At 45.3% G+C, this 576,716-nt stretch overlaps 4 protein-coding genes and 1 long non-coding RNA gene across 8 annotated transcripts in view; 1 reads left to right on the top strand and 4 right to left on the bottom strand.

The window, feature by feature from the left end:
- Nucleotides 1-56,237, bottom strand: part of atp2c1 (ATPase secretory pathway Ca2+ transporting 1) — a 112,168-nt gene extending 55,931 nt beyond the window's left edge. Inside the window, exons 1-7 of one of the 3 annotated variants that reach the window (XM_085989278.1) lie at nucleotides 56,087-56,237; nucleotides 26,511-26,621; nucleotides 23,792-23,908; nucleotides 13,716-13,805; nucleotides 12,292-12,327; nucleotides 9,183-9,244; nucleotides 6,747-6,855 (exon numbers count right to left, since the gene is read on the bottom strand). In XM_085989278.1, the coding sequence (XP_085845404.1) occupies nucleotides 6,747-6,855; nucleotides 9,183-9,244; nucleotides 12,292-12,327; nucleotides 13,716-13,805; nucleotides 23,792-23,908; nucleotides 26,511-26,621; nucleotides 56,087-56,101 (540 nt within the window). In that variant the 5' untranslated portion in view covers nucleotides 56,102-56,237. Of the gene's footprint in view, nucleotides 1-6,746; nucleotides 6,856-9,182; nucleotides 9,245-12,291; nucleotides 12,328-13,715; nucleotides 13,806-23,791; nucleotides 23,909-26,510; nucleotides 26,622-47,540; nucleotides 47,563-55,878; nucleotides 55,969-56,086 lie in introns of those variants that run through there. The other 2 variants (XM_085989280.1, XM_085989281.1) reach the window with 2 other exon arrangements.
- A 49,585-nt stretch (nucleotides 56,238-105,822) lies between these two features.
- Nucleotides 105,823-291,701, bottom strand: phlpp1 (PH domain and leucine rich repeat protein phosphatase 1). 2 transcript variants are annotated; one of them, XM_085989276.1, is made up of 17 exons: nucleotides 290,027-291,701; nucleotides 171,911-172,110; nucleotides 171,096-171,221; nucleotides 152,070-152,236; nucleotides 138,339-138,485; nucleotides 137,602-137,832; nucleotides 132,395-132,597; nucleotides 129,403-129,463; nucleotides 128,667-128,762; nucleotides 125,419-125,574; nucleotides 124,204-124,404; nucleotides 122,880-123,042; nucleotides 120,960-121,090; nucleotides 119,059-119,175; nucleotides 118,048-118,242; nucleotides 113,682-113,910; nucleotides 105,823-107,962 (listed from the first exon to the last, which is right to left on the bottom strand). In XM_085989276.1, exons 1-17 carry the CDS (start codon nucleotides 291,468-291,470, stop codon nucleotides 106,808-106,810), a joined length of 5,022 nt encoding a protein of 1,673 aa, XP_085845402.1. In that variant the 5' UTR covers nucleotides 291,471-291,701; the 3' UTR covers nucleotides 105,823-106,807. The 2 variants fall into 2 exon arrangements, with proteins under 2 accessions (XP_085845402.1, XP_085845403.1); XM_085989277.1 differs by having other exon boundaries at nucleotides 171,920-172,110.
- Nucleotides 291,702-292,054: 353 nt separating this feature from the next.
- Nucleotides 292,055-354,316, top strand: LOC147117885 (uncharacterized). Its single transcript, XR_015078561.1, has 3 exons — nucleotides 292,055-292,233; nucleotides 352,742-352,851; nucleotides 353,828-354,316. It is a non-coding gene; the product is annotated as an uncharacterized LOC147117885 (long non-coding RNA).
- Nucleotides 342,560-424,395, bottom strand: zcchc2 (zinc finger, CCHC domain containing 2). Its single transcript, XM_085989275.1, is given in 17 exon segments — nucleotides 342,560-344,853; nucleotides 348,534-349,943; nucleotides 352,713-352,838; nucleotides 356,543-356,643; nucleotides 357,902-357,966; nucleotides 361,610-361,742; nucleotides 362,614-362,671; nucleotides 364,228-364,311; nucleotides 366,397-366,491; nucleotides 385,162-385,274; nucleotides 388,963-389,034; nucleotides 392,622-392,698; nucleotides 396,517-396,607; nucleotides 423,569-423,610; nucleotides 423,612-423,796; nucleotides 423,799-423,896; nucleotides 423,898-424,395. Coding segments are annotated over 17 exon segments (3,147 nt in total). The 5' UTR covers nucleotides 424,242-424,395; the 3' UTR covers nucleotides 342,560-344,800.
- A 64,636-nt stretch (nucleotides 424,396-489,031) lies between these two features.
- On the bottom strand, nucleotides 489,032-560,875 carry LOC147117883 (uncharacterized). Its single transcript, XM_085989274.1, has 10 exons — nucleotides 560,605-560,875; nucleotides 537,174-537,252; nucleotides 532,029-532,154; nucleotides 520,804-520,947; nucleotides 512,735-512,828; nucleotides 506,353-506,447; nucleotides 503,526-503,633; nucleotides 499,619-499,680; nucleotides 495,089-495,737; nucleotides 489,032-490,723 (listed from the first exon to the last, which is right to left on the bottom strand). The coding sequence occupies exons 1-10, from the start codon at nucleotides 560,686-560,688 to the stop codon at nucleotides 490,206-490,208; spliced, it is 1,959 nt and encodes a 652-aa protein (XP_085845400.1). The 5' UTR covers nucleotides 560,689-560,875; the 3' UTR covers nucleotides 489,032-490,205.
- Nucleotides 560,876-576,716: the final 15,841 nt, after the last annotated feature.

Genomic DNA, 576,716 nt, shown 5'->3' with positions numbered 1-576,716 from the left:
TGTGGTGTTGACCTGTTTTTTTGATTGGTGGACAAGGTTCCCGCTAAATTTTTTTGGGTGGGTGGCCCCTCTGACAGGCTGCACAGCCCATTCAAATTATTGAGCATGCAGTTGTTTTCCATTTAAACGACGGCGAGCAGCCTGTGCGGGACCTCCAGACCGCTGCGCAACCGTGCAGCTTTACAGTAACATTGCTGGTGGACCCAGTGCGATTTTGCCAGCAGCTTCTGTTTTAATTTCTTTCCTCCTGCATTTCTAGATTTTGTTTAATTCTTCTCCTCTGATGGAAAGCATGCCCTTTGTTTAGTAGCTCTGCCGCAGCAGCTCTTGAATGGCAGATTACTCAAGGCAAATCTATCCATCTTATTGTGCATTGCTATTCAATTCCTCTTTGTGACAACACCAACGAGAGGATACTCATTAAAATTATTTTTCTAATTAAAATTCAGGGTCCAAATGCTGTTGCCTGTTACTGTGTCACATAAACACAAATTGCAGCTGGAGATGGTGTTAATTTAAACATTAGGGTTTAATTGGGAAAATTTAAAATTGAAGACTAGCATCCGGTCTTTTCTTTTGGAAGATGTAATAAGGGTATACAGCCTTTCTCCCCTCCCATTGTTTCCTCCCTTTGCAAGTTCCCCCACTCTCCCCATACCTCCTACAGTCAATAATGTAGGGGAGGTACAGGAAACTCTTTTTTATCTGGCACCGACCGGACTGGCGTGGTGCCGGTTGATCAAAAAGTCCTATTACAGAGAGGTATACTTACCAAGGTACGAGAGCCCCGTACACGGCCACAGGTGCAGGAGCACCAGTTACACGGCACTTGTGCAGGAGTCCTGGTTACACGGCCACAGATCCAGGAGTCCCTGTTGCACGGCCACAGGTGCAGGAACCCCGGTTACACGGCCACAGATCCAGGAACCCCGGTTAAACGGCCACTAATATATAGTAAAACTTACCTGAACCTACTCCTGAATTTTGCCGGTTAAGAGAGATTTCCGGAAAATTAGGTGCCGGTAAAGAGAGTTTCCTGTATTCAGTTTCATTGGCCACAACCAATGTTACTCTTAGCCAACTGGCATAAACAGTACAAGAACAACTTGGCAGAGACTCCTTATCTGATCTTTGGTCGCTCCTTTGAGAGACCAGGTCTCCAGATGACATTGTCCGTACAGTGCAGCTCAGATTGGGCATTCATCAGAGTGGGAACTTGAACCCACGTTCCTCCACTCCTTGGTACTGCACCAACAGCTCCCTTTTGAAAATCATGCACTTGAATCAAGTGAAGAATAAAAATTCACTAAACATCAAGTTAACAGAGTTCGCTGCATAGATGTCATTACTCAATGCACCGAGCTGGCTGCAAAGTCTATCAACATTTACCATTTACCTGGTTGGACAGCACAGATATTGTTACTCAATTTCTTGTCTGAATACCTAATATGAAGATTCTTACTCATGGTCTTATCTAAATACTGCACTAAACTAGCAATGCATATAAATGGTGAAGCTAATGGATAATTCTGAACCAAGTGTGTAGTGATGTCAAATTTGTTTCACTTATTCCATTGCATCTATACCACTGTACAATAGTGCAGATGCATGGTCTTAGTGTGTCAGCCGTGGCTCAGTGGGCAGCACCCTCGCCTTGGAGTCAGAAGGTTGTGGGTTCAAGTCCCACTCCAGAGACTTGAGCACAAAAATCTAGGCTCACACTCCAGTGCAGTGCTGAGGGAGTGCTGCACTGTCGGAGGGGTAGTACTGAGGGAGTGCTGCACTGTCAGAGGTACCATCTTTCAGATGAGACGTTAAACTGAGACCCCGTCTGCTCTCTCAGGTGGATGTAAAAGATCCCATGGCACTATTTCGAAGAGGAGCAGGGGAGTTATCCCCGGTGTCCCGGGCCAATATTTATCCCTCAATCAACATCACTAAAACAGATTATCTGGTCATGATCAGATTGCTGTCCATGGGAGCTTGCTGTGCGCAAACTAGCTGCCGCGTTTCCTACATTACAACAGTGACTACACATCAAAAGTACTGCATTGGCTGTAAAGCGCTTTGGGATATCCGATTTTTTAAATTTTATTCGTTTTATGGGATGTGGGCGTTGCTGGCAAGGCCAGCATTTATTGCCCATCTCTAATTGCCCTCGAGATGGTGGTGGTGAGCCACCTTCTTGAACCGCTGCAGTCCGTGTGGCGAGGTACTCCCACAGTGCTGTTTGGGGGGGGGGGGGGGGGGGGGGGGGGGGGGAGTTTCCAGGACTTTGACCCAACGACGATGAAGGATCGGCGATATACTTCTAAGTCAGGATGGTGTGTGACTTGGAGGGGAACTTGGAGGTGGCGGTGTTCCCATGCGCCTGCTGCCCTTGTCCTTCTAGGTGGAAGAGGTCGCGGGTTTAGGAGGTGCTGCCAAAGAAGCCTTGGCGAGTTGCTGCAGTGCCTCTTGTAGATGGTCCACACTGCATCCACGGTGTACCGGTGGTGGAGGGAGTGAATGTTTAAGGTGGTGGATGGGGTGACAATCAAGCAGGCTGCTTTGTCCTGGATGGTGTCGAGCTTCTTGAGTGTTGTTGGAGCTGCACTCATCCAGGCAAGTGGAGAGTATAACATCACACTCCTGACTTGTGCCTTGTAGATGGTAGAAAGGCTTTGGGGAGTCAGGTGAGACACTCACCACCCAGCTTCTGACCTGCTCTTGTTGCCAGTATTTATGTGGCTGGTCCAGTTAAGTTTCTGGTCAATGGTGACCCCCAGGATGTTGATGGTGGGGGATTCGGCGATGGTAATGCCGTTGAATGTCAACGGGCGGTGGTTAGACTCTCGCTTGTTGGAGATAGTCATTGCCTGGCACTTCTGTGGCGCGAATGTTACCTGCCACTTATCAACCCAAGCCTAAACATCATCCAGGTCTTGTTGCATGCAGGCATGGACTGCTTCATTATCTGAGGAGTTATGAATGTCACTGAACACTCTGCAGTCATCAGCGAACATCCCCATTTCTGACCTTATGTTGGAGGGAAGGTCATTGGTGAAGCAGCTGAAGATGGTTGGGCCTAGGGCACTGCCCTGAGGAACTCCTGCAGCGATATCATGGGGCTGTGATGATTGTCCTTCAACCACCACAACCATCTTCCTTTGTGTTCGGTATGACTCCAGCCAGTAGAGAGTTTCCCCCACCACCCCCCCCCCGCCACAATTCCCACTGACTTTAGTATTACTAGGGCTTCTTGATGCCAGACTCGGTCAAATGCTGCCTTAATGTCAAGGGCAGTCACGCTCACCTCACCTCTGGAATTCAGCTCCTTTGTCTATGTTTGGACCAAGGCTGTAATGAGGTCAGGAGCCGAGTGGTCCCGGCGGAACCCAAACTGGGCATCAGTGAGCAGGTTATTGGTGAGTAAGTGCTGCTTGTTAGCACTGTCGATGACACCTTCCATCACTTTGAGAGTAAACTGATGGAGCAGTAATTGGCCAGTTTGGATTTGTCCTGCTTTTTGTGGGCAGGACATACCCTGGGCAGTTTTCCACATTGTCGGATAGATGCCAGTGTTGTAGCTGTACTGGAACAGCTTGGCTAGAGGCGCGGCTAGTTCTGGAGCACAGGTCTTCGGCATGATGGCCGGGATGTTGTCAGGGCCCATAGCCTTTGCTGCATCCAGTGTGCTCAGCCATTTCTTGATATCACGGAGTGAATCAAACTGGCTGAAGACTCGCTTCTATGATGGTGGGGACCTCAGGAGGAGGCCGATATGGATCAATCCACTCGGCACTTCTGGCTGAAGATGGTTCGTGAAAGGCGCTATAGAAATGCAAATCTTTCTTTGTTAAGGAATTGGCCACGGGGTGGTAAGCCGCTCAATCCAACAGCTGATTAAAACAATTAGGCAAGGAGGACAGGAAAGCCCATGCTTGCGGTAAATCACATTCTGTGAATATCTGGAAAAGGAACTATATCGTGCAGCATACAATCCCTTTCACCACTGAGGCTTGGGGTTTTATTCTGATGATAGCCTCCACAACTACCGAAAAGCCAGCTGAAGCCCAAAGTCCAGTAGCAAAAACATCTCTCCAAGTGTGGCCGCCCAATTAACCGAATCGAGATCAGCAAAGGAAGGTTCAACCCCCCGTTCAGCAGCTTGATCCCGAGAAACACACTGGCCCAAATGGGGTAGGAGCTCGGCTTCTAAACATTCTAGCTGACTTACCAGTTGATCCCTTTCCTCACTCGTTTCAACTGTGCCTGTCAACTGGTTTTCTCATCTAAGCAAAAAGCAGAAAACATCGTGTCTATCCACAAGCAAGGATCAAAGTCAGACCCAGACCCAATAACTACTGATATTGTGTCAAAGCTGGTGGCAATAAGCAGCTGCTTCATCACCTCAATTTAGGTACAGAACCAATGAGTCAACTTGCAACACAAAAAAAATCATACGATACAGGAACAAAGTGATTGTCATTGGACAGGGCGGGGTGGGCCGACTTCATGCCAAGTCTGGCGAACAGGCAGTGCTCTACTATATAATGACACGGAGACCAATGCTTAAATAAGACCTTCAGGTTCATAGGAAGAACCCAACAGCTGGTGACCTACATTTCAGATTTCTGCATTAAACCTGAAACATCTACTAGCAGCAAAGCTTTATAGACTACTTCTGCCTGCAAAACACACTCCCAGATAGTGCTGTCACTTGCAACTCATTCTATTCTATGTAGATTTATTACAACTTGGGTTGCTGCATCATACATTAAGCCGTGGGAAGGCTCTGGTATCCATTAACACCTCAGCACAAATTCAGTGCCTTTTGTGTTCTCAAGCAACTGCTACAGTCAGGTTAGTGAGATCCACCTACATAAATGATGCCTTTGTTCTACCACATTGTGCCACCATTAAAAATGATTATATACTATCTACTTGCAACTCTAGAATCTGAACCACTTTTAATACTGCATTTCATACACTGGTTTTTGTACAGTTAAAAAAAATGTCCCATGCGTGGTCATCAAAGAAAGGGATGACACTGCTGGGAACATAGGAACAGAAGGAGGCCATTCAACCCCTCGAGCTTGCTCTGCCATTCGGTTAGATTGTGGCTGATCAGCACCTCAGCACCGTTTACCTGCCCGAGCTGCGCGTCCCTCGATATCCTTACCGAACAAAAATCTAACCATCTCGGTCTCGAAAATTCCAACTGTCCCAGCATCCACAGTCTTAGGAGGGAGAAAATCCCAGATTTCTACTGCCCTTTGTGTGGAAAAAGTCCTTTGTGATTTCTCTCTTAAATGGTTTAGCTCTACTTTTAAGATTATGTCCCCTTGTTCGTGATTCTCCACCATATCCCTCCCCGCCCCACACCGGAAGGAAATTGTTTCTCTGTATCTACCCTATCAAATCCTTTTAATAATTTAAACACCTCGATTAGATCACCCCCAAAAATCTTCTATACAGGAAACTTTCCTTTAACCAGAGGTTAAAAGTCCGGAAAGCTCTATCTACCGGCAAAATTCAGGAGCCGTTTTCTATAAGTTTTTTTTTACTTCTTGTTGCTTTTTTTTCCCCCAGTCAGGCTCTGCAAGGTCTGTAGCTAAGCAACAGCTTCAGCTAGAGACGCTTGCAGCCGACTGTTTTGAAGTTGTTGCTAAGCAACAGGGTTTGTTGATTCACACAGAGCTGAAAAGCTCTATGTTTCAACATTAGCGCTGGTTTATACGGCAGTTTTGATCTAACGGCACCAGCTCGGTCCCGTCAGTGCCGGATACCAGAAAGTTTCCTGTACTCAAGGGAATACAAGCCAAGTTTAGTCAATCTGGCCTCATAATTTAACCCTCTAAGCCCCAGTATTATTCGAGTGAATCTGCAATACACCCCGTTAAACGCTAATATATCCTTCCTTGGGTGCAGCGCCCAAAACTGAACGCCGTATTCCAGATGGGGTCTGACCAAGACTCTCTACAACTGGGACATTAATTTGATCCTTCTCATTAGTCAGCACTGAAAATACCAAGTCTTCTAACAATCTAAGAGCCTCCTGTTGCACTTGGGTGTCTGTGTTAGAATTTTAACCTCAAAAGCACCCGTCCTTCAACGCATCAATGTGACATTTTTCTTTCAAAAATCTATCAGGTTGGCCTCGCCGAATAAAACTGCAGCATAAGTGTAACTACAAAGTCTACGGGTGTTTCCTGTCGGGAACGGATTAGGAAATGGACTAATGCCAATATCACCGAGGACCCATAACAGCAAAAGAGATATGGTCACAGAATTGGTGGCATAGTGGTTAGCACTGTTGCCTCACAGCGCCAGGGACCCGGGTTCGAATCCGGCCTCGGGTGACTGTCTGTGTGGAGTTTGCACATTCTCCCCGTGTTTGCGTGGGTTTCCTCCGGGTGCTCCGGTTTCCTCCCACAGTCCAAAGATGTGCAGGTTAGGTTGATTGGCTATGATAAATTGACCCTTAGTGTTAGGGGGATTAAATACGTGGGGTTACGGGGATCGGGTGGGATATGTGTCGGTGCAGGCTCGATGGGCCGAAATGGCCTCTATCTGCACTGTGGGGTTTGTGTGATTGTGTGTTGTGTGTGTGAATTGAGAGGGCAATGTTCTAATACAGTGCGGCATACTAAAAATAATTTCAAATACGCATATAATTTTGAATTTTCTACACAGCTTCAAGGAACAACGTGCACATGTAAGCTTAGCAACAAAAACCCGAGTCCAGTAGACCAGTGCAATACCTCAAACAAACGTAAATCAGCCGGGACTTTATCGCCAACAGTCAGGCACACAGTATCTCCCGGAACCAGTTCTCGGGCAAGCAAATGCTCCACCCTTCCTTCCCGTACACTAGAGTAAAAAAAAAACAAGCCAAAACTGCACGTTAGGACCAATTCATGACATTTATGACACTTTCTTTAGTACGTGAATTTTTAGTCTCATCAAGCTGGAACTGGAACATTGGCCTGGATTTTGCAGTGGTAATGACAGTGAAACGGTCGGCGTTCGCTGTCATTACTCCTCTACAAGTGACAGTAATTTCAGGAATCAGCGCGTGCATAGATAAACACGGAAATCCTGAAGTTGCGATCAGTCATTCCCTGCCCCGTCGCAAGTCGCGCTATGGAACTCTCCAGAGCCGGCGATCAATTCAAGTCACGCTGAAGGATGAAAACTTCCCCTATTACACTGAAATATCGCTGTTAAACACCCCCCCCCCCACCCCGAAAAAGTTAAGCCTTGTTGAAAGAGGTGTAACTGGATTTTGAACAGCGTATTTACTGCTGAACAAGCGTTCTGGTCCTGAAAAACTAATTTTATATTGGTGGAATTTCAAATTTTTCCATTAACATGATTAAGAATAATTTCTGTTTTAAAGTTTGTTTGAGATTCCAGCTTGTACCTTAATCCTATATGTATGTCCCAATCTTTATTTGGCTTTATGTAAAATTGATAAAAAGTCAATTAGAATCTGTGCATTTTACTTCCTGGTTTGCTATCTGTGAGAATTTTTCAATGTGATTGGCTGCTCAGCCTACTTGATGACATCACTGTTGCTGGACACTGGAGATTCACTTGATTTGGCGCCAGGTTCAAAGGTTGGGAGAGTTGAAATTCACGATAGATCTTTGTGGGCAGCCTTCTTCGAGGTCAGCAGCAAGCACCATCACTTCGCCGCTGACTGCAAATTCCAGCCCAATATCTTTTTCGGGAAGTCTGCGTTAGCATCAAGCACTCCCAGGTTACATATAGCAAGGTTTAGATTTAGAGTAAAGTTCGCCCTTAATCTGTCCCAAAATTGTGCCTCAGCCCCAACCTCAGGCGAGCACTTCCTGCTGCGCTAGTGTGACATTTCTGATTTCCCACGGCTTCTCACTGGATTTACACCAAATCAAGGGTAGTTTTGGGTTGCAGACTCATGCCCACTAGGAACTGGATTGAGATGAAGAATGCTCACCGTCAGCAGACAGAAGAAATTTTCATGTCATTAGTTTGTGCTGTGTCTCAAAGGGGAAAAGGATAGTATTGAACCTATTGTGGTATACAGTTTCAAATTTATTATTCTCTCATCCTCAGTCTCCTACACTGTTCCAATGAAGCTCAAGGTAAGCTCGAGGAACAGCACTTCATCTTTCAATCAGGCACTTTACAGCCTTCCAGACCCAACACAGAGTTCAACAATTACAGATCATAACCACGGCTCCCATTTTTTTTGGACAGCAGGTGCTGGTGCTGATTCTGCTATTCTCATTTACACCTCTTCTAGACCCATCTTTTGTTTTTTATTGTCCCATTACCACCCCCTTTTGCCTTACACCATCATTCCTTTTGTCATTTAATCACTCTAGCCTTCCACCCTATCGCAGACCTTCCCTTTTGTTCTTTCCTCCCCTCCCCCTTCCTCTCTACTTGCTTAAAACCTGTTACATCTCTAACTTTTTCCAATTCTGATGAAAGGTCATCAACTTGAAACATTAACTCTGCCTGACTTGCAGCATTTCCTGTATTTCCAGTTTTCATTCCAAATTTATTGCTTTTTATTGTGCCAACACCTTTAGGGAAATGCAACTCAGATTAACCAGCATCTGAAAGCAAAAAATAGGTTGATGCTTTCTCTTTCAGGAGCTGAAGTACTAAGTCTGCACACGTGCATAGTCCAGCAAAGTCACTGGATAGCGACCTGGAATGGAGGCTGATTTCCCGCTCCCTGGCTCGGGGGTTCCGAGGGCAATTGTAGTAACCACCGAAGTTCAGGCGATGAAGCAACTCCGCACAGACCAGGGATTGAGCTCGAGACCTACTGGTCCATATAGCCCAGTTATGTGCATCTTTACCAGCCAAGCATTTAGTGGGGCGTGGGAGGAGAAAGGATGACAGTTTGCTGGAATAAAGAGTTGATTTAGCAAGAGCTATGTACACTCGGTAAATCAGGTGAAACAACAAAGGCACACCACGGCAGAAATCTCCTTCCTGCCTTTTAGTGGTGACGCCAGATAGCCGTCTGATTCTCATGGCATAGCAGGTGTCACGAGAATAAAACTGGAACTGGCGGCCAGTAAATAGCCTCCTATGTTCCATGGTAATTGTGCTCTGCTCACTTATGCAATGAAGGAACTTACTTGTATTCTTCATGGAAAAGGACAAGATAGGATTTTGTTTAAAAATAAAACTCATACCAGTGGCATTCTGGGGGAACCAATTTGCCCAGTTCTTCAAGGGATTTTTCGGACCGATATTCCTGTAGGAAATTAGCAAAAATAATAAAGTAATGCCATCATACATGAAACATACAACACAATACATTGTGAATGTGGACCTGCACAAGGTTATATTCTTATTAATATCACAGCAAGATTCTAACTCTCTCCAGTTGCCCCTTGAACCTCTTCATACTGTCCGCTTCAAAGGCCTCCCGAGCAACTCAATTATAGGCATATTACTCTTTGTAAAAGACTTCCGTTCTTGCTTTTAACTTCCTACTTTGTAATCGTTTTTTTGGACATGATGCTTGCGAGCAGAATCTCTTTGGTGCAGGGACCGTAACATTTTGGATCCAGTTTTTAAGGCGTCAATCTTGGCTTAGTGGGTAGCACCCCTGCCTCAGAGTCAGAAGGTTGTGGGTTCAAGTCCCACTCCAGAGAGTTAAGCTCAAAAATCTAGGCTGGCACTCCAGTGCAGTACTGAGGGAGTGCTGCACTGTCGGAAGTGCGGTCTTTCGGATGAGACGTTAAACTGAGGCCCCGTCTGCCCTCTCAGGTGGACGTAATAGATCCCTTGCACTATTTCGAAGAGGAGCAGGGGAGTTATCCCTGGTGTCCTGGGGCCAATATTTATCCCTCAATCAACATCACAAACAGATTATCTGGTCATTATCACATTGCTGTGCGCAAATTGGCTGCTGCGTTTCCTACAAGTGACTACACTTCAAAAAGTACTTAATTGGCTGTAAAGCGCTTTCAGCCATCCGGTGGTCGTGAAAGGCGTTATAGAAATGCACGTCTTTCTTTTTAGTGGTAGCACTATTGTCGGAGTCAGAAGGTTCTGGGTTCAAAGAATCCCATATGAGGCTAAAATTGCTAGATCACTTCATCCACTTCTGCTAGGCTGTTTATGGAACTCAGCAATTGAATAAAGAGTTCATTGATCATCATACCGAGAGCAAAGCTCGAGAGCTTACAATAGGCATCCCAACATTTCAACTTAATTTCTTTCTTGTAATCACGCAGAGATATCCATTACTTGCTGCATAATCACTGTTAATTTTGTGGGATTTCCCTCCCCACCCCCATTCTGCCTGCTTTTGCTTGGACAGAAACTGTCAGTGTGGATGCTGGCCACCAATATGCTATCTGTTGTTACTGCACAATGATGCTCACACTGAAGGATTAGTTATTGTATTGTCAGCACTACAGGTTCAAAAAATACATTTTCAGTTACAGGAAACTTTGTGTTATCCGGAGGCGAACCATCCGGCAAGCTGGAGCCACCGGCAAAAATCAGGAGCCATTTTTTATTCTTTTCGTTTCTTTTCTTGGCTTTTTTTGAACAGTCAAGCTGTGCAAGGTCTGTAGCTAAGCAACAGCTACAGACGCTACAGAGACGCTTGCCGACTGTTTAGAGGCTGCAACAGGGTTTGTTGATTCATAGAGATGAAAATCTCCGTATGTTTCAACATTAGCTCTGGAGTGTACGGCAGTTTGGAGTGTACGGCAGCAGCTCGGTCCCATCGGTGCCGGATAGCACAAAGTTTCCTGTATTGAGAAATTTTTTAATCAGTGCAATGTTATATATAAACCAAAATAAAAGCTGTATTCTCCAACAATTAGTTTGGTTGAATACCCAGCAAAATACAGCGAGTGGCTTCTGTTAAACTGTGTATCCATTTAGCTTTTAGGCTATTAAAACAGTATAATCACTGAACCAAAATTAGCAAGCGCACTTCCCATTTCTGTGCTGTTGTCAGTCCAGTCTGACAATGACTGCAATGTACCGACCGCAGAGGCAGGCAGGAAAAAGGACTGAAAGCCACATTTTTAAAAAAAAAAAACAATTATTTACAGAGTACAAGCCAAAACCCCTAGATTTGTGAGATAGTCTCCTTGGAAACTGAAGTAATTTAGGGAGGTTGTGTCCAATGTTCCCTTTAATTTTTTGGGAGGTCCACGGCCCCTTTAAGGGGCTGCACGGCCCATTCAAAATTCCACGCATGCGGAGTTTTTTCAATTTAAAAGCTGGCTCGCCAGCTGTGCGGGATCCCTGGTGCACTGCACGGCTTAAAGAGAACATCATGGCCAATGTGGCTCCAGAAAAAGTCAGATTACATCTCAATCAACCAGGCCAATTTGGAACCTCAATTGGCCAAGAAAAAAAAGCTCTTGGAAGCTACCAGTTTATGAAAAGTGGGACACCAGAGGCAGAAGAAAATAGTAGAGTATTTAAGAAGAAAGAACTTGCAATTATATAACACCCATCATGACATCAGGAGGTCCTAATGCACGTCACAGCACTTTCGAATGCTGTAGAGAAATGCAGCAGCCAATTTGCATTGTGCAAGGCCCTGCAAACAGCAATGAGATAATGACCAGAAAATCCACTTTAGTGATGTTGGTTGAGAGGTCATTGTTGGTCAGGACACTGGGAGAACTTCCTTGAATAGTGCCATGGGATCTTTTACATACACCAGAGTGGGAAGATGGTGTCTTGGCTTAACATCTGATCTGATACACGGCACCTCCAACAGCACAGCACTCCCTCAGTACTACACTGGAAGTGTCAGCCTAGATTATACGTTCAAGTGTCTAGATTGGGGCTTGAACCCATGTCCTTCTGACTCAGAAGTGGGAGTGCTACCACTGCGCCAAGGCTGACAATCTTGCAACAATTTTTTTTAAAACACAGAAAAATATAACATAACAAATTTAATTCTGTAAAAATCATGAGAAGATGGGGAGAAGAGTAAATAGGGCAAATAAGGAAGTATAGGAAGAGTGGATAAAAAAATTAAATACAATTTTAAAAGTTGACAAGAGTTTTAAGGTCCTAATTTTAGCAGTAAAATGTATTACAGTAATAAAGCTACTCCTGATAAAGAGCTTCACTCTTACTCTAATATTATTAGTTTAAGCTTCATGTCACTTGTGCTAAAATGTCAAAGCTCTGACAGCTTAGTATTACCTGGAAATGCTGTGTTCTAAGGTTTAAAGACTTACAGCAGACAAGTTAAAAACATAAATTTATATTTCCAGCTTTGGCCAAGTTTCTAGTAGAATACAAAAAGACACTAACCTGCACAAAGGCAACTGTGACCACAATTAGTATAGCCTTTCAGAGAGAAAAAAGGTGCTATTAGTCCATATTATAATCATAATTACATAAGAACATAAGAATTAGGAGCAGGATTCGGCCATTCGGCCCCTCGAGCCTGCTCCGCCATTCAATAAGATCATGGCTGATCTTCGACCTCAACTCCACTTTCCCGCCCGATCCCATATCCCTTGATTACCCTCGAGTCCAAAAATCTATCGATCTCAGCCTTGAATATACTCAACGACTGAGCATCCACAGCCCTTTGGGGCAGAGAATTCCAGAGAGTCACAACCCTCTGAGTGAAGAAATTCCTCCTCATCTCAGTCTTAAATGGCCGACCCCTTATCCTGAGTCTATGTCCCCCAGTTCTAGAATAATTAATTTTCTACAGGAAAAGAATACCAGGAGGTTGACAATTAGCCATTCATTTAGTGGAAAATGATAACAATGATGACCCTATATAATTACTAAATATATATAAATAAAATTAGTATGGTGTAGGAAAACAGATTAATGATCCTACTAAGCAAAACTACAGAACAGTAATATTACTGAGATCAAGCTTCATGCTCTGATAAAATCTAAAATTATAGAATGTGACCGTGGGTCAAATCTTGCTAGAAAAATAACACGAGTTCACGACGCACGGCATTATTAACACAGACAGTGACCAGCAAGGTCAGGGGAAGAGGAGCTACGCAGTGAGCTGTGAATCTCCATAACCTGCTCGCCGATTTACGCCGCTCCGCCATTTGCCTCGCACAAACAGCAGCTCGCCCTCAACCTCCGATATTTAAGAAATTGCTGGATTTGCACCTTAATTGCCCATTAAACTCACCGCAGAAAATTAGGGCTCATAATTAACAGCGTAAGTACCGTTAATGGCACGATAATTCTTAATGCAATGCCAATCAACCTCTCTGGCCCAGAAAGGGAACTTTTTAAACTGTTCAATCTCATTCCTGCATGTAGTAGATTCTTCTTAGAGATTTAAACATGTTTTAAAAATGTTCCTTACTTTTCCTGTCTCTTTTTTTCCTCTCTCGCTCTTAATCCAATCTGTCCTTCCCTCTCTTTATTTCTCTATCTGTACCTGATTTGACTCTTATTCATCATATTTTCTTCAGTCGTTTCTAGACTGTTGGTCCTGTCGTTCACTAACGTCCCAGGTGCCCTGTTATCAGCTCGCACTTCCAGCAAGTTACGGCGGAAATTATTTGAGCTGAAGGGTGCAGGAAAAAGTCCAACAGCATGCCCCTCGAGGTGCCCCGCTTCAGCAAGATTTCACCCTGTATTTTTCTATATTTAAGCTATAAATGTTTAAATTTAATTTAATTACATTTTTTGAGCCATGTTTGGTTCCCAATGTGTATAGGATACGTAAACAAATATCCATATCTTACCACTGTAATGCTGACTGCATCATCCAGCTGGTGCATTAAAACACTGATAACAGCCGAAGCCAGGAGGAGCATGATAAGAGGATTTTTGAACTGCAAAAAAAATGTAAAAGCTTAATAAAACATTCCTAACAGACCTCTGCGCCACTATTTTATGATGAAACAATATTTCTAATGATGAAACATCACTAGCAGGAGCAAGATCACAATCTCACTGACAAATATCAAACCCTATAAAAAAAGATAGTTACTGGAACTGTAATTCAGTTTGAACACATTGTATTCTCTGCTTCTACAGGTTATGAGCCTGGCCGGAAATGCACATAGTATTTTGCAAAAACAGATGGTTATACTGAAACGGATTTCATTGACCCAGAAATTCGGGTCTCCACGGGTGAGTACGCACAGGGCACTCACCCGTGGGCCCGATGGAAGTGCCGGTTTCCTGCATGCACTGCGCATGCGCGGGAAACCGGCACTTCCGTTCCTCTGAACGAAGGGGTTCAGAGGTCGAACGCGTGCGCAGGGGAGGCTGCGCGTGCGCATCGAACTTAGTTTTTTTTTATTACAGGTTTTCCCGGGAGGGTAAGCCTGCAGAATTTACACATTTAAAAAGCAGGCGTAAGGCCTGCTTTTTACAAGGTAAGTGGTGAATTAATTAAAATTAAAACATTTTTTCCACAGGTTTATTATTTTTAAATACTTTAAAGCAAGGTAAGTTTATTTTTAGCCCCATTAGAATATAAAATTATTTTTCAAAAATTTTAATTGTTTAAAATGGTTATTTCATGTAATTTATAGTTTATTTAAAAAGTGATTTAAAAAAAAAAAATTATTTGAAGGTTTAGTGCTATTTTGGGGCCGTAGTATTTATAAGTCTTGACAGCACTTCCTGTCAAGGCTTATGAATGGAGCATTCCCTGCTCCGATTGGCTGCCCATGCATGGCCCACGTGATCCCAGGGGACGCATCGAACTAACTGCGCCCCTGGGATACGCAAGCACTGCGCGCCGGCAGCTGGACCAGGCCCCGGATCGGAATTCCACGGGCCCTACAGCTCAACGGCCGGCGCGCAAGGTAAGTGCAGGTCGGGGGCTTGCACCCGCGGGAAGCCCCCGACCCGAATTTCTGGGCCAATGTCTTTTGTACACATTTTTCTTCAATCTCACTGAAAGCAGACAGAGTTAAACTAGGTGAGTCAATGCATGGTGCAAATCAATTAGCTGCTTGATTCTGCAGTAAGGCAAACACACAGCAATAATTATGATCAGATTTGTTTAGTTTAATCACAAGAACGTGTCTTTGCATCATGAGACACAATGTACGTGCAATGCTATCCCACTTTGCTGAGCCGAGTTACATAACTTCAACTAGAATAACCCCTTTGTATTCTGCCCTATAGCCACAGAGCAGAACCACTTCTTCCTGCTGTCTTCTGCCTTCCAGCCTTTTGATGCCTGGCCACGTGTGCAGCATCCTGCTTACAAATGTCAGACTGCCTTTTTGATGGATGACATTCCATTTTATTATCAACTGTTCACAGTCAGAAACAGATATTAAAAAAATGTTCAACGCAATGGGTATGAAGGGCTCGTCAACTCTGGAGACAAGCCATTAAATTGCTTTGTTGTTTTAGTCTCTGGGGGGAAAAAACACTACCGATAAGTATATTAGCTACCTTTCGCCTGCCTTTGGATTCACAGCCCCGCATGGGGCTGTCCTGCAAAACAAAACCATTCCACATTTTATAGAATTTCATAGAAATTCATAGAAACACACAGCACAGAAGGTGGCCATTCGTACCTGAGCTGGTTCTTTGAAAGAGCAGCCATGCTTAGTCCCACACCCCCGCTCTTTGTCCGTAACCCTGAAAGTTGCTCATCCTCAAGTACCTGTCCAACTCCCTTTTAAAATTATTTATGGAATCAGCTTCCAACACCTTTTCAGGTACAGCGTTCCTGATCCCAACAACTCAGCGAAAGAGAGAGTGGTCGAGATTTGGAACGTTCTACCTTTTTAAAAGCACTTAAATCTGGAAATACAGACCAAGAATCCTTAAACGGTACAAGACCCCTGTGATCAAAAGGGCCAACTATGCACACACAACAATCCTATGAATTCAAACGGCACTGGGGTACAATAGCAAAATACTGCAGATGCTGGAAATCCGAAACAACAGAAAATGCTGGAAAAACTCAGGTCAGGCAACATCCATGGAGAGAAATTAGAGTCAACGTTTCGGGTCGAAGCCCTTTTTCAAAACTGGAAAGGAAATAAAATAGATCGAAGGCAGGGCTGCGATAGAACAAAAGTAGTAAAGAGGTATTCAAAACCAGACAAGATGGTAATAGGACAGTGGAGACAAAAGACGGCTCAGATTAGGTGTGAAGTGTACAATATTGGTCTAATGGTAAACGACAGAGCCAGATAAGTAATCACAAAACGGGCCAAAACTAAAGCTGACTGGGCAGGTGAATATCTACAAAATGGAATGCATCTCCAAGAGTTCTTGAAACCAGAAAAATAATTTAATAGAAGCAATCAAGTCCTACAAAAATACAAAATCAGGTATAGCACGCAACAGCATGCCTGCCAACACATGCAGACAACAACTTTACTGTATAAAACACAAGTTAGGCCACTGCAAGAGCACTGTGTACAGTTCTGGTCACCACATTGCAGGAAAGATGTGATTGCACTAGAGAGGGTACAGAGGAGATTTACGAGGATGTTGCCAGGACTGGAGAATTTTAGCTGAGGAAAGATTGGAGAGGTTGGGGTTGTTTGCTTTCCAACGGAGGGGAGACTTAATTGAGGTGTATAAAATTATGAGGGGCCTAGATAGAGTGGATAGGAAGGACCTATTTCCCTGAGCAGAGAGGTCAATAACCAGGGGGCATAGATTTAAAGTAATTGGTAGAAGGATTAGAGGGGAGTTGAGGAGAACTTTCTTCACCCAGAGGGTGGTGGGGGTCTGGAACTCACTGCCTGAAAGGGTGGTAGAGGCAGAAACCCTCATCGTATTTAAAAAGTACTTTGATATGCACTTGAAGTGCTGCAACCTACAGACCAAGAGCTGGGAAGTGGGATGAGGCTGGAGAGCTCTTTTTCGGCCGGCACAGACACAATGGGCTGAATGGCCACCGTCTGTGCCAGAAATTTCCATGATTCAATGATCAACACCCTTCATTTCGGTCTGAGACACCGGGCATTTCCTATATTCCCAAGCGCTCCTACATCAAGTTTCCCAATTTTAACGGGAGCAACAAAATAGGATAGCAAAACATGATCACAGCAATGAATCATCATAAGCCATCTGAAAAGAGTGGCTAGGTGAAGGGGGAAAAACAGACAGTGCAAGAATTTTGCAATGCTCCTCTGGACAGCTCCAGCAAGATGCCCAAACAATGCAACCCAAGCAAGTAGCCCAAAAGCCTCAACAGTGCCACACACAAAGTACACATTTACAAACCAGAAACCATCATGTACAGAACCCAAGTAGAATACAGGTTGAGCGTCCAAAATCCAGAGTTCCGGAATCCATGACGATTGGTGGCAGGGTTGTCCGGAATCCGTAAAATGTTCCGGAATCCGGGACGATTGGTGGCAGGGTCGCCCAGAATCCGTAAAACGTTCCGTAATCCGGACACCCCGTCAAACCTTGCTCACATTAAGTACAGTTAGAGTACTGCATTGCTAAAACGAGAGAGGGAGGCTTACCATGCGTTGTGAAGAAGCGAGGACTACAAGGCCTGCGAGGAGAAGAACTACAAGGTGACGTCCAAAAACCGGAAATATCGCAACCTGGGCCCAGGCATTTCCGGGCTCGGAATGTGTTTCTGATGTCCAAAGTCCGGAAACGCCCAAGCCCAGGTTGCAATATTTCCGGACTTCGGACATCAGAAACACGTTCTGAAGTCCGGAAAAACACGAAAACCAGCTCAGCCTCGGTCCCCGGATTCAGGACGCTCAACCTGTAGCATAGATCAGCAAAAGAAACATGTCTAGCAAAAAATACTCTCTGCCTTCACTGCATCAAAGTTATTTATGTTTAATGGATATACAAATCTAAAATGAATTACATTAGCCACATCTGAACAGTATGGAACCAAGTTTAAAGCACTACCAAAGGAAGCATTAGGAGACGGAAAGGCTCCCCGACTGAGTTCTATTCCATTTTAAACCACAAGCATAAAAGGGACTAAAACAACTGTAGTTATCAGAATATAAAAGGATCTCCAAGGTATTCTAGCTCCTAGTACAACCTGTTCCAACTGATTGGAGAGCAAGGCAAAGACCTGGTTACAATGAAGCTTCTTTAGAACCCTCTCTTCAGTAAAAAAAAAATGCAAATATGGAGTCAGCGAGACAAAGGTTAAAGAAGGTAACCCCTACACCCACCCACCCAAAGTATGGTCTATTGGATACCTCCTTTAGGAGGAAATAAAGAGAGAGCTATCCTTTCCTTCCTCCCAGGCTTTCCCCAAAGTACACAATCTAACAATGAATTAATTATTTGCTGCACTAGAGCTCAATACGATGAAAATAGCTATAAACCAGGTAGAGTTCGAGCCTAGAACTTCAAATGCCAGCAAGCAAATGAGACCATCCCTGAATAGATTTAAATATGAAGATAAGAATTTGGAATTTGAGGCATTACGGACTGGGAATCAATGTACGTCAATAAGGACATGGTGTTAGGTAGGCGGGACTTGGTGCGGGATAGGATACAGACAGCAGAGTTTCGGAAGAGTTGAGGTTTACGGAGGCTGGAAGATGGAAGGCCAACAAGGAGAAAATTGGAAGTCGAGTTTGGAAGTAACAAAGGCATGGATGAGGGTTTCATTAGCTGATGTGATAAGGTAGGGGTGAGGAGGGAGGTATGTTACAGAGGTGGAAGTAGGCAGCTCATCAAAGACTGGGTATCGAACAAGTAGTCCAACAACATGGAGGTGGTGGGAGAGGTAGGGTTGGGCTCCGTGACCCCATGTCAGTGGATAATGTTGCCAAGGGGAAGCAAATAGATGAGGAAAGCGCAAGGACAGGTCATTCAGGAACTCTGGAGGTAGCATTGCGGAGCCAAGAAGAGAAGCCATTGAGGGTTCTCTGGCTGTGATGAGCAAGAGTAGAAAGCCATTGCCCTCTAGAACAATTTAGCATCATAGAATCATAGAATAGTACAGCACAGAAGGAGGCCATTCGACCCATCGAGTCTGCACCGGCTCTTTCGAAGAGCAATCCAGTCAGTCCCACTCCCCCACTCTTTCCCCACATCCCTGCAATTTTTTCTCCTGCAAATATTTATCCAATTCCCTTTTGAAGGCTTCTATTGAATCTGTACCCACCGCCCGATCAGGCAGCGCATTCCAAATCCTAACCACTCGTTGCGTAAAACATTTTTCCTTATGCCGCCTCTGGTTCTTTTGCCAATTACTTTAAATCTATGCCCTCTGGTTATCGACCCTTCAGCCACTGGAAACAGTTTCTCTTTATTTACTCTAACAAAATCCTTCATGATTTTAAACACCTCTATCAAATCTCCTCTTAGCCTTCTCAGCTGCAAGGAGAACAATCCCAGCTTCTCTAGTCTAACCATGCAACTGTAATCCCTCATCCCTGGAACCATTCTGGTAAATCTCTTCTGTACCCTCTCCAAAGCCTTCACGTCCGTCCTAAAGTGTGGTTCCCAGAATTGGACACAATACTCCAGCTGGGGCCAAAATTTAAAAAAGAGTTTTTATTTATTTGTTTTTAATGGGATGTGGGCGTCGCTTGCAAGGCTAGCATTTATTGCCCATCCCTAATCGCCCTCGAGAAGGTGGTGGTGAGCCGCCTTCTTGAACTGCTGCAGTCCGTGTGGTGAAGGTGCTCCCACAGTGCTGTTAGGGAGAGTGTTCCAGGAAACTGCGACGATGAAGGAACGGTGATACATTTCTAAGTCAGGATGGTGTGTGACTTGGGGGGGTGGTATTCCCATGCGCCCGTTGCCCTTGTCCTTCAAGGTGGAAGAGGTCGCGGGTTTGGGAGGTGCTGCCTTGGCGAGTTGCTGCAGTGCATCTTGTAGAGGGTACACACTGCAGCCACGGTACGCTGGTGGTGGAGGGAGCGAATGCTTAAGGTGGTGGATGGGGTGCCAATCAAGCAGGCTGCTTTGTCCTGGATGGTGTCGAGCTTCTTGAGTGTTGTTGGAGCTGCACTCATCCAGGCAAGTGGAGAGTATTCCATCACACTCCTTACTTGTGCCGTGTAGATGGTGGAAAGGCTTTGGGGAGTCAGGAGGTGAGACACGCGCCGCAGAATACCCAGTCTCTGACCTGCTCTTGTTGCCACAGTATTTATGTGGCAGGTCCAGTTAAGTTTCTGGTCAATGGTGACCTCCAGGATGTTGATGGTGGGGGATTCGGCGATGGTAATGCCATTGAATGTCAAGGGCTGGTGGTTAGATTCTCGCTTGTTGGAGATGGTCATTGCCTGGCACTTCTGTGGTGCGAATGTTACCTGCCACTTATCAGCCCAAGCCTGAACGTCATCCAGGTCTTGTTGCATGTGGGCATGGAATGCTTCATTATCTGAGGAGTTGTGAATGGCGCCGAACCGCAAACATCCCCATTTCTGACCTTATGTTGGAGGGAAGGTCATTGATGAAGCAGCTGAAGATGGTTGGGCTTAGGAGACTGCACTGTGGAACTCCTGCAGCGGTGTCCTGGGGCTGTGATGATTGACCTCCAACCACCACAACCATCTTCCTTTGTGCTAGGTATGACTCCAGCCAATGGAGCGTTTCCCCGCCCCCCCCACCTCCCCCCCGATTCCCATTGACTTCAGTTTTACTAGGGCTCCTCCTTGATGCCACACTCGGTCAAATGCTGCCTTGATGTCAAGGGCAGTCACTCTTACCTTACCCAATTCCAATTCAAATGCTTTATTGGCATGAAAGTTTACAGAGAACCATATTGCCAAAGCTTACATAGCAAAAAGGTACAGTTTTCCAACATTCTGTAGGTGTCAATCGATTTGACATTTGTTGGGTACATACAATATTACTTTTAAACAATATTAATTTTAAACAGTCTTAATTTTAAACAGTCCTCAGGTTGTGACATGTTGTTACATATTTGGCCCCAAGGTATGGTCTGTCTCCTTCTCCCAGGACTAATCTCAATTTTGACAGGTCATCCAATTCCTTGAAATCTGGGGTTGTTTGGCTTAGCTTGTTGAATAATATATTTCTTGATGTGTTGAATTTTTCGCATTTTAGGAGGAAATGCATTTCTGTTTCAACCTCGCCGGCCAGACATTGGTCGCATATTCTATTCTCTCTAGGCTGCCAGGATTTCTTGTATCTGCCTTTTTCAATTTCCAGTTGGTGGTCGCTTAGTCTGTACCTGGTGAGGGTCTGTCTCTGTTTTGTGTCTCTGATGGTCGTGAGGTAGTCTGCCAGTTTATATTCTCTTTTTAGGGCCCGGTAACATTCTAATCTGCTTTGGCTTTCGGTTATTTTGTTCCAATGTTCCAGGTAGGTTTCTTTGCATTGTTTAATGATTTGGTTCACTCGGATTGGTGTTTGGACGGCTGTGTTGGTCTGGGGCTGGTCAGGGTCCGGCTGAGTACTTAGTTTCAGTAGCAGCTGACTCAGGGGACTCTTTTCTGGGTTTAGCTCTTGGGTCTGGAATTCAGCTCCTCTGTCCATGTTTGGACCAAGGCTGTATTGAGGTCTGGAGCCAAGTGGTCTTGGCAGAACCCACACTGGGCATCAGTGAGCAGGTTATTGGTAAGTGCTGCTTGATCGCACTGTCGATGACACCTTCCATCACTTTGCTGATGATTGAGAGTAGACTGATGAGGCGGTAATTGGCCGGGTTGGATTTGTCCTGCTTTTTGTGGACAGGACATACCTGGGCAGTTTTCCATTGTCGGATAGATGTCAGGGTTGTAGCTGTACTGGAACAGCTTGGCTAGAGGCGCGGCTAGTTCTGGAGCACAAGTCTTCAGCACGATAGCCGGGATGTTATCGGGGCCCATAGCTTTTACTGTATCCAGTCCGCTCAGCTGTTTCTTGATATCACGTGGAGTGAATCAAATTGGCTGAAGACTGGCTTCTGTGATGGTGGGGACCTCGGGAGTAGGCACTTCTGGCTGAAGTTGGTTGCAGAAGCTTCAGCCTTGTGTTTTGCACTCACGTGCTGGGCTCCACCTATATTGAGGATGGGGATATTCACGGAGCCGCCTCCTCCTCCCTAGTTGCTTTCTGGTCCACCACCATTCATGACTGGATGTGGCAGGACTGCAGAGCTATGATCTGATCCGTTGATTGTGGGATCGCTTAGCCCTGTCTATAGCATGCTGCTTCTGCTTTTTAGCATGCATGTCATTCTGTGTTGCAGCTTCCTCAGGTTGGCATCTCATTTTTAGCTACGCCTGGTGCTGCTCCGGGCATGCTCTTCTACACGCCTTATTGAACCAGGGTTGGTCCCCTAGTGTTTTGTATAGGTTTAGCATAACTTCCTGGTTTTTGCACTCTATGCCTCTATTTATTGAAGTGTGTGATGAATATAGGTTCCCTGTAGCCCTTCAAAACGAAGATGGGCAAGTTCCTCTTGCCAGAGAAGGTGGAGAAATGGTGTTCATGGATGGGACATGCTTGTCTTGTGTGTGTGTGTGAGTTTAAAGAGGCAAGAAAACTGATGCAACGCAGCAGGAGTTGGAACAGACAGCTGGAGCAACTTGTCCGCCATCAGCAGACTAGAGGACAAGGAGAGCAGAAACATTGGGATCAGGAGTAATGGAGGCAGAAGGAAAAGAGGAGGCAATACAAGACAGCCTCTAAGTCAGGACCGAAGTCCGACTCTCTTGTTTCTGCTGTTGTGAGATTTCTGCATTAAGTGAAGAGCTGACTGTATCGCTCCACTTCTACTGCTCCCCTTTCTGGCACCAAATCTAAAATGCAATATTAGAATTTTTTTATTTTTTTTAAAAAATACAGCAAGAGAAAAATTGTGATCACGAAAGCATTAAGAACTCTGCCATAATTCACTCCAAAATATTATCTTGAGTCTTTTTTATTTGCTCTTTGAACGTGGGAGATATTGGCACCAATGTTCCCTTTCATTTTTGGGGGGTGCGTGGCCCCTTGAAGGTATACCTCGCATGCACACCATGGCTGCAGTGTGTACTCGTCAAGGCTTCTTTGGCAGCACCTCCCAAACCCGCAACTTCTACTACCTAGAAGGACAAGGGCAGCAGGTGCATGTGAACACCACCACCTCCAAGTTCCCCTCCAAGTCACACCATCCTGACTTGGAAGTATATCGCCGTTCCTTCATCATCGCTGGTCAAAATCCTGGAACTCCTTCTCTAACAGCACTGTGGGAGCACCTTCACCACATGGACTGCAGCGGTTCAAGGCGGCGGCTCACCAACACCTTCTCAAGGGCAATTCGGGGTGGGCAATAAATGCCGGCCTTGCCAGCAACGCCCATATCACATGAATGAAAAAAATACAGAGTAGCTGCGCATATAATGAAATGGTCGTCATCTTATCATAATAATTGTAGGGCCACTTGATGGGTCTGCAATCGGGGAAGAAGGGTCTTCTACCTTGCAAAGAAGAACATAACCTTTTGTTTTAGTTGATTATGAAAGCAGAGTTGCCTTTGATTGCTGAAAAGCACAGATCACTTTGAGAGACCTGGAGAATGTTAATCAGCCCACGGACACTTGCAGTCAACCAGCTACAAACAGAAAAGGCAACTCACAGAGGCAGAAGTAGGTGTAAGAGCAGCACAGAATCAGGAGCAAAATCAGGCACCAAAATTCGGAGGCAGCACTTCTTGGTTATTGCAGAGGTCTCACACTCCTGCTCTCGTAAGATTTTAATATCAACCAAGAAGCTAACTGCATTGCCACGGTCTCTCCTGCTCCCCACTCAAAACTTAATCATCTGGAGCTGTAACATTTCTCTCCCACTGGTCATTTGCTCAGTTTTAGATACTTGAATAAATGTCTAATAAGCAAAAGTGACTTCAGTCACCTGGCCATTGCTGGGCCATTGTTATAGTGCAATTACTGGTGCGTCTAACCTGTAAAATATATTTTTTCCAAAGAGGTTCATCTTCACTGATTTCAAATTCATTCCATCCATGGTATGTCCGACGCCGAGAAACTTCACTACTTTTTAGGCCATTGTGAAGGTCGCACTGTGGTAAGAAAAGGGGATGCTTAATAAATATAACAAAGAAGAAACTGTATTGGTGTCATCACGCAGTCAGCGCTGAAGCAATGCGCAGCTACCACCCCAACTGTAATGAATGGAAAACAACGACATTTTATACAAATCAAAAAAGCTAGTCGGCTTTCACTGTGAACTTTGAACAAGTTTCCTCCATTTTAGATTTAAAATTTATTTGTCTTCTCTTTCAAGCTCTTTTGCACCATTTACCACTCGCTGGCTGAGTGTGCGAAGAGGTTACGTTCACTCTGCTAATGCAGGGCTTGGGTTGGTCACTCGGAGGTGCGAAGAGCATGGCTGGGAGTGAATCACCCAACAATTTTCATTTCTTCCAGACACTCATCCTGTCTGTAATTCCACAATACGGGCCAGCATGTTACTGCATCATAGGTACAGCAGGAGGCCATTCTGCCATTCAATTAGATCATGGCTGATCTGTAGATAAAATCCATTTACCTACCATTGATCCAAATCACTTGATACTCTTACCTATTAAAAATCAGTTGATCTCAGTCTTGAAAATTTCAACTGATTCAGCAATCACAGCTTTATGGGCGAGGGAATTCCAGATTTCCACTACCCTTTGTGTGAAAACCTGCTTCTCGATTTCAATCCTAATAGCCGAGCTCTAATTTTAAGATTAGGCCCTCTTTTAGCAGATTTCTGCACCAGAAGAAATAGTTTCTCTGTATCTATCAAATCCTTTTATCATTTAAAATACTTCAATTAGATCAGCCCCCTCAACCTTCTAACTCAAGGGAATACAAGCCAAGTTTATGCAACCCGTCCTCATAATTTAACTCTAGGTCTGGTATCATTGCGGTGAATCGGCACTGTACCCCCCTCCATAATTTAACTCTAGGTCTGGTATCATTGCGGTGAATCGGCACTGTACCCCCCTCCAATGCCAAAATATTCTTCCGGAGGTGCGGTGCCCAGAACTGAACACAGTACTCCAGATGCGGTCTGTCCAACTCAAGAATCACTTGCTCACTTTTTGATTCCAGCCCCCTTGAGATCAAGGGCAACATCCAATTAGCCTCTTGGATTACTTGTTGCGCCTGTGCACTAGTGGGCCAAGCAAACTAGGAGCAGTATTCCCTACAAGGTGTGCGCACACCTCTGCTGGTCCTGCGCAGCCCGGGACCGGCTTTTTCAACCAATGGGCCGCACTGCCCCTTAAAGGAGCCGCGCACCCCCAGGAAAAGAGGGAACATTGACCAGGAGGTTCCCAAATTTCCCACATTCAATCCCTGGTCTGTGCTGAGCTCATCTCAACTGCAGAGGGAATTGGCACAACAACTGATGTCAGTATCTGGGAGAATGGATGGAGTGGAAAAGGCCTTGAACTTGGGCTCTTGCGTCTGATAATTATCAAATGATCCTTTCCGGAAAATGCATACATATGAATATCAGTTTAAGATGAATCAGTCTAGGCTCCAAAGCCCTGCACTGCTGTATAACTGGTTAACACATACTGTCTAGGCTCAAACATGAAGAATGGCCACTTGGACAAGACCAGAGAGAGCTACTGGTGATTCACCAGCTTAAAGAGAAGTGTGTCAGGGAAGAGGAGCTGGAGCTATCAAATGTAAATATAGGTTTGCACTGCTGAAGAGAAATGGATTAGGTCATATCCTAACAAAACCACAGAATATTAAAGAAAATTATTTCTAAACATCATTTTGCATTGCTCATGAATTTAACCACCATATCACTCAATAAATGTTCTTTGTTACTCAACAATTACTCTGATCCGTTTCAAGCAATCTTTCACAACGAGATTCCTGTAATTTTTTTTGGCCTTTAAGGGGCTGCGCGGGACAATCAAAATACTGCGCATGTGCAGTTTTTACGCTGAAATGCTGACTGCGTGGGTTCCCTGGAGTGCTGCACGTCCGCACAGCTTACAGGGAACGTTGTTCAGAACCACAATTTTTTTGAGCAAATAAAGCAAAAGATGCCTTACTGAAAAGTTCCTCAATATTCAAAATGGATCACATTTCAAAGGTGATTGTTATTAAGCAACCTACACTATAATAGAAACACTATTTTTGCTGTATAAATTAAGTTCAATGTTCAATACTTCATCAACATACAGGAAACTTTGGTTTATCCGGAAGTTGTATGTCAGAAACCTCGATCTAACGGCAGAAAACAGCAGCCGTTTTGTTAGGTTTTTTTCCTTCTCCTAGCATTTCTTTTATTCTTCTCCTAGCACTTTTTTTTTTTTTTTTAAAACAGTCAGTCTCTGGAAAGCCTCTCTGAAGCTGTTGCTAAACTACAGAGACGCTTCCAAGGTACGGGCCGACTGTTTACAAGCTGTTGCTAAGCAACAGTGTTTGTTGTCAGGTACGGAGATGAAAACCTCCGTATCCTTCAACATTAGCGCTGGTCTGTCCGGAAGTTTTCATAGATCGGCATCACGCCGGTCCCGTCAGTGCCGGATATCGCAAAGTTTCCTGTAGTTGGTTAAAGCCTGTATGAAAATGACCCTTTAAATAAACACAGAATCCACCCTCTCCCCCCTACCCACCCCAACACCCATCCCACAGTCACATGCACCTTACCTGCAAAATGCTTGCAACTTCATCAACAGGTAGCTCACTTGCCCTTTTTGATGACAGTACTGGAATCATTATTTCATTTTCACTGTGGTATAACTCCTCAGATCTCAGAACCTATAGTACCAGAGACAAAAAGACACTGAATTGTAGTGGAAATTACCTATCCAGATAATAGGACGTAACCAAGTAGAATACAGGTAGACTATCCTTTATCCGAAAACCTCGGGACCAGCCATGTTTCGGTTTTCGGAAAATTTCGGATTTCGGAAGGTGGGTCGGGGGGGGGGGGGGGGGGGTCGGCGGGGGGGTCCGCAGTCGTGGCTTGTCCGTCGCTGCTAGCCTGGAATGCAATGAAGTTCCGCATTTCCACCAACAGGTCGTCGTGCTCGGTCGGAACAGGGGCCGGCACCGCCGCGGGCTCAGAGCTCTCGTTGCTTTCGAGCCTTTGGAAGAGAGTCAGGTGGTTCCGCGGGGGGGTCGGCGGGGGGTCGTGCGCACGACTTACGCTGACCCTCTGCTCAGCGCAAGTCGGCGGGGGTCGGGGTCGGCGGGGGGTCATGCGCACGACTTACGCTGACCCTCTGCTCAGCGTAAGTCGTGCGCCACTCTGGTCATGTCGTGCGCACGACTTACGCTGACCGAAAAAACCTTTGGTTTTTAGAGGGTTTCGGTTTTCGGAAGTTCGGATAAAGGGTAGTCTACCTGTACCCACTTTAGAGAATACACAATGACACAGCTAACATCCGTGCACCCATCTGGCAAACTACCAATGTGACGACTGTGGATGTTAACAATGTTGAACGTTCAATGATTTTAAAAGATAAACATGATTATTTCCCCTTCAATTCAAATTTATTGCAAAACATTCGAAGCAAGGAATATCACAGAACCGAGCCCAGACAGGCCAACTAAAAGACTGCAGGCTTGCAGGCTGACAATTCAATGCAGTACTGAAGGAGTGCTGCAGTATCAAAAGTGCCATCTTTTGGATGAGATGTTAAAGCAAGACCCCTTCTGACTGATCAGGTGGGCTTGAAAGGACCCATGGCACTATTTGAAGAGTTACTTGTAGGGCAGCACGGTGGCATAGTGGTTAGCACTGTTGCCTCACAGCGCCAGGGACCCGGGTTCGAATCCGGCCTCGGGTGACTGTGCAAACTCCACACAGACATTCTCCCCGTGTTTGCGTGAGTTTCCTCCGGGTGCTCCGGTTTCCTCCCACAGTCCAAAGATGTGCTGGTTAGGTTGATTGGCTATGATAAATTGACCCTTAGTGTTAGGGGGATTAAATACGTGGGGATAGGGTGGGATATGTGTTGGTGTAGGGGTTACAGGGATCGGGTGGGATATGTGTCGGTGCAGGCTCGATGGGCCGAAATGGCCTCTATCTGCACTGTGGGGTTTGTGTGATTTCTGTGATACTTACAATTTAGTATATTGTATTCGCTGCTCACGATGCTGTCTCAACATTGGGGAGACCAAACGTAGATTGAGTGACCGCTTAGCGGAACACCTCCGTTCAGTCCACAAGCGAGACCCCAAGCTTCCAGTCACCTGTCATTTGAATTCTCCGCTCCATTCCCACCTCTCTCCCCCCTCGGCCTCCTACACTGTTCCAATGAAGCTCAACGTAAGCTCGAGGAACACCACCTCATCTTTCGATTAGGCACTTTACAGCCCTCCCTTCTGTTCTTTCCTCCCCTCCCTCTTTCCCAACAACAACTTGTATTTATATAGCACCTTTAATGTAGTAAAACGTCCCAAGGCGCTTCACAGGTGTATTAAGACAAAAAATTTGACACCGAGCCACATTAGGAGAAATTAGGGCAGATGACCAAAAGCTTAGTCAAAGAGGTAGGTTTTAAGGAGCGTCTTAAAGGGGGGACAGAGGTGTAGAGAGGTTTAGGGGGGGGAATTCCAGAGCTTAGGCAACAGAAGGCACGGCAACCAATGGTTGAGTGATTATAATCAGGGATGCTCAAGAGGGCCAGAATTAGAGGAGCGCAGATATCTCGGGAAGTTGTGGGGCTGGAGGAGATTAGAGATAGGGAGGGGGCGAGGCCATGGAGTGATTTGAAATCAAGGCCAATGTAGGTCAAAGAGCACAGAGGTGATGGGTGAACGGGACTTGGTGCGAGTTAAGACACGGGCAGCAGAGTTTTGGATGACCTCAAGTTTACATATGGTAGAACGTGGGAGGCCAGCCAGGAGTGCGTTGGAATAGTCAAGTCTAGAGGCAACAAAGGCCTGGACCAAGGTTTCAGCAGCGGATGAGCTGAGGCAAGGGTGGAGACAAGCAATGTTATGGAGGTGGAAATAGGCAGTCTTAGTTATGCCGCGGCTATGTGGTCGGAAGCTCATTTCAGGGTCAAATATGACACCATGGTTGCGAACATTGTGGTTCAGCCTCACACAGATGTTAGGGAGAGGGATGGAGTCAGTGAAGGAAAGAAAGACTTGCATTTATATAGCACCTTTCACGGCCACCAGTTGTCTCAAGGCGCTTTACAGCCAATGAAGTACTTTTGAAGTGGAGTCACTGTTGTAATGCGGGAAACTGGTTGTGAAAGATTGCCCTAGGGAACAGAGTTTCCCTGCCTCTGCACTTGCTCAAAACCGGTTATATCTCTAACATTTTGCAGGATGCTGCCTGACCTGCTGAGTATTTCCAACATTTTCTGCTTTTATTTCTGATTTCCAGCATCTGCAGTATTTTGCTTTTGTCTTTCAAAGTGCTTAGAGACATCCGGAGATTGTGAAAGGTGCTATGTAAATACAAGTTCTACCTTTCTTTCTGAACCATAAGCAGATCCCTTCAATTGATGACGTAGCCAGGATTCCAAGGTCTAGTAAAGGCGGAGCCTGCAATTACTGATTATGAAACTATACTGGTTTTGCTCGGCCTTCAGTCTTCTCAAAGTTATGAGCAGAAACAGTAACCAACTTGGCGAGCACTCTATTGCGGGTGAATGAGTGGCATCCGATCATTTGAGCAGCTGCTTTAATCAAATTCGCCTGTTATTGTAACAGTAAAAACCAACGTCCCAATAGAGAATAGAAATGTACTTTATATACACACCCAGATTTGGCAAAGAGGATTTGTTAAAAGCCTTCACAAGAACCTGTCTGTTTGTGGGAGCACAATGCACTAAGGAGACACACAGAATACATTCACTGCTCCATTAAAGCTCCTACTATTATTGGTCCATTGGGAAACTGTCTAGTCAAATTTGAGCAGACAACATTCAGACTGAATTTTCAAGTGCAGTGATCTAATGCATTACAGATTACTCGACCCCAACGCAGCTACTGTTCGATATTCTAGCTAGCAACAAAAAAGATAAAATTGTGTCATTTAACTCAAAGCCACATCAGTCCTTAGTTTGACAGAAATAAAATCTAAAGATGCTCCATCTAGCAGAACATGTTGCAGTTACATCCAACCATGTACAAGGTTGCATTTCGGTGAACATTAGCTTTATAACGTTTCGTACATTACAACAGTGACTACACATCAAAAGTACTTAAATTGGCTGTAAAGCACTTTGGGGCGTCCTGAGGTTGTGACAGGTGCTGTATGAATGCAAGTCTTTTTTTCTTTTTTAAATAAAACCAAAAATGCATTAAATGTGTCCAAATAGCTAAAGGGATCATACAAGTTCATTTGTTCTTTAAAGCTATTTTAACACGACGTCGAAGGTTATCATTGTAATTGTAAATCCGAAACTGAACGCCACCCACCTTTTTCGAGAGCAGGCAAAATGAACTTTGGAAAGTACATGGTTTCACATTGGGGCCAAATTTACTGGCAGAGTTTGAACACTTGAGATTTTTAATACATCATCTCTTCTGTTAGCACAAACAAATCTAATAGAGGCGCCAGAAAGTTCAGCAGATCTGCAAATGTGGCAAGCATGGAAGAAAAAAAAACTTGTATATAGCGCCTTTCACGATTTCAGGATGTCCCAAAGCGCTTTACAGCCAATGAAGTACTTTTCGAAGTGTAGTCACTTATTGTAATGTGGCAGGCAATTTGCACACAGCAAGCTCCCAAAACAGCAATGTGATAACGACCAGATAATCTGTTTTAGTGATGTTGATTGAGGAATAAATATTGGCCAGGACAGCAGGGATAACTCCCCTGCTCCTCTTCAAGATAGAGCCATAGAGTCTCGAACGTCCACCTGTGAGGGCAGGCGGGGCCTCAGTTTAACGTCTCATCTGAAAAACAGCACCTCCGACAGTGCCACACTCCCTCAGTACTGCTCTGAAGTGTCAGCCTAGATTTTTGTGCTCAAGTCTCTGAAGTGGGACTTGAACCCACAACCTTCTGACTCAGAGGCGAGGGAGTTACCCACTGAGCCATGGCTGACACAGTTGGTTGAGAAGACCTATTTCCTGATTTACAAAGGAATGGCTCAAATTTGTGCACGATTTTCTCAGGAACATTTACTTTTCCCCCACTGTTTTTGGTATTCAGTAAAGGAGATGATTTTGTTGATATCCTCTTATCTACATACAATCTCAAAAGTAAGTTACACGAAAGGTTAAGGCCCTACAATCCTCAAGAACAACTGAATCTGGATATATAATGATTAATTCTGCCGACCACAAATGGTGGCATACGCAACCAACAAGCCACTACAATGGCAGACAGCTATCTCACAACCCTCCAGCTTCCAGTAATTTTCACTGTATTGTCCAGGGCAGATTGATTAGTACAACAACGTGCATTTATATAGCGCCTTTAACATAGTAAGACGTCACAAGGCACTTCACAGGAGCATTATAAAACAAAATTTGACACCAAGCCACAGGAGATACTGGGGCAGATGGCCAAAAGCTTGGTCAAAAAGGTAGGTTTGAAGGAGTGTCTTAAAGGAGGAAAGAGAGGAAGAGAGGCGGAGAGGTTTAGGGAGGGAATTCCAGAGCTTAGGGCCTTGGCAGCTGAAGGCACTGCCGCCAATGGTGGAGTGATTAAAATCGGGGATGGCGCAAGAGGCCAGAATTGGAAGAGCGCAGATATCTCGGAGAGTTGTGGGGCTGGAGGAGATTACAGAGATGGGTGGGGAGGGTGATGGTTGAGGCCATGGAGGGCTTTGAAAACAAGGATGAGAATTTTAAAATCGAGGAGTTGCTTAACTGGGAGCCAATGTAGGTCAGCGAGCATGGGGGGGGGGGGGGGGGGGGGAAAAAGAGGGGGAGATGGGTGAACGGGACTTGGTGCAAGTTAGGACACAGGCAGCAGAGTTTTGGATGACCTCAAGTTTACGGAGGGCGGAATGTGGGAGGCCGGCCAGGAGTGCATTGGAATAGTCAAGTCTGGAGGTAACAAAGGCATGGATGAGTACAAACGGTATAAAAAGTAAAGCCTGCCATAGGTTTTGGAAATGGTGATTTGGGCACTATGTCCACATGATCACTACAAACTGCACTCACAAGCAGCAGATTATACGACATCCTAAAGTTAAAAATACACTTTAAAAAAATCAGCACGGTGGCCAGATTTGGCCTTGAACTCATGATCTTGTGACTCAGATGAGAACACTACCAAGTGAGCCAAGTCAACATTAATTGAATACTTTTATCCATTTATTCTGAGTAGTCAAGCTTTTTTAAATACAAACCATGCATGTCTTTTTTCCCCCCAAGGGATGAATGATTTTTATTCAGTATCTACCAGACATGAGGAAAGTATGGAACTAATCAGTAAAGTATCGCATTGAAACATAAAAGATTCTGAGGGGGATTGACAGGGTAGATGTTGAAAGGTGAGGCTACAACACAGGACTACTTGCATGCCAAACAACGGAAGCAACATGCGATAGACAGAGCTAAGCAATCTCACAACCATCGGATCAAATCAAAGCTCTGCAGTCCTGCCACATCCAGTCGTGAGTGGTGGTGGACAATTAAACAGTTAACAGGAGGAGGCTCCAAAAATATCCCCATCCTCAATGATGGTGGAGCCCAGCACGTGAGTGCAAAAGACAAGGCTGAAGCATTTGCAACTATCTTCAGCCAGAAGTGCCGAGTGGATGATCCATCTCGGCCTCCTCCCGAGGTCCCCAGCATCACAGATGCCAGTCTTCAGCCCATTCAATTCACTCCACGTGATGTCAAGAAACGGCTGAAGACACTGGATACTGCAAAGGCTATGGGCCCTGACAACATTCCGGCAATAGTACTGAAGACTTGTGCTCCAGAACTAGCTGCGCCCCTAGCCAAGCTGTTTCAGTACAGCTACAACACTGGCATCTACCCGGCAATGTGGAAAACTGCCCAAGTATGGCCTGTCCACAAAAAGCAGGACAAATCCGACCCGGCCAATTACCGTCCCATCAGTCTACTCTCAATCATCAGCAAAGTGATGGAAGGTGTCGTCGACAGTGCTATCAAGCGGCACTTACTCAGCAATAACCTGCTAACTGATGCCCAGTTTGGGTTCCGCCAGGGCCACTCAGCTCCTGACCTCATTACAGCCTTCGTCCAAACATGGACAAAAGAGCTGAACTCAAGAGGTGAGGTGAGAGTGACTGCCCTTGACATCAAGGCAGCATTTGATCAAGTGTGGCATCAAGGAGCCCTAGCAAAACTGAAGTCAATGGGAATCAAGGGGAAAAGTCTCCATTGGTTGGAATCATACCTAGCACAAAGGAAGTTGGCTGTGGTTGTTGGAGGTCATTCATCTCAATCACATGACATCACTGCAAGATTCCTCAGGGCAGTGTCCTAGGCCCAAACATCTTCAGCTGTTTCATCAATGACCTTCCCTCCATCATAAGGTCAGAAGTGGGGATGTTCGCTGATGATTGCACACTGTTCAGCACCATTCGAGACTCGTCAGATACTGACGCAGTCCGTGTCCATATGCAGCAAGACCTGGACAACATTCAGACTTGGGCTGACAAGTGGCAAGTAACATTCGCACCACACAAGTGCCAGGCATGACCATCTCCAACAAGCGAGACTCTAACCATCTCCCCTTGACATTCAATGGCATTACCATCGCTGAATCCCCCACTATCAACACCCTGGGGGTTACCATTGATCAGAAACTGAACTGGACCAGCCATATAAATACTGTGGCTACAAGAGCAGGCCAGAGGCTGGGAATTCTGCGGCGAGTGTCTCACGTCCTGACTCCCCAAAGCCTTTCCACCATCTACAAGGCACAAGTCAGGAGTGTGATGGAATACTCTCCACTTGCCTGGATGAGTGCAGCTCCAACAACACTCAAGAAGCTCGACACCATTCAGGATAAAGCAGCCCGCTTGATTGGCACTCCATCCACCACCTTCAACATTCACTCCCTCCACCACCGGCGCACTGTGGCTGCAGTGTGTACCATCTACAAGATGCACTGCAGCAGCTCGCCAAGGCTTCTTCAACAGCACCTTCCAAACCCGCGACCGCTACCACTTAGAAGGACAAGGGCAGCAGACGCATGGGAACATCACCACCTACAAGTTCCCCCCCAAGCCACATACCATCCTGACTTGGACCTGTATCGCCGTTCCTTCACTGTCGCTGGGCCAAAATCCTGGAACTCTCTAACAGCATTGTGGGTGTACCTACACCATATGGACTGCAGCGGTTCAAGAAGGCAGCTCACCACCATCTTCTCAAGGGCAATTAGGGATGGGCACTAAATGCAGGCCTAGCCAGCGACGCCCACATCCCATCAATGAATTTTTAAAAAAGGTTGTTTCCCCTGGCTGGAGAGTCTAGAACTAGGGGTCATAGTCTCAGGATAAGGGGTCAACCATTTGAGACTGAGATGAGGAGGAATTTCTTCACTCAGGGGGTTGTGAATCTTTGGAATTCTCTACCCCAAATGGCTGTGGATGCTCAGTCGTTGAGTATATTCAAGGCCGAGAGCGATAGATTTTTGGACTCTAGGGGAATCAAGGGATATGGAGATCGGTCGGGAAAGTGGAGTTGAGGTCGAAGATCAGCCATGATCTTATTGAATGGCGGAGCAGGCTCGAGGGGCCGTATGGCTGACTCCGGTTCCTAATTCTTATGTTTAAAGAAAAATCACAGTAAGTCCATTTGTTTTGTAACACAGTAAATGACACGACTTACACTTTTTAAAAAGGTGCTTATAAAGGTAGTCAGGCACTCAAGCATGTTGGGTTGATCTGTCTTTGACAGTAGCTCCAAAAAGGGATGTAGATCATTTATAGTTGTACAAATATAGGACGCATTTCAAATATTGTCAGAGAAGCCCCAACGTACTCAACCATTCTTTCTTTGCATCACTATATCAATTTCCTTTTACAACTCAACTTAAGTATCTTTATGTATTTGGTTTGCAATTGATGAATCATTCTTTAAACAGCAATGCGGAAAAGTCACAAAGTTTAATAGAAATTTGTCAAAATCATATTTTGAATATTAACCAAAATTGTTAAAGCCACCTTAACCGTGGTTATGAAACCCAGACCAACTCGGAGATACCCAGACCCAAATGGGTGGTGTAAATTTTCTAATCTAAATCAGACGGTACAAATAACACGGCCATCACCCCGCTGACTACTCCCACCTAACAATTCCCCTACCCAACTTAGCACAAACACAGCTTTTACTAAACTGACAGTTGATTACAGTAAAATAAAAATGGTAAACTGATGCACACAAACTGTTTTGTACTGTGAACTTGGTGACAAAAAAACCTCACCAGAAAAAGTATGTGGAGTTAAAGATTGCTGTGCGGGAGGTTAAACTAAGATAGGAGTAGCTGCACCCATATTTTTTTTCACTAGCCCATCGGCCATGGAACTCTCCCACACATTAATTTTATCTCCGAACCAGACTCCCACACCGTTAATTAAAAAAGTAATCACTGCTGTTGCCCTTGATCTTCTCTACCTTGCTCTGGCTTTTGCAACAGAAAATACATTTTAAAAACAGTTACTAAGCAGTCGGGTTTTTGCTGCTTGTTTGAAATTATTTTCAGTTTCAATGTTTTGCTCTTCCTACTCAGCAATCAAAATAAGTGGTGGTGTGGGTAAACCACAGTATAGAGCACTCGGAAGAGATAGTCATTTTGGCAGCTCCGCATATGAACAGAGAAGTTTCATGGAGGTGAAGAATCATCCACGGACTCTGATGTAAACTTGTAAATAAAATAAAGGGCATTCCACCAGACGCACGAGTCTTTTTCACTAGAAATCCATTAGCAACGATTGGGGCCTGTGAATGCACAGTGTAAAGTCTGCGCCTCAATAATACACGGACTTCGGGAGAACAGTTTAACAGGTACTTTACTGAACAAGAGGCAGCTTGAAACAAACTACAGAAGCCTGCTAGGGCCTTTTATACAGGGGTGGTCACTGCCGATACTGCAGTCTAAGACCAGTTATTCCCTTAAAAGGTACATACACAACAATTCCTCCCCTTTTAGATAAACAGTACATAACATTCATTTAACAACTAAATAATAACTAATTACAATTACAATTTTCTCAGTAATATATACATCAACTGAAATAGTCATTTATATGTTCAGTCTTTGAGGAGGCTTCCTGATCCGGACTGGATAGCGCCTTTCTCGAGTATCCTGTTCTGGCGGTGGAGTCAATTCTGGCTCATTGTCATTGGTTGGTTCGTCAGCTTCCTATACCCCTGCTTCTGAGGTAGACGCAATCTGTACTTCGGGCTCATTACCAGGTGCACATGCTTGTGGTACAGGTTTGGCTTGTTCCTGTGACTCTAGAATCTGGTCAGCATGGCGTCTCACGATGCTCTCTCCAACGTCCACTGTGTACATTAGTGGTCCCTGCTTTATGCATACCGTGCCTGGCTGCCATTTTTCTGTTCGGTAGTCGCGGGTCAAGACTGGTTGCCCTATCTTGAAGCTCCTGGTTGGCTTCTCATTTATGTGCTGGAATTGCTTATCCTCAACATCTTGTCTTATGTTTGGTTTGAGCAAATCCAAGCGACATCTTAGTCTCCGGTTAAAAAACAGTACGGCTGGAGTTTGGTTGTAGGGACCAATACTTCTTTAGAAGTGATTTGGCATTTACATTCCTGAAAGGCACGCTTACACTCATCACTCCATTTCCATGTTACACCAGTTTGAAGGAGGGCGTTCAGTGGGTGCAGAATTGTAGATAAATTCAGCAAGAACTTATGGTAGTAGTTCACCAACCCGAGGAACGACCTCAGTTGCGACACATTTTCCGGTGCTGGAGCCTTGACTACAGCCTCAATCTTGTCCGGCGACTTATGCAACCCTTCCTCATCAATCATGTGGCCACAATACGAGATTTGTCTCCTGAAGAACTTGCATTTGGGACGGTTGGCTTGTAGTCCATATTCCTGCAATCTCGTGAGCACCTGTTCCAGGTTGGCAAGGTGTTCATTGTCATTTTCGCCCGTAACCAGGATGTCGTCCAAGTAACACTGGGTCCCCGGGATCCCTTGCAGGACTTGTTCCATTGCCCTCTGCCACATAGCCGGGGCCGATGCTACCCCAAATACCAGTCGATTGTACTGGTAAAGGCCTTTGTGAGTGTTTATCGTGAGGTATTTCCTAGATGCTTCTTCCACCTCCATTTGTAGATACGCTTGAGCCAGGTCAATCTTTGTAAAACGTTTCCCTCCAGATAGTGAGGCGAAAATATCTTCTATCCGCGGAAGCGGATACTGTACTGTGTGCAGGACTGGGTTCACAGTCACCTTGAAGTCCCCACAGATGTGAACCTTCCTTGGCTCCCCAGGCGTGCTGCTCAATGCTGTCTTCATTACAGGAACGATGGGTGTGGCCCACTCGCTCCAGTCCACCTTAGACAGCACCCCCGAACGCTCCAGTTCAGCTTCCACAGCTGGGCGTATCGCGTATGGCACCGGTCTGGCCTTGGAAAAATGTTGGGGTTGCGTTATCCTCAATCTTTATGGTTGCCTTTACTCCTTTTAGAGTCCCAAGTCCTTGTTGGAACACCTCTTCCACGTCAGATAGAATTTGTGACAGACGTCCAGGTGCGACGTCATCATCTTTTTTGTCAGTCACAGTTAGTGCCAGAATGGAATGCCAATCCAATTGTAGTCTTCGGATCCATTCACGTCCCAATAATGGTGGTCCTCCGTCTCGTAGTATATACATGTATAGTTTCTGTGTTTCCTTTCCGTTATATTCAACTGGCACCCTTATTTTTCCTCTGGGGTAGACCTTTTGCCCCGTGTATGTCTTCAATACAATGGACGTGTCCTTTAAGGGTATGTGTGAGAATAGCCGCTCATAGTCTCGTCGATTCATGACAGTTAGGGCTGATCCTGTGTCCAATTCCATCTTCACTGGGGACCCTGCTATCATGAGGGTGACCCAAATGGTTCGGTGATCTTCTTTTGCGATCACGTTGTATAACTTTAAACAACTTAGTCGCCTGCTCCCGGAGTCCTTATCACTCTCCTGATCTTCTGAACTACTATCTGTCAGTTTCTTTACTTTCCTGTACTGTTCCTTAGTAGTTCTTGTCATGTTGGTCTTCTTTCCCGACCTGCAGACTCTTGCTATATGTCCCATTTTCCCGCATTGCCTGCATATTTTGTCTTTAAACCAGCAGTCCTTCTGCTCATGGGTTGTTCTGCCGCAGCGATAGCACTTTTCGGCTCCATACGCCATTTCGTTAGCGCTGTATTCTTGTGGTTTCTGTTGTATTTCCGCAGCTCCCCGTGCTGCTGCTTCGTAGGATACTGCCACGCTGAAAGCCTGTTCTAGCGTCAGGTCCTTTTTTGAAAGTAGTCGTTTCTGGGTTCCTTCACTCCGTAGCCCGCAGACAAACTGCGGTGTCTGCCAGTCCTGCTCCAAACTGGCAGGGCTTCGATAACTTGCGTAGTTCCGTAAGATAGTCAGCATTGCTCTCATCTTTGTGCTGGTTTCTTTTATGGAATTTGAATCTTTCTGCTATCAGCAGTGGTGTGGGGCTTAGGTGTTCCTGTAACATATGAACAATCTCCTCAAAACTTTTCTCCATTGGTTTAGCTGGGGTAATTAAATTCCGCAATAGGCCGTACGTACTCGCACCCATCAGATTTAATAATACCGACGCCCTCTTTCCATCAGCCACCTCATTTGCCTTGCAGTACACTTCAATTCTTTCCACATACGTGGTCCAGTCTTCTACCTCGTTGTCGAAAGCAGTGATACTGCCACTTTTCGGCATCTTGGGCGATTTAAAATGGCGCCTCCCGCGCTTTTGCTTCTTCCCCAATGGGATAAAATGGCGCCTCCCGCGCTTTTGCTTCTTCCCCTTACTGCCATGCTGCTCCTAGCGTTCTACGGGGTAATGGCGGCGACCCGCAGCTTCGGCGCGTCTCGCTTTCCTTCCCCCCCGTTTAGTTTCTCTCCGCTGTCCTGTTCTCGAGCACCGACCGCGCCCTGTGCACGCCACCCTCTCTCTCATTTTCTTTTCCCAGCGACGCCGCTCGATCGAGCTTGAGCCAGCCGCAGTCCGGAAGGGTCAGCGCGCTACCTGCTACCAGCACTATTTGCTGGAACCACAGTCTCTCCCGCAATTCTCCAAACACCGATGGATTCTTTGGGCGGTTGCCCTCGGTCGACGCCCGTTGCTCAGACTACGACCTTCCAGGACCTTCCTTTCAGGCGAGATCCCCGTGAGATGATGCCAGACTGCAGGTGAGTTCGAACTTACTCGTCGCCACTGTAAAGTCCGCGCCTCAATAATACACGGACTTCGGGAGAACAGTTTAACAGGTACTTTACTGAACAAGAGACAGCTTGAAACTGAAACTACAGAAGCCTGCTCGGGCCTTTTATACAGGGGTGGTCACTGCCGGTACTGCAGTCTAAGACCAGTTATTCCCTTAAAAGGTACATACACAACACACAGCAGTTCATCAAATTTAAAAACATCAAATGAAGTTGACAGTCAAAATACAATGCATCGTGTTCAAGACATTTGCACAATTAAAAGCCTTGAACATATCACAACAAATGTGCACGTCACACCTAGGCTGTGTTACGATTCAGACTTTCTCCCAACACGCAAGTGTCCACTGCAAAAATACAAGCCCCAATTTTAACTTGGGGCAGGAATCTGGCGGGCTGGGTCTGAGGTGAGCCGCAAGCACTCCTGACCTCAGCAGCAGGACAACTCAGGTGATTTCAAATCCCAGGCTCCATCTGCATGGCCCCAGTCAGTTTCTGCCCAAAACCGCCAGGAACATAAGTAGGAGGAGTCGTCGGCCATACGGCCCGTCGAGCCTGCTCCGCCATTCATTAAGATCGTGGCAGAGCTTTGACCTCAACTCCATTTTACCGCCCGATCCCCATGTCCCTTGATTCCACTAGAGTCCAAAAATCTACCAATCTCAGCCTTAAAGAAGAGCCCTGCTGATTTCCAGCGGGTTTCCTTAGCACCTGCGCAGAAGGACAGTTTAAAATCGCAGCCTGCAGGGTCAGTTTAGGATGTCTGTGAGTGAGTCTCGGGCTATTTTAACTGCCTGCGACTTCCGCTGTGCGAGCAGGGTTAAGGTTTGACCCCCCCCCACCCACCCCCAGGTTTCAAACAGAGCGGGCTGTAAATGGAATAGGTGCGTCACAGAGGAATTACTCTTACTATGCTACTACGCATCAGAGATCATGCCAATATCCACGATCATTCTCCTGTCCACTCCAAAAGCCAGGAAATCCCACACCATCAGTCCTAAATTGCACTTAAGCCCTCTCTTCTTCCCCTCCACCCACCGTCAAATTCCCAATCATTCGCTGTTGACCGTATCTCTCCTACTAACTCTCCTTTGCCCCACTTCCTTCAATTTTACAATACAGGAAACTCTCGGTTTACCGGCACCTAAATAACCGGAAATCTCTTGACCAGCAAAATTCAGGAGTAGGTTCGGGTAAGTTTTACTTCATATTAGTGGCCGTTCCTGGATCTGTGGCCATGTAACCGGGGTTCCTGCACCTGTTGCTATGCAACAGGGACACTTGGTCTGTGGCCGGGGTTCCTGCACCTGTTGCTATGCAACAGGGGCGCCTGGATCTGTGGCCATGTATGGGGCTCTCGTACCTTTTACTATACCTCTCTGTAATCCGGACTTTTTGATAAACCGGCACCACGCTGGTCCCATCGGTGCCAGATAAAAAAGAGTTTCCTGTAACTACTGCCCCCCCAATTGTATTTCCCATCAACAGCACCCCCTCCCCGCTCTCCTGGCTGGCATTCTTCTCCCTTCACGGCTGGCAGTCCGATCCTTCAATCGCCCACCCCATGCTGATCTGAACTCCCCGTCCTCCGCTCTCCCTCCCCACCCACGAGCTGGGTGAATTTCCTGGTCATTGCCACACCTCCCACCAAGGGGCTTTCCCCACACAGGGCACCAAATAGCATTCCTTCCAGTGCCAGGTCTTCACCCTCCCTCTGCTATCTCCTGCTCTCTCTGCCTCTGCCCCTTCTCTTTCTCGCTTCCTCCCTTTCATCTACCCTTCCCTCCTCCACTCCCTCTCCCCTTCCACACCTTGCCATCTCCGCTGCTCCCTTTCGCCGCCTCCTCCCTTCACATTGATTCCATTATTCCTGCCACCCGCTAAACTTGTTTGACCTGAAGATTTAAGTTGCACAAGAGATTGACTAATATATACACGTTTCCTTGTTGAATCTTTGCTGTATCGTATGAAAAATGTACTATCACACTTTTCAGATTAGCTTTAATAACTATAAGCAGTGATTTGTTTAAAGATCCAAGTGATGGGGGAAAAGTCACTAATGAGAAACCGGCAACAAAACCAGATAAAATCACTCAGATTTTGCAGTCACCAATCTGCAACCAGCAATTAAAACAAAACAATTTTATCATTTTTTTCCCCAATGTTGTTTCCTGTCTGAACCAACCCGTGGCCCCCCCGCCCACCCCTCCCCCCCACTTGGCTCAAATAACAACATGGTCAAGGAAATATGGACCTGGGAATAAAGGGAAGCATAAACAAGTTTGCAGATGATACTAAGTGAACTATGAAGGACAGCATAAAACTGCAAATGTGTATATAGGGGTTACGCAAGTGGGCAAAGCAAAAACAGTCGCAGTTTAATGTAATGAAGTAGTACACCTTGGATCCAAGAATGTCAACTGGAAGCATAAACTGTCTGAGGCTGTGCTGGAGTGGGTGGAGGAGGTGCCAGATGAACAAAGGGATATAGGGAGCAGAGTTCCACATGTTATTAAAAGCTAGTTTCTAAGTGCAGAAATATGACCAAAAAAGCTATTGGGATACTGGGCTTTATTACAAGACGACAAGATGTTTAGAACATAAAAGCACTGTAACCATTATATTGCTTAAAATAATGAACGGAACAGACGACAACAACAATTTGTATTTATATAGCGCCTTTAACGTAGTAAAACATCCCAAGGTGCTTCACAGGAGCGTTATCAAACAACATTTGACACCGAGCCACATAAGGAGAAATTAGGGCAGGTGACCAAAAGCTTAGTCAGAGGTAGGTATGTTTCAAGGAGCGTCTTAAAGGAGGAGAGAGGTAGAGAGACGGATTGGTTTAGGGAGGGAATTCCAGAGCTTAAGGCCTTCTCCTTTGGAGTTTGAATTGAACAGTCCTATATCTATTATTTCAGTCGTGTCTGCATTTCCTGTCTCAAAAATTAGGTAAAATGGGAGCTTATTCTATTGCCTCAGTAAGAAGCTGCAGTTCAGGTGAGGGTATCGACCGTGTCAGAGAGCGTTAACCGTGGCTCAGTTGGTCGCACCCTCGTCTTGGAGTCAGAAGGTTGTGGGTTCAAGTCCCACTCCAGAGACTTGCGCACTCCACTGAGGGAATACTGCATTGACAGAGGTGCCGCCTTTCAGATGCAACGTTCAAATCCCACTCCAGAGACTTGAGCACAAAAATCTAGGCTGACACTCCAGTGCAGTGCTGAGGTGCCGTCTTTCGGATGAGACGTTAAACCGAGGCCCCGTCTGCTCTCTCACGTGGACGTAAAAGATCCTATGGCATTATTTCAAAGAAGAGCAGGGGAGTTCTCCCCGGTGTCCTGGGGCCAATATTTATCCCTCAATCAACATCACTAAAACAGATTATCTGGTCATTATTACATTGTTGTTTGTGGAAGCTTGCTGTGCACAAATTGGCTGCCGTGCTTCCTACATTACAACAGTGACTACACTTCAAAAAATACTTCATTGGCTGTAAAGCGCTTTGGGTCGTCCAGTGGTCGTGAAAGGGGCTATAGAAAGGCAAGTCTTTCTTTTTTTCAAGGCATCCCAGTGTTGTTTCTTGATTCACATTTATGCGCTAAATTTGGTTTGTAAGGAGTTAAACAGTTCTCAGCCAAGGCAGCATGGGAAGCACAAAATTGGCTTCAGTGTCTCAGGGCTGGAGAAATCATTCACGGTTCCTGCTCCAGAGCAATATCCAGCAACTCGTGTTAGATACAAGATGGAAACTATATTCTGCTTGATCCCGAACTAAGCTTAGTCCCCTACATCTGGTCTAATGAGAAAGGATTAATTAGCAATCTTGTTGTGCGAGGCCCCTTGGGTCAGAGCGATCACAATATGATAGAATTCTTCATTAAGATGGAGAGTGAAATAGTTGACTCAGAGACTAGGGTATGAATTTAAATAAAGGGGACTACGATGGTATGAGGTGCGAGTTGGGTAGGATTGATTGGGGAATGACACTCAAAGGTTTGACGGTGGATGGGCAATGGCAAATATTCAAAGATCGCATGGATGAACTACAGAATTTGTTCATCCCAATTTGGCATAAAAATAAAACAAAAAAGGTGACTCAACCGTGGCTAACAAGGGAAATTAGGGATAGCATAAGATCCAAGGAGAGGACATATAAATTGGCCAGAAAAAGCAGTAAACCTGAGGATTGGGAGTTTAGGATTCAACAAAGGAGGACAAAGGGATTAATTAAGAGGGGGGAAATAGAGTATGAGTGTAAGCTTGCAGGGAACATAAAAACTGACTGTAAAAGCTTTTATAGATATGTGAAGAGAAAAAGATTGGTGAAGTCAAGCGTAGGTCCCTTGCAGTCAGAATCAGGGGAATTTATAATGGGGAACAAAGAAATGGCAGACCAATTAAATACATACTTTGGTTCGGTCTTCACAAAGGAGGACACAAATAACCTCCCAGAGATGTCGGGGAACATAGGGTCTAATGACAGTGAGGAACTGATAGAAATCAGTATTTGTAGGGAAATGGTGTTAGGGAAATTGATAGGATTGAGGGCCAATAAATCCCCAGGGCCTGATAATCTACAGCCTAGGGTACTTAAGGAAGTGGCCCTAGAAGTAGAAGATGCATTGTGGGTCATCTTCCAAAATTCGATAGACTCTGGAACAGTACCCATGGATTGGCAGGTAGATAATGTTACCCCACTGTTCAAAAAGGGTGGTAGAGAGAAAACGGGGAATTACAGACCGGTAAGCCTGACATCGGTAGTGGGGAAAATGCTAGAGTCCATTATAAAGGATGTAATAGCAGGGCACTTGGAAAAAAGTGACCGGATCGGACAAAGTCAACATGGATTTACAAAAGGTAAATCGTGCCTGACTAATCTACTGGAATTTTTTGAGGATGTAACTGGTAAAATAGATAAGGTAGAACCAGTGGATGTGGTGTATTTGGATTTTCAAAAGGCTTTCGATAAGGTCCCGCGTAAGAGATTAGCGTGTAAAATTAAGGCACATGGGATTGGGGGCAAGGTATTGACTTGGATAGAGAACTGGTTGGCAGACAAAGCAGAGTTGGAATAAACGGCTCTTTTTCCGAGTGGCAGGCAGTGACTAGTCGGGTACCGCAGGGATCGGTCCTTGGACCCCAGCTATTCACAATATAGATTAATGATCTGGATGAGGGAACTAGATGTAATATCTCCAAGTTTGCAGACGACACAAAGCTGGGTGGGCGTGTGTGCTGTGAGGAGTTTACAGAGAAATTCCAGTATGATTTGGACAGGTTGGGTGATTGGGCAGAAGCATGGCAGATGCAATATAACATGGATAAATGCAAGGTTATCCACTTTGGCGTCAAAAACAGGAAGGCAGATTATTATCTGAATGGCAATAGATTGGGAGAAGGGGAAGTGCAACGAGACCTGGGCGTCCTTGTGCACCAGTCGCTGAAGGTAAGCATGCAGGTGCAGCAGGCGGATAAGAAGGCAAATGGTATGTTGGCCTTCGTAGCGAGGGGGTTTGAGTACAGGAACAAGGATGTCTTGCTGCAGTTGTACAGGGCCTTGGTGAGACCACACCTTGAATATTGTGTGCAGTTTTGGTCGCCTTATCTGAGGAAGGATGTTCTTGCCATGGAAAGAGTGCAGCGAAGATTCACCAGGCTGATCCCTGGGATGGCAGGAATGACGTATGAGGAGAGATTGGGTCGATTGGGCTTGTACTCGCTGGAGTTTAGAAGAATGAGAGGGGATCTAATTGAAACTTATAAAATTCTAACAGGACTAGACAGACTAGATGCAGGAAGGATGTTCCCGATGGCGGGGGAGTCCAGAACCAGGGGTCACAGTCGAAGGATAAGGGGTAAGCCATTTAGGACAGAGATGAGGAATTTCTTCACCCAGAGAGTGGTGAACCTGTGGAATTCTCTACCACAGAAGGCAGTAGAGGCCAATTCATTAAATATATTCAAGAAGGAGTTGGATATATTTCTTAAGGCTAAAGGGATCAAGGGATATGGGGAGAAAGCAGGGACAGGGTACTGAATTTGGTTGATCAGCCATGATCGCATTGAATGGCGGAGCAGGCTCGAGGGGCCGAATGGCCTACTCCTGCTCCTATCTTCTATGTTTCTATCACCAACACCAGATTCTTCCACTTGTGCAACACTGCCCACGTCTGCTACTCCAGAGCCGTGAAACCCAGCCCATGTCTTCATTACCTCAAGGCTTGGCTCACCTTGCCAACACCATTCCTCCACAAACTACCATTTATCCACAATTCCACAGCCTCTCCTGCAACCATGTCTTCCCAAGCTATACCAACATCCAATGTATCGATCCTCACCAGCATGTTCAAATCCCATCAACGGTGCTGCCCCATCCTACCTCTTAGCAGAAGCCCCTGCACAGACCCTCTATATCTCCGACATTAGTCTATTTCTCATCCCTTGCTTCTACTGCTGGCAGAAATTCTTTCAGCCACTAGGCCACCATCTTCAAGACATGCCTTCCAAAATCCCTCTGTTGCCACAAACCTCCTTAATACCCTTCTCTTTTGCATTCCCCATCCCATTTCCAATTAGGAAGGCAAATGGTATGTTAGCCTTTATTGCAAAGGGATTGGAGTATAAGAGTAAGGAAGTCTTGCTGCAATTATATAGGGCTTTGGTGAGACCACAGCTGGAGTACTGTGTACAGTTTTGGTCTCCTTACCTAAGGAAGGATATACTTGCCTCAGAGTGGGTGCAACAAAGGTTCACTAGATTGATTCCTGGGGTGAGAGGGCTGTCCTATGAGAGATTGAGTAGATTGGGCCTATATTCTCTGGAGTTTAGAAGAATGAGAGGGGATCTCATTGAAACGTATAAAATTCTTAGAGGTCTTGACAGGGTAGACACAGAGGTTGTTTCCCTTGGCTGGAGAGTCTAGAACTCAGAGGCACAGTCTCAGGATAAGGGTTTGGCCATTTAGGACTGAGATGAGGAGAAATTTATTCATTCAGAGATTTGTCAATCTTTGGAATTTTCTACCCCAGAGGGCTGTGGATGCTGAATTGTTGAGTATATTCAAGGCGGAGATCAATAGAATTTTGGACTTGAGGGGAATCAAGGGATATGGGGATCGGGCGGGAAAGTGGAGTTGGGGTCGAAGATCAGCCATGATCTTATTGAATGGCGGAGCAGGCTTGAGGGGGCGTATGGTCTACTCCTGCTCCTATTTCTTATGTTCCCTCATTCTTCTCTCACCCACTTGGCATCCACCTTTCTGCAAAGGGTTCAGGAATATTGCTCTGCACACAAGGAACACTACACGAATGCAAGCTTCTGTCAAGGGTGTGACTGCAAGAGGAAAAGAGCTACATTAAGCCACTGTCTTCAAAACAATGCGTTGTAGAGCATCATTAAGCAATCAGAATGTCACGTGTTTCTGCCTTACTGCAGAGTACAAATTGGTTGTCAAACAGTCTCTTCAAGGCTGGCTTTGCTACAGGAAATAGGCAGGACTGATAAGGCACAACTAGCTTTAGGAGTGAAGCAAAACCACTGATTGCACAACAATGTGAAATTTCCCTTTTCACAAGGATGAATAATAAACCCATTTCCTCCTTTACTTCACGGCTTGAAAGCTTGCAATGCACTGTCTTTAACATTGCTAAGCAACGCACACAAATAAACTTCCTCTAGCAGAAGGCTATAAACCGTTTGATCTGTAAACTGATTACGTGCAAGCTTTTATCTACTGCAACAAAACACCTGCAGAAAATATGGACTTCAGTGGTTGTAATATGCCAGAGTCACGATGAACCGCTGGACACTAATAACAATTATATAATTATATTCACAGCTCTACATTGGCTACAGAGAGCAAGCCATGATGGTTTCAGTAAAATAATTTGCTCAATTATAACCTCACGGTCTTCAAAGTGTGCCGTTGAGGGCAAACTGGAAGCACCAGTACAGTGAATTGAAAAATTTAACTGAAAACCACACCTTGTACAGAGCTGTAGACAGGGTTCAACATTCTTAGTTTACACGGCATGCAATTAGCTGCAAGGAAAATGCAAATAGATCTGCCCTGGATCACATGGATTTCAAATTTTTAAAAAGTTGAAGGAAAAAGGTTATTGCTGCCTCGTTGCATTTTCATTAACACTTATTAGTTGATGCAGTTATATATACTGGAACGCAAAAGCACAATAAAGACACGTGCCTCAGCATAAAGCACCAAAATCCATATATCTGTTTTAAATATTTTAGTAATTAATTTTGCTGGGAAAGGCTAAATTATCTTTACATGACTGGGATGTGAGAACACATTTAAGGGCGTAGCTGTCACAGGGAAAATCCATCTTAAAATCTACCTGCCAGAGAGTCAGTTGGAAGTTTTATAGCTTGTCTCTCCTCGAAGCTTGCTGCTTGATTTACAGGAGACCCCAGTTCCAGTAAATGCATATTAAAGACTGAAGCAGCTTATCAGATCCTGCAGCACTGAAATCCACATGGCATGGATTTGAGTTAATAAGGTCAGAGCTGCTCTTTTAACTAGGTGAAGCGAGTGTCCCTTGTGATTACACTCGAATGCATGGGCTGCATTTCAAAATAATCAAATTAAATATATTTAACATTCCTTTCCTAATTCATTTTTCCAACGTTTCTTTTTTAATTTAAGCTGTTTCAATTACAGTACCACCTTCATTGTATTTTGTAACTGCCAGGTTTCGGTATTTCTGAGGCCATGAAAGGATCTTGATAATAACAATAAATAAGATTCATACCAAGTTAAATTGAACTCACAAGGGGTTAAAATTCACAGAGGGAGAGAGCTGGAGTCATTAGAACGCAGGTGGGGGGAGGGAAGAGAGAATAGGTGTGCTTACGTGTTCTCCAGAAAGTTACTGAGCAAGCCATCAGAACTGTTATCTTTAACGTTTTGAGACAGCACATGATCATATTCCAAACACTTCACACATATGGGATGTGAAGAAGGGATGAATACATGCATCCACAGCACAAGGGACCGATATCTGCACAGGGGGGAGGGAGGAGATGGGAAGTATTGCAGTGACCAGCTTCATTGGCACCCCTGCTATCCAGAATAAGGCGAAGAGTAAGCCCCCTAACAGGGATAGTGGATATTTTGTTTTTTTTTGTTACAATGAATGATACAGAATCAAGTCAAAGTGCGGTGAGATTACAATAAATGCTGCTCCGCTCATTTGATAATTACAACAGAAACTAGTTTGTTGATTTGCGTTCAGCAAAATCTCATTCAAATGTGAATCTGTCCATCTTTCGGAAGACTGGAGACATGCGTGTGAAAAGCACTGGCAAGATTACAGTACCTAACTTATTTAACACTAGGCTTTATTGTTCTGACTCCAAGTCACAGTAACATATGACTAGATATTGGGCAGTAAAGGTAAGCTCTTGATCATAAGGGATGCAGGTTACGTTTGCAGGAGAGACCGCCAACACTGAACTTGTGACAATATCTACAGCAGACTCAACATTTGTAACAGTAACAGAAAGGCCTACAACTGCAGCAACGTTAATCAATGCAACAATAATTCGCAACAGTTTCACAAAAAGGTTCAAATGTAGAAACATTTTAATAAGCTTTAAAAATGAAAATCGGAAAGTTACATTTTTTTCCCCAGAGGAGCGTGGGCTGCAAAGGTTTCCGAAAAAGGACTGGGCAGCTTTAAAGCTTTCGCCTCATTACTCACTGGTGTCACTGCTACTCAACCCCAAGTCCATCCCTCCACCACAACCTGCTCAAATCTCTCCAACTCATCGCAACAAGACTATCTTGGTTCATGTTGCCAATCGCACCTTGTTCGACTGTGGCAAGTTGCTCTTCCTCAACCCCTGCATCTTCATGGCCTTTGATACAGTGAACCATTCCATCCTCCAGTACCTCTCCCCTGTGGTCCATACCCATGACGCCATCTTCTACTGGCTCTATTCAAGCATAGTCAGTTTGTCTCCTTCAATGGGTTCTCCGCCCATGTTTACAGTCACCTCCAGCTGCTCCATTCTTAATCTGCTCCTATTCTTATTCTATATGCTCCAATCAAAAACACAATCTGCAAATATGTACACTGATGATGGCTGACTCCACGCGTCATCTCAACCCTTGATTCCACAACTATCATGGTATCTAACGGCTTGCTTGACCATAAATTCTGGATAATCCAGAACTTATATCATTGAAACTTATAAAATTCTAACAGGACTAGACAGACTAGATGCAGGAAGGATGCTCCCGATGGTCAGGGAGTCCAGAACCAGGGGTCACAGTCTAAAGGTAAGGGGTAAGTCATTTAGGACAGAAATGAGGAGGAATTTCTTCACCCAGAGAGTGGTGAACCTGTGGAATTCTCTACCACAGAAGGCAGTTGAGGCCAATTCGTTAAATATATTCAAGAAGGAGTTGGATATATTTCTTAAGGCTAAAGGGATCAAGGGGTATGGGGAGAAAGCAGGGACAGGGTACTGAATTTGGATGATCAGCCATGATCGCATTGAATGACGGAGCAGGCTTCAGGGGCTGAATGGCCTACTTCTGCTCCTATCTTCTATGTTTCTATGTTTAATCCAGAATTTGTCATCAAGTCTGAACAATCTCGTTTGATTACTGCCAAAAAAAACTCTGTACTTGAGGCTCAGAATTGTACAAAACTACACAGACTAGGAAAGCTGAAGGAACAGATCCATCACTGGGACATGAAATTCCTCCACGTGACTACGGGTAACCGTGCAAGACAATGCCTCAACAGATAGGGGGGATTTGGCTTGAGTTGACAAGCTGCTTAAAATCCTCAATGGATTGCACCACTGGTGTCATGAATTGAATGGCAGGCATGCTCCTTCATTTGTTTTACTGAAGGACACAGTTAATATTTTTCTTTAAAAAGTGGAATAGGGTCACCATCAATGTTCCCCCTAAGGTGCGCAGTCCACTCACCAGCTGCTGCCGCTGGAAGAGACGCGCATGCACGGCCGTGCAGCAAATTTAAATGGCCCACACAAGGAAAAAAAAAATTAGAGGGAACATTGGTCACCATTGTAGAATGTTTACCGCACAGTCACAAATGCATCTTTTAACTGTGCAGAACTATAAATCGATGTACATATAGAGAATCTATTGACCACTAATCAAGAGAATGAGTTCAAATCCCACCACGACAGTTAGAGAATTTGAATTCAGTTTATTAAAAATCTGGAAATAAAAAACTGGTCTCAGTAAAAGTGACCATGAAGCTGGTTCACTAATATCCTTTAGGGAAGAAAACCCGCCATCCTTGCCCGGTCTGGCCTATGTGATTCCAATCCCACACCAACATGGTTGCCTCTCCACTATAGTGGACTAACAAGACACTCAGTTGTATCATATAGCACGATAGCAAAATACTGCAGATGCTGGAAATCTGAAATAACAACAGAAAACACTGGAAAAACTCAGCAGGCCAGGCAACATCCGTGGAGAGAGAAACAGAGTTAACGTTTCGGGTCGAAACCCTTCTACAGAACCCTTCTACTCAGTTGCATCAAACTGCTACTCAAGAAGGCAGCCCAACACCACCACCTTCTCAGGGCAACTAGGGTCGGGTAACAATGCCCAGATACCAAGAATGACTTGTATCTCACAATGTGTTAATTTACAAGCAATGAACTTGAAAGTGAATGATACACAGTGTAGATCATATCCTACGGATTAAAGTCTTCTGCTGATGCTACTCCAGAGTCCCACTCCAGAGGCTTGAGCACAAAAATCTAGGCTGACACTCCAGTGCAGTGCTGAGGGAGCGCTGCCCTGTCGGAGGTGCTGTCTATCGAATGAGATGTTAAACCGAGGCCCCGTCTGCTCTCTCAGGTGGATGTAAAACATCCCATTGCACTATTTCGAAGAGGAGCAGGTGAGTTATCCCCAGTGTCCCGGCCAATATTTGTCCCTTAACCAACATCACTAAAAAAAAATGATCTGGTCATTATCACATTGCTGTTTGTGGGAGCTTGTTGTGCGCAAATTGGCTGCCACGTTTCCTACATTACGACAGTGACTACACTTCAAAAAGTACTTAATTGGCTGTAAAGTGCTTTGGGCACTATATAAATAGTCATAATGGCACAGAAGGAGGCTATTTGGCCCATCAAGTCCGTGCCAGCTCTCTGTAGAGCAATCCAGTCAGTCCCATTCCCCCGCAGCCCTGCAAGTTTATTTCCCTCAAGTGCCTATCCAGTCTCCCCTTGAAAACATTGAGTGTCTCCGCTTCCACCACTTCAGTCGGCAGCGAGTTCCAGGTCCTCATCACTCGCTGCGTAAAAAAGTTTTTCCTCACATCCCCCCTGTATCTCTTGCCCAAAACCTTAAATCTGTGTCCCCTAGTCCTTGTGCCATCAACTAGTGGGAACAGCCTTTCCCCGTCTAGCCTATCCAAACCCGTCATAATCTTGTACACCTCTATCAAATCACCCCGCAACCTCCTTTGCTCTAATGAAAACAAATTCAGCTTCTCCAATCTGTCCTTGTAGCGAAGATCCCCCATCCCCGGATGAATGCCTTTCTTTCAAATCTAAGAACGTGTAAGCAGCTGCAATGAGCTGTATCTGGAAAGACAGCAATACATTCTGCAACTTGCTAATTACTTAAATCCCTATTTCCCCAATCGCCTTTTATAGTAATAGTCTTCTCTATGCACTAGCAAGTCATAGGTACATTAATAGAAGAGTACTCACGCTGAACATTAACGCTGATGGTCTTTTACAGGTTTGTATGAAGTATAATCAATGTAAATTGTGCTGTTTCCTGAATCAAATCACTCAAACTTAATGTGAACTGATTCATAGGCTAGAAATCCAGTGTCTCTCAAATTCTATCCACAGAGTGGTATTTTATACCAGCGTATTTTCAACGTACTCTTCATTTGCTTTGAGGGTAAATTTACTCTTAATGAAAACATTACTTTGGGAAACTGCCATATTTCCAGCTTATACTGTTTTGATGATCAGAACAAGACTGAACTTAATTAACAACTTCAGGCACAATCCCTCCTACCAAGTACTGTGCCCAAAACCCCCACTGCTCATCTCCCACAGGCTTAACTGGTGGAAAATATCTACAGGGCTCGACACCCAACAAGGGTACATTATATTTTAGCACTAATTTCTAGTGTCAGCCGTGGATCAGTGGGTGGCACCCTCGCCTCTAAGTCAGAAAGTTGTGGGTTCAAGTCCCACTCCAGAGACTTGAGCACAAAAATCTAGGCTGACACTCCAGTGCAGTGCTGAGGTGCCGTCTTTCGGATGAGACGTTAAACCGAGGCCCCGTCTGCTCTCTCAGGTGGACGTAAAAGATCCCATGACACTATTTCGAAGGAGAGCAGGGGAGTTATCCCTGGTGTCCTGGCCAATATGTATCCCTCAATCAACATAACAAAAACAGATGATCTGGTCATTATCACATTGTTGTTTGTGGGAGCTTGCTGTGAGCATATTGGCTAAAATGTTCCCTACATTACAACAGTGTCTACACTTCAAAAAGTACTCTGTTGGCTGTAAAGCGCTTTTGGATGTCCTGAGGTCGTGAAAGGCACTATATAAATGCAAGTCTTTCTTTTCTTTTAATTGTAAAATCCTCCCTTCATCAACAGCACAAAAAACAGAATAACTGCTCATAATCTCACTGTTGTGGGATCTGCTGTGGCCTAAAATGGCTGCAGTATTTGCCCTCAGATCAACAGTAATTGTACTTCAAAGTAACTTATCATATCTGAGGTGCTTTGAGATGTTTGCGTCACATGGTAAAGTGCCATATAAAATGCAAGTCTCTTCATTCTTTGTTAAAAATCCAACACGGAATATTCATTCCCCTGTCCACACATGCATGTTTCTTCCTTGTAAATGCACAGAAATGTTGAAAAACAATTGGAGAACAAGAAACTAATCAGTTTATTTTACAATTCCTGAACATCTAGATTATGAAAAATAAACTCACACAAGTGGAAAACAATAGGCATTCCACGGCACTCCAATGTTTAATGCAACAGACGTGGGTTAATTTGCTCCAAGTGAAGTAAATGCAGAAACTGACACCTCTTCCTTTAAGTGCAACAGTGATTATTAATTATGATCCATATTCCCCTCCCCTTACAAAAAGGATCAATAGTTAAGAGCCTTTCAGCAAGCTTAATGAAATAAAAGCATTCCGGTTACATCAGCCAAACACATCACTCTGGACTGTTTCCATTTGCCATCAATGACATGGATGCATTTGGTCTGTTACCAGACCAATCAGATTCTCAAGTGAATCACAAAACAGTAAGTATTCAGTAATGAAAGAAAAACTAAATAATTTGCCAAATGCACTGCTCAGATTCTATATAGAAATAAGTACAACACAGGCTGTAAGTGTGGTTCTGTCACTCTAAATTTTCTGAATAGAGCAGGATTAATCTATTTCCACCTCTGGAATATCGCCCGTCTCCATCCAGCATTAGCTCATCTGCTGCAAAAACCCTCATCCATGCTTTTGTTATCTCTAGACTTTACTATTCCAACGCACACCTGGCCAGCCTCCAACGTTCTACCCTCCGTAAACTTGAGAGCATCCAAAACTCTGCTGCCCGTGTCCTAACTCACACCAAGTCCCGGTCACCCTGCACTCGCTGACCTACATTGGCTCCCGGTTAAGCAACGCCTCGATTTTAAAATTCTCATCCTTGTTTTCAAATCCCTCCATGGCCTCGCCCCCTCCTTATCTCTGTAATCTCTTCTAGTCCCACAACCCTCCAAGATATCTGCACTCCTCTATTTCTGGCCTCGTGAGCATCCCCAATTTTAATCACTCCACCATTGGCGGCCGTGCCTTCAGTTGCCAAGGCACTAAACTCTGGAATTCCCTCCCTAAACCTCTCCACCTCCTTTTTAAGACGCTCCTTGAAACCTACCTCTTTGACCAAGCTTTTGGTCATCCACCCTAATTTCTCCTTAAGTGGGTAGGTGTCAAATTGTGTTTCATAACGCTCCTGTGAAGCGCCTTGAGACGTTTTTACGATGTTAAAGGCGCTATATATCTGCAAGTTATCGTTCTATCCAGGGTGCAAGCCGTTCTAGTCACATGCATTACACAGTTTAATATATTTTTTAAACACCAGAATATAACAAATGTTTAATAAAATTGGATCGCAATAAACAGCACGATCACCGTGATAGGTGGAAGAGAAAATTCAATTAAAACAGGCAAAAAAGGTATAGTTAACTTACTTTCTTAAAAAGGTTTTTATTTTAAACTATTGATTTAGAAATGTTCAAGTGTACGAACTAAACAACAAAGCCTACAAGTCCAAATATGACCAAATGTTGGGATGAAAACTTGAGGAAAAAAGTATTCCATGAATACAGGAAATAAAAAGGGCGAATGCAGGCTAACTTAGAATAAAATGTCTTTCACTTTCAGTTTTTTTCCCCTATGTTGCCAGATAGATTATAATCTGTAGATTCACCTACATTATATAATTTGTACAGTTTCATCTATATTATATATATTTTGTACAGTTTCCCTTGCATTACAGGATATATATCTATAGCAATTTACCTACATTAAATAATTTGTACTTACTCTTACATTACCAGATATATTATAAGCTGTATTTACCTGACTGTATTGTGTAGTTTGATTTATATCAGATTATAATTAGTAATTTTCCCTTACACTACCAAATATATTATAATCCATAGGTTTACCGTTTATTGTGTACAATTTGATTTACATTACCAGATAGATTATAATCTACCTGATTGTGTATTGTGCAGTTTCTCCTACATTAATCACAGCACAGTAGGAGGCCATTTGACCCGTCGAGCCTGTGCCAGCTCTCTGCAAGAGCAATTCAGCTAGTTCCAGACATTATAATCTGTAGAGATTTATCATGTATTGTTCAGTTTGACTTACATTACCAGATATTATATGTAGCTTGTCCTTACATTACCAGGCATATTATAATCTGTAGAGATTTATTGTGAATTGTGTACAGTTTGATTTATATTACCAGATACATTATAATCTGTAGTTTTCCTTACATTGCCAGGCATATTATAATCTGTAGAGATTTACCTACACTATGTATTGTGCAGTTTCTCTACTACCAGACATATTATATTGTAACTGTAGTTTTACCTACATGCCGTGAATTGTGCGCAGTGTGATTTACATTAGCAAACATGTTATAATCTGTAGAGATTTCCTGAGTGTTTGATTTACATTAGCAGATATATTTTGTGCACAATGTGACTTACCTGAGCAGAGATATAATGTGTAGAGATTTAAGTGTGTATTTTGTATTTAGATTTACATGAGCAGATATATTGTGTATTTTATCTACATTATATATATATGTTAGAATTACAATATCAGATATAATTTATACACTTTGCCTTACCTGAGCAAAGGGCATGGTGCTGGCGGCTGGGCAGATTATATATTGTGAGATTTACCTGAGCGGGGAGGGGCATGGTGCTGGCTCTGACTCCAGCTCTTAGCTGATTTTATTTATGTATATATTATGGTGAGATTTACCTGAGCAGGGGGGGAATGGCTCTGTTGTCTCGGGCTGTGGCCGCCGCGCGATCTGTCTCGGGCTCTGTCCCGGGCTGGGGCGGACAATACCTGGTGTACATTGTGTGGAGAGCGGGCTTTACCTGAGCGGGCCTCATGCTGTCTCGAGCTCTGTCCCGGGCGGACAATACCTGGTGAACATTGTGTGGGGAGTGGGCTTTACCTGAGCGGGCCTCATGCTGTCCCGGGCTGGGGCGGACAATACCTGGTGGACATTGTGTGGGGAGCGGGCCTCATGCTGTCTCGAGCTCTGTCCCGGGCGGACAATACCTGGTGGAGAGCGGGCTTTACCTGAGCGGGCCTCATGCTGTCTCGAGCTCTGTCCGCCGCCGCCTCGCGCTCCCATTCGCTCGAGCTCCAACCGGCGGCTCCGCGCGCGACCCGCCAACATTCCACCGCCTCGCGGACAGGAAGTGGCCACCCGACTCCGCGCGCTCCACTTCCGCACGCCCACCGCGCCTGCGTCAACAACCTGCGGGGTGTGGGCGGCCGAGGGGAAGAGGAGAGCGCCGCTGGGCGCGCATGCGCCAACCATGCGGGACGCGGCGGGCGGGCGCCGCTCAGTGCGCATGCGCTGATCTTCCAGTGGCGCGCCCATCGCTCAGTGCGCATGCGCGGCCGCTCCCCTCTTTGTTTCAAAGATATAATTCACAAAACCCACTGCAACACTTCTTTAACAAAAATTAATGATGTTTGGTTTTGGTTGCAGTTAGAGGAAAGCAGCAATTGGCCAGAAAAAGGGTCTCCCTCCTCACATAAAAAGTTTAATGCTACAATTATATTTAAATTTTACACATTTTATATCTGGTGTTGCTATTCGCTGCAGCAGGTAATGTTCTTAAATTTTGTGCAGCAGTTGGAAACATTCTGTTTCTTCACTGCTGCATTTTGCAAAAGAAAATGGTCCATTGCTTGGATTGGAGGAGGATGAGCTCATGCATGCGCAAAGCTCCCTGAACCAGACAAAGAGTGCAGATGATGTACAGTTAGGGTGGGGCAAATTATAATCTCTGCAAATAATCAGCCAATGCTAAAGCTGAGCACCTGATTTCACAAAAATAAGAAAAAAGACTTGCATTTCTATAGCGCCTTTCACGACCGCCGGACGCCCCAAAGCGCTTTACAGCCAATGAAATACTTTTTGAAGTGTAGTCACTGTTATAATGTAGGAAACGCGGCAACCAATTTGCACACAGCAAGCTCCCACAAATAGCAATGTGACAATGACCAGGTAATCTGTTTTAGTGATGTTGATTGAGGGATAAATATTGGCCCCAGGACACCGGGGATAACTCCCCTGCTCTTCTTCGAAATAGTGCCGTGGGATCTTTTACAGCCACCTGAGGGAGCAGACAGGGCCTCAATTTAACGTCTCATTCGAAAGACAGGGCGGTGACTCGAACCCACAACCTTCTGACTCAGACGAGGGTGCTACCCACTAAGCCACAGGTGGCACTAGAGAGAGTACAGCACTACTGCCAGAACCCACGCAAGATTGGAGATTCGGTATAAAGTGAAAATGGCATTGTCTCTACACGTATTCCACTGGCAGAAGCACCAAAGTCGTTGTAGTGTATGTAACTGTTCTACCTTTAAGAGAACTATCGTATGTAACCGTTCACCTTTAAGAGAACTATTTTAGGTGTGGCACTACTTTATCTTGGCTGCTGTATACTGTAATACCGACGGTGACCACACCAGTATATAAGTGCTGTGTCAGGATTTATTGGGCAAATTCGCCCTGACCTTCGAATAGTAAAGTCCTGTTTAAGTTACTCTTGTAGTCTGTGTATTACTTCGCTATACAACCCACAGACTTTACAGTGGCGACGAGTTCGATCTTACCCTGCGGCAACAATACTTCTGAAGAAGTAAACGAGCGTAGAGAAGAGGCACCCGCCCTCGTCGTTTTGCTGAGTGAAAACTCGAGTCAGCAGACCAAGAAAGGAGGAAGATTTCAAACACGAAGTCTTCCATCAGCAACAGGCACGGATTGTCCCTTCTGCCACGGTGGTGAGTGAGCCGATCAACACGAGAAGCAAGTCGGCCACGGTGACTGTGAGTAAAGGGAAAATAGAAACAAATAAACGGAGGATAAGGGCGGTGCACTCGACCACGGTCGAGGGGGAAAGGAGCCGGACAGAAGTCGGGCCCAGAGGTGCGGAGACTGGGGCAGCGTGGAGCAGAAGCCGCGGTACAAGCGGGCTGGGGAGCGTCGTGAGACGACTAGACCGCGACGGCGAAAAAGGCCGGACAAATACCGCGACCACGAGGCGCTGCGACCGGGATCGTAAGGCGCGGGAAGGTATAAACATAAATAAGCCACGGAGAACTCAGCCACAGCCGGGGAGGAAAGCACCGGACTGCGAGAAGCTGGGAGGCGCGATTGGGGTGAAAAAGGCCAGACAGTGACTGAGGCCACGAAGCGCTGCGACCGGATCATAAGGCGCGGGAATTTAAAACAGAAATAGACAGTTTCCTAGTAGAAAAGGGAATTAAGGGTTACGGGGAGCGGGCAGGAATTTGGACATGAGTCTAGGTTCGGATAGGTCATGGCCCTGTGGGTAGCGGAGCGGGCCCAGGGGCCGTGTAGCCTGATCCTGCTCCTGTTTTCGTGTGCCTAATGCTGTTAGATTCAGGAGATAGTCCTGTCATAGTGGATTGGCGGTTAGGATCAGATCAGCCATGATCTTATTGAATGGCGGAGCAGGCTCGAGGGGCCAATTGGCCTACTCCTGCTCCTATTTCTTATGTTCTTATGTTCTTATAAAAATAAATAAATCGCGGAGAACTCAGCCGCAGCCGGGGAGGGAAGCACCGGACTGCGAGAGGGCTGGGAGGCGCGATTGAGAGCCGCGCGAGCGGGAGAGACAGCGCCCGAGCGAGAGCCGCGCGAACGGGAGAGACAGAGCCCGAGAGAGCACGAGCGAGAGCCGCGCGAGCGGGAGAGACAGAGCCCGAGAGAGAGCGAGTGAGAGCCGCGCGAGCGGGAGAGACCGAGCCCGAGAGAGAGACCGAGCGAGGTTCCGGCCAGCGGCTTGCAGCAGCTGCCGTGAAGGACCAGGAGCTGGATCTGTCCGACGCCAACTGGTTGTCCCCAGCGCCGGTTGCCCCTGCCGAAAAGAAGGGGGGGGGGGACAAGGAACGCGATCGGCTTTTCTAGCGCGCGCTTCAGAATAAACTGAAGCCGGCGCACAGGCTACAAACCCCGTAAACCAGCGGTCGTCGCCCGAGGGCAAAGCTTACCCCTCCCACCAGAGGAAGAAGTCAGGAGCGGGAAACCGCCATTTTGCCAGTAGGGGGGAAGAAGACAAGCACGGGAAACCGCCATTTTGCCAGTAGGCGGGGAAGAAGACAAGCGCGGGAACCCACCATTTTTGGAAAAAAAAAGAAAAAGTTAAAAAGTTAAAGAGAAATCCTGTTGTTTCGCAGAAAGATAGTGAGAGATAGTGAAGATGCCTAAGCATGGTAACATCAACAACTTCGATGCCGAGGTGGAAGATTGGGCCACGTACGTAGAACGTATCGAGATATATTGTGAGGCCAATAAAATAGAAGATGATGATAAAGCTATAACCTTGCTAAACTCGATGGGCACGAAGACATACGGGTTATTGAAGCATCTTCTATCACCAGCTAAACCGGCGGATCAAACCTTCGATAATATTGTTGCTGTCCTGAAGGATCATTTTAACCCCGCACCGCTGATGTTAGCGGAACGATCTAAATTTTACGGGAGAACGCAACGAAAAGAGGAAAGCAACGCGGAGTACTTGGTCGAGCTGCGTAGACTAGCGAAATACTGCCAGTTTAGAGGAAATCTGACAGAGGCATTGCGAGACAAGTTCGTGTGTGGATTGTCAAAGGAAGGAACGCAAAAACGACTACTTGAAGAGAACGATCTTACACTTGATAAGGCTGTCCTTATTGCAGCATCGCACGAAGCCGCAGCGAGAGGCACGGCGGAAATGCAGCAGAAGACAGCGGTACTCAGTGTGGATCAAATGACTTCGGGTACAACGAAATGTTCTCGTTGTGGGAAGACAACACACGACCAGAACCAATGCTGGGTTAAAAACCAGGACTGTAGGAAATGTGGCAAGCTTGGCCACATAGCTAAGGTATGCCGGTCAGGAAAGAAGAACAACAATAATAAGTCACCGCAGAAGAAGTACAGAAAGGTACATGAGGTGACTGGGAAGAGTCCAGATGAACAGAATTCGGACTCAGACTCCAACAGCAAGGCACTGGGTAGTCTGAGGATTCATAATGTGAGTAAAGAAGCTGACTGACAAACTATCTGGATCACACTACAGATTGCAAAAGTCCAAGTGAAGATGGAAGTGGACACCGGATCGGCGGTGACGGTCATGAATAAGCATGATTACAAAAAGTTATTCAAACATATTCCCCTACGGGATGCGGAGATAGTATTGCAGACATACACGGGGCACAAAGTATACCCCATCGGAAAGATAGAAGTCAAGGTGAGATACAAAGACAAAGATCACCAAAGGATGGACTTGTATGTGCTGCCCGAGGGAGGTCCACCACTTCTGGGACGGGAGTGGATCAGGAAAATAAAGATAGACTGGCATTCACTAAACATAATGACGGTAGATTCCGGGAAGGAAGAGGTCAAACCTGAACGGTTGTCCAGAATATTGGACGAAGCTAAAGAGGTATTCCAGCAAGGACTGGGAACACTGAGAGGAATTAAAGCAAAAATCAAGATTGCAGAACATGCAAGCCCAAAATTTTTCAAAGCCAGATCGGTACCTTACGCGATACGACCTGCTGTGGAGGCAGAACTGGAAGAGCTTGAACGTTCAGGGGTACTGTCTAAGGTGGACTGGAGTGAGTGGGCCACGCCCATTGTTCCCGTCATGAAGTCTTCATCAAGTAACAAGCCAGGGGGACTGGGGAAGGTCCGCATCTGCGGAGATTTCAAGATCACAGTTAATCCGGTGCTGCACACGGTACAATACCCGCTTCCGCGGATTGAGGATATCTTTGCTTCATTGTCTGGCGGGCAACACTTCACCAAGATAGACCTGGCACAGGCATACTTACAAATGGAAGTCGAGGAAGAGTCGCGCCAGTATCTCACAATCAACACGCACAGAGGCTTGTATCGTTATAATAGACTGGTTTTTGGAGTAGCTTCGGCTCCAGCAATTTGGCAGAGGGCAATGGAGCAGGTCTTACAAGGTGTTCCAAGCACGCAGTGTTACTTGGACGATATCCTGATTACGGGAGAAGACGAGGAGGAACACCTCACAAATTTGAAACTGGTGCTCACCAGGTTGAAGGAATATGGCCTTCGAGTTAATCGCCAGAAATGTGAGTTCTTCCAGAAACGGATCTCGTACTGCGGTCATGTCATTGACCAAAAGAGGCTGCACAAGTCGCCTGACAAGATAGAAGCTGTCGTGAAGGCCCCCGCTCCGGAAAACGTTTCACAGTTGAGATCGTTTCTGGGGTTGATTAATTATTATCACAAGTTTCTGCCAAATTTATCCACGGTGCTACATCCGCTGAATGCGCTGTTACGGAAAGAAGTGCCATGGAAGTGGAGCGAGGACTGTAAAAAGGCCTTTCGCAGAAGCAAGGCGTTGATTACCTCTGAGGAAGTGTTGGCTCATTTCAACCCAACGTTACCTCTTCGTCTAGCTTGTGATGCTTCCCCTTATGGAATTGGAGCAGTACTTTCACACAAGTTACCAAATGGCTTGGAAAGGCCAGTCGCATTTGCGTCCCGATCGTTGACCTCCGCGGAGCGAAATTACGCTCAGATAGACAGGGAGGCCCTCAGCCTTGTGTGGGGAGTAAAGAAATTCAATTATTACCTGCAGGGCAAGAAGTTCACATTACTGACAGACCACCAGCCGTTGGTGTCCATATTCAACCCTAACAAGGCCGTTTCCACTATGACAGCGCAAAGGTTACAGAGGTGGTCCGTGTTACTTGGGGCACACCAATATGACATTGAATACAAAAGCTCCAAACAGCATGGAAATGCTGATGAGTTATCGCGCCTACCGTTGCCGGTAGTAGAAGAGGCGGCTACAATGGACCCGGTAGAAATGTTCCACTCATCCATAGTAGAATGTCTACCAGTAACCAATTCGATGATCGAGAATGAAACAAGAAATGACCCGACTCTCTCACGGGTCTACGATCTAACAGTGGAGGGATGGCCAGCACATGGCGAACCAACACTGCCAGCATTTTCGCAACGGAAAGAACAGCTGTCAGTGTGCCGAGGAACCTTGATGTGTGGATCGAGAGTGGTGATCCCACCCAAACTTCAGCATAAGGTGCTAAAGGAACTTCACGAGGGGCATCTGGGTGGAGTGAAAATGAAGAACCTAGCAAGAGCGTTTGTGTGGTGGTCAGGTATTGATGGAGACATCGAGGAAATAACCAAGAGTTGTCTAGGATGCCAGAAGGTCCAAAACGCGCCACCACAAGCTCCTCTGCATCCATGGGAGTGGCCCTCATCTCCTTGGCAAAGGGTACACATCGACTTTGCTGGTCCATTTATGGACTCAATGTTTCTAATAGCGGTGGATGCACACTCCAAGTGGCCGGAGGTAATAAAGATGTCCTCCACCACCACGGAAAAAACCATCACAGTATTAAGGACCATGTTTGCCAGGAATGGGCTGCCGGAACAGGTCTGTTCTGATAATGGACCACAATTTGTGTCCGAAGAATTCAGGAAGTTTTTAAAAAGCAATGGGGTCAAGCACTACACGTCAGCCCCATACCATCCCGCCACCAATGGCTTAGCTGAAAGGTTTGTCCAGACCTTCAAGAAGGCCATAAAGGCCATGGGTAATGAGAACATCAACTTACAACATAAGGTAGATAGCTTCTTGTTGGCATACAGGAATGCAACACATGCGGTCACAAATCAAACTCCCGCCATGATGTTTTTCAATAGAAGACTAAGATGCCGGCTGGATTTGGTTAAGCCAAACGTCAGAAGGGACGTAGAGAACCGGCAATTCCAGGGCATGAATGAAAGGCCAACTAGATCTTTTCAGACAGGTCAACAAGTTTTGGCCCGGGACTACCGTACCGAGAAATGGCAGCCTGGAACTATTGTAAAAAGGCTAGGGCCGCTGCTGTATACAGTGGACATTGGTGACAGCATAATAAGGCGCCATGTTGACCAGATCATAGGGTCATCCACAAAGAGCCAACCTACTCCACAACCTTACACGGCTAATGTAGAAACAGAGATACCCAGAGCACCTACCTCCGATCTGGTAATACTGGAATCAGATGATCCTGACACTGTCCTTCAAGCTGAATCGGCCTTGCCGGAAGAACCTACTACCCCGCCGAAAACTACTACACCACCGAGGCGTTATCTGGAGAGAGTCAGGAGACCCCCAGAGAGACTGAACCTGTGAACTGTTTTACATAATTTGTATATATGTTCTAATGATATGGTTAATGGGGAATAAGTATGTTGTAAGCTAAAAAGGGAGGATTGTAGTGTATGTAACTGTTCTACCTTTAAGAGAACTATCGTATGTAACCGTTCACCTTTAAGAGAACTATTTTAGGTGTGGCACTACTTTATCTTGGCTGCTGTATACTGTAATACCGACGGTGACCACACCAGTATATAAGTGCTGTGTCAGGATTTATTGGGCAGATTCGCCCTGACCTTCGAATAGTAAAGTCCTGTTTAAGTTACTCTTGTAGTCTGTGTATTACTTCGCTATACAACCCACAGACTTTACAGTCGTCATTCTGGTTTTCTTGCAACGCATCCTGGCTACTTTGCTGTGATCCCACCCTTGTGTGTCCCCGGATTCGGTTTAGAAAATATGGTCCCCCTAGTATAAACCCTTCGTCAGAACAGACCCGCTTTTATTTCCTTGACATTTTCTATTTATTTCTGCACCTGTTCAGCTGCCGTTTGTATCGCTGATGTTCCAAAATATTTAGGAGCAGTTTTTGGCAAAGGAGTTGCCATGGTTGCAGGAGGCACTCTCTAAAGGTGTGTGAGAGCACAGATGTAGCTATTGTCAAGATAATTGTCTTGTGTACAGAGAACAAATTCCATGCATCATAGGGAAGAAGAATGTGTCAGTTGGAATGGGAGACCAAACGCAGATTGGGTGACCGCTTTGCGGAACACCTCCGTTCCGTCTGCAAGCATGACCGCGAGCTTCCGGTTGCCTGTGACTTTAATTCTCCCCTCCACTCCCACTCTGATCTCTCTGTCCTCGGCCTCTTACACTGTTCCAATGAAGCTCAACGTAAGCTCGAGGAACAGCACCTCATCTTTCGATTAGGCACTTTACGGCCTTCCGGACTCAACATCGAGTTCAACAATTTCAGACTATAACCTCGGCCCCTGTATTTCTTTCTTTTTTTTCTCGTTTCCTCACATGGTAGCTGTTAATGTTGTTGCCATCATCATTCACACCTCATCTAGACCCATCTTTTGTTTCTTAACTTGTCCCATTACCTCTCCTTTTGCCTTGCACCATCATCCCTTTTGTCAGTCAATCTCTCCTGCCTTCCCTTTGTTCTTTCCTTCCCTCCTCCCTGCCCCTGCTTAAAAATCTCTCCTCCCTAACCTTTTCCAGTTCTGACTGTTGTGTATGTAATATGTGTGCTACTTTGAACCTATGGACAGGACTGCACTACTTGTTGGGCGTAGTGATACGCAGTACCACTCCTGGCCATAGGGGTATAAATAGTACTGTGGGTACTGATCCCCCTCAGTTCCCGCCTGTGGGCATGAAGTAAAGACCTATGTATAGTCCCTACCTCCAACCAGTAAAGACCTGTTTGAGTTATACGTTTAAGTCTTTGTGTTAATTGTTCAATACAATACACATACTTAACACTGGCGACGAGTCGGTTCGAACCCTGCGGCAGTTATTCCACAGCGGCTTCGTCCAAAGACAGGACGTTGAAGAGAGGTTCCAATCCTCAACACCCCACTGAAAACTGAAGGGCAGCAGAAATCCTGACAGCTTCCAGCGACTGGAAGCGACAGGCATTAGGACCCTGAAGCCTCCATAACCTCGTGGGTAAGCCAGAGCCCGGGAGGGCGCGAGCGGGTAAGCCAGAGCCCGGGAGGGAGCGAGCAAGAGCCGCCGAGCGGGTGAGCCAGAGGCCGGGAGCCGCTTCAAGCGGGAGGCGCTTAGCGGGCCAGCGATCGCACCGGTGATAAGGGCTGAGAACCGTTTCGGGCGGGCGGCGCACCAGCGATCGCACAGGAGATAAGAGCCGCAGTCGGGCTGAAAGTCAGCGACGAGAAGCGCGGGAAAACCGCCATTGAAGTGGGCGGGGAGAGCGAGAAGCGCGGGAAAGCCGCCATTTTTCGCGGGAAAACCGCTGGGGAAGAAGGCAGAAGCGGGAAAACCGCCATTTTGTGGGCGGAGGACGACGGCAAGAGCGGGAAGCCACCATCTTGGATAACAGTAAAAAAAAAAAAAATCTGAGAAATTGCAAATCTGATAAAGTACTACAATGCCTAAACACGGGAATATTAGCAACTTTGATAGTGACATCGAAGATTGGGCCATATATGTTGAACGAGTTAAAAATTATTGTAAGGCCAATAAAATTCGTGAGGCTGATAAAGCACTAACATTATTAAATTTAATGGGTGCGAAGACATACGGGCAATTGAAACACCTGTTATCACCAGATGAACCGGCGGATAAGACGTTCGATGAGATTGTTACTGTCCTGAAAGATCATCTAAACCCCACGCCGCTGATGCTAGCGGAACGATTTAAATTTTACGACAGAAGGCAGCTACAGCATGAAAGCAATGCTGATTATTTGCTGGAATTGCGTAAATTAGCGAAATATTGCCAGTTTGGAACGGGACTGACAGAGGCACTTCGAGACAAATTTGTGTGTGGTTTATTTAAACAGGATACACAAAAGCGACTGCTCGAGGAGAATGAGCTGACGCTTGAGAAGGCGGTCACTATGGCAGCAGCACACGAAGCCGCAGCGAGAGGCACGGCAGTAATGCAGCTACGGTCACCGGAGCTCAGTGCACACAAATTGGGTGTGAGTTCTGGCAAATGTTATCGTTGTGGAAAGACAACGCATGATCAGAACCAGTGTTGGTTTAAAAACCAAGAATGTAGAACTTGTGGTAGGCTTGGACATATAGCTAGAGTATGGTCAGGGAAGAAGACCAGCAACAAGAAGTCACCGCAAGGAAAATACGCAAAGGTACACAAGGTGACCGAACAGGAGTCCGATTCAGACGCTAGCAGTAATGAACTGGCTAGCTTAAGCTGTAATGAACTGGCTAGCTTAAGAGTACTCAACGCTGGTAAGGGTGCAGACCTCCAGACAATTTGGGTCACTCTTCAGATAGAAGGAGTCCAAGTAAAACTGGAATTGGACACTGGATCGGCATTGACGGTCATAAATAAGAAAGATTACGGAAAGTTATTCCAACATATTCCCCTACAGGATACGGGGATTATATTGAAAACATACACGGGGCAAAGAGTGTACCCCATCGGGAAAATAGAGGTTGCAGTGGTCCACAAGGGCGAAGACAGTCAAATAATGGACTTATATGTGATATCTGAAGGAGGTCCTCCACTACTAGGACGGGAGTGGATTAGGAAAATGAATATGGACTGGCATTTCCTACAAACAATAACGAGTGAGAACTCGGTGAAGATAGTCGGCCCAGACTCTGGAACGGATGATGGTAAGCCCAACTCAGGTGCAAAAGACAAAGTTTCAGCACAGAATTCCACTGAGCAACAACAACATAGTTTAACTGTGGATTCTGAGTCTGGCAAGTCTACTGATGTGCCCATTTCTGAGGGACACCGGGCTCGAACTCAACTCCATTTCAAACTACAACAGCAATTAGAACAAATGCTTCGCCGTTTTGAGCAAGAGTTGAATGCAACGAAAGAGTTCTTTGATATAGAGTTGGAGAATCTGGAAAGACAACAGAAGCAGCTGAAGGAGAAAATGGAGCAGGAGCACACAAAACGTCTGATGTCAGAGGAGTTAACGGTCAGCCAACTCCTGCATATGCTGAAGGACAGGACTCTGAAATGGGAAAAACTTGAACACGAACTTCAATATTCAAACGAAAGGGGTTCGGAGCTCTCAAAGGTCATTGGAAGAGCTGAGGTGGCAACACAGACTGAGATGACTGCAACAGAGCAGCCCTTGGATGCCAAAAGTACGCTGACTCACGTCAACGTAGAACAACAGACCGCTGAAACAGCTGCTCCGGTAGAGGGATTGCATAGTCCGATCAATCAATCTCCAAAGGAAGTTGAAGTATTAAAATCACAAATGAGGTCACTAGTAAACGACTTGCTGAAAGCCCAGAAAAAGCTGGATGCAGAGGTACACATGAAGAAGTCTCTTCAGGAAAGATGTCTGGATTTGGAACAAGAGCTGGCTAACGTCCAGCTGGGTATGGAGGAAATAGACGACCCTCTCACTGGTCTAGCTCAGGACGACACCGAATATTACGATGTCCTGTCCTACCCAGCTTGTAACTTCGACTCCCAAAGTGCAGAAATCATGGAGGAGCACCAAAAGTCTACGGAACATCGGGAGAAGCTGGCTCTACGACGGAAACAGGAGGAAGAGAAGGAGGAACTGCGCATGCAGCTGGCAGCTGTGGCAGCTGACAATGGAGCCCAGAGAGTCTCCAAGAAGCAGAAAAGGAAAAGTAAAAACAGAAGATGACCCATCTGAACCATTATCACCTCTACCAGATCACACACGTGGTCCCTCCGAACGGAGCCAATTCAGTTCGGAAGTTCAAACTGTTAAATCCATGGAAGGACTATTGAATGAGTCACTCCAGCAACGTGAACCGACTACACCACAGAGATTGAATCTGTGAACTGTTTTCCGCAGAGACTGAATCTGTGATCTGTTTTGACATGAAGTTATCTATGTATCTATGTTATTCTGTTATGTAAACCTGAAGTTATATATGTATATATGTTATTACGTTATGTTAAATGGGGAGATGACTGTAAAGCTAGGAAGGGAGGAATGTTGTGTATGTAATATGTGTGCTACTTTGAACCTATGGACAGGACTGCACTACTTGTTGGGCGTAGTGATACGCAGTACCACTCCTGGCCATAGGGGTATAAATAGTACTGTGGGTACTGATCCCCCTCAGTTCCCGCCTGTGGGCATGAAGTAAAGACCTATGTATAGTCCCTACCTCCAACCAGTAAAGACCTGTTTGAGTTATACGTTTAAGTCTTTGTGTTAATTGTTCAATACAATACACATACTTAACACTGACGAAGGATTCGACCCGAAACGCTGACTCTGTTTCTCTCTCCTCGATGCTGCCTGACCTGCTGAGCGTTTCCAGCACTCACTGTTGTTATTTAAGTATGTGTCCCTTGCTGTTTGGCGTACCTGAGCTGTACAAGACGGTAGTTCCATTCAAAATTGGAATCATGAGAGCCTTGACAATCCTGACTAGAACACAACCCATAATACTAAAGTTAAAATACTAAGTGGGTATGGTAGCACAGTGGTTATGTTACTGGACTAATAATCCAGGGCCTGGACTAATGATCTGGAGTATGTGAGTTCATAATCCCACCACGGGCAGCTGGGGAATTTAAAATTCAGGTAATTAAATAAATCTGGAATAAAAAGCTAGTACCAGTAATGAAGGGAAATCTGCTGTACCTTACCCCATCTGGCCTCCAAACCCACAGCAATGTGGTTGACTCTTAACTGCCCTCTGAAATGGTCAAGCGAGACACTCAGTTGCACCAAACCGCTACAAAGAAAACAGACTGCAGCGGTTCAAGGCAGCGGCTCACCACCACCTTCTCAAGGGCAATTAGGAATGGGTAATAAATGCTGGCCTTGTCAGCAACGTCCACATCCCAAGAACAAATTTTTTAAAAGTTACATCATCTTGAGTGTAAAGCAAAATTTCTCGAGTGTTGTTGGAGCTGCACTCATCCAGGCAAGTGGAGAGTATTCCATCACACTCCTGACTTGTGCCTTGTAGATGGTGGAAAGGCTTTGGGATATTGACATAACTGAGGATTCTTTTTGTGAGGAGGAATCTCTCTCTCTTTCCTTAACCCCCCCCACCTCCTCACTTAACCAAATGGCGGCCAGCTTAACCATGCTAAAATTAATAACAGTTTAACATATTGCTCATCACTTGCCCTGTTGCAATGTTGGCCACTAGGGCCACTTGTTAGGCATTGACATCAACAACAACAAGTATTTCTACAGCACCATTAACATAGTAAAACGTCCCAAGGCGCTTCACAGGGGCGATTATCAAACAAAATTTGACACCGAGCCACATAAGGAGATATTAAGGCATCAAAAGCTTCATCAAAGAGGTAGGTTTTAAGAAGGCTTAAAGGAGGAGAGAGAGAGGTGAAGAGGTTTAGGGAGGGAGTTCCTGAGCGTAGCACCTCGGCAGCTGAAGGCACGGCCGCCAATGGTGGAGCAATTAAAATCGGAGATGCGCAAGAGGCCAGAATTAGAGGAGTGCAGAGATCTCGGGGGGGTTGTGGGGCTGGAGGAGGTGACGGAGATAGGGAGGGGCGAGGCCATGGAGGGATTTGAGAACAAGGATGAGAATTTTAAAATCGAGGTGTTGCTTAACCGGGAGCCAGTGTAGGTCAGCGAGCACAGGGGGTGATGGGCGAACGGGACATCCAGCGTTTAAGGATCGGCGGAGGGGAGAGAGGGATGGTGGCGGCAGCAAGGACCTGTACCATGGCTCTCCAAGGACTGCCACGCACATGGCTCCGGGACATAGAAGGCGAGTCTTTTTATAAAAATGTGTTCGATTTTACCGGCACCTGGAAGGCTATTTGCATCCCCATGCCGTGGTAAGTCTACGTGTTCTGCCACTAATGATTCCGGCTGGGGAACCTACCTCAGTCATGTTAATGACGGCCCTCGGCTGGGCAATCAGTCAGGGTCAGGGGGGCATCTCCATGGGAGGCAGAAGCCCCGCTCTCATCGGCTGTGCCCCACAATCGGAAAATCCAGGCTCTCGTTAGAAGCTATTTCTTAACTTACCATTTCTTTTTGCTCATCTTTTGTTTCTTTGCTTGTCCCATTACCATCTCCTTTTGCCTCGCCCCACCATCCCTTTTGTCATTTAATCTCTCCTGGCATCCACCCTATCACAGACCTTCCCATTGTTCTTTCCTCCCCTCCCCCCCCCTTTCCCCGCCCCCGCACTTGCTTAAAACCTGTTACATCTCGAACTTTTTCCAGTTCTGACGAAGGGTCATCGGCCTGAAGCATTAACTCTGTTTCTCTCTCCACAGATGCTGTATAACGTGCTGCGTATTTTAAGCATTTTCTGTTTTTATTTCAGATTTCCAGCATCCGCAGTATTTTGCTTTTCTATTTCTTAACTTACCTGTTTTAAAACTTTTTTTGGGGGGGGGAAAAGTGCTACCAATTTTAGAAAGAGAATCTGACTCTCCCATCATCTCTTGTTAGTCGGAAGAAACTGACTGCTATCAAAGACAGGAAGCAGTGTTCCATGCACAGATTTGAGTGTATGTATATCTGTAGACCTTATCTACTCCACTCTACGGTTATGCAAACTGATTCGCTCCCAACCCCAGTGTCAGTGCATCGCTACACAAATGCTCTTGGTGTTGCACTAATGAGGGAAGACAGTTCACGAACAGAATTCAGCCCTGGGGTTCTCCACTAAATTCACAAATGTGCACACTTAAATCTATTTTGTAATCCTTCCAAACACGTAAACCAAAAATGCTGGCAGGTGCAATGTAAAGGCAACAGAAGTCTACATGGGAAATATAGTTTGAATTTCCGCAAGACTGATTTATCCATTAAGTGTTCAAACTCTTTCAATTTAATTCACTGGGGCTAATGTTCCTGTCCATAATATCCCAAACACACCGCTTCCTGGGCAGTGCAGACAGAGAAGAAAGTGGGAAGACAAGACTCGCCCCCTTTACACATGGCACACATCTCGCTCCACCTGACACTGGCGAGAGCCCTGCCGTCCGCATCATTTTCCTGCTGTAACCCTGGGCAGATGTGGTTTGGTAGAATGCCCCAAAAATACAGGATGTTAGAAATTGCGAGGACAAGAGATTCTTTAAAGGAGTCCGCGGTGATTTTCTGTTCGATTGTGTTTGCTGCTTTTCAGTGATTTTGAAAAACAAAATTGGTGCAGTTTTGTTATAATACTGTGTGGGGTCCAGGGATTTTTTTTTAAGCATAGCTTTATCTTGCATTGACAGCACCTCCCAAACCCACGACCTCTACCACCTCGAAGGACAAGGGCAGCAGGCGCATGGGGACACCACCATCTCCAAGTTCCACCTCCAAGTCACACACCATCCTGACTTGGAAATATATCGGCCGTCCCTTCACCGTCGCCGGGTCAAAATCCTGGAACTCCCTCCCTAACAGCACTGTGGGAGCACCTTCACCACACGGACTGCAGCGGTTCAAGAAGGCGGCTCACCACCACCTGCTCAAGGGGCAACTAGGGATGGGCAATAAATGCCGGCCTCGCCAGCGACGCCCACATCCTGTGAATGAATGAAAAAAAAGGTCCCACACAAGCTGAACACTGATGGGTTAGAAACCCCCTGTGGTTGATCTATGATGCATGTCTGTGTGCAAGAAAGGGACTATACAAGAAAGAAAAAAACTTGCATTTATATAGCGCCGGTTATGCCCTCCGGATGTCCCACAGCGCTTCACAGCCCAAGAAGTATTCTGAATTGTACGGATTGTTGTAGGGAAACACGGCAGGCAATTTGCGCATAGCAAGATCTCACAAAGAGCAATGAGATAATTGATCAGGAATCTATTTCTGGCAGTGATGTTTGAGAGATAACTGTCGGACAGGACACCGGCAGAATGCTCCTGCTCTTCTTCAAATAGTGCCATGGGATTTTTTTGTTGTCTACCTGAGAGGGTAGACTGAACCTTGGTTTAATGTCTTATCCATTGTTGTTGTAGTTGTTGCTGTTGCTAAAGGCATTTAAATCCCCAAACTGAGGCCGAGTAAACTCATGGCAAGAATCTCTGCCACTGATAGTAGCACTGCTGTAACGTAGAACAGGGGTCCGATCTTTTAAGAATATGTTTCAAAAGTACAGTGATAAAGGCAGCCTTCAAGAAATAAAGGCAGTCTTTTGGCATATATGCAAAACCTCTCCAAAGAAACAGCCAGGAACCTGGTATCTCTGGGGTTACTGCCTGTTGTCTGCTACTGTGAAGGAATAAGCCATATAACCTATTCAGAAAAATACACTGTCTTATGAAAGAATTTTGGCCTTATTGAAACATGACAAACTGGGTTTGGAAATTTAGAAACCTAACTATGAAATAATTCTGGCTATTGAGATAAGATAGTTGTTGACCCTGAATAAATAACCTTAAATAACAGAAGGTTAAAGGCTCCCGACAGGCTGACCTTTGGGAACGAAACAATGGTTCACCCTGGATAAGGTGTTCTAATTTACACCTCATAAAGAAGCACAAAGTAAGGAACATCTGCCTTCGTAAAGATGACATCAAGTAAAGAATACCTAGAGAGGGGACATAATTCTGTAATGCTACCAGCTGAGGTGACTGTAAGAATTACAGGGGTCAGCAGAAAAATGACTAGAGATAATTAGCTTACATCAGCAGAAAACCTTAAAGGAAATACCACCGGAAAAGGGTATAAATATTGAACTCTCAAGAGGGATAACAGACTCACTTTAATTGGGCAAAGCGATTCTCGGCTTCAGAGACGGCTCTGTAAGTCTCCAACTCTTTGTACCTCGGGGATCAAAGGTATTTGATTTTGGTGGATATCCTGAATAGAACTTTAAGAACTGTAAAACTGTGGCAAAGTTAAGATTTGAAAGTAAGGTTCTCTGAAAATAGGATTATAAGTTTTCTCTTTTTGGAACTGTTAATGTTGCGATTGACTCACCAACTGTAAACTGCATGTCGGTTCTTTAATAAATCTATATATTTTTAGAATTGTCTCACATAAGACTTCTGTATCAAACTCGCAAACTCAATCTCTGTACACACTTTGTGAGGAGTTGCTGAATTCTGGTGGAGATTTCCGGACCCTCATAATATCCGGAACGTTACAGTCTAGCTAAACTTATTAAAAGTGCTATCTGGAGGACGGTAACATTTTCAGGTTGTTCCTTTCCTTTAGGGAGAGATAGTCTGGATCTTTAGACCCAATTAAGCGTCTTTAGGATTCGGCTACCTCAAACTTTATTTGAAAGTGAACATCTGAGAAATACGCCTGATCTGGGGTAGCCCTAAAGGGGCTACGACTAGTAATTATCCCTTCACCACAGCTACGACAGGAGACCTGCCGACTTTCAGGATAAGAATGTCTGCCACCTTTTTTAACTGACCTTAGCATTACACAAAGCCAGGGTTCTGATCTACAGCCAGAATAGCAATTATTCTTTGATTATGCTCACCCTAAGTACGTAACAGCAGTTCAACACCATGACCTTAAAAGCTGCACCTTCAACACGGTTTAATGCTCCTGCCATTGTAAATGTAACGTCCAATTTATCGTAAGCAATACCAAAGGAGATCCGTTTCCTACATTACAACAGTGACTACACTTCAAAAAGTACTTCATTGGCTGTAAAGCACTTTAGGATGTCCTGAGGTTGGGAAAGGCGCTATAGAAATGCAAGTCCTTCTTAGAAAGAAAGATTTGCAGTTATATAGTGCCTTTCACGACCACCGGACATCCCAAAGTAAGGTAGGAAACATGGTAGCCAATTTGTGCACAGCAAGCTCCCACAAACAGCAATGTGATAATGACCAGATAATCTGTTTTTAGTGATGTTGATTGAAGGATAAATATTGGCCCCAGGACACTGGGGAGATGAGATATTAAACCGAGGCCCCGTCTGCTCTCTCGGGTGGACGTAAAAGATCCCACGGCACTATTTTGAAGAAGAGCAGGGGAGTTCTCCCCGGTGTCCTACGGCCAATATTTATCCCTCAATTAACATCACTAAAAAAGAGATTATCTGGTCATCATCAGATTGCTGTTTGTGGGAGCTTGCTGTGCGTAAATTAGCTGCTGCGTTTCCCACATTACAACAGTGCCTCCACTTCAAAAAATACTTCATTGGCTGTAAAGCGCTTTGGGACGTCCGGCGGTCATGAAAGGCGCTTTAGAAATGCAAGTATCTTTTTTTTTGTGTGTTGCCACTCTGCAAGTGAGCAATATACTGAAGAGAAATGTACTTTATTCTATCTTACCAGTTGCTGTTTGTGGGATAATTATTTATGTATGTTAGTTAATTATTATTTAGTTATTTATATTGATTAAAAGAACATGCCATGATTGCCAAGACCACCAACTTTATATTATAGTTTGCACATACAACTGGACAGAATTATGAAGTTTGACCTCTAACATACTGGTACAACTCCCAGAATAATATGTACTAAACAAGAATTGATTTATTAAGTCACTGTAAATCAGAGTTCCTGATAATACATTGGCCCGGATTCTGTGGTCACTGGTGAACAAACTGCACCAGCCATTCATTACACTTGGGAGTCCCACTCCAGAGACTTGAGCACAAAAATCCAGGCTGACACCCCAGTGCAGTGCTGAGGGAGTGCTGCCCTGTTGGAGGCGCTTCAGGTGAAACACACTTCCAAAGTATTTCATTGGCTGTAAAGCGTGTTGGGACGCCCTGAGGTCGTGAAAGGTGCTGTATAAATGCAAGTCTTTCTTTTCTCTTTACTCTTGCCCACAGACTCTCCGTACGCTACAACTTGCAGTAATCAGACAGTCAAAGCAGCACAGCGCCCTCTACAGGGGATCTGGGACCTGTGTGAGACTGACTTTATTTTAATTGTTGAAGCTTTTAAAATCTCAAACAACAATTAAAACCTGAAGGAATGAGACTGTCTCTTCTGCTGCAACAAGAATTGAGTTTCTCTGAAGACAAGATGGAGAATGAATTTTAAAACCAAGTGATTTGAAGTTTCAGATTAAAATTTTTTTTAAAGAAAGACTTGCATTTCTATAGCGCCTTTCACGACCTCAGGGCGTTCCAAAGCGCTTTACAGCCAATGAAGTACTGTTTTGAAGTGTAGTCACTGTTTTAAGTGGGAAATGTGGCAGACAATTTGTGCACAGCAAGCTCCCACAAACAGCAATGTGATGATGACCAGATAATCTGTTTTAGTGATGTTGATTGAGGGATAAATATTGGCCCCAGGGCACCGGGGATAACTCCCCTGTTCTTCTTCGAAATAGTGCCATGGGATCTTTTACGTCCACCTGAGAGAGCAGACGTGGCCTCGCTTTAACGTTTCATCCGAAAGACGGCATCTCCGACAGTACAGCACTCCCTCAGTACTGCCCCTCCGACAGTGCGGCGCTCCCTCAGCACTGCACTGGGAGTGTCAGCCTAGATTTTTGTGCTCAAGTCTCTGGAGTGGGACTTGAACCCACAACCTTCTGACTCAGTGCTGATAAGCTGTAAATAATTAGCGTATATAAAAGGGCAGGAGGGTGTCCCTAACACGATTCAATTTTTTCCTTTGAAAAAATTCACAACTTAATTTATGTAAGAAAGAAAAAGATTTGCATTTCTATAGGGCCTTTCACGACCTCAGGACGTCCCAAAGTGCTTTACAGCCAATGAGGTACTTTTTGAAATAACAATAGAAAATGCTGGAAAAACTCAGCAGGTCAGGCAACATCCGTGGAGAGAAATTTGAGTTGACGTTTCGGGTTGGACCCTTCTTCAAAACTGGAAAGGAAAGAAACTAGATCGAAGGCAGGGCTGCGATCAGACAAAAGAATAAAAGAAACAAAAGAAGTAAAAGAGATTAGAAGCTGGACGAGATGATAATAGGCTGGGATTAGGTGTAAAGTGTACTGGCAGGGCAAAAGATAGCTGCCAGGTGTGAGAGAGAAACAAAAGGAAAGGGGGGGGGGGGGAAAGGAGTGGAACAATTACAAGAGAAAATGAAATGGGGGCCGAGGTTATGATCTGAAATTGTTGAACTCGATATTGAGTCCGGAAGGCTGCAGACTGCCTAATCGGAAGATGAGGTGCTGTTCCTCGAGTTTACGTTGAGCTTCCGTGGAACAATACAAGAGGCCAAGGACGGTGAGGTCCGAGTGGGAATGGAGCGGTGAATTAAAATGACAGGCGACCGGAAGCTCGGGGTCACCCTTACGGACTGAGCGGAGGTGTTCCGCAAAGCGGTCACCCAATCTGCGTTTGGTCTCCCCAATGTAGAGGAGACCGCATCGTGAGCAGCGAATACCGTATACTAGATTGCGAGAAGTACAAGTAAATCACTGTTTCACCTGGAAGGGGTGTTTGGGGCCCTGGACAGTGGGAAGGGGGGAGGTATAGGGGCAGGTGTTACATCTCCTCCGCTTGCACGGGAAGGTGCCATGAAGTGTAGTCACTGTTGTAATGTAGGAAACACGATAGCCAATTGTGCACAGCAAGCTCCCACAAACAGCAATGTGATAATGACCAGATAATCTGTTTTAGTGATGTTGGTTGAGGGATAAATATTGGCCCCAGGACACCGGGGAAAACTCCCCTTTAAGGGACACAGCTCTGCCATAGCAGAATCATTTGTTTCGGATACATGGTTTGACACTCCTGTTCTTACAAAATACTGCATCCTCCAACTTACCATGAATAATGCCATGGGTAATCCACCAGTGCAATAAGTAAGTGCAGTGTTAGGTTGTAGAGCTTTGGCCATTTTATTCCTTTGTAACATCACATCCTGACTTGTATTGTGGTTGTTCTTGTTTGAAAGAGGATGGGCAGGAATTTAACTCAGGGGACGTGATGGAGGCGGGACTACAACTTTCGGGGTTGTAGTCCCGCCTCCATCCAGATGCGGCCAATCCACGCGATTTTAACTTGATTGACCTTGTTGAGCCCCCCAGTGGGCTCAGCAGGCCAATTAAGGGCAACCCGGCAACCGGTGACGTCACAGACTGAAATTTCATCTGTCAAGAGGTTTTGACAGATGAAATATCAGTGTTTCACAGCTGTTTGAAGCTGTCAAACACTGACAGTCTTACTTCTAACCTGAGTCCTTCTCCACAGACTCAGTTAGAAATCTCTCCTGCACAGTAAGCTGAAGGCTGTCACTTTTGACAGTTCGCAGCCATTCTGCTTTCTGTGCCGGTGAGATGAGGGACTCCTGAGACCTAAAGGAAGGAAGGCTGAAAAGGTAATTTACACTTCTTTAATCACTTTAGACACACCAAACACACTTACCTTTGCACTCATGCACACATCACTCACCTGAACACCGACATCTCGACCCCTCCAAGTCCTTCAACCCGACGGCCCGCCTCCTCTAACTTGGTGTGGTTTGGAACCGTCGGGAATCCCACACTTCAACCTTAAAAATAGGGATTAGGCTAAAAACTGCCTGTTAACTACCTGGTTCTGTACCAGGCAGTTAATTGGCACTAATCCCTTCCCACCTCAGGTAGGCGGGTCCCAGTGCGGGGCAGGTACCCGCCTCCTTTGAAACTGGCATGGAGGCGGGTTTGGGTGCGGGAAGGGGTCGGGACCCCTGATTTCGGGATTTTAACACCCCCCCACCCCGCCTCCAATCCCGACTCCACGGCACAATGAAAATCCTGCCAGATATGATTCATTGCTTAAAGCCACATCAAAAGAAAATCCGTTTTTTGTCTTAAGCATTGGCATGTCAGGCATGCTCAGTGAGAGTGAAGACAGAAATGAGGACCTGATGGTTGATCAACTATAGCAACCCTCACATAAACTTCTTGCTGCAGAATAAAAACAACATTTGCATTTTTGTTGCACATTCAGCTTAGAAAAACATGGATGAGTAATCAGACAATAATCGACACCAAGCCTAGGGAGGAGATATTAGAAGCTCGATCAAAGAGGTGGGTTTTAAGGATGGTCTTAAAGGAGGATCGCGAAGTAGCGAGCCGGGGAGATGTAGGGAGGGAATTCCAGAGCTGAGGGCCTGAGCGGCTGAAGGCGCGGCCGCCAATGGTGGAGGAGTCACAAGGCCAGAGTTGGAGGAATGCAGCGCTCTCGGAGGGTTGTAGAGCTGGAGAAGGTTACAGAGATGGAGAAGGCCGAGGCCACGAAGAGATTTGAACACGAGGATGAGCGTTTTAAACTTGAGGCACCGGGGGGAGACCGGGAGCCAATGTAAACCGTCGCGCACAGGGGGTGATTGGGATAGGACAAGGGCAGCAGGGTTTTGGATGAGCTGAAGTTTATGGAGGGTGGGTGATGGGAGGCCGCCCAGGAGTGATGAGAAAGGCATGGATGAGGATTTCGGCAGCTGTCGGGCTGAGGCAGGGGCAGTAAACAAGCGTTGTTACGGAGTAGGCGGTCTTTATGATGGAGCGAATATGTGATCGGAAACTAATTCCGAAGTCAAATAGGATGCCAAGCGTGTGGTGCAACTTGAGACAGGGCATCGATGTAGCTACGCTGTGCTTTCCAAACCTGGACTTTGAGCCCCCTAGTCCTTTGACCTTAGCCTTGTCCCCGCATCTAACTGCACCAATATGACGTTTCAATTTTTGTAATTCCACCATTTCTGTGGCTGCCTGGAATGATACACAACATTTGGTGCTGATTAACAGTGAATTTTGGATAGTTTCGTCTTGTAGCCATTAGGAGATGGGTCCAAACTCCTTTCAAAAAGCAGAGTTTGGGTGGATTTGAACCCAGAGTGAAAGTACAGTCAGCTAACCCTTTGCACCATTTGAACATAAGAATTAGGAGCAGGATTAAGCCACACGGCCCCTCGAGCCTGCTCCGCCATTCAATAAGATCATGGCTGATCTTTGACCTCAACTCCACTTTCCTGCCCGATCCCCATATCCCTCGATTCCCCTAGAGTCCAAAAATCTATTGATCGCAGCCTTGAATATACTCAACAATTCAGCATCCACAGCCCTCTGGGGCAGAGAATTCCAAACATTCACAACCCTCTGAGTGAAGAAATTCCTCATCTCAGTCTGAAATGGCCAACCCCTTAGCCTGAGACTGTGACCCCTGATTCTAGACTCTCCAGCCAGGGGGAAACAACCTCTCAGCATCTACCCTGTCAATCCCCCTCAGAATCTTATACGTTTCAATGAGATCACCTCTCATTCTTCTAAACTCGAGAGTATCGGCCCAATCTACTCAATCTTGCCTCATAGGACAACCCCCTCATCCCAGGGATCAATCTAGTGAACCTTCGTTGCACCGCCTCTAAAGCAAGTTATTGCCCGCTTTAATCATTTTAAATGCGATAGAATCAATTTACGGCGATCTGACGGTGAAAAATCTTTCAGCATTTCAGTTGATTTACCCTGAAATGGAATGGTATTCTTGTGGAATTAGTTCCCACTTGGAGTGAAAGTCTGAGTATCATCATAACATACCGTGGAATGTCTATCACAGATAAATGGAAATTGCTGCCTCCAGTCATAATGCGTTTTAATCTACACACAGCTTAAATATTTTAAAATATCCTTTCCAGTTCAGGCAATATAATTTTTAAATTCATTCCTGGGATGTGGGCGTCACTGGCAAGGCCGGCATTTATTGCCCATCCCTATTTGCCCTTGAGAAGGTGGTGGTGAGCCGCCTTCTTGAACCGCTGCAGTCCGTGTGGTGAAGGTGCTCCCACAGTGCAGTTAGGGAGGGAGTTCCAGGATTTTGATTCAGCGACAATGAAGGAACGGCCGATATATTTCCACGTCAGGCTGGTGTGTGACTTGGAGGGGAACTTGGAGGTGGTGGTGTTCCCGTGCACCTGCTGCCCTTGTCCTTCGAGGTGGTAGAGGTCGCGGGTTTGGGAGGTGCTGTTGTGGAATATAGCTATGTTATACGAAGCCTCGGAGACCACATTGTGGCCAAGAGTTTTGGGCGCAATCGGTGCTAGTTTTCAGAAGTTTCCGCTCAAAAACCGGTCAGCATATCGCCAATTGCAAAATCTCCCATGAACCAGTGCAATCGGGCAGCGTTTTTGAACATCATTTTTTTGGCTTTTAAAAAACATTCCTCGATGTCTGTAAGAGCGGAAACCTGGTGCAGTTTGATTAATACGGCCGAAAATGGGTTTATCGCAAAAAAAATAAGCATTGTAATCAGGGTGCCTGGTCCACCATCAGTGAGTAACCTGATTTTAAATAATTGAAAATGTCTTTAAAGAAACTATACAGAACCATTTCCGAGTTACATTGGCATACAGTAAGTAGTCAGTTTCTGAGAAAATTAAATATATTTTAAGATTTAAAAGCTTTTAAAAAGAGCCCATTCGTGTCCTCGCGCCTAAAATAAAGCTTAATTATTGGAGCCTCCTCGAGGATTAATTCGATCTGGGGGCGTGGCCAGTTTTGTGGGCAGGGTTTGCTTACAGCGCAAAGTTTTTTTTCAACTAGCGCCAAAAGATGGCGGAAACTCGACTTGCGCTGGACGCAATTTGCGTTTGAAATTCCGCGGTCTCTTGCCGCGGTTTGGCTGATTTCGGGCGCAACCCGGCGGAAACTCCGTGCCCATAAAGTTTAAATCCATGTTTGCGTTAATTTGCATACGTCGCAAGTACTAACAGATATTGGTGCTCTGATTTGGAGATTTAATCAACAAGGACCAGACCTTGCCAAACTCTCACACCCAAAAAATCCAAACAAAACAAAACAAAACCAGGGAATAAGAAATGTAAGTGCAAAATAGAGCCAAGTTTCCTGGTCTTCAGAGGCAGGAATTCCAGGTGTAGTTTCGGCACCCCCTTAATTATATGGGAGAAACTCCTTTCAGAGATTGCCAGAAATTCCAGCGGTTAGGCCAATTGTACTCGGGCCACTGCTAATTGTACATTGGGCTTGCCTCCTGCAATCACATTTCTCTGCCTTTTCCCCGAATATCCTGTGAAAACATTTGGGGGGGGAAATTTGGTTGTTTTCCACATTGTCGGATAGATGTCAGGGTTGTAGCTGTATTGGAACAGCTTGGCTAGAGGCGCGGCTAGTTCTGGAGCACAAGCCTTCAGCACGATAGCCGGGATGTTGTCGGGGCCCATAGCCTTTGCTGTATCCAGTGCGCTCAGCCATTTCTTGATATCACGTGGAGTGAATCGAATTGCCTGAAGACTGGCTTCTGTGATGGTGGGGACCTCGGGAGGAGGCTGATATGGATCATCCACTCGGCACTTCTGGCTGAAGATGGTTGCAAACGCTTCAGCTTGTGTTTTGCACTCACGTGCTGGGCTCCGCCATCATTGAGGATGGGGATATTCATGGAGCCTCCTCCTCCCGTTAGTTGTTTAATTGTCCACCACCATTCACGACTGGATGCGGCAGGATTGCAGAACTTTGATCTGATCTGCTGGTTGTGGGATCGCTTAGTCGTCTATAGCATGCTGCTTCCTCTCTCCATCCCTCTCCCTAACATCTTTCAGAGACTGAACCACACTGCTCGCAACCTTGGTGTCATATTTGAGCCTGAAATGAGCTTCCGACCACATAGTCGCAGCATCACTAAGACCGCCTATTTCCACCTCCGTAACATCACCCGTCTCCGCCCTTGCCTCAGCTCATCCGCTGCTGAAACCCTCATCCATGCCTTTGTTACCTCTAGACTTGACTATTCCAACGCACTCCTGGCTGGCCTCCCATGTTCTACCCTATGTAAACTCAAGGTCATCCAAAACTCGGCTGCCCATGTCCTAACTCGCACTAAGCCCCCTGCACCCATCACCCCCTATGCTCGCTGACCTACATTGGCTCCCGGTTATGCAACGTCTCGATTTCAAAATTCTCATCCTTGTTTTCAAATCCCTCCATGGTCTCGCCCCCTTCCTATCTCTGTAACCTCCTTCAGCCCCACAACCACAACTCCCCCGCCCGCCCCCACACCCGGGATAGCTGCGCTCCTCTAATTCTGGCCACTTGAGCATCCCTGATTATAATCGCTCCACCATTGGCGGCCGTGCTTTCTGTTGCCTGGGCCCTAAGCTCTGTAATTTTCTCCCTAAACCTCTCTGCCTCTCTTTCCTCCTTTAAGACACTCCTTAAAACCTACCTCTTTGATTAAGCTTTTGGTCATCTGCCCTAATTTCTCCCTATGTGGCTCGGTGTCAAATTTTTTCGTCTTATAATACTCCTGTGCAGCGCCTTGGGACGTTATACTACGTTAAAGGCGCTATATAAATACAAGTTGTTGTTGCTTTTGCTGTTTAGCATGCATGTCGTCCTGTGTTACTGCTTTCCCAGGATGACACCTCAGTTGATTGAAGACAGTATCATCCTAGCCAGAAGAGAGTTCACTTTCAACCGAGCTTTCATTTCTACCGAAGTGGCTGTACACAAAAGTTGAATCCAGTCCTGGGTTAGATTTTGAAATGATAAGTCTGGCTGAGTGGCTTCACTTCCACAGGTGATGGCAGCTCACTGGCCCCCTCAAGTGGCCATTCTCAAGGCCTGCGTGCTTATTCATTCCCCAGCAGCTGAACCGAGTGCTGCTGTCCTCGGCGATTTCCTGTTGTGGTTTGTAGGGCACCCAAGATGACAGTAAAAAAAGAGACTGAATAATTGCTCAGTCACCCCTCCCCAAATTTCATCAATATATGTGACGCTTAAATTAAATTAAATCTGCTTTTTGAGAATAACCTGGCTTCCCAGGCTACAGGTTCCCAGCCAATAGCCACTATATTACATAGTATTTACAGTACAGAAACAGGCCATTCGGCCCAACAGCTCCATACAAGCCTCCTCTCACCCTCTTCCTCTCACCCCATCAACATATCCCTCTACTCCCTTCTCCCTCGTGTGTTTATCTAGCTTCCCCTTAAATGCATCGAAACTATTCGCCTCAACCACTCCCTGTGGTAGCGAGTTCCACATTCTCACCGCTCTCTGGGTCAAGAAGTTTCTCCCGAATTCCCGATTGGATTTATTAGTGACTATCTTATATTTATGTTCCCTAGTTCTGGTCTCCCCCCACAAGTGGAAACGTCTTCTCCATGTCGACCCTATTAAAACCTTTTCATTATATTAAAGACCTCTCTATCAGGTCATCCCTCCGCCTTCTCTTTTCAAGAGAAAAAGAGCCCCAGCCCCAATCTTTCTTGATCGGTGTAACCGCTCAGCTCTGGTATCAGCCTTGTGAATCTTTTTCGCACCCTCTCCAGTGCCTCTATGTCCTTTTTTAATAATATGGAGACCAGATCTTCACGCAGTGCTCCAAGTTGCGGTTTAACCAACTGGACTTAAATAGGATGATTTCTTATCCACTCTCTCCTGCACTCCCAACTTTGTCGCTGCTTTGTACTTTAAAACATTTGTTGGAGTGCCTGTGTCGGTGTTTTTACCTCTTGCTGTTCACACAGTCAGGAAGAGGAGACCTGCCAGATTTCCTGCGAAACACATTGCAGCAGCACCGCCTCAACACAATGGGTGTGTGGTGTTCATTGATCACCAAGACAGGCTAACAAATTGCTCATTATGTACCGTCTGTGTGGGAACAATAATAAAAGCTAGCTCATTAGAATCATTCTTCTTCTTCTTAGGCACCCCCTCAGAACCGAGGATGACTTGCTTCCACACTAAAAATGTGTTCGCAGGTGACCGCTGAGTCCAATGCGGGACCTACAGTCTCTGTCACAGGTGGGGCAGACCATGGTTGAAGAGGCGGGTGGGTGGGGTGCTTGGGTTGACGTGCGCTCCTTCCGCTACCTGCGCTTGGCTTCCGCTTGCTCCCAACAAAGAGGCTCGAGGTGTTCGGCACCTTCCCGGATGCTTCTCCTCCACTTTGTGCGGTCTCAGGCCACGGATTCCCAGGTGTCGGTGGGGATGTTGCACTTTTTCAAGGAGGCTTTGAGGGTGTCCTCGAAGCGTTTCCTCTGCCCACCTGGGGCTCTCTTGCCGTGTCGGAGCTCCGAGTAGAGCGCTCGTTTTGGGAGTCTCGTATGGGGCATGCAGACGATGTGACCCGTCCATCGGAGCTGATCGAACGTAGTCAAAGCTTCGATGCTGGCCTGAGCGAGAACACGGACATTGGTGCACCTATCCTGCCAATGGATTTGCAGGATAACTACCTATTGTCTCAAACCTCACCTGTTCAACTTGCTTGAATACACGATGCTTTAAAACAGATCATTCAAGGTAGCTTTTTTCCCCCCCAAATGCTTTCTGCAGAAAAATGGTCAAAAGATCATTTTTAAAAAATGCTTTTTTAATATTCATTCTTGGGATATGGGCAAGTGGCATTGGTCGGGCCGGCATTTATTGCCCAATGCCAGTCGCCCTTGAGAAAGGTGGTGGCAAGCCGTCTTCTTGAACCGCTGCAGTCCGTGTGGTGAAGGTGCTCCCACAGTCATTAAGCATTTACTCTCAAAGTTTAAACCGTAAACTTCGCACAAGCAGCCCTTTAATAAATAGCTGTCCTACAGCATCACAGTCCGTGTGTTTGTGTATTCATCACGTTAAAGTCACGGTGAAGGGCGCTGTATCTGCAAGTTTTATGCATGACTTGTTCTGTGCTGTTAACTCATGATGAGGTGCTTAAATGTTTATAGAAACCTAGTCAGATATTCATAGTTAATGCTGCCATTTTCAAAACAAAAAAGGGAGATGTGTGCATTAAAAATGCAATTTATTAAAGCCACTAATGTTTCCTATATTGCAACAGTGACCACACTTCATAAAGTACCGCTTTGGGACGTCCGGTGATCGTGAAAGGCGCTGTAAAAATGCAAATCTTACTTTCTAAGAAATAATGACTTATTGAAGGCACCCTTTTCAAAAACAGCACAACATCGCATAAAAGGGAATACACTTCCCAGAGTCACCATTTCAGTCTTTGTCACCTTCTCTCGACTCTTGAGGCCAAAAGGTCCTGGAACTTGCTCTATTTTAGCCAGTTCTTTCAGCTCCAGTGGCGAGCGTTCCTTCGACTGTTTGCTCCATTGTGCAGGTATCGATGGACCTCCGGTCACATTTGATTAGGCGGTGCATTGAGCAAGCTGCTGATGTTATACGAGGCCACCTTCGAGCACGCATGGATCGACGTGGTTCCGTCCAGTGCCAAAAAAAACAGCTGCCCTCCTGACCACGGCCTGTTGGGCTGAGTAACACGCAAGAGTCTGTAAAACAATGTCTTCTGGTTGTCTGAACTTATGCTCAATTCTCTAAATAACCCTTCCGGAGTGGTGAACATTTAACTAAAAGAATAATCTGCATTTTCTACAGTGCTTTTCACAACCACCGGACGTCCCAAAGCGCTTTACAGCCAATGAGGTACTTTGTGAAATGTAGTCACTGTTATAATGTAGGAAATACAGCAACCAATTTACACACAGCAAGCTCCCACAAACAGCAATGTGATAATGACCAGATAATCTGATTTTTTTACTGATGCGGTGTGAAGGAATAAGCCATATAGCCTATTCAGAAAAAGACACCATTCTATGAAAGACTTCTGGCCTTATTGAAACATGACAAACTGGGTTTGGAAATCTCAAAACCTAACTATGAAAAAGCTGTGAAAGCATTCTGGCTATAGAGATAAGATAGTTGTTGACACTGAATCAATAACCTTATTGAAACAGAAGGTTAAAGGCTCCGGCAGGCTGAACCTTTCGGAATGAAACAATGGTTCACCCTGGACAAGGTGTTCTAATTTTCACCTCGTAAAGATGCACGTAAAAGTAGGAAACATCTGCCTTCGTAAAAATGACCAAGTAAAAAACACACCTGCCGTAACACCGTTTTTTTATGGTAAACTTAGGACACCTACATAATTCTGTAATGCTACCAGCTGAGGTGACTAAGAATTGCAGGGGTCATAGAAAAATGACTAGAGATAATTAGCTTACATCAGCAGAAAACCTTAAAAGGAAATACCACTGGAAAAGGGTATAAATATTTAACTCTCAAATGGGATAGTAGACTCGCTTTAAAAGGGACAAAGCGATTCTCGGCTTCAGAGGTGGCTCTGTAAGTCTCCAACTCTTTGTACCTTGAGGATCAAAGGTATTTGATTTTGGTGGATATCCTGAATAGAACTTTAAGAACTGTAAAACTGTAGTGAAGTTAAGGTTTGAGAGTAAGGTTCTCTGATAATAGGATTGTAAGCTTTCTCTTTTTGGAACTGTTAATGTTGCGATTGACTCACCAACTGTAAATTACATGTTGGTTCTTTAATAAATCTATATATTTTTAGAATTGTCTCACATAAGACTTCTGTATCAAACTCGCAAACTCAATCTCTGTACACACTTTGTGAGGAGTTGCAGAATTCTGGGGGAGTTTTCCGGACCCTCATAATATCCGGAACGTTACAGTCTAGCTAAACTTATTAAAAGTGCTATCTGGAGGACGGTAACATTTTCAGGTTGTTCCTTTCCTTTAGGGAGAGATAGTCTGGACCTTTAGACCCAATTAAGTGTCTTTAGGATTTGGCTACCTCAAACTTTAGTTGAAAGTGAATGTCTGAGGAATACGCCTGATCCGGGGTAGCCCTAAAGGGGCTAGGACTAGTAATAATCCCTTCAGCAGGTTGAGGGGTAAATACTAGCCAGGACACCGGGGATAACTCCCCTGCTCTTCTTTGAAATAGTGGCTGTGGGATCTTTTACGACTACCTGAGAGCGCAGACGGGGCCTCAGTTTAACGTCTCATCCAAAAGATGGCACCTCCGACAGTGCGGCACTCCCTCGGTAATGCACTGGGAGTGTCAGCCTAGATTTTTGTGCTCAAAGTCTCTGGAGGGGGGGACTTGAACCCACAACCTGCGGACTCTGAGGCGAGAGTGCCGCCCACTGGATAGATTTTATGAAGCAGAGATACAGGGCGATGGAGAGATGGAGAGAGAGAGAGAGAGAGAGAGAGAGAGAGAGAGAGAGAGAGAGAGAGAGAGAGAGAGAGAGAGAGAGAGAGAGAGAGGGATTAGTTTCGGAATGCTCAAGCAAAGAGCCGGCACAGACACAATGTGCCAAATGTCATTCTTCTGTGATGTGAACTCCTGTAGTTCTACGAATTCACAGCCCCAGTGCAGAGCTTTGAGCAAATAGAGAATTTGGACCTGGAGGCCAACAGGCCCTGTAAGATTTTCGACCTGTTATTTTTTAACGGATGTAAAATCCTGTGGAGCTTGCGGAGCTCTAAGCCCAAGTTCTCAAGATATTCTCTCAGTGCACATCCTGCTCAGAGTCGACATTTGCAAAATCTATCCAGGGTACTCAATATTTAGGAAGGATAGACAAAAAGGAAAAGGAGGTGGCGTAGCGCTGTTAATAAGGGATGAGATTGGTGCGGTAGAGATAAAAGATCTTGGCTTGGCAGATCGTGATGTAGAACTGGAATCAATTTGGGTGGAGCTAAGAGACAGCAAAGGGCGGAAAACATTGGTGGGAGTTGTGTATAGGCCACCAAACAGTAGTGGTAATGTAGGGCACTGTATTAATCAAGAGATTAGAAGTGCACGTAACAAGGGCAATACGGTAATCATGGGGGACTTTAATCTACATATTGACTGGGCAAATCAAATTACCACTAATGGTGTGGAGGACGAATTCTTGGAATGCATGCGAGATGGTTTCCTGGATCAGTATGTGGAGGAACCAACCAGGGAACAGGCTATTCTGGATCTGGTACTGTGTAATGAGAAAGGGCTAATCAATAATCTTGTGGTAAAGGGGCCTTTAGGGACAAGTGACCATAATATGATAAACTTCATGTAAATTTCAAAGAGTGATGTAGTCCAATCTGAAACTAAGGTCTTCAATCTAAACAGAGGAAACTACAAGGGTATGAGGGACAAGTTGGCCATGGTAGATTGGGAGACTACACTAAAAGGTATGAAGGTGGACATACAATGGCTAACATTCAAGGAAATAATGCATAATTTGCAACAAATATATATTCCTCTAGGGCATAAAAACCCCAAAGGAAAAGTGATCCAACCATGGCTAACAAAAGAAATTAAAGCTAGTATTAAGTCAAAGGAGGAAGCTTATAAAGTTGCCAGAAAAAGCAGTCAGCCTGAGGATTGGGATCTTTTTAGAAATCAGCAAAGGGGGACCAAGAAATTGATAAAGAAAGGGAAAATGGAATATGAGCACAAACTAGCGAAAAATATAAAAACGGATTGTAAAAGCTTCTATAGGTATGTGAAAAGGAAAAGACTGGCGAATGTAAATGTAGGTCCTTTACAGTCAGAGACGGGAGAATTTATAATGGGGAATGAGGAAATGGCTGAGAAATTAAATAAATACTTTGTTTCTGTCTTCACGGAGGAAGACACAAAAAACCTCCCAGAAATACAAGAAAACCAAGGGCGTGACGAGGATGAGGAACTTAAAGAAATTATTATTAGTAAAAAAAAAGTACTGTACTAGCAAAATTAATGGGACTAAAAGTCGACAAATCCCAAGGACCGGATGACCTACACCCTAGGGTTTTGAAAGAGGTGGCCTTTGGGATAGTGGACACATTGGTTGTCATCTTCCAAAATTCTATAGATTCTGGAACAGTTCCTGCAGATTGGAGGATAGCAAATGTATCCCCGCTATTTAAGAAAGGAGGGAGAGAGAAAATGGGGAACTACAGACCTGTTAGCCTCACATCAGTAGTTGGAAAAATGCTGGAATCTATTATAAAGGATGCAATAACTGGGCACTTAGAAACTAATAGTAAGATTGGGCAGAGTCAACATGGATTTATGAAAGGGAAATCCTGTTTGACAAACCTATTGGAGTTCTTTGAGGATGTAACTAGTGGAGTAAACAAAGGGGAACTGGTAGATGTGGTGTATCTGGATTTTCAGAAGGCCTTCGATAGGATCCCACACAAAAGGTTGGTGAACAAAATTAGGGCACATGGAATTGGGGGTAATATACTAGCATGGATTGAGAATTGGTTAACAGACAGAAAACAAAGAGTAGGGATAAACGGGTCTTTTTCAGGATGGCAGGCTGTGACTAGTGGGGTACCACAAGGATCGGTACTTGGGCCCCAGCTATTCAAAATCTATATCAATGATTTGGATGAGGGGACTAAATGTAACATTTCCAAATTTGCTGATGATACAAAGCTAGGTGGCAGTGTCAGTTGCGAAGAGGATGTGAAGAGGCTTCAAGGGGATCTCAACAGGCTCAGTGAGTGGGCGAGAACATGGCAGATGGAATATAATGTGGATAAATGTGAAGTTATCCACTTTGGTAGAAAAACTAGAAAGGCAGAGTATTTCCTAAATGGTGAAAGATTGGGGAATGCAGATGCTCAAAGGGACCTGGGTGTCCTTGTACATGAGTCACTGAAAGTGAATGTGCAGGTGCAACAAGCCATTAGGAAGGCAAATGGTATACTGGCCTTCATTACAAGAGGATTTGAGTACAGGAGTAAAGAAGTCTTACTCCAATTATATAGGGCCTTGGTGAGACCACACCTGGAGTACTGTGTACAATTTTGGTCTCCTTACCTAAGGAAGGATATACTTACCATAGAGGGAGTGCAACGAAGGTTCACAAGATTGATTCCTGGGATGGTGAGACTGTCGTATGAGAAGAGATTGAGTAAACTAGGCCTGTATTCTCTTGAATTCAGAAGAATGAGAGGGGATCTCATTGAAGCATACAAAATTATTACAGGGATTGATAGGATGGATGTTGGGAGAATGTTTCCCTTAGCTGGGGAGTCTAGAACCAGGGGCCACAGCCTCAGGATAAAGGGTAGGCCGTTCAGGACTGAGATGAGAAGAAATTTCTTCACAGAGGGTGGTGAATCTTTGGAATTCTCTACCCCAGAGGGCGGTGGAGGCTCAGTCATTGGGTATATTCAAAACAGAAGTCGATAGATTTCTGACTAGTAAGGGCATCAAGGGATATGGCGACGGGGCCGGTGAATGGAGTTGAGGCAGAAGATCAGCCATGATCTTATTGAATGGCGGAGCAGGCTCGAAGGGCCGAATGGCCGACTCCTGCTCCTAATTCTTATGTTTTTTGTAGCTATCAAGACAGGCTTGCATTTCTATAGCGCCTTTCATGACCACCGGACGTCCCAAAGCGCTTTACGGCCAATTAAGTACTTTTTGAAGTGTAGTCACTGTTGTAATGTAGGAAACGCGGCAGCCAATTTGCGCACAGCAAGCTCCCACAGACAGCAATGTGATAATGACCAGATATTCTGTTTTTTAGTGATGTTGATTGAGGGATAAATATTGGCCCCAGGACACCGGGGAGAACTCCCCTGCTTTTCTTCGAAATAGTGGCTGTGGGATCTTTTACGTCCACCTGAGAGAGCAGACGGGGCCTCGGTTTAATGTCTCATCCGAGAGACGGCACCTCCGACAGTGCTGCATTCCCTCAGCACTGCACTGGAGTGGGACAACTCTGTTGATCAACAACATCTGCTACAAAAAAATTCCCGTGACTTTTCAGTCGCGTTCTTTTTATTTTCCCAATCATTATTACAACCATTGGAGGGATTGACTCAGTGTTTCTTTTAATTTCCCTGAAAATCAATTTTTTCCCATAATGTACCCACTTTTGTCAAGCCACATCCTGTCACTGTATTTTAAGGATAAGGGGTAAGTCATATAGGACAGAGATGAGGAGGAATTTCTTCACCCAGAGAGTGGTGAACCTGTGGAATTCTCTACCACACAAGGCAGTTGAGGCCAATTCATTAAATATATTCAAGAAGGAGTTGGATATATTTCTTAAGGCTAAAGGGATGAAGGGATATGGGGAGAAGGCAGGGACAGGGTACTGAGTTTGGATGATCAGCCATGATCTCATTGAATGGCAGAGCAGGCTCGAGGGGCCGAATGGCCTACTCCTATCTTCTATGTTTCTATATCATTCTTTTAAAAATATGTTGCTGTGCCCAAGTCCACTAGGTGGCAGTAGATTCCACAATTTAACAACTGTTCTTGTGAATCATCGCTCAGGGGGGGTAGAACACAGTCTTGTGCAGTCGTGCAAATCGGGCAATGGCGAATCAGCCGACTGTTTTACACTCCAGCCCAATTTTCTTTTCTATTGTGTCTACTTAAGATCAGCAGGTTAATACAAAGGCATCAAGAGCCTGCTTGTAATTGTGGATCTTAATATCAAGGCTACAATCTCCAAAACACTAATCACCGCCTCTATAATTTATCTGTGTACGTGCAACCTGAAAATATTCTATCGATTTTTATGTAGGTTGGAGTTCCCTTACGTTTAAATCTAACGAGAATGACATGTGTCAGTTCAGTTCTTAAGAGTGACGCAAGTCTAATTTTTACCAAGTTTAAAGGCATCCTGGATGTGCTGGGAAATACCAACTGGGGTTCATAGAAATCATAAAAATTCACAGCACAGAAGGAGGCCATTCGGCCCATCGTGTCTGTGCCGGCTGAAAAAGATCTCTCCGCCTAATCCCACTTTCCAACTCTTGGTCCGTAGCCCTGCAGGTTCCAGCACTACAAGTGCATATCCGAGTACTTTTTAAATGCTATGAGGGTCTCTGCCTCTACCACCCTTTCAGGCAGTGAGGTCCAAACCCCCACTACCCTCTGGGTGAAAAAAAGTTCTCCTCAACTCCCCTCTAATCCTTCTACCAATTACTTTAAATCTATGCCCCCAGGTTAGTGACCCCTCTGCTAAGGGAAATAGATCCTTCCTATCCACTCTATCCAGGCCCCTCATAATTTTATACACCTCAATTAAATCTCCCCTCAGCCTCCTCTGTTCCAAAGAAAACAACCCCAGCCTATCCAATCTTTCCTCATAGCTAAAATTCTCCAGTCCTGGCAACATCCTCATAAATCTCCTCTGTACCCTCTCTAGAGCAATCACATCTTTCCTGTAATGTGGTGACCACAATATTCTAGCTGTGGCCTAACTAGAGTTTTATACAGTTCAAGCATAACCCCCTGCTCTTATATTGTGTGCCTTGGCTAATAAAGGAAACTATCCCGTATACCTTCTTAAGCACTTTATCTACCTGTCCTGCTACCTTCAGGGATCTGTGGACATGCACTCCAAGAGCCCTCTGTTCCTCTACACTACTCAGTGTCCTACCATTTAATGTGTATTCCTTTGCCTTGTTAGCCCTCCCCAAATGCATTACCTCACACTTCTCCGGATTGAATTCCATTTGCCACTTTTCTGCCCACCTGACCAGTCCATTGATATCTTCCTGCAGTCTGCAGCTTTCTTCCTCACTATCAACCACACGGCCAATCTTTGTATCATCTGCAAACTTCTTAATCATGCCCCCTACATTGAAGTCTAAATCATTGATGTATAATTCATATGATTCATCATCATTCAGATGAACATGCAATTACGCCATCTACTAAATTAACAATCATACATTAACTATTAATTGTCGAGATAGTGATAAGATGTTTTATTAATTTCATAATTACTGTATTAATTTGCTCAATTTTGACAATTATTCTATCCCATTTGAACACATATTTAACAATCTGAATACGATCCATTTAATGATTAGTAAAATGTTAGATGCAGTTTAACAGGACTAAATTATTGAATCACAAATGTTTTAGCATTATTATGCTGTCTGTATATATTTTTTTTTTTAATACATTGGAAGCCTTTTAGTTTTCATTAAACTGTTTTTTATTTGCCCAATTATAGTTATTTTACCTCAACTCCCGCACCCATGTACTGACCTGTTCTTAAATCTTGACCTAGCCCTACGCAGGAACACATCTGCCATTGATAAACTTTATCTCCAAATTTTCTTCCTCTTTGGCTGAAATCAGTGAGGAAATTGGACATCCTAAAGTCCTCAATCACGGACCGTCCACTCGGAAAGGGATAAACAGATCTTTTTCAGGTTGGCAGGCTGCAACTAGTGGGGTGCCGCAAGGATCAGTGTTTAGGGCCTCAGTTATTTACCATCTATATTAATGACCTAGATGAAGGGACCGAGTGTAATGTATCCAAGTTTGCTGATGATAACACAAAGGACACAAGGGGCTGGATTTTCATTGAGGCGGCGGGTAGGAGACGGGACTACAACTTTCGGGGTTGTAGTCCCGCCTCCATCGAGTTGCAGCCAACCCGTGTGATTTTGACTTGATTGACCTTGTTGAGCCCGCCCAACTTTTTCTTTGTCTCTTTTTTCCCCCCCCCCTCTCTCAATCCAATTTTTCTTTCCTTCTCTTTAGTTCTCTTTCTGTACCTGATTTGACTCTAATTCACCCTCCCTCTCAGTCGTTCCTCTGTTTCTTTCTGAATCCTTAAATCTCATAAGTTAAGGAGCTACACTGTCGGTCCCATCGTTCACTAAGGTCTCAGATGTCCCGTTGCCCTCGCCTCACTGTTATCAGCTCGCACTTCCAGCAAGTTAGCGTGCAAAATTTTCTCTTTCCCTGAAGTGTGACGGGAAAAAGTCTAACTAACTTCTGAACACTCCTGAAAATTCTGGGCTTACACATGTCTGTTTTCAAATAAATCAATGCTTCCGCTAATTTCTAATAGAATATAAAAACAGAAAATGCTGGAGATACTCAGCAGGTCAGGCAGCATCTGTGAAGAGAGAAACAGAGTTAATGTTTCAGGTCAATGACCTTTCGTCAGAACTGGAAAAAAGCAGGAAATGGAACAGATTTTTAAGCAAGTTTAGGGGCTGGGAAAGGGGGGAGGGGAGGAAAGAACAAAAGGGAGGGTCTGTGATAGGATAGAAGGCAGGAGAGATTAACAGACATTGAGAGATATTCAAGGCAAGAGATGGTAATGGGACAGGTTAAGAAACAAAGGATGGCTCTAGATGAAGTGTAAATTGCGCTGGCAGAATGGAAGACAGCTGCCCTGTGGGAGAGAAGAAAAAAAGACACAGACAAAAAGTGTGGATAAAAAAATATATATTATAGGGGCGGAGGTTATGATCTGAAATTGTTGAACTCTATGCTGAGTCCAGAAGGCTGTAAAGTGCCTAATCGAAAGATGAGGTGCTGTTCCTCGAGCTTCAGTGGAACAATGTAAGAGGCCGAGGACACTAATTTTTAAGTCAGCTGATATGGAAACATTAATTATAGAGGTTAAGATTTTTTTTTTGTTGTGAATTTTAATCATCACTAAAGCAAACCATCAAATTTTAAGCTATAATTCTACACCTTCCCCCACCCTTCTCCAGAGCCTCACCCCCTCCACCACTTCAATTTTGGCTTTAGTGTGAAATGGCAACTGTAATCAGAGAACGCTAAACAAAACTTATAAATAGAAAACTAAAATTGAAAGCGAAGTGACGTAATAAAACTCACTACGCACTTGGTTTGAGTATAAAGCAAGGCTTTAATCAACTTGTTTCAGAACATGGAGGTCTAGTTGTACTTCACTAGTTCCTGTCTTACAAAATATCCCTGGGCAAGCTGGGGCCCACGCCCGAGTATTTATACTCCTTGGACGGCGCCACCAGCTGGCCATCCAGTGTTATTTCATGAGTAGTTTCTTTATGATGATGAGATTTATAACACAAAGTATATAATTTTTAAAAATAGGGAAGTAGGAGATGGAAAAAAAAGTGGTTTCTTGTGAAACAGTTGTTGTAATGTGATTGCTCACTGCCGCTGCGATCACGTGAAGCAATTTATCCTGCTGATGGCTTAGTTTGGATTGCTGGAGAATGATGTCAACGAGTTAGTTTCCTGTATTTACACGAGCAAGTACAGCTCCCTTATCCTAACAATCGCACGCCTACAGAAAACTAGCAATAGTAATGAGGTTTGCCCGAATACCTCCAATCTGTTATCAGCTTTCAACTGCTGTTTTACAGAACCGTATAAAACAATATGCAGTTCACTGGCTGCAATAAAATAATCACCCTGTGTGTTATAAGAGGTCAATTTACTGTTGGAACGGAAGAAACAAGAAAGCTGGAAACAAAATTCATGAAAATTCGAAGATAAAAAATTTCAACACAGAAATTCAAACATTTCCTTTTCGTCAATGTGATATTGAGAAGCAGGAGCAAATTCGCCTGTAATAAAAAGGTTACTGAATCATACAATGAGACAGCACAAAAGGAGGCCATTTGGCCCATCGTGCCTGTGCCGGCTCTTTAGGTAGAGCGATCCAATTAGTCCCACGCCCCCTGCTCTTTCCCCATAGCCCTGCAAATATTTTCCCTTCAAGTATTTATCCAATTCTCTTTTGAATGTGACAGTTGAATCTGCTTCCACCGCCCTTTCAGGCAGAATTTAGTCCTGGAATTGTTACCCTGGAATGTCACTTATTACAAATTCCTAATTTCAGACCCTGTTACTACAGAAACCAAATTATTTACACTGGGGGGAGGGGGGGGGGGGGCAGTTTCCACAATTGCTGGATTGGCGTAAATGACGGAGTCTCCTGTCAAATCAACATTGAGGGGGGAATTTTAACCCCCCCCCACCCCCCAAAAGAAACGGGTGGGTTGGGGTCGTGTGCGAAGTTAAAGTGTTAAAAATGTCTGAATCCCGGCCACTTCCGGTTTTAATGGGGGCGGGATGCCAACCTGCTCCCAGGAGGCGGGTCGTCTATTTAAATATTATAATGAGGCTGGAAGTCTAGGCTTTAACCTCCATTTTGAATTTAACTTTAGCTGGTCGGGTTTTGCAGGCCTCGTGAAAGCTGCCAGGTAATGCACGGCGAGGACTGTGGGATCTATCTCCTGGATCCACCGTCCCTACTTAACCCATCCCCGGCAATCAGAGATCCCTCCATGAGGCCTTCTCCCCACACCCCGCCCAATGCTTCTCCGTCCCCCCCGATCGTTGCTGATCCCCCTCTACCCACCCACCCGTTCCTCCAGCCCTACCCTTGCTCCTCTGGCCCCCAATCTTCACCCGACCCGCCTCACCCCCCCAGTGCTGGACCCTCCCCCGCCCCCCGCCCCCCCCCACACTGATCCCGGCCCCCGGTCTTCACCCGGCCCCCACCCCGCCGTACGATAGCAAAATACTGCAGATGCTGGAAATCCGAAATAACAACAGAAAATGCTGGAAAAACTCAGCAGGCCAGGCAGCATCCGTGGAGAGAAAACAAAGTCAACGTTTTGGGTGAAAACCCTTTGTCAAGACTAAAGAAGCACAGGAAATGAAGTAGATTAAGAGGCCGGGCTGGGAGAGAACAAAAGTGAAGAGACATTAAAAGGTATTCAAAACGAGACGAGATGGTGATAGGACTAGTGGAGACAAAAGACGGCTCTAGATTAGGTGTGAAATGCGCTGGCAGAATGGGAGACAGCTGCCATGTGGGAGAGAAAAAAAAAAGGGGGGGGGGAAAAAAGACCAAAACCCACCCCTCCGTGCTCCTCCGGCCCCCACCCGATCCCTCCTCTCTGCGGCCTCGTGCCGCAGGCCAACCCGCCCAGAGCCAGCCAGCCTCTCCATCTGGCTGGCTGCGGGTGGAAAACACAGGTTTGCCATGCAAATCAGGCCCGGCCATTAAATTTGGCAGGGCCTTGGGATAGCCCATTCTCCCGACTGCTTCGGAGCCCCCACCCCAAACCTACCTTCCCCATTAAAATTCAGCCAAGTCTCAGTTGCGGGTGAGCTGATGGGAGAAGAGCCTGATCCTGGCCCTATGTATATGGCAGCACATATTGCATCGGAGTCCAGGTGAGAATACAAGTTGTCTTGAGTGCCAGATCGCGCAACCTCAAATTAGTCAAACCGACCCAGCAGAACAAACTCTACTGAGGCAACAGAATTACTGAGGCGCGACTGGACGACCAGGTACGGGCTGGACCATGACTTCAGTTCTTTCTTAAGTTGATTGTAAAGCCAAAACGCTCTGCTGCCCTGAGCAAATCAGCTGAAGAGCTGTCCTAGAGAGCGTGGGCAAGTAAAACAGATTCGATAGTAGCTTTCAAAAGGGAATTGGATAAACGCTCAGAGAAAAAATTGCAGGGGTCTGGCGGGGAAGTGGGACTAATGGGATTGCTCTTTGGAAGAGTTGGCGCAGACTCGATGGGCCGAATGGTCTCCTTCTGTGAAGTATCATTCTATGACTTGACTATTCCAATGCACTCCTGACTGGCCTCCCATCTTCCACCGTCAATAACTTAAATTTCATCAAAAACTCTGCTGTCCGTGTCCTAACTTATGCCAAGTCCCGTTTCCCATCGCCCCTGCACTCGCTGACCTACATTGGCTCCCGGTTAAGCAACTCCTCGATTTTAAAATTCTCATCCTTGTTTTGAAATCCCTCCATGCCCTCGCCCCTCCCCATCTCCGTAACCTCCTCCAGCCCCACAACCCTCCAAGATATCTGTGTTCCTCCAATTCTTGCCTCTTGCACATCCCTGATTTTAATCACTCCACCATTGGTGGCCGTGCCTTCAGCTGCCTGGGCCCTAAGCTCTGGAATTCCCTCCCTAAGCCTCTCTACCCCTCTTTCCTCCTTTAAGATGCTCCTTACAGCCTACCTCTTTGACCAAGCTTTTGGTCACCTGTCCTAATATCTCATGTGGCTCGGTGTCAAATTTTATTTGATAACGCTCATGTGAAGCACCTTGGGACGTTTTACTATGTTAAAGGCGCTAACAAATGCAAGTTGTTGTTACTGATTCTATAACACAGTCATCGGCACTATGCGAGCAGTTATCTACGTTACTTTTGTTTTTGCATGTAGCTGGCGAAGATTGAAGATGCGCAGTCCATGTGGTGTCGAACATTGATTCCCCCGTTCTAGGTCTTGAACGCCTCGAACAGGAAACAGTCTGCTGAACAGGGTTGGGGCAAGAACGCAACCTTGTCGGACGCTGTTGCCGACTACAAATATTGATGACACGCGACCAGGGTCCATTGTCAGCTATGGCTCAGTTGGTAGCACCCTCGCCTGTTAATCTGATTGTTGTGGGTTCAAGTCCCACTCCAGAGACTGGCGCACAAAACTCCAGGCCGACACTCCAGTGTAGTATTGAAGGAGTGGCGCACTGTCAGAGATAACATCTTTCGGATGAGATGTTAAACCGAGACCCTGTCTGCTCTCTCAGGTGGACATAAAAGATCCCATGGCACTATTTCGAAGAGGTGCAGGGGAGTTATTTCCGGTGTCCTGGGGCCAATATATATCCCTCAATCAACATCACTAAAAACGGATTATCTGGTCATTATCACATTGCTGTTTGTGGGGGCTTGCTGTGCGCAAATTGGCTGCTGCGTTTTCCACATCACAACAGTGATTAGACTTCACAAATTACTTCATTTGGGACGTCCGGTGGTTGTGAAAGGCACTGTATAAATGCAAGTCTTTCTTTCCTTCAATATAATGCATCTCAATAAGTGTTAAAGGTGGTTGCTCATGCTGTTTCACAGAGTTTACTGTAGGTGGTGAAGAGTCTCTTATTAAGCTTGTGCTATATAAAGGCAAGTAGTTGTTGTTTTAGTTAAAGAGCTATCCTAGGGTTGACCTTACAGGTTTTAAAAGATTGTTAAGGGAAAGGAAAAAGTAAATGCAGAATATTACTTTAGATTGTAGGAATAGAACAAGGGGACAAATTACTATTAGGAAATTTTGAGACCAATATCAGGAAATTCTTCATCACATTGGTCGTGTGGAACAGGCTTGCAGACGGAGAGGTGGAAGCAAAATCCCTGGAGAATCAATTAAGCAACATTTTTCTTAAATTGGTGGGAGGGCAAGGGGGTGGGGAAGAGCTTTTGAATCTCTCAGGATGGAAGAATCAAGATGGGTTGAATGGTCAAACATGTTTGTAATTATATGATTTTTATTTATACATAGTTCGTCAAAATATTTCCACAACCTCCTGCAACATGTGGATATATATATACATGCGCGCATACACTCTTCCTCCTCGGTCTTGTTTTTTCTCTTTTTATTCTCTTCATTATTTGTCCCCCTTGGCTGGAGAGTCTAAAACTAGGAGGGCATCGTCTCAGGATAGGGGTTGGCCATTTAAGCCAGAAATGAGGAGGAATTTTTTCACTCAGGGTTGTGAATCTTTGGAATTCTCTGCCCCAGAGAGCTGTGGATGCTGAGTCGTTGAGTATATTAAAGGCTGAGATCGATAGATTTTTGGACTCTAGGGGAATCAAGGGATATGGGGATCGGGCGGGAAAGTGAAGATCAGCCGTGATCTTATTGAATGGCGGAGCAGGCTCGAGGGGCCGTGTGGCCCACTCCCGCTCCTAATTCTTATGTTCTTAAATGCAGAATACAGAACCAAGAACAAGTGCAAAAAAGAAAGGTATGCGAGGTGAGGAGGTTAAAATAAACACCGATAAAACTGGAAAGGAGATAAAAGGAACGAGAAGAGGAGCAGGAAGGAAAAGGAGGTAAGAGGAAAGAAAAGTGTGGGAAGATCAGAGAAAAATAACGAACAGTTATGGCTTTTGTTGCAGCGTGCTGGCACCTTGGTTTCTACTGGCCATTCTCTTGCCCTATTTTTCACTAGTTTGTTAATTTTGTGGCGCTCGGACTCAAAGAGCAATTAACCAGCCATGATTAAAATATACCCCAATAGCTCCCTTAATGGTTCAGAGAGTTTATTCCATCACTACTGTGTGCAGAGTTAGCCGAGATGGCCGTTAACAGCATTACAAATTGCCTTCAACATTGCTGGGTTAATCACCCCGGGTCCTCACTCCTGATCACTATCCAACCCCTTGCCGGATTGCCGTGCGCACGGACGTCAAGGAAGGACACACCAATCGGGGCTGGCTGCGATGCCCCCCATACTCGAGTAGCTTGCCAACGCTTAGCTGCCCAAGCTTATACCTGGATAATGAACGATCACTTGGGCAAGGTATCAAAGGATGATTAAGACGGCTGGAACTGGAAGCCAGTGAGGAGTCAATGCCTTCGGGAGGAGGGGGGACAGGAGAATAATCGGCAAGAAAAATAAAACTTGTTCAATGAATGCGAATTCAGCAGATAAATCATTGTCCCACCCACTTGAAGCAACATTCCATGTCAATCATTTCAAGAGCAGAAGAGAAAGCAATGGATATTTTTGGCACCCCTTGCCTATTTATTTTTTTCCTGCTAACTTCCTCCCTTGGTCTCTGTTCATGAAGGCATTGGATCCCTGCTGGAGTACGGTTCCCTGAGTATCAGGCACCCATCCGCACCATTCCCGAGTGGCCAGTTTTCTTGGCAGCTTAGACTCTGAGCATTGACAACCCATTTAACTGTGTGGCAAGGTGGGGGGGGGGGGGGGGGAAGAGAATGCCGGGAAATCGCAGTCAAATTAGATCACGTTCTTACGTGACAGCCGCATATATGCGCAGCTGAAGCAAGGGGCCACTGTATTCCCTGGAATTTAGAAGGTTAAGGGGTGATTTAGAACATAAGAAGTAGGAGCAGGAGTAGGCCATACGGCCCCTCGGGCCTGCTCCGCCATTCAATAGGATCATGGCTGATCCGAACTTAGACTCAGGTTCACTTCCCTGCCCTCTCCCCGTAACCCCTTATCAGCTAGGAAACTGTCTATCTCCGTTTTAAATTTATTTAATGTCGCAGCTTCCACAGCTCTCTGAGGTAGCAAATTCCATAGATTTACTACCCTCTGAGTGAAGAAGTTTCTCATCTCAGTTTTGAAAGGACAGCCCCTTATTCTAAGATTATGCCCCCTAGTTCTAGTCTCACCCATCAGTGGAAACATCCTCACCGCATCCACCCGATCAAGCCCCCTCACAATCTTATATGTTTCGATAAGATCGCCTCTCATTCTTCTGAATTCCAATGAGTAGAGGCCCAACCTACTCAACCTTTCCTCATAAGTCAACCCCATCTCCGGAATCAACCGAGTGAACCTTCTCTGAACCGCCTCGAGAGCAAGTATATCTTTTCTTAAATATGGAAACCAAAACTGTACGCAGTATTCCAGGTGTGGCCTCACCAGTACCCTGTATAACTGCAGCAAGACTTCCCTGCTTTTATACTCCATCCCCCTTGCAATAAAAGCCAAGATTCCATTGGCCTTCCTGATCACCTGCTGCACCTGCATACTAACCTTCTGTGTTTCATGCACCAGGACCCCCAGATCCCTTTGTATTGTAGCACTTTGCAGTTTCTCTCCATTTAGATAATAACTTGCTCTTTGGTTTTTTTCTGCCAAAGTGCATAACCTCACACTTTCCAACATTATATTCCATTTGCCAAATTTTTGCCCACTCACTTAGCCTGTCTATGTCCTTTTGCAGGTTTTTTATGTCCTCCTCACTCACTGCTTTCCCTCCCATCTTTGTATCATCGGCAAACTTGGATACGTTGCACTCGGTCCCTTCCTCCAAATTGTTAATATAGATTGTAAAGAGTTGGGGTCCCAGCACTGACCCCTGCGGAACACCACTAGTTACTGATTGCCAACCCGAGAATGAACCATTTATCCCAACTCTCTGTTTTCTGTTAGATAGCCAATCTTCCACCCATGCCAGTATATTGCCCCCAATCCCGTGATTTTTTATCTTGTGCAGTAATCTTTTGTGTGGCACCTTGTCAAATGCCTTTTGGAAGTCCAAATACACCACATCCACTGGTTCCCCTTTATCCACCCTGTTTGTTACGTCCTCAAAGAATTCGAGCAAATTTGTCAAACATGACTTCCCCTTCGTAAAACCATGCTGACTCTGTCCGATTAAATTATGCTTATCCAAATGTCCTGTTACTGCTTCCTTAATAATGGACTCCAACATTTTACCAACCACAGATGTTAGGCTAACTGGTCAATAGTTTCCAGCCTTTTGTCTGCCTCCCTTTTTAAATAAGGGCATTACATTAGCAGTTTTCCAGTCTGCTGGGACCTTTCCTGAATCCAGGGAGTTTTGGAAAATTACCACCAATGCATCCACAATCCCCACCGCTACTTCTCTCAAGCCCCTAGGATGTAAGCCATCAGGTCCAGGGGATTTATCCGCCTTTAGTCCCATTATCTTACCGAGTACCACCTCCTTAGTGATTTTAATCGTGTTTAGCTCCTCCCCCCCTATAACCCCCTGTTTGTCCAGTGTTGGGATATTTTTAGTGTCCTCTACTGTAAAGACTGATACAAAATATTTGTTCAGCGTTTTTGCCATCTCCGTGTTCCCCACCACTAATTTCCCGGTCTCGTCCTCTAAGGGACCAACATTCACTTTAGCCACCCTTTTTCTTTTTATATAACTGTAGAAACTCTTGCTATCTGTTTTTATATTTTTTGCTAGTTTACTTTCATAATCTATCTTCCCTTTCTTAATTAATCTTTTAGTTATTGTTTGCTGGCTTTTAAATGCTTCCCAATCTTCTATCCTCCCACTAGATTTGGCTACTTTATATGCCCTTGTTTTCAGTCGGATACTATCCTTTATTACTTTACTTAGCCACGGATGGCTGTCTTTTCTTTTACGCCCCTTTTTCCTCACTGGAACATATTTTTCTTCAAAGTTGTGAAATATCTCCTTGAATGTACACCACTGCTCATGTACTGTCTTACACGTTAATCTATTTCCCCAGTCCACTTTAGTCAACTCTGCTCTCATACCTTCATAGTCTCCTTTATTTAAGCTTAGTATGCTGGTTTGAGATCCAACTCTCTCACCCTCCAACTGAATTCGGAATTCAACCATGTTATGGTCACTCATTCCAAGGGGATCCTTTACTAGGGCATTTTTTATTAATCCTGTCTCATTACACAGGACCAGATCTAAGATTGCCTGCCCCCTGGTTGGTTCAGTTACATACTGCTCAAGGAACCCGTCCCTAATGCACTCTATGACCTCTTCCTCAAGGCTGCCCTGCCCAATTTGATTTGTCCAGTCAATATGAAAGTTAAAATCCCCCATGATTATAGCTGTTCCCTTATTACAAGCCCCAACTATTTCCTGATTTATACTCCGACCAACAGAGTTGCAACTGCTAGGAGGCCTATAGACTACGCCCACTAGTGACTTTTTCCCCTTATTATTCCTTATCTCCACCCAAACTGTTTCACTATCCTGATCCTTTGACCCAATATCATTTCTCACTATTGCAGTGATTCCATCCTTTATTAACATAGCCACCCCACCTCCCTTTCCTTCCTGTCTGTCCTTCCTAATTGTCAAATACCCCTGGATGTTTAGTTCCCAGTCATAGTCACCTTGCAGCCATGTTTCTGTAATGGCCACCAGATCATACTCATGTGTAGTTATTTGTACCGTCAACTCGTCTATTTTGTTACGAATGCTGCGTGCATTCAGATAAAGAACTTTTAAATATGTTTTGTGACCATTTATTCCTGCTTTTACCCCCTTTACTACTCTACCTTTATCTTTATACATTCTGTCCCTTCCTGACACACTCTGGTTTTTAATTCCCCTACTGCTACCTTGCTCTATTGCCTTCCCTGCTGACATTTTTATTTTTCGCTCTCTTGAAACCTCCCCCCCACGAATTAGTTTAAAGCCCTCTCTACAGCCCTAGTTATTCGATTCGCCAGGATTCTAGTCCTAGCACTGGCCAAGTGAAGTCCGTCCCAACGGAACAGCTCTCTCCCATCCCAGTACTGGTGCCAGTGTCCCAAGAAGCAAAACCCATTTCTCCCACACCAGTCTTTGAGCCACGCATTTAACTCTCTGATTTTATTTACCCTAGCCAAATTTGCTTGTGGCTCAGGTAGTAATCCAGAGATTATTACCCTTGTGGTTCTGCTTTTTAATTTGGCCCCTAGCTGCTCATACTCCCTCAGCAGAACCTCTTTCCTTGTCCTATCTATGTCGTTGGTACCAACATGGACCATGACAACTGGATCCTCCCCCTCCCACTCCCAAGTTTCTCTCCAGCCCAGAGGAGATGTCCTTAACCCTGGCACCGGGCAGGCACCACAGCCTTCGGGACTCTCGTGATTTGATCGACGTTTTCAAGAAATGAAGGGGAACAAATAGGGTAGATGGAGAGAAACTATTTCGGCTGGTTGGGGAGTCTAGGACTAGGGGGCATAGTCTAAAAGTTAGAGCCAGACCTTTCAGGAGTGAAATTAGGAAACACTTCTACACACAAAGGGTGGTAGAAGTTTGGAACTCTCTTCCGCAAGTGGCAATTGATGTTAGATCAATTGGTAATTTTAAATCTGAGATTGATAGATTTCCATCAACCAAAGGTATTAAGGGATATGGGGCAAGGGTATATGGAGTTAGGTTGCAGACCAGCCATGATCTCATTGAATGGAGGAACAGGCTCAAAGGGCTGAATGGCCTACGCCTGTTCCTATTTTCCTAGTGATGAGGAGCCGGATGTCAGAGTCGGAGCCCTGGCAATTTTTCTCTTTCCTAACACAGGGGTGCGAGGCTAATTCTAGCACCTAGCTGAGATCAGCAAGCTCAGCATAGACCAGGAACCAAACCAGAGACCTACTCAGCAGATTATAAAAACAGACAAATGCTGGAAGCACACAGGTCAGTCAGCAGCTCTAGAGTGAGCAGACAAGTTAACCTTTCCATTTTAGGTGTCTGGTATTAGAATTCAGCACATCTAGGTTAGGTCTCATTAGCCACAGAACATAGATTGCAGAGGGAGTTTTGTTAACAGTGCATCTTAGCAAGGCTGGGAAGATCATCTCATACCCAACCTCTAATTTCCCACACCATCAATGTTTTAAAAAAAAAATTGTTCACGGGTTTGGGCATCGCTGGCAAGGCCAGCATTTATTGCCCATCCCCAACTGCCCTTGAGAAGGTGGTGGTGAGCCGCCTTCTTGAAACGCTGCAGTCCGTGTGGTGAAGGTGCTCCCACAGTGCTGTTAGGTAGGGAGTTCCAGGATTTTGACTCAGTGACATGAAGGAACGGCGATATATTTCCAAGTCAGGATAGTGTGTGACTTGGAGGTGGCGGTGTTCCCAAATGCCTGCTGCCCTTGTCCTTCTAGGTGGTAGAGGTTGCGGGTTTGGGAGGTGCTGTCGACGAAGCCTTGGCGAGTTGCTGCAGTGCATCTTGTAGATGGTACACACTGCAACCATGGTGCGCCGGTGGAGGAGGGAGTGAATGTTTAAGGTGGTGGATGGGGTGCCAATCAAGCGGGCTGCTTTGTCCTGGATGGTGTCGAGCTTCTTGAGTGTTGTTGGAGCTGCACTCATCCAGGCAAGTGGAGAGTATTCCATCACACTCCTTACTTGTGCCTTGTAGAAGACTACGGCCCAGAAATTCGGGTCGGAGGCTTCCTGCGGGTGTATCCCCCGACCTGCACTTACCTTGCGCGCTGGCCGTTGAGCTGTGGGCCCGCGTGGAATTCCGATCCTGGGCCTGTTCCAACTGCCGGCGCGCAGTGCTTGCGTATCCCAGGGGCGCAGTTAGTTCAATGCGTCCCCTGGGATCACGTGGGCCATGGGGAGCCAATCGGAGCAGGGAATGCTTCATTCATAAGTTTGACAGGAAGTGCTGTCAAACTTATAAATACTACGAGCCCCAAACATCACTAAATCTTCAAATAAATTTTTAAAAAATCACATTTTTTAAATAAACTATAAATTACATGAAATAACTATTTTAAACAATAATTTAAATTTTTGAAAAAATTAATTACATTTTCTAACGAGGCTAAAAATAAACTTACCTTTCTTTAAAGTATTTAAAAATAATAAACCTGTGGAAAAAATGTTTTAATTTTAATTAATTCAGCACGTACCTTGTAAAAAGCAGGCCTTGCGACTGCTTTTTAAATGTCTAACTTCTGGAGACTTACCTTTCCGGGAAAACCTGTAAAAAAAAACGAAGTTCGATGCGCACACGCTGCCTCTCCTGCGCATGCGTTTGACCTCTGAACCCCTGCTTTCAGGGGAACGGACGTGCCGGTTTCCTGCGCATACGCAGTGCATGCATGAAACCGGCACTTCCATTGGGCTTACGGGTGAGTACCCCGTGCGTACTCACCCGTGGAGACCCGAAGTTCTGGGTCTACATGTATAGCCTAAAACTACCAACATGTGCTGAATTACAAGCAGTTTTGAACCATGCATCTTTACTTGTTAGCAGCTCAGTTCTGATGCTAACCCATTTATGCCAGGAAACAAACTTTTTAATTTTTGAACCCAGACTCAAATGGAACCCCTTGGGGTTTTACTTTTTTAATTAAAAATCAACCATACAGGCTTATTCAAATTGTAGATTTATTTTAAACAAAAATGTATTAACATATCTGTTCATGAGTCCTTTGTATATAATTTTTTTTCCTTGTGACGTCGTCGGTACAGTTGTGCTGGTGAATGGCAGAAGAAATGGAAGAGCAGAAATTCAGGTGTGAAAACAGGCCAGCTGACAAAAAACAGAGTGATTCTTGAAAGAAAAGCCATGGCCAGGAAGTAATCGCACCGATATCCAGTCACGCATTACCTTCTTAAAGTTGCAACGAGGGGAATTTTTTTTTTTTTTTTTTTTTTTTTAATGCCCCTTTTCTTCATTCTTTCCCAGATACAGGACTCTGCAGGTGGAACACTGTATTTATCACTATACAACATTTAAACTATTTACAAATAATCTGTGAATCAACTGTTCTCTCAGAGAAGATTAGTAAATCTCGGTGACTATGTCACATTAACGAGTTTGCAACTCCTAGGAGTTAGTCTTTAAAGTCTACAAATTTCTATGACTTTCGCTTTAAAAAGCCAATGTTTTTAGAAATACCACATTTAGAGCATCAACTAGAATCAATCATTCATAATACTTAAGCTTTTCTGGTTTTTAAAAACAAATACTCAATAGTTTAAGAAAACTGACTGCTTGCAATATACTAAATATGTCCTCACCTTGTACAAATGATACGCTATAGGAAAACCAATGTTAATCTGTTATTTGTATCTTAATTGGTTAATCAGTAACAGACAAATTTATGATGATTAAAAAACATGGCAGCACGTTAGTGTGTGTGTGTAACTGGCAGCGGGGGGGGGGGGGGGGGGGGGGAGAGGGGGAGATTAGAAAGTGGGACAAAATCTCTTGATATCTGAACAGTCTCAATTTAAAAGTATAGTTCCTTGAGCAAATAAGGCTCAAATTCAATAAAAGCAATTGTTTTCCTCCTGGTCATAGAGGTGTGTCGTAGCAGTCTGGGAGCTGGTCCAGTTGATACTGGCGCTGCTGTTGCTCCTGGTGTTGTTTCATTATCTCCTTCACTTCTTCCTCCAGTTCCGGGGGAATTATGAATTGGTCGTCTGGGTCAGGCTGGGCAGGGGCGGCAAAGTAACCGCCACTCTTTTTCATCGGTGCGTCAGCTGCCACCTCGATCAAGTTGTGGCTCTTCTCAGAGGGCGCCACAGAACCATTTCCGCGCCTCCGACCAATAGTCCCCGTCGTGGAGTATTCAAACTTGTTCTCGTCATTTCCTAGCCAGTCGATTTCACCGTGAACTTTAAGGAGGAGCATCTTTTCAGAGTTTTCATCTTCATTTGCGCTGATAACTATTCCTTCGTCGCATGCGTCAGAAGTTGAATGCAAAGACATTTTTTCCTTTATCCGCATGCAGTGAATGTCAACCTCTACCTCCACTCTGCTGCCATTGGAAAAGACGCCCTCGATGGGCTCCTCGTCTTCGCTGTCCAGTCCGTTGTCTGAAAATGCACTGGAGAAGGTGGCGCTGGAGAGCTGTCGCTGGAACGAGTTGGTCAGGCAGACTGGGTGCAGCATACATCGCTGCTCGCCATGGAAGATGGGGCCTCCGTCATTCATGGTGACCTGGGGAGGCTCGTCGGAGGCCGTCGAGCCCACTTCGCTGCTCATCTCAGAGGTGGAGATTTCGCTACTGATCTCGGAGGCGACACCGCTGCTGGAAGATGGCATCCCCAAGGTATCTGGCGGCCTGTCCTTTAGAACTACATTTACCGATGGAGGGAAAATGCCCGGGCTGGGAGGTGGTATGCCATTCATGTCGCAGCAGCAGAAGCAGTCCTCGCTAACATTCAGCTGGACAACCACGGCGCTGATGCTGTCATTGCACCCGTAGCTCTGGGCCAGGCTACACAGCTTCTTGGCCGCAGCCTGCGCATCAGGCACGTTTCTCACAGATTCCACAGCTTCCACGTAGGAGATGCTGTCCCAGAGTCCCTTACTGCCCAGAATGAAGAACTCGTCCTGTGGAGTGAGGGTAACAGACTGAACATGAGGCCGAGGCACGACGTATGGATGAAGGAATGTGTAGCCCAAAATCCTTGTAGAATCAGTCACCCCATTGACTTTATTGTCCTGCAATAAAAAAGGTAAAATATTAATTTCAGAGCAAGAATGCGAATGGCAGATAAGAGGTGTAGCAATTACACAGATTAACATTCATAAAATAAAGTGCTTTATTGTAGCCAATACGAAAACAGAAAAATAAAACACAGCTAAATCCAAATACAAAAGCAAAATACTGCGAGAATGCGGGAAATCTGAAATAAACACAGAAAATGCTGGAAACACTCAGGTCAGGCAGCCTCTGTGGAGAGAGAAACAGAGTTAACGTTTCAGGTCGATGAAGTTCTGATGGAAGGTCATCGACCTGAAACGTTAACTCTTGTTTCTCTCTTCACAGATGCTGCCCGACCTGCTGAGTGTTTCCAGCATTTTGTCTTGATTACAGCTAAATCCTAACTGCAGTTGTTTACCTCCTAAATTTGGACACAGTGAGTGAGTATTTGGGAAAACTATCAGCAACAATAACTTCTTAATGTCATCAATTGCTCAGAAATCAGGACGTGAAGAAATCAGACTAATTAAAAAGGAGAATTTCCAGATTAAATATCTTTGTGAATTACAGGGGGTAATTTTAAGCTAACTCGGCAGGCGGGAATCCCACAGGATCGGGTGGAGCACTGGTTTTACACACTGCCCAATATTAAACATCACTGAATTTAACAGAGTAAAACCAGGCAGTGTGGACAACAAGCATTGCACCCGATCGTCCGTTTCCTGCTGGAAGGTTGGGCTAAAATTATGTTTCTTTGAATTGGGGCAGGGGGAAAAAAAAGTCAGCGCCTACTGTAGATGTGCCTGATAATCCGGCATTCACCTCCATTCATCGATATTCTGATTAAATTAAATATGCCACAAAATAATGGCCCGTAATTTGCAGCCAGCGGCGAAGCAAAGATGTTCACCACTGGCCTCGAAATAAGCTTCGCACAAGGATCTGGCGATCTCGGTCGAGAATTTGGGGTTTTCCAACACGTAATTCAAATCAATGGTGTTTAGTGGGAATCCCACAGTGCGAGCTGCTGTGACGTGAACAAGCTGTCTAAGCAGCCAATCAAATGCAGAATTCTCTCAGACCACAAACAAGGAAGTAAGTAAGCTCAAAATAACAACAGAAAATGCTGGAAAAACTCAGGCCAGGCAACATGCGTGGAGAGAAATTAGAGTCAACGTTTCGGGTCAAAACCCTTTATCAAGACTAAAGAGGCACAGGGAATGAAATAGATTAAGAGGCCAGGCTGGGAGAGAACAAAAGAGAAGAGACATTAAGAGGTATTCAAAATGAGACGAGATGGTGATAGGACTAGTGGAGACAAAAGACAGCTCTAGATTAGGTGTGAAATGCGCTGGCAGAATGGGAGACAGCTGCCATGTGGGAGAGAGAAAAAAAGGAAAGGGGGGGGGGGGGGAACCAAAACAAAGGTGTGGATAAAAAATATAAGTAAAAATGTAATAGGGGCCGAGGTTATGATCTGAAATTGTTGAACTCGATATTGAGTCCGGAAGGCTGTAAAGTGTCTAATTGGAAGATGAGGTGCTGTTCCTCGAGTTTACGTTGAGCTTCTGTGGAGCAATGCAAGAGGCCAAGGACGGTGAGATCCGAGTGGGAATGGGGCGGTGAATTAAAATGACAGGCAACCGGAAGTAAGTAAGCTCCTTTGATTCTAACTTTTACATTTTTTTAAAAACAGAGAACAAAACAAAGATTTGGGCTCTCACATGGGGAAAAGGTAAACCAAAATAAAGATGGGCAAACTTAAATTTTAAAATTTTAAAAAAAATATAGTTTCTTAAAATTTTAAATTTTTTATTAAAATGGATTAATTTGACACTGCACAAAATTAAAGTTAGTTTTTCAGGGCCCTAACCTGTGTTTAGCAGTCAATACACTTAAAACCCCAGTTACACCTAATCCGAAAGGGTCCAACTTTTAGTGGGGAATTTAACAGCGGTATTACTGCGGAGGAGATGAAGTTTGCGTCAGTTTCCCTGATCTGAGCTATTTCGCTGAATTGCCGGCTCTTTGGGGTTGGGGGCACAGCCCAGCCAGTATCCGGAGCAGTGAATGACTGACCGCAACTTCAGGATTTCCGCGTTTGACTGTGCATGCGCTACATCCTAAAGTTGCGCTCAGTTTCAAAGGTGAAATGACGGTTCACCATCATCTCGACCGCAAATTCCGGGCCAATGCCTAAACAGGAGGTAGAAGTCTCACAGCTGGAACCTTTAGGCCATCTCATACAGATTGTTTGAGAACGATTCCCTATGGATTATGTTCATGGAATCCTCCTCTGCATGCTGACCTAGTCAGAGGCCACAGCACAAAATCAACGTGTTGTCTAATCTACAATTTGCTAACCTAGGAAAACAAAATAGATAATCATCTAATACAGGCAAACATCAAAAAAAGATCCTTTTCTGCTTCCCCATGCGCTTTGAGCAACAGGAGGGTGTGTGTATTAAAGGACTCCCCAAAAGAAAAACAGGTTAAATACAAGTTACCCAGAACTTGGACTCGGAACCTGAAGCCGGTTCAGATTTTGGCATCAATAAAAATCAGTGCAGGGGAGATCACAACAGGCACATTAAGAAGCCCTCGTACTCTCGACCAGATGAGACCAACTCCAATTGGAGAATTAAAAAAAAAAAAAATTCCTCCCACCCACTTGAACTCGGTATCTCGGTGTCACTTGTTTCAGGTGGAGGGAGAGGATGCCGAGGTTTTTTTGGTGTTGTACCACCACCTGCAGTCCATCCTGCCAGGCGCTCTCAGTTGCAAGGATCATACTTCTGAAGGCATGGAAGGACACCTGCTTGCCTGTGCTCCGCTACTCGTCGAGACAGAAAGTGAGGCCCCTGGATCAGCCAAGCCACAAGTGGCATTCAGGAGAATTGAAGCTGAACGTGAACCGCTTATTTCTGGTAAAAGGAAGTATCAACAGCATCGGCACGGGCTCGATGGGCCAAATGGCCTCCTTCTGAGCTGTAACCATTCTATGATTCTATGCTGAAGTTCAGGCAGAAAACTCCCTGGCTTTTGTACTCTATTTTGATTTAATAGAGGTGTTTAAAATCATGAAGGGTTTAGTAGAGTAAATCAAGAGAAACCGTTTCCAATGGCTGAAGGGTCGATAACCAGAGGGCACAGATTTAAGGTGATTGGCAAAAGAACCAGAGGCGACATGAGGAAAAACTTTTTTACGCAACGAGTGGTTAGGATGTGGCATGCACTGCCTGATAAGGCGGTGGATAGAGTCAATAGTAGCCTTCGAAAGGGAATTGGATAAATACTTGAAGGAGAAAAACATTTCAGGGATGTGGGGAAAGAGCAGGGGAGTGGGACTAACTGGATCGCTCTTCGAAAGAGCCGGTGCAGACTGGATGGGCCGAATGGCCACCTCCTGTGCTGTACTATTCTATGGTTCTAAAACTGCTGAACTTTCACAGCATGTTCACTTGATTTGCTGTTCTAGCAGCTGCATTGAGAAAATTCATTTGGAATTGTTACAACTCTGCACGTTGATTTGGCATTTGCACTGTGTGTTAGAAGAATCTTAGTTCTTCCTCCATTCCCTTGTCAGCATCATCCTCCTTCCTAAGAATAGGAGAACCTCACTTTGCCTTTCAGCAAAAAATTCACTTGCCTTTGGTACTCAGCATTGAACCACACTAATATCTGCACTGGTATTTGGGTCAAGGATTTCTGGGGCTGGTCCTACTGGGACACTTGCTGTGGCAGCAGCTCGATTCCTATGGCTGCTAGATGTTGGGACATGCTGCCAATGGCTGAGCCCTTGAGGAGTGAAAGAGAGGGGAGAGGTTTCTTTGAAGAGAGGAGGGGAAGGGAACGAGAGAGGGGCTAGGCTTCCTTGACCTTATTTTTCCGTTTCCCATAGTTGGACTTATGTCTGGCTCCACTTGTTGGAATCAACTTTGATTGATGCCGGTCTCGGAGCTAAGATGACTACTTCACGTAGTGCAACAATTTGGCAATGCAACTTAGCACGAGCCAAGTACGGTGATGCTCTGGTCATTCAGTCAGTGCCAGTGTTGTCCATACCAATCTGGGAGCTGACCCCAAAGCGTTCTGGTACAACATGGCTTGACGCCTTCCTATTCACTTTTGGATCTAAGGTCTGGGAATGGAAGGTTGCCCTGCCATAATGGAATCGCAAATTCTCTGTCAAGGTGAACTGAGCTTGGATATGAAGGGGGCCAGTATTCCTTTCCAGTGAACGATTTGATTAATTTAAGATCATGTGCCGGATCTGGAACAGGTTTCACGCAGTGGTGGGAGATGTTGTGGCCAGGAAGGGTCCCCAACATTCGATACGAATTCTGAAACCAGGTGCAGACATTTATTGCAGGGCTGAGATCATTTGGAGTCAACCTGATCAAGGTAGGTCTGAAAAGACCAAGGCTCAAGATTGCGTTGGTAGAACAGCACACAGCTACAAGTGAAACTATATAACAGAGAAATTTGAGAATCTTCCCCTTTGCACAACCAGGAACTAAAAGGAGAGACTTAAAATTCTTAAACAGAAACGAATAAAACAACTGAACTTTCTCTGTGCTGGAGACAACAGATCTAACCAGCGGAAGAAAGAGACTGACGTCTAATGCAGGACAGGGCTAGGAGATTGTCACACAGCAGAATGAGGGCTGATAAAGAGACAGTTATCCTAGGTGATTTTTCCCTGGTGGGATGATGGCAGTTCTTATTTAACGGTGTAGGGCAAAAGAATGAGGAAGAATCGAGGTTTAAAAAGTGAAAGAACTGTAATCCAGTCCGCTACACTATCCATGGCCTCAAGCCTGCCTTTATTTTGAAATCAATTCCAAACATTTTCCCCCCCTACGTTTTTCCAGATACAATTTAATATGCCCACATTCCTCACGAGGGCAATTTTTTAAAACAATTACTTAATTGTTTCAAAGCACAAAATCAATTCCTTATTCCTTCCAATTCCAAATGGGATTAGAGGAAATCGCTCCGATACGAGAGCTATGAAAAGCACATGCATTTCTTCTAAAATCGAGTCATTTTATATGATTCTATATGTACTTCTCTCTGGGTCAGCTGAAGTGAGGGATATGATATTCAGTCTATGGTGTCCCTCACTGCACAGAAAACGGAGCCAGGCTGGAGCAGAGTAGATATGCACAGCCACAGCTGCTCAGCCTTAGAGAGGAGAGAGAATACTAATTAGTTTGCTTTCTAATTTAACGCAATAAAAAAAAAACAGAATTTATTTGTTAACTTCAAATATTAGCAATCCCACCACCCACGCTGCCAATTAAGACCCATCACTCCTTTAACAGTGGAGAGATGCAAGCTCCCTCTTTATTCATTACACAAGAGACTACTGGAGCCATTGCTCCTTTTATCACATTAAGGTGCAAAATCAGTTTTCGGAACATCATCATTTTCATGAATTATTTCCGAGTTTATAAATTGCCCTCTTGGAAGCTGCTGCATTGGGCATTTCAGCAAGACAACCAGCAGATCCTGCCATATAAAATGCATACTCTGCCAGACGCATTAAAGAATTAAAAACCTAGTCACATGAAAGTTAATTACAAGCTACAAAATGTATCAATATTAAGAATATAATCTGGAAGTAATTGAAAACTACTGAAAGGCTGTAAACAGTTTGCAGTAATTTGGCCATTTGGAAAACTGCCCGGGATGTAATTTAGCTTCACAGAACAGAGTACTGGGATATTTTACCTCGGTGATAATAGCTTTGTGCTGTTTAACCCTCTCTAATTCTTCATCGCAGCGGACAGTGTACAGCTTGGAGAGAGGCAACGGCTTGCCATCCCGGCACAGGATGGCTTGACACTTTCCCACATTGGCTGCAGTCAGCGTGAAGCAACCACTGGGATCCAGAGGATCATGTTTTATGTGGCAAAGCACAGCGGAGCCCCCCAGTTTCTGTCCGGCAGTTCCAAGTTTCCTAGAAAGAAAAAAAATAAAATCATTAACAGAACTGGACTGGATTGTTGAGGCATCAAATAGCTAAGAGGTACCAATAAAAAGTTTTCAAAAAATTAGCGTGAAAGACCCCATACATGACAAGCATAATGGATGATGCATGTTTTCTTACAAAAGAAATGCAATGTTACCACAAGCTGCAGAATAACCATGAACTTAATGTCAGTCGTGGCTCAGTGGGTAGCACTCGTGCTTCCAAGTCCCACTCCAGAGACTTGAGCACAAAAATCTTGGCCGACACTCCAATGCAGTACTGAGGGAGTGCCGCACTGTCGGAGGTGCCAACTTTCAGACGAGACGTTAAACCGAGGCCCCGTCTGCCCTCTCAGGTGGATGTAAAAGATCGCCCGGCACTATTTTGAAGAGCAGGGGAGTTCTCCCCGGTGTCCTGGGGCCAATATTTACCCCTCAATCAACATCACTAAAACAGGTGATCTGGTCATTATCACACTGCTGTTTGCGAGAGCTTGGCTGTCGTGTTTCCTACATTACAACAGTGACTACACTTCAAAAGGTACGGAATTGTCTGTAAAGCACTTTGGGATGTCCGGTGGGCGTGAAAGGCGGTATGCAAGTCTTTCTTTCTATCTGTGGAGATGAGCAGAAAAATTGTATACTAGCGTATAAAGAATGCACTTACAATTTTGCTTCAAATTGCACACAGCAAAAATCTTCCCCAATGTATATTGACAGACAAGGAAGAACTAAAGTGTCTATGAATCCTAGATACCACTGACTTGAAACATCTTCTGTGGTGAATTGTGTAGAATTATTAGGTTTCAGAATGTGTGGTACTGAGAATTTCACTAAACATGTACTGTGAAGACAATAATTGTGTTTTTTGAGTGAGAGAAATAGCTGCAGTTCTGGTCAATGTTAAAATCATGATTTAAGCAAGCAATACGATTTCTCAGTTATGAACCACAACTTCTGTCTCTCTAAATTGCCAATAATGACGTTGCGACTGTAATCCCGCTGTTGGAACATCACTGTACATTAACACAGAGCACAGCTGCCAACGCTGGTACTGACACCTGCTGAGGGTATAAATACAAACGCAGAACAAAATAAACCTTTCTTATAAAGTTCATAGTGCATAATTATACCTACTCCAGAGTGCATTCAAGACTGTAATCTAATCGAGGGATTCAAATTACTGTTACAGCAAAAATCCTTGAGCTTCGCTCTCATGGTTTATGCCATTTGAAACCCTTGATTAGATTACTTCCTTGTAATTACTTCCAGCCAAAACTGACTCTCTCTATAACCTCTTATAGAAATCCTCCTCAGCAAAAGATGTTTGCATCTCCGCGCTTTTATCTACAAACTTTCCTCCATTCTGTAGAGCTGCATAGATTAAGTTCAGGGCTGATGACAAGGACGTGTATGAAATTTAAATACAGAATTTGTTAACTCTCCCTACATTTGCCAGTTTCTTGCCTCGAACAGATGCACAGGATTTCCCTTGGAGGACAGATCAGTGTGTGGAGGTGAAATTACTGCTTTGTTCTTGCCCCCTTCAACCTGGAAGTAGATCGCCATGAGCCATGTGTTTTAACTGAAGCTTGTAATTATTTTATGAAGCTCTCAAGGTGCAACACGCAAAGTTTTCAAAACAGCGAAGGGGAACTGAAGAATACATGCTTGATCCCCAGCATGTGTTGAATTAGCTGAATTCAGCCAGTGGGAACTCCGCACCCCGGGCAAGGGGGAGATAAATCAGCCAGATAGTGACCCCTGCTGGAAAGCGTAGTTAAGAATAGGATCAGGCGTGATGCCCCTAGTAGTCAAACAGCACCCCTACACTCAGTGTCTTGGCTGCCATAGAAAGAATGGCCACTTGGGTGAGGAACTGGAGCTCTGCGGGTACCTGTGGAACTGTACCCCATTAGGAGCCAGAATCTCCAGGAAAGAGGGGAGACATTTGGTTCAAAAGAGAGAGAGCGAAGAACATCGGTTTTATTGGTCATATTCTAATCATTGTTACAATTTTCATTATAGCAGGAAAACGCGACTGAAATCTTCACAGGATCAAATAATTGTACATTCAACTCCAGTGCACCTGTAATTACTGTTAATTGTACTTAAGTGGTGTGTAAGAATAGAGAGTTAGTTGTATGCAGGTGGTGGGATTCAATTGGGGACTCCCTTGCTCTCATATATAAATGGGAGTAGGCTGGGGAAGGGTTGCAAGCTTATTGTGGCAGGAGGTGCACAGCAATGTTCCCTGTAATTTCTTTTTTGGCCCGCACTGTCCCTTTAACGGACTGCGCGGGCCATTCAAAATTCCACGCGTGCATGGTTTTTCTATTTAAAAGCTGGTTCACCGGCTGCGTGGGACCTGCAGAGTGCTGCACGGCCGCACAGTTTAAAGGGGACACTGGTGCACAGTATGTAATGCACGTCTCTGTGAATAAAGGCTTGTGAGCAAGTAAAGACTGGGCTCCAGTACTCTATCCTTCACCACCTCGCTATCTGACTTTTTACAATTACCAGCGAGTGCCCATGCCCACTGTATAGCACTCAAAACCTGGGTAGAGAACTAAAGGACAAACTCAAAGGTCAAGTTTGCCTAACCTTCCAGCTGACACACAATTTAGTACAACTATACATAGAAAGTGCATTGTTAAGACCAGAATGAAAGAACCAGAGGTTTTATGCTAGAATATTAAATATCGTCAAGAGCGCTGTTAACTAATGAGGAGTCTTATTTGCTTGAATCAGAAGAGACACTGGGACAACAGCCAGGAATACACACTCATTGTCTTTGGTTTCCATGACAACACAGGAGCAAGTGTTCAGTGCTACAGTTCGAGTACAAATGCTTATTTTCTCGAGTGTGCAATTAAAGGTTTTCATTTTTCCTCTTTAATTTTAAGCAAAGGAGTGAAGCAAGTGCTTGAGAGCTGATGAAAGCAAGGGGGGGGGGAAACAGATTCCTGCTGTATGCTATTTATAGCACAATTGTTCTTTATACACAACGCTCTTTATAGAGAACGGCGGAAATCTTTCCCACGGTTAAGGTGGCGCTGCAGTTCAAATACATATTGCCAAAGAATAGCACAATTTCATGAGTTTACACCTGCAATCGCCCTGAAAGCAGAGGTCTGGATATCAGCTGTGTCGGTGTGTGAAGAAAGGCCAAGTGTAGGTCAGGTGCCTCCCCGCGGCGAAGAGGTGGAGAGAATAATCTCCATTCCCCAGTGGCATTCCCAAGCTGCTCTGATGCATCACTTAGACAGATTTTAGTAATTACCCCAGAATAAGCACCTGCCCACCCTCTCCACCAGGTGCAAAGTGTGAGAATGTCCAATTGAAAATAATTTGCGTCACAGCTGGTCTTTGGATCCTGCTTACCTTCCATGCAAGGATATGAGTCATACACAACCTGCACCTTGCTGGTAGATGCCATATTCTTGGGCTAGGTTTCAAGGACTAGATTACGACAACAATGCACAAGAATAGCACTTTAGTCGTTGACTCAGTTCAGTTTTTGAGGTTATATTGTCCGAAGACAAATGGATGATCTTTCAGGTATCGGCCAGTACCGCGATACATTTATCGGTCAGGGTGAGAGACTGCCTCCGATTGCCCTCCTTCCTCCTGGGGGTGCAACTGCTCCCCACTGTTTGGGGCCATGGACTCAGCATGGATGATTACAGCTGAAAATGAATTATATATGACTCTGTGGCACCGCATGCAGTGAGGCACTGTACTATTTCTGTGTTGTCATCTTGAATATAAATCAACCATTTAAAAACATTGAGTGAGGAACTCAATAAGCTTCCAAACTATTTTCTTTAGCATGAAACACTTGCTCATTTACCACTAGTCAAAGTAAATTGAAAATCTGTGTTTCAAGTTTTATATATTTTCTCATTTAAAGAAAGTTGATTATAGGCACAGCCAAACAGAATATGCGTGAATGCAGCAAGACATCACGTCATTCGAGGTACCCTCTAAGCCTCTAATTGGACAACTGATACCACAGTCAACTAAATTTCTCTATTCAAATAAGATGGTATTAAATTGCAACACTATAGCTATCCAAGAACAACAGCACATTATCATGTAACAGGTTCCCAATGAATTTACTAACCTCTGCATGACCAGGAAAGTATTAGTCATGTATTCCTCATCGCTCTTCGATTTCTGCAGTTCCTCTGCCAAAACATCGCTCATGGTGCACTGCAGGAGGTAGGGCACTTCTACATTTCGATCACCATCAAATACTCCGTACAGAGCCTCTCTGTTATCACAAAAGTTATTCACCGACAAGGCTGCCACACACAACCTGGATTTGAAATAAATAAAATCAGATTACTCTGTTACCTTTCCCCACAATCTTTTCCTTAAAAAAAAAAATAATTCTCTTATTTTTCTGGTTGGCATATCTAGACTTCAAACAAGTGTTCCAAATCGCTTCACAATTAAATTTACAAGGCATGGCTTTACAAAAATAGCTGCACCGTCTCAAAATATTGGCTTGGGTCACCTTTAAAAAGTCTAAGGAACAATTTAATTGCAATGCATAAAATCTTGTTCTGAAGCCTTTGGAAGAGACCGACTATTCTACATCCCTTCAGAATAAATGCCCCAATTATTTAAAACAGCCCGTGGTTTAAAAATGACAACTACATTAGTTTTAACTTAGAGAATAGTTTATTTAGGAACTGCCATGGTCACTAAAATTCTATTATATGGCTCGAGTTCCCTTGAATATTCATATTCTGAAGCTGCTCTCATTTCTGTCTTTCTCCTTTTCAATTCTTCTGTAAACTTGCTTCAGTGGAGGATAAAGAAGCCTTTGAATTTGCAAAGATCCATTAAGACACTAGCTCTTTACTTCTGAAGACACAAGGAACTTATATAGTTGTAATGTGTCAGTTACTTTCTGCATCCCAGCAACTGCACTGACAAAGGAAAGAATCTTCTGCAAAGATCAGACCAGATCACAACAGACAGACCTAGCTTCCAGGATTGGTTTCTTCAGTAACTTCCAAACTGCTTTTTAACTGATTTTCACATGAGAACCTCTCGGACCAGATGAAGAACGCGCTTTACATAGCACCGATTACTTTTTGCTGCAATCACCACAACACAAACATACCTGTTTTTCACTCCAGAGGCTTCTGTATATCCGTGACTCCACACAGCCGGTGCACCCGGAGCCTCACCGACTGTAAAAGATGTAGAGGACTGATCTATCTTGAAACAACGGATGTTACTGGGATGAATAAAGGGAAAAAGGTGGGGGGGGGGGGGGTGGTTTGAGGGGAGAGAAAAAAACCAAATCAATTAGACCACTTTATATATTTAAAAAGACATTGTGCAGTATAAAAAATGTTTTTATCAAGCATTTCAAACTATTTGATTTAAAAAAAAACTGCATCCATACTTCCAGTGGAAGCATTTTATGAGCAGAATTTTGAAAGAGGTTTCTTAATAAGCACAATGATGACAAAGTTAATATAGAAATTCTACAGAACCTGGCACACAAGGATCAAATCACCCGAACTCTTCTACTTTATACCATCTGGCTTAATGATAGTTCACCGTATGCAATGTTTTTTAGGGCTTCAACTTTACAATAGAGAGGTAGCTCCCAATCATTTATTTATAGAAACATAGAAGATAGGAGCAGGAGTAGGCCATTCGGCCCCTCGAGCCTGCTCCGCCATTCAATGCGATCATGGCTGATCGTCCAAATTCAGTACCCTGTCCCTGCCGTCTCTCCATATCCCTTTCGCCTTAAGAAATATATCCAACTCCTTCTTGAATATATTTAATGAATTGGCCTCTACTGCCTTCTGTGGTCGAGAATTCCACAGGTTCACCACTCTCTGGGTGAAGAAATTCCTCCTCATCTCAGTCCTAAATGGCATACCCCTTATCCTTAGACTGTGACCCCTGGTTCTGGACTCCCCGACCATTGGGAACATCCTTCCTGCATCTAGTCTGTCTAGTCCTGTTAGAATTTTATAGTTTATACAAGAGAGTTGCAGAATTAAATAATTTTCAGCAGACATCAAGCAGTCGAATGAGCCAGTCAGCCTTATTGATCTATCGATTTAGCGTGCAAGGCAAGTGCCTTGCTTTCCAACCATTTATACCAGATCTGAAGTTTCCTTTGTCGCAGTGACTATCACAATTTTGTGCAGATTTAAAAAAAAAAATGAATAAAGGTCATTATTCAGGTGAATTTTAAAAAATGCAATTTAATTTTTTTTTAGTCAACTATGATGACATCTCTTGCTCCAATTTGATACTGCAAAAGCAATTCAGCATTTAAAATGGGTAAAAAAAATGTAAGAACCCAGCTGTCAGCTGTGGCTCAGTTGGTAGCACCCTCGCCTTGGGGACAGAAGGTTGTGGTTTCCAAACATTTTAATTCTGGAGCACAAAAATCTAGGCTGACACTCCAGTACCGTACTGAGGGAGTGCTGCACTGCCAGAGGTGCCGCCTTTGGGATTAGACATAAAACCGAGGCCTCGTCTGCTCTCAGGTGGACGCAAAAAAAATCGCATGGCATTATTTCACCGTTATCCCCGGTGTGCTGGCCAATAATTATCCCTCAATCGACATCATTAAAACAGATGATCTGGTCATCATCACATTGCTGTGGGAGCTTGCTGTGCACAAATTGGCTGCCGCGTTTCCTACACTGCAATAGTGACTACACTTCAAAAAGTACTTCATGGGCTGTAAAGCACTTTGGGACGTCCGGTGGTCGTGAAATGCACTGTACAAATGCAAGTCTGTCTGTCTGTCTTGTCCGCTAATTGCATGAAGTTCTGTAAAGTTAATTAGTTCACCTTCAATGCAAGCATCCGACATATATATTTTTTTCAGTCAAGCATTCGGTCCTGGGAAAATACATTCTTTTTCTCATGCTTCAGTGAGAATAAGTCATTTAAACGCTCAGTGAAATCTAAAGTTCAAAGACAGCATTCGCCACAGGCCACAGAACGAGACTGATTGCTGACACAATATTAAACAGGAATGCTTACTTCAGCAGCTCCAGAGTTTTGTGATCCAGGACCAGCCTGGGGTTTCCAGTCAGGTCTAGTTCCTGCAGTTTCAGCGGCAGATTTTCAGGCAATGTGATCTCGTTCAGCTCATTACAGCTCAGGTCAACGCACTGCAGAAAGAAGTACACAGGCAATGAGTTTGGCTGGATTCCAGTTCATCAGCCTCCTGCTTCCCATACTTACTGAGTTATGCAAGATTCCGTTAGCTACTGCCTAGGCAAGAATCCAGGAGATTTATGAATTGTACTCTTGCACAAATTGAATGCAGCTAAGCTTTCTTTCCCTCTTCTTTTTTCTTCCCATTGTGCAAATGGGGCAACAACTTTAATTCTGGTTGAACAGACTGGTAAAATGCCATTTATCACAAAAAAGGGAGAGGAGAGAGCAGCACATTTCTGAGTTAAAGCTTTTAATTGTACATGCCAATCCCCTCAGTGGAACTAACTGGTTTTGACCTAGTTTCTGAGCATTGTCTTACCATGACAGTTGTACAGAAAATTCCGACTACTCTGCAGCTACAAAGTCCTGATCCCATGATTTACAGAATGAATCATACTTCTCGTTTCCAGTTTGTGGAATTAGACAAGAGGCCTTGTAAAGTTAAAATATAGAAATCACACAGTTTAAAAAAAAATTAATTCCGTTACAAAGAAATCCAAAATGAACTTGACCCTTCATTTAATTCTCCCAAGTGACAAATTTGTTTTGTATAAAAAGGATATCCGATTCAAATGAAACATGGACTGGATGGTCTTCCTGGCAGCTACTAAAGAATAATGTTCTTCTAACAGCTGGTTTTATTTCATTTGAAATATGCAAATCTCTGTGTCTAATCCTATGAGTGACCTACATCAGCATCAACTACAGTTATTATTGTTGGATGCAGAGATTACAGAGATATAAAAAGTGAGGGCTTCTTTGAAATTAAGAATATCCAACTCCATTCAGATTCTTTTAGAAACGCCATACATCAAAAAAAAAACATTTAAGCAAACTTGCTCAGATAAAACTCACAATCTCTGATGGCAATGGAGGTTAAGAATTGATTTTTTAAATCTATACCTCTTAACGCTAGTCCATAGTCAATTCATTACGCTGAGGTGCCACAACATAATCCAGGCTCAATATTTCAAATCTGTGTTGACAGATTGAATTGAACTGCCCAAATTATACTCTCAATGTAGCAGACATTATTACTTTTTCTATGCATGTACACACACGGGTAAGAATATTTTTTTCTCATTTTCCTGTCTAAATTGAAACAGCGACAAAAGAAAACGGCAAATATAAGAGAGAAGCAGGGTATGAAACCAGGTGGGATTAGGTCGTTCCTGGAGGCTGGGGCACGAGAGACGTTTAGGGTCAGGAAAATTGCTGTAGCAACGGGTTCAAATACCATTGGTTATTACCACTTGAACAATTAGGTAGTTAGGATTAAGAAGGGAAGTCATTCAGGGGTAATGGAACTAGTTACCAGGGAAGGCCACTAATGCAGACAGTATACACAGGCTCAACGTACAATTGGAAGTGTTTCTGGAGAAAGGATGGAAGGATATGTTGAGAAGGAAGGTAAAGTTGGGTTGAGTCAATAAAAAGGGATAGGCTTGTTGGGCTTAAATCACAATTTTCCCCTGTTATAATGCCATAAACCAGAGTTAGCACCATAGAATTCGCACAATAATGAACATATAAATCATCCAAAATAATTTTTGGATAATGTCAGCTTTTCTCTGACCTCTACAAATACAGAACGATCCATGGTGTTAGGTATACTAGCCCTAAAAGTTTTCTAGGAAACAGCGGATAAGTAAATCAGTATTTTCATTGCTGCTTTAGTTATAGTTATAATGACATTTGTTTTGCTCTGCAGATAAAGGGGGTTGAGGAATATTTTCTTGCCTTAATTTCAGAGAGTTGCATCACTTCAGGGAAGACTTCAATGCAGTTGGAATGTGCAATAACAGTGTGCATCCGCCTGCAATTCATAATGGTGGTTGGAATGGCTTTCAGTTTGTTCCCACTTAGATCAATTTCTTCCAATTCTTCAAGTTTTGCCATTTTACTGCAAAAAAGGGTGAGAAATATTTATATAAACTTCAGCTCTTATATTGAGAGGAAAAGCACGTATCTTACTTACAATTAGCAGTCTGCTCTCTGACCTGAAATAGGAGGATTATCAGAAACACTGCTCCTACATCAGTGATCAGACAGCAATGGATTAAAAGCTGTGTGAATAAAACGCACTTGGGGAAGCTACAACAACAACAACTTGTATTTATATAGCGCCTTTAACATAGAAAAACATTCCAAGGTGCTTCACAGGAGTGTTATGAAACAAAATTTGAGACCGAATCACATAAGGAGAAATTAGGGCAGATGACCAAAAGCAAGAGGTAGGTTTTAAGGAGCGCCTTAAAAGGAGAAAAGAGAGGTAGAGACCCTTAAGCAGGGAATTCCAGAGTTTAGGGCCTTGGTAGCTGAAGGCACGGCCGCCAATGGTTGAGCGATTAAAATCAGGGATGCTCAAGAGGTCAGAATTAGAGCAGCACAGATATCTCGGGGGGGGGGTTGTGGGGTTACAGAGATAGGGAGGGGCAAGGCCATGGAGGGATTTGAAAACAAGAAGCAGGACAAGTGTAGGTGCTGTTCATCTCCAAGGGGGCTGGGGGACAGTGGAATTCATACTCACCCTCCCTAAATCACTGCCCCAAACCCACATTTGCTTTGGTCAAACAAGTAACTATTGCGAGGCAGTTCACAGCACATGACTGGGACAGTGAAAAAACAAACTTTCATTGGCTGCATGGTTTAAATGAACCTGTTAATGTCCAGAAGTTTATCTTTGAAACACTAATCAGCTTTGTTATATTAACATAGAGTTGCTGTTTATTCAGCAGGTAGGAGATAGACAAATGCGTGCAGAGCAAATGGCTCTCTCATTAACAGAAGATGTACCGTCCGCCCATCCATTACCTCTAGCATCACTCACATTATTGTGAGGCATAATGTCAAACTACCCTCTTGTTTACTCCAGTCATTCATTGTGTTCAAGTGAAAATCATTGTCGTCCATAACTTGATGCAACAATATTTTACCAAAGCCTTAGATATGTCCATAAAACAACTACCGCTTTCTCGAACACAACTCTCAAAGGATAGAATCACACAGAGAGGGGTTTTCCGTATTTGTGTTGTTTGGCAAGGGGATGGCTGGGCAATCTCACCTGGCTGGAAAGCTCTGGAGTCGGTTGTAGGCGAGATGCAGGACCTTAAGACAAGTGTGACCTGTGAGTAATGGCACACATTTATCGGTGAGATAATTATTTGTTAGGTACAGCTCCTGTAACATGCTGTGACTTTCCTCAGACAGGCAGGAGGGAGGCAGGATCTCCAGTTTATTTGCTGAAGCATTGAGACACCGCAAACTGTTGGGAGAGAAAAAAAAAAATGTTTCCAATTAATCATCAAATTTTAATGTTTTAAAAATTTTGTAAAATTGTATCTTTTAACCAACGCTTAGTGCTTCAGCGGGTCACTGAATATATAAACACTGAACAGTCAACTGATTGACCTAACTGCAACACTGACCTATTTACAATACTAAGGTAACAATGAATATCAGCATTTTTTATAATGGCTTTTTAAAATAATTTTTGGATACTCATTTCTCTACAGTTGAGAGAGTGGTGGACAATACTGGTCGTCTGTAATGTAATTAGTAGTACGAGGTCTTAAATATTCAGGTCTTGGGATTAGTTTCAAGCTATCATTTGGAATTACAGAAGAATTTACAGTGACTACACTTCAAAAAGTACTTCATTGGTTGTAAAGCGCTTTGGGACGTCTGGTGGTCGTGAAAGGTGCGATATAAATGCAAGTCTTTCTTTCTTAAATAACAACAGAAAATGCTGGAAAAACTCAGCAGGCCAGGCAACATCCGTGGAGAGAAATTAGAGTCGACGTTTCGGGTCTAACCCTTTTTCAAAACTGGAAAGGAAATGAAATAGATCGAAAGGCAGGGCTGCGAGAGAACAAAAGAAGTGAAGAGACATTATGAGGTATTCAAAACGAGACGAGATGGTGATAGGACGAGTGGAGACAAAAGACGGCTCTAGATTAGGTGTGAAATGTTCTGGCAGAATGAGAGACAGCTGCCATGTGGGAGAGAGAAAAAAGGAAAGGGGGGGTGGGAAAACCCAAAACTTTCTTACGTGTGCTCAAGTCTCGAGTGGGGCTTGAACCTACAACCTTCTGACTTGAAGGCAAGAGTGCTACCGCTGCTCCAAGACCGATGCTCAAAAATACTTCAGGATTCAGCTTCTGATCAATGTTTTGTTACTGCTAAATGCACAAGTCAGTTCTCAGGGATACTAGCCTCCTGAAAATTGTCAGATACAATAAAGTACAAGAATAATTTGTGGTAGTTTAGTATTTGTTACCAGTCAGCTTTTAGGAAAAGGTTCGAGGGCAACTCAGTTAGGTGGTTGTGCTGGATGTCAAGAACCTCTGCTTGTGTCCGCTCAAATCGTTCTGGAAGTCTCCGGAGCTGGTTGTGACCTGCCAGCAGTTTGCGTAAACTACTACTGCAGAACAACCTGACAAAGCAAACACACAATATTGAGCATCCTGAAAATATCGAGTTCAATGCTTCTCATCAACTCTGTCAAAAGCAGTCAAGGAAATACACAAACTATAGGTACAGCAAAACCCAACATATGCAAAAGGCAATGAATGTGAACCCTTGGTTCTTTTGTCCTGATCAATTACATCTGCAATAGCACAATTACTGAATTAGCACTATTTCATTAAGTGGGCTGCAAAAATAAAAAAGTCATTCAAAGGAACTGCAAATAACATTTTATACAATAATGCACAAAAAGCATGTGTTTCTGGAATTTCTATACCCTGTCCTGGCAAAACTATCTCTAAGAAAATTGAAGTGCCCTCTGTTGAGCAATCTCATTGGCTAGTCTTATGAACTTTCAAATCTTTGTGACTCCTTTGAGCAAAGCTAATTGCCCTATAGTGATCATATGACTGTTTTGTGTCATTTTCTAGTAACCTCATTGATTGCAGCTGATCATGCAACCAGCCAGATTGTTGTATTTACTGACAGGACTCTGAACCAATGCCAGTAAAGGCATGCCTACGGTGGATGGCACTTGGCAGCTTTCTGTACGGTCTGTGGTAACCATGATTGCTTCTGTGGTAACCACTTCTTCTTGGTTTTTTTTTGGCACACTCATTGGCCAGTGGGAACAATATAAATGAAAAATCACATCCATCATTGATCTGTGCTAACGACTGCTCATCGATTTCTTGAACAATCAAGAATATCACAATAACATAATGACATTGCACAGCAGTTTCAACTTTTAAGGGCAATAAAAAAAGGAAATTCCTTTCAACAATGTATTACTGGGGGCCATAAAAAGATGATAAATTGGGACGGGAATGTTCAATATTATCTTCTCATTGATGTTTCAACGTGCTGCTCTACTGCACCACTGTTTATAAAAATAAATACATCAAATTTACAGCGATAAGATATGAAAAGGCTTTTCAAGGTGAAGTTTCTATTAAAAAATCCACAACCTAGTAAAACAAGTTATTTTCTATTGCAGTTTTCCTACACAGCATGCAGTTTAAATGGAGGGGACAGCAGTAGGATTAAATATACATTGCTGTGCCACAATTGATCAAAGAAATCAAGCATCAAAAAGAGTTAATCCTAAATACATGGATGTGGTTTCAGTGAAAGTTGGTCATGTTTCATCCCTACAGGAAGTTGATGATCAATTTATAAAAATTGAAGATTGCAGAGCATCTGCCACCTGGTTCCCACTCTGGTGATCAGGTCGTTAAATCTCTTGGATCAACCCCTCTTGGTTTAACCTCTGCCCTTTCAACCATTCTCCGCTTGCAAACATCTCCTTGAGATCTCCTACATCTGTCTGACTGTCCAATCAGATTAGAACTTTACTAACCATGAGCTAGTCAGTGGAATTTAATAGATCACCAGGTCAACGGCATGAAGCATACTGATTAGTAACTAAATAATACAACATGAAATTGCCTCAGCCTTCTCTGATCTCTCCTTTCTTCTCCTAAACCCCCAGCTCTCTGCTCTGCCCTATTCCCAATTGAACTCCCAAATCCTATTTAGCAGTTTCTCCCCAGCTACCACCTCACTGAACTCATCTCGTCTAATGAAGCCAATCACCTGTTCCCTTAATCCCATACCAGATCAACTTGGCCTACTCAGCAACATGCCCACTGATGTATTCAACCTGCCTGCGTCCTCACAAAACTGCCGCTATTACTATCCCACTTCAAAAAAAACCCACGCTCTACCTTTACCCCTCTCCAATTGTCACCCTTGCAACAATGCTCCTATTTTTAAAATCGCCAAAACTTCAATCTGGCTTCCATCTGACCAAATGTCACAAACAACATCTTGTGCAACTGCGAGCATGGGTTACTGTCACTCCTTATCCTCCCTGATCTCTGTTACTTAAAAAAAAGTATTGACCACTCCATCCTCCTGCGATGTCTCTACTCGACAGTTCATCTCCGTGGCCCTACTCTCTCTTGGTTCCACTCATACCTGTCACAACGAAAACATAACATCCCATCCAGTGGTTTTGCCTTGCATGCCCACATAGTCACCTCCCGTGTACCCCAAGGCACCATCCTTGGTCCCCTCCTCTATCATTTATTCCGCTTATACATGTATGCCTATGGAGACCCTACTTTACCACTCTGCCTCTTCTATTGAAAAGGTCATTACTACACTGACTGCCTGATATTGCGCATGGATGTCTGGAAATTTCCTCCAGTTTTAATATCCCCAAAACATCAGCCACCTTCTTAGTTTTCGCCAGCATCTACATGCCTCTAGCCTTGACTTCAGGAACTTGTCCAGTAGTCACCTCACGCCAAGAGGTGCGGAACATTGGTCCCAAGCAGAGATTCTTTCCCTGCATCTGCTCCATGACCAAGACCACCTCCTTTCCACCTTCGTAACATGGCCTGTCTGTCACCAATACCTCTCTCCATTACTACTGAAATCCTAATCCAAGCTTTTATCATCTATGATGAATGAACTTTAATTTAAATATGCCTTGCACGTCCTTAGGAAATTCTAAAGGACTTTACAACCAATGGATTTACTCTTATAGTGCAAGTTCATTCACCATGGCATAAATAACTTGGCCCAAACATAAAATGCCATCCCATTTTTAATTTTTTTAAATACACAGTATGCAGAAAATAGTTAGTCCATGGTCACATTTCACCCAGGCAGCAGGACATTTCAGTAGTCAAATCACTGGGCATTATATATTTTTGTTTCAAGTTTTTGGTTTACTGACATAACTGATCAAATAGTTAGATAGGTTGCTGCGGAAGAATGAATAATTCAACTGTGTATTTTTTTAAACCAGCAGTTTAAAGAAATCTCAATCCAAGCATAACATTTATTGACTAGCCAGTGACAGGTTCTTAAGTAATAACAGAAAATGCTGGAAACACTCAGCAGGCCAGGTAGCATCCGTGGAGAGAGAAACAGAGTTAACGTTTCAGGTCTGGGACCCTTCGTCAGGTTCTTAAGGGTCCATCTATATATTGTTAAGTTCTTGTTGCCGAATTTTCCCTTGGCAGTTGCCATACAAGAACCAATACTTACTTTGCAGGTAGCTCACAGATCTGATTGTGGCTGATGTCCAAGACCTCGAGTTTTTTACCATCACACACCCATTCAGGTAAGCTATCCAGTCTGTTTCTGCACAAGCAAAGCAATGCAAATACAGTAAGTAACAAATGATTAAAAACTGACATTTATACATTCAATAATGCCTCACTTGTAACTGTTGTTACTTTTTGACAGCGCTCCAGTTTCCTTTGAAACTCTGAGTGCCACTGTGCAAGTGTAATGGTCTAAACCCACTCGTGCACAGTTGCACTCAGAGTTTTGAAGGCAACCAGAACACTTCTGTCTGAACATGTAGCTAGTGGAAGTGGGCCGTACAATCTATTTACCAATGCATGCCTACTGGGCCAGGGAACAACCATCAGACTGGGTTGAACTGGAGTTCATTCGTGTTATATTAGCTCCAGCCATTAAACCCGTTGATACAGCATGAATGTATGTTCAGATCCTCGTTTTTTTTGGAAAGTTTGAAGGAACTGCAACAAAGGTAATCAGTAGATCCTAATGCTATACTACTAGTTTGGCACCAGATTTACTTTGACACTGGTGTAAATTCAATGCCAAAGTAGTTGTACAACAGCAGCATAAATGCAGCTTCTGTCCTCCCCCTTGACCCCTCCAAAAAACAAAATTCCCTTTTTACAGGCTGAACTGAATAGAAATATTTCCTAACTAACTTGGCTTTGAGGCTATCCTGTTACAAATCACCTACCTTGATACATCCACAAAAGTGAGATTGTTGGGGACTGGATAAGCATCAATGTATACAAGTTCTGAAATTAAGAATAATTCAATTAGTTTTTTTTAAATTGAAAGATCCTTGTATGATATTAACACATCTATTTTTTTCTCTCTTGTTTTTATGTTTAAGGGTACATTACCCTTTTAATTTTCTCCTCTTCTGGTTTCTCTGGACTACACACCTCGCGCAGATCACCCTCTCCCCAGGGACCTGCAAATACCACTCTGGACCTGGCCATTGAGAGGTGTGTGACAGCAGCCCAGTGATGAATATTCCTTTGGCTATCTCAAGTAATTAGTAGAAGGATTAGAGGGGAGTTGAGGAGACATTTTTTTCCACCCAAAGGGTGGTGGGGGGCCTGGAACTCGTTGCCTGAAAGGGTGGTAGAGGCAGAAACCCTCAACGCATTTAAAAAGTACTTTGATTTGCAATTGAAGTGCTGTAACCTACAGGGCTACGGACCAAGAGCTGGAAAGTGAGATTTGGCTGGAGAGCTCTTTTTTGGCCAGCACAGACACGATGGGCCGAATGGCCTCCTTCTGTGCTGTAAATTTCGATTATTCTCCACGATCTAGGGGCTCGCTGCTGCTCATCAGCTCCTTACAGCAGAATGGCTGAGATCAGGGATTACAACACTCAATGTCACTTCATGCTGGTGATCCAACAAGCTGCACTGCTTTTTCCACAAATATACTTTCAGTTCAACCCTTACTCAACATTTATCCAACTTGTGGCTTTCCCTTCCATGTTAGTAATTCAATAGTGTTACCAAATTTCTCAAACAGATGCCAAAACAATTACTTTCAACTGTGATTATCTTCACTGGCATAACTAATGACTTTGTACTTCCTTCCATAGGGATTAGGAGAGATTTGATTTAAAACATTTATGGGGTTGGGGGTACAATTATGGATTTAAGCACGACTTATTTCTACAAAATTGATGCAAAAAAAAAATGGGAAATTAATGCAAAACATCACATTATTTTCTTTGATTATACTGCCTCGTGCAATCATCCATTTATTATGGCATCACTTCAAATCACCGAGCCGCTTCATTTATATTTGGTTTCACCTCGTTTCAGATCACACCAGATCATTCTTTATGACACAATGGGGTAAACGTTACAACTGAGCCTTGCTCGATAGGAGAACTGATCAGAAAATTGGGTCTGGAGGTCAGTGCCCAATTCTCTGGTTATTAAAATTAATAACCAAAAAATTGGGAAGGCTGCAAATCAGGTGCAAAGGCCGATCTGTAAAATTTACCCCAATATTTCTAAATTGCAGCACAGATTAATGAGCCTGAAGTTAATTGCAAACTGATCCCTCTGTGCACATACAATCTATTTACACCACACTGCTCACTACCTTCTTTGCATGCTGTAGTTCTCTATTACTTATTTAATTGTTATCTATTATTAATTTTCTATTACTTATCTTACTATTACTTACTTATTGGTTCTCCTTACTCTCCTCACAAACACTTTGAACAGGGGTTGTGAATTTTTTAAAAATTCGTTCATGGCCATCGCTGGCAAGACCAGCATTTATTACCTATCCCTAATTGTCCTCGAGAAGGCGGTGGTGAGCCACCTTCTTGAACCACTGCAGTTCATGTGGTGAAGGTGCTCCCACAGTGCTGTTAGCTGGGGAATCCCAGGATTTTGACCTAGCGACGATGAAGGAATGGCGATATATTTCCAAGTCAGAGTAACAGCAGGCAAGCTGGTCAGTTTTCTCCCACCCCCTAACCCTTGGGCACCCAGGCCAATTACAGCATTCATACTGCTATCCTGGCAGAGATCCACTAACTTAGCTCAGACAGGGCATTGGATGCAACCCCTTTCTAGTCTATACGGCACAGTTACTCACTGAGCCAAATGGGTAAGCCCTCTTTAATGTCTTGACGGCCAAGATCAAGATCTCAAAATTCAAGCTTGACCTCAAAGATTCGACATGCCACATCCACAGTAAGCCCGTTTAAGAGGTTCTTTCATTCATGCAGAAGTCCACCATGACTCATCTGCATCTACATCATGAGCCAAGACATCTCATATCGAATGACTGCCATACCATGATCACCAGCGAGATATCCTCTGCATTTCTCAGGTGCGTAGATCAGCAATAGTCAAGGCGACAAAGTCAACTTTCAATATATTTTCCTCAGTTTGAGTTGAGGAAGATGTTGTATTTTTGCTACAATTAATAATTTTATAAAAAGGCATGAGACAGTTAAAATGATCCTGTGGCCTTCCTGGTCTGTATGTTTTAGTTCCACACCAAAAAAACACAATCAATGAATCCATTGGGGGAGCTAGCTGTACAATGTATTTCTGGAATGACGTCTGAGATAAGGTAAATTGAGCCTACACTCTCTGGAGTTTAAAAGAATGAGAGGTGATCTCATTGAAACATACAAGATTCTGAGGGGGATTGACAGGGTAGATGCTGAGAGGTTGTTTCCCCTGGCTGGAGAGTCTAGAACTTGGGGGCATAGTTTCAGGATAAAGGGGTCGGCCATTTAAGACTGAGATGAGGAGGAATTTCTTCACTCAGAGGGTGGTGAATCTTTAGAATTCTCTACCCCAGAGGGCTGTGGATGCTGAATCGTTGAGTATATTCAAGGCTGAGATCGATAGATCTTTGGGCTCTAGGGGAATCAAGGAATATGGAGGTCGGGCAGGAAATTGGAGTGGAGGTCAAAGATCAGCCATGATCTTATTGAACGGCAGAGCAAGCTTGAAGGGCCATATGGCCTACTCCTGTTCCTAAATCTTATGTTAAGGTGAGGAAGAATATATTTGAAGTGGATCAAAATAAGACTGCTACGGAGATCCTACGAGTGCTGCAAAATGCACAAGCCATAATTTTGTGCCACAAAAAATACTTATGCAAGCTAAACTGAATGTCATGTTTTTATTTCATGCTTTTTAGTACAGCGCTAGGAAGTATAAACATACCATTTGAAGCAGCATAAAGATTCTTCAGAAAATACCCACTGACTTTAAGACTGGTCAGTTGGTTTCGTTCACAGTGTAAAACCTCAATATCCCCAAATACGGTGGCATCAAGGGCACTCAGTTTATTGTCACGTAGATCCAGATGTGTAATGTGTTGCAGGAAATCCATATCTGTTACGTCCAACTTGCTGATGCGATTGAGTCTAAATTCAATTGGACAACATAAAAAAAAATTTCCAAAGAGAGTTTTGATTTGTCAAATACTTATTCCTACACTTCAAACATGTTGCTAGATAAAAGACTACTTTTTAAACGAACCAATGTTATTTCATAATAGAAGTACAGGACCAACAACATATAGCAAGATTTAATTAAGAAAATCATAAAATGAGACAATTTAATGAAGATTGAGCAAGTAACAGTGGATTCTACATTTAAAATTGTAATGAGATAAAGTGAGAACACTGCTATGAAGTGCAGAAACTGTGCGATATAGAAATGACATGCGGTATAGGAAATGAGTCAATTTGTTTGGGCAAGGGCGTTCAACCTTTTGCAGCTGGGGCCAAATACAGCTGTGAAGACAATAGGTGGGCTGCCTATAACTGCATGGAAATTGGAACACCCATACATACAAATGCAAATCGCCCATACACAAAAAATGCAAGATCCCCCCCCCACCCCAAAACATGCAAGAAATAAGACCCTTAAAAGTGAAACCCTATTCACAAAAGGCAAGCCCCACCCATGTACAAAGCACAACCCCCATACACAGGAAATGTGAGACACTCCACACATCCTCATTCCCCCATCCTTTCCCCTAATCCTCTTCTTCCCAAAGCATGAAACCGTGGAAGCCTCTGGTCTTTTAAGTTTCCGCGCCTGGATAACTGGTTTAAAAAAAAAAAGCTGGTCCCTGATTGGTTAAGATTCACCAATCAGGGAGCAGCCTCATCCAGTCTTCCAGGCTTGGGAGTTGCAGTCAAAATTGGTTTTGCATAATAGCACCCAAAGTGAGAGGGGAAGTAACCAGCAAGGAGGTTTCATGGGCCAGATCCAAAGGAGCTTGCAGGATGCATTGGTCTCAAACACTATGAGGGTACCTAGTTGTTACTGAATCAGCACGTTGCAAATGGAGCTTGTAATACTGTGCTGTTACTAGCAGCAACTAAAGGATATACTGTACAGTAATCCCTCCCCAACCACGGGGGATACGTCCCTGAAAATCCCCGTGGTTGGTAAAACCGCGGTTGGCAAGTATTAAGACCCTATGGGAAAAATGGGGTTAGGGGGAACGCGGCCGCATTAACACTCGTCAGAGCCTATGTAAGTTGCTTGTTCATTTAATAAACACAAATAAAATACACAATAACCTAACAAAAACAATAAACGTTCAAATAACAATAAAAAAGATCAACTGGGCGGTTTCTTAAAGAATTCTGCGATGGATGGTTGACTCATTTTTTTCTGAATATCTTTCTGGACCTGCTTGTATGGTCTCATTAAATCCTCCAAACCTTGCTGGAATTTTAAACTACGCTCCAAGAATGGGTCAATCTCCATAAAGAGGTCCGAGAGATTATTGGCAAGGAGCATCGCCTTGCTAAGTTTGGCACTTGTCATCTTCGACTTCTCCACCATATCCTCGTCTTCGTCCTCTGCCTCACTAGAATGCTGCATCAGCTCATCAAGGTCCTCCTCCGCCAACTCCTCGCCGTGCGACTCAAGGAGCTCCTCGATGTCATCAGGCTGTATGTCGGCCAGCCCCTCGCCTCCCAAACATCGCGGAACCTTCACAATGCGCTGAACTTCAGCGTCAACTGTAGGGAAGCCTCGGAAGTCATTCACTGCCTCCTTCCAAAGTTTACCCCAGCAGGCGTCGATTGTCGTCCTCTTCAGTTCATCCATCGATTCTTTTATGTTGGTGATGCTGTCAGCGATGGTGTAATGCTTCCAACAAGTTTTCACCGTCAGTGTTGCGTCATTCTCCATAGCCTCCATCATGTGGCCAAAGCTGCATCGTATGTAGTATGACTTGAAGGTGGCTATCACACCTTGGTCCATAGGTTGAAAGAGTGAAGTCGTGTTGGGAGGCAGGAAGACAACTTCAATATTAGGATGGGCGAATTGGAGTGCCAGCGGGTGGCCGGGGGCATTGTCGAGGATGAGTAAGACCTCGAAGGCCAGATTTTCTCTCAAGGTACCGCTCCACGTCATGCACAATACAGTTATGAAACCAGTCCATGAAGACTGCAGCAGTAATGACAATTTTGCTGGAGTTTTTTGAGGAAGTAACATACAGGGTGGATAAAGGGGAACCAGTGGACGTAGTGTATTTAGACTTCCAAAAGGCATTTGACAAGGTGCCACACAAAAGATTATTGCTTAAGATAAAAAATCACGGGATTGGGGGTAATATTCTGGCGTGGGTGGAGGATTGGCTCTCTAACAGAAAGCAGAGAGTTGGGATAAATGGTTCGTTCTCAGATTGGCAACCAGTAACTAGTGGTGTTCCGCAGGGGTCAGTGCTGGGTCCCCAACTCTTTACAATCTATATTAACGATTTGGAGGAGGGGACCGAGTGTAACATATCAAAGTTTGCAGATGATACAAAGATGGGACGGAAAGTAGTGAGGAGGACATAAAAAACCTGCAAAGGGACATAGACAGGCTAAGTAAGTGGGCAGAGATTTGGCAGATGGAATACAATACTGGAAAGTGTGAGGTTATGCACTTTGGCAGGAAAAATCATAGAGCAAGTTATTATCTTAATGGCAAGAAACTGGAAAGTACTGTAGTACAAAGGGATCTGGGGGTCCTGGTGCACGAAACTCAAAAAGTTAGTATGCAGGTGCAGCAAATGATCAAGAAGGCCAATGGAATGTTGGCTTTTATTGCTAGGGGGATGGAATATAAAAACAGGGAGGTATTGCTGCAGTTGTACAAGGTATTGGTGAGACCGCACCTGGAATACTGCATACTGTTTTGGTGTCCATACTTAAGAAAAGACATACTTGCTCTCGAGTCAGTACAAAGAAGGTTCACTCGGTTAATCCCGGGGATGAGGGGGTGGTCATATGAGGAGAGGTTGAGTAGATTGGGACTCTACTCATTGGAGTTCAGAAGAATGAGAGGCGATCTTATTGAAACATATAAGATTGTGAAGGGGTTGGATCGGGTGGATGCGGTGAGGATGTTCCCAATGATGGGTGAAACTAGAACTAGGGGGCATAATCTTAAAATAAGGGGCTGCTCTTTCAAAACTGAGATGAGGAGAAACTTCTTCACTCAGAGGGTGGTAGGTTTGTGGAATTTGCTGCCCCAGAAAGCTGTGGAAGCTACATCATTAAATAAATTTAAAACAGAAATAGATAGTTTCCTAGAAATAAAGGGAATTAAGGGTTACGGGGAGCGGGCAGGAAATTGGACATGAGTCTCGGTTCGGAATGGTCATGGCCCTGTGGGTAGTGGAGTGGGCCCAGGGGCCATGTAGCCTGGTTCTGCTCCTACTGTGTTCTAATTCTGTGTTAGATTTCAGGAGATGGTTTTATTCCTGTTCCTGGCTGGGGTGGAGATCGCCTTTACAGAAGGTAAGTACTGTAGAAAATATAGGGACAGAGTGATCTCCTGGAAGAATTTCGATCGTCTAGATGGGTCGGAGAGGAATTTCCCAGATTTTTTTCTCCCAAATTGGCCATTGGGTCTTTATCTGGTTTTTCGCCTCCCCCGGGAGATCACATGGGTTCGGGTGGATGCAGAGTGATAGAAGATTTGAGGTTAGGATCAGATCAGCCATGATCTTACTGAATGGTGGAGCAGGCTCGAGGGGCCGATTGGCCTACTCCTGCTCCTATTTCTTATGTTCTTATCCCACGCCTTGCGGTTCGAACGCCAAAAGAGAGGTAGATAGTTTTTGTCTTTGCTCTTCAGAGCGCGGGGACTAAGAGCGGTAGAGCAGCATCGGCTTCACTAAACAGTCCCCCTCGGCGTTGGCACAAAGAAGGGTCACCCTATCCTTAGCCACCTTGAATCCCGAAGCATGCTTCTCAGCCTTCGCGATGAAAGTTCGGGAAGGCATCCGCTTCCAGAAGAGACCAGTCTCATCCGCATTGAATACCTGCTCCAGCAGGTAACCCTTCTCGGCGATCAACTTCTTCAGCTCTTCCGGGAACTTGGCAGCGGCCGATTCCCCCCCACAACCTTGAGGTTAGTCAAGGCAAACATCTTAAAATTTTCCAACCAGCCCTTACTTGCTTGAAACTTTGTCATCTACACTTTCCCCGGCAGCCACAGTAAGATGCTTGTAGATACTAAGGGCCGTCTTACGTACCCATGCGGAATGAACATTTGCTTTTTTCTGGTTCTGGTCTTCGAACCAGATATTAAATGCCTTCTGTACTTTCACGACGGGCAAGTCTATTAACGACATCTAATTTCCTATCGAAGGCACACACACACACACACACACACACACACACACACACGGAGCGAGGCCACACGTGGTAGTAATTATGCTGAAAAGAACGGCGCAGATGAATGCAGTCTTGTGTTTGGAAGCGTGACCAGTGAAACTTGAAAATTAAAAACCGCGTATACGCAAAATTCACTGCTGCGGTTGGCAAAAATTGTCAGAGAGGAAACTGTGTATACGTGAAATCCGCGTATGGCAAAACCGCAGTTGGGGCAGGATTCCGGTACTAAAAACAGTACAACTAGACAGAAAGTCCCACCATAAAGAGGGCATGTTGAAAATAGATTTCATACAATCTTGTGAATGTTTCTGCAGAAAACTCCTCAGTGAAACAAATTAGAAATGTTTAGTCAGAAAAGCCTGAAGGATTACACGCTGGGTCGCATTTAGTAACACTATCTTGTGCAAGGAGTCAACATTATTGTGTACATAGGATCTCAAATAAAGTCACAAATCACTGCATTTAATGTTAACTACCGAGAATAATGCTTGTTGAATTTCATTCATAAAAGCAGCCCTTTGGCACACAAAACAAAACTATCAATGCAGACAGAAAAGGTCGAGGTTAACGCAATCTAGAGTTCAAACCAACATGTTAGATCGTTCTACTGATTCAGAGGGATGCAAACACATTTGCTGTTAGTTGCCTTTGTTTTACTCAGAATAGGAAAATGGATTTGTATTGTGACGAATCCTGTAAATGTGTTAACCCAGCCGAATTTGCAAAAGAAACTACCTTAAATCCACTTGTTTGATGTGAGATATTCTGCACAAACTTTGCAGGCACAGCGTCTCCAAGTAGTTGCCCGACATACAAAGTTTCTCCACAGAGGTCAGATTCGCCAGAACCACTGGAATGTTTCTGAATTCGTTGAAGGAAAGGCCCAGGTAGCTCAGCTGCTGCAGGCTCCCCAGCTCCGGGGGCAGAGAACCGAGACAGTTGCCATCCAGTAAAAATGTCTGCAGGCTGAATTTCAAAAAAAGGAGGGGAGGGAAAAGAACAGCCATCAGTCTTTCTGCCCAGCATCAAAGCTTAATTGGAGGCTCTTGCTTTGCAAGGTCTTTCTGTTCCCCCTTCAAGAGCAAAATGCTGAACCAATTACAGGAAACTTTTTTTTAACCGGCACCGACGGGACGCCGGTTCATCAACAATTCCGGATAACCGAAAGCTATAGTAAAAGATACGGAGCGGAGAGCTCCGTATAAAGCAACAAACCCTGTTGCTTAGCAACAGGTTCAGAACAATGGCCACAAGCTCCAAGCGTCTCTGTAGCTTAGCAACAGCTGCAGCCACACCCTTGCACAGCAACAGATTGAGGAAGGCAAGTAATAAAACTTACCTGAACCTACTCCTGAATTTTGCCGGTTAACTGAGATTTCCGGTTATTTAGGTGCCGGTAAATCGAGAGTTTCCTGCAATGATTATACATAAAAATGTTGCGTCAAATTTTTGCATTGGACCCCAGTACTTACTTATCCATGCTGCTAACTGCTGAAGGGATAGATCGCAGGGCGTTGCAGGAAAGGTTGAGTTCCGAAAGGGTTGGAATATCACAAACAGCAACTGGAAATTCTCCCATGTGATTATTGGACAGATTTAAACTTTTCAGCTTCAAGAACCTGTAGCACAAATTTAAGAATGGGGGTGGGGGTGAAGGAAAATGTAAAACAGCAGCTTGACGTTAGAGGTCATAGGTCAAACAGTATAGCACTGGGCTGAATATTACTCAGAACCTTTTTTCCTGACAGTTATTTTCAAGACTTTTCCTCTCCCTTAATTTTGGATCTCCATACAATGCTCACCATTCCTCAGTTGAGGGCTGGCTGCCCACCCACCTATTTCCAGACCCTCTGGGGAGGTGGGGGGGGGGGGGCGGGTGTGTGCACCGCCTATTCACGGACTTCCCAGCATTAGAGATCCGGTTCTATATTACTCACTGCCTTTTCAAATAAGGCTTGTTAAAAATAGAAATCAGCTAATTATAGCAACAGAGGTACTTTGCAAACTGGACCACTGCCAAACCATACTAAGGCCGATATGACACAACTGTCATCCTACACACTGTGGGGTAGGGCTTAAAACACATCCAGATATACATCTCGTGTGCTTACACTCTACCCACAGCTTGCTGATTAATTTCTTTCAGTGGAACACTCTGCAAAAACATTTTTTTTGTCTTTTCATTACTTGAAGGTTATAAAAATTGCTTTGTACGTTACAAGCTTTTAAAGAGTTTTTTTGATTTATTTCTATAAACGGCAGCTTCACAATTTCACAGTATTGCGGAGGGTTCAATGAAACACGCCCTATGCTGCAAGGTACAAATTAAGTTGGTACTGAAAGCAATCCTTTCGAGAGACATCCATGTAGGAAGCCACATCATTACAATTGATGAAAAAAAAAATTACTTTTTTTTTTAAAAATCTCTACTGTCGATATTTTCCAAATGGCAGGAGCATATTGTGACTATATGAAAAACAATAAATCTATCCACCCATCTCCATCCAGGAAAGATTGATGTTCAGCCTTGCCCTCCTGATGGGATGGCTGATTAGAACACAGCTTGAGCAGTTATGGACAACCTTGAAGTCTGAAACCATTAACAGAAAACGAATAAGCAATTCTGAACAAAATTGCACTGAACCAATGAACCCATGGACAATCATGTAACAGCAGTGTTACAATAACAAAGCCGTGGAGCCCTCCTGTAAATATACAATGTGCAAAGTAGGAACAGGGAGCAACTGGTAAAATATTATGTGATCCCACAATAAAGAATTGTAAAAACGGGTTAAGAGAATACACATTCTCATAAAATACTAGAAAAATAGTCTTCATGTAAGCAGTATTTTAAAAAAAGCACACCCTTCTGCAATAAAGCAGGGTTTATGTGAAGTCAGTAGGATTTAGTAAGTTGCTCCTTAAAAGCTACGTCTTTGACCAAGTTTTTGGTCACCTGTCCCAATATCTCTGTGGCTCGGTGTCAAATTTTGTCTGATAACGCTCCTTTGAAGCGCCTTGGGACATTTCCTGTACGTTAAAGGTGCTTTATACAGTAAATGCAAGTTATTGTTGTTGTTTCTCAAAGGGGAAAATGATCAGTTGTCTGACATTTCTGACTGAGTGAACCATATATTATTACAGCGTTGCATCGTATTATTACATCTATATTCAGTATTTTTCTTTTGAAGAAAATTACATTCATGTAATTGGGGACTTTTCAAAAGATGCTAGGAAATGTGTATAGACATAGACATAGAAGATAGGAGCAGGAGTAGGCCATTCGGCCCCTCGAGCCTGCTCCGCCATTCAATGAGATCATGGCTGATCATCCAAATTCAGTACCCTGTCCCTGCCTTCTCCCCATACCCCTTGATCCCTTTAGCCTTAAGAAATATATCCAACTCCTTCTTGAATATATTTAATGAATTGGTCTCTACTGCCTTGTGTGGTAGACAATTCCACAGGTTCACCACTCTCTGGGTGAAGAAATTCTGCCTCATCTCTGTCCTAAATGGCTTACCCTTTATCCTTAGACTGTGACCCCTGGTTCTGGACTCCCCCGCCATCGGGAACATCCTTCCTGCATCTAGTCTGTCTAGTCCTGTTAGAATTTTATAAGTTTCAATGAGATCCCCTCTCATTTTTCTAAACTCCAGCGAATATAAACCCAATCGACCCCAATCTCTCCTCATACATCATCCCTGCCATCCCAGGTATCAGTCTGGTAAATCTTCGCTGCACTCCCTCCATGGCAAGAACATCCTTCCTCAGATAAGACAACTAAAACTGCACACAATACTCAAGGTGTGGTCTAACCAAGGCCCTGTACAACTGCAGCAAGACATCCTTGCTCCTGTACTCGAATCCTCTCGCTACGAAGGCCAACATGCCATTTGCCTTCTTAACCGCCTGCTGCACCTGCATGCTTACCTTCAGCGACTGGTGCACAAGGACACCCAGGTCTCGTTGCACTTCCCCTTCTCCCAATCTATTGCCATTCAGATAATAATCTGCCTTCCTGTTTTTGCCACCAAAGTGGATAACCTCGCATTTATCCACATTATACTGCATCTGCCCAATCACCCAACCTGTCCAAATCATACTGGAGTTTCTCTGCATCCTCCTCACAGCACACACGCCCACCCAGCTCTGTGTCGTCTGCAAACTTGGAGATATTACATCTAGTTCCCTCGTCTAGATCATTAATATATATTGTGAATAGCTGGGGTCCTAGCACCGATCCCTGCGGTACCCCACTAGTCACTGCCTGCCACTCGGAAAAAGGCCCGTTTATTCCAACTCTTTGCTTCCTGTCTACCAACCAGTTCTCTATCCAAGTCAGTACCTTACCCCCAATCCCATGTGCTTTAACTTTGCACGCTAATCTCTTATGCGGGTAAGTAGGGTTTATTCCACTTTAAGAATAGGCCCTGGTAGAAAATCTACAGACGTTGCGCAGCCAGAACTTCACAGATGCAAGCAGCTTTTCCTTTCATTTCGATCCGATGCTCCTTCAATTTCAAAATGTTGCAGGGTGTAATCAGTGAGGTTTCTAAACACAGTAATATGTGGTGGTATGCTTAAAGCACTGAAAGCATGAACATCGCCAGCAGCGAACTGACACGGTTTTTAGAGCACTTTAGACAGAGTGCAAAAATACATTTGAAAAGGTCACTGATAAATATTTCACAGCAGGTGAAATTGCTCAGCCTAAACATGGTGGTACAGCAGCAGACAGAAACAGCACTCCAGTGAAGAGAATACCAATCAACAGCAGTGGCACTTCAATCACGTACTACTTCATCCAGTTCAAGGTCCTCAATAGCAGACGGCAGGAGATTTTCTCTTCCCTCGACCCATGCATGTTACAAAGCAAATTAACCTCCTCTCCCACCTCCCCCTTACAATATCTGAAAACTGCCAGCACATAATTCCACACGGCTGATTCGGACTAGCCTTCACATACAACCTTTATAATGGGGAGAGCCATTTGTATTTTGCTAACTGTGGACCTAAAACTTTAACCCAGCTCCAACGTGTAGCTTTATATTACTTAAGGTCAGTCATGGCTCAGTGGGTAGCACGCTCACCTCGGAGTCAGAAGGTTGTGGGTTTAAGTCCGACTCCAGGGGCTTGAGCACAAAAATCTAGGCCGACACTCTAGTGCGGTACTGAGGGAGTGCTGCACTGTCGGAGGTGTCGTTTTTTGGATGAGACGTTAAACCGAGGCCCAGTCTGCTCTCAGGTGGATGTAAAAGATCCCATGGCACTATTTCGAAGAGGAGCAAGGGAGTTATCCCTGGTGTCCTGGCCAATATTTATCCCTCAACCAACATCACTAAAACAGATTATCTGGTCGTTATCACATTGCTGTTTGTGGGAGCTTGCTGTGCGCAAATTGGCTGCCGCATTTCCCACATTACAATAGTGACTACACTTCAAAAAGTTCTTCATTGGCTGTAAAGCACTTTGGGATGTCTGGTGGACGTGAAAGGCGTCGTATAAATGCAAGTCTTTTCTTTTAACAGACTGCAATAATCTGGAACCGTTTTCTTTATTTGATTGTGTTGTGGTGTGGAGCAATGCAACATAACAATTGATAAAGACGAGGTACTAGAAAGGCTGGCTGTACAAAATCATGAAGGGTCTGGACTGAGTGGATAGAGAGAAACTGTTTCCATTGGCAGAGGGGTCGAGAACCAGAGGACACAGATTTAAGGTGATTGGCAAAAGAACCAAAAGGTGACAGAAGAAAAAACTTTTTTACGCAGTGAGTGGTTAGGATCTGGAATGAGCTGTCTGAAAGGGTGGTGGAGGCAGACTTTCAAAAGGGAGTTGGATAAGTACCTGAAGGAAAGAAATTTGCAGGGCTACGGGTAAAGGGTGAGGAGTGGGACTAATTGAGGTGTTGTTGCAGAGAGCCGGCATGGGCTTGATGGGCCGAATGGCCGCCTTCTGTGCTGTAACCATTCTATAATTTTGCGAACATAGGAGACTGCATTGGAATATAACTCAACGCAAGAGTGCAACATTTAAAAAACAAGATAAATATTATATTTGAATGAAAAAAAAACCTAAAAACATATAATCACTATGAGCTCTTCTAAGTTCAAAAATCCTGACAGTCTACACACTGCCCAAAACCAAAATCACGTCAAAATATTTTGATCCATCTTTCTCTCAACACCTCCTCAAATAAATGAATGCTGCAATAAATCAATGCCAACATTGCAGAGACTCAATTATTCGACTTCAGTTTTCAATTAATTAGTACTATGGCAAGAATTTTAAACGCCAGCTCCGTTACGTCTGTTTAGATCGGACTAATAAAATATTTAGAGAATTTAGAGAACCGAGCTTAGACTTTCAGTTTGATTGACCAGTGCAGTGAAAAAGTTGTGCCTACAGTGAAAAACTCTGCCGATACTCGCTGTCTAGGGGTTCACACAAAGAATGGCCACTCAGAAGGGGTACTGGAGGTGCCTGTGGAACAGTAACCCCAGCAAGAATGTACTTTCAGGAGAATATAATTAAAGAAAGAACTTGAATTTACATAGCACCTTTCATGACCTCAGAACATCCCAAAGCACTTTACAGCCAATGAAGCACTTTTGAAGTGTAGTCACTGTTGAAATGTAGGGAAACGTGGCAGCCAATTTGCGCACAGCAAGCTCCCACAAACAGTAATGAAATAAATGACCACCAGATCATCTGTTTTAGGTGATGTTTGAGGGATAAATATTGGCCAGGACACAGGGGGAGAACTCCCCTGCTCTTATTCAAATAGTGCCGTGGGATCTTGAACGGCCACTAGAGGACAGACGGCGCCTTGGTTTCACATCTCATACTGAAGACGGCACCTACGACAGTGCAACACTCCCTCAGTACTGCACTGAACTGCCAGCCTAGATTATGTGCTCATGTCTCAGGAGTGGGGCTTTAACGCACGACCAGAGTGCTTTCACTGAGCCACGGCTGACACCTATAAGGGACAAAGATGGTGGTTGGAAGATGGAAAGGTGGTTGGAAGATGGAAAGGTGGTTGGAAGATAGAAAGGAGGTTGGAAGATGGAAAGGTGGTTGGTAAAGAAAAATATAGTCAAATCGCATCTACCAATATAGTTTTCAGTGCAGGATAATGTAAACATAGTAATTTTTTGCTAATTTGTATTTAGACTGAACTCTAGAACAGTACGTAATGGAACCAACCAGGGAGCAGGCTATCTTGGATCTGGTACTGTGCAATGAGACAGAATTAATAAATGATCTCATAGTAAAGGATCCTCTAGGTAAGAGTGATCATAACATGGTTGAATTTCAAATTCAGTTGGAGGGTGAGAAAGTTGTATCTCAAACCAGTGTCCTGATCTTAAACAAAGGCAATTACAATGGCATGAGGGCAGAACTGGCAAAAGTGGACTGGAAAAATAAATTAAAAGGTAAGACAGTTGAAATGCAGTGGTGGACATTTAAGGAGATATTTCATAACTCTCAACAGAAATATATTCCAGTGAGAAAGAAAGATTTTAAGAGAAGGGAGCACCATCCGTGGCTAACGAAGGAAGTAAAGGATGGTATCAAATTGAAAATGAAGGCATACAATGTTGCCAAGATTGGTGGGAAGCCAGAGGATTGGGAAATTTTTAAAAACCAGCAAAGGATGACTAAAAGAGAGATGATGAATTACGAGAGTAAACTGGCAAGAAATATTAAAACAGATAGTAAGAGCTTCTACAGGTATATAAAAAGGAAGAGAGTAGCTAAAGTAAACATTGATCCCTTAGAGGATGAGAATGGGGAATTAATAATGGGGGACGGGGAAATGGCAGAGACTCTGAACAAATATTTTGTATCTGTCTTCACGGTAGAAGACACTAACAACATCCCAATAATAGATAATCAAGGGGCCACAGGGAGGGGGGGAACTAAAGACAATTACTATCACTAAGGAAAAAGTTCTTAGTGAAATAATGGGACTAAAAGACAACAAGTCGCCTGGACCAGATGGCCTGCATCCCAGGGTCTTAAAAGAAGTGGCTGCAGAGATAGTGGACGCATTGGTTGCAATATACCAAAATTCCCTGGACTCTGGAGAGGTCCCAGCTGATTGGAAAACCACAAATGTAACGCCTCTATTTAAGAGGAGGGAGACAGAAAGCAGGAAACTATAGACCAGTTAGCCTAACATCTGTCATTGGGAAAATGCTGGAGTCCTTCATTAAGGAAGCGGTAGCAGGGCATTTGGAAAATCATAATGCAGTCAAGCAGAGTCAGCATGGTTTTATGGAAAGGAAATCATGTTTAACAAATTTGCTGGAGTTCTTTGAGGATGTAACGAGCAGGGTGGACAAAGGTGAGCTAGTGGATGTGGTGCATTTGGATTTCCAGAAGGCATTCGATAAGGTGCCACATAAAAGGTTACTGCATAAGATAAGAGCTCACTGAGTTGGGGATAATATATTAGCATGGATAGAGAATTGGCTAACAGAAAGCAGAGAGTCCGAATAAATGGTGCTGGCAAACGGTAACTAGTGGGGTGCCACACGGATCAGTGCTGGGGCCTCAACTATTTACAATCGACATTAATGACTTGGATGAAGGGATCGAGTGTAATGTAGCCAAGTTTGCAGATGATACAAAGATGGTTGGGAAAGCAAGTTGTGCAGAGGACTCAAAGAACCTGCAAAAGGGATATAGACAGGCTAAGTGAGTGGGCAAACATTTGGCAGATGGAGTATAATGTGGGAAATGCGAGGTTATCCACTTTGGCAGGAAAAATAAAAAAAGCAAATTATTTAAATGGAGAGATTTTACAAATGCTACAGTTCAAAGGGACCTGGGGGTCCTTGTGCATGAAACACAAAATGTTAGCATGCAGGTACAGCAAGTAATCAGGAAGGCAAATGGAATATTGGCCTTTATTGCAAGGGGGTTGGAGTATAAAAGCATGGAAGTCCTGCTACAACTGTACAGGGTATTGGTGAGGCCACACCTTGAGTACTGCATACAGTTTTGATCTCCTTATTTAAGGAAGGATATACTTGCATTGGAGGCAGTTCAGAGACGATTCACTAGGTTAAGTCCAGAGTTGAGGGGGTTGACTTATGAAGAAAGGTTGAGTCTATACTCATTGGAATTTAGAAGAATGAGAGGTGATCTTATTGAATCATAAGATACTGAGGGGGCTCGACAAGGTAGATGCAGAGAGGATGTTTCCCCTCGTGGGGAAATCTAGAACTCGGGGGCATAGTTTCAGAATAAAGGGTCGCCCTTTTAGGACTGAGATGAGGAGGAATGAGGGTCGTAAATCTGTGGAATTCTCTGCCCCAGAGAGCCGTGGAGGCTGGGTCATTAAATACATTTAAGGTGGAGATAGACAGATTTTTGCAAGATAAGGGAGTCAAGGGTTATGGGGAGCGGGCAGGGAAGTGGCTTTGAGCCCAAGATCAGCCATGATCTTATTGAATGATGGAGCAGGCTCGAGGCCTATTCCTGCTCCTATTTCTTATGTTCGTATGACCATATCGTTATAAAAAAAAAAATTTTTAAGAGTTATACACCAATTTATGATAGGACTGAATAAAATATTAATAATTCTGATTAAGTTAAAAGATGATGCAAGGATGTAAAAAGTGACTTGTGAAAATCTAAGATCAAAATGCAATTGCCAAGCTTTGATCATAGCTAGATCAGAAGTACATTTGCTTTCAGTTCAGTGCTGAATTTATTCATTTGTACATATCAGCTGTTTTTCAATGTTCTATGTTGGAAATGACATGCTACTTTCCTAATGCACAACTGCAATCTGCTTTCATGGAGGTAATTAATGAAGAGAACATAAAAAAAGTAAAAGAATCTTAAAAATTAATTAAAATATCAGGATTATTGAATATGAAAGCCACTAATAGCCACCCTTTCATTAGAAGGTCCTGAGGCCAAATCAAAGCAGGCCAGAGAGCTGCCACTGAAAATAAATAGTGAGCACAACAGATTAAGACAAAATGAGAGAAGAAATTCAGAGGAACAAAACACTAAGGAAAAAAAGCCAAAATGGCCTTGATCACAAAGTAAATGCTACTGGTTGTGAAACAGCACTCTAAAATGAAAATCTTCCCCACTCCCAATTGACCTCAACCGATCTATTAAGACTGCATCACTAGCAGAATTGACATACAAAGGGAAAAAGCCAAAATGTTACAGATGTACAGCAGAGTGAAGATTCTATCACAGCCTAACCACATAATCAATCATCGTGCACAACTGCATGACCCATTTGTTCATCAAAGCCTGGATTTTTAATTTTCATCTCCGATGGTTTTCTTTTGTTCTTCCTCTCCCTCCTCCAAACCCCCATCCCTATTTCACACAAGAGCTCCTCCTCCTCTGGTTGCAAACAAGCACGACCCACTGATTTGAAGTCACAAAGGTGGGTGCTAAGCAGGTGGAGGGATGTGTGGGAGATTACGAGGTAGACGTATGGAGGAGGAGGAGAGAAAATCATGGGCGTCTCTTAGGCAACAAATTTAATATTTTCTATTGGATATTTTCATAACCAATACTTTTTCCATAGTCTCGGTATAAGGCGTCGGCTATTTAAGACTGAGATGAGGAGGAATTTCTTCACTCAGAGGGTTGTGAATCTTTGGAATTCTCTACCCTAGAGGACTGTGGATACTGAGTCGTTGAGTATATTCAAGGCCGAGATAGATTGATTTTTGGATATTAAGGGAATCAAGGGATATGAGGGATCAGGCGGGAAAGTGGAATTGAGGTAGAAGATCAGCCATGATCTTATTGACAGGTGGAGAAGGCTCAAGGGGTCGTATGGCCGATTCCTGCTCCTAATTATTGTGTTCTTATGTTCATACAGCAACAAGGAATACTGTGAATAGAAAGCACTGCCCTTAGATTTTTTTTTTCCCTTAAATGCTCTGCTAGCAGGGTGCTGCCGCTTTTCCTGCTAGTGCAGAACTTTGAGGACAGGTCAGTCTAAGTCAGTTCCTGCACATCAGGGAGGGGGAGAGTTACCTGGACTCTGTGTTCCAGGAAGTAGTCACACCAATTAGATTAATTAATTTAGATGTAGTCCGTGGCCAGGGTCAGGATGGTGTGACTAGAAGTGAGGCAGGTACGGGGATCCAGGAGGTAGTGTTGGAGGAGCCGCAGCCCTTGCTCTTGTCCAACAGGTTTGAGGCTCTTACTCCTTGTGAGGATGGGAACGGGGACTGCGGGGAGGATGAGCAACCTGGCCACAGCACCGTGGAGCGGGGGGCCATTCAAGTGGGGGGAGTTAAAAGAAATGTTGTAGTGGTAGGGGATAGTATCGTTAGGGGGATAGATAGAGTTCTTTGCAGCCGAGAGCGAGAGTCACGAAGGCTGTGTTGCCTGCCCGGTGCCAGGGTTAAGGACATCTCCTCTGGGCTGGAGAGAAACTTGGGAGTGGGAGGGGGAGGATCCAGTTGTCGTGGTCCATGTTGGTACCAACGACATAGATAGGACAAGGAAAGAGGTTCTGCTGAGGGAGTATGAGCAGCTAGGGGCCAAATTAAAAAGCAGAACCACAAGGGTAATAATCTCTGGATTACTACCTGAGCCACAAGCAAATTTGGCTAGGGTAAATAAAATCAGAGTTAAATGCGTGGCTCAAAGACTGGTGTGGGAGAAATGGGTTTTGCTTCTTGGGACACTGGCATCAGTACTGGGACAAGAGAGAGCTGTTCCGTTGGGACGGACTTCACTTGGCCAGTGCTGGGACTAGAGTCCTGGCGAATCAAATAACTAGGGCTGTAGAGAGGGCTTTAAACTAATTAGTGGGGGGGAGGTTTTAAGAGAGCGAAAAATAAAAATGACAGCGGAGAAGGCAATAGAGCAAGGTAGCAGTGGGGGAATTAAAAACCAGAGCGTGTCAGGAAGGGACAGAATGTATAATGGTAAAGTAGTAAAGGGGGTAAAAGCAGGAATAAATTGTCAGAAAACATATTTAAAAGTTCTTTATCTGAATGCACGCAGCATTCGTAACAAAATAGACGAGTTGACGGTACAAATAACTACACATGGGTATGATCTGGTGGCCACTACGGATACATGGCTGCAAGATGATCATGACTGGAAACTAAACATACAAGGGTATTTGACAATTAGGAAGGACAGACAGGAAGGAAAGGGAGGTGGGGTTGCTATGTTAATCAAGGATGGAATCACTGCAATAGTCAGAAATGGTATTGGGTCAAAGGATCAGGATAGCGAAACAGTTTGGGTGGAGATAAGGAATAATAAGGGGAAAAAGTCACTAGTGGGCGTAGTCTATAGGCCTCCTAATAGTTGCAACTCTGTTGGTCGGTGTATAAATCAGGAAATAGTTGGGGCTTGTAATAAGGGAACAGCTATAATCATGGGGATTTTAACTTTCATATTGACTGGACTAATCAAATTGGGCATGGCAGCCTTGAGGAAGAGTTCATAGAGTGTATTAGGGGTGGGTTCCTTGAGCAGTATGTAACTGAACCAACCAGGGGGCAGGCAATCTTAGATCTGGTCCTGTGTAATGAGACAGGATTAATAAAAAATGTCGTAGTAAAGGATCCCCTTGGAATGAGTGACCATAATATAGTTGAATTCCAAATTCAGTTTGAGGGTGAGAGAGTTGCATCTCAAACCAGCGTACTGAGCTTAAATAAAGGAGACTATGAAGGTATGAGAGTAGAATTGACTAAAGTGGACTGGGAAAACAGATTAAAGTGTAAGACGGTACAAGAGCAGTGGTCTACATTCAAGGAGATATTTCACATCTTTCAAGATAAATATATTCCAGAGGAAAAAGGGGAGTAAAAGAAAAGACAGCCACCCGTGGCTTAGTAAAGTAATAAAGAATAGTATCCGACTGAAAACAAGGGCATATAAAGTAGCCAAATCTAGTGGGAGGATAGAAGATTGGGAAGCATTTAAAAGCCAGCAAACAATAACTAAAAAAGATTAATTAAGGGAAGATAGATTATGAAAGTAAACTAGCAAAAAATATAAAAACAGATAGCAAGAGTTTCTACAGCTATATAAAAAGAAAAAGGGTGGCTAAAGTGAACTTTGGTCCCTTAGAGGATGGGACTGGGAAACTAGTGGTGGGGAACATGGAGATGGCAAAGACGCTGAACAAATATTTTGTATCAGTCTTTACAGTAGAGGACACTAAAAATATCCCAACACTGAACAAACAGGGGGCAATGGGTGGGGGGGGGGGGGGGGGGGGGAGAAAGAGGAGCTAAACACGATTAAAATCACTAAGGAGATGGTACTCGGTAAAATAATGGGACTTAAGGCGGATAAATCCCCCAGAGCTGATGGCCTACATCCTAGGGTCTTGAGAGAAGTGGCGGTAGGGATTGTGGATGCATTGGTGATTATTTTCCAAAACTCCCTGGACTCAGGAAAGGTCCCGGCAGATTGGAAAACTGCTAATGTAACACCCTTATTTAAAAAGGGAAGTAGACAAAAAGCCAGAAACTATAGACCAGTTAGCCTAACATCTGTGGTCGGCAAAATGTTGGAGTCCATTAAGGAAACAGTAACAGAGCATTTGGATAAACATAATTTAATAGGACAGAGTCAGCATGGTTTTATGAAGGGGAAGTCATGTTTGACAAATTTGCTCGAATTCTTTGAGGACGTAACATACAGGGTGGATAAAGGGGAACCAGTGAATGTAGTGTATTTGGACTTCCAAAAGGCATTTGACAAGGTTCCACACAAAAGATTACTGATCAAGATAAAAAAAAAATCACAGGATTGGGGGCAATATACTGGCATGGGTGGAAGATTGGCTATCTAACAGAAAACAAAGAGTTGGGATAAATAGTTCATTCTCGGGCTGGCAATCAGTAACCAGTGGTGTTCCGCAGGGGTCAGTGCTGGGACCCCAACTCTTTACAATCTATATTAACGATTTGGAGGAGGGGACTGAGTGCAACATATCCAAGTTTGCCGACGATACAGAGATGGGAGGGAAAGCAGTGAGTGAGGAGGACATAAAAAACCTGCAAAAGGACATGGACAGGCTAAGTGAGTGGGCAGAGATTTGGCAGATGCAATATAATGTTGGAAAGTGTGAGGTTATGCACTTTGGCAGAAAAAAATCAAAGAGCAAGTTATTATCTAAATGGAGAGAAACTACAAAGTGCTACAGTACAAAGGGATCTGGGGGTCCTGGTGCATGAAACACAAAAAGTTAGTATGCAGGTGATCAGGAAGGCCAATGGAATCTTGGCTTTTATTGCAAGGGGGATGGAGTATACAAACAGGGAAGTCTTGCTTCAGTTATACAGGGTATTGGTGAGGCCACACCTGGAATACTGCGTGCAGTTTTGGTTTCCATATTTAAGAAAAGATATACTTGCTCTCGAGGCGGTTCAGAGAAGGTTCACTCGGTTGATTCCAGAGATGAGGGGGTTGACGTATGAGGAAAGGTTGAGTAGGTTGGGACTCTACTCATTGGAGTTCAGAAGAATGAGAGGTGATCTTATCGAAACATATAAGATTGTGAGGGGGCTTGATCGGGTGGATGCGGTGAGGATGTTTCCACTGATGGGCGAGACTAGAATTAGGGGGCATAATCTTAGAATAAGGGGCTGCCCTTTCAAAACTGAGATGAGGAGAAACTTCTTCACTCAGAGGGTAGTAAATCTATGGAATTTGCTACCCCAGAGAGCTATGGAAGCTGCAACATTAAATAAATTTAAAATGGAGATAGACAGTTTCCTAGCAGATAAGGGAATTAGGGGTTACGGGCAGAGGGCAGGGAAGTGGACGTGAGTCTAGATTCGGATCAGCCATGATCCTATTGAATGGCGGAGCAGGCCCGAGGGGCCGTATGGCCTACTCCTGCTCCTATTTCTTATGTTCTTATGTCCCCATTGCAGTGAATGGTGCTACCCCTGGATACGCATAGCCTCTCCCTGTACGGCACACCATTGGAGAAGCTGAGGAGGGCATGATGCTCCAAAATTTGTTCGAGAGCAAAATTAAGAATGTTTTTAAAATCAGGAGTCATGCAGTTTTATAACTATATACACTCCACCATAGAGATAGGTGGAACATTTTGAATCAGAAGCACTCCATCTAGACTTTCCATGCCCTTTAAGCACAATAATTAAATATTCAAAATGATGATGTACAAGACCATTCAAGTACTTTTTTAAAAAAGTGGTTACCTTTGAAGGTCACTCAGGCCTCCATTTGCTCCAGGCCCTGGAACCTGCTTGAGAAAATTCTGTTTGAGGTTCAGGTGAGTCAGGTCCTGGCTATAGAAGAGGTTACTTGGGAGATTCTCCAAGCTGCAACACGATAAATCCACCGAGCTAATTCGCTGGGACACAATCTGAAAGAGAACAATATGCATATAAAGTTCTCTCAATTTTTAAACCACACTACTTTGTCTGAAATCAAATGCTGTAGGAAAATCCTCAACTGGGTGAGGACTGTGGCAGGTAGATCTTTTAAAACAGAGACTCGATAGTAAGTTAGGGAGCAATCAGTAGAAAAAAAGGACTTAACACTGGACTTAGTTACCAAGTAAGAATGACTTAAATCTGATAAGCACACAGGGTAGATGTGCACCACATTAAAGAAAAGATTTAACAACTGCATCAGCCATTCATTGCTGTGGAGAGCTTTAATAAGTAAACTCTTGCTGTACTGATTCTCAAAAACAAATGAGTATTAGGATGTATTGCTATGACGATCCAATATAATGTAAAACGGAACAATAGCCTCCTTGTACAAGACATTGGTTAGGCTTCATCCAGAATACTTTGTCCAGTTTTGGACTCCTCACAGTGGGAAAGATTCGGGGGTGCAGGGGGCACTAGATTGATATCCAACTTAAAAGCCATTAGTTACCACAAAAGGCTCAACAACAACAATTTATATAGCACCTTTAACGTAGTAAACATCCCAAGGGGCTGCAAAGAAGTATATGACAAAAAATTTGACACTGAGTCACTTAAGGAGAAATTAGGACAGATGACCAAAAGCTTGGTCAAAGAGGTAGGTTTTAAGGAGCGTCTTAAAGGAGGAGAGAGAGGTAGGGAGGCAGGGAATTCCAGAGCTTAGGGCCTAGGCAACAGAAGGCACCAATGGTTGGGCGGTTATAATCAGGGATGCTCAAGAGGGCCAGAATTAGAGGAGAGCAGCTATCTCGGGGGGGTTGTGGGGCTGGAGGAGATTACAGAGGTAAGGAGGGGAGAGGCCATAAAGGGATTTGAAAACAAGGATGAGAATTTTGAAATTGAGACATTGCTTAACTGGAAGTCAATGTAGGCCAGCGAGCACAGAGGGTGATGAGTGAACAGGACTTGGCTTCCAGTGTCCTAACTCGCACCAAGTTTTGGAAGACCTCAAGTTTACATAGGGTAGAATGTGGGAGGCCAGCCAGGAGTGCGTTGGAATAGTCAAGTCTAAAGATAACAACGGCATGGATGAGGGTTTCAGCAGCAGATGAGCTGAGGCGGGACGGAGACGGGTCATGTTACGTAGGTGGAAATAGGTGGTCTTAGTTATGCTGCAGATATGTGGTCAGAAGCTCATTTCAGGGTCAAATATGACACCAAGGTTGTGAACAGTGTGGTTCAGCCTGAGACAGATGTTAGGGAGAGGGATGGAGTCAGTGGCTAGGGGACGGAGTTTGTGGCGGGGACAGAAAACAATGGCTTCGGTCTTTCCAATATTTAATTGGAGAAAATTTCTGCTCATCCAGAACTAGATGTCAGACAAGCAGTCTGACAATTTAGGGACGGTGGAGGGGGTCGAGAGAAGTGGTGGTGAGGTAGAGCTGGGTGTCGTCAGCGTATATGTGGAAACTGATGCTGTGTTTTCAGATGATGTCGCCAAGGGGCAACATGTAGCTGAGAAATAGGAGGGGGCCAAGGATAGATCCTTGGGGGACACCAGAGGTAATAATATGGGAGCGGGAAGAGAAGCCGTTGCAGGTAATGAGAGAGATAAGAATGGAAACAGGCAAGTGCAGTCCCACCCAGCTGGATGACAGTGGAGAGGCGTTGGGAAAGGATGGAGTTGTCAACCATGTCAAAAGCTGCAGACAACTAAAATCAGAGTTCCCTGGATGATGAAACTGAGAGAGAATATGATGAAGCAGAAAAATAGCACCTATAACAGATGTCAGGTTGCAAATACATCTGAGAATCAGGCTATATATAAAGGTCAGAGAAGTGAAAAAGAAAGTAAGAGGGGCAAAGAGAGGATATGAGAATAGAATGGCAGCCAACATAAAAGGTAATCCAAAAACCTTCTATAGGCATATAAATAGTAAAAGGTTAGTAAGAGGAGGGGTGGGGCCGATTAGGGACCAAAACGGAGACCTATGCATGGAGGCAGAGGCTATAGCTGAGGTACTAAATGAGTACTTTGCATCTGTCTTCACCAAGGAAGAGGATGCTGCCATAGGCAGTGAAGGGGGAGGTAGTAGAAAAAAAAAATAGGAGCAGGAGTAGGCCGCTCAGCCCTTCGAGCCTGCTCCGCCATTCATTATGATCATGGCTGATCCTCTATCTCAATACCATATTCCTACTCTCTCCCCATACCCTTGATGCCTTTTGCATCTAGCAATCTATCTCCTTCTTAAATATATTCAGTGACTTGGTCTCCACAGCCTTCTGTGGTAGAGAATTCCACAGGTTCACCACCCTCCGAGTGAAGAAATTTCTCCTCATCAGTCCTAAATGTCCTACCCCGTATCCTGAGACTGTGACCACTCGTTCTAGACCCCCCCCAGCCAGGGAAAACATCCTCCCTGCATCCAGTCTGTCTAGCCCTATCAGAACTTTATACTTTCAACTAGATAAGTTTCAATGTGGAGGCACTTGATAGGGTAAAAATTGATGAAGCGGTATTAGAAAGGCTGTCTGTGCTTACAAAGTAGATAAATCACCAGGAGCGAATGAGATGCATCCTAAGATGCTGATGTAATTGAGGGCGGAAATCGCGGAGGTACTGGCCATAATATTCCAATCCTCCGTAGATACGGGAGTGGTGCCAGAGGGCTGGAGAACTGCAAATGTTACACCATCGTTCAAAAAAGGGTGTAAAGATTAATCCAGCAACGACAGGCCAGTCAGTTTAACCTCAGTAGTGGGGAAGCTTTTAGAAACAGTAATCAGGGACAAAATTAACAGTCACTTGGATAGGGGTGGATTAATTAAAGAAAGCCAGCATGGATTTATTAGAGGCAAATTGTGTTTAACGCACTTGTTCGAGTTTTTTGATGAGGTAACAGAGAGGGTTGATGAGGGCAATGCGGTTGATGTAGTGTACATGGATTTCCAAAAGGCGTTCAACAAAATTCCACATAATAGGCTTGCCAGCAAAATTGAAGCCCAGTGGCAACATGGATACAAAATTGGCTAAGTGGCAGGAAACAGAGAGCAGTGGTGAACAGTTGTTTTTCGTACTGGAGGAAAGTATTCAGTGGTGTTCCCCAGGGGTCGGTTCTAGGACCACTGCTTTTCTTGATATATATTAATGACTTGGACAATGGGTGTACAGGGCACAATTTCAAAATGTGCGGATGACACAAAACTTGGAAGTATAGTGAACAACGAGGAGGAGAGTGATAGACTTCAGGAAGACAGACAGGCTGGTGAAATGGGCGGACACGTGGCAGATGAAATTTAACGCAGAAAAGTGTGAAGTGATGCATTTTGGTAGAAAGAATGAGAGGACATATAAACTAAAGGGGGTGCATGAACAGAGAGACCTGGGGGTATGTGTGCATAAATTGTTGAAGGTGGCAGGGCAGGTTGAGAAAGCAGTTAAAAAGGCTTATGGGATCCTGGGCTTCATAAATAGAGGTGTAGAGTACAAAAGTGTGGAAATTATGATGAACCTGTATAAAACACTGGTTCGGCCCCAACTGGAGTACTGTGTCCAATTCTGGGCACCGCACTTTAGGAAGGATGTGAAGGCCTTAGAGAAGGTGCAGAAAAGATTTACGAGAATGATTCCAAGAATGAGGGACTTCAGTTACGTGGATAGACTGGAGAAGCTGGGGTTGTTCTCCTTAGAGCAGAGAAGATCGAGAGGAGATTTGATAGAGGTGTTCAAAATCATGGAGGGGTCTAGACAGAGTAGATAGAGAGAAACTGTTCCCATTGGCAGAAGGGTCGAGAACCAGAGGACACAGATTTAAGGTGATTGGCAGAAGAACCAAAGGAGACATCAGGAAAAACTTTTTTTTTTTTTTTTTAAAACACAGAGTGTGGTTAAGATCTGGAATGCACTGCCTGAAAGGGTGGTGGAGGCAGACTCAATCTTATCTTTCAAAAGGGAGTTGGATATGTATCTGAAGGAAAATAAATTGCAGGGCTACAGGGAAAGGGTGGGGGAGTGGGACTAGCTGAGTCGGCACGGGCTCGACGTGCCGAATGGCCCTCTTCTGTACTGTAACCATTCTATGATAAGTCAAGAAGGACGAGGAGGGATAGCTTATGATGCGCTATCAATCACTCATAAAAGACGGAGAGTTAGGAGAGTAACTAAAGGCTTTTATTAGCAAAGAACAGAGCATGCCTCTCGTGGTTGACTGGGTTCCAAGAAGGCAGGGGGCTGCAGGGCAATCACCTTTATACCTGGGCCTGTGGGTGGAGCCAGGGGCGGAGCCAGCAGAGACATGCATAGGTACAACAGTGTGCAACAACAACGGTGAACAACAATAACAGTGGTTTACCACATTCACCCCTTGTTTAAAATTGAGTCCGGCGGGGTGAAGTGTACTAAAGGTTCGTGTAAGTAAGTCTATCAGGTGGCCTTGTATGCCATCCTGATCGTCGTGGTGGCGGCGATGGTGCAGCATCCAACGTTGAATCTGGCGTCTCATTGAGTGGTTGGGTGGTCAATGACGGGTCCTGTGGCTGCGGCATGCCGTCTAGCGGGGTTGGGTTGTGGGTAGTGGTGGATGGCAATGGTAGTGTTTCAGGGGCACCCGAAGGTGCGAGATCTCGTGTGGGGGCTGTGTCCTCCCGCCCGTCCGGGTACGCTACGTAAGCGTACTGGGGGTAGGCGTGGGTAGTGGGGGGTGGCGAGGGAGGTGTTTCGGGAGCACCCGAAGGTGCGAGGTCTCGTATGGAGACCGTGTCCTCCCGCCCGTCCAGGTACACCACGTAAGCATACTGAGGGTTGGCATGGAGGGGACTCACCCTCTCGACCAGGGGGTCCGTCTTATGGGACCACACGTGCTTCCGCAGTAGGACGGGTCCTGGAGAAGTCAGCCATGTCGGTAACGAGATCCCCGATGTGGACTTCCTGGGGTAGGAGAACATTCTCTCGTGAGGGGTAGCATTGGTGGCTGTACAGAGCAGTGACCAAATGGAATGGAGCGCCGCAGGGAGGACTTCCTGCCAGCGAGAGGTCGGAAGGCCCTTAGATTTCAAGTTTAAAAGGACTGCCTTCCAGACCGTCGCATTCTCCCTTTCCACCTGGCCATTCCCCCGGGGGTTGTAGCTGGTGGTCCTGCTTGTAGCGATACCTCTCGAGAGCAGGTACTGCCGAAGTTCGTCGCTCATAAAGGACGAGCCCCTGTCGCTATGAATATAGCTAGGGAAACCGAACAAGGCGAAGAGGTCATTCAGACATTTAATGACCGTGGTACTGGTCATGTCTGAGCAAGGGATGGCAAACGGGAAACGGGAGTACTCGTCAATTATGTTGAGGAAGTACACATTGCGATCGGAGGAGGGGAGGGGCCCTTTAAAATCGACGCTCAGCCGTTCAAAGGGGCGCGTGGCTTTGATCAGGCTTGCTCTGTCTGGCCTATAAAAATGCGGTTTGCACTCGGCACAGATTTGGCAGTTCCTGGTCATGGTCCTGACCTCCTCGATGGAGTAGGGCAGGTTACGGGATTTCTCTAGATTAACATCATGGTCCTGCTGGTTGCGGCCGCAGATGGTGACGTTGTCTAGATAGGGGAAAGTGGCCTGGAGTGCGTTCTGGTCAACCATCCGGTCCATCTCCCGTTGGAAGACTGAAACCCCGTTGGTGACGCCGAAGGGAACTCTGAGGAAGTGGTAGAGACGACCGTCAGCTTCAAAAGCTGTGTACTGGCGGTCCTCAGCCCTGATGGGGAGCTGGTGGTATGCCGACTTCAGATCAATCGTCGAGAACACCCGGTATTGTGCTATCTGATTGACCATGTCAGATATGTGGGGGAGTGGGTATGCATCTAGCTGGGTGTAGCGATTGATCGTCTGGCTGTAGTCAATAACTAGGCGCTGTTTTTCGCCAGTCTTCACTACCACCACTTGTGCTTGCCACGGGCTGGTGCTACTTTCAATAATCCCTTCCTTCAGGAGTCGCGCTACCTCGGATTTAATGAAGCTCCTATCCCCGGCACTGTAACGCCTGCTTTTGGTAGCAATGGGCTTACAGTCGCTGGTGAGGTTAGCGAACAAGGAGGGGGTGGGGGGACTTTAAGGGTGGAGAGGCTGCAAATGGTGCACGGCGGGCGATTTAAAAGCTGCTGGCTGCAGACTGAGTGGGGGGAGGGGTCCGTCGTACGCTAATGTGACACTCTTAAGGTGGCACTGAAAATCCAACCCCAGTAGAACGGCAGCGCAGAGATGGGGCAGGACCAGGAGTTTAAAATTTTTGTATTCTGTGCCCCTTACTGAAAGGGTCACTACACAGTAGCCACCGACGTCCGCTGACTGGGCTTTGGAAGCCAAAAAGATCCGATGGCGCGTCGGCAGGACCAGGAGAGAGTAACTGCGCACTGTGTCGGGGTGGATAAAGCTCTCCGTGCTCCCGCTGTCAGAAAGGCAGGTAGTGGCGCGGCCGTTTACCGTAATGTCCATCATGGACCTGGACAGTTGATGAGGGAGAGATTGGTCCAGCGTCACGGAGGCCAGCGTATGGTCGAGCGAGTCGATGTGGTCGTCAGATGAGGCGGTGGTTGAGTCCGGGTCCCCCGTGGTTGAAGTTGGAGACGTCCAAGATGGCGGACAAGATGGCGGCGCCCATGATCTTGGACGATCATGGGCGCCCCATCGCCCATGATCCCGATCCCCACGCGGCTGGGGGAGCCCAAGATGGCGGACAAGATGGCTGCCCCCACGGTTCACACGCGGCGCTGCTGGCGTTAGCGGTTTTACCTTTGCAGGCGCTGACATAGTGTCCTTTCTTCCCGCAGCCGGAGCAGGTAGCGTTTCTCGCCGGGCAGCGTGCTCTGGGGTGTTTTGCCTGGCCACAAAAATAACATTTCTGTGCCTTGGACATCGCAGCAGCAGTTGAAGGTGGCGGTCCCATGACCCAAGGTTGTGGCGTCCACGTTGCGGAGCGGTTAGGGGAGAAGGCGTCCATATTCCTGTGGGCCGCGTCGAGCGAGAGGGACACTGCCTTTCTCAGGTCCATTTCTCCCTTTTCCAACAGTCTCTGCCGGGAGTAGTCGGACCTTAGACCCGCAACGAAAGCATCTCGGATCAGTCCCTCCGTGTGCGCTGCGGCTGATACTTCTTTGCAATCGCAGCCTCGGCCGAGTATCTGTAGTGCCCGTAGGAAGGCCTCCACCGATTCCCCGGGCTGCTGTCTGCGGGATCTTAAGAGGTGCCTGGCATAGACCGTATTTACTGGGCGTGCGTATTGCCCTTTTAGCAGATCGATAGCCGCCGCGTAGGTCGTCGCGTCCTGGAATATTGTGTAAACTTGGTGGCTCACCTTTGAGGCCAGGATTTCCAGCTTGTTTTCGTCCAGGGTCACGGTCGAGGCTTGCAGGTAGGCCTCGAAGCAACGCAGCCAATGCGCGAATTTGGTAGCCGAACCCGATTCTTGGGGGTCTAGGTCCAGGCATGTTGGTCTGAGGGCTCGCAGCAGCTCCTGCTGCTCAGCGTTTGTTGTCGACATTTTGTTTTTTGCTAATAAAATTGATGCGCTATCAATCACTCATAAAAGACAGAGAGTTAGGAGAGTAACTAAAGGCTTTTATTAGCAAAGAACAGAGCATGCCTCTCGTGGTTGACTGGGTTCCAAGAAGGCAGGGGGCTGCAGGGCAATCACCTTTATACCTGGGCCTGTGGGTGGAGCCAGGGGCGGAGCCAGCAGAGACATGCTGAGGCATGCATAGGTACAACAGTGTGCAACAACAACAACGGTGAACAACAATAACAGTGGTTTACCACAGCTTACCTTTGTCACAGTCACAAAAGAAGTCAGTTGTGACTTTGACGAGAGCCGTTTCAGTACTGTGGTGGGGCGGAAACCTGATTGGAGGGATTTAAAACATGGAGTTGGGAGGCGCCAACATGTTCAAGGACTTTGGAGGAAAGAGAGGTTGGAGACGGGGCAGTAGTTTGCAAGGACGGAGGGGTCAAGGGTTAGTTTTTTTGAGGAGAGTGGTGATGACGGCAGATTTGAGGGAGAAGGGGACAGTACCTGAGAGAGAACCGTTAACAATGTCAGCTAACATGGGAGCCAGAAAAGGAAGTTGGGTGATCAACAGTTTGGTGGGAATAGGGTCTCGGGAGCAGGAAGTGGGTCTCATGGACAAGATGCATGTGGAGAGGTCATGAGGGGAGATCGGAGAGAAACTGGAGAAAGATGTGAGTTCAGGGCTAGGGCAGGGGGGAGCATTAGAGGAAATTTGGCCCGGTGGGCTAGGGGAAGGAAGGGAAGTGGCAGAGGCAGCTGAATGGATGGTCTCAATCTTAGAGACAAGAAGTCCATGAGCACCTCTGGCGCAGACTCGATGGGCCGAATGGCCTCCTTCTGTGCTGTTATGACTATGACTTGTGGTCGGAGGTGAGGGTGGAGGAGACAGGGGAAGAGGGTTTTAAGAAGACGGTTAGCAGTGGAGAATAGAAGCCGGGGTTTAACTTTGCAATCCAGAATGATTCTGGAATAGTGAGCAATTTTGGCAAACGAGAGCAGGACCCGATAATGCTTTATGTGGTTCAGCCAGATCTGGCGGTGAATGGCTAAACCAGTTGTCCGCCATCTGTTCTTTGCGTTTTGTGCCCAAAATAGTCACAATGGAACCCATTTTCAGCCCCTCATTTTTTTTGGTTTTCCCCAGAAGGTGGGAAGATGGAAGGCTGCAACATGGGATCAAGATCCGACAAAAACTGGGGCGAGGATATATAGCTCTGATGACCTTTACTCGTTGGTATAACACAAAAATATGTCTTGGCAGTCAGTCAGTCTGTCAAATTTTTTTTCACTGGTTGATTGTTGAAGTCTTGGGGGGAATTTTAACATCGATGAGCGGGTGGGAGTGGGAATTGGTTGGGTTTAAAATGGCCAAAAACTGCAAGCGTGTCGAGAAGCTGGCACCAACCCACCGACTTCTGGGTTTTACGGAGGTGGGACAAGGGGCGGCTAGCAGGCTTGGGTTTAACCTTTGCAGGTTTTACTGTGGCTGGCCAGGTTTGGGAAACCTGGCAGCTGCAACGAGGTGAGGGAACACTCCTTGTGGACCAGGAGGAGCAGGAGCGCTTCCTCCCTGCTCCGTAAGCTCCTCCACCATCAGACCACCCCCCACCGTGTCCAGGGTCAGGGATCGGACCCACCTAGTGCTGCAGCCTCCTCCGGAGTGCTCCCCTCCCGACTGGAAGCCAAGCCCGTCAATCATGCAAGACACATACTGTGGAGTTAAATCTCCACAGCATGTGGGGAAACTCAGATTTCCGGGTTTCGTGTGCGCGATCTAAATCACCCCACGTCGGCTCCCAGTGCATCAGGAAGTAAAATTTCCCCCCTTGTCTTTTTTTCCTTCTTTCTAATTTTTCTTTTTTTTGGGTTACTTTTGCTATTAGAAACAAAGAGGAGCCAGGAAAATGAGATAGGGAAAGTAAAAAGAAACAAGAAAACAGACAAGGATGTAGAGGGAAAAAAAATTGAAGGAGGAAAAAAGTAAAGTGGAGAAAAATTGTGTACAGGAGTCCATGTCTGATGATTGAACTCCCAACTTTACTCCAGCAATGCTTTGACTCAAGGAACAGGGTGAGGGATGGAGATAGAAGAGAGATGGGGGAAGATAAGACATTGTTGCTGCGGGAGAAGGGGAGGGAGAAACCCTTTTGAAGACTTAGGCGAGGGAAAAATAATTCAAAGTTTCTGCTGATGAAGTCTATTTCAATGCGGTCATGTTTCTGATGCGTTCGCTGTGAAGGGAATTATCGGCAGCTTACGCATAATGTCATCTTGTCACAGTTGTAACCTTAATCTGGGGACAAGTTTTCTTCATGGATTATTTTCTCTGAAGGAATCCTCGATGCCAAAGGCGCTGACAGTTTCGTCCCACAGATAGCCAGATGCCTTACACTGAGACATTTATCCCATTTAACCAACCATTCCAGCTGCCCATGAATTAAGAATGTAAGAACATAAGAATTATGAGTAGGAGTAGGCCATATGGCCCTTCGAATGGAGGACTAATAGGAAGACTACAAGGGTGACTTTCTGTTGCTAGCAGATAAGTCCCAGAGTGAGGTGGTGTGTGTCTGGCAAGGTAGCATTCAAAGTATAGACAGTCTTTCTTCAGTAGGCTGGGGCTTAGTAATAACTATACGACCAAATTGCATTTGCTTATGAGCAAATTTTCAGCTTTTTGACAAAGACTGACGCTTCTGATGCAGCACCATCTATATATCTAAACTGGGACCTTCTCATCAGTTGGGAGAGCAATTCTGGTAAGGATTCCTTTTATCTGATTTTACCTTTTGACATTAGGGTGACTGGTTGTGGAGGTAAGAAAATGGCTTTTTAAGAACAGCTCAAACTTGCCCTGGAGGCCTACTGAGTTTATTCATGGAGTATCCATGAAGTTAAAGGAATCAAGGGATATGGGGATAGTGCAGAAAAGTGGAGTTGAGGTCGATCATCAGCCACAATCTTATTGAATGGCAGAGCAGGCTCGAGGGGTCAAATGGCCGACTCCTGCTCCTATTTCTTATATGCTCTTATGTATCTGAGCCAAACAGACCCAAAAACAGTCTCAGCTTCAATCCATGCTTTGATCAGAGTTAGCAGTGGAATGACACAGATCACAATCTCCTAGTTTAGTGACGATAGTACGCACGCGCGGACGTTAGGTTAAGTCACGATTGTGGTCGACTGTGATACCCTCCACAGCCAAATACTTACGGACGCTCACTATCCAAACTCACACATGAATAATAGCCACGTAGGTGAAGTGCCCCAGGATACCTGGCACCCATGGACCTATACCCCAGCAAGGAGTCAATGCTTTGAGGAGGAGAAAATCAGAATTAAAAAATTGGTCAACCTCACCCTGAGGATCCCATGGAAAAATGCACCACATGATGTGATACACTGGCCAAAAAACTCCCAAAAGTTATATGTTCTATCCCATAACTGTTCGGATTAGTTGATCTCAGTCACCTCCTGACTCCCCAAAGCCTTTCCACCATCTACAAGGCACAAGTCAGGAGTGTGATGGAATACTCTCCATTTGCCTGGATGAGCGCAGCTCCAACAACACAAGAAGCTCGACACCATCCAGGACAAAGCAGCCCGCTTGATTGGCACCACATCCACCACCTTAAACATTCACTCCCTCCACCACCGGCGTACCGTGGCTGCAGTGTGTACCATCTACAAGATGCACTGCAGCAACTCGCCAAGGCTTCTTCGACAGCACCTCCCAAACCCGCGACCTCTTCCACCTAGAAGGACAAGGGCAGCAGGCGCATAGGAACACCACCACCTCCAAGTCACACACCATCCTGACTTAGAAGTATATCACCAATCCTTCATCGTCGCTGGGTCCAAATTCTGGAACTCCCTACCTAACACCGCTGTGGGAGTACCTTCACCACACGGACTGCAGCGGTTCAAGGCGGGGGCTCACCAGCACCTTCGAGGGTAATTAGGAATGGGCAATAAATGCTGGCCTTGCCAGCGACACCCACATCCCATAAACGAAGAAGAAGAAAAGTTGGGGTATAAAAACTGGCTGCAGTGCAAGGCTAGGGGGCAGGGTTGGTAAATCAGCCAGGGTTCCTGCCCCAAATCACTATCCAGTGGCCCTGGCTGTAAGTGTTTGTGTAGATGTTGAGTGAGAACACGATTGAGCTCAGCTATGAAATGCTCCCTCAGTGGATGAATGCACCATTAATGGAATAGCCTGCAGGGGTTCAAAAATGAGGAACTGTTATTTAGACAAGTTACCCACAGGCTTGCTGGTGCCCATGGCGTTGAGTTGCACGAATCACCATCTAAACAAGAGGATGGGAGAAATGGGGAACAAAAAAAGTGCCAAACCTGCATATTGGCAGGACCAATGTTCCCTATAATTTTTTGGGGGGCTGCTTGGCCCGTTTAACGGGTTGCGTGGCCCATTCAAAATATCGCACATGTGCGTTTTTCTGTTTTAAATCCGGCTGTGCGGGACCCTTGGAGCGCTGCATGGCCGAGCGGCTTAAAAGGAACATTGGCCAGGACTGTTTTGCATTCCAGTCGATGCTTTCTTTCAACTGAGTCTTGATGTCAGATTTGGAGATTTCTCGCTCTCTTGCCTCTCCCAAAAAAAGCACCACTACTGTCACACTGGAAAGGTTAGAATGTTGCATCTGTGGAACTACAAAAATATTTAAGAAAAGCTAAGGATTCAAGAGATTATAAATTCATGGATTAATTTTAGATTGAGAGAATACTTTAAGGACATCAGTCAGATGTGGAATGTGAAACACTAAATGGAAAAAATAAATTAACAAATATCTGTAGAATCGATCAGTTTTAGTCTTTGCAAGCCGCACAGATAATAAAAAGCCAGTTCATGACCATAGACATTTAAAAAAAAATCTACTGATGATTTGCATACTCAAATTTTTCCTTTGTCCCTATTGCAAAACGTGCTTCGTAAAAGATAAGCAGTGAACAGATTTGGAATTTTATTTGATAATAATTACAACGAGAAATCTCTATCAATGCAATGTTATGAATTTGTGGGAATTTTACAGAAAGAAAGAGGTAGAATTCAGAATTACAACTCAATTGCAGTAATAAATGTGCAACTTGAATAAACCAGTGTGGTGCCCACTTGCTGTGCTTTGAAGGACCCTTTTGTGGGTTTTTTTATTGTAAAAATAAAGGTGCAACCTGCAGTGAATGGAAATGCACCAGGTAGACCTCAGTTTTGGAACGACCTGAAAGTAGTACAAAGCAACATTGGAAAACCAGAACAAAAGGCACAATATGTAGAGTGTTCGCTATTAAATTAATCAAGAGCAGCGTATTTGTTCTACTGCCTAACTGCTTAAAGCTGAGACATAATTAAATGTTTCATTAACATTCCCTGTAACTGATGCAATTAACTGCTTACTAGCACTGGGGGGGGGGGGGGGGGAATGTTGATTTAAAATCATGGAATTTTTTTCCATTTGCTTCTCTCTTCAAATGATTCCTCTGAATACAGTCTGCCAATTTAGTGCTTTAGTACAGAACAAGCTGAATTCTCTCAAACCAGACCTCGAGTAATACCCTTCATAAAATATAAATAGATAAAAGGATCACTGCTTAAGTACTTCATCACAATTAAACCTTTGCAGCCAGAGTTATTTAGGTTCAGTCAAAACAAACAATTTGATGTCTCGACCAAAACCATTCTAGCACTTCGGAACAATGCAAGCCTTTTTCAGTTTTTCTAGGAACTAAATCCAAATTGATTTGTGGTACAGAAGAGCACCATAATATTTTCTTCTTCCCCATAACTTCTGAAGGTGTGGACTTGTATAGTCCCGCAAGTGCTGCCCGTCTTCTGGCACTTCACCCAAGTATGTATCAGCTTAATCTGTGAGCATTTACAGATTGTTTGACCACATCAAACATCAGAGAACAGTATAATCTTGTTCTCACTGACATTCATACGTACACATTAGCACAGGTCACTGGATAGTAATCAGCAGCAGAGCCCCTGGCTGAATTTCCCCCTCCATTTTTCAAGGTGCTGCAGTCATTTGCAAGTCCACTACTGCTGTTCTCACAGAAATCACACAGAAACCCCACAGTGCAGATAGAGGCCATTTCGGCCCATCGAGCCTGCACCGACACATATCCCACCCGATCCCCGTAACCCCTACACCAACACATATCCCACCCTATTCCCGTAACCCCACGTATTTAATCCCCTAACACTAAGGGTCAATTTATCATAGCCAATCAACCTAACCCGCACATCTTTGGACTGTGGGAGGAAACCGGAGCACCCGGAGAAAACCCACGCAAACACGGGGAGAATGTGCAAACTCCACACAGACAGTCACCCGAGGCCGGATTCGAACCCGGGTCCCTGGCGCTGTGAGGCAACAGTGCTAACCACTATGCCACCGTGCTGGCAGAGATCAACGAACAAAGCAGTGATCAAGGATCAAATGTGCTATTTTACTGGTCTGTATGATGAAGTTCCACAGCAACATTAACAACGGAGCCATCGCAGATCACCAAAATAATTACAGAATTTTTTTTCTCTCCTTTTTCTCATTAGATAACAAAATTGTTTTTTCTATCTTTTTTCCTCCTCATATGCCACTGGTATCGCCTCCCCACACACAAGCATCTTGTTTCAGGTGAGGATAGTGCGCTACTCTCTAGGTCATGAGCCTTGCCATGATCATCTGTCACCAGCTGTAAAAAAACGGAACAAGTCTCCTTTCAACTGGCACATTGTCCAGGAGCAGGTCTGAGAAACAGTCCAACTGAGCTGAGCAGGTCTTAACGAACAGGTAGCCTAGTTGCTTGAACCCATAATCAATTGCTTGCTACTGGATGGTTTAATGAATGCTTTAAATTCTCTTAAATTTTCGTCACTTGAGTCTATCAGGAAAGCACAGAGTCAGAAAACAAATAAGCAGGAAGGGATACTAACTGGGTGTCATTCAATTATATAGTCTAGCCATATAGACTGCCAGAACACTGCAGATTTGAGATTTCCATTCTAAGGAACTACAAGCAATCACATATCAGATAGTGTGGGGCAAAGATAAATATATACATATAGATAAATAATCTAGTTACAACAAAGGGTCATAAAAGTTTTAGCAGCTCAAATCATTTAGCAAAAAAGCTTTCTACACATAGATGCAATCTCACACACAGACAAAGGTCTGGATTTATCAATGGGGGCGGGACTGCTGGTTGTCAGGTTTCAGTCCTGCCCCCAATGACGTCTGGCTAACCCACGCTATTTCCCCTTGATTGACCTTGTTAAGCCAGCCCTGCGGGCTTAGCTGGCCAATTAAGGGAAAGCCGGTGACAGAGAACGTCAGCGTATGACGTTTCATCTGTCAAATATTTTTGACAGATGAATTGTCATCGTTTGACAGCTTTGAGAAGCTGTCAAACACTGACAATCTCTGTTCTTTGGTGAGTCCTTGTACTCAAGACTCACCAAACCTCTTTCCTGAGCATAAATCAGATGGCTGTTGCATCGGAGAATGCAGCAGCCATTCTGTCATCCCTGCCGTGGAGATGAGGAGCCTTCGGATCCCCAAGGGTTGAAGCCTGCAGGAAGAAACAAAGGTAAGGAAACTTTTTCTAACACTTTTCACTCACCTCCCATACTTACACCCATCACTCACCTCCACAGCGCACTTTTCGACCACTCTGACCCACTGCTGGCCTCGCTGATCCTGGTGGGGTTTCCCCGATGTCGGGAAGTCCGCACTTGTGCTGGTAAAATGGGGATAAGCCTCTTAACTGCCTGTTAACTAACTGTTAACAGGCAGTTAAGTGGCTGTAATCCCCTTCCCGCCTCGAGGAGACGGGTCCCTGTGCGAGTCGGGGGCCCGCTGCCTGGGAAGATGGCACGGCGGCGGGTTGGGAGAGGGTTCGGTACCCGCTCCCAGTTTCTACCATTTTCCCGGCAGTCCCACCTCCCCAGGGCTGGCAAAATTCCCATCATCTCTATTATTGTGCTGTGTTGTCTAATGATTAAGTTGCTAACGATTAGATGTGCGGCTGTGTTGACAATTTGAATGAACCATCAAAAAATCACTAGGCAATGATGAGGATATCAACTGTATCCACAATAAGCTGGATAAGCTGCATACTTTCTGTTCTAGGGTCTCCATTTCAACATTTACCATTACAAAATACCATTCCAGTAAGATGCCAGTAATTAAGAGTGTTAAAAATCTCTGAAGCTTTACCTGACCCGTTAATTTATAGTTTGAGCAGTTTAGAACTGCGGCGGGTATGTTTTTGTAACAGCCTATTGCTATTCCTCCCCTCTCCGGAAGTTTGCTCAATCACAGAGCTTCTCTCTGTGGTTTAATTGACTGCGAGTGGTAGTGGATTGTGGATGAGTGGGAGTCTGTGTACAGCAATGAAGTCTCGGTAGAAATAACAGCACAGTTCAGCATCTAAGCATACTTTCATGTGTTCAAGAGCTGGGAGTCTCTCTCTCTCTCATGCACACACACACACAGCCTAGTTTCTTTAGTGGTAGTTTGTTGGATTCCCAAACTCAATCATTCAAATGGCTTTCCTCATTAGGCAAATAGCAGCCGATCATTCAATCCTCCTGTACGAGAGGGAGGACAGAGGAAACAGCCAAAACCAATCCCAATCTAAATAAGCAATGTTTTTTTAAATTTAATTTAAGGGCCCATTGTTTAGGGCACCATCGAAACTTTAAAAAAAAAGACAAAATAATTTAGGCAGGGGATGTTAAATTTAGGTTGTAAAAGCCTTCAGATTGTAGGAAAGAGGGAAACCTGGTTGGGGCGGGGGAAAAGAGAGTGAATTATTAAACAAGAAATGACACTGACAACAGCCACAAAAGATGCCCACAGTTCAAATCACCGTGTGCTGCCATTAAAACTATTTATATCATGCTTTTAATGCAATAAAAAATTGCAAAGCACTTTATAGAGGCAAAAATGGTCACCATAAAATCTACAGCACAGGAGACCATTCAGCCCATCATGCCAGTGCCAGCTCTTCAACAGTAACTAACTACTCTACTCCCATTGCCCTGCCCTTTCCCCCTCGACTTTTTCTTTCCAAATACCTATCCAATTCAATTTTAAATGATATTATAGTCTCTGCCTCAATAATTTCCTGTTCTATTAAGAAATATCTCAACATTCCTCTTCATTGCTCCGAGCATAATCCGGAGTTTATACCCTCTTCATATTGATTTTCCAACCAACGGCAAGGATTACTCACTTTTTACTCTCTCAAAATCTTTCATAGTTTTGAAAAGCTCCAATTGGTGTCCCCCACCCCCCACCTTATCTGTTGCAGTGGGGGGGGGGGAAAAAAGGCCCCAGCTTTTCAAGCTTTTGGGAGAAGAGTTGGAGGAGGTAACTGAAAGTACAGTGAAAGAGGTAAAGTTTTGAGAAGGCTTTTGAAGAAAGAGTGAGGTAACAAGGCAGATGGTTTTAGGAAGCGTGTTCTAAGATGTGACGACAAGACAGCAGAAGGCTCTGCATGCAAAGGTGGAGCAGAGTACAGGGAGATGCAAAGGAGGTTAGATTAGAAAAAGAGGGGACACATCGCCATGTGGAGCTGGAGAAGGTTGCCGACGTATGGAGGGGTGCAGCTTCAGAGAGACTTGTGGACAAGAACAAGGGCTTTGAATTCGATGAGTTGGGAGACAGTAGAATTTGACTTAAATTTAGAAAGAAATCCCATGCCTGGAGTTTTGTCCCACTATGTAATATTGGTTGAAAGGAGGCAATTGTTCCTGCCTTAATGTTGCTGACCTACTCCAAAACTAAGTCTAGTGTTGCATCTTTCCATATAGGACTGACTCAACAAACAGTCTTGAATGCATTTCATAAATCCCTCCCTGTTTAAACTCCTTCAAATGAGTTCTGCTAATCTATGTCTGGATAGTTAATGTTCCCCATTATTACTGCCTTATTATTTCTACACACCTCTCTGAAACGCCTGTAGACATGTCAAACAATTTGTCTGTCTGTAAAGGACACCCAATATTGTACCGCACCCTTTTACCCCTCCTTAATTCAAGCCCATGAAACCCTATTTGTATATTATTACTTGCAACAGGCCACAGATTTAAGAGAATTGGCAAAAGAACCAGAGGGGAGACGAGGAAAACATTCCCCCCCCTCCCCGCCCAGTGAGTTATGACCTGGAATACACTGCCCGAGAAGGTGGTGCAAGCAAATTCAATAGTAACTTTCAAAAGAGAATAGGATGTATATTTGAAAAAGGTAAGTTTGCAGGGCGATGGAGAAAGAGCAGGGGTGTAGGACTAATGCCACAGAAACACTGGATTTCTCTCTGGCAGTGAGCGATGCTGTTACAGTGGTGAGCACTGTTGCCTTTCAAGCAGTTGCTCTGCGTTCGAATTCCCAGCCATCATAAGCCGACGTTTCTTAATTCCCTTACATCAAGACCTCAGAGATTGGAAGCGGGTTTCATGCTGCTCAAACAGATATAATTTCCAAAGCACAAACCGGTATAATTTATAACGTCAGGACTGGAGAATACTAGCTGTGAGGAAAGATTGTACAGGCTGGGGTTGTTTTCTTTGGAACAGAGGCGGCTGAGGGGAGATTTAATTGAGGTGTATAAAATTATGAGGGGCCGAGATAGAGTGGATAGGAAGGACCTATTACCCATAGCAGAAATATCAATAACCAGGGGGCTTTGATTTGAAGTAATTGGTAGAAGGATTAGAGGGGAGTTGAGGAGAACTTTTTTCACCCAGAGGGTGGTGGGGGTCGGGAACTCACTGCCTGAAAGGGTTGTAGGAGGCAGAAACCCTCATCACATTTTATAAGTACTTGAATATTCACTTGAAGTGCCGAAACCTACAGGGCTACGGACCAAGAGCTGGAAAGTGGGATTAGGCTGGAGAGCTCTTTTTCAGCCGGCACAGACACAATGGGCCGAATGGCCTCCTTCTGTGCCGTAAATTTCCACGATTCTAACTGGAAAACTGACCTGTCGGCTGCGAAGAAAACTTAAACAAAAAACCACATACAGTACACCTGCAAATATAGAACTGGTGAGTGGACTTTGCTAATCTTATACAAAAAATTGAGTAAACACATCAGTGGAATTTGCCAGAAGCAAATAAACAAGCTTTGAGAAACAGCTCTCATGGTTCTCTGCTGTGCACAGATAACTATCCAATCTTGAATCACAGCATGCAAAGAGTGGCTTGCTATCTTGCCAGAAGCAATAATTAGAAACACAAGTTCTGGCACTTATGGTTAGAAGCACAGTCCCCGCAGCCTCACCTTTGAAGCCTGCCGAAGCCAGCGTAAATACTCGGGGAAGGTGTCAAAGCTGACATAGTACGTCTGACTCTGTGGTCCTGATGAGGTGAAAGCCAAACAGTGCTGGTGCTTTTTCACTTCTTCCACCTATGCAAAAAATAAACGCTTTGCATTTATACAGTGCCTCACTATGTCACAACATCTCAGAGTACTTCCAAGTAATAATTAGCTTTGAATTGAAGTGATCGTTGCATAGACAAAACACAGCAATCATTCAGTGTTAGATCATCCCAGAGGCAGCAATGAGGGATGAGTGACTATTTCATCTGTCCGATGGAGGAATGTGGGAGGAGTAGCCAGAAGGACACTGGGAGACCGCCCTGCTCTTGTCTGAAAACTATTCTGGGGTCTCTAATGCCAATCTGAAGCACCAGAACAGGGAATTGGGACCTCGATTTAACATTTAACTGAAGGACACATCTCCAATAGTTCAGCATTTGCTCAGGACTAGAGTGTCATCTTAGATTATGTGCTCAAATCCTGGAATGGGGCTTGAATCAACAACCTCTGACACAGAGGCAAAAGTGCTGCGATTTGGCTCAATTGGTAGTAAAATGAACGATTAAATATATATTAGAATAAAATAATCTTCACTTTTCACAAAGGTAGCAATAGTGTTCAAAACTGTCCAAATATATTTGGCAAAGTCCAAATATATTTGATGATGGTCCCTATTTTAAAAAGATGCTTTTAACAGCAAAATACATTAATAAATAAACTCTACAATATTAAAATCGGTTTTGAAATAATTTCATACATGTATCCATCTCACATACAATGAGTACCTTTCCTCCAATCAAAGGCAGAACGTGCATTTTTCCAGACTGGCTGTCTTTCACAGATGAAACTATCAAGCAAGTGCCACACAGGATAACTTGGCGCTTGGTCCATTTATGAAGCTGCATCTTCCCTTTCCGAACGTTGAACAACCCACACAGCTGGATCCGCTCCAAGTGGTCAATGCTAGAAGGTTTCCCTAGAAGATAACAAAAGCAATGAATCAATTGAGGGGGAAAAAAAAAATCAGCGACTAACTATTTAATACGACAAACGGTATCAAAATAATTCCGCTCCATTTCTACATATATGGGACAAGATCAAATTCGGCTGTGATACATCATGATTGATATTAGCAAGCTGTACAATGAAGAATGGTGATCTCTGTGAGCTATAGGAAACTGTGCCACAAATGAATTCTGGAGAGGAGAAGAGGGAAGAGAAAAAAGAGAGGGAGAGGTGGGAAGGAGGGAGTCATTATCTCGATACCTCCAATTTTGGGTTGTATAATTAGCTGCTGGCACCATTTTAACTCAGATTCTAGGAGACTGGCGTCTGTGAGCAGGCTCCCTGTGTTTACACTGCTAAATCTGGGTCCCTTATTCAACTCAACATTTTCTTTTAAAATGCTGGAAATATGCAGCAGTTTTGCCAGCGAGAAAGAGAAAAGACAGATTAATGTTTCAGGTGTAGACCCTTCATGAGAACTGCGGAATGATCGGCACCAAAACATGACCTTGTCTTTCCTCATCACTGACACTCACAGGCATCGGTGTTTCTAGGACTTTCTATTTTTGTTTCAGATTGCCAGTATTTACAGTTCCTTCTTATTCCCTTACCCCAGTGGCAGACTGAGAGACCCACAAGAGTTGGCACAGGTGTGATGAGCCAAATGACCTCCATCTGTGTTGAAATTTCTGTGATTGTGTAAAGGAACCAGATTTAGAAGAGAGTTCAATAACCAGGGGGCAGAGATTTAAAGTAATTGGGAGAAGGATTAGAGGGGAGTTGAGGAGAACTTTCTTCACCCAGAGGGTGGTGGGGGTCTGGAACTCACTACCTGAAAGGGTGGTCGAGGCAGAAACCCTCATCACATTTAAAAAGTACTTGGATATGCACTTGAAGTGCCGGAACCTGCAGGGCTACGGACCAAGAGCTGGGAAATGGGATTAGGCTGGAGAGCTCTTTCCCAGCTGGCACAGATGCAATGGGCCGAATGGCCTCCTTCTGTGCCATAAATTTCTATGATTCTATAATTTAGCAGTGTAAATGTCAGGAGTGTCTGACGGATGCAGGGCTCCCAGAACCTAAAGAAAAACAGCTATTAACAGGCTTGTTTCAATCGACATACCAGTCATTACAATTTCAACTGCACTCAGACTCTCTGCTGCCTGACACATCACATCTGTATCAATTAAAGCAGTCTGTTCACACATGGATGCCGTGCTACTATAATGAAGTGGTTGCAACTTTTGACTATTTTATTTCTGCCACAATTTGTGGATTTAGATTGAAACCATTCCTTTGATATTCAATGGCATTACCATCGCCAAATCCCCCACCAGCAACATCCTGGAAGTCACCATTGACCAGAATCTCGACTGGACCAACCACATAAATGCTGAGGCTGCTAGAGCAGGTCAGAGGCTGGTATTTTGTGGCACATGGCTCATCTCCCGACACCCCAAAGCCTCGCCATCACCTACAAGGCACAAGTCACGAGTGTGGTGGCGTACTCTCTGCTTGCCTAGATGAGTACAGCTGCAACACTGAAGAAGCTCGACACCAGGAAAAGCATTGATTGCTTGCTCGGTGCCCCATTCACTAGCTTTAAACATCCACCCGCTCCACCACCGGCGGACCGTGGCTGTGGTGTATACCATCTACAGGATGCAGGGCAGCAATTTGCTGAAGTTTCTTAGGCAGCACCCTAACCTAGGGATACTCAACATCCCTATCAGCATAGACTGGGGATTGACCATGTTAATATTTTGTGCAGGGTAGGGTGAACAGCGCAAGATTTCCTACATTGCACGCAAGGACACCTGGAAATGTTTGCCAAGCACAAAGTCTAACAGTTTTCAGTACTGTGCAGCACTGCAAATCTTAAGTAGAAAGTTGTAGAGGGCTTAGAAGATGAAGAAAGCCGAACAGTTTTCAGTCATTTTTAGTTTGTGTGTTGCTTTCTGAAGTGGGCAACAATGTTCGTGCTGACATGTTAAGTTAACTGAGATGAGGAGAAACTTCTTCACTCAGAGGGTAGTGAATGTAAAGTCTGTGGGTTGTGCAGTAAATAAATACACAGACTTTTGAAGTACAAACAAACAGGTCTTTACTATTCAGAGGTCAGGGCGAATCTGCCCTAGTTATCCTGTCACATGACTTATATACTGGTGTGGTCACTGTCAGTATTACAGTATACAGAAGCCAAACAAGTCGTGCCACACCTAAAGTAGTTCCCTTAAAGGTGAACGGTTACATTCCATAGTTCCCTTAAAGGCAGACGGGTACATACACTACAATGAATCTATGGAATTTGCTACCCCAGAGAGCTGTGGAAGCTGCGATATTAAATAAATTTAAAACGGAGGTAGACAGTTTCCGAGCTGATAAGGGAATTAGGGGTTACGGGGAGCGGGCAGGGAAGTGGACGTGAGTCTAGGTTCGGATCAGCCATGATCCTATTGAATGGCGGAGCAGGTCCGAGGGGCCGTATGGCCTACTCCTGCTCCTACTTCTTATGTTCTTATGCTTCATTCAAAAAATTGGCCAGGTAAAACATTACATTTAATTTTATACTCTTGCCTTTCATATACAAGCAACAGTCACAGAAGATGTTGAAAATTCCAGGATTCTCCTCAGATACTAGTTCTCGCTGTCTGAATCCAAATCACAACCAGGCTTTTAACCTCGACCAGACCCCTCCATATGAAATTTCACTGCCGGTGCCATAGGCCGTTTAGGATTGGGTCAACTCGATTAACTTTCAAACTATAGAAGTGTGTGTGTCGACTCAAACAGGATTTCTACACCCACGCACAAGATCAGATTGTTTATGGGTGTGGTGAACTGCCATTACAACTACTTCCTGTTTTCTTTCTTATTCCCCCCCCCCCTCCCTCCCCCCCTCCCTCCCTTTCAGTAGAAAACAGGAACTGTTCTGAGATCAACTGAATCGCTTGCGTTGGCCCAACAGGAGGCATAGCTGCTCCAGGACAAGGCGGCCACTCCTCTGCATTTCAAGTAGTTTGCGTAAAAATCTGCAAAGTGGTGAATTTGTAAACCAAGCAAATCAGGGAAGGCTATTAAAAAACACCCTACTCTACTAGACAAACTGAAACAATATCCTCCCTTAACCATATGGTATGAATTTGCAGACATATTTAGTTATTGTACAGCAAATGCAGCACAAATGGCTATGAGCTTGGGTGTGGTACCAAACTTATAGCAGTAAGTTTCTTTTTTTGACAAATGTCATCATTTCCTTCCTTATTGCACCTTACAACAGGAAAATATCCCCTCCCATCAGCAGTTCCGAAAGGCAGCCAAGATTCAACATGAGCAACAGCAACAATTCTAAATACGGAGACGTTTCCGAGCACTTTCCAGGGTGGAGGGTAGCGAGTTGCCTGGGGTGGGGTCCAGGAGAGGAACATTTATCCTGGAGGGGTGAGAATTTATGGGGGAGGAGACACCAGAACAAAAAAAGTGTTCCAGTGGGAGAGCAGCAGGAAATGAAGCAGGGTGGAGGTAGGCAGGCTGGGAGGGTATGAGAGCCAGGAAAAGCAGGGTGAATGAGGAGTAGAGGGAAGATTAGGTTGGAGACAGAAGAGCCTGCAACAGGGCAGAGCAATTAGCACAAGATTTTGCCTGCACAGTGAAGACAGAAGCAACAAAGGTTAAGACATGAAAGAGAGATTAGAAATAACACTGGCCAGCAAGAGAAGGTTCCTGCTCCTTATCACAAGCCTATTAGAATAACACACACTAGAAGCATGGGTTAATAAGGGACAACCAGCATGGAAGGCAAATAGTGTCTGACTAACCTGATTGAGTTATTTGATGTGGCAACAGACGGTTGATGTTGTATATATGGACTTTCAAAAGGCATTTGATAAAGTACCACATAACAGTCATTCGGAAAATAGAAGCATATGGGATTAAAGGGACGGTGGTGACTTGGGTACTTAATTGGCTAAGGATAGGAGGCAGAGAGTAGTAGTGAACGGATGTTTCTTTGACTGGAGGGCAGTATGCAGTGGGGTCCCCAGGGGTCAGGATTAGGACTTTTGCTTTTTTTGTTATATATAAATGACCTGGACTTGGGTATAGGGAGTACAATTTCGAAGTTTGCGGATGATACAAAACTTGGCAACGTAGTAAATAGCGAGGAGGATAGCAGCAGACTTCAGTAGGACATAGGCAGACACATGGCAGATGCAAGCCTGCATCCTTTCTAGTTTGTAATACTTTCATGGAGCATAACTTTCTTTACTTTAAAAGGAAAAGTAATTTTCACTAATAATTTTGCTATGAAAAATGCAACTGGCAAAAATCTTCACACAAAGCTGCCTGTCCCATCCTAACAAAGTCAGTTCCCTTTTCTCAGGACCTTCCCATTTCCATTACAAAACTCAAAAGAGCAGTCAAGTGATTTAATAAGATATCCTCAAAAGCAAACTGACATTATTTATGAAGTCTGTTCACTCAGCAGTAATTAGGTCATTTACTAATGCTTAGGTTATCTGAAAAATAATTGAACAGGCACCTTGCTAAATTTATAAATGCAGGTTATACATAATGAAATGTGGGATCATCGCATGATGAATTTTAATTCCTGCTGCTGGTTGCTATCCATTGACTCTCTGTAGGTAAAGGTGCGTGTTTGGGTATTTAATAAAAATTCATTCACAGGATTTGGGCGTTGCTGGCAAGCCCAGCATTTATTGCCCATCCCTATACAACCGAGTGTCTCGCTAGGCCATTTCAGAGGGCAGTTAAGAGACTCAATCACATTGCTGTGGGTCTGGCGTCACATAGGCCAGACCGGGTAAGGACGGCAGATTTTCTTCCCTCAAGGACGTTAGTGAACCAGATGGCTATGGCTGAGAACAAGATGGGAGCTAGTTATGATGCCCCGCACAGCCAAATAGCCCACCACCACTCACTGTCTAGGATCGCACATGAAGAATGGCCACTTGGGTTCCAATGGAAAACGCAATGTGTGTTCAAAAGTTAAATTCTTAAGACTTCCTGTTTGTCACATCTGTTTCCTGTTGTCATGGTTTAGTAACACCTAAACTGTGACAGGTAACCCCTGTTTTTATTAGTTTTAGTTGATAACACTAATGCTTTCTATTCCTCCCACCACTGGTGGCACTGCAGCGTGAGTCACCCAGGTCCTCCCACTATTTTGGTCTGATAAAATGGACACAGCTAAACACGTACCATTTCCTCTGACTAAATGTCTGTGATGCCACAGGAGATTCATTAGATATTAAAAAAAAGAGCTATGTGTTTAATGCGCATTTCATTCACAGAGGACTAGATACAATCTCTGCTCACACATTACTGTCAAGGGAACAGTGCCAACAGATGGACTGATTTGTACCAGCCATAAAGAATACAGTCAAAATCTAAATATAGGGAAAGGTTAAATGACTCACTTCTATGTTACTAAATATGAACCAGTGTGGCTAGTGGGAAGTACAGTACTAGCGGAATATGCAGTAAAGACAGAAAGCAAACAGGCACTCAGACTGAGCTTGAATAATCTCAACGACTTCCTTTTTAATGAAAATAAATTTCTCAGCAATCAGAATTTCTATTTGTCCAAACAAAAAGAATGATAAACTGGATACATGGAGCTAAAATCTGCACTTTTCAAAAAAAAAATGAAAACCTGCTGATAACGTTTATGTTCATTAATATAATGGAAATCGCCCATTTGAAAAACGGCAAGCAACGGGTGTGATATCACACAAAGTTTGCACACTTGCAAATCCTCACGTGGCAGGTTACTTATCTGAAGTGTCTCGTCGGGAATGTGCCAAGTGAAGGCTAAGTAGTTCACCGCAGGAAGAAACAGGACAAACAGAAATCTACATGGCACCCTAAATCACATTCTCCATTAAATACACATGATCTCAAAAGCATGCATTTTCCCATTTTGGTCCCACAGTACGAACAGGGCAGATTTGGCACAACGGCAACCAGTACAATTACTGAACTGCATTTCTTGGAAATGGCTGGGCAATATAAAAAGGGTGCACAAGAATGTAAAAGTAAGATTCAAATGTGCCCTGCAATATAGCAGGATGAACATCAGCAGGGGCAGTAGGTTCTAATATTTCTGCTTGTAATTAGTTGATCCTCCATATATACTCATTCAAAACATTTTAGAAGAGTTTTCAGTTCAGTCTTCCTGTGTGCAGATATGCTATATGAAAAAAAACATAACCAATGACTTTAACTTTGATGGTAACAGATTCCTCAGACACTCATGTGATTTTACTCGAGGCATATGGTGTACTTTCCCCATTTGGACAGTCTCTGATTTTCTGCAGTCTCCTTTTCACTTGTTTAAGCTGTCCCATTCTCAGACATGCTGGCTTATCTGTTTCAGAGGACTAGTCTGTGCATATTTCAGAACTGCCTTTACATTTTTTTTTGGTGCGGGTGGAAAGAGGACACTGAACTGATTAGTTTCTGGGTTAGTTCTTCACACAAGAAGAATGACCAGTTGGGTGAGGTACCAGAGAGCAACTCGAAAGAAATTAAAAACTGAAAAAATTAGAATGGTGCTGCACTTGGAAAAGCGAAAATGCATCTGCTGCATTTCAGCTGAAAGAATTCTGGTTATTATAGTTACCAATGAATCTACTGCCTCACAACACTCATTTACCAATATGCAAGTACAATGCTGTGCAACTCAGCAATCAGGTCTTTGCACCGATATCCGATATGGATGCAGTACAATAGTGTACACAACTCTAAAGTCAGGTAACAGACAGCCGCAATGGCTGGTGTTATTTTCTGGCTAATTCATGTATATTCATTGACAAACAGAATGGGCTGGTGCTTGTTGAGTATTGTATCAATGAGTTATTTCAAAGACACCAAGCACACACGAAAGAAAAGAATACTGTTTCAGGAGGTTCAAGTTAACTGGCTGAGAAGTTCAGACTTTTGTCTGAATTAAGGATTACAACATTGGATCTTCCAGGAAAGAAGCTGTTTGATAAGCAGGTTCAATTCAGCCAAGACAGCTATAAACAGCACCGGCACAGTCTGAATGCCATTTCCAGCATGGCATATAAGTGCCTGTTCCAGCAGGCACAGCAGACTCCTGGAGGACAGCCAAGCAAAGGAACACTGCAATCTTCTACAATCCAAGTGTCAGCTAGGTTGATTGGATAACACTCTTATCAGCAAATCAGAAGATCGTGGGTTCATACCCTGCTCCAGGACTTCAGCACATAATCTAGGGTGACATTGCACTGCAGTACTGAGGGGGTATTGCATTGTAGAAGGTGCCTTCCAGAGACATTAAACCAAGGTCCCATCTGCCTGTTCAGGTTGATCTAAAAAGATCCCATATAACTATTGGAAGAGCATGGCGCTTTCCCAGTGTCCTGGCCAACATTTGTGCCTCAAACACCATTGCAAACACACTCATCTCCTTGTAGCATGCTCCTAGATTGATTCATGGGGTGAAAGGGTTGTCCTGTAACAACAGATTGAGTAGACTGGGCCTATACTCTCTGGAGTTCAGAAGAATGGGAGGTGATCTCGCTGAAACATAGAAAATTTGACAGGGTAGATGCAGAGAGATTGTTTCCCCTAGCAGGAGAGTCTAGATCGAAGGGGCATAGTCTCAGGATAAGGGGTCAGCCAGTTGAGACTGAGATGAGGAATTTCTTCACTCAGAGGGTTGTGAATCTTTGGAATTCTCTACCCCAGAGGGCTGTGGATTCTGAATCGTTGAGTATCTTCAAGACTGAGATCGATAGATTTTTGGACTCTAGGGGAATCGAGGGATATGGGGATCGGGCGGGAAAGTGGAGTTCAGGTCGAAGATCAGCCATGATCTTATTGAATGGCAGAGCAGGTTTGAGGGACCATGTGGCCTATTCCTGCTTCTAATTCTTATGTTCTTAATCTACCAGTTATACAGGAAAAAAATGGCCTCAAAAGGACACAGCGATGAGAGCAATAAACGAGCAGAGAGTTCCAATACATATTTAATTCTTCATGATATCATCCACCTTAGGTCAGGTAGAGACTGAAAGGTGCGCTGGATGGGAATTCTGTACGGGCGGATTGTACCGCTTTTGAAGAATATTATACCTATTTTGACCAATCTACCATTCTACTGCATCCTCATCGAAAGTTTTTCAGAATCTCTTCTCCATTAGAAAAATTACTAGATTTAATCTGCAAACCTTTTCACGCAACAAAAATCTGGTCACCAAACGCAAATTATTAGATCCTTACATCAACTTAATAAGGGTGGAGAGCACCCCAGTGGTTAAACGGTGACTCTTCAACCCAGATGAATCAGGCAAATACCTTGTGAAAATAGTTGAACTATTGCTGTCAACAGGCTATGAGATTGCACATCAGCAACTTTAAGCACAGACTTTGCTGACATATCATTTACTAGTACGCACTTTATAGATGCAATTTGCATCAAAGGTATTTGGCGTTAAACAGCAGTCAGAAGTGGATAATTGCCAAATACTGTAAGGAGGTGCAGTATTTAGACAGAGCAGGTATGTTAATATTTAAAAAGCCCATAAATGGAGATTATATTATATTATTAAAAGTGGATGGGCTGGTTTGGGGGGGGGGGGGGGGGGGGGGGGCGGAAAGAAAAGTTAGCCAGGGCTCCAAGAGTAAATGTGGGTGGATGTCAAGTGAAGATAGGATTAGACTCCGCTGTGATGTTGCCTTTGGCCAAACAGCCTGCTGACAGTTGAAAAATTGCTAATTGGATTGAGTGGCTGAGACCTACAGAATCTACTCCAAGGAATCAGGACCTTCAGGAAAGTAAAGATTTTAAAAGGTTTAGTTGCAAGATCACTTTATCTTTGAAAATTTACATCAACAGGAAGTCCTTCATCAGACCCTTGTATCACAACTGCTTTCCAAACTGATTGAATGCTCTCAGAAATTCAGTGTTTGAAGCCAGTCAGATTTCGGCAAAGGACTTAAATATAGTGCCAAATAATTTGGATAGGATTAAAGTAGGCTTCAGAAGGTCAACTTAACTTTAAAAAAGAGGGAAATTGTGATGTACCCTGAATAAAAAACACAATGGAGGGGAAGGTCCATCATCGTGACAGGCAGAAACAGTAAACATTTACACACAGACCAAGCTTCTGCTGCAACTCCCTATTGGATAGTCTCTGTAAAGACTATAAAAAAGCAAAGCTGACAATGAGCAACCTATCACGTTAATAAAAGCATTTCCTATTTCCCAGCAAATCTTTTCTTCTGTTTTGTATAGTCTGTTGACTATTTTCAGTCCCAGCTCTGGGCTTTGATTGGCACTCCTTTCATCCGAAATCAGGAAAGACACCAAAAGCTGTGGTACCATGCATGCAAGTGTACCACAGTCATGCACTGTGTAGAACAGATCGCAAAACAAACATTGTTCATATCCGAGTCAAAAGTCAAATACTACATTTCCTTTTAACAGTTATTCCAATTGACAAAGTTAGAGAAATATATTAATAATGGTACGCTGGCGCATCGTATTAGAATACAATTATGCTCTGCCCCAGAGGGGCCGCATATAGGTTTGACATTATTATAGTGAAATCATTATGGGAAGATGGTCAAGAGGAGAGTAGGCACAACTTCAGATGCCACTATGCTCTTCCTCCAGCACCTAGTAATTGCTGGTTGAGGCTGGAGCCCTCTTTTGGTTTTAGATGGTGTACGGTTCAGGAGATAAGTTAACTAAAATTGAGGACGGGAAACAGGTTCCAAAACTTTAATGCATATGGAAATATAAATCAATCATTCCCAGTGCAACTTTCCCAGGAGAGCCTAGATATTTCTTCGACAGCACCTCCTAAACCCTCGACCGCTACCACATAGGACAAGGGCAGCAGTCGCCTGGGAATACCACCACCTCCAAGTTCCCTTCCAAGTCACACGCCATCCTAACTTGAAAATATATCTCCGTTCCTTCATAGTCACTGGGTCAAAATCCTGGAACTCCCTCACTAACGGCACTGTGGGAGTAGCTTCACCACATGGACTGCAGTGGTTCATGAAGGCGGCTCACCACCACCTTCTCAAGAGCAATTGGGGATGGGCAATAAATGCTGGCCTTGCCAGCGACACCCACATCCTCTGAACTAATTGAAAAAAATTGGAATCTTAATCTCGAGGTGGCGGGGGGGGGGGGGGGGGGGGGGCAATAATCTCATTTCTTTAAAGAACGTCACTCCAAGGTTAAGATGCAAGTTACATTAATTTCCTCCACTTAAATTGTGTTCTGAATAGAGATTTAGAGGCAACTAAAAAGTTGTAGTAGAAGAAGCAAAAAATAAGTTATCAAACCCACTTTGGCAATAGTAATTCAATGAAGCCAGAGGTTAAAGGCTTAAAAAAAAAGCTAAATTGTTTTGGAAAAAAAACTCATGATACATTTCAAATGGTAGAAAATGTAATAGAAAACGCACAAGGTGCTGATATCACAGATGATGAAAATTCTACCACTGAGCCACACTTGGAATTGCCCTGCACCATCCAGCCATCAGTAATAGGGCATATGTAGTTCTCAGATCAATTGAAGTGGAATGTGAGCTAGCAGACAGGGTCAGGGCTTGTTCATAGTGATTGGATGGAGCAATCTGTCAAAATTTCACTAACATCCTTTGGGATAGGACTGCCACCAGTGTCGTGGAATCGGAGAAATGCGGATGCTTTATTTTCCAATGGACATTGTTCCCTTCCCCTTTACAAAGATACTGAAAAATAGCCACCACTCTTTTTCCTTAAATTCAGCAGATTAAGATCTTTATGGAGGGTGAAATTTAGGATTGTAATCATGCAGGATTTTTAATACTCAAGTTTTAAATTATTAACGCCAAACATCATTTAAACAAAATTAAATTCGCACAACCAGTTGCAATAGTTTTTCCTCTTTAATCTTCTGCAGTTGCATAAGATGCTCTCCACAGCTCTCCTGTAAGCTGAATAATTTATGTATCAAGATACATTGTGTCGGATTATGAAAAAAACCTGAATTATAAACCTCAGTAAAGTAGAAATTGAGCTACATTAGGCAAAACTTTTTTTGAAACTTTTAGCTAGCAAATCCAGTTATTTTTTCCAACATACAATTTGTTGCAATTCTTCCCCAAGTATTCACGTTCACAGCAAATGACAATTTCCATATGCAGATCGCTGCCTCTTGCAATCAGGAACTTCTGCTTCTCAGGAGTGGCTACAGGACTAATAATTACACATTTATCTCCTTATTCTGCACGAAGAAAGGCTTGCATTTATATAGCGCCTTTCACGACCACCGGACGTCTCCAAGCATTTTACAGCCAATGAAGTACTTTTGAAGTGGAGTCACTGTTGTAATGTGGGAAACGCGGCAGCCAATTTGTGCACAGCAAGCTCCCACACACAGCAATGTGAAAACGACCAGATAATCTGTTTTTGTTATGTTGATTGAGGGATAAATATTGGCCAGGACACCGGGGGGGGGGGGGGGGGGGGGGGGGGGGAACTCCCCCTGCTCTTCTTCGAAATAGTGGCCATGGGATCTTTTACGTCCACCTGAGTGAGCAGACGGGGCCTCGGTTTAACGCCTCATCTGAAAGATGGTGCGGCACTCCCTCAGCACTGCACTGGAGTGTCAGCCTAGCTTTATGGGGGCTTGAACCCACAACCTTCTGACTCAGAGGCGAGTGTGCTACGTGGGTTGACAACCATTATCTCTTGTCCACTCCAAAATATGGAAGACACCATGCAATCAGACCACTGCTTTCAGGCTAAATCATTCAAATTTATTTGCATGCAAGGTAATTACACAGAAGCAAATTATATAGGAGGTAACCAGCAATAAATTCGTCTGGCTTGCACACTACTTAAATTGTTCCAAAATTAAGTGTCCAAAACAATAGTTAACTAAATTCCATCTTATATTCCTAATATGCCTGACTGAGGTCATGAAAATACAGAATAGCTATTTAATAGTTTGAAGTATGAAAAAGTTCTACACAAGTATCATTCTTTACCTTGGCCACAATTTCACTGGTATTCAAATAAGTATTTTAAGAGTCAAGCATTAAAACAATCAATAATCGCTTTATTACCTTTTGCAGTTATCATTTTTGTGGCAGAGTGAACCATTAACTTTCAAATTCATCTGATGCAATCTTTGCCACTGTAATCTCTGAGGTTTGCAAGAAGTAATAGGGTGGGGGGGGGTGAAGAAAGAGAATGCCAGAGACCTTCATATCTGAAAGCATCCATTTGGTTTGTGAAAATCTGCTCTGTACCATAAACATGTATGTATCAGTGTTTTTTAAATGTAAAAAGCAAAATTTACTGACAGTTATATATTTTCAGTAAAGTTCATCCATTCTGAAACTATGCCTACTGATATATACTATACTTTAGTTTAAGACAGGTTAAAGGAACCTATACTTAAAAGGAAATTTTATGTTCCTATAGGTTAAACCCAAGAGACATCAAGAGTTTAAATACATATCCACAGTAGTAAATGAAAGTTGGAATCTTCCTTAAAAATCAGTTTTTATTTATTTTCCATCATCAAACCCTTATGAAGATTTCTGAATTAGCATTGAATATGTCAGTCTCACACCAGTGCCAATTCAGACACCTGCCCAGCGGAAACTGGCAAACGGAAATCGTAATTTGTATACGGTATGTTCCATCATGAGGCCACTGTTACTCTCTTGCCATATAACTGCTTATTCTTTTCCTTATCCTAGCCTTCCCATGCACTGATGGTGAAACTAAAATGCAATATGCAAATGATCACACATCTAACATGCACTGTTTTTGGAAAGGAAATACAAGTAAAAATGCTAATCAGAACAAACAAGGGCAGTTCCACTGAATACACTAAAAAATGCCTCCCTCCCAGATTTAGGATATCTTAGTTTCTCTCTTGTCTTATGAGTTGACCTACCTGGGCCAAACACCATTTGCATTCAGAAACTATTTTATCATCAATAACATAGCTGCTCCATTTGAGTAACCGAATAGTTTTATAATAGCAAAATACTGTGGATGCTGGAAATCTGAAATAACAGAAAATGCTGGAAACACTCAGCAGGTCAGGCAGCATCGAGGAGAGAGAAACAGAGTTAACATTTCGGGTCGAGGGCCCTTCGTTAGAACTGGAAAAGGTTGGAGAAGAGAGATTTTTAAGCAAGTGTAGGGGCAGGGACAGGGAGGAGTGGAGGAAAGAACAAAGGGAGGGACTGTGATAGGCTGGAAGGCAGAAGAGATTGACTGACAAAAGGGATGATGTTGCAAGGCAAAAAAAGGAGGTAATGGGACAAGTAAAGAAACAAAAGATGACTCTAGATGAGGTGTAAATGGCGATGGCAGAATCATCAACAGCTACCATGTGAGAAAAAAAAGGAAAAAAAATAGGGGCAGAGGTTATAGTCTGAAATTGTTGAACTCGATGTTAAGTCCAGAAGGCTGTAAAGTGCCTAATCGAAAGATGAGGTGCTGTTCCTCGAGCTTACGTTGAGCTTTATTGGAACAGTGCAAGAGACCGAGGACGGAGAGATCAGAGTGGAGCGAAAAATTAAAGTGACAGGTAACCGGAAGCTCGGGGTCAAGCTTACGGACTGAACGGAGGTGGTCCGCAAAGCGGTCACCCAATCTGCGTTTGGTCTCCCCAATGTAAAGGAGACCGCATCGTGAGCAGCGAATACAGTATACTAGATTGTAAGAAGTACAAGTAAATCGCTGTTTCACCTGGAAGGAGTGTTTGGGGCCCTGGACAGTGGGAAGGGAGGAGGTAAAAGGGCAGGTGTGGCATCTCCTGCGCTTGCATGGGAAGGTGCCGGGCGAGAAGGGGAAGGGGTGATAGAGGAGTGGACCAGGGTGTTGCGGAGGGAGCGGTTCCTTCGGAATGCTGAAGGGGGGGGGGGGAAAAAGAGAGAGAGAGGGAGGGAGGGAAGGAAGGTGCGTTTGGTGGTGGGATCATGCTGGAGGTGGCGGAAATGGTGCAGGGTGATCCGTTGAACGTGGAGGCTGGTGGGGTGAAAGGTGAGAACAAGGGGAATCCTATTGTGGTTCTGGGAGGGAGGGGGAAGGGGCGAGAGCTGAAGGGCGGGAAATGGAATGGACACGGTCGAGGGCCATGTCAACCACGGTAGAGGGGAATCCTCGGTTGAGGAAAAAGGAAGACATGTCGGAAGAACTAGTATGGAAGGTGGCATCGTCAGAACAGATGCGGCGGAGACGGAGAACCTGGGAGAATGGAACAGAGTCCTTACAGGAAACGGGCTGGGAGGAAGTGTAGTCCAGGTAGCTGTGGGAGTCAGTGGGCTTATAGTGGATTTTGGTTGATAGCCTATCCCCAGAGATGGAGACAGAGAAGTCGGGGAAGGGAAGGAAAGAGTCGGAGATGGACCATGTGAAGGTGAGGGAAGGGTGGAAATTGGAAGCAAAGTGAATGAAATTTTCTAGTTCAGGGTGAGAGCAGGAAACGGCACCAATACAGTCATCAATGTACCAGAAAAAGGGGTGAGGGAGGGGACCAGAGTAGGACTGGAACAAAGATTGTTCCACATATCCCACGAAAAGGCAGGCATAGCTAGGGCCCATGCGGGTTCCCATAGCAACACCTTTAACTTGGAGGAAGTGAGTGGAGTCAAAGTAGACGTTGTTCAATGTGAGAACAAGGTCAGCCAGGAGGAGGAGGGTGGTGGTGGATGGAGACTGGTTGGGCCTTTGTTCAAGTAGTAAGTGGAGCGAGCGCTCTCAGGCCATCCTGGTGGACGAGGAAGAGGGTTTTGTTGGGAACTTGTGATGTGGAAGTAGTTAGTCACATTCTTCAGCTTGTGATGTAAAAATCAATGGGCCGGATATTCCGATCCCTACGGGTGGGTATGCGCTGTGTACCCACCCGTAGAGACATTGGAAATGCCGGTTTCAGGCGTGCACTGGAAACCGGCATTTCCGATCAGTCAAGAAAGCGCTCGACAGATCCTCCGGTTGTCCAGGAGAAGGGCCTCTGCAGGCAGATAGTTCTGCTTTTTGGAGACCCTCCAGCTGCAGAAAACACTTACAATTCTTGCGCCTGGTAAAAGCAGGCGTAAGGCCTGCTTTTACCAGGATAAGAGTTGAAAAAAAGTTAAAAAAAAATTTTCCAATGATTTATCATTTAAAAATACTTTAAAAGGTAAGTTTATTTTTAGCCCCGTTAGAAACTATTTTTTTCAATAATTAACTATTTTAAACAAAAATTTAAGTTTATGTAATTTCAAGTCATTTTAAAAATGTGATTAAAAAAAATTTTATCTGAAGTTTTACTATGTTTTGGGGGTGATCGCCATTCATATATTTGACAGGTCTTCCTGTCAAATGTATGAAGGGAGATTCCCTTCTCCGATTGGCTCCCCATGGCCCACGTGATCCCAGGGACGCTGCGAACTACCTGCGCCTCTGGGATACGTGGGCCCTGCACATTTGGAGTCTGGAGAGCCCCAGTACTGGAATTGTGCGCCTTCCGGGAGCCCTCAGGTAAGGGCACAGATTTTTCCAGATCGCAGCCCACCGCCCGCGGGAGGCCTGCGATCGGAATATCTGGACCAATATATTTACACATGAATATTTTTCCAAACTTTTTGTTGGGTTAAAAAGGAAATGGCCTAATATATTGATGTAGGAGGTTGGTATCGATGTTGAAGGGAATCAGTTTGAATGTATTTGGGAAGAAAACCAACAATGTTACCTTAAGTAATATAAATAGATATATGTATATTTTCACAAAATCTGAAACTGATGATTCAGTATAAAATATTCACAATTTTTCCCAAGTGCTTTTTTGCTCAGTCTTAAACTCGAACTCAACTTAGAGGAATGCCTAGTTTGTCGAATGCGTGGTAATTATCACCTTGTCAGCTACATGATATTCAGTAGCTCAATTAAGCTGATCTTACAAACTTAGCTTTTATAATGTTGTAAATTTGTGCACGTCAAAGTTGCACATTTCCCAACTTTTTGGGAGCAAGAGGGTAATAAAGACATCTGCTTGGTAGCCTAAACTGTTCATTCAAAAATAAGCATAATGTGAGGATTCAGCATTAACATAACTAATCCATTTTGACAATCGAGAATGGGCTGCTCAACAGCTCATTATGAAATTCTCTACTGACTCAGTTGGTTAAAAACAACATCTTTTGTCTGAACTCGAGTGGCCTCTTTTTTTTGCTTTAGGGAGTATGACTTCACTTCGATTAGCAGATTTCGCTTGTGAACAGTTGGATGTGGAACCCTGTGGTCTTACATAAAAGGCTCATTAAGCTCTCAGGCTGAAAATGTCAATTAGAACTTCTGTTGCTGCAGAGGTTCAGGGTTTCCAGTGTACCTGGCGATTTAAAGTGCCTTTCTTTCTGCACATAAATTCATCAAATTTGTGTGGGTCTACCATGCCTTTCAAAAAAGGTTCACTAAATTGATTCCTGGGATGGGAGGGTTGTCCTATGAGGAGAGATTGAGCCTATACTCTCTGGAGTTTAGAAGAATGAGAGGTGATCTCATTGAAACATACAAGATTCTGAGGGGGATTGATGGGTAGATGCCGAGAGGTTGTTTCCCCTGACTGGAGTGTCTAGAACTATGGCGAATGGTCTCAGGATAAGGGGTCGGCCATTTCAGACTGAGGGGAGGAGGAATTTCTTCATTCAGAGGGTTGTCAATCTTTGGAATTCTCTACCCCAAAGGGTTGTGGATGCTGAATCGTCGAGTATATTCAAGGCGGAGATAGATAGATTTTTGGTCTCTAGGGGAATCAAGGGATATGGGGCTCAGGCAGGAAAGTGGAGTTGAAGATCAGCCAAGATCTTATTACATGGCAGAGCAGGCTCGAGGGGTCGTATGGCCTACTCCTGCTCCTAATTCTTATGTTCTTATGTAAAAGGAGCTGGGCTTGTAAACACTATGGATTGTGGCTAATGGACAGAGGCTGGGTCTTTCACACAAACTGGATAGTAAGCCGGAGCAGGAACCCTGGTCAAGCGACTGAGGTGAACTCTAAAGACCCATTAGCATTCCAGCAGAGGTCAACTATTAGCACAGACCATGAACTGAACTTGGAACGTTGTCTGTAAGGCTCAGTTCCACACTCTGCAGTGAGGCATTTAACACCCTTCTCAATTTCCAGTCCATTATACTTGTTCCTATACAAAACAATGTGTGTGGTGGGGGGAAAAAACATTTTTTTGAGGCAGCACCAATTTGCGCTTTCAAGCACGAAGTTCCTGTTTAAGGCATTGTTCATCTTTATAAGAAATAGAAAGAAAGACTTGCATTTATATCGCATGTTTCACAACCTCAGGACGTCCCAAAGCGCTTTACAGCCAACGAAGTACTTTTGAAGCATAGTCACTGTTGTAATATGGGAATTTATGTCCAAAATTAGTTCAAATTTATTAAAGTTTAAATTGTGATTTTTGACTGGAGTTATGTTCTCTCATTTCCCAAATTGAAGCAGCTATTTTCCCCAATATTAGAGTTCAGTTATGAAGACGCTGCATTTTGTACTGTTCTAGTACCTAGAATTACTGCGAGATGAAAAAATGACGACTTGTTGGTTCTGCCTTTAAAACATCAGATTTACTGTCTGCTCCCTATATAGTTCCATTATTAGGCTCAGGTACCATCTTCAATCAAACAAGAAAAAAAATCAAAACCACTTTTTCGGCAAACTAGGCAAAACATTAATTTGTAGCTCTGGATATGCAAATTTAAATAACTCAAATATAGATGATATTTCACAAGGTAAAATCATGAGAGTTGACTGCATCCATTACGATGGTCAAAAATTAGCTACAACATCCTTACTGGATGGACTTTAGTGGAAGGACACATCATTTTCATGAATCAACAACAGAAATGCATTTGAAATGTCGCCTGGTTACTCATTTTAATCGATTTCTTCACACCAACACAAGCTGCCTTCATGTGAAGAAACAAATAACTTCTGAAAACACCACAACAACTCGGACCCCCGGCGCATGTGGCAAGGCATCCAGTCCATCAATGACTACAAGAGCAAAAACACCAGCCCCCCGGTTAGCGATGCCTCCCTTCCGGAGGAGCTTAATAACTTCTACGCTTGCTTTGACAGGAACAACAGGGAGCCGGCTACCAAAGCCTTGCCACCCCCGGAAGACCAGGTGCTCACTCTGTCGACCTCCGACATAAGGGGTGTTCTACGCGGAGTGAACACACGAAAGGCTGCTGGACCGGATAGCATCCCTGGACGGGTACTCAAGGAATGTGCTGATCAGCTGGCTGATGTCTTCACCGCCATCTTCAATCTGTCATTGGCCCAGGCAGTAGTCCCTACATGCTTCAAGACCGCTACCATTATTCCTGTGCCAAAACAAACGGCTGTGACGTGCCTGAACGACTATCGACCTGTCGCACTCACACCCATCATAATGAAGTGTTGAGAGAGACTGGTCCTGGCTCACATCAAAGCCAGTGTTCCCGCCTCTCTTGACCAACACCAGTTTGCCTATCGTGCAAACAGATCAACAGAGGATGCAATCACAACTGCTCTACACTGAATCACTTAGATGGTAAAGAGACCTACATCAGAATGCTGTTCATAGACTACAGCTCAGCATTCAACACTATCGTCCCCAACAAGCTGGCCACCAAACTCCACACTCTTGGCCTGAGCACTTCCCTCTGCAACTGGATCCTGGACTTCCTAACAAACAGACCCCAGTCTGCCAAATTAGGTAACCACACCTCCCCCCGACCCTGAACACAGGGGCCCCAAAAGGATGTGTGCTGAGCCCCCTCCTCTACTCCCTCTTCACCCACGACTGTGTGGCTGTTCATGGTTCCAACACCATCATCAAGTTTGCGGATGATACCACGGTAGTAGGCCAGATCACCAACAACGATGAGTCAGCCTACAGGGAGGAGGTCCAGCATCTCGTGAAGTGGTGCGCCGATAACAACCTGGCCCTTAACATCAAGAAAACCAAAGAAATCATTGTGGACTTCAGGAAGTCTAAAGGCGGAAGTCACACCCCCATCCACATCAATGGGGCTGTGGTGGAAAGGGTGGACAGCTTTAAGTTCCTCGGAGTCCACATCACGGAAGACCTCTCCTGGTCCCTCAATACCTCCTCTCTGGTAAAGAAGGCCCAGCAGCGCCTATATTTCCTAAGGAGGCTGAAGGGATGTAACCTGTCACCCCTGATCCTAACTTTTACCGCTGCACAATAGAGAGCATCCTGACGAACTGTATCACAGTATGGTATGGCAGCTGTAGCTACTATGACCGGAAAGCCCTGCAGCGGGTAGTCAAAACTGCCCAACGCATTACCGGCACCCGGCTACCGACCATAGAGCACATATACCAGAAACGCTGTTTACTGAGGTCACGGTCCATCATCAAAGACCCTACCCACCCCAGCCACAGTCTGTTCGCCCTCCTGCCATCTGGGAGACGCTACAGATGCATTCGCACCCGTACGACCAGATTTAGGAACAGCTTCTTTCCCAGGGCTGTCATCCTACTGAACTCCACAAATAAACCCTAAAGCCTGCACATCTGCCAATGCACTTTATTATGGTTATGTTTATGTTAATGTATTACAAGCCAAATGTATGTTGAATGTTTAAATGTCTTAATCTAAATGTACACTCTTGGGAGCCGCAAGCCTACATTTCGTTGTACTGCACTTGTGCACTAACAATGACAATAAAGTTGATTATGATTATGATTTATCTAGACGGTACTTTTATTTCAGAAATGTCAAGTCTCTCATTTCTGCAATGCATGAGAGAGAGTGCATTTCGAAAATGAAGGTGCATTCAAGGTAATTGGAGGTCAAATTTATTTGTACATCATCATTAGTGCTCCACCATCACCCTGTGACAAAAAAGGATTTATTTTTCTGCTGGTACGACTTCCTGGGATGACAAGAACCCCTCCTTTCCCGACAATGAGACTTATATCGGGGAATAGTTCCGCATGCACTGGGAGTCTTCCAGTATATTCCCACCCTGTCATGATGCAAAGCACTGGCATGCTGTTCTGCCATAGAGGTAGGAGGGCACCACTGCCATAGCCTGATCCTGACATCCACACAGATACACTTTCCAGCATGGCAGCAATCAGAAGCAAGAACCCTTGCTGTTTCCACCCCCGCCCCCTTCTTAGACCATGGTCATGGTGGCTAACTCAGCATGGACTGGCGGTTAAATCTAGGATCCTCCTAGTCTGTACGGCTTAGTACCACAAGTGATACTCTTACCACTAGGCAATTGAGTAATCATAGAAATTTATGGCAAAGGAGGCCTTTCGGCCCATCGTGTCTGTGCTGGCTGAAAGAGCTATCCAGGCTATTCCCACTTTCCAGCTCTTGGTCCGTACCTTTGTAGGTTACGGCACTTCAAGTGCACATCATACAACTTTTTGTACAATTTTTAACAAATGGAATTTTAATCCCAATCAACCTAAAAGCAAAAAGAAAAATTAAATATTTCAAATTTTGACAGTTTGCGCCATGTTCTGCTGTACCAAAGCAACAAAGTTTATTTAAAAGCAACATTAAAATGTCAATAGAAGTGCAGCAGCTGAAATGTCCATGGGTATTTTCCTTTAATTATCCAGTTTTGAGACTATTTCAGCAGTTCTTGACTTGACATCCTCACCCAGCAGAGCAATTCTGTGGAGAACAGATGTACATTAAAAAGGTAAAATACTGCGGATGCTGGAAATCTGAAATATAAACAGAAAATGGCATGCTGCCTGACCTGCTGAGTATTTCCAGCATTTTCTGTTTACATTTTACATTAAAAGGTTGTCATAAATTGAAGAAAAACAGCATGATATGCTCAAGATTTAAAAATGCTACATCTTGAGAATTATTTGGCTGTCCTAATTCAAACTGTGATGTTAGCAAGGGAATTCCATATAATTACTTCTCTATACTTGGGCAAATGGCAATGTGCATTGGAATTGGACTATACAGTATAAATAGAATTGAGTTTAAGAGAATGTTACAAGGTTACAAGCCGTGTAAATACAGGAAAGGGAGGGAGAGAATTCAGACTGCACAAACAACAGGAAAAATGACCTTCCAACACACAAATTATGTCAGTTTTTCTAAAATAAAAAGGAACATGGGTGTTAGTTCCATCTTGGTAAGTAAAATTGCTTAAAAATTTTTCCGATAGCAGATGCTTAATAATCCTTGTATTTTATCGATCCTTGGAGAGCCATTTTGTGTCTGTTCAGTAGAAAGGACTCATCCGCCCAGGATGAGGAAGGACGCTGATCACCATTTTCAATATTAAGCTTTTGCTGACTCAGTCTTGAAAGTTGTTCTGCTGACATCAGATACAAGTGCAGAAACTCAAAATGGACCTCTGCAAGGGAGGAAACCAAGACTCAAGTGTCTGTTCCTGATCGCTATCTAGTGACCCGATGCTGGAAAATGCACATATTTGGACATGATCAGATTCAGCTGTTGTGCCTTCCAAGGTTGAACAACCTGCCAACATGCACTGTCCAAGCTCATATCGGGCGATATGCTGGAGCGCTACTAATGCCTATGGAGCATACCCCAGCAAAAACTGACACTTTCTGAAGAGATGGGGAGGAAACTGGATGGTAAACACAATAAAATCTTACTTGTTCATTTTAAGAAGTTTTGCCTTTATTAATTTGCCTAATGTACAGTGATAAATGATTACAGTGATGATGTGATAATTACCAGATCATGGCAACCTGCATAAATTGAAATATGATAAGTCAATGCTCTTAACATTGTGTATGTTGCCATAAGTATTACACCTAAAAAGTAAAATTATTTCCAAGAATTACTTGAACATCCATTACTCCAGCCCCCACCTATTCGGTTGAGCTTTGTGCACTTTGATGGGAACAAAAAATGCTGATGACACAACTTAAGGAACTTGGTTACATAGAATGTCAGAGTCATAGAATGATACAGCAGAGGAGGAGGCCATTCGGCCCATCATGCCTGTGCCAGTTCTTTGAAAGAGCTCTCCAATTAGTCCTACTCTCCTGCTCTTTCCCCACAGCCCTGTAAATTTCTCCCCTTCCCCTTTGAAAGTTATTGTTGAATCTGCTTCCCCGTCCCTTTCATTACAGATCACAACAACCCACTGCGTTTCAAAAAAAAATTCTCATCTCGCCTCTGGTTCTTTTGCCAATTACCTTAAATGTGTGTCCTCTGGTTACCAACACTACTACCGCTGGAAAGAGTTTCTCCTTATTTACTCCATCAAAATCCTTCATGATTTTGAACACCTCTATCCAATCTCACCTTAATCTTCTCTGCTCTACGGAGAACCACCCCAGTTTCTCTAGTCTCACCACATAACTGAAGTCCTTAATTCCTGGTACCATTCCAGTAAATCTCCTCTGCACCCTCTACAAGGTCTTGACATCCTTCTTAAAGTGTGGTGCCCAGGATTGGCCACAATACTCCAGCTAGGGCCTAACCAGTGTTTTATAAAGGTTTAGCATAACTTCCTTGCTTTTGTATTCTAAGCCTTTATTTATAAGACCTTTTTGACAGCCTTCTCAACGTGTCCTGCCACCTTCCAAGACTTGTGTATGTACATCTCCAGGTCTCTCTATTCCTGCATCCCCATTAAAATTGTACCATTTAGTTTTTACTGCCTCTCCTCATTCTTACCAAAATGAACCACTTCACACTTCTCCACATTAAATTTCATCTGCCATGTGTCTGCCCATTTCACTAATCTGTCAATGTCCTCCTGAAGTCTGTTACCATCCTCATCGTTTACTACATTTCCGAGTTTTGTCTCATCATCAAACTTTGAAATTATGCCCTTTTTACCCAAGTCCAGGTCATTTTTATATCAAAAAGAGCAGTGGTTACAACACCAACCCCTGGGGGACACCACTGCACACTTCCTTCCAGTCTGAAAAATAATCACTCACCACTATTCTCAGCTTTGTTCCTTTTCCTTTCACCATCATAAGAATGTGTCTAGTCTGTACTCGAAATATCTCCTCTTTGAATGTCTCCTATTGCTCATTTACTGTTTTACCTGCCAATCTTTGCTTCCAATCTGTAGGGGTTTTGCTACTTGCTTTGGCCAGTTGGTTATGTCTCCGGCTATCTTATCTCTGAGCAGTTCGAATCGCTCACCGCTTAGTTCTGATCCCCGGACTTATTGGCAGATAGCGATATAGACAAACGAGCAGACCAGTGGTTTGGTACAAAGAAAACCAAAATTTATTAAGAGAAAATAAGATAACAATACTATACAAAAGGATGATATGAATGCAGGACACTTGCACTTAACAGGGGAGGAGAAACGGCACATCGAGGGAAAATGACTAAAATGACAATTCAGCAATCCCCTTAACTCCCACCCTCTACACCTAGCTAGATTATCTTGCGATGGGTCAGAAGTATAATGCTCACCGGTCTGAGATGTTGACAGAAAAGCCTTGCCCCTTTACCCTGTTGCCTGCCGATGTCACGTGGTCCCGCTGTTGCACACACTTCACCGTCCAGGTAGAGATACCCCAGTAATTAAAAGGGTATCCTACATCTCTGGACGGGCTCTCCTTCGATGGTCTTCCTTGGTTGATGGCGAGGCAGGGCCCAGGAGGCGAGGCGAGAGAGAGAGAATGGCTGCTCGAGAGGCTAGTTATACCCCCCTCGGTAGCCCTTATCTCTACGTTCAATCAGCTCATTCTTTGTATGATTTGGGTGAGCTTGTTTAAAACAAAAGGTATCGATCTTGGCCCATCGACTTGGATGGCCGGTATTCAGTTCCTGCCGGTTCTGCAACTGCTCTCCTTTGTCCAGCAGGTTCTTTGATGGGGGCCAGCCCAGTCTTGATGGCCCCGCTGATTATTTTGATTGTTTAAGCAAACACCTTGATGGCCTTTATGCGTAGGTCTGATTGTAATTGGGTTTGTCCCCAATGCATATGCAAAAGGCTTGTCTGGTTTCGTGATCTCCTTGCTGCAGACATTGAAATACACAAGCTGTTAGCTTGCCAGGGGCTGAATTGAAACTGACAGGCTTTCGGTCATGAGGTCTGACCGCAGCCATTTTGTTGTGCCCTGGATTTTAAAACTCAGTCCAACCAGGGTCTCTTTTAATTAAATAATCTTCGGGGGGGGGGGGGGGGGAACTACCTGAATTTTGCGAAACTTACAAATCCACCTGGGCCAGATCCCTTTTCAACTCACTGAAATTAGCCCTCCTCCAGTTGAGTATTTTCACATTTGATTGTTCCTCGTCCTTTTCCATAACTACTCTAAAGCTAATGATATTGTGATCACTGTTTCCTAAATGCTCCTGCACTGAAACATGCTCTACTTCATTCCCCAGTACATCCAGCACTGCTTCCTGCCTTGTTGGGCTGAAAACATACTGATCAAGAAAGTTTTCTTGTACACCATTCAGGAATTCCTCTCCCTCTTGCACTGTTATTTTCCCAGCCTATATTAGGATAATTGATGTCCCCCATCACTACTCTAAAGCTCTTGCATCTTTCTGCAATTTGCTCCTTCATCTACTTCCCATTATTTGGTGGCCTATAGTATACACCCAGCAGTATAATGGCTCCTCTATAAATTCTGTCTTTGAACATTCAAGTATATCATCCCTTTCCAGTGCTGTAACAGTATCCATGATCAATACTGCCAACACCCTCCTTTTTGTCCTTCCCAAGTGCCCATTCTTACCCTTGTTTGAACCAGGTCTCCATTTTTGCCACTGTATCAAATAAAGAAAGACTTGCATTTATATAGCACCGTTCACGACCATCGGACGTCCCAAAGCGCTTTACAGCCAATGAAGTACTTTTTGAAGTGTAGTCACTGTTGTAATGAAGGAAACGCGGCAGCCAATTTGCGCACAGCAAGCTCCCATAAACAGCAATGTGATAATGACCAGATAGTCTGTTTTTGAGATGTTGATTGAGGGATAAATATTGGCCCTGCTCTTCTTCGAAATAGTACCATGGGATCTTAGACGTCCACCTGAGCGCAGTCGGGACCTTGGTTGAATGTCTCATTCGAAAGATGGCACCTCCAACAGTGCAGCACTCCTTCAGTGCGTCAGCCTAGATTTTTGTTCAATAATTCAATGTGGCTACTTGTGCCTGCAGATCACCAGCCTTACTTACCATGCTCCGTGCATTTACGCACATGCACTCCAAACCCATCTTAGTTTCCCTCGCATTCCCCCTCGTCTGATCCCTCCTATTTTTGAACCACTATTATAATGCTGTTCGTTTCTCCCAGTCCTCTGTGCATCTTGTATCTCCTCTCCAATGCTTCATCCTGGCGCCCCTACCCCAGCTAAATTAGTTTAAATCCTCACCCACAGCACTAGTTAACCTCTCGGCAAGGACAGCAGTATACAGCACAGAAACAGACCATTCGGCCCAACTGGTCCATGCCAGTGTTTATGCTCCAGACAAGCCTCCTTCCACCCCTCTTTACCTAACCCTATTAGCACAATCTTTTATTCATTTCTCCCTCATGTACTTATCTAGCATCCCCTGGAGTGCACCTATACTATTGACCTCAACTACTCCATGTTGTAGCAAGTTTCACATTCTAACCGCTCTCTGGGTAAAGAATTTTTTACTGGATTTATTAGTGACTATCCCAAGTCGGTCCCTTGCAGTCTGATTCGGGAGAATATATAATGGAGAATAAGGAAATGGCAGACCAATTAAACTCATACTTTGGTTCTGTATTCACAAAGGAGGACACAAATAACCTCCCAGGAATATCGGCAAACATAGGGACTAATGAGAGGGAGGAGCTGACAGAAATTAGTATCACTAGGGATATGGTGTTGGGTAAGTTGAGGGGACTGAAGGCCGACAAATCCCCGGGGCCTGATAAACTACATCCTAGGGTACTTAAGGAGGTGGCCCTGGAGATAGCAGATGCTCTAAGGATCATCTTCCGGAACTCCATTGACTCGGGAACAGTACCCGTGGATTGGAGGGTAGCTAATGTTACCCCAATATTTAAAAAGGGGGGTAGAGAGAAAGCAGGGAATTATAGACCAGTAAGCCTTACATCGGTTGTGGGCAAAATGCTAGAGTCCATTATTAAGGATAAAATAGCGGAGCACTTGACAAATGGGGAAAGGATCGGACAGAGTCAACATGGATTTACAAAGGGTAAATCGTGTTTGACTAATCTGCTGGAAGTTTTTGAGGAAGTAACTGGTAAAATAGATGGGGGAGAGCCAGTGGATGTGGTGTACCTTGACTTCCAGAAAGCCTTCGATAAGGTTCCACACAAAAGATTATCATGCAAAATTAAGGCTCATGGGATTGGTGGCAAAGTATTAACGTGGATAGAGAACTGGCTGGCGGATAGAAAACAGAGAGTTGGAATAAACGGCTCGTTTTCGGAGTGGCAGGCAGTGACCAGCGGGGTGCCGCAAGGATCTGTCCTGGGACCCCAGCTGTTCACAATATATATAAATGATCTGGATCAGGGAATTGGATGCAATATTTCCAAATTCGCTGACGACACTAAACTAGGAGCAGGGGTGGGCTCTGATGAGGATGTCAGGAGGCTACAGTGCGATTTGGACAGGTTGGGGGAATGGGCGGATACGTGGCAGATGCACTATAATGTGGATAAATGCGAGGTTATCCACTTTGGGGGTAAAAACAGGAGGGTAGATTATTATCTAAATGGCAATAGATTGGGAGATGGGGAAGTGCAGAGGGACCTGGGTGTTCTTGTGCACCAGTCACTGAAGGAGAGCATGCAGGTGCAACAGGCGATTAAGAAGGCAAATGGTATGTTGGCCTTCATATCAAGGGGGTTCGAGTATAGGAATAGGGATACCTTACTACAGCTGTACAAGGTGCTGGTGAGACCGCATCTGGAGTATTGTGTACAGTTTTGGTCGCCCCATCTGCGGAAGGATGTTCTTGCCATGGAAAGAGTGCAGCGGCGATTCACCAGGCTGATACCTGGAATGGCGGGAATGACCTACGAGGAGAGATTGAATAGTTTGGGCTTGTACTCACTGGAGTTTAGAAGATTGAGAGGGGATCTCATCGAAACATATAAAATTATGGCAGGCCTGGACAGGCTGAATTCAGAGAGAATGTTTCCAATGGCAGGGGAGCACAGAACCAGGGGCCACAGTCTAAAAATAGCGGGCAAATCATTTAAAACAGAGATGAGGAAGAATTTCTTCGCTCAAAGAGTGGTGAGCCTGTGGAATTCCCTGCCACAGAGGGCTGTGAAGGCTAATTCAATAAATATTTTCAAGAGAGAATTGGATATATTTCTGAAGGCTAAGGGGATTAAGGGTTACGGAGAAAAGGCGGGGACGGGGTACTGAACTGGTAAGATCAGCTAAGATCTCAGACGAAGATCAGCCATGATCTCATTGAATGGCGGAGCAGGCTCGAAGGGCCGAATGGCCTACTCCTGTTCCTATCTCTATGTTTCTATGTTTCTTATGTTTATGGCCTCTAGTTTTGGTCTCCCCACAAGTGCAAACATCTTCTCTACGTCTACCCTTTCATAATATTAAAGACCTCTCCATCAGGTCATCCATCAGCCTTCTCTTTTCCTGTTCTGTTCAATCTTTCCTGATAGGTATAACCTCTCAGTTCTGGTATCATCCTTGTAAATCTTTTTTTGCACCTTCTCAAGTGCCTCTAGGTCACTTTTATAATATGGAGACCAGAACTGTGCAAGTACTCTGGGTGTGGTCCCACCAAAGTTTGATACAAGTTTATACTTGTGTATAAACTATGCGGTGCTACTTTTAGTGACTTGTGCATCTGTACCCATAGATCCCTTTGCTCCTCTACCCCATTTAGACTCTTATTTTCCAAGGTGTATGTGGCCTCCTTCCTACCAAAATGCACCACCTCACAATTATCTATATTGAAATTAATTTGCCAATTACAAACCCGTTTTGCAAGTTTATTAATGTCTTTTTGTATTTTATCGCAGTCTTTCTCAGTATTAACTATACCCCCCAATTTGGTGTCGTCTGCAAACTTTGAAATTTAACTTCCGGTTCCAGAGTCCAAATAATTTATGTAAATGACGAACAACAGTGGTCCCAGTACAAAGTTGATGAATGATCAATACTCACACCCAGATCCTTTTTCTCGGTCCACCCTTGATAATTGCCAAACATTCATTGTACACGCAGTTCATGTTTCCTGTACCAAGCCAATGTACTAGAGGGATGCGCTTCAGTGAGCTAGAAGGTCTTTTCTCACCTCCTGTGCTTATGATAGCCTTCAGCTGCTAATTTAATTCACCTCCCCAAAGAATTACAGCTGATTTGTGAAGCATGTCTTATTGCTTCTAAAATCATACTGACTGCTTCTTACAGCCTCTCTGCTCTTCCGTTGAACATTGATGTCCCATAACGTGCTTCTTTGCATTTTCCCATTACGTATATAAAAGTAACTCCACTATAATTCCTGTCTTTTTTTGTTGTTGTTAAATGCAGTGAAATCGTAACATATCAAAGAACAAAGTTAAGTTGGCCTGGTCCCATTCTTCTGGACTCCTGCTTTCAGACAGCCCGCACTTGAGTACAGTAACCGTATTCATAAACATACCCCAGCATCATTGTTGTGGCAGCTTCCTACTATAAACTCAGCACTAGTTTGACAGTCCCTTGTTCTCCCTTCTCAGAATCCCAGCAAACATGAGACCAGGAATCGGGACATTGCTAATCTGCCAGGTTTATCTTTTTGAATTGAACAGGCCCAGCAACATAGGAAACATTTATTCTAAGCCCTCTCCTCTGACTTTGCGCATTTAGAATGTTATCCACCACCGAGAATAGATATTCCCTGTGCTGCTGGGCCCATCACCTGCAGATGGAACTGACAGTTGTACAAGTCGTCATGTTGTAAGGGGAGTTCATTCTTTAGTGGGTAGGACCAGCAGGCATAGGCTTGGATCCACAGCGATTTTGAGATCAGTCATGTTCTTGGTGGCCTTGTGGATTGTTAGTACTCAGGAGGTATCTGAAGCTGGATCCTGGCCATGCAAAGGGATAGGTCTGGTGCATATGTTTGGGGATGTTATGCATGAGATGAGCCTTCAGTTTTGGAGAAACTAAGCGTGCAACCCGAGAGTTGACAAATTCCTAGCTCTTAGTGGAGTGAGGTGGAGGGGTTAGTTACAGAAAAGAAGACACCAGCAGTATATAAAAGTGCTGCGTGTTCAGATCCTCCAGCCACTACTGCATGGATGTCTATGGCCAGCATAGAGAGAGTAATATGGGCACTGTTGCCTGGTCTCCTTTGGAGAAGGAATGCCAGGGAGTGGAGGCAGTTAGTGCACAAGGTGGACATGGGGCTGGAGTATCGGATTTTAATCCATTTTCCTTATCTGGTACTCAGCGAATTTTGTGATAGAGCTGAAGGAGCTCGGTGTGTACGGCTTGAACTGTGGACTGAAAATTTTCACGAGCCTTCACATTTCCGCCCTAAGGTCGGAGTAGTCCATTGCAGGAGCAGTGCTTTGGTCCAGGGTTGTGTTCGGTCGCTGGCTGCTCTGGTTTTGCTGCTGTTTTGGGGTGCAACTCCCTCCAAAGTTGTAGGGCCTTCTCTTTTATGGGTGGTGTTGGGGTTCACATTGCTGTTGGTGCTAGACGGGCAACTGTTGGCTGGTCATGAAGGAGGGATACCGGCGTTCTGGTCCACTATGGTGTGGTGAGGTCCATAGGGAGACCTTGGGTTGAGCAGCAATGTGGTCCTTCTCTATTTGCTTTCCCTGGGGAAGGCATTACTGTAGTTGGAAACTGCATTTCTGTTCCTGTATTCTCAGGATTTTGGTGGGGGAAGTCACATTCAGCCATTCAAGTATTATTGTTCCTGCTGATCTAGTGTGAAAGCAGGTTAGCAGCGCCTTTGGAGAGAGTGTTGCTGGAGCTGCTGGCAGAATCCTGACAAGTAAACATTTCAGAACAAGTGCTGACTTCTATACAAAAGCAAAATACTGAAGATGCTGGAAATCTAAATAAAAACAGAAAATGCTGGAAACACTCAGGCAGCAGCTGTGGAGAGAGAAACAGAGTTAACGTTTCAGGTCGATGACCTTTCGTCAGAACTGGAAAAAGTTAGAGATGTGACAGGTTTTAAGCAAGTACCCTTCCCCTCCAAAGTTCCCTGTAAGCTGCGCATGCACGGTATTTTGAATGGGCTGCACAGCCCCTTACAGGGGTCATGCAGGGGCAAAAAAAATTTCAGTTCCCTTCCCTCCTAGAACTCACCCCTTTCCCTTCCTCCCAGAATCACGATAGGGTTCCCCTTGTCCTCACCTTCCACCCCACCAGCCTCCACATTCAACGGATCATCCTCTGCCATTTCTGCCACCACCGAACGCATCTTCCCCTCCCCAGCCCTTTCAGCATTCCAAAGAAACCACTCCCTCCGCGACACCCTAGTCCACTCTTCAATCACCCCCCAACACCCACTCCCCATCCCACGGCACCTTCTCGTGCAAGCGCAAGAGATGCAACACCTACCCTTTACCTCCTCCCTTCCTACTGTCCAGGGCCCCATACACTCCTTCCAGGTGAAACAGTGATTTACTTTAATTTCTTTCAATTTAGTGTACTGTTTTTTCTGCTCAAATTGCGATCTCCTCTACACTGGGGAGACCAAACACAGATTGGGGGAAATCGCTTTGCAGAACACCTCCGTTCAGTCCTCAAGTGTGACCCCGAGCTTCTGGTTGCTTGTCATTTTAATTCTCCGCCACACTCCCACTCTGATCTCGGCCTCCTACACGGTTCTAATGAAGCTCGACGGAAGCTCGAGGAACAGCACCTCATCTTTCGATTAGGCACTTTACAGCCTTCCGGACTCAACATAGAGTTTAACAATTTCAAATCATAACCACTGCTCCCATTTTTTCCAGATAGCAGTTACTGGTAATAATTCTGCTTTTGTCATTTACAGCTCCTCTAGACCCATCTTTTATTGTCCCATTACCTCCCTCTTTTGCCTTGCACCATCATCCCTTTTGCAATTTAATCACTCTAGCCTTCCACCCTATCAAACACCTTCCCCTTTTGTTCATTCCTCCCCTCCCCTCTGTACTTGCTTAAAACCTGTTACATCTCTAACTTTTTCCAGTTCTGATGAAAGGTCATCAACCGGAAACGTTATCGCTCCGCAGACGAGTATTTCCAGCATTTTTTGTTTTTATTGCAGACTTCTATAGCTGGGGACTCCAGTTATGAACCAGAGTAAAAACATCAATACAGGCTGCAGCAAGTGGGTTGGATGGGCAGATTAGACCTTCAGTCAGTGCTCCTGCCGGCACCAGTTTGGGGGGGGGGGGGGGGGGGGGGGCGCGGGGGGAGAAAGAGGAGATCATTCCAAAAGAGATGGCTTGACTCGAGTGCAAGGTGCCAACAGATCAGCAATCACTAATCCTCCTGGGTTGTGTAGAGAATTGGTTGGAGACAGAGTGGGAGGCTGGGCATCTCTTAGCAGGAGCTGAATTTGGTTGGAGAGGCTATTTAGAATGATTGGCAATTTCTGACCACACATTTGGTTTGGGGTGGGGGAGGGGTTGCTTTCCCTGCCAGAAGCACATAAATGGAAAATTGGGTGCACGCTGCACATGTTTTTCCTGATGAGTAACTTTAATAATATGCAGCTCACATTGAATTTCTGATGTGTGATCTCAGTGGTTGCAGCTCCATGCCAGGAGCTTGAAGTTGGAAAACGACCACTTTACACGCCATCTCCGTACATTTAACTCCAGGGTAAATATGAATTGACACAGCAGTGCCATCATTGGAGAAAACACAGACAACAATGGTGATGTGTGCAACTACTGAAGTGGTTGAACCTGAACGTCAGTGTGTCTGAACTTGTATCCACGCAGGAATTTTAGAATAAAACCAAATATGGAAGTTCATAAACACTGGGGCGGGGGGGAAGAAACCAAGCTCAAACAAGCTGAGGATTATATATTAGGTTTAAGGAGACACATTTTTAGTAAGAAAGGGCGCACCCAAAACAAAACAAGTTGATGATTTTGTAAATACTTCGCCACAAGCGTATTTATTAGTAGGGCAAGGAACATGGCACCAAATTTAAAAATAATCTTTAAGTATAATCTGATCACACACATCCCCTAATGTAGGTGCGTGTTTAATTTAAACATTTGCAGTTAGTGTCATATCCTTTCACTGCCAGTACTGTAGACGTCTTTACCAGAAAATCTGTTTTTAGTGACTTTGATTGAGGGATAAATATTGGCCAGGACACCAGGGAGAACTCCTCTGCTTTGAAATAGTGCCAGGGGATCTTTTGCGTCCACCTGTGAGAGAGTAGATGGGGCCTTGGTTTAACGTCTCATCTGAAAAATGGCACCTCTGACAGTGCAGCATTCCCTCAGTACTGCACTGGAGTGTCGGCCTAGATTGTTGTGCTCAAGTCTCTGGAGCGGGACTTGAACCCACAACCTTCTGACTCAGAGGAGAGGGTGTTCCCCACTAAGCCACAGCCGACATCAATTGGGTTGTAAACATGGTTTTAAATTTAAAGCAACAAATTTACCTCGAACATTGAGAACTATAAACAAGGCAGCCACAGGACCCACAATTGTTCCCCACCCAATCTCAGTTCTTTTATTCATTTCCAAGGGGTGGTTGAAAGACTCCACTCTAGAATAACATTGGATTATGTGACAATTCAGGATAAGATTCTTTTTGAATACTGCCTTCTTCCTCATCGTCGCCTCTCCTCCCCTCCCCCCAGCATTTACAGCTTCCTCCTGCAGTTAGCAGAAGACGTCAGGTACTCCATTAGACACAGTAGGTCTCCACTGGGATCCAGAATGGACAGTAATTCAGCAAAACCTCTTCAAGTCTCAGTCACTCAACAGTAAATCACTTGCTTTAAAGCTCTGCACAACTCTGTATAAGGCAACCCAAGAATTACATCACAAATGTGTTTCCTTTCATATACATGATTTCATATCCAGTTAAAAAAAACAGCACTAAAATACATACCTAAAAAGAATCCACAGTAATTACTATAGGAGGTAATAATACACGCAAGTCCGTGGTAACAAATGATGCACAGATAAAATACTTCAAGGGCAATTATTTGTGCTGTGCAAGGTTACTGTAAATAGATTTCAAAAGTATTGTGGATTTTAATAAAAATTTGATTTAATTAATTGTGTGTGACTGGATAGTTGTATGCATTAAATCTAGCAGAAGAGTCAGGCTTTTAAAATGTTTGTTCCTCCTCCTGAATTATTGTCCATCCCGAGCACCAGGTCAGCTGAAATCACAGCAGTTTATTACACAACACAGGTCCCTGAAGACAGAGCAAAATGAACTGGAATCTTCCAGAATGCCTACAATATCAGCTGTTTAATCTGCTTAAGAAGCGCTCAACAACAGTGGCGGGGGGTTGGAGGAATAAAAAGTCAAACGCTTTAGAGGGCACTCTCGGTTACATTAAATGAACCGTAACAGGTGAACTTTTTCACAAATTACTTGTTCAAACAAAATGTCAACACCAAAAATGTTAACCTATCCTTTCTCTTTTCAGGTGCCGGCAGATCTGCCGTATATGTCCATCATAAAACTATGCCACTCGGGTTTGTGAATGTTTAATTGAAGACAACAAGAGCTCCCCAAAGGCTCAGCTGCTAAATGCTTGCCCATTATTGTTCTTAATCATGCAGATTGGGAAGGTGCCAGGGCATTTACTTCTCAGCCCCTGGCAGACGCTCGCTTCCTTCTTTTAAAATGCTGATTGTTTAACATTCCAAGTAAAGAACAGAAGAACTAGGAGCTGGGGTCGGCCATTTGACCCTTCGAGCCTGCTCTGCCATTCATCAAAACCATGGCCGATCTTGTACCTCAACTCCACCTTCCCGCACTGTCCCCATATCCCTGAATTCCCCAAAATTTATCGACCTCTGTCTTGAATATACTCAATGACTGCGCATCCACAGCTCTCTAGGGTAGAGGATTCTAAAGATTCACAACACGGAGTGAAGAAATTTCTCCTCATCTCAGTCCTAAATGGCCTACCCCTTATTCTGTGACTGTGACCTCATGTTCTAGATTCCCCAGCCAGGGGAAACATTTTCCTAGCATTAACCCTTTCAAGCCCCTTAAGAATTTTATGTTTCAATGAGATCACCTCTCATTCTTCTACACTAAGGAATATAGGCCGAGTCTACTCAATTTCTCCTCATAGGGCAATCCCCTCATCCCAGGAACCAGTCGAGTGAGCCTTCACTGCACTCCCTCTAAGGCAAGTATGTCTTTCCTTAGAGACCAGAACTGTACACAGTACTCAAGGTGTGGCCTCATCAACGCCCTGTATAATCGTAGTAAGGCTTCTTTACTCTTGTACTCTAATCCCTTTGTAACAAAAGCTAACATACCATTTGCTTCCCTAATTGCTTGCATGTTAACTTTCTGTGATTCATGTACAAGGACACCCAGGTCCCTAAGAGTGCAAACATTTCCCAGTCTCTCACCACTGGAAAAAATACCCTGCTTTTTCGTTTTTCCTACCAAAGTGGATAACTTCACACTTCCCCGCATTGTATTCCATTTGCCATGTTCTTGCCCACTCAGTCAACCTGTCTATATCTCTCTGTAGCCTCTTTGCATCCTCCTCACAGCTTACTTTCCCAGCTAACTTTGTATCTGCAAACTTGGATATGTTACACTCAGTCCCTTCATCCAAGTCATTACTTATAAATTGTAAATAGCTGAGGCCCAAGCACTGATCCTTGCGGTACCCTGCTGGTTACAGCCCACTAACCTGAAAAAGTCCCATTTATTCCTACTCTGTTTTCTGTCCATTAACCTACCCTCAATCCATGCTACTATATCACCCCCAATACCATGTGTCCTAATTTTGTGCAATAACCTCTTGTGTGGCACCTTATCGAATACTTTTTGAAAATCCAAATACACTACATCCACTTGTCCAACCTACTAGACCTACTAGTTATACCTTCGAAAAACTCAAACAGATTTGCCAAACACTATTTCCCTTTCATAAAGCCATGTTGACTCTGCCTAATCATATTATGATTTTCTAAGTGCCCTGTTACCATGTCCCTAATAATAGATTCTAGCATTTTGCCCACTGCTATGTCAGACTAACTGGCCTATAGTTCCCTGTTTTTTCTCTTCCTCCTTTCTTAAATAGCAGGGCTATGTTTGCTACCTTCCAATCCTTGGGGACTGCTCTAGAATCTAAGGAATTCTGGAAGATTAATACCAGTGCATCCACTATCTTTGCAGCTACCTCTTTTAAAACCCTAGGATGCAGGTCGTCAGGTCCAGGGGATTTGTCGCCACTTAGTCCCATTAATTTCTCCAGCACTATGTCTTTACTTATACTGATTTCTTTAAGTTCCTCTAGACCCTTGGCTCCTCATTATTTCCAGAACGTTTTTTGTGTCCTTTACTGTGAAGGCAGATAAAGTATTTGTTTAATATCTCTGCTATTTCCTTATTGCCCATTATAATTTATCCTGTCTCTGCCTCTAATGGGCCCACGTTTACTTTCACTAATCTCTTCCTATTTACATACCTATTGAAACATTTACAATCTGTTTTTATGTCTCTTGCTAATTTACTCTCGTATTTTTTTTCTCTTTCCTTATCAATTTCTTGGTCCTCCTTTGCTGAATTCTAAAATCCTCCCAATCCTCAGGCTTACTATTCTTTTTGGCAACATTGTAATTTGATCTAAAACTATCTTTAACTTCTCTGGATAGCCACCTTTGGACCACTTTTCCTGTGGGGGGTTTTGTGCCTTAAAGGAATGTATATTTGTTGTTAATTCTTTAAATATTAGCCATTGCTTGTCCACCATCATACCTTTTAATGTAGTTTCCTAATCTACCTTAGCCAACTTGCCCCTCATACCTATGTAGTTTGCTTTGTTTAGATTTTAGACCCTAGTTTTCGAATTTAACTAAATCACTTTCAAACACGATATAAAATTCTATCATATTATGGTCACTCTTCCCTAAAGGCCCCTTTACTACAAGGTTATTAATGAACCCCTTCTCATTGCACAATACTAGATCTAAAATAGCCTGTTCCCTAGTTGGTTCCTCAACATACTGATCTAGAAAACTATGTTGTATACATTCCATAAATTCGTCCTCCACACTATTACTGCAAATTTGGCTTGCCCAGTCTACATGTAGATTAAAGTCCCCCATGATTACTGTATTACCCTTGTTACATGCACCTCTAAATGTCCTGATTAATACTCTGCCCTACATTACAACTGCTGTTTGGGGGCCTATAAACAACTCCCACCAATGTTTTCTGCCCCTTGCTATTTCTTAGCTCCACCCAAACTGATTTTACTTCTTGATTTTCGGAGCCAAGATCCTTTCTCTCTGTCTTTATCCCATCCTTTATTATCAGGGCTACCTCTCCTCCTTTTGCATTTTGCCTATCTCTTCTAAGAATTAAGTATCCTGGAATATTTAGTCCCCAACCTTGGTCACTTTGCAACCACGTCGCCGTAATGGTTATTAGATCAAACCTATTAAATTCTATCTGCGCTATTAATTCATCTATTTTGTTTCGAATGCTTCGCGCATTCAGATATAGCGCCTTTAGCTTTGACTTTTGTCTCTTTTTCCCTGATGTCACCTTAGTCACGGACGCCCTATTACAGGAAACTTTCGCTTAACTGGAGGTTAAATGTCCGGAAAGCTCTATCTACCGGCAAAATTCAGGAGCCATTTCCTGTAAGTTTTTTTACTTCTCGTTGCTTTTTTTTTTCCAGTCAGGCTCTGCAAGGTCTAGCTTAAGCTGTTGCTTAGCTACAGAGATGCTTTTAAGCTGCGGCCGACTGTTTTGAAGCTGTTGCTAAGCAACAGGGTTTGTTGATTCACACGGAGCTCAAAAGCTCCGTATGTTTTAACATTAGCGCTGGTTTCTACGGCAGTTTTGATGGTACGGCACCAGCTCGGTCCCGTCAGTGCCGGATACCAGAAAGTTTCCTGTACCTTTGTTATTCTTTGTCCCTTCCAGACCCACTCTGCTTATTTTTTACCCAAAACTCTACTCTGATGAGCCTTGATATTTTCCTTGCTGCTTTTAAATTTACTCTTTCCTGAATCCTCCCACCCCCCCTTCATTAGTTTAAAGCCCTGTCTACTGCCCTAGTTATTCGATTAGCCAGGTCACTGGTCCCAGCCCGGTTTGTGTGGAGCCCATCCCAATGGAACAGCTCCCTCTTTCCCCAGTACTGATGCCAGTGCCCCATGAACTGAAACCCCTTCCTCCCACACCACTCTTTGAGCCACGCATTTAAACCTCTAATCTGTTTGTCTCTATACCGATTTGTGCCTGGCTCAGGTTACAATCCAGAGATTACCACCTCGGAGGTTCTGCTTTTTATTTTGGATCCTAGCTCCTCAAACTCCCTCAGCACAACCACATTCCTAGTTCTACCTACGTCATTGGTTCCTACGTGGACCACGACAACAGGATCCTCCCCCTCCCACTCCAAGTTCTTCTCCAGCTGCGAGGAGATATCCTTAACCCTGGCAGGCAACACAGCCTTCGGTACTCCCTGTCGTGGCTGCAGAGAACAGCAGCTATCCCCCGGACTATACTAGTAAAAGCTAGAAGCTCCCAAACACCGACAGAATAAAACAGAACAAAAAAAAACTATCCAAAATAGAAGTAATCATTTCTTCAACCATCCACTAACAGATTTAAACCTGGCTAAACGGGCCTCACTCTAGAATTGCAACTGCTGAACCTCGAACTATTTACTCTTATGCATAAACACAGAAAATAAAAGCCTGACCAGAGTACTGGGCATTCAAAATTCACAGAACATCAGCTCTCTAGATTTCTAGGTCAGAAAAATATACTGATTTGAGAGATTGTAAATTAAGTTTGGACTTTGACTACATTTCTCCAATGGACACGTACACTTCAATTAAATTTGTGGTGCTCATATTCATGTTTTGAAACAGCAGTAAGACTATAATTCAATCACTAAAATGAACCAATATGATTTATGGAACTAACATTAAACAAGTAAATGCCTTCCTCTTACCCACAGTCAGAACGCTAACACACAATCAAACATTTCTGATCTGAACCTTGCCCAGCAAAGACATATTAAAAATTGTAATCAATAATTTAAAAACAAATTTTTTTTTTTTTTTTTTTTATAAATTAAAAACATTTCCTTTTACCTCATGTTTTAAAATGCTGGCATTTTTATCCTGCCAAAATAATCAGCTATGGTATGCCACAGCTAAGAAAGGGTACCATCAATACTGTGCTGTACAGTACATTCGTTTACTGTGTGGCCGCTCTGTGCAGATCAGCACAAATCCCAATGCTCTAACTCTCCTGGGTGATGATGGTGCTAAACAAAGCAATAAATTACCCACTGCATTGTTTCCCCCAGAGTAACAGTGAGCGTCTGTATGCGGAGAGGGAACGGAGGAGTAACACAGAGGCTCAAAATGGCAACACCGTAGCGACCAAAAGTACTGGTACAGGTAGCATGAACAAATCAGTTTCAAGAAAGATCACCACCCATTCCCTCCCCCTCCATGGTTAAAACATTTTTTAGTGCAATGTGTAGCCTCTCAATTTCCTTGGCCAACCATTTCGCGAGTTTGAAAAAAGGCAACACAGAACTATCCATGCCTGATTAAAGGGCTTTTATTATTCTTAATTCACATCAAGCTGTGGTGACCAAATCTCACTGTTATGGTGGACAATGAGGCTGAAGTGCGTTATGTGCCAGCCAAATACAGATTTCAAATGAGATTTTTTTCCCCATTCAATACTTCAACATATTGGAACTGGAATTCAGGCATGTCAAAAACATGTCTGACTTTATAAAATTACATTCATTTTCTGAAAATATCAGATTTGTTTTTTTAAACGTGTATTAGGTTAAAACACACCTAATATTTCTTACAATTCACTGACTGAAAGAGGCACATTACCCATCCCTGAAAAATTACACAGGGCTGAGCGAAAGGGCCCACTGGCCAATGCTCATCAGTCGGTTCACTACCCAGCTATTGTCCTTCACAGAAGGGCTTCAGAACATTATCACAGTGTGAGGAAATACATTTCCCATTGCAAGTAACTGATTTTAAAATGGAAGTATCATTTCCTTTAAGATTTTATAAGGTTACAGTTTATTCAACCACAACTGGAAAGGAACAATGGGTTTACTGTTATTTTTTAAGCAATTGTGATGTCGAGACACTCTTATGCAACAATAGTTCCCTCTCAAATGGATATTTAAAATCACAACATTTATATTTAATTGATCAAGCACAACTTCCACTCAAGCTAGGCTCCACAAATCAGCCGGAGTGACCAACACTATTTTGTGACCATCATGTCTGGCACTTCATCACATGCCATCTAGAAAACAGGGGGGGGGGGGGGGGGGGGCACACTACAGGTCAATGTTCCCTGTAATTTTATTTTAGGTTGCGTGGCCCATTCAAAAGTCCGCACATGCACGTTTTTTTCCAATTTAAAAGCCAGCTCACTGGCTGCGTGGGACCCCTGGAGCACTGCACGGCCACGCAGCTTAAAGAGAACATGGCTACAGGTGGAATGGCCCCCCAGATTCTCACCAACTTCTACCGGTGCACCATCGAGAGTATCCTGTCCGGCTGCATCACTACCTGGTATGGCAACTGCACCGCCACAGACCGCAAGGCTCTACAGATGGTGGTGAAAGCTGCACAACATACTATAGGAATTAAACTACCTTCTGTCCAGGATATCTACCCCGAGGGGTACCGGGGGAAGGCCCGGAGATCATTAAAGACGCGAGCCACACCAGCCACAACCTCTTCGCCCTGCTCCCATCCGGTAAGATACCAAAGCATATGGTCTCGTACCAGCAGGTTTCGAAATAGCTTCTACCCCCAGGCCATAAGACTCGAACGTATAATTTATTACTGTTTTTATTTATTATTACTGTATTTCTATTAGTATTTTAAACATAGAAGATAGGAGTAGGCCATTCGGCCCTTCGAGCCTGCTCTGCCATTCAACGAGATCATGGCTGATCATCCAAACCCTAGCACCCGGTCCCTACACCGACAGCCATCCCACCCAAGCCCTATCCCCGTAACCCCACGTATTTAATCCCCCCTAACACTAAGGGCCAATTTTTTATCATGGCCAATCAACCTAACCCGCACATCTTTGGACTGTGGGAGGAAACCGGAGCACCCGGAGAAAACCCACGCAAACACGGGGAGAATGTGCAAACTCCACACAGACAGTCATTGTTATGCCATATTTATTCCAATGTTGGGAGGACTCGTAAAAATCAACATTTCATTGTGCAGTACACACGTCTGCTGCATATATGACAAATAAAAATTGAATTGAAATGCTCAGCTAAAAGGAAAAGGATGATACACCACTTCAGTCCAAAATCTTCCCTTCCAATTTATAGATTATTTGGCAGACTTTTAGAAGGTGGCAGAATTGCAATATTAGTGATTACAGTAACATGTTTGTTCTATCTCCCACACTTCTGCCCTCACCCCTGGAACCACGATAGGGTTCCCCTTGTCCTCACCTTTCACCCCACCAGCCTCCACATTCAGTGAATCATCCTCCGCCATTTCCGCTACCTCCAAAGTGATCCCACCACCAAACGCATCTTCCCCTCCCCTTTCAGCATTCCGTAGGGACCGCTCCCTCCGAGACACCCTAGTCCACTCCTCGATCAGCCCCAACAGCCCTGCCCCTTCGCCTGGCACCTTCCCGTGCAAGCGCAGGAGATGTAACACCTGCCCCTATTCCCCCCTTCCCACTGTCCAGGGTGAAACAACAATTTACTTGTACTTCTTGCAATCTAGTATACTGTATTCGCTGCTCACGATGCGGTCTCCTCTACATTGGGGAGACCAAACACAGATTGGGTGACCGTTTTGCGGAACACCTCCGTTCAGTCCGTAAGGGTGACCCCGAGCTTCCGGTCGCCTGTCATTTTAACTCACCGTTCCATTCCCACTCGGACCTCACCGTCCTTGGCCTCTTGCATTATTCCATGGAAGCTCAACGTAAACTCGAGGAACAGCACCTCATCTTCCAATTAGGCACTTTGCAGCCTTCCGGACTCAATATCGAGTTCAACAATTTCAGATCATAACCTCGGCCCCTATTACATTTTTACTTATGTATAATTTTTTTCCCACCCTTTTGTTTTGGGTCTTCCCCCCCCCCCCCCCCCCCCCTCCCCCCTCCTTCCTTTTTTTTTCTCTCCCCCACATGGCAGCTGTTTCTCAGCCTGCCAGTACACTTCACACCTAATCTCAGCCGTCTTTGTCTCCACTGTCCTATTACCATCTCGTCTGGTTTTGAATACCTCTTAATGTCTCTTTACTTCTCTTTTGTTCTATCGGAGCCCTGCCTTCGATCTATTTTATTTCCTTTCCAGTTTTGAAAAAGGGTTCACCCGAAACGTCGACTTTTAATTTCTCTCCACGGATGTTGCCTGGCCTGCTGAGTTTTTCCAGCATTTTCTGTTATTTCAGATTTCTAGCATCTGCAGTATTTTGCTATCATGTCAGATATGAAATTCCTTTAAGGTGATGGCCCAGAAATTCGGGTCTCCACGGGTGAGTACGCACGGGGTACTCACCCGTAGGCCGAATGGAAGTGCCGGTTTCCTGCATGCACTGCGCGGGAAACTAGCACTTCCGTTCCTCTGAACGAAGGGGTTCAGAGGTCGAATGCACGCGCAGGAGAGGCTGCGCGTGCGCATCAAACTTAGGTTTTTTTTTTGCAGGTTTTCCCAGGATCGTAAGCCTGCAGGATTTAGAAATGTAAAAAGCAGGCGTTAGGCCTGCTTTTTACAAGGTAAGTGGTCAATTAATTAAAATTAAAACATTTTTCCCCCCACAGGATTATTATTTTTAAATACTTTAAAGCAAGGTAAGTTTATTTTTAGCCCCTTTAAAAAATAATTTTATATTCTTCAAAAATTTAAATTGTTTATAATAGTTATTTAATGTAATTTATAGTTTATTTAAAAAGTGTGATTTAAAAAAAATTTATTTGAAGGTTTACTGCTATTTTGGGGCCCGTAGTATTTATAAGTTTTGACAGCTCTTCCTGTCAATCTTATGAATGGGCTTTTCCCTCCTCCGATTGGCTGCCCATGGCCCACGTGATCCCAGGGGATGCATCGCACTAATTGCGCCCCTGGGATACGCAAGCACTGCGCGCCGGCAGCTGGGCCAGGCCCCGGAGCGGAATGCCACGAGAGCCCAGAGCTCAACGGCCGGCGCGCAAGGCAAGTGCAGGTCGGGGGCTTACACCCGCGGGAAGCCCCCGACCCGAATTTCTGGGCCATTGTTACAGTAATTAGGTTCCACTTATACCTACAGTACCAATGTTTCACATGATTACGATGAATCCCAGTAATCATTCATTACATTTTGCAGAGTTCATAATATCACAATTCTGATCTTGAAGTAAATCAGACGGACTCCTTCCTGGGACAAATTGCAATGTGACCATGAACACTGTTAAGTAGATTTATAGTAGTATTGCTCATAGATAGTCTGTAGGACCTACATCCTGATGGTGCATGTCTTGTTCTGCACAAAAATTATAAATTGCAGGACAACGGAGTATTACAGTTTAACTCTTAATAAGCATTAGGTCTGTGATCTTACTCATACAGCAGTGGGGAAAAGCCTGGCATTAGAACCCCTAGCCTGGGTCTTCAAAACAATAGCAGTCCTTACAGATGCCTGCAGGCCAATGACAACTCAGCATGTGATCACGTGAATATAATAGGTATTCCTTACAGATGCCTGCAGGCCAATGATAATTCAATATGCAAATGTTACATTGCCTTTTAAAAGAAAAATGTTATGCATTACTTTTAAACCTTTCTTCGACAATGTTCTCGGTAGCATAAACATAGAGGTAAACTCAGCATTTAACTAGCACTGAAAACATCTCAACGTTTCAATAACGATGTACAGTTTTTTTTTAGGGCAGCGATCCGCCTACACCCTCTGACAGTTCACAAGTCAAGGATAACCCTAGGCTTGACCTCGCGTCCCGACCTTGCGTGGTATGAAACTGAGCATGCTCCTGAATCGGTCAACAATTCAGGTTCAGGTAAGTATGATGTGTTTTGTGTATTGCTCTGTTCATCACATTCTGTTGAACTGATCCTCTCGTCGGAATGATGGTGTTGTTCCTTGGTGTTCAGGAGGTGCCTGCGATTGTGGCGGTACACCTGTCCTTCTAGGGGTGCGGACGTGATACGATCGCTCAGTGTCAGCTGGCTGGATGACGACTGCTGGCTTCCAGTAGTCATGCTCCTGGATTCTGACGGATTCTCCATTGTGCAGCGGCAGTAGTCTAGCTGACCTGTCATAGTATCTCTTTTGGTATTGCTGTCTCGGTATACGTTTTGCATGCACTTGCTTGCAGCTGACGACCTCTGGCTGCAGCTGCTGGTTGGTGCTTGGAAGGATTGAGCGAAGTCTGCGGCTCATCAACAGCTGTGCTGGTGACTTGAAGTTGTCAACCGGAGTGTTGCGGTACTCAAGGAGACTGATGTAGGGGTCTCTTGTCCGCTTTGGCTTTGTCCATGAGTGTTTTTGCAATCTGGACAGTTTTTTCAGCAAGGTCATTACTTTGAGGGTAATGTGGGCTTGATGTGACATGTGTGAAATCCCATGCTTTGGCAAACGACTCGAACTCTTTTGATTTGTATTGGGGGGGCCATTGTCTGAGACTAAAGTCTCTACCATGCCATGCCTGGCAAAGGCTGCCTTTAGCTTGTGGATCACAGCTGCAGATGTGGTGCTGTGAAGCTTGTCCAGTTCAAAAAATCTGCTGTAGTAATCAACAGTCACTATGTAGTCCTCGTCGTTCCACGTGAACAGATCCGTTGCCGCGACCGGTCAGGGCCTGTCTTTGTTTGCATTTTTGCATGCCCATATGTCCAGCATGAATTTTTGTCAACATCTCTTCTGAGACTGGTAGGAATGATGATTTTCTCCCCTTTGAAGAAGATTCCGTCGATTTGTGACAGTTCGTCTCTGTGGTTCCAGAATTCAGATATGCTCAGAGGGCATTTCCTCCTTTCCTCAGGCCATCCTTCATTTATGACTTTGCTCAGCAGTGTGAGTTGTGCATCTTTCTCTGTTCCTGCTCGGATCTCCTTCAGTTTTGAGTCACTCACAGGTAAGCTGTTGTAAACCATGTGCACCTGCACATCCATGCCTTCACTGAGGCTGCTGTCCTGGTAGCTAAGAGACTTTCTGGAGACCGTGTCTGCGACAGGAATATCTTTGCCTGGACGGTGAATGATTGTGAAGTCACACTTCTGTAGCTGAAGGATCATTCTCTGTAGCCTTGGTGGGGCTGCGGCTAGTGGTTTCCTCATGATTGACTCGAGGGACTTGTGGTCGGATTCCACAAATGACTTGTCGGCCATAGATGTACTGGTGGAAACGCTTACACCCAAACAGAATTGCATATAGCTTTCTCGATTTGAGCATAGTTGATTTCACTGTCCGAGAGATCTGGAAGCGTAGCCGATGGGCTTTCCTTCTTGCAGTAATACTGCACCTAGTCCGTACTTTGACGCGTCCACTTGTAGTCTGAGCTCTTTGTTGGGGTCGAAGTAGGCAAGAACTGGTCCTGGTTCTCTGGTGATTAGGTCTTTCATTTTCTGAAATGATGAGTCGTGTTGTTTGTCCCACAGGAACTCACTGGATTGTTTGAGCAACTGACGCATGGGTGCGTTGATTTCGGAGGGGCTCGGGGCAAACTTGGCTAAGTAGTTAACCATGCCTAGTACTGTCTCTAACTCTGCGCGGTTCTTCGGCGGTTCCATCTTCTTGATGGCGGAGATTTTCTCTGGATCCGGCTTAATGCCATCAGTTGAGAGGCGATGCCCGAAATAACTGATCTCAGTGGATCCGATTATGCTTTTCTCGGGGTTGAGCCAGATACCTTTCTCCCGTGATCTTTGTAGCATCGCACGGAGGTTCCTGTCATGTTCCTCTCTATTCCTGCCATAGATGAGGATGTCGTCTACGATTGCGACTACTCCGTCGAGGCCTTCATAGGTTTCGTCGATCTTCCGCTGGAATTCATCCTGAGCTGAGATAAGACCAAATGGTAAACGCAGAAATCGGTAGCGTCCAAATGGTGTGTTGAACGTTGTTAGCTTAGATGACTCTTCCGTGAGCTTGATAGTCCAGTATCCTGATCAGTGTAATGGACGCATGAAGTAACATGCTCCCACTAGCTTGGGTGTGATGTCATCTAGCGTTGGTAGAGGGTAGTGAGGGCGTTTGATAGCCTTGTTCAAATCTCTGGGGTCGAGATAGACTCTGAGCTTGCCTGTACGTGGTTTCTCAACCACTACTACCACGATGACCCACTCTGTCGGTTCTGTTTCCCGGACGATGATTTCTGTATTCTCCATGCTCTGCAGCTCCTCCTTCAGGCGACTACGTAGAGCAAGGGGTATCCTTCTCGGTGGGCAAACCGCAGGGGTTGCTGCTGGGTCAAGGTGAATAGTGCATGGCTGAAGGGATGTAACCTGTCACCCCTGATCCTCTCTAACTTTTACCGCTGCACAATAGAGAGCATCCTGACGAACTGTATCACACTATGGTATGGCAGCTGTAGCTACTATGACCGGAAAGCCCTGCAGCGGGTAGTCAAAACTGCCCAACGCATTACCGGCACCCGGCTACCGACCATAGAGCACATATACCAGAAACGCTGTTTACTGAGGTCATGGTCCATCATCAAAGACCCTACCCACCCCAGCCACAGTCTGTTCGCCCTCCTGCCATCTGGGAGACGTTACAGATGCATTCGCACCCGTACGACCAGATTTAGGAACAGCTTCTTTCCCAGGGCTGTCATCCTACTGAACTCCATAAATAAACCCTAAAGCCTGCACATCTGCCAATGCACTTTATTATGGTTATGTTTATGTTAATGTATTACAAGCCAAATGTACGTTGAATGTTTAAATGTCTTAATCTAAATGTACACTCTTGGGAGCCGCAAGCCTACATTTCGTTGTACTGCACTTGTGCACTAACAATGACAATAAAGTTGATTGATTGATTGATTCACCTGGGAATAGTCCAATTCCTTTGAAAACGTCAGCAAACTCCTCCATGACTGTCTGCTTCTCAACTGGTGCTGTCAATGATAGCACTAGCTTGACGAGGTCCATGTCTAAACATGCCTTTAGACCTAGCACTGGAGGTGCTCGAGTGTCAACAATGTAAAAGTCCAACATCATGTCGCTTCCTTTGTACTTGCATTTCATCACGCATGTGCCTTTTACAATGAGCTGCTCACCCCCATAGCTGGTCAGTCTGCGTGAGGTGGGCTGTAGCTCACACTCATCCTTCAAGCTGTGATACTCACTCAGAGGAATTGCATTAACCGGAGCTCCAGTGTCTAGTTTAAACTTAAGCTCTGTGCCCTGTTTTCCTATCTCAATATCTGCAAAGGTTTGCTCAGTCTCTGAAATCTGTTTTTTCTGTGACACAATCAATAAACAGTTCCTCTGCATTTGGCTCTCTATCTGGCATTTGGCTGTCACTCACTGTGTACTGCTTTTCCAAAAACAGTTCCGTTTAACACATTGCCTTCCTTTGGCAGGGCAGTGCTCCTTTTCTCCATGCATCTTGTTTCCACAATATCCACAGTTTTTGAAGCGTTTTATGTCTGTGTCGCTCATTTTTAGAACTCTGTTCTTTCTGTTCTGAAACACGCTCTCTGGGCGGTGTTCTTTGGTGTGTGTCTATTAACTGCGTGCACTGTCTGTTCACGCGAGCTGCTTGTGACGCCGGTTATGGTTTTCAACTGTGCTTGGGCTATCTCGTGCGATCTAGCTATGTCCATAGCTTTGTCCAGCGTTAGACTGGACCCAACATTCAAAAGTTTCTCTCTCACTTTAGCTGAATGTATTCCTAACACGATGCGGTCTCTGACCATCTCATCTTTATCTGCATATTCAGTCTTTTACCAGCAGTTTTAACTCAGTCACGAACTGTTCAAACGACTCACTAGCTTCTTGTACTTTCTCCTGAAACTTGTACCTAGCGAATATCGTATTTGTCTTGGGCATCACATATGATTCAAAACGGTCAAAATAACTCTTCAGTACCTTTGTTTCATGCGCGGTGAGAGACCATGTGTTAAAAATGGGTCTTCCTTTTTCTCCGATCCACAGGAGTAGGTAGCTGCATCTTTCTTCCTCCCCTTTGCTTTTCAACGGACCCGCGAACATCAACTCCACGTGTTGCTTGAACTTGCGCCATTCTCTATGTAAGTTCAAAGATCCCCAATCCATTCGAGGCAAGGGCGCTCCAACGATGTCCATTTCAAATCCCTGTTCTGACACCATGTCTTGTTTTACACACTTTGTACAAAAATAATAAATTGCAGGACAACGGAGTATTACAGTTTAACTCTTTTAATAAGCATTAGGTCTGTGATCTTACTCATACAGCAGTGGGAAAAAGCCTGGCATTAGGACCCCTAGCCTGGGTCTTCAAAACAATAGTAATCCTTACAGATGCTTGCAGGCCAATGACAACTCAGCATGTGATCACGTGCATATAATAGGTATTCCTTACAGATGCCTGCGGGCCAATGATAATTCAATATGCAAATGTTACAGTGCATGCATGGAAGCTAAACAAATACTGCAATCCCGTATGTGAAAGCAGAGCAGCAGCAGGGACCGATCAGACTGTGGTTATGTGGAGGCATGCAACAAGCAGTCCATGGCCTGGGTCAAGAACAAAGCCCCAGGAATCGAGCAGAAGGCAAGCCCAAGCTCACGGAGATTGGAGGTCTGTGCAGAGCAAAATTATTGGGGGTACTGGAAGATGGGATAGCTAAGTTTGTCGGTCAGTTTGGTCATTTCTTTTCCCTCAGAATAGTTGAGTTTTTTTGGGGAGGTGGGGGGACTTTTTTATTTTTTACATACCCCTAAAAGGCAAAGGCTCCACTTGTGTAATTAAGCAACCATGGCAACAAATGGGTTAAGAAATAGTATGAAGCAAAAAGAAAATGCTTACACAAATGCAAAAGTGGAAACCCAGCAGACAGAGCTATAAAAACCAACCCAAGGAAAAAAAGTAGAGGTGCAAAAAGGTAATATGGAAAAAAAACTTGCAAGGGATATCAAAGATAACAGCAGAAGTTTTTATAAATATAATAAGGGACAGAGTGGTAAAACTATGTGGGTCCATTAAAGACAGATGCAGGCAAGACTATAATGGATAATAAAGGAAATGGCAGACTTGTTAAATGAGCACTTTGTATCCATTTTCACAGTGGAGGAACTTAGTGGGTTTAATACAAGTAAAAAAATGGTAAGGGAAAAAATAATGGGACTTGAGACAAATCTCTAGAACTTTATGGTTTCCACCCCAAGGTATTAAAATAGGTGAGGAAATTGCAAATTTACAAAGCTCTCTAGATTCAGGAATTGTGCCTTTGGATTGGAAAATTGCAAATGTTTAAGGGAGGGAGAAATCTGGTAACTACAGATCTGTCAGTTTAATATCAATTGTGGTGATGTTATTGGAATCCATCATCAGAGACCAAGCACTCGCACTTGGACAGGTGTCAGCTTATCACAAAAGTATGCGGACTCTCTTTGAAGAATTGGTCATGTCTGACTAAACAAGTTGAATTTTTTGAAGAGGTCACTGGCATGGATATGGGAGTGGCTATGGTTGTCGTCTATATGGACTTCCAAAAGGCATTTGATAAGGTTCCGCACACGAAATTATTAGCAAAAATAAGAATCTGAGGTAACGTTGTGACTTGGTCAGTAATTGGTTGGAAGGTAGGAGACAAAGTAGAAATAAAGGATTCATTCTCTGATTGGTGGGATGTGACAAGTGGTGTTTTCCAGAGATCTGTATTGGGGACTCAGCTTTTCATCATGTATATTAATGACTTGGATGAAGAGAGTTGTACATCCAAGTTTGCAGATGACACTAAGTTAGGAAGCACAGTAAGTTGTGTGGATGGAAGCAGGATGTTACAAAGGGTCATAGACAGACTAAGTGAGTGGGTAAAACTATGGCAGATGGAGTTCAATGTGGAGAAATATGAGGTTATCCATTTTGGATCTAAGAAAGACAAATCGGAATATTTTCTTAATGGTGCGAGACTAGGAATTTGGGTGTCCATGTACACAAATCACAGCTACAAAAAGTAATCAAAATGGCTCGAATCTTTCTCAATCTCAAGCAGGTTGGAATTCAAAAAAGTGATATTGTACAGAGCTTTGGTCAGTCCCCAATTGCATTCAGTTTTGGCCACTGAACCTCAGGAAAGATATATTGGCTTGGAAGGAGCACAGTGCAGATTCACCAGAATGATATAATTTAACCCTTTAAGAAATGGTGAGAATAGGTTGCATAAACTGGGCTTGCATTCCTTTGAGTTTCAAAGGTTGAGGGGTGATCTAATTCAGCTGTTTAAAATTATACAAAGGGAGAGTTTTGATAGGGCTGTTTGAACATAACGGAGTAACCAATTTACAGGAAACTTTCGATTAATCGGCCCCTAAATAACCGGAACGCTCTATCAACCGGCAAAATTCAGGAGTCGGTTCAGATAACTTTTATTACTCCACTTGTTGCTGTGCAAGGGTGTAGCTGAAGCTGTTGCTAAGCTACAGAGACGCTTGCAACTTGTGCCGATTGTTTTGAAGCTGTTAAGCAACAGGGTTTGTTGCTTTATGCGGAGCTCTGAGCTCCGTATCTTTTACTATAGCGTTCAGTTATCCGGAATTGATGATGAACTGGCAACACGTTGGTCCCGTCCGTGCCGGATACCAGAAAGTTTCCTGTATTTTGCAGGTTATAGTTGCAGATGTGCTTTCCATAATGTGAACATATTCCTAAACATTGCAGACAAAATGTACAGAATACAAGAAACCGTGGTGATTGGTGTTATTGAAAGAAAGGCTTGCATTTATATAATGCCTTTCACGACCACAGCCGATGAAGTACTTTTTTAGTGTAGGAATATTGGAATAAACAAATTAAATTTTATAAATTAAAAAAACCCACAAGGATTAATAACCTAACCAGTTACTAACACAAATAGACAAGAAGCAGTATGCTCAACACCTTCCTAGACAGCTCAGCATTAACACAAATGAAGCCATAAATAAACAAAGTCACTGGGCTTCCCAATTTTATTGATACATTAAGACAGGTCCATTAAAAAAGATGGAGCTTAGACCTAGTCTTGACTGTATGTGCCCCATAAAAATCGATGCCTGCAGGGAAAAAAAGAGGCAAGTGCAATTCTGCTCCACCATATGGATGGAAATTGCTTTTGCTGTTTCACTGCTGGATCAGTGTAATGTTATGATGCAGCGCTGATGTGTCCAAAGAGTATTGAGAAAAAACACAAAAGGGGCAGTGAACTGGTCCAGGTGGGTACAAGTGAACAGTTGCATCCTTCTTGGGTACGAAGCTGGATATTGTACTGCCTGACACACGTTTTAAAAATATAATGCACATTAAAAAAGCAGAATACTGAGTGTAATGAACATTGGAATATGGCTGTATACATAAACTTCTGAGCCAACATTGCCTCCTGGATGAGCAAGAACTCCCTTCAGATCAAACTAAAGTCTTCCTGTTCAAGTCCCACCAAAAAGTTTGAATCTTGTTCAAACTGTGGCCAGCTTCCTAGTTGGTCACTCAGACTGAGGTCAACAACACATAATCCGAGTGTCCTATTTGATCCTGACCCAATTTTCAAACCCCACATCTTAGAGATCACGATGACTGCATACTTCCTCAACGTTACCCATCTCAGCCCATACCTCACTCCCACTGTTGCTTATGCAAGCTTTTGCACCCCCCCCCCCCCCACCCCCTTAGATTTGATTGCTCTAATGCTGTCCGTGCTCATGCCGCCTTTCACAAATTGCAACATTTGTAAACTCTATCACCGCCCTTCACTGGCTCCCTATCACTCAATGCATCAGTTGCCATAAATGCCCTCATCTACAAGTCCCTCCAAACCTTATCCCTTTCCCACCTCCACAACCTCTTTCAGCCCTCTGTCTTAACACGTGCCTCGACTCTTCTGACTCTGGTCTCCTTTGCATCCCTCCCCTCCACCATCCTCCCCGCCTTGACCAATCCACCTTCAGCTACAGCATTTTCAGTTGTCCCTGCACCATCTTCTGGAAAGCTCTCTAAATCCCTCCACCCAGTTACCAGTCTCTCCTCCTTCAATAGCCTCCTCAGAACCTTACTCTCTGACCTTGCCTCCAGTCAGCACCACTAATCGTCCCCCACCATTGTTCTGTGTCCAGTTACTTTCACCTCTATGAAGTGCTTTGGGATGCTGCATTACTTTAACAGCGCTCTATAGCTGCAAATTGTCGTTGTAAGTTATATACTGTTTAAAACAGCAGTGCATTTTTTGTTTACTGCCATTTATTTGACAATGTTTTCTGTACGGAGGCCACTTTAAAAAAGGAGAAACATTAAAAAATTGCATCGAATGCTTTGACACATTCAAATTCTGTATTCAAACAAAAGGTCATCTGCCGATATTGTTAAGTGCTCTATGGGGTGGTTGGGGGCGGGGGAGGGGGGGGGTGCAGGGGAGAGTTCAAATTTGTCATGCTCTACTTATTAATCATTAGTGCTACATCATGGTATTGCAAAGCTGACTGAATTAAACAACTTACAGCAATTGCCAAACGTTAAATTTCCTCCACTTTCAGAAAGGAATCATCTGCCATTCCACAACATCCTAGACCGTGTAAATATATATTTTTAAATCCATAGAAGCAGGGATTTTTTGTGGAAGGGGAGGGAATGGGGGGTTCCCGTTTACTGTTTAGAAGACTTTTCAAAATCTGAATAGCAAAAATGGGCATCAATGTATCAGAACTTTGAATCACTTATTTTGGACCACAACAAACAGAGCAGAACCATGCTACCCTGTCATCAAGGGCTGATTATCAGACACAAGAACGGTCATCTGCTCCTGTGGCAGTAAAGTCAGTATGCATTAATCTTTTCAGCCATTTCTTTTGCTTTCCAACCAAAAAAAAAAATCCACAGAACTCAAGAAAGCAAAAATGTTAATCTGATCTTGCATAACAGTCCAATAAAGTCTATGCATTTTTAAAAAGTTCAATTTTTGGCACAAAAGAAAAAAATAAGAACAGCACACATCATTCCAATTGGCTAGGAGCCATAGAAAATCATCACTACCTTTGAGTATTGGGACTGAAAACATACAACAGACTCGGTTTCATTCAGCCTCTGGCAACCCTCTCACTGCTTTGTAATACTTGCATTTGCATAGCACCTTAATCATGTTGTCAAAATGTCTCAAAGCGCTTTACACAATGCTTTCTGAAGTGCAGTGGCTTGGGTAGGTAATTGTGACAGTCAAGCTAAACCAGCATCGAAGGCGACACTGTGAAGTTGCTGCGAGGTCACAAGGATCACCTTGAGCAACAAAATGCAGAAAAGACAACGCCCTATTTTGTCAAAGCTTAAAAAAACCAGCTGTTATCACCGATACCGGCAGTATACTGGTCAGTGCATAAACCTGGTTTTTTATCTCCACTTTCAGGGCCACGAGCTATTTTAAGTTTTAAAAACCATCAGAAAGAAGCAAAGCAGGATTTTATTTTAAACTACTAAAATATGTTACTGGTGTACATTAAAGGCTACAAACAAAGCATTATCTAAAATTACCTGAGGGTAAAATTAACACCAAGAACTTCTGATCTGTTATTTCAGTGATCCGATCAATTTACAGATTTTGAACAAGCTGCTGCAGTATAGTCTTTTATTAGACAGTGAAGACTTAATTAAAATTGAATTCTCTCCTCGGAGTACAAGATGATTCTGAACCATATGTCAAGTGACTATGCAAAGTAATTAAATGCCTTATTGTTGGATTGTGTTTGGTAGTGATGTAGGTCACCCAAGACGAGAAAAAAACCCTAAAAAGAACCCAATTTCTTGTGCAAGGTAATCATAACAACACACTTGTTCATACAGAGTTCCACGAGCACCAAAAAAAACCATTACTGTTAAATCCGGATAGATACGTAATTAAATTTGCTAAGAAACGCCGGGCTTGGATAGAAGTATTCATTTATCAAGACTTACTGTACTACACAATATGGACAAAGTGGGTTTTATCTTTCCTGATTTAGAAGCAACAATTATGGCCATGTTCCCTCGAGAAATCACTGGGCTCCAATTTAGAATTTTTTAATATGGTCGGGGATTAAAGCCACATTGCTAGATGATGATCCACTTTCCTGAAATGTGTGTTTTTTTAAAAATCTTCAGTCCAGCTGTTCTTCTGCTTCGATCAGCACTTAAGTTTGGTCTGTATTAAAAAAATGTTTCTACCCACAACTGTGCACATTACTGTGAAGAGGGACCTTGATCAAAGCAAAGTGCTGCAACCCCGGTCTGAAGTGGCTTCAGCAATTTAAGACAAGTTCTGTGCGTCAAGAAGCATCCAGCTGCACAGCAGCCATCAACTATCAGTGCATTTACAGGCATTAGGATAATGGGCTTCCACACACAGGTATTTCAATTCAGAACTTAAAAAAATACATGTAAAATGTTATCACTGTGTTCACTGCATCGGGTCAATGTGGAGCAAAATATCGAATGTAGCTTCCACAGTGCATGTAAACACTTCAATATGCCGCAGATGTAGCACGAGAGTAAACACAATCTTCCTCCCCTCTCCAAGTCAGCCAACTAGCTACAGTAACCTCTCTCTTATCCGGCACCTATGAGCCCAGGATGGTGCCGGTTGATGAAAAATTCTGGATAACAGAGAGGTATACCTACCACGGTGCTGCTTTTCCACTCACCATCATCACTGACTAACTCGGCCACCGCGGGAGACTCGGACTCGGCAAAACGAGTGCTGGATGGATTCGGCAAGATTACTGGTTATTAAAGTATTCCGGATGATAATGTGCCGTTTAAACAAGAGTTTACTGTACTTTCATTTCAGAGTTTAGGATAGCCACAATTTCCTGCACGTATGAACATGCTATGACATGCACAAATGCAATAAAATGAGGTGTCTGAATTTTCTTTGAAGCAGCTCGGTGACATGGCACTTTAGTAAACTGGCAAGGTGCACCACAGGACAAGGGTCTGTCTCTCTGATTTCCCACAGGTCAAGTTTCTAATCTCTGGCCATCAGGGAAAAATATTAGACAGAGGTTGCGTGCTTCCCCACAAGGAGGAAAAGTAAAAGGAAGATAGCTGTTACTTCCTGACTGATGCGTCTCTCTATGTCACGCAGAAACCCAAGAAAAGGCCAAAGGGTAGCATCAAAAATACTGCATATAAAAAGTAGTCTGAATTTACCAAGTCATTTCTAAAATTTTATATTTCTTACCAGTTGTTTCATATTTAGCTGCAGTACATGCCAACCTATTACTGCAAATTCTTTAATTTTTCTTTAAAGATCATATAAATTCTGCACAGAAAATTTCAACCGCTGGTGTTGGAAAAACAATTGAAGATGTTGCGGTGATTATTCCAGCACAAAAAAAAGACTTGCTCAGTTTCCTGGGACAACTTGTACTTTTTCAAAAACAGTACCTTATATCAAAAAGGGAATCTTTAAAAAATTTTACAGCAAAATTACACTAGAAAAGAGACTGGGGTAAGGGGAGAAAGAGAGAAAGATAGGGAGCACGAGAGAGAGAGAAAGAGAGACAGCGCAAGAGAGAACAAAAAAGGAGAGCGAGCGAGAGACAGGACTTCGTCACTTGTAAAATTTAAGCTCAAAACTCAAATGGAAGCTCGGATATTTAATTTTGACTAAATTGAAATGTTGTATATTGTTGTAACAAACAAAATATTATTTTCCCTAAGAATACATGACAACTTTTAATGAGCAATTGCTGTAGTGAAGGGAATTCCACCACAGGATCATTCCCTCCCGTCATTTATAAAATGTAATGCACTCGGCCCTTAAAGCTCTCTGTAAAGTTACAGAACTGTGACTACAGCAAGAACCTCATTCCAACCTGCAAACTAAGTATATTGCTGTGAACCATACAAAAGCACGATTAAGCTAATTAAAATTGAAAACATTAAAAGCAAGTTTACATCTCAGTTTATTGATTGCTTCCATGGACCCTGCTTCATTAAGGTTATTAAATGGCCTTTTTTTTGCCAGTTTGTTCGCCTCTTAACTTGAAGGTATCGAGCCCTCAGTTTGTGTGTGGCTCTACAAATGCTGGAACCCCTTCAATACCCTGCCAAATGGACGATTCCTATACGAGCCTGAACAGCAAGGCATGCTTTTTAACCATAGAAGGCATCACAGCCAAGCCAAGCCAACCCGATCTTCACCCAATGCCTACAGATGCTCATTTTCCAGGAGTCCTGTCCCTTTGTTCTTAGCAGGTACCTGTAGCAGATCCCACGTCGTCTGTGCTGAGTTAGACGATCTTGGTTTGAAGGTAGCATTGAGGGTGCAACAAATAACCTCAACAAATAGCAATATTATTAGCTAGCACTCCCATCCTTTATCATTATCCAGTGACCTCTGCTGGAAGGATCCCTGAACAGGCTGAAACTCCCAACACTTTCTACTTTCACTTGGCCTACTCCTACATATTCTATTTATGCTGCAGGCATAACAATCCAGCCTGCAACAGAACACATTTTAAAACAACAAGCCTGTAAACATCCATCTTCGAAAGCAGGTGTGAAACTTGTCCACTAATCTTACATCAGCTGCAGGGCATCATCTCCAGCACATCCAGCCAACAGATTGGGGATCTGTCTTGCTGAGATCGCCTGTTTAAGTTTTCCTACTGACTTCCTACACAAATCTCAAGAGATCAGCATAAGGGACCTCTGCTCTGTGACTGCACACTGATTAACTGCAGATAACATTTCTAACATTTACCCGCAGAGTACGAGCATGCCTCCCATAACATTTTATTGTTTGATTTTGCAATCATCTCTCACGGATCCCCTGTTTGACATGCAGTCATTAAATGAGCCAAAAAAAAGTGCTAAGATGTATAACTGAACCTCAGTGTGAGCATCACTGTCTTTACAAAAAAAAACTAATGTGCTGCCCAAGATTCAGAATTAAACACCAGGCCACAATCGGATTTATTTTTAAAAATACACTTAATAAAAATCAATTTCTGAAACAAATATTTAAACTACCATGGATACAAAAGGAACACAGCTTCTTTACAGAGAAGAATTTGTCCCCTTTAAAAATCTGCTCATGAATCCTGTTTCTCCAATAATCTGGTGAAACACATACACAACACTGCTCCAGCTGCAGACATCTTCCAACAACAGATTACCTCTCGATGGGGACTTAATGAAATAACATAAGATACTGGTGCTATCACTACAGGGCCTAAATTACTTCATGTCTGGTTATCCTCACAATATATTTAATATAGAATTCCGATCTTTCTTCCTGTAAACAAAAACAGGTAGGGGGTGACACTTGCCCCTCTCTTTATACATCGTGTATGTTTGGTTTCATTGACCTTTCAATTACTGAATGTCCTCCACAGCTTTAAAATATGCTCAGTTCTCAATTCTAGATCATTCACTAAAGTGAGTTTCTGTAAATTTCAGGTGCTGAATGAAAAGGTACAAATACCATTTCTTGATTACCATTCTGTGAAGTGAATAGCTGAAAGTGCTCAGTTCCAGGAGCTAAAAATGTGTTCCATTTCACCGCACTGACCTCTGTCTTTTTAGTGAGCCTTCAAAATATATTATCTTAGAAAATACTTGTGTGTAAAGTGCTGTAGTAGTCACAATTCAGTGCCACAGCCCTGTATATAACAAGGTGACTTGCTTTAAACTGGCAATGATTTTTCCTCACTTTATAACCAGTCACAAGTATTCGAGGGGGTGTAGTACTTACAAAACACATTAGTCATGGAAATGTTTCTACCTTTAATAAGCACAGCAAGGTTTCAGAAATTACAGATATCTAACCAGGTATTGCAGTGGAATCTTCAACCTACATTTAGTAATGAGGCCCCTGTGGCGTGTAATGTATGCTTAGCCTTTTGTAATTATAGAGGCTACATTACACTGGCACTGCAACTGCATTAATCAGGGCATCAGCAATTCAGTTACTTGTTTTTGCTGCCACTTCCTAGCCTAATATATGACATGTACTAGAGGATGCGCGGGTGTGAAGCCACATTTACAATGATAGGAAATAGGAGTATTTTGCCTCCATGATTTCGGAACAAGATACAGTACATTATTTTTAACCAGAAATAAACCAAGGTAGGACACTTTAAATCCCCATTGTATGTGCAGTAGTGGCTGTGCCATGCATGGTCTCCAAGATTTCAAGTTAGTAAGAGTCTGCAAGCCACGTGTGCCTGCAGGCTCATTACTATTTTCAAAGCCAATGAATAGATCGAGGATGTGCTGTAGTCCATTTGGGCAAATTGGTTTATAACTTGGTCAGCCTTATATAAGCTTTGTACTTTTCCAAGTAAATAACGTGCTCTCGATAAACTAGGCTTTAGGCTAAAGGGTCAAACAAAAAAGTCACATCGATAGCAAACACAGAATAGCGGGTGGAACTTAAAAGCTGCAAGTTGCAGGCAGAGCTGAAATAAAATCAATGGAAATTAAAATCAGGCAGTTTCTGCCGACCTGCACCGATGGTTTTACGCCTGGGAGGCAAGTTGAAAATCTACACTGAGTTTCTGGTGTGCCTTGGACAGACGCACATTTGGTGCTTTCTTTGTAAAACTTGAAGAGCAACACAAGCACAGACTCCCACGTTTCTGAGCACACTCATTGCAGTGTCAAGATCCACTGTTCTTCAATAAGGCAGGGTATTGTTTCCAGGAAGCAGTATTCCTGTGCTTCTGTAGTGAGAGCTCATTGCTGCTTCTGATTCAGATTAAGATAGTAGAAACCTACTGATCATTATCTTTGCACACAGCATTTTAATTCTGAATGATTTACGGCATTGATGTGGTTTCCATCAATGCAGTTTTATGTGTTTCCCATTTTGCACTGGGACATCAATAACAGCTTTCAAGTCCCAATAGAATACTATAGGTCATTTAGCCAGTAGATTATAATGGTCTTTCGCTCTCTCAATTCCATTCACCCAGTTAAAAATAAGATGGGAATGCTGATGTCAGAATTACCGGATAGCACTTTCACCATTGCTTTCCAACTATATTCACGGTTCGGATTTTACATTTTACAGGTGACAGTGCACTGGTGCTCCAACTTGCTGTGCCGTAGGACCCATGCATGCTCCCAGCCGTCACCCCCACATACAGAATTGAGAAGAAGTACACAGCAGCAGACTGGTGCTTCCCCAAGCGAAGGCGGCGGGGGTGGGGAGCGGTAAGGAAATCAATAAAGTCAGCAGTGATTTATGGCGAGGGTGGAAGGTTCCAGAACGTGTTTTATTTTTGATGCTGACTGGCTTGCTGTGCATTTCCAGCATCTGCTGTTCTTACTAGCTTGGGTGCAGTTAACCTGTGTACTGCTTTCGTTTTGCCACATGCTATAACCCATTAGGTCCGAATATATGCAAGCTATTACAAGTGGTAAGAATATTGATTATAGACAAGAACATCCTTGCAAAGACACACGGACGGACAGGAACACTAGCAGTTTCAAGAATATCCAAGTGCACGCCATGATGTTTCATGGGTCACGCATGAAGTCATATTAATATTCCCATTAATTTGCATATATCTCAGGTCACTGATACCAACATCTCTTCGCGTTCTGATTTACAATGTATCCACCAAAGAGGCAACATTGTTAAGAACAGCCTTTTTCAAGCCTCCAGGCCCACATAATTCAAACAGGGCAAACCAGCGAGTAAGAATAATAAGCACAAACAGAACCGAGCTGTCTGGTCGGATTGTCAGGACTTGCAGGTCGCAAATGGTTAAAGGGCCATTGCTCGGACACCTCAGTCTTGCAGGTATCGTTTGGTAATGTTAGTACTTTATGTTTTATTCGATTTCTATTACAGGGAAGATTTCTTCTGGCTGCTGTGTTTACAAAGAGCATATATACAATGTTGCTGCCTAAGTCTAGAGGAATCCTCCCCACCACTTAAACAAAGGAGATTCAAAACCAGCACACTGGCTTGAAGTTGAAGTGCTGAGGCCAAATGCAAGGGTGCTGAATCAATAGAGTCATAAACCCAAAGATAATTCAACATCCGCTGTGTCTTAATTCAGCTCCCTTACAGTCTCAACCAGCTACTATGCCACCAGTGCTCTAAGCATTTTAATAATCAACCGAAACAGCTGAAACAAAAACATTTACCATTAATCATTTTTTTTTTAAAAAAAGGTCCTGATGGCGAGATCCTGTTTAGTGACTTGCCAGATTTACTGAAAGAAATCGCAGGCAAAACTAGCTATAGTTGTGCAATAGCCACCAAAGTAACTTGCTGAGCAGCAAGTGCTGGTTTGTCATACCCAACAGTTACGTTGCAAACAAGCAGGCAATGGCGTGCAGCAGTCCAATCTGCCTGTCCACAAACCTTCCTATCCCGCCCCAGCCAAAATTCTACCCCTGTACATAGGCCTGCTCTCTGAGCTGGTGAAGAATTACTGGGAGACAGGGTTATCCCAACCAACCTGGCAATGTGAAACCAGTGTATACCCTGCAGTGTAAATAGACACATCTCACAGCATAGGGGAGTCTCGATATGCCGACCGTACGAGAACAGGAGTGACCAGACACATTTCCAGTCTCAGGGATGGCGCTCAGGCAGTATTAGTCGAGAGGAGCCAAGATGGGAATGAACATTTCAATATATTGTGGGCTTAATATTCTTGCATGTGTAAAACTGAAGACATCACTTTACTTTTCCACAATAAATTCATACTCTTGTGCATACAGGAAGTTATACACTTGCTAAATAAACATGGGAAGGGTGCAGTGATATAATCAGTGGTGCAAAACCATCACATTACTCATTGTATCTGCCCCAGAAACTTCTTCACTTTGACATTCACCAAGGCTCACACATGAATATGGCCACTTGGGCAAGTTACAAGAGGGTGGGCAATGCCCATAAAACAGTATCCCAGCAAAGAACCAACATCTTGAAAAGCTGCAGTGAAAATAAGCGAGAATGAAATAAACAGATGGTAGGAAGAGCTCGACTGCTAATGATGTTTCAATGGCTTAATTATAACCCTTATGTATTAATGCAAGTACACTTTTCCTGTGAGCAAACCCCTAGTTACGTAATAAGTGACTCAAGTTCTCAGTGAGTTATGAATGCCTTTATCAGTGATATCAACTCTTCACAGTTTTTCATTAAGTATTCAGTTTAAACTGGAATTTTATTTAAAAAACAAAAATATAAGAGAACGTCTACAAGCACCCAGGTTGATTTAATGCCCTTCAATATGGACTCGCAGCTCTCTTCAGAAGTGGATGGCCAGCATCTTGAAAATATGCTTTAGCATAGATGGAATGGAATTCATGACTTTGCAGCCCAAAGCAGAACATGTTACAAAATTAAATATCTGAGCTACGATGAGGTTGTCACACCATAAGATTAATGCTGTACTTATTTTTTAAAAAGTTCTCAATGTTAGGCTAGATAAATCTTTCACTACTCAATAAAATAAATAAGGCAACTCTTTAAAATGGCCCAATTTCAGGGAAATCTTAATTGGAAAACTGTACGCTATTCATTTTATTCTTGGAATTAAACAGGGACACTGTAAGCTTGTCTCATTTCAAGTTTGGACATTGAAGTGGTGCCACAGCTCTCAACGGCATTGTTGTCAATTGGGACAGAATTGTATCAAGGCCAGCAGGATTTTGCATGTTCTATGATTGCATCCATCTGGCTTTCTGCTTCAAACAATTGCTGAACTTCAAAAGCAAATGGGACTAAATCAGACAGAACTTTAAGCATTGCGTAGGTTTAAGGACTTTGTTTGTAGTGATTTACGAAGGGGCAATTTTAAGGCACGGTTTTAGCCTTGCATAACAGCACATTTTCCATTAAAAAAAGTGTCAAGTTAAGAAAATTAAAAATCTTGGCAAGCTTCAGTTATATAAATTTTAAGACATGCATCTGGTGTCTTATCGCCATCTTTAACTCAGTATTTAGAATTCATAGAAGGAAGAGGTTTCTTGAACTTAGTGAGTCAATTTAATTTCAATTTAAATAATAAAAATGAGCTAGCAAACCTGCATATATAGAAGCACAAAACAAGACTGGCATACAAGCCTCAAGAGCTTCTGCACTTGGGTCATTCAAAAGAGATTCAGGGAAGCCGAGCATTTAGCGCACAGTGATGAGGAATTAATTTGGAGGATACAAATAGAGGTCACTCAAGTCGATTGCCAGATATCCTTGCTACATATACTACTGAACAGCAAGTTAATTTTTCCATTGTGGGGGGGAGGGGAAGGAAGGGAAAGAGAAGAACTTTCCAAGTCCTGAAAGCAGGGGTGTCGATGCTCCTTCCAAGTGTCCCCATCCTGTATACGCTCGTGCACCCGCCCCTCTTCACAAGAGACATTCTTCCTCCCAGCTCTCCACCCAAAGAATCACTCTGCTTTCTGGTGCAGTCCTCACTGCCAGTACTGCTTCAGTACATGATGTGGTTACTTTGCTGCAAGCGGATCCTCGTCTACAAGTGGGAATTCCTGATCTGGCAAAAAAACTATTGTAAGGCCATGAATTCCCACTCACACTGTGTAAGCAGGCAGTGGGGTGGAAGATATACATTTGCGACCCGTGCATATACTGTGATCCCCTGCACAGTAATTCTGAAACCTTTGTCACATATTCTCAAAGCTTGCTTTGGCCAAAGTTTCAGGGAGGGGCCCCCACTCAAAGGCCTTCAGGAGAACGTTCAAATAGAAATAAAAATGTGCACGATAGCTAGAAGGTCATGCACAGTGCAACAGTTTTATTAGAGTTTAGTTTAAAGAAAAGTCCCAGTGATAAGCATTACTGTGTCTCTGTAATGTGCCACTGTGCACTTATTTAAATTTTAACAGTGTTGAAAGGCATGAGTGGGTGGAAAAGGGATGGAGGCAACTTCTTCACATGGACAAAACATGTGAGTTTTAGCCGACGGCTGAATCGGCCCTTCCTTTACAGAACGGTTTATAAGAAACAAGCACTCATTGTTTAATTAGGCTGCATGGTGCAGAAACAGGAAAATGGGCTTTATTTTTAAACATATATCTTCCACCCGCCTGCCCCCACCCCATGCCCCCACCTCACACACCAAACTATGTTTCTGTATTCAAATTCTAAGCTTGTATAATTTATCGAGGGCAAGGATGCAATCCTCAAACAGTGACAGGTCATCATGTGCAAATGAAGCAAAATTAAGTTTACAGTCCCATTCACTGTGTAACGCTACAGCCGCTTGTTTAAATCACAAGACTGTCACAAAAGATACGTAATGCTCAGTACTTCTGGACAGAGGCAACTGCCAAACAAGGTGTGCTATTAACAAGGGCACTGAACTTTAGACTGACATAAAAAAGAACATTTAAACTAAATAGCTTGTTGTGTCGAAAATTGCAGGACAAAGTGCTGCCCTTGGCAAAAAATAAGTTACAGTAACTCATAGCTACACATCGAATTCTTCACGCTTTACTGGAAGCCAATCCAGTTAGACTATTTCACATCATGCCACAGTTTACTCTCGATAATGGCAAACTCCTGCAACAGACTGATCTTCAGAAGCTCTTACACAACCACTCAATCGGTTTTACCAGGAAATCTCTGACAAGTCTCAGCTTGCTGTTAAATAGACTTCACTTAGGTCTGCTATTTCTAAAATTAGTCACAGTACAAGACATGTATACATGGTAGTGACATTCCTCTAATTTTTATGCAAGCTATACATAACTGCAATATTCAAATATATCTACAAGATACTAGATTACAGGAAATTTCAGTTTAAAATTAACCTCAACGACTGAAGGTCCAGTCATAAAATAAAATTTATCGTCAAGTCTTCAACCATAAATCCAGTCACACCCCTTGCCTTGTGTCCTAAAGCAGTGTGGGAAAACAGCAGCAAACTTAAAACAACTAAAATATCACTTTTCCAAGGAAAAGTTTTGCTTAAATAAAAGTACACACATTACAGTCAATGAACAGTAAGTGTAAAATTTGAAACGCAGGACATTAGTGGTGAAGCCTGCACACCAACTCCCCTCCTTGTGAAACCTTCTCCCATCACCTGAAACTATGCCCCTTGTAGACATAATGTAGGCAAGTTAACCATCACTTATTGAACCAGGGTAACTAGAATACGTAACAGGCAAGGTGAAAATTAGTTGCTATTGGTACCCCAGTACAATATTTCCCTAATCCTCCCAGCAGCCTGGAACCATCATAACTGAGCGTTATCGGTCCTCATTACATTTGTCTCTTGCTGCACTCAGGCTATCCCACATAGAAATGTTTTTATGACCTGCGACAAAACAGGGATGGCATAACGCATTGGTGCGATTTATCGATTTTACAAGATGACTGGCAGAAATCACAATGCAACCAATTTCATCGTCATACAGCGTGTTTGGCATTATGTGGTGCAATTTCTTTTTTGTACAACACCAAATTCGCACTATAAAAACAGCCGATATCCAAGTATTCGGCACTTTGGCATCAGTATTTGAGACTACCTTGAAGAGGTGACTTCACATGACTGGTTGCATATCAACTGCAGCTAACTTTTCACACTTGAAACATGCAATTTTAAAAGAATGCAGGCTAGCAGCAACAATTTTGGAAGGAGCTAAATATCCCAACAGCTCTGTTCCAACATTAGAATTTTTACAGGCAAAAAGCCAGCCAGCAGTGGTCTGTGCATTTGTAGAACTATTTCTCTGCAGCCACCACCCCCCACCCAACGGCCCCCAAATTCTACCGTGGTGCAAGCAGCAATAAATATTTGCAGATACTTGATGGAATTTATAACTGAGGCACAATACACCAGAGGTACAGGAACTATTTATTACTTACACTGAGGATAAACAAGAAACTGCTGAGACACAAAAATACACAGACACAGGGCTGAATTTTAATCTGCAGAAGCACATGGGTTTGGGTGCAGCTGGGAGGTTAAAACCAGCGAAATTGACAGCGCGTCAGGAAGCCGCCCCCAACCTGGCAACCACTGCATTTCACTTAAGCATGTTAGGCTGCGTGCGGGCAACCCCCTCGGGAGAGGCAGGTTGTCAATTACCATAAGTTAATCGCTTAAATAAAGCGATATTTCAACACACTTTTGACTAACGTCAGGTCCACAGGTTTCCTGGGCTTCCTGAGACTCGCCAGTGAAAGCAAGGTGAGCGCACCGCGGCAATTGAGGGGCTAAGTCAATCTCAGGGAAATATAGCAGTAAGTACTCAGTATTCACAGCTGCTTTCTTACCTGCTAGTGGGGAAGGATTTGTTCACAGTATTTTTGCCGAGAGGTTACTTTCTGCACAATGGCGGTTACTTTCTACACTTTAGGCATTTGCTCTATCACATCAGGATGGGTGCTGCTTATGCTGCCTTAGATTGAACCTCAGATGAGGACCAAGATGACCAGCACCAGCAGCCTGCTGGTCACAGACCTGTAGCTGCACAGCAGAGAGAGGACAGCAGCTGAGCAGTGCAGCTCACAGGAGGCACTACCCATGAAACAAACCAAAAAGGCTAATGGAATGCTGGCCTTTATACCTAGAGGACTAGAATACAAGGAGGTAGAAGTTATGCCACAGTTATACAAAGAACATAAGAATATAACATAAGAATTAAGAGTCGTCGGCCATACGGCCCCTCGAGCCTGCTCCGCCATTCAATAAGATCATGGCTGATCATCAACCTCAACTCCACTTTCCCGCCCGATCCCCATATTCCTGGACTCCCCTAGAGTCCAAAAAATTATCTACCTCAGCCTTTAATAGCATCCACAGTCCTTTGGGGTACGGAATTCCAAAGATTGACAACCCTCAGTGAAGAAATTCCTCCTCATCTCAGTCTTAAATGGCCGACCCCTTATCCTGAGACTGGGCCCCCTAGTTCTAGACTCTCCAGCCAGGGAAAACATACGATAATTACTCTTGAAATGCAGTCACTTATGTAGATGAAAGTGACAGCTATTTTGCAGACAACAAGATCCCACAAACAGCAATGAGATGAGTTGCCAATCAATCTATCTTTGCATTGGTTGAAGCAGGAATGTTGGCCAGAAAACCAGGAGTACTCCCTGTTGTTCTTTGACTTCATGCCATGGCTTCTTTAATGGCCACCTGAACAGAAAGACCAGGGCATCAGATTAGCATCTCTTCGACTCACCCTAGCCCAGAACCAGCGCACTACAGTCATCAGTGCGTATGCCCCAACACTGGAAGCCACAGACGAGACCAAAGAGGAATTCTACTCCAGCCTCGAACAATCCCTGTCCCGAGTCCCAACGGGCGACAAGCTGATCCTCCTTGGAGACTTTAATGCCAGAGTTGGAAAGGACACTGACCTCTGGGGAGGTGTGATCGGCAGAGAGGGGGCAGGGAAAGCCAACTCCAACAGTACCCTCCTCCTGTTGAAATGCTTAGAACATGGCCTTGTCATAACCAATACCTTGTTCCATCAGAGAGACAAGTACAAGGCTTCATGGCAGCACCCTTGCTCCAAGCACTGGCATCTGCTGGACTATGTCATTGTCCGAGCGAGGGACCACAAGGACGTCCGCATCACCCGCGCCATGACAGGAGCTAACGACTGCTGGACAGACCACCGCCTAATCCGTTCCGTCATCTCCATCAATGTAGCCCCAAAACAGCGGCGGCAACAGAAACAATGCCACAGGAAAATCAACACTGGAGCACTCAAAGACCCCGCTAAGAAAGCCCTATTCAGCCTGCGCCTCACACACAACCTGACGACTCCCAGTGATGCAGAGAGAGTGCCCACAGCGCCTGGTCTGCACTCAAGGCCTCCATAATCAGCACTTGTGAAGAGGCGCTCGGTCACTCGACCAGGAAACACCAAGTTTGGTGCGACGAGAACGCCCAGGAGATCTAGGAGCTAATAAGCCGCAAGCGCAAGGCATTCCTGATCTGGAAACAGCAACAGAACTCGGGAGCAAGAAAGCAGCTCTACAGACGCCTGAAGGCAGAGGTCCAACAAAAAACTCGCGACCTAAAGAACAGATGGTGGGTGGAGAAAGTACAGGAGATCCAGCAGCTAGCCGACAACCACGATGTGCGTGGATTCTTTAGCGCAGTCAAGACCATCTACGGCCCAAGCACCCAAGGCCCTACCTCACTGCGGGTCAAGAACGGAGAGGTACTCATCAAGGACAGAGAGGCAGTCAGTGCCCGCTGGAAGGAGCACTTCGAAAATATCCTTAACCGCGACTCTGTCTTCGACACGAGTGTCCTCAACTCCATCCCGCAGCATGCTACCCGCCACCATCTCAGCACAACCCCAGCCCGGCATGAGGTTGAAAAGGCCATCCGACAACTGAAGAACAAGGCCGCAGGAGCAGATGGAATCCTCGCCGAGGCACTAAAGCATGGCGGAGAAACACTACTGGCGTGAATTCATGAACTCATCTCTCTTATCTGGAAGGAGGAGAGTATGCCAGGGGATCTCAGCGATGCCGAAATTGTGACCATCTTCAATAAAGGTGACAAGTCCGATTGCGGTAATTACAGAGGAGTTTCCCTGCTGTCTGCCACAGGGAAGTCATCACAAGAATCCTCCTCAATCGCCTTCTCCCAGTGGCCGAAGAGCTCCTCCCAGAGTCGCAATGTGGATTCCGCCCACAAAGGGGCACAATGGACATGATCTTCACCGCATGTCAATTACAAGAGAAATGCAGGGAACAGCACCAACCGCTATACATGGCCTTCTTTGATCTCACAAAGGCCTTCGACACTGTCAACCGTGAGGGATTATGGAGTGTCCGCCTCAAATTCGGCCGCCCTCAAAAGCTTGTCACCATCCTCCGCCTGCTTCACGACAACACGCAAGCAGTGATCCTAACCAACGGTTCCACCACTGACCCAATTCACGTATGAACAGGGGTCAAGCAAGGCTGTGTCATCGCACCAACGCTCTTCTCGATCTTCCTTGCTGCAATGCTCCATCTCGCCCTCAGTAAGCTCCCCACTGCAGTGGAGCTAATTTATAGAACAAACGGGAAACTGTTCAGCCTCAGTCGCTTCCAGTCCAGATCCGAGGTCGTCCCATCCTCGGTCGTCGAATTACAGTATGCAGACGACACTTGCGTCCGCGCTCACTCGGAGGTCGAACTCCGAACCATTCAACACCTTCACCGAAGCGTACGAGAGCATGGGCCTTACACTAAACATCCGTAAGACAAAGATCTTCTACCAACCTGCCCCTGCCACACAGTACTGCCCCCCCGATTATGAAAATCCACGACAAGGCCTTGGACAACGTGGACCACATTCCATACCTCGGGAGCCTACTGTCAACAAGGGCAGATGTCGACGACGAAGTCCAACACCGCCTTCAGTGTGCCAGTGCAGCCTTCGGTTGCCTGAGGAAGAGTGTGTTTGAAGACCAGGACCTCAAACCCGGCACTAAGCTCACGGTCTACAGAGCAGTAGTGATTCCCGCCCTGCTGTATGCCTCAGAGACATGGACCATGTACAGCAGGCACCTCAAAGCACTGGACAGGTACCACCAACGCTGCCTCTGCAAGATCCTGCAAATCCATTGGCAGAATAGGTGCACCAACGTCGGTGTCCTTGCTCAGGCCAACATCCAAGCTTTGACCACGCTCGATCAGCTCCGATGGACGGGTCACATTGTCCGCATGCCCGATACGAGACTCCCAAAACAAGCGCTCTACTCGGAGCTCCGGCACGGCAAGAGAGCCCCAGGTGGGCAGAGGAATCGCTTCAAGGACACCCTCAAAGCCTCCTTGAAAAAGTGTAACATCCCCACTGACACCTGGGAATCCCTGGCCCAAGACCGCACAAAGTGGAGGAGAAGCATCCGGGAAGGCGCCGAACACCTCGAGTCTCTTCGCCGGGAGCAAGCGGAAGCCAAGCGCAGGCAGCGCACGTCAACCCAAGCACCCCACCCACCCGCCCCTTCAACCACCGTCTGCCCCACCTGTGACAGAGACTGTAGGTCCCGAATTGGACTCATCAGTCACCTGCGAACTCATTTTTAATGTGGAAGCAAGTCATCCTCGGTTCCGAGGGACTGCCTAAGAAGAAGGAGGAATGAATGAGGCCCAATTTCGGGCTGGTCTTGGGGTTCCAGGTTGGGGGCGCGCTCTGTTATGCGCCCAAAAATGAGAGCCATAACCAATTTTTAGACTATAGTATTGGAACAGTTCACAAGCAACCTTTACTGGTCAATTACGTCAGCAGCAAAATAAGTTGTCACAGAACTGGAACAGCTAAGCCACTTGGGGGTTGGAAGAGAAAAAAAAAAATTGGTAAAAGACCCTGAACCTCTCACAAAATAGCTGCAATGTCATCATTAAAAATGTTTTATACTTTTATTTCAGTGCAAAAAATTGCTCAGTCAAATCGATTAATCCAAGTGTCATTCTCCCTGTAAGAGCCATCAAACTGACCGTTTTGACTGTGACTTTTGATCAGAGTTCAACAGCGCATCTAATCATGTCTAGTGAAAAAATACATGACAATGCAATGGGGCCGGTTATCAAATTCAATTAAACTCAAAGATTACAAAATGTTAGTTACAACAAAGAGGAGAAAAGTCAAACAATTATTATTAGTACCATTTGTTCTTTGACACCACAGGGGCAAGATAATACTTCGCTTCGGTACAGTAATCCACATCTTACACACAATATTTCAAGTGTCATTTGCTTTTGTCAATTTGCATCACATTTTCCCAGGATGGTGGGACAATGGTTCAATCTGCAACACGAAGTAGATAAAGGCTGTAGGAAATGTCAACAAGATTCACATCCACTTGTCACAACATTCAGCAAGTGAAAGGTTACACAGCAAGACCATCAGGTTTTGTTATTCACTATGCTGATAAACATACTTAACAAAAGGTTACTTTGTTCATTCATTTTCCAATGAAGGCTTCAGAAGGAATGAACGAACAGATTATTCTGCCTTTAAAAAAAAAGGGATATAAAGTTTTTGCTTCTCAACCACCCCATCTCCAACAACAACTTGCAGTTACATAGCGCCTTTAACGTAGTAAAACTTCCCAAGGCACTTCACAAGAGCGTCATCAAAAAAAATTGACACTATGCCACAGAAGATGATATTAGGACAGATAAATAAATTGAAGAAGCTTTTGATCATCAACCCATTTAGAACCAATAAGGGTTCTAAATGAATCAAAAGCAATTTGGGTCAAGTGGCTAGTGTCTCTAAGATTTTCCCTCCAACCTGTGAGTAAGTGCCCATCCTCTACTTAGCACCATCTTATAGTGGCACAAGAAGTCAGCAAACGGGAATTGAACCGGCATGCTTCCATTCCATGTTACTATACATTGATATGCCAAAGCACCATGCTCTCCAATTCTTGTGCAGGTTTTTAAAAGGTTTCTGATACAGACTGCCTTATATTTGACACCAAAGTCAAGTCAGTTAGTACGAGTCGCCTAATTCTACATCTCTGTCCCTGCAACAAAAACAGAAGGTGCTGGGAAACCCGCGCAGCAGCAGTTAACTTTAAATTGGGCTCGCAATTGCACTGTGGGAGTCCAATTTAAATAAGTTACTGAAGTGTCCCACCTGCCCATGGTGGGACACTCTGACCCCCCCATGAAACACGGTGCCGTTTTCGGGCGCATGTGCAGTGAGTTAGGGTCGCATTACATGGTTTAACACCGTCCACCCGACCCTCTCCTGCCCGTCGTGCTGAGGGTTAATATTGGGACCGAAGTGTCGCACCACTCTTACAACAGCTCTATACTGGCAAATGGAAACAAAGGAAAATCTATAAATTGGAGCACTTAAAACTGCATGAAATCCCATACCCACACATGATAGAGAAAAGCGAAGGAAAATAAACTATTTTCATTTGTGCAAGCACTTTAATTTTTCATGCTATTCAAGTGAACAAATAATTCATACGCCATTTATACATAAGAACCACTTCAATGGAATATGGAACTGGTTCCTATTGTGCGGAGGTCTCCCCCTTCGTACTGCAAGGCGAACAATTGTGCACGGCCTCTGCAAAGTCATGTTCACAACTTTATTATTCTGGCTGTGACCCTTCCCTTTCCCAATGTCAGGGAGGCTGTAATAGGCAGCAATGTTAAAAAATCACAGTGCTCTGGTATTAGCGCAGGTCAGGATCCTGTTTTCCAAAAGCCCATGTCTCCCAGAGGCAGAAAGTGCAGTTAAACTTCAGACTGTGGCTGCAACTTTTATTGACAATCAAATGATCCAGATGAGAAAACAAAAGGGTTGGAGGGTGCGACAAAGGCAGTTACACATTCAAGGGTGCAGGTGATATCACAAAGTTCAAGGGTGAATTTTAAGCCATTCATCAGGATTAAAATACAAAACCCAAACAGAATCACACTTGTCTACAATAACCCTAGGGAGAAGTTACAGGTGAGGCAGTTAAAATTTCACAAGAACTGTACTTGGAGAGGAAAAATAAAAGCAGCACCTTTATACAACTGTACAGAATTTGCTGCAATGCAATAAATGGTCGTTCCACCAAGACATTCCTAACTAAACAAAACAATTTTACAGGAATATTCAAACAAATGAGAGGATGCCTGGCCAATGTTGCAGAAATGCTGTAAATGAGATTAAACAAATATTTTTTTTTTTCAAATCTGTATTCACAGGCTATTCCTGTTGAATTTTCTCAGACATTTTGTTTATATGTTTGCTACCTGGAATGTTACGGTTGAGGCTTTCTTCCAACATTTTTGCTTTGCGGAGAGGCAGTTTCCATAAACAGCGTCTCCTATAAACCAAAGTCAGTGTGTGGGTTAGTGTGCTCCAAAACTCGCAGTTACCTCTCGACTATAATACATGGCACCAGCAGAGACTGCATGGAATGCCCACCGTTCTTTTGTTTGCTCAAAAAAGCAGTAAATACCACTGTTGTGTTAGGGCTAAAGCGAATAAATTTATATTATGCAGAATCAAAGACACAGCAAGAAATTGGTAGCACCACACTTCATTTACACAATGCAAAAAACTGCTACAAAACAAGAGGTGGCAGTCCAAAATCCTCGTCGTTCTTTTCAGTAGCTTGCAACTGAATCAGAGGGACGCTACATGGCAGAAACTTACACCATGCCCTGTGAAGCTAACTCACGTGCCATAGGCTGCCCAAAACAGGGTGCTGAAAACCATGGCATGCACCATAAATTGTATTGGGTGACCTCTCTGACATAAACACAGGTTCCCTCATAGCCCATGCCCATTTTCTGCAGACACAGACTGGCCATTGCAACCAATTCTTGTTCAAAAGCATTGACAAGATACAAGATCTGAACAATGTAAAGCTAAATTCCACTTAAAACAAAGTTTGCTCGATGGGTCAGCCATTTAAGTATCTTGAATTAGTCTGTCTGCTTGCACACTTGAACATTTACTGCAAATAAAATCTCAGGCAGATGGGCAAACACTGGATTTGACAGATCAAATATCCAGTGTCCCTTAGCTTAGAGAAGCAACGTGATTATTACCGAAAGCCAAGCTCCTGCATCCTGGCTGATCTACAGATGAAAGGGTCTTGCAGACTGTTGGACTCCAGTCTCTATTATGAAGTTTGGTCAAAGTAAGCCCCCTTTCAGAACTCTAGTTGTTCTAAAATTGCATAATGCAAAATTCAGAATTTGTTCCTATACACAAAACTCTTGCTTTCATCACAATGTGACATTCATACACTGTTCTAACCAAAACCCAACCAGTGGCCCCAGGCTTTATATTCTTTTCTACCATTTGCTGAGTTTTTCAGAAAGGGCATAGGGGAAGTCTGCAGGGTTTAAAATAACTATAGCCACAATCCATCAGAAACCCACAATGCCATTAATCGGAATATTCACTTACAAATGCTATGTATATGGGAAAACCAGAAAGATATTATTTTGGAACCTTTGAGAGATCCATACAGACTAGAAATTCAGTCAGTCAGCATTTGTAGAGGGGGGGGGGGGGGTGGGGAAGACATTTAACAAAAGAAAATAGTCAGCAAGAGGACTTTTCTACCTTCTTACTGCAAATGGAAGTCACATTGCCAGCTTTGCAGGTCACAGTAACCTGTACGGTGTAACTTTATCCAATGAATTCTATGGTACTCCCTTCCTCCCGCCCAAATTCCTGGTGAAATAAGCTGTTAGAGAGAAGAAATTATAGGAATAGGAAATGGCATACTTAGTCGCTGGCATGTTTTCCTGGGGTTAGATGGCTCAAAACAATGGTCCATGTTGCAATAAATAAAAATGCTCTGGAACACACATGGTTCTTTCCAGTCAATGACTTCACCAGAAAACATGGACACAGATTTAAGGTTTTGGGCAAGAGATACAGGGGGAATGTGGGGAAAACCTTTTTTACGCAGCGAGTGGTGATGACCTGGAACTCGCTGCCGACAGAAGTGGTGGAAGCGGAGACACTCGATGTTTTCAAGGGGAGACTGGATAGGCACTCGAGGGAAATAAACTTGCAGGGCTACGGGGATAGAGCGGGGGAAATGGGACTGACTGGATTTGCTCTACAGAGAGCCGGCACCGACTCGATGGGCTGAATGGCTTCCTTCTGTGCCATTATGACTATGACAAGGAAACATGAAAAGGTGAGTTCCTGTTGCGCTAAGAAATCTGACCTTTTTAAAAAAAAGCTATAGAATATTTTGTGTTTTTTTTTAGGATATTTATATCCCTTCCCCTTTCTGTTGAGAAAGCAGTGAGCTAAACTTAGCTGAAATTTGTCATGTTGGTTCTCAATCTAGTTGTTGTATAAAACCTTCTTTCATATCTATCTCCTTTTGCTATTTTAAACACTATGATTTTTCAACTGGCAGAGAAACAAAAATCTCCCCATAAAAATACATTTAGCTTAGTTTCTCCCTCTAACTCAATTATGCAAAACTGCAGACTCATGTTTGTTATCTTCCTCCTTTACTGCCTTAATGTCATTTTCAGATACAGTGACACAACTACACACAACATAATTCAGCCACCTGACCATTTCAGTACCGAAGTTGGATCGTACGACAGCAAGAAAAAAATAAGCAAGAAAAAATGCTCCAGTGTTGCAAAGCAGTTCCGGTTATTATTTTACTAATAGATCACCACTTATATAAAAAAAAAAAAAAAAATAGGTTCTTTTCCAAAACAGCAAACTTTAAAAAAATAGTTGTACACATTTCTGGAACTCTGCAATAATATTCAAAACAAACATTTTCTGGAAATTATGAGACTGAAAAAGGTAAAACAAATATTGATCAATAGTGCTCTGAAATTCAGGTTAACTGATAAGCTTGGAGAGCAAATCCCTTATTTTCCAATGACAAACAAATAGGCAGTGCCTAAGTAAATGATAAATGCAGAACAGGCACGCGCATTTCTCATCAAAACTGAATACCCTCAGCAGCTTGAAGCATGCTGATCAGGGCACTTAGGTGAACTATTTCCTCACTCTGATGGGAATCCAATAATCAATAATGTGACCTATTCAGGGAAATGCCCGTCAAAAATATGTTGCCATTTTAACCCCAATAGCTAAAAGTGAAAAACTATGAAAAAAAATGAACAGTTCAATACTTAACATTACAAAGCATGAAGGATTGCATGTTATCTACTCGGCTCACTGACGTCGACAGATGCCTCCAGGCAGTTATTTGGTAGCTTGTGTTTTTTCTATTAAACCTACCAACATTCCAGTGAATCACATTTCTTCAGAGTCTGGGAGTTGGGGAGAACAGTTTTTCACATGGGAATAAAGCACGGTTAATGATCTGGTTATTAATCTTTGTCTGTGGGTGCTGTCGTGACCTAGGCCCTACACCCTGGTTTTACCTGGCTGCAGCATCTCTTCCTAGATTCTTACATTACAACAGTGACTACACTTCAAAAAGTACTTCATTGGCTGCAATGCACTTTGTGATGTCCTGAGGTTGTGAAAGACGCTATATAAATGCATGTTTTTTTTGCTTTCGGAGGCTCCTGGAGCTACATCTCCACAATATTTTGTTAGGTTATTTGTGGCCTCCCATGACTTGTTTTCCCACATGGTTATATTTCAGTGCTTGGTGCATAGTCAGTCCACTGTTTTTCATCCTGAGCTTTAGCTGCACAAAGTTGGCTTACTAGTAGTTGCCTTGTTTTCTACCTTGCTTGACACTTCATCTGCCCAGCTAATCCTGATTGTCTTGTGAAGACGTGCGATGTTGAAAGAGTCAAGTTTCCTCTTTGTAGCCCTTGTCATTGTCCAGGTTTCAGCACTGTACAATCTGATCTTTGTTTTGAGGGATAGTTTAGTATTTCACCTATTGGTATCTGGTTTGTTAAAAACACCAACTGCTTTGCCAACTCTAATTGATGACTCTTCCAAAAATAGCATTGCTGTATATTGCAAGATGGATGAAGTGGTCAATGGTCTGCAATGTCTCTCCTGTAAACTTGGCTATCAATGTGCACATAAAAATATAAATGAATCATTTCCCGAATGGCTGAGGCAGCAGAATGCAAAAGTGTGATTTTTTGCATATAGTTTATTAAAATAAAATCACAACTGTCAAGCTGTATATATACACACTTTACTAAAGCACCAGCCAGATTCACTCGTGAGGAAAAAAATGCTCTCAGCAGATGTAGTTTATGTGCCCTGTAGAAGTTCCAGACTTGTATTAATCCCTTCTGAATTTAGCTATTTTGCTCTTAAAAAGGCACTTACTAAAAATAAATGAAAGAAAAATACTTGCATTTCTACAGCGTCTTTCACGACCACCGGACAGCCCAAAGTGCTTTACAGCCAATGAAGTACTTTTTGAAATGTAGTCAATTTTCATGTAGGAAACGCGGCAGCCAGTTTGTGCACAGCAAATACACGGACAAGCAAAATATTTTATGCTTTAATTACAAGAAGCACTACAATTATAGCTCTGATTTTAACCAAACCCGCCTGGCGGGAACGGGGCCGATTCGGTATGAAAGCCCCTTTTGCAGCCCGCCTGCTTTTACCCTCCAATTCAGTGGAATTACAGAAATATAAGCCCCGATTTTAAATCTAAGCCGCCCATCTCTACCAGGTGGGTTAGAATAAACTCAGCGCTTACATTTCTGTAATTGTGTTGAATCATACTGAGAATTTAGGAAAATAGACAGTGGAGCATGGCCTTAGAGAATGAATGAAATACTGCAAAAACCACAGGATAATCACCAGTCAGTAGAGCACATAGCAATGATATCAGATCACTATAAGATAAAAAAGGTACAAAATGGACACTAACTTGGTCCAGTAGCCTTCTATATTATTCAAGGGTGTAACAGGATTTTAAAGTACAGGTTGCCAAGTCCATACAATGCTTCCAATCAAATAAGAAACAGACAAAATGATTCTGTAAATCTGAATACTGATTAACAAACAGAATTAATAAAGTGGTTGCAATTATTTAGAGGAGCTCTTAAATCGACAGTATCGCCTGAATGAACCAAAGATGTAGTGATTCCATTAAGCCTTTTAATTTAATTTAGGACAACACTTATTTATCAGCATTGGACACAGCCCTGGACCTGGTAGTATTGGGATGGGATCTCAGGATCTGGAAGCACTAGAGGCAGTTCTGGGGTCCAGGAGAAAGGAAGTGTTTTTTTTTTGGGGGGGGGGGGGGCGCAGGGGAAGCAGGGTCTGGTAGCCTTTTAGAGAATATGACCAGGAGGCTAAGGACCAAAAACTGTTCTTGGAACCATTTTCCCCCTACATTACAACAGTGATTACACTTCAAAAGTACTTAATTGACTATAAAGCACTTTGGGATATCCTGAGGTCGTGAAAGGCGCTATATAAATGCAAGTCTTTCTTTTGGACCATTGGGGGCCCTCCACATTTCCACCCACCCGTTTCTCTGCCTGACCACATTTCCTCTTGGGCTATCAGCAACCACCCAGTAATTTTCCAGTCATTAGCCATCTCCTGCCTTTAAGTTCCTAACTTAAAATGCTTATATTTAGTCTTTGCTTACACTTAAACTGAAGTAATAGTGGCTTAAACATAACTGGATAACTCCTGAAATGATAAACTTAAACTGCATTGTCTTCACCCTTTCATCGTAAATAACCAAGATTGAGCATCAATCTGTTTTGTTTTGAGGAAGAGGGTTGGTAAAAGAGAAGCAGTAGAAAATCCAAATCTGTGGCAGCATGCCAACTGTATGAGGGGAGTGGTGCAGGAGTTCGACTACTAGAACCTACAGTTTGATCACTTAGGTACTTGAAGTATAAAATGTTTACTCATGCTGCCCAATGCTGCAATCAAAGTGGTGGAAGGCACTTCTGATGTGAGTTACAGACCACATACTAAATAAAATGTGTTTGCTAAATTTATTGCAAGCTTGTAAAGTCAAACTTTAAAATTACAGCCATGGCTTATTGCAAAATCGTACGGTCTTCTAAAAGACTGGAACTTTTCCATGGACTCAAATGGAACTTCAGTGGGGACCAGAAGAGGAGAAAGAAAAAAAAACCTTGTTGCACCACACTCCTTTTTAAGTTAAAAAAGGATCTCAGAGTTATTTGTTTGTTACTTTTGGAGTAATAAAACTAAAGTGCAGTACAAGACAGGAATACAACACGTCCCGATAGTTTAAGGGCACTTGTTTCACCCATTTTAAACCTCAATATCCACTTCAATTCATTCTCTAGCTTGCTCTCTTTCTGCAAATTTTTCAGCATGACGAACTAATATTTCATGCTCAGTCTCATTTCCCCAATAATGCCTCACTGCTGATTCAACAGTGCCAGTTCTACATTTATACTGGAGGAGCTGAAGAGGAAAAAAATACCAGGCAAGAATGGATTAGCAAATTTTCAAAACTACTTTAGCTTGACTCTGAAGGCTATTGAGACTGCAAGATATACTGTACTACACACTTTGCAGTGGAACACATGGGTTGCAGTACCCAGTTTATTCCAAGGGTAATAAAGTCGCAAGTGGGATATAAAACTCTTCCTCGTGAGGAAAACAACACATTTGCTCAGCTGTTCCCCACTTGTGGAATCGGTTTATATAATGAATGCGAAAGATAGAAAGAATATATAATTACTGTTAAAAGGAACACTCCCTTGTAATTAGCTTAATCCTTTGAAGACACAAAGTATCTTGTTCAGGAAATTCTGTGCCTGAAATATGACAAGGTAATTCTCCCCCACCACCCCCAAAAAATGATCAACTCTTCATTCACATACATGTATAGCACTGACCAAAGCTCAGTTTTCTGTAAAAAAAAAGAGCCAAAGGTAAGGAGCAGGAACTATTCTATGTGTTTATTGCTTCATATATTGCTACCTCACCATGGAGTTCAGTTTTCATTCAAAAATCTTACAGCAATGGAAGGAACTAACACGTTGGACAGGAAGCCAACAGCCTTAATTACATTAATTTTACAGCACAGAAATAGGCCATTCAGCCCAACTGGTCCATGTCGGTGTTTATGCTCCACACAAGTCTCCTCCCACCTTACTTCATCTCACCTCTCAACATATCCTTCTATTCCTTACTCCCGCATGTTCCCCTTAAATAAGTCTTTGTTATTCACCTCAACTGCTCCATATGGTAGTGAATTCCACATTCTCACCACTCTGAGTAAAGAAGTTTCTCCTGAATTCCCTATTGGATTTATTAGTGACTACCTTATATTTATGGCCCCAGTTTTGGACTCCCCCGCAAGTGGAAACATCTTCTCCGCATCTTCTCCTATCGAACCTGTTAATTTTATAACCTCCATCAGATCACCGCTCAGTCTTCTCTTTTCTAGAGAAAAGAGCCCCCAGCCTGTTCAGTCTTTGATAGTTATACCCTCAGTTCTGGTATCATCCTTGTAAATCTTGTTTTGCACGTTCTCCAGTGCTTCTATACCTTTTTTGTAATATGGATGCCCAAACTGTGCACAGGACTCCAAGTGTGGTCTAACCAAGATTCTATATAAATTTAACATAGCTTCTCTGCTTTAAATTCTATTCCTCTAGAAATCAACAAAAGTGCTTTGTTTACACTTATGGCCTTATTAACCTGCGTTGCTACTTTTAATGATTTGTGAATCTGCATCCAGAGATCCCTTGATCCTCAATCCCATTTATACTCTTATTTTCCAAGGAGTAAATGGCCTCCTTATTCCTCTTAGCAAAATGCACGACCTCACACTTGTCTATATTGAAATTGATTTGCTGTTCACACACCCATTCTGGAAGTTTGTTAGTGTCATCTTGTATTTACAGAGGATTTATAGGTTAAATGAGGAATCTGTGGTTGGGTGACTTATACATCAATCCCCCAGACAGATTATTGCAGTGTGTATTTATTGCTTGAAGGATAAGAAAATAATTAGGGAGAGTCGCTTTTAAATTGGAGAAGAGTGTTCTATTCAAACAAGGGCAGTTAACAAACACATTACTGCAAAACCTACTGTATAGGTGACTCCAATATAGAGATCATATTTTTATATTGAAAATATATTTTAAAAAGACAAAGCACTAACTCATGGATCTATTTGCAATAGCTGTGTCGTAAAACAGCGCACTCCAACTCAGCACCAGTTTTAGCAAAGTGAAAAAGAAATGCAGTGATATTGGTGGGTGGAACTATACACAAGCTCCAAAGAGTTTAAGACAATCTAGTTTTCCCAAGGTGTAAGTAGCCATGCAAACTACCACCACCAAAAATCAAATCGTTCCAACCAACCAATCCAAGTAAACGGAAGTTCTTGCTGACAGGTTAAGCAGTTCTGGGGTAGACAGCAGCGAAATAACTCAGGGAAAGGTGAAATCAAATAACTTTGGCTCGCATGCACATCTGACAGTACTGTTAGATGGCTGTGTATAAGGGTGCAATCGCAATCACAAGATTACCAAAATATGTTGGATACTATATTCAACGTCTTTGATAAATGTCGTTTTGTTAATCATCTGGACCACCACATTGTGTAAACAAACATAATTTACATACAACAGAAAAAAAACACAACTACCGAAATCAGAAATAAAAACATTAGGTTGATGTTTCTGGTGACACCCATCATTTGCTTTCAGATGTTGATAGATCTGTTGTGGATTTCTAGCATTTTTCCATTTTATAAAATACTAGCAGGGGAGCCCGGCGTTGCCAGGGCAATTTTGGGTCTCCGTGCCCGTGTGTCGCCCCCTCTCTGTCCCTCTCCCTGTGCTGTCCTCGCCCTGCCTCCCCCCGGAAAGCAGACAGAATTTGCTTTCAGCTATGTAGAAAACTCCCTTGTATGCAAATAATGAATAACAAACATGCGCAAAGCTTAGATTTTTGATACTGTACATTTGTTTTTTCCAAATAGAACACTGGACGCACAAAATTAGAATACAATATGAAAATAAAGATTTGTGGTGCACTACAAATATTAACCTGCAACCACTAGGCCTGCAGAAAGGTTATGCGTGGAATACCCAAAGATTTAGATTTTTTTTGAATTCCACATTATGCAGCTTGAATTGTCACCCTGTAGTTTACAGTTAAACCTAACAATTTTAGCAATTTCTCATAGACTTGGTCTGGTTTAATGACTGAAATCTTCAACACTTCTAGAAGAGGCATCATCATTGTGGCTATAATCCAAGATTCCTTTCAAACCACTCCCGCAACTGCCTCAAGGGACGTGGCTTGTTTCTACAGTAATCAGGTTTTGCATCTTACAATAAAAAGGTGGCTCAATTACATCTAACAAAAACCACAGCGGTTATGGATGCAGAATCAATTATGAAGGTTTTATTAAAAAGGAGCAATATGTGACTTGAATTTAGTTTACAACACAGCTCTTTTGTCAAGCACTGAGCAATACAAATATTGTTTTTATTTTAGATTACAGTAATTTTGCTGTTCAATCTGTTACTGGGAAGCATCTGCCTTAATAAAACAAGATAGAGGAGGAAAAAGTAATTAAATTGCAGTGATAGGAAGAAAGTGGATTCTGTTAATCCTCTGAACACACAAACTTCTTATTTCTAAATTGGAAACCAATGCAAAGATCGTTTAAGGGGTCATTCTACATGAATGTAGTGGAACAGGGATGAGGAGGGCCGGGGGGGGACGGGACGGGTGGAAAAAGAGGGTTGTTCAACAGATTTCTCTCATTTCACACATATTCAGATATGTTCTATCAAATATATTTGGGTTCTGTACCCAAGAACATAAGAGACACATGTTTGCAAAGTTTAAGTGCAGAAGATCTGCAGTAAACCACAGGATAAGGCATTGCAGGTTGACCAAAGATGTACAGGTAGACTATCCTTTATCCGAAAACCTTGGGACCAGCTGTGTTTCGGTTTTCGGAACTTTTCGGATTTCAGAAGGTTTTCATCTCCGTATCTGACAACAAACACTGTTGCTTAGCAACAGCTTGTAAACACTCGGGCCCTGCCTTGGAAGCGTCTCTGAAGCTGTTGCTAAGCTACAAAGACTCTTTCCACAGCCTGACTGTTTAAAAAAAATGCTAGGGGAAGAAAAAAAACCTAACTAAACGGCTGCTGATTTCTGCCGTTAGATCGAGGTTTCCGGCTCCCCCTGCTCCGTATCTGAATTCCTTGACTTAGCGGGGGTCTGGGGCTCGACTGCCGCCGCCAGTTGTGGGAAAGCCAGATATCGGCTGACTCCGACACTAAGCTGGCCCGCAAATCAGGTCGGGGTGGGGGGGGGTGGGAAGAAAAGACTATCGGACGGGCCGCTGTATTGTTGGGTTCACTCTCCCGGTACCTCCTTCACACTGCCCGGCTCGGCCTGCAATCTCCTACCCAGGAGGGAACTCTGTGACCCTCTGCCCTGCTCACAGGGAAAGGCAGAGCTCCCGGACCACTCCTGTCATGTTTGGCGCCACTCGGGTCATGTCGTGCGCACGACTTACGCCCCACGAAAAAACTTTCGGTTTTTAGAGGTTTTCGGAAGTGCGGATAAAGGATAGTCTACCTGTATTACCAAAAATAAAAATGGATTTGTTGCCCACCAAAACTACAGCTCAGAAATTCTGGCGGGCTTCACCATTGTTTGACGCCATACATCCAACCATATAACTGATGACTAACATTCAAACATGAAACGATAGATTACTTCCTCAAAATGGTTTCACACTATTTGTTTAGTAATTGATGCACTAAATCAATTTCACATAAATTGCAATTACATGACAAAATTTGCATTGGTGCAACACAAAATCCATGCAAAATATGGTCTTTTATTCAGCCTATAATAATATAATGCAAGTTGCTCCAGTTCTAATGTTTTACTACTGGACGATTTACTACATATGTTGGTGACATCTTCTTGCAAAAACTAGCAAGTGCATCAGTACTGCATTAACTTTTGCTTCATTTTGGCACCTTGAATCCAATAACACTCCTGAAAATTAGACTTTCATAGTTGGGAGTTCAGCACCTTAAATTAAGCAGCACGGCCACCAAAATGTGGGCAAACTGGCAAAATCTTCACCTGGAAACCAAACAATTCACGCTGGACCACTGGGCGACATTTGACTGCTTATGCAGCTGGCGTGGGTGGAGGACACAGAGGGCGGGTTCCCAGTGCATTGAGGAACAGCCTCTCGTATCTTCTGGTTCTCCGAAGACATTCAGTGCCATGTGTGTACGGAGGTGGAGTATAACCACAAGAATCGCCTCCCAGGCTGCCAAGACACAGAGTCATAAGTCATAGAGGCACAAAAGGAGGCCATTCGGCCCATCGAGTCCGTGCCATCTAGGGCGGCCAAGGCTGGCACCACTCCCCCACAATACCATAGTTAGACGAGGCATCCGCCAACACTGCCTCTACCGGGGAAGGCTAAACGCCAGGAGAAAGACAAAACACCTGATGCGTTAACCTTAGAGTCCTGCAGCAGGCGTTACAATACAAATAATGCTTGTCCGAATTGCAAATAGGTTGCCACAACATGCTGACAGTTAAAATACAATACATTCTGAATGAGAATTAGTGTCTGGCAGCATCTGTGGAGCGAGAAACAGAGTTAACGTTTCAGGTCGATGACCTTTCGTCAGAACGTTCTGATGAAAGGTCATCGACTTGAAACATTAACTCTGTTTTTCTCTCTCCACGGGTGCTACTTGACCGAGTATTTCCAGCATTTTCTGTTTTTATTTCAGATTTCCAGCATCTGCAGTATTTTGCTTTTGGAGAATTAGTGCCTGATGGGCAGTCAATTGCTGTTAGCACAAGAGGTTTACAAAAATCAACAAGGCAAATGAAGCAACATACACTAGACCTTGCCCAGAATACTGTCTTTGGGAGCCAGACTAAATGTGAGTGTGTCAGGGGCTGTTTATTTATTAATAGCTTCTCTATTGAAAGGTCCAGAAGCAGTGTAAATTTTAGGTTGTGGTAATATTAGAGAATTATAGTGAGGGACGATTGTAGGTCATTTTTTTTTTCTGGCCATAACTGTAGCATTACACAAAATGTTCATTCTTCAAACCGTAAACAGCTACACATTCAATTAAATGTAGCAGAGACATTTTGGCATTGCTGTACAATGTGACTAGTGTGACATTGTAAGTGCAGGTTTTCAGATGAAACAATCATTATGTGCTGTGATAAAAATAGAAAAGATGCATAAGGAAACATTTGGAGAGAATAAATGTGATCTGTCATGCAAAATGCCAGAAGTTTTGAAAGGAGGGAGCTGCAGGAAGCCAGATCAAAGTGGTTAATTGGAAGTTACTTTGAGCAGAAGTACAAGCCTGTGATTATTTTGATTCAGTGGACTGTAAAAAGAAATGCCGCATCCTCGGTGAGTACATTGCTGAATATTCCCCCCCCCCCGCCCCGTACAATGTATGGTTATGTCTGACGAGACACTGGTACTGCGTGGAAATGCTCAAGTAAGTTTCAAGTAATTAGAGGTTTGGGTCATTACAAAAACATTAAGCAGCTAGAATGGACAAAATTGTACTGGGGCAAGTAGCTTATTTTAATTAATATTTTCTCTCCTTTACACCCTCCCACTGTGGCCGAAAGGCTACATGGTTGACCACAGTTATCCCCAGGACATGCCCCATTGCTGCTCTGTGGCAGAAGGTGAAAGAGAGAGAGAGAGAGAGAGAGAGAGAGAGAGAGGCGAATAAACATCTGTGGCTTTTCCCTGCAACAGGTAAGCACGTCACCTCTGCAATGCGCTGGTCTAACTCCAATCACTGATTCGCCATCTGAAATGTAACTGGAGTACAAGTTTCGCCAAGGTTTACATCCCTTTTAATGATGCAAATCAGCCACCAACTTTTCTCTCATTTTCATTTTTCTTGTATGTAAATTGGCAGCCATTTTATACTACCAGCACTGCGATTCTGTGAAAATTCAACAGCTCTGAAACTTGCGTGCAGAGGTGAATTTGGACTGATCTTTCTACTATTCCTTCCTGAGTTAGAAGATCAAAAAGTTTTTGCACATGCACATTATTGCCTTCCTGTTTTCTGGACATCCTGTTAGGCTACAGTTATAGGACATCAATAGCCATAAGTCACAATAATCCAAAACACCAATTCTCATCACCAAAACATAACTAACTATAAATAAGTTACCACTATCATCTAGCGTCTTTAACATAAAAAAATTCCAAGGTCCTTCACGAATAAAGGCAAGTAAGGAAAACAGACATCAAGCCAGGTTAGGTAAAGTGAGTGTAAACTTATTGGAAAGATGAGTTTTGGCAGGGGGAGGGTTTAAAGGTTGAGAGAGGTGTGGCGGTGAGTGGGATCAAGACAGTCAAAACCTCTACCACCAATGGCGAGCCGAAGGATAAGGCGGGGCAGGGATGATAAAATGGTATACAAGGTCAGAGGAACAGGAAGTGTAAGAGGGATACCAAGCTGGAGGAAATTGCAGGGACAGTGTGGGGTCAGTCAGTAAGCCAGATTTATGTTTGAGTTTTCAGCTTGGGAGCAAATCTGGAAACTGTACCGTAGGAACTGCAAGAGTGAGAGACTGAGTGATTCCGTAGAAATAAGAGCGCAAAGGCAGAAGTGAGGGAACAGTTGAGCAGGTCAACAGTGACAGAGATGTTGTGATTGGTGAAGGTGACAGAGTTGGATGTTTGAGTGTGAGATTGAACGAGGGAGGGGGGAAAAAAAGTTTTCCTTTTCTCCAGAGGCAGATGGTGAGGGCAGTGGGCTTAGTGGGAGGCAGGGGGATACAGGTGATGAGGAAAACAAGGAAGTGGTCGGTCAGAAACATCCGCATCAGTGATTGAGACCACAGAGGCGAAGAGGCCATGAGAGATGGGGAGGTCAAAGAGATGGCCACAGAAGTGTGGGTGGGAGAATTAAGAGATGGTAGAGACTGAGTGAAGACAAGAGGACGAAAAAGTCGAAGGAGCGGGAGCTACGGGTAGGTGTAGTTTGAAGTCACTGAGGATGAAGAGTTTAAGCAAAGAGATCTCGGTAAGGAAGCCATCGTGGTGCTTGGGAGGACTGGAATTTTAAGTGAGGGATAGGAAGGATGGAAGGTGGTGAGCAATTGAAGGTGCCAGCGCAGAGGAGTAGGGGGTGAGGTGGGACTTCAAGTGAGGGGAATGTAGGATTCGCAAAATTGAACATTGTCCTATAAGGGTCTATTGGCAGAAAAGGCCTTAATTTTAAAGAGTTTTAAAAGCCCAGAAAAAGGGGCACACAAAATGGCCACCAGACCCCGTGACCAGCTTTTTGGGACATTTTAAAATGGTTCCTGCAGTCCACAGACAGCTTTTGTGGATTCAACCCACAGTAAGTTCTGGAATGCAATTTCAGAGAAAACAAAACCAGACAGAACCCCATACATATGGATTGGATGCAGATCCAATCAGATCGGTCTGCAGATAAAGGCCATCAAAATGTTTACCCAGACAAAGGGAAACAGCAAGACCCATTAAAGACAATACAAGGTCATTCCAGACCAGAGATGGCAGTTACCGGCCATCCCGAAAGTACTTTAAACACAATGACTACCCCTCTGTGCTACAAGCCCGCCAAAATTTAAACAAAGACTAACCTTGATATGGCGGGAGATAAGGGCCTCCATGAGAAGTATAATTGGAGACCCGGGATAGCTATCAGGGGCAGAAGTTAGAGTTCAAAAGGTTCGAGTTGAGACGATCGAGGAGAGGATCGGGTTCGGACGATCGAGGATCGGAGGTTCGAGTTCGGAGAGAAGTTCGAGAGAGAGAGAGAGAGAGAGAGAGAGAGAGAGAGAGAGAGAGAGAGAGAGAGAGAGAGAGACCCCTTTAGATGTCACACCAGCCATCGCAAATCGGAACAACCTTGATCGTGAAATAAATAAAAGCGGTAGGGAGGTAGTGCAACTCTGCCGAGCCTTAGGCCTGTACATAGTTAACGGTAGGTTCAGAGGGGACTCCCTAGGGAGACTCACATACTCCTCAACTCTTGGGTCTAGTGTGGTGGACTATACAATCACTGACCTGGACCCCTGCGATATCAACTCATTCACTGTCAGGCAGCAATCCCCCCTCTCAGACCATAACCAAATAAATATGTACCTTAAACTTTCTGCCCAAACTACAGACACAAAAAAGGAACCCAGTAAGCTCCATAAAATAAACCAGACATACAGATGGGCCCCAGACAGTGGAGAAAAATTCATCACAGCACTAAAGTCACCTGATCTCACAAGTAAAATATCAAAATTTAAAGAAAACCCATACGAGATCACCAGAGATGGTGTAAACATGGCCATAGAGGATATAAATATGATCTTCCATGAGGCAGCTGTAAAAGCCGACCTTGTGAAACAGAAGAGGAAGCGTCACAAAAGACAAAATAAAAATAAGAAATGGTTTGACCACGAATGCAAAAATGCCAGAAAAGACCTGAGAAAAATATCAAACCAAAAGCATCGCCATCCAAACAATCCGGACCTACGTACTAGATACAATGAAACCCTCAAAAGATATAAACACACCATTAGGAACAAAACACAAAACTATACCCACAAAATACTCGAAGAAATTGAAAACTCCACCAATCCAAAACAATTCTGGGAAATGTGGAATAACCTGAGTGCAACACAATTGCAAGCATTACCAATCCAAGATGGCGACATCTGGAGAACACATTTTGAAAACCTCTACAAAGACATCCCAATAAACGAAACAAACCCAAGTCAACATCAGGTCACAGAAAAACTCCACACATTAGAAGCAACAATTAAAGACAACCAAAACCCTCTAGACTCCCCAATCACATGGAAAGAACTGGCCACAAAAACAAAATCTCTCCACCTAAAGAAAGCCTGTGGCCCAGACAACATCAAAAATGAAATGCTCAAGTTCAGCAATATGGAGATGCAGGGTGCGGTACTCAAATTATTCAACATCATATTACGTTCAGGCTGTTTTCCCGATATCTGGTGCCAAGGACTAATCTCCCCCATATATAAAAGTGGAAACAAATCAGACCCAAATAACTACCGCGGCATCTGTGTCAACAGTTGCCTAGGGAAGTTATTCTGCAGTATTCTAAATAGTAGATTACTTGATTTTCTTAACAAACATAATATCCTCAGAAAAAACCAAATAGGCTTTCTTCCAAAACACCGCACCGCCGACCATATCTATACCCTTCACACCCTCATTGAAAAACATATACACCAAACAAAAAATGGGAAAATATTCGCCTGTTTCATCGACTTCAAGAAAGCCTTTGACTCTATATGGCACGAAGGGCTCTATTATAAACTTCTTCAGTGTGGAATAGGGGGCAAAGTCTATGACCTTATTAAATCAATGTATTTGAAAAACAAATGCGGGGTCAAAATTGGAGACAAACGCACCGATTTCTTCACCCAGAGAAGAGGCGTCCGGCAGGGCTGCAATTTGAGCCCAACCCTGTTCAACATATACATAAATGAATTAGCAGACATGCTGGAGCAAAGCGAGTCACCAGGTCTCCGTCTCCTGGATGGAGAAGTGAAATCCCTGTTCTATGCGGACGACCTGGTTCTGCTGTCTCCCACAGAACAGGGATTACAGCAACAACTAGACCTACTCGACAAATACTGCCAAAATTGGGCTCTAACAGTAAATCTAAAAAAAAAACATCATCATGATTTTTCAAAAAAGGCCCAGATGTCAGGAAAACAAATACCAGTTTACCCTCAGTGATACCACTATAGGACACACTATGAGCTACACCTACCTTGGTCTAACTATTACAGCATCAGGGAGCTTCAACATAGCAGTGAATGCACTAAAAGAAAAAGCCCGAAGAGCCCTATATGCAATAAAAAGAAAATTCTACAACATCCAAATCCCAATCAAAATCTGGCTCAAAATATTTGACAGCATAATCCTGCCCATTGCACTGTACGGTAGTGAAGTATGGGGCCCGCTAAATCACCAAAGCTACACTAAATGGGAAAAACACACAATAGAAGCCCTACATGCAGAATTCTGCCGAAGCATCCTTCGCATCCAAAGAAAAACGCCAACAAATGCATGCAGAGCCGAACTAGGCAGATACCCACTGATAATAAACATCCAAAAACGAGCACTAAACTTCCTAAATCACCTCAAATCTAGCTCCCCAGACACCCTTCATTTCAAAGCCTTTCAGACCCAAGAGCTAAACCCAGAAAAGAGTCCCCTGAGTCAGCTGCTACTGAAACTAAGTACTCAGCCGGACCCTGACCAGCCCCAGACCAACACAGCCCAACACAGCCGTCCAAACACCAATCCGAGTGAACCAAATCATTAAACAATGCAAAGAAACCTACCTGGAACATTGGAACAAAATAACTGAAAGCCAAAGCAGATTAGAATGTTACCGGGCCCTAAAAAGAGAATATAAACTGGCAGACTACCTCACGACCATCAGAGACACAAAACAGAGACAGACCCTCACCAGGTACAGACTAAGCGACCACCAACTGGAAATTGAAAAAGGCAGATACAAGAAATCCTGGCAGCCTAGAGAGAATAGAATATGCGATCAATGTCTGGCCGGCGAGGTTGAAACAGAAATGCATTTCCTCCTAAAATGCAAAAAATTCAACACATCAAGAAACATATTATTCAACAAGCTAAGCCAAACAACCCCAGATTTCAAGGAATTGGATGACCTGTCAAAATTGAGATTAGTCCTGGGAGAAGGAGACAGACCATACCTTGGGGCCAAATATGTAACAACATGTCACAACCTGAGGACTGTTTAAAATTAAGACTGTTTAAAATTAATATTGAACGTACCAAATGAAGTACAAAGACTGTTTAAAATTAATATTGTTTAAAAGTAATATTGTATGTACCCAACAAATGTCAAATCGATTGACACCTACAGAATGTTTGAAAATGTACCTTTTTGCTATGTAAGCTTTGGCAATATGGTTCTCTGTAAACTTTCATGCCAATAAAGCATTTGAATTGAAAAAATTGAATTGAATTGAGAAGATCGAGTCAGCGCCCAGACCCGGGGTAGCTATCGGGAGATCATCGACAAACCCCGGGCCATTTGACGAGACGAAAAGACGGCGACCCTCCAAGAAGAAACCTATATGAAAATGGTCAAACGGTTGGTCTCTCTCCACCCTGACGTCCAGGCCTGCTAACATCCAGCCTGTCCGAGTCCATTACCTTGAGGGAGAAAAGAGTGTGTCGCAGCCTGCGGCGTTCCACTGACCACGTGGAGGCAGGACGCCCAAGAGGACGAAAATGCAGACTTCAAAACCGCTTTCCTAACTGGGACTGGTGAGCATGTTTCTGGCCCCTCAATCGAATCTAGCTAGGTTTAGGGGGTGGGCATTTTAGGGGATAATTAACAATGAGTTGTTGTCCCTCGATGTTCCGTGTGTTTCCCTATTTCATGGTGAACCTTGTAAAGTATAATATGCCTGTGGATATATTGGTTAGTACTGTATTATGATTTGTTTTCCCTCCCATGTACCTTATTTTGGCTTACATTCAATTTTTCCTTTATGCAATAAAATGTCACTTCGTTTCATTAAACTTGGTCTACAGAGTATTCTCTGCATTGTAGTTCCTGCCTCAAAGTCCAGTGTACAGAACCTAAGGGGTGAGTGGGTCGAACCACTCGGTAAATTACTGTGCAAAAGAGAGAGAGGTCTCACCAGAGAGAGAGACCTAGCAAGAAAACCCCTTACAGGAAGGAATTGCTTTGGTTGTTATTTTTAACTAAATTCTGAACAGAATCTTTTTGAACGTATTTACAATGTTGTTACACAAAATGATCAGGACAACCCTTTTTCCATGAATTCCCCAGTCAGTTTGTCACATATATACACACATACTAGCTCTAAATTAACTCAGCACTACATACATACACACACCCCTAAAATTCTCCCCATGACATCTAGGATTCTTCATGCAGGATTGTGAATTTTGCTGTAATCTGTTGAAAATAACTGGAATCACCACAGGTACTGTCTTACAATTTATTAAATCCTACAGCAGTACATTTTACCCAGCATCACATGGCACGATGCTTAAACTGAAATTTATCCAGAAAACCTCTACAACAAAAATACCAAACTGCAACATAAAGAACAGAATCATCACCTTTTTATACACAGACATTAAATCATAATCAGCTAATTTAAATTAGCAATCTATGTAGTCTGGGTCGGGCAGGGGGGAGGCAAGGTGACTATGATTACCCACTTAGGTAAAACCCAATCAGATGCAGATGAATTTTAACCCCTTGAGCGCTGCACAGTTCTGGAGGAGTGATTTGGCTGTAAACCAAGTCATCGCTTGTCTAAACTTCACAAGGTTTGAACTTTGTCTAAGGTGCAGCACACCACCATTCAGACAAACAAACGCACAGTATTAATTGAGGACATTAAACAACTGGTACATAGTACAGTATCTGGATTATTTTTCTTGGATAAATTATTGCTGCAATCTCTTTACAAATCTATAAAACATTTGTCCTGAACCACTTTGGGATGTCATGATAAGGCACTATGTAAATGTGTGGAAACACCAGAGGCTAGATTAAGAAAGCCAACCAGAATGTAAAATGGATTGCTACCTGGCTTCAAGACAGAAAGCAGAGAGTGGGAGTAAAGGGTAGCTATTCACAGTGGCAGAAGGTGGGTAGTGGTGTTCCACAAGGATCAGTGCTGGGACCACTGCTGTTCACAATTTACATTAACGATTTAGACTTTGGAATCAAAAACACAATTTCTAAATTTGAGGACGATTCCAAATTTTTTGGGGGGGGGGGGGGGGGGAGGAATAGTCAATACTGAGGGGGACTGCAATAAATTACAGGAGGACATTAATAAACTTGCAGAATGGGCAAATGTGAGGTATTACATTTTGGTAGGAAGAATAGGGAGGTCACATCACTTGGAGGGTGCGAGGCTAGGTGGGGTAGAGGAACAAAGGGATCTGGAGTACAAATACACAAATCACTAAAAGTTGCACCACATGTTAGCAAGGCCATTAAAAATGCAAACCAAGCACTAGGGTTTATTTCTAGAGGGATAGAATTGAAAAGTAGGGAAGTTATGCTAAACCTGTATCGAACCTTGGTTAGACCACACTTGGAGCACTGCGTACAGTTCTGGTCGCCATATTATAAAAAGGATATAGAGGCACTGGAGAGGGTGCAGAGAAGATTTACAAGGATGATACCAGAAATGCGAGGGTATACATATCAGGAAAGGATGAACAGGCTGGGTCTCTTTTCTCTTGAAAAGAGAAGGCTGAGGGGTGACCTAATAGAGGCCTTTAAAATTATGAAAGGTTTTGATAGAGTGGATACAGAGAGAATGTTTCCACTTGTGGGGAAGAGCAAAACTAGAGGCCATCAATATAAAAGAGAGAGTCACCAAGAAATCCAACAGGGAATTCAGAAGAAGCTTCTTTACCCAGAGAGTGGTGAGAATGTGGAACTCGCTACCACAGGGAGTGGTTGAAGCGAATAGTATAGATACATTTAAGGGGAGGCTGGACAAACAGGAGGGAGAAGGGAATAGAGGGTTACGCTGATAGATTTAGATGATGAAAGACGGGAGGAGGCTTGAGTGGAGCATAAACACCGGCATGGACTGGTTGGGCCGAATGGCCTGTTTCTGTGCTGTATATCCTATCTAATCCTATGTAATAATCTGCTTTTGGTGGTGTTGGTTGAGGGAGGAATGTTGGCAAGGATGAGAATCCCTTCTACTTCTTTAAGTAGTGCCATAGATCTTATGTAATAGCAAAATACTGTGGATGCTAGAAATCTGAAACAACAGAAAATGCTGGAAATACTCAGCAGGCCAGGCAGCATCCGTGGAGAGAGAAAGAGAGTTAACGTTTCAGGTCTGGGACCCTTCATCAGAACTGGAAAAAGCTGGAAATGTAACAGATATTAAGCAGGTGCAGAGACCGGGGGGGGGGGGGTTGGTTAGGAGGGGAGGAAGGAATTGAAAGAACACCCTGTGCTTTTGTAAGAGGCAGGAAAGATAAAATGTTGCAAATGGGAATGGCAAAAATCATACTGCATGAAAAATGGGGGCAGGGATTATTATCTGAAATTGTTGAGCTCAATGTTGAGTCCGGCAGGCTGCAAAGTGCCTAATCGAAAGATGAGGTGCTGTTCCTCGAGTTTACGTTGAGCTTCATTGGAACAATGCAATAGGCCACGGACAGAGAGATCAGAGTTGGAGTGAAGCGGTGAATTAAAGTGACAGGCGACCGGAAACTCAGGGTCACCCTTACGGACTGAATGGAGGTGTTCCGCAAAGCGGTTGCCCAATCTGCGTTTGGTCTCCCCAATGTAGAGGAGACCGCATCGTGAGCAGCGAATACAGTATACTAGATTGCAAGAAGTACACGTAAATTGCTGTTTCACCTGGAAGGGGTGTTTGGGGCCCTGGACAGTGGGAAGGGAGGAGGTAAAAGGGCATGTGTTGCATCTCCTGCGCTTGCACGGGAAGGTGCCAGGTGAAGGAGAAGGGCTGTTGGGCGTGATTGAGGAGTTATTCATCATTCTTCGAACTACTGTTCTCGCCGCATCTTGAGATCCACGCTCAACGCCATGTGCCGCCACATGAACAACCTCGACCTCTCTCTTCAGCAGCACCGACGCACTCTATTTCAATACTGTCCGGGTCCACAGTTCCATTTCATCCTTCGACTCATCCAACGCTTCAACAAAAAACTTTTTTTCTTCCTTTCTGATGTCAAGGATCGCAAGCTTCATCAACTCGTGGACACCAACGCCCCCCCAGAACTTTCTTCCCTGTTACTTTCCTCTGACCTATCCCTTCTTCCAATCTCACCCCCTGCCGTGTTTTCACTATCCCCTCTGATCTTCCCCTCTCTGACCCCGAACGATCAATCCTCAGCAAAGGCCTGAGCTTCGTCCCCTTACGCCCCCATCTGAATGAATTTCGAGCTCGGCACGATGCTGAGCTCTTCTTCCGTCGCCTTCGTCCCCGTGCCCACTTCTCTGGCCAGGAGTCTACCCCCCACACGGCTGATCCTTTCTCCCGCTTTCTAAATTCTCGTTCTACTTGGACCCCTCCCTCTGGCCTCTTACCCTCTCTAGATCTTTTCATTGCCAACTGCCGACGTGACATCGGCCGTCTCCATTTCTCTGCTCCCCTCACTCACTCCAACCTACCTCTCTCTGAACTTGCAGCACTCCGTTCTCTCCGATCCAACCCTAACATTATCATTAAACCTGCTGATAAGGGTGGTGCTGTTGTTGTTTGGCGAACCGACCTCTACCGTGCGGAAGCTGAACGCCAACTCTCCGACATCTCCTCCTACCTCCGCCTGGACCATGACCCCACTAGCAAACATCAAGCCATTGTTTCCAAGTGTGTCACTGACCTCCTCTGGAGATCTTCCCTCCATGGCCGCCAACCTCATAGTCCCCCAACCCCGCACAGCCCGCTTCTACCTCCTTCCCAAGATCCACAAACAGGACTGCCCTAGTAGACCCATCGTTTCAGCCTGTTCTTGCCCCACGGAACTTATCTCTTCCTATCGCGACTCTATTTTTTCTCCTTGTCCAGTCTCTTCCCACCTACATTCGCGACTCTTCAAACGCCCTCCGCCACTTTAACAGTTTCCAGTTTCCTGGCCCCAACCGTCTCCTTTTCACCATGGACGTCCAATCCCTCTACACCTCCATCCCCCACCAGGGCGGCCTTTGGTCGCTCCGTTTCTTCCTTGAACAGAAGCCCAACCAGTCCCCATCCACCACCACCCTCCTCCGCCTGGCTGAACTTGTTCTCACATTGAACAACTTCTCCTTTGACTCCACTCACTGCCTCCAAATTAAAGGTGTTGCTATGGGAACCCGCATGGGCCCTAGCTATGCCTGCCTGTTCATGGGATATGTGGAACACTCTTTGTTCCAGTCCTACTCAGGTCCCCTCCCTCACCTCTTTTTCCGGTACATCGATGACTGTATTGGTGCCATTTCCTGCTCTCGCCCTGAACTAGATAAGTTCATTCACTTTACTTCCAATTTCCACCCTTCCCTCACCTTCACATGGTCCATCTCCGACTCTTCCCTTCCCTTCCTTGACTTCTCCGTCTCCATTTCTGGCGATCGGCTTTCAACAAACATCCACTACAAGCCCACCGACTCCCACAGCTACCTGGACTACACTTCCTCCCACCCCGCTTCCTGTAAGGACTCTATTCCATTCTCCCAGTTTCTCCGTCTTCGCCGCGTCTGTTCTGACGATGCCACCTTCCATACTAGTGCTTCCGACATGTCTTCCTTTTTCCTCAACCGAGGATTCCCCTCTACCGTGGTTGACACTGCCCTTGACCGTGTCCGTTCTATTTCCCGCACTTCTGCCCTTACCCCTGCCCCTCCCTCCCGGAACCACGATAGAGTTCCCCTCGTCCTCGCCTTTCACCCCACCAGCCTCCACATTCAACAGATCATCCTCCGCCATTTCCGCCACCTCCAACGTGATCCCACCACCAAACGCATCTTCCCCTCACCTCCCCTTTCAGCATTCCGAAGGGACCGCTCCCTCCGCGACACCCTGGTCCACTCCTCGATCAGCCCCAACAGCCCTTCTCCTTCACCTGGCACCTTCCCGTGCAAGCGCAGGAGATGCAACACATGCCCTTTTACCTCCTCCCTTCCCACTGTCCAGGGCCCCCAAACACCCCTTCCAGGTGAAACAGCGATTTACGTGTACTACTTGCAATTTAATATACTGTATTTGCTGCTCACGATGTGGTCTCCTCTACATTGGGGAGACCAAACGCAGATTGGGTGACCGCTTTGCGGAACACCTCCGTTCAGTCCGTAAGGGTGACCCTGAGCTTCCGGTCGCCTGTCACTTTAATTCACCGCTTCACTCCCACTCTGATCTCGGGCTATTGCATTGCTGCAATGAAGCTCAACGTAAGCTCGAGGAACAGCACCTCATCTTTCGACTGGGCACTTTGCAGCCTGCCGGACTCAACATTGGGCCTGAAATTAGGATCGGGTGCTTGCCGCGCGTGCAAGCCCCCGATCTGCACTCACCCTGCGCGCTGACATCTGAAGCCCGGGCCTGCTTGCATTTCCTGTCACTGGCCCGGTTCCGATGTCGGTGCGATGTGCTTACCTGATCCAGCGGCGTAGTTAGTGCGATGTGCCAGCTGGGATCAGGTGAGCACTCTGCAGCCAATCAGGGGAGGGGAAACTCATTCATGAGTTTGATAGTAAAGACTGTCAAACTCATGAAAAGTCCGGGCGCCCAAAAGACTACTTTAACTTTAATTAAAATTAAAAAAAAATCCCAATAATTAAATAAACTATAAATAACTTTAAAAAACTATTTAAAACAATTTAAAAAAATTTTTTTTTCACAAATTCGGGTCTAAAAAGAAACTTACCTTACTGTAAATTCCTTAAAAACAATGAAGCTGTGGAAAAAATGTAACAATTTTAAATATTAGACCACTTACCTTTAAGAATCCACTGCTTACGCCTCCTTTTTTCATTTCCAAAAAGTTCAGTCTCTTGCACACACGCAAACCTGTCTAAACGAAGGAAGTTCAACGCGTGCGCGCAGAGTCCTGCGCGCACACGTTGGACCTCTTAACCCCTTAGTTCGATGGAGAGGAAATGCCGGTTTCCCGCGCATGCTGGAATCCGGCACTTCCAACGGGCCCACGCATGAGTATACCGTCCGTACTCGCGCGTTGGGACCGGAATTACTGGCCCATTGAGTTTAACAATTTCAGATAATTATCCCTGCCCCCATTTTTCATGCAGTATGATTTTTGCCATTCCCATTTGCAACATTTTATCTTTCCTGCCTCTTACAAAAGCACAGGGTATTCTTTCTATGCCTCCCTCCCCTCCTAACCACCACCCCCCCCCCCACCTACTTAATATCTGTTACATCTCCAGCTTTTTCCAGTTCTGATGAAGGGTCCCAGACCTGAAACGTTAACTCTGTTTCTCTCTCCACGGATGCTGCCTGGCCTGCTGAGTATTTCCAGCATTTTCTGTTGTTATTTTGACAATTGGCAGTTTTGTTGATGGAGAAGATATGGGGTCAGAAGCTTAGATCACGGTCAAATAAAACACCACAGTTGCGAACGGTCTGGTTCAGCCTCAGACAGTGGCCAGGGAGAGTGATGGAGTTGGTGGCTAGGGAACGGAGTTTGTGGCGGGGGTCTTCCCAATATTTAATTCGAAAAAGTTCTGTACATTCATTTGTGGATGTCGGACAAGCAACATGACAAATAGAGGCGGTGGAGGGGTCGAGAGAGGTGGTGGCGAGAGAGCTGGGTGGTGTCGGTGTACATATGGAACCGGGCATTGTGTTTTCGGATGATGTCGCCAAGGGGCACGTGTAGATGAAAAATAGGACTGACCGACTTGTGACCCATTCCATTTTTATACAAACATATGCATGTTAGAAGTTTGCAGGCTGACCACCCCACTCGATGTCTGAATAGGCTCACTTAGTCACTGTTAAATGTGTTGTTTTTTTAGTGTAAACTAACAGTGGATCATAAATGTTGAATTAGAAAATACCAGATAGTAATAACAATTACAATGTTTCCACATAGTTGATTTTTTAAATTCAATCAGTGGTGTAGCTAGGAATGGAAATTTGAGTGGGCCCCCAAGTTCCAATGGACAGGCAATGCTCTTTTCATCAGGATGCTCCAATTCACTGTCTCTGCAGACCAAGCCGCGAAAGAGGGCAAACAGCACCACAATGTGCTTAAAAAGCTCCCACTGCTAGCAGGGCTAGGCTACTGCCGGAACAGCCAGGCGTTCATTACTGAAAAAAAAGCCTGCCAATAAATGTAATTAAACTTGGCAATTCAAAGTGGCTCAGATTTGTGGGGGTCTGGGTGCTAATTGGATGGGCTATCCATGGCTACGCCTCTGTAAAAATGTTTACAGCCAACCAGTGAGTCAGATGCGACAGGTCATCACACCTGTCTCTCCTTTGAAGATGGCACTGCTTGGGTTAAAGGCAGCGCGGAGGTAGATAACATCATTCAGATTTTTTAAATCCTAAGCAATCAACTGGATTTTTTTTTGTACTGACTTTTCATAAGCTTATCCACCAAAATGGCTTCCAACTTTAGCAGAGTCTTGCATGTTCCACTCTGGGATGCATGTACTGTTAAATCCTTAGAAAGTTTGAAGGGAAAAGTTCATTGCTCAAAGTAAAATGCTTATTTTAATAATAGAAAATGGTTGGGATAAGTAAAAACAGCAAGAATTTTCAGTTGTTCCAGACAAATTCTTGAACTCTGGAATTCTTCTAAACATTAAAAGAAATGATGCATTTCGTTGGACTACACTACACGATGGAGCTTGTATGGTTTCCCTAGTGCACATCGCCAAGCGACTCACTAACGAAGATTTGATAGTTGATCAATGATGCACTCCCAATTTGAATGTCCAATCTAATTTACACAAATTCTCAACTCCACAATTTTCTAAAGTGTTACTTCAAATAGAGACCACCATTAACTCCTTGCCAACTGGAACATCTTTACGGCATATGATCAAGGACAACAGGCACTGGTAACAGCTCATTTCTCCCAGTGTTTGCGTGGGTTTCCTCCGGGTGCTCCGGTTTCCTCCCACAGTCCAAAGATGTGCGGGTTAGGTTGATTGGCTATGATAAATTGACCCTTAGTGTTAGGGGGATTAAATACGTGGGGTTACGGGGATAGAGTGGGATATGTGTTGGTGGAGGGGTTACGGGGATCGGGTGGGATATGTGTCGGTGTGGGCTCGATGGGCCGAAATGGCCTCTATCTGCACTGTGGGGTTTCTGTGATTTCTGTGATAAAACGTAACGACAACACTCAACACCGTTTCTAAAAGCCACCTACCCAAGTGGTTTTGCAAAGTTAAGCTTTTGCTATTCAACAGCTATATTCAAAACTCGGTAAATTCAAGCCGTCCCATTTTTCACCCAAATAGGGAGGCATGGTGAGGAGTCTGGTAACAGTCACGATACTGTCAGCAGGTTTTTGCTCATGTCAACTTTGCTATTTTCTTTTTAAGGGAAAGCGAATCCACAACAAAAAAATTGTCAGTAGTTAGCCCATTCTCCAGATTTCTTTTTAAAAGATCCCAATTTATATTAACAAAATTTCACCTTGGGTGACCATGAAGGATCACTGCTGTACACATACTTAATTAGGTTACTACACGATAACTGCTCAATATTTATGCAAAACCTTTCATTGTGTTGACAAAAGGCCGCAGCGTTTTCAAACCATGGTCAGGGCACCCCTAGCAACTATGCTCAAAACACAGTTGTCAATTTAAAGGCATACTGTAACAAGTCAAAGGTCAATTAGTGCAGTAAACTCTCAAGTACAGACTATCAAAAGTAGGCTGATTTCTCTTGGAGGCACTAGCGTGTTTTCCTAGCAGTTATTTCTCCTCTGCAGCTCCCTTTTTTTCAATGAATGCGAGAACTTCCTGTGTTCATTGCATTGTGAATAGACTTTGGCAACAAGTCAGGAAGCCAGTGCCGAGCTCTGTGAATGCATTAAATTCAAGCCCAGTCCTGCCACTAAATTAGAGGAATTCACATCTTCAACAATGTTGAAGTTGCTGAATGGATTCTGCCTTTTTTTTTTTAAATGTCACAATGAACAACATCCGGAGAAAAACTGTTCCAAACAACTGTGGTAGGGTCATCTCGTTAGAATTCTAACTTGGTTTCACTGGCTGGCTTTCACAAAGTATTGTTTGTTTTCTCTCTGTATTGATACCATCAACTCAAGCCTGCTATGGTTGAAAGTGGTTTCTAGAGTCCCCACCTCTCCTTTGCTACTATGAAATCGATGTTTTTCCACTGGCTTCATTCTCCTTTTAAGCAACACTGAACCACAGGTAAGTGTTTATCATGGGTTTTTGCTCACTAGGACCTGGTTTGGCACAAGATGCCAAAAGCTAATACAGCTGCTGGCAAATTAGACAGAGAACAAAAAAAATCCTTAATTTCATTACCACAACTGGATTATACTCTCTGGAGTTTAGAAGAATGAGAGGTAATCTCACTGAAACATAGATTCTGAGAGGGATTGACAGGGTAGATGCTGAGAGGCGGTTTCCCCTGGCTGGAGAGTCTAGAACTCAGGGCCCACAGTCTCAGGATAAGGGATTGGCCGTTTAGGACTGAGATGAAGAGACATTTCTTCACCCAGTGGGTTGTGAATCTTTGGAATTCTCTACCCCAAAGGGCGGTGAATGCTGAATCGTTGAATACAGGGATCCTTCCCCAACCGCGGGTTTGCCATACGCGGATTTCACGTATCCGTGGTTTCCAATCTGCGACAATGTCAACCGCGGCCCTGAAATTAGCGTATCCGCGGTTTTTCATTTAGGAATAAGGTAAAAAAACATGATTTTTATGCTATTTATATATGTGTTTAGTGAATTTGCCAACCGCGGTTTTACTAACTACAGGGATTTTCAGGGACGCATCCGCTGCGGTTGGGGAGGGATTCCTGTATATTCAAGGCAGAGGCCGATAGATTTTTGGACTATAGGGGCATCAAGGGATATGGGGATCGGGGGGGGGTGGTGGGGGAGAAAGTGGAGTTGAGGTCGAAGATCAGATATGATCTTATTGAATGGCGGAGCAGACTCGAGCAGCTGTACAGCCTACTCCTGCTAATTCTTATGTTCTTATTAACGGTTTTAAGCAAAACATTTTCTCCTTTCCTTTCTCTCACTGCCTTTTATATTCATCCAAAAGCAAGACCTCAGCCAAACTGCACGTGTGCGCAACTTGGCATATATATTTTTTTAAACTATTATTTTGGTGCTTTTCTTACCAATGACCAGCAACGATGTAACTAAAATTAGAATTGTAAATGTTTCAATATCTTCAGAGGCACAGCAGAGGAAAGAAACAACTGCTTCTAATCAAACATCCTGGTGACACCAACAATGTAGTTATTATGTGGCACAAGTCATTGAATGGCTGTACAAAGTGAAGCAATGATATGGTAGCAGTCATTTGGCCATTATCAAACTTTAGATCGCTTGCCTAACAATCAAATATGTAACAAGTATTCAAGCCAGTGAAGCTTTTTCGACTTCAGCATATAAAAAAAATTAGTCACCCCCAGTAACAGATTATTAGTTTGTGATGGAGGGCACATGGGAAATATAACAACGACGTGTATTTTTTTAAATTTGTTCATGGGATGTGGGTGTCGCTGGCAAGGCCAGCATTTATTGCCCATCCCTAGTTGGGCTCGAGAAGGAGGTGGTGAGCCGCCTTCTTGAAACGCTGCAGTCTATGTGATGAAGGTACTCCCATAGTGCTGTTAAGGGGGGAGTTCCAGGATTTTGACCCAGCGACGATGAAGGAACGGCAATATACATAGAAACATAGAAGATAGGAGCAGGCCATTCGGCCCCTCGAGCCTGCTCCGCCATTCACTGCGATCATGGCTGATCATCCAAATTCAGTACCCGGTCCCTGCCTTCTCCCCATACCCCTTGATCCCTTTAGCCTTAAGAAATATATCTAACTCCTTCTTGAATATATTTAATGTATTGGCCTCTACTGCCTTCTGTGGCAGAGAATTCCACAGGTTCACCACTCTCTGGGTGAAGAAATTCCTCCTAATTTCTGTCCTAAATGGCCTACCCCTTATCCTTAGACTGTGACCCCTGGTTCTGGACTCCCTGACCATCGGGAATATCCTTCCTGCATCTAGTCTGAAACTTATAAAATTCTGACAGGACTGGACAATGAGATCCCCTCTCATTCTTCTAAACTCCAGCGAGTACAAGCCCAATCGACCCAATCTCTCCTCATACGTCATTCCTGCCATCCCAGGTATCAGCCTGGTGAGTCTTCGCTGAACTCCTTCCATGGCAAGAACATCCTTCCTCAGATAAGTCGACCAAAACTACACACAATACTCAAGGTGTGGTCTCAACAAGGCCCTGTACAACTGCAGCAAGACATCCTTGTTCCTGTACTCAAACCCTCTCGCTACGAAGGCCAACATGCCATTTGCCGCCTTAACTGCCTGCTGCACCTGCATGCTTACCTTCAGTGACTGGTGCACAAGGACACCCAGGTTTCGTTGCACTTCCCCTTCTCCCAATCTATTGCCATTCAGATAATAATCTGCCTTCCTGTTTTTGACACCAAAGTGGATAACCTCACATTTATCCACGTTATATTGCATCTGCTATGCTTTTGCCCAATCACCCAACCTGTCCAAATCATTCTGGAGTTTCTCGGCATCCTCCTCAAAGCACACACGCCCACCCAGCTTTGTGTCGTCTTCAAATTTGGAGATATTACATCTAGTTCCCTTGTCTAGGTCATTAATATATATTGTGAATAGCTGAAGTCCAAGGACCGATCCCTGCGGTACCCCACTAGTCACTGCCTGCCACTCGGAAAAAGACCCGTTTATTCCAACTCTTTGCTTTCTGTCTGCCAACCAGTTCTCTATCCAAGTCAATACCTTGCCCCCAATCCCATGTGCTTTAACTTTACACGCCAATCTCTTATGCGGGACCTTATCGAAAGCCTTCTGAAAGTCCAAATACACCACATCCACTGGTTCTCCCTTATCTATTTTATCAGTTACATCCTCAAAAAATTCCAGTAGATTAGTCAAGCACGATTTACCTTTTGTAAATCCATGCTGACTTTGTCCGATCCTGTCACTGTTTTCCAAGTGCTCTGCTATTACATCTTTTATAATGGACTCTAGCATTTTCCCCACTACCGGATGTCAGGCTTACTGGTCTGTAATTCCCCGTTTTCTCTCTACCACCTTTTTTGAATAGTGGGGTAACATTAGCTACCCTCCAATCCATGGGTACTGTTCCAGATTCCATCAAATGCTGGAAGATGATCAGCAAAGCATCAACTATTTCTAGGGCCACTTCCTTAAGTACCCTAGGATGTAGATTATCAGGCCCTGGGGATTTATCGGCCTTCACTCCCATCAATTTCCCCAACACCATTTCCCTACAAATACGGATTTCTTTCAGTTCCTCCCTTTCATCAGACCCTATGTTTCCCCGACAGCTGTGGGAGGTTATTTGTGTCCTCCTTTGTGAAGACAGAACCAATGTATTTAGTTGGCCTGCCATTTCCTTGTTTCCCATTATAAATTCCCTTGATTCTGACTGTAAGGGACCTACGCTTGACTTCACCAATCTTTTTCTCTTCACATATCTATAAAAGCTTTTAGTCAGTTTTTATGTTCCCTGCAAGCTTACTCTCATATTCTATTTTCCCTTTCTTAATTAATCCCTTTGTCCTCCTTTGTTGAATCCTAAACTGCTCCCAATCCTCAGGTTTACTGCTTTTTCTGGCCAATTTATATGTCCTCTCCTTGGATCTTATGCTATCCCTAATTTCCCTCGTTAGCCACAGTTGAGTCACCTTTTTTGTTTTATTTTTATGCCAAACAGGGATGAACAAAGTCTGTAGTTCATCCATGCGGTCTTTGAATGTTTGCCATTGCCTATCCACCGTCAACCCTTTGAGTGACATTCCCCAATTAATCCTACCCAACTCACGCCTCAGACCATCGTAGTTTCCTTTATTTAAATTGAGGACCCTTGTTTCTGAGTCAACTACTTCATTCTCCATCTTAAATGAAGAATTCAATCATATTATGATCGCTCCGACCCAAGGGGCCTCGTACAAGATTGCTAATTAATCCTTTCTCTTTACATAATACCCAGGCTAAGATGGCCTGATCTCGGGTTGGTTCCTCGACATATTGGTCCAGGAAACCATCCCTTAAACACTCCAGGAATTCCTCCTCCACAGTATTGTTACTAATTTGGCTAGCCCAATCTATATGTAGATTAAAGTCACCCATGATGACTGCTGTGCCCTTATTGCACGCTTCTCTAATTTCCCTTTTAATGCCATCCCCAACCTCCGCATTACTGTTTGGAGGTCTATATACCACTCCCACTAATGTTTTCTGCCCCTTGGTATTTCTCAGTTCTACCCATACAGATTCCACATCATCAGAGCCAATATCCTTCCTTACAATTGTGTTAATCCCTTCTTTAACCAGCAATGCTACCCCACCTCCCTTTCCTTTTTGCCTATCTTTCCTGAATATTGAATACCCCTGGATGTGGAGTTCCCAGCCTTGGCCACCCTGGAGCCATGTTTCCGTAATCCCAATCAAATCATATTCGTTTACCTCTATTTGCGCAGCTAATTCATCCACCTTATTACGAATGCTCCTCGCATTAAGACACAAAGCCTTCAGGCTTGTTTTTTTTTTAAAGCTCTTCGACCTATTAGAATTATTATTTACTGTGGCCATGTTTGATTTAAACCGTTGATTTCTCTGACTGCCACTTTTGCTTTTATCCTTGTTTCCCTTTCCTCTGTCCCCCTGCTCAGGTTCTCAACCCCCTGCCATTTTAGTTTAAACCCTCCCCCAGAGGACTAGCAAACACTCCCCCTAGGACATCGGTCCCGGCCCTGCCTAGGTGCAAACCGTCCGGTTTGAACTGGTCCCACCTCCCCCAGAACCGGTTCCAATGTCCCAGGACTTCCAAGTCAGGATGGTGTTCCCATGAACCTACTGCCCTTGTCCTTCTAGGTGGTAGAGGTCGCGGGTTTGGGAGGTGCTGCTGAAGAAGCCTTGGCGAGTTGCAGCAGTGCATCTTGTAGATGGTACACAATGCAGCCACAGTACGCCGGTGGTGGAGGGAATGAATGTTTAAGGTGGTGGATGGGGTGCCAATCAAGCAGGCTGCTGTGTCTTGGATGGTGTCGAGCTTCTTGAATGTTGTTGAAGCTGCATTTAACCAGGAAAGCGGAGAGTATTCCATCACACTCTGGACTTGTGCCTTGTAGATGGTGGAAAGGCTTTGGGAAGTCAGGAAGTGAGACAATCGCCACAGAATATCCAGCCTCTGACCTCTTGTTGCCACAGTATTTATGTGGCTGGTCCAGTTAAATTTCTGGTCAATGGTGACCCCCCCCCCCCCCCAGGATATTGATGGTGGATTCGGCAACGGTAATGTCGTTGAATGTCAAGGGGCGGTGGTTAGACGCTCGCTTGTTGGAGATAGTCATTGCCTGCCACTTATCAGCCCAAGCCTGAATGTCATTCCAGGTCTTGCTGCATGTGGGCATGGGCTGCTTCATTATCTGAGGAGTTACAAATAGCACTGAACACTGTACAGTCATTAGCGAATGTCCCCACTTCTGACCTTATGATGGAGGGAAGATCATTGATGAAGCAGCTGAAGATCGTTGGGCGTAGGACACTGCCCTGAGGAACTCCTGCAGCAATGTCCTGGGGCTATGATGATTGACCTCCAACCATCACAACCATCTTCCTTTCTGCTAGGTATGACTCCAGCCAGTGGAGAGTTTCTCCCCCCCCCGCCCCCCCAAATTCCCACTGACTTCAGTTTTGCTAGGGCTCCTTGATGCCACACTCGGTCAAATGTTGCCTTGATATTAAGGGCAGTCACTCTTACCTCACCTCTGGAATTCAGCTCTTTTGTCCATGTTTGTCGAAGGTTGTAATGAGGTCTGGAGCCGAGTGGTCCTGGCGGAACCCAAATTGGGCATTCGTGAGCAGGTTATTAGTGAGCAAGTGCTGCTTGATAGCACTATCGATAACGCCTTCCATCACTTTGCTGATGATTGAGAGTAGACTGATGGGGCGGTAACTGGCCAGATTGGATTTGTCCTGCTTTTTGTGGACAGGACATACCTGAGCAGTTTTCCACATTGTCGGATAGATGCCAGTGTTATAGCTGTACTATAATTCTGGCATCTATCATTATAGAGTTTTAACATAAAACGTCCCAAGGCGCTTCACAGGAGCGTTATCAAACAAAATTTGACACCAAGCCACATAAGGAGATATTAGGACAGATGAGAGGTCGGTTTTAAGAAGCATCTTAAATGAGAGAGAGGCGGAGAGGTTTAGGGAGAGAATTCAAGAGCTTTGGGTTGAGGGCAGGAGCTCTCTTTACACAGACACACACACTCCCCTAGCAACTAACTCAAAGTGACGGAGACATGGTCATCGGTCTGCCCTCTCTGGCTGGTGTATTCCATGCAGGGCATGGAGAACAGGTCAGTCATTTTTTTCTTTAAAATTGCCTCAAAACATGCACATTTAGTGATTAGAAACTAGGTTTTTTTTCTGTACTTATTTGGTCATGCATTCTTTTTTTCTTCAGTTCATTGACGAGGTTGGTGGAGTGGAGGGAAGTTGTATCTGTATTTTTTTTCTCCCATTGAACAATGTGGCAGTCCCACTACACATGCAAGTTATGTACTGCCCGAGCCTGTAAATCATTTTCATGCTTGATCACACTCTTCTGAAATTGATAAAGTGTTTGCCATGTCTTGTTGAAAAAAAAACAATCACAGTGCAGTCAACATTCTCTAAATTTGGAGTTACAACTCTAGGGCTTCACTGCAGCATTAGTCAACTGCAAGCCAGCTTTGGGTAGTTAGAGACATTGTCTTCAATAACCAGTGATTAGCAATATTTTTTAAAAATTATTTACCAGCATGTGGTGCCAATGATACCAGAGGTGTAACATAATATTCAGCTCTTCTAGCTTGCCCTCCTCCCCAAACAAAGGTTGGCCATATACAGTATTTTTTTCATAAAAACCAATATCCCATTAAAACTCTTAATAATAAGTCTTTAAATAAATTTTGTATCATTTTTATCATCCTCAAAGATGGCGGCTGAGCTTCATCTTTCCACTCCTGCTGTGCATGCCAATGTTTCTGGCACATTTGGTGGAGGCGTGCGTTACTGCAGGATACCTATGGTTAACAGAAGAGTCGTCCCAACAGCTTCTTGTGGAAAGTATAAACCACTGTTTAAGAGGCTGCAAATATTGTGTACCGAGGTGGAAAGAAAAAGAGCAAGGAGGAAAGGATGGAAAAGTGAAAGAAAACGATATTGATTGAAAGTGAAATAAATTGAAACATACAAAAAATGACGAACAGGAAAATATCTACTGGTCCATCCAGCCGGTCCCACAGAGTTGTGATGCTACAAAATGCAGTCCCCACCGTTTAAACAGACGCGTTCGTGTGAACAAGATTTGCCCGCTATACGTAATGGCCGGTATAATGTGGTAGCGTTAATAAAATTAAAAATCATTTCAATTAGTTTTAAAGACTGCCAGAGAGAGGACAGTTCTCGCTGCAGCAGTTCTCACTGCAACATTACTAACTTTATTACAAACAATAATTCACAAGTGACTTAAGCGGTTTCATTTAAGCGATTAAAGTGCTTTCATGCAGTTAAAACATACATTCTCGATTTAGCAACAGCTTAATTTCAATTTATTTTGAGCACTTGTTCAAACGTCATAGCTGAGAGAAGTGGGACAAAAAAAAGTTACCAGAGGTCTATATTTACCAGATAGCTTTCAAATCTGGGCCATTTATTACAGCTGATGAACTGTACGCACAAATTCACTGGAAAAGTAAAAGAGGTCTTTCATTGCTTTGGTCAATCCTTCATGGGGGAAATCTCCTGCACAGCCGCGCAGGTTTGGGTGAAAGGTTGTTACCCGAAAATATAAAATATTAAACTGAAGTCTGCTTCAATAAGACTCTTATTACATTCAGTGCACCTTAATGAGGTAATGGATAAAGGTTATCGTTTTTTGGCCGATATAAGCGACTGCCCATTTTAAACATGGGCGTTTTATATGGTACCTAGACTCCCCACACTCAGAAGCCATGCAATCGCCTGGGAGATGCAAAAAAAAAAAGGATAAAAAGCACGGGCTAATTAGGGGAGGAAAATATCTTAAAAATTCCTCAGGAAAAATGATTGGAAAGAGAGAGCTCCCTTTTCCTGGCCCCATAAGCTGAAAAAAAAATGTACAAGCAACAAATAGGAAAAAGGAGCATAAAGGAATAGAGCTTGAAAGAAAACAAAAAGAAAAAAAAATAGAAAAAAAAAGGTGCAACAAAAATCTACGGTTCTAATCCAGACATAGCAGTGAAATTGGTGGCCGCTAAAAGATAAAGGTTTTTGCCGATGGAAGAATTAAAAATCAGGCTGACCGAAACCAAAAAAAAAAATCAAAGCCATGAATATGCAAGATCAGAATTCACAGAAACAAAAATGTGCAAAATGGAGTTGCAAAGATGAATGAACATTCAAAAATCACAACCCTTAAAGCATGCTAGCATTTGTCACGAGATGCTGCAAGGCAACATTTTTAAGCATTATGGAACTGGCTTGGAATGTGCCCTAGAATATGCAGATGGTCAATAACATCACAATGTGTACAGCTTGTCAAGGCTCCACTTTCTACCATTCCTTCGCTTTTACATACAGTCCACTGAAACAATTATTTCAAGCTGACAGGTTAAGAATGCTTAGGGCTTTTAGCAAGATTCTGAATAGAAGGAATGGGAGAGTGGAATCCATCGATGGGGCAGTCATCACCTTCAGCCTCAGTCACAAACTCCGTACCCTCGCCGCTAAATCCATCCCCCCTCCCAGCCACCGTCTCAGGCTGAACCAGGCTGCTCGCAAGCAACTTTGGTGTCCTAATCAGCCCCAGACTGAACTTCCGACTCCATATTCCATCATCACAAACACTGCCTACTTCCATCTCTGCAGCTACCTCAGCCCATCTACTGCGGAGACCCTCATCCATGCCTTTGTCACCGCCAGACTTGACTATTACAATGCTCTACGAGCCAGCCTCTCATCATCTATCCATCCTAAACTACAGCTCAAGCACAGCTGCCTGTATCCCATTACTCACTAAGTCCCGATCATCTATCACCCAGTGCTTTCACATCACCTCAAATTTAAAATTCTCATTCTCATGTTTAAATCTCTTCATGGCCTCGCCCCTCCCTAAGTAACTCCACCATGCCACCCCCTCCACCCACCCAAAATCTCCATTCCTGCGACTCTACTTCTAGTGCCACCCTCTAGTGCCACACTAATCGCTCCACTCTTTAATTTCCTCCCTAAACCCCAACTACCTTTCCATCTCCGTCTCCTCGAACACCATCCTTAAAAGAAAGAAAAGACATATATACCAAGAAGTAGTTTTGAAGTGCAGTCACTGTTGTAATGTAGGACAGCCACCTCTTTGACCAAGCTTTTGCTCATCCCTCCCAATAGCTCTTTCTTTGCATCCATTTTTAACTTGCATGTTTGTGATGCACTTTGAGACGTTTTTCTATGTTGCAGGCACTAAATAATTGCAAGTTGTTGCCGCCTGTTCCATATTAGAAATAGCAATTGAAATGCCTGTTCTCCAGCTTATGACGAAAAGCACTGGTGGCAGTCCGTTGACTACAGATTCCAATCATGTTTACAAACACCGCAGAAGGTTAAGCATGAGTGTTCAAGATATGTCAGTCGCAACGGCTAATTAGCTTAGGGAAAAAAGGCAAGTTCCTGAGGGACTAAGTTAGCTCAGGGGAAAGGGTCAGTTCGCATCTCAATGTTAAGCACTGCAGAACCAAGAATCGTGGACTTGACAGATCCATTAGAAGTATCTAGAGGCTTTGCAGAATGTGATGTTTTAACTCATATCCTGCTGAACAAAAACATTAGAATTCTTCAGTCAAAATAGGCTGGGTTTAATCAATTTAGAACAAGTTAGCCTCCAATATCGAAGGCCTTTCTAAAATTTGAGTCTGATTTTACCAACTTTGAATTATCTGCTAAATGACACTCATTTATGGATAACAGGAATAATGAAGACAGCAAATGTTATGCTTCTACACTTACTTCATTCAAATTAATTCTTTTAAAAACTAGAGAAGCTTAAACCTAAGGATTAATACTAAAACATTAACGCATTTGAAAAAAATGTATATAGTCACAGACGTAGACTAAAGAAAGCAACTCAAACTGATATAACTAATTAAGCTATACAGATACTTTTGTTGGGGGGGGGGGGGGGGAAGGGAGGAAAAGAGTCACTAAGATTTAATTTGCTTCTATTTCACATTACAGTAGAAACAAGCATACTTAATTAGGTATGTGCGACTAGTCTCCACTATATTTTCTTAACCACATATTCAACCGAGTGGAATTTTATAGCACTGATAAACAGCAGCCAGATTAATACCACAAACTACAAGCTTCCAATAAACTGGAAAGTAGCTGTGCTCAAGATGGCTTAGAACATGCTCTGCAAAAATATAGGCTAAAATTACTAATCGATCATTAATTCATTTGAGTTTTCAATGGTATCATATTACACTTACTGCACTGATGGATGAATAAACCTAGCTCTCAAAAAGCACCCATGATTTTTATTTTTTTATGTATATAAATCTTATTAAAAGGCGATCCATGGAAACTTATTAACTGCAACATTCTGTTTATATGTTCTATCTGTAAAAGCACAGTGTGTGGAGATTTAAAAGTGGTGACTATTGGAGAAAGCCAGAAATTCTTGAAAGACATCTTGCCGCCCAGCAAAAAATGCATCTTTCATGGGCTATTGAAAAGAACCCTCTTTAAAAAAAACTGTAGATCAGTTTTTTTTCATTCATTCATTCATTCATTCATGGGATGTGGGCGTCGCTGGCAAGGCCAGCATTTATTGCCCATCCCTAATTGCCCTCGATTACATTCAAGGCAGGACTTTAATTGATGGTACTGCAAGTCTAAAATGCAGTAGTGCATAAGAAGTGTAGCTGTCACAAGAAGAATTCTCTCAGATCCAAGTCTCTGAATTGAGTGTACAGGGCTGTTCACAACCTCAACTGTTACCGTGGGAACCTTGCACTGGCCACAGGAAGTGGCATGGGTCTTCGAAATGGCCTTTTATTTAAAGTTGCTTCTTTCAGGTTGTTACCATTGTTGCTCTTAACTGCCAAATGGGAAGGTCTTGTCAAAGACAATTATAAAAAGAGTAGCTTTCCTTCATTCAAATTAATTCTTTTAAATTCTAGAGAAGCTTAAACCGAAGGATTAATACTAAAATGTTAACGTTAATATTTGAAATGACAGGATACTCACAATGGATAAATAAATGATATATAATCAAGTGTAGACAGACAAATACAATGGAGAAATATTTTCAATGGCTGTTCATTTTGTTGCAGTTTTCAAAAGGAGCAGAGTTATTTTTACATCGCACAACTGTCAGAAAAACTGTGCGACTACACCAGTACAGTGAGCTTGTAAGCTGACAAGAACATTGCATATCTCAAAAGTGTAAACAGTTGTCAAGCTCTACATTAACAAAAACTCACACCACTAGTTAAGTGTGGAGAAAGCACATCATCTTCCCTCCTCCAAAGTAAAACAAATCTTTTAGTTCCCTATTTCTAGCTCGCTTAGGTTTCAATTTCAATATATTGACCTATTTAACCAGCTGCGTTTTCCATTGTAATTTTAGGCAAGAAACAGTTCCACCAATCTTTGCGAGATGATAAAGTGAACCACGAAATTGCATTTATACACATCCATATCTTGTGACTGAAGAATAGAAGACATGCTCACTAAACTTCCATATGTACACAGTGCCAATGATTCAGTGGCTTGCACACTATAAGTGACACGTTAAGTATAAAATTTGCACATGATCCAACTAGCTGAAACAGACACATTTGAAGGAAATCATGTTGCCCCTCTACCATACTATAGTAACATTTAAATGTACTGTGGTAAATTTTATTTACTGTAATAAAAAAAAGAAATTTAAGCTAAGACTCCGAGATCACACCAGTGAAAATGCTCATCCTGGCTCAGCTGAGTAAGCCAGTAGTAGCTCAGCCATACGAAGCAAGATGATCCCAGGTTTTATTCCTACCCTGTGCCAAGTTATCTGATCTCAGCTGGTGAGGCAGTAAGACATTAGAATTTCCCTAATCGCGACAAGGTTAGGGAGGGGAAAGTCCCCAAGGTTTCTGCTTCTAACTACTATCAACCCCTGCTGGAAGCGCATCTAGATTTTGGGTGGGAGCAGCCATTTGTTTGCCACAAAAAACTTTAAATGTGCGCCATGTAAAATCCATATCTGCAGTAGTTACTGCCTTTAGTTAACATGGTAGTTTCTTACAACCACTTCTCTGCCAATGGGAAGCAATTGTAAGGTGCTGGACAGTCATTCAATAACCATTTTGACCACAGCAACTTGTCCGAAGTAGACCTCATCGCACAGGCTCAGCTACTATTTTTGGTGCAGTTGAAAAATACTCAACAGTAACCAGCCCCCATGGAACTATAACCCAGGAAGGAATCATAATAAGAACATAAGACGTAGGTTTGGCCCCTCGAGCCTGCTCCGCCCGCCATTCAATAAGCTCATGGCTGATCTGATCTTGGCCTCAACTCCACTTCCCTGCCAGCTCCCCATAACGCTGGACTCCCTTATCGTTCAAAAATCTGTCTATCTCCACCTTAAATATATTCAATGACCCAGCCTCCACAGCTCTCTGGCGAAGAGAATTCCAAAGATTCATGACCCTCAGAAGAAATTCCTCCTCATTTAAAAGGGTGTCCCCTTACTCTGAAATTATGCCCCCCTAGTTCTAGATTCCCCCACGAGGGGAAACATCCTCTCTGCATCTACCCCGACGAGCCCCTTCAGAATTTTATATGTTTCAATAAGATCCCCTTTCATTCTTCTAAGCTCCAATGAGTATAGGCCCAACCTGCTCAAAACCTTTCATAAGACAACCCCTTCATCTCTGGAATCAACCTCGTGAACCTTCTCTGAACTGCTTCCAATGTAAGTATATCCTTCCTTAAATAAGGAGACCAAAACTCTACGCAGTACTCCAGGTGTGGTCTCTCCAACGCCCTGTACAGTTGTAACAGGACTTCCCTACTTTTATACTCCATTCCCTTTGCAATAAAGGCCAACACTCCATTTGCCTTTGTAATTACTTGCTGTACCTGCATGCTAACTTTTTGCGATTCATGTACAAGGACCCCCAGATCCCTCTGTACCTCAGCATTTTGTAATTGCTCCCCATTTAAATAATAATTTGCTTTTTTATTTTTCCTACCAAAGTGGATAACCTCACATTAAACTCCATCTGCCAGATTTTTGCCCACTCACTTAGCCTATCTATATCCCTTTGGAGATTATTTGCATCCTCCACACAATTTGCTTTCCCACCTATCTTTGTATCATCAGCAAATTTGGCTACATTACACTCAGTCCCTTCATCCAAGTCATTAATATAGATTGTAATTAGTTGAGGCCCCAGCACTGATCCCTGTGGCACCCCACTAGTTACAGTTTGCCAACCTGAAAATGATCCATTTATCCCGACTCTGTTTTCTGTTAGTTAGCCAATCCTCTATCCATGCTAAATATATTACCCTCAACCCAGTGAGCTCTTATCTTGTGTCGTAACCTTTTATATGGCACCTTATCGAATGCCTTCTGGAAATCCAAATACACGACAGCTACTGGTTCCCCTTTATCCACCCTACTCGTTACATCCTCAAAGAACTCCAGCAAATTTGTCAAACATGATTTCCCTTTCATAAAACCATGCTGACTCTGCTTGACTATATTATGATTTTCTAAATGCCCTGCTATCACTTCCTTAATGATGGACTCCAGCATTTTCCCAATGACAGATGTTAGGCTAACTGGTCGATAGTTGCCTGCTTTCCGTCTCCCTCTTTTCTTAAATAGGGGCGTTACATTTGCGTTTTTCCAGTCCGCTAGGACCTCTCCAGAATCCAGAGAATTTAGGTAGATTACAACCAATGCATCCACCATCTCTGCAGCCACCTCTTAAGACTCTAGGATACATGCCATCGGGTCCAGGGGACTTGTCCACCTTTAGTTCCATTAGTTTGCCTAGTACTTTTTCTCTAGTGATAGTGATTGTTTTAAGTTCCCCCCCCACCTCAATAGCCCCTTGATTATCCATTATTGGGATGCTTTTAGTGTCTTCTACTGTGAAGACCGATACAAAATATTTGTTCAAGGTCTCCACCATTTCCCATTATTAATTCCTCAGACTCATCCTCTAGGGGACCAACGTCATCATCATCATCAGGAGGAAAGGAGAGAAAATTGGCAGGAAAAAGCAGAAAAAAAAACACTGCTAACCTTCAACTCAACATTATAATCATAGCAGTAGTTTAAGAGGATGATTTTCCGGGTGTGTGTTATCGCCAATGAGCCGCACCTGCTGGTTGTGCATACTGGGAAATCGCAGTCACACCACCCACAATTCCATTTATTAGATGGAAAACCACAATTTCCCAATATGCGCACCCTACGGGTGAGGCTCTCCGCTGGCAATACAAATTCAGGAAGCTACCTCCTGGATGTACAGCAAATGCATAAAAAATTCTCAAGATTTGTTGCCAATAATTCTGAACAAGATCACCTAACCTGCAATTCTTGTTTGCCACAAAAAACTTTAAATGTGTGCCATATAAAATCCATATCTGCAGTAGTTACTGCCCATAGTTAACATGGTAGTGCCTTACAGTTGCTTCCCATTGGCAGAGAAGTGGTTGTAAGGTGCTAGACTGTCATTCAATAACATTTTGACCACAGCAACTCATCTGAAATAGACCTCATTGCACATACGTGATGTGCTTTACAGAGTAGTTTTTAAGCACACAAGTATATATTTGGGGGGGGGGGGGGGGGTACCAATTTTCTTGAATTACAGGCAAATGTTAATTACATAAGTTTACAAGGATTCTGGAGATTCAAACTCTGCACTTCAGACAAGGTTTGAAGTTAACACTGAACATCAAGAAGCATACGGAGAAAGAGTGCCCTAAACCAAGATTCAACACAGCCAACGCACAAAGCATTACAGCATTGACAGCAAAACTGCCACAAAACACGGGCACAATCATCTGAGCATCTTGAACTCTACTGCCAAACAATAATTTGCCTTATTTTTAAGCTCCATCATAAACAGGTCTTTTGCTTCTGCCTCAGGTCTCCCTATATCAATGACAGATCAAGAGGATTCAATGTAATTTTATTTTTTAAAAAGTGCACCAAGGCTCTCAATTTTCATTATAATATGAACATTGATTGTTCCAACAGGTAAAACTACTTGCTTCCTGTGAATTCTATTCAGAGCACTTAAGACTGGGAACTCAGTCAGCATGTTGTGCATAGATCAATAATAAGTGATAATTTAGCCTATAAAGTCCTACAACTGAGGTGACATTAACATATGATGTAAAAGAAAAAAAAAAGACACTTGCATTTCTATAGTGCCAGATGTCCCAAAGTGCTTTATAGCCAATGAGGTACTTTTTGAAGTGTAGTCACTGTTGTAATGCAGGAAGCCTGGCAGCAATTTGTGCAGAGCAAGCTCCCACAAAAAGCAATGGGATAATGACCAGGTAATCTGCTTCTTTAGTGATGTTGATTGAGGGATAAATATTGACCAGAGCTCAGAGGATAACTCCCCTGCTCTTCTTTGAAATCACGCCATAGGATCTTTTACGTCCACCTGAGAGAGCAGACGGGGCCTCGGTTTAACGTCTGATCCGAAAGGCAGCACCTCAGGCAGTGGAGCACTCCCTCAGTGCTGCACTGGAGTGTCAGCCTAGATCTTTGCGCTCAAGTCCCTGGAGCGAGTCTTGAACCCCTAACCTTCTGACTCAGAAGCGAGGGTGCTACCCACTGAGCCACAGCTGACACAAGAACAGATATTGTAATGTTTCTGGCAATTTGCAATGTACTGCCTACAATACACCCCCCCAAGCATTTAATGTTCCCTTGGTTTAACATTTTGGGGCTAAAAAGCAGTTCACAGCATAAATAATTCAAAATGTGCCGCAATTAATTTTAAGGTATTACAAAAATCATCCACAAAATTAAACAGTATTGTTAGGGGGAAAAAAATGTTCTACAGGTGGGTACAAACATTGAAAAAAAATGTACATGAGGGAAAAATAGATTTTGAATACTGTTTCAAGATTTAACTGCAGAGAGGCAGGTTTGTTTTACACTTCGATGCCATTTATCAAAAATAAATTCAACAGCAATGCACAAAGTTTAGCTTTAGCGGCTATACTTTCAAGGTTTACGAACTTGATTGCAAATATAGTAAACAGAAAACAGTGTGACAGGAATACTCACATCTGTGGTGCAACAAGTAAAAGTTTCACAGTCTGTGATTATTACTTGTGGTTATGTTATATAACCAGCATTCCATTGAAAGTAACAGATACATCTGACAAGGGAGTTCTTAATGAGGTAGAAGTTATGTCTTTACCCTTTTGCGGGTTTTGGAGGGATTCTGAATGACATATTTGAATCAGTGTATGCTTTATAAGATTCAAACCTGGGACTGCAGGACCTCTGGGCACCTGGATAGCAAACATAGGGAAATAGAAATTGCTAGACGAAAAAAGACCAAGACCCTAGCTCGCCTTCTATCATCCTGACAGTCGCACAATAAAATGATAATGGAGTTGTTCACAAATCATAGCAATCGATCTCTATCAATGAGTCGACAACAGACCCAGACATGAGGCGAGAAGAATCCAGTGGTGGAGAGCTTTGGGAACCATCGGTCCAAAGTCACCTGATCCTCCCAAGCACGCTACACTCACCACGTCAGGTCTCAAATTACTGCAACCCAAAATGTTATTTTCTTAAAGAAATCTATCTAATTTACATTTGAATTAATCTGTACTAACTGCTTCCCCTCTCTCCCTAGAGACCCTGTTCCAGAGATTGACCGCTCACTCACTGAAATATTGTTTCTGCTGGTTCTACTGTTCTGCAGCAGCCACATTTAAAAATAAATTGTGTTTTTTGTGCTCTGCCAGTCTGAACAGTCAGGGAAATACGCCTGTTTGGGTAAATTAATAATTCAGTTAGCCAACTCTGTATTAGCTCAAATATTGTACTACATTGAACCACAATGACTTAAAATAGAACTGATATACAGTATAATAAAATAATTGTCAAATCTTTTGAGTACTCAAATTTTTGAAAGATATATCGGTGCATAATATGTCCTCCCTTAACATACACACTTTTTGCATTTAAAAATATTAAAAATTAAAAATTTAGCCATGTATCTTTGCAAGAGCTACACGCAGCAGGAAGCTTAAGATTGTTCAGTCGGCTGAGCCACTGGACGCGAGTTCCATGTGAATGAAGCTAATGTACAGTATGACTATGATGAGGCTACATCCCTTGAAAAAAAATCTGAGTACAGACAGTCAGCAGTTTTTTTCCTGAGTTGCATAACAGCTTGCTGGCATGGATCAATGACAAATGACAAGCAGAACTATCCTGCATTGGAAACACAAATCAGACTCTCCTCATCGATGACAATTACTCTGTTTGATGAAGCTAATGATCCATTTGAAGATTTTTCACCTTTACCATTACTGTTTTTGCCAGTAATTTTGTCGTTTTATCAGTTTAATATATGTGTTGCACTTTAAGTAGTTCAATAAAGGTTCACTCCATCATTTCCAAGTCTCTCGCAAGATTTTCGTTTTAGCATCTGTGCACTAATGCACACAACTACTTTTGGCATTCTTGAAAGAAAATAAGTTATGATTACACGTGAAGATTATACACAAAGTCACTCAAACAGATCGAACCGATTTGGATAAATGGTGTTCAGATGAACAGCTTCCTTATCGTGCTTTTTAAAAATCACGTAATTCCTCAAAGTACTTTGCAAATTATACAGGCTGATCACAGTCCTGGTATTAACAACTTGCATTTATATAGCGCCTTTAATAGTCCTACTGGTGCATTTATAGGTCTTAGTCTGGTGAACGTGGATGTTCCTTTTATATGCAAAGATCAAGCTGTGCAATAAAAGATTTAGTTCAATAATATATCATACATGTTAAGCATAACAATTAACGTGCTTATGATCGTGTGTCACAAATTAAAGATATTTAAAATTATTCTGATATTAATACAAGGGACACGGTCATGTTTTCTTGCAAAACAAAAGACAGCTGATCATGTGGGTGGAAGTGTTATTTTACATTCCTGAAGAACGCAATAACCATCTGTAGTGATGATAAAGCCCATAATAGTCACCAGTGTAGTCAGCTATCCGCAGCACTAGCACCTTTTGTGCAGCACATTCTGGAAGTAAATCAAGCAGTGTCACTACATTGTTTAAACCCTCAGCAGAAACAGCATTATACACTTAAGAACAAACACATTTGAAACACTCTTGAATGTCAATCCAACTACACAAACATAAAAAAGGGGCAAAACAGCCAAATAAAAAGCACGTAATGAGAGGAATATAATGCTCCATTGTGGATGTGATTATGGTTTTAATTCACTAGCATGACAACAAAATACAAGTAACTCACTTATGCCTCTCTCTGCGCTATTTCCCTTTTAAAACCTTGATAGTCACATGTATGAGGAGGAATTTCTTCACTCAGAGGGTTGTGAATCTTTGGAATTCTCTGCCCCAGAGGGCTGTGGATGCTGAGTCGTTGAGTATATTCAAGGCTGAGATCGATAGATTTTTGGACTCTCGGGGAATCGAGGGATATGGGGATCGGGCGGGAAAGTGGAGTTGAGGTTGAAGATCAGCCATGATCTCATTGAATGGCGGAGCGGGCTCGAGGGGCCGAATGGCCAACTCCTGCTCCTAGTTCTTATGCTATGATATTCTACACATATCAACATACAGGTTAATGCTGTCTTTAATGCATTTTGTTCATGCCAGTCAAAGTTTATATGCTACTCAATGCCAATCTTTTTAAATTACAGTACTTAATATATTATAAACATTAAAAACTTAAATTCTCACCTTTCTGCAATTTCTCTTTTCAACACCTGCATGCATGACTGCAAGTACTGCCTAAAACATTTGTCTGGAAACTAAGTTAGTCACTGCAAACAGTCAAAGTGTACGTCTCTGCATACCTACCATTTTCTCTTCTCTCCAGAAGAAAGATAAAATCAGCAAGAGTTCTTTTAAACAAGAGAAAATTCTAAACTGGTCCTGGATATTTTCACAATACAAGCTTATCAATTTTGGAGGGATCACAGTATGTATTATTTACCAATAAAAGTCATTAATTTTCAGACAGTAATAACAGGTGGCACTCCAATTTGAATTAAAAAAAAAGTCTACAGGAACTAATCAATAAAACCTAAAAACAGTACCTGCATAAAATCGAATCAGACAGCCAATTTCAACATCCATTCCTTCCTCCTGCACCCTGCAAGGATCTTTAAATCCCAGTTTAAAGAGGTACTCATTTTGTATTTCAAGGGGGTTTTCATGCGGCTCCAGCCTCCTGGTAGTTTCACCGTGAAGTTGCACATAGACCACTGACGCGAGCAAGCTCTCAGTTACCCCCATTCTCAAAGTGCCAGGGATCAAAGACTTCAGCCTGCCATCGTCGCAGTCCAGCAGTCCCTGTCTGCCAGCAAGGATGTCTCGCCTCAACTCAGACCTGTCCAGACATCCCACCTTGACCACAGTATCATTTATGGTATCGCCCTTTGTGTATTCATTATTTGCTGTAATGCTGTCCAGTGAAGGTCTACGTCTAGCAGCAACATTGTCTACGGCCATCAGCTTGACAGAAGAATTATTTGACGATTTGAGTCGATTAGTATGACTATCCAACGAAGACCTGAGCCTGCTAATTTCAGAATCAGATTTTGGCCCTTCGCTGGCCGTGGCTGGTACTGTGTGCACCTGCCTAGCACTCACAGTATTTGGTTCCTTCTGTGTGGCATTATGGCTATCCAGTGACGTCCCAAACCTGGCAAAGGTAGGATTATCTTTCCCGTACCCGACGATGTCAATATTTGAGTGGTGCCCGGCATTGGCAGCAGTGCCCGGCGACGATGCCGGTTTTCCATGAGCAGCAATGCACATTTGCCCTTGGCTGTTAGCAGCAATATCCGAAGACCCAGCGCTCAAAGTGTCAGCGTAGCCTGGCTTGGCCGAAGCAACTGGTCCTGCCCGGGCACCGACATTCCTTGATGTGCCCGGCCTGCCACCACCGATGTTGTTGTCCAAGGAGCTCAACTTGGCGTCCAACTTGGCGATGCCAGCGCCATCGATGGAGGTTGCCTTCCCCATGCTCTTGCCACCTTTCTTGCCAGGCTGCAGCAACCTGGCAGCCACCTCAGCCGCGGTGGTGTCCAGGGTGCAAGTGACAGCTCGCAGGTAGGAGCAGGAGGCGGTGGAGGCGGAGGCGGACAGGAGCCTGTCGTAGAGGTGCAGGCACCCCCTCCGCACGTCGGCCCGCACCCACTCCCTGTCGGCCGCAGTCAGCGACCTCTGCTTCGCCCCCCACACCACCGCCTTACGGTCCAGGCTGCGAGTGTGGCCGGGGGAAGGGGCTGCCGCCGCCGTGGTCGAGAGGTTCCTCCTCAGCCTCCTCCTCAGGAGCAGCGAGTTGGAATTGTTGCTCCAACTCTTAGCGCCACCGGGCTTCGCATAAGCCGGCAAGGTTGCAGAAGAAGAGACATGTCCACCACCACCTCCTTCTCCACAGGAATCCAGCCGCTGCACTTCATCGCCGCCTTTTAATTTACAAATTGTACGCCCGAAGCTCTGCCTCTGGAGCTCGGGAACCAAGGCGGCTTCCATCTTCCCCAACCGGTCGTGGTTTGGTTTTTTTTCCCCCCCCCACACAAAAACAAATAATATATATTCTTTTTTAAAAAATAATTAAAATCCTGTGAGAAACCACTCTTCTTTTTTTCAATTTCGGCCCAAATGACAGCATCCTGGGAGCGTCTCTCCCTCAGCACCAGCCGCTGACTATCGCCATTACGGAATGGACGACGGACGAACGGACTGCTTGTGCCCGCGCTCCGCCTCATGCATAATTCATCAGCTCGCTCATGAATATTCATGTCGCCGTTAACTCCCCCACACACCCCTTCTCTTTTTTTAAAAATAATTGGTATTTTTTAAATGTTAGAATATTATCCGCTGTTTTGATTTTAAACATATATATGTATCTCAGGGTATATATTTATTTAAATTTGACTTTGAGGGTTCGGCCAGCCCTCCTGCTGAATATTCATGAACGGGCGTGACGCCATCGGATGGCCGTTGGCGTCCTTCTCTCGAGCGCCCCGCCTCGCCACGCTCCCCCCTCCCGCGCAGAGCATTCTGGGAGCTGTAGTTCTCCACCGGGCCAATTGCCCAGCCAACCGCATGGGGGGAGTGGCAAGAGGCGAACTACAATCCCCGCCGTGCCTCCGCATGCGCGCACACACATACACAAGACGATAGCGGCGGCGAACGACAGGATGGCCGCTGTGGAGATTGTTTTTATTTTCGGTGCTCGGTTAATTCGATGAAGGAGACAGATGCTTCGAATCGGATCGTACACTAAGATAAGGTAAGCGGACTCTTGTTTTTGTTTGTTTTAGCTGCACTGTCTGTGTTGATGGCTCCCAGCTGGGAGGGAACTTGTCTTATTCACCTCAGGAGGGGGATTTCTCCATTCACTGCGGAATATGAGCGGTGTCGGCCTGGGGCTCAGTGGGCGGCACTCTCGCCTCTGAGTCAGAAGGTTGTGGGTTCATAATCCCACACCAGAGACTTGAGCACAACAATCTAGGCTGACACTCCCAGTGCAGTACTGAGGGAGTGCTGCACTGTCGGAGGTGCCGTCTTTCGGATGAGACGTTAAACCGAGGCCCCGTCTGCTCTCTCAGGTGGATGTAAAAGATTCCATGGCACTAACATAGAAGATAGGAGCAGGAGAAGGCCATTCGGCCCCTCGAGCCTGCTCCGCCATTCAATGAGATCATGGCTGATCATCCAAACTCAGTACCCTGTCCCTGCCTTCTCCCCATATCCCTTGATCCCTTTAACCTTAAGAAATATATCCAACTCCTTCTTGAATATATTTAATGAATTGGCCTCAACTGCCTTCTGTGGTAGAGAATTCCACAGGTTCACCACTCTCTGGGTGAAGAAATTCCTCCTCCTCTCTGTCCTAAATGGCTTACCCATTATCTTTAGACTATGACCCCTGGTTCTGGACTCCCCGACCATCGGGAACATCCTTCCTGCATCTAGTCTGTCCAGCCATGTTAGAATTTTATAAGTTTCAATGAGATACCCTCTCATTCTTCTAAACTCTAGCGAGTATAAGCCCAATCGACCCAATCTCTCCTCATACATCATTCCTGCCATCCCAGGTATCAGTCTGGTGAATCTTCGCCGCACTCCCTCCATGGCAAGAACATCCTTCCTCAGATAAAGCGACCAAAACTGCACACAATACTCAAGGTGTGGTCTCACCAAGGCCCTGTACAACTGCAGCAAGACATCCTTGTTCCTGTACTCAAACCCTCTCGCTATGAAAGCCAACTTACCATTTGCCTTCTTAACCACCTGCTGCACCTGCATGCTTACCTTCAGCAACTGGTGCACAAGGACACCCAGGTCTCGTTGCACTTCCCCTTCTCCCAATCTATTGCCATTCAGATAATAATCTGCCTTCCTGTTTTTGCCACCAAAGTGGATAACCTCGCATTTATCCACATTATACTGCATCTGCCATGCAGTATAATGCCATGTACTATTTCGAAGAAGAGCAGGGGAGTTATCCCAGTGTCCTGGGCAATATTTATCCCTCAATCAACATCATTAAAACAGATGATCTGGTCATTATCACATTGCTGTTTGCTGTGCGCAAATTGTCTGCTGCTTTTCCTACATTACAACAGTGACGACACTTCAAAAAGTACTTTATTGGCTGTAAAGCGCGTTGGCACATCCTGTGGTTGTGATAGGCTTTATGTAAATGCAAGCCTTTCTTTTTGTGAGGCCCGGTTCAGCTCAGCCAACCCGAACCCATTCCCTTCAACAGCACTTCCCAAACACGTGACCTCTACCGCCTAGAAGGATAAGGGCAGCAGGTGCCTGGTAAACCACCACCTCCAAGTTCCCCTCCAAGTCACACACCATCCTGACTTGGAAATATATCGCCGTTCCTTCATTGTCGCTGGGTCAGAATCCTGGAACTCCCTCCTTAACAGCACTGTGGGAGCACCTTCACCACACGGACTACAGCGGTGCAAGAAGGCGGCTCACCACCACCTCCTCAAGGGCAGCTAGGGATGGGCAATAAATGCTGGCCTTGCCAGTGACGCCCACATCCTATAAATGAATTTTTTTAAAACCATGCCGTAATAAAAGCAGAAAATGCTGGAAACATTCAGCAGGTCAGGCAGCATCTGTGGCGAGTGAAGTGTTTCAGGTCGATGACCTTTCACCAGAAGGAAAACTTACCTTCCCATTCTTGTTTTTGCAGAGTTCACCCAATAACTGTTGGTGATGCAAAGCAACCAAACGAACCCACCAGTAGAAACCCCAATCTTGGCGAATTCTCCACTTCATTATTCGCATTAGCCGGAGGAATACTTTGTGAAGGACAATCCTATGGATTGTCCAGCCTAGTCTCAGTTGAGTCGGCATCTGTAGTCTAGCTGTACTCTGCCAAATTTGACCAGGACACTGGGGATAACTCCCCTGCTCTTCTTTGAAATAGTGGCCATGGGATCTTTTACGTCCACCTGAGAGAGCAGACGGGGCCTCGGTTTAATGTCTCATCCGAAAGACGGCACCTCCGACAGTACAGCACTCCCTCAGTACTGCACTGGGAGTGTCAGCCTAGATTTTTGTGCTCAAGTCTCTGGAGTGGGACTTGAACCCACAACCTTCTGACTCGGAGGCGGGGGTGCTACCACTGAGCCACAGCTGACGCGGTTTTAGCAAATCAATCTCTGGCTCCATTCGATATCTGGAGCAGGTTCTGTCAAACACATTTTGACGGAAAGGTTGAGAATATTTATATTATAATTCTTGCAATGCACCCGAGAGCGAAAAGTTGCGTGCAGAAAAAAAATGTGGAAGACATATTGACAGCAATGCTAGCTTTTAGATCACATGTACTATTTACTGATGTATTGGCCTTGGATCTTATTTCTGTAGGAGTTTCCTAATATTGCTGCTCTGCTGATTATGAATTGCTGGTAGATGGCATTGTTCACAGGTAGTCCGAGACCTGGAGCGCTCTCTCTCATGTTCACTGTGGTCTAGCTACAGACTAAATGCCACGGCAGTTCAGTCGTGAAGAATCCTCCCATTCTGAACAAAATACTGCTACAATACAGAATTTGAAAAATTTAAGCAATAGCAATTTTGATAATTTTATTTTGAAATGCAGCAACAATCTAGAAACCTGCGTTCCCCATACCATAGCACAACATGGAGCATAAGGGGAGCACGGTGAAAATGGCAATTGGAAAGCTGGAAGTTGCATCTACATGTCATCACACTTACAAAGGGCTGTTTTCTGACATTAATGCATGTCATCTTGACAATTGGAACTTCTCACCTCTTTTGTTCTGAGTGCAGGAGAAGACAGACGATAACAGAGAGAACACTTACAGGAGAAGGACCTTCTAACATTCGTCCTCTAACCCCATATGAAGGCGAAACATTAGAACATAAGAAACAGGAGTAGGCCGTACGGCCCCTCGAGTCTGCTCCGCCATTCAGTAGTAAGATCATGGCTGATCTTCGACCTCAACTCCACTTTCCCACCCGATCCAGATATCCCTTGATTCCCCTAGAGTCCAAAAATCTATCGCTCTCCGCATTGCTAGAAAGAACCATGAGGCAGGGTTTCACTGACTCACTGTTGCCATCATCTCAACTGTTAGACGAATCAGTGGCCACGGTGAGGCAGAGTCTTGCAGCAGGGTCATGCCTGGAATGGGCACAGATAATGGTGCACAGCAGCCAGCCTGAAGTAATTCTGCCACCGAGGAAGCACTGAAATGAACCACAAGACTCGGTTTAAGAGCACAAATACCACCTAGGGGAAATATTGTGGAAGCAAATAGCAGCCACTAGCACATGATATGCTTGTTTACTGATGTTCTTGCTAAGGTTTGGGAGGATGTCTCATCCGGAGCTATGAATGGGAGATTTGTGAATTGTAGGAAGATTTAAGGCACAATTGATGAAGGCATATTTGTAGAGGGCATGTGTAAGGTTTAGACAGGAGTGTTAATTCATTGGGCACATTTCCATGTTGTAAGATCCTGGGATGTTATAGTACAAAAAACAGGTCATTCATCCAGTTAAGTTTGCCCTGCTGTCTTTTGCCACACAAGCCGCCTATTCTCATCCCACTTTTCTGTTTGCTCCCCCATAACCTTTGATATTCCTCTTTTTCAAGCAGTTAATTACTTGGCAGTTCAACAAATGAGCGCCACCTTGTGCAGTGCTTTTACAGGGAATGAGTAGAACCAAGAAGCAGATCCACGCTTTCTCCTGTTGAGATGACTGTGCACGGGGAGAAGATCCCATACATCAGTCCATCTTCTCTAGCAGTAAAGGTTTCCAACTTACTCAGCAGGCCTTGCAAGAAGCGGTCTCCCTGCTGTGGGCTCACCCATTGTGAAAAGAGGCAGGCTCCTCTTCCACATGCCAGGTTACAAATCAACAACCTTGCTGTACTAACATTCTTCTTGCTCAGGAGTCCAGATGACAGCAGTTGCCTGGAAAGATGGAGATAAATGAGAACTAGCTTTCTATCCATTCATAGTCACTGGGAGGGAAATCTAGCCCAAAAAGAAAAACTGGAAGTGCTGGTAATTTGAAATAAAAATTCATTCTGATGAAGGTTTACACTCAAAATGCCAACCTGTCTCTCCCTTTCAAACACTAGCTGACATGGGTCATTTTTAATACTTTCTATTTCTGTGCCCCAAGAGGTAGCCTGTCAAGTTAAAACAAATAATAGCCTGTATTCTCTTGAATTCAGAAGACTGAGAGGGGATCTCAATGAAGCATACAAAATTATTACAGGGATTGATAGGATGGATGCTGGGAGAATGTTTCCCTTGGCTGGGGAGTCTAGAACCAGGGGTCACAGCCTCAGGATAAAGGGTAGGCCATTCAGGACTGAGATGAGGAGAAATTTCTTCACACAGAGGTTGGCGAATCTTTGGAATTCTCTACCCCAGAGGGCTGTGGAGGCTCAGTCATTGGGTATATTCAAAACAGAAGTCGATAGATTTCTGACTAGTAAGGGCATCAAGGGATATGGCGATAGGGCCGGTGAATGGAGCTGAGGCAGAAGATCAGTCATGATCTCATTGAATGGCAAAGCAGGCTCGAAGGCCCGAATGGCTGACTCCTGCTCCTATTTCTTATGTTCTTAAGATCCATTGAACACTCTTCCCAGGGGTGGGGTTATTTCAATATTTGAGAAGACCATCAGCACCTGTAGTTCCTTGTCCCCAGACCGCAGAATTACTAGCCTAATTTGTCTTTCTCAAGGGGAGAGATGCTGGGGCGTCGAATGGCAACATCATGCACTTCCACAGCCAGTTGTAGAGTAAAGCTCCGTCCACTCTGCCCCAAATATACGCCCCCAATCTTAACAGAGCCCCACTGCGCCAGTGTGGCATTGTTTCCATTTCCCACTCCAGCCACACTGTGACCTCTCTGAGTTCAGATTAACCATCAGTGCCCAATTAAGGAGTGTTTTGCATTGAGACTGCTCAAACTCATTTCACATTGGACCCTGATATCCATCACTTTGGGCTGGATTTGAACATGGGTCCAATGGCGAAAGGCCAGTGTCCGAACCACTGCACCACCTACCCTGCACAGTCTTTTAGTGTTCTGAAACTGACTGAACTATAGTGATCCTTTGATGTGTGTTTCCCTGCAAGGTGTTCTCAAGGTGTCTCCCTTCGAGCTGTTGCCGTGCTGAGTTTTTCTTTCTAGCTTCTGCGGGGGTGGGTAAAATTAACCTGTAGTGGGTAGGTGGGGGAACGGGAGCTCACCGAGTAAAGAATACATGTAACTTTTTAAGTTAGTGTGCTGTGAGTCATTTCCTTATTGAGGTGTTATTAACTCACGATTCATCAGCAATCACCACATAACATATCAGATCAACCACTTCCTGAGATTTCTGGCCTGCTTAAGGACTTCAGACATTTCCATCTGATTGGCCAGAAACCTCGTGTGAGAAAAGCCTGTGGTTATTCTCCCTCTGATTTTCCTCCAAAGGAAATATTTGACCTCTGTTCGGTGCCTCGGAGATCAGATACCTCTGGAGATCGTGGGTGGTGACCAGGACTGATGCAAACAAAAGGGTTGTCTAATAAAGATTTCCAGATGTAACTTTATTTTTTTAAGAAAAATTGTTTTAATGGGGGTATTTGGGTAAGCTTTCACCTTTTGTGTTTATATCTTCAATCCCCTTTTCTACGATATCCAACCTGAATGCCTGTAACAGAGAGGAACCGAGGATAGTTTGCTTCCAGAATCCAGATTCTGTTCTTGCAGCCTGTTGAAAGATGCCAGGAGGTGATGTAGACAACCCAGCCATGACTCCCCTCCAATTTTCTCTGTTTGCTTGACATCTCCCAACTCAACGGAACTCAGTCGAGTAGAACTTAAACCTGCGTGTACCTATTCAATGTTACTGAGCACCAATAAGATTTAAGTCCTTAGTCTACTCTCCAATTCCACACACAACCCCATACCAGACACCATTCACAGTTTTTAAATGCTTCCATTTTTACCAAGGTCCTGAAGTCGTGAAAGGCACTACAACAACAACAAGAACTTGTATTTATATAGTGCCTTTAACATAGTAAAACGTCCCAAGGTGCTTCACAGGTGTGTTATAAAACAAAAATTTGACACCGAGCCACATAAGGAGAAATTAGGGCAGATGACCAAAAGCTTGGTCACAGAGGTAGGTTTTAAGGAGCATCTTAAAGGAGGAGAGAGGTGGAGAGGTTTAGGGAGGGAATTCCAGAGCTCGGGGCCTAGGCAGCTGAAGGCACGGCAATTAATGGTTGAGCGGTTAAAATCGGGGATCCTCAAGAGGCCAAAATTAGAAGAATGCAGATATCTCGGAGTGTTGTGGGGCTGGGGGAGATTAAAGAGATTGGGGGGGGGGTGCATGGAGGGATTTGAAAACAAGGATGAGATTTTTTTAATTGAGGCGTTGCTTAAGCGGGAGCCAATATAGGTCAGCGAGCACAGGGGTGATGGGTGAACGGGACTTGGTGCGAGTTAGGACACGGGCAGCAGCGTTTTGGATGAGCACAAGTTTACGTAGGGTAGAGCGCTTTATAAATTAAAGTTTATTGTTGTGAGTTCCAGCACCATAACCAAGCTTCAGTGAATAAAAATAGATAGGGTAGTGGAGGGAATTGTCCCATTTATACTGGGTGAGTTCAGGAAGACAGCTGCTCACGTGGTCTTTACTTTATGAATGCATCCATTGGCCAACTAACTTTTAAAATGAGATACAATTGGTGCACAGTAGGTGGCAGTAATTCAGCCCCCACTATTTGCTCGGGTTTTGCTGTGCCTCAATATCAGACTGCAACCAGACACGGCAAGAGAGCCCCAGGTGGGCAGAGGAAACGCTTCAAGGAAACGCTTCAAAGCCTCCTTGAAAAAGTGTAACATCCCCACCGACACCTGTGAATCCCTGGCCCAAGACCCCACAAAGTGGAGGAGAAGCATCCAGGAAGGTGCCGAACACAGAGTCTCTTCGCCGGGAGCAAGCGCAGGCAGCGCAAGGAGCGCATGTCAACCCAAGCACCCCACCCACCCGCCCCTTCAACCACCGTCTGCCCCACCTGTGACAGAGACTGTAGGTCCCACATTGGACTCAACAGTCACCCGAGAACTAATTTTTAATGTGGAAGCAAGTCATCCCATACGTAATAAAACTCACTACACACTTGGTTTGAGTATAAAGCAAGGCTTTAATCAACTTGTTTCAGAACATGGAGGTCTAGTTGTACTTCACTAGTTCCTTGTCTTACAAAATGTCCCTGGAGAGCTGGGCCCACGGCTGAGTATTTATACTCCTTGGACGGCGCCACCAGCTGGCCGTCCAGTGTTATTTCATGAGTAGTTTATGATGATGATGAGATTTATAACAATCCTCGGTTCTGAGGGACTGCCTAAGATTGCAGCCAGCGCTCGAGCTGATGATACTTCCCCTGTGGAGTGTATATCGAACATGAGAACCTGTTTCTGATTTAAAGTCGCTGACTGTTTTGGTTTTGGTGAAAACGTGACTCCCACGCTGAGCCACACTGAAAACAGGTGAGTTTTTGGCGTGATCCATTCACATTCATGATGGGATCACCTCGACTGATAAACGTGCACACAGAGCGGGAGGAACAACGCAGTACTGTACATAACTTTGTTGGCCTGAATAACAAATACAAAGGAAAGTGAAAAATAAACAATAATATACAAAATACACACATCTGCAAAATGGGGATAACGGCTTATATGAAATAAAAAGAAACTTCAAAAGTAATGCAGTACAAAAATGTTTATTGTAAAATGGAATGCTAAATGCAGTTTGTTATGATTTGGAGATCTAAGGTTCTGGCTCCTGCTAACCAATATATCACTTTATTATAAATATTTTCCAGACAACGGAACTAAAATAAACCATCTCCCTTCCCTCTACTATTTTTTTGGAGTTATTATCAGAATAAAGGTGTAATTGCAGTGACATCTCCATGGCCCACAATAAAAGAAAACAGCAGCGGGAAATCGCACAAGCTATTCCTGCCAACACTGAAGTGCAACCATCAGTAAATAGGGACTTTTGGGAATAGATTTCACTTTTTCTCCCCTCTCTCTGAACCCTGCCAGATTTTTCTTGGACTTTTTTTTTCAAAACATCAATTTTATTGCTGATTTGGAGAGCTTCAAAGGAGGGGGTCTCCCCCTTATCCCCGCCAAACCATTCTGGTGATACCAATGACTGGCAGTATCCTGGAGTCGCTACATTACAAATAGTGAAGAATGTGAGTTCCGACTGGCCGGCACTACATGGCCTTGTGGGTTTGGAGGACTCCGGACCAGACATCAGCCCAATCTGAAGTCTCATTCTGCTGTTCTGGGACCTGTAACTAATGTCACTGTTGCACCATCTTGACAATGAAATTGACACAGTTGTGTCAGCTGTGGCTCAGTGGGTGGCACCCTCGGGTCTGAGTCAGAAGGTTGTGGGTTCAAGTCCCACTCTAGAAACTTGAGCACAAAAATCTAGGCTGACACTCCAGGGCAGTGCTGAGGGAGTGCTTCACTGTTGGAGGTGCCGTCTTTTGGTTGAGGCGTTAAACCGAGGCCGTCTGCTCTCTTAGGCGGACCGTAAAAGATCCCGTGGCACTATTTTAAAGAAGAGCAGGGGAGTTCTCCCCAGTGTCCTGGGCCAATATTTATCCCTCAACCAACATCACTAAAAAAAAAAATTATCTGGTCATTTTCACATTGCTGTTTGTGGGAGCTTGCTGTGCACAAATTAGCTGCCGCGTTTCCTACATTACAACAGTGACTACACTTCAAAAACTACTTCATTGGCTGTAAAGCGATTTGGCACGTCCGGTGGTCGTGAAAGGCGCTATAGAAATGTAAGTCTTTAAGAAAATGTATGGCAAGAATGTTATTTTCTAATATTAGTAGGGTGAGTACTTCAAACAATACTTCTCCCCCTACACCTTCCTTTCTCTGTAACTGAAGAATACAGGTTAAAAATAATACAGTACTTTCAAACAGTAATATTGCAACCATAATTTTTCCAGTGGTCTCATTTCTGTCAGTTTATGAGCAGCTCATGTAGATTTGTATCATAGTTCAGGTTTGTGGAACAATCTCAAAACACTTGCAATAACATTTTCACTGCAATTATTTCTTAACTGTCCCACTGTAACAGAAAGCATGCAAGAATTTTCACCTATTGCTATACACACCAGTATCGCCTTAAATCAATCCATAGTACCCCACATCAGCCCACTTACTATTCACCAACTCAATGAACAAAAAGAACATTTAACATCTTCCTGTCAGCCACCTCCTTCCGTGCTTTGGGTTATTTGTAGGCACACTTTCTCTGCAGGTCGAACGAACCATAGCACTCTTTTCCTTAGTCTTCATTGCAGCTCTTCAAAATGACCGGCACTCCATGATGTGACCTACACATTAGCTGCTTTTATATTGCATTAGAAACAGATCTTGCCAGCAGCTAGCCTTAGTGAATATGGTAAGTGTACTTTTGGATTGCCACCGGCTGCGCAAGACCCATTAATCTGAAGCTGGTGGCACTAGCACAGCTCTTATGATCGAGTTCAACATTGTGTTTGAAAGTGAGAAACGCGAAACAGCTATTCTAGATTCTAGAGATGCACCATCACCTCGAGGACAATTAGGGATGGGCAATAAACGCGAATGTGTTTATTCGCAACACCAAAAGCTCTGATTGGTCCCCTTGGATGACAAGTCCTGATTGCTGATTGGTCCCTCTAGAGGACAAGTCATAGCAGTTTCTCTGGAATATGTAATTAGATCGATCCTGCCGACATAATCAGTTACTTTACAAAGTGTAATTCAAGCCAGTCTGACTGCCTACTCCAGACAGAACAGAGCTCACTTGGAACAGACAGGGCTCACCCTAGTGGGTTAAGACCTTCTCCCACCCCCCAAACAAGTTCCTGACCTCCCTCCGTCCCCCACCCAACTTCCTGACCTACTCACCCCCCCCCCCCCACTGCCCAAGTACCTGACCTCCCTACTGCCCAAGTTCGTGACCTCCTCCCCCCCGCCCAAGTTCCTGACCTCCTCCCCCCCCGCCCAAGTTCGTGACCTCCTCCCCCCCGCCCAAGTTCGTGACCTCCTCCCCCCGCCCAAGTTCGTGACCTCCCCCCCCCCGCCCAAGTTCGTGACCTCCTCCCCCCCGCCCAAGTTTGTGACCTCCTCCCCCCCCGCCCAAGTTCGTGACCTCCTCCCCCCCCGCCCAAGTTCGTGACCTCCTCCCCCCCGCCCAAGTTCGTGACCTCCTCCCCCCCGCCCAAGTTCGTGACCTCCTCCCCCCCGCCCAAGTTCGTGACCTCCTCCCCCCCGCCCAAGTTCGTGACCTCCTCCCCCCCGCCCAAGTTCGTGACTTCCTCCCCCCCGCCCAAGTTCGTGACCTCCTCCCCCCCGCCCAAGTTCGTGACCTCCTCCCCCCCGCCCAAGTTCGTGACCTCCTCCCCCCCGCCCAAGTTCGTGACCTCCTCCCCCCCGCCCAAGTTCGTGACCTCCTCCCCCCCGCCCAAGTTCGTGACCTCCTCCCCCCCCCGCCCAAGTTCGTGACCTCCTCCCCCCCGCCCAAGTTCGTGACCTCCCCCGCCCAAGTTCGTGACCTCCTCCCCCCTGCCCAAGTTCGTGACCTCCTCCCCCCGCCCAAGTTCGTGACCTCCTCCCCCCGCCCAAGTTCGTGACCTCCTCCCCCCCACCCAAGTTCGTGACCTCCTCCCCCCCGCCCACGTTCGTGACCTCCTCCCCCCCCGCCCAAGTTCCTCCTCCCCCCCCGCCCAAGTTCCTGATCTCCTCCTCCCCCCCGCCCAAGTTCCTGATCTCCTCCTCCCCCCCCGCCCAAGTTCCTGATCTCCTCCTCCCCCCCCGCCCAAGTTCCTGATCTCCTCCTCCCCCCCCGCCCAAATTCCTGACCTCCTCCCCCCCGCCCAAGTTCCTGACCTCCTCCCCCCCGCCCAAGTTCCTGATCTCCTCCTCCCCCCCCGCCCAAATTCCTGACCTCCTCCCCCCGCCCAAGTTCCTGACCTCTTCCCCCCCGCCCAAGTTCCTGATCTCCTCCTCCCCCCGCCCAAGTTCCTGACCTCCTCCCCCCCCGCCCAAGTTCCTGACCTCCTCCCCCCCGCCCAAGTTCCTGACCTCCTCCCCCCCGCCCAAGTTCCTGATCTCCTCCTCTCCCCCCCCGCCCAAGTTCCTGACCTCCTCCTCCCCCCGCCCAAGTTCCTGACCTCGCCCAAGTTCCTGATCTCCTCCTCCCCCCGCCCAAGTTCCTGATCTCCTCCTCCCCCCGCCCAAGTTCCTGATCTCCTCCTCCTCCCCGCCCAAATTCCTGATCTCCTCCCCGCCCAAGTTCGTGACCTCCTCCCCCCGCCCAAGTTCCTGACCTCCTCCCCCCCGCCCAAGTTCCTGACCTCCCCCCCCGCCCAAGTTCCTGACCTCCCCCCCCCGCCCAAGTTCCTGACCTCCCCCCCCGCCCAAGTTCCTGACCTCCTCTCCCCCGCCCAAGTTCCTGACCTCCCCCCCCGCCCAAGTTCCTGACCTCCTCCTCCCCGCCCAAGTTCCTGACCTCCTCCCCCCCGCCCAAGTTCCTGACCTCCTCCCCCCCCCGCCCAAGTTCCTGACCTCCCCGCCCGCCCAAGTTCCTGACCTCCTCCCCCCCGCCCAAGTTCCTGACCTCCTCCCCCCCGCCCAAGTTCCTGACCTCCCCCCCCGCCCAAGTTCCTGACCTCCTCCCCCCCGCCCAAGTTCCTGACCTCCCCCCCGCCCAAGTTCCTGACCTCCCCCCCCGCCCAAGTTCCTGACCTCCTCCCCCCCGCCCAAGTTCCTGACCTCCCCCCCGCCCAAGTTCCTGACCTCCTCCCCCCCGCCCAAGTTCCTGACCTCCCCCCCGCCCAAGTTCCTGACCTCCTCCCCCCCGCCCAAGTTCCTGACCTCCTCCCCCCCGCCCAAATTCCTGATCTCCTCCCTGCCCAAGTTCGTGACCTTCTCCCCCCCGCCCAAGTTCCTGACCTCCTCCTCCCCCCCGCCCAAGTTCCTGACCTCCCCCCCGCCCAAGTTCCTGACCTCCTCCCCCCCGCCCAAGTTCCTGACCTCCCCCCCGCCCAAGTTCCTGACCTCCTCCCCCCCGCCCAAGTTCCTGACCTCCTCCCCCGCCCAAGTTCCTGACCTCCTCCCCCCCGCCCAAGTTCCTGACCTCCTCCCCCCCGCCCAAGTTCCTGACCTCCCCCCCCGCCCAAGTTCCTGACCTCCCCCCCGCCCAAGTTCCTGACCTCCTCCCCCCCGCCCAAGTTCCTGACCTCCCCCCCGCCCAAGTTCCTGACCTCCTCCCCCCCGCCCAAGTTCCTGACCTCCCCCCCGCCCAAGTTCCTGACCTCCTCCCCCCCGCCCAAGTTCCTGACCTCCCCCCCGCCCAAGTTCCTGACCTCCTCCTCCCCCCCGCCCAAGTTCCTGACCTCCCCCCCGCCCAAGTTCCTGACCTCCCCCCTGCCCAAGTTCGTGACCTTCTCCCCCCCGCCCAAGTTCCTGACCTCCTCCCCCCCGCCCAAGTTCCTGACCTCCTCCCCCGCCCAAGTTCCTGACCTCCTCCCCCCCGCCCAAGTTCCTGACCTCCTCCCCCCCGCCCAAGTTCCTGACCTCCCCCCCGCCCAAGTTCCTGACCTCCCCCCCGCCCAAGTTCCTGACCTCCTCCCCCCCGCCCAAGTTCCTGACCTCCTCCCCCCCGCCCAAGTTCCTGACCTCCTCCCCCCCGCCCAAGTTCCTGACCTCCTCCCCCGCCCAAGTTCCTGATCTCCTCCACACCACCCAAGTTCCTGATCTCCTCGCTCCCCCGCCGAAATTCCTGACCTGCTCCCCCTGCCCAAGTTCCTGACATTCTCCCACCAAGTATCTGACATTCTCCCCATGCCCAAGTGCCTGATCTTCCCCCCACTCACCCAGCCCACGTTTCTGACCTCTTTCTCCCCCCCCCTCCCCCCACCCACCCTGGGTTCCTGACCTCCTCCACTTGCCCAAGTTCCTGACCTTCTTCCCCCCTCCCCCCACCCTGGGTTCCTGACCTTCTCTTCCCAACAAGTTCCCTCCGACTCCCTCTCTGTCCCCCCTCTCCCTCTCTGTCCCCCCTCTCCCTCTGATTCCCACTCTTCCCATCAAATGACGTCATCAGACCCGCTTCCTTTTAATTGGACGGGAACCTCGCAGGGCAGGTTAACAAGCCCAATCAATGTAAAATCCTTTTCACAGAACGGCTGCAGCCAGGACCGGGACCCGCCAACCACCTCTCCCGCCTCCGATGGCGAAATCGCGGCCATATTGTCCCTTGGCTGTTTTTTTTGGCAAGCAGAGCTTTAGCCCCTTAGGGGTATAAACTGCTTCTGTTTCACGTTAACTTCTTAAGGTATATGGGGCAAAGGCAGGTATATGGATCTCATTGAATGACGGAATAGGCTCAAGTTACTAAATAGCCTACTGCTATTCCTATGTGCCCAGCTACTAACTATTTGCCATGGCCACAATCCCCGCTGATACTTTGCTGGAGATTCACTCAGGAATGCTGCAGCACAGATATAAAGTGATGGGACACTCCTCCACGTGCCTGCAACTCCTTGACTACAGGAAGACGTGTGTTGGAGGGGGGGGGAAATTAGGACCAAGAGTTCTATTTTGAAAAGGCCCTTTCACCTCGTCACATTGAAGCTGGGAAGGAAGTAAAGAGGCTAAAGCTCTGAATCCCATTACAAATATCACTGACCCAGACTTACTGAGAAACCAAGACAAAGGGCCAACGTCCATGCTGCAGGTCAGTGTGCTTCCCTTCTCAGTTGCAGAAGGGTAGGAGTCACGGAGGAAGGAAACATGTAATCCAAATACAAGGTAAAAATGTAGAAATAAAATTAAAATAAAAAAACAACCAAAATGGGCGTGAAATTCTTCTTGATGCACTGCGTGTTATATATGTTTTTGGCCTTTTTTAATGCACTCATAGGAAAGCACATCTTTACTGTGTATACTTTCTAGAAGCACACGTGCATTAGAAAGAAAGAACGTCTTGCATTTATATAGCGCCTTTTACAACCACCGGACGCCCCAAAGCGCTTTACAGCCAATTTTGAGGTGTACTCACTGTTGTAATGTAGGCAACGCGGCAGACAATTTGCACACAGCAAGCTCCCACAAACAGCAATGTGATGATCTGTTTTTTTAGTGATGTTGATTGAGGGGTAATTATTGGCCATGACACCGAGGATAACTCCCCTGCTCTTCTTCCAAATAGTGCCATTGGATCTTTTACATCCATCTGAGAGTGCAGACTCAGACCCGGATTAACATCTCATCTGAAAGATGGCCCCTCTGACAGTGCGGCACTCCCTCAGCACTGCACTGGGAGTGTCAGCCTAGATTTTTGTGCTCAAGTCTCTGGGGCGGGACTATGAACCCAGAACCTTCTGACTCAGAGGCAAGAGTGCTACCCACTGAGCCACGACTGACACTCTAATGCACAACTTAGTGGCCAGTTTGGAAGCACCTGCAATAATGCTGCTCATTATCTGAACATCCACTTATCTGGTGTGAATAGCAAACTGCGAGCAAAATGACAGGAGAATACGGAAGGCAAAAATCACAGTTCCAGTGATGACCAGCTGCAAACGATACTGGCCGGGGTGAGGGCACGGAGAAGTGCCTTATACCGTGTGGAAGAGCAACCCACTAACAGTCAAAAGGATAAAATAAGTGTGGGACGTAATAGTCCTGGAAGTGAATGCAGGGTCACGCACCAAAAGGCATATACGTCTCTGGATAAGTGATGGGAGAAGCTCCCAAAGTAAGGAGAAATAGGACAAGCTGTTCTGACACACGACTGTCAAGGTCTACAATGAATAGCTGGCCATCTGATTCACAAACAGATCCTTAACCAATCTCTAAATCATAGAATGGTTACAGCACAGAAGGAGGCCATTCGGCCCATCGAGCCTGTGCCAGGATGTCCCAAAGCGTTTCACAGCCGATGAATTTGTTTTTAAGTGCAGTCTCTGTTGTAATGTGGGCAGACACGGCAGGCCATGTGCACAGCAGATCCCAGAAACTGCAAGCAATAAATGACCAGTTTTATTGATGTTGTTTGAGGGATAAATATTGGCCCAGGACACCAGGGAGAACTCCCCCGCTCTGCTTTGAATAGTGGCCGTTGGATCTTTTACATCCACGAGAGGGCAGCCGGAGGCTCGGATTTAACATCTCACCCGTAAGACGGCCCCTCCGACAGTGCAACGCTCCCTCAGTACGGCCCCTCCGAAAGTGCAGCGCTCCCTCAGTACTGCCCCTCCGACAGTGCAGCCCTCCCTCAGCACTGCCCCTCCCACAGTGCAGCGCTCCCTCGGTACTGCCTCTCCGACAATACAGTGCTCCCTCAGTACTGCCCCTCCGAGAGTGCAGCCCTCCCTCAGTACTGCCTCTCCGACAATACAGTGCTCCCTCAGCACTGCCCCTCCAACAGTGCAGCACTCCCTCAGTATTGCCCCTCCGACAGTGCAGCGCTCCCTCGGTACTGCCCCTCCAACAGTGCAGCGCTCCCTCAGTATTGCCCCTCCGACAGTGCAGCGCTCCCTCAGTATTGCCCCTCCGACAGTGCAGCGCTCCCTCAGTATTGCCCCTCCGACAGTGCAGCGCTCCCTCGGTGCAGCCCACACCTGGGAACCTGCACGGCCACCAAACTGCAGGGCGATCCCGGGCACAGCAAAGCAGGAGGGAGTGAATGCAGCCTCGATGGGTCATATACACATGAAATGGCAAGTTGCCGAATGTCAGCTCATTCCTGGCTTCTTTCAAAGAGGACGACACTCACTGTTTCTCCATCCTAGCTCCGTGCTGGGGTTACTGTCTGATGGGCATCAGGGACAGTACATTTCCCTGGGGTCACTGGGCAGAGATCAGGAGCAGAAACCCTGGCTGATTTCCCCTTCTCTAACCCAGGGGTCATTGGAAGCATCTGTACCCATTTCTTCCATTAGTACAAAGGCTTACAGGATCCTGGGCTTCATGAATAGAGGTATAAGAGTACAAAAGTGTGGAAATTATGATGAACCTGTATAAAACACTGGTTTGGCCCCAACTGGAGTACTGTGTCCAATTCTGGGCACCACACTTTAGGAAGGATGTGAAGGCCTTAGAGAGGGGGCAGAAAAGATTTACGAGATTGATTCCAGGAATGAGGGACTTCAGTTACGTTGATAGACTGGAGAAGCTGGGGTTGTTCTCCTTGGAGCAGAGAAGATCGAGAGGAGATTTAATGGAGGTGTTCAGAATCGTGAGGGGTCCGGAGAGAGTAGAGGGAAACTGTTCCCATTGGCAGAAGGGACGAGAACCAAGGACACAGATTTAAGGTGATTGGCAAAAGAACCAAAGGCGAAGTAAGAAAAAACTTTTTATGGAGTGGTTAGGATCTGGAATGCACTGCCTGAAACGATGGTGGAGGCAGATTTAATCACGGCTTTCAAAAGGGAATTGGATAAGTATCTGAAACAAAGAAATTTGCAGGGCTACGGGGAAAGGGCGGGGGAGTGGGACCTGCTGAAGTGCTCTTGCAGAGAGCTGGCACGGGCTCGACGGGCTGAATGGCCTTCCATGCTGTAACCATTCTATGATTCTATGTCAAAGTAATACAGTAGAACGATGAAGACGCAAAGAGAAAGCACAGCACGTTAAACACACACTGCACCTTAGTGTTATATTCAGTAAAGACACAACACACCACTTTGAACTATGCAGTGATTGTTTTTGATTTTCTTTTTGGATGAAGAGCAAGGATAACAAAAGGTTGATGTTACAACTTTTAGGTCTGCCTTAGATGTTCTCTCGGGTACAGCAGTGCTGGTCATGCCCATAAGTGGTCCGCGCGCCTTACATTCATGAGTGTGCCCGGGCTGCCCAATATCTAATTATAGTGTAACTCGGGCAATGTTCCCTCTTTTTTTATGTTGGGTGCGCAATCCCTTTAAGTGAACGTGCAGCCCATTCAGATTCTCATAGATGCGCGGTTTCTCCCATACAAAAGCCGGTGAGCAGCCTGCACGGGACCGCCAGACCGTTGCACGGCTGCGCAGCTTAGCGGGAACGATGCTCAGGGGTGTAACAGTAGGGATCCCCTTGCGATCTGAACTGGATATTGGCCCAGAAATTCGGGTCCCCACGGGTGAGTACGCACTGGGTACTCACCCGTAGGCCCAACGAAAGTACCGGTTTCGTGCATGCACTGGGCATGCGCGGGAAACCGGAACTTCCGTTCCCTTAAAGGAAAGGGTTCACAGGTGGAACGCGTGCGCCTGGAACTTACGTTTTTCTTGCAGGTTCCCGGGAGGGTAAGTCTCCAGGAGTTACATAAGGTAAGTGGTGAATTAATTAAAATTAAAACATTTTTTCCACAGGTTTATTATTTTTAAATACTTTAAAGAAAGGTAAGTTTATTTTTAGCCCTGTTAGAAAATGTAATTTTTTCAAATTTAAATATTGTTTAAAAGTTATTTTATGTAATTTATAGTTATTTTAAAAATGTGATTTTAACTAAAACTTCAAAAAAATGTTTTGGAGCTTCTAGTAATTATAGTTTTGACAGCTCTTCCTGTCAATTTTATGAATGGGCATTTCCCTGCTACCATTGGCTCTCCATGGCCCACGTGATCCCAGGGGGCGCTTTGAACTAACTGCGCCCCTGGGATATGCAAGCACTGCGCGCCGGCAGTTGGAGGAAGCCCAGGATCGGAATCCCACGGGGGCCCACAGCTCAACGGCCGACCCGAATTTCTGGGCCAATGTGTCTTTTACACATGCACTTCAAAATTTCTAAACACAGACTGAGACGAGACCAGATACGGATCGTTGAACAGCTTTATTTAGATAGAAAGTGAACATACATAGTAACAGTCAAAGCAAATTCTACTTGCTTCACTCAATCTCATTTGACTCCTTCAAAAATTGGATAAAAAAATAAAACATGTGCCCTGTCCCTTGCATGGGTTGACTTACTTATTTTTGGCTTTACCTTTCCTTCTAGACACCTTCTAACTGCAAAAGCTGACCTCCTGCATTTTAGCTTCCAGCACTGCCCCTCAGTCAACATTTGACGGTCCTGAATATTCAATTTTCCCATCTTTTTGTTAATTCTGACCCCAGGTAGCAAAGGGGCAGTGTCAAAGAAACTTTTACCATGCAGTGATGTGCCAGCAGTCTTGTCAACTAAATGGGCTACTCCTTCTCCCAAGAATACATTTTCAACAGACATAAGACGTAGGAGCAGGTCATTTGGTCCCTCGAGCCTGCTCTGCCATTCAGTAAGATCATGGCTGATCTGATCTTGGCCTCAACTCCACTTCCCTGCCCGCTCCCCATAACCCTTGACTCCCTTATCGTTCAAAAATCTATCTCCACCTTAAATATATTCAATGACCCAGCCTCCACAGCTCTCTGGCGAAGAGAATTCCAAAGATTCATGACCCTCAGAGAAGAAATTCCTCCTCATTTCCAATTTAAAAGGATGCCCCTTTATTCTGAAATTATGCCCCCGAGTTCTAGATTCCCCCACGAGGGGAAACATCCTCTCTGCATCGCCCCTTCAGAATCTTGTTTCAATAAGATCACCTCTCATTCTTCTAAACTCCAATGAGTATAGGCCCAACCTGCTCAACCTTTCTTCATAAGACAACCCCTTCAACACAACATTGCATGCTGTGCCGACATAAATAAAATCTGCTGTGGGTGAGAGTATTTTTTGCCGTTTGAGATGAGATAACCAATTGGTTGTGTCCTCAGCCATTGTGCAGACCTCTTCAGTGCTTGGGTCATTAACAACTCGAGCTCCCCCTCCATCTCACTGCTGGATGTAGCCTGTGTTTTTCTTTTTAAAAAAAACTATGCAGATTTACTTTTTCCAACTGTCCCACTAAAAGCAGAACACAACTCATTCCCAAATTAATTATGTAGAAAGAAATATCAAAAATCCCAAAATGTGAAAAGTTGGTTGAATAAAAACAGAAAACAACCTTGCGTGCAACATGAATGGAGGTCTCCACGAAAGAAAAAAGTTGCATTTCTATAGCGCCTTTCACGACCTCTGGCCGTCTCAAAGCTCTTTACAGCCAATGAAGAACTTTAAAAGTGTGGTCACTGTTGTAATGTAGGAAAGTACTCAATCATAGCCTGGTGAAACAGTACGACTTCCTACAATGGCTATTCTGGTTTTATTAGCTCCTCCTACTGCTCCTGTGCCATGGTTTATTGATGTTATTCTGCTGCAGCCAGGCATAGATCTCTTTCCATGGCTATGTTGTGCAGCATGCAGCAAACCACTTTTTCGTGCAAGTTACACGCCAAGTGAAAGCCCTATTAATGGGTATACCTTGACTTCCAAAAAGCATTCGACCAAGTTCTGCACGAACACCTACTATTTAGGCTTAAAACCGAGAGGATGCATGGTAAAACCCGAGAACCGGTAAGAAATTAGCTGTCGGATAGGATGTAGTGGCTGTTTGTTAGAGACGTTATGTTGAGTTGCAGTTAAATGGTGACTGGGGTGTCCTAGTGGTCAGCGTTGGTGCTCCTCCTGTTTCTAATTCACATCAGCAATGAAAACAGGAAATCTTGCTGAATCCAAGGAAGCAGCACGTGAATTACAAAACCTACAAGGAAATGTTCAAAAAAGAAAAGAAAGACTTGCATTTATATAAAGCCTATCACAACCACAGGATGTGCCAAAGTGCTTTACAGCCAATAAAGTACTTTTTGAAGTGTCGTCACTGTTGTAATGCAGGAAAAGCAGCAGCCAATTTGCGCACAGCAAACAGCAATGTGACAATGACCAGATCATCGGTTTTAGTGATGTTGATTGAGGGGTAAATATTGCCCAGGACACCGGGGAGAACTCCCCTGCTCTTCTTCGAAATAGTGCCATGGGATCTTTTACATCCACCTGAGAGGGCAGACGGGGCCTCGGTTTAACGTCTCATCCGAAAGACGGCACCTCAGACAGTACAGCACTCCCTCAGCACTGCACTGGAGTGTTGTGCTCAAGTCTCTGGAGTGGGACTTAAACCCACAACCTTCTGACTCAGAGACGAGGGTGCTGCCCACTGAGCCATGGCTGACACAAACAGGAGATGATTAGTGTACAGACCAGAATTAAAGGTGGTGCATCAAAAACTGGAGTTCATTGGATGAGCAGAGGAATTAAAATTGATTTAAAAAAAGCATATGACAAATCTATGATTAATAATACAAAAGAAATTCAAGCTGAATATAGAAACTAGGGGGAAGCAAAAACACAGTAGAAAGGCTAAGAGAGGGTATGAAGAAGAGATAGGTAAAATTTTATTTTGATAATCGCTCCTGTGAAGCACCTTGGGACATTTTACTACGTTAAAGGCGCTATATAAATGCAAGTTGTTGTTGCAGCATAAAGGGAAATCATAAAAGAATTTATTAACAAAAAGTTTTTAAAAATTAAAGAGGGGTGAGCTGGAGAAGGGGATAAACCTGGCAACTATTGATCAGCCAACCTAACATTGGTAGCGGATAAATTTCTAGAGGCAATAATATGGGGTAAAAATTACTTACCCAGAAAGATATGGGTTAATTAAAGACAGCCAGATGTAGTGCTGGCAAGCCACTCGGACCATGCAGCTTGGCTGGCTCAAAAGTATCTTAAAATGTGGCAATCGGCCTCCTTAATAAGGGTGCCAATTCACCTGATGCTGGGTGTTCAAGGTCAACACCCAGACCTCGCCACCCCCAGTGATCCCGGCTTGCACTGCTCAACTGACCTGGTGCTGGCAATTTTCCAGTCACCAGATTTCTGGATGCTCAGGAGGTCTGGGAATTTTGGTGGGAGGATTGCCATCCCATCGGCTCCTTCCCATCATTATGGCCTTGGATGGGGCAGGTGGAACTTCCACCCACCCCAGTCCTCCACAGGAATTTCCTTGTGGGTCATTGGGATGGAAACCTGGGGGTTCTGGGTCCTGCCTGATTTTCCACTCCACTCCACTCCACCACCCCCCCAAAACATAGGAACAGAAGGAGGCCATCCAGCCTGTCGAGACTGTTCCACCATTCAGTTAGAACATGGCTGATCTGTGTCTTAACTCCATTTACCCGCTTTGGTTCCATATCCCTTAATGCCTTTATATATAACAAAAATCTATCGATCTCAGTTTTGAAATTTTCAATTGACCCTCAGCCTCAACAGCTTTTTGAGGGAGAGCGTTCCAGATTTCCAGTGCCCTTTGTGGGAAGAAGTGCTTCCTGATGTCGCCCCTGAACGGCCTGGCTCTAATTTCAAGGTTATGCCCCCTTGTTCTGGCTTCCCTGACCAGAGGAAATCGTTTCTCTATCTACCCCATCAAATCTTAAACACCTCAATTGGATCGCCCCTTAATCTTCTATAATCAAGGGAATACAAACCTATTCTGTTCAACCTGTGCTCATAATTTAACCCTTTTAGCCTCGGTATCATTCTGGTGAATCGGCACTGTACACCACCTGCTGCTCTCCTGGCCATCTTACTTCAGGAGTACACCACAGGCCCCTGAGGAATTTTGGACCAATATATATTTTGGGGGGAAGAATAAAGAAAGAGAGGACAAATACACCGAGTGGTAAAACTTTAAAAGGAGTAGAATAGCAGAGTGATTTAGGGGTTCAGATACACACATCTTTAAAAGTGAGGGGAAAATTTTGATAAAGCTGTAAATAAAAAATCATGTGGGATCCTAGGTTTTATAAGTAGGGGTATAGAGTACAAAAGGAAAGAGGTAATGCTAAACATATACAATTCATTAGTTAGACCACAGTTAGAATAATGTGTCAATGTTGGGCACCTTACCTTAGAAATGATGTGAAGGCCATGGAGAGGGGGGCAGAAGAGATCCACTATGATACTAGGAATGAGACGTTTTAGTTACAAGGATCAATGAGAAACTGGGGCTCTTTTCATTGCAAGGAAAGTTAAGAGGAGACCTGATAGAGGTGTTTAGAACGCAGAGGTTTTTAATAAGTTAAATCGGGAAAAATTATTTCCGCTGGTTGGCGAGTCAATAACTGGAGAGCAGAAACATATCAAAAGAATAAAAGCAGATGTTAGACGTATTTATTTTAAAACACAGAGGGTTGTTCGGAAATGAAATGGAGTGTTGGAAGCGGAATCCATAAGGAAACCTGCAGTCGCATCTTCTCGAGTGGATACACCTTGCGTTTCCTCAAATTTCACGTTCAAAGAAACGGCAACAAATTACAACCGAACAAATAGTTACCGCGCCAGTCGGCCAGTGGCAGGAAAACCACCAATCATGAAGCTCGGAAAACTACAAATCAAAAACTGGCTGGAAGGAAAGGCTACAAAATAAAAGTCAAAAGAGAAGCCGAACCAATCAAACCAGTACAAAAGTTAGTGAAGTTGGTTTGGGCTGCCATCTTGGAATTTTTACTCAAATTGAAAATTTATAGGTAGAAACACCAGTAACCCATAAAAATCAAAAATTCTTAATGAAATGTTTTATTCCTCAATTGGAGGTGCCTGTAAGGTGTTGTAAATCCCTGGAAAAAGGTTTGCTCAGCGAAGCAGACTCCTGTGTCGCTTGGCTGGAGATGGAATTGTTGGGCTTTGCTGACTTGATTGTGAATGCCTTGGTTCCTCCCGATTGGCTGCTGTCCATGCAACTCACAACAAGCACCGGCTCGTCATTGTGGTTCCAGAATGCAAATAAGGTTATTTCTCCCTCCTGCGTCAAGTGAGCAGACCCCTTTCAGGACCAGTTCCCACTTCACCCAGCGCACTCCTTTCCAAATGATAGAACATTCCATAGGAATGGATAGGCTAAGCGAGTGGGCAAATATTTGGCAGATGGAGTATAATGTGGGAAAATGTGAGGTTATACACTTTGGGAGGAAAAATAAAAAAGCAAAATATTATTTAAATAGAGACTACAGAATGCTGCGGTACGGAGGGATCTGGGTGTCCTCGTACATGAAACATCAAAAGTTAGTATGCAGGTACAGCAAGTAATTAGGAAGGCAAATGGAATGTTACCGTTTATTGCAAGGGAGTTGGGAGTATAAAAGTAGGGAAGTCTTGCTACAACTGTACAGGGTATTGGTGAGGCCACACCTGGAGTACTGCGTACAGTTTTGGTCTCCTTATTTAAGGAGAGATATACTTGCATTGGAGGCAGTTCAGAGAAGGTTCACGAGGTCGATTCCTGGGATGAAGGGGTTGTCTTAGGAAGAAAGGTTGAGCAGGTTGGGCCGATACTCATTGGAGTTTAGAAGAATGAGAGGTGATCTTATTGAAACATACAAGATTCTGAGGGGGCTGGACAGGGTAGATGCAGAGAGGATGTTTCCCCTCGTGGGGGAATCCAGAATTAGGGGGCATAGTTTCAGAATAAGGGGTCGCCCATTTAAGACGGAGATGAGGAGGAATTTCTTCTTTCAGAGGGTCGTGAATCTTTGGAATTCTCTACCCAGAGAGCTGTGGAGGCGGAGTCAGTGAATATATTCAAGGCTGAGATTGACAGATATTTGAGCTACAGGGGAGTCCAGGGTTATGGGGAGCGGGCAGGAAAGTGGAGTTGAGGCCAAGATCAGATCAGCCATGATCTTATTGAATGGCGGAGCAGGCTCGAGGGGCGGAATGGCCGACTCCTGCTCCTATTTCTTATGAACCAGCGTAGTCCATTCAGCCCTCGAACCTGTTCTGCCATTCACACAGATTATGGCTGATCTGTACCTCAGCTCCATATACAGTACCCACCTTTATTCCATATCCCTTGAAAACCTTACCTATTGATCTCAGTCTTGAAATTTCAATTGACCCAGAATCCACAGCCTTTGGGGAACCATGTTCCAGATTTCTACGACCTTTTGTGCCAACAAGTTCTTCTTGATTTAACTCCAAAATGGTCTAGCTATAGTTTTAAGATTGTGCTCCCCCTTGCTCTGGCTTCCCCAACAAGACAAAATAGGTCCAATATATCTACCCTATTGAATCCCTTTATCATAATATAAACACCTCAAGTAGATCACCCCTCAACCGTTTAAAATCAAGGGAATACAAAAGCCAGGTTGATGCAACCTGTACCCAAAACTGAACGCAGTGCTCCAGATGGAGTCTGACCAAGGCTCTGTATACTCGAGCATCAGCTCCTCCCCTTTGAAGGAAAGGCCAGCGTTTCATTACTGACTGAATGAGACATGGCAAGTAAAAATACATTCGCTTTTTTTGGTATAAAATATGAAAGAGCAACTCGAGGTGGGCAATAAATGCCGGCCTTGCCAGCGACGCCCACATTCAGAGAATTACTTTTTAAAAGATGATCCATTTTTGAACTTTTGAGAGATGATTTTTGAAAGGAAAATGAATGTATATATTAAGTGCTGCTTATTTATACATTTGATATTTGTTAAAGCAGCTGTGTTTTTTATTTCCTGTCCCAGAGACAGCCCTCCAGTCACTCTCCTCACCCTCTGGCAGGAATACCACTCTGGTTTGAGTTTTACTTTCAATGTTGAGGTCTAGCTTCAGATGTCTTGGGCACCTGGCTCCCTCCACACCATTGCTACGAAGCCTGCCCAGCAAATAAACGTGCTCTACAACAACTTGTATTTATATAGCGCCTTTAATGTAATAGAACGTCCCAAGGCGCCTCACAGGAGCGTTATCGAACAAAATTTGACACCAAGTCTCATAAGGAGATATTAGGACAGGTGACCAAAGGCTTGGTCAAAGAGGCAGATTGTAAGGAGCGTCTTAGAGGAGGAAAGAGGCACAGAGTGTTTTAGGGAAGGAATTCCAGAGCTTAAGGATTTGGCAGCTGAAGGCACGGCCGCCAATGTTGGAGCAATTAAAATCGGGGATGCTCAAGAGGCCAGAATTAGAGGAGCGCAGATATCTTGGAGGGTTGTGGGACTGGGGGAGATTACAGAGATCGGGAGGGCACGGTCATGGAGGGATTTGAAAACAAGGATGAGAATTTTTTTTTTTTTTTTTTTATAAAATCGAGGTGTTGCTTAACTGGGAGCCAATGTAGGTCAGCAAGCACAGGGATGATGGGTGAATGTACTTCTTGCAATTTATATACAGTATTTGCTGCTCACGATGCGGTCTCCTCTACATTGGGGAGACCAAACGCAGATTGGGTGACCGCTTTGCTCTGTTCAGTCCGTACAGGTAACCCCGAGCTTCCGGTCGCCTGTCATAGATAGATAGAGTTATACAGCACAGCCCATCGTGTCCACGCCGGCCATCAAGCCCTATCTATTCTAATCCCATTTTCCAGCACTTGGTCCGTAGCCTTGTATGTTATGGCGTTTCAAGTGCTCATCTAAATGCTTCTTGAATGTTGTGAGGGTTCCTGCCTCTACCACCCTTTCAGGCAGTGAGTTCCAGATTCCAACCACCCTCTGGGTGAAAAAGTTTTTCCTCAAATCCCCTTTAAACCTCCTGCCCCTTACCTTGAAACTATGCCCCCTGGTTATTGACCCCTCTACTAAGGGGAAAAGTTCCTTTCGATCTACCCCCCTCATAATTTTGTACACCTCAATCAGGTCCCCCCTCAGCCTTCTCTGCTCTAAGGAAAACAACCCCAGCCTGTCCAGTCTCTCTTCATAGCTGAAACGCTCCAGCCCAGGTAACATCCTGGTGAATCTCCTCTGCACCCTCTCCAAAGCAATCACATCCTTCCTATAGTGTGGCAACCAGAACTGCACACAGTATTTCAGCTGTGGCCTAACTAGCGTTTTGTACAGCTCCATAATAACCTCCCTGCTCTTATATTCTATGCCTCGGCTAATGAAGGCAAGTATCCCATATGCCTTTTTAACCACCTTATCTACCTGTCCTGCTGCCTTCAGGGATCTATGTACATGCACACCAAGGTCCCTCTGATCCTCTGTCCTTCCAAGGGTCCTACCATTCATTGTGTATTCCTTTGCCTTGTTAGTCCTCCCAAAATGCATCACCTCACACTTTTCAGGGTTAAATTCCATTTGCCACTGTTCTGCCCATCTGACCAACCCGTCTATATCATCCTGTAGCCTGAGGCTTTCCTCCTCGCTATTTACCACTCCACCAATTTTCGTGTCATCTGAGAACTTACTGATCATACCTCCTACATTCATATCTAAATCATTAATGTACACTACAAACAGCAAAGGACCCGGCACCGATCCCTGCGGTACACCACTTGACACAGGCTTCCAGTCACAAAAACAACCTTCGACCATCACCCTCTGCCTCCTGCTAAGCCAATTTTGGATCCAATGTGCCAAATTGCCCTGGATCCCATGGGCTCTTACCTTCTTGACCAGTCTCCCATGCAGGACTTACTGCCTTACTGAAGTCCATGTAGACTACATCAACTGCACTACCCTCATCCACACACCTAGTCACCCCCTCGAAAAATGCAATCAAATTGGTTAGACATGATCTGCCCCTGACAAAGCCATGCTGACTATCCCTGATTAATCCCTGCCTCTCCAAGTGGAGACTAATTCTGTCCCTCAGAATTTTTTCCAATAATTTCCCTACCACTGATGTTAGGCTCACTGGCCTGTAATTCCCTGGTTTATCCCTACTACCCTTCTTGAATAATGGTACTAAGTTAGCTGTCCTCCAGTCCTCTGGCACCTCCCTGTGGCCAGAGATGTTCTGAAAATTTGTGTCAGAGCCCCTGCAATCTCCTCCCTTGCCTCACACAGCAGCCTGGGATACATCTCGTCCGGGCCACATCTCGTCTGGACCTGAGGATTTATCCACTTTTAAGCCCGCTAAAACTGCTAGTACCTCCTCCCTCTCAATACTAATTTGTTCAAGTATATCACAATCCCCCTGCCTGATTTCTATGCCTACATCATCCTTCTCCATAGTGAACACTTTAGTTCTCCACTCCACTCCCACTCAGACCTCACTGTCCTCGGCCTCTTGCACTGTTCCAATAAAGCTCAGCGTAAGCTCGAGGAACAGCACCTCATCTTTCGATTAGGCACTTTACAGCCCTCTGGACTCAACATCGAGTTCAACAATTTCAGATCATAACCTCGGCCCCTATCCTTTTTTTCCCCATTTATTTCAATGTTTTTTTTCTCTCTCCCACATGGCAGCTGTCTTTCATTCTGCCAGTGCCATTTACACTTCATCTAGAGCCATCTTTTGTTTCTTAACTTGTCCCATTACCAACTCCTTTTGACCTGCACCATCTCTTAATCGCTCTTAATCTCTCCCGCCTTCCACCCTATCACAGACCTTCCCTTTTGTTCTTTCCTCCCCTCCCCCCTTTCCCTGCCCCTGCACTTGCTTAAAAACCTGCTCCATCTCCAGCTTTTTCCAGTTCTGACGAAGGGTCATCGACCTGAAACATTAACCCTGTTTCTTTCACCACCGACGCTGCCTGACCCGCTGAGTATTTCCAGCATTTTCTGTTTTTATTTCAGATTTCCAGCATCCGCAGTATTTTACTTTTGTATGGGTGAATGGGCCTTGGTGCGAGTTAGGACATGGGCAGCCGAGTTTTCTATGACTTCAAGTTTACGTAGGGTAGAACGTGGGAGGCCGGCCAGGAGTGCGTTTGAATGGTCAAGACTAGAGGTAACAAAGGCATGGATTAGGGTTTCAGCATCAGATGAGCTGAGGCAGGAGTTGGCCCACTGTACTGGATGAAGAATTATACAGTTACATAGTTTTGTTACAACCGCGCAGAAAACTGGCATGTGGGGGAAGACTCGGACAGGGTGTGGGGTTGGGTCAGAGTGGACCGGACTGGACTGGGCGGTTTTGAGCCCTACCCGAGTACTTTTGGAGGTCGCCTGCCCACTAATTCACCCATCGTCGGTACTTGATAGCCTGTGTACTAACTGATCCAGCCCAAGTTCTTAACCCTAACACCTGACTTGCCCCAAGTGCTTCCAAGCCCACCTGTTTGCTCCAGACTTTTCCTGGCCTCCTGGTCCCAATCCACCCAGACTGCTTCCCTTGCTCCTCGGTCCACCACATGAGCTTGCTGGCTTGTGTGTGCCTTCACCCAGCCTAAGTGTTATAGATCAGAATCCCGGTGCTCCCACACCCCTTCCCCACACAGTTACTCCTAAGTCCAGCCCTTTCCCCCAGTTCCTCCCAGGCTATAGCACCCTTCCTCCCAAACTCCCAACCACAGTTCTACCCAATCCCACTTGGTCCGACATTCAGCTCCACCTTCTCTCTCATCTGCCCATGTTGCAGCACCTCTCCGACGGCCCTTCCCCACCTCTACCTCCATCCAAGGTCTCCCTGCGTACCCTAGGCATTAAAAAAACCAAGATATAAATATTGACAACCTCACTAATGCTAAATGTGTGAGAATTACACAGAAACCTGGGAGACAGGGGAGACACAGGGAAGGAGGGGAAACATGCAGAGGAGAGGAGAGCCTTACAAAAGAGTGAGACTGAAATTGAGAGAGTGAGAAAGTGATAATGATACGGCAGTGGGAAAAGTGTGTCACAGCCAGAGAGAATCTGTGGAAGACAAAAAGCAGTGTCTATTGACACCACTGTGTTAGCCAATGAGTTGGAGACAGGACGGGACTTATAGAATCGCACAGCACAGAAGGAGGCCATTCAGCCCATCCAGTCTGCGCCGGCTCTTTCGAAGAGCAATCAGTCAGTCCCACTCCCCCGCTTTCCTCATATCCCTGCATTTTTTTTCCTTCAAGTATTTACCCAATTCCCTTTTGAAGGCTTCTATTGAATCTGTATCCACTGCCCTATCAGGCAGCGCATTCCAAATCCTAACCACTCGTTGCGTAAAAAAGTTTTTACTCATGTCGCCACTGGAAAAAAAACTTATGGCAGGACTCACAGCAAACAGTCTATTTTACAGCAAACAGTGTACCCAATCTATTTTTTAAAAAGTCTCTACGAACTAGAGGAAACGGAACCCATGACTGAAACTGCAGCAACTTCTCCCGACAAAAGCAGGGCGATTCCTCCAGCAACATGCAGTGAGTGGAGGGTAGTAACATCATACAAATGATGTGCGTATAATCAATCCCAGTCACTCTCAGCAGCGTGGTCTCCAGATGTGATTGACGGGGCAATTACCCAATCATCTCCATTCTGGCTGGGAATAGCGGTGTCACTATACGTAGCCGAGTAAAACAGACAACACAAGAATTAGCAAGTGGGAAAGCAGAAGGAGTCACAGGAAGAGGGGTAGATTTTTTTTTTGTCAGTGAGGCATGCCACTGAAGATAATAAAATGCTATACAACGCTCCTGCCATCAGTATTCCCTTTAATCCGCAAGGCCGCGCAGCTGTTTGGAGCTCCCGTGTAGGCCACTTGCTGGCTTTACAATAGGAAAAACCGCGCTTGGGGATTTGAATGGGCCGCGCAGCCTGTTAATAAGGGGGCCGTGCAGCCCCCCAAAAATTCAAGGGAACATTGCCTGTCATTATAAAAAACTGAATTAAAAAAGCAGGATATAAAATCCCTGTCATGATAAAATAGCATCTCTCTAATTCACTCACGGGAGATCTAGTGGTTTAAAAACAATGTACTTAACAATTTGGCATGAATTTCAATCAAAATATTTCAGGTGTCGCACTTCTGGCGTCACGTGTATAAATGCAAATCCCTTGCACTTGAATGACTTAAATTTTATATTCATAAAAAAATCATAACTGAACCCATGTAAAATGTGCCAATCAAGTGACAAGAACCAGGAATGCAAACTACCAATTAGCAGTGACAAAAAAGCTTCCAACTAAACATCGGCAGTCAGTAACAACCACCAAACAGCAAAGAGAAACAGAGTCAAAAATAGCTTCCTCTATCGAAAATCCTTTCAATTGCCATCTTGCATTCTCCCATGTGTCAGCCGTGGCTCAGTGGGCAGCACTCTCGTCTCCGAGTCAGAAGGTTGTGGGTTCAAGTCCCACTCCAGAGACTCGAGCACAAAAATCTAGGCTGACACTGAGGGAGCGCTGCACTGTCGGAGGTGCTGTCTTTCGGATCCCATGGCACTATTTCGAAGAGGAGCAGGGGAGTTCTCCCCGGTGTCCTGGCAAAATTTATCCCTCAACCAACATCATTAAAACAGATTATCTGGTCATTATCACGTTGCTGTTTATGGGAGCTTGCTGTGCACAAATTGGTTGCTGCATTTCTTACATTACAACAGTGACTACACTTCAAAAAGTACTTAATTGGCTGTAAAGCGCTTTGCAACGTCCTGTGGTCATGAAAGGCGCTATATAAATGTAAGTTTCTTTCTTCATTGAGCGCTTACCACTGGATACAAGGACCGGAACATAACATAAAGGCATAAATAATACAACATAAAAAGATTAAACCTACTTATATAATATTTTCTGGGTTTGAAATGCCTGAAGTAATGTTTTGCATTGGAAGCCTGTGCCTCTCTGAGAAGCCTAGGGTCCTTCGCAGGCCATCACTGCCAGCTGAAGGAAAAGCTACAACTTGCCGCAAGCCCCTGTGCTTACGATTCCAAGCATCCCGCGGACCACACACGAGCACTGCGGAGAAATCTCGCAGGAAGCATTAGTATCATTTCCTACAGGTAAAGGCACTGGAGAGGGTGCAAAAAAGATTTACAAGGATACCAGAACTGCGAGGGTATAGCAATCAGGAAAGAATGAACAGGCTGGGTCTCTTTTCTCTTGAGAAGGCTGAGGGGTGACCTAATAGAAGTCTTTAAATTTATAAAAGGTTTTGATAAGAGTAGATAGAGAGAGAGTGTTTCCACTTGTGGGGAAGAGCAAAACTAGAGGCCATCAATATAAGATAGTCACCGAGAAATCAAATAGGGAATTCAGAAGAAACTTCTTTACCCAGAGAGTGGTGAGAATGTGGAACTCGCTACCACAGGGACTGGTTGAAGCGAATAGTGTCGATGTATTTAAGGGGAGGCAAGATAAGCATATGAGGAGGAAGGGATTAGAGGGTTACGCTGATAGAGTTAGAGGAGGAGGCTCGAGTGGAGCATAAACGCCAGCATGGACTGGTTGGGCCGAATGGCCTGTTTCTGTGCTGTATATCCTATGTAATCTGTGCAGTACGAGAAGCCCGTCATTCTTCAAGCTGTAACAGTAATAATGAGTTTGTTTTTCCTTTAAACAAGACAAAGAACAGACTTTGAAACCTTTTTTGATGTAGGTTTCGGCAGAAAAACGATTAATGGCTTTTTAAAAAAAAAGTTAAAACAGAAGGGGGAAAAAGTGAAATAAAACAAAAGTCAGAGAGAGGAAACAGAGGCAGCTAGAAAAATGAGCGCGCAGCAGCTATGATTACATGTCACTGGGGAAATCGCTTACAAATGTCCTTCAAAATTCTGCCGCTGAACATATGCATTGCTCCTTACTTCCACAGTCCAGTGCCCCCTTTGCAATAGCACAACCCCTGACTCAGTGAGCAATGCCATGAGAAATCTACATCAACAAGTGTTGTATCTAGCATATGTGCAGCACACAGAAAATCCTAAATGCCTCAAATTTTCCAGGGACCAATAAGGGAATACCTACGTTACTGTTCTGACGAAAGGTCACAGACCTGAAAAGTTAACTCCGTTTCTCTCTCCACAAATGCTGCCCGACTTGGAGTGTTTCCAGCATTTTCTGTTTTTATTTCAGATTCCAGCATCTGCAGTATTTTGCTATTGTAATACTTACGTCAGTGTCTGAGTCACAAACTTATTTCTAAATCCTTCCAGCAGCCATCTCACCCCCTTCACACCCCAGAAACAGCGTAACCTTTGACTCGCCATGAGCAAGGGAGATAAGCTCATATTCCTGCATGTTGTCTGCATGACTTAAGATGTCCCATTTGGGCATCACAGTATTTGTATTTACGCTTGCACCTAGTTGGCTCATGTTTCATGTGCGTAAAACAGCAACACATCACAACTGAATAGAAATGCAATGCACCATCTGTCAAGTAGCTGGAAAAGAGTCAACGATAGCTACCAATAGAATGAGTGGATCAAGTACGACTCACTACCATTTGAGGGAGCTATCTAAAGCTATTCAACCTGAAAATCAGACTGGGAAAAGTTTGATCCTGCCTTATTGATCCTCACTTATGCACGTGCCAGATTGCATTAGGCCATGGTAATAATAAACATGTGTACATCTGATTATGTAACGGTCAGTTTAACATAAACCAGTTCAAACAGAAGAGACCTGTTAACCAGCAGTCAAACTGCTAACCTGACTTAATCAAGCGGTTTGAAGAATACACATTTATAGTTATTTGGCTGCTTGGCAGAGAGTCAATGATGGTTTGCCAACTAATCTTTAGCTGTTTTTGATTCTGGTAAGTTGCCGAGTCCTGCTCGTAACACATAAGCAGATTGATGTTTTTGTAAATAAATGAAAGAAACATCTGATCCAATATCTAAACCTTTCGGAAATAAGAGGGTAGAATTTTTTGAGGCATAATTGGGACGTTACTGTTGAAATTACACCCATTCGGACGATATCAATTTACTCTTAAATTTTTTGTCTACCTCATTAGCATACGGTGGAACGTAAAATTCTACGCAAACAAGGGTGAATCAGCGTAAGCAACCGGGGCCCCGAGGAACTCAACATATATTCTTTCTTTATGTATGAAAATTGAAGAGTTTCAAGCCATCCAACTATCATTCACACACATTAGGCACAGCATGTTTAAGAAAATGTAATCGTGGAAGCTTTTCAATTTTAATCAAACTCATGCTGAAGCCATAAAAATGCAAAGACACAGAAAATACAGAGCAGATCTCAGTGGAGATAATCCTCCCCACCCCTCGCACCAATGTTACCTGTAATTTTATTTTTGGGTGTGCGGCCCATTCAAATTTCCGCACATGCGCTGTTTTTCCCATTTAAAAGCCGGTGAGCGGCCTGCGTAGGACCTCAACGGAAACATTCCCCACCCCCAGAAAAATGACCATTTCAGAAGAACATAAGAAATAGGAGCAGGAATAGGCCACTCGGCCCCTCGAGCCTGCTCCGCCATTCAATAAGATCATGGCTGATCTTGGGCTCAAAACCACTTCCCTACTCGCTCCCCATAACCCTTCACTCCCTTATCTTGCAAAAATCTGTCTATCTCCACCTTAAATGTATTTAATGACTCAGCCTTCACAGCTCTCTGGGGCAGAGAATTCCACAGATTTACGACCCTCAGAAAAGAAATTCCTCATCTCAGTTCTAAACGGGCGACCCTTTATTCTGAAACTATGCCCCCGAGGGGAAACATCCTCTCAGCATCTACCTTGTCGAGCCCCCTCAGTATCTTATATTTCAATAAGATCACCTCTCATTCTTCTAAATTCCAATGAGTATAGGCCCAACCTGCTCAACCTTTTCTTTATAAGTCAACCCCTTCATCTCAGGAATCAACCTAGTGAATCGTCTCTGATCTGCCTCCAATGCAAGTATATCCCTCCTTAAATAAGGAGACCAAAACTGTACGCAGTGCTCCAGGTGTGGTCTCACCAATACCCTGTACAGTTGTAGCAGGACTCCCCTGCTTTTATACTCCAACCCCCTTGCAATAAAGGCCAATATTCTATTTGCCTTTTTGATTACTTGCTGTACCTGCATGCTAACTTTTTGTGTTTCATGCACAAGGACCCCCAGGTATCTCTGAACTGTAGCATTTTGTAATTTCTCTCCATTTAAATAATAATTGACTTTTTTATTTTTCCTGCCGAAGTGCATAACCTCACACTTTCCCACATTATATTCCATCTGCCAAATGTTTCCTGCTGCGCTTAAAATTTTGAGCATAATTTTACACTTTTCGAACCAGTGTAATCGCAGGAAATTCACATGTATGGCTCTTTAGCATGGGGGTGGGCCATTATATTGAGCCGAGATGTGTATGGCACAAGGATCGAGGAAATTTGGGTGTAGCGTAATTACGTACATAACACAATTGTGCATGCATTTGCTCTAATTTTTTTTTTTTTTAATACCAGGTATTTGCTTTATGCCCCAATTGCACACGTCTCTGGACACAAATACACAGGAAATTACACTCCAAGATCCTGTTGGAAATATACTTGCCTTTTTTTTTTAAACAAATCAAGCATTAGGGTTGAGATTCAGTTTCCAATGCAATTTGGATCCAATTCAAATATTTTGAGTTTCCATGATCTGAACTTTGGCGTGAAAAATTGACAAAGCAATGAATTCAGAATTGAAATTGTTTTTGGACCATCAGAACATTTAAATTTCAGATGTGCACTCCTAACTTAGGACAGAAGGAGGCCATTCGGCCCATCGTGTCTGCGCCGGCCGAAAAAGAGCTCTCCAGCCTAATCCCACTTCCCAGCTCTTGGTCCGTAGCCCTGTAGGTTCCGGCACTTCAAGTGTATATCCAAGTACTTTTTAAATGTGATGAGGGTTTCTGCCTCTACCACCTTTTCAGGCAGTGAGTTCCAGACCCCCACCACCCTCTGGGTGAAAAAAGTTCTCCTCAACTCCCCTCTAATCCTTCTACCAATTACTTTAAATCTATGCCCCCTGGTTATTTTGACCTCTGCTTAGGTTGAGCAAACTGGCCTAATTTTGATCTGAGCCAATCAAAGTAAATCCAGCGTGCACCTGTACTTCTTACAGGGAAAAGGAATAGGAATAGGTTAGCCTAACATCAGTAGTAGGGAAAATGCTAGAGTCTATTATAAAGGATGTGATAACTGAACACTTGGAAAATATCAACGGGATTACACAAAGTCAACATGGATTTATGAAAGGGAAATCGTGTTTGACAAACCTATTGGAGTTTTTTAAGGATGTAACTGGTAGACTAGATAAGGGAGAACCAGTGGATGTGTATTTGGATTTTCAGAAGGCCTTTGATAAAGTCCCACATAAGAGGTGAGTGTGCAAAATTAAAGCACATGGGATTGGGGGTAATATACTGGCATGGATTGAAAATTGGTTAACAGACAAGAAACAGAGAGTAGGAATAAATGGGTCTTTTTCAGGGTGGCAGGCGGTGACTAGTGGGGTACCGCAGGGATCAGTGCTTGGGCCCCAGCTATTCACAATATATATCAGTGATTTGGACAAGGGAACCAAATGTAATATTGCCAAGTTTGCGGACGACACAAAACTAGGTGGGATTGTGAGTTGTGAGGAGAATGCAAAGAGGCTTCAAGGCGACTTAGACAAGTTGAGTGAGTGGGCAAATACATGGCAGATGCAGTATAACGTGGATAAATGTGAAGTTATCCACTTCGGTAGGAAAAACAGAAAGGCAGAGTACAGGAAACTTTGTGCTATCCGGCACCGACCTGCTGCCGTACACTCCAGAGCTAATGTTGAAACATACGGAAACCCTGTTGCTTAGCAACAGTCTCTAAACAGTCGGCAAGCGTTTCTAGCTGAAGCTGTTGCTTAGCTACATCCTTGCACAGCTTGACTGTTCAAAAAAAGCAAAGAAAAGAAACGAAAAGAATAAAAAACGGCCCCTGATTTTTGCCGGTGGCTCCAGCTTGCCGAACGGTTCGCCTCCGGATAACTCAAAGTTTCCTGTATTATTTAAATGGTGATAGATTGGGAAATGTTGATGTACAGAGGGACCTGGGTGTCCTTATACACCAATCACTGAAAACAAACATGCAGGTGCAGCAAGCTGTTAGGAAGGCAAATGGTATGTTGGCCTTCATTGCAAGAGGGTTTGAGTACAGGAGCAAGGATGTCTTACTACAGTTATACAAGGCCTTGGTGAGACCACACCTGGAGTACTGTGTGCAGTTTTGGTCTCCTTCCCTAAGAAAGGATATACTTGCCATAGAGGGAGTGCAGCGAAGGTTCACCAGACTGATTCCTGGGATGGTTGGACTGTCGTATGAGGAGAGATTGGGTCGACTAGGCCTGTATTCACTAGAGTTTAGAAGAATGAGAGGGGATCTCATTGAAACGTATGAAATTCTGACAGGGCTAGACAGACTGGATGCAGGGAGGATGTTTCCCCTGGCTGGGGGGTCTAGTATGAGGGGTCACAGTCTCAGGATACGGGGTAGGACATTTAGGACTGAGATGGAGAAATTTCTTCACTCGGAGGGTGGTGAACCTGTGGAATTCTCTACCACAGAAGGCTGTGGAGGCCAAGTCACTGAATATATTTAAGGAGATAGATGGATTTCTAGACACAAAAGGCATCAAGGGCTATGGGGAGAGAGCAGGAATATGGTATTGAGATAGAGGATCAGCCATGATCATATTGAATGGCGGAGCAGGCTCGAAGGGCTGAATGGCCGACTCCTGCTCCTATTTTTCTATGGCCCAGAGGTCTGCTGTAACTAAACTAATAGATGCTGGCTATCTAGATAATGCGATTGCCTTGGATTTTAGAAGACCAATCACAAGGATCTGAATGGTTTATAAAAAGAAAAAGATTTGCATTTGTGTAGCAACTTTGATAGCCTCAGGACATCCCAAAGCGCTTTACAGCCAATTAAACACTTTTGAAGTGCAGTCACTGTTGTAATATAGGAAATGTGGCAGCCAGTTTGCACACAGCAAAATCCCACAAACAGCAATGAGATAATGATCAGATCATCTGCTTTAGTGATGTTGGTTAGAATCATAGAATGATACAACACAGAAGGAAGCCATTCAGCACATCATGCCTATGCTGGCTCTTTGAAAGAGCTCTCCAATTAAACCCACTCCCCCGCTCTTTCCCCACAGCCCTGCAAATTTTTTCCTCTTCAAGTATTTATCCAATTCCCTTTTGAAAGTTACTATTGAATCTGTATCCACAGCCCTTTTAGGCAGCGCATTCCAGATCACAACTCGCTGCGTAAAAAAATAAATTCTCCTGATCTCCCCTTCTACCAATTACTTTAAATCTGTGTCCTCTGGTTGTGGACCCTCCTGCCAGTGGAAACATTTTCTCCTGATTTACTTTATCAAAACCCTTCATAATTTTGAACATATCTAATAAACCACCCCTTAATTTTTTCTGCTCCAAGGAGAACAATCCCAGCTTCTCCAGTCTCTTCACGTAACTGAAGTCTTACATCCTGGAACCATTCCAGTAAATCTCCTCTACACCCTCTCCGAGGCCGTGCCATCCTTCCTGAAGAGTGGTGCCCAGATTTGGATGCAACACGCCAGCCTAACTAGTGATTTATAAAAGTTTAGCATAACATCCTTGCTTTTGTACTTTATGCCTCTATTAATAAAACCAAGGATTTTATTATTTTATGGGATGTGGGCAAGGCCAGTATTTATTGCCTATCCCTAATTGCCCTCCAGAAGGTGGTGGTGGAGTTCCAGGATTTTGACCCAGCGACGATGAAGGATCGGCGATATACTTCTAAGTCAGGATGCCGTGTGACTTGGAGGGTGATATACCTATCAATTCAGTTCATGAAAAGCGACGAGTTAAGTTAGTAACTATAGGTTTTTATTGGCTAAATAACAGAGCCCACCCTCGTGGGTGATCGGATCCAACAAGGAGGAATACCAGCCAGTCGACCACCTTTATACCTGGGCAAGCAGGCGGAGCCATGGGCGGAGTCAGCTGTGGTCAGCCCAGGTATAACAGCGTGGCAAGAGGTGACCTTGTGTAGTGATACAACAGTGTAAACAGTGATAACCATAGTGTAACAATATAACAGTGATAACCATAGTGTAACGATAGTGAACGATAAAAGTGGTGGTGTTCCCATGCGCCTGCTGCCCTTGTCCTTCTAGGTGGAAGAGGTCGCGGGTTTGGGAGGTGCTGCCGCAGAAGCCTTGGTGAGTTGCTGCAGTGCATCTTGTAGATGGTACACACTGCAGCCACGGTGCGCCGGTGGTGGAGGGAGTGAATGTTTAACGTGGTGGATGGGGTGCCAATCAAGCGGGCTGCTTTGTCCTGGATGGTGTTGAGCTTCTTGAGTGTTGTTGGAGCTGCACTCATCCAGGCAAGTATTCCATCACACTCCTGACTTGTGCCTTGTAGATGGTGGAAAGGCTTTAGGGAGTCAGGTGGTGAGACACACGCTGCAGAATACCCAGCCTCTGACCCGCTCTTGTTGCCACAGTATTTATGTGGCTGGTCCAGTTAAGTTTCTGATCACACGGTGCTTTTAAAAAATATATATAAATCATCAACTTGTCCTACCACTTTGAAAGATTTGTGTACATACACCCCAGATCTCTCTGTTCCTGCACCCCCTTTAAAAGGTGTACCGTTTAGTTTATATTGCCTCGCCCCATTCTTCCAAAATCATTACTTTCCACTTCTAAATTGCATTCGAAATGTGCCTGCCTATTTCACCAGTCTATGCCTCATTGTTTACTACATTTACAAGTTTACTGTCATCTACAAACTTTGAAATTATGCCCTGTATACCCAATTAATATGGTCATTAATATATATCAAGAGCAGTGGTCCCAATAGCGACCCCTGGGGGACACGACTGTATACTTCTTCAGTCTGCAAAACAACCGTTCACCACTACGCTCTGCTTTATATCCCTTAACTAATTTTGTATCCATGCTACCACTGCCCCTTTAATCCCACGGGCTTTAATTTTGCTATCAAGTCTAATTTGTGGTACTTCATCAAATGCCTTTTGAAAATCCATCTACCCTCATCAACCCTCTCTTACTTCATCAAAGATACTCAAATCAAGTTTGTCGGACACTATTTGCCTTCAACAAATCTATGCTGGCCATCTTATTAACCAATGTTTTTCCAAGTGACAATTTTGTCCCGGATTATGTCTCGAGAAGTTTCCCACCACCGTTAGGCTGACTGGCCTGCAGTTACCTAGTTTATCCTATTTTTTTGGACAGGGGTGTAACATTTGCAATCCTCCAGTCCTGTGGCACTGCTCCCACATCCAGGGAGGATTGACAGATTGTGGCTGGAGCCTCCACTATTTCCACCCATACTTCCCTCAGCAACCTAGGGATGCATCCCAACCAGACCAGGCAACTTTTCTACTGGAGTGCTGCCAACCTTTTAAGTACCTGCTCCTTATCTATTTTTATTCTATTGAATTTCTCTACATCCTCCTTTACTGCTACAGTGGCAGCATTCTCTTCTTTTGCAAAGACAGATGCACCTCAGCCATGCCCTCTGCCTCCACAAGTGCTCCTTTTTGGTCTCTAATCAGACCCACCCTTCTTTTGACAATCCTTATACTATTGATATGTTCCATTCCCTTTTATGTCAGCCACTAATCTTTTCTCGTGCACTCTTTGCCCCTCATTTCCTTTTTCAGTTCTCCTCTGCAATCCGTATTCTGCTCGATTCTCTACTTTATGATGTAACATTTATCATAAGCCTCTTTTTTCTGTTTTTTAATCTCCATATCTTTAGCCATCCAGAGAGCTTGAGGTTTAAATGTCCTTCCTTTCCCCCCCAGTAGGAATGAGTCTAGTCTGTACCTAAACTAGCTCCACTTTGAGGGCCTCCCATTCTTCATTTACTGTTTTACCTGCCAATCTTAAGTTTCCAATCCACCTGGGCCAGATCTCTCTTCAGCTCACTAGAGTTGGCTCTCCTCCAGTTGAGTATCTTCACCTTTGCTTGAGGGATAAATATTGGCCAAGGACACTGGGGAGAACTGTCCTGCTGCGAATAGTGCCGTGGGATCTTTTACGTCCATCTGAGGGGGCTGTTGGAGTCTTGGTTTAACGGTTCATCTGAAAAAATGGCACCACCAACAGTGCAGCACTCCCTCAGCCTAGATCATGTCTCTGGAGTGGGTCTTGAATCCACAACCTTCTGACTCAAGAGCTGAGAGTGCTACCCACTGAGCCACAGCTGGCACCTACCAATACAAAATATTGGCCCACGGTCATGATTTACCTCAGTTCCAGGTCAAATGTTTAGACCTGGCTAAGCAGTTGGCTAAAATAGGACCTCAAACACAATATTCAACAACACAACTTGTATTTCAAGTTGGGGGAGTAAAAAGGAATGTAGTAGTGGTTGGGGACTGTATAGTTAGAGGGATAGATACTGTTCTCTGCAGCCGAGAGTGTGAGTCCCAAAGGCTGCATTGCCTGGGTTAACGTAGAAAAATAGGAGCAGGAGTCGCCATTCGGCCCTTCGAGCCTGCTTCGCCATTCAATATGATCCTGGCTGATCCTCTCTCCCCAGATCCCTTGATGCCTTTTGTGTCCAGAAATCTATCTATCTATCTCCTTCTTACATATATTCAGTGACTTGGCCTCCACAGCCTTCTGTGGTAGAGAATTCCACAGGTTCACCACCCTCCGAGTGAAGAAATTTCTCCTCATCTCAGTCCTAAATGTCCTACCCCGTATCCTGAGACTGTGACCCCTCATTCTCGACCCCCCAGCCAGGGGAAACATCCTCCCTGCATCCAGTCTGTCTAGTCCGGTCAGAATTTTATACGTTTCCACGAGATCCCCTCTCATTCTTCTAAACTCTAGTGAATACAGGCCTAGTCGACCCAATCTCTCCTCATACGGCAGTCCTGCCATCCCAGGAATCAGTCTGGTGAACCTTCGCTCTATGATACATTTCCCAATCTATCACCATTTAAATAATACTCTGCCTTTCTGTTTTTCCTGCCGAAGTGGATAACTTCACATTTATCCACATTATACTGCATCAGCCATGTATTTGCCCACTCACTTAACTTGTCTAAATCGCCTTGAAGCCTCTTTGCATCCTCCTCACAACCCCACCTAGTTTCATGTCATCAGCAAACTTGGAAATATTACATTCGGATCCCCATCCAAATCATTGATATATATTGTGAAAAGCTGGGGCCCAAGCACTGATCCCTGCCTGTCCTATTACCATCTCTTAATCTCTCCTGCCTTCCATCCTATCAGACCTTCCCTTTTGTTCTTTCCTTTCCTCCCCTCCCCCCTTTTCCTGCATTTGCTTAAAAACTTGTTCCATCTCCAGCTTTTTCCAGTTCTGACAAAGGGTCAGCGACCTGAAACGTTAACTCTGTTTCTCTCTCCACAGATGCTGCCTGACCTGAGTATTTCCAGCATTTTCTGTTTTTATTTCAGATTTCCAGCATCCGCAGTATTTTGCTTTTGTATTATAGTGTCCTTTTCGCCTGTCCTTCCTAAATATCGAATATCCTTGGATATTCAGCTCCCAGCCTTGGTCACCCTGCAGCCACGTCTCCATAATCGCAATTATATCGTAGCCATTTACATCTATTTGCGCTGTTAATTAGTCTACCTTATTATGAATGTACGAAGCATTCGGATACAGTGCCTTTAGATTTGTCTTAACATTTTTTTGTACTATGGCCCTATTTGTCTTATTACCATTTTATCTTACCCGGACCCTATTTGTTAGTGCACTCCTTTGTTTGTGCGCTCTGTCCCTTCCTGACAATCTGGTTATCCTTACCCCAGTCACTTTCCTGCACTGCTTCCTTGTCTTTTCTCTTTAGCATTCTAGATTTCTCTCCACCGGGACCCTCCCCCCTCCCCCCTTATTTAGTTTAAAGCCCCATCTACCTCCCTAGTTATTCGATTCACTAGAACTCTGGTCCCAGCATGGTTCAGGTGTAGTCCGTCCCAACGGAACAGCTCTCTTTCCCCAGTACTGGTGCCAGTGTCCCACGAATCGAAACCTACTTCTCCCACACCAATCTTTGAGCCACACATTCATCTCCCTGATCCTATTGACCCAATGCCAATTTGCTCGTGGCTCCAGTAATAATCCAGAGATTATGACCTTTGTAGTTCTGCTTTTTAATTTAGTCCCTAGCTGCTCAAACTCTCTCAGCAGAACCTTTTCCTTAGTCCTACCTATGTCGTTGGTAACTACGTGGACCACGACAACTGGATCCTCCCCCTCCCACTCCAAGTTCTTTTCCAGCCCGAAAGAGATGTCCTTTACCCCGACACCGGGTAGGCAACATAACCTTCGGGACTCACGCTCCTGACTGCAGAGAACAGTGTCTATCCCCCTAACTATACTGTCGCATACTACAACCACCTTCCTTTTTACTCCCCCCCCCACTTGAACTGCTTCCTGTAACCATGGTGCCGTGGTCTGTTTGCTCCTCCTCCCACCAGTCCCAGCACTTGTCCACAAGGGTTGCAAGAACCTCAAATCTATTGGACAAGCGCAGGGACTGAGGCTCCTGCAATACGACCTCCTGGATCCCCGTACCTGCCTCACTCGCAGTCACACCCTCCTGTCCCTGACCACGTGTCAATTCTAAAGTATTTAATCTAAGGGGTGTGGCTGCCTCCTGGAGCAAAAGGTCCAGGTATCTTTCTCCCTCCCTGATGTCTCGCAATGTCAGCAGCTCGGACTCCAGTTCCTCGAGCCGCAGACACTTACCCGCAGATGTAGTCGCCCTGGACAAAAATGTTCACAAGCTCCCATATATTGCAACACATCTCCTGCTCTCCCATTATTTTATTTATTTAATTAGTTTAGTGTTATCAAATAATTTACCTCGTTTAGTTTATTAAATGAATTAAGTTTAGTTTTTAAAATTTACTTATGCGCTATGTGTTAACTTAAAACTTAGCCCACAGTCACTACCAATCACTTACCTGCCTTACCTGTGACATCACACTGCCGTTTTCTCTTGTTGATGCAGGTCTGCTGCTGCTTTTATCCCCGCTCTCGGGCCTCTGTCTGCTCCCGCTCAGGTCCGCCGCCGCTCTGCGGGAGAAGTTAAGAAAAGCAAGCACCTCCTTCCCCCACTTCACCAAGCTCCCACACTTACCAAACTCCCAGCTGTTCACTGCTCGCTGCTCTCACAGGCCAGTGTTTATACTGTTTGTAACTCATCTGAGTCAACACTGCTCTGCTACTGTTTCAGGAACCAGTTTAATCTAGTTAGCTAATTAACTAATTACAGCAGCTCTCCAGTAGGAGGAGAGCTTGCTTGTTTGTCTCTGCTTAAGCCTGAAGAAACTTAAAACTTTGAAGTTTAAATTTTAACTTAAACTTAAGGACATCTCCTCCAGGCTGGAGAGGAACTTGGAGTGGGAAGGGGAAGATCCAGTTGTCGTGGTCCACGTAGGTACCAATGACATAGGTAAGACTAAGAAAGAGGTTCTGCTGAGAGAGTATGAGCAGCTAGGGGCTAAATTAAAATGCAGAACTGCAAAGGTAATAATCTATGGATTACTACCTGAGCCACAAGCAAATTGGCATAGGGTCAGTAAGATCAGAGAGTTGAATGCGTGGCTCAAAGATTGGTGTCGGAGAAATGGGTTTCGATTCATGGGGCACTGGCACCAGTACTGGGGAAAAGAGGGAGCTGTTCCATTGGGACAGGCTTCACTTGAACCATGCTGGGACCAGTCTCCTGGCGAATCGAATAATTAGGGCTGTAGAAAGGGCTTTAAACTGAATAGTGCGGGGTGGGGGGTAAAGAGGGGTCAGAAGAGGGGAAATTTAGAAAGTTAAAGAGAAAGGACAAGGCAATAATGCAAAATAACAGAAAATGCTGGACATACTCAGCAGGCCAGGCAGCATCAGGCAATAATGCAGGCTAGCGATAGGGGTAATGATACCCAGAGTGTAACAGGAAGGGACAGAACATACAAACATGAGTGTACCAGACAAAATTGAAGGCTCTTTATCTGAATGCACGCAACATTCGTAACAAGATAGATAAGCTAACGGCACAAATAGTAATAAATGGGTATGATCTGATAACCATTACAGAGGTGTGGTTGCAAGGTGACCAAGGCTGGGAACTGAATATTAAGGGGTAGGAGACATTTCGGAAGGATAGGCAGAAAGGAAAAGGAGGTGGGGTAGCTCTGTCAATAAAGGATGAGATCAGTACAGTAGTGAGAAATTATCTTGGCTCAGATCAAGATGTAGAATCAGTTTGGGTGGAGATGAGAAATAGAAAGGGAGTAGTATATTGGCTCCCCAACAGTAGCTACACTATAGGACAAAGGAGCTTGTAAGAAAGGTACTGCAATAATCATGGGCAATTTTAATCTTCATATCGATTGGACAAATCAAATTGGCAATGGTAGCCTTGAGGACGAGTTCATATTCAGGACAGTTTTTTTAAAGAATACATTGTGGAACCAACCGGGGAACAGGCTATTTTAGATCTGGTAATCTGTAATGAGACAGGGTTAATTAATGATCTCATAGTAAAGGGTCCTCTGGGGAAGAGTGATCATAACATGATAGAATTTCACATTCAGTTTGAGAGTGAGAAACTTGGGTCTGAAACTTAAATAAAGGCAATTACAAAGGTGTGAAGAGTTGGCTAAAGTGGACTGGGAAAATAGATTAAATGGTAAAACAGTAGATAAGCAGTGGCAGACATAAGGAGATATTTCATAACTCTCAACAAAGATATATCCCAGTAAGAAAGACTCTACGAGAAGCATGAACCATCCGTGCTAACTAAGGAAGTTAAGGATGGTATTAAATTGAAAGAAAAGACATACAATGTTGCAAAGATTAGTGGTAGGCCAGAAGATTGGGAATTTTTTTTAGAAACAAGCAAAGGATGACTAAAAATATTAGAGGGAGAAAATAGGTTGAGAGTAAACTAGCAAGAGATGTAAAAAGAGACAGTAAGAGCTTTTACAAGTATATAAAAAGGAAGAGAATAGCTGAAGTAAATGTTGGTCCTTTAGAGGACGAGACTGGGAAATTAATAATGGGAAACAAGGAAATGGCAGAGACTTTGAACAAATATTTTGTATCTGTCTTCACAGTAGAAGACACTAAAAGCATCCCAACAATAGTAGATAATCAAGGGCAAAAGGGAGGGAGGAACTTAAAACAATCACTAGAGGAGAAGTACTAGTCAAACTAATGGGACTAAAGGCTGACAAGTCCCCCTGGACCTGATGGCCTGCATCCAAGGGTCTTAAAAGAGGCGGCTGCAGAGATAGTGGATGCATTGGCTGTGATCTTCCAAAATTCCCTAGATTCTGGAAAGGTCCCAGCAGATTGGAAAATTGCAAATGTAACACCCCTATTCAAGGGAGGAAGACAGAAAGCAAGAAACTATAAAGCAAGAAACTATAGGCCGGGTAGCCTAATATCTGTCATTGGGAAAATGCTGGAATCCATTAAGGGAGTAGTAGCAGGACATTTAGAAAATCATAATGGGCCAGAAATTCGGGTCCCCACGGGTGAGTACGCACAGGGTACTCATGCGTAGGCCCAACGAAAGTGCCGGTTTTGTGCATGCACTGCGCATGCGTGGTAAACCGGAACTTCCATCCCTTCAAGGAAAGGGTTCACAGGTCGAACGCGTGCGCCGGAGAGGCAGCGCGTACGCCTGGAACTTCCGGTTTTTTGTGCAAGTTTTTCCAGGAGGGTAAATCTCCAGCAGCTACGCTTTTAAAAAGCAGTTGCAAAGCCTGCTTTTAACAAGCTAAGTGGTGAATTAAGTAAAATTAAAACATTTTTTCCCCACAGGTTTATTATTTTTAAATACTTTAAAGAAAGGTAAGTTTATTTTTAGCCCCGTTCAAAACTGTAATTAATTCTCAAAAATTTAAATTGTTTAGAATATTTATTTTATGTAATTTATAGTTATTTTAAAAATGTGATTTGAAAAATTTTTTTTTTTTGAAGTTTGTTGTTTTGGGGCTGAACTCTATTCATAAATTTGACAGGTCTTCCGGTCAAATCTATGAATAGAGATTCCCTGCTACCATTGGCGCTCCATGGCCCACGTGACCCATGGGGACGCTTTGAACTAACTGCGCCCCTGGGATACGCAAGCACTGCGCGCCGGCAGTTGGAGCAGGCCCAGGATCGGAATCCCACGCGGGCCCACAGCTCAATGGCCGGCGCACTCGGTAAGTGCAGGTCGGGGGCTTGCACCCGCGGGAAGCCCCCGACCCGAATTTCTGGGCCAATAAAACCATGTGGACTCTGTTTGATTGTATGAAAGGGAAATCGTGTTTGACAAATTTATTAGAGTTCCTTGAGGATGTAACAAGCAGGGTGAATCAAGGGGAACCAGCAGATGTAGTGTATTTGGATTTCCAAAAGGCATTCATTCAATAAGGTGCCACATAAAAAGGTTACTGCACAAGATAAGAGCTCACTGTGTTGGGAGTAATATATTAGCATGGATAGAGGGGATTGGCTAACCAACAGAAAACAGAGTCGGGATAAATGGGTCATTTTCAGGTTGACAAACTAACTTGCAGGGTGCCACAGGGATCAGTGCTGGGGCCTCAACTATTTACAATCTATATTAATGACTTGAAGTGATCGAGTGTAGCCAAATTTGCTGACGATACAAAGATAGGTGGGAAAGTAAGTTGCGAGGAGGAAAGAGTCTGCAAAGGGATAGAGATAGGTTAAGTGAGTGGGCAAAAAATTGGCAGATGGAGTATAATTTGGGAAAATGTGAAGTTATCCACTTTGGTAGGAAGAATAGAAAAGCAAAATATTATTTAAATGGAGAGACTACAGAATGCTGCAGTACAGAGGGATCTGGGTGTCCTCATACATGAAACACAAAGTTAGCATGCAGGTACAGCAAATAATTAGAAAGGCAAATGGAATGTTGGCCTTTATTGCAAGGGAGTTGGAGTATAAGAGCAGGGAAGTCCTGCTACAACTGTACAGGGCGTTGGTGAGACCACACCTGGAGTACTGCGTACAGTTTTGGTCTCCTTATTTAAGGAGGGATATACCTGCATTGGAGGCAGTTCAGAGAAGGTTCACTAGGTTGATTCCTGGGATGAAGGGGTTGTCTTATGAAGAAAGGTTGAGCAGGTTGGGCCTATACTCATTGGAGTTTAGAAGAATGAGGTGTGATCTTATTGAAACATAAGATACTGAGGGGACTTGACAAGGTAGATGCAGAGAGGATGTTTCCCCTCGCAGGGGAATCTAGAACTAGGGGACATAGTTTCAGGATAAGGGGATTTAAAACGGAGATGAGGAGGAATTTCTTCTGAGGGTAGTGAATCTTTGGAATTCTGTACCCCAGAGGGCTGTGGAGGCTGAGTCAGTGAATATATTCAAGGCTGAGATAGACAGATATTTGATCTACAGGGGAGTCGAGGGTTATGGGGAACAGGCAGAAAAGTGGAGTTGAGGCCAAGATCAGACCAACCATGATCTTATTGAATGGCGGAGCAGGCTTGAGGGGCCAAATGTCTACTCCTGCTCCTATTTCTTATGTTCTTATAGCACCTTTAACATAGTAAAATGTCCCAAGGCACTTCACAGGAGCATTATAAAACAAAATTTGACACCAAGCCACATCAGGAGATATTAGGGTAGATGACCAAAAGCTTGGTCAAAGAGGTAGGTTTTAAGGAGCGTCTTAAAGGAAGGTGGAGATGTTTAGGGAGGGAATTCCAGAGCTTAGGGCCTAGGCAGCTGAAGGCACGGCCACCAATGGTTGAGCAATTAAACTCAGGGTTGCTCAAGAGGCCAGAATTGGAGGAGCGCAGATATCTTGGAGAGTTGTGGGGCTGGAGATTAGAGAGATAGGGAGGGGCGAGGCCATGGAGGGATTTGAAAACATGAGAATTCAACCAACTTCTGCATTTGAAATTGGTGCTAGACTAAACCAGTCCTGTTCAAGAAGTTTGTTTCACACTACAACAGGTCAACATAAGCCATGTAACTAATTATGCACAAACATTTCTCTCTTATCCTCCGAAATGCAAAACATTAACAGCTCATTCAGTATGGCAGCACTATAGAAATGAAAGTTGTATTTCTCTTAGAGTCATAGAGTAATACAGCACGGATAGAGGCCCTTCGGCCCAACGTGTCCGCGCCGGCCATCAAGCCCTGTCTAATCTAATTCCATATTCCAGCATTTGGCCCATAGCCTTGTATGCTATGGCATTTCAAGTGCACATCCAAATGCTTCTTAAATGTTGAGGGTTTCTGCCTCTACAACCCTTTCAGGCAGTGAGTTCCAGACTCCAACCACCCTCTGGGTGAAAAAGTTCTCTCTCAAATCCCCTCTAAACCTCCCGCCCTTTACCTTGAATCTATGCCCCCTAGTTATTGACCCCTCTACTAAGGGAAAAAGCTCCTCAGCATCCATCCTATCTATGCCCCTCATAATTTTGTACACCTCAATCATGTCCCCCCTCAGCTCCAAGGAAAACAAACCCAATCTGCCCAGTCTCTCTTCATAGCTGAAGCGCTCCAGCCCTGGTAACATCCTGGTGAACCTCCTCTGCACCCTCTCTAACGCGATCACATCCTTCCTGTAGTGTGGCGACCAGAACTGCACACAGTATTCCAGCTGTGGCCTAACCAGTGTTTTATACAGTTCCATCATAACCTCCTTGCTCTTATATTCAATGCCTCGGCTAATGAAGGCAAGTATCCCATATGCCTTTTTTACCACCTTATCCACCTGTTCCGCCGCCTTCAGGGATCTGTGTACTTGCACACCCAGATCCCTCTGACCCTCCGTCTTGCCTAGGGTCTTACCATTCATTGTGTATTCCTTTGCCTTGTTAGTCCCCCCAAAGTGCATCACCTCGCACTTTTCCGGGTTAAATTCCATTTGCCACTGTTCCGCCCATCTGACCAACCCATCTATATCGTCCTGCAGACTGAGGCTACCCTCCTCGCTATTTACCACCCTACCAATTTTTAGATCAATCAAATTTCCCCAAATAGCTACAGCTACCTGTATTAAAAAAAATTAAATATAAGTAGAGATTTCCTCAACTAGTGAGGGGATGTTCTACAAGTCTGCCTTTGCAGTTCAGCATGATCATAGAATCTTACAGCACTTGAGGCCATTCAGCACATCATGCCTGTGCTGGCTCTTTGAAGGAGCAGTGGTGCTCAGTCCCACACTCCCGCTTTTTGTAAGTTCCTCATCCTCCAACTCCCTTTTAAAATTATTCATGGAATCAGCTTCCACCACCTTTTCAGGTAGAGCGTTCCAGGTAAGTCTGAAAAAAATTCTTCTCTCCCCTCTAGGTCTTTTGCCAATGATGTTAATTCTGTACCCAGATCTGCCTGTGGCAGCAGCAGTTTACAGACACAGTTTCTCCAATCAATGGTCAATTTTACAGTACAGGAAACTCTTTGGTATCCGGCACCGACGTGCTGCCGGTTGATTAAAAATTCCGGATGACGGAGAGGGTTATCTACCGAGGCTATTTTTAACAAACAAAATTTTTTTTAAAAATCAAGAAATGTGCAGTATACAGTAATTGGCAGATCAGAAGAGACTACCGGCAGCGCGGGAGAGTCAGACTCCTGTTATTGAGGTGTTCGGACTTCCGACAGCGCCAAGAAGCTGAGTAGTGGCAGTTTGGAGAACTACCCCACTGACTAACTCAGCCACTGCGGGAGACTCAGACTCGGCAACATTTCCAGTGATTGTGTTGTTTTCGGAGTATGAATTTTGCCGGTTAATAGAGAATTCCGGATATTTAGGTGCCGTTTAAACGAGAGTTTCCTGTACACCAGTATGGTTCAACCAGTTTTTGATAAGAGGGCGGCGAGAAGAAGTCTCTTCTTCCACCGCTGAACTAGGTCTCAACAGCCGCCAACACTCGCCACGTTGCAGACACGCCACGGTAGTTACTTCGGTAAGATGCAAGTGCAACTAATCATGCAGCAGGCACAAGTAATCAGCAAAAGAGCAGCAATTAGTTTCTACTAAACAAGACCCACACTCTTGTGACCAATTGTGTTTGAGTTGTGAAGGCCAACAATCATGGACAAAACAAGTTCATCGGAAGATATCAGTATAATTTTACCATGAAAAAAAAGAATTGGTGGTAATCACAATATTGAGCAGTGGGAAGAATCTCATTTGTACTAGTTAGGCCTTTTCTTTTGAAAAGATGGCATGATATGGTCACCGATATGGGCATGGTTACCATCAAGGTAAAGGCACATGGACAAGAAAGATGGACCTAGTCCCAGAAAACATTTGCATCAAATTGGAACTGGCAAAACTGCCGATTGGGGCAGCGAGCTTGAATGTCAGCCAAGGCTGGGATTCAAAGACTACCCTCTTGTGCAGTCCAACATTTCATTAATGGAGCTACTGGACAGATTATATCAAAACAATCTGGTTGTTGGATTTGTGTGCAAGACATACAAGAACAGTGCTTAAAATGAGCAGAAACTGTAATAAAAGATTTGTATAATTTTTATTGCTGTTAATTCAGGGGAAAAAGTTGCATAAAATCCAAAAATTTGTTCTAGAAATATAAGTGACCTTTCCAGTACATAACATCTCGAATATCAAAGGATACAGTAAACATATGAACGAACTGAAGGTAGCAGCGTACCTCCTATATACAGTACAGTTTTTAAACCATAAAATTAGTTCCAATACAACCACCAAGTTATTTACAACACGTTGTCTTACAGGCTTGCGTGGCTTACCAATTTGTTTTAAATCTAATTTTTTAAAACTCAACAGCACAATAACACCAAGATCGTTGTTTTGTATTCAATTGGACATCCCAAAAAATCTAAGAAAAAGAAATGTGCTTTTAAGAAAAATAAATGCCACACTTTATCCTCTAGCAATTTGAAAATAACTGAATTATTAATTGATTGATATGGGTGGCATTAAAAAGGCCTAAATGTCAACAGGTATTTCTTACATGCAATAAGTAGTTCAGGTCAACGTCCTGTACACAAGGTCCTAGCTACTAAAAAGCAGCTCGACTAGAATAACCAGATCAAGTCAGCTGCAATTTTTTTTAAAATGACGAGCATTTTGTTGACACGGGGGCTTTAAGACAAGACAAAGGCCTGCAAGAGCCTACAAACAAAACACATTCAACTCCTAGGACTCTCTCACTCGTTTTTCAAGTCGACAAAATACACCAATCCACTCGGACTCTACACATTTACAGAAAGCAGACTGCTGCATGCCAATATCACAGCTCCACATATATTCCCAGAAAATGTTAAAGGAATGCCAAGGGTCGAGATTAGACAGCACTAAATTCAACCTATGCTGTAGAATGCAGCAACCCTCAAAACTGCCATCATCTTGTGAACCACCTCAGTGCACTTTGAAGAAATAAACCTGGAAGCAGAATAGTGCATATTGGCTTTTATCTCTTTTTATAAAAAAAAAAGCAGCATAAATTAGTGACAACGCCAACATGATTAATACCATCTACAAATATCGAGCATCAGTCTTCACATTATAGTAGTGGCAAATGCATGTGAAATGGTGAATTCACTACCACGTCAAATCTGCAGAGATTATGCTACCTACAATAAATATCTAACAGTGGTTTTATATTTCATCACGAAGACTCGTAACCTGTGTGTAGGAGTAAAATAACATTTGTTTTACATTCTAAAAATCCCAGTAAACACTGCCACGATAGCAGTTTCAGCTTAGAGCTGTCTTTAAAAAAAAATATCAAGTAATGTCCAATGCAAGTTTATGGTACAGCATAAAGATGGGACTCACAGAAAACGGTTGTGGCTATTCGTCAATGGTTCTACCCAAGGACAAATAAAGAAAAAAACATTCAAACTTTCGTCAAATTTAAACACAATTGTAATAAATATCACCAGCAAAAATTAAGGTAACGAAAGTAAATAGCTGCTCTAAATAAAATGCTTTAAAATCTGTGGGGGGGTTTTTTTAATATAAAGTTTGAAAAAAAACCAAACCAGACAATATTCTGAAGATTGTTTTTCCTGTTATTTTTATCTGGATTAATACAGGCACTCATAATTTTCCAAAGCTTTTTTTCTTCTTCAAAAATCAATATAAAAGGCGTTACCTACATCAATGTCTAAATTTACTCTTTTATTCACTATGCCAAGAAGTACTGTAAATTCATGTAGCTACTTTTGAAAGCGGAGTGGTTTCTACATCAACTGAAAAGAGAAAAAACAATTAAAAACCGTTTAACAGAAAAGCAACCGAGACTCAGAGTTTGAAGACAATTTGACGCGGACAGAAGATGTACCATGATGCGAGATGTAACGATGTGACCTAGCGTTTCAACCGGCAGCCAGTCTGCTCATTCCAGCCCAGAGTCTTATCAGACAGGTCGGTTCTCAAACACTGCCATAAATTACAAACAAACAGCGAACATTGCACGTGCCACAATACATTCATCAGTGCAAAAAACTAGAGGTCGATATTGTGAGCATTTCTAGGTCATCACAGACTGCTCTGTTGGCTTCATGAACACTGCAGCCAAAGTCGGTCAAGACACGTGAAAAGAAAATGCCACAATAAGTTCAAGACAACCCAGACTTCAGTGACCATGTACTAATCCCAATCTAATGGAGAAAACCATTGTTGCTGGACTAACAGAGCATCAAGTGTACAGTTAGGGTCAGACCCACGTATTCAGGCTCATTGTTAAGTTGATATAGTCTTTCTAGCTTAGTCAGCAGAATCCAAATCATGAGGCGAAGCAAACTTTAATTTGAAGGCACCTGGAAAATGAGAAAAAAACTGGTTTTATTAAAAGACCACTGCAGCAGGATCCAAACATTTATTACAAGATGCACACACTGCAAAAGCCAGGTCATTAATTGGCAGAGAAAGTTTTCACTGCCAATGATACCTTGCTATGGGTTCATACATTACACTGCAATAGGGTATCGCTAAAACTGCCAAACTACTACTTTGTCCAAATGGTTTACACGGTAAAGGACCATGTATTTTGGGGTGGTGGAAACAAGGAAGAGGTCAAATAGCTCTCACTTTCTATTTCACGGAGGAAAAAAAACATTACTTTTAAAAAAATGGCCTCACTTTAGTGTGGTTGTGGCACCAAATGGTGCCCTGTGCCAATCTTTGGCTTTGTTTTCGACTGGTCCAAGTGCCTGTCAATCATCGCTCACTTTCACTCAAGGCAAAATGGTGGGAAGATTTCTTACTCTTGTGCAGAGAGAGAGAGAGATGGCAACTGAATCGGAGCCCAAGAGGCAGCAGAGTTTCTTCCGCTTGTCCTCTTCACTGTGGTCCAGTCAAGAGCAAGAACCACACAGATGCGCCCAGTTCCGTTTTAAATTGAGAAACTAAAGTGAAGTGCCTGGGCTCTCAGTTCATTACACTAAAGATGAAGGCAGTAATCAGTGGTTCGGTGAGTTTTAAACACCTGAAATTTGTAGGATGAAGACCAAGGGAGGCAAGGAGTTCCATAGTTTCGAGGTTCAGACAAAGAATAGGTTACGTACAGGAGGACTGCAGCTGTCCCCAGTAAAAAAAAGTTAAATCCGTTGGTAGGTCAAGTATTATATATTAGTTGACCTGAACCTCTGCTTTTGGAAAGGCAATGTCATTTTAAAACTCCATTTGTTTTCTCATTAATGTGCCTTGTACAAGAGACTCTCGACTGGATTAATTTTAAAATTTTGTGCAGACATGCACCATATGCCTAACAACCCCAAACAGAAAGATTCTGCACAACCACAAGTCCCCTCATCCGAGGCTTTGCAGATTTTCTTTTCAAATGAAAAGTTTTAATGTCTGGTGCACTTGGAAAATACAGTATTTTTAATTCCTTCTTTTGCTTTGTTGAGTAACTCCAGAGGTGGAAGGTGTTTTCTCAGAGGCGGGCGCTTAGTTTTAGAGCACCTGCTTTAGCCCAAATACAATTTGCTGGTGGAGTTCAGCTATTTTTTTATATATAAGAGCAGGTGGTAACACATGCTTAATATCTGAGAAATTGTTCCAAAATCTGTTGGGGCACCACCCCCCTCCCCCCAACATTTTTGTCCCGTTAACAGGCAAGCAAAACTGCATTTTGCTCAGCACATTTAACCACAACAGATCTTGGTACAGTACATGGCTTTAGTCGTAATTCCTGCAGGCATGGCCCACTGCTGAACTGGAGAAAGCAAGGCAGCGCTCCAAAAACAAGCAGGCATCCAAGTCCATTCCTGCAAAAAACCTACTCCACCCCAATTAAGAAGACCTCCAACCATACACCAACCACTTCATTCACTCCGTTTCAGATCCACCTTCTGGTTTGTGCAGGTCTTGCCTGGCCGACAGTCTGCCTGTGAAAACCCGACATGCGAGATGGAACAAGAGCAGGAACAAACTCTGGTCCGCTAAACAACATAGCATAGCCTCGTCACTTGTAAAACCCATTTCAAATTTTCATCACCATCACCAAAATAGGTACAGATGAGGGAAGCTCATCCCTTCCATGGTTCCCCCATTAGATCTTAAAACGATTCCAGCGTTTTTGCTTCCAATACACGACTCAGGTGGTCATTTCCAGGTATTACGTACGGCATTACAAGTGTTTCCCTACACCAGTCCTGAACCCATCATCCATTAGTTTGCACCCATGTCTCTTTATGCTACAATTACCCAAGGGGTGATTTTCTCAGTATTCCTGGTGTGGAGATTAGCAGCACATAAATCAAGAAACCATGGGGATACACCCCAGAAACTCCCCATCCTTTCATTTCAGTGGACAGAAAACTGCTGGGAGCACGCTTGCAATTTCCCAAGGAAGTCTTGCTGCAATTGTACAGGGCTTGGGTGAGACCACATCTAGAGTACTATGCACAGTTTTAGTCTCCTTATCTGAGGATGGTATATACTTGTCTTAGAGGCAGTGCAACAAAGGTTCACTAGATTGATTCCTGGGACGAGAGGGTTGTCCCATGAGAGATTGAGCCTGTACTCTCTGGAGTTTAGAAGAATGAGAAGTGATTGCATTGAAACATAAGATTCTGAGGGGGATTGACAGGGTAGATGCTGAGAGGTTGTTTCCCCTGGCTGGAGAGTCTAGAACCAGGGGACATAGTCTCAGGAAAAGGGGTCGGCCATTTAAGACTGAGATGAGGAGGAATTTCTTCACTCGGAGGGTTGTGAATCTTTGGAATTCTCTACCTCAGAGGGCTGTGGATGCTCAGTCGTTGAGTATATTCAAGGCCAAGATAGGTAGATTTTTGGACTCCAGGGGAAATCAAGGGATGAGGATCGGGCGGGAAAGTGGAGTTGAGGTCGAAGATCAGCCGTGATCTTATTGAATGGCGGAGCAGAGTCGAGGGGCCGTATGGCCGACTCCTGCTCCTAATTCTTATGTACATGCTCCCGGAAATGCGCATTTGTAAAATGAGCCCCTGGGAATCATCAGTGTAGTCCCCTCCCTGCACCACTTCAAATTGCCCCGTGTCTCAGTGACCGGAAACGGGATGCAGCATCCCAGGGGCTGCCCGACTTGCCACTTTCAGCGAGATAGCCTCAGACTCGTGCTCTGCTAATCTGACAGTATAGCTTGGCATGCTGTTCATTTTGCCGTTTGCTGTTTTAGTATGTTTAATGCTAATGCTGCCACCAGGAATCTTTCCGTCTCTCCCAAAGCCTGGGGCGTACACCATTATTTCCTTCAGGCATCTTCTCCCAGCTAAAGTAATAAAGTCTCTATCTTTATATAAATGAACATTTTGTACCAATTAGTTTTTAAAAATTCTGAATGCTGGCTTGTGCCACAATGTGGTGGAACGAATTGTTACACTCGCAACTGCCAAATATTCCCACTCTCAGCTCGGCAGCTGGGTTGGAGCAGTCAGGATAAAGGGAAGAGGCAAACGAAACACAAGTTAAAAAGTAGAAGATAATGTTGAAAACAGTTGTGCCGTGTGGGGGGTTGCGATGTATTACTCAGCCCCTGCATCCAATTTGCTTTTAAGCAAAAAAAATACACAATCTGAAAACAAGTTCACTCTCTGACCCACAAGTTTCATTAATGCTCAAACAGGGAGGTACAAGCTGCATGCGCAGAACTGCAGAATATAGTATGAATGCCATTGATTACTGCATTTTCAAAGTCTTCCCCACAATATGCATGGAGTACATTAATATTCAACTTGCAACTCAACGACGCACTGGTCACTCAGTAACCCAGCGATTACATCAACAGATCTACGCGAGAGTTTGTAAAACAAGAGTTCAGTGGTTCAACCACATTATCACATGATTACGGTTAACACGCCATAAGTTGAGATACATTTCAAACTTAGAAATGAGGCCGTGCCACAGCTTAATTGCAAGGTGAGTGTGAAAGTGCCATTTCAAGATTCCAGCTACATATCAATCTAAAATGTTCGAAACAGATGACTATTCTTGTTGTCTTGAATACTCCGCTTACCTGGCTGACTGGCCTCCATTGATGGCTGTTTGCAATCCTGTGCATAGTGTCCACCTGCACCACAATTATAACAGGATACGTTGCCATTCTTTTTAGGTCCTAACCCATTAACACTGGTGACCATGTTGGCCACTTGGTACATCAATGGAAATCCTCGGACAAAACCCGGCATTTGCTGCATCCCGTAGTTAGTCTGATTTGCCATAGGGTCGTGCATTAGTCCGTTAGTGTAAGGGTTCTGATAAAAGGGCATCTGGGTTCCATTGTTTTGATGTGCTTGGTTGAGGTAGCTTCCATTACAAAGAGAGGTTATGCCATTGAAAGGGATGAAGGGAACTCGGATCAGCTGGCTGGGTATCGAGTTGGGGTAGTAGTAGTTGAGCAGAGGGTTACTGTTGGTCCCACAGCTACCTCGGCAGCCACAGGAACTACAAGTCCCACAGCCCAGCGGCTGAGCTGCTGGAATGGTCCCATTAGTACTCGTATTTCCTATTGTATTTATGTAAGAGGTGCTGTCACTCTGAGCTGTGCTGTGAGTTAACGCAGTATTGAGGCTTGGGACGGGGCCCGGCGTGTGGGTGGGGACTGAAGATCCAGTGGACTGGATCTGGCCTACAGGAGACGGAGAGGTTGCCGCACCCGGCAAAGGCAAAACGCTAGCCGGAGTTCCACTCAAGTTGTACGAGCCCTGTGGTGGGTGCAGGCCAGCGGCGGGAAGCATCACTTTCAAACTGGCGGACTCGGGCACTGTTCCTAGATTTCCGTCGGCATGAGGCAACAAGGCGTTCAGTCCTACGACGTTCTGCGCCGAAGGTTTCGCAGTGGGATCTAAAGCAGAGGGTGCTGGAAGTTTCCCGGATGGAGAGTGGCTGTGAACAGGGATGAAAGCAGTGTTGGCGGATCCGATGTTCACGGAGCCTGCTGGTGGCTGGGGTCCCGGAACACGGCAGTTCTCCAGGCTCATTTGCGGTGCCGTCATTTTATGTCTGTGCACCATGGGATGCAGTGCAGGACTAGCAGCCTGCAGGAGGAAAGGCGTCGCCACCGACAGAGGCGAGGGGATCAGGTCCAGTCTCTTCCCTGCTTCAGCAGCACCGACCGACGTTACGTGCGCAGAATCCCGAAGAGACACGGCTCCGGGAGGGACGGCGACAATCATCCCAACAGTTTTAGCGTCTACGGGAGCAACATAGTCTGGCTTCTTTCCATTTTGCAACATGTAGTGTATGGGAGGCATTAAAGGAGCGCGAGGAAGCAAAGGGGCAGGTGGATTCCCTGGAAGAGTACAGTTCTCACTCTGCACTGGAGCCACCTGAGCAGTTGGCCTCGTGGTACTTCCACGGACAGAGTTACAGGACGGCCTCTCTCTTTGTTTATCTTTCCCGGAATCCTCCGAAGTGCTATCTGAATCTATTGAAAGGAAATAGAAGCATGTAAATGTATTATATTTGTAACAAAAATAAAAACTTAATTCTGCCAAAAGTGTTTTTAAATTATACAAAAGCAGTTAGAAATTGATTGATGCTCACAAAAACACCCAATGCAAAGTGGAGGAAAATTGTGGCATTCCTTCAATAACTAGTCAAAATATCATAAGCTGGAAGAGAGATGGTATGGTAAAGTAAAACTGATATTTACCATAAATGGACCAATTTTCAAAGACTGACCTAGTACAAATATGCTTTAGGAACAGGAGTGGGCCACTCAGCCCCTCGAGCCTATTCCATCATTCAAGTAGATCATGGCTGGTCTGTCCCTCAACTCCCATTTACCTGCCCTTGATCCATATCCCTCGATACCCTTACCTAATAAAAAATTGTCGATCTCGGTCTTGAAAATTTCAGCTGAAATTAGGTATATGTGGTATAAAACTGGTGCTCTATTGTATTGTCATTTAAAATTGCACGCATGTCATTTTATATTTCTTCGGCAGCACCTACCAAACCCACGACCTCTGCCACCTAGAAGGACAAGGGCAGCAGGCACATGGGAACACCACCGCCCCCAAGTTCCCCTCCAAGTCTCACACACCACCCCGACATGGAAATATATCGGCCATTCCTTCATCGTCGCTGGGTCAAAATCCTGGAACTCCCTTCCTAACAGCACTGTGGGAGCACCTTCACCACACGGACTGCAGCGGTTCAAGGCGGCGGCTCACCACCACCTTCTCAAGGGCAATAAATGTTGGCCTTGCCAGTGATGCCCACAACCCCTGAACGAATAAAAAAAATGATTTTCTCCTAATGGTTACAAAGAACTGACTACATTTAGCAGTAAAAGTTTGGTTACAGAAAGTACCAGTTATGCTTGTATTTAAAAAAAGCAAAGTTCCAAATTTTGCATTTAGCACATGCCCATGGATGCAATGACATATCCAGATTGTAATATTCTTGCTGTCAAATTTCTGAGAGACACTGTATATAGACAGCATGCTGATGCTGCATAGAAATAGATTGGGAACATTTGGTACAACAGCTGCAAGAAAAATGTTCTGACGAAAAAGTAACGATCAAACTCTGAACACAACTCCAGTTGGTGGAGCTATCTGGCACTACTACATTAACCGTGGCATACATGGCAGCCTGGCTCAATGGTAGCACTCTCACCTCGGAGTCAAGGTTGTGGGTTCAAGCCCCACTCCAAAACTTGTGCACATAATATAGCCTCACACTTAAGTGCAGTACCGAGGGAGGGTGCCGCATTATCGGAGGCGCCATTTTTCAAATGGTTGTATTAAACAGAGGTCCTGTCTGCCTGGTGGAAGCAAAATACCCATGGCACAATTTGAAGAGGAGCAGAGTTCTCTCTGTCCCCAACCAATATTTATCCCTCAACCAACACCACCAAAAACGGTTGAACTGGTTGATTTGTCTCATTTGCGGTTTGGATCTTGCTGTGCACAGATTGGCTACCACATCTGCCTATGCAACAGTGACCACACTGCCAAAGTAATTAATTTACTGTGAAGCACTTCAGTACATCCTGAAAAATCACAATATAAACTCAAGCTCTTTCTTGCTCCTAACTCATCAGTTGGGAAGACTGAGTGCCACAGTTACAAGTGGAACATCAGACTTAAGATCTAAGCAACGGTGGACGTCACTGTGATCAAGCTAACAGAATCGGTGCATTCAACACATGGCAGATTTGACAACAGGCACTTGTATTTTTACAGCAACTCTTGCATAGCAGCAGAAGGGAAGGGGAGGGGTTGGCAGACTAGTTTTAATTTTAGGGGGCCTTTGAAGGAGAAAGGTAGTAAGGAATGCGGTTTGGGGAAGAAAGTTCCAAGGAGCATGGGCATAATGGCCGAAGGGGCAGCTGTCAATGGAGCAGAGATAGCTAGGAGCAATCCAGTGTTGGAGGAGCACAAGTTGCAGGCTGGGGACTCTCAGCTGCATGTGGACAGTACAAGGCGACACCTTTTATGAATTACCACATCGCCAATAAACCAAGCTAGGTGTGAAAAATGCAGGTACGGGGAAAGGGCCTGATGCACTACATCCAGTTACCATTCCAAGCCATATTGAGCACAGAGGCACTAAGCAGAGAATATTAATGTCTTACCCAGCAAGGGAATTGGGGGTGGGCAGGTAAAGGGTCAAATGTGGCTGCTAGCTACAGGAAACAAAACTGCGTTTGCATTCAGGTAATTTTTGACCACATCGCTTGACCTTCCCCCACCACACATGTTTTCATAAAACAGGTTAATTTTTTAAAAATATAAGTGCTCACAATAGTTTGACACTTCAATTTCATACTAAATAAGAGAAGTAAATGATTAAAGGCAATTATAAATTGGCATTAATTTTATGGTAGTTCGTTACACAAGGCACGCCAAAATATTAATCATCAAAAAAATCCCCCTCCCACATTTTGTTGGAATTATTTTTTATTTTGCATTTCATCTTCAGCATTTAAACCTTTGCACTAAAATTTTGTTGGACACCGTTAGTTTGCAACTATTTTAGTTGCACCAAATACCCAGTTGAGATCCGGCTATTCCACCACAATGTTACCGATCAGCTTTCATCATCTGCTTAAAGTTAAAATGCATGCATTTGCAAGTCAAGTCCTTTGAGCATCCACATAGTGTCAGAAAAAATGATGGCTTGTTTGGTTGCAGGTGGTTAAAAACCAATCTAGAGGGATTTTAGAAATTCAAACATAACTCACCTTTGTCTTTCTCATCTTCACTTTCACAGCTCTCTCTCCCATCGTGTCTTGGGCTGGAGGGAGAACTGTAACTTTCTGAAGAGCTGTCTCCACATGCCTCCAGACCAGAGCCAACATCCCTTAATTCTAAAACAATCAGGTAGGTGCCATTGAGTAATAAGATAAAGCCAATCACCTTTTCAGTCTGCAGTGTGATGATGCACAGGTACAGGCTATGTAGTCCATGGCATTCTTTTGCAAAATACTTTCTGTTTGCATCTCTCTACTTTCTCGTCCCTTGTCCTTCAGCCAAGTGCGCAGGACAGTTTGGGCTAAACCTCCATCGCCACTCATTCCACTCCACAACTGGGAGGTGTGCTGCAGGAACCAGTTCATTTCCTATGATGAGGAAATCCAGCTGTTGTTTAAACCACCCGCCCCCCCCCCCCCCCAATCTCAAACCAATTGCCAGGTTGGAAAATCTATATTCTCTCAATAGCTACACCACCAGATGATTTTGCAAAACATGCCAAAAAATATTTATATACAATTTTACAATGCCGAAAGCATACTAAAATGTAGTGATGAAGGACAGAGTCCGTGATACCCAACACAACAATTAATTCTTAAACTGAAAGAAAATACTCAATCTGCAAATAGATTGAATCGGATGTGAGCAAATATCAGAAATGTCACTGGTGTTGGATCAAAGGGAATTTCTCAAAACGGATAGCAATAAAGGTAGTGCTATACTTCATCTTGGCCACTAGGTGGTGCCACAACTTGTGTCAAAATGGTTTTAATGCTGGAAGCATTGCTCCCAAGCTCCAGAGTGGTAGGATTCTGGCTCTCAACATTCATTCCTACATTGTTAATGGGCTCGACTCGGACATTGCAGACGCCGAGCAGAAAGCAAGCATTTTCTCCCCTACAGGGATAGAAGAAACAACGGCCTCCATCACTGCTTCAGACTTCCTAATGCAAAAGCAAAAATACTGCGGATGCTGGAAATCTGAAATCTGAAATCAGAGACCTTTCATCAGAACTGGCAAAAAGGTCATCGGCCTGAAATGTTAACTCGGTTTCTCTCTCCACAGATGCTGCTGAGTATTTCCAGCATTTTGTTTTTATTTCAGATTTCCTAATGGTTAGTGCGAGAGCAGTGCTGCATTGTTAAGAGAAGCCAAGGAGTGTAAAAACTGAAGGAGGGACAGAGGAATTCAACATATGTTGATGATGCTGGGTGATCGATGGACGGTGCAAGCAGCTCCTCCACATCCCATCAGTTAGAATACTCGCATGATGCAATCTCAATACTGAAATATAGAATAATAACATTTTCCACAAGGGAGTCTAATCAGGTTGCAATCAGCTTTACAAGTACTGTACATGAATCACAATATGGGATTCTGTAATCGTTGCCATGATTAAATGACTGCAATTTTGGAATGGGGAAAAAGAATCAATTGAAATTGTTCCGTTAGTTACAATTACACTCCCCTCATTGGTACTAATGCTTCCAGTAGCATTAGAAATCAACTCACAGCTGGCTGACAAAAGCCAATTCTCTGGGGTTTCTGCTAAGTACTGAAGGTACAGATCCCAGCTACAATTATTTGCTCATATGTTGCTCGGCAAGTGTCAGTGAAGCACCAACTTGCAAGAACATAAGAATTAGGAGCAGGAGTCGGCTATACAGCCCCTCGAGCCTGCTCCACCATTCAATAAGATCATGGCTGATCGACCTCAACTCCGCTTTCCCGCCCGATCCCCATATCCCTCGAGTCCCCTAGAGTCCAAAAATCTATTGATCTCAGCCTTGAATATACTCAACGATTCAGCATTCACAGCCCTTTGGGGTAGAGAATTCCAAAGATTCACAACCCTCTGAGTGAAGAAATTTCTCATCTCAGTCTTAAATGGCCGACCCCTTATCCTGAGACTATTCCTCCTAGTTCTAGACTCTCCAGCCAGGGGAAACAACCTCAGCATCTACCCTGTCAATCCCCCTCAGAATCCTGTATGTTTCAATGAGATCACCTCTCATTCTTCTAAACTCCAGAGAGTATCGGCCCAATCTACTCAATCTCTCCTCATAGGACAACCCTCTCATCCCAGGAATCAATCCAGACTCTCTTCTAAATCTTGTCTCTGCCTTGCTTGTCGAGTTACAGTTGCCGAGGTATCTTTTCCACTCTGATGGTGAAACTTTTACAACACCAACTGAAATCAAATTTTAATTACAACTCTGATTTGGCAACATTTCCTTTGGAACTATTAATGCCTTTTGCCTCAATTACTTACTGAGCTCTTACTTGCATGGATTTCTCTTAAACCACGGCTTACCAAAACAATTGTAAAACAAAAATAAGGTTACCAATCGCTACCTTTACACACCCTTTATATAAAACAATGATCTGAGTATTACACATTATATTAGTATTGCTGGCAGTAAAGTCATTATTTACGATCATCGTTTTGTAAAACTGACTTGAGCAATATCAATATAATAGCAAAATATTGTGGATGCTGGAAATCTGAAATAAAAGAAAATGCTGGAAACACTCAGGTCAGGCAGCATCCGTGGAGACAGAAAAACAGAAAGACGAAGGATCCCAGACCTGAAACGTTGACTCTGGTTTTTCTCTCTCTCCACAGATGCTGCCTGACCTGCTGAGTGTTTCCAGCATTCTCTGTTGTTAGTTGAGCAATATTAAGTTCAACAATTAAGTTCAAAAAGTTGTTTTCACTAGATTTTATTGGTGGACTTAAAATGGAAGTGTAGCAAGACGGTGCAACAGTCTGTGCAACTTAGTCGTTTTGTAAAGAAATATCCAGCAGAAAAAGCACATTCCACTCACTTGTCTGAAAGTTCTTCCACCATATACAGGGCAAAAAAAAATATGCTTTTGGAAAACCCAGTACCCCTGCGCTCAAGGAATAGAGTGCAACTGAAGCAATCGCAAAGTAATGTGTTACCAAGCACCATAATGCTACTCCATTGCTCAACAAATTAAACCACCTGGAATGCAGGGAGATTAAGCAACAGACCCTAAAGAATATGGTAGCGCGTACCCACAGAATTAATGACAGCCCCAGTCACACACTACCCATACCTTCCAGGTCAAGGTCCCTCGGAACCGAACTTGGCAACATTTCCCTCGACCCTCTACCTGCTTACCGCAGATTTGGATTTTGCAATCACCCTCTCCATTGACAGTGATCATAAACCCCTGGGTACAATGTTTCCCCCCCCCCCCCCCCCCCTCCCCACCCCCTGATCACATCCTCCTTGCAAATGAAGTAGTCTGCTAAAGAATGAGTTACCCTCTCTTTAACACAACTTTAGAAGCTGGTAAGGGACAGTTAATCCCCACCTGTGCTTATAATGAAAGAAGGGGTGGAGGGCCCTTGTCCTGGAAGTCTGAGGCCACTCGGCATCAAGTAACACAGGCTTTTGAGTGTGATGGTAATGATAGTCAAGGTCCTCTTCAGCTGGAAGCCCACCACAACCGCCTCCCAATGCACCCCCTCCCCCCCAAGTTGTGATTTTGAAGTTGATCGAGCAACATTGCCATGGATCCCCCAACTTTGCCACTTTGACAGCCTCCTGGTCTCCCCTGCCCCCATAGCCACGTTGCCAACGCCCACCCCACCCACAGTAAGCCACTTTACTGGCTTTAACCTAACCTCCCCTAAAAATGTTAATTCCCTCACCCACCAGCACCTCTTCCCTTCCATCAGCTCTCCCCACCCCCACTTGGAGCCAATTATCCCCATGCCCTCTAACTCGGACTATTGTCCTTATTCTTGATGGTTAAGGGCGTGACGTGGATGACCAAAGTTCTTACCTTTTCCTGGCCCAGTCCACACATGCTGCACAGGTGGAATTCTCAGAATACCATTACTAACGGGTGTCCTGTGGCTCCCTCGGTCCGCCTTGTTTTTACTGCTGTTAAAAAGCAAAAGAATAAAATAATTAGGAATGGATCATAGAAAGACTAATTACTCCTTTCTCTTTGCCCAACTCCAAAGTGTTTCTCAATGATTGCCAATGTTCCCCTTTAGCTGCACAGCAATCACGTGTAGCCGGCTCCATGGGGCCAAACTAGTGTTTTATATAGGTTGTAATAACTTCCTGCTTTTTGTACTCTCTGCCTCTATTTATAAAGCCCAGGACCCCATGTGCTTTATTAACTGCTTTGTTAACCTGTCCTGCCACCATCAAAGATTTGCGCACAAACCCCCCCAGGTCTCTCGGTTCTTGCACCCCCTTTAAATTTGCACCATTTAGTATATACGGCCACTCCTCGTTCTTCCTACCAGAATGTATCACCCTCACAATTCTCGGCGTTGAATTTCATCTGCCATGTGTCAGCCCATTCCACCAGCCGGTCTACATCTTCTTGAAGTCTATCACTCTCCTCCTCACTGTTTACTGATCGCCACTGTACACCTCCCGCCAGTCCAAAAAAACAGCCAATCACAACTGTTTTACATCCCTCAGCCAATTTTGTATCCATGCTGCTACTGCCCCTTTTTTGATGAGAAATTTCTTCACTCAGAGGGTGGTGAATCTTTGGAATTCTCTACCCCAGAGGGCTGTGGATGCTCACTTGTTGAGTATATTCAAAAAATAGTTAGATCGATAGATTCTTGGGCACTAAGGGAATCAAGGATATGGGGATCGGGCAGGAAAGTGGAGTTGAGGTAAAGGTCAGCCATGATCTTATTGAATGGCGGAGCAGGCTCCAGGGGCCGAATGGCCGACTCCTGCTCCTAATTCATTTGTTATGTAAGGATAGTTGAATTGGAGCCAGCCAATACTTCAGTGCCATTCTTCATGAATAAGCTTAACAGAGTGCGTTAGAAGCCTCCTACAAGCATGTTGGGTAGTGCAGCCATGTTTGATCCAATCCTTACCCAAGCACTGTCCAACAGGGATCAATGGCCAGCAATCAGGACCAGGAACCCAAGCAGTCATTTCAGCTCCCCAGCCCAAGGACAACAGTCAGTTGCTGCAGCTCAACCTACTACTTGCCTTTTCCTCCTCTCTGACCTGAAATAAAGACTTACACCTTTCTATTCCAACTCATTCTTTCCCCAGCCCTTAAAGCTAGAGTTCCTTACCTCCCTTAATACTTATTTTAAACAAAATAAAACAGCAAGAGAACATTTAACCCTCACCCAGCATCTTTACTAATACATACATGTCTGTCTGAGTGTTCAGCTTCTTACTCCCAGGTGAAGAATTTCTTTTATCTTCCGACAAACACTACAACGGACAGGGAGGGAAAAAAACGCATAATCAGAAATCCATTTGAGTATCTGGAGACACAGTAAATAAAGAATAGCACCAGCTGAGACACAGGAATAACTGTAATCAGAACTGCTGTATTTTTCGCTGTGCGTACGCTATACTCCAACATTCTAAACCAGCATTTGTTTACAGCAAAACTTGGTACCATGTTGTATAAAACACCCTGTGGATAACAGTCTGATGCAAAATCTCTCACAATTCACTTCTTTAAACTCTCTGAAGTTCTACATTACATTATAAACTAAATGGTACAATTTTAAAGGGGGTGCAGAGAGAGAGAGACCTGGGGGTGTATGTACACAAATCTTTGAAGGTGGCAGGACAAGTTGAGAAGGCTGTTAAAAAAGCCTACGGGATCCTTGGCTTTATTAATAGAGGAGTAGAGTACAAAAGCAAGGAAGTTATGCAAGACCTTTATAAAACACTGGTTAGACCTCAGCTGGAGTATTGTGTTCAATTCTGGGCACCACACTTTAGGATGCCAAGGCCTAGGAGAGGGTGCACAGGAGATTTGCTAAAGTGGTACCAGGAGTGAGGGACTTGAGTTATGCGGAGAAGGTTAAGAGGAGATTTAATAAAGGTGTTCAAAATCATGGATAGTTTTGATAGAGTAAATAAAGAGAAACTGTTTCCAGTGGCAGAAGAGTTGGTAACCAGAGGACACCGATTTAAGGTTATTGGCAAAAGAACCAGAGGCGACATGAGGAACCATTTTGTTTTTACGCAGCGAGTTGTGATCTGGAATGCGCTGCCTGAAAGGGCGGTGGAAGCAGATTCAAAAGTTACATTCAAAGGGAATTGGAGAAATACTTGAAGGGAAAAATTTGCAGGACTGTGGGGAAAGAGCTGGGGAAGTGGGACTAATTGGAGAGCTCTACCAAAGAGCCAGCACAGGCACAATGGGCCGAATGGCCTCCTTCTGTGCTGTATCATTTTATGATTCGCTTTCAAATGCTTTCCATCTTCCCTGTAGTAGAATACATATAGAAGTGAACCCTTTAACAATGCAAGATTGTAGTGTTCATTGATAACTAGTCCATTGCACATGGTTATCAGTCACAATATAGGTCTCACTTATCCTTCCTTTTTTAAGGCAGCACTTTCAGCAGGGGAGAGAAAAACGAGAACATTTGGGAAGGATGTGGGAAAGAAGTTTACTCCTGTTGGGATTATGGTCCTAAGAGGCACCAACAGTTTTTTGGTACTTCGCAGAAGTGCTCAATCTTCATACGCAAGTCCAGACAGCGAGTGTCAATGGACTATTTTGGCGTGAAAGCATCAAGCCAAATTCTATCCCATCAGATATACACCCACCCACTAGCAGGGGTCATTGGATGGCAAATCAGGAATGGGATTCCTGGCCGATTTCCCCCTCTCCCTTGCTCAGGGTAAATGATAGCTCCCCAACTGCTAACCAACATGAGCAGGGACTGGGAATCCAACTTGGGATCTACTGATCTATATGGGTCAATATTCACCATCATGCTATTACTGCACTCGAGTCACTCCTCACTCATCTCCCCTTGCACAGCACATGCCAGAAACATCCAGTTTCTGCTTCAGTGCTTTCACCGGGCCAAACTCACGGCCCCATAAAGAATTGCCAGCTGCACCCTAGCCTCAGTGTTTACGTCCCATGCTGTACGCCTTCTCTGGAGAGGATTAAATATTTCCAGCCAGAACACATCCTCTTCACCTCTTCCTTGTATGCCCAGCCAAACGAGATGCAATTTATTTATCACTTCCACCTTACCATCAAGTTCTACTTTTGTCCAGTCTCCCTCCTTATGCTTCATGCTCCAGGTTTAATGTTCGCTTTCGGCAAGCGAATATAAAATCCTAGTCTACAACTTAAGGGCGTTCCTTTTACACCTCTCGCCCACCAAATCAACAATTAACCCAAGTTATACCAACCACAACATTCCAGATTGCAAAATAATTTCCCATTAATTTAAGAGTTCTCAACTCAGTGCCAACATTGATAACCACCTTTATAAATTGAACCCAGCTCAACCCCAAAAATCTCCAATCATCTTGCTGGTAAGCAGTACGTAATGGAAGCCGGTGAGGAAATGGAGAAAAAAATCAATTCCGAGAAGCCCCACAGTGAAATCTATCCAAGCTGGGCCTTTGTTGGCATACGGTACCACATTCAAAGATCAAGATGCTGGGTAGAGTTTGTAGTATAGAAGAAAATCAAATTTTCATTTCTTTCAATTCAACATTAGAACTATCCATAATAATTTTCACAAAAATACAAATCAAGCTTTTGGGGTTGCAATGGGAAGTTAATGTTCCATGTACGCTCCAAAATAGCTTTAGAGCAGACTTTTTTGGGTAAAGGCTTCTGCAGGGAGACATAGATGTCGCAGGACTTTAAGGTGACGCACTGAACACTGCAGCCTTCAAGCCAAAACGCAGCAAGCGTGCGGGAACATGTTTTTATTTCATTCCAGAGTGCAGAGACTGTGATTTAGCTATTATACTACATATTAGGTAATGTTTCCCGCTGCCGTTACAACAGTTTTTTGGCAGTACTGGGGTGGACGGTGGCAGAAAATTGGTTTTGAATCAGATCCTTGCCCATTTCCTTGCCAGAGTCAGATTTTCTAGAGTCATTTCCACTGGAGGCCAGAAGTGCCTGCTCAAATATGGGTGCACGTAAATGAGGCGGCAACGAGTGATACTACGTGTAACACTTCGTCATTATTGGCAACACTGGATGCCTGGAATGCCAGCATTGCTAAGGGAGGCAGAACAGCGTGTGCCTGTGTATAAGAGGGAAGTAGCACTTTCAAAATAATTAATCCGATCAAGTAGAAAGATGGGAACACTTTCGTATAAATCTGTTAGAAGTTTCAGATTTCTTCCAGTCCACCGAAATTCATCAGACAACCTCACCCAAGATTAGGAACTTGAACTCGACCGTATAAGGAGTACAGGAAACTTGCTCGATCCACCGGCAAAGTTCAGGAGTCGGTTCAGTAAGTTTTTTTTCTTTTCGTTGCTTTTTTTTCCCCACCAGTCAGGCTCTGCAACGTCTAGCTGAAGCTGTTGCTAAGCTACAGAGACGCTTGCAAGGTACGGCCGACTGTTTAGAAGCACAGGGTTTGTTGCCAGATAAGCTCCGTATGTTTCAACATTAGCGCTGGTTTGTCCGGCAGTTTTGATGGGACGGCAACAGCTCGGTCCCGTCAGTGCCGGATATCACAAAGTTTCCTGTAATTACAACATGTACTCTCTCCTGTCCTGGAATGGCAAGGTGCCCAAGGCAGGACATTTCAGTACTAGATGGGTAACGGGAGTCACTCATTGATGGGTCTGTGTCAACCGATCAGTTCTGTGTTGACTGTAGAGCCCTGAAATAGCTGGTCTCCCTCCCCAGGGGAAAGCAACACTTCAGTTGTTAAGCAAGATTACTCAATTTAAAAGAAAAATCACAGGGGTGGGGGCGGTTGCAGAGAAGGTAAAAAAGTATTCAATACAGAAGTGCTGGATAGTAATTATGGAGATATGAAGGACAGCCATGCAGTAGAGAAAGTTCAGTGTGCGCATTAAAAAGACTCATGAATTTGGTCAAGCAAAATTTCACACCCACATGTTCCAGCACTGCTGTACAGTGGTCAGCGTTGTGTTTCATACTGTAGTTCCTTTTCCTCCAGTCCAGTACACCATTCTGTTCAGAGTGCTGTAAGCCCACACCATCCCCTGGAGATTTTACACCAGAGACGCTGTAAGGAAAAGAGAAATGTTGAGGAAACCAAAAAACACAATGGAATGATCATTAAACATGACCTGCAGTTGTGTCAGTGAGTGTGCGTCACTAAAGATCTCCCCCATCAACAATAAAAACATTTTAATTCAGTGTAATGGGCAGCGGAAGTACGCACCATGAATACTGAATTTAGCCACAGTCCTCTTAAAAAGGTTTGATTTTTGTTAATGATTTGTCCTTCTCTATTCCCACTCCCATTTCTATTGAATTTACAAAATTATTTTAAAAAGCCTGCTGACCCCAAGAGAGCCAGTTACTGCTACTGGACAGTTGAAGAGACCCAGCGAGTCTTACTAATTGAAAGTAAGCTTCACCCAGAGCTTAGCTGCAGTATTTAAACATACAAAAAAAGAGTAAATGCCAAAGGTCAGAATTCTGGCACCATTTTTGCATTTGTAGGAATGGAGAAGTGACAATGTAAATGTCCTTACATTTACATTGAAAAATGTGAAACAAAGTCCTTTAGAAGGACAATTAGAAAATCTTCATAAAACTACAAAGTTTTTCTGCACTTTATAAATCCATTTTGTTTGAAATGGAGGGTACAGGTGTACAAAGTTTAAAGTACACCACTTATACACAATTGGCAAACACGCCTTACAAAATATTCCACCACTTCAACAAAACCCTTCTACAGGCAAAGTGCCAGAGTATTGCTAAATTAAACCCAAAATTCAAGTAACTTCACGAGGTAAAAAAAAAATGAAAACTTTCAAAAGGTTTCTCATTCTTTTGAATTGCAAAGCTAACAATGACTTCAGCCTCAACTAGAACCATCCCTACAGGTCAGCTTTAACAGGAGAAAAACTCGACTTTACTTGACTTACCTGCAACCTATCGTTTTCCCTATGTTTTTCTTATGATGAATCGCTTGCTGTTGCCCATCTAGAGAAATATCAAAAATCACATTTACAAATGATCTACCAAACTTTTCCACCTTAAAGTAACCAATCGTTGAATGGTCAATTTCCCTCCCCCTGATTTGAAAGGATTTTCTAGTGACAAATGCATTATCTGTAGCTCTTTAATTTGTTTTCTGAACAAAAAGCAGGTTGCCTCGAATTGCATTTCTTACTCAGCTACCCCTTGCTCGAAAGAAATGGTGCCTTGGAAGGGCTGGAAAGTCAGGATGAGAAATGACCAAAGCACCTCCCAAACCCACGACTTCTACCACCTAGAAGGACAAGGGCAGCAGGCGCATGGGAACACCATCACCTCCAAGTTCCCCTCCAAGTCACACACCACCCCTACTTGGAAAGATATCGGCCGTTCCTTCATCGTCGCTGGGTCAAAATCCTGGAACTCCCTCCCTAACAGCACTGTGGGGGCACCTTCACCACACGGACTGCAGCGGTTCAAGAAAGCAGCTCACCACCACCTTCGAGGGCAACTAGGGATGGGCGATAAATGCTGGCCTTGCCAGCGACGCCCACATCCCGTGAACAAATAATAAAAAAAGTAGAAATTGACTACATTGATCAGAGCAGAGACATGATAGACCACTGGAATGTTAACAAGTTATGGTAAAGAGAACACTGGAGATGAAGCTTCACAATGCCACATTTATTTCAAATTACAGACACGTATTGAATTTTTTTTTTTTTTTTTTTTAAACTTCAGCTCACGAGTTAACTAGCCAGCCCACTGTCTGAGATGTGACAAAAGGTTGCGGACAGAACAGAATCACCATCAGTTAAGACTCCATTCTCGGCTCCACTTTTTTTTTTTTTTTGAGAGAAGAAAATTGTACGGCCTCAGACTATTTCTTTAAAAATGCGATTTGAACCTAGTAATATTTTTCACACAACAGCACCGCCAGCTGATCAAATTAAGCACCACATTAACTTCAACTGCATTAGCACAGCGACCACCACTTGGCTAAAAACATGCATTTAACTTGATTCTTTGCCTACCCAGAAATGTCAAAACGTTTATATTAACAGTGGCAGTTTAGAGATTTATTTTGGGGGGGGGGGGGGGGGGGGGCCCCCCCAAGAAGTGGTGAGAGAAAGAAAAAGTTCTATGGTCAGTTTACTTCTCTCGTCTCACCCAAGTTCAAAGGGGCTGAAACCCAGAACTGGAAAGACTTGTAAAAAGTGTTACAACAGAAACAAATACTAGTTAACGGAAAATAGGCACTGCACATTGCAGCGTTCATACTCCACGTGGTGCTCTTTTCAGGTCAAGGGCCCCACAATCCAATTAAGAGACTAGTGGCCAACTTTGCTGCGCTTCTTCCCCACATTATTCGCTGTGGACACAGTTATTGTCATCATCGCTCGTGACACAAATACCACAAGTCAGGCAATGCTTTCCTTAACAGTACACCTAGAAGGAACTACAAAGTGCTGGTACACACTAATATTACCAATATAAATTCCCAATTGATTAGCAGGGCAAGGGTTAAAAGCACACGGCGCACAGTATGTAAAGCCAAGTACCTTCTTCCTGGCTGGAAGCCTCAGAACTGTCTTCTTTGAAGTGTTCTGCAGACTTGGACAACTTTAACGCTGGCTGTAAATTAGCTGCAAAAGAAATTAAGATGCAATTTAAAACATCTTACCGTGTTTATAACACTCCAGTGAAACAACAGTAAAGCCCTTTGTTAATTCAAGCTAATTACAGGTTCACACACACAACTGTAAAAAAAAGTCTCACCTTTCTGCAATGAAAAGGTTTCAAGATGTCAGTTTCTCCTTCAGCTAGAGCTCCAGATGCCTTGGACACCCTTAAGTAGCTCACTCTGCTTTTCTTTGAGGAGAGAACATTCCTCCACCCCTACCTCAGCCCACCTGCTGTTGAAACCTTCATCCTTGCTTAGTCACCGCCAGACCTGACTATTCCAATGCTCACCTGTACATCCTACACCCAAACACCAGCTCATCTAAAACGCTGCCGCTTCTAATCTAACACACATCATCCCAGTCACCCCACACCAATCTACATTGGCTTCCAGTCCTCCAAAGCCACAACTTTAAAATTCTCAACCTTGTGTGTTTAAATCCCTCCATGGCCTTGCTCCTTCTCATCTTTGTAATCTCCTTCAGCACTACAACCACCAAACTCTCCATTCCCGACTCCCACCTCAGACACCTGCTCTTTCTTCACCATCACTGGCAGTTTTACATTCATCAACTTAGGCCTCAGTGTGCTGGAATTCCCTCCCTAAATCTCTCTGCCTCTCTAACTCCTCCAAGACTCTCCTTGGAGCCCAACTCTTCAACAAGGCTAGTGGTCACTCATCCCCCACATATTTACTCCTTTAGCTTGGCATCCAATTTTTCTTATACCTCAGTGAAGTGTCTTGGGACATTTTTCTATGCTAGAGGCACTATACAAATGCAAGTTGTTTTTGCTATTCTGATGCCGAGGCATCACAGCCAACCCTGACGCCATCTTCATAGGACATCCACACAGTCCCAGTACGAGTACTGGAACTGCAATTCAGGTCAGATACCTGGTCAATTCCTGCCCCCAAGCCCCCCTTAACCCAGACACATCAAGGCCAATTTTAACACCAACTCCCCACCCTAGAGCAGCTAACTCCAGAGAGTTTCGAGATCAGACCACAAGATCTTTCTCGTTTGAATGGCTCAGCTACTCATGATCAATAAAAAGAGTGCTCGGGAGAAGAAAAAAACTTGCATTTATATAGCACCTTTCACGACCACAGGGAGCCCCAAAGCGTTTTACAGCCAATGAAGCACTTTGAAGTGTGGTCGCTGTTGTAATGTAGGAAACGCAGCAGCCAATTTGCGCACAGCAAGCTCCCACAAACAGCAATGTGATAATGACCAGATCATCTGTTTTAGTGATGTCTATTGAGGGATAAACATTGGCCCCAGGATCCAGGGATAACTCCCTGCTCTTCTTCGATATAGTACCATGGGATCTTTTACGTCTACCTGAGAGAGCAGACGGGGCCTCAGTTTAATGTCTCATCCGAAAGACGGCATCTCCAACAGTGCAACACTCCCTCAGTACTGCACTGAGAGTGTCAGCCTAGATTTTTGTGCTCGAGTCGCTGGAGTGGGGACTTGGAACTCACAACCTTCTGACTCAGAGGCGAGTGCGCTACCTACGGAGCCATAGCTGACACAAATTAATGTTTTGGCTGTAAACTATATCAAAACTGAAAACAAAGCATGCATTTTCGGAAGGTTGGAAAAAAACAGATGAAATAGGTACTCTGATCAGACAACAATTTAAAGAGTTGAATAGTCATGTAAAGTTTTCTATTAAGCAACTTGAAGATCATTAAGCGCATTAACTCCCTCATGTGATTGGAGTGCCTGCTGTTGTCCCTTCCTCCTGACTGTACTAACGTGCTTGCTTATCTTTTAGTTCTCAGTTCTGATGAAGAGCGACACCGTTTCTCTTTACAGATGCCGATTGGCCAGTGTATTTCTAACGTTGTGTTTTTCAGGTTTCCAGTTCTCACTTTTAACTAGCTGAGTCAAGGGAAGCTCAAGATTAAATAAAAATAAAAACACCTGGAGGCCGAGTTGTATTTTACAATGCTCCTGCAAGGAAACAGATGAAGCATGCACACACTCCATGTTTATTTCATGAAAAGATTTCCGCAATCTTGCATAATGTTGGTCACTTACTGTGGTGCTGACTGTAGTCAGATGACTTCCCAAGGAAAAATTCACGAACGTGTTCACTTTTTAAGAAAGCTCGAGTTGGAGACAGAAATAGTTGCCTAATGGATAAAGACAAGAGATAACCATAAGTCAGACTGGCATTTCTATAGCACTTTTCACGACCTCAGGATGTCACAAAGTGCTTTACAACGAAAGAAGTACTTTTGAAGTGGAGTCATTGTCGTAATGTGGGAAACGCAGCACCCAATTTGCACACAGCAAGCTCCCACAAACAGCAAAGTGATAATGACCAGATAATGTTTTTTGTTATGTTGATTGAGGGATAAATATTGGCCAGGACACCGGAGGTAACACCCCTGCTCTTCTTCGAAATAGTGCCACGGGATCTTTTACATCAATGCGAGGGCAGACAGGGCCTCAGTTTAACGTCTCATCTGAAAAACAGCACCTCCAACAGTGCAGCACTCCCTCAGTACTGCACTGGAGTGTCAGCCTAGATTTTTGTGCTCAAATCTCTGGAGTGAGACTTGAACCCACCTGACTCAGGGGTGACAGTACTGCCCACTGAGCCACATACGCACGAGACAATTAGGGTTGGGCAACATCACACACCTGAAACAAAACACTACAGAATTAGCACTTAACCTGGTCTAATTATAGTCAGTTATAGTGCCCTAGGGTCACAGCATTGATCCTGAAATCAGCAATAAGAAAGCCACCTCATCTCTTTCTGATGAGCAACTACTGGGGTACGTTATTAGAACAAGAATCAAAGCGGACTCAAAATGAATCCCCATCTGATGGCATTTCTACTTGCGTTCCTCTTGCAGTAGTTTTACAAAGCACAAGCTCCACTTGTGGAGCAGCAGAGCCAAGCTACACCATGTGCTTACAATGCTTGGAGGGCTCCACTAATGGGCATTCAAGTGCACGGTGACTGCCATTTGGGATATACGTCTACACTGCATTTTGATTGAAGAGAATTGACAGGAGTGCAAGATTTCCAAAAAAAAATCCAATCAATTCATGGACTTTGTGCTGGACAGCAGAGGCAGGATAGGATTAGGCAGGTAAGTATGTGGCTAGGGACATGGTGCAGAGGCACTGTGTCACATGGTAGGACAGGAGGAGGCTCTAAAACTGGATTGCCTTCACCTGAAACGTATGGGCAGAGAAAATGAATAGAACGGGTGGGGATGAATTAGGAACATAGGAACAGGAGGAGGCCATTCAGCCCCTCGAGCCTGCTCTGCCATGCAATGAGATCATGGCTGATCTGCGACCTCACTCCATATACCCGCCTTTGCCCCATATCTCTGAATACCATTGGTTAACAAAAATCTATCAATATCAGATTTAAAATTAACAATTGACCCCCCAGCATCAATTGCCATTTGCGGAAGAGAGTTCCAAACTTCTACCACCCTGTGTGTGGAGAAGTGTTTCCTAATTTCACTCCTGAAAGGTCTGGCTCTAATTTTTAGACTATGTTCCCTAGTCCTAGAATCCCCAACCAGCAGAAATAGTTTCTCTCTATCTATCTTGAAAACTTCAATCAAATCACCCCTTAATCTTCAAAATATCAGGGAATACAATTAAAACTAGTATGGCAAGGAGAGGAACACCAAATCAGAGTGAGACTATGGCTGCTGAGCTATGCAGAGAGATTAGGGTGGCATTTTGAATATGAATACAATTGTCCAGGGGGATTTTAATTTACCAGGGTTAACCAAGGTGGGAAAAAGAGCCAAGAGATTTACTTCCTGAATAATGCCACAAACTGTCTTTTGACCCAGATGGTTAAAGAGCACAAGGGGATGGCAACTCTGGATCTGGTTTCATGCAACAAAGCAGAGATGATTGAATGCCAAAGCTAGGGAACATGTTAAAAACCAAGACTACAATTGCATTTGGTGGCAGACTCGCCAGGGATATAGGAGTACAATGAAGACTTTAGATTTTCAAAGAGTAGAAGTTGGGGGAAAATGAGAAAGCAGTTAGAACATACTTTAGAACATGCATAAGTAGGCCATTCGGCCCCTCGAGCCTGCTCCGCCATTCAACAAGATCATGGCTGGTCTGATCTTGGCCTCAACTCCACTTCCCTGCCCGTTCCCCATAACCCTGGACTCCCTTAACGTTCAAAAATCTGTATCTCCACTCTAAATATATTCAATGACCCAGCCTCCACAGCTCTCTGGGGTAGAGAATTCCACAGATTCACCACCCTCAGAAGAAATTCCTCCTCATCTCGGTCTTAAATGGTTGACCCCTTATTCTGAAACTATGTCCCCTAATTCTGGATTCCCCCACGAGGGGAAACATCCTCTCTGCATCCACCTTGTCAAGTCCCCTCAGCATCTTATGTTTCAATAAGATCACCTCTCATTCTTCTAAACTCCAATGAGTATAGGCCCAACCTGCTCAACCTTTCCTCATAAGACAACCCCTTCATCCCAGGAATCAACCTCGTGAACCTTCTCTGAACTGCCTCCAATGCAAGTATATCCTTCCTTAAATAAGGAGACCAAATCTGTACGCAGTACTCCAGGTGTGGTCTCACCAATACCCTGTACAGTTGTAGCAGGACTTCCCTGCTTTTATACTCCAACTCCCTTGCAATAAAGGCCAGCATTCCATTTGCCTTCCTAATTACTTGCTGTACCTGCATGCTAACTTTATGTTTCATGTACGAGGACCCCCAGATCCCTTTGTACTGCAGCATTTTGTAATCTCTCTCAATTTGCTTTTTTATTTTTCCAACCAAAGTGGATAACCTCACATTTTCCAACATTATACCCCATCTGCCAAATTTTTGCCCACTTACTTAACCCTTTGCAGATTATGTGTCCTCCTCACAACTTGCTTTCCCACCTATCTTTGTATCAGCAGCAAGTTTGGCTACATTACACTCAGTCCACTTCATCCAAGTCATTAATATAGATTGTAAATAGTTAAGGCCTTGGCACTGATCCCCGTGGCACCCCACTAGTTAGTTTGCCAACCGGAAAATGACCCATTTATCCCGACTGTTTTCTTTAAACTTAGCCAATCCTCTATCCATGCTAATATATTACCCCCAACACAGTGAGCTCTTATCTTGTGCAGTAACCTTTTATGTGGCACCTTATCGAATGCCTTTTGGAAATCTAAATACACTACATCTACTGGTTCCCCTTGATTCATCCTGATCATTACATCCTCAAAAGAACTCTAATAAATTTGTCAAACACGATTTCCCTTTCATAAAACCATGTGGACTCTGCTTGATTGTATTATGATTTTCTAAATGTCCTGCTACTACCTCCTTAATGAAGGACTCCAGCATTTTCCCAATGACAGATGTTAGGCTAACTGGTCTATAGTTTCCTGCTTTGTGTCTCCCTCCTTTCTGAAATAGGGGTGTTACATTTGCGGTTTTCCAATCTGCTGGGACCTCTTCAGAATCCAGGGAATTTTGGTAGATTGCAACCAATGCATCCACTTCTTTTAAGACCCTAGGATGCAGGTCATCAGGTCCAGTGGACTTGTCCACCTTTAGTCCCATTATTTTACTGAGTGCTTTTTCTCTAGTGATAGTGATTGTTTTAAGTTCCTCCCTCCCTATAGCCCCTTGATTATCTACTATTGGGATGCTTTTAGTATCTTCTACCGTGAAGACTGATACAAAATATTTGTTCAAAGTCTGTGCCATTTCTGTTTCCCATTATTAATTCCCCAGTCTCATCCTCTTGGGGACCAACGTTTACTTTAGTTACTCTCTTCCTTTTTATATACCTGTAGAAGCTCTTACTGTCTGTTTTTATATTTGCTAGTTTACTCTCAATCTATTTTTTTTTTTTTTTTTTAAACTCATCCTTTGCTGGTTTCTAAAAATTGCCTACCACTAAACTTTGCAACATTGCATGTTTTGGCTTTCAATTTGATACCATCCTTTACTTCCTTAGTTAGCCACAGATGGTTCATCCTTCTCAAAGTCCTTCCTTCTCACTAGAATATATCTTTGCTGAGAGTTATGAATATCTCCTTAAATGCTTATCTACCGTCTTACCCTTTAATCTATTTTTCTAGTCAACTTTAGCCAACTATGCCTTCATACCTTTGTAATTGCCTTTATTTAAGTTCAGGACACTGGTTTGAGACCCAACTTTCTCACCCTCAAACTGAATTTGAAATTCTATCATGCTATGATCACTTTTTCCTAGAGGATCCTTTCTATGAGATTAATTAATCCTGTCTCATTACACAGTGCCAGATCTAAGGTAGCCTGCTCCCTGGTTGGTTCCACAACATATTGTTCTAAGAAACCATCCCAAATACACTATGAACTCTTCAAGGCTATCTTGGCTAATTTGATTTGTCCAATCAATACGAAGATTAAAATCGCCCATGATTATTGCAGTACTTTTCTTACAAGCCTCCATTATTTCTTGCTTTATGCTCTGTCCTACAGTGTAGCCACTTTCGACTACTCCCACCACTGACTTCTTTCCCTTATTATTTCTTATCGCCACCCAAACTGATTCTACATCTTGATCTTGAGCCAATATAAATTTCTCACTACTGCACTGATCTCATCCTTTATTAACAGAGCTACCACACCTGCTTTTCCTTTATGAAGCTGGACTAAAATATATTAGAAGGGCAAAGTGTAGCGGAGTCGTGGTAAATTTTTCAATGCACCATGCTGCAATTGCAACGTTAATGCACACCGCTGGGTAAGAAACAATAGGAGCAAGAGGAAAGCCAGAAGCAACAAAAGGAGATAATGCAAGGAATAGGTCAAGAAAGGAGGGTATGCACTTCAAATATAGATCTTCAGGATCTGTGATAGACAGACATGAGTACAAGGATAAAGAAGAACATTAAAAAAAATTGAGCTTCCAAAAAAAATTGAGGCGCAAGATTAGGACTGGAGGGAGCATAAAATGCTCCTTTAAGTACATCTGGAGTAAACGGAGTCAAGGAAAGGCAGAAGGGTGGAATTAGGCAGCCCAAAATGGTGGACATCCTGGACAATTTAATTTTGAAACCAATGCTACTCATGAAAGAAGGCTAGAAAAAGCAATACTCCTGAGGATTGGGAGCAGTTTAGGAGTCAACAAAGGAGGACAAAGGGATTAATTAATTAAGAAAGGGAAAATAGAATATGAGAGTAAGCTAACAGGGAACATAAAAACTGACTCAAAGCTTTTATAGATATGTGAAGAGAAAAAGATTGGTGAAGTCAAGCGTAGGTCCCTTGCAGTCAGAATCAGGGGAATTTATAATGGGAAACAAGGAAATGGCAGACCAACTAAATACATATTTTGGTTCTGTCTTCACAAAGGAGGACACAAATAACCTCCCAGAGATGTCGGGGAACATAGGGTTTGATGAAAGGGAGGAACTGAAAGAAATCAGTATTTGTAGGGAAATGGTGTTAGGAAAATTGATGGGACTGAAGGCCGATAAATCCCCAGGGCCTGAAGGTCTACATCCCAGGGTACTTAAGGAAGTGGCCCTAGAGATAGTAGATGCATTGCTGGTCATCTTCCAGAACTCGATAGACTCTGGAACAGTACCCATGGATTGGAGGGTAGCTAATGTTACCCCACTATTCAAAAAAGGCGGTAGAGAAAAAGCGGGGAATTATAGACCGGTAAGCCTGACATCGGTAGTGGGGAAAATGCTAGAGTCTATTATAAAAGATGTAATAGCAGAGCACTTGGAAAGCAGTGACAGGATCGGACAAAGTCAACATGGATTTACAAACGGTAAATCATGCTGGACTAAACTACTGGAATTTTTTGAGGATGTAACTGGTAAAATAGATAAGGGAGAACTAGTGGATGTGGTGTATTTGGACTTTCAGAAGGCTTTCGATAAGGTCCCACATAAGAGATTAGCGTGCAAAATTAAGGCACATGGGATTGGGGGCAAGGTATTGACTTGGATAGAGAACTGGTTGGCGGACAGAAAGCCAAGAGTTGGAATAAACGAGTCGTTCTCCGAGTGGCAGGCAGTGACGAGTGGGGTACCGCAAGGATCGGTCCGAGGACCCCAGCTGTTCACAATATATATTAATGATCTGGACGAGGGAATTGGATGTAATATCTCCAAATTTGCAGACGATACAAAGCTGGGTGGGAGGGTAAGCTGTGAGGAGGATGTCGTGAAACGCAAGTACGATTTGGACAGGTTGGGTGATTGGGCAGAAACATGGCAAATGCACTATAATGTGGATAAATGTGAGGTTATCCACTTTGGTGGCAAAAACAGGAAGGCAGATTATTATTTGAATGGCAATAGATTGAGAGAAGGGGAAGTGCAAAGAAACCTGGGTGTTATTGTGCACCAGTCGCTGAAGGTAAGCATGCAGGTGCAGCAGGCGGTTAAGAAGGCAAATGGTATGTTGGCCTTCGTCGCAAGAGGGTTCGAGTACAGGAACAAGGATGTCTTGCTACAGTTGTACAGGGCCTTGGTGAGACCGCACCTCGAGTATTGTGTGCAGTTTTGGTCACCTTACCTGAGGAAGGACGTTCTTGCCATGGAGGGAGTGCAGCGAAGATTCACCAGGCTGATACCTGGGATGGCAGGAATGACGTATAAGGAGAGATTGTGTCGATTGGGCTTATACTCACTGGAGTTTAGAAGATTGAGGGGGGATCTCATCGAAACCTATAAAATTCTGTCAGGTCTGGACAGACTAGATGCAGGAACAATGTTTCTGATGGCTGGGGAGTCCAGAACCAGGGGTCATAGTCTAAGGATAAGGGGTAAGCCATTTAGGACTGAAATGAGGAGGAATTTCTTCACCCAGAGTGTGGTGAACCTGTGGAATTCTCTGCCACAGAGGGCGGTGCAGGCCAGTTCATTAAATATATTCAAGAAAGAGTTGGATATATTTCTTGAGGCTAAAGGGATCAAGGGATATGGGGAGAAGGCAGGGACAGGGTACTGAAATTGGATGATCAGCCATGATCTCATTGAATGGCGGAACAGGCTCGAAGGGCCGAATGGCCTACTCCTGCTCCTATCTTCTATGTTTCTTCCACAATTAGCAATTAAAAAGACTTCAGGATAGATGCTTTTTCCAGATACTTCATCTACCTCTGTCTTAAAACTCTACGATTCTCTCTCAGAAATGAGGGTTGATTTTCCAAGAAATGGGGAGAAAACATTAAGGACAACAGTAATTACTGAGGAAATGACAGAAACATTGAAGACAATGAAGGAGAATAAGGCCCAAGGCTGAATGACCTGCACACAAGGGCACGAAAGGAAATGGCCGTCAAAACCAATGGCTGACAAGTCAGTCAATTTTTGGCTGGGATAGTTAGGAAATGATTAGAATTAAGAGTTGTACCCAAGATTGAGAGAAGGATACAAACGCCTTTATGTATTTTTAAAAAAAAGCAAAAATGCACATCCCGGAAATTAAGAGTGGCCAGCCAGACAGATCATGGGTAACATGTTGGGGGCCATCCTGAAAAAGGGAATCGCGAGACACCTAGAGAAGCATGAAGTTATCAGGGCACAGCAGCATAGCTTTCTGGGGGGCAGGGGGCAACGACAATGATTCTCCATAAACCCGTTAGAATTCTTTGAGATACCAGAGCTTGTGGCTAAAAGGAACTTCATGAACACTGTTCATCTAAAATTCAGTGAAGGGTTGATACAATGCCACATAGGAGGTTGCTCAATAAGGTAGAAAAGTATGGAATACATGGGCAGCCATTGAAGTGCACTGGCCACCAGCTGCACAAGGGAGCAGAGGGAAGTGACCAGTTAAGTGCCCAAGGGTCAGTGCTCGGACCATTGCTACTCACATTGTGAGTTGATGATTTGGAAGTGGGAAGAGACACAAAACTGTCAAAGTTTGATCATGACACGAAGGAGGCTGTGGCGGGTAGGAGGGTCGCAAACAAAGGCAGGATCATTGTGCACAGAGGATTCTTGGATAGATTGAGCAGCTGAGCCGGGAAACTGAAAGTTAAATTTAGTGTTGTCATTTGGAAAGTAATGAGACTATGAAATAAATAAAACTGGAATTATAAACTTTATGCTAGTCTACAGGGTACAGTACAGGAAAAGGATCTGGTGGCCAGATCATGAAACCACCTGCACAACATATAATCATGGGTTATACAGTGCATAGAGTAAAGAATTAATCACAGGATGTATGCCTACATAAGGCATTGGTTTATCCCCATCTAGAGTAATGTGCGCTGTTCTGGTTGCCATATTACAGCAAGGACATCATGACATGGAAAAGGTGTAGCAAAGGCTACCCATCTAATCCCTGGCACCAGGCAACTGAACGACAGGAGCTGAATAGGTTTACATTAGAAAAGACAGATGGGGTTTTATTCAAGGTATTTAAGATGCTCAACAGCATTGACAAGTTGACCTCAAACAGTTTACCATTTCCCCTTGTTCTCTGAATGGGGGCTAAGAGATGAAGTTCAGAAGACGGAAGGTGAGTAACGGATCAGATGTAACTATTTCACACAAATCAGCAATTCACATTTAAAATGGACGTCCCCAGCAATCAAAGCCAGTAACATTAGTAATTTTAAGTGGATGTTGGACAGGCATTTGGTAAGAAAACAATTGAGATAGTTAATTCTGCACGGTGCTTTTGAACTCTGGCACCAGCCAGATGTCTTTTCCAGTCCTGTACATTCCTACAGTTCCACTTTTAACTCATCGTTTGTGAATCCGACATTATTGGCCTTTATTGCAAGGGGATGGAGTATAAGAGTAGGGAAGTCTTGCTACAACTGTACAGGGTGTTGGTGAGACCACACCAAGAGTACTGCGTACAGTTTTGGTCTCCTTATTTAAGGAGGGATATACTTGCATTGGAGGCAGTTCAGAGAAGGTTCACGAGGTTGATTCCTGGGATGAAGGGGTTGTCTTATGAGGAAAGGTTGAGCAGGTTGGGCCTATACTCATTGGAGTTTAGAAGAATGAGAGGTGATCTTATAGAAAAATAAGATTCTGAGGGGGTTAGACAGGGTAGATGCTGAGAGGATGTTTCCCCTCGTGGGGGAATCTAGAACTAGGGGGCATAGTTTCAGGATAAGGGGTCGCCCATTTAAGACGGAGATGAGGAGGAATTTCTTCTCTCAGAGGGTCATGAATCTTTAAAATTCTCAATCCCAGAGAGCTGTGGAAGCTGGGTCATTGAATATATTCAAGGCGGAGATAGACAGATTTTTGAACTACAGGGGAGTCCAGGGTTATGGGGAGCAGGCAAGAAAGTGGAGTTGAGGCCAAGATCAGATCAGCCATGATCTTATTGACTGGTGGAGCAGGTTAGAGGGGCAGAATGGCCTACACCTGCTCCTATTATATGTTATTACATTTGCTGCATTTTCAATTGGTCCAATGTACTAGGAGGAATCTTGCTCTGGCCAACCGTTTTTCCAGCAGGTTTATGAAGTAGCATTTAAAGATTCGGGCCCTTCAGCACAGCATAACAAGCACCAGAACATTAGTTTATAATGTTACACTAGTGATAACCAGTAAGTAGAGAAGAGAAAGACTTGCATTTATATAGCGCCTTTAACGACCACCGGAGGTCCCAAAGTGCTTTACAGCCAATGAAGTACTTTTGAAGTGTAGTCACTGTTGTAATGCAGGAAACGCGGCAGCCAATTTACACACAGCAAGCTCCCACAAACAGCAATGTGATAATGACCAGATAATCTATTTTAGTGCTGTTGATTGAGGGATAAATATTGGCCAAGACACCGGGAATAACTCCCCTGCTTCTTTTCAAAATAGTGCCGTAGGATCTTTTACGCTCACCTGAGCGCGCAGACGGGGCCCCAGTTTAACGGCTCATCTGAAAGACGGCACCTCTGTCGGTGCAGCACTGGAATGTCAGCCTAGGTTTTTGTGTTCAAGTCTCTGGAGTCGGACTTGAACTCTCAACCTTCTGACTCAGAGGCCAGGGTGCTACCCACTGAGTCACGGCTGACAGTCGAACTCATTCTATAGAAAACCCGTCTTACCACACATGCATTGTTATACACAACCAAAACAAAACAGCTAAAGGTGTAACTTTTTCCCCCTCAGTTTTTCCATCGTGTGTCTTCAAATGCTTTCAGGCAGTCAACAGTTAATAAAATTTGCATCTGAAATGTAAATCGTGAAAACAGCTTTAATCCTTTCCCTCCTAAAAAAAGGAGCTTATATTCTCTCTCTCTCCAGAGGTTACAGTTCTTGCCATTTCTTGCTAAATTAGGGAAGGCTGTCACACAGCTCAGTATGAAGAAGTAGTTTGCAAGCACACCAGAGCACAGCTCACATTTTCCACTTGTGAAAGCACAGCCATCTATTTGTAGTTGCCTTTTTATTGGTTTGCTGAATATTATTTTGGCTGTGTGCTAGACGTCAGAGAGATTCCTTACTAATATCCTGGCAATAGCTCTACGTGGAACTGTAGAGATCAGCAAGGATGGTACAATTTGGTCATAGTTCCTATTGGACTGAAATTTAAGCACAGTCCTCAACTGGATTTAAAAAATTGTTCCAGGGTGTGGGCGTCGCTGGCAAGGCCAGCATTTATTGCCCATCCCTAATTGCCCTCAAGGTGGTGGTGAGCCACCTTCTTGAACCGCCGCAGTCGTGGTGAAGGTGCTCCCACAGTGCTGTTAGGGAGGGAGTTCCAGGATTTTGACCCAGCGACGATGAAGGAACGGCCGATATACTTCCAAGTCAGGATAGTGTGCGACTTGGAGGAGAACTTGCAGGTGATGGTGTTCCCATGCGCCTACTGCCCTCGTCCTTCTAGGTGGTAGAGGTCGCGGGTTTGGGAGGTGCTGCCAAAGTCGTCTTGGCAAGTTGCTGCAGTGCATCTTGTAGATGGTACACACTGCAGCCACGGTACGCTGGTGGAGGGAGTGAACGTTTAAGGTGGTGGATGGGGTGCCAATCAAGCGGGCTGCGTTGTCCTGGATGGTATTAAGCTTGTTGAGTGTTGTTGGAGCTGCACTCATCCAGGCAAGTGGAGAGTATTCCATCACACACCTGACCTGTGCCTAGTTGATGGTGGAAAGGCTTTGGGGAGTCAGGAGGTGAGACACTCGCCGCAGAATACCCAGCCTCTGACCTGCTCTTGTTGCCGCAGTATGTGTGTGGCTGGTCCAGTTAAGTTTCTGGTCAATGTGACCTCCAGAATGATGATGGTGGGATAATTGGCAATGGTAATGCCGTTGAATGTCATGGGGAGGTGGTTAGACTCTCGCTTGTTGGAGATAGTCATTGCCTGGCACTTGTGTGGCGCAAATGTTACCTGCCACTTATCAGCCCAAGCCTGAATGTCGTCTAGGTCTTGCTGCATGCGGGCATGGACAGTTTCATTTTCTGAGGAGTTGCGAATGGAACTGAACACTCTGCAATCATCAGCAAACATCCCCACTTTTGACCTTATGATGGAGGGAAGGTCATTGATGAAGCACTTGAAGATGGTTGGCCTAGGACACTGCCCTGAGGAACTCCTGCAGTGATGTCCTGGGGCCGAGATGATTGACCAACAACCACAACCATATAGTGCTCGGTGTGACTCCATTCAGTGGAGAGTTTTCCCCTTGATTCCCATTGACTTCAATTCTACTAGGGCTCCTTCATGTCGCATTCAGTCAAATGCTGCCTTGATGTCAAGGGCAATCACTCACACCTCACCTCTGGAATCCAGCTATTCTGTCCATGCTTGGACCAAGGCTATAATGAAGTCTGGAGCAGAGTGGTTCTGGCAGAACCCAAACTGATCATTGGTGAGCAGGTTATTGGTGAATAAGTGCCACTTGATAGCACTGTCGACGACACCTTCCATCACTTTGCTGATGATTGAGTAGACTGATGGGGTGGTAATTGGCTGGATTGGATTTGTCCTGCTTTTTGTGGACATGACATACCTGGGCGAATTCCCACATTGTCAGGTAAATGCCGGTGTTGTAGCTGTATTGGAACAGCTTGGCTAGAGGCGCGTCTAGTTCTGGAGCACAAGTCTTCAGCACAACAGCCGGGATGTTGTCGGGTCCCATAGCCTTTGCTGTAGCCAGTGCACTCAGCCGTTTCTTGATATCACGTGGAGTGAATGGAATTAGCGGAAGATTGGCTTCTGTGATGGTGGGGACCTAAGGAGTTGGCAGAGATGGATCATCCACTCAGCACCTCTGGCTGAAGATGGTTGCAAACGCTTCAGCCTTGTCTTGTGCACCTGCGTACTGGGCTCCACCCTCATTGAGGATGGGGATATTCATAGAGCCTCCTCTTCCAAGTTAGTTGTTTAATTGTCCACCACCATTCATGACTGGATGTGGCAGGACTGCAGAGCTTTGATCTGATCCGTTGATTGTAAGATCACTTAGCCCCTATAGCATGCTGCTTCCACTGTTTCGCATGTATGTAGTCCTGTGTTGCAGCTTTCCCAGGTTGGCACCTCATTTTTAGGTACGCCTGGTGCTGCTGCTCCTGGCATGCTCTTTTACACTCCTTATTGAACCAGGGTTGGTCCTCTGGCTTGATTGTAATGGCAGAGTGAGAGATATGCCAGGCCATGAGGCTACAGATTGTGGTGGAATACAATTCTGCTGCTATTGATGGCCCACAGCGACTCATGGATGCCCAGTTTTGAGCGGCTAGATCGGTTTTGAATCTATCCCATTTAGCACGGTGGTAGTGCCACACAACACGATGGAGGGTGTCCTCAGTGTGAAGACAGGACTTCGTCTCCACAAGGACTGTGCAGTGGTCACCAACCCCGTCATGGGCAGATGCATCTGCGACAGGTAGATTGGCGAGTACGAGGTCAAGTAGGTTTTTCCCTCGTGTTGGTTCACTCACCACCTGTCGCAGGCCCAGACTGGCAGTTATTTTTCTTCAGGACTCAGCCAGCTGTGGTGCTACAAAGCCACTCTTGGTGATGGACATTGAAGTCACCCACCCAGAGTACCTTCTGTGCCCATGCTTCTTCAAAGTGGTGTTCAACATGGAGGAGTACTGATTCATCAGCCGAGGGAGGGCTGTAGGTGGCAATCAGCAGGAGGTTTCCTTGCCCATGCTTGACCTGAAGCGATGAGACTTCATGGAGTCCGGAGTCAACGTTGAGGACTCCCAGGGCCGCTCCCTCCCGACTGTATATCACTGTTCTGCCACATCTGGTGGGTCTGTCCTGCCAGTGGGACATGACATACAGAGGAATGGTGATGGAGGAGTCTGGGAAATTGGCTGAAAGGTATGATTCAGTGGGCATGATTATGTCAGGCTGTTGTTTGACTAGTCTGTGGGACAGCTCTCCCAATTTTGGCACAAGTCCCCAGATGTTAGTGAGGAGGACTTTGCAGGGTCGACTGGGCCGGGTGTGCCATTGTGTCTGAAGCCGGTACCGAGGTTAATGCCGGGTAGTCCGTCCGGTTTTATTATTATTGTTTCTCGCAGCAGTTTGTTACAACTGAGTGGCTTGCTAGGCCATTTCAGAGGGCAGTTACGAGTCAACCACATTGCTGAGAGTCTGGAGTCACATAAGCCAGACCGGGTAAGGACAGTAGATTTCCTTCCCTAAAGGATATTAGTGAACCAGGTGGATTTTTACGACAATCCGATAATTTCATGGTCACCGTTACTGATTAGCTTTTTATTCCAGATTTATTTAATTAACTGAATTTAAATGCCGTGGATCATTAGTCCAGTCCTCTGGATTACGAGTCCAGTAATATAACTACTATGCTATTGCTTCCGTTAACTGAAATATTTATTTATTCTCCTTTGGGGCGACATGATAGATCGATATTCTGGAGGCTGGGATGCTCCTAGTATCCAAGAAAGTAGACCTATAGCAAGAGACTCGTCTCTTGGGCAAAGAACCCTGCATGTCAACCAGCCCAGAAAGGAAGCCAAGTCACCTTGGGAAGAGTTTCGGGCCAAATATGGAATAAGGGGCAGCCGATGAGAGGCAAACAGAAAGCGGGGGGCTGCAAAATGGCCATCATTAATTTTAACACATGCCACTGAAAAGTAGCAACAAGTAAAATTCTAAAGTCACGTGAAGGGCCGCTGCTGAAATTGAAGTGCTGGAAAGGTTGATGCCAATCATCAGAATGAAGTACAAGGAAAACCAAACAGAAAAAATCTAGACAGGCTTAATCAGTATGCAAGAGCAGAAAGGTAAGGCTCAAGATAGAAGAGAAATGGCAGATGAACAAGGGCAAGAAAGCAATGCAAAATCTAGATAAAGGAAGGGGGGGGGGGGGGCAGGGAAAGAGAACACAGAAATAGAATTCCAAAAAGAAATGAGGTATGAACATACGAACAATGACAACAGGTAAAGACCCTCTGGTCCATCCCAGCCTGTCGCACACAATGGCGATACCTCGTGTACCACAATATCTACACTCTCCAACCCACCCAAAACCATGGGATCTCCCGGGAGAGGTGAAAAAAACATTAAAAATCCAGGCCAATATTTGGGGGGGGGGGGGGGGGGGGGGGGGAACGGAAATCTGGGAAATTCCTCTCCAACCCATCTAGGCAATCAAAACTAGTCCAGAAGATCTCACTGGCTAGGAATTCCCTGCAGTGTCTACCTTTTGTAAGAGGTGATTTACGCCCCAGCCAGAAACAGGTCCAGCTCTCGCTTGAAGGAATTCTCTAGGAAAAGAACCACCTCCTGACATCTAACCCAGATCTGGCCTTATACAACTTAAATTTGTGACTCCTGGTCCTCCCTAACCCATTTAATTGGAACAAACGGTCAACTGGAATACAATCTAATCTCTTCATTATGTTATAAACCTCAATCAGATCCCTTCCTCTCGCCCACCGCCAAGTCTACACTTGAGTCCCAACTCTTTTTAGCCTATCTTGATAACTACGATGCTTTGAACTGGGGATTCGTCTAGTGGCCCTCTACATCATTTCTTCTTCTTCTTCGGCAGTCCCTCGGAGCCAAGGATGACTTGCTTCCACATTAAGAATGAGTTCCCAGGTGACTGACTGATGAGTCCAATGCGGGACCTACAGTCTCTGTCACAGGTGGGGCAGACGGTGGTTGAAGGGGCGGGTGGGTGGGATGCTTGGGTTGACGTGCGCTCCTTGCGCTGCCTGCGCTTGGCTTCCGCTTGCTCCTGGCGAAGAGACTCGAGGTGTTCGGCGCCTTCCCGGATGCTTCTCCTCCACTTTGTGTGGTCTTGGGCCAGGGATTCCCAGGTGTCGGTGAGGCTGTTACACTTTTTCCAAGGAGGCTTTGAGGGTGTCCTTGAAGCGTTTCCTCTGCCCACCTGGGGCTCTCTTGTCGTGCCGGAGCTCCGAGTAGAGCGCTTGTTTTGGGAGTCTCGTATCGGGCATGCGGACACAATGTGACCCATCCATCAGAGCTGATCGAGCGTGGTCAAAGCTTCGATGCTGGGGATGTTGGCCTGAGCAACACTGACATTTGTGCACCTATCCTGCCAATGGATTTGCAGGATCTTGCGGAGGCAGCGTTGGTAGTACCTCTCCAGTGATTTGAGGTGCCTGCTGTACATGGTCCATGTCGGAGGCATACAGCAGGGCGGGTATCACTGTTGCTCTGTAGACCATGAGCTTAGTGCTGGGTTTGAGGTCCTGGTCTTCAAACACTCTTCCTCAGGCGACCGAAGGCTGCACTGGCACACTGAAGGCGGTGTTGGACTTCGTCGTCGACGTCTGCCCTTGTTGACTGTAGGCTCCAGAGGTATGGAAAGTGGTCCATGTTGTCCAAGGCCTTGTCGTGGATTTTGATCATCGGGGGGCAGTACTGTGTGGCGGGGGCAGGTTGGTAGAGGACCTTTGCCATACGGATGTTTAGTGTAAGGCCCATGCTCTCGTACACTTCGGTGATGGTGTTGACAATGGTTTGGAGTTCGACTGCCGAGTGAGCGCAGACGCAAGCGTCGTCTGCATACTGTAATTCGACGACAGAGGATGGGACGACCTTGGATCTGGACTGGAGGTGACGGAGGTTGAACAGTTTCCCGTTTGTAAATTAGCTCCACTCCAGCGGGGCGCTTACTGAGGGAGAGATGGAGCATTGCAGCAAGGAAGATTGAGAAGAACGTTGGTGCGATGACACAGCCTTGCTTGACCCCAGTTCGTACGTGAATTGGGTCTGTGGTGGATCCGTTGGTCAGGATCACGGCTTGCATGTCGTCGTGAAGCAGACGGAGGATGGTGACAAACCTTTGAGGGCAGCCGAATTTGAAGAGGACACTCCATAATCCCTCACGGTTGACAGTGTCGAAGGCCTTTGTGAGATCAAAGGCAGCCATGTACAGCGGTTGGTGCGGTTCCCTGCATTTCTCTTGTAATTGATGTGCGGTGAAGATCATGTTCATTGCGCCCCTTAGTGGGCGGAATCCGCATTGCGACTCTGGGAGGAACTCTTCAGCCACTCGAGAGCAAGAAAGCAGCTCTACAGAAGCCTGAAGGCCAAAGTCCAACAAAAAACTCGCAACCTAAAGAACAGATGGTGGGTGGAGAAAGCGCAGGAGATCCAGCAGCTAGCCGACAACCACGACGTGCGTGGATTCTTTAGCGCAGTCAAGACCATCTACAGCCCAAGCACCCAAGGCCCTACCCCTCTGCGGGCCAAGAACGGAGAGGTACTCCAAGGACAGAGGCAGTCAGTGCCCGCTGGAAGGAGCACTTCGAAGATCTCCTTAACTGCGACTCTGTCTTCGACACAAGTGTCCTCAACTCCATCCTGCAGCATGCTACCCGCCACAATCTCAGCACAACCCCAGCCCAGCATGAGGTTGAAAAGGCCATCCGACAACGGAAGAACAACAAGGCCTCAGGAGCAGATGGAATCCCCGCCGAGGCACTAAAGCATGGTGGATGGAGAAGCACTACTGGCGCGAATTCATGAACTCATCTCTCTTATCTGGAAGGAGGAGAGTATGCCAGGGGATCTCAGCGATGCCGTAATTGTGACCATCTTCAAGAAAGGTGACAAGTCCGATTGCAGTAATTAGAGGAGTTTCCCTGCTGTCTGCCACAGGGAAAGTCATCGCAAGAATCCTCCTCAATCGCCTTCTCCCAGTGGCCGAAGAGCTCCTCCCAGAGTCGCAATGTGGATTCCGCCCACTAAGGGGCACAATGGACATGATCTTCACCACACGTCAATTACAAGAGAAATGCAGGAACAGCACCAACCGCTGTACATCTTTTCCAAAGCCTCAGTGTCACCCATGTGAGACGACCAAAACTGGTCAAGTGCGGTCTGACCAAGGTCTTGTACAAGGACAAAATAGCATGCCTCATCTTGTACTCAATTGTCCCATGGATATACCCCAACACCCTATTTGCTCCATGTGTCATATCCATGCTGTCGGGAATTAAATCACTGACTGCTGTTTCAAGCCAGCATTGCAGATGTACCTTTAGAGATGTATGCATTAGAATGCCCAAATCTAGCTATCTCCACTTTCTTTAATGCTTTTCCCTGAAGGGTGTATGAATGTTGAGCATTCGCCTTGCCCACATACATAACACTGCATTTATTCAAGTTATACACCCGTCATGAGCCCAATGTCACATTACGATCCGCCTGAAGCAGACAAGCATCATCTACAGGCCTAACACTCACACAGATCTTACTATCATCTGCAAATTTGCAGATCATGCAGACAGCTGCACGGCCGTGCCGCTTAGAGGGAATGTTGGAGGCAACATATCCATAAAGGTGCAGCTCACACCAAGAACTCCGCTCTTACCATAACACAAAAGTGAAGAGCTACAGATCTCCCCCCCCACCCACCGTGAAAGGGCCACATTCCAGTTCAGCAACTGGCTTGAAACAGCACAGGTCAGTGATTTAATTCCCGACAGCACGGATATGACACATGGAGCAAAAATAAAAATTGGAACAGTGCAAATTCAGAGTATTACGAAACATAAATTGAATCAGGCAAGCGGACAGCATTGCAGTGGATGTGGTGGAAGGCAGGGGGGGCGGGGGGGAAAGATTTTCAAAATGACGTTTAGCGAGAGGACTGGCAGGAAACAAAAATCAACATAGCAAAAGAATACAGCATTTCTCGCATGAGGGGGCAAATTTGAAAAATAAAGTTTACCATTCAGTCCAGCGGGGATCAAAACTGGCCGTGAGAGTAGGAGGAGACGCTTACTTAAAACCCCAACGCACTGTAGTTGCATATAAAAAGATATGCATGTATGGTAAGCGACTGAGCATATGAAGGATGGAAATGTATTTCCCGGACACTCTCTCAACAGAAAGAACTCAAAATCTGCCTCTTTGAAAGGACAAATTCATGGCAAGCTAGATCCAAACAGATTCTGCTGCAAGCACAATCTTAGAAGCCAATACCATAGAACTGGAGTTAGGTCACACATCAGCCTTGATCTCACTGATTGGCGGAACAGGCTCGAGGGGCTAAATAGCCTGCTCCTGTTCCTATGTTCACAATTCAAAGTATTGAACTAGTGTAAACAGTAATTCAAATACAAATGTATTCCCAGGGTTTTTTTTTTGGGGGGGGGGGGGGGGCGCAGAAGAGAAAATTATTGCAAAGCACAAGCAAATACACCATTTGAAAACAGTAAGGTTTCCCTTCCACCTGCCTGAATTAAGTTTTATTTGCAATGATTAAGTACTGTACTGGAGTAGCCAATTAACCGTGGCTTTAGGTAGGCATGCACGGCCAGGTGAACAGCAGCGGGGAATGTTCTATAAACAGAGGGGAGATCAGCACTGTAGCTCCACTGGTACTTCTAATTCTTGTGCCCAATGGTTACCTTATGATTGACTCCAAATTGGAGTGCCGCCTGTCTTCCCTTGTCTGCGAACCGTGACTTAGTGCCCGCAATGCCGTCTTCCCAGAAGCATCAATGGAAAGATCCTTAGGAAGCTGTACAAGGAAACAGCAGAATAGTGTTTTAAAATCTCAATACCAAGGTTGGGGACTTGGTCATGCACAATTAATTCAACCCATCACTGGAATCACAACCAAGCTCAAAAACATCCTAACTAGGGAATGGTGACGTTTATGTTAACTGGTAGTTTCCATTACAAGCCCAAAGTCTGCTTGGTTGCTAATATGCACAACCAGATTTTCCAGTTAAGGACTGCTTGTAGCTTTATTCAGTACCCATTTTTATTCCCCACTTCACGAGCAGCAATATAATTGCACACAATCCTTCAGGGACCAAGTCCAGAAAGAATCAGACCAGCTCAAAAGGAAACTGCATCAGACTCAAACACTTAATACAGTTTCTTCTTGGCAAGAGTGTTGAGGCCAAAGAAAGCCTTTTACGGCCTGATTCTGAAGGTCATGTCTGTGTGGACATGCTGCTTTTTTCACATTGCAGAGAAAAATGCTTCTCGAAAGAATAAACAGCGGTAAGCAAGAGTCATTTTGGAAAACAGACTCCTGCAAGAAACAGCCACCCAGTTTAACAGAATTCAAATTGAGCCACAAAAAATCCCTCTCATCCTCTTTATAGCAATATGCCAATTTAGGAAAAAGCACTCCTTCCTACAATGCCAGCGTAATACTTGTACTTTCCATATTAGTCATCCTTGTAGCAACCTGTCAATTTCTGCTATAAACTGGTGGCTACAGGAAGTTATGTTAACGTGTAGATCTTCATGGCACCATGATCCTCACATGTACAATACAGTTAGTACTTTCAAAAAATTTGCAACTGCAGGACATTTTGAATCCATTCAGACTTTATCCGGAGCATTTTGGTTAACAAACAGGGCCTCATTTGCATCATTAAAAAAACAGAAACAGGATTCTCTGGCTAGTTTTCTCTATTGAGAGAGAGAGAGACACACAGACAGACAAAGTGGGAGAAAGAAAGAGACAGACAAAAATAAGAACAGAAAGACAACTCCAAGTGCGACTGACTAGACAGTTTGGTGGGACATGCTGTTTGCCATGTGGAGACAGACAGGAAACAAAATTACCCACCAGGGTGAATGATCTCTCCTGTACATTCTCCACTGGTGATACGAGAGAGTGCAACTGCAATAGCGAGAGCAACCCAGGCCCACTTGATCAAGTAAGGTTGCTGTACCAAGCTAAGTCAGATATTATGTAATCAATCCTTTTCTGAACCTTGCTCAAGACAAAGATAAGCAGCAGTGTCCTTTGAATAGTTATGGTGTTTCCCTAACTCCTGTGATAAACAGCGAGGACTCCACTCTAAAATCGATTTCATTCATTTTTAATTAGAATTTAATAAAAAGTGGACCGCAGGCAGCAGCTGATGGTACTTGCAATTTTTTTTAAATTGCACTACAAGCATCAAATGGGTGTGAAACCTGACCAGTTATGGGGAGGATAGAAAGCAAGTCTTCTACTGGTATAAAACCACTAACTAGGAATTCAGGATGGCACGCAAGGACCATCAATTAAGCTAGGTTGTTCAGTGAGCCAATGCCTGCAATTCACCGAGCTGTTCAATCTCAAAGACACCTGCCACCATTAGAATGAACAGAGTTAGGATCTGGCCAAGGTCCAGTTTCTTCCACCCCCAAAAAAGGACCCCATACTCTGAAACATGGCAAACAGCCAAATGGCATAAGGGTACGGTAGCATGGTGATTGTTATTGGCCTAGATTAATGATCCGGAGGCATGAGTTCAAATCCCACCACAGGGAATTTAAATGTAAATTAATTAAATAAATCTGGAATAAAAAGCTATCAGTAACTACCGGATTGTCGTAAAAACCCATCTGGCCCTTTAGGGAAGGAAATCTGCTGTCTTTACCCTATGTGACACCAGACCCACAACAAAGTGGTTGACTCTTAACTGCCCTCTGAAATTGCCTAGCAAGCCACTCAGTTGTATAAGGCGGCTCATCACCACCTCAAGGGCAATAAATGCTGGCCTTGTCCACATCCCGTGAATGAATAAAAAAAAGGCTCTTCTAAGCATCTGAAAACAGGAATCAATGAATATTAGGCTCTACTTTGGCTCCAACTACAAAGCTTCTTGTAGACGATGCTTGGTTGAGAATTAATTGAGGACTAACATACTGCCTTCCTTCGAATTGTAAAGAGCTGCTTGGAGAACTGAAGAACTCCTGGAGAACTGTGGGCAGGAACTTCTCCCATCAAAATCGACAATAAACCAGAATCCTTGAAAAGGTAGAGATCGGACCCACTGGCACAGCTGCTTAGGCAGGCTTGAGAAACTTTGACAGGCCAATCCTCTAAATACAAATGGATGTACACGTGCTACAAACACCAATATATTCCAACAATGGAAAGACATTCCGTGAACACTTTGGGAGGCCAAAAGGCTATGGAAAAGGACCGTGTATTCGTAACTTTTAAGGGGAAAGGTGGACTTCAAATATTCTGGGTCAAAGCCAAATGGCAATGTGGAAGCACACATTGTTCAACACACAAAGCACAACTCCTGAACTTTTAACTTTTCAGAAGTCCATTTAATTGCCAGAGATCAAGGATAAGGAAGAACCTCTCTCTCTTTGCCACCTCCTCACCTAATTTGTTGGAGACTACAAAAGAAAGAATATAATCTGCTCCATCCTCAAATGAACTAGAACCATCAATCGAGATAATGAAGCACAGCAACTTTTTAATCTCTCAATGGATGTGTAATCAGGACTCCATAGGTGACCTGAATGCACAATTCCTGTGAAACTCAATGTACAATGAAACCTTTCGATGGCTGTCCTGATCAAGCACTTCAGATGCTCGAGGCAGGGAAACCATAAAAAGGTTTCATTCTATATTTAGTTATTAACGGCAAGGAGTCTCCAACCTTGTAGAGCTCTATCTTGGGGATCATGGATTGCATTAGTCTCAAAGGATCACAAAAGGGTTATTTGTTCCGTTTTAGCCTGCAGATGGGCCACTCATGCCTACCGGCATTGAATATGCCCTTCTGTGCCATACAGGGGATACCACTGAAGGTGTGTACTGCTCTGCCCACAGTTCTCAGTTCTTTAACTTGCTCACCAAACAGTTCTTCACAAATCTGAAAGGACATCAGCAGTACATTAGTCCCAATGTCTGGAGGAGACAGAAACTCTCAACCAAGCATCGTGACAAGGAGCATATGCTCCTGCACCAGGCCACCCACTGCTGCAATGAAGTGAATTCAATCCATGATCAACAGTAGGGAGCAGTCATCACCAAGAATCAAGGAACTGCCTCGATTCAAAATTACATCCCTATCCCCCTCCTAGGGAATCATCTTGAATGAGGAACTTAAACATAGATATGGATTTTAATCAGCTCACTTCGCACCCATAGAACTAAGAGCCTAGATTAGCAGAGTTTTTGTAAAATTTAGTGAAAATCCAGAATCAGAAGATGGATAATGCTGGTCAAGCATTACAACACAAGCACCTCACACACACAAATATCTAGCAGGACAGAAGTTAAGATGTTACCACGCGATAATTGTTCCACTTTTACGCAAGTTAAAATTGATGGCGTGAACAATAAGAGCGTGTTACATTAGGAACAGTGGGCAGTTGTCTATGAATCTTATTTCTTCAATTCTTCTCGCCCCCACCTCCCTGCAGATTTGAAATTTGAGTCAGTAAAAACTTACTTTCGTTAAAAACTCCTGCAGCTCCTGGTGTGTTTTTCTCACAGTACACATCGAGAGATCAGTCCGCATGACCTTCAAAACATTTTTAAAAAGTGTTGTGATTAAGGGTACAAATGCAATACAAAAATCATAGACCGTCAACAGCACAGAAACAGGCCTGTCAGCCCAATGAGTCTGCACCAATATTTCTCTTTCCAAAGTCTAATCTTTCACTCTCTCGCTCCGCATACTCTTTAATATTCCTCTTCAAGCATCTAACTAATTTCCTTAAAAGAATTTATGACTCAGCTTCAACAACAGATTGTGGCAGAGATTTCCACATTTAGCCACTGGTTGGGTGAAGAATTTTTTTTCCTAACCGCCCCTTTAATTCTTTGTAATTATCTTAGATTTGTGCCCTCTTGTTACTGCCTTGCTGACAATTTATCACTATTTAACTGAATATAATTAGTCATTATCTCAAAGACATCCATCAGGTCGATCCTTAAACCTCTCCAGCTCCACAGGGAAAAGCCCCACGGCCCTGTTCATTACCGTATCATCCCTGGAAACAGGTCTTGTACAAGTTCAACATTACCCTCCCTTACTTTTGTATTCCATGCTTCTACACAAAACCAAAATTCTGTTTACCATTTTACAACAGCAAGTCTGTTTTGTAGGTTCCTGCAGCTGATGTCCATACACACGTGACTCCAGTTACAGAATCGCCCATCACTGGGAGTTGTGTCAGTGTGGTGGGGGGGGGGGGGGGGGGGTGGTAAAGTTATGTCAGTGTGGGGAGGAGGGAAAGAAGAGCACTGAACAGGGTGCCCCAGGACTCAGGGTTTGGACTACTGTTTTCTAACTTACATAAATGACCTGGATTCAGAAACTCAAATGCAAAGTAGTCAAATTTGCAAACTAGACCAAACGATAACAGGCAGTGGAACCAGAGGAGGCAGCTCCGAAATTACAGAACAACTTGGATAAAATAAGTGGGCAGAAAAACTGCAGATGAAATTTGCTGCAGACGAGTGCAAAGTGCTGCACATTTTAAGGAAAAATAAGGAACACAAGTAAGTGCTGAAGTATCCACAGATGAAGTTGAATTAGAGTCGTAATGGACTTGACGCTCAACATGTCCAACCAATGTAGCGCAGCGATCAACAAAGCCAATAGAATGTTGAACTACATGGTTAGAATACAAGTCAAAAGAAGTGGTGACCAAACCATATAATGCTCTGGTCAGACTGCATCTCAAGTAGTGTCCAGCCCTGGTCGCCGAGATACAAGGGAGACATTTAAGCGCTGTCGGCAGTGCAGAGAAAAGCAGAGTGTCTGAATTGTGAGGAAAGGGAACATAAAAAATTAAACCCAGGCTATTATTTTGAGTTAAACAGCGAGAAGAGAACACAGATTCAGACTAGTAAATGGCAAATTTAGGACCGACACCAAGAACAACTTTGTTGTATGAAGAGTGAACAATGCAGAGAATCGATTTACAGGAAGAGCAGAAGGCAAAAGCCTTGCAATCTTAAACAATTGGATGCTGAAAATGGGGTCTTTAAGAACTTGCATTTATATAGCGCCTTTCACAACCTCAGGGCGTCGCAAAGAGCTTTACAGCCAATTAAATACTTTTGAAGTGTAGTCACTGCTGTAATCAAGGGAAACACGGCACCCAATTTGCACACAGCAAGGTCTCACAGTTTTGAAATAATGACCAGATAATCTGTTTGTGATCTCAGTCGAGGGCGAAATATTGCCCAGAATACTGGATAAACTTCTCTGCTCTTCAAATAGTGCCATGGGAGCTTTTAAATCTCATCCAAAAGACCGCACCTCCGACAGTGCAAACACTCCCTCAGCCTGGATTAGGGGGGGGGGGGGGTCAAGTTTCTGGGGCTTGAATGCACAACTTTGACAGAAACAAGAGTGCTAGCACTAAGCAAGCTGACCTCTGGGTCAGTGAACTGAGGAGAGCGTTCTTCATCCACAACGATCGCGTGATCTAATTCATCTACTTTCAGATTAAAACACGTGGATATAAATCATGTGCACTAGTCTTGTCGAGCTCAAATATTGTGACCATCTTCTACCTTTTAATCCATGACTATGAGTACAGGAACAAGGATGTCTTGCTGCAGTTGTACAGGGCCTTGGTGAGACCACACCTTGAGTATTGTGTGCAGTTTTGGTCGCCTTATCTGAGGAAGGATGTTCTTGCCAAGGAAGGAGTGCAGCGAAGATTCACCAGGCTGATACCTGGGATGGCAGGAATGACGCACGAGGAGAGATTGGATCGATTGGGCTTGTACTCGCTGGAGTTTAGAAGAATGAGAGGGGATCTCATCGAAACTTATAAAATTCTAACAGGACTAGACAGACTAGATGCTGGAAGGATGTTCCCAATGGTCAGGGAGTCCAGAACCAGGGGTCACAGTCTAAGGATAAGGGGTAAGCCATTTAGGACAGAGATGAGGAGGAATTTCTTCACCCAGAGAGAGTGGTGAACCTGTGGAATTCTCTACCACAGAAGGCAGTAGAGGCCAATTCATTAAATATATTCAAGAAGGAGTTAGATATATTTCTTAAGGCTAAAGGGATATGGAGAGAAGGCAGGAACAGGGTACTGAATTTGGATGATCAGCCATGATCTTATTGAATGGCGGAGCAGGCTCGAGGGGCCGAATGGCCTACTCCTGCTCCTATCTTCTATGTTTCTATATTGCTTAATTCAAATTATTGGATAGTTCTGAACCCTTCAGTAAAAAAACTGAATCATCAGTATGCTATATCCAGGCCTAAGCAGCATGGCTGTATTTATTACATTCTCTTTCTCATGAATAATGTACCATTTGATAGCATTTTTTCCCTTCATTACAGGCAGCGATACACGAGTATACTAAAATCAAAATAAATTCCTGGAAGCACCAGTGCCATTTTTCAAAAGCCTTGCATATTGGATCAGATAGCAAAGCAAAGGGTTTCTGCACCACTTCAAAGAGCAATGGTGGCCATTTAACAATCTTACTGAGCCTAATCATGTGCAGTTAAAGATGATATTACTAAGGCCATCATTCAATGCAACTACCAATGTAGAGGCCAAATAAATCATCCTTATCCATCCACAGTCTTGGACAGCAATAAGCTCCTGAACCAGACGGCACTTTCCATTCAATTAATGCTAACGTTCGGCAGAAAATGAAGGCTCCACAGCTGAAACATGAACTCCTCTGTCCTCGCCACAAATATCGTCAGACGACTGTTCCCAGCATTTTCTGCTTTTATTACAGATTTTCAGAACCAGCTGCTTTTTTTTTCCTTTGTTAATACAGGAAACTTTGTGCTATCCGGCACCCACGGGACCGAGCTGCTGCCGTTGCCTTAAAACTGCTGTACTCTCCAGAGTTAATGTTGAGAGATACGGAGATTCTTATCTCCGTATTTGACAACAAACACTGTTGCTTAGCAACAGCTTCTAAACACTCGGGTGTGGCCCTAAAGCTCTGTAGCTGAAGCTGTTGCTATAGCTACAGACCTTGCACAGCTTGACTGTTCAAACAAAGCAACAACAAAAAAACAAAAAAAACGGCTGCTGATTTTTGCCGGTGGCTCCAGATTGCCGGATAGCACAAAGTTTCCTGTACAGAACAAATTAAGGATAATTTCTTACTTACATCAAATGTGTACTCCCAGTAGTTGTCTGATCTCTTTTTTGACACAGTTTTGAAGGTAATATTTTCAATCTGCACTCCTAAAAAGAAAAACAACAGAAATCCTAAGTTACAAAATAAGGAGTCAATGATCAGTCAGAAGTAACTTCTGTCCACTTGGACACAATTAAACGATATGCAGTCAGCTTGTACGTCATTCTTAAAAACTTGGTGACTGGACCTACTGGGAACCCCTGCATGTGTTTTTCAGGAAAGCTACAACAAATGATTTGCAGCAATTCTGTAGTCTTCAAGCTTTAGCGGCACATTTACATTGCAGCAATGGGTTGCAAACCAACAGACCCACTAAGTGGTATATAAACTGCACGTGACACCACTCTGGATTTACATCCCAAGCAGCGTCAAACTGAAGTGGAATTACCTGTGGAATTCTCTGCCAGTTCATTAAATATATTCAAGAGAAAGTTGGATATATTTCTTAAGGCTAAAGGGATCAAGAGATATGGGGAGAAGGCAGGGACAGGGTACTGAATTTGGATGATCAGCCATGATCTCATTGAATGGCGGAGCAGGCTCGAGGGGCCGAATGGCCTACTCCTGCTCCTATTTTCTATGTTTCTATGTAAGTGGTGTGAAACTACACCCTACAGAAAGTCTCTATGCTTCGGGGCCCTGACACCACATTTACGACTCAGGTTTAGCACCAGTGTGAAGTGGATATTAGTTTGCACCGATGTTAAACCTGAAGTGTAAATGGAACCCTAAAAATAACTGACGCTGATCGGAACACCAGAGAATTTTGTCTCCAATTGAAAACATGTATGATTTCCACTTTAGTCTCAGTTCCCTGCTACACCAGAGAACAGTTCGACTGTGACAGAGTTGCAGAGCATGAGATGAAGCCAAGAAAAGGTGGTACAGTACTCTAGACTGAAGAGGAAATCTCCAAATTGGGCTAAAACTTAAAGAAATGCTCCCTCTGGGCTATACACTACATTTGCCCGTCAGTTGTCACAACATCGTTGCAATGAATTGGAGATGCAGGAGCAAAATTTCAATTCTATTTCCAAGACTCTGATCAGTTTTCTTTTTTGAGGGTCCATTCACACCTGAAGGGCACTTTTACTTCCCCCCCAAAAAAATATGCGATGGTTCAATCATGTATCAGTACACTCAAACTAGAGGCAACTTGTTCCACCCTTTAAATGAGTAAATGTGAAATAGGAAACGGGAACAGTTAAGCAATTACAGTGGCAAGCCTTTCAATTTTATTCACAATCATTCAGTTTTGCCTGTTGACTGTTTTACAACAAATACTTTAAGCAGAACACCATGGTTTCTTAGTGTACATTTTTTATTTTATTTGTTCAAGGGATGTGGACGTTGCTGGCAAGGCCAGCATTTACTGCCCATCCCTAATTTTCCTCTAGAAGGTGGTGGTGAACCACCTTCTTAAACCACTGCAGCCCATGTGGTGAAGATGCACCCACAGTTATTGTTTATCATAGCGGTTTGGTACAACTGAGTGTCTTGCTGGGCCACTTCAGAGGGCAGTTAAGAGTCAACCACATTGCTGTGGGTCTGGAGTCACATATAGGCCAGACTGGGTAAGGGCGGCAGATTTCCTTCCCTAAAGGACATTAGTGAACCAGATGGGTTTTTACGACAATCCGATAGTTTCATGGTCACCATTACTGATACTAGCTTTTTAAATCCAGATTTATTTAATTAAATTTAAATTCCCCAGCTGTCGTGGTGGGATTTGAACTCATGTCTCCAGATTATTACTCCAGGCCTCGGGATTACCAGTCTAGTAACAGAACCATTATGCTACCATACCCTATGACATACCAGTCAACATTTAATAAAATCTTCGTATTTTCTTCAATTAGTCTCAAACATTTCAGTGCCCCAGTGAGAACTTTGCTCACAAGGCTCAGTTGAGCAGCACATGATCCTCGCAGTTACCACCACACGGTTAAGAGCCATGGTCCCAGAATAGTTCTCATTTGTTGGACTGCCTCTCAAACAGCCGAGACCTTGCTTATACAGCAAAGTAATAATTTTTCAGTCCAAAACTTAATGAGGAGGAAAAGTTAAAAATAATGAAAGGTCTATATACGAGGCAGATGGAAATGAGGTTTGGGGGGGGGGGGGGGGGGGAATAAAAAACTTATTTTTATCCACAAGGAACATCATAGAGATCATCAAATGAGGCAGGAAATTGAGAGAACAAGGAGAATACTTCCTTATGGATTGATAGTGGCACACTATGTACACAGCCAATAAGAAATGCAGCTCCTTTATAATTTGATCTTTAATTCTAACTGAAGGGAAAAGGAAAAGCCAACGGGAGTACTTTCTGTACAAAATACTACCTCATCTTACTTAACATACTTTACAGAAGTGGCAGACAGGTAAAGACCTACTGGCCCATCCAACCTGTCCCACACAGTTGTGACCAACATTCCCGTTAAGCTGCGCAGCGATCTGGAGGTCCCGCGCAGGCCACTCAATGGCTTTACAATTGAAATAACCGTGCAGGCGCAAGAAATTGAATGGGCTGCGCAGCCCGTTAAAGGGGCCGTGCACCCAAAAGAATTTAGCGGGAACATTGGCTGGGATGACTCATGCATTATAAAACAGACACTCCCCAACCACCTGCAGCCATGTAATCTCCTGGGATGAGCGAGAAACCAGGCTATAAACCCAGACCAGTTAGGGAAAGGAAACCTGGAAAATTCCTCAGACACCCTTAGGTAGTCAAAACTGGCCCAGGAGATCACAATGGCCCCGATTTACCTACCTCTTGCAGGAGGTGATCTCCGCCCCACCCAGAAACAGATCCAGCTCTCACTTGAAGGACTACGCCGAATCAGCGTTTGCACAAGTCGGCTGCCTGTTCCACAGGTCCACTAACCTCTGGGAAAAGAACAGCCCAACGTCCAACTTGGTCCTGCCCTTGCATAAACTTACAAGCATCACCCCTGGCCAACGTTCCCCTTTTTTTTGGCCCGCACGGCCCCTTTAATAGTCTGCACAGGCCACTCAAAATACCCTGCTTGTGCAGATTTTCTATTTAAAAGCCGGCTCACCAGCTGCGCGGGGCCTGCAGAACGCTGCGCGGCCACGCAACTTAAAGGGAACACTGCCCCTAGCCTTTCCTAAACTATTCAGTTCAAATAATTGGTCTACATAAACACAATCTGGTCCCTACATGATTTTGGAAACCTCGATCAAATCACCTCCACGCCTAGGTTTCCATAAAGTAGAACCCCAGCTTCTTGAGCCTCTTTGGATAACCAACATGTTTTGTGGTCCTCCTCTGCACCCTTTCCGAATCCTCAACATCCCCCACCATGTGAGACCAAAATTGGATACAGTATTCTAACTGCGGCCTAACCAAGGTCTTGTACAAGGACAAAATGGTCTGCTTTGTTTTACAGCCCTGTGAATATACCCCAGAACCCTGCTCGCTGTAGCTATAGCTACATGCCAATAGTCATGGACCTTTAGAGACTGATGTACTAAAACAGCTTTCTTCTTTCAGCACTGGATTTAATTATTTTCCCTGTAGGGTGAATGTATGTTTAGCATTTGAGCTGCCCATGTGCAGGACACGACGCTTTTCAAAAGTTAAACATCGGGACCGAAAAAAATATTTCGACACTCTGGGTTCATCAGACGGCGGCATGGGTTGACTTGAAAATCAGGATCGTTATTGGGCCTCCAGCTTGTCTGCAAACGTAGACTCTGGAAAGATAGCCCAATCCTTTGGAAGGTGGTTAATGGAAATATTGAGCAATTGTGAATGTAAAGATTTGATTGACTAATGGGCGAGAATGCAGAGTGTAACTTCTAAGCAAAATGCAGCAATTTAAATTCGATCAAAGATTACCTGGTCGCTGAGCGATTGCTTCTGCCCCTTCACAAGATGATGGAGGAGTTCTTTCCGTCCCCAATGAATAATTTTTCCTGGAGACACGTTCCTTTTGGAAAAAAAAATATACATCAATGGTTGTTTTATAGAGGAACAACCAAACCAATTTTCACAATTTCCTTCCCCAAAAGAAGCATCCCGTTTAAATACAAGATTCATATTTAATATCAAATAGCGAGAGTTAAATTTGAAAGCTATATGTCCACATGATAGGACATATTCAGGAGCAAAATCTTCATTTTTAAACAGAAGTTTTCTTATAGGGACTTATTTGAAGAACAATTTCCTACCAGGTGACACAAATAACTTTCTCCCAAATATTGATCAACATAAGATAAAGTTCCAAGGAATTTCATGAGGGCAACAATCCTACTGAACTATTTAATGGGAGATTTGTAGAATTTTATTAAAATAAGTTTTGATGGCAAACTAGCTGTGCAGCACTCAGGAAGGAGGAGACGACAGCTATTCAGAGACAGAAGACGACAGCGACCAATTTTTAATTAAGAGATTCCTGCAGGCTCAATGCAATATTTTTCTGCAAGTAAAATGTGCCATTTTATCATTTCCTCCATGACACCCCTCTTTCTGTACTCATTTATTGCCCTCCCAACCCCTCTGACCATGCAACTATCTTCTGCTGTTGACATAGTCAATGGCACCCTTCCCTCGGGAACAGTTCAAAACTGCTGTCATCACCGCCTCCTCAAAATCTCACTGTGACCTCTCCACCTTGCCTACTTACTTCTCTGTTCTCTGGAAAATCTTGGAATATAAAATCACTACCGAGTTTCACATTTGCCTCTCCCACCAGTTTGTATGATTCCCTTCTGTTTGGTGTCGTCTGCCCGCTGCACTGACTGCCCTGATCAAAGTAGCCAACAGTCTTTCTGACTGCAACTATGGTGCTTTATCCCTCCTCAGTGGGTAGCACCCTCGCCGCTGAATCAGAAGGTTATGGGTTCAAATCCCACTTCAGAGACTTGAGCACAAAAATCTAGGCTGACACTCCAGTGCAGTACTGAGGAAGGGCTGCACTGTCAGAGGTGCCGTCTTTCAGATAGACATTAAACTGAGGTCCTGTCTGCTCTCAGGTGGACATAAAAGATCCCACGGCACTATTTTGAAGAACAGCAAGGGAGTTATCTCCTGGCCAATATTTATCCCTCAATCAATATCACTAAAACAGATGATCTGGTCATTATCACATTGCTGTTTGTGGGAGCTTGTGTGCAAGTTAGCTGCTGCATCTCCGACATTACAACAATGACTACACTTCAAAAAAAAAAAGTACTCCTTGGCTATAAAGCGCTTTGGGACGTCCGGTGGTCGTGAAAGGCACTGTATAAATGCAATTCTTTCTTTCTTTCCTTGACCTCGGAGTCATTCAATACTTTTGAACACTCCATCCTCCTCCACGGTACTGGCTTTGCTTGGTTGCACTCTCATCAGAGCCAACATGTCTCCTGGGAACAGCCCCACAAGTTCCCTCAGAAGTGCTCCCTAGTTGGTCCCCTCTTATTTGTCTGTATGCTGCCCCATGGCAACATTATCCATAGGCATCTGGTCCTCTTCTATACACACGTTGATGACACCCAGCTCCACCTCGCCACCACTCGAAGCGACAACTACAATGCCACAGAAGCCAGAGCTTTCTCCAAATCAATACTGGCATGACCAAAGCCACCCTTTAAAGCTCTTGCCAAAAAATTCTGCATCATAATCCTCAATCCCTGGTCCCTTCTCAACTACTTATCCAGAGTAAATCCAATGGTGTCCGACCTCAGTATCAATTCCACCACCTCCAAAATTTTCAGCCATGCCTTTGTCACTTGCAGGGTCTCTCTGTGAGCCTCCCGAACTCTACATTGCACAAAGTCCGACTCACCCAAACTTTGCTGCCTACATCCTAGCCCACATAATGGGGGCTAAGCGGTTAGCTCATTGAGACAGTTAGCACCTTGGCATGCTGGCCAAATTGTCTCCTTCTGTGCTGTAAAATTCTATTAAGACCTGCTTTACCCTAGAAGACTTATATTTGCATAACCAGCATTTTCAGACATTTATTCCATGGATAACTTTGGCTCACTGACAATTTAACAAACTTTTTAACACAACAACCTGATATTGGTTGAGAAATGCATATTTCACAAAAAAATAAGACTTTAATTTTTGATTCTTTTGCTTAGAGAACCAGAACGGCACAGGAGGCGGCCATTCTGCCCATCGAGTCCGTGCCGGCTCTCTGTAGAGCAATCCAGTCAGTCCCATTCCCCCGCTCTATCCCCGTAGCCCTGCAAATTTATTTCCCTCAAGTGCCTATCCAGTCTCCCCTTGGAAACATTGAGTGTCTCCGCTTCCACCACTTCCATCAGCAGCGAGTTCCAGGTCCTCATCACTCGCTGCGTAAAAAAGTTTTTCCTCACGTCCCCCCTGTATCTCTTGTCCAAAACCTTAAATCTGTGTCCCCTAGTCCTTGTGCCATCAACTAGTGGGAACAGCCTTTCCCCGTCTAGCCTATCCAAACCCGTCATAATCTTGTACACCTCTATCAAATCACCCCTCAACCTTCCTTTTCTCTAATGAAAACAAATCCAGCTTCTCCAACCTGTCCTTGTAGCTAAGATCCCCCATCCCCAGAGCCATAATGGTAATTCTCCTCTGAACCCTCAAGTGCTTTTACATCGATCCTAAAGTGTGGTGACCAGAACTGGACACAATGCTCCAGTTGTGGCCTAACCAGCATTTCATAAAGGTTCAGCATAACTTCTCTACTTTTGTACTCAATACCTCTATTTATTAAGCCCAAGATCCCATATGCTTTGCTAACCACTCTCTCAATATGTCCCGCCACCTTCAGGGACCGATGCACATTAACTCCCAGGTCCCTCTGTCCAACCTCACGCAGTATTTCTTTAAAAAAAAAAACAAGAGTTCACCATAACTCTACATTTCAGGAGTTTGGTCTATGATTAATTTTTTTAAAAGTTCTCCCACAAAACCTGTTAATTCAAAACTAGTTAAAAGTCAAGGACGGACATGCAAATAGATTTGCCTTAAATAAGCACCCTTATATGGTTGGCTCTGCACACGGACTCACCCCAGTATGAAACACCATCTGTGGGAACACAAGCCAAAGTTGACGCTTGCAGTTTTACTACTAATTTTGTACTTGGGTACAAGCTACTCATTACCAGCCAGCATGTCACCAATCAGTGACAGTATAATTGTTGAGACTGAGCTCCAAACAGGAAGATAGGTTTGCTCTTGTCCCCGACCCCAACCTGTCCTTCTGAATGGAGCTTCAATTGAAGCCATACCAACTTGCTTTCAGTAACCTATTTTTGTCTGCCTTTGGTACTGCAATTTATAATGGAGAGGTGCAAAGGAAATTCATGATACAGGAATGACAAGCTTTAGTAATGAGTATAACCTAAAAACACTGTGCTTCTGTTCATTAGAACAGAGAGGATTGAGAGAAAATCGGATACAGCGTTCAAAATTGAGTGCATTTGATAAGGTAAATTAGGAAAAATTAATTTCTACTGGTCAGTGGATCAGTAACTGGTGGCATAAATTTAAGACAACACCCCCAAAAATTATGGGGAGGGGTTAGCAGGGGAAAAAAGTCTTTAGGGCATGAAATATCCAACCAGAAACAGTGGTGGAATAGTGAAGAGGAAAAAAATGTGAAATATGGGGAAAGGAACAAGGTAGAGAGCCTTTTTAGTCAGCTGGCCGCTTTCGATTCTTTAGTTCTCGGAATCACGATTCTGTAAGATTTCAATAAGGTTTCTCAGACTTTAGCTGTCTATACTGCTTACAGGAAACTCTCGATTTACCGGCACCTAAATAACCAGAAATCTCTGTTAACCGGCAAAATTCAGGAGTAGGTTCAGGTAAGTTTTGCTTCATATTAGTGGCCGTTCCTGGATCTGTGGCTGTGTAACCAGGGTTCATGCACCTGTTGCTAAGCAACAGGGAAGCCTGGATCTGTTGCTGTGTACGGAGCTCTCGTACCTTTTACTATGCCTCTCTGTAATCTGGACTTTGATAAACCAGCACCACGCCGGTCCCGTATAAAAAAAGAGTTTCCTGTATAATTAAGAGAAATGTCAATCTACTGCAACTGTGACCGGGATCAACTAACAAAGCAGATCTTCCTGAACTGTGTAGGTCAGAGATATCAGATAGGGCTCCCCTACTGAACGTTATCCATCACATCTGCTAGAATGTACAACTTGCATTTATGTAGCACCTTTAACATAGTAAAACATCTAAGGCGCTTCACAGGAGCATTAACAAAATTCGACACCGAGCCACACAAGGAGAAATTAGGATGAGCGACCAAAAGCTTGGTCAGAGAGATAGGTTTTAAGGAGCGTCTTAAGAGGTAGAGAATTGGAGGCACGCAGATATCTGAGGGTTGTAGGAGGTTACAGAGATGGGGAGGGGCAAGGCCATGGAGGGATTTGAACAGACCAGCTGAGCAGTGATGCTCATGATGGTCAGAGAGCCTGGTGTTCATTCTGGTCTGTGCCTGGACAGTGATCACCTGGATGAGATATCAGAAAGCTGCTGACAGCTGTTCAACTATACCCCAAGCATGAGCAATTTTTAGGAAGGGTGCAGATAAGAGGTTTTTTGGTGGGGTATGAGGAAGAGACAGGGGAAAGGAGATACAACAGTAAACGAGCATTCCAGGTTTGGTGGAAGGAACACCAGCATTGCAGTAAACTACAAGACAACACACGTTAGAGACGTTATCAGAATAGGAGGCTTACTAAGCAGCAAGGTATAGTTGTTGTAAATCAATGATTTTAATCTGGACTTTTGGATCCTAGTCCCAGCCTTCACTAGGATGTCCTCGATAATTGTAGTCTCTCCAATTTATTCCAACACTGGTAGCATAGCTCAGCAATTGCTAAATGCAAATGATCTGCTTTGTGAGTACATTTGAGCACAAGAGGCAATGAACCACACCTAAAGTTCAGCGCCGCTGGGAACGGAAGAACTGTATTATTGGGAATTGCTGGTGCACGCACACATCATTTCCACTGTCGGTTATACAGAAGCAAGCAGCAGCATGGATTCATCACATTGTTAAACACTGGTGATTCAAATTTTTCCAAGCATATTAAATACCTTCCCACTCAGATGTTAGCACTGCAGTGAAGGCAGTAGCTCAAGATATATGGTTGCAGTCTCTCTACTCTACAAGCCCTGGCCTGAGCCACTGTGTTAATAAAACATGGTTTTATATTTTTTATGCTCCTCCTCTCACACCCCACTAACTTTCTTTCCCACCCCTCCCTAGGTCACTTTGCAGCATCTTGTCCAAGTGTCAGCTGTGGCTCAGTTGGTAGCACCCTCACCTCAGAGTCAGAAGGTTGTGGACTCAAGTCCCACTCCAGAAACTTGAGCACAAAAATCTAGGCTGACACTCCCAGTGCGGTACTGCTGCACTGTAGGAGGTGCCGTCTTTCAGATGAGATGTTAAACCAAGGCCCGTCTGCTCGATAAGGTGGACGTAAAAGATCCCATTTCGAAGAAGAGCAGGGGAGTTCTCCTGGGGCCCATATTTATCCCTCAACCAACATCACTAAAACAGATCATCAGGTCATTATCACATTGCTGTTTGTGGAAGCTTACTGTGTGCAAATTGGCTGCTGTGTTTCCTATATTACAACAGTGTCTACACTTCAAAAAGTACTTCATTTGCTGTGAAGCACTTTGGGGTGTCTGGTGGTCGTGAAAGGCACTATGTAAATGCAAATCTTTCTTTACGTGTTAGCTGGATAGCGACCATCAGCAGACTAATTAACCAAAAACATCTTCATACCCAAGCCCAATCTCGCCTCCAACGATGCTCCAGCTTTACCAAGTACACACTAGAGATTGAATTTACACTACCCAATCCCTACGTTTCAGCTACGTACCAACCTACTAGTTAAAATTAATCGGAGAAGCTTCTTTCAAAATTCCTTAACTTTCATCTTTGCTTCACTGTATCCATTAAATTCTGTTTATGTTCGACACACAGTCATTCATTCATACACCTCTCATACAGTGCCAACACCAACATAAGAGGTGGCACACCACGGTACTGCCAGATGAGCCAAGAACCACCTCAGGAGATGCTTGTTTTGAAGCTCCTGCAGAAGTAACAGACCTGCCAAGAACGAATGTAAATGGCCAGCAGTGTTAGATGTTGCAAGCCACTGGCTCTTCTATCCACCCACTGCCAGAAAATGAGACTTCCCTTGGCTGTGGCCAGAAACTTAAGTCAGGATATTGACTCAACTATGCAGGTACGCCAGTTTCTAAATTGTCACCTGTACTTGGAATTCTGTCCCGCAACATAAATGGGGCAGGGGAAAGAGAACCCAACAGGCAGCACAGAACCTTCAAATAATAGCATTTCCACAATACGAGAACAGCCATATTTACATCTAGCCAAGCTTTAAATTCCTTCTCAATGGGAAATATTTTGCACTCAAAAAGGAAATGACTGCACTGTAGTGTCCTTTTCTAGTCTAGTCTTGGCATTCAGCTGCAGACTTTCTTTGACACAGGGGAAGGGAGACTTAATTGAGGTGTACAAAATTATGAGGGGCCTGGATAGAAAGGACCTATTTCCCTTAGAGAGGTCAATAACCAGGGGGCATAGATTTAAAGTAATTGGGAGAAGGATTAGAGGGGAGTTGAGGAGAACTTTTTTCACCCAGAGGGTGGTGGGGTCTAGAACGCTCTGCCTGAAAGGGTGGTAGAGGCAGAAACCCTCATCACATTTAAAAAGTACTTGGATATGCACGTGAAGTGCCGTAACCTACAAGGCTACGGACCAAGAGCTGAAAAGTGGGATTAGGCTGGAGAGCTCTTTTTCAGCCGGCACAGACACGATGGGCCAAATGGCCGCCTTCTGTGCCGTAAATTTCTATGATTCTATTAACCGTCTAAATATTTACTCCATTTTAGAACACCTTTTACTGCATCAGTGGTAATTTCCCCTCCATTTCGTACATCTCCAGCGCTTATACAGGTAGACTATCCTTTATCCGAACTTCCGAAAACCTCTAAAAACCAAAAGTTTTTTCATTCAACGTAACTCGTGCGCACGACATGACCAGAGTGGCGCACGACTTACGCTGAGCAGGGCAGAGGGTCACAGAGTTCCCTCCTGGGTAGGAGATTGCAGGCCGAGCTGGGCAGTGTGAAGGAGGTACCGGGAGAGTGAACCCAACAATACAGCGGCCCGTCCGATAGCTGCAGCAGCCTGTCCGATATTCTTTTCTCCCCCCCGACCCGAACCAAAACGCGGCCCGTCCGATATTCTTTTCTCCTCCCCCTCCCCCCACCAAAACCCAGATCGCAGCTCGTCCAATATTCTTTTCTCCCCACCACCCCCCCACCCGACCTGATTTGCAGGCCAGCTTAGTAGGAGTCAGCCGATATCCGGCTTTCCAGAGAAGCAGGAAGGGGAATGAGACACGGAACAGTCGCAAGAGGTAGCCTGAACTTTTAAAATTTATATTAAATACAAATTTCCCAGTCTTATAATAATACCTTCTGAAATCCGAAAAATTCCGAAAACCGAAACTCAGCTGGTCCCAAGGCTTTCGGATAAGGGATAGTGTACCTGTAGTGCCTAAGCAGAACTGCCGATTTAGTACAGTTTGTGTGGAACTAGGGGTAATTTTGTGCTATGGACAGACTCTTCAATAAAGATTACTGAAATTCAATTTACATTAGGATATTTGTGGTCAATGCAATGGAGATTATCAGCCCCACAGTCTGGCATGGCTTCAAGCCCAGACATTAAAAAAGTGAAAGGGCAGCTTACCAGTGCAGGACCGAGGGAGTGCTGCACTGTCGGAGGTGCCGTCTTTCGGATGAGACATTAAACCGAGGCCCCATCTGCCCTTTTGGCTGGACCTAAAAGATCCTATGGCACTATTTCGAAAAGGAGCAGGGGAGTTATCCCCGGTGTCCTGGGCCAATATTTATCCCTCAACCAACATCACTAAAAAACAGATTATCTGGTCATTATCATATTGCTGTTTGTGGGAGCTTGCTGTGCACAAACTGGCCGCCATGTTTCCTACATTACAAGTGACTGCACTTCATTGGCTGTAAAGCGCTTTGCGACGTTCTGAGGTCATGAAAGACGCTATAGAAATGCAAGTCTGTCTTTCTTTTCATGCCTGCCTCTCATATAACTGGTAAAGGCAGCAGTTTCTGGCATCTCCCCCAACATTTCAGCATCGATTCTTCTTTCTCCATCTCCCCCAACATTTCAGCATCGATTCTTCTTTCTCCATCTCCCCCAGCAAAAAAAAGGGCTTCTGGGAGGAGTACACAATTTCTAATTTTTCCATAAATGCTGGAAGAACAACTAACATTACTCAAGACGAGGACAAAGTATTTTCGATAGAAGACTTGCAATTATATAGCGCCCATCACAACCACTGGATGTCCCAAAGCACTGTACAGCCAATGAAGTACTTTTTGAAGTGTAGTCACTGTTGTAATGTAGGAAACACAGCAGCCAATTTGCGCACAGCAAGCTCCCACAGACAGCAATGTGATAATGACCAAATAATCTGTTTTATAGTGACTTTGATTGAGGGATAAATATTGGCCCCAGGACACCTGGGAGAACTCCCCCTGCTCTTCTTAGAAATAGTGCCGTGGGTTCTTTTACACCCACCTGAGAGCGCAGATGGGGCTTCGGTTTAACGTCTCATCCGAAAGACGGCACCTCAGACAGTGCAGCACTACCTCAGTACTGCACTGGAGTGTCAGCCTAGATTTTTGTGTTCAAGTCTGGAGTGGGACTTGAACCCACGACCTTCTGACTCAGATGCAAGGGTGCTACCCACTGAGCCACGGCTGATACTGACTGGTTGAAACAAAACAAGTATCCTTTGGAGGGTGTACTGGCCGTGCTAGACGTGCTCCTATCTAGTTATCCAGCAAGTTAAACACTCTATTCAAAATAATTCTTCGTGAAGCGATTGCTGTTTTGAAGCTTTTACTTGAACAACTTTGTGAAACTGTAAACAAAGACAAAGTATGTTTTGTACATACACTGAGTACTATACATTCGATATTACATAAGATATAAACATATTTACAACAGTAGAATAGACTAATTGTATAACTAACATTTGGACTAACTTCTGTAACTATTAAATATTAACCTTTTATAAACATAGTATTATCAAAATATTACTCTGACAACATTGCTATTATGCTAAGAACCAAAGATACTCAGATATTGCGCTTGGCCTAACATATGAAATCAGATTACACTGGATTGTAAATGGAACCTCTCATAGCAGATTCTCCATTACTCAAGTCAGGTTCTTCCTGGCAAAACTGCTTCCTGGGGTCAACAGGAAGAAAGGTCAAATGACCTCACAGGAAGAAAGGAACAAAGGTCAAATGACCTCACACAGGAAGATCAGATGACCTTTCCAGCATACAAACTGTTAACACAATAACCGCCACCAGAGGGTGCTATTGCATGTAAAAATGTTCATTGGTCCAGAGCACTCCCCGTCTGGGGTCATTAACGACTCCACATAGTCCGAACTCTGCTTGTCACTGGAGTCCTCTGGCGACAAAAGAACCACCACCTCGGAGACGGTCCGTTGGTGTCGATGATAGGATGCAGCTTCCGTAGACTGCTGTGAGGGGGTAGGTTGCGTTCTGCTACGCACAGTTCCAACCTGGGTATGGTGAGGTCTGGCTGGGGCGCCAACTTGCCTCTATCAAAGACGAAGCCGATTTTGCTTTGTCCTTCTTGAGTGGTGACCTTCAGATAAGCCACACTTGCAATGGCCTTAGCGGGTGCGTCTGCAAAGACACAAAGCTCTTTGAATTGGGCATTTAACGGAGAGAAAGACAAATAGCAGCGAGGTATTCGGATCTCCTGTAAGTCTTGGAGTGAGTCTCTCCATCTGTCCCACTCTGCTTCCATCTCTTCAGGGAGAGGTGAATCCCACTCTTCAGCGCGTGTGGAGAGTTCCCTGAGGAGCAGCCTGCCTTGTATGGTGACAAGGGCTAAGAAGCCGAGAGGGTCATATAGGCTGTTGACTGTAGAGAGCTCTCCTCTAAGTGTGAAGGGTTTCTTGGCGTCTAGGACTTGGAACGTAAACGTGTCTGTTGCTATGTTCCACGACACCCCTAGGCTATGCTGTAGGGGGAGGGCATCAGTGAAGAGGTCTAGGTCCTTGACGTCCTTAGCACGATCTTCAGGGGGGAATGCCTCCATCACTGCTGGTCTGTTAGAGGCTATCTTATGCAGCCTGAGGTTGGATAGTGCAAGTAGTTCCTGGGCTCATCGAGGGTACTGATGGCCTCTGCTTCGGTCGGGAATGACTTCAGTGCGTCGTCGACGTAGAACTCTCGTTCGATGAACCCTCTCACGTCACTGCCAAAGTAGTCGTCTTCTTCCTTGGCAGCCCTCCTTAGTCCATATATGGCGACAGCAGGGGATGGGCTATTCCCAAAGACACGGACACGCATTCTGTAGTCCACTGTCTCTATTAGGGTCATTGTCCCGATACCACAGGAAGCGGAGGAAGTCTCTGTGGTCTTCTCTCACCACGAAGCAATGAAACATGTGCTGGATATCGGCAGTGATGGCGACGGGCTCTTTCCTGAATCTCATGAGCACTCCCAAGAGGCTGTTAAGATCGGGCCCTGTGAGGAGTACGTCGTTGAGAGAGACGCCCTGATATGGTGCACTGGAGTCAAACACCACGCGGATCTGTCTACTGCATGGGGTAAGGTAGCTTGGACGACCATTCTCCAAGATGGAAGTCTTGAGTGTGCTCACCTGCGATGGCTTCTTCTCAGATTCTTGGTGACATCCCGTAGGGTACACTTTAACGAGGCATATCTTGGAGCATGCTCTTGCGCTCACTCCTTCTCCACACACCTCGGTGCACCTGGATGTAATCTCCGTACCAGCAGCTCCCTCTCTCTCCCCGCCGTGCTCTGATGCGGGAGGAGGCGTCTCTGACTCCCAAGGAGCTGGGCCTGGGTGTAGTGCTGAAACGTGCCGATCACTTTCGCCTTCTGTGCATTTTGCCTCTATCTTGCAGTTCTTGGCGAGATGGCTCGTGGACGAGCAGCACCTGAAACATAGAGTTCTCTAAGATATTGTTTCCGATCTTCCAGGGACATCTCCCTGAAGCCTCTGCACTTCTTTAAAGGATGGGGCTTGTTGTGGATAGGGCATTGTTTGCTCATATCCTCAGGTTTCTTCTGAATCTTTGTGCGCTCAGTTGAGGACACTTGCATTTTGTGGACAGATATTGGTGTCTTTCCATGTCTGTCGAACTTGTCTCTTCTGGCAAGTGCTGGGTGGGAGGAGAAGAAGTTGAAGCTGGGGTCGTTCCTGGCTTTGGCTTCTTTACGGATGAATTTAACGAACGCCGAGAATGGTGGGAACGCCACGTTGTGCTTTAGCTTGAACTTTGATCCAAACGTTATCCACTTCTCCTGCAGGTTAAATGGAAGCTTCTCAATGATGGGACTTACCCCTCTGGCAGTGTCTAAGTACGATAGACCGGGTAGGTAGCCGTCCTGCTTTGCGGCTTCGAGTTCCGACAGCAGATCTCCAAGGTCGCGGAGCTTCTGGGGTTCCTTACTCGTCAACCTCGGAAAGTTCTCCAACCTGTCAAAGAGAGCCCTTTCAATGGCTTCGGGCGAGCCATAGCTTTCTTCCAGCCTCACCCAAGCCTTCTTCAACCCCTCTGGCAGCTGCCCCACATTGGCCGCTTTTATCCTGCAGGCCTGTCCGGCGGACTCTGGGCCGAGCCATTTGATAAGGAGGCCGAGCTCTTCTCCTGCCGACAGGTCTAAGCCCGATATGGCATCGTGGAAGCAGGACTTCCAAGCCCTATAATTCTCCGGCCTGTCATCAAACTTGATTAACCCCGAAGTCACCAGCTGGGTGCGTGCAAGGTATTTGGCGAGGTCGTAGGTGCTGGGACCTGTGCCAGGGTTGCCTTGGCTGGGGGCTCTGTTGGGGGTCTCAAGGGACCGAGGGGGGATTTGCCTCTGACTTTCTCTATTCGGCGTCCTATTCCTTTGCACCGTGTCTTCCGTTCTGCTGGCGGAGACTCTGCGGCTTGAGGCACGCCGTCTGCTTTGACCTTGGTTGGCAACTTGTGGCATGTTATACGAAGTGTTTGCGTCTGTAGAGATGTGCGGGCCTCCATCCCTTTCTCCTGTAAACTGTACGTCGGCATGGTCGCTCACGTAATCTATGGTGCGCTGTCGTGGACTCTGCCACGGAACGGGAATTAAAGGTTTGTAAGCTGTCTCGGGATCAGCTCCCTCCAAAATTGCCTCGAATACTTGAGTCTCGGCTAATGCAGCATCTTTTTGTTGCTGCAGAGCCTCTAATGTGGCTTGGAGACGGGCCTGTTCAGCCTGGCGTTCCACTTGGTGATGGGCCTGTTCCGCTTGGAATTCAGCTTGGAGTCGGGCCTGTTCTGCTTGGAATTCAGCTTGGAGTCGGGCCTGTTCTGCTTGGAATTCAGCTTGGAGTCGGGCCTGTTCTGCTTGGGATTCAGCTTGGAGTCGGGCCTGTTCTGCTTGGTGTTCAGCTTGGAGACAGGCCTGTCTTACTTATATTTCTATTTCACTGTCCGTATGCGCAGCTCTGGCTTGAGCTGCTACTAGCTTAGCCCGTGCTTTGGCGAGGGCTATGCTTACTCTCGAACCACCCGATGACCGTGAACCAACTTGCGATCTGTAGTAACCGGTGCTTATAGACCGATTGTCACATTCTACAGTTTCGTCTGCCTGTTTAAGGTCTTCTACTTGCTGCAAACCATTTTCGTTATTATCTTCTAACATGTTGATGTGAGGTAGATGTGCTCTACGAGGTTAAGGCTTACTCTGGGTTCCTCCTGCTCCGCTCTTCACAGCTAGCCGTATTGCTATCTTTTCACATATCTTTTCACTGTACTGGCCGTGCTAGACGTGCTCCTATCTAGTTATCCAGCAAGTTAAACACTCTATTCAAAATAATTCTTCGTGAAGCGGTTGCTGTTTTGAAGCTTTTACTTGAACAACTTTGTGAAACTGTAAACAAAGACAAAGTATGTTTTGTACATACACTGAGTACTATACATTCGATATTACATAAGATATAAACATATTTACAACAGTAGAATAGACTAATTGTATAACTAACATTTGGACTAACTTCTGTAATTAAATATTAACCTTTTATAAACATAGTATTATCAAAATATTACTGACATTGGTTCTTAGCATAATAGCAAAGATACTCACAGATATTGCGCTTGGCCTAACATATGAAATCAGATTACACTGGATTGTAAATGGAACCTCTCATAGCAGATTCTCCATTACTCAAGTCAGGTTCTTCCTGGCAAAACTGCTTCCTGGGGTCAACAGGAAGAAAGGTAGGAAGGTCAAATGACCTCTCACAGGAAGATCAGATGACCTTTCCAGCATACAAACTGTTAACACAATAACCGCCACCAGAGGGTGCTATTGCATGTAAAAATGTTCATTGGTCCAGAACAGAGGGACACACTTGCATTAAAAAAGTAAAAGCAAAATGATGACTGTTGCCATGTTTAAATCAACCACTTGCATTTATATAGCACCTTTAATGCAGTAAAACTTCACAAGGCCTTTCATATGAGCATCATCAAACATCGAGCCACATAAGGAGATTTTAGGACAGATGACCAAAGACTTAAAAAGAGGGGTGTAGAGATGGAGAGGTTCAAGGAGTGGAGCCAGAATTGGAAGAGCACAGAGATCTCAGAGGGTTGTAGAGCTGGAGGAGGTTCCAAGGGCTGGAGGAGGTTTCAGGGATGGGGAGGGCAAGGTCATGGAGGGATTTGAAAACAAGGATGAGAATTTTAAAAAGCGAGGCATTCCTGGACCGGGAGTCAGCATAGGGTAGCAAGCACAGGGGTGATGGGTGAAAGGGACTTGGTGCGAGTTAGGTTACGAGCAGTAGTTTTGGGTGAAACAAGAACTATGAAGTGCAGCGCTTATTTTAGTGTTGCACATGAATACGAAACACACATTACTCACTTATATTGGGCTTTCAGAAAGCTCAAAATTCTAGCAAATTATTCCTCCTGCATTACACAGCTTTATACATTGGTGCTAAAAGAATATAATCCACAATATCACAGATGTCGGTCCCTCAACATGGTAACTTCGTAGACAATAATTGGACGCCAGTTTTTGCTATCTAATAACTTGAATTAAGCAACACAAACAAAGCAAAGTGGTAATTCAGCACTAAAGAAATTGAATGATCAGATCATTTTCATTAAATGACAATTCAAAAGGTGTATAAGATTATGACGGGTTTGGATAGGCTAGACGGGGAAAGGCTGTTCCCACTAGTTGATGGTACAAGGACTAGGGGGCACAGATTTACGGTTTTGGGCAAGAGATACGGGGGATGTGAGGAAAAACTTTTTTACGCAGCGAGTGGTGAGGACCTGGAACTCGCTGCCGACGGAAGTGGTGGAAGCGGAGACACTCAATGTTTTCAAGGGGAGACTGGATAGTCACTTAAGGGAAATAAACTTGCAGGGCTACAGGGATAGAGCGGGGGAATGGGACTGACTGGATTACTCTACAGAGAGGTGGTACAGACTCGATGGGCCGAATGGCCTCCTTCTGTGCCGTTATGACTATATATAACATAAGCAACGTGTGTTACTGCTTTGTAACATATTTCAGGCACAGAAGATAAACTAGAAGAGCATTGTTCCACTGATTTATCATCTGAAGGTGGATAATGGCACCCATCCTGCTTTATTCTGTGTAATAATGCTCAGAGGCTCGTGCAGCCAATTTATAGGCAAGCTATTTTTACTTGCCAGCCACAGGTTATGAAAGGCAGCAAGCGCTCATCATTAAATCATGCAATTTGAAATGCTGCAACATCCACTTTTATTTTGCCACATGACTGGAGCACAAACACCATTTATAATATGCTGCAGCAATAATGACACTGATAATTTTACAAATCCAACAAGATCCAATCTTTATTAACTACTTAAAGCTTTAGATAGTGCAATGATCACAATTCAGGCACAGATTTAGATAGAGATAAAATAGGGTGCAGATTTCCAGGCTACCGATAAATTATTTTCTATCCATTTAACTACAAAGTGACCTACTTTCTGAATTTTCCAGCGAAATAAAGTGGCCAAAATCATCTATTGGTCTCTATGGTCTGATTCAATATATTTGTGATCGACTGACAGCTGTCCTGTCCAACATTCTTCGTTCAACCAGCACCAAAGGCAGATTAACTGGTCATTGGTCTCATTACCATTTGTTGCATCTTGCGGCGTGCAAAATGGTTGCCATACTTGACTAGGAAACAGTCACAGCAAAGTAGCGAGGTTTGAGAAACGTAATAAGGTACAGGTAGACTATCCTTTATCCGAAAACCTCGGGACCAGCCGTGTTTCGGTTTTCGGAAAATTTCGGATTTCAGAAGGTATTTTATAAGACTGGGAAATTTGTCGGGGGTGGGGGTCGGCGGGGGGGGGGGGGGGGGGGGTGGTCGGGGGCGGCGCCGTGCGCACGACTTACGCTGAACGAAAAAACTTTCGGTTTTTAGAGGTTTTCGGAAGTTCGGATAAAGGATAGTCTACCTGTACGATATAAATACAAGTCTTTCCTACTATTGAAGTTTCCGTCACTGACAATCCTCGCTATTAATCAGACCTATTGGAGGCACTATATTGTTCTTGTATGTCAACATCTAGCTCAACTGGCATTAAAGGGACAACTACAGATCACCTGCACGAGGACATTTAACAAAGGGCTTGATACAATACAGTTTCAAAGGGGCAAGGAAGAGAAATAAAACTGAAATTTCAAGTGGATTCAAATCCTATATTCCAATCTCGCATCCACCAATGGTTTCAACTCCCTCCAACCACAGCAACAAGGAGTGCGTCTTATTGGCCCCTCCTCCTCTTCATTGTTGCCATAGAGCCCCTTATAACATGGAACACAGGCTGGCACAGCTGAACACAAAATGTCACAGTATGCGGATGGTATCCTACTCTGTAACTAACCCCTCTGCTTCACTGTTCAATACCATCCTAAAGATCAAAGAATTCTGCCGGCCCCCTGGATATAAGATTCATTGTTCCAAAATCCAGCACATCCCTCCACATATGCTCAGAATTTGCTGGGAAATTAATGGCTCCGTTATTAGTGTGTAAATCATCCAGCAATTTCTGATGAGGCTTGGATTGCGAGTAGCTTTGCGAAAACAGCAGCTCGTCGTCAATGTCCCTGCGAGTTTCAAGAAATTGCTGCATTTGCACAGTAAATATGAATTAAACTCACCGCAGCAAGTTAAGGCTGGTACAGTGCAAGGACCCTTTAACAATTGAGATTTATATTCCTGCAATGCCATTCAACCTCTCCGGCACAGAAAGGGAACAATTGAAACTGTGGAGCCTCACTCCTGCAGGTAGTAAATTGTTCTGGGAGGTTATTAAAATTTAATTTTGTTCTTACTTTTCCTTTGTCTCTTTTTCTCTCTCAATCCAATCTTTCTCTGTTTATTTATTTCTCTTGCTGTAACTGATTTGACTGTAATTCACCCGATTTTACTTCAGTTGTTCCTGTTTCTTTCTCTATCCTTAAATCTCATTGGTCCTTTCGTTTGAAGAGAAATTTCTTCAGAGGGTTGTGACTCTTTGGAATTCTCTACCCCAGAGGGCTGTGGAAGCTGAATCGTTGAGTATATTCAAGGCTGAGATTGATAGATTTTTGGACTCTAGGGGAATCGAGGGATATGGGGATCGGGCAGGAAAGTGGAGTTTGAGGTCGAAGATCAGCCATGATATGAGTGAATGGTGGAGCAGGCTCGAGGGGCTGTACCTTCAGCTGCCGAGGTCCTAAGCTCTGGAAATCCCTTCCTAAATCTCTCTGCCTCCCTTTCCTCCTTTAAGACGCACCTTAAAACTTACCTCTGACCAAGCTTTTGGTCATCTGCCCTATTATCTCCTTATGTGGCTCAGACAAATGTTGTTCGATAATGCTCCTGTGAAGCGCCTTGGGACATTTTACTACGTTAAAGGGGCTATATAAATGCAAGTTTTATAGCCTACTCCTGCTCCTATTTCTTATGCTCACCAAGGTCCCAGATACACTAATAGAATACTTTGCCTACTCTTGCTCGGGTATTTAGTTATACATGGATACCAGAATGGACACCATTACGTGGCTCACTCCTGCCTCTGGTACCTTCTGCCACAACTGCTCTCTTCCCTCATCAAAAATCAAACTGAAATCAGATGTCAACAGAACCATCGAACATTCAAACAAATCTCATTCACCCATTCTGTCTGCACTTGCCTCTTTCACTAGAGCATTCCAAAAATAATTCCACTTGCCTGGTCTCCTCTCTCTCCAAAGTCCCATCCTCCTCCGCTTCAAATATTTACCAATTTTCCCTTAAAAGATGCAATGGTGTGTGCCTCAACCACTCTCTGTGGCAAAGCATTCCATGCTCAAACCTGCACCCTCAGTGAGGATTTTAAAACGATGACTGCTCATCACTGACTCCCCAACCAGAGGATATCTTTCTATATTCACACTATTAAAATCTTTTATAATTTTAGAAACTATTAGATCTTAGTTTTCGCTGCTCCAGTGGAAATAGTCCAGTTATCTCAAGTCTCTCTTAATAAATCAGACTTTCCCACACCTGGCCTTATCGCAGGGAATCTATATTATACGATCTCCATGGCTTTTTGCCCTTTCAATAATGGGGCATCCATAATTGCATACAATGCTCTTAACTGTGTCCTAACCAATGTTTTATACAAATGTATTACTTCTGTATTCTTATACTATGTGCCTCTATTTCTAAAACTCAATGCTGTTGGCCTTTTATTTTAATATAGCTTTACATAGAAGATAGAGTACAACGCCAACATGTTCCTGTAAAGGTCAAGGGTGGGACCAACAAGCAAAGGGAACCTTGGATGACAAGGGATATACAGAAATGCATTAGAAATAAGAGGGGGGCTTTTGGCAGTTACAAAAGACTAAAGACAGAAGAAGCCCTAGAGGAGTATAAAAAGTGCAGGGGCATACTTAAAAAAGAAATTAGGAGGGCGAGGAGGGGCCATGAAATAACACTGGCGAGCAAAATAAAGGAAAATCCTAAGATGTTTTATAAGTATATTAAGGGCAAGAGGATAACCAGGGAAAGGGTAGGGCCCATTAGGGACCAAAGTGGCAATCTGTGTGTAGAGCCAGAGGATGTAGGCGGGGTTTTAAATGAATTTTTTGCATCTGTGTTCACTATGGAGAAAGACGATGCAGACATAGAAATCGGGCAAGGGGACTGTGACATACTTGAACATATTAGCATCGAGAGGGAGGAGGTGCTAGCGGTTTTAGCGGGCCAAAAAGTGGATAAATCCCCAGGCCCGGACGAGATGTATCCCAGGCTGCTGTGGGAGGCAAGGGAGGAGATTGCAGGGGCTCTGACACTAATTTTCAGAACCTCTCTGGCCACAGGGGATGTACCAGAGGACTGGAGAACAGCTAACATAGTACCATTATTCAAGAAGGGTAGCAGGGATAAACCAGGGAATTACAGGCCAGTGAGTCTAACATCTGTGGTGGGGAAATTATTGGAAAAAATTCTGAGGGACAAAATTAATCTCCACTTGGAGAGGCAAGGATTAATCGGGGATAGTCAGCATGGCTTTGTCAAGGGTAAATCATGCCTAACAAATCTGATCGAATTTTTCGAGGGGGTGACTAGTGGGGTGGATGAGGGAAATGCTGTGGATGTGGTGTACATGGACTTCAGTAAAGCTTTTGACAAAGTCCCGCATAGGAGACTGGTCAAGAAGGTAAGAGCCCATGGGATCCAGGGTGCCTTGGCGCGTTGGATCCTAAACTGGCTGAGTGGCAGGAGGCAGAGGGTGATGGTCGAAGGTTGCTTTTGTGACTGGAAGCCTGTGTCCAGTGGGGTACCTCAGGGATCGGTGCTGGGTCCCTTATTGTTTGTGATCTACATAAATGATTTGGATGAAAATGTAAAAGGTATGATCAGTAAGTTCGCAGATGACACGAAAATTGGTGGGGTGGTAAATTGCGAGGAGGAAAGCCTCCGGCTACAGGACGATATAAACGGGTTGGTCAGATGGGCGGAAAAGTGGCAAATGGAATTTAACCCTGAAAAGTGCGAGGTGATGCATTTTGGACGGACAAATAAGGCAAGGGAATACACAATGAGTGGTAGGACCCTAGGAAGTACAGAGGGTCAGAGGGACCTTGGTGTACATGTACATAGATCCCTGAAGGCAGCGGAGCAGGTAGATAAGGTGGTTAAAAAGGCATATGGGATACTTGCCTTCATTAGCCGAGGCATAGAATATAAGAGCAGGGAGGTTATGATGGAGCTGTACAAAACGCTGGTGAGGCCACAGCTGGAGTACTGTGTGCAGTTCTGGTCGCCTCACTATAGGAAGGATGTGATTGCTTTGGAGAGGGTGCAGAGAAGATTCACCAGGATGTTACCTGGGATGGAGCGCCTCAGCTATGAAGAGAGGCTGGACAGGCTGGAGTTGTTTTCCTTGGAGCAGAGAAGGCTGAGGGGGGACCTGATTGAGGTGTACAAAATAATGAGGGGCATAGATAGGGTAGATAAAGAGGAACTTTTCCCCTTAGTGGGGGGGTCAATAACAAGGGGGCATAGATTCAGGGTAAGGGGCAGGAGATTTAGAGGGGATTTGAGGAGGAACTTTTTCACCCAGAGGGTGGTTGGAATGTGGAACTCAATGCCTGAAAGGGTGGTGGAGGCAGGAACCCTCACAACATTCAAGAAGCATTTGGATGAGCACTTGAAATGCCATTGCATACAAGGCTATGGACCAAATGCTGGAAAATGGGATTAGACTGGACAGGGATGGATGGGCGGCGCAGACACGATGGGCCGAAGGGCCTCTTTCTGTGCTGTAAAACTCTATGACTCTATAGGAGCAGGAGTGGGCCATTCGGCCCCTCGAGCCTACTCCGCCATTCAATGCGATCATGGCTGATCATCCAAATTCAGCACCCTGTCCCTGCCTTCTCCCCATATCCCTTGATCCCTTTAGCCGTAAGAAATATATCCAGCTCCTTCTTGAATATATTTAATGAACTGGCCTCAACTGCCCTCTGTGGTAGAGAATTCCACAGGTTCACCACTCTCGAGGCGGAATTTCTTCACCCAATTTCTGTCCTAAATGGCTTACCCCTTATCCTTAGACTGTGACCCCTGGTTCTGGACTCCCCCGCCATCGGAAACATCCTTCCTGCATCTAGTCTGTCCAGTGCTGTCAGAATTTTATAAGTTTCAATGAGATCCCCTCTCATTCTTCTAAACCCCAGCGAGTAGAAGCCCAATCGACTTGCACTTGCAGATTCAAGGAAATAGTGTTATTTAAACCCCTCGATCTCTCTCTTCATCCACACCCTTCAGCACCCCTCTATTCGGGTATATACTTATTCCTCATTTTGCCTTCAAAATGCATCACGGACACTTCTCCGCATTCAATTGCGCCTGCCAGCCATCTTGCCATTTCGCTAACCTATGTATTCCTTAAGTCTTTCACAGTCCCTCAGTATTTGCCATCTCCCCACTTTTGTGTCAGCAATTGGAGATTGCGTTCCTTATGCCCAATTCCAAATCATCTAGTGTCAGGCGTGGCTCAGTGGGTACCATCCTCGCCTCTGGGTCAGAGGGTTGTGGGTTCCAAGTCCCACTCCAGAGACTTGAGCACAAAAATCTAGGCCGACACTCCAGTGCAGTACTGAGGGAGTGCCGCACTGTCAGAGGTGCCGTCTTTCAGATGAGACGTTAAACCGAGGCCCCTTCTGCCCCCTCAGGTGGATGTGAAAGATCCCATGGAACTATTTTGAAGAGCAGGGGAGTTACCTCCGGTGGCCTGGCCAATATTTATCCCTCATTCAACATCACAAACAGATTATCTGGTCAGTATCACATTGCTGTTTGTGGGAGCTTGCGGTGCATAAATTGGCTGCCACATTTTTTACATTACAACAGTGACTACACTTCAAAAAGCACTTTGGGACGTCCAGTGGTCGTGAAAGGCGCTATGTAAATGCAAGTCTTTCTTTCTTTACTTTCTATGTAACCACCAAGAACAATACCCACCACTAACCCCTATGGCAAACCATTTTCAACACAGCCAATACCCTTTCCCCCTAACTCACTCTCCTGCCTGTCAGCCAACTTTCTATCCACCATGCTTCAATTCCTCTTGTAACATACACCTGTAATAGCCTTCATTTAAAGGTCAGATACTTTTTTTTTAATACCTTACAGTATCCGGTCTTCATTCGAATGCAGTTACATCTGAAAATATTAGTTTAAATGACCAGATTTGACTATGTATTAAAGAATACTAGCACTTAAAAAAAGTTATAAACCAGCTACTGCAAGAATCAAGTTCAATTTTATGAACAAAAAGCTAAATACCGCAGATGCTGGAAATCTAAAATACAAACAGAAAGTGCTGGGCACACTCAGCAGGTCAGGCAGCATCTGCGGAGAAACAGAGGGTTAATATTTCAGGTTGATGACCCCTTTTGTCAGAACTGCAAAAGTTCATCAACCTGAAACATTAATCTGACATTTCCTTGTTGGGCCTGAATGTTTCCAGCATTTTGTTTTTATTTCAAAAATATGAACACTTGAGCTCTAAAGGCCCTTTCAACTGCACAGCTGTATGGGTCAAGTATTCAGCAATAGGCCCAGATTCACAGACGCCTCCAAGATATATGAAAGGGGAGCCCGAGAACTTAGCCGATTACACTTCATCAACAATTTCTCATTAGCTCGTTTTAAATGAAGAAATTTAGTCACTTAGAAACTGGATGGCAAGAGCAATTACACATTTAACATTTTTTGACTTTATTCCGTTCAGTTCTCATTTAGCTAGCTTATTTTAAAATGTCTCAATATAACTAACAACACACTAATGAATAACCCGTGTTCAGTACTGTGTAAACATTTAATAACCTCTATCCATCAGACATGATTAATCCTTCGAGGAGTATGCCCCAGGAACAGGCTCAAGGAGCTTGGCAATAAACTAGCTCTGGTCAAAAGGTACTTGAATTCAAGGCCTCAGTATTACTGTATAAACCTTTGGGACACAGGAGCAGGAGTAGGCCATTCAGCCCCCTCGAGCCTGTTCCCGGGACAGAATCACAGAAGGATTAATAGTGCCTGAAGGACAGAGGTTATTAAAGGTTTACACAGTACTGAACCTGGGTTATTCATTACAGTATTGCTAGTTATATGGAGACACTTTAAAGTTTTCACTGCACCATTAAGATCAAGTCCCTGGGTTTGGGGTAAGGAAACAGGATCTGGCAAAAGTTTCTGCTCCCAACCTCAATCTAGTTGCTGCTGCAAAGTGAACATGATTGGGCTGTACAATGCAACCAACAGTTGAATATCCCACCAACACTCACCGTGCAGCTTCACACATGAAAAATGGGATACTTCAGCCATATATAATTGCAAAATACTGCAGATGCTGGAAATCTGAAATAACAGAAAATGCTGGAAATACTCAGCAGGCCAGGAAGCATCCGTGGAGAGAGAAACAGAGTTAACGTTTCAGGTCTGGGATCCTTCACCAGACCTGGAACGTTGACTCTTTCTCTCTCCACGGATGCTTCCTGGCCTGCTGAGTATTTCCAGCATTTTCTGTTGTTACTTCAGCCATATCCTGGAAATTACTGGTAACTTAGGAACTGTACATCAGCAAACAGTCAACACCCTCAGGAAGGGAGGGTGATGGGGGAGAAAGACATTTAGACAAAAAAAAGGCATCCCTCTATATTAAAAAGCAACACTGCTTTTAAGTTACAACTTGAGGCTTTGTAGTTGCGAATGGGTGCAATTGTAAGGTTTGCAAAGGTGAGCAACTGGTACATGACACTTGGGGCAGCTTCCGCTAAACTAAATATCAGAGCATAAGTTGAGATATGGGAGGGGAAGGGGGCTGTGTGAACAAAGAGGTGCATCTATGGCAACTCAGCTAATAAAACACCCATTCCTCCTGGGACAGAAGACAGCTGGGCTTCAAACCCAACATGCAATAAACATTAACACGATTATATATATTGTTTTCTAATTGATTTGCCAAACTGAACTGTAGCACCTTCATACTGCTGCATAACCATGCGAGCAAACACTTTCAAGTGGGTGAAAGGAAGCGGCCATGGGCCTAGATAGAGCAGATAAGAAGGACCTATTTCCCTTAGCAGAGGTCAATAACCAGGGGGCACAGATTTAAAGTAATTGGTAGAAGGATTAGAGGGGAGTTGAGGAGAACTTTTTTCACCCAGAGGGTGGTGGGGGTCTGGAACTCACTGCCTGAAAGGGTGGTAGAGGCAGAAACCCTCATCACATTTAAAAAGTGCTTGGATATGCACTTGAAGTGCCGAAACCTACAGGTAAGAGCTGGAAAGTGGGATTACGCTGGATAGCTCTTTTTCAGCCAGCACAGACATGGGCCAAATGGCCTCCTTCTGTGTTGTAAACTTCTATGACCACCAGCTCCAGGGAAAGAAAGAAAAGGGGGAAGAAAAGAAAGAAAAAAAAAAAAGAGGCTTCACCTATGAAGATTACTAGATTAGTGAAGGCAGCCTTGGACAACGTGGACCACTTTCCATACCTCGGGAGCCTACTGTCAACAAGGGCAGACGTCGATGACGAAGTCCAACACCGCCTTCAGTGTGTCAGTGCAGCCTTCGGTCGCCTGAGGAAGACCAGGACCTCAAACCCGGCACCAAGCTCATGGTCTACAGAGCAGCAGTGATACCCGCCCTGCTATATGCCTCAGATACATGGACCATGTACAGCAGGTACCTCAATGCACTGGAGAGGTACCAGCAACGCTGCCTCTGCAAGATCCTGCAAATCCATTGGCAAAACAAGCGCTCGACTCGGAGCTCCGACACGGCAAGAGCCCCCCAAGTGGGCAGAGGAAACGCTTAAGGACACCCTCAAAGCCTCCTTGAAAAAGTGCAACATCCCCACTGACACCTGGGAATCCCTGGCCCAATACCGCACAAAGTAGGAGTAGTAGTATCCGGGAAGGCGCCGAACACCTCGAGTCTCATTGCTGGGAGCAAGCAGAAGCCAAGCGCAAGTCAACCCAAGCACCCCAACCACTCGCCCCGTCAACCACCGTCTGCCCCACCTGTGACACAGACTGTAGGTCCCGCATTGGACTAATCAGTCACCCGAGAACTCATTTTTAATGTGGAAGCAAGTCATCCTCAGCTCCGAGGGACTGTCTAAGAAGAAACCCATCCTCCATCAGCTTGTTGATTCAGATTCTGGATGCAACACTGACCCCTCAATCCTCAACTCCTCCTCCACCAACTGAGGCCGAGCACACCGCCCCATTGGCCGCATTCAAGCGCCAACGACCCATTCAAAAACAAGGAGCTCCTCCCCCTAGCCCGACCAACCACGCAGCGGCCTGGGCAACTGCCAATCCTGCACATCCACCCAGTCCATCCAGCCCCATTGGGAGAGTCATAGCCAAGTCGCGCCCGCCTACTGAAGGCAGGCGGACCGAATGACGAGTATGTATGTGTATATATTTATTAAAAATAGTAAATTCGCTTCAAAATTTAAATGTCACCCGAGGTGTTTTATTTCAATAGATCGATTAGGTACTTAAGTAATTATTTTGAACAGTTTTTAAAAGTAATTTTTAAAAACTATACACGAGTGTGTGCACGAGCGGAATAGGACTAGCAGCGGCAGCCGACGGTTCCTCCATCACAGCGCCTCTCGCACCCCACTTACCGGTCACAAACCGCACCCACCCCCCCACCTCCCTCTCTCTCACCCCACTTACCGGGCACAACCCCCCCCCCACCTCTCTCACACCCCACTTACCGGTCACAACCCCCCCCCCCAGACCACCTCTCTTACACCCCACTTACCGGGCACAACCCCCCCCCCCCCCCACCTCTCTCACACCCCACTTACCGGTCACAACCCCCCCCCCCCACCTCTCTCACACCCCACTTACCGGTCACAACCCCCCCCCCCCACCCCACTTACCGGTCACAACCCCCCCCCACACCTCTCTCACCCCCCCCCCCACCTCCCTCTCGCACCCCACTTACTGGTCACAAACCCCCCCCCCCCCACCTCTCTCACACCCCACTTACCGGTCACAACCCCCCCCCCCCCACCTACCTCTCTCACACCCCACTTACCGGTCACAACCCCCCGCCCCCCCCCACCTCCCTCTCGCACCCCACTTACCGGTCACAAACCCCCCCCCACCTCTCTCTCTCTCGCACCCCACTTACCGGTCACAAACCCCCCCCCCCCCCACCTCTCTCACACCCCACTTACCGGTCACAACCCCCCGCCCCCCCCCCCACCTCCCTCTCGCACCCCACTTACCGGTCACAAACCCCCCCCACCTCTCTCTCTCTCGCACCCCACTTACCGGTCACAAACCCCCCCCCCCCACCTCCCTCTCGCACCCCACTTACCGGTCACAAACCCCCCCCCCCCCCACCTCTCTCACACCCCACTTACCGGTCACAACCCCCCCCCCCCCACCTACCTCTCTCACACCCCACTTACCGGTCACAACCCCCCGCCCCCCCCCCACCTCCCTCTCGCACCCCACTTACCGGTCACAAACCCCCCCCCACCCACCTCTCTCGCGCACACCCACTTGCCGGTCACAACCCCCCACCCCCCACCTCTCTCTCTCTCGCACCCCACTTACCGGTCACAAACCCCCCCCCCCCACCTCCCTCTCGCACCCCACTTACCGGTCACAAACCCCCCCCCCCCCACCTCTCTCACACCCCACTTACCGGTCACAACCCCCCCCCCCCCACCTACCTCTCTCACACCCCACTTACCGGTCACAACCCCCCGCCCCCCCCCCACCTCCCTCTCGCACCCCACTTACCGGTCACAAACCCCCCCCCACCCACCTCTCTCGCGCACACGCCACTTGCCGGTCACAACCCCCCACCCCCCACCTCTCTCTCTCTCGCACCCCACTTACCGGTCACAAGCCCCCCCCCCCAACAACGCCTCCCTCTCCATGCTCCCCGTCACAACGCCCCTCTCCTCAACGTCACTTCACCACACCCCTCTAGCCCCAAACCCCGCTCGAACCACCCTCACCCCTCTACCCTACCCCCTCTCAATGCCCTACCCCTCTACCCCCTTCTCTTCCCTCTACCCCCCCGCTCTACCCCCCTCATCCCACCCCGCTCTACCCCCCCCTCATCCCACCCCGCTCTACCCCCCCCCCCTCATCCCACCCCGCTCTACCCCCCCCTCATCCACCCCGCTCTAACCCCCCCACCCACCTCATCCCACCCCGCTCTACCCCCACCCACCTCATCCCACCCCGCTCTACCCCCACCCACCTCATCCCACCCCGCTCTACCCCCACCCACCTCATCCCACCCCGCTCTACCCCCACCCACCTCATCCCACCCCGCTCTACCCCCACCCACCTCATCCCACCCCGCTCTACCCCCACCCACCTCATCCCACCCCGCTCTACCCCCACCCACCTCATCCCACCCCGCTCTACCCCCACCCACCTCATCCACCCCGCTCTACCCCCACCCCGCTCTACCCCCACCCCCTCATCCACCCCGCTCTACCCCCACCCCCCTCATCCCACCCCGCTCTACCCCCACCCCCCTCATCCCACCCCGCTCTACCCCCACCCACCTCATCCCACCCCGCTCTACCCCCACCCACCTCATCCCACCCCGCTCTACCCCCACCCACCTCATCCCACCTCCGCTCTCTGTACCACCCTCCCTCAATGCCTCTACCCCTTCACCCTCCCTATTCCCCTCACCCCGCCCTCTCTGCCCCCGCCCGCCCCCCGGCCGAGTGTTTTACCTTAGCGACGGCGTTCTGGAACTTGCGGCCATTTGCCGGGTGGCGGCGGTGGGGGCGGCGGCCGTTGTTGCCGGTGCTGCTGCTGCTGTTGCTGGAGGCGGCCGAGCTGCTGGCGCAACGTCTCCTTCTGGTGGAAGGAGAAGGCCGGGTGGTTGGAGGCCATGGTGAAGAGCAGCACCAGCTCCTCCTGGGCGGCGGCGGCGTCGGCCGGCGGGGCGGGCCCGAGAGGCGGGCCAGCGCCCGGGCCAGCAGGGCGGCCGCCTCGCGGTTCTCGGAGCCCAGCAGCGCCAGCGACACCACCAGCTTGCTGCGGCTCACCCGCTCATCGGCCGCCCCCCGCCCCCGGCCCCGCCGCGGCCTCGCCGCCGACCAGGCCGCGCAGCTCGGCCGCGCTGTTGGCGCGCAGCTCGGCGTCGCGCAGCGTGTGGTAGTCCTTGCGCGCCAGGTCCTCCAGGCAGCTGCCCAGGAAGCGCAGCTCCAGCGGGTGGCACAGGTCGAGCAGGCCGCAGCAGAACTCGAGGCGCTGGGCCGAGGTCAGCGCCGAGCCGAACCACTCGTAGACGCCCTCTTTCCGCGGCTCCATCATGGCGGCGGCCGCCGCCGCTTTCTCCTCCTCCTCGTCGTCCTCCTCCTCCTCCTCTTCTTCATCAGGCAGCTTCATCAGCACCTTCATCTTTTCATCGAGTTAATGCAGGCAGAAAAGGAAATAAAAAACACCACAATTTAATTAGCTGTCAGCACATTTTTTTTCTCTCTCTCGCTCGCGGGCGCCGAGCTCGGTAATGGCAGCCGAGCGCCGACTGAGTGGAAAGCCGCTGCCCGCCCGCTCCCGCCTCTTTCCACCTGTCAATCAGTCGAGCCCAGGCCCCGCCCCTCTCCCGCCTCTTGCCTCCTGTCAATCACCCGAGTACCAGCCCCGCCCCACTCCCTGCCTGTCAATCAGGCGAGTCTAAGCCCCGCCTGTCAATCCACCGAGCACAAGCCCCGCCCCTCTCTTCACCGCCCGGCATTCAGCATGCGCCAAGCCCCGCCCACCTGCTTGTCAATCGCACCGGCCCAGGCCCCGCCTGTCAATCATCCGAGCCCATGCCCCCCCACCTGTCAATCACTCGAGCCAAAGTCCCGCTTGTCCATTGGGCGAGCCCAGGCCAAGCCCCCGCCCAGCCTCTGGCCCCGCCTCTCCTCCCTCCCTCAGCCAGGCAATCCAACTCACCAACTCTGCGTTGGGGGCCACTCCTACAAGCCAGAGATTTCCCACTTTCATCCCCCTGCGATTGTCTCCGCCCCCCCCCCCCCGGCACCCCTAAAAAGGCTCGCCTTTTTATTATAAGTTCACAGGACGTGGATGTTACCGGATGAGGGACTTCAGTTACGTGGATAGACTGGAGAAGCTGGGGTGATTCTCCTTAGAGCAGAGAAGTTTGAGAGGAGATTTGATAGAGGTGTTCAAAATCATGAGGGGTCTAGACAGAGTAGATAGAGAGAGACTGTTCCCATTAGCGGAAGGGTCGAGAACCAGAGGACACAGATTTAAGGTGATTGCAGAAGAACCAAAGGCGACATGAGGAAAAACTTTTTACACAGCGAGTGGTTAGGATCTGGAATGCACTGCCTGAAAAGGTGGTGGAGTAGATTCAATCGTGGCTTTCAAAAGGGAATTGGATAAGTACCTGAAGGAAAAAAGTTGCAGGGCTACGGGGCAAGGGCGGCGGGGTGAAGCTGAAGTGCTCTCGCAGAGAGCCGGCACGGGGCTTGACGGGCTGAATGGCCCCCTGTGCTGTAACCATCATAAGAACATAAGAATTCTATGATTCTATGATTCCCAAGGCCAGCATTTATTGCCCTTGAGAAGGTGGTGATGAGCCGCCTTTTTGAACCGCTGCAGTCCGTGTGGTGAAGGCGCTCCCACAGCGCTGTTAGGGAGGGAGTTCCAGGATTTTGACCCAGGCGACGATGAAGGAATGGCCCAATATATTTCCAAGTCAGGATGGTGTGTGACTTGGAGGGGAACTTGGAGGTGGTGGTGTTCCCATGCGCCTGCTGCCCTTGTCCTTCTAGTGGCAGAGGTCGCGGGTTTGGGAGATGCTGCCAAAGAAGTCACATTGGTGTCTACCGTTAATACAACGGGAAGGGTACCTGCCGTTAAAATTCAATACAGTGGGGATGGGGGGGTGGCGGCGATGGGGAATAAACCTTACAATTTGAGCTCACAGAAATCACAGAAACCCCACAGTGCAGATAGAGGCCATTTCGGCCCATCGAGCCTGCACTGACACATATCCCACCCGATCCCCGCAACCCCTACACCAACACATATCCCACCCTATCCCCGCTAGGGCAGTTCAAGTGGTGAAGGAAGGAAGGAATTCTTCACACGAAGGGTAAGTGTAATCTGGAACTCCCCCCACCCCAGAAAAAAACTTCAGGCTGGGGGTCAATTTAAAATGTCAAAACTGAGATTGATATATTTTTGTTAGATAAGGGTATTAAGGGTTACGGAATCAAGATGGGTAGATGGAGTTAAGATGCAGATCAGCCAGGATCTAATTGGGTGGCAGAACAGGCTTGAGGGGCTGAATGGCCTCCTCCTGTTCCTATGGAAGTGGTCCCGCGGATCAGCAACAACTTGCATTTATATAGTCAGTGTCAGCCATGGGCTCAGCACTCTCGGCTGAGTCAGAAAGTCGTGGCTTCAAGTCTTGAGCACAAAAATCCAGGCTGACGCTCTCCCAGTGCAATGCTGAGGGAGTGCTGCACTGTCGGAGGTGCCGTCTTTCGGATGAGACTTTAAACTGAGGCCCCGTATGCAAACTCAGGTGGACGTTAAAGATCCCATGGCACTATTTCGAAGAACAGCAGGAGGAGGTGTCCTGGGGCCAATATTTATCCCTCAATCAACATCACTAAAACAAATTATCTGGTCATTATCACATTGCTGATTGTGGGAGCTTGCTGTGCGCAAATTGGCTGCCGCGTTTCCCACATTACAACAGTGACTACACTTCAAAAAGTACTTCATTGGCTGTAAAGCGATTTGGACTTTCTTTTTTCCTTCTATTGCCTTCAACAGAGAACAGAGGTGTAATCAAAAGTAAATGGCTGCCGAAGCAAAGAAGGAAAATATTGGGGCGGGGAGATCAAAAACTTGGTCAAAGAGTAGTTTTAAAGGAGGAGAGTACAAGGAAATCTGTAACTAACTTTGTAAGCAACTATCAATGATAACCCACTACTATAGGGCCAGTCGGTGGAGAGGCAGAATGGCTTAAGCAGGAAATTCCAGAGCATGGGGTCCAGGTGGCTAAAGGCACAATCGCCAATGGTGGGGCAAAGGGAACGGGGATAAAATTTCAGTCAAAAGGACCCATCTCCTCTTGCCTCGCACCTTCATCCCTTTTGTCATTTAATCTCTCCTGCCTTCCGCCCTATCGCAGACCTTCCTTTTGGTTCTTTCCTCACCACCCCCCCACTCCGCCCCTTTCCCTGTACCTGCGCTGGCTTAAAACCTGTCACGTCTCTTAACTTTTTCCAGTTCTGACGAAAGGTCCTCGACCTGAAACGTTAACTCTGTTTCTCTCTCCGCAGACGCTGCCTGGCCCGCTGAGTGCTTCCAGCACTTTGTGCTTTTATTTCAGATTCCCAGCACCCGCGGTATTTTGCTTTTGTGTTTATCGGTACTACATTGGGCTGGGGCAGGGTACCTTGCAGACTATCTTTACTGGAGCAGCGTGGGAATGGATGATTGAGGCTCAACCTCAAGAGTGTAAGGGAAGGGTTAATTCTTTTTGTTCACTGTTTGCTTTTGGCTGTTAAGTCAGTTTCTATTTGAAGGCTGGAAATGTTGGTTTCAATTTCATTTCCAGCGAAATGGAAAGCAAAGACAGAGCCAAGTAGCTGATAAGAGAACAGCAGAGGCAAAAACAAACCTTTACAGAGTTACACAGGTGGGGATTTTAAAGTCCCAGGGTGAGGGGGGCGGGGAGGGGGTTAAATTCTGAAAAATTTGAAAACCGATCCCAACCATTGTCAATGCGCCTGCCTCTGGTTTAACCGGGGTGGGTTAGGGGGGTGGGTGGTGGTGGAGGCGGGCAGGCGAGTAATTTTAATATGCTAATAAGGCCGCGGCCTCTGACTTTAACCGACTTTTATCTTTAACGGCGGCAGGCCGGGTTTCCCAGAGCTCGGGAAACCCGGCAGCCGAAGGGAGGCGAGATCAGCCGGACCCGTCAGGTAAGTGATTTTCCAGCACCGCATGTGGGCCGGCCAGGAGTCGCAGGTGTGCTCCTCCCACCCCCTCAAGCTAACCTGCCGCGATCTGCCTCCTTTCCCGCGTTTGGCCAACAACCCCCGCCCCCCCCCCCCCCACCCCAACGATCCAAAGGCCACCCCTCCGCGATCTCCAAGCTAACCCGCAATCTCCCCTCCCCACCCCCCGCAATGTCTTTCTCCCCCCGCAACCCCGAGGTCTCTCCCTCCTCTCTGATCGCCGGCTGCAGCCTTCCAGCGCAGGCCTTCCCGCCCGACAGACAGCCAGTCACTCAATCTGGCTGGCTGCCGACAGGGAAACGGAGAACAAAAACCATTCGGCAGGACCTCCATGTTATCCGCATTTTTTAAAATATTATTCGTTCACGGGATGTGGGCGTCGCCAGCAAGGCCAGGATTTATTGCCCATCCCTAATTGCCCTGGAGAAGGTGGTGGTGAGCCATATTTATGAATACAACGGAATGCCTCACTGGGCCATTTCAGAAGACAGTTAAGAGTCAACCACATTGCTGTGGGTCTGGAGTCACATGCAAAAAATAAAGACTTGCATTTCTATAGCGCCTTTCACGACCACCGGACGTCCCAAAGCGCTTTACAGCCAATGAAGTACTTTTGAAGTGTAGTCATTGTTGTAATGTAGGAAACACAGCAGCCAATTTACGCACAGCAAGCTCCCACAAACGGCAATGTGATGACCAGATAATTTGTTTTTTCACGATGTTGATTGAGGGATAAATATTGGCCCCAGGACACCGGGGAGAACTCCCCTGCTCTTTTTCGAAATAGTAGCCATGGGATCTTTTACATCCACCTGAGAGAGCAGACGGGACCTCGGTTTAACGTCTCATCCGAAAGACGGCACCTCCGACAGTGCAGCACTCCCTCAGCACTGCACTGGGAGTGTCAGCCTAGATTGTTGTGCTCAAGTCTCTGGAGCGGGACTTGAACCCACAACCTTCTGACTCAGAGGCGAGAGTGCCGCCCACTGAGCCTCTGGCTGACACTGATCAGACCAGGTAAGGACAGCAGATTTCCTTCCCTAAGGGACATTAGTGAACCAGATGGGTTTTACATAAGAACATAAGAAATAGGAGCAGGAGTCGGCCATTTGGCCCTTCGAGCCTGCTCCGCCATTCAATAAGGTCATGGCTGATCTTCTACCTCATCTCCATTTTCCTGCCCGATCTCCCTATCCCTTGATTCCCTTAATATTCAAAAATCTTTTTTATGACAATCCGGGTGTTTCATGGTCACCATTACTGATACTAGAATTTTATTCCAGATTTATTTAACTAATTGAATTTAAATTCCCCAGCTGCCGTGGTGGGATTATGAACTCATGTCTCTCTGGATCATTAATCCATGCCTCCGGATTACTAGTCAAATGACACAACCACTGTGCTCCCGTGGCCCTACAACCAGCCACTGCAACCGCCCCCCCCCCTCACTCCCCGTAAATAACCAGCAGTTGATTCTGGAACCCACAAAAAAGCCAGTCCCTGCTACTGCTAGAATCAACTAAGTTGATAGGTTTACCAGGGTCTGCAGCTTGTAAATGTAATTCAAGGAGTACCCACCATCTCTTAAAATATCTGTGGATTGTGTTTGGTAGAGCATGCTCGTTGGGCTGAGTCGTAATCACGGGATCACAAGATAATCATAGATAAGGAAAACCATTTGGCCCATTTGATTTATCACTCCAGTGAAATCCTTCTGCCCTCTCCCCCCAGTGTTGCATGCAATTGGTTCTTAAATGATTACAGGGTTTTGGCTCCAATACTGTATCTGGAAATTTATTTCACATGCTAATTAAGCTGTGTAAAGAAGAATTCCCTGATATCAAAGGTTAGGTATTCTGCGGCGAGTGTCTCACCTCCTGACTCCCCAAAGCCTTTCCACCATCTACAAGGCACAAGTCAGGAGTGTGATGGAATACTCTCCACTTGCCTGGATGAGTGCAGCTCCAACAACACTCAAGAAGCTCGACACCATCCAGGACAAAGCAGCCCACTTGATTGGCACCCCATCCACCACCTTAAACATTCACTCCCTCCACCACCGGCGCACCGTGGCTGCAGTGTGTACCATCTACAAGATGCACTACAGCAACTCGCCAAGGCTTCTTCAGCAGCACCTCCCAAACCTGCGACCTCTTCCACCTAGAAGGACAAGGGCAGCAGGCGCATGGGAACAACACCACCTCCAAGTTCCCCTCCAAGTCACACACCATCCTGACTTAGAAGTATATCGGCCAATCCTTCATCATCGCTGGGTCAAAATCCTGGAACTCCCTCCCTAACAGCACTGTGGGAGCACCTTCACCACACGGACTGCAGCGGTTCAAGAAGGTGGCTCACCACCACCTTCTCGAGGGCAACTAGGGATGGGCAATAAATGCTGGCCTTGCCAGCGACGCCCACATCCCATAAAAACAAATTTAAAAAAAATCAGTCTTAAGAGTAACCTTTTCGAGCTTGAACCCTGTCCCCTAGTTCTACTCTCAGTCTCCCATAACTCCTAACCACGACACTAGGGAGCAACGTTCCCTTTAAGTTGCGCGGCCACGCAGCACTCTGCAGCTCCCATGCAGCTGGCCCACCGGTTTTTAACCGCGCATGTGCTGTATTTTGAACGGGCCGTGCAACCCCCACAAAAAACTTAAAAGGAACATTGACCAAATAGAGAGGTCTTTAAAATTATGAAATGTTTTGATAGTGTAGACAGAGAGAGAGAGAGAGTGTTTCCACTTGTGGGGAAGAGCAAAACTAGAGGCCATCAATATAAGATAGTCACCAAGAAATCCAATAGAGAATTCAGAAGAAACTTCTTTACCCAGAGAGTGGCGAGAATGTGGAACTCGCTACCACAGGGAGTGGTTGAAGCGAATAGTATAGATGCATTTAAGGGGAGGCTGGACAAGCATATGAGGGAGAAGGGAATAGAGGGTTACGCTGATAGATTTAGATGAGGAAAGACGGAAGGAAGCTCGAGTGGAGCATAAACGCCGGCACGGACTGGTTGGGCCGAATGGCCTGTTTCTGTGCCATATATTCCATGTAATCCTGTGTATGTAATTGCTAGGGAGTAGCCTCTCTTCCAGTGTTTGAATGTCTCTCTTGTTTCTTGGCAACCAGAACTAGATGCAGTATTCAAGGTGCAGTCTGACTGGAGCTCTATACATATATACAGAGATATATATAGATATACATATTTATATTAAGTCCAAGGGGAAAAATTGGCTCACTCCCGCTTTGAGGTGCTAACTTCGTCGGGGCACTAAAAAGTTAGTATCCCCGCACCCAAAATTGAATGTTGGCGCCCCAAGCAGGAGGCGGGGCGCTACTGGAAGCGCTCCCCCTCCCTCTTGGGGCGCTCCCATTGAATATCGCCGCGCTACGTGCAACAGCACCACGCGCATCGGCACATAGCGCCGCGGTATTACAGGCCTCCCTCCCCTGATTAAAGGGGAGGGGCCTAGCGCAGCACACACCGGCACCCTGCTGGACCGCCGGGGAGCGGGGTGACGGCACCCCGCAGGAGGAGAAGGGAGGGGGCGGGTGCTGGCAGGCGGCCCAAAGAAAATGGCTGCCCGGCACCTGCCCTTTAATTATCGCCGCCCCGGCTGCAAGAACGCCCCCACCCTGACCCTGTTGGACATAGCGTCCGGCGGTAGGTCAGGGGACACGAGCCAAGTTCACGGCCGGGGCGCGAGCGGGGCACTGCGCACGGCAATGATGTCATTCCCGGAGGCGCAACGCCACAGCGCGCTACCGGCTACCGCCGCCGCTAACCTCCCGCTGAATTTCGCGGGAGGCGTTAGCGGCAATGCACCTGGGCGCTAGTTGCTTTGCGCCCCGGAAGCGAAAGCAACCACATTTTCCCCCTAAGACTCCTAAGTCTCTTTCAGCTTCACCCATAGCTGTTCAAACACCATCCATGAAGTAAGCATGTTGTCCATTTTTTCTTCCTGTGTGTAGCATTAAGTTATATCTGCCATTGCTCTGCCCAGTTACATATCTTGTCCTACTCATTCTGTAGTTTCTGAACTGATTCTTCTGATGCCACAGCCCCTCCTAGTTTGGTATCGTCTGCAAATTTGACCACTTTGCATGGTGTCTGAATCCAGGTTGTTTGTGAATTAGAAACAGCAGTGGGGGTCCCAGCACTGAGCCCCAAGCCACCCTACTCAGTATTTCCCCCACTCTCTGACATAACCTCTAATGAGTACCTGTTGTTTCTTACCCTTCAACTAGTTTCTTATCCATTCCCAGGGTTTGGCCTGAATCCCCACTGCATTCCAATGTTGTGATACACTGGCGTGTGGCCCCATCATGGATTAGCTGGGGAGAGGGGAAGAGATCCACCTGATCTCACTCCTGCTTGTCAAATCTCATTGTTAAAAGAAAGACTTGCATTTCTGTAGCGCCTTTCACGACCACCGGACGTCCCAAAGCACTTTGCAGCCGATGAAGCACTTTTTGAAGTGTAGTCACTGTTGTAAAGTAGGAAACGCTACAGCCAATTTGCGCACAGCAAGCTCCCACAAACAGCAATGTTGTAATGACCAGATAATCTGTTTTTAGTGATGTTGGTTGAGGGATAAATATTGGCCAGGACACCGGGGATAACTCCCCTGCTCTTCTTCGAAATAGTGCCGTGGGATCTTTTACGTCCACCTGAGAGAGCAGACGGGGCCTCGGTTTAACGTCTCATCCGAAAGACGGCACCTCCAATAATGAGGCGCCCCCTCAGTACTGCACTGGAGTGTCAGCCTAGATTTTTGTGTTCAGGTCTCCTGAGTGGGGCTTTGAACCCACAACCTTCTGACTCAGAGGTGAGGGTGCTGCCCACAGAGCCACAGTAGGTTTAAAAAAAATGACCAATTTTGATACGTCCCATTCCTAAAAAAAAGGAGCCCCATATATTTAAATGGGTTTGTAATCAGACCAATCATTGTTAAATCATATATAAATTTCACTACTAACATTTTGCCAATGTTGGCAGCTATTGAAATACAAATAAGTTACTTTTTGTTTTAAATGTTAACCTATTACTCTCCAACAGAGCTTTTATATTTACAGGGTTTGGAAACGATGTTGATCATGAATGTCATAAGCAACATTACCTCTCTCTGGTAGCAGCTTTGTTTCTCCTCGCCCCGCTCCGCCCCACCCCCCCACGCAACACACATGATCAGAATTTCAATGAGCTTTTCACATTGAAGAGCTGCACTTATATCACACACTCACATAAAATACTGCAGGATAGATTCAGTGAGAATGTGGGGTCCCAGGCCAGCACCGCGACTTGCTTGTGGTGAGCGCAGGTTAGCAACAGGGTTATAACACTACCAGCCCCAATTCTCCAAACCGAGCGAACCATGAGCGGGACCATAGGCTGGAAGCACAGCCCCGTCAAATACGCCTGGCGTGCATCGACATTGTGGTGTAATATCTTTGGAATTCTCTGCCCCAAAGGGCTGTGGATGCTGAGTCGTTGAGTATATTCAAGGCTGAGAGCGATAGATTTTTGGACTCTAGGGGAATCAAGGGATATGGAGATCGGTCGGGAAAGTGGAGTTGAGGTCGAAGATCAGCTGTAATCTTATTGAATGGCGGAGCAGGCTCGAGGGGCCGTATGGCCGACTCCTGCTCCTGATTCTTATGTTCTTATATTCGTATGTAATTTCCGATAAATATTGTTCATGTTTCATTGAGATGAGTTTGCATTACATTCTATTGACTGGAACTGTTGTTCCTCCTTTGAAAAATAATTCAAAAGAGAAATGTTCAGCGCGAAGCATTCTAATTTCACTTCGCACAATAGTCTAATTGCCACTTACACTGCCTCCAACTACACTGAAGCTGAAACCAGCTTGTTGTGTCTCCTTGTGTTCTTATACTATATATATTACAGACACTTTTAGTTCATTTTAGTTAGTGCTTTTACTTAGCTGTATTCTTGCTTTGTTACAGTGCTGCCGCATGGTGCGGAGTGATACAAGATGTCCCGCTGCACTGTGCACTGCCCGTGCACAGTGTGCCACACAGCAATATAACTACACCATACCAAAGTAGTTCCATACCAAAGTAGTTCCATTTAACGATGTGATACTATAACAATGTAACATCCCTCTTTCTCAAAAAACTAAAACATGAAATTTAACAATTTAAATGAACAAATATTATATCTAAACTATTATTATCAACTACAAAGAATCGTGAGTTTTTTTTTATTCGCGATATCGCTCAGGTGGTTGGATGTTGTCCCTCCATCTTGTGGATTTGGTGGTGATCATTCCTCTCTGCGGTGTTTTGGTGTGTTCTGCTCTCGTTGTTGTTGTTGCTGTCGCCTTTGGAGTTGGAGTGTGCATGCTCGTGGTTGTTTGATTGGTAGTGCTTGTTTCTGGTGCTGTACAGCTTGTGGTAGCTGGTGTTGTCAATGTTGCTGATGTTGTCTGCTGCTTATCCAGTTCAGGTGAAGGTCTGATGTGGAGTCTGTTCCGTCTGTATTGGTTACCAGGTTCAGTCTCTACGAAGTAGGATCTTGGAGTATCAGCTTTTCCAATGACCTTGGCTGGATTCCAGGTTTTCAACACCGGGTCTTGCACATGCACTGATTGTCCATTCAGCAATTCTGGTAGCGTCTTTGCATGTTTATCGTAATGTTTGCTTCCTACGATTTGTGCTTCTGCCAGCTTTTGTCTGAAGTCCTCCTGGTCCTGGGGAGGATGTATTTTTGCTGGTAGTGTAGTCTTAAACTTCCTCCCATTCAGCAATTCTGCAGGTGATTTCATGTCTGCTTTCAGTGATGTTGATCCGAGTGATAGGAGGGCAAGGTCTTGGTCTTCCTCCATCTCACTACTTTTGATGAGAGTTCTCTTGACAGTCTGGATCTGTCTTTCGATGAACCCGTGTCCCCTTGGGAAATGTGGGGATGAAGTTACTATTTTGAACCCATACTTTTCTGCCAGAGCTCTGAATTCACTCGATGTGAACTGGGTTCCATTGTCACAGATTACCTTTTCCGGGATTCCTTGTTCAGCAAACAAGCTCTTTGCAATCCTGGTGGTAGTTGTGGCTCTCAAGTCTTTCATCCTTCTCACAAAAGGAAACTTGGAATAGTAATCTGCCACGATGAGATACCATTCTTGATTGCACATGAAGAGATCTGCCCCAACAGTGTGCCATGGTCTTGACGGTATTTCACTAGGTATCATCTCCTCTTTCTGTTGTGCATTTCTGTATTTCTGGCATATACCACATGCAGAGACCATCTGTTCGATATTTTTGTACATGCCTATCCAGTATACAGCTGATCTGGCTCTCAGCTTGCATTTCTCCATTCCCATGTGGCCTTCATGTATGAGATGGAGAAGTTGTGTCTGCATCGTCTTTGGCACGATGATCCTCGATCCAGCAAGGAGAATACCATCTTCTACTGCAATATCGTCTTTAATCGTCCAGTATTGACAAATTGTCGCCTGTACCTGCTGGATTCTCTCCGGCCACCCCTATATTACTTGTTGTGTGAGTAGTTGCAACTCCTCATCTTTGCTAGCCTCATCTCTGATTTGACTGAGCTTTGTAGGGGTAACATTCACTAGGTGGTGGATTTTTACTGTTCGGCCCTCCACCTCGTGTTTCTCATATGGTGACAATCGAGACAACGCATCTGCTAGCACCATTTCCTTTCCTGGCTTATATTTAAGCGTGAAGTCATAGCTTTGGATCCTTAGAAGTAGTCTTTGCAGTCTTGCAGGCGCTTTGCACAGATTCTTCTTATAGATCTGTTCTAGTGGACAATGGTCACTCTCTATTGTAAATCGCCTGCCATATAGGTATGTATGGAATTTCTCGCATCCGTACACTACTGCTAATAGTTCTCTTTCTATGTTGGCGTATCTCGTCTCGGCTGACATCAAGGCCTTTGATGCGAAAGCTATCGGCTCTCCTTCCTGCACCAGAGCTGCCCCTAGTCCTCTGGTAGAAGCGTCTACTTGCAGAGTGACTGGTTTTCTTCTGTCATAATATGACAGACTTGTTTCTTTGCACAACAGTTCTTTAAGTTGTTTGAAATTCCTTTCATGTAATTCAGACCACTGGTATTCGGCGTCTTCTTTCAATAGCTCTCTGAGATTTGTTGTATGTTCCGACATGTGTGGGATGAAAGAACTCATGTATTGGACCAAGCCGAGGTAACTCCTCAGCTCTTTCTTGTCTTTGGGTGGTTTCATTTCAGCAATTGCTGCAATCTTCTCTGGATTTGGCTTGACTCCCTCTGGTGTATAAATCATACCGAAGAATTGGCATTCCTTGACTTTAACTATGCACTTATCTGCATTTAACTTGATGCCAGCCTTCCTGGTACTCTCCATGGCCTCATGTAGGTACATGTCATGGTCTCTTTCATCTGCTCCATAGATCTGAATATCATCAGCTATTCCTATAGCTCCTTCACAGCCTCTGTATGTCTCGTCTATTTTCTGTTGAAAGATATCTTGACTGACCTTTAGCCCGAATGGTAGCTGCAGGAATTTGTAACGCCCAAATGGTGTGTTGAATGTTGTCAGTGTTGTTGATTCCTCATCCAACTTCACGTTCCAATATCCATTTCTGGCATTAGTTTTGAGAAAACCTTGGCTCCTGCCAGTGATGGCGTAATCTCCTCTAGCGTTGGGGTGGGATAGTGGTCCCTCTTTATCGCCTGGTTTAGATCTTTGGGGTCCAAACATATTCTGAGACGCCCATTTGGCTTTTCTCGTACCACAATTGAGTTTACCCAGTCTGTGGGTTCAGTGACCTTTACGATCACTCCCTTTTCTTCTATCTCCTTTACCTCTCTTTCAAGCTTTGTCTTCAGCTCAATGGGTACTTTTCGTGGAGCATGGATAACGGGCTTTACCTCTGGATCGATGGTGATGTGGTGTTGGAAATCTCCGAAACATCCCACTGTATCATCGAAACATTCCGGATACATGTCTATCAAGTCTTTTTTACTCTTGATTTGTGGGCGGTTCTCCAGTGGGGTGTTGCTGTCTATCTTCAGTGGTGTTTCCGTCAGCTCGTGATGCACTGAGATCAATCTCAACTTCTCGCAGCTGTTTAATCCCAGGATCGCTGGCCCCTCAGTTTCGGTAACATAGAACATGCAGTTGATGTTCTTTCTTTTATGTGTCCCTTTGATAAAGGTTATTCCGAGTTGTTTAATCTCACTCCCCCCGTATGCTGTCAGCGTGACATTACTTGCCTTTAAACAACCATTTTTCGGGTAGCCATCTTCTCTCAGGTTTTCAGGAAAGATCTGCTGGTACAGTCTCAATGGGAGAATGTTGCTCTAAGCCCCTGTGTCCAGCTTCAACTTTAAGTTGATGGTTGTGGGCCGACCTTTGACCTTTTTTTTGATTTGGATGATGGTGTGCAATTCTCTCCTCAGAGTATTTTCCACTTTGGACATCTCGTGAAGCTGTATCTTTATGGTTTCGATGTTTAGTGCATTGTCGTGATCATCATCATCATCCTGCTCATCCATGGCATGGATATTGTGTTTCTTTCTCTGGTTCTGCTGTCCACCTTTGTTTTTGATGTATGTTCCTTCTTTCTTCATTCTACACCTCTTTTCCCAGTGGTTTAGTTTGCCACATGCATTGCAGCTTGCTCCATATGCTGGACATTTCCTCTTGTCTGTGTAATCGTGCGGTCTTCCACAATTTCTGCACGTTTCCCCCGTTGTCATGTGCATGTCTTTGTGTGTTGTACTTTTCTCTCACTGCATCCACTCTGTTGTCCGTCTCAGAAGCCGTCCGCATGTCAGCCGTTTGAGAAATCAGTGTTTTCATTTGCTGCTTCGTGGCTTCATGAGCTCTCGCAGTATCTATAGCCTCTGTTATTCCGAGCTTTTCTTTTCCTATCAGGGCTTTTTGTACCTCTACATGCGCTGACCCCCATATTAGCTCGTCCACAAGCCTTTTCGCCATTTCCTTAAATTTACACTTGCTGGCTTCATTTCTCAGCCTTGTCAGGAAATTGTCAGCTGTTTCACTGGGTTCCTGTCTTAGACTCTGGAATTTGTATCTGTGTATACGGTGATTGGATTTAGGCTCTAGATGGTTGCTGAATTTATCAAAAATTGTCGCAGGTTTTTCCTTTTCCTCTTCAGTCAAACTCCAGCTATTATACAAATCTAGACCTTTTTCTCCTGTCCACAACAGAATGTAACTAACCTTTTCCTCATTGGTAGTACCCTTCAGGAAGCTTTTGAATGTAAGCTCACATTTCTGTTTGAACTTGCGGAATGCTTCTACTATATCGTCGGCTTCCCAGTTCATGAGGGGTTGCATTTGCACAGTCAGTGCAGCGGCAGCCATCATTTTAGTTTCTCGTACGATTCACTCTCAATCACCGCAGACACCGGCACTCACAATCAGCTCATAAAATCACTTTTCGTCTTATTCGTAGTTCGTATAGCACAATTTTGTACTCACTTATACCGCTGCCACCATGTTGTGTCTCCTTGTGTTCTTATACTATATATATTACAGACACTTTTAGTTCATTTTAGTTAGTGCTTTTACTTAGCTGTATTCTTGCTTTGTTACAGTGCTGCCGCATGGTGCGGAGTGATACAAGATGTCCTGCTGCACTGTGCACTGCCCGTGCACAGTGTGCCACATAGCAATATAACTACACCATACCAAAGTAGTTCCATACCAAAGTAGTTCCATTTAACGATATGATACTATAACAATGTAACACAGCTTTTTTTCTTTTACCTAATAACCTAATTCTTTGCCTGATGATGTTTAATGTGCAATTTAGACAAAGTACATTATGGGTGCCAGTGAGATATGATCTACGCCCTTTGCATGTTGACTGCATAACTCAGGTTTGACACAGTCATGAGCGAGCCAACCTGATAAATGATATTCCGTAGATGTTGATAACACATCTCCTACATCTGATTTTAATTAAGAAATATATTTAAATGTCTTTTATGCGCTTTTATTCACTCTGACTGATTTTGAATTAAATTTTTTAATGATATATTTAAATAATTGCAAAGTTAATTCCCTCTATCCGGCTGGTTCAACCTCCCCCATTCTGTCTTTAAGTCAGCGGGAGTGATGGATGCTGCACCATGTTCCTCGTGGAAATCAGTGTCAGGCTGTAAAAGTGTTGCAGTAGTCTGTTCGTCCTGTCCACACACAGAATGATTGCTCCAGTGAGAGCTTTATTGCAAGGGGGTTGGAAGTACAAGAGTAAGGAAGTCTTGCTACAATTATACAGACCACACTTGGAGTACTGGGCACAGTTTTGGTCTCCTTATCTGAGGAAGGATATACTTGCCTTAGAGGCGGTGCAACGAAGGTTCACTAGACTGATCCCTGGGGTGAGAGGGCTGTCCTATGATTGGGCCGATACTCTCTGGAATTTAGAAGAATGAGAGGTGATCTCATTGAAACGTATACACGATTCTGAGGGGGATTGACAGGGTAGATGCTGAGAGGTTGTCTACCCTGGCTGAAGAGTCTCAGGATGAGGGGTCGGCCATTTAGGACTGAGATGAGGAGGAATTTCTTCACTCAGAGGGTTGAGAATCTTTGGAATTCTCTACCCCAGAGGGCTGTGGATGGTGAATCGTTGAGTATATTCAAGGCTGAGATCGATAGATAGATTTTTGGACTCTAGGGGAATCGAGGGATATTGGGATCGGGCGGGAAAGTGGAGTTGAGGTCGAAGATCAGCCATGATCTTATTGAATGGTGGAGCAGGCTCGAGGGACTGTGTGGCCGACTCCTGCTCCTAATTCTTATGCTCTTAGGAGATAGCAGAATAAAAAAGCTAATCTCGGGAGAAATGACAGAACATAAAAATTGTATTAAATAGTTTCTTTAAAAATTGAATCAAAGCATTCAAAAAATAAAAATCACTGCACCTTTGAGAACCACTGTCTCGGATCTCTCATGTTATTAATGAAGGAGCGCAATTGAAAATAGCGCCAGCTGAAGAAATGCACTGTTGTAAATACAAGCCCCCGCTGGCTTAGCAGGTAAAAGGGCCACTCAGTATTGCTATGAGTCATATAGACCAGAAGGTCCCAGGTTTGATCCCCAGTATTTGCTAAGTTAGCAGATCTCAGCTGGGGTATCACAGAATCACAGAATCACAGAAACCCCACAGTGCAGATAGAGGCCATTTCGGCCCATCGAGCCTGCACCGACACATATTCCACCCGATCCCCGTAACCCCTACACCAACACATATCCCACCCTATCCCCATGTATTTAATCCCCCCTAACACTAAGGGTCAATTTATCATAGCCAATCAACCTAACCCGCACATCTTTGGACTGTGGGAGGAAACCGGAGCACCCGGAGAAAACCCACGCAAACACGGGGAGAATGTGCAAACTCCACACAGACAGTCGCCCGAGGCCGGATTCGAACCCGGGTCCCTGGCGCTGTGAGGCAACAGTGCTAACCACTATGCCACCGTGCTGGGGTAGCAGTGGGTTCACTACAATTGGTCTCAGTGTCCTGGACTCGGGCAGGGAAAAGGGGTCCCGGTTACTAATTGCTGTTTTGTGACCTCTGGTGAAAAATGCCTGTGTGGACATTGGTTGAGGAGAGGATTAGTCTTGGCTACGAATGCTTCCATGAACGAATAGCCTACCAACACACTATCTTGCCTCCCGCTTGAGTTGAGCGAAGTATTGGATGATGGCTTGTGCTCATGCGACCTACTTCAGTGAGCCAGTGAACATCAGAATTGGGAGCAGGATTCGGCTACACGGCCCCTCGAGCCTGCTCCGTCATTCAAGAAGATCATGACTGATCTTTGACCTCAACTCCACCTTCCCGCCCAATCCCCATATCCCTTGATTCCCTTACAGTGTGTAGGGGAGAAGGTTGGAAAAACTACGAGGGCCATGTTATGTTCATAAATAAATAGATTTTTTCATTATGAACAGCTAGCTTGAGCTAGTCATTTATTCAGCCATGTGGACTAGTGTACAGCATCCATCTTGACTACTGCCTTGTGGGTAGCCCACTACTAAACATACAGCTCCACCTAGTGTACCATTCTAAAATGACATGTTACTGATCATTACATCCCCTTTCCTTAGAGGTTAAACAAAATCAATATCAATTAATATCAATCAATCATAACGACATAAACATCTTCACAACAGTCAACACATTTTTAAAGCATTACTTTATGAACTCTAAGCTTTTCATTCTTTTATTATAGTTTTCTTTGTACTCAAAGATTAAGTCTATCAGGCTTTTTTACTTCACGTGTGGATCTTCTCAGCACAGGTAAGTCTGATGTGTTTGCATGAGAGCCTGTATGTGTGTTTGTGTTAGATTGTTCTGGTGGTGAGTGACAAGATTCAGTTGCGGCATTGTCATCGATTTGCTCTTGGATAGTTTCTTGTGTTTTCCGGAGGGAACGGCGGTTCCTCCTGAGAATCTGTCCTTCCTCAGTTCTAACAGTGTATGACCTTGGTCCTACTTCCTCAAGAACTGTAGCTTTCCTGTTCCATGCATCTGGATCCTCAATCCTGACAACATCATCCCTTGTCAATGGTTTCAGAGTTTTGGATGACTTGTCATAGTGTGATTTCTGTTTCAGCTATAACAGTTGAAGTCTCTGTCTCAGTTCCTTACTCTGCTTTTCTTTTGCACAGCAGGGTAGCGTGGTGCCCAACTTGCGACCCATTAGGAGTTCAGCAGGTGAAGAACCAGAGTCTAAAGGGGAGGCTCGGTAGCTCAGCAGGGCGAGATAAAGATCAGACTTGCTTTCTGTTGCTTTCTTCAGTAGCTGTTTGAGAACCTGAACACCTTTCTCTGCCTTACCATTCAACTGAGCATACAGAGGACTGGATGTGATGTGTTGAAAGTCATAATGTGCTGCAAACTGTTGCCACTCCTTACAGTTGAAGCACGGACCATTGTCGCTAACGGCAATCCTGGGAATTCCATGTCTGGCGAAGATGGATTTAACATGCATTATGACACTGCTTGCTGATGTGCTTGAGAGCAGCGCCATCTCAGGATAGTTAGAATAGTAGTCAATCACTATTAGATAGTCTTTACCATTCAAATGAAAGAGGTCCATACCAACCTTTTGCCATGGTGCTGTTGGTAAGTCAGCTACTATCATTGGTTCCTTTGCTTGTTTCTTTTGGTGTTTCTGACATGTCTCACATTCGCTTATCATGTTCTCAATGACCTTATTTATGCCAGGCCAATAAACAATGTCTCTTGCTCTCCTTTTGCATTTTTCAATTCCGAGGTGCCCCTCATGAATCCTTTTGAGCATGTCTCGACGTAGAGCCTGTGGAATGACTATTCTGTTCTGTTTTAGTAATAGTCCACTTGCGACACTCAACTCTGACCTGATGTGATAATACTTTGGACAGGAACCTTTTGGCCAACCATGATGAATGTTCTCTATTACTGTTTGTAACACTGTATCTTTTACTGTTTCTTCTGCTATTTGCTTTGATTTTGTTTCTGACACGGGCAGCGCAGCAGTGACCATACTCACATGAACATCCACGTCTTCCTCAGTAAAGCTCACATGATTCATTGTGGGTGCTCGGGATAGTGCATCTGCTAACACTATGTGTTTGCCTGGTGTGTAGATCAGTTCAAAGTCATATCTTTGCAGCTTCATCATGAGCCGTTGAATCCTTGGAGACATCTCATTCAGATTTTTTTTTATGATGGCAACCAGTGGGCAGTGGTCTGTCTCAACTGTGAAGGTGGGAAGTCCATATATGTAGCCATGGAACTTTTCTAGTCCAACTACCAAGCCTAGACATTCCTTTTCAATCTGGGCGTATCGATCATAGACCTGGAGGTCAGTCATAGACCTGGAGGCATAGGCAACAGGCTTCCAATCTTCACCCTCTGCTTGTAGCAAGACCGTGCCTAGGCCATCTTTTGATGCATCCATTGACACTTTGATTCTCTTTGTTGGGTCAAAGAAGGTGAGTACAGGTGTGGTTGTCAGCACTGTTTTAAGGTTCATCCACTCTTGTTCATGTCTTTCTGTCCATGCGAACTCATTTGTTTTATGTAGCAGGTCTCGCAGACAGGCTGTCTTGGCTGACAAGTTAGGAATGAACTTTCCAATGAAGTTTATCATCCCCATGATGTGTAGCACTCCTTTTTTGTCAGTGGGTCGGGGCATTTTGAGTATGGTGTTTACTTTTTCCATATCTGGCTCTATTCCTTTACCAGATAGATTATCTCCTAGGAAAGTGACTTCCTGGATGCCAAACTGACACTTGGCTTTGTTGAGCTTCAGTCCATTCCGGCGTATGCTCTGTAGCACTTTAGTCAGTCTCTCATTGTGTTCGTTCAGTGTGGAGCCCCAGATGATGATGTCATCAACATAGACCCGAACTCCTTCCAGACCTTCAATTATGTGTTCCATCGCTCTATGAAAGATTTCAGATGCAGATATTATCCCGAAAGGCATTCTGAGGAAACAATACCTGCCAAATGGTGTGTTGAAGGTACAGTATTTGGTGCTCTCTTCATCCAGTTTTAGTTGCCAAAATCCTTGTGAGGCATCGAGCTTTGTAAAGTATCTGGCACCTGACATTTCACTGGTGATTTCTTCTCGCTTGGGAATCTGGTAGTGTTCACATTTTATGTTTGCATTTAAGTCCTTTGGATCCATGCATATTCTTAGATCATTGTTCTTTTTCTTTACACATACCATGGAGTTAACCCAGTCTGTTGGCTCTTCAACTTTCCTGATGACTCCTAGTGTGGTCATTCTGTCCAGTTCTTTCTTGAGCCGGTCACGCAGGGGTGCTGGAACTCTCTGTGGAGCATGTACCACTGGCTGAGCATCCTCCTTTAGCTGGATCTTGTAAGTGAATGGTAGAACTCCAAATCCTTTGAACACATCCTGGAAATTACTCACTACAGAATCCACCGAGTCATCTGGTCTGCTTATGGCACAGTTTATACGGTAGACTCTCTTGACCAGTTCTAAGTCCTCACAAGCTTTGTCACCTAGTAGTGAATCAAGTCCTTCAGCCATAACAGAAAACATGAGATGATGCACTTTGTCTTTGACTGTCACTTTGAGTGTGCATACACCTAAGCTATCTATTTTCTGTCCATTATAGTTCTTCAGTAGTACTGACTTTTTCTGTATTTTGGGCTTTTCTTTCATATTTTTTATGTCACTCATACTGATTAAGTTTGCTTTTGCCCCAGTGTCTAGTTTCAATGTAATTAATGCTCCATTTACCTGCAGTGGCATCATCCATTTGTCCTCTTTTACTGCATTAACTTTATGTTCAGCATTGTCCATTCCTGAGGGCTGCACATTTTCTGTATCCTTTTCTACATTCTCACATGACACCATTCCTACAAAAAATGTCTCACTTAAATCAGTGTCCTCAATCACATTGACTTGTTGCCCTTTCTTTGTTTTTACTTTTGAAAAGCATTGTTTGGCAAAGTGATTCTTTCCATTACATTTTGTGCACATTTTCCCAAATGCTGGGCATTGTCTTGACTGGTGCTGGTAACCACAGCATTTACAATGAAAAATTCCATCCTCCGATTGCTTTGCATTTCTGTTCTGCCCATGTTTCTTCCCTTTGTAGGACACAGCACCGACAGCAGCACAGTCATTCACTACAGTCGCATTATTATTAATTTCACTGAAAGTCCTTGCGTGCTGTTGAGCTAGCTCACTGGCATGGCATATTTTCACAGCATTTTCCAATGTTAGTTCAGTTTCTCTCAACAAACGTTCCCTGACTTTCTTATCATGAATACCAAACACAATCTGGTCACGAATCATGGATGATTTCAGCTCAGAGAAATTACATATTTGTGCTTTCAGTTTCAGGTCGGTCACAAAGCTATCAAAAGTCTCATTTTGCTGCTGTGTCTATGAACGGAACACGTACCTCTCATAGGTCTCGTTCTTTTTGGGAGAACAATGTGTATCAAACTTCTTTAGCATATCGTCCATTTTTTCTCTGTCCTCCTCTTGATCAAATACAAACGTATTAAATACCTCTATCACCTGCGGGCCTGCAACCGTGAGCAGTAACGCTATTTTCCTTGCGTCTGGCTTCGTACTGAACCCGATGGCAGCAATGTAGAGTTCAAATTGTCGTTTGAAAGTCCGCCAATTGCAGTCGACATTCCCCGTGAGTTTCAAACCCTCCGGTGGCTTCAAATTCTCCATGTCGCATTTCACAATATTCAGCAGATATTACCAATCCTGGTACCATGTTATGTTCATAAATAAATAAACATTTTCATTATGAACAGCTAGCTTGAGCTAGTCATTTATTCAGCCATGTGGACTAGTGTACAGCATCCATCTTGACTACTGCCTTGTGGGTAGCCCACTATTAAACATACAGCTCCACCTAGTGTACCATTCTAGAATGACATGTTACTGATCATTACAGGCCAGATTTTGCTGGAGTGGGGCATCTTGCGGTGTACCCTGCTCGTTAGACTTGTTCTTGCAGGTTTAGGTTTTAACATTTTTTGCCCACAAAGTTGCTGGAAGTGCGAGCTGATAATGGCGTGGCGGCGAGGGAAACCTTGCTGAACAATGGGACAAACAGTGTATCTCCTTGAACATAGGAACAGGAGGAGGCCATTCAGCCCCTCAAGCCCCTTCTGCCATTCTCAACCCTCTGAGTGGAGAAATTCCTCCCCATCTCAGTCCTAAATGGCCGACCCCTTATCCAGAGACTCTCCAGCCAGGGGTAAACAACCTCTTAGCATGTACCCTGTCAATCCCCCTCAGAATCGTATATACGTTTCAATGAGATCACCTCTCATTCTTCTAAATTCCAGAGAGTATCGGCCCAATCATAGGACAGCCCTCTCACCCCAGGGATCACTCTAGTGAACCTTCGTTGCACCGCCTCTAAGGCAAGTATATCCTTCCTCAGGTAAGGAGACCAAAACTGTGCCCAGTACTCCAGATGTGGTCTGTACAATGGCTGATCTGCGACCTCACACCATATACCCGCCTTTGCCCCATATCCCTCAATATCTTTGGTGAACAAAAATCTGTCAATCTCAGATTTAAAATTAACAATTGAGCTAACACCAATTATCATTTGCGGAAGAGAGTTCCAAACTTCTACCACCCCTTGTGTGTAGAAGTGTTTCCTGATTTCACTCCTGAAAGGTCTGGCTCTAATGTTTAGACTATGCCCCCTAGTCCTAGACTCCCCAACCAGCGGAAATAGATTAGGTAGATAATCTTACTTTGCAGATGTGCCAGTTACCTCCAGGTCACACAGAGAGCTTGAAAAACCACAATTTTATTTTGAAAGCCTGAATATAATAGGCCGGATTTTCCAACCCCCACGGGTGTGTACAAGGTGTGTACGCACATGTTGGGGCCTCGCAAGTGCCGGTTTCAGGCACACGAAGCGCATGCACTGAAAACCGGCACTTGTGATCTGTCAAGAATCCTCTTGACAGATCCTCCGCCTGCCCTGGAGAAGGGCCTCTGCGGGGGGGGGGGGGGGGGGAAAGTTCCGTTTTCTGCACAACCTCCACCTGCTGAAAACCCTTAGAAATCTTACGCCTGGTAAAAGCGCACGTAAGGCCTGCTGTTACCAGCATAAGAGTTCAAAAAAATAAAAAAAAATTTCCACACATTTATAATTTTAAAATACTTTTAAAAAAGGTAAGTTTATTTTTAGCCCTGTAAAAAACTTTAATGATTTTTTTCAAAAAATTAAACTTTTGTTTAAAATATTTAATTTAACGTAATTTTAAATACATGATGATTTTTTGAAATTTATTTAATGTTTAACTGTGTTTTTAAATGTGAACCCCATTCATACTTCTGACAGTTCTGTGCGGAGAGACCTGTCAAAAGTGTGAAGGGAGATTCCCTTCTTTGATTGGTTCCCCATGGCCCACGTGATCCCAGGGACGCTTACGAACCGCCTGCGCCCCCTGGGATACCTGGGCCTCTGTGCATTTTGGAGAGCAGAGGCCCAGGATCACAAGTCTCGGGATCTACGGAGCCAGCAGGTAACTGCATAGATTTTTTCCGGTCGGAGGCACCCGCACGCAGGAAGCCTCCGATCGGGAAAATCTGGCCCAATGCTTTTGTAGATAGATCAGTTTAAAGAGAAAGAAAGAAAGAAAGACTTGCATTTATATAGCACCTTTCACGACCACCAGACGTCTCAAAGCACTTTATAGCCAATGAAGTACTTTTGGAGTGTAGTCACTGTCGTAATGTGGGCAACTTTGGACAATAGCTTGGAAATTCCAATCATCCGGGATGAGGTAGGAATGCAAATCTGGCAACGTTCCTGACCTGGGGCAGGGGCGAGAGCGGTGCCTCATTTTGGGGTGGAACCTCATTTACATATGAGACTGACACTGGGGGCATTCCTGGCTACATTGGGAATTCTGCCCAGATTGCTGCTGATGGGCCCAGTGTGCAGAAGGGTGCAAAAAAGATTTCCGAGAATGGTTCCAGGGATGAGGGACTTCGGTTACGTCGATAGACTGGCGAAGCTGGGGTTGTTCTCCTTGGAGCAGAGAACATTGAGAGGAGATTTGATAGAGGTGTTCAAAATCATGAGGGGTCTGGACAGAATAGATAGAGAGAAACTGTTCCCGTTGGCAGAAGGGTCGAGAACCAGAGGACACAGAGTTAAGGTGATTGGCAGAAGCACCAAAGGCGACATGAGGGAAAACTTTTTTACACAGCGAGTGGTTAGGATCTGGAATGCGCTGCCTGAAAGGGTGGTGGAGGCAGATTGAATCGCGGCTTTCAAAAGAGAATTGGATAAGTAGCTGAAAGAAAAAGAATTTGCAGGGCTATGGGGAAAGGGCGGGGAGTGGGACTTGCTGAAGTGCTCTTGCAGAGAGCCGGCACGGGCTCGACGAGCCGAATGGCCTCCTTCCGTGCTGTAACCATTCTAGGATTCTGTGTCTGCTGAGAGCCCAGAGGAAAAAAAAACAAAGCACAGATAATCAATCTTGAGTGGAGATCTTAAAAAAAAAAATTGGGCACTTTTTTGGGTCCACTTCAGGTCTTAGGTGCCTCCTTCCAGAACGGCATGGTGCCACTCTGATTTCCACCTCTTCAGTTTGGTGGATGTCTCTGTTATGCCACTACAAGCACTGGTGCTCACCCTGAATATTCAGATGACTCCATTGCTGTGATTTGGTTTGGGGTCAATGGCAGTCCAAACCAGTGGGTGTATGTCCCATTTTGCAGCATGTTAGGGGTACGGTAGCATAGTGGTTATGTTACTGGACTAGGAATCCAGAGGCCTGGGCTAATGATCCAGCGACAGGGGTTCAAATCCCACCATGTGCATCCGGGGAATAAGTATGGTGACCATGAAACTGCCGGATTGTCGTAAAAACCCATCTGGTTCACTAACGTCCTTTAGGGAAGGAAATCTGCCGTCCTTACCCGGTCTGGCTTCTATGTGACTCCAGACCCACAGGCAATGTGGCTGACTCTTAACTGCCCTCTGAAATGGTCTAGCAAGCCACTCAGTTGTACCAAACCGCTACAAAGAATATGAGAGCACCTTCACCACATGGACTGCAGCGGTTCAGCCACGATCTCATTGAATGGCGGAGCAGGCTCGAAGGGCCGAATGGCCTACTCCTGCTCCTATCTTCTATGTTTCAAGGTGGCGGCTCACCACCACCTTCTCGAGGGCAATTAGGGATGGGCAATAAATGCTGGGCCTTGCCGGCGACGCCCACGTCCCATGAACAAATAAAAAAACATTTTCACTCTCTCACAAGGGCCTGTGGAAGTTCAAGTTTAGCAATTAGCGTGCTGCCGTTTGAACGAACTGAATATTCTCACTCACCTGTGATTCAGCCTTTATCGCTAGATTTATCACTTCAACATTAGCGTTCCATTTTTTTCTGATAAAGATTCAGCATTAGAAATCACCCCAGTAGAAGACACTATAAGATAACTACACACGTGTGGCGGAGCCACCAAAGGACTCAGAGTGGTTGTACATAATTCCTTTAACAGCAATGTAGTTACTGTCTGTGCCTGTACCTTTAATTACACTGTTTGACTGTACAATGTCTAGTTACCTTTACAGCGCGGTTTCAACGTGATGACGTCATGCCGTTAGTCACGTGATGCCCCAATGGCGGGAAGAACGCGATGACGTCATGACGTCAGTCTTCTGACCAGAGGATCAGTCCTCGTGGAGCCCTCAAGGAGAGTCGACCTGTTATTGATGTGTTCTAGCAGTTTCCAGTTTAAAATCATTTCGTTTCATTAAAGTTCATTGTTTTAATTGCCTGAGTCGAACTCAGTCTTTTTGATAGGAACTTCCGTTCCTACATTAGTGACCCCGACTTCTACGAACGATTTTCGTGGAAGATTCGACATGGACATGAACGCCGTCACGCTGAAACTGCCACAGTTCTGGGAGCAACAACCAGACGCCTGGTTTATCCAGGCTGAAGCCCAGTTCACAATTAGGAACATCGTCGCAGATCAGACCCGTTATTATTACGTCGTCTCCGCCCTTGACAGCGCAACTGCATCACGGATCATCAGTCTCCTCGGTAATCCCCCTATTGACAGCAAGTATGATGCAATTAAGGCGCGGTTGCTTCAGGTTTTCGGGCTCTCAAAGTCGGAGCGCGCTCGCCAGCTCATCACGTTGCCCGGCCTCGGGGACTCCAAACCGTTCGAGCTCATGAGCCAAATGCTCACGCACTTGGGTGCTGAACCGGAATGTTTCCTCTTCCGTGAGCTTTTCCTCTATCAACTGCCTGAACAGGTTGAGGCTGCCCTAGCCAGATCCGACATTACAGACTGCGCCAAGCTTGCAGCCGAAGTCGATAAGATTTTCACGGTTACCCAGCAGTGCTGCGCGGCTACGAGGCGCCCATCCCCCACGGACGCGGTTCCGGCTTCTCCTACAGTGGGCTGATGCTCCTACCGCACCCGTTTTGGCGCGAAAGCACGATGCTGCCGTTCCCCCTGCAGTTTTTCGCCCCCAAAAAAAACAAGAAAGCGCAGGTGGCGTCCCTGGCGACGGATGACCAAGTCTAACGGGCGTTCCGCGGTGGCGATGGCCGTCGGTTCTACGGGGAAACTCCTCTATATCACCGATTCCCTCTCAGGCCGCCGTTTTCTTTGTGACACCAGGGCGCAGTGTAGCATTCTACCTGCGTCGAAGCTCGACATTCAGACTGGGAACCTCGGTTTTTCCCTCAAATCAATCAAATCAAATCAAATCAACTTTTATTGTCATTGTTAGTGCACAAGCGCAGTACAACGAAATGTAGGCTTGTGGCTCCCGAGAGTGTACATTTGGATTAAGACATTTAAACATTCAACATACATTTGGCTTGTAGTATATTAACATAAATATAACCATAATAAAGTGCATTGGCAGATGTGCAGGCTTTAGAGTTTATTTGTGGAGTTCAGTAGGATGACAGCCCTGGGAAAGAAGCTGTTCCTAAATCTGGTCGTACGGGTGCGAATGCATCTGTAGCGTCTCCCAGATGGCAGGAGGGCGAACAGACTGTGGCTGGGGTGGGTAGGGTCTTTAATGATGGACCGTGACCTCCGTAGACAGCGTTTATGGTATATGTGCTCTATGGTCGGTAGCCGGGTGCCGGTAATGCGTTGGGCAGTTTTGACTACCCGCTGCAGGGCTTTCCGGTCATAGTAGCTACAGCTGCCATACCACACTGTGATACAGTTTGTCAGGATGCTCTCTATAGTGCAGCGGTAAAAGTTAGAGAGGATCAGGGGTGACAGATTACATCCCTTCAGCCTCCTTAGGAAATAAAGGCGCTGCTGGGCCTTCTTCACCAGAGAGGAGGTGTTGAGGGACCAGGAGAGGTCTTCCGTGATGTGGACTCCGAGGAACTTAAAACTGTCCACCCTTTCCACCACAGCCCCATTGATGTGGATGGGGGTGTGACTTCCGCCTTTGGACTTCCTGAAGTCCACAATGACTTCTTTTGTTTTCTTGGTGTTAAGGGCCAGGCTGTTATCGGCGCACCACTTCACGAGATGCTGGACCTCCTCCCTGTAGGCTGACTCATCGTTGTTGGTGATCTGGCCTACTACCGTGGTGTCATCCGCAAACTTGATGATGGTGTTGGAACCATTAACAGCCACACAGTCGTGGGTGAAGAGGGAGTAGAGGAGGGGGCTCAGCACACATCCTTGTGGGGCCCCCGTGTTCAGGGTCGGGGGGGGAGGTGTGGTTACCTAATTTGACAGACTGGGGTCTGTTTGTTAGGAAGTCCAGGGTCCAGTTGCAGAGGGAAGTGTTCAGGCCAAGAGTTTGGAGTTTGGTGGCCAGCTTGTTGGGGACGATAGTGTTGAATGCTGAGCTGTAGTCTATGAACAGCATTCTGATGTAGGTCTCCTTACCATCTAGGTGATTCAGTGCCGAGTGTAGAGCAGTTGTGATTGCATCCTCCGTTGATCTGTTTGCATGATAGGCAAACTGGTGTTGGTCAAGGGAGGCAGGAACACTGGCTTTGATGTGGGCTAAGACCAGTCTCTCGAAACACTTCATTATGATGGGTGTGAGTGCGACAGGTCGATAGTCGTTCAGGCACGTCACAGCCGTTTGTTTTGGCACAGGAATAATGGTAGCGGTCTTGAAGCATGTAGGGACTACTGCCTGGGCCAATGACTGATTGAAGATGGCGGTGAAAACATCAGCCAGCTGATCAGCACATTCCTTAAGTACCCGTCCAGGGATGCTATCCGGTCCAGCAGCCTTTCGTGTGTTCACTCCGCGTAGAACACCCCTTACGTCAGAGGTCGACAGAGTGAGCACCTGGTCTTCCGGGGGTGGCAAGGCTTTGGTAGCCGGCTCCCTTTTGTCCCTGTCGAAGCGAGCGTAGAAGTTGTTAAGCTCCTCCGGAAGGGAGGCATCGCTAACCGGGGGACTGGTGTTTTTGCCCTTGTAGTCAGTGATGGACTGGATGCCTTGTCACATGCGCCGGGGGTCCGAGTTGTTGCGGAAGTGATCCTCTATCCGCAGTGTCTGTTTCCTTTTGGCAGTCCTGATACCCTTTTTTAGATTGGTCCTAGCTGCACTGTAAGCCGCCGCGTCGCCAGATTTAAATGCTGCGTCGCGTGCTTTCAACAGTGAGCGGACCTCTCCGTTCATCCAGGGTTTCTGGTTGGGGTATGTCCTGATATTTTTATGGGTCGTGACGACCTCGACGCAGCTGTTGATGTAGAATAGCACTGTGGATGCGTATTCCTCGATGTCATTATGGGCAAACATGCCCCAATCAGTGCATTCGAAGCAATCCTGAAGCTCCGATACTGCCCCCTCTGGCCATACTTTCACTGCTCTCACTGATGTTCTCCCTCTTTTGATGAGCGGTTTGTATGCCGGGGCTAGAAACAGGGAGAGGTGGTCAGACTTCCCAAGGTGGGGGCAGGGAATGGCCTTATAAGCGTCTACAATGCTCGTGTAGACTTGATCCAGTGTGTTCTCCCCTCGTTGCGGCTAATGGCGCAGCAATTTGAACGTTCCAAAAGCGGCGGGTCGAAGTCTGTTTCGGCTTTCAGCGCTTCTTTTGGGAATTCGTCACGGGCTCAGTCTCACAGGCTATCCTAGGGGCGGATTTTCTGTGTGCCAACAGCCTACTTGTCGATGTCCGGCACCGCCGGCTGATCAACGCGGCCACCTTCCACTCGATTCCGTGCTACCACGGTACCTCCGTGGCGCGCTCCATTGCCTGTGCTTTCCCTCCTCCAGATGACTTCACGTGGCTCCTCGGGGAGTTTCCGGAGCTGACAAGGCCCACCTTCTCCTCTTCGGCGACGAAACATGGTGTTGAACATCACATCACCACTACTGGCTCCCCGGTTTATGCGCGGGCTAGAAGGCTCGAACCCGGCAAGCTCGCAGCTGCGAAGGCGGAGTTTGACACGATGGAGCAGCTCGGGATCATTCGGCGATCCAAAAGTCCCTGGTCCTCGCCTCTCCACATTGTGCCGAAACCAGGCGGCAGCTGGCGGCCATACGGTGACTACCGACGCCTCAACGACGCCACCACTCCGGATCGGTACCCGATCCCGCATATCCAGGATTTCTCGGCCCATTTGGCAGGAAATTCCATCTTCTCTAAAGTCGACCTCGTCCGTGGATATCACCCGGTTCCAGTGCACCCACAAGACGTCCCGAAAACCGCAGTCCCCTTTTGGCCTCTTTGAGTTCCTGCGGATGCCGTTTGGCTTAAAGAACGCAGCACAGGCGTTCCAGCATTTAATGGACTCCGTTCTTCGAGACCTGCGTTTCATCTTCGTCTACCTTGACGACATTCTCATCGCCAGTGCCAGCAAGGAGGAGCACATCTCCCATCTGCGTTCCCTCTTTACGTGCCTCAGCCAACACGGTTTAATCATCAACCCGGCCAAGTGCCAGTTCGGCCAGCAACAGATCGATTTCCTGGGACATCGCATAACATCGGATGGCGCCGTCCCTTTGTCGACGAAGGTTGAAGCAGTTACCTCTTTCCCGCGGCCCTCGACAGTCAAGGCCTTGCAGGAGTTCCTGGGGATGGTCAACTTCTACCATCGTTTTGTCCCCAAGGCGGCTCAACTCATGCAACCTTTGTTCGGGGCCCTCAAGGGCAAGTCTGGTAAAGATCCAATCAGCTGGACAGCCGAGATGGTCCAGGCGTTCGGCGACAACAAGAACGCTTTGGCCAACGCAACCATGCTGGCGCACCCACTTCCCGGTGCTACCATTGCCCTTACCACCGATGCGTCAGACTACGCCATCGGTGCAGTGCAAGAACAGTGGGTCAATGGCACGTGGCAACTGCTGGCGTTTTTCAGCCGTCAACTACGGAAGAATGAAAAAAAGTACAGCACCTTCGATAGGAAGCTACTGGCCCTTATCCTCGCCATTCGGCATTTTCGGTTTTTATTGGAGGGGCATCCCTTCACGGCTTTTGTCAACCACAAACCCCTTACGTTCGCCATGGCCAAGACCGCTGAACCGTGGTCCGCTCGGCAACAACGTCACTTGACGTTCATTTCCGAATTTACCACGGACATTCAACATGTGTCTGGTAAGGACAACCTGGTGGCAGATTGCCTCTCCCGTGCGACGGTCGACGCAGTGCACCTGGGAATCGACTACGCCCTCATGGCTGCAGATCAGGCCTCGGACTCGGAGGTCCAATCATATAGAACCGCTCCCTCTAGCTTCCAAGTGACCGACGTCATCTTCCAGGCCGCAGGTGCCACGCTCCTTTGCGACGTTTCCATGGAATTTCCTCGACCTATCGTGCCAGTCGCATGGCGCCGGAAGGTTTTTGATGCCATACACGGGTTGTCGCACCCGGGGATGAAGGCTTCGCAACGGCTTATGTCGGCTAGGTTCGTCCGGAAAGGTATGCACATCGATGTCCGTGACTGGGCTAATACCTGCGTCGTATGCCAGAAGGCCAAAGTCCAGCGTCATGTCGAGGCCGCAGTGGCTGCGTTCACTGTTCTGAAGCGTCGTTTCGACCACGTGCATGTGGACCTCGTGGGGCCGCTTCCGCCTTCTCAGGATTATACTCATCTCCTCACCATGGTGGACCGCACCACTAGGTGGCCAGAGGCAATTCCTTTGGTGTCCACCACTTCGGCAGACGTCGCTAGAGCTTTCATCTCCTGTTGGGTTGCCCGGTTCGGGGTACCGGCGGACATCTCTTCTGACCGCGGGCCGCAATTTTCCTCGGAGCTTTGGAACGCTGTGGCTCAGGGGCTCGGCACCAAACTTCATCGCACCACCGCTTATCATCCACAGGTGAACGGCCTTTGCGAGCGATTCCACAGGTCGCTTAAAGCTTCTCTTCGGGCCAGTCTTCAAGGTGCAGGATGGGTGGACAGACTCCCATGGGTCCTCTTGGGTCTTCGTACGGCGCCCAAGAACGACCTACAATCGTCTTCAGCTGAACTCGTCTATGGCCAGCCGCTCCGTGTACCAGGGGATTTCCTCCCTTCTCCCACGGAACCATGGTCCGCCTCCCAGCAACTCGTTCACCACCAGGAAGCGGCCAGATGCTTCGCTCCGATACCTACGTCCAATCACGGTTTGCAGAACTCCTACGTGCCACCGGGACTGAAGAATGCGGAGTATGTCTTCATCCGCCACGACGCTCACTGGGATCCGCTCAAGCCCCCTTACACTGGTCCTTTCCGCATCATCGAACCAGGAGGCAAATCCTTTTCGGTCGACGGCGGAGGGAAGCCGGATCACATCTTGGTGGACCGTTTGAAGCCGGCTCACCTGGACCTGGACCACCCTGTTGTAGTCGCTCAACCACCCAAACACGGCCGACCGCCCGCAGCCGCCGCACCAGATCAACCAAAGCCGCCTGCCAACGCGACTGCGCTCGCCGCGCCTGCTCAGCCACAACCGACTGCCAACTCGACCACCGGTCGTCAGCTGCCTCTACCAGAGTATCGAAGTCGATCGGACCGGCTTGTCAGGCCTCCTCCTCGCCTCACTTTTTCTGTTAAAGACAATTCTGGGGGGGCGCATGTGGCGGAGCCACCAAAGGACTCCGAGCGGTTGTACATAATTCCTTTAACAGCAATGTAGTTACTGTCTGTGCCTGTACCTTTAATTACACTGTTTGACTGTACAATGTCTAGTTACCTTTACAGCGCGGTTTCAACGTGATGATGTCATGCCGTTAGTCACGTGATGCCCCAATGGCGGGAAGAACGTGATGACGTCATGACGTCAGTCTTCTGACCAGAGGATCAGTCCTCGTGGAGCCCTCAAGGAGAGTAGACCTGTTATTGATGTGTTCTAGCAGTTTCCAGTTTAAAATCATTTCGTTTCATTAAAGTTCATTGTTTTAATTGCCTGACTCGAACTCAGTCTTTTTGATAGGAACCTCCGTTCCTACACACGTGTCATTTTTTTAAAATTTGCTTATGGGATGTTGGCATCGTTGGCAAGGCCAGCATCTATTGCCCATCCCTAGTTTGTCCTGGATGGTGTCGAGCTTCTTGAGTGTTGTTGGAGCTGCACTCATCCAGGCAAGTGGAGAGTATTCCATCACACTCCTTACTTGTGCCTTGTAGATGGTGGAAAGGCTTTGGGGAGTCAGGAGATGAGACACTCGCCGCAGAATACCCAGTCTCTGACCTGCTCTTGTTGCCACAGTATTCACGTGGCTGGTCCAGTTAAGTTTCTGGTCAATGGTGACCCCCCAGGATGTTGATGGTGGCGGATTCGGCGATGGTAATGCCGTTGAATGTCAAGGGGCAGTGGTTAGACTCTCGCTTGTTGGAGATGGTCATTGTCTGGCACTTGTGTGGCGCAAATGTCAGGTCAGCAAAACAGTGTTATCCCTACAGGGATCCAGATCCTTGTCATTAATATTATTCAGCTGGAACATATAATTATGGGGCAAATTCAGCACTCCCAGCATTGAGCTGTGCTTGAAGGGAGTGCGGGTTGGGGAGCTAGTGTTGCAGCCAAGTCGCTGACCCATGCTTCCCTTGAGTGCAGCTCAATGCTGGGAGCACAGGACGAGTGAACTTTTCAGCCTGTTTGAGGAATTTGAGTCGATTCCATTTTTATCTCTTTAATCGTAGCCAGAGAATCACCTGCAATGGCTTCTCTTCCCGCTCCTGCATCGTTACCTCTGGTGTCCCCCAAGGATCTATCCTTGGCCCCCTCCTATTTCTCATCTACATGCTGCCCCTTGGCGACATCATCCGAAAACACAGCGTCAGTTTCCACATGTACTCTGACGACACCCAGCTCGACCTCACCACCACTTCTCCCGGCCCCTTCAGACTGCTTGTCCGACATACAGTTCTGGATGAGCAGAAATTTTCTCCACTTAAATATTGGGAAGAGCGAAGCCATTGTTTTCAGTCCCCGCCACAAACTCCGTTCCCTAGCCACTGACTCCATCCCTCTCCCTAACATCTGTCTGAGGCTGAACCGCACTGTTTGCAACCTTGGTGTCATATTTGACTTCCTAATTACTTGCTGTACCTGCATGTTAACTTTTTGTGTTTCATGTACGAGGACACCCAAATCCCTCTGTACCGCCGCATTCTGTAGCCTCTCTCCATTTAAATAATATTTCTCTTTTCTATTCTTCCTACCAAAGTGGATAACTTCACATTTTCCCACATTATATTCCACTTGACAAATTCTTGCCCACTCACTTAGCCTATCTATATCCCTTTGCAGACTCTTAGGGGGCTAACTTTGCCGGGGCGCTACTTTTAGCATCCCGAAAAAATTAGCACCCCCGTGGCCGAAATTCACCAATAGCGCCCCAAGAGGGAGGCGGGGCACTACTGGAAACGCTCCACCTCCCTCTTGGGGTGCTACGAGTGAATATCGCGGCGCTTCGTGTAGCAGTGCCATGCTCTGCGGCACATCGCGCCGAGGTACTGCAGGCCTTCCTCCCCTTATTAAAGGGGAGGGTCATAGCACAGCGTGACCCGGGGCCCAGCTGGGCCACCAGGGATCAGGAGTGCCGGCAAAAGAGCCCGGCACTCAAGAGAAGTGCTGGGCTCACGGAGATCAACCGGCACTCCGCAGTGGGGAGGGGGGGTGGGGTGGTTGGGGACGCGGGTAAGGAGGCCGGGGACGGCAGCAGAGGCAGGTGCTGGCAGGCGGCCAGCAACAAAAATGGCTGCCCGGCACCTCCCCATTAATTTGCGTCGCCTCGGCCGCAGGAAGGCCCCCCTGACACTGTCGGACATAGCGTCTGCCGATAAGTCAGGGGGCACTACCAAAGATCGCAGCCGGGGTGCGAGCGGGGCGCTGCGCACAGCGATGATGTCATCGCCGGCGGCGCATAGCCGTGGGGCGCTAACGGTTACCGCCACCGCTAGCCTCCCGCTGAATTTCGCGGGAGGCGTTGGCGGCGCTGCACCCAGGCGCTAGCTGCTTTGTGCCCCATGTTAGTGTCCTCTTAGGGCGCTAACAGAAGGCGCAAAGCAACCAAATTTTTAGGCCTTTTGTCCTCCTCACAGCTTGCTTTCACACCATCCTGACTTGGAAATATATCGGGCCGTTCCTTCATCGTCGCTGGGTCAAAACCCTGGAACTCCCTCCCTAACAGCACTGTAGGAGCACCTTCACCACACGGACTGCAGCGGTTCAAAAAGGCGGCTCACCACCACCTTCTCAAGGGCAATTAGGGATGGGCAATAAATGCCGGCCTTGCCAGCGATGCCCACATCCCGTGAACAAATTAAAATATAATCAGAGTGCCTTTGCAAGGGGGTGCCAAGTAACCCTCAATGAAACAATCGCAGGACCCATGTGCAGAAGTGACCTCATCTAATGTCAGGAGAGAGTGGCCCTCAGGCCGTGCTCCCACTTCTTACATTTGAAATGGGTAGCCAGTATACATAGCGGAGGTTGGCTCCACTTTTATATGGAGATGCACAGAGAGCAAATGTGCGGGACTGGCTCCGCACAGTTAGGTTAGTCAAACCAGCACCTTTGTCCTGATGTCCGCCAGTGGCTCAGTGGGTGGCACCCTCACCTCTGAGTCAGATGGTTGTGGGTTCAAGTCCCCACTCCAGAGACTTGAGCACAAAAATCTCAGCTGACACTCCCAGTCCTGAGGGAGTGCTGCACTGTCAGAGGTGCCGTCTTTCGGATGAGACATTAAACCAAGGCCCCGTCTGCTCTCTCAGGTGGATGTAAAAGATGCCGGGGCTACTATTTCGAGGAAGAGCAGAGGAATTATCCCCAGTGTCCTGGGGCCAATATTTATCCCTTAATCAACATCACTAAAAACAGATTATCTGGTCATTATCACATTGCTGTTTGTGGGAGCTTGCTGTGTGCAAACTGGCTGCCTTGTTTCCCATATTACAACAATGACTACACTTCAAAAAGTACTTCATTGGCTGTAAACACTTTGGGACGTCCGGTGGTCGTGAAAGGCGCTATAGAAATGCAAGTCTTTCTTTGACAGCAGTTGCAGGCCCACATTTCTGTCGGTCTACAATGTCACCGTGATAGGACAGCTGGACTAGTCTACACTACTGAATGCAGCTGACAGTCTCCCTCCATCGGGCAGACTTATATAATATGAAAGCACCCAGAGTGTGTGCTGAGAGAGGACAAAAAGAAGTCAAAAACGCCTTTCTCTCTCCCCATCAGCTTACAGCAGCAGACTTCTCTCAAAGTTATGGGAAACAAAAGAGGGAGGACGTGAGAGGTATGCATGCTGCAGTACACAGGAGACAGCCAGGTAGAACGACATGCATCATACTGTCGCCCTTTGCTTTCACTACCTTTAAACAGGATTACCAGGAGAAGAAAGAGAGGTGCTACATAAATGCAAGTCTTTCATTCTTTCTTTCTTTCTTTCTTTCTTTCATTGACGATGATTTAGAAGATGGACATTGCTTGGGCCAGCTGCTGGTGAAGGAACAGCGCAGAATGAGGAGAACATTTGCCCCAAAGTTCAGTGACCTATGGACGGGTTTTGTCAATGTCACAGCAATGACTTCTCTTAGTTCATTATACGTGTGCAAATGACACAGGCACGAGGCAGCCATAGAAACATTGAGCAACAGAGTGCATTGCCTCTTGTAGTATTTGGCTGCATTATTGACTGCATTACAAGGTACCAAAGTCTACCTTATTGTCCAAATGATCGAAATGGTAATGTGGCATTTCAAACCACATAGTTCATGGCTCTTTCTGGCCAGAGCCTCCACCTTCACAAATAGAGCAACCAGCTTCAGTTTACAAGGACTGATCAGAAGTGATCGTCACTTATTAGTAGCTGTCCATCTTGATTATCAAGCAGCAAGCAATTACTGTAGTGAGTTGCTGCACCGCTAAGCTGAAAAATACAAACAAACTTGGTGCTGTTAAGATTTGTTTGTCATGAATTGCATTTGTCCTGTGTTTTTCCTTGAGTTTTGTACATGTTCTACGTCTCTATGATATTAACTTACCCCTTTGGGTGTGTCGAGACTGAACAAAGGCTGGCTGAAACGTCACCCATGCAGTCGTTGATGGTGAAATGCAAACTCATCATGTTGGGCTGTTGAAACAAAACCAATGCATTAAACAGGGTTAAAGCATGGTCACAAGGTTATGACTAATGAGACACAAGCTTAAACTGTGGAAAAGCAATGGTTTGAGCTTTTCACACACCATAAGAATTCTACTCTAGATAGCGAAAGAATCAATGAAAAGTTTGGCAATGTATTGGTGGATACATTGCTTTCGGGGAGACTATTGTAGCATCTCCTTTATCAATTCAAAATACCAACAATATCAAGAGAGCAGGACAACCAAATATTCCTTCAGTTAAATCTCTGGTGACTCAGTGCACATTACTTTATTTATTGCGATGGCAAAATACTGCGGATGCTGGAAATCCAAAATAACAACAGAAAATGCTGGAAAAACTCAGCAGGCCAGGCAACATCCGTGGAGAGAGAAATAGAGTCAATGGGCTGGATTTTCATTGTGGAGTCGGGTTGGAGGCGGGACTACAACTTTCAGGGTTGTAGTCCCGCCTCCATCGAGATGCGGCCAATCTAGGTGATTTTAACTTCATTCACCTTGTTGAGCCCGCCCAGCAGGCTCAGCAGGCCAATTAAGGGCCACCCGGCAACAGGTGACATCACAGATTGACATTTCATCTGTCAAGAGGTTTTGACAGATGAAATATCAGCGTTTCACAGCTGTTTGAAGCTGTCAAACACTGACAGTCTTACTTCTAACCTGAGTCCTTCTCCACAGACTCAGTTAGAAATCTCTCCTGCACAGAAAGCTGAAGGCTGTCACTTTTGACAGTTCGCAGCCATTCTGCTTTCTGTGCCGGTGAGATGAGGGGCTCCCGAGACCTAAAGGAAGGAAGGCTGAAAAGGTAAGAAAAGGTAATTTACACTTCTTTAATCACTTTAGACACACCAAACAGACTTACCTTTGCACTCATGCGCACATCACTCACCTGAACACCGGACATCTCGACCCCTCCAAGCCCTTCATCCCGACAGCCCACCTCCTCTAACTTGGCGTGGTTTGGAGCCGTTGGGAATCCCACAATTCAACCTTCAAAATAGGGATTAGGCTAAAAACTGCCTGTTAACTACCTGTTAACAGGCAGTTAATTGGCACTAATCCCCTTCCCGTCTTGGGTAGGCGGGTCCCAGTGCGGGGTGGGTACCTGCCTCCTTTGAAACTGGCATGGAGGTGGGTTGGGGGCGGGATGGTGTCGGGACCCCCGATTTCGGAATTTTAACCCCCCGCACACCTCCAATCCTGACTCCATGGCCCAATGAAAATCCTGCCCAACATTTCAGGTCGAAACCCTTCGTCAGGACTGAAAAAACACAGGAAATGAAACAGATTAAAAGGCCAGTTTGGGGGCTGGGAAATGGGGATGAAAGAACAAAAGAGAAGTGAAGAGACATTAAGAGGTATTCAAAACCAGACGAGATGGTGATAGGACTAGTGGAGACAAAAGAAGGCTCTAGATTAGTGTTGTGTCGGTACCTTTCTACCTAGACACAATTTAGGACTCAGAATTCAGAGATTCAAACATGAAGTGCTTTATTGGAAGGAAAGGAAGTTCTGGGAAGTTCCGAACAAAGAGAGCTAAACTTAACAGAGAACACCCAACCATTTATCTCCTGTGACAGCGCCACCACAGGTGGGAGGAGAATACACAATAGAACACACAATACATAACATTTCCTCCCCTCTTAAATGGAAGGTCCACATTATTCCTCCACAGGTAAGTTACTTTCAATGCACTCAACGAACCTAGGGTAGAGGTAGATTGCCTCAACCCCTGACTTTACCCTGGGGTTTATTCTGCCCCAGTCTTGTGGGTAAGTCACTAAGCCTACAGATCCAAGCGTCTTGGAGGCCGCCGCTCTCTGACAGGATACCGGTGGTCATTGCTGGCTTCCACAGCAGTAGGCATTGACACAGGCCTGGATGGAGAAGGTGCCTGTGTCAGTTGAAAGTCAGGAGTTTGCACAGGTGAAACAGTCTCTTTGACTTCCTGTGCTGGAGAAAAGCACTGTGGCAAAGAATGCTGGTTTGCGGTATCATCCGGAAACAGTTCAGGCCAACCAGCCGTTGGAGCCTCTGTGGCTGTCTCTGCTCCTAGCAACAGTTGATCTGTGTGTCTTCTCCAGACGACGTCCTCAGCAGTCTCAACCGTGTAAGACACAGGGCCCATCTGCGCGATCACCGTAGCAGGAACCCATTTCGGTCCAGTGTTGTAGTTTCGAGCTAGGACGTGCTCTCCAGGGTGAAACCGTCTCTCCTTGGCTCTTTTCTCTCTCTTTTCAACTTAAGCTTGTTGTTGACAATGGACAACCTGTTCTGCCCTTGGAGGTTTGAGTAAGTCAAAACTTGTCCGCAACTGCCTCTTCATCATGAGCGAAGCGGGGGAAGTTTTGGTTGTGGCATGCGGCTCGTTCCTGTAGGACAACAGGAAGCTGATCAGACGTTGGTGGATTGAGCCCTGACCTTGCGATGCCTTCAAGGCGTGCTTCAAAGTTTGCACAAACCTTTCTGCCTGGCCGTTAGTAGAGGGATGATAGGGCGCAGACCTGATGTGTTGGACACCATTCACATGCAGGAAGGTTGCAAACTCCTGTGATACAAATTGTGGACCGTTGTCACTTACGAGTTGTTCCGGTGAGCCATAATGGCTGAACATCGCACCAAGTTTCTCAATTGTTTTCTCTGCCGTGGTAGACCTCATCACAGCGACCTCCGGCCACTTGCTACGAGCGTCCACAACCACCATAAACATCTTCTCTTCGAAAGGACCAGCGAAGTCCACATGTACTCGCTGCCACACTTCTGCAGGCCAATCCCAGGGGTGTAGGTTGCCAGCTGTGGAACATTCCGGACCTTTTGACATGGGGAACATGTTTTGGCTTTCTCCTCAATATTCCCATCGAGACCTGGCCACCAGAAGTAGCTTCTTGCCATTTCCTTCATCCGAACCATCCCACTGTGGCCTGTATGAAGTTGTTGCAGTATAGGTTCCCTCAGAGGTGGCGGAATGATGACACGGCGTCCCCAAAGAAGACAACCTGCCTGGACGGAGAGCTCATTTCTTTTTGAAACGTAAGGTTTCAAACTAGGAGAATCTCCTATAGCTCTCCCTCGAATGACATCGTCCATTACCTCAGACAGGACTGGATCGTTGCGGGTGTACCTTCGCACCTGAACTGCAGTGACAGGTGCTCCCTCCACTTGTCTAAAGTAGAAGATGTCTATCTGACGAGGTTCTGGGGGAGTAACAGGCAAGGGTAGCCTCGAGAGACCGTCTGCGTTGCCATGCAAGTCTGATTTGCGATATTTGATGTCGTATGTGTGTCCTGACAACAGTAAAGCCCACCTTTGCATCCTGCTTGCAGCGAGAGACGGAATTCCGGTGTGGGGCCCAAAGATTGAAGTCAATGGACGGTGGTCCATCAGGAGTGTGAACCTTCTCCCAAACAGGTACTGATGACATTTTCGAATTCCAAAAATGATTCCCAAGGCCTCGCGCTCGATCTGCGTATAGTTACTCTCAGCCTTGTTCAAGGTGCGTGATGCGAAGGTGATAGGTTTCTCTTCACCCGAAGGCATGATGTGGGATATGACTGCTCCCACACCATATGGTGATGCGTCACATGCTAGCTGCACGGGTAGCTTTGGGTCGAAGTGTGTCAGGACCTCCGATTTCAGCAATGCTTTCTTTGCTTGGGCGAAAGCTTCATTGCACAGTTCAGTCCATTTCCATGTTTTGCCTTGACATAGCAACTGATGTAACAGCTTCAGCAATGTTGGTAAGTCTGGAATAAATTTCCCATAGTAGTTAAGTAGCCCCAGAAATTAACATAACTGGCTCACATTCTGGGGTGCTGGGGCCTCCACGATCGCCTTGACCTTTGACGGCGCCTTATGCAGGCCAGTAGCGTCAATCACATGCCCCAGGTACTCAACTGAAGACTGAAAGAATTCACATTTGTCTTTACGAACTCTGAGTCCGTACTCTTTCAGTCGCTGTAGTGTCGCATCCAAGTTCAGAAGATGATCCTCCTCATTTGTCCCAGTGACAAGGATGTCGTCCAGGTAGCACTGGACTCCTGGTAGTCCACTCAAAATCTGATCCATTGCCCTTTGGAATAGAGCAGGGGCCGACGTAATTCCAAACGGAAGGCGGCAGTATCTGTATAGCCCCTTGTGTGTCACAATTGTCAGCAGCTCCTTTGATTTGTCATCGACATGCATTTGTAGATAAGCCTGGCATAAGTCTATTTTGCTGAACTTTTGCCCTCCGGCCAGGCCCGTAAAAAGATCATCAATGAGGGGAAGAGGGTACTGTTCCGCAGACAGCACCGGGTTAATAGTCACTTTAAAATCCCCGCAGATTCGAACAGATCCATCCTTTTTCAGGACAGGAACAATGGGTGTGGCCCATTTGCTCATGCTCACAGGCTCCAGGACTCCATTCTCGACTAAGGCCTCCAAGTTAGCCTCAACTTTTGGCCTAATTGCATAGGGTACAGGTCGGGCTTTGGGAAACTTCGGCTTGCTGTCAGGTTTAATGTCCAGTCTCACGCTGATCTTTTTCATGCTCCCAAGTTCCCCATTGAAGAGTTCTGCATGTTTGTTTAACACTGCAGTCAGACCTGACTCCCCTTTTGACATCATGTGGACTGCAGGCCAGTCCAGCGTGATTTTCTCTAGCCACACACGTCCCAGTAGCGATGGGTAATTTCCCTTTACCACATATAGTGGCAGTTTTGCAGTCTGTCCGTTCAATTTAACTGTCACCTCAATGACGCCTCTCATGGCCACAGGTTCGCCGGTATACGTCTTTAGCACAATGTTTGTTGGCTGAAGGGTAAGATGCTTTAGCATTTTGTTGTAGACAGTGTCTGAAACAAGGGACACAGCCGCGCCTGTGTCCACCTCCATCCGCACTGATTGTCCCTCCACCAGTGGTGACACCCAGTAGCCATTTGGACCACCTGCAACCGTCAGTATGTGCACCTCTTCCTCCGCAGAGGTGTCACTCCCCTCTGTTTTGCTTGTTCCATCATACTGCACTGAATGAACACTCTTTTTCCTCTCTTGTCCAAATACAGACATTTTGCTTCCATGCTTCCCAGCTCTGTCTGTTCTTTTTTTACCTCTACAGGCGCGTTCAATGTGATCCTTTTTGCCACAATTTCGGCATTCCAGCTCCGTACACCAGCAGTCATTAGCGCGATGGCCCGTTTTCCCACAGCGGTAACATGTGCCGTTCCGCGCACCTTTAGGCTCAGACGACACCTTGTGAACTCTCCCTGTTGAACGCAACTGGTGAGCCTCCTTTTCCGCCATCTCCATGGAGACACTAACTTCAATGGCCTTTTCAAGAGTAAGGTTGTCCTTAGTAAGAAGGCGCTTCTGTGTGGCTGCATTTTGCAGACCACACACAAGTCTGTCTCTAATGGTGTCATTCAGCACCTCCTTGAACTGGCAGTGTTCCGACAACCTTTTTAAAGCAGCAATAAACATCGTCACTGATTCCCCCTCCTCTTGATTCCGTTTATGAAATCTAAATCTCTCAGCAATAACCAGAGGTTTTGGTGAAAAATGTGCTCCAAGAATTTCCACTAGTTGCTTATATGTTTTAGTTCCTGGCTTATCTGGTTGCACGAGGCTGCGAAGTAAATTGAATGTCTTCGGCCCGATTACACTCAAAAAGGTAGGCACGACCTTTTCATTTGCCACCGCATTCGCCAATACAAAATAGTCAAAACGTTCTGTATAAGCGCTCCATTGCTCCACATTTTCATCAAAATCACCGATGTTTCCTAATATAGTAACCATCTCACGTCTCAAATTACATTTTCTGTTTACTCACTGCACCCGTAACGTACGCAGATTCATCCGCTCCTCGTTGCCACTTGTTGTGTCGGTACCTTTCTACCTAGACACAATTTAGGACTCAGAACTCAGAGATTCAAACATGAAGTGCTTTATTGGAAGGAAAGGAAGTTCTGGGAAGTTCCGAACAAAGAGAGCTAAACTTAACAGAGAACACCCAACCATTTATCTCCCGTGACAGCGCCACCACAGGTGGGAGGAGAACACACAATAGAACACACAATACATAACAATTAGGTGTGAAATGCGCTGTCAGAATGAGAGACAGCTGCCATATGGGAGGGAAAAAAGGGGGAAGGGCCAAAACAAAGGTGTGGTTAAAAAATATATGTAAAAATGTAATGGGGCCGAAGTTATGATCTGAAATTGTTGAACTCGATAAAGTGTCCGGAAGGCTGTAAAGTGCCTAATCGGAATCTGTTTTATTTCCTGTGTTTTTTCAGTCCTGATGAAGGGTTTCGACCTGAAACGTTGACTCTATTTCTCTCTCCACGGATGTTGCCTGGCCTTTATTTACTTTATTTATTTTTTGCATTAGAATGGAGAAAGAGCATTGGAATCACGGCCAGAGTTTCAGACAGTAATGCTTCCTCAATCACAGGAGAAAATTTTCAAGAAGTTCGACACCATCCAGGACAAAGCAGCCCGCTTGATTGGCACCCCATCCACCACCTTAAACATTCACTCCCTCCACCACCGGCGCACCGTGGCTGCAGTGTGTACCATCTACAAGATGCACTGCAGCAACTCGCCAAGGCTTCTTCGGCAGCAACTCCCAAACCCGCGACCTCTTCCACCTAGAAGGACAAGGGCAGCAGGCACATGGGAACACCACCACCTCCAAGTTCCCCTCCCAAGTCACCATCCTGACTTGGAAGTATGTCGCCATTCTTTCATCGTCCTGGAACTCCCTCCCTAACAACACTGTGGGAGCACCTTCACCACACGGACTGCAGCGGTTCAAGAAGGCGGCTCACCACTGCCTTCTCGAGGGCAATTAGGGATGGGCAATAAATGCCGGCCTTGTCAGCGACGCCCACATCCCACGAACAAAAAAAATAAGAAAAAAATCTAACCGCAAACCTTATCGCAACTTGCCTGTGAAGAGATGACCGGAATAAAATAGGAATGTGACAGGATCAAGGAGATCTACAAGCGCACAGGTTTTGCCACCACAGAAAATGTTCAAGAATGTTCACAGCACATCACTTAAATATATATGGTAGCATTCTAGACAGGGCTGAATGAAACCACTGGGCAAGTGCTCAACATGTTTACTTTACCTGAATGCCTGCTTCACCTTTTCTAATTAATCAGCATTGATTTAAATCCCAGCTTCCACGCAGGAACTCTGATTGGAGTGCCACTTAAGGGTAGATGCACCTTCCTCTCGATATTTTCCTGAGTTTCAATCCAATTTCTGCAAATCATTTTTCTTTTTCACAGATCAGTCTAAAAAAAAAGAAAAAGACTTGCGCCTTTCACAACGTGCCAAAGCGCTTTACAGCCAATGAAGTACTTTTTGAAGTGTAGTCACTGTTGTGATGTGGGAAACGATGCAGCCAATTTACACACAGCAAGGTCCCACAAACAGCAATGTGATAATTTGTTTTAGTGATGTTGATTGAGGGATAAATATTGGCCCCAGGGCACCTCCTCCTGCTCTTCTTCGAAATAGTGCCATGGGATCTTTAACATCCACCTGAGAGAGCAGACGGGGCCTCGGTTTAACGTCTCATCTGAAAGACGACACCTCCGACAGTGCAGCACTCCCTCAGTACTGCACTGGGAGCGTCAGCCTAGGTTTTTTTGTGCTCAAGTCTCATGGAGCGGGGACTTGAACCCACAACCTTCTGACTCAGAGGCGAGAGTGCGGCCCACTGAGCCACAGCTGACACTAATCACTGATACTAGATTTGAGTATGGATTGCTCTGGCTTGCTGGATTATAGTATCTGTACAGTAACACAGGTGGTAGAGTAACAGACGGACATTTTGCAATACTGGGAAAAATGTAATTGAATTCAAAACCTCATCAAACTACAGAGAATGTCAGTGTTTGACAGCTTCACACAGCTGTCAAACGATGACAATTCATCTGTCAAAAATTTTTGACAGATGAAACGTCATACATTGCCGTTCCCTGCAACCGGCTTTCCCTTAATTGGCCTGCTAAACCCGCTGGGCGGGACTTAACAAGGTCAATCAAGGGAAAATAGCCTGGGTTGGCCAGGAGTTGATGGAGGCGGGACTGAAACCCGACAAGTGAGAGTCCCGCCTCCAAAAGCTCCCCATTGGCAAAATCCCCCCCTTGGAGTTCCTAAAGCCCCACGTCCAGGTTTCTCCTGCTGCTGTTCCACCGCTCATTGCTGGGATGGGCGTACTAGGGCACAAAAAGAGGAGAAAGCAGGGATAGATGAGCAGTGCAAGGTATGACCGTAAACCGTTCACACTGTGCTGCGATGACAGGAAAAAAAACAGGAGCTGAAGAAGCAAGAAGATGAAGGCTGGAGCAGAACAGCAGCTGGCACTTCTCTCCTACCTTCCCTTCTTCCATGGCTTCTCCCATATGGCAGCTGAGGAATTCCAGGGCTTCCTCCTGGTATGGGGCAAGAGGCCAGAGTTCGGGAGTTTCACACTTCACACAGTGGGCCATTTACTCCCCTGAGAAGAAGAACAACAACTACTTGTATTTATATAGCGCCTTTAACGTAGTAAAACGTCCCAAGGTGCTGCACAGGAGTGTTATAAGACAAAAAATTTGACACCGATGCACATAAGGAGAAATTAGGGCAGGTGACCAAAAGCTTGGTCAAAGAGGTCAGTTTTAAGGAGCGTCTTAAAGGAGGAGAGAGAGGTAGCGAGGCGGAGAGGTTTAGGGAGGGAATTCCAGAGCTCAGGGCCCAGGCAACAGAAGACACGGCCACCAAAGGTTGAGCGATTATAATCAGGGATGCTCAAGAGGGCAGAATTAGAGGAGCGCAGATATCTCAGGCGGGGGGGGGATGGTGTTGTGGGGCTGGAGGAGATTACAGAGATAGGGAGGGGGCGAGGCCACGGAGGAATTTGAAAACAAGGATGAGAATTTTGAAATCGAGACGCTGCTTAACCGGGAGCCAGTGTAGGTCAGTGAGCACAGGGGGTGATGGGTGAACAGGACTTGGCGCGAGTTAGGACACGGGCAGCCGAGTTTTGGATGACCTCAAGTTTACGTAGGGTGGAATGTGGGAGGCCGGCCAGGAGTGCGTTGGAATAGTCAAGTCTAGAGGTAACAAAGGCATGGATGAGGGTTTCAGCAGCGGATGAGCTGAGGCAGGGGCGGAGACGGGCGATGTTACGGAGGTGGAAATAGGTGGTCTTTGTTATGCTGCGGATATGTGGTCGGAAGCTCATTTCAGGGTCAAATATGATACCAAGGTTGTGAACAGTGTGGTTCAGCCTCAGACAGATGTTGGGGAGAGGGATGGAGTCAGTGGCTAGGGAACAGAGTTTGTGGCAGGGACCGAAAACAATGGCTTCGGTCTTCCCAATATTTAATTGGAGAAAACTTTTGCTCAACCAGAACTGTATGTCGGACAAGCAGTCTGACAATTTAGAGATTGTGGAGGGGTCGAGAGAAGAGGTAGTGAGGTAGAGCTGGGTGTTGTCAGCGTACATGTGGAAACTGATGCTGTGTTTTCGGATGAGGTACATAGCATGAAGGTTCTGCAATTGACATCTTTGGAAGGGTGACCAGGTACTGGTAATCAGTCCCTAATGGGAGTGACAGCAGATATAGCGAAGCTGCCGCTACATAGGCTTTTCATGCTTGCCTTCATGTTAGGATGCGAGTGAAGGCAGGGGAATGAAGGAGGTGTGAAGAGTGCTGTGGTACCTTATGCACATTTCTGCTAAGTTGTAGATGGTGTTCAACACAGTGAGGTCCAAGTGGTTGGAACTATAAACCATACTTCTCACATTGCATTGTTTCAAGGCGTGACTGCTTGCTTTTACCTTGGCGATCCGAGTAAAGAGATTGAACTTCTTCCAACATTGAGTTGCCACATAGGTTTGAGGAAGGTGGCACTAAGTACCAAGCTTATCTTGTTGCTACTGTTCCTGGACCTGGTACATTCCATCAACATCCTGGGGGTCATCATTGACAAGATACTTAACTGGACCAGCCACATAAATACTGCGGCAACACGAGCAGGTCAGAGGCTGGGTATTCTGCGGTGAGTGTCTCACCTCCTGACTCCCCAAAGCCTTTCCACCATCTACAAGGCACAAGTAAGGAGTGTGATGGAATACTCTCCACTACAAGATGCACTGCAGCAACTCGCCAAGGCTTCTTTGGCAGCACCTCCCAAACCCGCGACCTCTTCCACCTAGAAGGACAAGGGCAGCAGGCGCATGGGAACACCACCACCTCCAAGTTCCCCTCCAAGTCACACACCATCCTGACTTGGATTTCAAGCAAGATGGCATCCGTGGCGGTCGCAGGGTGAGCGCTGTCCCTGAGTCGGTCGGCCCACTCCCGCTACAGACGCTGTGCATCGGCGCTGATGAAGTCGGCGGGGAGGTAGCAGAAGCAGCGATGGAGGCCACGACGACCCGCTGTAGCACGGCAGCCGGCAGCTCCTCGGCGGGAGGCTCGGAGGTCGAACCGATAGGAGGGGAGGCGGCCAGCGGACCGATGGCGGGAAAAGCAGGCCCTGGAAGGTCGGACACTGCGGGAGGCTCGGAGGTCAGACCGGGTGGAAGGAGAGCCAGGGAGAAGCAGGCCGGGGGACGTCGGTACCACGGCAGCTGAAGATTGTCAGGCAGGAGTGCGGGAAAGGCGGAGCGAGGCGAGAGCGGACCCTATTGTGATGGCGCCGATGAAGATGGCTGCTGTCCTTGCAGGCTCCGTGCGTACCAGGCAGCTAAGTGTCCTTTGCTGCTTGGTGCGCTCGGCTCGTTAAGAAAAAAGCATTTCACTGACTGGATTTCACTTGTTGTATTTGGTTATGTGACAAATAAAATTGAAATTGAAATTGGAAATATATCGATGGGCCGATCCTTCATCGTCGCTGGGTCAAAATCCTGGAACTCCCTCCCTAACAGCACTGTGGGAGCACCTTCACCACACGGACTGCAGCAGTTCAAGAAGGCGGCTCACCACCACCTTCTCGAGGGCGATTAGGGACGGGTAATAAATGGTGACCTTGCCTGCGATGCCCACATCCCATAAACAAATTTAAAAAAAAAATCCTTTGGTTGGCCCCATTGCTAAATAACTGCTCCTCCCTTTCCCGGATTTGGGCCAATCACACCTCGATGGAGGCTGTAAACCGGGGGCTCGGTGCCCAGCGGCAAGACTCAAAGATGCTTCTTCTGGTCTCAGTTTGTGCAGTCATTGGTCCCACTTTCAAAATGACGGCAATGTCGCTGTAAGCTGCTGGTTAGCTTCAGATTCCCCTCCACCACCGAGCCAAGTGGCCAACGGAGGATGCAGGTAGCGCTGGAAGGCATGTCCGCAGTATTAAAACCAATTCGATCGAGAATAGGCCGGGGTAACTCTCTCCGGTCACACCGATGGGCGGAGGCGCGGTCACTGACGCACCTCCGACACTATTTTGATGGTCGCCAGGCCAAGAAGGAGAATTTAGCCCAGAAGGTCTCCCAAGATGTGCGGGTTAGGTTGATTGGCTATGATAAATTGACCCTTAGTGTTAGGGGGATTAAATACGTGGGGTTACAGGAATAGGGTGGGATATGTGTCGGTGCAGGCTCGATGGGCCGAAATGGCCTCTATCTGCACTGTGGGGTTTCTGTGATTCTTCTGTGATTCTGTGAAGGTCTGTGTGAATGGAATGCATTCTGGATGTAGGGGCGTGATGGGTGGAACACCGCAGGTCCTTGGTGTTGAGAACAGTGTCCAACATTTCCATAACTGACCTGGAAGAGGGCACTCAATGTTTGGGGATGGCACCACATAGGAACAGAAGGAGGCCATTCAGCCGCTCGAGCCTGTTCCGCCATTCAATGAGATCATGGCTGATCTGCGACCTAACTCCATCCACCCGCCTTTGCCCCAGATTTAAAATGAACAATTGACCGAGCATCAATTGCCATTTGCGGAAGAGAATTCCAAACTTCCACCACCCTTTTTGTGGAGAAGTGTTTCCCATCTTCACTCCTGAAAGGTCTGGCTCTAATTTTTAGACTATGCCCCCTAGTCCTAGACTCCCCAACCAGCGGAAATAGTTTCTCTCTATCTACCCTATCTGTTCCCCTTAATATCTTCAATCAGATCACCCCTTAACCTTCTAAATTCCAGGGAATACAACCCTAGTTTGTGTAATCTCTCCTCGTAATTTAACCCTTGGAGTCTGGGTATCATTCTGGTAAACCTACGCTGCACTCCCTCCAAGGCCAATATATCCTTCCTAAGGTGTGGTGCCCAGAACTGCTCCCAGTGCTCCAGGTGTGGTCTAACCAAGTAGTTGGAGTGGCTAATGTAGTGGAGGCTTGGGCCATGCTACAGGAGGACTTAAGAGTGCATGAGGAGGTGTTTAACGTGGATAATTGTAAAATCATGCATGGGATACAGAACAGGCAGAGGGAATCACAGGATTAATGGACAAGAAAGTGAGTGGGAGTCACTGGTGTGGGATAAGAAATAGTCCCAGATGAACGCTGGTAGTGCTAACTCTACCATGCAGCATGATGGGCATTCATGGGCAGCACTGAAAGCACTCAAGGGCAGTGTGGGGTACTTGCACGCACCACGGATGCTTAGTACACGGAATTAATGGGCACCCCTACCTTGCCTGACATTTCTTCCACTGTTGCCTCCAGACAGGCAGTACAGCATTCACACTGGTAGTTGCCTCTCGCCATTCTTGTTGTGCAGCCTGTTGAAGGAACATGTACCACTCTCATGTACCATCCACGGTGTCAGCTGTGGCTCAGTGGGTGGCACCCTTGCGCTCTGAGTCAGAAGGTTATGGGTTCAAGTCTCGCTCCAGGGACTTGAGCTCATTAAAGCTAGGCTGACACTCCCGAGGGAGTGCTGCACTGTCGGAGGTGCTGTCTTTTGGATGAGATGTTAAACCGAAGCCCCGTCTGCCCGCTCAGGTGGATGTAAAAGATCCCACGACCATTACTTTGAAGAAGAGCAGGGGAATTCTCCCCGGTGTCCTGGTCAATATTTATCCCTCAATCAACATCACTAAAAAACAGATTATCTGGTCATTATCACATTGCTGTTTGTGGGAGCTTGCTGTGCACAAATTGGCTGCTGTGTTTCCTACATTACGACAGTGACTACACTTCAAAAAGTACTTCATTGGCTGTAAAGCGCTTAGTGACGTCCGGTGGTCGTGAACGGCGCTGTAGAAATGCAAGTCTGTCTTTCTTTCTACAGGCAAGTGCTCGGCCTGACTTGGAGGGAGAGGTGTCCACCATGAGACCTTCTCCTTCCATGGTGTGGGATCTCGGGGCCTTTACTACCACTTCCTGAGGTTTTTTTTGCCTCCTTCTACGTGGCGGCCCTGCCTGGGTAAGGTGGACGCGGCTGGGGGGGGGTGGCGGTGGTGGGCAATCCTTCCAAGGTCCAGGCTCTGCTCGCCCCACTGTCATTTGCATCTGGCAAGCGAGGAAGCAGTGACTAACATTGGTCCCAGTGAGAGAAACCCCAGTCGGGCTGGGGAAGCGGAGCTAGGCCCCCGCCATCAGAACGTTTCCCTCTTTCCCTGCACATTTCGGGCGGAACTCTGGTGCCACAGGAATGAGTAGAATCGGCGCATCGCTAACTTGCCCTTTCCCGGAACTTGCTGCTCTCGGCCTCGCCCTAAAGTGGAGCCCTGGGATTCATCACTTGAAGATGAACAGCAGCATTGCATTTCTGTGACGGCACCAAAATAACGCAATTTTGATTTATTATGTGAGGGATGCTGACCCCAGAATTACAAGCCGGGTCAGTGCATGAAAGGTTTGACGGCTGCTCTTCCTGCACTACCCAACGTCTGGGCAGGGTTATGCCCAATCGGAAGATTACACAGAATTACAAAATATTGACAGCACAGAAACAGGCCAACAGGTCCATGTCGGTGTTTGTGCTCCACACGAGCCTCCTCCCACCTTCTTCATCTCACCCTACCAGCATATCCTTCGATTCCTTTCTCCCTGACCTGATTATCTCGCTTACCCTTAAATGCATCTGTGCGATTCGCCTCAACCACTCCCTGTGGCAGCGAGTTCCACATTCTCACCACTCTCTGGGTAAAGAGGATTCTCCTGAATTCCCTATTGGATTTATTAGTGACTATCTTATATTTCTGACCCCTAGATTTGGACACCCCCACAAGTAGAAGTCTCTTACGTCTACCCTATCCAAACCCCTTAATGATTTTAATGACCTCTATTTAAGATCTAGGCTAATGTGTTTACAGGACATGGGGAAAAGGCACTGTGAGCAGGAAGCCTAAGCATGATATGTGAGCATTGCTCATTTCTACTTTCTGAACCTCCATCGTTACATTAAAAACCTGAATTATAATCACTTGGTTTTTCTTTTCAAAGAAAATGATCTTCATTCCCTTAGCCTGTAGCACAGGGTTTATGGTTCCTGGGTTCAGTGTATTACTTCAGCTTGACAAAAAAATTCTGTAGCGACAAAGTACTGGCATTAATCAAAGGGAACATATCAAGGTGATATTATAAAGCAGCTACCTTTGTTAAACTGGTGGTGTTCACATTGCTGCGATGTGTTTTCCAGGTGCTAAACTCTTCAGTGGCAAAAGTGGTTGCCAAGCACTTCTGTAACTGGAGAGAAACAACAGTGACATCACAATAACACATTCCAATTAACATCACGTAGGGTCCAGTATCCACAACACCTTTAATTTGAATGAATACTTGTTTGTCGATACCATAGTGAAAGATTGTTGCCTCACTGTAACCATAACACTGTTTAAATTGCTGGAAGTTGATGATGTCACAGCACTGTTATCTAATGTGGTGCGCAAACAGGATATGTAGATTTACGTCAATTGAGAATGAGCACTAAGGTGTCTATTTGCACTATTCTGCTAATCCACTTACAAATGTATTTTGAACTGCAAACAGTTTCCTCTATTCTACCCTCCTACAATACATGTCAGAGGCTGGGTATTCTGCGGCGAGTGTCTCACCTCCTGACTCCCCAAAGCCTTTCCACCATCTACAAGGCACAAGTCAGGAGTGTGATGGAATATTCTCCACTTGCCTGGATGAGTGCAGCTCCAACAACACTCAAGAAGCTCAACACCATCCAGGACAAAGCAGCCCACTTGATTGGCACCCCATCCACCACCTTAAACATTCACTCCCTCCACCACCGGCGCACCGTGGCTGCAGTGTGTACCATCTACAAGATGCACTGCAGCAACTCGCCAAGGCTTCTTCGGCAGCACCTCCCAAACCCGCGACCTCTACCACCTAGAAGGACAAGGGCAGCAGACGCATGGGAACACCACCACCTCCAAGTTCCCCTCCAAGTTATACACCATCCTGTCTTGGAAATATATCGGCCATTCCTTCATCGTCGCTGGGTCAAAATCCTGGAACTCCCTCCCTAACAGCACTGTGGGAGCACCTTCACCACACGGACTGCAGCGGTTCAAGAAGGCGGCTCACCACCACCTTCTCAAGGGCAACTAGGGATGGGCAATAAATGCCGGCCTTGCCAGCGACGCCCACGTCCCGTGAATGAATAAAAATTAAATAAAAGTATCTTGAATGGGGCAGGCCTGCCCTGTTCATCAGGAACTAACTTCTCAAGGGGTCCTTTAACAGTTATCCGGCCCCCTAATTCACGTATTCACGGGACCTAACACCTGTTTTAGGTTCCTTCTCCCGCATTGGAAAGTTGTGACACTGATTTCAATAAACCTGGTAATGTAAAGGCTGCTGGATTGTTGTCCAACCTGGTCTGGCCTACACGTGACTCCAATCCCATTCTAAGTGGGTGATTTTAAATACCCTCAGGTCAACAGGGGCCATAAATACTTCTTTGCCAATGTTGCTCACATCCCAATGTATCCTGGGAAATCCTGGGCACAACACAACAACAACTTGCATTTGTACGGCGCCTTTAACGTAGTAAAACGTCCCAAGGTGCTGCACAGGAGCGATTATCAAACAAAATTTGACACCGAGCCACGTAAGGAGATATTAGGGCAGGTGACCAAAAGCTTGGTCAAAGAGGTAGATTTTAAGAAGCGTCTTAAAGGAGGAGAGAGGGGTAGAGAGGCGGAGAGGTTTAGGGAGGGAATTCCAGAGCTTAGGGCCCAGGCAGCTGAAGGCACGGCCCCCAATGGTGGAGCGATTAAAATCAGGGATGCTCAAGAGGGCAGAATTAGAGGAGCGCTGAGATCACGGAGGGGTTTGTGAGGCTGGAGGAGGTGACAGAGATAGGGAGGGGGCAAGGCCATGGACGGATTTGAAAACAAGGATGAGAATTAAAACATTTTAAACCACATGCTTAGACTGCATGCATGGATGCAGTTGATAACTCCCTTGATCTAACAGAGTGATAGCTCTGGGAAATATATTAACTACAAGCCCAGGCTTTTGAGAGGGGCTGAGGCCTCCAAGTAAAGATGTTGGAGAACGTCCAATGATGGTTGGACCGGATGAAGGGATTAAGTAATTTTAAGAGCCTGGATGAACATAGGGGGAAAAATTCAGTATCGCCCCGTTTGGGGCGCGATTATCGGCCGTGCGCAAAGTTTAGCGCCTGGCGCTAATTATCGCCTCCGACAGCAAACTTGGCTTTTATCGCCCCTGGAGGTGATTGGAGCGCTAAATCAGGTGCTTCACACCTGTCCTAAGGCGCAAAGGCCGAGGAGCGAGGCGCTACCTCAGAGCGCTGGCAAAGCAAGGAAGGGCAAATCAAAATGAACCTGCAAAGTGCGGCTCAGTACTCAAAACTCCTTCACACAGCGTTGAATCTCTCCAGAAGTCTCTCTCTCTCTCTCAGAATGCGTGGTGCAAAAATGTCACCAACAAAAAAAGGCAGGAAGCGGTCTCCTTTAAATAGCGCTCCCCTAGTCCCTTTCTGACTGCAAAACGCTCCCCTCAACCTGTCGTTGCTAGCGGCAGGCAGTAAGGCAGGGGGCGCCACTCAATATCCGGTCCGGGGCGCTACCGGGGCGTTGCGCACTCGACTGATGTCACAATCTGCCGGCGCAGGAGATCGTGGCGGTAGTGTTTAGCGCCGCCGCAAAATGTCTAGTTAATTTCGCGAGCGGCGCAAACATCGCCGCGCCCGGGCGCTAGTTGCTTTGCGCCCCATTAGCGCCCTCTTAAGGTGCTAACGGGAGGTGCAAACAACTGAATTTTTCCCCCATAGGGTTTACTTGCTGGAGCTGAAAAGGCCAAGGGATGATCTGATGGAGGTGTTTGAGAGTGCAGCTGGGGATTGCAGTTCCCTCAAGAAGGGGAGCCCATAATGAGGGCGACATGATCTTAGAATTCAATTATGTGAATCCAGGAAAAGCTAATCCAGATAAAGGAGTGTGAGAGCGTGGAACATGCTGTCCCGAAAGGTCACAGATGTCAAGTCAATTAAGACTTTTAAAAGAAAGATAGCTTATTACTTGGGGAAATAAGGATTTTAAGGAAGATGGAGAAAAGGCAACAAGTTGAGATTAAAAACAAGGGGAAAAATTCAGTTGGCTAGTGCCTCCCGTTAGCACCTGGCGGGGGCGCTAATGGGGTGCTGACGCAGTAGCGCCAGGGTGAGGTGAATCCAGCGGCACACGCCAAATCCGCCCCCCCCCCGCCGTAGCGGCGCCGCTAACAGTTACTGCCAGGGACTCCAACGCCAGGCGGAATGACTGGCAGTACAGCCCCCATTAATGTAACCAAGTGTAGCACTTTGATATGCTGTGAGAATAAATGTAACTAATTGTTACTAGCCACAACACTCCTGATACTAAACAACCTTTAAATGGCGGAATTAAACTGTTGCTCAATGTCAAACTGACAAGGGAAGCAGTGAAACAGCACTAACCTCAGAGCTGCGGCTCATTTCTCATGACCCCTTTAAGTAGCGCCCCTGGAGCCGGCATCCGCCTGCTTCATGCCTCCTCTCCCTGTCGCTGACGGGGTGAGGCGCTAAGGTAGGGGGGCGATACTCAATTTGGCAGAGCGGGCGCCCAGCGAGCGTTGCACGCTCACTGACGTCACGATCTGCCTGCCGCTGAATGCCCCCGGCGCTAACTCGTAGCGGCGGCACTACAGGGGGTGGGCCGAATTTGCCATGCGGTGCCTCGCCATGGTGGCGCTACTGCCTCAACGCCCCCCGCCAGGCGCTAACTGGAGGCACTAAGGTACCGAATTTCTCCCCCAAAGACTCTATACGGGGATGAGTTTTCTGAACTGGGGTCTCTTCGGGGGACGTCGTTTGCCCCAGGACACAGGACCTCATCCGGGGATTGTCCCCGGACAACAGGGGCATATGGTCAGCCTACACTCATGGTATACAAAGGGACTAAAATTCACCACATTTGACACCCGGGGCTATAACTGCCGATATTTCCAATTGGTTTCTCAGTTTCAGAACCTTGTGCAGTTGGAAAGCATCTGGATGATGTTATCTGCTGCAAATATTCAGTTCTGGTTGGTTAAATACTTATTATAATTCATTACAAACCCACAAGCACATTGTATCTGCAATTTGTAAGGATTGTTTAAATGCAAAGGCTGATCTGCCAAATGCAGCGCAAGTGCTCCCTCTGGTGGCAATTCTTTTTAAGAACATAAGAACATAAGAATTAACATTGAAACATAGAAGATTGGAGCAGGAGTAGGCCATTCGGCCCCTCGAGCCTGCTCCGCCATTCAATGAGATCATGGCTGATCATCCAAATTCAGTACCCTGTCCCTGCTTTCTCCCCATATCCCTTGATCCCCTTAGCCTTAAGAAATATTTAATACTCATCGTTTAATAAGAAATAATGGGGGAGGGATCACAAGCAGCCTTCACCTCCCCCCCCCCTTCCCCTCCCCCAACTGCTCTGTGGTAAAGGGATTGCCTGGTGCGCTACTGAGCACAACAGTACAGAAGGTCTCAGTTTGAACCCTGGGTGATCTCGGCTGCAGAAGCAGCGAGGATCCAGCTCCCCAATCCCTGCTGCAGACACCAGGCGAGAAGGTCGGATCAAACTGGGCCGCGGGGCTCAACGCGGCCAAATGGCCAACCGGCAGGAGTAGGAGTAGGACATTTGGCCCCTTGAGTGCATGGCTGATCTTCTACCTCATCTCCACTTTCCTGCACTATCCCCATATCCCTTGATTCCCTTAATATTCAAAAACCTATCGGCCTCTGTCTTGAATATATTTTATTTTCTACTATCATTTCAATCTGGTTACCTGCAAAAAAAAGCTGCCTTAGTCTGGGCTGCACTCTGAACGCTTTGATCACTTTTTTGACAGCTTGAGAATGTAAGAAAATATGGAACAACGAAAGGCCGCTTTGGCCCAGCTGACCCAGCCTATCCACAGAATGTGTACAATCTGGCCGATGTCTGTCTGCCCAATTAATCTGAAATATAAACAGAAAATGCTGGAGGCACTCAACGGGCTGGGCAGCGTCTGTGGAGAGAGGAACAGAGTTATTGGGCTGGATTTTCCAACCGAGGAGGCGGGCATGGAGGCGGGACAGCACGTAAAATCAGAGAAATTGGAGCTGGGTGGCAAACCCGCCCCATCCCGCCTCCGTGTCCTTTTGCCAGGAGGCGGGAAGATGTGCCGCTTCGGGTCCCGTCTCCTGGAGGCGGGAAAGGCTTTTAATCCTTTTAACTGCCTGTTAACAGGTAGTTAACGGGCAGAAAAAGGGATTAGTGCCATTTTACCTTCACAGGTGAAGGTTTCCCGGCCTCGGAGAACCCCGCCGGGTTGGAGGAGACGTGGAGGAGGTCTGCGGCGATCGGAGGCACCTGGAAGTAAGGTGTAGAGGTGAGTGATGGGTGCAAGTGTGGCGTGGTAAGTATGCAAGGTGAGTGATAAGTTTAAAAATGTGTTCACTTACCTTTTTTTTACTCCTGTAGCCTTTAGCTGTGCTGGATCGGGAGAGCGGACATCCTCCTTGTCAATTTCAGGTAATGGCTGATGGACCCTCCGATCCATCAGACATCTGAAATTTACTTTTTTACAATTTTTTTCAGTCCTCACCACAAAAACGAATCAAACTCAAGAGAATGTCAGTGTTTGACAGCTTCACAGAGCTGTCAAACGCTGTCATTTCTTCTTTCAAGGAGTCTTGACAGATAGCTGGTCTGACATTGACGTGATCTGTCAGTGACTTCTTCCCTAATTGGCCTGCTGAGCCCGCCGGGCGGGCTTAACAAGCTCAATCAGGGGAAAATCCCTCTGAATGGTCAGGCGAGGATGGAGGCGGGACATTGACACGACAAGCAGCAGCCCCGCCTCTTAAGTCGCCTCCATTGACAAAATCCAGCCCATAGTCTCAGGACGGTGACCTTTCGTCAGAAATGTTACAGATGCAACAGGTTTTAAGAAGGAGACCAACGGAAATCCCGTCGGAGAGAAGAGCATAACTTCTTCAAGGTGGACATTCCTGGAAGAGAGGTGGCTGTGAATTAAACACAAATCAGATCTCCTCATGAAAGTTTCTACAGTCGACACAATGCACAAGCCCCAGCTTAATTGCAACCGTTGCCCAATATCTAGCTTCCAAAGTCAAGCTCTATTGTGACTTTGTAGTACAGGATTTCAATGGTTTTGTTAGCTGTGTACTTGCAATGCCTGTACCAGTTGTGTACTGTATTTCTTCGGCAGCACCTCCGAAACCCGCGACCACTACCGCCTAGAAGGACGAGGGCAGCAGGCGCCTGGGAACACCACCACCTCCAAGTTCCCCTCCAAGTCACACACACCATCATGACTTGGAAATATATCGGCCGTTCCTTCATCGTCGCTGGGTCAAAATCCTGGAACTCCCTCCCTAACAGCACTGTGGGAGCGCCTTCACCACACGGGACTGCAGTGGTTCAAGAAGGCGGCTCACCACCACCTTCTCAAGGGCAACATAGAAACTAGGAGCAGGAGTAGGCCATTCGGCCCTTCGAGCCTGCTCCGCCATTCAATGAGATCATGGCTGATCATCCAAACCCTAGCACCCGGTCCCTACACCGACAGCCATCCCACCCAAGCCCTATCCCGTAACCCCGTAACCCCACATATTTAATCCCCCCTAACACAAGGGCCAATTTTTATCATGGCCAATCAACCTAACCCGCACATCTTTGGACTAGGGATGGGCAATAAATGCTGGCCTTGCCAGCGACGCCCACATCCCGTGAATGGATAATAAAAAAAAATGTCAATTGTGGTGTCATTGAGTTTTTTGACTAAATTAAGCACTTCATTGTAAGGTCCCCAAAATCTCCTCTTTCAAAATAAAATCTTGAGTCTTTACTTAGGATTGCATTTGACGTTTCATTAGAAAACGAAATAGGCAAGGCCTCCAGTGATAGAGTGGACTTTTTACACGGTGGAGTGGGAATCCGTGGTACAGCTTCCCAAGTGGGATGATGATGTAGAATCATTGAATGATACAGCACAGAAGGAGGCCATTCGGCCCACCGTGCCTGTGCCCGGATTAAATGACCACCCTGTAATGGCATATACGATTTACATGCAAGAGAAATTGCCATTTTCTTTAGAAAGGAAACAAAATATATTGCGGGTACGAAGGAAATATTTAGCAACTAATTTGCACGCCGAGGGAATTACAACCTTATCAGTACTGTCAATGGTTATAGAATCATAGGATAGTACAGCACAGAAGGAGGCCATTCGGCCCATCGAGTCTGCGCCGGCTCTTTCGAAGAGCAATCCAGTTAGTCCCACTCCCCCGCTCTTTCCCCAGATCCCTGCAATTGTTTCTCCTTCAAGTATTTATCCAATTCCCTTTTGAAGGCTACTATTGAATCTGTACCCACCGCCCTATCAGGCAGCGCGTTCCAGATCCTAACCACTCGCTGCGTAAACAAGTTTTTCCCCCATGTCGCCTCTGGTTCTTTTGCCAATTGCCTTAAATCTGTGCCCTCTGTTTATTTAAAAAAAAAATCATTTTAAAAACACTTTCCAGCACCATTCAGGCTCAATGACTTCTCAAAATCATCACTCCACCATGATGTCATCAGCTTCATGCATGAGTAAAAATATTCAAAACACTCAGGAAATAAAAGAATGTCAAGGTTGAGCACTTGTTGCATTCCTGACGTTTGAAGGGAGTTCTGGTGACATTTACCCGTTAAATGTTTGCAGCTTGAAAGGTTTTTCTGACCCTTGAAATTGAAAATATCAACTTTCCTCTTGAGCCAAGACTTGAGAGGGAACCATGCCATTTGTGTTAACCGTGATCCCCGATTAATCGAAAGATGCTCCTTAAAACCTACCTCTTTGACCAAGCTTTTGGCCGTCTGCCCTGATATCACCTTATGTGGCTCGGTGTCAGATTTTGTTTACAAGATGCACTGCAGCAACTCGCCAAGGCTTCTTCGGCAGCACCTCCCAAACCCACGACCTCCACCACCTAGACGGACAAGGGCAGCAGGCGCATGGGAACACCACCACCTCCAAGTTCCCCTCCAAGTCACACACCATCCTGATTTGGAAATATATCGGGCGTTCCTTCATCGTCGCTGGGTCAAAATCCTGGAACTCCCTCCCTAACAGCACTGTGGGAGTACCCTCACCACACGGACTGCAGCGGTTCAAGAAGGCGGCTCACCACCAACCTTCTCAAGGGCAACTAGGGATGGGCAATAAATGCTGGCATTGCCAGCGACGCCCACATCCCGTGAAAAAATAACGCTCCTGTGAAGTTTTACTACGTTAAAGGTGCTGTATAAATACAAATTGTTGTTGTTATTTAGATTTTATTTTAAGGGACTCCATCTGGTAATATCTCTGTGGTATGCTGGATTATAAAGAGATCCTAAAAGAATAAAATAACATTGCACATTGCAAACCCACAGCGTCTTCAGTGGCAATGCTGTCTTCTTTTGAACTAAGCTGTGGCATCAATCTTTAGGGGCCAAATGGGAGCTGAAACTACTGCGTTAGTACAGGTCTGTTTGTTATACTTCAAAAGGCAAATGCCTTACAGAAGGTGGAGAATAGAGCAACAAGAATGATCCCAAGTGTGAAAGGAATGGGCTATCAGGAAAGTGTAAGCTCTACATTCCAAACTGTAGGGGGTTTTGGTTTGGGGTTTGTGTCTGGCCAGTCAGTCGTGTGTCTGAGCTGCTCCAACCCCGTGCGGTTCGAATCGCTTCCCCCTTTGGTTCTGAGCACCGGACTTATTTACAAGTAGCGATATAGACAAACGAGACCAGTGGTTCGATGCAAAGAAAACCAATGCTTATTAAAATAGAGAAACAATTACTATACAGAGAAAATCACTATGGATGCAACACAATTACACTTAGCGGGGGAGGAGAAAACGGACACATCGAGGGAAAATGACTAAAATGATACTTTAGCAATTCCTTAACTCCCACCCTTTACACCTATCTAGGTTGTCTTGTGATGGGCCAGAAAATTGATGCTCACCAGTCTAGGATGTTGAAACGCCTGCTCCATGCCCTGTTGCCTGTCGATGTTTTTAGGTTTTCACCGCCCCAGAGCAGAGATACCCCAGTAATTCAAACGTAACTGCGGGTGTCCTACTTCCCTGGACGGGCTCTTCGTCGACGATCCTCTCGCTGGGTTGATAATACGGCAGGCCACTGGAGGCGAGGCGAGAGAGAGAGATGGCTTCCCGAGGGACTAGTTATACCCTTCTTGGTAGCCATCTCCTGCCAGATCAGCTCATTTCTTTGTCTGACCTGGACGTGTTGAAGCTCATACAAAGGAAACCGATCTGGGCCCATCGACCTGGATGGCCGGTTAATCGGTTTTAAACGTCTCATCAGTGTTCCCCCTTTGTCCAACTGGTTTCGTGATGGGGCTATTCCAGACTGAATGCCCCGTTGATTGTTTGTAAACAGTGTCGATGTTCTCTAACGAAGGTCTGAAATTACATACTGAATAGGCCTTGCTTGCTCTTGATTGCTTGTGCAAACAGCCTTGATGGGTTTTAATCAGAGGCCCGAATGCCACTGGGTTTGCTTCTCATGCATAAATGCAGAAGGTCTGTCTGCATTCTAATTTCTGGAAAGTTCCTTCTTTGTCAGTCCAAACTGAAACTTACAGGCCTTGGCCATGAGGTTGACCGCAGCCATCTTGTTGAGCCCTGGAGCCCTGGATTTTAAACTCAGTCCAACCAGGGTTTCTTTAGTAAATCAAAAGTAAATCTTTGGGGGAGACATGAAATTTGCGAATCCTTTCAAAACGGAGGGGATGAAGGAGCGGACTCTTATCCGAGGTATATAAAGTACCGATAGATGCTGTGAACTGAGAAATTGCTTCAATAAAAAAGCAAATTATTATTTAAATGGAAACTACAAAATGCTGCGGTACAGAGGGATCTGGGGGTCCTCGTACATAAAGCACAAAAAAGTTAACATGCAGGTACAGCAAGTAATTAGGAAGGCAAATGGAATGTTGGCCTTTATTGCAAGGGGTGTGGAGTATAAAAGTAGGGAGGTCTTGCTACAACTGTACAGGGCGCTGGTGGGTCCACACCTGGAGTGTTGTATGCAGTTTTGGTCTCCTTATTTAAGGTAGGATATACCTGCATTGGAGGCAGTTCAGAGAAGGTTCGCCAGGTTGATTCCTGAGATGAAGGGGTTATCTTATGAAGAAAGGTTGAGCAGGTTGGGCCTTTACTCATTGGAGTTTAGAAGAATGAGAGGGGATCTTATTGAAACATATAAAATTCTGAAGGGGTTTGACAGGGTGGATGCAGAGAGGTTGTTTCCCCTCGTGGGGGAATCTAGAACTAGGGGCATAGTTTCAGAATAAGGGGTCGCCCATTTAAGATGGAGATGAGGAGGAATTTCTTCTCTCAGAGGGTCGTGAATCTTTGGAATTCTCTACCCAGAGAGCTGTGGAGGCGGAGTCAGTGAATATATTCAAGGCTGAGTCAGTGAATATATTTAAGGCTGAGATAGACAGATATTTGAGCTACAGGGGAGTCCAGGGTTATGGGGAACAGGCAGGAAAATGGCGTTGAGGCCAGGATCAGATCAGCCATGATCTCATTGAATGGCGGAGCCGGCTCGAGGGGCCGAATGGCCGACTCCTGCTCCTATTTCTTATATTCTTATGTTAGTCAGAGCAGCAGAACAGGAAACATAGAAAACATAGAAACATAGAAGATAGGAGCAGGAGTCGGCCATTCGGCCCCTCGAGCCTGTTCCGCCATTTAATGAGATCATGGCTGATCATCCAAACTCAGTACCCTGTCCCTGCCTTCTCCCCATATCCCTTGATCCCTTTAGCCTTAAGAAATATATCTAACTCCTTCTTGAATATATTTAATGAATTGGCCTCAACTGCCTTCTGTGGTAGAGAATTCCACAGGTTCACCACTCTCTGGGTGAAGAAATTCCTCCTCATCTCTGTCTTAAATGGCTTACCCCTTATCTTTAGACTGTGACCCCTGGTTCTGGACTCCCCGCCATCGGGAACATCCTTCCTGCATCTAGTCTGTCTAGTCCTGTTAGAATTTTATAAGTTTCAATGAGATCCCCTCTCATTCTTCTAAACTCCAGCGAGTATAAGCCCAATCGACCCAATCTCTCCTCATACGTCATTCCTGCCACCCCAGGTATCAGTCTGGTGAACCTTCGCTGCACTCCCTCCATGGCAAGAACATCCTTCCTCAGATAAGGCGACCAAAACTGCACACAATACTCAAGGTGTGGTCTCACCAAGGCCCTGTACAACTGCAGCAAGACATGACAAACGGCCATTTGGTCCATTCCATTAGTACGATACTCCAGCCCACTCTGGCTAGCCTCCAATCGTGTCAGCCGTGGCTCAGTGTTTCGGATGAGACGTCAAACCGAGGCCCCGTCTGCTCTCTCAGGTGGACGTAAAAGATCCCACGGCCACTATTTCGAGGAAGAGCAGGGGAGTTCTCCTCGGTGTCCTGGGGCCAATATTTATCCCTCAATCAACATCACTAAAAACAGATTATCTGGTCATTTTCACATTGCTGATTGTGGGAGCTTGCTGTGTGCAAATTGGCTGCCGCGTTTCCCACATTATAACAGTGGCTACACTTCAAAAAGTACTTCAATGGCTGTAAAGCGCCTTGGGACGTCTGGTGGTCATGAAAGGCGCTATATAAATGCAAGTCTTTCTTTCTCTGCTTTTTAATTCTATCCCTCTAGAATTGAACCCAAATGTTTGGTTTGTTTTTTCCTATGGCCTTACTAACTTGTGCCGCTACTTTAAGTGAGTAATTGAGCCTTCTCATGTACGGGTCTTTAAGCATAATACATCAATTCATCTTTTTCTCCTTCTCTTTTCAATCTTTGCCATGTCCTGTATTACAGACTTTAGCATTTCACACAGATTTCTCAATTTAAAAAAAAAACACTTCTCTAAACACAGGTGATATTTTTCCCTTTAATCTTGGAGTCACTTGTCACAGGCGACTGCTATCTCCATATTCTTTCTTGCCTCCTAATAAGCAGCTAGCTTTAAGTAAAACCAAATGTCAAACAATAATTGGCTTTACTTCTCCATTACGAAGCCAAGGCCTGGATCTTGAAGACCTGCATCAAAGGGACTAATCTCCATCAAAATGAATCATGGAAAGCCAAGATTTTTTTTCTAAATCTGCACATAAGCAAACCTTGCATGTATGCACATTACACATAAACAGATCTGACATAAAATAGATAAAATGCAAAAGCATAGCCCTACCCCAGTGTCAGCTGTGGCTCAGTTGGTAACACCTTCGCCTCTGAGTCAAGAATGGTTGTGGGTTCAAGTCTCACTCCAGAGACTTGAGCACAAAAATCCAGGCTGACACTCCCGGTGCAGTACTGAGGGAGCACCGCACTGTCGGAGGTGCCGTCTTTCGGATGGGACGTTAAACTGAGGCCCTGTCTGCCCTCTCAGGTGGATGTAAAAGATCCCATGGCATTATTTGGGAGAAGAGCGGGGGAGTTATTCCTGGTGTCCTGGGGCCAATATTTCTCCCTCAATCAACATCACTAAAACAGATTATCTGGTCATTATCACATTGCTGTTTGTGGGAGCTTGCTGTGCGCAAATTGGCTGCTGGTTTTACAGCAGTGACTCTACTCCAAAAAGTACTTCATTGGCTGTAAAGCACTTTGGGACGTCCGGTGGTCGTGAAAGGCGCTATAGAAATGCAAGTCTTTCTTTCTGAGACAGAGGCTGGTGCAGAAATTCTGATCCCTACGGGTGGGTGAGCTCTGTGTACCCACCCGTGGGAACATCGGAAATGTCGGTTTCAGGCTAGCACTGCGCATGCGCTGGAAACCGGCATTTCCGATCTGTCAAGATCCTCCGCTTGCCCTGGAGAAGGGCCTCTGCGGGCGGAGAGTTCCGCTTTTTGGAGACCCTCCGCCCGCAGAAAACACTTACAATTCTTGCGCCTGGTAAAAGCGTGCATAAGGCCTGCTTTTACCAGGATAAGAGTTGAAAAAAGTAAAAAAAAAAATTCCACTAATTTATCATTTAAAAATACTTGAAAGAAAGGTAAGTTTATTTTTAGCCCCGTTAAAAACTTTAATTATTTTTTTCAAAAAATAAAATTTTTGTTTAAAATACTTAATTTATTGTAATTTAAAGTCATTTTAAAAATGTGATTTAAAAAAAAATTATTTAAAGTTTTACTATGCTTTGGGGTGATCTCCATTCATATATTTGACAGGTCTTCCTGTCAAATGAAGGGAGATTCCCTTCTCTGATTGGCTCCCCATGGCGCACGTGATCCCAGGGACGCTGCGAACTAGCTGCGCCCCTGGGATACGTGGGCCCTGCGCACCGGCAGTTTGGAGAGGCCGCGCCTCCCGGGAGCCCTCAGGTCCAGGCGCAGATTTTTCCAGATCGCAGGCCTCCACCCGCGGGAGGCCTGCGATCGGAATTTCTGGGCCCCTAGGGTGTTTCACATCTTATAGGGAAAGTCTCAGTCTGTTTGGAACAGATGTAAAATTGAGAAATTAAAAGTTAGAGTATTCGGGGACGAGTATAGATGGTACAGCACCATTGCCAGAACACACGCAAGATTGGAGATTCTGTGTAAAGTGAGGGGCCGCTTATCAGGTGAGACGTTAAACCGAGGCCCCGTCTGCTCCCTCAGATGGACGTAAAAGATCCCATGGCCACCATTTCGAAGAAGAGCAGGGGGAGTTCTCCCTGGTGTCCTGGGGCCAATATTTATCCCTCAATCAACATCACTCAAACATTGCCCTTTGTGTGAGCTTGCTGTGTGCAAATTGACTGCTGCATTACAACAGTAACTACACTTCATTGGCTGTAAAGTGCTTTGGGATGTCCGGTGGTCGTGAAAGGTGCTGTATTAATGTAAGTCTTTTAATGTAAGCAAATGGTATGTTGGCCTTCATAGCGAGAGGATTCGAGTACAGGAGCAAGGATGTCTTGCTGCAGTTGTACAGGGCCTTGGTGAGACCACACCTTGAGTATTGTGTGCAGTTTTGGTCGCCTTATCTGAGGAAGGATGTTCTTGCCATGGAGGGAGTGCAGCGAAGATTCGCCAGACTGATACCTGGGATGGCAGGAGTGACATATGAGGAGAGATTGGGTCGATTGGGCTTATACTCGTTGGAGTTTAGAAGAATGAGAGGGGATCTCATTGAAACATAAAATTCTAACAGGACTAGCCAGACTAGATGCAGGAAGGATGTTCCCGATGGCGGGGGAGTCCAGAACCAGGGGTCACAGTCTAAAGATAAGAGGTAAGCCATTTAGGACAGAGATGAGGAGGAATTTCTTCACCCAGAGAGTGGTGAACCTGTGGAATTCTCTACCACAGAAGGCAGTTGAGGCCAATTCATTAAATATATTCAAGAAGGAGTTAGATATATTTCTTAAGGCTAAAGGGATCAAGGGATATGGGGAGAAGGCAGGGACAGGGTACTGAATTTGGATGATCAGCCATGATCTCATTGAATGCCGGAGCAGGCTCGAGGGGCCGAATGGCCTACTCCTGCTCCTATCTTCTGTTTGTTTTTTTCTTTTTTAACACACATTTATCCTTTGTTTCAATTCTTTTACAGTGATATATAGTCAAATCTCTCAAGCTTAGTTATATTGAGCGTTTTGTCCATCCCAACCTATTGTATATAAGAGACATTTTATTTCAATAAAGGTTTTTTGTTGCTGTACAAAAATAAAAGCATGATTAGGATAACCGTTACCAGCAGAGGGACCCAGAATTCAGCTAATAATCACATCAATCCACCCTGTACATTCACTACTCTTCACTTCAGCCTTTTTAACAATACTGGTGGGAGATTCCCAAACTGTTAGCCCTCACACCACTAAGCAAAACGCCAGCAGTTCCCTTTTCTCCTTCAGGAAGAAGGTTGGTAATTGAATTATCCAAATCTTTTAGACGTGCACATGAATTTTTTTTGTTATGAGCCGCCTCTTTCACCGAAGCATTTTCCTATTTTGATCATGAACATTTTTGATACAAAGACCAATAACCTATAAAAATTGTGCATCCCCTGATTTTACTCGCTCCACCGCTGGCGGCCGTGCTCTCAGATGCTATGGCCCTAAGCTCTGGAATTCCTTCCCTAAGCCTCTCCATCTCTCTACCAGTGCTCCCTCTATTTTTTTCTTGGCACCGCGCAGTCCCTTAAAGGGACCGCGCGGCCCTGCCATTCAAAATACCGTGAATCCGCAGTTATTGCATTGAAAAGCTGGCAAGCCGGCTGCGCGGGGTCCCCGGAGCAGCTGTGCAGCTTAAAGGGAACGTTGCTCTCCGCCTCTCTCTCCTTCTTTAAGACGTTCCTTAAAACCCGACCTCTTTGACCAAGCTTTTGGTCACCTGCCCTAATTTCTCTTTATGTGGCTCGGTGTCAAATTTTGTCGGATAATCGCTCCTGTGAAGCACCTTGGGATGTTTTGCTATGTTAGAGGCGCTAGATAAATGCAACTTGCTGTTGTTATTGCTGAAGTGTGGGTTGCAGCCTTTTAATGTTCTACCATCCTCCCGTGCTGTAAACAGAAATATCTGCCGTTGACACTGTCACAAATGGTATAACGCCCCCGTGAGGCTGAAAAGTAATTCCAATCTGGCAGTAAAGATAGCAGAAAGACATATCGAACATATAAAAAGCTAAAAAACCTATTTCCTTAGCCTCCTGTACCTAGAAGTAATATGCCGCTAGCACCCCTCCCAGAATGTTAGTGTACAATGTCCGGTTGTGGTTCATATTACTTTCAAAGCACATATATATCGTTCAGCACTTCAATGCAGCATTTCGAGCTCAAGAGGTCTGCTCATGGATTCTCCTCTGCTTTCGGTAAATGTTCAGATTTGCCATCTTCTTGCACGGGAAAGAAGGTACTTTCTTTCGGATGCTCCCGGCTTTCCTGTTCGACTGTTTTTCTGGCGAAGCTCGGGTTTTTCCCCCAGCTTTCTCCGCTGTTTTGTCTTTCTTGCTTAGGGAAGCTCGGCTGACGGCCGTTAACGCTGCTTTGCTCTTCCTGCACGGGGACACACAGCGGCTGCGCGGAGAGTTCCTCTTCCACAGGGGTTCCTGTGCCTGTCTCGGGGCCGCACTTACTGCCTGGTTTCTCCTCCTCCTCTTCCGTGGGGAACCTGTCATTTCCTCTCGAGCTGTCTCGCTTGTCTTCTTCTTTCGTGGGAAGGTTGGGCCTGGCATTCACGTCTCCTCTCTTGTCCTGTTCTGCAGCATGATTCACATTGACAACTACGTTGAAAATAACCGAACTCCCAACACTCAGCACCGATTGGCCACTAGTATTGTATGTCGTACTACCACCAGACGAAAAGCCTAAAGAATTAAGTGGAAAAAAAAGTTTAATATAGCGGTTTATAGACTGACTTTTTAGTATTAAATACTTGAATCACTGAATCAGTGTCCTGGTGCATGTCACAAGAACATAAAAATTAGGAGCATACGGCCCCTCGAGCCCGCTCCGCCATTCAATAAGATCGTGGCTGATCTTCTACCTCAGCTCCACTTTCCCGCCCGATCTCCATATCCCTCAATTCCCCTAGAGTCCAAAAATCTATTGATCTCAGCCTTGAATATACTCAACGACTCAGCATCCACAGCCCTCTGGGGCAGAGAATTTCAAAGATTCACAACCCTCCGAGTGAAGAAATTCCTCCTCATCCCAGTCTTAAATGGCCGACCCCTTATCCTGAGACTGTGACCCCTGGTTCTAGACTCTCCAGCCAGAGGAAACAACCTCTCAGCATCTACCCTGTCAATCCCCCTCAGAATCTTGTATGTTTCAATGAGATCACCTCCCATTCTTCTAAACTCCAGAGAGTATCGGCCCAATCTACTCAATCTCTCATCGTAGGACAACTCTTTCAACCCAGAAAGAAAGAAAGAAAGACTTGCATTTACATAGCGCCTTTCACAACCACTGGACATCTCAAAGCGTTTTACTGTCAATGAAGCATTTTTGAAGTGGAGTCACTGTTGTAATGTAGGAAACGCAGCAGCCAATTTGCGCACAGCAAGGTCCCACAAACAGCAATGTGATAATGACCAGATAATTTTTTTTTTTTGTTATGTTGGTTGAGGGATAAATATTGGCCAGGCCATCCAGGGATCAATCTAGTGGATCTAGTCATGCATACAGCAGCAAATTGGGAATTATCAGTAACTGTGAACTGGAAAATATTTGGACACACCTAATATATTTCGTTTTGACATGCTGATAGGAGCTATGTGCGAGACATCAGAGTACAACGATACAAAGGGTAAACTATGTCCGGGGAGTTGAGAGAATCCACTGGGAGGGAAATAGCTGTAAATAAATTAGACACTTTCAGAAATAGACCTTTGGTAACAATGCACACCGCTGAGAAGTAAAAGCATAATATCAAAACCTGGGTCAAAATGAGTTCAGTGAAGAGAAGTAAAGGAGATAAAAGGCTAGAAATGACTGTCAGCAGCAAGGATTTTGCCAACGGGAATTGTTGGCAAAGCAGCAACAACAATGGGATTGCGAATTACTTCAGTCCACAGTGCTGGCAGTGGGAAATGGATTCTGTGTGCTAAATTCAATTAAGAAAGAAAGAATTGCATTTATATAGCGCCTTTCACATCCTCAGGACGTCCAAAATCGCTTTACAGCCAATTAAGTACTTTTTGAAGTGGAGTCACTGTTGTAATGTAGGAAACACGGCAGCCAATTGTGCACAGCAAGCTCCCACAAACAGCAATGTGATAATGACCAGATAATCTGCTTTTAGTGATGTTGATTGAGGGATAAATATTGGCCCCAGGACACCGGGGAGAACTCCCCTGCTCTTCTTCGAAATAATACCATGTTATCTGAGAGATCAGACGGGGCCTCGGTTTTAACGTCTCACCCGAAAGACGGCACCTCCGATGGTGCAGCGCTCCCTCACTGGGAGTGTCAGCCTAGATTTACGTGCTCAAGTCTCTGGAGCGGGACCATGAACCCAGAACCTTCTGACTCAGAGGCGAGCATGCGACCCACTGAGCCAGAGTTGACACTCATCCTTTAGTCTCGTGCGGTACTATTCTGTACAATCCCAAAAAGATTCTCTGCAGGATTATCAAGTTAAGGGTATAAATTGAGTGACGCGTGAATGATGTCAGGTTGTTTGTCACTGCGCCGTCTCTTGGCACTTGTGTTGGCTCCAAGCCTTCGCTGATAACCTATTGGAATTCTGCTGGTCCGAGATCTCCAGGAGCTATATTGTGACCCTCCTCTTCCTTGACCCTTGAACAAGGGTCTGCAGCTCCTGGCTTGTCAAGCTAGTTCTGGTCTCCATATTATAAGAAGGATATAGAGGCACTGGAGAAGGTGCATTCATTTTTTTTTACTAGAATGATACCATAACTGAGAGGTTATACCAATCAGGAAAGGCTGAACAGGCTGGGGCTCTCTTCTCAAGAAAGGGGAAGACTGCAGGGGTGATCTGTTAGAAGGTAGACGTAGAGAAGATGTTTCCACTTGTGGGCGAGATCAGAACTAGGGGCCATAAATATAAGTGAGTTACTGATAAATCCAATAGGGAATTCAGGAGAAACTTCTTTACCCAGAGAGTGGTGAGAATGTGGAACTCGCTACCACAGGGAGCGGTTGAGGCGAATAGTATAGATGCATTTAAGGGGAAGTTGGATAAGCACATGAGGGAGAAGGAAATAGCAGGATATGTTGATGGGGTGAGATGAAATGGGGTGGGAGGAGGCTGGTGTGGAGCAGAAATACCGGCACGGACCAGTTGGGCCGAATGGCCTGTTCCTGTGAATACGATGTTGTTACGATGCTCTACTGTTTCAGGCGCTCAAATGCCTCCTAATTCAAGTTCACGGTTGAGTCAGAGGATTAGTGCGGCTCCTTTCTCTGCGACAACTACTTTGCAATACTTTGTAAAATTACTTTTCCCACTCAGTTTTGCCAGCTATGCAAATTTTGATAAGTAAACAGCCTTCCCACTGCTATTCCCAGTGCTTAATTACCTTCTAATTGTAGATCACAGTTGATTTAGAGGATTCAACATCACTGAAACAGATTATCTGGTCATTGTCACATTGCTGTTTGTGGGAGCTTGCTGTGCGCAAAATGGCTGCCGTGTTTCCTACATTACAACAGTGACTACACTTCAGAAAGTACTTCATTGGCCGTAAAGCGCTTTGGGACATCCTGAGGTCGTGAAAGACGCTGTAGAAATGCAAGTCTGTCTTTATTGTGCGCTGCTCTCTTTTTCAATGGCCAGCTCATTGTGTGAGAGAGATATTGTGGGTAAATTAATGGCAGTAAATTCTCCCAGAAAGTTTTAGTAATCGACAGTTTCCCCGTGAATCGAACATCAACAGCAAACCAAACTAAGATGACACCAAAGGAGAATGAGAAGGAATAAAAACATTTGTACTCTTCATAACAGATCAAACAAGCACTTCTAGGGTACGACATCCAATGAGAAAAGTTCATGTACGAGCACTTCTGATAAGGGGTCGGCCATTTAGGACTGAGATGAGGAGAAATTTCTTCACTCAGAGAGTTGTGAATCTTTGGAATTCTCTATCCCAGAGGGCTGTGGAGGCTCAGTCGTTGAGTATATTCAGGGCTGAGATCGATAGAAACATAGAAAAATAGGAGCAGGAGTCGCCCATTCGGCCCCTCGAGCCTGCTCCACCATTCAATATGATCATGGCTGATCCTCTATCTCAATACCATATTCCCGCTCTCTCCCCTACCCCTTGATGCCTTTTGTGTCTAGAAATCTATCTATCTCCTTCTTAAATATATTCAGTGACTTGGCCTCCACAGCCTTCTGTGGTAGAGAATGCCACAGGTTCGCCACCCTCAGAGTGAAGAAATTTCTCCTCTTCTCAGTCCTAAATGTTCTACCCCGTATCCTGAGACTGTGACCCCTCGTTCTAGACCCCTCAGCCAGGGGAACCATCCTCCCTGCATCCAGTCTGCCTAGCCCTGTCAGAATTTTATACCTTTCAATGAGATCCCCTCTCATTCTTCTAAACACTAGTGAATACAGGCCTAGTCGACCCAATCTCTCCTCATATGACAGTCCTGCCATCCCAGGAATCAGTCTGGTGAACCTTCGCTGCACTCCCTCTATGGCAAGTATATCCTTTCTTAGGTAGGTTTTTGGACTCTAGGGGAATTGAGACGTCCGGTGGTCGTGAAAATCGCTATATAAATGCAAGTCTTTCCCTTTTTCCCCCTTTATATGGGGATTGGCCGGGAAAGTGGAGTTGAGGTCGAAGATCAGCCATGATCTTATTGAATGGCGGAGCAGGCTCGAGGGGCCGTATGGCCGACTCCTGCTCCTAATTCTTATACTACAGGTATGTGCTTTTTTTATACAGGAATCCCGCCCCAACTGCGGTTTTGCCATACGTGGATTTCAAGTATACACAGTTTCCTCTCTGCGACAACTTTTGCCAACCGTGGCAGTGAATTTTGCGTATACGCATGTTTTAAAATTAGGATCAAGGTAAATAACATGATTTTATTGCTTTTATATTCTTTTTTATTGTGTCATTATTTGAACATTTATACTGTATTTGCCAACCGCGGTTTTACTGACCACGGGGGTTTTCAAGGACGTATCCCCGGCGGTTGGGGAGGGATTCCTGTATAGCAAAGGTGTTAATGTGCTTAAGATAAACAGGTTAACTTACCAGAAGGAGTTGAATTTCCTGACTTGTGACTGCTATCATCAGCTGGATTCGGGTGGTCAGAGCCTGGGTTGGTAGAACTGTGCCCAGGGATATTCTCAGGCTTCTGATTGGAGCTGGTAGAGTTACTTTGATGACCCGTGTGACAATTGCACTTTGGAGTACGATCTGTGCCTGACTGTCTGGCAGACAATGGAGATGCACTCCCTGAGGGTGCATGCCCTTGGCTGTCTCTGAAGGGAGCTGCCTCGGCACTGTTTCTGCTCTCTCGCGTGGATAAATTACTGTGAATTGACTCCCCGATCTCGTACCCCGAAGACAACAGAGGGTTAGTGGAAGTTCCTGCGCTTGGATCTTGCGAAAGAGTTGTGCTGGGACCTCCCCCTTCGTCTCCGAAGTAGTACGCCCCCTCCGGATTCTCTCTCGGGATCCTTGGCGAGTGTGTGGCACAGCACAGGGACTCAACCTCACAGGAAGGGATCGAAATGCAGCTACAACGTGGCCGTTCCGTAAATGCGTAGAATACGGAGCCATTGGCTTGCTCTGTTGCCCCTACCAGCTTCTTCGACGGGAAAAGCCACTCACTCTCTGGATCCCAGTTGCGGTTATCAGTTGGCAGCTTGCCAATCGCCGGGTCCACAGGAGGATTACCCTTGAAAAGCAACAGAAAATTTTCAGACGCGGCGATTAGAAAAGTACAAAGGAGCTCAAGGGAAGCATTAAGCTTTGACTGAATCGTGTGTGTGTGTGTGTGTGTGTGTGTGTGTACATATTAATGAAACAGCAGTGAACCAGATTTAAATTTGTTTTGCAGGTTTTGATGTTTAATACCTAAAAGGAAAGTTGCAAATTCACTCGTTTAACGGTGAGTCTCTTAGGGCTGATGGAATTGAAATGCTAATAGTGTTCCTTCTCCAGCTTACAAAAGCTTACTGCTGCAAGTTGATAAGCAGTGTCATCTGAATACATAAATGCTCCTTTAAATCAAATTCCAGTATATTTAAATACCATTGCCACATTATTTGTTTATGGGCAGCAGAGAGAAGCAGTGACATCTCCCCTTGGTAACACGTACTCAGAAAGGTTGTGGAAAGTGATGGCCTGGTGCCATGGTGTATTGCATGATACGAGACTCCCAAAACAAGCGCTCTACTCGGAGCTCCGACACGGCAAGAGAGCCCCAGGTGGGCAGAGGAAACGCTTCAAGGACACCCTCAAAGCCTCCTTGAAAAAGTGCAACATCCCCAACCGACACCTGGGAATCCCTGGCCCAAGACCGCACAAAGTGGAGGAGAAGCATCCGGGAAGGCGCTGAACACCTCGAGTCGCTTTGCCGGGAGCAAGCGGAAGCCAAGCGCAAATAGCGGAAGGAGTGCACGTCAACCCAAGCACCCCACCCACCCGCCCCTTCAACCAGCGTCTGCCCCACCTGTGACAGAGACTGTAGGTCCCGCATTGGACTCATCAGTCACCTGAGAACTCACTTTTAATGTGGAAGCAAGTCATCCTCGGTTCCGAGGGACTGCCTAAGAAGAAGTATTGCACCAACGCACTGAGCGGTAGAAGGTGCGCCATCATTGTCCTATCGTGACTTTTCTGATACCAGCCTTGCCCAGTGTGGTTATTTGGAGTTGGGTCTAGAACGTAATAACACATCACCAAGGCGCTACACAGGAGCGTTATCAAAAAAATAAATTGACGCCGGCCATATAAGGAGATGTTAGGACAGGTGACCAAAAGCTTGGTCAAAGAGGTAGTTTTTAAGGAGCATCTTAAAGGAGGAAAGAGGTAGAGAGGCGGAGAGGTTTAGGGAGGGAATTGCAGAGCTCAGGGCCCAGGCAGCTGAAGGCACGGCCGCCAATGGTGGAGCGAATTAAAATTGGGGATGCTCAAAAGGCCAGAATAGGTGGAGCACAGAGGTCCAGGGGGATTATGGGGCTGGAGGAGGTTACAGAGATAGGGGGGGGGGCGAGGAGGCCACGGAGGGATTTGAAAACAAAGGATGAGAATTTTAAAATCGAGGCGTTGCTTAACTGGGAACCAATGTAGGTCAGCGAGCACAGGGGGTGATGGGTGAACGGGACCTGGTGCGAGTTAGGACACGGGTGGCCGAGTTTTGGATGACCTCAAGTTTACGGAGGGTAGAATGTGGGAGGCCGGCCAGGAGTGCGTTGGAATAGTCAAGTCTAGAGGTAACAAAGGCCTGGATGAGGGTTTCAGCAGCCGATTAAGTTGAAGTAAGGGCGGAGACGGGCGATATTACGAAGACGGAATAGACCAGGCACTCTTCTGGGCACAAGACAGGGAAAATCTGTCTCTCTCACGATCCTCTGCTGGTTTTTACTGTCATTGGGCAAAATCTGGGAGCAGAATTACCACTGAATTAGGACCGCTGCTTCGGGCTCATGCTCACTAGGAACTCAACTGAGAATACGCAAGTTTGTTTCACGGAGAGTTAGTGCAACCAGTGAGCTAACACGGGCGGCTCCCGGCCCGGCAACACCACGATTTTAAAATGATCGTCCTTGTTTTCAAATGACTCCATGGCCTTGCCCCCTCTCCATCTCCGTTACCTCCTCCAGCCCCACATTCCCCCTAAGCTGAGCGGGCGTGTTGGCCGCGCAGCGATCGGGAGGCCCCGCTCAGGCCTGGAAAAGAAAAGGGACCGCGCACCTAAAATAAAAATTAGAGGGAACATTGCCCACAACCTTCCGAGATCTCTGCGCTCCTCCAATTCTGGCCTCTTGAGCATCCCCGATTATAATCGCACCACCATTGCCTTCAGCTGCCTGGGTCCTGAGCTCTGGAATTCCCTCCCTGATCCTCTCCGCCTCTCTTTCTTCCTCTCTTTTGGTCATCAGCCCTAATATCCCCTTACGTGGCTCAGTGTCAAATGCTCTACAACAATAACATGCATTTATATAGCGCCTTTAACGTAGTAAAATGTCCCAAGGCGCTGCACAGGAGTATTTTAAGACAAAAAATTTGACACCGAGCCACATAAGGATAAATTAGGGCAGGTGACCAAAAGCTTGGTCAAACAGGTAGGTTTAAAGGAGCGTCTGAAAGGAGGAAAGAGAGGTAGCGAGGCGGAGAGGTTTAGGGAGGGAATTCCAGAGCTTAGGGCCTCGGCAGCTGAAGGCACGGCCACCGATGGTGGAGCGATTAAAATCAGGGATGCTCAAGAGGGCAGAATTAGAGGAGCACAGATATCTCGGGGGGTTGTGGGGCTGAAGGAGATTTCAGAGATAGGGAGGGACGAGGACCATGGAGGGATTTGAAAACAAGGATGAGAATTTTGAAATCGAGGCGCTGCTGGACTGGGAGCCAATGTAGGTCAGCAAGTCTAGGTCTACGGTGAATATGTGCGCTATAGTGTATGTGTCCAGCGTTAAATTACCAATAAAATTAGCTCTCATTTGGAAATTATATTACGGATACTGCGTTGCATTGTCAGGTCAGAAACCAGGTGGTGCAATGGGTTTCAAATCCAGGCCAGACTGCAGGAAGAAAGTGTCTTCTGATTGCTGGCTGTAAGTCACCATTGCGAAATTGGCTTGGGAACTCTTAACTCAGATTCCAATAGGCACGGGCGCAACTGCACAAAGCTGGCCCCTGGTTCGGTGCTAATTGCAATCCCACTCAGATGAGCTGCAGAATAGCTGGTGTGGGAAATAGAAAAAAAATATTGCTGCTCTTCTGAGTGTGAAGCCTGAGGCACATTCAGAGGACAGGGCAGAGGGTCACCTGACAGTGCTTAATGCTGAATGAACTGGAAAGCATTCTGTTCCCGAGCCTCGCGGGGCAGAATTTGAGGCTGTTTAGGGTGGGGGGGGGGGGGGGCGGGGTAGGGTGGAATTTTCTGCCGAATAATTCACTGTGATGATACTAGCAATTCTGGTAAGGGTGCAAAAATCTCAGAGCGTCGGCAATCGGCCAAGTTTATTCATAATGGTAAGCTGATAATTAGACTGAGAGCCACCATAATAGTCCAGCTCTCTCCTTTAATAACATTTTAAGATGGTGTGGCAATGCAATAGAAACCGTTTCCCTTTAAAACTAAGTGAATTTGAAGGGCCCTATTGTTTTAGTGTCGGTTGGTAGCACAATCGCCTCTGAGTCAGAAGGTTGTGGGTTCAAATCCCACTCCAGGGACTTGAGCACATAAGGCTAGGCTGACGCTCCCAGTGCAGTACTGAGGGAGTACTGCACTGTCGGAGGTGCCGTCTTTCGGATGAGACGTTAAACCGAGGCCCCGTCTGCTCTCTCAGGTGGACGTTAAAGATCCCACGGCCACTATTTTGAAGAAGAGCAGGGGAGTTCTCCCCGGTGTCCTGGGGCCAATATTTATCCCTCAATCAACATCACTAAAACAGATGATCTGGTCATTATCACATTGCTGTTTGTGGGAGCTTGCTGTGCACAAATTGGCTGCTGCATTTCCTACATTACAACAGTGACTACACTTCACAAAGTACTTAATTGGCTTCCCAGTTCTACAATTTATTGCACGGATTTTGTTTTCAAACCGACCTCGCTTCTCTTTTTCCCCCTAATGCTGCACCAGGCATCAGCGATTCTTTGTTGAGCACAATCTGCATGAAAGACAAAACACCAGTTTATGATACAGAAGCAGAAACAGGACAGCTGAAATTAACAGCAATTCTATTTTCCCATAAAACCAAATGTCATTTATACCACGAGGCACACACAGAATAAAAAGTCATCCTTAACTTACGCAGATCACCATTGGTGCTTAAACCCAATAAACTACCACAACTATTGCAATAAAACCAATAAACTACCACTACTAGTCAATAAAACCAATATTAGCTACCACTACTGAGACTGGTGCACCTTAAACTATGGCCCATAAATTCTGTTCCCTATGGGTGTGTACACGCTGTGTACTCACTCGTAGGGCCAACGGAAATGCCGGTTTTAGGCATGCACTGCGCATACGCTGGAAACCAGAACTTCTGTTCTGTGAAGAAAGGGCTTCACAGATCAAACGCCTGCGCCGGAGAGGCAGCGCGTACGGCTGAAACTTCCGTTTTTTCCACAGTTGCTTCAGTCCAGGTAAGTTTGAAACACCTGCGCCTGGAAAAGCAGGCATACAGCCGGCAGCTCCTGGGCGCAAGGCCTGCTTTTACCAGGCTAACAGTTGAAGAAAGTAAAAAAAAAATTTCCATTGATTTATCATTTTAAAATACTTTAAAGAAAGTTAAGTTTATTTTTAGCCCCGTTAAAAACTTTAATAATTTTTTAAAAAAATTAAATTTTTGTTTAAAATAGTTAATTTATGTAATTTATAGTCATTTTAAAAATGTGATTTAAAAAAAATCTATTTGAAGTTTTACTTAGGTTTTGGGGCTGATCTCTATTCATATATTTGACAGGTCTCCCTGTCAAATCTATGAATGGAGGTTCCCTGCTCTGATTGGCTCCCCATGGCCCACGTGATCCCAGGGACGCTGCGAACTACCTGTGCCTCTGGGATACGCGGGCCCTGTGCACCGGTAGTTTGAAGCGGCACAGCAACGGAATTCTGCGCCTCCCGGGAGCCCTCCGGTCCAGGCGCAGATTTTTCCAAATCGCCGCCCTCCGCCAGGGGGAGGCCTGCGAACGGAATTTCTGGGCCATTGACTCCCTCCACCACCGGCGCACTGTGGCTGCAGTGTGTACCATCTACAAGAGGCACAAGGATTCTTCGGCAGCACCTCCCAAACCCGCGACCTCTGCCACGTAGAAGGGCAAGGCCGGCAGGCGCATGGGAACACCACCACCTCCAGGTTCCCCTCCAAGTCAACACAATGAAATTCAACACAGATAAATGTGAGGTATTACATTTTGGTAAGAAAAATAGGGAGGTCACATACTACTTGGAAAATAAGAATCTAAATGGGGTAGAGGAACAAAGGGATCTAGGAGTACAAATACACAAATCACTAAAATTATCGACACTGGTTAACAAGGCCATAAAAAAAGCAAACCAAGCACTAGGGTTTATTTCTAGAGGGATAGAATTGAAAAGTAGTGAAGTTATGCTAAACCTGTATAGAACCTTGGTTAGACCACACTTGGAGTACTGTGTACAGTTCTGGTCACAATATTATAAAAAGGATATAGAGGCACTGGAGAGGGTGCAGAGAAGATTTACAAGGATGATACCAGAAATGTGAGGGTATACATATCAGGAAAGGATGAACAGGTTTGAAAAGAGAAGGTTGAGGGGTGACCTAATAGAGGTCTTTAAAATCATGAAAAGTTTTGATAGAGTGGATAGAGAGAGAGTGTTTCCACTTGTGGGGAAGAGCAAAACTAGAGGCCATCAATATAAGATAGTCACCAAAAAAATCAAATAAGGAATTCAGAAGAAACTTCTTTACCCAGAGAGTGGTGAGAATGTGGAACTCGCTACCACAGGGAGTGGTTGAAGCGAATAGTACAGATGCATTTAAGGGGAGGCTGGACAAGCACATGGGGGAGAAGGGAATAGAGGGTTATGCTGATAGATTTAGATGAGGAAAGACGGGAGGAGGCTCGAGTGGAGCATAAATGCCGGCATGGACTCGTTGGGCCGAATGGCCTGTTTCTGTGCTGAATATCCTATGTAATCCTATGTAATGTAAAGTACCACACCATCCTGACTTGGAAATATATCGCCGTTCCTTCCCAAACCTGCGACCTCTACCACCTAGAAGGACAAGGGCAGCAGGCGCACAGGAACACCACCACCTGCAAGTTCCCTCCAAGTCACACACCATCCTGACTTAGAAGTATACCTACGATCCTTCATCGTCGCTGGGTCAAAATCCTGGAACTCCCTCCCTAACGGCACTGTGGGAGCACCTTCACCTCACGGACTGCAGCGGTTCAAGAAGGCGGCTCACCACCACCTTCTCAAGGGCAACTAGGGATAGGCAATAAATGCTGGCCTTGCCAGCGACGCCCACATCCCATGAAAGAATAAATAAAAAATAAACCAAATAAACTACCAGTGCTGGTAATTTTTGCTGTTATGACAACAGATAAACCGTACCGGTTAACAGCAGGGGTCAGCAGAAGTCAGCCTTCCAGACTGAAACCACCCGAGGTTCTTATTTCTCGTACAATATATCTGACGGGAATTTCATTGGGGCGTCTCCCACTCCATCCCCCGTAACTTTGGCGGAAACCCCGTTTGCTTGCGCCGAACCTCTGACCCCGCGTTACAGCGGCAGAGTTGCGGGGGGGGGGGGGGGACGACACACACGCCCTGAGGAAATCTCCTGGCAATCGAACTTACAGAATACATAAGAACATAAGAAATAGGAGCAGGAATAGGCCACTTGGCCCCTCGAGCCTGCTCCGCCATTCAATAAGATCATGGCTGATCTGATCTTGGGCTCAAAGCCACTTCCCCGCCCGCTCCCCATAACCCTTCACTCCCTTATTGTTCAAAAATCTGTCTATCTCCACCTTAAATGTATTTAATGACCCAGCCTCCACGGCTCTCTGGGGCAGAGAATTCCACAGATTTACGACCCTCTGAGAGAAGAAATTCCTCCTCATCTCAGTTCTAAAAGGGCGACCCTTTATTCTGAAACTGTGCCCCCGAGTTCTAGATTTCCCCATGAGGGGAAACATCCTCTCTGCATCTACCCTAACCCTAACCCCCTCAGTATCTTATATTTTGGTCGCCTTATCTGAGGAAGGATGTTCTTGCCATGGAGGGAGTGCAGCGAAGATTCACCAGACTGATACCTGGGATGGCAGGAATGATGTATGAGGAGAGATTGGGCCGATTGGGCTTATACTCGCTAGAGTTTAGAAGAATGAGAGGGGATCTCATTGAAACTTATAAAATTCTAACAGGACTAGACAGACTAGATGCAGGAAGGATGTTCCCGATGGCGGGGGAGTCCAGAACCAGGGGTCACAGTCTAAGGATAAGGGGTAAGCCATTTAGGACAGAGATGAGGAGGAATTTCTTCACCCAGAGAGTGGTGAACCTGTGGAATTCTCTGCCACACAAGGCAGTTGAGGCCAATTCATTAAATATATTCAAGAAGGAGTTAGATATATTTCTTAAGGCGAAAGGGATCAAGGGATATGGGGAGAAAGCAGGGACAGGGTGCTGAGTTTGGATGATCAGCCATGATCTCATTAAATGGCAGAACAGGCTCGAGGGGCCGAATGGCCTACTCCTGCTCCTGTCTTCTATGTTTCTATGTTTCTATATGTCTTAATATGCGCACTCACTACGGCGAACATGACGGCCGGGAATTTCCTCGCAGTTGTTCGGGGTTTTCCGCCACACTGCCGTCGGTGCAGAGGGAGCAGTTCCGAGAAATTTCCCGGCCAATGCCTCGTAGTTGCTACACCGGAAGCCGCGGCAAAAGTTTTTTTTTTAACGACTTACTGCTTTTTATGAAACATATAAATGGTCTCAAAATACCTGTTAGGGTTGTCAGAGTCTTTCTGTGGGATATTATGGCACAGATAAACACGATAATTATTCCACATCCGCATGCAAGGCCAACAGCGATTGCCAACGTTGAGTCACCTACAGTGGAAGGAGAAAACCCAATCGCGGTGAGATTATAATTGAACATCTGTTATTAGTGCATAGTAATTGCGCAGATAAACGAACTGAATGCTCCAGCACGCCACCACGTCACGTGACTCACACCACTGTACATTACTTTCTCCTTTTGCTGCAGTGCATATCAGATTTAGAGATAAATAATAATGTTCTGATGAAATGCCAGCTGAGGTGTTCAGTGTGACAGGCAGTGCTCAGAAATAACTTGCTCTTACTCCAAAAGAAAGAAAAAAGCAAGACTTGCATTTCTATAGCGCCTTTCACGACCACCGGACGTCTCAAAGCGCTTTACAGCCAATGAAGCACTTTTTGAAGTGTGGTCACTGTTGTAATGTAGGAAACGCGGCAGTCAATTTGCGCACAGCAAGCTCCCACAAACAGCACTGTGATAATGACCAGATAGAAACATAGAAGATAGGAGCAGGAGTAGGCCATTCGGCCCCTCGAGCCTGCTCCGCCATTCAATGAGATCATGGCTGATCATCCAAATTCAGTACCCTATGTGATAAAAATGATAACTTCCGGGAAGTTATGTCATCACTTCCTGTGAACTATGAACTATGTACATACCTCACTTCCTGTCATATGTCACTTCCTGTTGGACTGGTATAAATACTGGTCTGTTCAGTATTGTAAGAGGCTTCTACCAGAGGCATGGTAAAGACCTCTCTTGTGTATATAGTGTGTTTATAAGTTACTTAAAGCTTACTTTAAAGTTACTTGATGGTAAGTCTCCTTTTTCTTACATCACCCTGTCCCTGCTTTCTCCCCATATCCCTTGATCCCTTTAGCCTTAAGAAATATATCCAACTCCTTCTTGAATATATTTAATGAATTGGCCTCTACTGCCTTCTGTGGTAGAGAATTCCACAGGTTCACCACTCTGGGTGAAGAAATTCCTCCTCCTCTCTGTCCTAAATGGCTTACCCCTTATCCTTAGACTGTGACCCCTGGTTCTGGACTCCCCCGCCATCGGGAACATCCTTCCTGCATCTAGTCTGTCTAGTCCTCCTATGGCCTCGTGTGCTGTAAATTTCTATGGCCTAGAAATTCAGTGGCCTGCGCCACCAGTTTGCGCCCAAAGAGGGCACTCAGTGGCTTTAGCGCCACTGGCCACACCTACCGCGATATTTAGCGGGGCGCTAATGGCGGCATTAGCCTGTAGCGCAGCGCCGCCACCGATGACGTCATCGGTGTGCGCAGCGCCCCGCTCCCGCCCCGATGACCATATTTGGTTGCGCCCGCCTCTTTAGCGCCGGTCGCAAATAGCGACCGGTTCACAGGGGCCTACCTGTGGCGGTAGTGGCGCAAGTTAAGGTGGAGGTGCGGGGCGGCCGCTTTTTCGGCGGCCACCTCCCAGCACCTCCGTCCCCGGCCTCCTAACCCGCCCCTGCGGCATTGCCGGCTGTTTCCCGAGAGCCCGGCACTTCTCCTTGGTGCCGGGCTCATTTGCCGGCACTCGCGAGCGGGGCTCGCGCTGTTGCAGGCACCTCCCCCTTAACAGTGGGAGGAAGGCCTGCAGTACCGCAGCATGCCGTGCCGCAGCGTGTGGTGCTGCGGCCCTTAGCGCAGCGATATTCAGGGTGAGCGCCCCAAGTGGGGCGCGGGGAGCCTCGAGTAGCGGCCCGCTTCCATTTGGGGCGCAGAAACTGAATATCCGGATGGCGCAAGTGGCTCCGCTTGCAGCGGTAATTCCGGCGCCCAGGCGAGCTTGGCGCCCCAAACGGCGCCCAACTGAATTTTTAGCCCTATGACTCTATGAAATAGGATTCGGGTTACACCACCACTGTACGGGTAAAATATGCGAGAGGCATAAGATGATAAACCACCTACTGCAATTGCGCAACGAGTACGTGGCTGTGCGTCAGAACACGCACCGGACCACCGTCTGACGCAGGGCAGAACTAACAGCAGGTTAGTGTACATAACCACAGCTCCAAAGACAGTTAGCAAATTGAACAAAAAGAACTAGAAACCAACTGGCCCGATTCACTCCAGACGGCAGCATTTTCTTTCGCCTGTCGCTCTTATTCACGCACACATCACACGCTCCGTCTCTCTCGTACGCAGAGCAGAAGAGGAGAGTAGAAAAGCCATCATAACTTTACAGATATACAGCACTAGGTTTTTGGTTTTATGCCCCACTTATAACTACCACGATCCCAGCGACTCTATCTTGCATCTTTTCCCGCGGCTCCGGTCTCCTTTCTATACTGGAGGTATCCGAAACTGCGTACAGTTGTTCAACTGTGGCAATGAACCATATCTTCCACAGATTCACTGGGGTCGATCTTAACCCGGGGTCGGGAACGGGTGTGGGGTGCCGGTCCCCAGGGTGGCTGGAGGGGGCCGCACGGCCACCGCCTGCTCCTAATTCTTATGTTCTTATGAGATTTCTTCATTGATCGAATGGCTTGGAAAGTTCAAAATGGTAAAGGCAACATGGCTGAACTCTCAGAAGAGATCTGCTGCAGGGTCGTCAACCTGAAATGTTCCTCTCTCCACAGATGCTGCCTGATCTGCTGAATGTTTAGCAGCGTTGTCTGCTTTCGTCTCAGAAGAATAGGTCGTTTTGGTATAGATAAGTGAGGCCATTGAAGACTCGAGGTATATATTACAATGCAGAACTCCAAATGGTAGACTTACAATTGTGTCACATAAATTTTTGCATCCACTGTACCTGAACTGGGCAGTGTCGACACACCAATATTGATGCACACAGCATCAGCTGTAGCATTACCAGGTACATCCTCCATCAATCCAAGGGCTGTGCAACTATGGAAATGAAATGCAGTACAAATATTAAAAAAGAAAGACTTACATTCATACAGAGCCTTTCACGACCTCAGGACGTCCCAAAGTGCTTTACAGAAAATGAGGTATGTTTGAAGTGTGGCGTTAACCCTTTAGGCTCCCGGTTAAGCAACGCCTCGATTTTAAAATTCTCATCCTTGTGTTCAAATCCCTCCATGGCCTCCTCGCCCCCCTCCCTATCTCTGTAATCTCTTCCAGCCCCACAACCCTTTGAGATATCTGCACTCCTCCAATTCTGCCCTCTTGAGCAATCCCCTGATTAATAATCGCTCCACCATTGGTGGCCACGCCTTCAGCTGCCTCGGCCCTAAGCTCTGGAATTCCCTCCCTAAACCTCTCCGCCTCTCTACTTCTCTTTCCTCCTTTAAGACGCTCCTTAAAACCTACCCCTTTGACCAAGCTTTTGGTCACCTGCCCTAATTTCTCCTTATGTGGATCGGTGTCAAATTTATTGTCTTAAAATACTCCTGTGCAGCACCTTGGGATGTTCTACTACGTTAAAGGCGCTATATAAATACAAGTTGTTGTTGTTGTTGTTGAAGTGTGGCGTTAACTCTTTAGGAAATCTGAGAGTTCGCAAACTGACTCTGAACTGCTTGATGGCGCACAGGTGCGAGACTAAGACTAGGAAATGGTCTTAATGTTACTTCGGTTTCATATTGGGTGCAATATGACTTTATCGATAATGTGTTTGAATGTTAGCAAGTGAGCGGCCATGACCCATTTCGTCGAAAGGTTCAAAGTTTAACTAGCAATGGTATGCTGGTGAGAGGAGATCTGCATTGTCCCTGAGTGGGGAAAAGAAAGAAAGAAAGACTGGTCTTGGCAGATCTTGGGAGATAGAAGAAGTACCACAACATTACAAGAAAGACAGACTTGCATTTCTATAGGGCCTTTCACGACCACCGGACGTTCCAAAGCGCTTTACAGCCAATGAAGTACTTTATGAAGTGGAGTCACTGTTGTAATGTAGGAAACGCGGCAGCCAATTTGCGCACAGCAAGCTCCCACAAACAGCAGTGTGATAATGACCAGATAATCTGTTTTATTGATGGTGATTGAGGGATCAATATTGGCCCCAGGACACCGGGGATAACTCCCCTGCTCTTCTTCGAAATAGTGCTACGGTATCTTTTACGTCCACCTGAGAGAGGAGACGGGGCCTCGATTTAAAAACAGCGTCCCCGACAGTGCAGCACTCCCTCAGCACTGCACTGGAGTGTCAGCCTAGATTTTTGTGCTCAAGTCTGCTCCACTGTGCGTGGACCGAGACACAACATAGAACATAGAAGATAGGAGCAGGAGTAGGCCATTCGGCCCCTCGAGCCTGCTCTGCCATTCAATGAGATCATGGCGGATCCTCCAAATTCAGTACCCTGTCCTTGCCTTCTCCCCATATCCCTTGATCCCTTTAGCCTTAAGAAATATATCCAACTCCTTCTTGAATATATTTAATGAACTGGCCTCCACCGCCCTCTGTGGCAGAGAATTCCACAGGTTCACCACTCTCTGGGTGAAGAAATCTCAGTCCTAAATGGCTTACCCCTTATCCTTAGATTATGACCCCTGGTTCTGGACTCCCCGGCCATCGGGAACATCCTTCCTGCATCTAGTCTGTCCAGGCCTGACAGAATTTTATAGGTTTCGATGAGATCCCCTCTCAGTCTTCTAAACTCCAGTGAGTATAAGCCCAATTGACACAATCTCTCCTCATACATCATTCCTGCCATCCCAGGTATCAGCCTGGTGAATCTTCGCTGCACTCCTTCCATGGCAAGAACATCCTTCTTCAGATAAGGCGACCAAAACTGCACACAATACTCAAGGTGCGATCTCACCAAGGCCCTGTACAACTGCAGCAAGACATCTTTGTTCCTGTACTCGAACCCTCTTGCTACGAAGGCCAACATACCATTTGCCTTCTTAACCGCCTGCTGCACCTGCATGCTTACCTTCAGCGACTGGTGCACAAGGACACCCAGGTCTCTTTGCACTTCCCCTTCTCCCAATCTATTGCCATTCAAATAATAATCTGCCTTCCTGTTTTTGCCACCAAAGTGGATAACCTCACATTTATCCACATTATAGCGCATTTGCCATGTTTCTGCCCAATCACCCAACCTATCCAAATCGTATTGGAGTTTCACGACATCCTCCTCACAGCTTACCCTCCCACCCAGCTTTGTGTCGTCTGCAAATTTGCAGATACTACATCCAATTCCCTCGTCCAGATCATTAATATATATTGTGAACAGCTGGGGTCCTAGGACCGATCCTTGCAGTACCCCACTAGTCACTGCCTGCCACTCAGAAAACGACTCGTTTATTCCAACTCTTTGCTTTCTATCTGCCAACCAGTTCTCTATCCAAGTCAATACCTTGCCCCCAATCCCATGTGCCTTAATTTTGCACGCTAATCTCTTATGCGGGACCTTATCGAAAGCCTTCTGAAAGTCCAAATACACCACATCCACTGGTTCTCCCTTATCTATTTTACCAGTTACATCCTCAAAAAATTCCAGTAGATTAGTCAAGCACGATTTATCTTTTGTAAATCCATGTTGACTTTGTCCGATCCTGTCACTGCTTTCCAAGTGCTCTGCTATTACATCTTTTATAATGGACTCTAGCATTTTCCCCACTACCGATGTCAGGCTTACCAGTCTATAATTCCCCGCTTTTTCTCTACCACCTTTTTTGAATAGTGGGGTAACATTAGCTACCCTCCAATCCATGGGTACTGTTCCAGAGTCTATTGAGTTCTGGAAGATGACCCGCAATGCATCTACTATCTCCAGGACCACTTCCTTAAGTACCCTAGGATGTAGATTATCAAGCCCTGGGGATTTATCGGCCTTCAATCCTGTCAACTTCCCCAACACCATTTCCCTACAAATACTGATTTCTTTCAGCTCCTCCCTCTCATTAGTCCCGATGTTCCCCGACATCTCTGGGAGGTTATTTGTGTCCTCCTTTGTGAAGACAGAACCAAAATATGTATTTAATTGGTCTGCCATTTCTTTGTTCCCCATTATAAATTCCCCTGATTCTGACTGTAAGGGACCTACGCTTGACTTCACCAATCTTTATCTCTTCACATATCTATAAAAGCTTTTACAGTCAGTTTTTATGTTCCCTGCAAGCTTACTTTCATAATCTATTTTCCCCCTCTTAATTAATCCCTTTGTCCTCCTTTGCTGAATCCTAAACTGCTCCCAATCCTCAGGTTTGCTGCTTTTTTTGGCCAATTTATATGTCCTCTCTTTGGATCTTATGTTATCCCTAATTTCCCTGGTTAGCCACAGTTGAGTCACCTTTTTTGATTTATTTTTATGCCAAACTGGGATAAACAGATTCTGTAGTTCATCCATGCGATCTTTGAATGTTTGCCATTGCCTATCCACCGTCAACCCTTTGAGTGACATTACCCAATCAATCCTACCCAACTCGCGTCTCATACCATCATAGTTCCATTTATTTAAATTCAGGACCTTAGTCTTTGAGTCAACTACTTCACTCTCCATCTTAATGAAGAATTCTATCATATTATGATCGCTCCGACCCAAGGGGCCTCGCACAACAAGATTGTTAATTAATCCTTTCTCATTGCATAATACCCAGTCTAAGATGGCCTGATCCCTAGTTGGTTCCTCGACATATTGGTCCAGGAAACCATCCCGTATACACTCCAGGAATTCCTCCTCCACAGTATTGTTACCAATTTGGTTAGCCCAATCTATATGTAGATTAAAGTCACCCATGATGACTGCTGTGCCCTTATTGCACGCTTCTCTAATTTCCCTTTTAATGCCATCCCCAACCTCTGCATTACTACAACACGGAGGTAGCAGCTTTAAAAATTTTTTTTAAATTATTTGTTTATGGGATGTGGGCATCGCTGGCAAGGCCAGCATTTATTGCCCATCCCTAGCTGCCCTTGAGAAGGTGGTGGTGAGCCGCCTTCTTGAACCGCTGCAGTCCGTGTGGTGAAGGTGCTCCCACAGTGCTGTTAGGGAGGGAGTTCCAGGATTTTGACCCAGCGACGATGAAGGATCGTAGATATACTTCTAAGTCAGGATGGTGTGTGACTTGGAGGGGAATTGGATGTGGTGCTATTCCCATGCGCCTGCTGCCCTTGTCCTTCTAGGTGGAAGAGGTCGTGGGTTTGGGAGGTGCTGCCGAAGAAGCCTTGGCGAGTTGCTGCAGTGCATCTTGTAGATGGTACACACTGCAGTCACGGTGTGCCGGTGGTGGAGGGAGTGAATGTTTAAGGTGGTGGGTGGGGTGCCAATCAAGCGGGCTGCTTTGTCCTGGATGGTGTCATAGAAACATAGAAGATAGGAGCAGGAGTAGGCCATTCGGCCCTTCGAGCCTGCTCCGCCATTCAATGAGATCATGGCTGATCATCCAAATTCAGTACCCTGTCCCTGCCTTCTCCCCATATCCCTTGATCCCTTTAGCCTTAAGAAATATATCCAAATCTTTCTTGAATATATTTAATGAACTGGCCTCCACCGCCCTCTGTGGCAGTGAATTCCACAGGTGTCGAGCTTCTTGAATGCTGTTGCAGCTGCACTCATCCAGGCAAGTGGAGAGTATTCCATCACACTCCTGACTTGTGCCTTGTAGATGGCGGAAAGGCTTTGGGGAGTCAGGAGGTGAGACACTCGCCACAGAATACCTAGCCTCTGACCTGTTCTTGTTGCCACAGTATTTATGTGGCTGGTCCAGTTAAGTTTCTGGTCAATGGTGACCCCCAGGATGTTGATGGTGGGGGAATCGGCGATGGTAATGCCGTTGAATGTCAAGGGGCTATGGTTAGGCTCCCGCTTGTTAGAGATAGTCATTGCCTGGCACTTCTGTGGCGCGAATGTTACCTGCCACTTATCAGCCCAAGCCTGAACGTCGTCCAGGTCTTGCTGCGTGCGGGCATGGACTGCTTCATTATCTGAGGAGTTGTGAATGGCGCTGAACACTGTGCAGTCATCTTATGATGTTATGTTGGAGGGAAGGTCATTGATGAAGCAGTTGACGATGGTTGGGCCTAGGACACTGCCCTGAGGAACCCCTGCAGCGATGTCCTGGGGCTGAGATGATTGACCTCCAACAACCACAACCATCTTCCTTTGTGCTCGGTATGTGCCAGTGGAGAATTTCTCCCCGATTCCCACTGACTTCAGTTTTACTAGGGCTCCTTGATGCCACCCTCAGTGAAATGCTGCCTCAATTTCAAAATCTCCCTTGAACCAGCGCAATCGGGCAGCGTTTTAAAAACATGATTTTAAAAATGTTTTACTTAAAAAAATATTCCTATTTCAGGTCCGGAATGAATTTCCAAGCCCTGCCAAGTCCACCTGCAACGAAAAACTGGCAAAACTCATTTGAACCACGACATCCCAGTACTGACGGGCGGGATAAGCCCATACATGTCACGCTGATCCTCGCTAATTATGTTTGCGCAACAAATTGGTCAAATTATTTGAAAAGATCCTTTTCATAACGTGAAAATGCGTTGAAGACATGATAATTTTGTTATGATGTTGTGAGGAAGGTGCTATGACATAAGAGATGCTGTTACAAAAGTGTTTCTCAACAGATATTAGAAGGATATGTTAATAGTGATACAACGGAAACTTGTATTTATATAGCGCCTTTAAAACGTCCCAAGGCGCTTCACAGGAGGGTTATAAAACAAAGTGTGACACCAAGCCACATAAGGAGATATTAGGGCAGATGATCAAAAGCTTGGTCAAAGAGGTAGGTTTTAAGGAGCCTCTTAAAGGAGGAGAGAGAGGTACTGTAGAGAGATTTAGGGAGGGAATTCCAGAGCTTAGGACCCAGGCAGCTGAAGGCACGGCCGCCAATGGTTGAGCGATTAAAATCAGCGATGCTCAAGAGGGCAGAATTAGAGAAGCGCAGATATCTCGAGAGGGGTTGTGCGGCTGGAGGAGATTACAGAGATAAGGAGGGGCGAGGCCACGGAGGGATTTGAAAACAAGAATGAGAATGTTAAAATCGAGGCGCTGCTTAACCGGGAGCCAATGTAGGTCAGCGAGCACAGTTAGATGAAGAGGGGTGGGAGGAGGCTCCTGTGGAGAATAAACACCGGCACGGACCTGTTGGCTTGTTTCTGTGCTGTATATACTTTGTAATAGGTATTAATGAACAATAAAATAAAGGAATATCGCTCAACTCTGTAAATTGCCACACCATACCGTTGTAATTCATATAATGAGCAGCAAACTTACTTGGTCATTTGCTTGCACTTCACTGTAAACGAGGTCTCATTTGAAAAGGACAGTGGGGGACATGGTGTACATTTAGTATCAGATTTCCTGTCCGCTGTAGAACATAATAATATTTGATTAGAGAATGGAATGCAAGCAAAATTATAAAAAACCTCAGTGACTGACGACTGTTCCATCAGAACGAATGATGCTGTCAGCTTCAGAATGTCACCCAGTTACTGTTTAAATGTTCAAAAAACGCAGCTTAAAAAAATCTGAAGAAAGCTAGATTATTTGGGAATTTTAACATCCTCGTTTTCAAATCGCTCCATGGCCCTCGCCCCCCTCCCTATCTATGTAATCTCCTCCAGCTCCACAACCCCCCGAGATATCTGCGCTCCTCGAATTCCGGCCTCTTGAGCATCCCCTGATTATAATCGCTCCACCATTGGCGGCCGTGCCTTCAGTTGCCTGGGCCCTAAGCTCTGGAATTCCCTCTCTAAACCTCTCCGCCTCTCTCTCTCCTCCTTTAAGATGCTCCTTAAAACCTACCTCTTTGACAGAGCTTTTGGTCACCTGCCCTAATATCTCCTTATGTGGCTCGGTGTCAAATTTTGTTTGATAATCGCTCCTGTGGACGTTTTACTACGTTAAAGGCGCTATATAAATACAAGCTGTTGTTGTTGTATTACCACTGACATCAATAAAAATGGGGAAAGATGTAAAACAGGATGCTGATTGGCTGTCACCCGTTTTACACGATTACACTAAGTCAAGATCTACTCCTTGCTTTTCGTTTGTCCACAACTTTCGCGAGACTTTAACTCCCTTATTTTAAAGGGTTAACGGCCCCATTAAGATAGCGGGCAGAGGAATGTCCTATGAATTCGATTAAGCAGTGCTGGCCTTAGGGAAAATGGCGCCCTGGGAGAACTTGTATTTTGGCGCCCTTTCTTTGAGTTTAATATGTAGCATTATTAGAGAAAGTTTCACATCACGTGATTTGGATTTAAAAAAAAATCAACTTCAAAATACGGAGCGTTTCCACTTCAACTGTTTTTCATATTTGCATTCCTCTTAACCAGTCCTTTCACTTGATATATAAAAGCGCGTTATCCGAGATGAACGCGTATTCTTAGGGGGAAAAATTCAGTTGTTTGCGCCTCCCGTTAGCGCCTTAAGAGGGTGCTAATGGGGCGCAATGCAACTAGCGCCCGGGCGCAGTGATGTTTGCGCCGCTCGCAAAATTAACTAGACATTTTGCGGCGGCGCTAAATGTTAAGTATGTGTATTGTATTGAACAATTAACACAAAGACTTAAACGTATAACTCAAACAGGTCTTTACTGGTTGGAGGTAGGGACTATACATAGGTCTTTACTTCATGCCCACAGGCGGGAACTGAGGGGAATCAGTACCCACAGTACTATTTATACCCCTATGGCCAGGAGTGGTACTGCGTATCACTACGCCCAACAAGTAGTGCAGTCCTGTCCATAGGTTCAAAGTAGCACACATATTACATACACAACACTAAACACTACCGCCACGATCTCCTGCGCCGGCAGATCGTGACATCAGTCGAGTGCGCGACGCCCCGGTAGCGCCCCGGACCGGATATCAAGCGGCGCCCCCTGCCTTACCGCCTGCCGCTAGCAACGACAGGTTGAGGGGAGCGTTTTGCAGTTGGGAAGGGACTAGGGGAGCGCTATTTAAAGGTGACCGCTTCCTGCCTTTTTTTGTTGGTGACATTTTTGCACCATGCATTCTGAGAGAGAGAGAGACTTCTGGAGAGATTCAACGCTGTGTGAAGGAGTTTTGGGTACTGAGCAGCACTTTGCAGGTTCATTTTGATTTGCCCTTCCTTGCTTCGCCAGCGCTCTGAGGTAGCGCCTCGCTCCTCGGCCTTTGCGCCTTAAGAGAGGCGTGAAGTGCCTGATTTAGCGCTCCAATCATCTCCAGGGGCGATAAAAGCCAAGTTTGCCGTCGGAGGCGATAATTAGCGCCAGGCGCTAAACTTTGCGCACAGCCAATAATGGCGCCCCAAACGGGGCGATACTGAATTTTTCCCCCTTAATCTTTAACCCCAAAATTTCTAGCTTGTAGAAACATTTGCGCCTCAACCCTTTCCATCCAAATTGTTATTTTTTATTTTGATTTTTTTTTCCATTTAACACCCTCTTGACCACGGCGCCCCAGTGACCACAGCGCCACCCTGGGCGGTTGCCCACTTCGCCCACTCGTAAGGCCGGGCCTGGTTTTAAGTGTTCATCTTCTATTAGTGCCGACAGCGATTTCTAGCCTATCAGAAGGAGAGAGAGGAACCTGTTGATCGACTCTGAGAAGATGAAATCCACTTTAGATCAACTTACAGAAAACCATTTCCATTTACGGTAAGATTTCCTGGTCAAAATGAATCTTACGCAATCGAGTCTTACTTAACATTGACATGTCAGCTGTGGCTCAGTGGGCGGCACCCTCACCTCTGAGTCAGAAGGTTGTGGGTTCAAGTCCCCACTCCAGAGACTTAAGCACAAAAATCTTTGCTGACACTCCAGTGCAGTGCTGAGGGAGTGCTGCACTGTTGGAGGTGCCGTCTTTCGGATGAGACATTCAACCGAAGCCCCGTCTGCTCACTCAGGTGGATGTAAAAGATCCCATGGCACTATTTTGAAGAAGAGCAGGGGAGTTCTACCCAGTCTCCTGGGGCCAATATTTATCCCTCAATCAACATCACTAAAAACAGATTATCCAGTCATTATCATATTTCTGTTTGTGGGAGCTTGCTGTGCGCAAATTGGCTGCAGCGCTTCCTACATTACAACAGTGATTACTACACTTCAAAAAGTACTTCATCGGCTGTAAAGCGCTTTGGGCGTCTGGTAGTCATGAAAAACGCTGTAGAAATACATACGAATTAGGAGCAGGAGTCGGCCACTCTGTCCCTCGAGCCTGCTCCGCCATTCAATAAGATCATGGCTGATCTGATTACTCCACATTCCCGCCTACCCCCGATAACCTTTCACCCCCTTGCTTATCAAGAATCTATCTACCTCTGCCTTAAAAATATTCAAAGACTCTGCTTCCACCGCCCTCTGAGGAAGAGAGTTCCAAAGACTCACGACCCTCTGTGAGAAAAAATTTCTCCTCATCTCTGTCTTAAATGGATGACCCTTTATTTTTAAACAGTGACCCCTAGTTCTAGATTCTCCCACAAGAGGAAACATCCTCTCCCCATCCACCCTGTCCAGACCCCTCAGGATCTTATATGTTTCAATCAAGTCACCTCTTACTCTTCTAAACTCCAGCGGATACAAGCCTAGCCTGTCCAACCTTAAAGCATGAACATTAATCTCTGCATATTTCCCAGTTCTGAGTAACTTTCAAATTCTGGATAAAGAAATGCAAGTCTTTCTTTTTATGTAATTTCTGCCGGAGCAGATACAAGGCATTATTACAATCTATATTAACGATTTGGAGGAAGGGACCGAGTGCAACATATCCAAGTTTGCCGACGATACAAAGGTGGGAGGGAAAGCAGTGAGTGAGGAGGACATAAAAAACCTGCAAAAGGACACAGACAGGCTAAGTGAGTGGGCAGAGATTTGTCAGATGCAATATAATGTTGGAAAGTGTGAGGTTATGCACTTTGGCAGAAAAAAATCAAAGAGCAAGTTATTATCTAAATGGAGAGAAACTGCAAAGTGCTACAGTACAAAGGGATCTGGGGGTCCTGGTGCATGAAACACAGAAGGTTAGTATGCAGGTGCAGCCGGTGATCAGGAAGGCCAATGGAATCTTGGCTTTTATTGCAAGGGGGATGGAGTATAAAAACAGGGAAGTCTTGCTGCAGTTATACAGGGTACTGGTGAGGCCACACCTGGAATACTGCGTACAGTTTTGGTTTCCATATTTAAGAAAAGATATACTTGCTCTCGAGGCAGTTCAGAGAAGGTTCACTCGGTTGATTCCGGAGATGAGGGGGTTGACGTATGAGGAAAGGTTGAGTAGGTTGGGACTCTACTCATTGGAGTTCAGAAGAATGAGAGGCGATCTTATCGAAACATATAAGATTGTGAGGGGGCTTGATGCGGTGAGGATGTTTCCACTGATGGGTGAGACTAGAACTAGGGGGCATAATCTAAGAATAAGGGGCTGCCCTTTCAAAACTGAGATGAGGAGAAACTTCTTCACTCAGAGGGTAGTAAATCTATGGAATTTGCTACCCCAGAGAGCTGCGGAAGCTGCAACATTAAATAAATTTAAAATGGAGATAGACAGTTTCCTAGCAGATAAGGTTACGGGGAGAGGGCAGGGAAGTGGACGTGAGTCTAGGTTCGGATCAGCCATGATCCTATTGAATGGCGGAGCAGGCCCGAGGGGCCGTATGGCCTACTCCTGCTCCTACTTCTTATGAAATCTTATTAGCTCTGCCACAACCATGTTTATTCATTGACACAAAAGCAAAATACTGTGGATGCTGGAAGTCTGAAATAACAACAGAAAATGCTGGTAACACTCAGCAGGTCGGGCAGCGTCCGTGGAGAGAGAAACAGAGTCAACGTTTCAGCTCGATGACCCTTCGTCAGAACTTTTATTCATTGACACACTGCATGGCTAAGGTTCCTGATTTAACAATCATCTGATGGAAATACGTTGCCAGTGAGTTTTCTCCTGTTGTCGCACAGGAGCGTTATCACGTCCGGGTCACTGGATAGGGATCAGGAACAAAAAGTCAAACTGACAACCCAGCACAGACAGGCCAGCACAGCACAGCAAAACTCTCAGCCGACAAAAACTTGAAAGTTGGGGATTTCCTTCATTGTCGCTGGGTCAAAATCCTGGAACTCCCTCCCTAACAGCACTGTGGGAGCACCTTCACCACACGGACTGCAGCGGTTCAAGAAGGCGGCTCACCACCACCTTCTCGAGGGCAATTAGGGATGGGCAATAAACGCTGGCCTTGCCAGTGATGCCCACATCCCATGAATGAATAAAAAAAAAATGTGGATGCTTAAAAGTAGCCACACTTTAGTTTTCTGTGCGTAGTCCCATGAATATTCAAATTACCTCATTTAATTTTTTTAATACAATTATTGATGAGCTCCTGATGAGTTTAATGCCTTGTTATGGTTTCCACAAATTCAAGTAAGAAGTGTCAGTCTGGAATGTGCTTAATTTCCACATTCAGTACCGTCAAAACACTGTAAATTGTTAATCTCCCTGATAAAAAATCAAGTTTATCACCTACTAGACTACCTTTATTCACAACTTCTTTAAAGATAAGAACGTAAGAATTCGGAGCAGGAGTCGGCCATTCGGCCCCTCGAGCCTGCGCCGCCATTCAATAAGATCACGGCTGATCATCGACCTCAACTCCACTTTCCCGCCCGGTCTCCATATCCCTTGATTCCCCTCGAGTCCAGAAATCTATCGATCTCAGCCTTGAATATACTCAACGACTGAGCATCCACAGCCCTCTGGGGCAGAGAATTCCAAAGATTCACAACCCTCTGAGTGAAGAAATTCCTCCTCACCTCAGTCTGAAATGGCCGACCCCTTATCCTGAGACTGTGCCCCCTAGTTCTAGACTCTCCAGCCAGGGGGAAACAACCTCTCAGCATCTACCCTGTCAATCCCCCTCAGAATCTTGTATCGTTCATCTTGTATGTCTGGATGAAATAGTCTCATGAGTAATTTAAAATTCGGGAATGCTATTTTGAAATTGTGGTCGCTGGACAGGATAGAAATGGATCTGGAAGATTGTGACGTCTCCATTAAGTCGGGACATGGAGACGTCATGGGATGGGAGCAAACCTGCGACCTTCTTCGTCGATGCACGTCTCCATACCAACCACACAGTGCAATTGAGTGTTGGCAGAACAGGCAAGGGTTTTTAACACGAATGATCAGACAGCGCTGTGCGTCTATATTACTTTTCCAATTTAGGATTGGTGATGATTAAAGGCTTCAAGCCGTCACATTTTGGAGAGAAAATAACTAATTGGTCTGTCATGAAAATCTCTTCTGCAGAATGAAAAACTTTCCACAGTGCAGTAGTTATTAATTATACTGTGTCTATGCTGCCAGTTGGAGGTCAAGCTGGATTTGAAATCTGCCTAGATCTAACTGACTACTGATTACTTTTAAAGACATTACAAACCAGGGGTCCGTCAATGACTCCCTGCTTCAAGTAAACCCAGCCTGCGATCGGTACTTGTGGGGAGCAATTTGTTGGCAGTGCAGTGTCAGCGCCATCAGATTTCTAACCACCCTGCTTGTGAAATTTACTGCATCCGCCCGATATCACACAGCGCTGCGTCAGTCCCTTGTTCTTACTTGTGTGTGGAGTGTGAGCCCTGCATCATTTGACACATAAAAGAAAAGAAAAGGCTTGCATTTCTATAGCGCCTTTCACGTCCACCAGATGCCCCAATTGCGCTTTACAGCCAATGAGGTACTTTTTGAAGTGTAGTCACTGTTGTAATGCAGGAAACGCGGCAACCAGTTTGCGCACAGCAAGCTCCCACAAACAGCAACGTGATAATGATCAGATAATCTGTTTTTTTTTAGATGTTGATTGAGGGATAAATATTGGCCCCAGGACACCGGGGAGAACTCCCCCCCTGCTCGTCGTCGAAACAGTGGCCGCGGGATCTTTTACGTCCACCTGAGGGAGCAGACGGGGCCTCGGTTTAACGTCTCATCTGAAAGACGGCATCTCCGACAGTGCAGCGCTCCCTCGGCACTGCACTGGAGCGTCAGCAGAGATTTCTGTGCTCAAGTCTCTGGAGTGGGACGTCTGACACATGCACAAGAGCAAATAGTACAAAGAAGACACTTCCACATGCAGATTCACATACTGAGCACAAAATACAACACTGGGGCCAGGATTCTCCTACTCTCCAGGATAGTGGACTTGGTGAATACAGAACTGCTACCTTGCTGCCCAACCTGTATTTTTTGCCCCCTGTCCCTGCCACTAACCTCACTTTCCCTGCCACTGCGTGTCAATGGCAGCGGGGAGGGGTAGCACCTGGGTTCCCAGTGCAGTCACTTCCTGGGGCCACCACGGGGAAGGTGGTGGTCGGTTGCAGGAGACAGTGGTAATGGCCGTGAGGTACTCCCAATGAGGGAGAGGGGCCTTGTAGCAGCCTTCTCTCTCTTTGTTCTGACCTCAACACCGACCTGCTCAAGGCCCCGGTCTCATTCTTTCAGTGGGACAGGCCTCCAGTCTTCAGGGTCTTTTAAGATCTCTTGTTGACTCTTCAAGTGTCAGCCGTGGCTCAGTGGGCAGCACTCTCACCTCTGAGTCAGGCGGTCGTGGGTTCAAGTCCCACTCCAGAGACTTGAGCACAAGAATCCAGGCTGACACCCCAGTGGAGTGCGGAGGGAGTGCTGCACTGTCGGAGGTGCCGTCTTTTGGATGATACGTTAAATCAAGGCCCCGTCTGCTCTCTCAGGTAGACGTAAAAGATCCCACGGCACTATTTTGAAGATGAGCAGGGGAGTTATCCCCAGTGTCCTGGCCAATATTTATCCCTCAATCAACATCACTAAAAACAGATTATCTAGTCATTATCACATTGCTGTTTGTGGGAGCTTGCTGTGCGCAAACTGGCTGCCGCGTTTCCTACATTACAACAGCGACTACACTTTAAAAAGTGCTTCATTGTCTGTAAAGCACTTTGGGACGTCCGGTGGTCGTGAAAGGCGCTGGAGAAATGCAAGTCTTTCTTTGTTCTGGTGTTGTGGTACTTGTTGTATCTTCACAGGATCTCCCAAGACCACTCTATGGCCAGCCAGTATTGAGTGGTGAATTCATTCTGGACTTCCCGTTGATTATCCTACCCTTCAGCACCTCTCATCCTCTTGGTACTACGTCTGACAATTTGGCTAGGATTGCTAACTTGTCATTTGGGAACATGCGAGTGAATTGAGATGTTATGACTGGAACACTGACCTCAAGAAGTGCTGCCCTATTCCCACAATAAATCGCTTTCTGCTTTGACTTACATAAAAAATGCAACTTTAAGAGGGCTCCACGGAATTTATTTTTTGCTTTACAGCATTCCCATAACACGTCCTCACCTTTTTCTTTCACTTCAAAGCCCTGGACGCACGGACTGTCCCTGAGGCAGTATTCGCAGTCCTGTGAACAGTGGTAATCGGCTCTGCATACACACTGTGTAGCAGTCACTGCATCTCCTTTACGGAGTACTTCGAACCATTTCACTGAAAAGGAAACAGAATGCTCTCAGACTCAATGATAACGAGTGACCACGTGCAACCAACCTATGCAGCACGCGTGCCTGTGCATGGTCACATCCAGCTCGAACGTGGGACCATAACAACAACTTGTATTTATATAGCGCCTTTAACGTAGTAAAACATCCCAAGGCGCTTCACAGGAGCGATTATCAAACAAAACTTGACATCGAGCCACATAAGGAGATATTAGGGCAATAGCTTGGTTAAAGAGGTAGGTTTTAAGGAGCGTCTTAAAGGAGGAAAGCGAGGTAGAGAGGCGGAGAGGTTTAGGGAGGGAATTCCAGAGCTTTGGGCCTCGGCGGCTGAAGGCACAGCTGCCAATGGTGGAGCGATTAAAATCAGGAATGCTCAAGAGGTCAGCATTGGAGGAGCGCAGATATCTCGGGTGTTTGTGGGGCGGGAGGAGATTGCAGAGATAGGGAGGGGACGAGGCCATGGAGGGGTTTGCAAACAAGGATGAGAGTTTTAAAATCGAGGCGTTGCTTAACCGGAAGCCAATGTAGGTCAGCGAGCACAGGGGTGATGGGTGAACGGGACTTGGTGCGAGTTAGGACACGGGCAGCAGAATTTTGGATGACCCCAAGTTAACGTGTGTTTGTTGGTCTACAACTCAACTTAGAAAATTGTGAAAATTTGGATTAAATGAAGCGGTTGGTACAAGTTAGAGATTGTTATAAATATAAACAATCGACGTTCTATAATCTATAAACCTTGGCTGAAACAATTCTTTTGTTTCGTGTTTATGGTTAACATGCTCACTTTGTAAATCAGTTTAATTTGCTGGGAATTCTCATTTCACACTGTGTCACCATAGGATCAATGAAAGAGGTTCACATTTCCCGACCACATCTAATAATTGTCACAAATTCTCAGTGGGGTGGCTGAGCAAAGGAGATATCCCACCTTTCATAGCAAAATCCGGCACATATAAGAACAGAAGAAATAGGAGCAGGAGTCGGCCATTCGGCCCCTCGAGCCTGCTCCGCCATTCATTAAGATTGTGGCTGATCATCGACCTCAACTCCACTTTCCCACCCGACCCCCATATCCCTCGATTCCCCTAGAGTCCAAAAATCGATCGATCTCAGCCTTGAATATACTCAACGACTCAGCATCCACAGCCCTCTGGGGTAGAGAATTCCAAAGATTCACAACTCTCTGAGTGAAGAAATTCCTCCTCATCTCAGTCTTAAATGGCCGACCCCTTATCCTGAGACTGTGACCCCTAGTTCTAGAAACTCCAGCCAGGGGAAACAGCCTCTCGGCATTGACCCTGTCAATCCCCCTCAGCACTGGCTCTCTGACACATGACGGCTCTGATGTTTACAACGGGGCGTGAAGAGAGCAGGAGGGGGCCAGGGCAATGGGGGGGGGGGGGGGTGGGGAGGGGGTGGTAGGATTTCCGGACAGGTAACCCGGAAGTACGGGTTTCCCAAAAGCCCGGCTGAAATTAACAGCGGGACATCTTTTAAACTTTGTCTGCAGGATACCCGCCCGAAAGCCAGCCTGCCTACCGGGCAGGAAAGCCTGCAGCACAAGGCTGAAGCCGGGGAGCGGACAGGAATCGGGGAGGGAAATATTGGAGCAGGGGCGGTGGTGGAGGGGGAAGATTGCAGCGGTCGGTGGGGGGAGTTGGGCTTTGCCCCAAGCGCGGGGTGTGTAAAGAGGTTAGCTGGTTGGGCCTGGAGGAAACACTCCTGCTCCTTCTGGTCCACAAGCAGCACTGCAAATGCATTTACCTCACGGATCCAGCCCTTCTCAGCCCCCTTCACCCGCCGGGTCACGAGATAGAAATAAAAATCATGTAAAAGTGGGGGCACGCAGCCTCCTAAAAAGAGTTCAATGACCGACCCGCCTCCTGAGAGTGGAATGGTTGCCCGCCCCCTGTCCTGCCACCGTTAATCTGTTTTTAGTGATGTTGATTGAGGGATAAATACACCGGGGAGAACCCCCCCTGCTCTTCTTCGAAATAGTGTCGCGGGATCTTTTACATCCACCTGAGAGAGCAGACGGGGCCTCGGGTTAACGTCTCATCCGAAAGACGGCACCTCCGACAGTGCAGCACTCCGTCAGCACTGCACTGGGAGTGTCAGCCTGGATTTTTGTGCTCAAGTCTCTGCCTCAAAGGCGAGATTGCTACCGACTGAGCGACGCCTGACACGTCCTGGGGCCAATGTTTATCCCTGAATCAGCGTCACTAAAAACAGATGGTCTGGTCATTATCACACTGCTGTTTGTGGGAGCTTGCTGTGTGCAAACTGGCTGCCACGTTTCCTGCATTACAACAGTGACTCCACTTCAAAAAGTACCTCATTGGCTGTAAAGAGCTTTGGGATGTCCGGTGGTCGTGAAAGGCGCTATAGAAATGCAAGTCTTACTTTGTTTCTTTCGTCCTTGCTTGAGCCTTAGTGCTGATTCCAGTTGCATCAGATTAAAGTTACGATAAGGATAAATTTTGGAGCATGATTATCAAAAGAATTGCACCGTCTGCTCTCCAGCTGCATTCGAGTTTTTTGACAGAGGAGCACGCTAATGGTCCTTGGCATCTTAAGAGGGATTTCTTGCTGGGCTGCCTCATCTGATCTCAAGACATTTACAGGATTATATCTTAGATCAAAAAATCATAGGCTGAGAAACTGGATTGTGAAGCCCCCATTTTTAAAACGAGCATGGAAGGTACGCGCACCAGGAGAGCAGCGCCTGCTAAAATAGTCCAGGGCGCCCTGGAGTAGTCAAGCGTGCACGCCTGCAGCCAGCATTAGGCCCAATTCTGACCCGAATCCAGGGCCTACCGTCTGTTTCAGGCCCCTTTCCTTTAATTGATCACGACTGACCGCAGTGTGCGCTGCGGCCAATTTTTTCAGGCCCGAAAACACAAACATTTTACTCACCCGAATGCTCCTCGAGTGCAGGCTGCTGCCAACCATCACTTGCCTCCTCCCCCACACCGCCCCCGCCCCCCCACCACCGCCGAACTCACCGTGGAGCTGGTGCCAGCGTCCCCTTCAGTCGACTTTCATCCTTTTCCAGGACCGGAGCATTAGGGTGCCCCGAGCACGCCTGATGGCAACGTGAGGACCAATTTCGCGCGGTCCTCTTGCGCATCGGTTTCGGCACGGTGATTGCCGCCGAATTCAGGCGCAAACCAATTTCTGGCCCCTGTAGACTTGTGTCAAGGTGGCTTGAGCCTGTTTAGACCTCTTCTAAACTAATTGGTAATGACCTGACAGGATGAGAATAGAGGGAATCAGGAGGGTCTGTTACAGATTTTAAAATCTAAGTAATGACAGCAGTGTGCTGCTCCAACAGCTTTGCAGGTGTCATTAATATGTCATGAACAGGTACAGAAAATAATCAAAAAGGCTAATGGAATGCTGGCCTTTATATCAGAATACAAGGGGGTAGAAGTTATGCTGCAGCAACACAAAACCCCGGTTAGACCACACCTGGAGCACTGGGAGCAGTTCTGGGCACCATAGAAACATAGACATAGAAGATAGGAGCAGGAGTCGGCCATTCGGCCCTTCGAGCCTGCTCCGCCATTCAATGCGATCATGGCTGATCATCCAAACTCAGTACCCTGTCCCTGCCTTCTCCCCATATCCCTTGATCCCTTTAGCCTCAAGAAATATATCCAACTCCTTCTTGAATATATTTAATGATCGAAATAGTGCCATGGGATCTTTTACCTCCACCTGAAAGGGCAGACGGGGCCTCAATTTAACATCTCATCCGAAAGACGGCCTTGGAGGGAGTGCAGCGTAGGTTTACCAGAATGATACCCGGACTCCCCAAGAGTTAAATTACGAGGAGAGATTACACAAACTAGGGTTGTATTCCCTGGAATTTAGAAGGTTAAGGGGTGATCTGATCGAAGTTTTCAGGATATTAAGGGGAACAGATAGGGTGGATAGAGAGAAACTATTTCCGCTGGTTGGGGAGTCTCGGACTAGGGGGCAGAGTCTAAAAATTAGAGTCAGACCTTTCAGGAGTGAAGTTAGGAAACACTTCTACACACAAAGGGTGGTAGAAGTTTGGAACTCTCTTCCGCAAATGGCAATTGATGCTGGGTCAATTGTTAATTTTAAATCTGAGATTGATAGATTTTCGTTAACCAAAGGTATTAAGGGATATGGGCCAAAGGCGGGTATATGGAGTTAGGTCGCAGATCAGCCACGATCTCATTGAATGACGGAACAGGCTTGAGGGGCTCAATGGACTCCTCCTGTTCCTATGTTGGAGTAATTGATTGTAGACGCACACTTGTGATTCCCCAATCTTGACTCTATCATGTAGGAAATGCACTGAATGGAGAGGAGACACTTCCACAAAAGTGGGATGGAAACTCAATGGATGATTCACCTTGCTCTAATCTCTGGATTTACTTCTGCTATGCCAACAGCAGAGGCCAGTAGCTCAGTGGGTAGCACCCTTGCCTCTGCGTCAGAAGTTTGTGGGTTCAAGTCCCACTCCAGAGATTTGAGCACAAAAATCTAGGCTGACACTCCAGTGCAGTGCTGAGGGAGTGCTGCACTGTCAGAGGTGCTGTCTTTCAGATGAGATGTTAAATTGAGGCCCTGTCTGCCCTTTCAGGTGCAGGTAAAAGATCTCATGGCACTATTTTGATAGAAGAACAGGGGAGTTAATCTCGGTGTCCTGACCAATATTTATCCCTCAACCAACATCACTAAAAACACAGATTATCTGGTCATTTTCACATTGCTGTTTGTGGGAGCTTGCTGTGCGCAAATTGGCTGCAGCATTTCCCACATTGCAACAGTGGCTACACTTCAAAAAAGTACTTCATTGGCTGTAAAAGGCTTTGGGGCGTCCGGTGGTCATGAAAGGCGCTGTGATAAAAATGATAACTTCCGGGAAGTTATGTCATCACTTCCTGTGAACTATGAACTGTGTACATACCTCACTTCCTGTCATATGTCACTTCCTGTTGGACTGGTATAAATACTGGTCTGTTCAGTATTGTAAGAGGCTTCTACCAGAGGCATGGTAAAGACCTCTCTTGTGTATATAGTGTGTTTATAAGTTACTTAAAGCTTACTTTAAAGTTACTTGATGGTAAGTCTCCTTTTTCTTACATCAATTTAAGTAACTTAATATTTACACTGACAAATACTAGACCTTCAGACAAACTCGGAAGTTAAGGATCCAGGGAACCACCCATCATGGAGAAAATCCTTAGACCTATTCGTCTGGACTTGGACCCGAATACACCAGCAGCTGGCAGGGTATGGAAGCATTGGTATTGTACTTTTGAGAATTTTCTGGATGAATGTAAAGCGGATGCTCCTGCTAAATTGAAGATACTTGTCAATTATGTGACCCCAAAAGTGTTCGAATATGTTGATGAATGGGATAATTACGAAGAGGTGATTCGGGCACTTAAGAAACTGTATGCGAAGACCCCAAATGAGGTCTATGCTAGACATCTACTGGCCACAGCCCGACAAGGGCCAGGGGAATCAATTGACGAATTCCTGCAAGAACTTCGCAGGCTCAGCGTAGATTGTAACTTTCAGGCAGCCTCAGCTGAGCTGTACCGCCAAGAAATGATTCGTGATGCTTTCATCTGCGGGATTGCCTCTCCATTTATACGCCAGCGTCTACTAGAAAGTAAAACACTTGAGCTACAAAAAGCTTTTGACCTAGCTTGTTCACTGGATTTGGCAAAGAGAAATGCAGACCTCTATCAGCTGCCCAGATCTCGATCTGCTGCTGTAGCTGCAACCAGACAATTCAAGCGGTCTCAGGTGAACCCTATCATGGGGGAATCTAATTCTGATAATTCTGATGAAGAAGAGGACGACGACCCCACTTTAGCAGCCTCTTGGCAATCTAGGAAGGAATGCTTCTTTTGTGGAGATGCTTTTCACCCTAGGAAAACCTGCCCTGCTCGCAATGCAATCTGCAGTTATTGCGGGAAAAAAGGACACTTTGCTAAAGTTTGCCTATCAAGGGCCTCTACGAGGGCCAATCCAGCTAAGGCCTACCGAACTGCCCCAATTAGGGCCTATCAAGATGCTCCAGCTAGGACCTATCAAGCTTCCTCTCGAGCTCTCTCCCGAAGAAGCACACCGAGAGTTTTAGCCACTCTCTGTGCAACGACACCAATTACAGCTGCTTGCCCACAGAACCTGTCTCATGCAGCCACAAAAATTTCAATTAAAGGGCATACCTTAGATGCCTTAATTGACTCAGGAAGTACTGATAGTTTCATTAAGGAACAGATTGTTGCGAAATTGAAACTACATGTCTTCCCATCGGACCAGGCAATTGCGATGGCCCAGTCATCACTTAATACCAGAATCTCCGGCTTTTGTGTTGTTGATATGACACTTCATGGTTGTATGTATCCCTCCACCCGACTTTCGGTGCTCAAGGACTTATGTAGTGATCTCCTCTTAGGGCTGGACTTCCAAAAACAGCATAAGAAACTCACCATTGAGTTTGGTGGATCCAAACCCGGACTTACTATTTCTAATATACCGTCTAAATTACCATTTTGTGCATTATCAGCAGCTTCACTTGATGAACCCTCATTATTTGCCAGTATTCCGCCTCAATGCAAACCGATAATAACGAAATCGCGGCGCTTTAATCAGGAAGACCAATCTTTTATTGCGGCTGAAATCTCTCGACTTCTAGCAGAGGATATAATTGAACCATGTTCGTCGCCCTAGCGGGCTCAAGTCGTCATTGTCAAGAACCCTCTAAAACCTCACAAACAGCGACTATGCATCGATTATTCGCAAACCATCAATCAATATACCGACTTGGACGCCTACCCATTGCCACGCATTGATGATATGGTTAATAAACTGGCCGAATACAAAGTGTTCTCAACTTACGATTTAAAAAGTACCTATCATCAGTTACCCTTGAAGGTCTCAGATAAGCAGTATACAGCCTTTGAGGCTAATGGACGGCTGTACCAATTTCGTCGCCTCCCATTCGGGGTTACTAATGGAGTGGCTGTCTTTCAACGGGCAATGGATGGCCTGGTTAAGCAGGAAAACCTAAGGGACACTTTTCCCTATCTTGATAGCATTACCATTGCAGGTCACGATCAACAGGAACACGACTCCAACCTCCAAAAATTTCGGGATGCCCTCCATCGCCGTAATTTGACCCTGAATGAATCCAAATCTGTTGAGTCGCAACCGACCATCAACATCCTTGGCTACTGCGTAGGCAATGGTATCATTAAGCCAGACCCAGAAAGACTTCGCCCGCTCCAAGAGCTCCCGTCACCTAAGAATCCGGCTTCTTTACGTCGGGTTCTCGGTCTGTTTGCATACTACGCTAAATGGATTCCTCATTTTTCGGACAAAATCCAACCCTTGCTGCATGCTAGATCATTTCCACTGGGAACAGCGGCTGTTGCAGCCTTTAACCTTCTCAAAAAACAGTTGGAGAAAGCGGCTCTTCACTCCATTGATGAGAATCTCCCTTTCGTGGTTGAATGTGATGCCTCGGAGGTGGCGATCTCGGCTACTCTGAATCAGGAAGGTCGTCCTGTAGCATTTATGTCCAGGACCTTACAAGGTGCCGAGCTACATTATCCTCCGGTTGAGAAAGAAGCCACAGCCATCATAGAGGCAGTACGGAAGTGGAACCATTTTCTAGCTCGCCAGCACTTTACATTGATCACGGACCAACGATCAGTCGCCTTCATGCTCGATAATTGAAAACGAACCAAAATTAAGAATAATAAAATACAACTTTGGAGGATGGAACTGGCCTCTTTTGGTTATACCATTCTCTATCGGCCTGGCAAGGAGAATGTGGCCCCGGACACCCTCACACGGGCATTCTGCTCCACTATGTCATCCTCCACTCTCATGGATGTCCACAATGGTTTGTGTCATCCTGGCGTTACGCGCATGCTACATTTCGTACGATCACGGAATCTCCCTTTTTCCACTGGAGATGTAAAGAAAATATGCTCAGAATGCCGGCTTTGTGCGGAATTAAAACCTCAGTTCTTCCGCCCCTCAGATGGTATACTCATACATGCAACCCAACCGATGCAACGACTTAGCATCGATTTTAAGGGCCCAGTGCCCTCTTCAACTCGGAACACATATTTGCTCACCATGATCGACGAATATTCACGTTTTCCGTTTGCCTTCCCCTGCTCCAATATGCTGGCGTCCACAGTAATCTGCTGCCTTGAGCAGGTATTTTCTCTCTGTGGCATGCCGGCTTATATTCACTCAGATCGGGGTCCATCCTTTATGTCAAGGGAACTCAAGGACTACCTCTCAGAACGGGGAATTGCTACAAGCAAAACAACACCATACCATCCCATCGGAAATGGGCAGGTAGAGAGGTATAACGGTATCATCTGGAATTCCGTACGTCTCGCTTTAAGATCTCGGGGCCTACCAGACCAGCAATGGGAAACAGTGCTTCCGGATGCATTGCACTCTATACGGTCCCTGCTTTCTACAGCCACAAATACTACACCTCATGAGCGGTTCTTTGGATTCCAGCGTCGCTCATCTCATGGGACATCACTCCCGTCATGGCTAACTACTCCTGGACCTGTATTACTCCGAAGATACGTTCGGACGTCTAAAAATGACCCTCTTGTAGACGAGGTCGAACTAACCGATGCCAACCCCACCTATGCAAACATACGATATTCCGATGGCCGAGAATCTACCGTATCATTACGGGATCTGGCTCCCTGCCCACCAGGACCTAGTGGGACATCGGGTGATGGCATTTCACCAGGAAACTCTTGGGACCTATCGGGTACCCCTCTCCAGGATCCTGATCGGACACCAACTAGCTTGGTGCCGGTAGAACCCCGTGCTCAAGGTTGCGACCCTCCCAGTACCGCGCATGAAAGTACTGATCCGCCACAGACCAGCTCTGCACCTCCCTCTGAACAGAGGCAGTCCGACTTTGAACCTATTGGGGCTCGTACTCGAAGCCATGATCTCCCCGACCCTTCACAGGGCAATCCAGGCCACACAGACTCTGACCAATGGCCAACCGCATGTAAGCGGACCAGCGACCCTCTACGACGGGAATCCAAACGGGTGCGACTCTTCCTTGTTCGCCGGCTGCGGACCAAAAGGTAGACCACAGCCTCCTAATCCTGCAGGAGGGAAGAATGTGATAAAAATGATAACTTCCGGGAAGTTATGTCATCACTTCCTGTGAACTATGAACTGTGTACATACCTCACTTCCTGTCATATGTCACTTCCTGTTGGACTGGTATAAATACTGGTCTGTTCAGTATTGTAAGAGGCTTCTACCAGAGGCATGGTAAAGACCTCTCTTGTGTATATAGTGTGTTTATAAGTTACTTAAAGCTTACTTTAAAGTTACTTGATGGTAAGTCTCCTTTTTCTTACATCAGGCGCTATATAAATACAGGTCTTTCTTTTTTCTGGGTTGGGCTTGTTTGCCTGGTCTCTCAGTCAGGTGTTGAAAACTCAAAGGAAGAGAATAAGCTTAATAGGATGAGGCTAAAAAAAATCTAAACAAACAAAAATGTACCTTTCTAGCAGATTAAACCTGCAAGCCTAAACACGAACTAGAAAATCTATTTTTTTATCTCGTATGCTTATCAGAGCAACTGTGACCCCTTAGCCCATTGTACTAATTGTGATTATCAAATTGGAATAGCCATTAGTTCATATTTAATGCTGTGGGTTACTACACTGTGAAGGCAAATTCATTTGAAGGGCACTGCGATGTCAAGACAACTCATCCTCGATTTTAAAATTCTCATTCTTGTTTTCAAATCCCTCCATGGCCTCGCCCCTCCTTATCTCTGTAACCTCCTATGTTGGCCTTCGTAGCGAGAGGGTTTGAGTACAGGAACAAGGATGTCTTGCTGCAGTTGTACAGGGTCTTGGTGAGACCACACCTTGAGTATTGTGTGCAGTTTTGGTCGCCTTATCTGAGGAAGGATGTTCTTGCCATGGAGGGAGTGCAGCGAAGATTCACCAGACTGATGATGGCAGGAATGACGTATGAGGAGAGATTGGGTCGATTGGGCTGGAGTTTAGAAGAATGAGAGGGGATCTCATTGAAACTCATAAAGTTCTAACAGGACTAGACAGGCTAGATGCAGGAAGGATATTTCTGATGGCGGGGGAGTCCAGAACCAGGGGTCACAGCCTAAGGATAAGGGGTAAGCAATTTAGGACAGAGATGAGGAGGAATTTCTTCACCCAGAGAGTGGTGAACCTGTGGAATTCTCCACCACAGAAGGCAGTTGAGGCCAATTCATTAAATATATTCAAGAAGGAGTTAGATATATTTCTTAAGGCTAAAGGGATCAAGGGATATGGGGAGAAAGCAGGAACAGGGTACTGAGTTTGGATGCTCAGCCATGATCTCATTGAATGGCGGAGCAGGCTCGAGGGGCCGAATGGCCGACTCCTGCTCCTATCTTCTATGTTTCTATGTTTCCTCCAACCCCGCAACCCGCTGAGATCTCTGCGCTCTTCTAATTCTGGCCTCTTGAGCATCCCCCGATTTCCATCGCTCCACCATTGGTGGCCGTGCCTTTAGCTGCCTGGGCCCTAAGCTCTGGAATTCCCTCCCTAAACCTCTCCGCCTCTCTCTCCTAGTTTAAAATGCTCCTTAAAACCTACCTCTTTGACCAAGCTTTTGGTCATCTGCCCAAATATGTGGCTTGGTGTCAAATTTTGCTTTCCTGTGAAGCGCCGTGGGACGTTTTACTATGTTAAAGGCGCTATATAAATACAAGTTGTTGTTGTTGTTGCCCTACATTGTATGTATACATGTTTAGTGTAGGATGGGCTGTCTCATACAGTTCAGTGCGTATATTACATACACACACACACACACACACTTGTATATGTATACACACAAAAACATGCAGTCCTTGTTCCCCAATTCTGTCTCCTTTTCTAAACCCCCCCTTTAAAGAGAAACGATTGAACCGCCGTGATTATTTTCAAACCCGTTAATTGTTAATTACTTTATTTCGTAAGTATCAATCTTAGTGTTGGATTGATCTACAAAGTAGATACTGACTTTCATCACACTCGATCTGTTTCAGACATTCCGTCTGAGAATTACTGTGCTCCAGGTACTCGCCTTCCCCACAAGGTTTGCAGTCGACGGGTCTGTCCGTGGTGCAGGGAGCGGAGAGGTAGAAGCCTAAAACAAAATACGCAGTGTCAACATCAGCACAATTCTTCTGACGCTGGCATACTTCACTGGTAGCGATGTACTGCGTGCAGTTCTGGTCACCGCATTACAGGAAGGATGTGATTGTACTAGAGAGAGTACAGAGGAGATTTACGAGGATGTTGCCAGGACTGGAGAATTGTAGCTATGAGGAAAGATTGGATCAGCTGGGGTTGTTTTCTTTGGAACAGAGGAGGCTGAGGGGAGACTTAATTGAGGTGTATAAAATTATGAGGGGCCTGGATAGAGTGGATAGGAAGGACCTATTTCCCTTAGCAGAGAGGTCAATGACCAGGGGGCATGGATTTAAAGTAATTGGGAGAAGGATTAGAGGGGAGTTGAGGAGAACTTTTTTCCCCTAGAGGGTGGTGGGGGTCTGGAACTCACTGCCTGAAAGGGTGGTCGAGGCAGAAACCCTCATCGCATTTAAAAAGTACTTTGATATGCACTTGAAGTGCCGGAACCTACAGGGCTACGGACCAAGAGCTGGAAAGTGGGATTAGGCTGGAGAGCTCTTTTTCGGCCGGCACGGACACGGTGGGCTGAATGGCCTCCTTCTGTGCTGTAAATTTCTGTGATTCTATGAAAAGGGGAAGATAAATAGGGACAGTTATAAAATACGCATAGAAATGTGTGCAATGTGTATTAGCACACATAGTTAAAATGTGCCCAATGATTGGGGAATTTTATTTTTGGGTTGAAAGGTAAAAAGCAACACACTTTCAGTCAATACCAGATACCCACAAACAGGTCGTACAACCACAAATATCAATGACGACTTTAACTCATCAAACCTGATTATTTCCCTCAGTAGGTGTGGGCACTCACCCAAACAAAACTCAAATCTCACTTTATGTGGAACACACATGACTTTAATGACGTCTGCGCACTGTTAGGCTCCCGTTGCGACCATTAATGCAATGCGTGTACAAAATAAAATGACATCACCATCAGTTAGAACCTATGTCCCAGTTGTTCATTTAAAAATTTGGGTTTCAATCACTAAAATTTCCACTGCACTCAGCTGCTGGACGCCTTTGCTGATGTAGCTGGAGCACATTCAGTCGACCCAGCCTACATTCCCTAGAGTTTAGTAGAACGAGAGGCGGTCTCATTGAAACATATAAGCTTCTGAAGGTGGGGCTTGACAGGGTAGATTCTGGGAGGATGTTTCCCCTGGCTGGAGAGCCTCGAACCAGGGGGCAGAGTCTCAGGATAAGGGCTCGGCCATTTAGGACTGAGATGAGGAGAAATTTCTTCACTTGGAGGATGGTGAATCTTTGAAATTCTGTACCCCAGAGGGCTGTGGATGCTCAGTCGTTGAGTATATTCAAGACAGAGATCGATAGATTTTTTGGACTCTAGGGGAATCAAGGGATATGGGGATCGAGCAGGAAAGTGGAGTTGAAGTCGAAGATCAGCCATGATCTTATTGAATGGTGGAGCAGGCTCAAAGTTCCATATAACCTCCTCCTGCTCCTATTTCTTACGTTCTTATGCATTGCCATCAATTCTTTTGATATCTTTAAAATTTGGAACAGTATAAGAAGAAATTCAGCAGCATGGACAGAGAGTTGGTTGGTGGACAGGGTACAAGAGGCAAGGGCAACTGGCTGTTGCTCAGACTGGATAAGGGTTAGAAGTAGTGACGCAACCCAAGGGTTACTTCTGGGTCCTCTTTTGTTCTCAGTATATACAGATGATTTAGACTTGGGCAGGCAGTGCACGATCTCGAAATTTATTGATGACACAAAAGTAAAGGGTTTGGCAGATGGGGAAGTTGATCAGCCTGGCGGGGGTCGCACTTTGGACGAGGTAGTACATTTTTTAGGAAGAAAAACATTATTCTAATTTCGAGATTGTGCAAAATGCTGAATGGTGTGGATGAACCCAGGGGTTGACTTCAAGACCTAATTCTCTGAAAGTGCAAGTGCAGGGGTCACGGTGCAGTCCACTGCCCTGGAATTCTCTACGCCAGCGGGCTGTGGATGCTGAATCATTGAGTATATTCAAGGCTGAGATCGATAGATTTTTGGGCTCTAGGGGATTCAAGGGATATGGAGATGGGGCGGGAAAGTGGAGTTGAGGTCAATGATCAGCCATGATCTCATTGAATGGCGGAGCAGGCTCGAGGGGCCGAATGGCTGACTCCTGCTCCTAATTCTTATGTTCTTATGTTCTCATATGTGGAGACATGAGAAATGTGGAAACAACGGCCGAGATTTTCCTGGGGACTTGCGCTGTTAAATCAACATCGTCGGGACCCTAGAATCCTAGAATGGTTACAGCACAGAAGGAGGCCATTCGGTCCGTCGAGCCCGTGCCGGCTCTCTGCAAGAGCCCTTCAGCTAGTCTCACTCACCTGCCCTTTCCCCGTAGCCCTGCAAATTTTTTCTCCTCAGGTACTTATCCAACTCCCTTTTTAAAGCCACTTTCACGCCTATTTTTGAACGGCGTGAAAGGAAGAGGCAATTATGGAGTAAGTGACACACCATCAGTTATGGCGTTCCATATTTTCCTGGGACGTTTGCGCCGATCCAACATTACCACTCGCCAAAAAGCAGTTGGAAGGTAATTTCCCAGAGCTCAGCTGTCATGAGATGAGAGCCATCTAAGTCCAACCTCTTGTTCGAACCTTAGCCCCCCACCCCCCTCCCCCCCAAGAAGGTGCAGGAGCAGCAAGCCATTAGGAAGGCAAATGGTATGTTGGCCTTCATTGCAAGAGGATTTGAGTACAGGAGCAAGGATGTCTTACTACAGATATACAGGGCCTTGGTGAGGCCACACCTGGAGTGTAAGTGCAGTTTTGGTCTTACCTAAGAAAGGATATACTTGCCATAGAGGGAGTGCAGCGAAGGTTCACCAGACTGATTCCTGGGATGGCAGGACTGTCGTATGAGAGATTGGGCCGACTAGGCCTGTATTCAATAGAGTTCAGAAGAATGAGAGGGGGAGCTCATTGAAATGTATAAAATTCTGACAGGGCTAGACAGACTGGATGCAGGGAGGATGTTTCCCCTGGCTGGGGGGGCTAGAACAAGGGGTCACAGTCTCAGGATATGGGGTAGGACAATTAGGACTTAGATGAGGAGAAATTTCTTCACTCACAGGGTGGTGAACCTGTGGGATTCTCTACCACAGAAGGAGATAGATAGATTTCTAGACACAAAAGGCATCAAGGGGTATGGGGAGAGAGCGGGAATATGGTATTGAGATAGAGGATCAGCCATGATCATATTGAATGGTGGAGCAGGCTCGAAGGGCCAAATGGCCTACTCCTCCTCCTATGTTTCTAAGAACCTCTTTGGTTTTCCTTGCCCTGTTTCAACGACGGCAAAATACTAATGCAGGTTAAGAATGTGATATATAATACACGTGTTCAAACAGCTCTCCTACACGGTTCAGAAGTGCTAGGCATTCAATGGAAAGGCTTCCTCCGGCCAACGTGTGAGATCTAGGACCAAGCTGTGAAGTATATTTGCGGTGGAAAGGGAAAACGACTGCAGGGAGGGAGGGCTCCAGCCTACAATGATCTGTCACTGCCTGCCCTGGAAGGGGAGTCTTTCTCAAGGTGGGCATATCTCTTTGCCAAAGCCCCTTGCATGAGGACCTGGATTATGCAGTTGATGATGAGTAAGCTTCTTGCATGGCAATTGACTTGGACATCTAGAACATCAAGATGGCTGGCACAACCGCTGCTCTTTGGATAGGTCCTTCCCACACAATGAAAGTGGTTGCCTGTTATATAGAGGATGAGGAAACTCTTGTGACTTGGCATGATAGCTGCTGGAAGGTGTTACCTAGAGGACAGGTATGAGAACGTGAGCTCATATATCCAGGGCTCAATGATTACCGGGTTTAAGTTGCAGAGAGACAAGCAGCTGTTGCTGAAGCTCCAGCCCTCCAAGTGGTGGAACCTCCCTTTGAAGAGGTGCAGTGTGTGTGTCAAAGCTGTGGATAGGAGGATGGCATCATGTCTTATGGTGAGTTATCCTGCTTAACATGCCACTTGTGAGGAGCTCCTGATACCTAGTAAGGGATCTGAAGACCAATTAGTGACTATCCTCCTTTTCAAGGGAGGAGGGGGCTAAGTGGTGTCCTTTGAAGTTCAGGTGGCTCTAAGATGACCTGCCTAGTGATGATAGCTTCAGAAACCGGTCAACTCTCGGTGGCAGGTTCAGTACCAGAGCAATGTTAATGACTAACCAGCCAGCCTGGTTGACTAGTGGAACCTGGAGGGGTTGGTCTGTCCCATGGGGGCCAGGATTTTTCCCACTTGGCTCTGTATCTGAGTCCCTGTCTATTGTCAGTATCAGCTGTGGCTCAGTGCGTAGCACTCTGAATCACAAGGTTGTAGGTTCAGGTCCCACTCCAGCAACTTGAGCACAAAAATCTAGGCTGACACTCCCAGTGCAGTGCTGAGGGAGCGCTGCACTGTCAGAGCTGCTGTCTTTTGGATGAGATGTTAAACCGAGGCCCCGTCTGCTCTCTCGGGTGGATGTAAAAGATCCCGCAGCACAATTTTGAAGAAGAGCAGGAGAGTTCTCCCCGGTGTCCTGGGGCCAATATTTATCCCTCAATCAACATCACTGAAACCGATTATCTGGTCATTATCACATTGCTGTTTGTGGGAGTTTGCTGTGTGCAAATTAGCTACCGCGTTTCCTACATTACAACAGTGACTACACTTCACAAAGTACTTCATTGGCTGTAAAGCGCTTTGGGATGTCAGGTGGTCGCTTAAGGCGCTATAGAAATGTAAGTCTCTCTCTCTCTCTCTATTTTCCAGCCCTTCCACTACACTGCTGCTGGAGTTATGGTGGGAATGTGCTGGAGGGGCCGAGGAATGTTTCCACTAGGAATTCTTATCGAAATTGCCTTTGCACTGCGAAGACAAGACAGAAACGTTGTGCAAATGTCCAAACCATGACAAATATCTACAGGAGGAAATCTACACATTTTACAGACAACAGGTATAAAGAGGTTCACCTGCTTGACATTCATTGCAGCAATTCTTTTCTTTGTCATAATGGTGAACACAGCTCGAATTCAAGTGCAGTGGATTTATCTGCAAAATGTAAAAACATGTTAGAAAAATGAATTTATTTTGTGCATGAAAGTACTATCAGTGGGTACTGTCAGCTGTGGCTCAGTGGGCAGCACCCTCGCCTCTGAGTCAGAAGGTTGTGGGTTCAAGTCTCACTCCAGAGACTTGAGCACAAAATCTAGGCTGACACTCCAGTGCAGTGCTGAGGGAGTGCTGCACTGTCGGAGGTGCCGTCTTTTGGATGAGATGTTAAACCGAGGCCCCGTCTGCTCGCTCAGGTGGACGTAAAAGCTCCCACAACACTATTTCAAAGAAGAGCAGGGGGAGTTATCCCCGGTGTCCTGTGGTCAATATTTATCCCTCAATCAACATCACTGAAACAGATTATCTGGTCATTATCATGTAAAGCGCTTTGGGATGTCCGGTGGTCGTGAAATCGTACAAATGCTTAGAAGTGTGAAGTTCTTCCATTCCATTAAATGGTCTCTTCTAGTTCACGTTTGTTTTTTTATAATGTTTTTCACCTTATTGCCATCGAAAGGTGACAAAGTACAATGTTAGCAAAGCCACCACATGAACAGCTGGTGCTTAAAGTAACAAAAAACACACAAAGCAATGAAATCACTAACTAAACAGAAACAATCTGATACAAATATTCACTCCTTTTTACACGTACCTATCACCTCTTTGATGTTACTAATTAATGTCCTAATTCGCACCAAGTCCCGTTCACCCATCCCCCCTGTGCTCACTGACCTACACTGGCTCCCGGTTAAGCAACTCCTCGATTTTAAAATTCTCATCCGTGTTTTCAAATCCTTCCGTGGCCTCGCCCCCTTCCTATCTCTGTAATCTCCTCCAGCCCCACAACCCCCGAGATCTCTGCGCTCCTCTAATTCTGCCCTCTTGAGCATCCCCGATTTTAATCGCTCCACCATTGCCGGCCGTGCCTTCAGCTGCCTCGGCCCTAACCACTAAGCTCTGGCATTCCCTCCCTAAACCTCTCTGCCTCGCTACCTCTCCTTCCTCCTTTAAGACGCTCCTTAAACCTACCTCTTTGACCAAGCTTTTGGGCATCTGTCCTAATTTCTCCATATGTGCCTCGGTATCAAATTTGCTTCATAACTCTCCTGTGAAGCACCTTGGGACATTTTATTATGTTAAATACAAGTTGTTGTTGTAATAGAGCCACCTGGTGGTCTACTGATATATATAATAATAAAGCCATATGCAGTACAGTTCTTATTGTAATAATAAAGCCATGTGCAGTACAGTTCTTACCGGAAGCCATGTTGTGCTGTTGTGTATATATATGCTGTGTCTCAAGATATCACAGAACTGGCGATGAGGATGCGATTGTGGATTCCCTATCTGATATTTTTGTTGGAGGATAATCCTGCCAACCGCTGGAGGGACTGTTAGAGGTTCTTCATTTTGCAGAAAAACTTAAAAATCCCGGGCTGTAAATTTCAAGCACACGTGGCTGAACTGTTGATGTTCCCAGAGTCCAGATGGCTGCGCCTATGGGAATAATAGGGCGCTTGGGTGAGTTCCATCGTGACCGAGAGACTTTCAGAGTGTATGTGGAGCGGCTAGAAATGTTTTTCACCGCGAATAGTATCGTCGAAGTCCCCGATGATGTAAACCGTAACCGGGCGGTTTTAGAAATGAAACGGATTTTTTTGTGACTGAAGCCGGCCCCGAGGTGGATGAAACCCTGAAAAATGTGCTTGTTTCCACCAAGCCGAAGGACACACCACTGAAGGAGATCCTAACCAAGTTAGAACGGCACTACAGTCCGGAGCCCCTGGAAATTGCTGAAAGTTATTGTTTTGGAACACGTGATCAATTAAATGACGAGGGTATCAGTGAGTACATTGTAGCTTTAAAAAAAACATCCATTCACTGTCATTTCAGAAACTTTCAGGACCGAGCTTTGAGTGACCGCTTTGTGGGTTGAAAAATGAACGTATCAGAAGTAAATTGTTGACAACCCCTAACTTGACTTTTGACTTAGCTTGTCAGACAGCCGTCGATGGATATGGCCGACCGATGCTCCCGAGAGTTCCGTGCCATTTCCAGTCGCCAGACAACCGCGGTGAATCGGCCGCAGGCTAAAAGCAAAAGGCAGTTGGGCCCCAAGGCCTCAGCAACTGGCCAAGGTAACAGTGCATTGAAGTCGTGCTATCGGTGCCTGGGACAACACATCGCTCAAAGCTGTCCATATGTGAAGGCAGAGTGTTTCTACTGCAAGAAAACTGGCATCTTCCGAAGGTGTGCTGACAGAAGAGTAAACCGACTGGCAATGCTAGAAGTAGAAATCACCGGACACTACATACCGTTGAAGAGAAGCAGCAGGACGAGGAGTTTCTGGAGATCCACGTCATCAGGAGCACGATGGTATCTAACAGCGATTCGCGAGGTATCGTTATCCAAGTAGATGTCGCAGGAACCAGGATACCCGTGGAAATCGACACTGGTGCATCCGTGAGCGTAGGACCGGAATCACTATATCGCGATAAGTTTTGAGACACAGTATATATATACACAACAGCACAACATGGCTTCCGGTAAGAACTGTACTGCATATGGCTTTATTATTATATACATCAGTAGTCCACCAAGTGGCGCTATTAGTTATATACGAAACAGAATGTGTGGCCAGAGGTCATGTTACACACAGGGCTGGATTTTGTGAATGGAGGCGAGTTGGAGGCGGGACTGATGCTTGTGTGTCAATGTCCCGCCTCCATCCTCGCCTGACCATTCAGAGGGATTTTCCTCTGATTGAGTTTGTTAAGCCTGCCCTGCGGGCTCAGCAGGCCAATTAAGGAAGAAGTCACTGACAGATCATGTCAACGTCAGACCAGCTATCTGTCAAGACTTCTTGAAAGAAGAAATGACAGCGTCTGACAGCTCTGTGAAGCTGTCAAACACTGACATTCTCTTTAATTTGATGAGTCTTTGAGGTGAGGACTCATCAAACATTGCAAATTTGTAAATTTCAGATGTCTGATGGAACGGAGGGTCTATCAGCCATTACCTGAAATTGACAAGGAGATGTCCGCTCTCCCCATCCAGCGCGGCTAAAGGCTAGGGAAGGAAAACAAGGTAAGTGAACACTTTTTTAAACTTATCACTCACCTTGCATACTTACCACTCCACACTTGCACCCATCACTCACCTCTACACCTTACTTCCAGGTGCCTCCGACCGCCACAGACCTCCTCCACGTCTCCTCCAACCCGGCGGGGTTCTCCGAGGTCGGGAAGCCTTCACTTGAGAAGGTAAAATGGCACTAATCCCTTTTTCTGCCCGTTAACTACCTGTTAACAGGCAGTTAAAAGGATTAAATGCCTTTCCCGCCTCCAGGAGACGGGACCCGAAGCTGCACATCCTCCCGCCTCCTGGCAAAAGGGCACGGAGGCGGGATGGGGGTGGGTTTGCCACCCGCCCCCAAGTTCTCCGATTTTACGTGCTGTCCCGCCTCCATGCCCGCCTCCTCGGTGCATGGAAAATCCAGCCCACAGTGTTTGCCCACAGACTACTTTTCACAAAGGCTGTAGTTTCTTTCTTCTTTATACATAGCCACTTTGCCACGTGTCCCAGTTTGAAGGCCTAATCATACAGTTTTGAGTCCAGTCAGTGTAGACGTCTTTCAGGCATCCTTGGGGTGCAGGAGGTTGGCCTCCCTGAAATTGGGCCTCATTGTTCCCATTTTACACCCATAAGATGGGGGCAGCCAGGTCCAATTTCCACCCCGATATGGGATTTTAAATGTTTTTAAATCACTGGTTCAAAACCCAGAACTTCTATTTGTCGCATGATCCGTGATGCTGGGGTTGAGTGCAGGTAAAGGTAATTGGTCTACATGGTGGCCTCTCAATCACCTAAACAGAACTCTATTTACTTTCTGCAAAGAAGGTGGCAATGAGCGAAAAAAAAAACTTAAGCTGCACCATCAAAAAAGAATCCTGGTCTCTGATGGGAGATGAATGGGTCCAGATGGTATTGGTTTCATATTTTACTACATAAGTGGTATAACATTTGAAAGGGACAAGTCAACTCCCCATCGGTTTTGTTACTGTACACCTGTAGTATCTACTTTGGCATAATTGGTGCCTTGAGTCCTTCGCTTGTATCTGTGTGCTTTGGAAAGTTTTTGGGGTGGGATCATGGCTGATCTTCTACCTCAACTCCACCTTCCTGCCCGATCCCCATATCCCCTGATTCCTTTAGTATCCAAAAATCTATAGATCCCAGTCCTGGACATACTCAACGACTGAGCATCCACAGCCCTCTGGGGTTGAGTATTCCAAAGATTCTCAACCCTCTGAGCGAAGAATTTCCTCCGCATCTCAGTCCTAAACGGCCGGGAGCAAGCGGGAGAGTCAGATTAGACAAGGTGGCTCAGTGGGGAAAAACACGAATGCAGACTTGATGGGCCATCTCTGTGCTGTGGTACTCTATGATTCTGTAACTCCTTTACTGTAATATTGGTGGGGTGGGGAGGAAAAATGCATTGAATAATACCGGGAGATCACATTACATAGGATTACATAAGATAGAAACAGGCCATTCGGCCCAACCAGTCCATGCCGGTGTTTATGCTCCGCTCGAGCCTCCTCACGTCTTTCCTCATCTAAATCTATCAGCGTAACCCTCTATTCCCTTCTCCCTCATATGCTTGTCCACCCACTCCTTAAATCCATCTATACTATTCGCTTCAACCACTCCCTGTGGTAGCGAGTTCCACATTCTCACCACTCTCTGGGTAAAGAAGTTTGTTCTGAATTCCCTGTTGGATTTCTTGGTGACTATCCTATGTTGATGGCCTCTCGTTTTTGCTCTTCCCCACAAGCGGAAACACTCTCTCTGTGTGTCTACTCTACCAAAACCTTTATAGACCTCTGTTAAGTCACCCCTCAGCCTTCTCTTCTCAAGAGAAAAGAGACCCAGCCTGCTACATATGTAAGAGCCATTCTAGCTCAATAACTTATATCTACAAATGTTCCTTTGCTATTCTGGGGGTCGGGAACTCCTCCGAGCCTGATCTGCACAAGGAAAAGCATACACCTTTCAGGGCAACGTGCTTTCACCTTTCAGTTGTCAGGGACCCACCCCAACCGAAAATTCAGAACAGAGAGCCCTGGTAAGTCTGTAAAGAAAACCCACTCTGCAAGCAATGATGGTCATGCAGAAGCAGTGCCACCTGGCATCATGGAAACTTATCCACTTTACTTCCAGTTGGATAAAATGTCAGCATTCTGGGATCAATGGAGCCGGACCCTTGGCCACTGATTCAATATGGAGGCTGTGAAATATCTAAGGCGAGTAACTACTTCACAGTGACATTGATTTTCTGCTCATAAAAAAACATAAGAACACAAGAATGAGGAGCAGGAGTCGGCCGCACGGCCCCTCGAGCCCGCTCCGCCATTCAATAAGATCATGGCTGATCTTCGACCTCAACTCCACTTTCTCGCCCGATCTCCATATCCCTTGATTCCCCTAGAGTCCAAAAATCTATCGATCTCAGCCTTGAATATACTCAAAGACTCAGCATCCACAGTCCTCTGGGGCAGAGAATTCCAAAGATTCACAACCCTCTGAGTGAAGAAATTCCTCCTCATCTCAGTCCTAAATGGCCGACCCCTTATCCTGAGACTGTGCCCCCTAGTTCTAGACTCTCCAGCCAGGGGGAAACAACCTCTCAGCATCTACCCTGTCAATTCCCCCCTCAGAATCTTATGTTTCAATGAGATCACCTCTCATTCTTCTAAACTCCAGAGAGTATCGGCCCAATCTACTCAATCGCTCCTCATAGGACAATCCTGCAATCCCAGGATTCAATCTAGTGAACCTTCGTTTCACTGCCTCTGAGGCAGGTATATCCCTTCTTCAGATAAGGAGACCAAACCTGTGCACTTCTCCTTGCTTAACTGCAATCATGTTTCCCCCCTCTCTACCTTCAATTATATCCCTGAGCTGTGAAATTATTGCTGAGATCCAAAGATTAAATCACAGGGTCTGAAGAAAAAAAAGGAACTATTAAACAAGTCAATTTTAAACTGTTAAAAGTACTTGCCATTGAATGTGTTCTTTCACCTGGAAGAAGTTCCTGTTTATTCGGCAGGGTGGTTAGCCTCACAGCCAGGATTACCTCGATGGCTGTGAGTGCCAAGACCTTTTATTGTCCTCTCTTGTATAAAAGGAATTTCCATCCAAGAGGTGGGATTGACGAAGCAGATATTTACATATTAACTTTTCGAATAATCCAGCCTAGGGGGTACCACTTTTATAAATGGTTTATATCGGTGTCATATTTGACCCCGATATGAGCTTCCGACCACATATCCGTGGCATCACCAAGACCGCCTATTTCCACCTCCGTAACATCGCCTCAGCTCATCCGCTGCTGATACCCTCATCCATGCCTTTGTTACCTCTAGACTTGACTATTCCAACGCACTCCTGGCCGGCCTCCCACATTCTACCTTATGTAAACTTGAGGTTGACGTAAGAAAACTACTAGGCACTTGGTCTAAGCGTTAAACAAAGCTTTAATCAACTGTTTTACAACATGGAGGTCTAGTTGTGTCCTTCACTAGTTCCTGTTAAGAATGTCCTGCGCAAGCTGGGCCCGTGCCCGAGTATTTATACTCTCCCTGGACAGCGCCACCCGTAGGGCGCTCAGTATTATTTCATAAGTCTTTCTTTCATGAATGACTGATTCATGTCAGAGGTCATCCAAAACTCTGCTGCCCGTGTCTTAACTCACACCAAGTCCCGTTCACCCTTCACCGCTGAACTACATTGGCTCCCGGTTAAGCAACACCTTGATTTCAAAATTCTCATCCTTATTTTCAAATCCTTCCATGGCCTCGCCCCTCCCTATCTCTGTAACCTCCTCCAGCCCATAACCCTCCGAGATATCTGCACTCTTCCAATTCTGCCCTTTGGAGCATCCCTGATTATAATCGCTCAACTATTGGTGGCCGTGCCTTCTGTTGCCAAGGCCCTAAGCTCTGGAATTCCCTCCCTAAACCTCTCCGCCTCTCTACCTCTCTTTCCTACTTTAAGATACTCCTTAAAATCTACCTCTTTGACCAAGCTTTTGGCCATCTGCCCCAATATCTCCTTATGTGGCTCGGTGTCAAATTTTGCTCGATAATCGCTCCTGTGAAGTGCCCTGGGACGTTTTATAAAATTACAGGCGCTGTATAAATGCAAGTTGTTGTTGTTGTGATCTTCGAGGGAATAAATGTTCTGCCATCTTCAAAGATGATTTGTGGCAGTCAATAAATACACATGTCCTCTCACCATCCATCTCTGGCGTTCCAGTGATGGTTATGCATCCAATTCCCTGGCTGTCTCGTAACAGAAATATATCCAAAATGTTTGCTGCTCATGCAGTGGCCTTGTTACTCACACTTCAGATTCAGAGGATCTGAATTTTGAATCCTATGAATCAGAATGTCCATCTTTAGTCCAAGCAACTATTGAAGATAAATTCATTCCAATGAAAAAATAAACCATGTGATAACATTCAACGGAACAAATGGAGATATAGCAATAGGCAGCAGAATACAGAACAAATTCTACCCTTGACCCAAATGCTACGACCCACTCACAATATTGTCACTCACACATTATGCAACATCTCCCCGAACCTCAACTTAAGTTTGCCTGGATGAACTCTAGTCTATTGGGCTACCACAAAGATTACTAATGATGTTGCACTTCCTTTATGATGCCACATGCTCTAGATACCGTGCTGAAAATGCAGCAAAGAGCATATTACATAGAAACATAGAAGATAGGAGCAGGAGTAGGCCATTCAGCCCTTCAAGCCTGCTCCGCCATTCAATGCGATCATGGCTGATCATCCAAATTCAGTACCCTGTCCCTGCTTTCTCCCCATACCCCTTGATCCCTTTAGCTTTAAGAAATATATCCAACTCCTTCTTGAATATATTTAATGAATTGGCCTCAACTGCCTTCTGTGGTAGAGAATTCCACAGGTTCACCACTCTCTGGGTGAAGAAATTCCCCCTCATCTCTGTCCTAAATGGCTTACCCCTTATCCTTAGACTGTGACCCCTGGTTCTGGACTCCCCCGCCATCGGGAACATCCTTCCTGCATCTAGTCTGTCTAGCCCTGTTAGAATTTTATAAGTTTCAATGAGATCCCCTCTCATTCTTCTAAACTCCAGCGAGTATAAGCCTAATCGACCCAATCTCTCCTCATACGTCATTCCTGCCATCCCAGGTATCAGTCTGGTGAATCTTCGCTGCACTCCTTCCATGGCAAGAACATCCTTCCTCAGATAAGGTGACCAAAACTACACACAATACTCAAGGTGTGGTCTCACCAAGGCCCTGTAAAACTGCAGCAAGACATCCCTGCTCCTGCACTCGAATCCTCTCGCTATGAAGGCCAACATACCATTTGCTTTCTTAACCGCCTGCTGCACCTGCATGCTTACCTTCAGTGACTGGTGCACAAGGACACCCAGGTCTCGTTGCACCTCCCCTTTTCCCAATCTATTGCCATTCAGATAATAATCTGCTTTCCTGTTTTTGCCACCGAAGTAGATAACCTCACATTTATCCACATTATACTGCATCTGCCATGTATTTGCCCACTCACCCGACCTGTCCAAATCATACTGGAGTTTCTCTGCATCCTCCTCACAGCACACTCACCCACCCAGCTTTGTGTCGTCTGAAACTTGGAGATATTACATCTAGTTCCCTCGTCTAAATCATTAATATATATTGTGAATAGCTGGGGTCTTAGCACCGATCACTGCGGTACCCCACTAGTCACTGCCTGCCACTCGGAAAAAAACCTGTTTATTCCAACTCTTTGCTTCCTGTCTGCCAACCAGTTCTCTATCCAAGTCAGTACCTTACCCCCAATCCCATGTGCTTTAACTTTGCATGCTAATCTCTTATGCGGGACCTTGTCGAAAGCCTTCTGAAAGTCCAAATACACCACATCCACTGGTTCTTCCTTATCAATTCTACCAGTTACATCTTCAAAAAATTCCAGTAGATTTGTCAAGCATGATTTACCTTTTGTAAATCCATGTTGACTTTGTCCGATCCTGTCACTGTTTTCCAAGTGCTCTGCTATTACATCTTTTACAATTGACTCTAGCATTACATAAAGATAAAGACTGCGGTCAATCTGTGAACCGTCAGATGTTACTAATCTTTCCTAATTAATAAAGACTAGGACCTATTCTGAGAATATAGCAGCTTTGCTAGGCTGACATAAAGCTAGGCTGACACTCCAGTGCAGTGCTGAGGGAGCGCTGCACTGTCGCAGATTCTGTCTTTTGGATGCGACGTTAAACCGAGGCTCCCGTCTGCTCTCTCAGGTGGACGTAAAAAGATCCCCTGGCACTATTTCGAAGAAGAGCAGGGGAGTTATCCCTGGTGCCCTGGGGCCAATATTTATCCCTCAATCAACATCACAAAAACAGATTAGCTGGTCGTTATCACATTGCTGTGTGTGGGAGCTTGCTGTGCACATTTTGGCTGCTGTGTTTCCAACATTACAACAGTGACTACACTTCAAAAAGTACTTCATTGGCTGTAAAGCGCTTTGAGACGTCCGGTGGTCGTGAAAGGCGCTATAGAAATGCAAGCCTTTCTTTCTTTCTTGCTTTCTAATGTTCAATGCTCCCCAAATCAAATCCAATTTCTATTAAGCATTGAAATGGGGGGTGGGGGGTGGGGGGGTGGGGAGTTATCCCCGGTGTCCTGGGGCAATCTGCTGGGCTAGGTATGATGACTACTGTAAAGTCACGGCACACCCCAATCTCCGACACCGTGGTACCGATGGCGCGACTTCCTGCAAATGTACAGTCATTTCTAGACCGATTTTGCAAAGCGAGACGTCATTTGCCTGTGGCACAGAGTATTCCGGGGGAAGCAGCTCTCCGCACTGTTTTGTTATCTTGCACAAGCGACCTGTAGACTGTACTGCAATATTCACATGGGGTACGGTGGCATACCAGAGGCCTGGACTAATGATCCGGTAGACCATAAGTTCAAATCCCACCACGGCAGCTGGGGAATTTAAATTTAATTAAATAAATCTGGATTTAAAATGCTGGTATCAGTAATGGCGACCGTGAAAGTACAGGAAACTTTGTGATATCTGGCACCGACGGGACCGGCGTGTTGCCGATCTATCAAAACTGCCGGACATACAAAGTTAATGTTGAAGCATACGGAGGTTTTCATCTCCGTATCTGACAACAAACACTGTTGCTTAGCAACAGCTTCTAAAGCGTCGGCTGCAGCTGCAAGCGTCTCTAGCTGAAGCTGTTGCTATAGCTATAGACCTTGCAGTGCCTGACTGGGAAAAAAAAAGAACAAGATCTAAAAAAACTTACAGAAAACGGCTCCTGATTTTTGCCGTTAGATCGAGTATTCCGGACATACAACCTCCGGATAAACCAAAGTTTCCTGTACCGGATTGTCGGTAAAAACCCATCTGGCTCACTAATGTCCTTTAGTGGAAGGAAATCTGCCACCCTCACCCGGTCTGGCCGATATGTGACTCCGGACCCATGGCAATGCGGTTGACTCTTAATAGCTCTTTGAAATGGTCTAGCGTGACATTTAGTTGTACCAAAATCGCTACAAAGAAGTATCATAAGCACTGTGTGGGAGTACCTTCTCCACACGGACTGCAGCGGTTCAAGAAGGCAGCTCACTACCACCTTCTCAAGGGGCAATATAGGGATGGGCAATTTTCGCTCCAGGGCTCAAACCCTGGGGCAAAAATTCCCACGGGTGACATCCGCCAGCACGTGCATGGTAGGGCAGACCTCACGGCTGCACGAATCGATAGCTACAGGTTCCAAGGCCGGTCCTGGCATTGGGGTCGGGGGTCATCTGCATGGTCGGGACGAGCTGCCATGCCCTGCAGGGGTGCTTCAGAGATGCTTGCCCCCCAATCCGTTGTTGTAAAAGCCACTGGGAGTTCTCCTGGGGCTGGGGTAAAAACACTGAAATAAAACTTGAGTGACTAAGCGAGCCTGTAGTTGGGGTTTCTAAGGTCATTGAACCCTCTGGCATTGATTACCTGGGCAAGGTCATTGGGATATTACAGGAATTTTTGGGATATTAAGGGAATTTTTTTGATATTAAGGGAATCGAGGGATATGGAGATCGGGCGGGGAAAGTGGAGTTGAGGTCGATGATCAGCCATCATCTTATTGAATGGCGGAGCAGGCTCAAGGGGCCAAATGGCCGACTCCTGCTCCTAATTCTTATGTTCTTGTGTTCTTTAAGCCAGGGGCCACCATGGAACTCTTGCCGGCTCTCAGCTGGATGGAGATGGGTTCCACCTCAAATTTTAAAAAAATTTATTCACGGGATTTGGGCATCGCTGGCAATGAAGAACAACTTGTATTTATATAGCGCCTTTAACATAGTAAAACCTCCCAAGGTGCTTCACAGGAGCGTAAATCAGACAAAAAATTGGCACCGAGCCACGTAAGGATAAATTAGGGCAGGTGACCAAAAGCTTGGTCAAAGAGGTAGGCTTTAAGGAGCGTCTTAAAGGAGGAGAGAGAGGCGGAGAAGTTTAGGGAGGGAACACAGTCTTACAGTGGTAGTGAAGGTGACATTTACTCTCACCTTCTATGCTATTGATACCTTGAATGTGACTTGACAAGTACCAATCAGTTTTTTTTTGCTCGTTCTTGGGATGTGGGCGTCGCTGGCAAGGCCGGCATTTATTGCCCATTCCTAATTGCCCTTGAGAAGGTGGTGGTGAGCCGTCTCGTACAACTGAGTGTCTTGTTAGTCCAGTTCAGAGGGCAGTTAAGAGTCAACTACATTGCTGTGGGTCTGGAGTCACTTATAGGCCAGACCGGGTAAGGATGGCAGATTTCCTTCCCTAAAGGACATTAGTGAACCTGATGGGTTTTTAATGACAATCTGATAGTTTCATGGTCACCATTACTGACACTAGCTTTATATTCCAGATTTATTTAATTAATTAACTGAATTTAAATTCCCCAGCTGTGGTGGGATTTGAACTCACGTCTCCGGATCATTAGTCCAGGCCTCTGGATTACTATTCCAGTAACATAACCATTACGCTGCCGTGTCCCAAATTCCAGTCCCCCACCACTGGGCCTGATCAGAAGTTTAGGCCTCTGCCTTTGGCGAGACTACAAATGAGAGCAACTAGACTGATACTGCGGATCTTAGATAGAGGATAAGGAAACTGGGAATGTCGCCCAGAGAAAAGCAGGCCCAGCAGAAACTTAACAAAGTTTTACGGATTCTAAGGGGTATACACGAAAGGGACCCTAATAAACTGTTTGACGCAGCTACAAGCTCTGTCATCAAGGAGCATGGCCTCAAGTACAGAAGTGGCCACCTTAGATGTAACTACTTCATGCAGAAGGGGGTGAACAGAAAATGATGGAACAGTCCGGCTGGGAGACGGAGAACCTCAACAAATTCAAGGGGGGAGCTGGATAGTGTTTCTGCAAAAGAAGTGATTTAGGGATACAAGAGATGAGACCCAAAATTGAGAAACTGGAGCCTAGCTAACGGTCGGTGTCAGCCGTGGCTCAGTGGGCGGCACCCTCGCCTCTGAGTCAGAAGGTTGTGGGTTCAAGTCCCACGCCAGAGTCTTGAGCACAAAAATCTAGGCTGACACTCCCAGTGCAGTGCTGAGGGAGTGCCGCACTGTCGAAGGCGCCGTCTTTTGGATGAGACGTTAAACCGAGGCCTCGTCTGCTGTCTCAAGTGGATGTAAAAGCTCCCATGGCGCTATCTCGAAGAAGAGCAGGGGGAGTTATCCCTGGTATCCTGGGGCCAATATTTATTCCTCAATCAACATCACTAAAACAGATCATCTGGTCAATTATCACATTGCTGTTTGTGGGAGCTTGCTGTGTGCAAATTGGCTGCCGCGCTTCCTATATTACAACAGTGACTGCACTTCAAAAAGTACTTCATTTATTCAATTACTTTTCATTGGTGCTAACCACTGACCCCTATACTCAATTCTCTGATCTGTGCTCTCAGCAAGAATACGCCAGCAATTCTGAGGGCTATAGAGTACAATATAGGTTTTGACCACAATATTGTTCTCTTAAGTTTTCAGACACAGCAGAAGTAAACAATAAATGAGCCATGTTACAGGTAGCAGTAGCTCGCAATCACATATCAAGTTATAACAGGTTACACAGGAAAGCGTAATTACAAGCGCTCCACCAAAGCATAAGGGGCAAACATTTTTACACGGGGACCCCCAGTTATCTCCTTTCTGAAACCCTTGGGGCTTCAGGGAGGTTCTGGGTAAGTCTAGATAGCATCACATGACCCAGATAGAAATAATTCCACTCCAGAAAGGACTGGAGTTGAGGCCAGATACGTGAGACTTGATTGTGGAAAGTCCAGGGATTATTCTGTTGGTAAAATCCCAGGTGTCGGATTCTCGCTTAACAAAGTGTTAGTTCACTTGGTAATGCATGGAAGACAATGCTGATCCTTAAGAGGAGAGTGTTAAGTTGCCAAAAGTTTGGCAAAACAAGCAAAGCATCAAACAAAAGGATAAAAGCAGCCAAAGCAGGATCTGATAGAACAATTGACATGATTCCGCAATCTTGAATTGCAGGGAGTTGTGAGGCAAAGGGGGAAAAGAAATCGTCAAATAGGAAACATGGGAATTGGAATAGAAAATGAGATCCAAAGACTTTGTCACAACATATCCACGAAGCCCACGTCAGCACAGTCAACAACAACTTGCATGTATATAGCGCCTTTAACGTAGTAAAACATCTCAAGGCGCTTCACAGGAGCGTCATCAGGAGTACAGGTGACCACACCTGGAGTACTGTGTTCAGTTCTGGGCACCAAGAAACCCTTGGGGCTACAGGGATATTCTGGGTAAGTCTGGACAGCATCTGGGCACCACACCTCAGGAAGGATATATTGGCCTTGGAGGGAGTACAGCGTAGATTTACCAGAATGATACCCGGACTCCAAGGGTTAAATTACGAGGAGAGATTACACAAACTAGGGTTGTATTCCCTGGAAATTAGAAGGTTAAGGGGTGATTTGATCGAAGTTTTCAAAGATATTAAGGGGAACAGATAGGGTAGATAGAGAGAAACTATTTCCGCTGGTTGGGGAGTCTCAGACTAGGGGGCATAGTCTAAAAATTAGAGCCAGACCTTTCAGGAGTGAAATTAGGAAACACTTCTACACACAAAGGGTGGGAGAAGTTTGGAACTCTCTTCCGCAAATGGCAATTGATGTTAGATCAATTGTTAATTTTAAATCGGAGATTGATAGATTTTTGTTAACCAAAGGTGTAAGGGATATGGGGCAAAGGCGGGTAAATGGAGTTAGGTCGCAGATCAGCCAGGATCTCATTGAATGACGGCGCAGGCTCGAGGGGCTGAATGGCCTCTTCCAGTTCCAATGTATCAGACAAAATTCGACACCGAGCCACATAAGGAGATATTGGAACAGATGATCAAAAGCTTGGTCAAAGAGGTAGGTTTTAAGGAACATCTTAAAGGAGGAGAGCGAGGTGGTGAGGCGGAGTGTGTGTGTTTCTGTGCAACCACACTTTAGGAAGGATGTCTAGGCCTTGGCGAGGGTGCGGAGGAGATTTACTAGAATGGTTCCAGGGATGGAGGGACTACAGTTATGTGGAGAGAGACTGGAGAAGCCGGGGTTGTTCTCTTTCGAGCAGAGAAGGTTAAGAGGAGATTTGATAGAGGTGTTCAAAATCATGAGGGGTTTGGCTAGAGTAAATAAGGAGAAACTGTTTCCAGTGACAGGAGGGTCAATAACCAGAGGACTCAGATTTAAGGTAATTGGTAAAAGAACCAGAAGAGAGATGAAAGGAATTTGTTTTACGCAGCGAGTTGTTGTGATCTGGAACACGCTGCCTGAAAGGGCGGTGGAAGCAGATTCAACAGTAACTTTCAAAAGGTAATTGGATAAATATTTGAAGGGGAGAATTTGCAGGGCTGTGGGGAAAGAGCTGGGGAAGTGGGTCTAATTGGAGAGCTCTTTCAAAGAGCTGGCACAGGCATGATGGACCGAATGGTCTCCCTCTGTGCTGTTTCATTCATTCTATCAGAGGTCTGGGGAAAGGGTGGGATTCCCGAGCTTAGGGCCTCGGCAGCTGAAGGCATGGCCGCCAATGGTGGAGTGAAGGAAATTGAGAAGGCCAAACAAGAGGCCAGGATTGGAGGAGCGCAGAGATCTCGGAGGGTCGTCGGGCTGGAGGAGGTTACAGAGATAGGGAGGGGCGAGGCCATATAAGGATTTGAACACAAGGATGAGAATTTTAAATTCAAGGCAATGGGCATCTATGAAGGGGGTCATCCTGCACACAGGCACAGAGTCATCTCATACTGTTGCATAAAGACACATCTGGGGGAGTTTGAAAAAATATATGGTGGCAGTGGGAGGGGAAGGAGAAGTATGATATTTAGTGGGAATCATAAAGTACCTCACAGTGATGTATGGTTCTTATTTCAATCATCCGTGAGTCTTAAACCAACAGGAGTCATTTTCTGATTGCTGTGCTTGCAATGGGGAGCCTCACCATCTACTGGAACTTCAGATAAAGAAGAAGAAGAAGACTTACATTTATATAGTGCCTTTCACGACCACCGGACGTCTCAAAGCACTTTACAGCCAATGAAGTACTTTTTGGAGTGTAGTCACTGTTGTAATGTGGGAAATGCGGCATCCAATTTACACACACCAAGCTCCCACAAGCAGCAATGTGATAATGACCGGATAATCTGTTTTAGTGATGTTGATTGAGGTATAAATATTGGCCAGGGCACCGGGGATAACTCCTCCGCTCTTCTTCGAAATAGTGCCATGGGATCTTTTACATCCACCTGAGTGAGCAGACGGGGCCTCGGTTTAGCGTCTCATCCGAAAGAAGGCACCTCTGACAGTGCAGCACTCCCTCAGTACTGCACTGGGTGTGTCAGCCTAGATTTTTGTACTCCGGTCCCTGGAGCGGGACTTGAACCCAAATTGATGGTCAGAAAAATTCTCACTTTGCGTGCTTATTTTTTTTACCAAATGCATTTCTGACAGGCAGAACTCCCTGCCAGGACTGTGAAGTTAGAAAATGACCCCTTACGTCTTTCTTAATCTCGTGGCACAAATGCGCTGAAATGCACAGTGTCATTCACAACTCCTCAGATAATGAAGCAGTCCATGCCCGCATGCAACAAGACCTGGACGATGTTCAGGCTTGGGCTAAGTGGCAGGTAACATTCACGCCACACAAGTGCCAGGCAATGACTATCTCCAACAAGCGAGAGTCTAACCACCGCCCCTTGACATTCAACGGCATTACCATCACCGAATCCCCCACCATCAACATCCTGGGGGTCATCACTGACCAGAAACTTAACTGGACCAGCCACATAAATACTTTGGCAACAAGAGCAGGTCAGAGGCCAGGTATTCTGCAGCGAGTGTCTCATCTCCTGACTCCCCAAAGCCTTTCCACCATCTACAAGGCACAAGTCAGGAGTATGATGGAATACTCTCCACTTGCCTGGATGAGTGCAGCTCCAACAACACTCAAGAAGCTCGACACCATCCAAGACAAAGCAGCCCGCTTGATTGGCACCCCATCTACCACCTTAAACATTCACTCCCTCCACCACCGGCGCACCGTGGCTGCAGTGTGTACCATCTACAAGATGAACTGCAGCAACTCGCCAAGGCTTCTTAGGCAGCACCTCCCAAACCCGCGACCTCTTCCACCTAGAAGGACAAGGGCAGCAGGCGCATGGGAACACCACCACCTCCAAGTTCCCCTCCAAGTCACACACCATCCTGACTTAGAAATACATCGGCCGTTCCTTCATCGTCGCTGGGTCAAAATCCTGGAACTCCCTCCCTAACAGCACTGTGGGAGCACCTTCACCACACGGACTGCAGCGGTTCAAGAAGGCGGCTCACCACCACCTTCTCAAGGGGCAACTAGGGATGGGCAATAAATGCCGGCCTTGCCAGCGACGCCCACATCCCATAAAAAAATAATGAAAAAATAATAGTTAATCAGCAGTGACTCCTGGAACTGATCTACGTGCACATGCAGAGAAACCTGATCTTGTTCTTGGAAGTTGTAGCCTAGCGATAAACACGTCTGGGTGGTGGCTGGGAGCTGATAAGCTTAAAAAGACTTCAGCAACTGTACTTTTGCTTACTGGACACAGAATTATAGACAGTTGCGGCACAACAGGAGGCCATTCAGCCCATTTTGCCCGTGCCAGCTCTCTAAGTAATCCACTTAGCATTGTTCCCCTGCTCTTACCCTATACCTTTAAAAAAAAAATCAAATATTTGTCCACTTCCCTTTTAAAAGCTTTAAACAGATTCTACTTCCACCATTGCGTCTGTCAGGACATAACAGCCTAACAAGTCCCAGCACAAAAACGTTCTCCTAATCTCTCCCTTCATTTTTTTTGCAATGGCCTTAATTTCTCCTTGCCAACTCAACAACCAATGGAAATAAGTGTTTTTTCTTATTTTTATCCTATCAAAAGCCTTCCTACTTTTAAAATAAAACCCCCTCCAAAAAATGCTGGAAAACCTTCAGCAGTTATACAGGGCCTTGGTGAGACCACACCTGGAGTACTGTGTGCAGTTTTGGTCTCCTTACCTAAGAAAGGATATACTTGCCATAGAGGGAGTGCAGCGAAGGTTCACCAGACTGGTTCCTGGGATGGCAGGGCTGTCGTATGAGGAGAGATTGGGTCGACTAGGCCTGTATTCACTAGAGTTTAGAAGAATGAGAGGGGATCTTGTGGAAACGTATAAAATTCTGACAGGACTAGACAGACTGGATGCAGGGAGGATGTTTCCCCTGGCTGGGGGTCGAGAATGAGGGATCACAGTCTCAGGATATGGGGTAGGACATTTAGGACTGAGATGAGGAGAAATTTCTTCACTCAGAGGGTGGTGAACCTGTGGAATTCTCTACCCCAGAGAGCTGTGGAGGCCAAGTCACTGAACATATTTAAGAAGGAGATAGATAGATTTCTAGATGCAAAGGGCATCAAGGGGTATGGGGAGAGAGCGGGAATATGGTATTGAGATAGATGATCAGCCATGATCATATTGAATGGTGGAGCAGGCTCGAGGGGCCGAATGGCCGACTCCTGCTCCTATGTTTCTATGTTCAGGCATCACCTGTGGGGAGAGAAACAGAGTTAACATTTCAGGTCGAGGACCTTTCATCAGAAGTGGAAGTTGTTAGAGATGATAAGCTTTTAAGTGAGTGCGGAGGCAGCGAAAAGGAGTGGGCAGAGAAAGAACAAAGGGGAAAGGCCTACTTCTGAATGGTTGTATCAGATCTCCTCTTAACCTTCTGTGTTTTAGTGAAAAGAGCTCAGTTTCTCTCGTATCTGCTCATAACAAAAGCCTTTTATCTCCGATATCACCTTAGTAAACCTCCTCCGCGCCAGTTTCATGACTTTGACATCCTTTCCAAAACTAGACAGAATAATCTAACTGCACTCCAAGATTATTATAGTTTTATCATCGCCTTTTTGCTTTTACTCTATTTTTAAAACCTAAGATCCCATATTTCTTTTTTTAATAGCTTTAGCAACATGTCCTCCCGTTTTTAAAGATTTGTGTATCTGAACCCCTGAGTCTTTATGCTCCTTTTACCAGTTAGTGTATATTTCTTTTCCTTATTCTTCCTCCCAAAACTTCTCAATTTACATCAGTGTCAGCCTGGGGCTCAGTGGGCAGCACCCTCGCCTCTGAGTCAGAAGGTTGTGGGTTCACAGTCCCACTCCAGAGACTTGAGCACAAAAATCTAGGCTGACACTCCCAGTGCAGTACTGAAGATAGGAGCAGGAGTAGGCTATTCGGCCCCTCGAGCCTGCTCTGCCATTCAATGAGATCATGGCTGATCATCCAAATTCAGTACCCTGTCCCTGCCTTCTCCCCATATCCCTTTAGCCTTAAGAAATATATCTAACTCCTTCTTGAATATATTTAATGAATTGGCCTCAACTGCCTTCTGTGGTAGAGAATTCCACAGGTTCACCACTCTCTGGGTGAAGAAATTCCTCCTCATCTCTGCCCTAAATGGCTTACCCCTTATCCTTAGACTGTGACCCCTGGTTCTGGACTCCCCTGCCATCGGGAACATCCTTCCTGTGTCTAGTCCTGTTAGAATTTTATAAGTTTCAATGAGACCCCCTCTCATTCTTCTAAACTCCAGCGAGTACAAGCCCAATCGACCCAATCTCCCCTCATACGTCATTCCTGCCATCCCAGGTATCAGCCTGGTGAATCTTCGCTGCACTCCCTCCATGGCAAGAACATCCTTCCTCAGATAAGGCGACCAAAACTGCACACAATACTCAAGGGAACGCTACATTGTCAGAGGTGCCGTCTTTTGGGTGAGATGTTAAACCGAGGCCCCGTCTGCTTGGAAGAGGAGCGGGGGAGTTATCCCCGGTGTCCTGGGGCCAATATTTATCCCTCAATCAACATCACTAAAAAAAATAGATTATCTGGTCATTAGCACATTGCTGTTTGTGGGAGCTTGCTGTGTACAAATTGGCTGCCGTGTTTCCTACATTAAAACAGTGACTACACTTGAAAAGTACTTCATTGGCTGTAAAGCGCATTGGGACGTCTGGTGGTTGTGAAAGGCGCTATAGAAATGTAAGTCTGTCTTTCTTTTACAGCCAACATTATTCCACTTCCATCCGCTGACAGATAAAGAATCCCAACAGTACAGAAACCAGTTTAATAATAATGACAAGTATAATGTAAAGTAATTGGTCATCTGCATCAATACTTACCTTTCCCACTCTCAATCCCTATTTTTCACCAGACATATATCAAGCTCCTTATAAAACGGGGTTAATCAACACAGAGATACCTGCGTTAGTCGGGAGTCTATTCCACATATCTAATTCTCATTTCTGATAGGCCAGGTATGGTACATCTCAATGCAGAATGAAAGAATTTGCATTTATATAGTGCCTTTCACATCCTCGGGACGTCCCAGAATGCTTTGCAACTAACAGATAACGTTTGACGTGCAATGAAGCTCGACATCATCCAGGACAAAGCAGCCCGCTTGATCGGCACCCCATCCACCACCTTAAACATTCATTCCCTCCACCACCGGCGTACCATGGCTGCAGTGTGTAGCATCTACAAGATGCACTGCAGCAACTTGCCAAGGCTTCTTCGGCAGCACCTCCCAAACCCACAATCTCTTCCACCTAGAAGGACAAGGGCAGCAGGCACATGGGAACACCACCACCTCCAAGTCACACACCATCCTGACTTGGAAGTATATCGGCCGTTCCTTCATCGTCGCTGGGTCAAAATCATGGAACTCCCTCCCTAACAGCACTGTGGGAGTACCTTCACCACACGGACTGCAGCAGTTCAAGGCGGCGGCTCACCACCACCTTCTCAAGGTCAATTAGGGATGGGCAATAAATGCTGGCCTTACCAGCGACGCCCACATCCCAGGAACTAATAAACAAAAAATAAAAAATCACTGTCATGTGGGAAAACGTGGAGGTCAATTTACACACAAGATCCCAATGGATAATCAGATAATCCAATTTTTGATGGTATTGGGAAGGACGTACGTTGGCCGGAATGCTAGGATAACTCCCAGCTCTTCTTCAAATAATGCCTTGGGATCTTTTACGGCCGAACATACGAAAAGGAAAAGATCATCTGATACATTGAGCCCGTCCCAAAACAGTCATGACGTGACAAGGCATCATGACTCCCAGTGTTCCTTCCCACTAGTAATCATGTAATCGAGATAGGCAAAAAAACAGATGGAAAAAACCCTCAGCCAACACAGGGAGCAAAAATCTGTGAAATAATCCATCTACATTACAACGGTGGTTCCTGGGATGAGAGGGTTGTCGTATGAGGAGAGATTGAGTAGATTGGGCCGATACTCTCTGGAGTTTTGGAGAATGAGAAATGATCTCAATGAAGCATATCAGATTCTGAGGGGGATTGACAGGGTAGATGCTGAGAGGTTGTTTCCCCTGGCTGGAGAGTCTAGAACTAGGGAGCATAGTCTCAGGATAAGGGGTCGGCCATTTAGGACTGAAATGAGGAGGAATTTCTTCACTCAGACGGTTATGAATCTTTGGAATTCTCTACCCCAATTGTTGAGTATATTCAAGGCTGAGATCGATAGATTTTTGGGCTCTAGGGGAATCGAGAGATATGGAGATCGGGCAGGAAAGTGGAGTTGAGGTCGAAGATCAGCCGTGATCTTATTGAATGGCGGAGCAGGCTCGAGGGGCCATGTGGCCGACTCCTGCTCCTAATTCTTATGTTCTTATGCTCTTAAAAAATGTGCTTAATTGGCTGTGTGCTGTTTTGAGATGTCCCAAGGATGTGAAAGGTGCTATTTAAATTCAAGTTCTTTCTTTTCACCTCAGCAGGCAAACAGGGTCTCAGTTTACCATCTCATCCAAAAGGCAACATCTCTGACAATGAAGCCTTGCCTCAAGTCCTGCACGGAGTCTAAATTAGGTGCTCAGGTACCATCGTGGGGCTTGGTCTTCGACCTCAGAGGCAATAATACTACTGACCAAGCTGAACTGATTCCATTTCCTCTCTGATTTGTCCAAAGCTCTAATGTCTGCACCCTGTCGCGCACTTGGTCCCACTCACCTATCAATCCACAACCCCACTCGCCCGCTGTCTCCCAGTGCACTGAATCCGACATCCTCGCCATGCTGTCTAGGCCCAACCCTCTTTGCTGTGAAGCTCCTCAGCCAGGTAACCTCCCAGCACAACTTCACGTCCTCTTTGCCTTGGCTCCTCCCGCTCCGCCTTTAAAACCCTCTTGAAAACATTTTTTTTTTTTTGACTACGCTTTTGGTCAATTATCCCGCTATCATTCGGTTTGTTCTTTGGTGCGTGAAGTGCCTTGGGACTTTTAATTAAAGGCATCCTGCAAATGCAAGTTGCGATCGTGTCACTGAAGAGCTAGTCTTTATGCAATGCAACCTTCAACATATTTCTCCTGTTGGTCGACCACAGGGCATTACATAGGGATTACACAGGATATACGGCACAGAAACAGGCCATTCGGCCCAACCAGTCCATGCCGGTGTTTATGCTCCACTCGAGCCTCCTCCCGTCTTTCCTCATCTAAATCTATCAGCCTAACCCTCTATTCCCTTCTCCCTCATATGCTTGTCCAGCCTCCCCTTAAATGCATCTATACTATTCACCTCAACTACTCCCTGTGGTAGCGAGTTCCACATTCTCACCGCTCTCTGGGTAAAGAAGTTTCTTCTGAATTCCCTATTTGATTTCTCGGTGACTCTCTTATATTGATGGTCTCTCGTTATGCTCTTCCCCACAAGTGGAAACACTCTCTCTGTGTCCACTCAATCAAAACCTTTCATAATTTTAAGGTCAAAGACACAATATAAATACAGGTTGTTGTTGGGGTTGTTGCCATACTGGCACACCTCTGGAGACTGAGGTCATCAGTCAAAGGCTAACACAGGTCACACACCAAGGCACTGTTTACTAAAAGCAAGATTGCAATGGGTTCCCTGCGCATAATCTCTAATCTATCACCTTAGTGCCAACCACAGTAACATAGGAGGACCAGTATTTCTGTGTTGGGAAGGATGGAAAGAAAGTAAGACTTGCATTTCTATAGCACCTTTCACGACCTCAGGCCATCCCAAAGTGCTTTACAGCCAATGAAGTACTTTTTGAAGTGTAGTCACTGTTGTAATGTAGGAAATGCGGCAGCCAATTTGCGCACAGCAAGCTCCCACAAACAGCAATACAATAACGACCAGATAATCCGTAATTTTAGTGATGTTGATTGAGGGATAAATATTGGCCAGGACACCGGGGAGAACTCCCCTGCTCTTCTTCGAAATAGTGCCACGGGATTGTTTATGTCCACCTGAGTGAGCAGACAGGGCCTCGGTTTAACGTCTCATCCGAAAGACGGCACCTCCGACAGCGCAGCACTCCCTCAGCACTGCACTGGGAGCCTGGATTTTTATGCTCAAGTCCCTGGAGTGGGATTTAAACCCACAACCTTCATGACTCAGAGGCCAAAGTGCTGCCCACTGAGCCACGACTGACACAGGGCTGCAAGAGCCACATTTGAGGTGTCGTTATTTTGTTGATAGTTTCGGGAAAGTTTTTGCAATGCTGAAAGTCAGTTTGAAGGTTTTGCACAATTTTTGCAACAAGTTGCCGAACTACACGCGGTGGAATGACCAGACACAACTCTTGGTCAACTCTTCAGAGAGTGTGGAAAGAAGTCCACCAGACACTTACATGTGCGGCGACAGCCAAGGCGCAGAAGAGGATCCCAGTCCACCGCTTCTGGCGAATACAGGCTGCTGACAAACTCGGCTCCATGTCGGCGACCCATGCACGGGTGAAAAAATGCAACTCCCAGAGCAAGGCGATTGCACCCCCGCCCGCGGCCAGTGTCTGGAGGACTGGCCAGCGCCAAGTAAAGGGGGCCAGGGTCGCTGTCCTTGTGCTGAAGCGCTCCCAGGGGCTGACTCACGCTAGTGCTCAGCTTGCTCTTGATGTGCTAACCTCGCTGGTTTGGAAGAATCTGACGGCAGAGCATGAGTTGGCGGAAGTTTCCCCACGTAACATGACACTGGCATAACAAACTGTGCCCGCAAGCATCATGCTAGAGAGAGATAAGGCTGCGGCCATATCCGAGCCACATTGCTCCATTGCACCCAGGCAGAAGTGGTTCCCTTCTTGTTTTAAGAATAACTTTTGTGTTCCGTTTTTAAACTTGTCCACAACACAGATGAGTGAATAACCATGTCTATTATTTATTGGGAAATTTCTTCCCCAAGAATTCCTCATTTTCTTTATTGGGTGTTTTAGGACAGAGATGAGGAGGAATTTCTTCACCCAGAGAGTGGTGAACCTGTGGAATTCTCTACCACAGAAGGCCGTAGAGTCCAATTCATTAAATATATTCAAGAAGGAGTTGGATGCAGGTGCAGCAGGCGGTTAAGAAGGCAAATGGTATGTTGGCCTTCGTAGCAAGAGGGTTCGAGTACAGGAACAAAGGATGTCTTGCTACAGTTGTACAGGGCCTTGGTGAGACCGCACCTTGAGTACTGTGTGCAGTTTTGGTCGCCTTACCTGAGGAAGGACGTTCTTGCCATGGAAGGAGTGCAGCGAAGATTCACCAGGCTGATACCTGGGATGGCAGGAATGACGTATGAGGAGAGATTGTGTCGATTGGGCTTATACTCACTGGAGTTTAGAAGATTGAGAGGGGATCTCATCGAAACATAAAATTCTGTCAGGCCTGGACAAACTAGATGCAGGAAGGATGTTTATGATGGCCGGGGAGTCCAGAACCAGGGGTCATAGTCTAAGGATAAGGGGTAAGCCATTTAGGACTGAAATTAGGAGGAATTTCTTCACCCAGAGAGTGGTGAACCTGTGGAATTCTCTGCCACAGAGGGCGGTGGAGGCCAGTTCATTAAATATATTCAAGAAAGAGTTGGATATATTTCTTAAGGCTAAAGGGATCAAGGGATATGGGGAGAAGGCAGGGACAGGGTACTGAATTTGGATGATCAGCCATGATCTCATTGAATGACGGAGCAGGCTCAAGGGGCCGAATGGCCTACTCCTGCTCCTATCTTCTATGTTTCTATGTTTTAATATGTATGTGCCTCCCCCCCCCGCCCAATGTTCGGATCGCCAAATCTGGTTGGAGGTATTCCTAGTGGTTTCATCACGAGATCCCACTGTCAACTGGCCCCGACCACTCAAACAGACTTTTTTCCATCCCATCTCCAATGGCCCTGAAGTTGTGGCGCGCTCTCACAGTACGCCATCGTATTCCCATTGAAATGCCCCACAAGTTACGGATTTCACACTGGGCTTGCACCTGCGTTGACAGGCCTTCCGCAGGGGCCCCGAAAAAGCAATCGCTGGCACAGTGTTGGGCTATTTGCCCAGAGACTGGCCAGCGATTGTGTTCAGTGACATTCGCAACTCCTCAGATAATGAAGCAGTCCATGCCCACATGCAACAAGACCTGAACGACATTCAGGCTTGGGCTGATAAGTGGCAGGTAACATTCGCGCCACACAAGTGCCAGGTGTAGTGTATGTAACCGTTCCACCTTTAAGAGAACTATTTTAAGGGTTGCACTACTTTATCTTGGCTGCTGTATACTGTAATACCGGTGGTGACCACACCGGTATATAAGTGCTGTGTAATGATTTATTGGGCAGTTCCGCCCTGACCTTCAACCAGTAAAGTCCTGTTAAAGTTTACTCTTGTGGTCTGTGTAGTAATTCTCAATATAACACACAGACTTAACAATGGCGACGAGTTCGATCTTACCCTGCGGCAGAGATACATCCAAGGCAGTTTAACGGGCGTCGAGAGGAGGCATCCGCCCTCATCATTCTGCTGAGAAAAGACTCGGGTCTGCAGAGCAAAGGAAGAAGGAAGAATTCTGACACGAAGCCTTCCATCAGCAACAGGCAGTGATCGTCCCTTCTATCACGGTGGTGGGTGAGCCGATCAGCGACGAGAAGCAAGTCGGCCACGTTGACTGTGAGTAGGGGAGAAAAAAAAAAAAACGGAGGATATAAGGGCGGAGAACTCGACCACGGCCGGGGAAAGGAGCCGGACAGAAGTCGGGGCCAGAGGCGCTGAGACTGGGGCAGCGTAAGGCACGGAAGCCGCGGTGAATGCAAACGCAGCCGGTGCGGAAGACCGGGCTGCAAGCGGGCTGGGAGATGCAACAGCGTCGAGAGAGAGCTCGACCGCGACCGGTGAAAAAGGCCGGGCAGCTACCGAGGCCGCGAGGCGCAGCGACCGGGTCAGCGTAAGGCGCGGGAGAAATTTTTTAAAAAACCGCGGAGAACTCAGCCGCAGCCGGGGGGGAAAGGACTGGACTGCAAGAGGGGCTGGGAGGCACGATTTGAAAACCGTTGGGGGAGGGCGAACGCAGCAAATCGGCAATCGCCATTACAGCCAGCGGGGGAGAAAGGCAAACGCGGGAAGCCGCCATTTTCGGAGGCGGGGGAAGAAGACAAGCGCGGGAAACCGCCATTTTGTAAAAAAAATAAATAATTCTTTTGTTTCTCAAGAAGATCGCGAGGATGCCTAAGCGTGGTAACATCAACGATTTCGACCCCGATGTTGAAGATTGGGCCACGTATGTAGAACGCATAGAGATATATTGTAAGGCAAATAAAATATCAGATGAAGATAAAGCACTAACCTTACTAAACTCAATGGGTGCGAAGACATACGGGCTATTGAAGCATCTTCTATCACCAGCTAAACCGGCGGATCAGACTTTCGCTAATATTGTTGCTGTTCTGAAGAATCATTTGAACCCCACACCGCTGATGTTAGCGGAACGATTTAAATTTTATGCGAGAACGCAACTGAAAGAGGAAAGCAACGCAGAGTATTTAATTGAACTGCGCAAGCTAGCGAATTACTGTCAGTTTGGGGAAAGCCTGACAGAGGCACTGAGAGACAAATTCGTGTGTGGATTGTCGAAAGAAGGAACACAAAAGCGGTTGCTTGAAGAGAATGATCTTACACTTGATGAGGCTGTCACTATTGCAGCATCGCACGAAGCTGCAGCGAGAGGCACCGCGGAAATGCAGCTGAAGGCAGCGGTACTCAGCGTAGATCAAGTGGCTTCGGGTACAACGAAATGTTATCGTTGTGGGAAGACAACACACGATAAGAACCAATGCTGGTTTAAAAACCAGGAATGTAGAAAATGTGGCAAGCTTGGTCACATAGCTAAAGTATGCCGGTCAGGGAAGAAGACCAGCAACAAAAAGTCACCACAGGAAAAGTGCAGAAAGGTACATAAGGTGGCTGAGAAGAGTTCGGATGAACAGAATTTGGATTCAGACTCCAACAGCAAGGAACTGGGTAGTCTAAGAATTCACAACGTGAGTACGGAAGCTGACCGACAAACTATCTGGGTCACACTGCAGATAGCAGGAGTCCAAGTGAAGATGGAATTGGACACCGGATCGGCGTTGACGGTCATGAATAAGCAAGATTACAAAAAGTTATTCAAACATATTCCCTTACGGGATACGGAGATAGTATTGCAGACATACACGGGGCAAAAAGTATACCCCATCGGAAAGATAAAAGTCAAGGTGATACACAAGGGCAAAGAACACCAAGGAATGGACTTATATGTACTACCTGAGGGAGGTCCACCACTTCTGGGACGGGAGTGGATCAGGAAAATAAATATGGACTGGCACTCCCTAAACGCAATAACGGTAGATTCCGGAAAGAAAGATGTCAAACCTGAACGATTGTCCAGAATATTGGATGAGGCTAAAGAGGTGTTCCAACAGGGACTGGGAACACTGAGAGGAATTAAGGCAAAAATCAAGATTGCAGAACATGCAAACCCAAAATTTTTCAAGGCCAGACCGGTACCATATGCGATACGACCTGCTGTGGAAGCTGAGCTGGAAGGGCTGGAACGTTCAGGAGTACTGTCTAAGGTGGACTGGAGTGAGTGGGCCACGCCCATTGTGCCCGTCATGAAGCGTTCATCGAGTAACAAGCCAGGGGAACCGGGGAAGGTCCGCATCTGTGGAGACTTCAAGATCACAGTTAATCCGGTGCTTCACACGGTGCAATATCCGCTTCCGCGGATTGAGGATATCTTTGCTTCATTGTCTGGTGGGAAACGCTTCACCAAGATAGACCTGGCGCAAGCGTACTTACAGATGGAAGTTGAGGAAGAGTCGCGCCAGTATCTCACAATCAGCACGCACAGAGGCTTGTATCGATATAATAGGCTGGTTTTTGGAGTGGCTTCGGCTCCGGCAATTTGGCAGAGGGCCATGGAACAGGTATTACAGGGAATTCCAAGCACTCAATGTTACTTGGACGATATCCTGATTACAGGAGATGACGATGAGGAACACCTTGCAAATTTGAAACTGGTGCTCACCAGGTTGAAGGAATATGGCCTTCGAGTTAATCGCCAGAAATGTGAGTTCTTTCAGGAACGGATCTCGTACTGTGGTCATGTCATTGACCAGGAGGGGCTGCACAAGTCACCTGACAAGATCGAAGCTGTTGTGAAGTCTCCCGCTCCGGAAAATGTATCCCAGTTGAGATTGTTCCTAGGGTTGATTAACTATTACCATAAGTTTCTGCCAAATCTATCCACGGTGCTGCACCCGCTGAATGCTCTTTTGCAGAAAGAAGTACCATGGAAGTGGAGCGAGGACTGTAAGAAGGCCTTTCGCAAAAGCAAGGCATTGATCACCTCAGAGGAAGTGTTGGCTCACTTCAACCCAACGCTACCTATTCGTTTAGCTTGTGATGCTTCTCCTTATGGTATTGGAGCAGTACTCTCACACAAGTTGCCAAATGGCTCGGAAAGGCCAGTCGCATTTGCATCCAGATCATTGACCTCCGCGGAGTGCAACTATGCTCAGATAGATAGGGAGGCTCTCAGCCTGGTGTGGGGAGTAAAGAAGTTTCATCATTACCTGCAGGGCCAGAAGTTTACACTGCTGACAGACCACCAGCCGTTGGTATCCATATTCAACCCTAAAAAGGGCGTTTCCATTATGACAGCGCAAAGGCTACAGAGGTGGTCCCTTTTCCTAGGGGCACACCAATATGACATAGAATACAAAGGATCAAAACAGCATGGGAATGCTGACGGGTTATCACACCTACCGTTGCCAACGGTAGAAGAGGCGCCTACAGTGGACCCAGTGGAGATGTTCCACTCAACCATAGTGGAATGTCTACCAGTAACAAATTCTACGATCGAAAAGGAAACAAGAAATGACTCGACTCTCTCACGAGCCTACGATTTAACGGTGAAGGGATGGCCAGCACATGGCGAACCACTGTTGCCAGCATTTTCGCAAAGAAGAGAACAGCTGTCAGTGTGCCGAGGAACTTTGATGTGTGGATCCAGAGTGGTGATTCCACCCAAACTCCAGCAAAAAGTGCTAAAGGAGCTTCACGAGGGGCATCTGGGTGGAGTGAAAATGAAGAACCTAGCCAGAGCGTTCGTGTGGTGGCCAGGTATCGATGGAAACATCGAAGAAATGACCAAGAGCTGTTCAGGATGCCAGAAGGTCCAAAACGCCCCACCACAAGCTCCTCTGCATCCATGGGAGTGGCCCTCATCTCCATGGCAAAGGGTACATATCGACTTTGCTGGTCCATTTATGGACTCAATGTTCTTAATCGCGGTGGATGCACACTCCAAGTGGCCGGAGGTAATAAAGATGTCCTCCACCACCACGGAAAAAACCATCACAGTATTAAGGACCATATTTGCCAGGAATGGGCTGCCGGAACAGATCTGTTCTGATAATGGACCGCAATTTGTGTCCGAAGAATTCAGGAAGTTCTTAAAAAACAATGGGGTTAAGCACTACACATCCGCCCCATACCATCCCGCCACCAATGGATTAGCTGAAAGGTTCGTCCAGACCTTCAAGAAGGCCATAAAGGCCATGGGTAATGAAGACATAAATCTACAACATAAGGTAGATAACTTCTTGTTGGCGTACAGGAATGCAACACATGCGGTCACAAACCAAACTCCCGCCATGATGTTTTTCAATAGAAGTCTAAGATGCCGGCTGGATTTGATCAAGCCAAACATCAGAAGGGATGTAGAGAACCAGCAATTTCAAGGCATGAATGAAAGGCCAACTAGAACCTTCCAGATAGGTCAACAAGTTTTGGCCCAGGACTACCGTACCGAGAAATGGCAGCCTGGAACTATTTGCACACGACTAGGACCGCTGATGTATACCGTGGACATTGGTGAAAGCATAATAAGGCGCCATGCTGACCAGATCATAGCGTCATCCGAAAAGGGACAACCTACACCACAACTCTATACGCCTAATGATGAAGCAGAGATACCCATAGTATCTACCTCCGATCCGGTGATACTGGAACCAGATGAACCCGACACTGACATCCAAGCCGAATCGACCTTGTCAAAAGAACCTACTACACCAGCGAAAACTACTACACCACTGAGGCGTTATCCGGACCGAGCCAGGAAGCCTCCAGAGAGACTGAATCTGTGAACTGTTTTTACATTAAGTTGTGTATATATGTTATGATGTTATGTTTAATGGGAAGATGTACTGTTAACCTAAAAAGGGAGGATTGTAGTGTATGTAACCGTTCCACCTTTAAGAGAACTATTTTAAGGGTTGCACTACTTTATCTTGGCTGCTGTATACTGTAATACCGGTGGTGACCACACCGGTATATAAGTGCTGTGTAATGATTTATTGGGCAGTTCCGCCCTGACCTTCAACCAGTAAAGACCTGTTAAAGTTTACTCTTGTGGTCTGTGTAGTAATTCTCAATATAACACACAGACTTAACACCAGGCAATGACTATCTTCAACAAGTGAGAGTCTAACCACCACCCCATGACATTCAACGGCATTACCATCGCTGAATCCGCCACCATCAACATCCTGGGGGTCACCATTGACCAGAAACTTAACTGGACCAGCCACATAAATACTGTGGCAACAAGAGCTGGTCAGAGGCTGGTTATTCTGCGGTGAGTGTCTCACCACCTGACTCCCCCAAAGCCTTTCCACCATCTACAAGGCACAAGTAAGGAGTGTGATGGAATACGCTTCACTTGCCTGGATGAGTGCAGCTCCAACAACACTCAAGAAGCTCGACACCATCCAGGACAAAGCAGCCCACTTGATTGGCACCCCATCCACCACCTTAAACATTCACTCCCTCCACCACCGGCGTACCGTGGCTGCAGTGTGTACCATCTACAAGATGCACTGCAGCAACTCGCCAAGGCTTCTTCAACAGCACCTCCCAAACCTGCGACCTCTACCACCTCGAAGGACAAGGGCAGCAGACGCATGGGGACACCACCACCTCCAAGTTCCCCTCCAAGTCACACACCATCCTGACTTAGAAGTATATCGGCCGTTCCTTCATCGTCGCTGGGTCAAAATCCTGGAACTCCCTCCCTAACAGCACTGTGGGAGCACCTTCACCACACGGACTGCAGCGGTTCAAGATTGCTCAGGTACTGATTCAAAAATCTCAAGATGTTGGGTCAGTCTCAAAGCTCTGCCAATCTACATGTGGGAATGGTGCAGTCCCTCCATTAGAATTGCAGTACAAGACTGGGCTGTATCACTAGATTTCACACAGTCTTCTGTGCTGTGGAGTATAAAGCAGCGTATTCATCAATTAATTTTCTCCAGACTCTTGTGTCAAATGACAACTGTGAAAGGGCAGATCATAGAATAGTACAGCACAGGAGGCGGCCATTCGGCCCATCGAGTCTGCGCCGGCTCTTTCGAAGAGCGATCCAGTCAGTCCCACTCCCCCGCTCTTTCCCCATATCCCTGCAATTCTTTCTCCTTCAAGTATTTATCCAATTCCCTTTCGAAGGCTACTATTGAATCTGTATCCACCGCCCTATCAGGCAGAGTGTTCCAAATCCTAACCACTTTTGCCAATCACCTTAAACCAGTGCCCTCTGGTTATCGACCCTTCAGCCACTGAAAACAGTTTCTCTTTATTTACCCTGTCTAAACCCTTCATGATTTTGAACACCTCTGTCAAATCTCCTCTTAGCCTTCTCTGCTCCAAGAAGACCAAACCCCAGATAAGTACGAGGACAACAGTAGCTCATCTCTGAAACTCCTATCATCCAATAGCCACCAAAGCATCACGCTTTCATAAGTGTTCCGTTGTACTACAGAGATCACATTAAATTTTCCTGATTTGGAAAATGTTGTGGGGGGAGTGGGGGGTAGGGCAGTGGCATTAACAGATCAGAGATGATGTCATTGAATGGCGGAACAGGCTCGAGGGGCTGAATGGCCTCCTGTTCCTATTTTCTACTCAGCCTTGGTGTCAGTTAGAGCAGTGGGAGGGAAACTTGCGAGTGACAGTTGTAGCCTCCAGCTGAATGTCACCTCGAATTATTATGAGCACCCACTGGAATGTTGTGGTTGGGATTGGAACCTGGGACGGGTTCAAGAAGATTATGGTTTAATGCTTCAATGGTGTGTCAGGAAGCACACAGCAGTGTTATTTCTCTACAGTCTCGGAGATGCTGAGCGACATGCGGTGCGTTTCCAAGTTAATATTTTTTTGTTGTTGCAATCTCCGGCTACTGCGGTGAATCTCCTCGTTCTTTTCCCGTCTTCCTGTCTATTTTTTGGGGGGGGGGATTTACTTGTTCATTCCCGTGCCTGAGCCGCTGAGTGGCCGCGTCAGCCAGCTACTTTTGGGAATGGGACTGACTGGATCGCTCTACAGAGAGCCGGCACGGACTCGATGGGCCGAATGGCCTCCTTCTGTGCCGTTATGACTCTATGGGGGAGAAATTGGGTGAGTAGTGCCACCTGTTAGCGCCTAAAGAGGCAGTCAGTGGCTGTAGCGCCACTGGCCGCGTCTCCCGCGATATTCAGTAGGGGCGCTAATGGTGGCGTTAGGCATTTGCGCTGCGCCGCCACCGATGATGTCATCGGTGTGCGCAGTGCCCCATTCGCGATATTTGGTAGCGAACGGCGCAGTTGCGCCGTTCGCTACCCGCGCCCGGTTCACGGGGCCTTACTGTGCCAGCAGCGGCGCAAGTTAAGGTGGAGGTGCGGGGCGGCCGCTTTTTCGGCGGCTGCCTGCCAGCACCTCCGTCCCCGGCCTCCTAACCCCCCGCCCCCCCCCGTGGCATTGCTGGCTGTTTCCCAGGAGCCCGGCACTTCTCCTTGGTGCCGGGCTCTTTTGCCGGCACTCGCGAGCGGGGATCGCGCTGTTGCAGGCACCTCCCCCTTAACAGTGGGAGGAAGGCCTGCAGTACCGCAGCGTGCCGTGCCGCAGCATGTGGTGTTGCGGCACGTTGCGCTGCGATAATCAGTTTCAGCGCCCTAAGAGGGACGCGGAGCGCCTCGAGCCTCGCCCCGTGTCCCTTGAGGGGCACTGAAACTGAATTTCTGGCGATCGGTATCACTCCGATCGCTGCGCTAAATCCTGCGCTCAGGCGACTTTTGCGCCACTTTGGCGCCCCAACCCAATTTCTAGGCCTATGAGACCTAAAAAAAGAAAGAGTTGCATTTATTCAGCACCCGAGCGCAAACCAGCTGCCGCGTTTCCCGCATTACAACAGTGACTATGCTTCAAAAAGTGGCTGTAAAGCACTTTGGGACGTCCTGAGGTGGTGAAAGGCGTCGTATTATATTTCAAGCCTTTCTATTTTTCTCCATATTGAGTTTATGACTAGAGATTTGCACAATGCTTCTAAAAGTCTTGCAATTGCTCTCGTCCTTTTAGGACCGTACTGTAAATGAAATGTGGTATCTTAACAGTACCTGCTGGCAAATTTGTTTCATTAAATGCTTTTATTTGTATCTTGTAATCTTTGTAGCCTTTCTGACATCTTTAGTCATCAACATCAGGAGTGTTTCCCAGTGGAGTAACGCGGACAGACAAATGCTTCAGGTGAAAAGATGGGCAGGTGCTGCGGTCACTTTTTTTCATTCACTCTTGGGATGTGGGCATCACTGGCACGGTCACCATTCATTGCCCATCCCAAGTTACCCTGCAGAGGGCAGTTAAGAGTCAACCCGTGCAGCTGTGGGACTGGAGTCACAGATTGACCGAATCGGGTAAGGACGGCAGGTTTCCTTCCCTAAAGAACTCCAGTTGGGCTTTTACAGACGATCCAACAGCTACATGGTCATCTTTACTGAGCCCAGCTTTTTATTTCTAGATATTTTTATACTGAATTCAAATTCTGAAACTGCCATATTGGAGTCAAGCTCAGATTCTCTGGATTGCTAAGTCCAGTAACATCTGCTGGAGGTCACACCAGAAGATTGGGGGTGTGGGTACATGCAGGTTGCAGGTTGCAGGTACCGCTCAATTTTTCCACTCCAGTAACATGAGAAAACTGGCACAAAAAGAGAGAGAAATCTGGCCTCTAAGCCTTTCCACCATCTACAAAGCACAAGTCAGGAGTGTGATGGAATACTCTCCACTTGCCTGGATGAGTGCAGCTCCAACAACACTCAAGAAGCTCGACACCATCCAGGACAAAGCAGCCCGCTTGATTGGCACCCCCCATCCACCGCCTTAAACATTCACTCCCTCCACCACCGGCGCACCGTGGCTGCAGTGTGTACCATCTACAAGATGCACTGCAGCAACTCGCCAAGGCTTCTTCGGCAGCACCTCCCAAACCCGCGACCTCTTCCACCTAGAAGGACAAGGGCAGCAGGCGCATGGGAACACCACCACCTCCAAGTTCCCCTCCAAGTCGCACACCATCCTGACTTGGAAATATATCGGTCGTTCCTTCATCGTTGCTGGGCCAAAATCCTGGAACTCCCTCCCTAACAGCACTGCGGGAGCACCTTCACCACACGGACTGCAGCGGTTCAAGAAGGCGGCTCTCCACCACCTTCTCAAGGGGCAACTAGGGATGGGCAATAAATGCTGGCTTTGCCAGTGACGCCCATATCCCATGAACGAATAAAAAAATGTTTACAAGAGGCAGCAGTACACCTGGTCGAGGTGAACAAAGCCTGTCAATCTTGTTAAACCAAACTCATTTCTAACAAAAAATATAGCCAGTGAGTTTTTCTGAAGCTTCTCTATCTCGGACAGTGTTCTGAGAGCTTTATCAGAGTTCTAAAAGAATGAACATACATACGAGACATACAAAAATAATGGATGGGACAAGAGGAACGGAGGGACCTTGGAGTGCACGTCCATAGATCCCTGAAGGTAGCAGGACAGGTAGATAAGGTGGTTAAGAAGGCATACGGGATACTTGCTTTTATTAGCCGAGGCATAGAAGAGCAGGGAGGTTATGCTTGAACTGTATAAAACACTAATTAGGCCGCAGCTGGAGTACTGCATGCAGTTCCAGTCACCACATTACAGGAAGGATGTGATTGCACTGGAGAGGGTGCAGAGGAGATTTACAAGGATGTTGCTAGGACTGGAGAATTTTAGCTATGAGGAAAGATTGGATAGGCTGGGGTTGTTTTCTTTGGAACAGAGGAGGCTGAGGGGAGATTTAATTGAGGTGTATAAAATTATGAGGGTCCTAGATAGAGTGGATAGGAAGGACCTATTTCCCTTAGCAGGGAGGTCAATAACCAGGGGACACAGATTTAAAGTAATTGGTCGAAGGATTAGAGGGGAGCTGAGGAGAACTTTTTTCCCCCAGAGGGTGGTGGGGGTCTGGAACTCACTGCCTGAAAGGGTGGTAGAGGCAGAAACCCTCATCGCATTTAAAAAGTACTTGGATATGCACTTGAAGTGCCGTAACCGACAGGGCTACGGACCAAGAGCTGGAAAGTGGGATTGGGCTGGAGAGCTCTTTGTCGGCCGGCACGGACACGATGGGCCGAATGGCCTCCTTCTGTGCTGTAAATTTCTATGATTCTGTGATTATTCACAACCCCCCCCCCCCCCAACCGTCATGTAATCTCCTGGGAGAGGCAAAAGAAAAAACAGATTTAAAAACCCACAGCCAATTTAAGGGGGCAAAGTAATCTGGAAAATTTCTCTCCAATGCTCTTGAGCAATCAAAACTAACCGAGGGGATCGCATTGACACCAATTTATTGTACTTGAGATTCACAACTCTTTTTGTATGCTGTGCTCTCCGCCCCAACTAGAAACTGGTCCAGTTCTCTTTTAAAGGTATGCAGTGTATCTGCCCCAATTTGCGCACAGCAAGCTCCCACAAACAGCAATGTGAAAATGACCAGATAACCTGTTTTTTAGTGATGTTGATTGAGGGATTGTGGTGATTATTCTTGTTTTATAAGAAGCATTGTAATTGGTTGCCTGTTTTCCTGCCTTGAGATATATGCTGTAAACTTATTGGTTAGTTGATTCCATGTGACCTGTGGTGGCCATCTTAAATTCAGTTTTCTACAGTTTGGTTGAGACTGGGTGCTCAACATGTACTGCTGGTTTTTTAAGGTTAATAAAGCCTAGCTTTTGAAAGGCAATCTACTCTTTATTTCAATTTATTAACCTTTTGCTATAATGGAACGATATCTTCGACCGGAACGATTTAATGCTGACCCTAATTCTGCAGGAGTGGATGATCAATGGAAACATTGGTATCGTACATTTAAAAACTTTTTGGGTGTGTTGGATCAGCAATCTCTAAATAAGTTGGATATACTAATCAACTACATTGCTCCGGATGTGTATAAGTATATTTTGGACTGTGAAACTTACGAATTGGCTATTGCTACGTTGGAATTTTTTTTTGTTAAACCCAAAAATGAGGTATTTGCACGTCACCTTTTATCTGCCCGTAGGCAGCAGGCGGGAGAATCCTTGGATGCTTATTTACAAGCACTCCGGCACCTTGGTGCTAACTGTAATTATGAGGCCATGTCTGCAGAAGAACATAGGGAAGAGTCGGTACGGGATGCATTTATTAATGGATTACTGTCGAGATCAATTCGTCAGCGGTTATTAGAAAATAAGATCTTGGATCTTAAGAGTGCTTTTGAGCAAGCCTCTACATTGGATTTGGCTCAGAGAAGTTCGGATTCTTATGCTCTTTTTGATCGGCCTGCGACCGTGGTTTCGGCAGTTCCGGATGAAAGGGAGTTACGTGGATTTAATAGGAGTGGTTTGCCAGATTCCGAAACAGTTTCTACTTCGGCAGCTGTTGCCTCTAGGATTCAGAAGTGTTATTTTTGCGGGAACGCCCGGCACCCCCGTCTGAAGTGCCTTGCCCGGGAGGCTGTGTGTAGTAAATGCGGCAAGGGAGGTCATTACGCACGTGTTTGCAAATCGGTTGCCTCCTCTGCGACCATTCAGCCTTTAGATAGGGCGTTTATTGCATCAGTTTCTGCCGCCTTTTCCCATGGCCTAAACAAAGCTATAGTTATGGCCCAAGTTAATGGGTTAGAAGTGAAGGCCCTTATAGATACGGGCAGTACTGAGAGCTTTATAAGTCTTCAGTTTGTGAGGGAGAAACGTTTGAAAATTTCGCCTGTTTCCTATCAGGTGTGTATGGCTCAGACGACTCTCACCTCACAAGTAGCTGGTTGTTGCCTTGTGAAATTAATTCTCCTAGGTAATACGTATACTGATATACGCCTATCTGTTCTGCCTAATCTCTGTGCGGACATTTTGATTGGTCATGATGTGCTTCAATTACATGAGTCCCTCAGTCTTTCTTTCGGAGGAACCAAGCCACCTTTGTCTATTTGTGGATTAACTTCTTTATTCATTTCTCCATTATCACTTTTTTCCAATTTGATGCCGGATTGTAAGCCAATTGCTACCAAGTCAAGAAGGTATAGCAGTCAGGATAAAGAATTTATTAATTCTGAAGTTCAACGTCTTTTATCGGAAGGAATCATTGAACCTAGTTTTTCGCCCTGGCGGGCACAGGTAGTTGTCACCACTAATGAGAGACATAAGAAGCGAATGGTGATAGACTACTCTCAAACTATTAACAGGTATACTCAATTAGATGCGTACCCCCTGCCTAAGATTGATGAGCTTATCAATAAAGTATCTCAATATAAGGTTTTTAGCACTATTGATCTAAAGAGTGCTTATCATCAGATTCCTATCGCTAAGAGGGACAAACCATATACGGCCTTTGAAGCTGGCGGAAAGCTGTACCAGTTTTGCCGAGTACCATTCGGTGTTACTAACGGTGTCGCCTGTTTTCAACTGGCAATGGATGCTTTTATAAGTGATAATTCTCTCTCTGACACCTTCTCATATTTAGATGACATCACGGTGTGTGGCAAATCAAGGGTGGAGCACGATTTTAATCTAGAAAGATTCCTTCAAGTTGCGGAAAAAGTTGGCTTAACTTTCAATAAAGAGAAGTGTATCTTTTCGACCACTGAGGTGAATTTACTGGGGTATATTATCTCGGGAAACAAGATTAAACCAGATCCAGAACGGCTGCGACCACTGATAGAATTAGTAGGGCAAGGTAAATCAAAGGCCTTGCAACGAGTTGTTGGACTGTTTTCTTATTATTCTAATTGGATTGCAAACTTCTCGCAGAAGATTCGGCCCCTTATTCGGGTTACGACATATCCTCTATCATGGGAGGCCAGGATGTGTTTTGATAATCTTAAAAAGGATATCCTTGGAGCAGTTGTGCATTCTATTGATGAGCAGGTTCCCTTTGTGATTGAGACGGATGCTTCCGATTTTGCAATTGGGGCTACCCTGAACCAAAATGGAAGACCTGTGGCCTTTTTCTCACGTACTCTGAGCAATAGTGAGCAGAGACATTCATCAATAGAGAAAGAGGCGTACGCAATAGTAGAAGCACTGCGTAAATGGAGACATTATTTATCTGGGCGACATTTTACGTTAGTAACTGACCAAAAATCTGTGTCCTTCATGTTTGATGTCAAACATTTCGGAAAGATTAAGAATGATAAAATAATGAGGTGGAGGATCGAGTTGGCATGCTACCATTTCGATATAGTCTATCGTCCGGGGAAGGATAATGTTGCCGCTGATGCGCTGTCGAGGGCTTATTGTTCTGTGCTTCACGGAGATACGCTTATTAATCTTCATAATGCTTTGTGCCATCCTGGTGTTACGAGGATGATACACTTCGTACGCAGTAAGAATTTGCCCTTTTCAGTTGAAGATGTCAAGCGGATGACTTCGTCATGCTCTGTCTGTGCCCGGTGTAAACCGAATTTCTTTAAGCCTCAACGAGCTCATCTTATAAAGGATACTTCTCCCTTTGAACGCCTGAGCGTTGATTTTAAGGGGCCTCTTCCTTCAACGACTCAGAATCGATATATATTTACTGTTGTGGATGAGTTTTCAAGGTTCCCTTTTGCTTTTCCTTGTGCAGATGTATCAGCTGCTACAGTTATTAAATGTCTGACTCAACTTTTTGTCATCTTTGGGATGCCTGCGTATATCCATTCGGACCAGGGAAGTTCTTTTATGTCTTCCCAGTTGAAGGAATACCTCCAGAGTCGGGGAATTTCTACTAGCAGAACTACCCCGTATAATCCCCAGGGTAATGGACAGTGCGAACGATACAATGGGGTGATCTGGAAGGCAGTTATGTTGGCTTTGACATCCCGGAACCTTAAGAATACACAGTGGGAAATGGAACTGCCTGATGCCCTGCATTCCATTAGATCATTGCTTTCAACGGCTACTAATGTGACCCCCCATGAAAGGCTCTTCAACTATCCGCGGAGATCCACTACGGGATATTCGGTACCTTCATGGCTTACTATGCAGGGACCTGTGCTGCTCCGACGCCATGTTAGACTGTCAAAGTATGATCCTTTAGTGGAGGAGGTGGAGCTATTGGAGGCAAATTCCCAATATGCTCACATTCGATTCCAAGATGGGAAAGAAAGT

This window comes from Somniosus microcephalus, chromosome 5 (assembly GCF_052327205.1).
Source record: "Somniosus microcephalus isolate GS21.2 chromosome 5, FLI_Smic_1.0, whole genome shotgun sequence".
Classification (NCBI taxonomy): Eukaryota; Metazoa; Chordata; class Chondrichthyes; order Squaliformes; family Somniosidae; genus Somniosus; species Somniosus microcephalus.
Note: the sequence above shows the minus strand (reverse complement) of the source record. Positions and strands in the feature narration are given on the sequence as shown.

Coding starts and splice junctions, on each gene's coding strand:
- phlpp1 (XM_085989276.1), bottom strand. CDS start 291,470: ATGGAAGCCGCCTTGGTTCCCGAGCTCCAGAGGCAGAGCTTCGGGCGT. Junction 119,176..120,959: donor AAAACTCTGGAGCTGCTGAA/GTAAGCATTCCT, acceptor TATTCATCCCAG/TAACATCCGTTGTTTCAAGA. Junction 107,963..113,681: donor ACAAAGCTATTATCACCGAG/GTAAAATATCCC, acceptor TTTTTATTGCAG/GACAATAAAGTCAATGGGGT.
- LOC147117883 (XM_085989274.1), bottom strand. CDS start 560,688: ATGGAGCCGAGTTTGTCAGCAGCCTGTATTCGCCAGAAGCGGTGGACT. Junction 537,253..560,604: donor CCTTGGCTGTCGCCGCACAT/GTAAGTGTCTGG, acceptor TACATTTTGCAG/ATAAATCCACTGCACTTGAA. Junction 520,948..532,028: donor ACAGATCGAGTGTGATGAAA/GTCAGTATCTAC, acceptor TTTCCTTTTCAG/TGAAATGGTTCGAAGTACTC.